Source organism: Aphelocoma coerulescens, chromosome 18 (assembly GCF_041296385.1).
Source record: "Aphelocoma coerulescens isolate FSJ_1873_10779 chromosome 18, UR_Acoe_1.0, whole genome shotgun sequence".
NCBI classification, from domain to species: Eukaryota; Metazoa; Chordata; class Aves; order Passeriformes; family Corvidae; genus Aphelocoma; species Aphelocoma coerulescens.
Genome location: NC_091031.1, coordinates 4433802 through 5010517, shown reverse-complemented (window position 1 = coordinate 5010517; position 576716 = coordinate 4433802). Strand labels below are relative to the sequence as shown.

General features: G+C 43.1%; 9 protein-coding genes, 5 long non-coding RNA genes and 1 other non-coding gene across 30 annotated transcripts; 9 read left to right on the top strand and 6 right to left on the bottom strand.

Annotated features, from left to right (window-relative positions):
- Positions 1-53504: 53504 nt before the first annotated feature.
- Positions 53505-112398, top strand: ANKFN1 (ankyrin repeat and fibronectin type III domain containing 1). The gene is made up of 17 exons (XM_069032661.1): positions 53505-53698; positions 60755-60965; positions 65383-65577; positions 67079-67192; positions 81010-81107; positions 81743-81833; positions 85103-85210; positions 91012-91111; positions 92260-92392; positions 93027-93143; positions 96386-96601; positions 98687-98853; positions 100288-100438; positions 102233-102401; positions 105830-105996; positions 109217-109436; positions 111602-112398. Exons 1-17 carry the CDS (start codon positions 53513-53515, stop codon positions 112396-112398), a joined length of 3240 nt encoding a protein of 1079 aa, XP_068888762.1. The 5' UTR covers positions 53505-53512.
- A 26250-nt stretch (positions 112399-138648) lies between these two features.
- Positions 138649-139952, top strand: NOG (noggin). The gene has a single exon (XM_069032541.1). The coding sequence runs from the start codon at positions 138666-138668 to the stop codon at positions 139335-139337; it is 672 nt and encodes a 223-aa protein (XP_068888642.1). The 5' UTR covers positions 138649-138665; the 3' UTR covers positions 139338-139952.
- Positions 139953-146941: 6989 nt separating this feature from the next.
- On the top strand, positions 146942-152530 carry LOC138119938 (uncharacterized). Its single transcript, XR_011155681.1, has 3 exons — positions 146942-147130; positions 151081-151219; positions 152385-152530. It is a non-coding gene; the product is annotated as an uncharacterized lncRNA (long non-coding RNA).
- A 57609-nt stretch (positions 152531-210139) lies between these two features.
- C18H17orf67 (chromosome 18 C17orf67 homolog) lies at positions 210140-215214 on the bottom strand. Its single transcript, XM_069032841.1, has 4 exons — positions 215145-215214; positions 214354-214454; positions 211228-211367; positions 210140-210235 (listed from the first exon to the last, which is right to left on the bottom strand). Exons 1-3 carry the CDS (start codon positions 215197-215199, stop codon positions 211251-211253), a joined length of 273 nt encoding a protein of 90 aa, XP_068888942.1. The 5' UTR covers positions 215200-215214; the 3' UTR covers positions 210140-210235; positions 211228-211250.
- Positions 215215-216836: 1622 nt separating this feature from the next.
- Positions 216837-233482, top strand: DGKE (diacylglycerol kinase epsilon). 3 transcript variants are annotated; one of them, XM_069032333.1, is made up of 11 exons: positions 216841-217790; positions 219746-219905; positions 220388-220507; positions 221418-221561; positions 223310-223467; positions 223676-223808; positions 223958-224071; positions 224557-224628; positions 225156-225283; positions 226171-226282; positions 226577-233482. In XM_069032333.1, the coding sequence occupies exons 1-11, from the start codon at positions 217345-217347 to the stop codon at positions 226730-226732; spliced, it is 1743 nt and encodes a 580-aa protein (XP_068888434.1). In that variant the 5' UTR covers positions 216841-217344; the 3' UTR covers positions 226733-233482. The 3 variants fall into 3 exon arrangements, 2 of the variants coding, with proteins under 2 accessions (XP_068888434.1, XP_068888435.1); XM_069032334.1 differs by having other exon boundaries at positions 216842-217790; positions 223757-223808; positions 226577-233481; XR_011155691.1 differs by lacking the exon at positions 226577-233482 and having other exon boundaries at positions 216837-217790; positions 225160-225283; positions 226171-226254.
- A 2240-nt stretch (positions 233483-235722) lies between these two features.
- Positions 235723-240234, top strand: LOC138120117 (meteorin-like protein). Its single transcript, XM_069032570.1, has 4 exons — positions 235723-235829; positions 236691-237100; positions 237429-237488; positions 239918-240234. Exons 1-4 carry the CDS (start codon positions 235723-235725, stop codon positions 240232-240234), a joined length of 894 nt encoding a protein of 297 aa, XP_068888671.1.
- Positions 240235-244178: 3944 nt separating this feature from the next.
- Positions 244179-256390, bottom strand: TRIM25 (tripartite motif containing 25). 2 transcript variants are annotated; one of them, XM_069032762.1, is made up of 9 exons: positions 253179-256390; positions 252029-252124; positions 251362-251595; positions 250718-250874; positions 250019-250096; positions 249567-249632; positions 248878-248904; positions 248456-248545; positions 244179-247789 (listed from the first exon to the last, which is right to left on the bottom strand). In XM_069032762.1, the coding sequence occupies exons 1-9, from the start codon at positions 253788-253790 to the stop codon at positions 247257-247259; spliced, it is 1893 nt and encodes a 630-aa protein (XP_068888863.1). In that variant the 5' UTR covers positions 253791-256390; the 3' UTR covers positions 244179-247256. The 2 variants fall into 2 exon arrangements, with proteins under 2 accessions (XP_068888863.1, XP_068888864.1); XM_069032763.1 differs by lacking the exon at positions 250019-250096.
- Positions 256391-257226: 836 nt separating this feature from the next.
- On the bottom strand, positions 257227-262868 carry COIL (coilin). The gene is made up of 7 exons (XM_069032764.1): positions 262613-262868; positions 260610-261786; positions 260193-260279; positions 259601-259648; positions 258893-258968; positions 258092-258180; positions 257227-257590 (listed from the first exon to the last, which is right to left on the bottom strand). Exons 1-7 carry the CDS (start codon positions 262861-262863, stop codon positions 257501-257503), a joined length of 1818 nt encoding a protein of 605 aa, XP_068888865.1. The 5' UTR covers positions 262864-262868; the 3' UTR covers positions 257227-257500.
- Positions 262869-262930: 62 nt separating this feature from the next.
- On the top strand, positions 262931-274858 carry SCPEP1 (serine carboxypeptidase 1). The gene is made up of 13 exons (XM_069032761.1): positions 262931-263033; positions 263971-264116; positions 264975-265064; positions 265765-265920; positions 266380-266454; positions 266673-266745; positions 267663-267700; positions 267884-268012; positions 269481-269565; positions 270337-270450; positions 271088-271225; positions 272529-272692; positions 272819-274858. Exons 1-13 carry the CDS (start codon positions 262982-262984, stop codon positions 272882-272884), a joined length of 1326 nt encoding a protein of 441 aa, XP_068888862.1. The 5' UTR covers positions 262931-262981; the 3' UTR covers positions 272885-274858.
- Positions 274859-275394: 536 nt separating this feature from the next.
- LOC138120031 (uncharacterized) lies at positions 275395-282705 on the bottom strand. Of its 2 annotated transcripts, none has more exons than XR_011155707.1 (3): positions 282619-282705; positions 281222-281410; positions 275395-276340 (listed from the first exon to the last, which is right to left on the bottom strand). It is a non-coding gene; the product is annotated as an uncharacterized lncRNA (long non-coding RNA). The 2 variants fall into 2 exon arrangements; XR_011155706.1 differs by lacking the exon at positions 282619-282705 and adding an exon at positions 281529-282012.
- Positions 282659-404346, top strand: RAB11FIP4 (RAB11 family interacting protein 4). Of its 10 annotated transcripts, XM_069032439.1 has the most exons (15): positions 282659-282824; positions 319308-319395; positions 329547-329635; positions 384085-384308; positions 387577-387768; positions 389286-389420; positions 390833-390868; positions 391775-391874; positions 392283-392386; positions 392938-393078; positions 393614-393695; positions 393957-394094; positions 394561-394719; positions 395064-395207; positions 397675-404346. In XM_069032439.1, the coding sequence occupies exons 1-15, from the start codon at positions 282681-282683 to the stop codon at positions 397789-397791; spliced, it is 1893 nt and encodes a 630-aa protein (XP_068888540.1). In that variant the 5' UTR covers positions 282659-282680; the 3' UTR covers positions 397792-404346. The 10 variants fall into 10 exon arrangements, with proteins under 10 accessions (XP_068888540.1, XP_068888541.1, XP_068888542.1 ...); XM_069032440.1 differs by lacking the exon at positions 387577-387768; XM_069032441.1 differs by lacking the exons at positions 282659-282824; positions 319308-319395 and adding an exon at positions 322850-322869.
- A 7456-nt stretch (positions 404347-411802) lies between these two features.
- Positions 411803-411874, top strand: TRNAT-CGU (transfer RNA threonine (anticodon CGU)). The gene has a single exon. It is a non-coding gene; the product is annotated as a tRNA-Thr (tRNA).
- A 10262-nt stretch (positions 411875-422136) lies between these two features.
- On the top strand, positions 422137-441491 carry LOC138120190 (uncharacterized). Its single transcript, XR_011155775.1, has 2 exons — positions 422137-423280; positions 439206-441491. It is a non-coding gene; the product is annotated as an uncharacterized lncRNA (long non-coding RNA).
- Positions 423287-466160, bottom strand: LOC138120188 (uncharacterized). Of its 3 annotated transcripts, none has more exons than XR_011155771.1 (6): positions 465899-466160; positions 465724-465795; positions 461326-461378; positions 456135-459037; positions 432133-444998; positions 423287-427982 (listed from the first exon to the last, which is right to left on the bottom strand). It is a non-coding gene; the product is annotated as an uncharacterized lncRNA (long non-coding RNA). The 3 variants fall into 3 exon arrangements; XR_011155773.1 differs by having other exon boundaries at positions 435194-444998; positions 465899-466159; XR_011155772.1 differs by lacking the exons at positions 423287-427982; positions 456135-459037; positions 461326-461378 and having other exon boundaries at positions 427991-444998; positions 465899-466136.
- Positions 449521-456120, bottom strand: LOC138120189 (uncharacterized). The gene is made up of 3 exons (XR_011155774.1): positions 454463-456120; positions 453279-454055; positions 449521-453112 (listed from the first exon to the last, which is right to left on the bottom strand). It is a non-coding gene; the product is annotated as an uncharacterized lncRNA (long non-coding RNA).
- Positions 466161-576716: the final 110556 nt, after the last annotated feature.

The window sequence follows — 576716 nt, the reverse complement described above, 5'->3', positions numbered from 1 at the left end:
GGGGTAAAAGAACATTCCTTAGCTTTTTGAGTCTGGAACTTCTGTCCTATGCTTTGCTCAGATTTTCCAGTGAGATCACTTCCTGAATGGGGCGTAATATTAGTAAGTGTTCTGAGAGGCAGGTTCAAAAGCTGAGCACATGGAATTGGCCCAGCTTCGTGGTATCCCATCAGTGACAAAGCTGAACTTGGTTCAAGTTTTCCAATAAGCTCAGAACTGTCACATGTGCAGCTTGAATAAGATGAACTAAATTATATATATTGCATACACATTTTTGTGTCAAAGAATCTGTGAAATCAAATGTTTGAAGTGTGCATGGGTGTGTTGTATTTGCATTCAATATAGAGTTGACTGTTCATCCAGTGCTGTAGCCTTCTCTACCTCCATTTTCTGCCACAACTTTGTGCCATCTGTACTCAATATACTGTTAAATACTTTCTTTTCAAGAAATTTCTGCAGTTTAGTAGTTGAAGCTACTATATTTTATACATTTCTCAGAACTATTACAAGTTTATTGTTATAATCTACATTTATGAATTTCAATAACACTCCAAGGTGGGGATGTACTGTTCTCCCTACTGAACTAATACAGAAAGTAAGACAGAAATCTTGTTCAAGAGATAGTTATTTAAATCTGTCTCTGCGTATAAAGTGGTGCTCTCACCACTGAGTCCCTCTTCTGCTGACATTCCTTCTTGTGATCCATTTAGATGAAATAAAGAGGGGTGGGGAGATGGCAAAAAACCATGGAGTCATGAGACAGCAGCATTCACTGCAGATAGGAAAATAAAGCTTCTTTTTACAATATCCAGAGAAATAATTTTAGACAATCAGTAGTACAGTAAACTACATTCTGTCTCTGTGTATGACACCGAGAAATAAAAATATATTTTTCAATTGAATGAAAAATATGAGGTCCAAGTGTCAAGATCTTAGCACTAGGACAAACTGGAAATTTTCCAGTGGAACATTTTTCCCTCAGCTAATGCCAGTTCACCAAAACCTAACACATTGCATGAAAATGTCTATTCCAATGAAATTTTTGATGGAAATGTTCTTGGTTTGCTGCCAGCTCACCCGCTTTTCCCAGCTCTCAGCTCCCCGGCATCTCACGTGGAACAGTGCCAGAAAGTCAAGTTTCTTCACGTTCCTGGCCTGTTTGGCAGACTGCCATGAGGGATGGGAGTCTGGGCTCTCAAAAGTGGACAAGAAACCTTATACATGCACATACAACCGTACACATACTCTCACAGGTCATTTAAATCCATGTCAGTTCATTCAAAGTAAAGGGTTTTTTTTTAACATAGAGGGTCTTTTAAATATGACCCTCCTATGGAAATTTCTCATGTTGGTATTTTAATTCCAACTTGCAACTGAAAAAAAATTGGGGAATATGAAAAATTCTCCTTATAAGGTGAATACTGGTTCCTGTGCATGTTGCACTATTGTCACTGAGGCTATCAACAGCTCCATCTGCCTTCTCTCTTTCACTGCATAACAAGAGCTATATTTAAAACAGGTATGGTGCTTACACACTTAGCTTTAACAAAACAAGATAATATTTTTAGAGCTTTGTAAATATTTGTTTTAAAAATTCCTCCTAAGCCACCTTATACAAGGCAGGCAATCTTTTCTTGCTCACTAAGTGGACTGAGGGGATAGAGAGTTTCAATGTTTTTTGCCTGAATGATAAACAGAAAATAGGCACATATACTGAAATTCTGACTGAGAGGGCCCTGAAGCAGAAGCACTGTAACGTACTTTTCCATAGCCTCACTTCATGCACTGCAAGCTGCTCAGTTGCTTATTATATGTAAGTAAATAAATAAATTTCAATCACACTGTGTAGGCAATTTCTGACTGGGGGGATGTGTTCACATTTGGGACAAAAAGCAGTTGATTCAAGTAGCCACTAATGAATTGCTTTTCTGACTATTCTTAATACCTTGGATGAGCATAACAAAGTCTGGCTCTTTAGGACATTGGTACTTACTGCAGTTTACTTTTCAGTTGAGAAGCTGGGATTTATAGTTATAGATGAAGTTCAAGATTTCACTGAAGAAAGTTTCCTGAGTAGAGTTTCACTTCTTGTAAATTCATATTGTCATCATCAAATCTAAGCCTCACTGCCAGTCTGACAAAAATGTATTGCTTTTGTAATAATGGGAAAACAATAAATGTCCTGTACAGGATGCTAAAATCTCTATTACACAGAGAAAATACCTATCTTTGTTAAAAAGGGGGAAAACCATTGGTGTTTTGTTTTATTTTGGTTTTTTTGGGGTGTAACATTGTGTAATAGTGCAGGAGGCTGCATTGATGCTGTCTCTGACTCTTTCGCAAATGTGATCTGAAGTTGCTCCCCATATCTTTTTATTATGAAGTGGCAAAATGGGAATAATCAGCAGAATATTCCTGTATTCATGATAATATTATGTACCCAAAAACTTGTAAATGGCTCAGATAAAGTGCACTGTTAGACTCACTAAGTATTGATTTGTGGCATTGAAGAATTTTATTATGATGGGAATTTGAATGCTCTAAACGTGCATGGGTTTGCCCTTGTAGTTGTAATTACACTGAAGAAGGTTCCATGAGTTGCAAGCATCAGGAGAAAGTGGATAAACTATTTATTGTCAGAAACTTTAGTTCAATTCTAAAACCCATTTTCTCCCTTGCTGAGGCTTCAGAGAATCCCAAGATCTTTTCCTTACATTCGCTTTGACATCAGTCTATCCACGAGCAGGAGAGAATGGGATGAGTGTGTTTGTGTGTACACGTACACAGCAGGACTGAGCAACTCAAATTAATCCTCTGAAAGGAAAATAATACATACAATCACAGACTTTTAAATTGGTTTCCAATTAAATGTTCCTTGATAAAAATGATGCAGTGGAAACCTTTTAACAGTTGCTTTTTAATGTCCCTAAATTGAAGTCGGTTGCAATCTCTAATCTCCTAATCTTTTTGCAAAGGAGAGCAGAAAGGCCTCCCTACAAAGTAATCCTGACTGCTTTATTTGACTCATCAAGGTGAGAGGAAGATGGGAGAGTGCTGCAACTCATATGCTGCAAATACAATTCAATATGTGCAAAGAAGTGACAACTGCATTCTTCAGGTCTTTATGTCAAAGAATCAGTGCTGGACTGTGGTATGTAAGCAAAGACATCTTCTTACTCTTATCTGACTAGTGTTCTCTAAGAGCATATCTGGTGTTCTCTAAGATTATACTCTAATCTGACTGAGGGAAAAAAGCTCATCTCCTTGGAAAACAGAACACTGGCACTGAGTTTCCTCAGCAGCTACCTTGCATTAAGTGAAGCTCAGCTCTTTATTGAAAGACTGAACTGACCCCCCCCTCCAGTGTTCCAGGCACTCACAGCTGCTCTCTGGTGGAATGAGGAAATTCTGCTTTCCATACAGAAGTCCATCATCTAAGATTTTGAAGTTTTGTCTTATTTATCCAAACATAATGTAATTCATTTCTCTGATTGTTCTCTGGATATGTTAAGAGCCTTAAATAAGTCTATGCTTGAAAATTTGTATCTGGATCTAAGTCTTTGACTATTTCTACCCCATAATATAGTATTGAAACAGGTAAATTCACAGAAAAAAATTGCACTGACAGTATTTTGGGGTGCTGGCTTTGGCGTTAGCTGAGAGCGAGCAGGATATGGTTGTGTTGTGCAATGCATTGTTGTGCTGTATATTGTCAGAAAGAGGCTGATTTTCTCAATGCAAACAAAATGTTTGAGGTTAGACTTAGGGTGTTTCTGTTCCCAGTGTACCAACCTTCCTGACAATTTCTATTAGCTCTTCATGTTTTAAGACCTCAGACTCACAGTGAAATCACCTTTATACCGAAGTACACATCCTACTGTATTCCTTAATATCAGGGCTGGTAAGATAAGAAGCAGGAATTCCTAACTCCACATGCTGAATTGGACTGAGCCCAGTGGGCCTGTACAGAAGGTAGATTCTCAATATTTAGGGGTTCAGAAACACGTCCAGTGCTGGGGCTGGGGCCAGAGAGGCAGCAGGGAAGAGCAGCTACAGAAATCAGAGTTAAGGATTTGGGCTTGAATTTTTGTAGGAGCCTATGTAAGTAAAGGCACCTCTCTTTTGTAGTCCATCATGAATACCTCTTAAACACTTATTTTGTTACTATTGATCCCTCTCCATTTGTTGTAGTAAACTGGACCCGATTTCTTGATCTATCTCTCTGTAATCAGCTCTCATCCCCAAAGGCTGATTACAATAACTAAATTAAACTGTGCAGTGGTGTATTGTCCCATCAGATGGCACAGAGTTCTACAGTGTCCTTGGAGTCACCCAAATCAACCATTAATAGATGCTTTTAATGTAAGAATTCCTAGGTCGTTCAGTTCTTCTTTGGTTGCAATATATTCTGGACTTTCTATTTTCTCTCTGAAATTGTTGTGCTGTTTTCAGTACTTAAGAGACAGACTCCAAATGAAGCAGCCATTCTTAACCTATGCAGACAAAGGGAGTGGTTCCCTTAGCAACAGGAACCATGTGGAGGTTCTCAGAGAGCTCTCTTTTCCCCCTACTCGTGTTTTCTTTCAACTCAACATTTGCACAGCATCTTGCATGGAGACTCCGACAGCTGGGCTGGAGGCAAGCAGCTCTTCCAGCTCTGGCTAACCCGTGCTCGAGGGGCAATTGTTCTACACTCATCAGACAGAAAAAATGATAATCATGGGTAAGTGAACTGGCACAGAGTCAGAGTTCATGCTGAGGAGGGGGAAAGTTTACTGGCTGGCAACCAGAAGTGTCCAGCACTTCCCAGTAGGCTTGAAGCAGGGGCACTAGTGTGATGCTTGCCTGATTTGCCGGTGGGATTGTGTGTCTGCATTTAGCATTTCAGGGGCTGGAAACATTAGTACAACTGGGTTCTAGTCCTTAGCATGCTACTGACTTCCTTTATAGTCCTGAACATTTCACCTCACCTCTCTGTTTTCCTTCCTCATCCATTAAAAAGAGATTATATGTCATGAGGATCTTGGAAGGAGTGTAAAGTACTGTAGAAATGGACTGTATTTGCTTTTGAAGTTGATGATAAGGTGTACAGAACCTGAGATAAAGTACTGATCTTTCACTGTGGATTTATCTGAATTAACTTTTCTGTAGATAGATCTAGTTGCTTTTCTTTGTAGTACGGAAGAGGAGATGTGTACATGTAGTGTTTTTACAGATATGCGCCTATGTATAAGAATTTGTGTATGCTGGTGTATAAGTAACAGAAATAGAGATGTTTATTTCCCTCAAAATAGCTACAGCATGGATAAAGTAGTAGCTGTGATTCAGTGAAATCCAGCATACTATAAAATAATGAAATTTAAGCTTTGTATGTATTGATGTCAGTACTTGTTCTGCTGTCCCTAAAGTGTTATGTATTACTAGAGCTCTTGTCAATCTCAGTTGGAAAAGCTTAATGCATAAACTCCCTAAGTTTGTAGTAATTTTACCTAAAAAGAGACATCTGAATTATTCCAGTGTTAAGATAGTTTATTTTGTGGTGGACTTGCATGAGGGATGAATTTGTCTCAGTTTTTCCTAATTTGATGTAGAAAGTTCCTCTGGTCACAATTTTTCATCACATTTGAATTAAAATTCAGGCATTCAAGTTCATATTTTGACAAATCATGCAGCATGCTGATTATTTGGATGCAGGCTCCCTTCGATTCCACACTCACAGGGTCTCAGAGTGTCGCAGTGAATGCATTCACCACTACAGGCAACTTAGTTCTTGTATTTCAGATGTGATTTGATTACTGCAGGAAAAAACAGTTGCTGGTAACTGTATGCGCAGAGCAGCTGCAGAAGGGTCACGCACCGGCTCCCCACAGTCCTGTCAACAGGAACAGTCATTGCTCTTCCTATTCCTCACTCAACACAAACCTACAGATCTCTTGCTCTGTGCTTGTACAGCACCCAGAACCTCTGAGCTCTCCCTGAGGGATCACAGGTGACAACAGTCACAATACTCCCTTGTGCATGGGGACTGACAATTTGTCTCTCAGCTCCAGTTTAAATGAAGAAAAATTGCCATGTTTGCACCTCTATGAATAATATTAGGTTTTGTGTCTGAATAAAGAAGAAGGCAATAATGAGTCACTGAAGTTAATTGTTTCCTTTTTCTGTCTGGGATTATATTTCCATCCTTTGATACCCTACTTCAAACAGTATTACTGCCTGAATCAGTGATACTAGCTAAGGTACAGGATTAAAATACTGTATATTTAGTGTAAAGTGTTTGAGTTCCTAATTACAGTGCGGCATGTACATTTTTCAATATGCAAAGAAAATCCTGGGTGTAGGGTGGGGGGAGGGCATTTAGCAAAGTTTTTAAGTCATTGCATAATCATCTTCTTAATTACTTTCCGCATTCCCATTTGATATCTAGTTGTGCAGTTTCTCCTTGTTCAGCATTTTCATGTAGAGTTTATTTGCAATTTTCATTCAGAAGAACAAAAATGTCAGACCTCTTGCCAGGCCTGCAGTTAGAGATTTTGTATGAATAAGCCACTGAGAGTACTTTTAGTAACTTTACATTTATTAAGTTTGTCCTCTTATTAGCAGCAGTTACACTGCAGCTTTTATCCCAGTATTTGAAGTGCACTGCACACATAAATGAAGCCTACCCAGAAATCTGAAGACAAGGAAGTAACACCAAGGGATCACTTTAATCAGAAACTAAGTAGATAACAAGAATTCTAATGATCTGTGGAAGTGTTACGTCTTAGAAAAGGAAGCAAAGATCTAACGTAGAATAAGGAGAACAGATTGATAGCAACACCTTTTTCAGTTTCTTGATGCTTTGTATACAGGACATCAATACAGACAGCTGAAACAGGAGAAAAAAGTGCATGTCGGTCTTAAAGATTAAAGAAATATATGATGACTGACCTATAGGAAGAGGTATGAGAAGGTGATTTATGTGGCTGGCAGCCAAGGAGTTGGTGAAGTTTCATGGTTTTAGCAAGAAGACACGGATCAAATATCTGGATCTCAGCATTTTTATATACTATACGATTTTTCAACACCAAGTAAAAAACAAGGCTTATAACATAATTCTTTGTTCAATCTGATTTACTCATTAAAAGATCAGCAAGTTAACTCCTCTAAGATACCTCTGGATATATAGCAGATCATTTGTTAGGTTGCGTATGGCTCGTGGATTTTTAGTCCTGGAAAGAGGACTGGTGTGATGGTCTGGGGTGGTACTGCCCCTTGCAACCTGTTGTCACTCATCTGATCCTTCACTAAAATACATCACTACTGCATCAAGGTGGGCAGTGGGCATCCTCTTCTGTAAAAGCTTTTCAGTATCTTTTCTGGAAAGAGTCAGAAAACCTAGGAATTGTGAATGGTTCTTACACAGATGTTTCCCATCCTGGAACTGGTCTTGCTTTCACAGAGAGCCTTAAGGGATTTAAGAAGCCAGGACTGGTGACCATACACAGTCTGTGGCTGTAGCTACAGTCTTAATACTTGGGTCACATAGTCCTGACTCTGGGTATTGTCTAATTTGCAGACTTTGTATTGTGGCTAGAGAGATGCATGTGGATCATATGCTAATTAGCCCATGGGACTAATGGCCCAGCTACTTGCTTAAACAGATGGAAGGTTTGAAAAAGGACAAGTCACCCCAAGTGTTTCATTACCGCCCTCCCCGCTCCCCCCATTTAGTCATGTTGTATTGCTGAGCCATCCATAGTTCTTGCTGTAGCCCTCGGTAAGAGCAGTGTGCTCTTACTGGCAGAGGTAACAGCAGCTGTAAAAACCCTGCAGCAATGATCTTAGCTTGTTCCAGGCTGATGAGAAGGCAGTCTCTTCAAAGACCCATAAGAACATTCTGGTTTCTAAGGTGCACTAAATCCAGTGCTTTCACGTCTTCATTCCTAGTATTGCCATTGCTAACTAATCTATGACAAAATTTTCTATGATCCTATTATGCTAAATTGATGTGTAGGCTTATTTGACGTGGTATAAACTGTACTGAATAAACAACTAGAAAATTTTAGAGCCCGAAGATTTATTTCACTGAAAAATACATATTCCCCAGCAATTAAGATGCAAAACTAACAATGCAATGTGCTGAAAATGTAATGGCAATGAGTAGCACACATACATTTTCTAAAGTGCAAGAGTAGGTGGGACATCTGAAAGTGTTCAGCAAGGAGTTTGGATAAACAAAACTCAAAGTCTTTTCTAATTCATAAACATGAATGAGAAGACTTAGATTAATGTTTGATATCTTCTCTTGAATGTTATCAAGAGAGTTTTAATGGACAGCCCTACGGACAACCAGTATTATTTCCTTATGCCCTGCTTCTATTAATTCTTTAGCCATGGGATTTGTTTTCTTCTCTTCCTATGGCAAGTCAGTTTTCCTTTTTTTTTTACCAGAAGAAAGTCCATCACTGATTTCGTAGCCTCCGCTTGTGTCATATTGAAGCCTGTGTTAAGGATCATCTCATGTGTGATTCAGATTGGGTTTGTTCTGTACTAGTAATCCTTGAGAGTTTGGAGTGCATTTTAGAGGAGTTCAAGACGAGCTTGAAATTGATGTCTAAACTTGTTTTCCCCAGAAGCATGCCAGAAATGCACACAGAACAGCTCCAAGGTCAACATTTGAACCTTGCCTTATAGTAGAGGCGGAGCTAGGGAAGATGGAAATCTGCAGAGGGATCCTAAAGCACTCCTTTCTAAATCTTTTAAGGCTAATGTCTCGTTTTCCTTTTGTATCCTGACAATATTGAAATTAATGATCTTCAGATTTAAATTTCACATGGAGTCAAGCTGAGAAGATGTACCTGACTCTGAGTTTCTTCTAAATGCAAAGTTGCTGCAGCTTTTGTTCCAAGCTAATCCTTTTGTGACTCATATGGCAGCGCTCAGCAGGCCTAGGCTCCTGAAGATGTTCCTTTGAGGTCAGCAATTGTCTCAAGCAAATATTTGCCACTTCATAAATCTCTGCTTGTATAGGCTAGATTCTATAGCCTCTCTTTTGGGCAGTACAAGAGTATACAATAGCCATCATGCATCACCAGGGGAGGAACAAATTCTTTTGGAAAAGAAGAGTAAAGACTCAGACGGAAACACTGTTTTTTTGTAGCCAAACAAAGTTTTAGATCAGTCAGATTGTCACTTGAAATAGAAATTTCAAGTCCAACATTTTAATGACTAAAGTAACATGTTGTGGAAGTTGACATATGCAGCCAGTGCATGTTTGAAAAGCAAAGAAGAAGTTTGAAATATTTCACTGAATGTATGATTACAGTGCTTGGGGAAGTTTATGTAAGAATATTTAAAATTATTACCATATTTCAAAAATTTTTATAATGAAGTTTATCAAATTTGTTTGGAAGTCAATGTTGAGTTAGAATTCCCATTTAGCCATTTGTACCTCTTAAATATATATATATATCATTAGGCATTTTATATATGGAAAATTTGATCTATGATCATTGCAAAAGAATATGGAAAAGAGCTGGCCATTTTTACTGGATTCTGTTCTGTGTGGCAATACCTTTTGGCTCACAAGAGAAAGTAACCATTCAATTTTTATTTAATACAGAGCCAGAAAGTTATTACTTAAAAATAATCAACATAGCACTTTACTTTGAGTTGGAATTTCAAGCAGATGATGGTTGTTAGGGGCTTTTGGAAACTGAATGGGCTGACATAGTATAAAATAAGCCACATCTAATTAGTTAATGTTGATTATTTTAGAAGCAGCCTCCATTGTCTAATGCCTCCTGATTGCTTTTCATTGCTGTACTGTGTATAAAGAAATCCTGTGGCATCACTGGGCAGCTGAATGTCTCTATGTTGTTTATTTAAAGTGTTCTTCTGTTCTCTGGCACAATGTTGTATTGACTTAGACGTATGCTGCCTGAACTTGGTGGTCAATTTGGGATTGAAAGCAAATGCTGTAATAATGGTATGTTCTTACATAAATTACGTTCTATGTCATTATCTGTTGGGGCTCCTTCCCCCTGCTGTGGGTTCGTGGGAGAGGGGCCCTGAGGGGAGGCACACGGGGTTTCCCTGCCCCGGTCAGCCTCGTTCCCCATTGGTTGTTTTGTGTTCCCCTGCACGGGCAAGGGCCCTCGGGTCCTGTGACTGCCTCAGTTCCTCGGCAGATCCTCAGCCATGTGGCTGGGGAAATAAACATCTCTGAAACATCCATCAAGAATCAGTCCATATATATTTGTTTGCCACGGGCCTCCTCGTTTGATACATCGTGTTACAGAATCCCCACTGTAACAAATGGTAGAGAATGTGGGCAAAACGATCCCCAATCCCTAAGGACAGAAAATTCGTGAGCAAAAACCACTCTAGATGTCTCTCTTCTCACCTTGGTTTGGATATTTTCTCTGGACTATGGAAGAATCGCGGGAAATGTGGCTCTCTGAACCACAGAAAGAAATGTATCTAGAAGTTAAAGGAATCCTTGAACAACAAAACAAGAAAGTATTTGTTCCGGGAGATCTAGAACATTTTTTTAACTGGCTTTTCAAAAATTTTTTATATATTTCTCAAGACTTACTTTTTGATATTGATCCTCCTGGAACTAGTCTCGGGTGGTTTTGGTACGAGGTCTGGGATGAGATAAGGGATCAAACAAAACATGGACTAGCGACAGAAGCTCTCCGTGGATCAACTGTAATCACTGAAGCTCTTCAGGAGCATTTGTATGGTCCCATTACCCCTGGAGCAGAGGATGGCCATAATCCTGTGGCTGAGACTGCGCAGCTGCCATCCCAGGAGCGCGTGACTGCAGCCGTGCCAGCGGAGGTGCCTGTGCTGGATGTGCCCGACCCCCTCGGGAGCCCGTGCCTTATCGCAGACCCCATCCCTGTCTCGGGGTCCCCAGCTGCTCGACCGGGAGTGAGGGAGCGACGCCGCAGGCACTGCAGGTGCCGTGGGCCACGTGAAGCAGAAACGCAGCCCCCATGAGCAGCCAGGAACAGGGGGTCGGCGTGGAAGCCCGCTCTGTGCATACGGCTCGGAGAGCCCTGTGGAGGGAGAAGCGGCGTTTCCATAGCGACACGAGAAGCCGCGCAGCGCTGAGCCGAAATGGGGCCACACTCAAAGCAGCGTGGACTTGGCGGAGTGGAACCGCTTGCAGGGCACAGGGCCGGCGGTGATGGCAATGCGGGGCCGCACAGAGCCCAGACAGGCGCCAGAGCAGCGCCACTCGGAGGGCGCAGAGCGGCCGCGGCGCGGGGGCCCGGCTGAGACATCGGAGTCGGCGAGGCGGCGGCCACGCGGGACCGGCACCCACGACAAACACGCAAGCACCTGATAGGAGAAGTTATAGCAACGAAAGTCACGGGAACTGTGAAATGGTACAATGTAAAAAACAACTATGGATTTATACCACGAGATGATACGGGGGAAGATTTTTTCATCCATAGAACTGCCATTAAAAAGAATAACCCTAAAAATTACCTGCAAAGTGTAGGAGATGGGGAAGTTGTACAATTTGATATAGTACAAAGAAGGAAGGGTTTACAAGCAGCAAATGTTACTGGGCCTGGAGGTATTCCAGTCAAAGGCAGCCGTTATGCACAAAATTATAAACAATATCCATCCCAGCAACTCCCCTACCCACACCCTACTTTCCCCTTTTACCCTATACCCAATATGAACCCTTTCCTAAGTTTACCCTATCCCCAGTTTATTCCTAATCCATTTTTCACCCCATGATTTCCCTATACAATTCCCTTTCCCTACAACTCCTCTCCAGTGCCAACGGGGGGATGAAAAGGGGGAGGGAAGAAATTAAACTCTCTCCTGCCTCAGTTTCCCCACAAAGCATTCCCGGAGAGTCCTGTCTCCCTTCTGTCAGCCTTAAGATGTTCCAGAGAATCTGTTTGGACATTTAAAGACTCAGGAGAGTGGCTTGTATTGTTTTAAAACTGTTCTTGTAATGTTTATTCAGTTGTTCTCAATGTTAAGTTTCAAATCTGTTTTGTTAAAATTAAATGGGTGAAGTGTTGGGGTTCCTCCCCCTGCCATGTGGTCCTGGGAGAGGGGCCCTGAGGGCACAGACACACGGGGTTTCCCTGCCCCGGTCAGCCTCGTTCCCCATTGGTTGTTTTGTGTTCCCCTGTGCGGGCAAGGACCCTCGGGTCCTGTGACTGCAGCAGTTCCTCAGCAGATCCTCAGCCATGTGGCTGGGGAAATAAACATCTCTGAAACATCCATCAAGAATCGGCCCATATATATTTGTTTGCCACGGGCCTCCTCGTTTGATACATCGTGTTACAGAATCCCCACTGTAACAATTATCTGTATCTCTTTTGAGCACTTAGGACAGCAGATGGCTGAGTGTTTACAGGTGTCAGGATTGAGCCTCAGCTGTGATAAGTTTCAGCACTACCAAATTTAATTGAACTACTACAGGTCCTATTAGCTACAGAATGGTTTCTTGCAGCAGTACGTGAAAAATAACTCGATTTCATTCACATAATAAGAAGCTGAGAATTGCAAGACTTGATGTCTTATAGAGAGGCATGTATTTTTACATCATGGCACACTACAGGCATTTTTAAATTCCATAAGCTGAGGGGAAGAAGAAGTTTCAGAGAGCATACCAGATTCTGAGTAATGGAAGAGAAAAACAGGATGGAGGGAAAGAATGGTGTGAAGAATTGAAATTTCTTTCATTTTCTCACTACTTGTCTGCAGTTTAGGGATAACCATTGCTCTGGACAACTCCCATCTCATTTCATTACTGTCCCTGTCAAACAACACTACCTACTTGCTATTTTCTATTTAAGCGAATGAAACAGAATGGCAAAAGCTGATATCTGCTGCCGTGTTCAAAGGGTTCATAATTTAAACCCACAGTATGCCACAGCTAAGCTGTGAAAGTGGTGTTATTTACACTGAACTCTGTCAGCCTTCATAGCCTGATTATAGTGCCAGTTAGGATCAGATTTAGATTCATCATTCAAGAGACAAAGAAAACATTAGGACAGAGACAGGAGAGATGCTATAGGAGGATGGTAATGGGAAAAGTAAAATATTTTAGCCTGTTACTCTCTAGTCTTCCGGGCTGTCCAGTCACAGAGTCCAGAGTGCCTTTCCAGGTGAGGTGGCCAAGTGAGGGATAAATGTATGTGGTTTTATACAAACTTCATAACATGCAGCTGAACATTATTTACAGATATTAATTAGTTCTCTGTCTCTGCTATGTTGTTATGAACCTCTGTCCAGTTTCTGACATGCTTTCCATTAGGTTGATTAATAGTGAATTTTTTAATTATTTAAAAACTAACTGCCCTGCAGGAATCTGTAGAGAGCAGAAAGGTGATAGTAATGCACTGCTTTAGTGCTAGACAGAAACTGCACATTGAGAATAACTGTGGTCATTGTTGCAGGGGACCTTTTCTTCCTTTGAGAAGTTTTGCTGAGCTTAATATTGCTATTGAAAAAGGTGATGCTTTAGACTTCATATTTCAGCTGTCGACATAGAGTGTGTTCAGCTGTAAACTGTGTAAACTCTCTGTAAACCATGTGTCTCGGACCTTTCTCTTGCAAACACATACTCATGGGTCCTACCTCACCAAAATCAGCTCTTTATACATATAAGCATTCTGATTTGCTTTCTTGCCTTAAATCAATGAGCTAGAAAGACGACTACCTTCAAGACACTGATGAGTTTGTGCATGTGAGCAATAAAATTTGTAGTGTACCAGAGTTCTTTCAAAGTGCCCAACCAACTTTATTGGGACTTCTATCCTGCTCACAAAGTTTGCCTTACAGGCCCAGGCTTCAACACTGATAGACTTCCCTAAAAGTGGCTGGATTATTTATTTCATGTTAGCTAGACCTCTACATTTCTTAAAGAGGGTTTTTAGATTTATCTTGGAATTTCAAATTAATGTTATAAAGGGTTTTTTGGGGGGACAGAAGGGGAACATAATGCAAAAGTCTCTGAACTTAATGGAAGTTTTTAGCTGATTTCAATGAGCTTTGAGTTGAACTTTCAAGGGATATTTTAGAGAATTAGCTTATTTAATTACATACCACATTTATAAAACTGATAATAATTCTTTCTGTCATGCTAAAAGCTCCATGGTCTTTAGCATCAGAATCCTGAAATTTTCAGTACCCAGTAACGGAGCTGAAATTGTAGCTCATACTTCATTTTACTTTTGTTGTTGTTGTTGTTAAAGATCAAAATTACATAGAAAACCCAAGACACCCAAGTGCCGAGACACAGAAATGGGACTAAGCAGGGTCAGCTGCTAATCATGTCTCTACCACTGGCAACTGAACCCACAGACAACTTCCATCTCTTCACCTGGCTGGTTGCTCTGTGTCTTATTTATATCGAAAGCTTGAAAGGGACAGTATTCTGTCTTGCTAACTGTTTGTAGAGGATATAGACCCAGTTTTCAGCATGGGCGTCTTGATACTGTAGTAATAAAAATAAACAATTAAAGCTTAGAATAATTGCTTTAATGAGATGGTTTAGAGCTGACCAACTTCTGATTACGGTAGAAATGTGCCATGCTGGCTGCTGTACTGGGGACAGAATAATTGGTTTGTGTCCTTAAGCTTGACAACAATAGTCTTTTCAACTGGAGTTATTAACCTTTAGCTCCCCCAAACTGAAATGCAATACCACTATGGTAACAAACAGAACAAAAATGCAAGCCATGTGTCCATGTATTACTAAATTGTTTTATTTTGAAAAAAAACCCAAACTACTCTCTAATGTATATTCCTTCCCCTATCCAAAATCTATTACATTAGGGATCTCCACAGACCATAATTCAGTCTTTGCATTCAACACATTCTCTATCATTGCCTTCATATTTCTGTACTGCAAGCATAAGAGTAATTCTGTTCAAATCCAGATTTTTTCTCCTTTCTAGAAATTCTGGTTTCTGCCCATAGTTCTCTGTCTTGTAGAGTTGGGAAAAAAAAATAGTAACAGTTTTTCATTTGTAAAGTTCCAATTTGGATGGAGCTCTGAACACTCTGGGCTAGAAAAAGGTGTTCCTGCCCATGGCAGGGGGATGGAATGAGAGGAGCTTTAAGGTCCCTTCAAACCCAAGCCTTTCTATGATCCTATGATTTTTATTCAATTTGCATTGACAATTTTTAATAGTTCAATGCTACAACACAGAATGTGCACCATGTTTGGTAAATGTGGGAAACTGGAGAGAGATATTCCTTGTTTTTGTTCAAAGGTTTGCTGGAATCTTCTGCTATGCTTGTCTGTCTGGCAAGACCAGGGAAATTCTTGTGGACAATAAAAAAAATATAGATTCAGGGTTAGAAGAGTAGAGTAAATCAGATAAATTATTTCCTTCCCATAATGAAATATGAGTAGTTTGTACGTGATTCTAAAGGTGAAATTCATCGTTAATGGTTTCCTGTTCTTTGGTTAAATCTGAAACAGGAATGGAGAGCTTCCGAAAGTTCTTACTCATAGTTCTCACTATGGCCACTGATAATGGCTTCCCCCAAACGTGGGGCAACATTCCCTGTGTTTGAGACAGCCCTGAGTGTTGAGAGATCAGTAGGCATTTCATAAAATAAGAGCTTGTTCTTCTGAACAAGGAGTATTTTAAAATAGTGGCTTTTAGAAATCTGTTTTTCTTGGGAGTCACTTCATTTCTTGATTTAAAGGTTGGACTCAGAGATTTCTACAGGATGAACTGGATTATTAATATGCAAAACCAGGCACCAGCAGACACATAATATAACTGTCTGAAGGTATTTTTGAAATGTCACCTAAGATAGTTAATAGCTAATAGCTAATAGAAAAATTCTGCAAAGCAAGCTAAGGTGTCAGATTCTGTGTGCTAGAGAATGCAGCAACTCTATGTGGTCCCTTTGAACATTCAGTAAGTACCAGGGAGTTTATTCCACTTTCTAAAGATTTGGGGCATGGTGAGCAGATTAACACAGGGAGTTTCTGCAAACAACTTGGTGTGCTGTAAATTTGTGTTATGGAGTAATTTGCAGTAATTTCCTGGATAGACAAATGCAACAGAAAATGAAATGGAAATAAAGGAACAGAGAGAAGCCAACAGAACCTCAGCTTGCAATCCAGACTGCAAAGCTGGAAAAAAACCCAGTTTCCATCTGGCTGAACATAAAGGAAACATGATCCATAAAAGGGGATATCAAGATCTCTTACAAGTTCAGTTGAGGACATCTATGCGTCCTTAGAGAAGCCATGACCAAACTTGTATGGGTAGAAATGTAAAAATAGCCTGTCAGCAACATTGTGAGTTTGTATTCGTGTTCTGTAAGGCAATCACTGGTGGCAGAGAGACCACCCCTGTTTGTATCTGACTGATTTGCACGGGAGGTTCAAAAATGAAATATGATTTTTGCCTAGTTTCTCCTAGTAGATAGTTTGTGGGGAGGGCTTATATTTGGTCAGACATATTAGGGAAAAGTGGCAAAAATAAATTATTTGCTAACCACTATGGAAATGAGATAGGTGGAGATTTTTGCATGTAATTCTGTTTTAGTGCACTGAAGCCGAAGCACTTGTCCCCCACCAACTGCTGTTGGTGTAGGAGTCGGACCATCTTTTCTGCGACAGCTCAGTGCATCATTGTAAATAGAAATAAAAGACAAGAAATAGCTCACATAAGCCAGGCACCTGAGCATGTCTTCATTTTAACTGTTGAAGTCTGATCTTTTCCTAAATTGTTTTCCAAAGGAATTCCATAGGGACACAACTTTAACTGGAGCAGGGAAACAGTTCACAGGCAGGTTCAGTATCCTCAGGTGACGCTAATTTGTGGTTCATAATTGCTACCACACTGTTACTACCACTAATAGCCTTACAGTGTGCCAGCCTGAGCCTCCCTGTAGCCATCCCCAGCCCCATCTCCTTGGAAATCTCTTTGCAGCTCTTCTTGTTGAAGAGGGGAAGCTAATTTGGAATGGGGTAGTGCCCCTTCATTAGGTCACACAACAAACTCATAAGGAAATAAAAATAAATCTGATTTTCATTCCTAGTTTGTTTCAGACAGGTTCTTCTGTATAAATGAATGTTGTAGTTCTTTGTCCAAGAATGATGTGGCTTAATGGGATGGGGAATGGTATCTTCTGAGTTTACATGGAAGTCACCAAAAAAAAGACAAAACAAAAAATGTATTTTCTTAATTTAGAAGTCACTCTAGGAGGTTGATTTCTAAAGACCATAAGCCTCTGCCACAGGATTTTGTTTTGCGCTTTTCACAACTGATTAGAGGAAACAATTCTGAAAAACTTTAAAGAAAAATGAAAAAAATACAAAGTCATAATAAACAGGAATAAGAACAAAAGCTTGACTGTCATCTGTAAATACATTGTCTTGATAAAGGAGTGTGTCTTTTCTCTTTCAGAGTGAAAACTACCTCAATATAGCTATTTCCCCAGTTTTCTCCCTTGAAAAGTTGAACTCTGGACCTGGCTATTACCACAAAAAACATTTAGAAATCACATCCCTGATGTCACCTCTCTGTATTTAAAGCTCTTCCCTTTCCAAGTAGGAGCTGACTAAGAGATTTCAGCTTGTTCCTAAAAATAAGCAGATTAATTAATTTTTCTGAAATGGCTGTGTGAATTTCTATTCAAAAAGAAGGGCTTGTGCTTTCAAGCATCTTTTTAAAATGCTTCTCAAGTATTCAACCATTTTCAAGAAATCTTAATTTCATAAAATGTGTTTTAAGATTGTTCCAAATTTGTTTTCAGATACACATGTGATTTCATGGTTTAGTCCTTTGGATTGTAGTTGACTTTCACTACAGAAGGTATTTGCACCGCCTAGCCTAAGTGGCAAAATGGGGTGTCCAGACTCACCTTCTTGGACACAGGTGACATCAAACTTTAGCCAGTCTGTTACTTGGAGATGGCTGCTCACTACTTTGACAATAAAGGAAGCATTTTTTACCGTGTAGATACCTAAAATGAAGGTAGGGTAACTGTCCCTTCCTCAGTACATCTTGCAACAGAGCTATTAGCATCTTGATTACAGGATTGATTACATCAGCATTTTGATTACAGGTTTTTCTGCCTCTCAGGTAAGTATTTATTGCACTTTAAATTTTTATGTCATTAAAGAGACTGCATCTATTCAAAATACTTGCATAATTTAGTATTTTACTGCATGGGAGAAAAAAGGTTTTTCCATAACAATTGAAAGAATTCTACAATAAGAGACTAATAGGAGATTCCAGTGTTGTGTTACTGTCTGCTGTAGTGATGCTTATCTACTTGATCTATGAAATCAGGATCTGAGCCAAATTTTGTCAATGTTTTACAGCTTAGATTTTCACAGTTTGCAAATGATAGAAATCTGTTGCTCTGAAACTTCTAACTTGTTTTCGGGCTGTCAAAGATCAGAAAGAAACCAAAAACTGAAAATCCAAAAACTAACTGAGAACCCAAAACCTGAAATTTTCACCAAACTGGAAAATGAGTTGAGGTTCACTTGTCACGGTGTAGAACACTGATACTGGCAGAAAATACTCCTTTCCTGGTTAGAATTGTAAAGCTTTTAAAGTAATGTTCTTCAACTTAATTATGGTGACATCTGTAAACTTCTTCCAATTTTGAGCTGCAAAATCACTGAAATAAACAGTACCAGCTTCTCAATAAACCACTTTAGGTTTCAGAAATGACCATCTTCCCAATACAGGATTCTTCAATTGGCAGAATAAAATCCCTTTATATTTATGCTTTCTCTACAAGCCAGTTTTGTTGACATCAGTGGATTCTGTATATGAAACAGGACTAATGTATAGTGGAGAAATGTCCTGAACAGCAAGAATAGCTTTTCAGTAATTGAGCTTGCATATAGAGAAGTGAAGAATTTGCATGGTTACAGATGTTGAGAAGATTAAATATAAAGGCACTGTTACCTGCAGGAATGAAATCCATCTTGTCAGCTAGTTTGAAGACTCATGAGAAGGAATTTCCTGTTGTGGCCAATTTCATCCCTCCTTCCTCCGCCCCCATTACGTCTTTGCTGTGCCTCCCTCTCCAACTCTACCCGAATATATTTTCACTACGGCACATTTAGTTATCAATCAACAGGAATCTCAGCTGCTGTTGTGCTTGGGGGACAAACTGTTCTTTCTTCATACTAACAAGGAATGCCTGAAATAGCCAGACACACAGCACTGATTGATGCAGCTACAGTTTATACACCTAGATTCAGACAGTCTGAAACTGCCAGAATTAATGGCTTATTATTAGAAAAATACTTCTGCTAGACTTATAATTTAAAACCATTTAAATGCCTCAGGCGTAATCACTGAAGTTAAAGTTTTAGCTCGTAAAGTGTTTGATGGTGTGAATTAGACACGTCTGCCTGGCTCAGGTGCATTTGCTCTTAGTGTTTTTGCTGTTTAAATGGGGTTTTTTGTATTTCTCTGATGTGATATCTGGGATGATCAAGACTGATGCGCAGCTTTTTATAGATTAAGGTATGTCCCCATACTAACGGTTTAATTTGGGGAAATTGGAAGAAAGGTGATGGGATCCCAAAATTTAGGACACTTAATGTTTCTGCATGAATAGAAAATGACCAAACATTTTCACTTGACAGCCTTGAGCTGTGTGGTTTGCTCGGCTCATGGTGCCACTGCTCATGGAAAGCACCAAGAGGATCCTGAAGGGATCCTACATTTGCTGTAGTGCTGGCAAAAGCAACAACTACTGCTTCTTCTGGATTTATTCCATGACATATACCAGAATTAAGGGCTCCAAAGAGAACCTCTTGGCAGTGAAGGGAAAGTACCAAGTGAGGTGTGACAAGAGTAAGATACTACATAAACAGAGTCTAAGGGACAAGTAGCTCAGTTTTGCCACACACATGCTTTTTGCCTCTGCCTGGGACTCTTAACCTAATGGCGAGCCTTTCTAGTTTATACAGGAGAGTTTAGGTTTGTGACTGGCTTTCATCACGAAAATGAAGCATGATTTAAAAGCTACGGCAGCACAAAATGCAGAATATTGAGCTATGGGAAGCCTGCCCAAAGGCTGCATTAGCCTGAGTACTCAGAAATAGGTCATGGGCTGCCCAGGAGGGGAAATCGGAACACATGAGGGACTAAAAGACGTTTGCAACTCCAATGGAGATTCAGGGCTGTGTGTTGTCAAAGCAACAGTCTGCACTCAAAAAAAGCTGTCAAATGTTCAGAGCACCAGGACACCTGAGCAAGGACAGTCCCTTACATCGTGTTGAGCTGTGGATGGCTGCAGCTTTGCCACCTGTGTTAATGAAGTACTCTGAGTTTGCATTATTGTGCAAAATTGTCAGAGAAAATTATCACTGCACTTAAGCAAGCTTTTAACAGATGGAGTTCGATTAACTAAAAGAACTTTTCTGGGAATACAAAACATTTCAAAATATTTACGAAGGCTGATGGAAATATTTATTTATCACGTGATGGATACGTTACTATCCATATACTGTTGTAGCCTTGTCAATCAGAACATCTGATTGAATCACGTAAAACTTGTGAATTGATAAACTAAAAAAAGATGCTGTATGCTGAGCAGCAGATTAAAATGTTTATGCTTGAAAAACCATCAGTTCTGTTATTCTAGCAGTCCTCTTTTAAAAGAGGATGTTTTTCATGGTCCACTATCCCATTTTCTCTGTCATCAGTTAAAAAAAAATAAAAGGTCTCTGCACTATTTTATTTAACTTTTCAACTGTGCTATTCACCAGCTTTTGAAGAGAGAAAGGACTTAGAGGTGATCCAAGGGGGAATCAGAGTCTCCTGTGCAACCCTGAGATTGTGTGGGGCTGCACCCAGGGCTGGTTGTGTACTGGGGGACACAATGTCAGCCTCCCAACTTGATTGGAAAAACAGATTATTTTCCTGCTCTGGCAAAGGGCATCTTTTCTTTTCCTGTTTTTACTCCTGGTAGCTGAGCTCAGTGTGTTGGTCTGTAGGGTACAACAGTCCCCACACTGCTGGCTGTGCCAGACCATTGTCCCCTGCTCTGTCAGAGCACTGAGTCACCCTGTAAGTAAACGTGGGGTGTTCAGTACATTCCTGTTCTCTTTCTACAAGAACTGCTTCTGAAAAGGTTCTTTTAAGTCAGGCAGTGGTAGGAAAAACACAGTATTGATTTCACAGGTTATCTGAGGCAAAATCTTGTTTTGTGTTCTCTAGATAATTTGAGGTGTCCTTTATAACCAAGACTTTCAGACACCCCTTAGAAGAGGTAGAATTTCAGAGCCTTTTTTTTTTTAAGTTAATTCAGATAAAAGTCCTTTATATTTAGCCTGCCTTGGTGAATCTCAATACATGTGCTGTATTTAAATGAAACCTAACTTTTTTCTCTATTTATTTACCTTTCATTTGTTTCAGAAATAAATTCCTACTATAGTCAGTGACAATATGCAAGTGTCTGAGGTTTTTTTTTTAATTTGGCTCTGAATAGTTAATATACTTTTATACAAGTTAGGGCTAAATTAATGACATGTTTGCACTAGAAACACTAGGACTGATTGCACTCTCAAAGCACTAGGAAGTGCATGCAAGGACATATTTCTTATTTTTATTTAACATCCCAAATTTTGTTGACTTAGAGTCTCAAGGTTAATAGGCATATTTATAAATATAACCACATCAATCTATATTGTGGCTCTCAGTAAGTGCTAGAGAGGAGTTGTTTGCACAGGAAGTTAAGACAAATTAACTAAAGATATGATTTTAAAGTATATTAGTTAAAGTGCATTAAAGCTTGGTGTGAATGTTCTCATTCAGAAATAAAGTGACTGTAGTTCACTTTACCTTAATGCACTTTAAATTCACACCTTTCAGCTAATTTAGCTTAACTTCCTGTGTGGACAAGCCTTAAGATTGTTCCCATTAAATGGCTGTGCTGAGCTTTATTTTCTACTTCTTAAATCCAAACAAGTAAAATAGTCTTACATTCTAAAGAGACTGTGTTTTAAAAAGAGAATTTTCTGTGAGTCTTCCAGTCATGAAATTTGCTTGAATGGAGTTGTAAGTGGTAAATTTTAGGATTAACTATATTTTGTAATTTTTGTTTTTAATTTCATGTATGACATTAGTGAGAGATAGGATGTATTTATCAAGCAAAAACCAAAACACACTATGGGCAGCACACAAAACTATGACAAAGTATTATTTTTACTTGGGAGCCTATTGGAGCAGAATAAAGAGAGTTTGAACTATTGTTTTTCAGGATTTCTGAACTTTTAAAGCTCTGGAGAAAAGATGTGGCACATGTGCAGATCAACTCACTTGCACATACACAGTGACTTTGCTGCTGTGGGGATGTGAAACTTGGAGTGAGGAGACCTGCCCACAGAGCTCTGCCCAGGACTCCTGTGGTCACTGACATGGCAGTGCACACATCTTTTCTGTTTGAAAAAGCTACTTCCTTTCACTGTTGTTTAGCAGTAATTTTGGTATCTTAAAGATAGATGTTTGATAATTATTTGCTGCAGTGACTTTGTGTATTTTAGGGTGTTTAAAATATAGAAACTACTCATCATATCACCCAGAGTAGATTTTTCATTAGTTTAGGTTTAGGTTTGTATCCTTTTATTCTCATGTTTATTATTAGAAAATAAATGGCTTCTGCAGTTCCCTGTAAGTTGTTGTTCCAAGCACTGCACAGGGCTGGGTGATTGAAATGGAACCAAAAACAAGGATGTGAATTAGTGGTTAGATCTACAAGGAGTGTTGGTCCCAATCCAGCAGCCTATCTGAGCTTCCACTTAATTTTCAAGTATTTAAGTGGTCTCATTTTCAGTGGAATACTGAGACTTTTGAGGTGTTAAAGAAAATCGTGTGCTTAATATTTTCCCGGGTTAGGGCCAGAATGCTGAACACATTTTAGGGTTTAGCACACTGCATTTAACTCTGCTGATGACATGAACTTTAACCAGGGAGTTTTGATCAGATCTGGCACATGGCACAAAAGAGACTGTGTGGCAGCTGATAGTTAACTATATGTGTAATAAAAACTGTAATTCTGGTCTTCAGATAATGGTGACAAAGCTCCAATTTTCTTTCACCATTTGTCTTGCTGTTCATGTTGTTAGGAAGCTGTGATACAATCCTTAGAGCAGTCTTTATTAACTTTGAACAGAACTTCTGTTCCCTCTTTGCATTGTTGATAAAAGTTACAAATGTTTGAGAAAATGAAACTGTCAAGTACCAGTAATTCCTGGTGGCCTTTTCCATAAAAATCAACCCCTATGTGAAATAGAAGAACAATAGATGAAATTGTGGGTTTAAAAAATGGGTAAACAATAGTAGGCAGATATGGTAGTGACATACATTGCCAAAGACCAATTTTTTCACACACTTCAGTAAGTAAGATAAAATATATTAATTGGTGTTTGAAAATGCATTAGTATCTGATATGTAGTAGATTTACAGACTATAAAGGAAACAAAAAGTCTTTAGCATCATTAATGGTTTGCATATTTGTAAGACTATTTTGCCACTGGGAATTAGGATTATAATAATGTTTTCTGTGAGTCTGACAGTAATGTGCTGCCAGCTTTTGAATCAATCATAGAATATCATGGAGGTAACATGTCTGAATAAACATAGGCAAGAAGCATTGTACAGATATTATTGGTGTTACAGGATCACCTACAGACCCTATTTGATTAGGTTTTGCCCGTAAGAAAGCAGGCTTGCTGTGCAGGCAGAAGATGGATGAGGGTGGAAGGGGTCAGAGAAACAGGAAGCAACTTGGTCACAGTCATATAACAAGAATGGAAATGGAGTCTCCTCACTCCCAAGCCCAGTGTGTTATCCAGTATTCCACACTGCTGCTCCACCTCTGTGCTCGCTTGTTTCTTAAGCACTGCTGGAAATTTGACCCCCTGTAGACCCACATGTGACAATGAGCACCACCAAAATTTTCAGTAGATGAGTTGAATGGGCAGGTTTAGCATATTGCTTAGTAAGTGTAATATCAGGTTTCTAATTTTATCGGCAGAGACCATAATTCCAATTGTATTTTAACACCAAAATAGTACATCAGGCAAAATGAATTTGGCACAAATAGTGAGTTTATCATCTCTTTGTTTCCTCTGTACATATGATAGGTACAAAGTTGCATTTCTAGTTGCTTCCAGACAAAAGTAGTGTGTGGGAAGGACTGTAAATTTCTGCAGCCAAGTGTTTAGATATAGGGATGACTGTCAAAGGAAACCTTTTTTCAAGCTGTTTTAGCTTCAAGATGAATAATTAACTTGTACCAGCTTTTAAGCTTAAGTCATAACCTCTATGGACTCTTTTCCCTGGTACACCCTTTTCATCTTACAGTATGTTATTTTGTAAAAAAAAAAAAAAAAGTTAATTCTATCATTCTGAATCAAACACTCAGTGAGATTGCTGATTGCTTCCTTTGTGCTGCAGTGTGGGAGTAGCAAAGGATACAGGGAGAGAAATGAAATACCCCACAGCTACAAGAAACATTGTCCATGTTGTACACATGGACATTAACTCACAATTCCAGTATGGGAATGTCTAGCTGTTATACTGGGGTCACAACATGCTTTAATATTATAGTCATTACAGTGACTCCAGAATTTCTATTGGGAAACAATTCTTCACACTGACATTTACTGCGAAGAAATAAGGGATACCACACCTCCAGATTTTCCTTTCTGGATGAAAACTCTAGCTTCCAAGATTCTGACATATTCAAACATTTATCCAGGTACCACGAGAGGCCAACTGGAGCACCAGCAACCGCATCCATTGGCAGTTGTAGTGAGACAGTTCTTACAAGAAACATTTGAGTGCACTCACTACAGTTGTTGTCTGCCTGCAGTAGAGCTGGCACTCTCGGGACGTTTTGGGCAGACCTGCCCAACCACATGTGCTTTCAATTCCAGGTGCACTCAGTAAGTCACATCCTTCAGGAAGGATCTGACCCACTCCAAAAGCTCTGTCTGTTTTTTCCTGGAAGCACAGATTTCCTCCATTCCTCACATGTGCAGCCATGATCCCCCAGCCAGCAGGTCTGACACGATGTTTCCAAGGTGTTGAGCTGACAGCACAGGTGTTGCACAGCACAGCTGTAAGTATTGCAATCTGGATTTACTGTAGGAACCCCAAAGGCTGTTTCTCACATTTAGCTGAAGCACTTGTAACCAGAAACAGTAGCTGTAGAAACAGAGCACTGCGTTGTTATTGTATGGATGGATTAGAGATGAGGGAAGGAAGGAACACCTCAAACCAACTCTGCTGTCACAGAAAATGTTTCTGATTCTCCAGCCTTTATGTGCATGTGCTCAGACTAAATACAAGCATGTGTATTCATCCAGCATTGCTCCTCAGAGCAGGAGATCAGGTCAGGGATGGACAGCACCAGCAGCCTGTGCTGAGGGCTGAGGGTGTGCACAAGTGTTAATGCGGGACACATGGATCAGGTTTGCTCCGGGGCAGCCCTGAGGATGGACTCAGGCTGCAGCAATACCAAACACAACCCTGCTCTGCGGACACTGAGTACTTCAGAGAGAGCTGCAACTTCTACTTCACTTGCAATATTATTTAAGGATTATTTTTCTGCTGAAATACAGAAGAAAATTCGTTCCTGAATTTTCGTAGAAGAAGAAAGATGACCTTTTTAAGTATGGTAGATTATTTAATCGTTGATGGAAATAAATTGCATTGTGTAGTCACTCCTTGGTTTATTTACACTGCACGTCCTATAAACATATCACCTTACTAAATTCTCTGTTTACTAAAAGAATGTGGCCAGTATGTTCAGACGTGCCTGGGTTTTACTTTTTAAAAACTTCTTTGTCTGCTCTTATGAAAATTAATTTGCTTTAGAAATTACACTTTCCTGCAAATCGTTGTCAGATAATAAATACAGCCTAAGTGTCAGCCAAAATACACCAAAGCTATGGCTCTCATATTTGCATTTTGTATTCCTTCACTGTCCACTAAGGCAAATTAATTACCCCGTGTTTCTTTTGCAAGTCAGCAGGAGGTAAATTGGTATGGTAGAAATGAAAGGGCAGAGTCTAAAAGAAAATTGTCAATCAATTTGTTAAGTTTTAATTTCTCTTTACTGCATTGTTTTGCAATATCAAAGCCTGAAAATTAAATGCCTGTCATTGCTCTGAGCATTGTCCTAGTGTTGCTGGCACAGGAGCTGTCAGCAGTGAGAGAAAATGTCAACTGGCTTTTTGAATGGCAGCTAAAGGGCATCATGAGGACTTAAAAATCTGTTTCCTTTAATTTCTAAAAAATAATTCATTACTTTTAGAGATATTGAATAACATGAACTTTTTTTTTTTTTGAGAATTCTGGTATCTTGGTCTTTCCACGTGGGAGCGATTCCATCTCAATTATTTCATGAAAATGATGTTGTGTCTTTTGCCAGTCTAGGTCATCTTCCATTATATTCAATGACCGTTAAGTTTGGGTTTATATACATAAAAAAGTGAAGTGTTGTAGAGTGTGTGCATTGCTCCTACTCTTTACACCTGGGTTTAGATTAAAGAACTGAAGGGATGAGGCAGAAGCACAGTGCCTGTATATAAAGGGGAGAGACACTAGGGTTGAAAGGAGCTGAAAATATTAGTGAAGTCTTTTATTTTCTTAACTTTATTTTATATTAATATTTAGGGGCAAGTCTGGGGAGTCTACAAAAGTCAAGTGGGTTGGTTCCCTCATTGAAGGGGTTAAAGATCTGACTGATCTGAACCTTCAACACGAGTGCAAATTGAAAGAAGTAAATCTGATCTCACAAGTCTAGACATAACTGTCAGCTACTTTTAGCCATTGTTCTGTATTGATTTTTATGTTCTTATTTTTATTTCATGAACAGATTATTTTTCTCTTCCTCTGACCTCATTCTGTAGAATCTCAATCTGTAACTCCCCTTTAACTTTCAAAAAAATCTCTTCCAAAACAGGTTCAGAAAGCAGTTTCCTGTGAATTTTTATGAGGATGTTATGAAAATTAGGGCTGCATTTTTGACCCCATTTAATCTCCAAGCATCTGGCTTGCACTGTTCTGTTTGGTGATGTTTCTTCCCCCCAATATGACTTTGATAAATACTTTTGGTAGGCTGCTTACCCTTTGCAATTCAAAGCATTAGAGTTATTTACTACACTCCTGAAAACTTTCCTATTGTTTCCACTGTCCTTTGTATCAAATAAGTTGGAGACCAGCACCAGCTTTGCAGGAGATTGATTATGTGGCTGTTGATGGCTGCTTCTTTGGTAGTTTTGAATTTCAGTGCAGAGTAAGAAGAACTGTGCAAGTACTATAAAATTATATCTTTCTTGCTTTTATTTTCCCTTTGCACATGATGCTTTTATTAAGATGATATACTATTTTTATTTGCCATGAAATCTTAGTTCTACAAAACTAATTTAGTTCAGATGGAAATACTTGACATATGAATTTTTAAGAACTTTGATGTCCTACAGGACAAAATTCTTTTCATGCACCTTTAGTCGATGAGCTGTATTTTTACCATCAGTAATATTTACTTTTTTTCCTGTAGCATAGCAGTACCCACCCCACTGTGAGCAGATACCCATTGTAGTGGGCACTAAACCAGCCCACTACTGATTAACAGAAATCTTGTCAGGAAGAATTTACAATCTGAAAGTGAACATAGAGAGGAAAGGAGAGGAAAGGAAGGAGGTTTTCTCTCCTTTTACAGAGGAAAAACTTGAAGGACCCAAAGACATTTCACTTCTGTTGAAATCAACTAATTCATTCAAAGTCCACAATCACTCTGTGTATAAGAATCAAGAGGGAAGACACCTAAGTTAGATATACATGTCCAAACAAACGTACTGGAAAAAAAATTAACATAATATAAACTACCACCAAATGCGTAGATTTACATAAGGTAAATCATGACGTGACCATCTGCTGGTGGAAAAGACTCTTCCAGTGGGAGTATTGGCAGCAAAAACCCAAATTATATTAATGGAAATGTATACATTTCCAGTTCAGTGCCCTGATGATCAGAGAAAATTAGGAGGCATCTCAGGTCGTTGTGTTCATCCTTGGAAGCTGATGGTAGTGCCTTCAATGTTGGTTGACCCAGACTTATCATGGTGTGGTGGTTTTGTTTGTTCTACTGTAGGGTTATAAATACACAGTTTATAATGCTTTGGTTTACTAGGAAATACCCTTTGGAAGCACAGAAAATGTGACATGTGCAGTGTTTGCCTGCAACAAAACCTCTCATTTATCTGAGGGAGATCTTGGCCTTTGGATCTCTCCTTTCTGATATCCCCCACACCAGGAGATAACCTAATAAAACTAAAATCCTGAAGTTTTTCTAGGTACTTGTATAAAAAGCCCTTTTGATTGAATAATCTTAGAAGAAGACTGCAAGAAGACTCATTAAAACTAAGCACTCAAAATGAGAGGAATATTTGGAAACCTGGTAATGTGTCTGGTTATGCCTGCCAAAAAAAACAGTGCTTGAAAACCAAAACTTATATATAATCTTTGTTTTTTGCTCCCGCCAATTGTTAGCAGCCAAACTGATGTAAGCCAGCTCATTCTGTGTTAAACAACACGAGATTCCAAATGGCATCATTTCATTGAGCTATCCAAACAAATTTTGTATTTTTGAGAAAATCAAATGTTTCATAATTTGTAAACAGCTTCGCTTTGGTTATTCTCATGACACAGAGTATGGCATAAAATAATTAGATCATTTGAAGAGCTGTGTAAAATCTCAGAAGTTAATTTTCCCTAAAATCACCTCTCTTAAGCCGTATCTCTGTACTTAACTTACAGAATGCTCTCTTTCAACCTCAGAGAGGAACTGCTTTTACATTATTTCACTGGATAACAGACAATCCTCAATAATTAATGCCAGATCCTCAGGTCTGATACTTTCATGGAAACCATTAGGCCGATGCCAGTTTACTTCATTTGAAGATCTGACCCAGCAGGTATAAAAATGAAAATGGCAAGGCAAAAAAATATGAGCAATTTGATATCAATAAAAATGTGCATGAGGTCAGGGAGGACAGAGCCTTTTCAAGTTTTCCTTTGACTTTTTATCCTAAAGAAGAAAGTTGGTTTTTTTTCAGTCATCGAGCAAGATAATGTACAGCAAATGATAAATTACAAAAGAAAATAATCTGTTGCAATAAAACCTGGGCAGAGCCCCAAGTACTTGTTCCCAAAGTATTTATTTTTCCCCAGCTGTATTTATGCGTGAATTCAATGATGTTTGTAAAATAAGTATTAGAAATTGTAACATTTTGAGTTATGCATCTTTCAAAAAAAATCTTTCCTCTTTCAAAATTCAAACTTTGACCTTTCTGAAATTTCACTATCACAACTGACAAGGTCCAACTGTTTTTTTATTTTGCAATGTTTTCAGAAAAAGAAACTTCATTTTAGAAGTTTGGATCAAATTTCTAACACAGAAAATTACTCAATTGCCCAGAAAAGAAACTGTAATAGATCAGAGAACAAGTTATTCTCTCACTTTGAGTAGCAAATACATTTTGGCTTGTATTGAAATTATTGTTGCTATAACTTCTGCCCAGAAAAGATATATTAATAATTATTTACAAAGCAAAAATTGAGTCAGAGACAAATATAGAATTAACTCAAAGAGGAGATGTTTTCTTTTTATTTCACTGTAGTACTCATAGAAAACCTCAAATACAAATTGTTTTAAGGAAAATTATAGTTTCAATAGTGAGAAAAAGAAAGAAAGAGAGAAGGAAGGAAGGAATTCGGAAGGAAGGAATTCGGAAGGAAGGAAGGAATTCGGAAGGAAGGAATTCGGAAGGAAGGAATTCGGAAGGAAGGAAGGAAGGAAGGAAGGAAGGAAGGAAGGAAGGAAGGAAGGAAGGAAGGAAGGAAGGAAGGAAGGAAGGAAGGAAGGAAGGAAGGAAGGAATTCGGAAGGAAGGAATTCGGAAGGAAGGAAGGAAGGAAGGAATTCGGAAGGAAGGAAGGAAGGAAGGAAGGAAGGAAGGAAGGAAGGAAGGAAGGAAGGAAGGAAGGAAGGAAGGAAGGAAGGAAGGAAGGAAGGAAGGAAGGAAAAGGAAGGAAGGAAGGAAGGAAGGAAGGAAAAGGAAGGAAGGAAGGAAAAGGAAGGAAGGAAGGAAAAGGAAGGAAGGAAGGAAAAGGAAGGAAGGAAGGGGAAGGAAGGAAGGAAAAGGAAGGAAGGAAGGAAAAGGAAGGAAGGAAAAGGAAGGAAGGAAGGAAAAGGAAGGAAGGAAAAGGAAGGAAGGAAGGAAGGAAGGAAAAGGAAGGAAGGAAAAGGAAGGAAGGAAGGAAGGAAGGAAGGAAGGAAGGAAGGAAGGAAGGAAGGAAGGAAGGAAGGAAGGAAGGAAGGAAGGAAGGAAGGAAGGAAGGAAGGAAGGAAGGAAGGAAGGAAGGAAGGAAGGAAGGAAAAGGAAGGAAGGAAGGAAAAGGAAGGAAGGAAAAGAAAGAAAGAAAGGAAGGAAGAAAGGCAGGAAGAAAGGAAGAAAGAAGGAGGGAGAGGAGAGGAGAGGAGAGGAGAGGAGAGGAGAGGAGAGGAGAGGAGAGGAGAGGAGAGGAGAGGAGAGGAGAGGAGAGGAGAGGAGAGGAGAGGAGAGGAGAGGAGAGGAGAGGAGAGGAGAGGAGAGGAGAGGAGAGGAGAGGAGAGGAGAGGAGAGGAGAGGAGAGGAGAGGAGAGGAGAGGAGAGGAGAGGAGAAAAGGAAAAGAAAAAAGAAAAGAAAAAAGAAAAGAAAAAAAGAAAAAAGAAAAGAAAAGAAAAGAAAAGAAAAGAAAAGAAAAGAAAAGAAAAGAAAAGAAAAGAAAAGAAAAGAAAAGAAAAGAAAAGAAAAGAAAAGAAAAGAAAAGAAAAGAAAAGAAAAGAAAAGAAAAGAAAAGAAAAGAAAAGAAAAAAGAAAAGAGCTCAGACGTGAGACCCGAATGTAGAAAATGAAAAGGTACAACTGTGCTGCGGCGGAGCGAGAGAGCATTGTATGAAGGCGCTGGGTGTGCGGCCCCAGATGTGATTAAGGAGCTGCACGGAGGTGGGAGATAAAAGAGCCGGCGGCGGAGCGCCGGGAGGGCTGCGGGAGCGGCGGCAGGGCCGGGGCCGGGAACGGCGCTGCTCTCCCCGCCAGATGAAAGGCAGGGCTGGGCCCACCTGCTGTGGGGACAGCGGCACAAACCCCGCAGCAGAGAGCAGCCAGCTGGCTGTGCTTTAGCTGTTTCCCTTCTCGCTGGCCCGTGTGGAGCAGCAAAGCCGTTCCGTAGCGGAGGACACAGCGGCGCTAAAACGCGCGACTGGCGCGTACCCAGCGGGGAAACTGAGGCAGGAATGCTGGGAGGTGGAGTTGTTCCTCGTAGGGCAGTGAAACACTGCTCAGTCCTCCTGAGCCTGTGTGTGGCTCCCCCTCCAGCTCTGCTTTGCCCTTGGAGAGCGTCAGGAGCTGTTCTTCAGTCTCTTACTGAGGGTGAATGACAAAGATAACCCTGGCCGGTGGGGAGCTGCACAGGGAATCTGGGAACAGAGACTAAAACATGTTCTCCTTCATAGTGGATCCTACAGAGGAGCAGTTCCCTGTCTGAAATGGTCTGGGGGCATGCTGGGGCCTAGCCTCGTTATAAGGAATGGAATATATGGAATCAAAGCGAAATTCTATATGGGACAAGAAATGGGGTGGTCTTTATAGCAGGGTGGTCTTAAACTGAGGTTTAATGTATGTACAATATACAAACATTTTTGACAGACCATTAACACCTATAATCTTGTAAATATTTGCAATTTTCTAGATCATAAATATAGCTGCATAAGCAGTTCTTTCAGGACATCATTTATACTCCATTAAAGGTTAATTTACAAGTTAGTACCTTATAGAAAGAAGATATGTGTACTTTTATGTTAACTTTCTGTAAAGGGAGACTGGTGTCTCCAGCAGCAATTTGTAATTCTCCTGTGACGCTCCCAGTGGCACTATTCAAAGCACTATTTGAATTCTTTTCATCAGCTCATGTTCACAGCAAACTTAATCTTCTGTTTTGAAGGTAGAGGGAGAAATGAAAAGAAAAGAAAGAAAAAAAGAGCTAAATCTTAGGTCTTCTGTCTGTGTCCCCAAGCATCCAACTGTTTGTTTGAACAGTCTCCCCTGACACACATTCCCATTCGTCACAGTGCTGATGATACCTGCTGCTGTCTCTGAGCCCAGCCGAACCAGCCTGGCCAGGCTGGAGGCTGGCTCAGGGAGGGGGACAGAGAGGGGAGAGGTAAATAGTAGGGATTGACTCTGTGGGCTATGACTTTATTCACTGTAATGGCATTTGTGCTTTCTAAAGATCAAAGGCCAGAAAAAAAAGGTGGGGGCAGGGGGAGAGAAAGAAAATTGTTCACTGTAGACCTAGTCAGGAGCTTTCAGAAGTGCCTGTGAGAAATTAGGTGCCTCTCTTGTACATTTGATCATTTAACTTTGAAATCCTGGTGAGAGAGCTTAGCGAAGGATCTGAAGAGAAGGGAGAATAACCACTCATAAGTCAGGACTGTTGGGGAAGAACGAACAAGGAAGGTGCCAAATTTAACTGGATTTTGATTTATTTTCTTTTTCTAAATGCCAACTTTCCTTGTTCAGCCTGGTAGTTAAACAAATGAGAGGCTTTAAAATTGCAGTTAGCTGCAGATTAAAAGGAAAAAAAGAAATCTGTTGTAAATGCATGTACTTTACTGCCAGCTATTGGGAAAAAAGAAAGCTTTCTCAAATGGTATGATATGGTTTCCTACAATGGTCTCTAAGGGTTTATTCACCTTCCATAGGATTTCTCATGAAGAAATATTAAAGCTTTATGCTTATTACTCACCACGTAGTATATGTTTATCTTCATTATTCGCATCTTAATACTGTAAAGATTTCAGCAGCATTTTTTTTTTCTGTTTCAAACCACTGTGCACACTGCAGAATGTTCCAAGCTTCTCTATTTCCTATATGGAGTTTCTTTCAGCTGGTTTCATGCACAAAGCGGAGGTGGTCATTAGGGTGCATTCACATCACACTAAATAGGAGTTAATTATGTATTCTTACTGTACTGTTTTCACTGAAAGATCTTTATAAAAATTGAAGATTTTCTCAAAACACAACTACATCAACACTTGATTAATTTTCTGAGGCTTAGGGATGAATTTCTGACTAAGGGTTGTGAGAACTGGAAACTTTGACCACTGAAAATTGCTTTTGTAATTTTCCAATCCATACTTACATTTCTTCTCTGAAAAAGGCAGATCAAGGAGTAACTAGAAACTCACAGGCTGCAGACTGGCGTGGAGGGGAGGGACTGAGCTTCCCTCTTACCAGGTTAGTGATCTAACTGCAACACCAGAGTCAGTCCAGTCTGGCAGAAATACTCCCCTTGTTTTAAACAAATGTTTGTCAACTCAGAGAAGAACTTTCTGAGGTACCACTTGTAACCTCAAACTAGTTTTTCCCAATATTTTTAAAAACACATCCTTATAAATCCAGTAGCACCAGCAGTGTTGAATGAAGTGACTGCCTTCTTGAGGCCTGAACGAATGGAGATGTATTTTGGTATGAAATTCAGTGAAAAGACTGCTACTATGGATGTGGCTGGAGTTGTACCAGGCTCCAGGACAGCACTGTGAATCCTGGTGTCACATCCATGCTTGTAAATCTCAGTATTTTGCACAATCAAGGGGGCATCTTTGATTATTTTGACAGGTTCATTGATCTTGATACCAAAGAGCAGCTGTGTGGATGCTGCTGCTGCTTAATGCTGTGTGCTGTGGGGCTCAAAAATCCAAAAAATAGGTTGTAGAGGGACATATTAAAATGGCAGAACTGCATTTCTCAGTCACACATCAGTCAGAGCCCTCCTGAGGCACAAAGGTTTTTGCTCTGCTGAGTGGAGCACCGCGTTTGTGAATCACAAGTGTGGATTTAATTTATCTAGTAGTAGTTACCCTAAATAGCCTTATTATAGTTGATGCTGTAAGTGGGTGGGCAAAACAAGAGTAATCAGAAAGGAAAGTCTAAAATTATTCATTCACTAGGGAGGTCATCAAAGAACAGTTTCTTCCTGCAGTCACTACTGAAGGGGCTCTGGGGAAGGGACATGAGGTTTAATGACTGTGTAGGTGCTTTAATATAATTTAGCCTGAGAAATCAGTGAGCCTCAATGTATGCAAAGCCTCACACTATTTGGTGGTACTGGGCCTATAGGTCAATTTGCCATTACAGGCTGAAGGCAGCTAAAAGAAGTATTAAAAGCACAACTTTAATAATAGCCTGAAAATGTAGATTAAAGCAGGATTCATTCTATTAATTTTTTTTTATAGGATGGAAGTTATTTCAGCTACATTAGAAACTTAAAGGAGTGTCTGTTAACTATTAAATTCACTGTTTAATAATCTAGCAGACTTGCTTGGAATTGCACTAAAAACTTCTTATGTAAATTGGCTCAAAAATATGTTCAGTTACCTCATCTTTGAAACAGTTCTATGTCACCCAGTTATTCAAGCTTCACAGAAGGTTACTTGAGGACACCATTTATGTGGAACATGTTTCTGCTGATAATTTTGTATATTTTATCATGGATGTGTCTCTTACCTTTATCAAGCAAATATCTTTTCCCTTTTAATTTACAGAGTAAGGAACATGTGTAAGAGAACAGTTTTTCTTTGCTGCTGTGAGGGAAGGGAAATGTACCAGTGCTTATGAAATTACTACGTTATGGTTTATTTAGGATATAATTAAGACATCAATCAAAAAGGGTTGATTCCTTCACTAGCAAAATTAATGAGATATTAACCAGCACTTTGAAGCCTGATCCAAGCTATCATTCCACTATTTCACAAGTCCTCCAAATTCCTACTTTTATGGTCAGTGGTAGTGTGAAAGAAGACTTTTTAATGTTTTCCTATAATTTTGAAAAATGCTTTTTTATAATTCCAAATGAAAGAAAGCAATTTCATCATAGCAATAAATTTCTGGGTATAAGTTATCACTAAATTGTTTTGCTTTAACCTGCTTGCAAATTGACAGTGCAGCATCTTTCTGGGTGACAGCCAGATTTGCTGAATAATAGCTTGCACGAGTTGAAGGCACTGACAACTCCTGCTGAATGCACCACGCTTCTGATCTTTCAGTAGAAAGCATAAATAAAAGGAAGAGCTCCCAGAGCAGTCTATCCCAAATCCCTCTCTGAAGGACTGTATTTCACAGGAATATTGTCACAAGGATGACCATCAAAACAGGGAGAAAATCAAGATTCTGGTTTTCTGAGAGAGTGACACAATCTAACAGTTATCTAAATATTTGCTTTAGGAAACTTGATGCAACTTTCAAGAGTCTAGTCTTCTCTTCTGTGACCTTATAACCAGACAGCACAGAGGTGATAATTGAAGCATCTTCAGATTGTAATAAACAGCTGCTGAAATGCAGCAGACAGCTGCAAGTTGAACAGTTACACAGATTTCTTATTATAAATTACCTTTTTGTTACTTAAAATCTCCTGGACAGCTCTTTATCCAATTCTTCTATAAGTTGGTATTGTTTATATTTCCCTGTATAATACTTCATCCAAATGACTGAGAGTGTGGAGGCTTTCCAGAAAGACAAAAAGCTTGAGTTAAATACACATATACCCACAATCAAGGAGAGATCCTAGATTGTTTGTTTACATTTTCAAGATCCAATAAATTAGAGTGTTGCCGTCATTGTAACACAGAGTCCATGTAGTTGTGCTTCATTTAGCTTTTGGAAAAGAAGATTCCTATTTTCTCTGGCACAGAATACACCTAACAGAGGTGTCCTATTTTTTCAGCTGTTTCTGAACTGCTGCTGTAATTGAAGAACTATGTTCAGAAGTTGCTCTTAGAAGTCCCCTGTATGTTTTCCTTTCCCAGATCCTGTCACGAATCCATTCTAAAGATAAGTCTTAACATATCCTGCTCCATTTGTTTTAAAGTTTTCTCATTGAATGATCAAGATATGCACCTATAGGGACTTTCAGAATGATTTACTAAAACAGCACCTCGCTTTCTTCTACTGACTGAAATTGTATCTGTTTTAACTGATGAGAATTATTTATCGAAGACTATGGCTACTTGTAAGACAAGGAATTTTTTCATCACTGAACTTAAACTTCCATCTATTTTGGTTTCTGTATAATCTATCCTTTGTCTGTCTTTTGGTACTGATTCCATTTTCACCATCTCTTCCTGTCTTGAGCTTTATCTTGGAAGAAGTTGTGGATGCAAGAGTGATTTCCCTTATGAAATCACTATTGCTAAGCCTTTGCAATTTTTAAAGAAAATGTGTTTCGGGATATTTTTTTTTTAAATCTATTTCCAAACAAGTGATAGGTGGATGCTCCACATTTGGATTCTCCGACAGCTGCTGTGATGGTATCAGTGGAGGTTAAAGAGACTTTCTGCTTGGCTGTTCAGATTTCATACAAGGTGCCAATAAAGAGCAAAGACAGTTGAGTGGTTGATAGTAGCAAAAAGTTGCAGAATGTTCAGCCTGTGGCTAAGAAAATCTTCCACATCTTCTGAGCTGTCCAGCAAAAGAGTTAAACCGATCAAAATTGACTGGCCCTTTGTAGTTAGTGCTCAGTAGCTTTGGATGGGAATTTCTGATCCTTGACTGATCGTATTCATTTCTCATTTGTGGAAGTTTTTTTATTATATTTTTGTATCATTTCTTCTTAATACAGTACTATTTTCAGAACAAGACAGATAATGCAAATGTCCTTTTTTGACCTTTTTTAATCATGACCTGTCAATTGTAAAGAAACACAGTTTGGGGTTTTATATTTCCTTTTCCAGTTGTTCCTGGATTAACAAAAGTGTAAAATCTGGTGTTATTTGAAATAGTTGATATTGTATAGCAGTGTTCTGCTTGTCTTCTCAGAGACAGAGGTGAAAATGAGTTTATATAGAACTTATATAACATACTCTTTATAGTGAGAAAATGGGGGAAAATTCCATTGTAATTACTTTCAGATTTTCATTACTTTCATATTTCACTCATAAGCTTAATTTTCTCACCCATCTGTGTATGCTAATCATCTGTATTAATTATTTCATATTGAAAGAGACTACTTCATAATTAGTTGGTTGTATAATTTGAAGTAATTGCTACAGTGAATTTTTATCTTTTTTTTTTAATTTGGAAATCATCTGCAATCAGTTTTCTCAAAAGTGCTATTTACAGAAAATTATTTACCTGGTAGTTATACTTCAGGAACTGCTCTCTAATAATGTCTGAAAACTGCTTGTGGGTATCTAATATTTCCTTTTTTAATGTATTCTAACTCTCAGTTGCTTTTTTTAAAATAAACACATATGGATGTATTAATTCTCAGTACAGTAATTCCTTAATTTTCTGCATTGCTTTTCAAGGAGAGGAAAAATTCTGGGAAGACACCTAGTTTTATATAATTGTTTGCTTGGAAATACAGTTCAGATGCTGTTTTGTCTAGACAGATAGATGAAGTAAATTAAAAGGAACTGACTCTGCTTTGCAGCATGCACTGAAAAAAATATATCTTGCAGGAAGACAATTTTCACTGCAAATTCAAAGCTTGCCACTGCAATCCTATTGGATTTTCTTGTATAATTGTGATCGCTCCTTTCTTTCCCACTTCATGTTTCCAACGTATTTCTGTTATGTAAGTGACATTTAATTCTTGCACTGTCATCTACTGTGAGCACCATGTGCACAGGTGGAAATACTGTCTGAACTTAGAAATAGTTTTCTTTTACATAGTGACAGCTGACTGACAACACAGAAAAGCAGTAGCTTGGTACTGCCAAGGTTTGTTAGGGCTGGTGTTTGTGTTGTGATTTTGTTTTGGATAGGTGAATCTAGGGTTGAAGAAGGAGATGGATGTAGGTGTTTCTCATGTGCAGTGAGGTTTCATATCTGTAACCCACTGGGAGATAGTCCCTAACCAAACCTAGGATCTGAGCCATCAGATCTGCAGGAGATAGGAAAAAGGCAGTGACTTGGAAGGGTTGTTATTATTTGCTAACAAAATAGAAGTCCCCATTACGGAATGAAGATCATATTACATGGAGCTGTGGAATTTCACATAAAATTAGAGAAGATTCATTGTACTTTTAAGCCTAGACTCCTTATTTTTCATGAGGGCTCTATAAATGATTCTGGCTGAAGTTACCAGTTGTATTCTCTGTATCATTCTCAAAAGCCTACTGAACAAAATGCTGCATAATAAAATGCCATTCAGTCATTCATTGTTTGTGAAAAAATCTGACCAAAATTTCTGGTTTCAACAGTATTTCTTTAAACTCATATTAAAATTATTTGGAATTCTATAAATCAGGTTTTTCTACTACTTATATTTAAAAGCTAAATTCTGGTATAAATAGAGGGAATTCTATGCAATCTTTGTGGTGGTGGACTGGTACTATTAAGCTTGAATCTGTGCTTCTTCTGGTGTTAGAAAACACAACTGTTTCACTTGTCTTTTTGTGTGTCTCACCATTTTGTATTCTCCCAGCACAGCTTGTGTGCTGATATATCAGAGCATTCAGTTTTAGATGCCTATTTTCAGGAGAGGCTGGTATTTAGTCTTGGATTTCTCACGCTTCTAAAAAATCATTCTTTAAGGGCTGCACCTCTTTGAACAATTTTTTTTTTTTGAGTGTCTGGGTGTTCTTCAGAAAATCTGAAGAACTGTATTATAAAAAAATGATATCACAGTCTCACAGTTGTATTTAAACTGTGAAACTGTGATATAATAATGGGCTCGGTAATCAAACTTTCCTATGATACTAAAATACTAATACTCTAGCTTTTGCTGAAGTACAGGTTCATTTCTTAGTGTTAAGCTGACTTTCAACGTAGACTCATTTAAAGAAAAATCATGGAATCATTCACTGGCCACCAGCTTTATTCTGTTCTAACATCATGTAGTATAATCTGTGGGCTTTTCAAACACAATTATCAATGTAGCATGTCAATAATTTGAAAATTCAGTTCCATGGTAACTTCTTGAAGGGGGGAAGGTGTAAAATAAAAGTCAAATGAGCCAAAATTGGACAAAATTCCAACATTTCTGTTAAGCCATATCATGAGGGATAAATAGGCACTGGAACAATATTGATGTCCAGTTCCAGCTCTCTCACAAGTATACTGAGTAACCATTAGATAAACTCTCCCTACACTCGCCCTACTTTCATTTTCCTGTTCCATCTATTTGCAATCCACGGAACTTTTGAATGTTTGTACTTAGAGCAGTAATTCCAGTACAAAACACCCATCTCTGTACTGAAGTCAGTGTGAAAATGTATCTCAGTCTTCTGGCAGAATATTGTAAAAGGGATTACTCTGTCACTGAAAGCTGCTTTGTTAAAATTTTAAAATGTATGTTTTTTATATTTTTTAATGGTTCCTCTTTATCTATGATTCAAAGTTGAAGTTGTTCATACCAGCTTGGCTTTTTTTCTCCCTCTCTGTAGTTCAAGATTTCTTTCAAGAAAAGTCACCTTATTTGTATTGAGCAGCAGGCAACAGAGCCATCTGCACCAGCAGTTCTTAGAACAAACCCAATGACTCATGTTTAACTCTGCTCCTTCTCAAGTGCAGCTGGAATAACCAAATTAACCTTCTGTTTTTCAGCCAATTTAGATAAAAGATGAAGCCAGACAACAAATTCACCCTGCATACTGATAGTGGCTAATTTTCAACTTCTTACTAATTTTGGCCCCTAATTAAAACCAAACTACACAGTTTTATTAGAAAGTACAGGCAAGAGAACAGATCAGGTGCTTCCAAACTGCTGCAGCACAAGACTTTCTGTTAGGTGATTGCATATAATAAACTATTGTCCACCTCCTTGCAAATCCATGGCTTTATTTCCAGCTGAGTAAGAACGCTGGATGTTGTACAGAATCTGTTGCAATTGTGCCTGTTTGGAAAAGTGGATAGAGGCTCAGAATGACTTCTCCCAGAATGGTGTCTGCAAAGAGGCAAAATATATTCTCAGTTGCAATCATTCAAAAGACCTGCATTGAGTGAAATGCTGCAGAATATGACCTAAAGCATATTATTTTCCTGGTTTTAAGAAGTCACAAAACAGATATTAAAATTGGTGTGAAAAATGTGTACACTTTTGTGTTTGTGCTTAGTGTGTGTGTGTGAGAGGGTGTTTTTGGGAGGATGGTTGATGCTGAAACCAAGAAGAGCATCTGAAGTAAAACCCTGAACATTTCTTTCGGTCCCAAGGCTCAGGTATCACATTGACCAGTGCTATTTGAAGGGTAATTCTCTGCCAGCACTATTTGTAAGAATATCTGTAAGATTTCACTTGGGCTCAATGTTGCCTGTAGCAGAGACTGACTGGCTGCATTACCACGTGAGAGAATTCTGTGCAGGTTTGTGGGGTACTCATTACAAGTTTTCTATGACACACATTCATACAGACCATGCCCCTTTTAAGAAAAAAATGCAGAGAAAAGGTACTCAGTGAGAGGTTTCACATTGTGTGAATTCTGTTAATTTTTCCTTATAGCACCTCATAATTTTCCAGAACAGAGATCATTAATCATCCCAAAGTGTGTAGAAGTTTGGGCAATAGCTGTAAGACCACCAAATGCTGACCCTGAAGGAAATTAATTACTAAAGGTGAAAAGCAAGTGTTTTCTTAATTAAGCCACCTAAGCTGCCTGGTTTTGCAAATATTTATTAACACAATTCAGATGAAATCAGATCAGCACTTCTGGCTGCAGAGAGTGTTGTTTCATTGGACCACAAGTCCTCATTTCCAAATCCATATTCAATCTTTTAACACAGCAGCAAATTATATTTCCCATCTATCAGCTGTGACAACACTAATGAATGTAATAACTGGATGGTGATGTACAAACACTTTTGAAGTACCTAATTTATAAAATATAGGTAGTAGTTATTTATAATAAGCTGTTGGGGAGTTGGGGTTTTATAGTTTTTGAAGTTAATTTTTAATATTTTCAATTTGCTGCATGTAACAGAAGCATAAGCGAACATCTGATAACCAAACATTCTTGATACAGGAAACTTTTAGGGCAAGTGAGTGTGGTATCTCAAAAGTTTTCCCATGATTTAAAGAACAAAAGGTCCTGAGACTAAACCAGCTCTGGCCTTGGTTTTCCCACCCACAGTGGATCTGGGCACTTGCCAGAATCCTGTTGTGTGCTCTAAGCACCTCCTGCCCCAAGATTAACCAGTATTGTTCTTTCTGATTTGAGGGTGGGTGAGAAGGAGTAAAGCATGTCCCAGAGGAGCTATGAACAGGATGGAAGTTCACAGACTTTTGCTAACACGTCAGAATTCGGCCTATACCACAACCCCTCCTGAAGAATTGGCCTGAAGGCTGTTTTCCAAGGACTTTGCTAAGTCAGAGTTTGAATATGGGAGATAAAACCAACCATTTTATAGTCTGAATTAGATTCTCTTTGACCTGTTGGAAAACAGAGTAAGGCATGCTGCAACCAGCCATGAAAAGTAGGAGTTTATTTAAGATTAATTTCTCACCTTTGGAGTTGGTTGATGCATTAGTTTGGATGTGATGAAGAGAGAGAAATGGGAAAAGAGGCTGTGAACTAAATCCATCCAAAAAGTGTGTGCTCATTAGGGAGCAATTATCACTTTGTATTCTGTTCTTGTTTGTGTGGTGGAGATGGGACTCATGGCCACACAGCAAGGCCAAGAACTGTTGTTTATTGCTCAGTGAGAGGCTGACATGACTAATTGGAAGGAAACAGATTCATCAGGTTTAGAGCTTAAGAAAAGTGATGAGAAAATATTTTCATGAACTGCTATTCTCACCACTCCAGTTTCTAAAGCCTCCACTACAATATAAAAGGAATGATTTTTGGCAAAGTATTCTACAGATCTGCTATGTTCTAAACAGAAAATATTTGGTTGCACTTCCTGCCTTTTAATTTCACTTTTATTGAAATGTTGCACTTGAGGAAAGAACAAACCCATATTTTGAATTTTGATTTTGCTGTGCCCCACACCCCTTGTAAAAGATATACAATCATATGTCCTTGTCTATCTAAATTATAAAAAGGTTTCAATAAAAACTGTTATGTCCATGTGCACTGCCTCTGCAGTAAACCTTGGATCTTCATCATTTGAAGCTATCATAACTGCTCAGCAAAAAATGAATGTTTAAATGTTCATTTGAACCCATTGTGAAAAAGAGTGCCACTGGCAAATCTAGAATTACTTCACAACAATCACTTCTATTCTGTTTAGGAATTTGCATTGCTCCTTGTGAGACATTGGTTTGGAATTCCTCAGAATTATTTTCATTTAAACTCAAATGTAAATGAACAGCCACAAAAGACCAAATGACTGCAGTATGAATTCCAGCCTGTGGAAAATGCTCACAGCCAGGCAGGGGGATGCTTCCCTATTGCAAAGATAACCTATAGGGCTATTCACAAAAGCTGGTCCAGGGAGACAGATCTCTTTGTGGTTCTTCCTCCGGTAATGCAGACAAATGAGCTCTTAGTTTGAATTGTTGTTGTCTAGAACAATCTGTCTCCATCAGGATCTGAACAAATTATTCTCCCCAGGTAAATGTTACCCTTTGAAAATAGCCCCTCTCTTCCCACTCTTTTCCTCAATAGCAAAGTTTTCCTGAAATGGTACCTTCCTCTGGGGTTTTTTGTGGTTTGTTTGGTGGGGGATTTGTTGTTGCTGTTGATTTTGCGTATGTGTTTCTTTTTAAATGTCTGGTTTTAATATGTTAAAATCATTGCCCATAAACAGACTTCTGCTTTTATCAGGGCAAACAATCTTCTCTTTAAGGAGTATCTGAAATACTGTGCATTTATAGTGAAATAAACAGTGCTTGGTGATCACAGAACAGCAGGAAGTTGTTCTTCTGTTACCTAAGTTGTTCCTGTATTCAGTATGAAAAATAATGACACTCATGTAGTACTTTATAATAGATGCTCTTATACTATATATGTTTTGAAGAAAAGGGAGATCAATCTTGGAAATAGGCCTTATATTAATAAGTACACTGCTACTTATTGCAACCATACAAAAGTTGCAATGACACCTATCTATATATCTATATAACTATATGGTCTTTTTGTTCTTTTTAAAGACTGTGTCACAAGTCTAAAAATGGATTAGCTTAAAAAAGAAGGTGCTTCTCTGGGATGGTGTGTGTCTGCCTCTGTTCAGCTTTGTTCCATGCTCAACTTCACTACATTCTGTTTTTTTCTTTATTCTTTCCTAATCTAGAAATTGCCAGCTATGAAAAGCCTGTTAATTTCTGTTTGTAAAATGTTCTGCTGTAACTTGAATTAAATGCAGTGCAGCTGGGAGTAGTCATGGCTAAACAATACATGGCATAAATTATCTCTGTCTGGAGTGTCTGACTAGATAACATAATCAACAGGAGGCTGACAAAACATCACAGCCGCCTGTTGTCGCTGACAACTTCATTATTCCCATGATGTTCAGCTGGGTGATTTGTTTCTGAGGAACAGCAATATCTTCAGACATGTCCAATGGCCTTATGTACTTTTATAGGCTTCCTGAAGCAGGATGTGTTTGCACAGATTTAGGGATTTTTCCTAATCTGGGGAACAACTGCAGGAACCATCAGCAAAGAGCTCTGCTCAGCGTTGGTTTTGCAGTAGAGCAGCATTCCATCAAGCACACCTCTTGATAGGTAACAGCAGCTGCTCTTTGATTCCTTGATTCAAACAGGAAGGGCTTTGAGGATCTGATGGCCCTATTATATTATTTTATTTCTGTTTACTCTAACTAACACTCCAAAAGATCCCAAATGACTCAGTAGTTTTGTGGCTCTGGCAGCCCAGGCCTGATCCTATTCTACTGCAGCCAGGTATTCTCAGGAATTTTCCAAGTAAAAAGACTATCAGGGATAAAAAAGCCACTGTGACTGTATGAAAGACATGCCATCTTTAAAGAATTCTGACCAAAAAGTTCTGAGTTTCTGCTAGTTCATCTAAAATCATACTGTGAAACACAAGCCACAAGTCCATAGCTGCCACAAAGATGGAGAATTTCCCCCTGCATCCTTCCTCAGGAAGTGGGAGTCTGTAAGCCCCAGGCACTGGTGCATCTGCCAACTCCAGCCCTGCAGCAGAGCCTGGGTGTGCCGGATTCCAGGCTGGGCTGACAGAACCGTGGGTTGGGAGCCGTGGCTACAGAGAAAGCCTGGGGGAGCCAGGGCTGCCAAGCCCAGTTCCATTTGCTCACTTACACCACGGGTGCCTCAAATATTTCAGAACGCTTGGGAAAATTCTTTACTAAACTTAGTCCAAATACAATTATTTTTTCTTCACTCACAATTTCAGAATTTTTCAAGTTTGATCACGTCTGTGACTGATGAACTGGGAAATAATTGTCTTTTTTATAAGCATACTGAATACTTCTGTGTCTCTGGATAATAGGTTATTTGCTGTGGATTTGGATCAAGAACATTGGCTAAAGTAACTAGTGAAACAGTAAGACTCAGATCAATGTCCTTGAAGAAACACAAGAAACCAGGGAATAGGACAGAAAATTAACAAATTGGCAAGGGGGTATGTGTGAAAGATGATAGGTAAACAAGGAGCCAGAGAGGCAGGAATTGCCAAAACCAGAGTTGGAATTTACTACAGTACCTTATATGTATAAAAATGTGCAAGAAAGAATGAGTGTGGGGACAAAGAAAGATACTCTTTTATACGGTTGTTTGGGGGGGTTGTTTTGTTTTTATTTTACCTTTCCCACTGAATACTTTTGACTGTATGGAAAAAAACCCCACCCCATTATTTTGTTTCAAGGAGAGGAATCTCTTTAACTACGTTTCTAGTAATGGATTTTAAAAATGAGACTGCACACAGATGCCAGACAGAGTTAGCCTGACCACGTTACTTTGGGAGGGGGGTGGAGATCCCATTCCCAGGTATCCAATCTGCCCGGCTCCGTTGCTCCGACAGCAGGCAGAGAGCTGGTATTTGAGCAATATTTGTTCTTTTAGTGTGAATATGAACAGTGTAAAATACAGCTTTGTCTCTTATGATGGCAACAGCTTTGCTATTGACTTTTTGCAAGTAAAGTCAGGCTCCACGTGAGTTTCTTCGCTCCAAACTTCCCACCCTGTTTCTAGTGGGAAAAACCAATTTTTTCACAAGCACGGTGCATGCAATATAAAACACGGGAACGCTGGTTTCTGGAGATGGAGGACGTGCTATCTACTGGAATGCCGTCTGCAAGGACCTCGCGTCCTGGGGACAAGGCGGTTCCTGTGTGGCCGCCGCTCCAGGGACCATTCCAGGACGTTGGAGAACTGGGTGGACGCTGCCACCTATCGATGGATGGAGGACGCGAAAGCCCGAGACCTTACACAGCGCTCCTCATCCCTCGCCTCCCTCCCTCATCATTAAATGTCCCGGTGTCCGGGAGGAACAAACAGAATTTGCTAAATGTAGTTAATGGCCAACATAACGCTAAAAACACCTGTGGAGTGCAAAGCTGAGAACAGCACAGCGTGAAGGTTTGGGTGACTGTCATTGAATCCGTCAATTTGGGTGGCCTCTTTAAACAAAATCTACCACTAAATGTACATCTTCACAAAAATGTGCAGTTTTAGCAGCAGTAAGAACAATAGTAGCTTGTGGGATCAGCTCTCGTTGTGTGCTGCATGTAGGGAACTTTCAGACTCATCAATCATGGAAGGAAAGCCTGTCGCAATAGGTTAAGTCAACAGTGTAAGTACAGCCAGCAAAATACTCTGTGCAACTCTGAAGAGTGGAATGCAAGTGCAATAATAACTGGATGACTTCTCTGTCCTCTAATGGAAGCATCAAAGGCTGAGGATGGGCAGGTTTCTGCAGGAGACCAGACTAAAGGATCTGCTTCCACGTGTTTTATCATAAACCCAGGGGGTTGTTTCTGTAGGTCTTTCAGTCTTCATTTCCAGAAGTGGGTGTAGGTGCCTCTCACGCTTATTTACAAACATTCTGTAATAATTTTTAATAATTTCATTTTTTATCATTTGCTAAATGTATGATTACTTCTTTTACCTTACTGAGCATTGTTTTGTGTCTTCAGGCTTTTGAACAAGTTAATGAATAGGTCAAGAAGATTATAAATGTATTTACTTGATACAAAAAAACTAATTGTATTTCACAGAACTAGGCTTGGGCAAGAAAAATTCCTGACTTTTACTATCTACTAAATACCATTTGGGTAGCAAAAGGCCTAAGCATTTAAATATTTGAAATGGCAATTGTAAAAGGGCTGCTTTCCACCAAGCTGAAGGGAGAAAGTGGAAGAGAGAAGAAGTATTGAACCACAATGAGAAATTGCTAGAAAATGTTTAAGAATAGACTAATTTCTGCAAATTCACTTTAGAGTTTCTTCTTGAAAACAGTTGGAAATTGAGAATTCCTTTACAAGTGAGTTCCTTTGATGAGGTCTGTACAGACCAAAAAAACCTTAATTGGGGATTTTGACTCAGAAGAATCATCCCTATTTAACACACCACTGAAAATGGAATTCTTAGGCTTACATTTATTTTTAACTGATTTAGACATTTCAGATTTTCAGCATGCTTATTTCCAGATAGTATCTCAGTGGTAAAGAGGTATTTGGTGGTTTTCGAACTATTTCCAATTTCCTTCTGTTGGCAAGGAGCAGTGACCTCAGTCAGCTCTCTGACTAATGATCCTTGGAAGGAGCTGAACAAAAGAGGGAATCCTGTACACAGATGGCCTGTGATTTTCATGGAACAGGAGAAGGAATGTCGTGCATAGGATATTGTAATAGCACTTTGCAATTCTCTGCTGCAGCAAAGCATGTAACTATTTGCATTTGATATTCTCATTATGCCCTGGAAATACATCTGTGTGCATGTTTACACACGTGTATAGGCATGCACGTGTGCCTGTGGAAAACCCCCAAAAGAATGGTTTGATCCATATCCAGATTGATTTAAAAAATACAGATTAACTTCATGTTCCATGACATACAAACATCAGACCTAGGACTACATTTTAGCTTCAGCTACTTGAGCAAACGGATGCACTTGGATATGAGGCACAGCATCCTTAGCTGAGATTTGAAGTGTGGGAGAATCAGGCTGATCAACAGATTTTGGGATGTTTCCAACATTTTCCAAAAATCAAGCATCATGTCTGAATAAATCCGGGGAAAAAAATTCAGCAGATTGTAAGAGTAGCTCTGGTATCTCCTTAAAAGCAATCAAAAATACTTTTTCTGTAGATATTAGTGGTCACTGGCTATGACAGACCCAGGAACTGGTGTGTTTTGGTTCTTTTCCATTATCAGATGTTGCACTGGAGCATTCTGGTTGCATGAATTTAACCCAGTGGACTGTCTAGAAAGATAATAATTTTCTAGATTGTTGTTTATCTTTGATTCTCACCTTCACTGTTTTTAGAATTCTGTGTATGGGTATTTCAAATATTCCATATTTGACTTTGTAACATTTTTGTGGGTTTCTGTGGGTTCCAGCATTTGCTCTTTTTTTTACCCATTAGTAAAAAAAATAAAGATTTTGAAATATCACTGTTCTACTATTTTGGAAGCTCCAAATGCAGACATTACAGGATCTGCTTTAGCTGAAACATCCGTAGAGTGTGTTTTTGCTATCCATTTAATAATCTTTTTGAGGCTTAACCTGTTCAGGCTGGGAGCTTTCCAATGATGTTGCAGATGTCCCACAGCTATGGTTGCTGCTTTTGTTGCTATGATTGCAGACAGCTGTAGTGGTAGCTTGCTTGGAGAAAGAAGAAACAATACATCACATGCAACAAGCACTACTGCACTGTGAATTTTCCCCCCCTCCTTTTACTCTTTTAGCATAAAACCAGCTGCTTGAGGATGGCTGCATTGATGTCTTTTTGCTCATACTTCATGGCAAATTAATTACAATCACAGTTTTGTTTACTCTGGCTGTAATTATTTTTTCTATTTGCACACTGTGCTGCTGATCAATTTTAAAGGCTACAACAGCTAAAAGCACAAAGAAGTCATGGCATCTCTCACATGGAGGCTTCACATATTAGTCACTCCTACAGCTGCACAGGTAACTGGGGCAGAGTTGAGGCACCAAACATTCTACCTGTGATATGACACTACTTGCTTTAAATACTGTTTGGCTCTGAGGCTTTAGCAGCAATCTTGGACTTCAGTAATTACTAGTAATAGGCTTTTTCATATCTGATCATTCATGCAGTGTAAGGAAGAGATTTACTCATTCTGCCCAGAGGCTGAGCCAGCAGAGACAGCAAAGCTAATGTGATTCACTGAAGGAAGACAGTGGACAATTACCAGCAACTTGTTCACGTTTTGCCTTGGATATCCTAAGCTGGTAAGTCAAATTTAACACTTTAATGCATATATTCTTAATTATTAGTTTCAAGTGTAAGATTGATTCATAAACATAGAGCATTGAGTGGTTTCTCTGCTGTTGTGTTTTCCTAAAATCCTAAGAGAATGCTTTTACAGCTCTGCTGTGCCCTACCAGTGCACCTGCCTATAGAGTGTAGCATATATGTGCCACAGACAACAGAGAGTGATCTATAATTTAGGTATTTATTTTTCTTTCTCTGCAATATGTTTTTAAGATACATGAATATTAGGTCAGGATTTGACAATTAGAAAGGAAAAAAACATAAAGCTTTTATAAAGGTAACTATTTTATATTCATTTGTATTTGAATTTGGCTTTTAAAGGACCCTGGTGATGGGGAATAAAATGGTTACTGCAGTGCTTAGGTGCAAGTAGACATCTGATCACAAAGATGAAGCTGCAGGATGTGCAGCATGAAATGTGTTTTGGGAGACCTTGGTCCCTGGTTTGGTTCATGCTGTAGCACAGTGACAGTCACACAGACTGGTTTGATGGGTATTTCCAGGGTAGGGCAGTAACTGTTTCCCCAGAGATCTGCTGCAAGACTTTGGCGTTCTTTAATTCTTGGAAATACAAACTGCTGTTAATTATGACTGGTTGTAAGGGGAGCTGCTGTTGTTATTTTGTCTAGTCCTGCCCTTCTCAGTAAAACCTGGTACTGTGCTGCCTGTTGCAGTGCTCATCTTGCTGTGGGGATGCAAGTTGGTCACACAGGGCTACTCCAAACCATATGGAGATGTTTTTATGTCATCCTGACCGATGCCAGCTTTGTGCAGAGGCTTCCATAGGTGAAAATCTCAAATGGGTCTGTTCTGCACGTCTCCTTTTTCTAAATTATTAGTCTTCAATGTACTGTAACAATTTTAGTTCTCACAATGATATATCCTTAGGCTAAGTGCATTTCAGCTGGGGGATTCGTTGTTTCAATCAAGACAATGCACATTTCAGGTCTTCACCTGATTGTTGAGGCAAGGATATGGTTATAAAAGAAATCAAAACCAATAACTTCTAAAAGGAGCCTAAAACTTCTTTCAGGAAATGAAAAAAATGCCAACATCCAAAAACCCCTGTGCTTTCCATCACAGAATCATGTGAATCGAGCTCTTTTTCTTATTTCTTATTATGATTTTTACCCATGATTTTGCCCAATCTCATTCCCATTGCTCTACTGTGAGTCATTTCTTCAGCCTAATAAGATCCCATTTCCAGAAAGTTTTCCAGAATACGCAGCTTGCCTTTTTTTTTTTTCATTTCATACCTTGTGTGTGACTAGGAAGGATGTTAAGTATGATCATCTGCAGTAGCATTTTACATCTTACTGTTTCAGTACACTGGTGAAAAAATGCAGCTCGTTTGCATCATGTCATTCCAGCTATTGCTTTATTGTTCCACATTAATTCCCTGAGCTTGTTTGGGATATTGATGGTGAGCAAACAGGGAACATGTCTGTGTTTCAAGTCATTTGTGATTCACCAATTCTGTGTGGATAGCAAAGATGCCATCTGTTTTATTGTTGAATAGCTGCACTTTCAAGAGTGTTTACTTAGCTTCTCTATAGATTCACCTGCTCTTGACTTCATAGAAACATTGATGGCATTATAAAAGATTCTGTTGTCTTCTTCCATCAGTGTCAGACTTGGGATCTGCTCTGGCTCTTTACTGACAAAGTGTCCATGTTGACAAGAGCATGCTGCAGTTACCATCCTCAGAAGTCATTGTTTAGGTGGTTACTAACACACTGTTGTTTTCTTCTGAATGGATAAATCCTGGTTCATTGACCAGATCAAGGTAGGAAGGGCTCCAGAAACCCCAAGGAACTGTAATATCTGGAGTCAAACTATGTTTAGTCACAGTCCATGAGAACTTTAACCCATGCCATGGGAAACAGACTTGTTACTTAACTGCTCTGAGACTTTTCTGGGTTGGTGACACAGATTAGCACCCCAGTGATGCATAAATTTGCTTTGGTTCAAAGCCTACACCAGCATTCTAGAATGCTGTAACATACTTAGAGACTCCAGTTTCTTTTTACACTGTACACATTGGAACAGAGAAAACAGCCCTGGCAATTACCTGAGTTTTGAATCTGGATTGGGAGAGGTGTCACTAGAACACTTCTCCCAAGGACTCAGATTTCCTGGAAAACTGTCCAAAAACTGACAGGTGCTTCTCCTTTACTTGCTCAGGTTAGTATTTTCTTATAAAAGAAAATGCTGCTGTCAAGTTGTTCTCTGTAGAAATTTGGAATTCTGGAAACAACTTCTCTGCTTCTCAAGAAAAGCTTGAACTTGATGACTTTGAAGAGATTCTGTGACAAACATCAGGGCAACTGAGTTTAAGGAGATGGAGACAAATACACTTCCTGCATTAGTGAAGGCTGGAGAATAGATAGGGCTTTTGGGGAGTCAGGCTGGCAAAATACGTTTTTTTGGTAATTATTTAAATCCTTGAGAGTATTAAAGTCAGCAAGCAGGTAGTTTGGTCTAGTGAGACAGAGGGAGGACTTTATCAGCCTAGAGAACACTGACAGAGGCATAAGCCTTGTTAGCTTTAATACCAGGCATTCTTGTTTTGTTTAATAATACCACAATAGGTAGAAGTCCTACTAAGTAGATGTTTCTAATTTTTTTAATGTAAACTTATCAAGTATCTACACAGCTCCTCAGTAAATTCCCACATTGGCTTCATGAAGCTTGTAACCTCTCCTGTGCCACTCAGATGTGCTGAGCCTGTTGTTTTTCAAATAAAAAGCCATAATCCCAAAGCAGACACAGTGCAGTGTGCTGAGCTGCCTTTGAATTAAGAATTGGTTGGGTCTATTCTTCTTTGCCCTCATCTTGAGGGTGGTTAGGTTCGTGTGGCAAATGCAAACTGTTCTTTCTGTCCTGAGTTCACTGTTAACTGCGTGGTATTTGGTATTCAAAACTTGTAGTCTTGGAATCAAATTATTTTGAGAAATTGAAACTTCCTCTACCAACATGCCTATAGCACTTACTGGCCTAGTTTTACTTACTATTTGAGTCTGTGGTTTGACCCATACTTTATTGATGAAAAGAAGAAACTCTTGAGAACAGAGGTAAGAGGAGAAATTTATGTGGGACAATCTGTAGCACTATGTACTAACAGAAACTGGAAGTGTTACTCTAAGTAACTGAGAATTAAATTATTATTAAATTTGGAAAATTGCTGAGTTTCTTTAAAATACTAGTAACATAGAAAAGTGGAAGGTGGATAATCAGTTTACTCTATAAACTCAGAGAAAATCAATCAAAAATCTTTGCAGTGTTGCTGCCTCCTGAGTCCTAGAGAGCTGCTGATCATCTCCACACCTGCACATTCATTTCAGTGATGCAGCTCACATAATTCCCTTCTGATTGCACACACTGTTGTTCTAATGTAACAGCCTTTTCATCACATATGACAATTGCGTTGACTCTCTCTCTCTTCATTCAAAGACTTGGTCTCTCTTCAATAACCCAGGAGCATGGAGAATATGTGAAATTATTTGTAGTAAGATACTTTTATGCTCAGGATGTCTGCTCACCACAGTGTGCATTGAGAATGGAAGATGTAGAAAGCTTAGGAGACCTGGGTGGCATCTTTAATCTTAAGGACAAATACCTGCCAAAACCAGCCTCAACAGCAGGGTGTTTAGTAAAGAATGCTTTTACTGGAAATAGTCATTAAAGTCTGGTCCTGCCATCCAATTTGCTTAAAAGAAGGCTGAGACCATGAGAACAGAAAGAATTTGTATCATAGTACAAAAAACCTAAAGATTATTTCCAGAAAAAATAGTCTGAAAGGGTAGCCAGGTTTACTATTACAACTGTGAAGTCTCCTAGAGAGACATTCTGCCTCAGAGATGTGTAAACACTCTTGTCAGGGAAAAAGGAAGTGTGAAGCAATGGTGCATTTTTGTCACCTTTTCGCTTAGAAATCCATGGGGATAGTTTCCTGTGCCTGCAGTTGGGTCAAATCTGATTCTTAGCTTCCCTTCAGAATGGCAAAATTATTCCCACATAATGTAATTCCAGAGTTAAATATTAATTCAATTTTTCCTAATACAGAAAAATTGCTGTGATGATAGAGCATAGAAAGTATTGCTTAATTATGAGATAATATGTAAATCCAATTAGGTGAAGCAGTCAGAGAGAGGCAGCAGTCCCTCTTGGAAGGGTTTGTACTCCAAATGGACAGGGCAAGCACACAGCAGGATAAGGTGATACAATATATAGACAAAACCAGTGCCTGTCCACTACCTGAGGAAGGAGCCACTCAGTATGAAACTGTCCACAGCAACATTTACTTTTGAGTGTCATTTTTTCTGACACCTGTATTACCAGAACTCACTCAGTCAAAAAGTTGCTTCCCTTATTAATTGAAACCCTTCCTCCTTATACAAATTAGCAAATAATTCTGGGGTGGTCTGTTTTATTTTTCCTTTTTTGATTCTCTGTCTTCATAGATATCTGTTAGAAGCTTAACAGGATGAGGAGCCCGGGCCCCTGGCAGGGGGAGAGAGAAACAGTCCAAACCAATATGTTTGATAGAGCAAACTCCACAAACTCAGTTTATTAGCAGTCCAAAGGCACTTATATAGTATACCAGCTTGTTAACTCCTAAGTGGCTTAAAGCTTATCAAAACACATTTCTATTTCTACATAATTGGGCTTACATTGGCAAGCTTCCATAAAGAAGTCAGTGTCTATCTCCCTCGTTCACTCCCGGATAGTACAGCTGCAAGTTTTCACTCCCTCTCTGTTTCTCAGGCCTGCTTGTTATCTTTCACACAGGGACTTTCCCATGGAAAGTTTTCTCACACACAAGCCTAAAACTTCCAGGCCTATTGCTTGCACAGTTCTTTTATTGATCCCAATAATTCTATTTCCCAACAGATATCCATGGCTCTAATTCCATAAAGAGCAATTTGCCATTGAAAAAGCCCGAAACGTGTGTCCATGTGTCCAGAAGCCGTGTGTGACAGTGATTTTAGCCACAGCAGCCTCGCACTGTGTGTTTCAGTGACACACTTCTGATCAATAATGGTGGTGTAGCAAAACCTCACTAAATGGCTGCTGTTTTCCTTCTAGAAACCCCTGGCTGAAAATGACCCAGCAAATGCATAACCTAAGTCTCCTGCAGAACAAAAAGCACAGCATGCCATCGTCCCCCAGCGCTGCCAAGCGGCTGTACCGGAACCTGTCGGAGAAGCTGAAGGGCAGCCACACGTCCTTTGATGAAGCCTATTTCAGAGCTCGCTCCGACCGCCTCAGCCTCCGCAAGGCCTCCATGGTAATCACCTGATCCCTATCAAGCTGCCAATTTACTTTCCTATTAATCTCCTTAATCAGCAGGTTCATAATCTCTACAATTCTCATCATCTCGCTTTGTTCCCTGCCCAGTGCCGTATGTGCTTCTCAGCCTTACCATTTATGATCCTTTGTGAAAATAGAGTTTGACCTCCTTGAAGGGTAAAGACAGACTACCTAATCACGTGATGATGCTTTATTTTAGGAGTAAGGTTGTAACTTGTCACTTACATGACAAAATGTGAATTAAATATACAGATGCAAGTGTTTCTCTTACAAGAAAAGAATAAAAAGTATTTTGAGAAAAGTGAAGATGGCTTTAGTAGAAGTTCCCATTTTTCCAAATAACAGAACAAATGGAACTTTTAGGCATGACAGATAAATAAATGCAAGGCTTTTCCCAGGCTGTGGTGATGGTCAGTAGATAAGACTATGGAAGAAGGAGATCACATGTGAGGCAGTCTAGCCTGGGTACCCCAACCAAATCCCAGCTGAGCACTCTGGTACCAGCACAGTAAAATATAGAAACACCTGCTGGAATTAATCCTTACAAGAGCTCCTACTGCTGCCAGTGCTGGTGAAATTACACAACCCCCAGTGCATACATTTTGGAGAATGGACTCTGTCCTGGAAATAATAGCCCAATGTAAGTTCTGTGTACAAAAGAATCTTTTATATTTGCTGGAGGAAGATGAACCTGCTTGTTGATATTGCCAAAACAAAATAAATTCCACTTTTCCATAAGTAGAAAGAACAGACACGTTCTTCAGTGTCTCCTCTGAATTATTTTGAGGAGTTCATCTCCACTTCTGAAGAGCAGAGACTAATGACAGTGGCTGTGAAAGCACCAGGAGATGCCTCTTGCAACCAGTACTCTGCTGCACTAGATCAGATGCTTAGTGCAATGCAGGACTAAACTCAGAGTATGGCTGGGCCAGATAACAAAAATGTTATATTTTGTCAGAAGGAAAAAGGACACTCTAGACTCCTTTAACACTCAAAAATTTCATTATGTAAGAGATATATTATATGAATCAGTGCAAGAATTCAAAATTATTTTTAATTCAGTTAGCTGATGCTGTCCCCTAGGATTGTGCTTTCCTGAAATCAGAGGACCCTTGCATGACCCGTGGAGACTGTCGTCTCTCTCCTGTGGAAAAAGACCACGACCTGACAAAAGCAGGGCACCATGGCTGCTTCCTCTCAGCTCTTCCAGAGCCAATAGATTCTTGCTTCACAAGAGAAGCCTGAAATTCAAACAGGGCTTGAGAGCTGGAAAACAACCTTTGCATGGTATCCAATGGCTGTGCTTTTGAGGCCATGGGTTTCCAGATGCTTTTCAGTTTGTAGTGATGATTTGAATTGAGGTCTCAAAGTATGAACTATGGGGAAATATTATTTAGATTTATTTTTTAGCCACTATCTTTTCTTGCCTTTTTTTTTTTCCATTGCAAGCTTGAGTGTGACTGAGGGAGTGAAGGAGGAGGATGAGCTAGTGCTGGGGACATGTCAGAGCAGACTGACATGTAGGCTGAATGAAAGCCAGGCTGTGAGCATATTTTATCTAAATACACACTTCAGATTACATATTCCTTCAAACATGGGCTCTTCTGTCATACTTAACTAATAAGAAGAGAAATTGCCAATGAGCTGAGCCAAAGGATTGAGGAGCAGGGCACTGCTGCTGAGGGCCAAGTCCTCTGCTAACCCTGAGCCAATAACTTACAACCTGAGTTCTGTCCCTTTTCACTCTGGATCTGTCAGGCAGTGGGAGTGCCTATTCCATCAGTCATCATCATTTTGTGTTGAGTGGATGTGGATTTAATGGGATGCAGACATTCCTGTGCTAACTTTGTTCCCCTGGCCTACAGTGTCATGGGAGTGTCAGATTTTGTCACTGACAAATACCCAGCAGAGGAACCTGTAGGTATCACCAGTCTGGGGTCTGAGCTGGTGTCCACAGCCAGCAATGAAAAGACTCTCACTAAACTCAAAAGGCTTTGGATCCCATTCTATCCATTCTGCTTGTTGTTTTCTCAGTTTTCCCCAGAAATAAACAGCAAGGAAACCATTACTGGAAGTGGTGGAAATATTCCAGGTCAAGATGCTAGCTCATGTATTTTCTAATCATTGAGTTTCTGTGCCACTGAGCAAAGTCAAGGAGTAAAATCATGTCTCCAGACAAGTGAACAACATTTGTTAGAATTTGTTTTCTTTCAGCTTTGGCAAGTGAAGAGTTTTCTTTCCACTCTCTCTTGGTGTGCAACCCTTTCCATTCAGTAAATTGTTGTCTTGCTGCAGACTTAGCAATGTCCCAAAATAGCTTTATTCTTGAACTCATGTTTATCAAAACAAGTCTTTGCAGAAACTACTTTACCACTTTTTCCAACTCCAGTAGCACATAGTGGACTTTTTCAGTCAGAATTAGAGCAAATACCTTGAAAGGGGCACTTCATTTTAATTAAGCTGGATAAGATTGCATTTCTAAAGACTCTGGCACTGAATCACTTACTGGAACGTGGTTATTACTTACTGCAAAGCAATACTGTAGTTCTTTTCAGTATATACATTTGTGCATCACAGTAACACCTAAATAAATTAATCACATAGCACAGCTGTCCAGCTAATGATTAGAGGCTGCAGGACTGAGTCAAGGTTAAAGCAATGTAAAAACTGCTGCTAAAATTCACCCAATCACTTTTAAACTTGATTCAGTTTCTCTTTGAATTTAATGCTTTTGTCCTTTCAGAGTAGAAGAAAGTTATCTAGTAAAGGTAAATGATGGCAGAAATCAGAAGGCTTTTGTTGGTATTTGTGACAACACCAGCTGGACTGAAATTGAGCACTTGGGTCTAAAGATATTACTTCTTATACCTGTTTGGATTTCTTATCCCCGAGCTTCAGATGTCTGAAAAATGCTGCAATACTAGAGGATCTTCTATATGAAACGTGATAAGCTTTTTGCAGAAAACTGTATAATTTTCAAATATATTTCTGTTTTCTGTGTGAAAGCAAATAGTTGGGGAAAAGCTGGTCAGAAGTGTAGAATGGTTTTCTGGACTTGGAGAGCTGGGGTGGATGCAGACTTCCAATTGGAGCAGTTCACTAGCATGAGTGAAGATGTAATAGATATTTTGCTGCCTCTCCAGGATGTTTGTTGACTGTCTAGCACAGTTTGATGTGCTCTGCTATGGATGAGGGATGCACACATGCCCAATTAGAAAGGCCACATCAGTTCCCATGATTTTACACTCTTTGAAGTTTCAAGCCTTGCCAATGTATTTCAGCCTATTGCTTGTGTCTGAATTGCTCATTTGGAAAACCTGATATTTGCAATTTGGTCTCGTAATTGTTTGGATTGGATGAAGTAGCTTATAATATTCATTCTCTGTTTCTCATTTAAATCAGTGCAGCTTTTTCAATCAGATTTCTAATGAAATGAAGAAATAGAAATTTGCTTTTATTTTTTCCCTTTTGGTGAAACATTCTTGCCAACAGGTCAGTTGGCAAGAGTATTTACGACAAATTAACTTAAACATGTGCTAAGATTCTGCTCAACAACTTACTTAGGGCCAAAATTTCACAAACACTTCAGGTATTTCATTTGGCAAGCAAAAGTCCAAAGATACATTTTCAAAGGCGGGTCTAAATGGTGATAACTGAATCAAAAAAAACAGGTTTAAATCAAAGTTCTTAAAATAATTCTACAGCAATCTGACAGGTAGGTAAAATCTGTTGGGGGGGAAGGGGGTGTGTGTGTATATATTTAAAAAGGACCAAATGCTTTTGTCAGCCATAGCTTGGGGTAATTTCAGCTATACTAGTGAAGTTAGCCATCTCTCTTTTATTATCATGTAATAGTGAATTTTTTATTTATATAATGGAAGAAACTTTTGAGATGTAGTACAAGCTTCCCTGAGTTTCATACAAAATTGGAATTAAAGCCAAATAATGATACTGAGAAGTTAGGGTAACACTCTAAAAATGCTAACTCATTTAACTTTTGTGCACATATGTAAAGCCAATTAAAAGAGAATTACTTATTCTGGTTTTTAAAAAAGGGAAAACCATGTGTGTACCCAGTGCCACAGAAGGGAAAATGTGAAGAGAGAAATAACTACCTTCCTGTCCTGAGTGAGCACCACAGCCTTTCACGCAGTAATATCATCAGCTTTACCTTTTTGTTCTGCTCCCAGAATGTTTCCAAAAATAAACTTAACTAAAAGAAACGCAGACCAATGCAGTCCTTCAGTTTCCTTCAACCAATTCCCTTTGTAATATACTCTTGACTAATTCACTGCCTAATAAGTAGATTTTCATAGCTGTGATCAGTTACAAGAGGAATGTGCTTTTGCTTGTTTTCTGATTGGATCAAAATGCAGATGATTCTGATAATTATCCTGTATTCCCATAAACAACACTGTAGAGAAAGTTCCAATAACAGTAGAAAAAGAATTTGAAATGGACATTACCAGTGATGAAATTAATTCTTTTTAGAATGCTGATATAGAAGAATTGGTTAATGTATTTCTAGTGGAAGGTGTCCCTGTCCATGGCAGGTTGTTGGCACAAGTTGATCTTTAAGGTCCCTTCCAGCCCAAACCATTCTGTGATTTTCTGATTTTACATTTCTAATAATTTCTATGAAAAAAAGGTCTATTAGTTCACAATTCTGCATTGATAATAATGGATTTTCATAGAGTGAAGAGCACAGCTTTACTTTTCATCTGTACTTCAAACATCAGTGCTCTCTGTATGTTAATTTTGAGTACACAATACAGTGACATACAGCTGTTAAATCAATATAACCATTGAGTGGGAGCTGAAGACATACAGAAGTATCAGAATCATACAATAAATTAAAATATTTTGTAATTATAATTGCTTAAAATTCTTTTAATTTCTAGCAAGAGCACTTCATCCCTTCAGGGTATGGGCAAAACACCAGAACAAGAGTAAGATCTCTGATATCAAGATTATAAGAGTGTTACATAAGCAAGACAGCAGATATGTGGAGCTACTGGAATGATAAAAAATATTACTTCATTGCAGTAAAAATTTCTGACATTTTTTAAGTTTTATCTTATAACAAGAGAAATATGTGCTGTCTTCTTTTCTAAAATTTTCTGTACATGTGCTCTCACTAACGACAGTGTATGTCCTTAAAAACAATTTTTATCTTGAACAGAGGGGTTGATAAAGAATGAAAAATAGAGCTGCTTGCCATTCAACTGTCCCTTTTTCTGAGATTTTTATCTTATACCAACCCTGGAGCGTGGCCTAAGTATTTGATTATAAAATTAAACCTGAATCTTTACCATCTAGAGAGGATGTGACAGAGCCCCATGATCAGCACTGATGTTTAAGTAGCATTTTTTATTCTGCATGGAAGCCTACAGAAAAAATATTTCTCCAGCATGAGTTGTTCTGTACCCCAGTGTCTAGAAGGTAGATCCCCAAGTTAGCACTACTGTCCCAGATTTGCTTTATTGCTGCATAGCTCATCTCATCCTTAGATTGTCATGTTACCATAAGTATCTCATTTCTTTATATTGGCAACTTGGGGTAAAGGGCATATTATGTACATTTTTCCTCCTGTTCTGCTGATTCCCAATATACAGCACAGGTGGGTCCCATGCTAAAACTTTTAGGTAACATAACCTTTGCAATTTCTTAGTGTGGTACCAATATTTCACATGCAAAGAGTAGACCAGAAGATCCCTGTCAGGCCTGAAATTTTCTGAAGGCACTTTTTAACTTCAAGCACACTGAAAAAAAGCCCCTGTAGAACTGATCAAATTTCAAGGTGGAGCTGTGGACTGTAGTTCCCAGAAACTGCTTGAAAACCTTTAGTCCATGTGTTTTATGAGGAGAAAAAAGATGTTCCAGCAGTTCAGTGTTGTTTCACTGACAGCAAACTTGGACACAGATATGCCAAATAGAACTATATCGATTTTAAAAAGAAAATGACATTTTAGTGTGGTTGAAGAGCTAACTTCTAATCACAGTAGAAGATGGTTTCAATTCAATATTTCATAGAATAAAGAATGCAATCTGTGATAACAATTTTCTCAGTGCTCCCTCCATGTGGTATTGGGACACAGGGAGCTGGTTTACACTGTGTATCTGAACCTGTGCTCTGAGCCCTCCTTGCCTTGCTGGGCCTCTTGCTAATTCATTCCAAAGAGGGAAAAACCCTATCAGGTAAGTATGGCAATGGGACACTGGGAGAGAATTTAAAGAATCTTGGCAAACAACTTGTCACTACTGCAGGCTGCAGAAGGATGTTCTCATAAAAGAAACCTGCAGGCCCTGCTAGTCTACTGCACCTGCTTCTCCCCAGCTCAATTAAGAAACAATAGGGGCCTTTGTATTGTGCCATTCTTTTATCTCCTTGACACTGGTAAGGAAAAGGTTCAGTGGTTCTTCCTGCCTGAGAGTTGGCACCATGAAAGTTCTTGAGGTTTTTTGCTTGTGCTGTCTGCTGCTCAGATATGCACACTGGACAGTCCATTTTTTCAGTCCCATTTCTACTTCTGTTTTTAAGGCCTATAAATTTCAAATTTTCTTCTAGTTACAACTTAAATGCAATAATAAGGGCACCTGGAAATAACTGAGGGGGTAGAATGAACACACTGGCTCACACTGGAACTGGGAAGGTTTACCTGCAGAAGAGCTTGTTTGATTTGGATTTTCATCACCTGACTGCAGTTTTCTACTTGAAATTTTGAGTTTGAAAAAGTCAGTAGTCCAAGACTCTGCCAAAAATTGTAGTGTATCATCCAGTTTCACACTGCAAACATAATGGGTTTGAATCTCACTTGAATCTTCCCACAGACCTGAGGCAATTTCAAGCAGTCCAGTCCAGGGGTAGATCAAGCTCAATTCTGCTGCAAATATTTGCCATGCTTCAAGCTGAGCCTAAGTTGGGGCTGGAGGAGCAATATTTTATAGCAATCTCACAAAACAAATTTTCTCTATTTTTAAAGCACTTACATAGGAAAAGTTTCACTGAATTTCTGTCTTTATTGACACACAGAACTTCCAGTGCAATGAAGCTATGTTTGAGGCCGTAGAGCAGCAGGACCTGGATGCTGTTCAGATTCTTCTTTATCAATACACACTGGAGGCACTGGACCTGAACACACCAAACAGTGAGGGACTCACTCCTTTGGATATTGCCATTTTGACAAACAACATCCCCATTGCCCGGACCCTTCTACACGTTGGGGCAAAGGAAAGCCCACACTGTAAGTAAAGAACACAAGTTGACTTAGAGAATTGCTTGTATGAGATCAATTCTGCTGTTGACAGGGAAAACCACTTACATGACACACAAAAATTGCCTGGTTTTATCATAAGCATGATTATAACAACAAGAGTTCTGGAGGATATTTGCAGCAATATCTGCTCATTGAATATGTGTTCAGTAGATCTTTTTTGTTCTCTATCTCAGATACACCAACTAATGAATCAAGTTGAGCTTCTAATGTGATTAACACTGGGGCAGCTGGGTTAATAGCCATGTTGAGAAAAAAATCTTTAAAAATATGGAAACAGGAACTGAATGATTCAAAGATCATGGTCTGAAATGTAGAGTTTGTCATCAAAAATGATAGGATGATGGGTTGTCTAGACTTTGTTTTACTTTGATTATCCTTTTGATTTTGGCTATGCTGCCTTCAGGAGGCCAATCGTATTGAAATCTATCACTTCTATTACCCACAGACCCCTCACTCCTGGTCTTCAAATGGCCTAAGATCCCACTTAAATGAGAATTTCAAAGTTCTACAGAACCAGAAAAAACCTAAACACAAAACAGACCTTCTCACTTTACTGGAATACCAATATTGCTTATAACGACATATTGTAGTTATAAAACTTCGTTGTATTCCTTCATGGGCCTTTTTATGCCCAATTTGTGGGTTGGAGGGTGACTTACCAACCCAATTAATCAACCATATACCATGACACAAACTCTGACACCTTACGTGGGTCTAAAAATACCCCAATGTAAGAGAATTTGTTTTAAACTGTCAATGCCTATATTTAGGACATTCCCAGCAAGGCTATAATGAGACTGTGTTTGAGGGGTTCGGCCACTGCAGACTCTGCCATTAATTTGAAGTTAGTTAAATTAACAACATTTAGTGCTGGCATGTCAATCTCAGTGCTCCAGGAAATTGCACCTTGAGGCTACTAACATTGCCAGTTTTTTCACTGGAGAGTGTGTGTGCATGTGCATGTTGAGTTTTTTTGCCAGACCCTCAGTGTTGGTACACCTTTATTGCTTTTCTATATCCACAGCACTTATATTATCATTTATTCTGGCCTCCTTTAACCTTCCCTGGAGATTTTTGCATAGTGTAGCTGCTCAGTGAAAAGAGTTTTTTAGTTTTATATTTATTTGTTTATTTTTCTGTCATGGTTCATGACTGAGGCTTTAAAAAAAAAGTGTGACAGCATTTAGAGTACATGATTGACTGCTGAAGCAACATTCATTAACCATGACAAATCTAGAGGAAAACACAGTCTTGAGTGTTCTAAACAGCAGTAAAAAAGACTAAACTAATTTTTCATTGACCTCATCTGTAAATAAATGCAGTCTGATGGCGAGCAGGGGCAATCATAAATTAGTATTCATTTCCTGTAATTAATGCAAACATGCCTATGAATACAGGGAATATGAATATATAACCACCTCATTTCCATTTCAAAATATACCCACCAAATTTCCACTTCACTTATCTTGATTTTTAGTTTTTCTGATTGAAATAATGGATGAAGCATTCTCAGTAAAAAGCAAATGATCATTTTGCTTGGGTGTTTTACCTGAAAGGTTTGCAGTGGCTATTTGAGAGCGAAATGCAAAAAGTTATTTTCAGCCCTCAAAACAAAGGTTCACAGCATCTTTGTACATGGCTTCAGTCTTGTGGAACTGATGGCAGTCACTTTCTATTTTCTCCAGACTTTCTGCTCTGCTTTCTGTACTCAACCAACCCTGTTCAAATTAAATCCTGTTGGTATCATCTCAGGGCTGCAGGAACATGATCCAGCACCCAGCAGGAACATTTCCCTTTCTCTATGGTGGGCAATTGAGCACGACTTCCCCAGGCTGAATGGGAGGGTAAAATCCTGACTCACCCAGTTTTGGGACTGGACACAGCAACTCTTAATGTGATTAGAAGTGTACAAGACAGATGCACAGAGCTGGGAGAAGGCGAAATAGAGGAATTCCTCATTCCAAGTGTACACAAAAAGCTTCCTTCACAGAAAACCTTTGCTCTTCCACTGTATATTTTACCTGTAGTGATCCAGCTGAAATCTCATTATAGCCCCTAACCTAACTCTGTAGAAAAGAAGATCTGGAGGACAGATAGCTTCCATCTGTATCACCTGGATTTCTGCCTGAAACAGCAGCAGATAAAGCAACAGAAAGTAAAACTATGATCTTCATCTCCACGTGGAGCTCAGATTGTATAAATCTCAACGGGACCCCAACATCTTTTAAAAACAAAGTAACTAAGATCAGAGAGTACAGCATTTAAAATATTAATTTAGTTGGGGAGAAGACGAAGTTACTATCTTTTCAGTTACTATTATTCATCATATACTCATGGTTTGGCTTGTTCATGTGAACCCAAATAAAAATAAGATTAAAATTCCCACTGGCTGATTGGACACGTTTCCAAGACCCGACAAATGTGGATCTGAATCTTGATTAAACAGATAGAGCCAGATCCTTAGTGAGAACTTGAACCAATGCCAGTTCTTAACCACCTGAAGCTCTGGCACATAAAATCTCCTTCCTCAGTCCTGTTGTGCTATCAGATGTGTTGCATGTTTATTGTAGGCATGGATCCAGGAAACTCTATCACCTCTGGCCTCCCAGTAAACAACAGTTCTGAGGATACCAGCAGATTCCAGGGAGCTTGGCCATATGTCCCTGATGTCCATATGAAGAATGATCAAACTTAAGAAGGATGGCTTCAAGCCAACTTCTGACAGCAAAGTCTTACAGACAAACATTCTTCAAAAACAACCCTTTGGATGTCAGAGGTGTTGAGTAATTCTTTACTTTCCTGTGGCTGTAAAGGTCCCAGGGTACTTTTCACATCAGTAGGGTTATTCTTAGACTCTGCTAAACTCTGGCTGTTATAGTGTTATGAGAGACAGAGGCAAAAGTTAAAATGAGAGGTTCCGGCTGGATAAAACAAACACCTTTTTCACTGTAAGGACAGTGAAGAAGTGGAACAATCTCCATTCATCCTGGGAAGTTTTCAAGACCAGACTGGATAATGCCTTCAGTAACTTGGTCTGACCTCTTTGCTGAGCCTGTTTGGAAGAGGATTGGTCTACTGAAGGTCCTTTCCAGTCTAACTTGTCCCATATGATCCCAGTTTAGAAATAACACATTCATATCCACATACATATTCACTCCTGTGGTGTTTTGGTGTCAAAAACCTGTCAGAGTCTTGGTACTTTATATGGTACAGTTTGATGTTTTCAGGAATGTCTGCTGCTCCTGACTTGTGCAAGTGAATGATGGGTTCAGTCTGTGTAAGATTCCTGCTGTTCCTGTAAAAGACTTGGGGCAATCAAGAGCCTGCCTGTACCTACTTAGCAATTCCCCACTACTGCTAAGAAAAACTACATGTGCCAGGGCACAGATTTTGGTAGAAAGAGACCCTTTAAATTAAGGCTATCTCAGAGCTATTCTGCAAAAATTCCAGACACCAGACTTATTTTCTGTGATTTCAGAGTTCCTTCTCTTGTATACTGTTTCCTGCATATTGAACACCAGAATCAGTACTTGCATTTCTTTTCAAATTAAACATCTTTACAAGTCCTACTTTCTAAACTGCAGATTGAACAATTTTAGGCTAAGAGCAGCTCTGAAAATAGGACTTGATTCACCACATTTCATTATATAATCAAGGGGCTTGTTTAGGGTAGTCTTGTACTTACAGCTTGTGGACTTGGGCTAAAATCAAACCTATTTAGTTTGTAACCTATGTGATCTTCATTTTCACCTTGATGTAGCCCACAGTAGTTCACACAGAAAATCTGAACTGTTAAACATCAAATTAAAATTATTCTGAGCACAGGAGGAAAAAATCTCCATATGTCAAGCTGCTCGCTGCCTGTCAGAGGACTGATTAAGTCTCACACAGATAAAACTGTGGCACAAAAAGCTGGAAAGAGATCCATTCTCTACCAGCCATGGACCTTAGGCACAAAAAATTCTTAATTTCGCCAATTAGATCTCTCCTTGTTTGTAGAAGTTTATATATTGTGTGTGTTTGTAACCAGTACAATCCTCTTTTTTTTTAATGTAAGTTTATGATATTATGCCAAAGCAGAGGTTAAAGAGAGAGTTTGTTATTTTAACTTGGTTTTTATATTCCGACTTAAAACAGATATGCAATTTTAGTCTAATTATGACATTTTTAAGCATATGAGAAATACCAGAGGAAAAAATGTGGTAAATTTATTCATGTTGTTCATGTCATTTAAGTGGCCAGATCTTTAAGTGGCATTGCTGTAACCCACTTGACGACAAGATAATGACTGGAAGGCAGAGTGTGCGAGGGTTTAACCTTACATGTGTTTTGAGCAAGGCTGAAATTTTGCCAAGCACTTCCTATTTCCCCCTTTTCCTGGCAGTTGTGAACGTGGAGAGCAGGTCTGTGCACCTGAGCAAGCTGGTGCAGGAGGCCCAGCAGAGAGTGACGGAATTATCTGCACAAGTGGTGAGTGAAGGGCTGGGCACAGAGAGCGCCGAGAAGGAAAAGCAGCTCAAGGGCTGGGAGTGGAGGGCCAGGCTCTACCAGCGCATGAAGGACGGCTACGAGCATGCCCGTGAGTACAGGGAAAGAGCCACATGCCAGGCAGGAACCTGCAGCTGAGAACCCTTTCCAAAGATGCTCTCACTGGCTGATCCTCACGGCCCTGCTGTGGAGCAGGAGAAGGTTGGGGTGGGAAATGGAGGCCCAGTGGTGAAATGGCCTTTCCAAAAGGGAGAAGGAAATGGACGTTAGAACAATAAAGGACCGGATATCTGAGAGCAACAAGCACATGGCTCCTTAGGCTGCACAAAATTAATAAGACATCCAGCATCCAAAGTCTTCATTCAGGATGCAGTGGTTCTGCCCTGATTATCTCCTTTCGCATTTACTCCTGGATCTCATTTAACATGTTCAGAATTTAAAACAGGATGCTATAAAGCAGCATACGAATAGGCAGGAAGAGGGATGGGGAGATTGGCCTTTTCTCTCTTGAAATTTGATTATTTTTCAAAAAAATCTTACTATTTTGGAATGGGATTGTTCTAAATGTTTGATCAAGCAGTGACATTTCATTTTGCACATACCTATTGTGAAAAATTAAACTTATTTTTGTTAAGCACTAATCTTAATCTTGGTATCCATTTCATCACCACAGCCACAAATCGAGTCACCTTAAACAGTTGTACAAGTGAGTCTGTATCCAAATTAAATTATAGTGGCCCAAATGAAGGAGTAAACAGGTCTGAATTGTTTCTAGACACATGGATTTTTAGCTGTATCCTACATGTTGAAATACAATCATTGCCATTCACATTTTTACAACCATCTTTATGTAAATTCACTTACAAATAATTTTCTCAATTTTTTGTAGGCTAAAGTTATTTCTTCAAGACAGATGTAGTGCTCCTTCTCTTAAGATACTAAATAAGGAAATACAGAAGTAGTGAAAGTTAATATACTGATTTTTTAAATCAATCCCAGCAGTAAGTCATGACATTTTGTGTTTGATTTCTGAATTGAGTCTGATTGATATTCTGCAAGTTAAGATTTTTTTTTTCCTTTTCTTTTTTTAAACAAAAATGTTAGGCCTCAATTGACAACTGTATTTTGGAACTATTACACCAAAACAATTGTGGAATTTGCAATTTTTGAATCACAATAATGTAAAAATGTTTTCTGGTTTTTGATAAGTTTGAGTTTGTTAGTGAAACAATAAAGGTTTCATTAGCTCTTTGTGGTTTTGTCCTTTCTCTCTCCTCCTATCCACCCCAAGAGATTTATAGGGGCTTTTCATTGGCATAATTAACATTAATCTGTTTTATGGGGTTACATATATGCAGGAAGATATTTTTAACCAAAAAGGAGCCAAAAACCCTGATAGAAACAAATGGTGTCTGCAGGATATTGTTAGCAGGAGCACTAATTAAAATGCTCAAAAGGCAGAAAACACAAACACCTACAACCCAAAGCTCACAATTGCAGGGTGATTTTCAGTGGGTTCTTTGAAGACTCAGAAACATTGTTTGAATAGGATTTGTTGTGCTGAAGAGCTGATGTTTTCTCTTCTCTCCCAGGAGCCCCCGAGGCGCCAACCAATGTCTGTCTCATGGTAACAAGCAGTACATCACTCACTGTCACCTTCCAAGAACCCCTCAGTGTCAACTCAGCTGTGGTGACCAAGTATAAAGGTACTGGATTTAGACATCTTTCATTCCCCTTAACAATGTACCAAAATTTGAGGGCTAAGTGGCAAAGGTATTTATCTACAAGAGATTATGTTATGATGCAAGTGTGTTTAAATGTAATTATTTTCCCAGTAAACAGCCATAGAAGTGGAATTTTCTTGAAAGATTACCCAAGGACAAATTTTTTATTAAAAAAAAAAAAGAAAAAATAAATTAACCAAAAGCTTTCTCCATGAGTGCTTTGAAGAAGTTTGCTTGACTCACTGTGGTTAAGACATCAGCTCAATGACTGGGTTGAGATGAGCAGTTACAAAACACAAACTAACTTTTGGTGCCTGTGGGCTCCTGAAACCATGTGTATCCTTGTAAAAGCCAAACCCACACCAGCATTCCTTAAAGGAATGCCTCTGGAAGCTGAAACTTCTGGCAGAGGCATCATACAGCCCAATTAATTTGCTATTCCAGGGCTCCCACATCATTCTTGGAAGAGTGATACATTTGGGGTGGCACCAGTTAGTTGCAAAGTGGAATGAATAAGAAAATGCTTCCATCTGAATAGCCCTGTTGAATAGAGATGGTTTTAAAACCGAATTTCTGTTCCACAGGAAATTCCAACATTAAGAAAAAAAGCAAGTTTTATTGAAGATTAGAACAAAAATGAGAATTTTTTAAATTTCCTGTTTAAAGGGACTTTCAGGTTTTCTGCAATGTTTGGGACAGTAAGTTCTTCAGTGTTAAGCACAGTAATCCACAGCCTCCAGCTGCCAGTGGGAGCATGAATCCTCCCACAGGTCAAGGGACTGGGGACCTGAAGCCTCCTTGGCCCTGACCAGGGGAGTCAAGGTGTGGGAGCCTGAAAGTCCTCTTAGGTATTTCTCCCAGTTTCTCTCTTAATGCTTCCTGCTGTGTTTGTTTCTTTGTATTAATCATTGAAAACTCCTTTCAGAGGTGCCTAAACCTAAAATTTCCATACTCACAGCCAGAATCATCCTGGCTGTGTGGTGGGGAGTCTGTTTCATATTTCCACGGGTGAGTGTTCCAGGGATGGTTTCAACAGGAGAGATTCAGAAAGACCCCATCCATTGAGGGTCCAACAGCTCATGGATCCCTTCCAAAGGTGGGACATACCAGTGCACAGGCTCCACTGGCATCAGCACAAGCTCCCAAAGCACTACAACAGCTTATTTTGGAAAAGGCAGATTCTCTCTTTCTTTCCTCCTCCTGCTTCTGGTCACAGATTCCACTCATCACTGGCTGTGCCCAGCAAAATAATTTTTTACATTCTATGAAAAAAGAACCCCAACCTCACAGACACCACTGAGGCCATCAAAGTGATAATGCCCTGATAGCCTCAGTAGAAGGCAAATTACTGTATTACACCTAGTCAGCTGTGCAGTGCTGCAGGAAGCGTGATTTTCAAAAACATCAAAGCCCTTTAGAAGCCTAAATCTAATTTTCGGCAATGGGTTATGTTGCCAGGAAACTAAATTTCATTTAAGAGCTTCCCACTGCCTCATTTACTTGTGAAAACAATACTTGAGCTCCTAAAACACCAAAGTTCTCCAGAAAATATCAGACTGTTCTTTGTAATATTTGTATTTTAAATAACCTTGAAACGTTGTCCACCCTCTATTTATAATGATTCTTGGTATTTTCACAGGAAAGCAAATTCCCAAACAGAGCTAATTTTTAAAAATAATTTTGTAAAGGTTGTAGTACTTTTCTCTTGGGTAACCAGGCTCATTTGGGTTGAGCCTGGTTTGTACCATGTCAGTGGTGTCCTGTTTTTGGTAAACACAGAATTCAGAGAAATTTAATCCAACCTGACCTAACTTTCTGATCAGACCAGATAGCACTGCCCTCTATTCTGAATTACCCTCACAGGTGATCATTTTATGCTTTACAAGTTGACCATTACTCTTGCCAGAATGTTCTTTTTAAATCCTTTGTCCCAGGAGACTTGCATATTTACAATTAGATAAAAAGAAAGATCATTAATAGCTCCTTTTGGTGACTTTCGGGAATTAATTAAGCACTGGTTGTAGAATTGTTTATTACATTATAGAGTGAGATTCTTTGTGCTACTTTGAGGGGTCATAAAATGAACCTTTCAAATGATCACTTGCAAGAATGATGAGAACCAGCTAGCAATTACTAGCCCTGAAAAGAGAGCTTGATAACAAAGTGTGAAGATCTTTTTAGTCAGATATATAAACCCCCTGTCCAGGAAACCATCGAAGCATTTTGCTAATTCAAGAGCAAAAAAAAAAAAAGGGCTGTTAGGGTGGGGGTTTTTTCCCCTCAATACTTTACCATTTCTTTTTCTAAGCAAATTAAAATTCAGGAGCATTTGCAGCAATGTTTAGGGAATACCTGCTCATTAACAAAAACTAATAATGTTCTTTTCTCTAGACCTGAACTATAGGGGATAAAAACTGACATCAATTCTGTTCAGTTTAGTTTAGTTCCCTAAAAACAGTGAAAAACTGCCAATTCCATTTTTCCTGTGTCATCTTTCTTTTTTCTTCTTCCTTTTTTTTTCTTTTTTCTTTTTTAATATATTTTTTCCAAAGCTTTATTTGCCCAAATGTCTTTTAGAAACTGGGCTTGGAATATTATCTAACTGTCTGCTGTTTTCCTGTGTGACCTTTTCCCTTGTTAGCTGTATAACTTACAAATAATCATACAGGAGAATAATACTTTGCACTCACTCTCTAACCACTAAAACCATCTCACTTCATTAGGAGATTTAATTTTAACCACACACGGTGAATGGGTATTGACTTTGGTGTCCCAGCTGGATGGCAGCTCAGTGACTGCATTCTGTTCAGCCATTGCTTTAAGGAGCCAGAGTATTCTTTACTTCCTCTCTGGATTGTTGTTTAATGTTGCAGGCACCATCCTAATGGCTCCCTTCAGTTTCCCTCTGGAGAAGGCTGCAGCGTGGTGGTGGCTGACGTGAAATGATTCCTAAGTACATTGTAACTTAGTAAAGTGTTTTGAGGCTGGAAGCAGACAGGCATGACATAAATCAATAATAAAAGTAATAATCTGCTCCATGCTAGAGAAAGACTCAAAGCCAGAGACACCTCATCCCAGCCAGTTTTAGGAAGGATGTGAAACATCACTGTAATATTGAGAAAAAAAACCCTGCCCTTGGTTAATTGTGCCCTAGAGCCAAACTTCACATCCCACCATGGAAGTACTTAGGACCTGCTTTAGTTTTACATCTTTGAAAACACAATCAAAGCGTTCCACGTTGACATACAAAACAACTTGCCCCAGTTGGAAGCCAGGGAGAGCTTTCTGTTTACACCACCACACTGGTACTGCAGGATGTTTTGTTATCCCAGAGCTGCACCTCTGCAACCATCTCGATGAAAAATACCCCACAGCAGCATAGTCCAGACAGACAGCACTCAACTCCCGGGAACATCCCCCTAGAGACAAGCAGCAAGTGCTTGCTGGGCTTTTTAAGAACTGTTTTCTTTCATTAATCAGCCTTTCGAGGGTTCACATGTTTCACGCAACACATACACATAAAGAAAGCAGGTTTTTTCAATGAAAAAAGTTATAAGTAAGGTTTAAGTAATTTTGTCACACTTATTTTCTGTGGATTTTAAACCTGATTATTATTTTGCTTTTACAGTGAATAAGTACAGATAAACCTCCTCTTACTGCATGATTTTTTTCATCCATTTCCCATCAGAAGTAGTCATAACAACGCTGTGATCCCAAAGTATAGGATAAGGAAGAAAAATGGACATAGTGCTGATCATTACCTACTGGAAAGGATCACCATGCAATGAAAAAATCTCTGTTTATATTTTATTTACAATTTTTAAACAAACATCTATACTCCCTTTTGAAGAAAAAAAAATGAAACAGCTTGTATAACCCCAGTTGAGCTAATTTATTTTAGAGCCTGGAACTATTTATGTTTGAAGAGAGAGGAAGAAAGACATGTTTGATGTAGCAAACAAAGCTAATCTTCTCTGTTTGGTTGTAGCTGTGGATGCCAAGTTATTTTCCAGATAGTGGTGCTGAGCTGTTTAGGCCACTTTAGCCCTGGTTACCTTTTTGTTTAATTTGGTATTTTAGCAGAGTATTTCATGTTTGTCAGAACTTCCCAGCTGCCTTCTCAGATTTCTTTTGGACTGAGAGAAGATTTTTATTTTCAGTTGGTGTAGCTCTTTAAAACACAAAACAAAACAAAACAGGTTGGCTTATATCAGGAAAGGAGTTATGTTTTGCTTAAATTTTGAGAAAAGGTTGTTCCCTACCTCCTTTCTTCCAAAGCAATTTGTGGTCCACTTCAGAATTTTTTTGAATGAGAATAGTTTAAACTGTCTCTAAGTCACTGTTGCAGTCCTGGTTGGATATGCACTAGCCACAGGATGTTGCTGTCACATAGCCATGTGAAACGGGTCAGTTCTAGCCCAGAACAGACCAGACAATTTGCTGTTGTCATTGTGAGTCTCAGCTAAAGGATGGATGGAGCTGCCTTTGTGCTCAGGAATGAGCAGCCTGCCAGGCTAGGCCTGTTTGAGACCTGCCCTGGAGCTCAAAGGAAGCCTGGATCTGGGATTCTCAGCTGGCTTGTCAGCTGGCTTCTCACCAGGTCGATGGAAAATTTACATTGGAGATTCCAGTGTGGAAAAACCTCCAAGATTTTACAGGAACAATCCATAAATGTTGTGTGATTCTGCCTGTTTTATTCTTGGGGGTAATACTTTCACAACCAAATAATCTCATCATTTTGTGTGGGCTTCTGCTTGTCCCCATGAGTACATACAAACAGCAGATACCACATTTTTTAATTATGTATTTGATTTGTCTATCAAAAGTTGGTCTTCCATGTTTGACCAAGTTTGGATTTTTTCCACAGCAGGCTCCCTGCAGTGATCCTCAAAGACCTAAATATATATATATATATTTATATCTCTATCTTTCTCCACTTTGGAGGACTATCTGCTCTAGTGGCGACTATCTGCTCACATAGCAGTGTCTGAGTAGAAAGCAGCAAGCCTGTGCTGTCTTTGACTTCTAGAAGAACCCTGGTTGTGAAAATGAATGCTTGTTGAAGTGAATCTTATGGAAACGTAGTGCTTTAATAACAATGCCTCTGTCTCTCTAAAGTAGGTGCTGTGTCACTGCTTGATTCTGGTCCAGTCCATAGTGGAACTGAGCAGAATTCTGCACGTGGTCTTGAAACCCTTTCCACTTATTATTCAAAGTTTATTTATATATTTTAAAACTCCTTCTATCTTTTCTCAAAACAGTTCTTGCTCCTCGAAAAGAAAAGAGAATACATTTCTTTGTAAGACATTTGAATTTATCCTGCTGAATAGGTGTGGTCTGATATTTCTTACAGTAGTTCATTTATGGCATTTTATTAGGTCTCCTGGGCACTTTATTTGCACGTTACATTTTGGTAGCTAACAGGACTGTGCAATTTGACTTCTATTTTTATGCCTAGCCAGTACAGAAATGTATAAAAGTTAAAACAAACCTTTCTATTTCTAGCTCCTGTCAATGTCTGTAGTATGTGCTGGACTTAACATAAAATGTAAGAATTTCTATTATTTAAGTTTGCTATGGATTTAAAATCACCTTTGAACATGAATCACATACTAAGTGATGGTGTAATTAACTAATGTAGCTAATCAAACACTGGTTACTCAGCTGAATCATTCTTTCTTCCTGCTTTGTGGTTTATAAGGATTTTGAACAGCAGCTCAGGATGAATAGCTCTGAGAAAACCCAGACATACAGGCTCTACTTTTGTCTGCCTTGGTTTCTAACGAAAAAGGCTCGTATCATGATGTTGTTGAATTTTAGACACTGTTTTGCCTTTTAAATTAGCTTTTACTTACCAAAATTAATAAGTTTCTTCTTTTAATTGTTTGCATGCGACTGTTACAGCTTCCAGTTCATAGGTATGGCATAGAAGAGGTGAATTCCTTATAGTCAGTGTCAGGACTGGGACTCAAGACCTTCAGCTTCTGTCTTCAAGGAGGTTCCTGATTTGGCAGATATTTTGATGAATGGATTTGGGAATGAAGACTCACTGAAGACTTAAAACCAGAATGTCTTCAAAGGGTTTATGTCAAAGTTTCCCTGCTCCCACCTTCATCTCTGGCCCATCATGGACTTTCCTGGATCATTTACAAGTATCAAAGGTCTAGGTCTTAGTTTGCCTCCCTGACCAAAGCCTGATCCTGTTCTAGTAATCAGATCTGACCCCAGAACTGATACGTGTCTGTAAATTTGGAATCAGGCCTTGGCATCTGCTGCAAGCTCCTACCTCGTGTATTGAGCATAAACTGCAGTGTTTCCTGCTACATGCATGAGTGCCCAGTTAGTTCAGGCATGAACACCGCATCAGTTTGTGTATGAGCACCCAGTTAATTTACTAATGAACACCCAGCTGACTCACCCATGAGCCCCCTCTTAACCCATGTCTGAGTTCAGTCAGTTCACACCTGAGCACCCAGTTGGCTCACTCCTGAGCACAGTGCTGGGCATGGATGGCAGGTTCCATTAGCCAGGGGCCACTGAAGGAGTGGGAGGAGTTCAGGAGAGGTCGGGTGCTGCTCACACCTGGCCTGGCTATGCCTCAGTGTGATGGAAAACCCATCACTGAGTGAAAGCCATGGTGGAGAGAAGGGAAGCTGACACTAGGAAAGGGGGAGGATAAGTGTTTGGATTAAGTTCAGTCTGGGAAAGATGGTGAAAAGGTGTTCACTTAAATGTTTTTTTAATTATATTTACTTTCTTCTCACTCTGAACGAATTATTAGAAATTTGTGTTAATTGGCGATAAATTAAATTAAGTAAAAGATCCCCAAATCAAGGCTGTTTTGCCTGCAACACCTGTCTGCATTTCTAGGGAAGGTGAAAGCTCTTTAAGCTACTGTAGGGACTAGTTTATAAAGAAATAAAAGCCTTAAATATGGTTAATCAACATCTGTGCAGCAAAGTCCCTCTTTATATCACAGGAGAACTAGAGGACAAGGAGTGGAATCCCATTAAACAGATTACTTGAATTAGTGTCTGTGTATTTCCTTCCTTTGTTCCCCATGCTGGGCACTGCTCTGGTTTGCCTCCTACATTGAGATAGATTACTTTTTTGTTTGCATTTTCCCAGCTGCTCATTATTAATTAGATTTTAATGTCATGTTTTCGGATGAAGCTGAGCCTGCCCCGTGCATGCTTTACACAAACGATCGGTCCTTGCCTGCGGGAGCTTCCCCCCAGCTCTCACTGCACAGATTACAGGAGTCAAACGGGCCCACTGGGAGGGGAAACTTGCAGAATCCAAGCCAAGCTTTTCTAGGATGTGAAGCCTTTGCATAAGAACCCCATTTATTCTCCAATCCCCTCTCAGAGTTCTAACACACGCTCTCTCCTACTCTTCTTTCCACGGCCAGAGTGGGATATGTTTTGTCATTTCAGGGCTGAGAAACAAATCTTGGCTGTTATTATAATCCATTGTAGCTTTCTAACCACTGGCCCACATTGGAAGGCTGAATGTGCACCCACATGGCACATTTTCTTAGTTATTTATAAAGTGTTAGTAAGAAATGTCATTTTCACTAACAGAGAGGAAAAAATTTCCTTCTTGTACTGGAATAGCTGGCCTTATTGCAAACAGATAAAGAATTTCTGGGATTAGAAAATGCTAATCAAATACTTGAGAAAAAAAGATCACATTTTTTTTATATTCTCTTGGTGAGAATTTTATTAAAATTCAATAAAAATAGTATCTTATAAATCATTTATATAACGCAGATTTGCTTTAAAATGAACTAGTGAAACCATGATCAAGCAAAGATGTGTCTTTGGCACCCAGCCTGCTGTCATAATGGTTCCCATAAATGTCAAGACATAGTGTATTCTGGCTTGGGTCAAAGGAACATGCAGAAACAGGGCCACAAGAAAAGTTATTTAACATCATTGGTTATTATTAGCAGGCGTAAAATGCAAAGGAGCCCAGAGCTGTTGGGAAGAAGATTTACTGCAAATAAAGTATTTGATTATTAAAAAAAAAAAAAACCTCTGAAATAAGTATCATGAAGATTTATAGCCATGGAAGTTTCAAATGAAGATGTGCTCTCTAGCAATAGTCTAGAGATGCTTTTCTTGGTACTCTGTCTTGCACTGTTCTGTCTTGCTCCATTGAGAGGCCCTTAAGGCCCCCTGCAGCTCCTTCCCACCACACCACAGCAGTACTTTGTTTGCCTCAGGTGGGCACAGAGCTGTATGTTTGCATCTTTTTTCATTCCTCTTCAGCTTTATTGATGCTTCTACTAACCCAGTACAAAGAGCCTTGGATAAGTTTACAGAAAAAACTGAAATTATAGATAAGATCCAAAATAAAGAACACTAGTATTTGGAGCTCAGGTTTTAATTTAAGTTGTACATAGAAATCCAAGTCCCAGGCCATGACTGTGTTCTAACTTCTGTATTTGCACAAACTGCTCAGTGGCAAACATTTTTTTTTTTTCCTAATGGAAGCATTATGCTGTCAGTAGTCCCTACAGCTGGTATAACTTGTCTTTCTCCTATCATTTCTTGGATGATATCCAAACATGAGAGAGGCATGAACACAGCCTGAACTGAAAATCTGAAAAAATTGGGTTCCTTTCTTAAATCAGGCTGGAAAGAACAGTTGAAGACAGCAAGGAGGAGCTGACCAAATACTGCAAACAGTGTTGTCCATCAGAGCTGGTGACGCTCTACACCAACAGATTCCAGCTTTTCACTACTGTTTGGGTCTCTTCCCTTGTTTTACAAATACTTGTTTAGGGTCTTTCATCCTGATTTATTCATATGAATGGCAGTGTTTAATGTCCTTAAATCAGCTGCTAAGGCATTATGAGAGTAAATCAGTAAAATTTTTTCATCAAGATCAGTAAGCAGAAAAGAATGGCATGAAGTTGTTTCTGAATGTTCTCTCTGTCAGTTTTATAATTCAAAGGAAGCTAATAAATAACACAATTATTTGCTTGGAGGCCCTTGGAAACACAAGATAAGACCACCATCAGCCCAGGCCCTGGACATGGGAGGAGGGGAAGGAGACAGAACCTTTGCTGGTCAAGCCTGCCGTAAAAGCCAGAGTGGCAAAATGCACTGCCCAAGGTCACTCAGCAAGTCAGTAGCACATGCAGGAATGAAATCCAGAATTCCAGCTCCATACACTACTCTGCAGACCCCAACAAGCAGAAACAGAACTCCTGTCCCTCGGTGTAATTAATCTACTCAGCAATTCAGAGAGTAATTTAAATGCAAGCAAAAACAAATGTCAAGAGAAGAGACAAATTCTACTGTGGCTCAGGCTATTTACTTGACTCAGGAGATGGTGCTTTCCTGAATGAATCTATAATAGGGTCAGGAGGTGTTTTGTGCCTTCCCTTTGGCTTTTATCTGTCTGTCCATCTCTCTGATAAGCTGTTAAAGGCATGCTCAGTATAACAGAAAGGTTGTGAGTGGAAAAGAAACAGGTGAAAATAAACTTCTCCCTTTATTTTAAAGTGCGTGAATTGAGTATTTAAAAAAAAAAAAAAAAAGCAACTTGGCCACAAGTAAGTTACATAACTTAAGCCAGTCTAAAATTATGTGCCAGCAATTTACATGAGTTTTATGTAACTGTTTATACTGCTGTTTATTTAAAAATTACTACTTATCTTGGCGACCGCAGCAACACATCGTGCATTTGCTAGCTCTGGAATACAGGGCACCTTCATTAAAACACATAGTCACCAATATATTAAACACACAAAAAAGCCCTGCTCTGACATAACATGAAGTGTCAGATGGAAAGCCGCAACAGCAAAGACATTCAGCGTTCACAACAAAGCAGCCCTTTGGGGTGTTCAGAACAGGACTGGAACATGCTCCATCCTTAATTCACCCAACAGCTTTCAGGTCCTTTACAGCACAGTTGGTTCAGTCTACAAGACCAGCTCCTGTTCCTGGGCTCTTATAAAGGACCCTCTTCATCCTCAGCTTTCTATACTTGAGCGTGTTTATAATTCAGCATTTACGTGCTGAGGTGAGGCAGCCTTTTGTTCTTTCTTAAAGTCCCAAGGACTTCAGCATGACACAAATGGTTGGTAATTTCTGTCTGCTCTCTTCCAGCACTCACTCTCTCACAATGGAGGCAAAGATTTAGCTAGATCTTCATGATGGGTTGCTCATGCAACATAATTTTTAGGTCCAGGCTGATCACCAGGGAAACACCGTGGGTGAGTAGCTTTGTATTGGTACCAGGAAGAGCTGCAGATATCCCACAAACCAGGCAGTGGGAGCAACACCAGCCTAATACATGGATTTTGCCCCTTGTTTTGGGGCCTGTTGACTGAAAAAGGTGCTCTACCTCTCCTTACTTCATTTTCATATCTATAAAAGAGGAAAACTGGTATCCACATCCTCCTAGGAGATTTCTAACCCAATTAATCAGTATAGCAGAATATTATGTATTATTTTTAGATGACCATTACAGTAGAGAGCTGAAATCTGGAAATGCAGAGCAGGAGATATAAACCTAAGTGATAAATTATTTCCATTGATTTGCATATCTTTAAAGCTGTATCATGTCATCTTCTTCTCACTTGAGTTGGTAAAATCATGGGAGAAAAAACATTTGTTAAAATTTTAAGTAAGCAAGAAAATTCCAAAACTTGTTATGAGTTTCTTTATGACAGATATACTTTGAAACGAGGGGAAAAAGAAGGCACTATTCCAACACAGCTGTTGAAAAAATATTTATTTTTCAGTTATGGAAATTTTTATTGAAACTGGGGGACGGGTTTTTTTCCAAAAGTGAGGTTTTTAAATAAATATATTTGAAAATTAAGTTTTGAGTAACTTTGGATACACCATCTTGTTAGATAAATATCCTTTAATAGGGGGATTCTCAACCATGATAACCATAACCTGATCCACAAGCTAATATCATATTCTGTGTTTTCAATTCCATGGGGCTCAGCCACCACTGGCTAAGCCAAAAGAAAGCAAAATGCTGTCATTCGTGGCTGCATAAGGAGAAGCACAGTTGAGCCTCAGCCTGGCAGCCAGTGAATGATGGGATGGTGGGGGGACCAGGGGGCACCCAGGGGTGCACCCTCGGCACCTCGTGACAGGATGAGCACTCGGTCACTCTCCCAAGGGAGTTGCTGTCCCTCAAGGGGCTGGGACATCCCAATGTCACCCAGCACACAGGAGTTCACTGGCATGAGCTGGGGCAGCAGTTTGCCCTGGAAGATCAGAGCAAAGCCCTGTGATTTACTATCACAAAACCTCACAAACTTCCCTGCTGCTCCTGAGATGGCTTTGAGGGCCATGCCAGCCTGTTCTCCCCTCAGAAACTCAGCGTCTCTCTCTGAACTCAGCAGCCTTTGATTATTTCTGAGAACAAGCTGCCATGCTGTTGCTATGTCACAACCACCAGTATTGTGGTGTTCCTGCTGGTCACAGGCTTGCAGACAGGTAGGATTGCAATCCTGCTCAGATTAAGGCACTCTTCAGACAGTGTGCCAGCATCTCTAAATATTGAAAGTGCTCCCCTAAATGCCAAATGCAAGTGGAAGGGGACCACATCAAGGACGGGGCTGCAATGTTTGTTTGTGTAAGCTACCCAAATTTAAATATGCCTCTTGAAGTACCAGTTTATGTCTGGGCAGCCTCCAGTCCATAGAACAGTTAAAAAATTGGGAAGCTCAAAAGCAGCTTAGAGCTATTTCTCTCACCCTTGGCTTTTGCTTTGTGCTGCCTGAAGTGCAACCCAACCACTGTCCCTCTCTTGGAGCAGGACACTCAGGCATGCCTGGGGATTACAAAGAAGGCAGGATTTGCTGGCAGAATCTGTCCTGAGGGACACTTTCTTGCTTGACATGAATCCTTGAAAAGAAAAATGGTGTCTGAAATGACTGCAACCCTGTCAACGTGTTCAGCAGTTTGAACAGGGTTTCTCCTGGTTTCTCCTTCTGGAAAACAGAAAACACATCTAAGTGTTCAGCACGTGTACAGTGTCTGCAGTGATTTAACACAAGTGGAGCTAGAAACCTTGAAAATCATGGTTTACAATGGACACTCTGACAGGCCATCAAGTTCAATGTTACTTTTAAGTATTCCCATAATTAAACTGTCAACAAAACCCTGCAATTTGGTACTGCAACAGTCTCTACATTTTCCTACTAATGTGTAGAGATAGCTTCCACTAAAGGTGGCAGTAATTAGGTATTTAAAACCCGTGGAAAACTAGAAAAATACACTGTGAAAAAATTCAACGAGAATATAAAAAATCCAATCTTCTTTTCATTGAAGCAAACACAAAAATGTTGCAGAACATGCTGTGCATTCACAAAATGCAATCATAGAAAAGGAGCGATTAGGGGAGAAGGGGAAAATGAGTTATGGTATTGATACTTGGTATCATGCTGTTTTAGAAAAATATGTTGTCAGTTAAATGTTGTATATGCTGAGAAAGAAATTCTCTGAAGCCGTTTTCTTTTAATGTGAAAATACCAGTCTGACACTGCCAGAAGATGAAAATTCCACATGCTGAAATTAGAATACCTATATCCTCTGATATCTTCTAAATTATCAACTCCAATACTAATGAATATACAAACAAAGTGTCTAAAAACTGTTCTGTCAATGGTTTTTAGGAAATAAAGGAAAGCTTTATATTGAAGTCTTTGGTATAAATCCAGGAAACTGATGAGATTTCCCAGTTTCTACTGTAGAATAATTCAATAGATTAATTTCACTATGGTTTTATAGGTTTTCCTGGAAGTTTGAATCTGAAGGTACAAGTCACTAAATCCCAGAGGCAGGACTCCAGGATTAACCAGGATGGCACCCTCCATTAATAAGGAATAATTTAAGAAAAAAGGCTGGTTTCCTACATGCAGCCATCCGTTCCTCACTTGCATATATTCATTTTTTTAAATCATCCCGTAGTTTTTCATGGTCTGCTCAATACTATTTTATGTGCACAATAATTTTTGCAAGTACTGAGGAGGAATATGGACAGCAGGACTGCTGATTCCATAACCCCTGTGCTCAACAGGAATAGGAGTGACAGTGAGCACTTTGGTGAAGGTGCCCATCACAATTTGGGCTGAAGGAAAGATGGGAGTGCTGGGCTGACATGTCTGTCAGCCCAGCAGCACTTAAATCTATCCAAAAGTGGATTCAGCTTAACAGGTCCTGGTGGAGCTCTGTAATTGCAGTGACCACAGCAGCAGCAGGCCTGGCCAGGAGAGCCAGAACCCACTGAAACCAACCATGAGGCTCCAGTGAGTGCCTGGTACAAAGAGAATATATCTATCCAAATTAGCCAAGGGTAGGTGATGAAAGTTTTGTGGGCCTGAGGAGCCAAAAGGACTCTGCCCATGCCCACCTCTGCAGATCCAATGCAAGCCGCTGCTTTTTGTTGGTTAGGATGTATAAACTGCCAAATGGCATTAACAGGTCCAATTCCTTCACCTTCTCTTTTCCACTACTCTTTCTTTAAAAGGAAATTGTTTAAATGAGGGCAATGGTGACTCAAAGGAATTTGTATTGCAGTCTATTTTTAAGCATTCTTTCCTGAAAAGCTTTTGAACAATATTTTGGTTTTGTCTCCCATACACAGAAATATAATTTAATTACTGTGTATTTGCAAAACATTACTGTTAAATGTGACTTTTATCATCCACATGGACTGGGAAACTGCTAGGAGAAAAGTTAACCTGTGAGTGATTCAAGTCCTTTGACTTCTTTGCTTGGACTGGTACCTGACTTGATTTTCTCGTGCTATTTGTTCCCTAGTGGAATGGAGCTCTGCAGAAGACTTTTCTCCTTTGACTGGTGAAATAATTATGGATAATCTTCACTCTTTGAGGTGCTCCATCACAGGTCTCAGGACGGTGAGTGCCAGAGGACTCATTTAGACCTTGATGGCCTAGTCCCCACAATGATACAAAGACACGAGAATTTGCATCAGCGCCCCTTGGAAATCACTGCAGAGCCTGTCTTGTAGCAACATGTTCCAGTGACTGAGTGTGATGTGTCTGGTAGCCATAATCCAAAAGTCACAAAGGAATAGACAGCATGAACCATTTTTTGAGTTACCATTCTCAGGGGAAATTGGGAAAGACTGGAGCAAAAACTCTGTTTTCTGGATCATGGGATAATCAGTGCAGATCATAGGCTCTTGAGAAATCTAGACCTGACTCTGATGACCCATCCCTCAGTTAACAACTCTGTCTATTCTCCTTCTTCCAGGAATGTACATGTGGATATCTATAATTCTCATTTTTGTTTATATCTCTTATTTATTTATATCTCTTTGTATATCTCTTTTATACCAAACAGAACTGGGTCTCAAACTTTGTCCTTAAATCTTTGTAGTATGTTTCAATCTATCATGGTGCATTTAAATTATTAAAGCTATTTAAGTTTCTCACTGAAAAAAATCTTTGTGAGGGACTGCTTTGCAGTTGTTACAGCCAAGATTTTGAATCCAGTGATAGTTTTGACTCCAGTTGTTTTCCATTTGCAGGGCCAGAGGTATTATGTCCGTGTCTCAGCATACAACATGAGAGGATGGGGACCTCCACGCAATTCTTCTCCTGAATATGCTTCTCCTTCAAGTAGGTTGGGTTTGTCTGCCCTCCCAGTTTGCTTATTGATGTTGGAGTTCATGAAGTAATTGTCACGTCATCTAGGAGTGAAATTAATAATAAAACTCAACTCCTTCCAATGCCCCCCAAAAAAGCAAAATTACAATATATGTATATTTATGTCTCAGCTTTTATTCTTCTCCAGTCCTTTGACAGAACACTGTTGTCTAGCTATTAACACTTAAAAAATGAGAAATATTTTAATCTTCATTTCTCTTAGGAGAGTTCTGATATATGGAACTTCCTTTTTCAGTATATGAATGGATCAAAACCTGAATCTGAGCTGCTAGAAGCAAAACACTTACATGCATCTCATGTCATCTTATGCTTTACCTTGTAGCATTACAGATCCCATTCACTGGACCATTCTTATAGCATTCTGTACATAAAATACTCCAGTGTGGACACACATGATGGTAGGATGTAGCCTATAAATGTTCCAGAAATGTCCAAAAGCCTTTCTTCCTTTTCCAACCTCTGACAGGTTTTCTCAGACTCCATTAGGGCTATGATCTGTCATTTGTAATTTTTAATCTATTATAATCACATTGTATTGTTGATTGCTTTTGCAGACTTTGTGTTGCCTGCCAAAGTGGCTCAGTGTATTATAGCTTCCCTTGTATTGATTAACACAGTAAAGTGGGACTCTTCTTTTTATTGCATTAACACTAGTTTTTATTAGGCTAATGTAGCAATTTAATAACCTTGCATACTAATGTGAGAAAATATAACAAGCTGTACCTACTCTCAGTAGTCATAATGGAGAGGGTTGGATAAATAAGGCTCTTGCATTACCGTTGTCCCATTTTGCTTCAATTTTGTTCTTGTGTTTTCTCCAGAACAATACCAGAACTAGGCTAAAGAAATACTCTGCTATAGAACAGAAATGGGCTACAATCATGGGAAAAAGATACTGTGGATAACTGAGTAACTTGGTGATGTGCAATTACCTTGACTATAGCCAGGTGTAACTACACAGGACTTGGCCTCACAAACCCAAAATTTACATCAGCTGGGGGAAAGATTCTTTCACAGTAGCTGCCAGTTATTCAGCCAAATATCCCCAAAGAAGGAGCACTCCTGGAAAGACAGGTGGTATTTAAGACTGCAGCTTTGTATGACGTGAATTTTGCTTTGAGCATATTGCATTCTCTTCTCTTTTTATAGCCCCCTGCCACTAACCTCCTGAAATCTGACATTATGTGCAAGTTCCAAAGTTTTGGGGTGTTAGGGAAATCTTCCTGCAGATATCAGTGGATCAGCACAAAAGCTGTGGAGAGAATTCTGTTCATTCTCCTTGTACAGTGTCTCAGGGTGTTAGAGTACAGAAAGTTCTGGAATTACTGGGTTTAGGGCCATGGGCTTAAGCTTTACAGTAATACCAGCAGAGCCTAAATGCAAACCTTTTCATTAAATAATACTCACATTAGAGAGACAAGATGTTATTTACCATTGCAGTTACTGGAGGCAGAACTCCCTTATTCACGTGACTGCCTTCACCACTGCTTTTGAAAACAAGCAGATTTGTGCTTGGCAGGGAGGCAGCAAGCTGACATTACACCAGTGTTGTAAAACAAAATATGGCCCTAAGCTAAAACTTAAATGGGAATACATTAATGCTCTACAGTTGTCTGTAACTGCAGCCAGAGGAATATGCAAGGGAAAGGAAAGATTCAGGGCCTGATGCTGATACAGTCCAATCCCAGAGCATCAAAGGTTGGTGACACCCTTGGAGATGTGTCTGTGTATGATGACAGTGAGCACTTGCCAGTGTCCTCCTGTTTCCCCCGCACACAGCAGCAGCCTGGAAAGTGGTGGCCAATGTTGTGCAGCTGCTGTGTGAAATCCCAGCAGAAAGAAACATTTCTAGGTTTATTCATTAGCAGGTGAGTGATGGACAATGAGGGAAGCTGGTCTGGTTTCTCTGTCATTTTTAAGGTAGTCAGCAATCTGGAGGTTCAAAATGTTTGGCAACACTGGGATAGAGAAATCACAAGGTTGTTTGAAACTCTACCTGATAACACCAAAGCACTTTGGTGAGTTCCAGTTGGTCCCTCCTGGCTGCTCACAGGAGATCTAAGGACATTTTCCCCACACAGAGCAGTAAATGCAGCTGGCCCTGATGTCTGCATTAGAACAAAGCACACCGGACAGCCCCTCTGCAGCTGTCACACTGACCACAGGCTATCAGGATACCAAATGTCTTCTCTTTCCAGCCTTTCATGGGGCTTACTCTGGCAGCTACACTAAATGTAAATAAACAGGTATTTATATCCCTGGCATAGCGAGCCCTTTGGAAGGAATGCTTGTCTCCAAACTTGCACTAGAAACTGGATCTGTATATTTAGTGAGTGAGCAAACTGCTGGTGGCTGTGAGTACATACATGGCCTCCGTGCCAGCAAGATGGGAGCATGTCTCCTGTGCAGACAGATCTCTTAATACCTTGATCCACCATTCCTTTGGGCCAGGAAATGGGTGCAATAATCAAAGTATGAAAATAGCCAAGTCTGGAATTAAAGAGCTCCTTTCTGATACACACAGTTTCTTCTTCCTATTTGTGATGAGTTTGTTTTTCTAAAATGAAGGCTGAGATTGTCATTAGCAGCAAGTGAGTGAAAACAAAGCCTTTTGGAGGCTGAAGATGTGTGGGACAGACACAGCAGGTTTTTGCCTCAGGAGTGCAGTGCTGAGCAGCCCGTGGACTCCAGGGCAGGAACTGCCAGCGTTGTTCAGGCCTCTGCTGGGAGCAGATCTCCAGAAGTGATTTTACTCCAAGCATGTTTCTGTGGCTATAGGGCAAGCTCTGGGTGTAGGAAGATGTTCATTTTCTGCTTTGCAGAGCTGCAGGCGAGTTGTGGAGCCTCCTGGTGTTGGAAGGAGTGGCAGAAGGAGCATTGAGTGATCTTGGTGAGGGGCTGAGTGTCAGGACAGGCTGAGAGCAGCCCTGACTGCAGCACCAGAGCCCATTCATGAAGAGAAACAGCCATTGTCAAGTCAGTCACTACAGGAGCTTCTCAGAGCTGGTTGTCAGCTTTGTTAATAATCATTATGATTAATTACCCAGTTGGCACAAGGCAAAGAAAACTCAATGTACAAGTAACAACAGACTTAAAAACTACTCCTGCCTGCCGAGATGTAAAACTCCTCTGGAGCCGAGAAGTACCAGAGGCAAGAAAATATTTTTAGACCCTCTCCTGCACCTTTGTGTTTCATTTCTGTTATTTCCTTTGTTCAATAGACTGGAAAGACTGCAGTGGAAGAGAGCCTCGGCACAGGGGACACACTGAGGCCCTGGAACGCCTCCTTCAGCAGGTTCGAGCAGCTCATCAGCACTATAATTGCAGAGGTAAGGATAAATATCTGTGTGGTAGGGCACCAGCTGAAGCCTCTGTGGCGCCTGTAATTTTAGCAGTTTTCTAACTAGGTCATACCTTCTCATTCATCAGGAAAAGAAAGATATTAATATTGGCCCATCTGGAATCACTTTAGCATACTATCTTGCTCTTAACCCTTGAAATTAGTTGGATGAAAACATCTGAAAGCTACAATGTGCACACAGACAGGCACAGTCTTTCTCCCTCCATACCCTACACACCTATTGATTTGTTTTTCCCTACAAATTAGTTTCACATAGGATTCCACTAAAATGTTTCAAGGATTTTTTTTTTAATTTTTCGTATAAAGAAATACTTTAGACAGTTAACAACTGGTTTGGATCAAAAGAGGGGATTGGCTGCCTCCAAATGGAAGACACTAAGTGGATGTCATGCCAATCCATAATGAAAAATACTTGCACAATGCAGTGGGAAGATAAGATTGCTACATTTCAAAACAGAATGGATCAAAACTGGGAGAGAGTTCAAATCTCAGCCAATCTTCATTCATGAGAAACAGACTGTGCCTTTAATAGCTCAAGAGCCAAGGCAACAGCTTGTCATTCTTTTTGGAGCATATATAAAAACTCCTGTTCTATATGGATTGTTGAAAAGTACTATTTATTTTCTTAAAATAAACTTCTAACTGGAATAATGCTTCATTGCAAAGGGACTTATTTTAAACTGAAAAGTTAAACTATCATGAAGTTTTCATTTTTCTTCACCTAGTATGACTGCTCTGTCAAGTTGCATCAATTGATTTAAAATCATAGAAATACTTAGAGCTAAAATCATCTGGCTGAAATGAAAAGATGCAGCCTTTGTTCTTCACGTGCATATTTGTCACCATCACAGTGATCCACAGTCTGCCACAACTCATTGTAACCATAGCAACTTAAACTATTCCTCTATGGTGCTTGGAAAGGGAAAGGAGATATTGCAAGAAAATGTTGTTTCTCTAATTAAAATTCATGCAAGCATTATCACTTGCAGGTGGTCTTGGTACTGAAAATACAGATGATGCATTCTATCTCTTACATGGCTTTTTGTGCTATTAAAGAAGGCTTTTTTTGTGGTACAGTTTTTTCTTTCTGGAGTTAGTGTCTGTCTCAGGTCTTTCAGGCCACCTTCCCAGTCAACAGGCAGTAAGTGATGGAACATCTGAAAATATTCTTAGCATAAATTGTTTTACTGACACAGCAGTCCAGAAAAGAAGTAGTTATAAACATCATGCAGAAAATCCCTCCTTTTGAGAATCTGACACCAGTGCCTGGTTCTTATAAAATTCCACTGCTCCTGAAATTAACCCCAGTCTCAAAACTGAGCACAGACAACTCCATTGTTGATTTCCTAACACCTTTCCCTGGAATAATAAATAACAACAATACAGAAAATGTGTTTAGCTCAGAACATTTTCTTCTATGCCTGAAAGGCTGTGGGACCTCACATGGGGCAGTATCACACTGTGGAGTCAGCCTGAGCAACACCCTTGCCTCCAACCAAATAAAAATCTCATAATTGCTTGCAATGCTAGCATTACACAGTAGTATATTTTGGATAAATCAGGATGGCATCATCACAGGAGAACTTTTGGAACTTGCCTTAAATATATGATGATGTCAATCCCTTTTATTTCACTAATTTGGTAAGGAATCAAAACAAAGTTTGCAGGAAAAGTAAGAATTATGACATCACTTCGGCTCAGAAATTTTATTCTGATATTTATCGACCTCAGTGGAATCTGAGGAGTTTGATCAAGGATCTGAGATAAGCTGCTGTATATGAAAACCCCAAGTAACAGCTTTCACTTCATGTAATACAGAGGCTTGATCTCTATTCTTAATTAATGTAAATTAGCATGATTGACTGACAGGATGGAAATCAACATGGCCCTGCTGTTACACACAGACTGAGGACCTGCCCAGGGATTTTTCTGTTCTTTGCCATGATTCCCTTTACCACACTGGTTAATGCCAATCTTGTGACCTCTGTTTGCTCCATTTGTTGTAGAGCTGTCAGTAAACAGCTAAACATTGTTTGAGGAAGATCCTTGAATCTGCCTACAACCACTGATGAGCTGTGAGAGCAGAACCAGGCTCTGCATGAGTTAGAGCTCAGTGAGAACAGAGCTGGGATCAAACCTGGTGTCCAGGCACCTTGACCATTCCCACAGTGGTTCTTATATGGGATGTCCTGCTCAAGCTGCTCAGGCTGGCTCAGAGTGCAGGACGAGTGAAAGGAAGGTGGAAAAAACTGAGGGTAATCAATCTAAAAGGTCTGAGATTACCTGAACAAAGCAGGCAAAAGCCTCAGAACTCAGAGGGGCTGGAGGAGTGAGGCTGTGCACTCCTGCAGGATCTGGGAGGGGACATTGCCCACATTCCAGGCAGATCCTTTGCCCAAGTCTGTTCATTCAGGCTCTGCCTTTTGCCCTGTGCTTTGCATTGCAGGGGCTGGAGAAAACAAGCTTACAAAAATACCAGGAAGAATACACTGGAATGTACAGTGAGTTTAAGAGCTTTTGGAATTAGATCAGCTGTTGCTTTTGAACCTGCTCTGCGATATGATGAAATCTCGTTGGGAATTACTTAGGAAGCTTTGCTTTCATATGTTTAATCTTCTGGAAAACCCTGATGATTACAAATAACAGTCATCCATTTGTCTTCATAATACCATGCTACAGACTATCATAACTGAGTTACTACAATTGCGTGTCCTGGCAACACTTCAAATACATATTTTTAAGTATTTTTTTCTTGTAGATCTCTCTTTCTAAACAATTCAGAGTGGATTAAGTAATTGTGTGATGATTCATTAAGAAATGAACCCAACTCTTCAGTAGAATTCTTACCAGATATTTTCCTTCTGAAATTCAGTTGAAATGTATTTTACCAGACAAGTCAGAGGTGAAATAAAAATGTTCTCATTTTAGTTTGATTCACAAGCAGAGCACATAGTTTTAATTGCATTTAGTAAAGAGAGGGATCACTGATTCCATAGGGCATTTAAGATGTTTAACTTATAATTCTTTGTGAGAATACAATACAAAAGTAGAATTGAGAACCAAGCTATAGACTGAGAAGTTCAGGTTGGGAATTTAAGAAGAGACCCCAGATGCACACGAGCTTGAGGGGGAAGCTTGGTTCTTGTTCTTCCAAGAAGTTGCTTTTAAGTATGGGTTGTATTTACGTAAAAAACTGCAAAGAAATATTTATACACCCTCTACCTTTGAAGAGAAAGGTTGACAGTGTCATAAATACACCTTTCTATTTAATTGCCTATTTCAGTCCAGGTTTGAATGCTTCTAATCTAAATCTAATCACTGGAAATTCTCCTATCTTGGCTGCTATGTGTTCACTCCCAGGCTTCTATTAAAAGAGCTCACAGCTCAGTTATCATTTGTTAATATAAACTCACTGTGTTGCTACTGGTGTAACTTTCCGTGAAAGTTACTCTATGTTATTTATTAGTTAATTAAGTAACAGACAAAGTTCCATTTCCTGCAGATCCAAATTATCCTCTAATTTCAGCTCCATGTTTTCTGGCTTCTAGATACACAATACTGTAAAACAAAAGCAAATAGCAATGTAGGGGAGTTCACAATCTCCTTCTAGTTTTACATTACTTCTTTTGCTGTTGGCTTCTGCAAAGCTGTGGACTAAACCCAAACCACTGAATAGACCAATAACATATATTTCACTTGTAATGTGCCCTCTTATTTTAATGCTGCAGTCTCTGGGTGTTTTCTACAGAATTATGTTGCTTTGCCTTCAGCAATTTCCTCCTCCATTCCCTCTGTATAGATGGAGGAAATACAGAAGAAAATAATTAGAATGGAATTTATATTCCTAAATTGGTCTTAACCTTGGAAAAAGGAAACAGTAAGTCAGGAGTTTTCATGTAGCTTTTGGTTGACATTACTACAATACACTGAAAAAGGTTCACAGTAAAATAACAGTTATCTGAGGAGATATGGATAGAAATACAAATGAATATTTTTAGAAGGAAAAGAAAGCAAAGGAAGAATCATGGATTTGGATGAGTCTGTTTAAGCTAAAGAGTGCATTGGAGAATATGCCATGGAGAACAAGTTTGCACTGGAAAGACAATGGATTTGATGATCTAATAAGTCTCATACATCTGAACTGTATGATTTCACCCCCAAAAGAACCTTGTTCTCTTTGTACTCACTGCTCCACAGAGCAGTAATTATTGCCAACAATGTGTCTGCTTGCTGGGGCTTCCAATGTGCCAATCGTGGTGTGAATTTATTCAGCATTTAAAGATATGCCGAGCACTTCCACAGATGGGGTTTTGACAACAGCAAATTTAGATGTTCTTCAATGTTTAACATTAGCACTCACTAGGGAGACACAGACAGGCACCTCCTGTTCTGCACCAGAGGCAAGTGGGAAATACTCTGAGAACACCTAAGCAGACAATCAGCAGCTTTCAGTCAGAGGCTTTTCATGAGTCATGTTTTTTTTCCTACTGAAGATGGGTGTCCCTCAAAATGTTTTACACTTCAATCTGGATGGGGATCCATGCTTCACCCAAATAAATAGTCACATCCTGGAAAACTGAGATGCACTTGTGCAGTTACATTTTCATTTTGTCTTTCTTTTTGTATCACAATTTAACTCTATTTTTCAAACTAAATATTTCTGCTGTTTCTCTTACAACAGCATGAAACAGGGCAGACGTTGCAAAAAACAAAACCAAACCCAAACAGTGTTAAGTGCCCATTGCTTTCAAATCCAGATGTGGACAACAACTGCCAGTACACTATAAAGTCCTGCATGTCCCTGATTGCCATCTCTTGGTGTCCCCTCCAAACCTGCTCACAGGCACACAGGTGTTCACAGCTGTTACACAGAACTCATGGCTTTCAATTCCCATTGGAAGATATTTCCTTGGCTTACAAGACCATGCATGAGAGAAAGAAAGATATTAAGTCAAATTCATCAATGTGAAAGAGAATGTAATGTATAAAAATTTAACAATATTTTCTTAGAACATTGGGATAATATTTGTATTTACAAAATTCTTCTATTGAAGAGCTGGCTCAGAGATGCTGGCAGGCACACAGCAGGTCTCAGCTTTGACATGAAGTGAACAAAAAAGTTTAACACCTCTTCCTTGGACTCCAGATTACTATGGAGCAAAAGTAATTGTGAAAGCTCTAAGGCAATACATGAGTGGAAGTTGTTGTGATGGAGAAAAAAAATCCAAGCAAAATCAAATGTATTCAATGTGACACACAGAAAGATGAGGGTCAATCTTGTCTCCTTAAAGCTTTTCCTTAGGTTACACTGGTGATGCTGGGATGTCAGTGACAGCCAGGGCACCAATTATTCACTTCTTAGAAGCTGAAGCTACATGTGGTAAGAAATTTAGAAATTACAACACCCTTGAATGTTGGCTGATGATTCAAATCCCTTCTTGGGCTTTTGAGACCACTTGCAAAATTCCCATCTGTTCTGAGCATTAAGACTGTGTAGTGCTGGTTCAAGCTTGCCTCGGAGCAAAACAGCTTTATCTTGTCTGAGTTTGCAGCAAGTAAGGAAATTGTCTGCTGCTGTGTATCACTAAGTTAATGAAAACACCATCAAAGGGTTGCATTTGAGCATCTTTCTAAATGTTGTCTTTTGAAAGGAATGTAATGGGCACTGACTGAAATTTAGTACTGTGGTTCAAGAAACACAGGGGTTTTTATGAGACACTAACTGAAATTTAAGAGCTGGTTTTGGTTTGCTTCTTTTTGCCATTTCAGAAAGTTCTAAATTACAAAATGCTGGTCGCAAGCAATCGGTTTCCAGAAGCCTGAAGCACCTTTTCCATTCATCAAACAAGTTTGTGAAGACTCTGAAAAGGTTTGTCATTCCTTCTATGTTCAAGACATTCTGAATTTCAGCAGCTGTTGTTCTGTATTAGAGAAAAGCACCTTAGCAATGTGTGTGAATATGCCACTACTGATGAGACAGCAATTGGGAAGAATGAACTGATAAAATCACAGATGTGTAAGACTGGTGCAGCTGACAGGAAAATAATGCTCCAGCTCCTACTGAAATCAATAGAATTTTTTCCATGTTACTTTTGGAAATGGATTCAAATTGTAACAGAGTGAAATATTCTGTGCAAGCCCAAAGTGCATCTACTGAGCTGTTTGAAAGCACCGCCTCTGTTGCTCCTCATTAATGAAACTAAAACATTTATTCATTCATAATATCAATCACAGAGCTCAGATAGCATTTGAATAGTCCCCTGGCAACAAGCCCCACACAGAGAACTCTCTGACATCCTCAGCTGGGTTTGCAGCCCACTGTAACCCAACCCTCAGCCCTGACAATTTGGTTTAGCAAATGGAAGTTGCTTATTCTGGATTATTTCTTCGTTCATTGCCAGGCGTGTTCAGTTTGCTTTTTCTTCTTTGTATTTTGGTAAGAGTTTAATTCTTTCAGAAGAGCTCTCCAGAGTCTTTAAATTCCCTGCAGTAACTACTTAACATATGTAACTAATTGCGGTGGTAAATATTGAAAGGAATGATCTCTATAAATAGGTTTGCAGATATGTTCGCCAAATTACACTCAAGTATACCAATGTAAATCCATAATAATCCACCTGATTTCAATCGAGTTACCTCAGACTTGCTCTGAAGTAAAGGAGGGCAGAACTAAGCATGTTAATGATAAGTTTTAGTAAAATTTCTGATTTCTAAAGGGCATAAAGCCTCCATTGTGTACTGTGTATTCTGGCAAAATTCTCACTAAAACTGATGTCCATGCCTTGCACAGATCCATAATCTCTTAGATTCATGTAGTCTCACATCATCTAAAGTGATAAACTTCCCATATATTTTTCAGAACTCACTGACTGAAGTTGCACCTATGTTACACAGAACTTTAGACAAGATGATTTACTTTGTCTCCTCAGAACTTAACATCTATGATTCTTTGACTAAATTTGGCATGGATGTGAACAGACATGAAAGGTGTTTGATAGTATTTCCTTCTCTCTTTAGGGGACTCTACTTATCTGTTATACTTTTTCACAAAGACAATTTGTTAGTTACCAATGAAGATCAAATCCCAATTGTGGAAATCGATGACTCTCACACTAGTTCAGTTATGCAGGATTTCCTGTGGTTCACAAAGGTAATGGGAGTCTAATTTCATCTATTGCTTCTGCGAATTTGTTGCTAGCAATGCATAGGTTTTGCTCATCACTCTGAATGTATGAAATTATGTCATTAAAAAGCTGAATGATTAAGTGCTTTATCACTTAATTTATCATTTGAATTTATCATGTTAAATGCAATTTCCACAAACCATTCATGTGGATTAAATCCTGACTGGGCCACTGACAGTGACACAATTAACTCTTAATGTATGATCCTATATGAGTGACTTTTATGTGGGTACGTAAAGGTTTTAGGGACATTTAGAGCAAGAGCCTAAAGAAATAACGAGGGGTTTTAACTTTGGTATTGTGGTTGTGCCATCGCTGAAGTTGTCTTCACATTACTTTTTTTATACCACAAAGAACAGTAAATCAGTTTTGCACAATAGTCCAAAATCAACTGAAACAGGTTCCTGATGTTTACAGAACACCTTCTGTGTCTGAGTCAGTATCTGCATCATGTTTATCCAGGCAGCTGATTGCCATCTGCAGAAACACAAAATGTGCAATATCTACTGATTTTTCCAAGTCCAAAATGCATTTTAATATCATTTCTGCTTTTGCAAATGCTGAGAACAAGAACTGGTTGAAGTGGATCTGTTTTTGCAGTTGTCTTGCATGTGGGATGACATCAGGTGGCTGAGGCAGAACATGGCTGTGTCCGTGTCCTCATCCACAGCACTCCAGGCCAGGCAGAAGATGCTTTCCGCAGCAGCACAGCTACAGGTGGGTCCCATGGCATATTTCTGGCTCTTAGCTCAGTGACTTTCCAGTCTCCAAGGGACAGAGCTGCCCACTGTCCCTTGGACTGTTCTTTGGAGCAGCATTCTCATCTCCAGTGAAATGAAGCACTGAGCCTCTCCTGCCAGGAGGGAAGGATTTACGTTAAAAGTAAAGAGAAGGCATAACAAAGGAAAGAAACAATAGAAAGAAAGAACAAAAGAAACAGACAAAGAAACAAACAGATATGAATCAGTAAATAATGACTACAGAGAAGCCAGTGAGTTTGCAGATTGGGAATGCAAGAGTTATAATCCTAATATTTGCCACTCAAAAGCCTCTCATAGGCCTATTCATTATTAATTATTAATCTATTAATGAAGCATTTAAACTCTGTTCTATTCAGCCTCTGCTACAGATGCAACCTGAGTGGTACTGAACAGGTCACTTAAATCCTTCTGTGTCTCAATTCACTACTTGTTATGCAAATAGAAATTACACTTTCTCCAGCAGAACATTTCTACCTTTATTGTAAAGCTTTGAAGCTGGGTTTCACAACAACATGAAATCTCTAGATGGCAGGCAGACACTTTCATTAAAATAGCTACTTTTGTGGGAAAATACATTTTCAAAAAGCTGTGTGCATTGTTGTTACCAAAAAAGTATATCCAGGCCTCACTTCTTCTACCTTTTGTTGAGGTCACCAAAGCTTCCCAAAAAATCTGTGGTACACTCATGGCATTACTGAAGATCCTAATTGCTGGGCACTGTGTTGGCCACACGTCATCCCACGGGTTGTGTCAGCACAATAACCTGGTTTGCAGCAGCTGGGAGAGCCACATGCTGTGAGGCCATTATTTACAATGTGCATGTGAGGTTTGTTTCACACCTTTTGGCAGAGCATGCTGTGCAGGAGAGCAGCCTTCCTGGGCAACCACCTGTCTGGACTGATTTCCCCAAAGTGTCCCAAAATATATCAATGCCAGCCTGCTGCACATTTATTGGAGGACCACCTGTGTTAAGCAGCAGCTGCTTGTCAGTCCTTTAAGCTGTCACTAGAGAAAGTTTTAATTATATCTGCTGCATATTCCCCTGGTGCGGTTGGCTCAGCTCAGGTAGCACAAATTCCTTTGGTTAGCTCAGGTCCATCCCCCCTGTGCAGATCCCCTTAACAGATCCTGCACTGGGAGATACCCAACATTCCCAGTGCATTGTGGTTTTCTTTGCTACCAGAGATGCCAAATGTAGAGCTTGAAAAACAGAGACACAGCAAATGTGCCCATGTGGTGTATTTCTCTGCTGAAGTTTTGCCAAATTTATTGCTCTAAATGTCTGTTCTGTTTGCTTGGTCCCTGAAGACCACAGGGATTGTCACCCAACTGCCAACCTCTAATGGTGTGTGGCCTAATGGGATCCACCAGTGGAAGGATCTCAATAAAGTTTATATGGTTGAATACTTTTTATTGAGGCAGTTAATAGACTGACTCCACAGGAATTTAGGACAGGATGGAAAAGATCAGTGATAACGCAGCTGCTCAGGGACTAGATCAGTAGATTCAGAGACAATAGGGACTGCAACTTTGCCTGTTGTTACCCTAGACAACTAAAGCAAACAAAGCACAAGTGATGGGGTAACAAGCTAAGCATACACAAAACTTTTTTAGGGTATGAATCGATCCCATATTGATATTAGTAGGTCCCCCATTCCCTGTGCTGGAATGTCATTCACAACATAGTGACAGTAAAGAACTGTTTGTTTTCATCTGGGCACATTCACATGCTGCAGTGATAATATGACAATTAGATGGCTAAGGACAACTGCCAGGATATGCCCCAGCTGGAGACACAGGGATTAGCACAAAATGTGCACTCAAGACCCCCAGAGTTAGGCAGAGAAGGAGACAAACCCCAAAAGGCAGAACAGTTAAAAAAGGCAGAGGAGAGGTGCTATGTAGACACCAACAGTCTGAACTGGAAGGGGATGTACAAAGATAAAATAGACAAGTTATGCCACCCAAACCCAGTCACTGTGCTGAATACTAAGATTTTATAAACATTTTTATAATATTAAAGTTGATAAGTAAATATTGCCTGCTAAGTACAGATAATTAATTTCAGGATAATCTATCAGTTTACATCATTAAGTTAATGTACAGCACTTCTGTAAAGATACAATGTGCTTCATTGTGAATTCAAGTTTTCATTTTAAATTACCCTTCTCCCTATCCAGCTTACTGTAGATGTCTTGAAAAATCACAAAGTAATGAGCATATTTTAAATGTTAGGCATTTTTCTTTAAGACATCTGGGAATCTCTTCAGTGGCTGGTCACTGGATTGAGTGTGTTTGCACCTATAAGCAGATGCCTTACTGTGTGAGGAAAGGGATTTTAACCAAAATATGTATTTTATGTGGAGTCTTGTAAAATTACTTTTCTTTAATCCTCACATATTTTCCTGGAGAGCTTTTCCCCTGTAGTTCTGTTAGTTTCTGGCTGTTTTGTCTAGCACATTCTTGGTATTTGAAGTAAAAGGGTCCATGACTCTTCAGATCCTGTGCTTCTTCACAAACACACTCCACAGTTTAGCTCCAGAACTATTTGCATACAGCACAAACCTGAGGGTCTCTTGCTTTTGTTGCTGAAAAGAGTCTGAATAATTTTAAAATGGGGAACAGAGAATGGAGATTATAGTTAATGAACATAGCAAAAAAACATTTAAAGTGTCTGTTATGAATGATTCGGGGAAAGAAGAAGAATTTTATATGATCTCTGACATTTAGTTCTGGGAAGGTTCAGATAAGCACCCAGCTCTTAAGTAAGTTCAAATCAAAGGAATCACCAGCAGACCAACAATGAGTGCTTTCAAAAATTGCATCCTTCATCTTTACATGACTGGGCAAAACTAGGAAGTTTGGCCCAAATAAGTTAATTTCTTTGCAGTAAATAAGTCTTTTACAAAGGCATTGGGTTGTAATAGTCTTTCTGATGTTCTCCATTAAACATTGGACTAAACACTACTGGACCAAATGCATCAGAGGATCCACAAGTCAATCCACAAACACAACCTAAAGAAAAACTTTTCCTTTTGCCACTAAATGATATGACTGTAAGGCAAGGGTTTGAGAAACACAGTGTGTCTCATTTTTAGTGAAGTCAGTGGGACTGATGTCAATGAGCACCAAGTTACATATCAAACAACACTCTTCTGATATGTGATAAATAACTTTCATTTTATATTTGTTTTCTAGAATTTGCTGGGAACTCACAATTTAGGCAGAGTTTTTTATGAGCCAATCAAGGATCGACATGGCAATATGGTGATAGTTACTGTAAGAGAAGTGGAGAGTCTGTACTCATTTTTTAATGGCAAATGGATGCAGGTATCCAAACTACAGAGCCAGAGGAAATCCCTTTCAACTCCAGAGGAGCCAACAGCATTAGACATCTTGCTTATAACAATCCAGGTAGTGCTTTGCTTCTCTTACTGTGTGTTATTTGCTTTTGTAAAGCCTGTGCCAGAGTCCTGATTTTTGGAAGGGTCTCGTAGAATTTTAGGCCTTAGTCCAGTGCCCAATAAAATTAATGGCAAGGCTCTCATTGAGAGTAAAGACTTATATTACTTCCAGTGGGTCTGGGATCACATCCTTAATATGCAAAATATCCATGAGATTCTAAAGAAATTACTTCAAAGTCCTAGCAGAGAATAGTTGTTTCTATCAATTTCGGGAAACCAGGCTATGGAATTCTGTAGCAAGGGATATAAAAAGCTTTAAAATTCTCTGGGATGTTCTTAAGCACCTCTACAGACACTTAAAATTTCTACACTCCGTAAGATTTTTCCATCCAACCCTGAAAACTAAATCTAGGTTTTAAACTTTACTGTTCTACTTAATAAACTTGTTCTGTGGGATTCAGGGTTCCTTGGAGCCTGGTACAGTCACTAAAGAATTCTTTACTGACCATAACCCTCCTTTAATTTCTACATCACATGCTCCTAGACCTGCAATTAGAAAAATGCCAAGGTAAGGATTGATCTCAGAAGCTGCTTGGCACACTCAGCTCAGCTACCATCACTGAGAGATGTGGGGGTTCAGCCCTTCAAGAATTATCTCTGAACTCATATTAAACAGAGACAGTTCATGTTAAGATGTCTTCTGTAGGTAACAGCAGCCAATCTCCCTAGAACTCTTGCACAGTTACCCAAAATACAAGATAAGTCATTGTCTTAGTCCCTTCTTTAGCACCATACATGAGATGATGGCTGCTGTGGTTAATTTTTGAATTAGAGGCACTTCTTCGGCAGAGACTCTGCTTTTCATACCAGGAAGTGACAGGCAATCAAAATATATGTTACCAGGTTTTAGGAATGTGAAAAAATTTCCAAAAGACAATAAAACTTACCTGATCTATGCTAGATTTAATGTATTACAGTGAGTTAAAGGTGCAGAAAATTGTCAATCTGGGCAAAAGTTTTATACTAGGAAAAGCAAAATACAGGCCTGATCAGATTTCCACAGAGATCCTAGTGGAAAAAATGTTCCCCTAATGGTTTACACATTCCTATCTAATGCCCACCCTTTCTTCTATTACTTGTTTAATCATTGAGTGGGTATTTTGTTCATGAAGTGCTTGTGAAAATGAGGGTCTAATTGCACTGGTCAGAGCCAAGCATAGCACTGGCAGATAATTTGATGGTTTCAAGAGTAAAGGCATAGGGCCAGGTGTCTTAATCCTCACCCACTGCAGAAGCACACATTTCTCAGGATGGATGGCAGCAGACATCATTTTTCAGGTAGTTTTGGAGGACTGCTATACATAGCTCTAAAAATGTCTCCTGGTCTCAGGAAATTCACCATCAATACTAATTTCTTCTAAGCTCTATTTGTTGATAAAGATATTTGTTGATAAAGATATTTGTTCAGAAAACACTGCCACTAATTCAATTTTGCAAACTACCAAACCCGGTGCTGACAGAGATCTTCCTGTTGACAGCAGGTGATACAGAGCAGGTTTTGGAGAGATGTAGGCTAGGATTTCCTTGGGGACAGTCCTGGCTCCTGCAGCCCCTCTCTCCCAGCTCTTCCCCAGTGCTGCTCTGCTCCCTCTGTGTAGCCACGAACCAAACATGAACCAGGGAACTGCTCAGCTGAAAAACAACTGCTCCTTTTCCCAAGTTGTTTTTCAGAGGAATCAGTTCCCTGACCCAGCTCACCACTGAAATGATCAGACAGGAGGCAGAGGTGGGGGTTATTTAAGCCAGTTTAAACACCACAGTTGCAGAAGATTGAAACCTCAGGTTGTCAGAGCCAATTCCTGCATGACATGGAGACCTTAGAGATCCTGTGTATGGCTTTAAGTGAGAAGTTGTCCAAGTGCACCCAAACTACCAGAGATTATTCATATACTTAAGCATGTGCTTAAATGCTCTTTGAATTTAAATTTTTGAATTTGAGGGCTGTAAAAACTTTTGTTGCTTTTTGCTCCCAAACTCTTTTGCTTATATGGAAAAAATATGAGATTTTTATGTAGGACTGTTTCCCTTAAAACAGGACATACTTTCCTATCACAAACGAAGTCAGCAGCGCCTCCCTCCCGGCTTGTATCTGGGTTACCTTAAACTCTGCAGTTCTGTGGACCAGATCAAAGTGCTTGTGTTGCAGAAGCTGCCCAATGTCCTGTGTCACGTCAAAATCCGAGACAACAGCAACGTCTCCAAGTAAGTGAATATATAGATATGGTTACACACACACACACACACACACAGACAGAGAGAACAGTTGTTTTAAGTTTGAAACAATTGATCAAGCGTTAAGGCCAAGGCAATTCTGCTGTTGCAAAATTGTAGGTGGCAGCAAGGTTTGGCTCTGGTGTGTGGCAGAAGGGTTTGGCTCCAGTGTGTGCCATCCCAGAGATCTGTGCTGAGCTAAACAGGTGCACCTGAGTTTTCCCAGCAGTCTGAAGGCCTATCCAGAACATGTGGATAGGGGCCCATTGGTTTCTAAGGATGGTATTCCATGATTATTCCAGCTCTGCACAGGGGTAATGACCTGTTCAGAAGATCATAGCCTGCAGCCCTGGCACAGCCTTCAGTGGATTCAGTGCCACACTTTCCATCGATTTTCGCTGACTATGGGCTGTTGGTGTGGGGGATTTTTCTGTTTATTCTCTTGTGTGATATCTTTGATTTGTCACCCTAAACCACAGCAAACACATAGCAATTGGAAACTATATTTATAAATGCAACCAGACAGCAAACTCCTGTGCTCTGGGAAAGCCATTTTCCCCTTGTCCACTGCTTCCCTTATCCATTGGCAAGGGCACTCTTTGTACTGCCTGGTCCTTGCCTAGTGGGCAACACATTTTATTGACCTTTTTCTGGAGCTTTTTGATCCCATATCATTTCATCAACCAGCTGAGAATTTTGCATGAGGAAAAAGGAACTGGATATCTACATAGATAACAAGGATATCCAGAATGTAGTAGTGAATACTAACAACAATGTTGGAAGGAATATAAAGCCTAAGGCTTCAGAGTTTATAGCAAACCCTGACTCTTGAAGTTTAAGATCAGATCTTTATTTAGGAACAGATTATACCACAACTATTACTTGTCTTGTAGTGAGGTTTCCTGTACATTCTTTTTTTTAATGTTTGATGCTGGCTGCTGTTCAAGACTGAATACTGGGCAGGGTGAATTAGGGATTGGATCCAGAACTCTGATTCCCATGTTTATCAGGTCTCAAATAGAGATGTGTGGAGGAAAGCAGGAATTTCTTTGGCTGCAGTGAGTGGAAGATAGTCCTTCACAGAGATCAAACTTCCTGCTAATTGTAGCAATTTCCAATGCATGTTTTTTAAAATACTGTGGTAGATAGGGAATGAAGAATGTGAAAGAGAAAATCTGAAGTGAAAAGCCTTTCTGAAATATTTCAAAGGTAGTTGGACTTCCAGAGGAATGTTCAGCCTGATGTACACATGCTAGAAAAAGAAAACTTTTCAAAGTTAGAGTTCAATCAAGATTGCACAAGTTTAGATTGTTTTGGTATATGAGGATTAAACGATCAACAGATCCCAAATGCACATACACCAAATTCCTGCTTGGGCACTGAGCTGTTGTTATATATCTAATTTTAACTTGACTCAACATACAGAGATGAGTGGGAATGGATCCAAACACTTTCTGGCTCAGAATCTGTGGAAAGTATGGATCAGACTTCAGACTGCCCTACTCAATTGTTCTTGTATGAGCTCCAGACAGCAGTGAAAGCTCTCCTCAAACAGATCAATCTACCTCTGCATCAGGTATTTGCCTTTGTGGGATTTCTCACCTTTTTAAAACCCCATTCTTAAGAACACAACAAAAAGCTACAAACTGTGTCACTCATAAGTAGGGATTTGATGTCCGGGTTGCAAGAAAAACAAAGCAGAGAAGTTTTGTATTCCATTATTCTAAGGGGGAACATGTTCAGTAAAACAGTTCTTGTCCTGGACATGTGAACATTCAAGGATTAGGACACAAATTTCAACTACCTGCTATTTTTGCATCTTTTAGCTTATTTTTGCAATTTCAGGCAGGTGCAAATAAACTCTTTTGCATGAAAGCAGTAGTTTTGAGCACCTTTACCAAGCTGACAAAGAAAAAGAGGCATTTTTCCAGGCAAGCACAGCAAGTGACTGTCTTTTGGGAGGCTTCGAGTGAGGATGTAGGAAAGGCCTGGTAATGACAGGAACAGCATTTTGCTGTTCTTTTGCACACAGATGAATGTACCCCTTCTAAAACATACAGTCCCAGACCTCCAGATTGCTGTGAGTGAGGAGAGGTGTCTGGCTTCTGGCTTTACATTTAGGTACAAGAAATGCATATGTGAATAAATAAAGTCAAGGAGAATAATCTATGATGTGAGAGATCCATGAAAAAATAAGCTAAGAAGTTTGTTTCTTGTTTACATTGATTCCATTTTATTTTGGTCTGCAAGAGTAAAGAGGTCTTAAAGCAGAAGTAAATCATCTTTATATTCACTTCAAGGTCTGTTTGTGCAGCTAGAAAGATGTGGCCTTAAAATAAATTAAACTGGTTCTACATTTCTTGATTTTGAAAGGTTTAAGCTTTGCTTTTAAAAAGGAATCCATCAGTGCTGCACCTTCTAGCCTGAGAAGAGCCAAGTAAGACTCAAGTAAATCCAAAATTAAGACAGATGGTGTGCTGCCTTGTGGTCAGTTACTCTAATTCAATAGGGCTCTGTACAGGTCTCTACGTTACTGCATTTGCTTGGAGGTTATAGCTTTTGTGCAACTGTTTTTTTTCTTTTAGAGTTAAGGACTAAAATATTGAAATCACTGTGCAATATGTTCCTGAGGCTGCAGCTCAGCCAAGCATCTGAGCTCATCTGTTGTGCCTGAGAGATAGACATCAACATGACCTTACAGTTAAACACAGATGCAAATGGTCTGATGGCTCAGGACCAAACTTTTATGTTAATGAATTGAATTTTTAATTCCACAGATTTACTAATGTATTTTTATTATTTTTGTGGTGACCAGGAGCAGGGACAGTGGCACTGGGACACAGCCAGGGCAGAAGGCAGTGCTTGCTGCACACAGCAGCTCTGAGCAGCCTCAGGCCACTCCTGCCTGGGCCATTTTCTCTTGCTGCAGCACTTGTTAAACCTTTTCAGTGCTGTGTTGAGGGAGAGCTGCATATTTCTCTTAACCAACCCTAAATTGAATCTTAAAGGTTTTTAATTGAATCCATTTTCATGTTTTCACATAATTATGCAATCATAATCTTGAAAAGCACATGGCATGTGATCATTTTCTGCCTAATAAGAAACATAAATGTTGTTTTCAGGGGGGTTGTGCCTGTGTGTGTTGTTTTAATGTGGAACATTGCAGCTTTAAATCTTTATTTTATGTAGTGACATGAACCCACCTTTAGCCACCACCACCCCCCGCCCCAAATATTTACGTTTTATAAAAATTCCGAGCTTGATGTTGTGCAAATTTTCTTTAATGTTTTATATCATTTGGGGTGTTGTTTATATAAGTGCCATGTTGTAATTCTCTCCTATTCCTTCCCCCGCGCGTGTCCCTGTACAGGCTAAGCACTTCCGTCTGTACACACAGGAGGTGTTGGAACTGGGTCACAATGTCTCCTTTCTTCTCCTGCTCCCCGCCTCAGACGACGTCTGCACTGCCCCAGGACAGAATAATCCTTACACCCCACACTCAGGATTTCTTAACCTCCCTCTTCAGATGTTTGAACTCGGTATAGTAGCTTGCTTCACCTAGAAATATTAACCCAGTCTCCTTATAATAAAATCACAAAGTTGTATCTGTTTTCCCCCTTGTCCCAGTGGAGAGTCAATAAATCACATGATGGCTTTGGCAACAACACTCCCTATAACGGTGTACAAGTTACAGAGGGAGCAGGGCGGTTAAAGCATATACTGTAGCCATCGTTATTGAAATGCAAAGCAGAGAGCAAGGCCCACAGTTATCCACTATATGTCTATAAGCTTCTTTGCAAGATGATGTTCTTTAAAACACAGAACCAAGAGAAATTACATACGACACAGCAAGGCTGGAGTGCAAGAGGAGATGCAAAAAACATCTCTCTAAGTTGTCACAAGGATAATTGCTGGTTTTGTAATAGGGATTTTTGCAGATCCTGATTGCAGATGGTCCTACTCAAGGTCTGACTCCTTCACAGCTTTGTGAAAGATCTGAATAGATTTTCCCACATGACAGACATCTTGTTCCCTTTGATACCTGGAAAAATGCTGGAGACTGTTCTATTGCTATGGTGCAGCAAAAGCCTGTTATGAAAAATGCCAAAGCACAGGACTTGAATCTCTTTCTTTGGGGAGCACATCTTGCGCTGTAGCAGATTCAGCTCTCTTCTTCCACTCCACTGCATTGCATTGCTGACTGGGTAAGAATTCCCCAAAACAGAGTTTTCCAGCTGTTTCACAGAAGGCATAAGATGCTTTAGCTTCAAGGTCCTCTATTTCTTATTTCTTCTTCTTTGGTCCACAGAGAAAAGAAAAGGTTCCACATAAAAGCAGCTCATAAAGACTTAATAGTTCTTTTTAGAGAGAATATTAAAGTGTGGGGGCTGCTGAGCCTTACACATCAGTCTGCTCTGTTTCCTTTTAGCCTGTAAAACTGGGGATCTTTCTTTCCTCTGCCTTGGAGAAGAGAGAAAGGTATGTGCCAAAACTGATCGAGTCAGTACACCAGGAGCCACTGTAGGAAAGGTCTCTAGTGGCAACTCTGTCCCTGTTGATGTCCCTCCCAGGTGTTTATGTGACACCATTACCTTCCTATCTCCTGTCTATCAGTGCCAAGTGCTGTTCAAATCACTTATGTAGGAGATTAGATATTAATGGAGTGTCTTGCCTTGCCTGTGTATCTGCAGTCACAACTCATCCATGACCTACCATCACCCAGCAACACAAATTTCATTTGGATCAGGCAGGAATACAGCACTGTATTTATGCCACATCAGCCACAGCACACTGTGGTGCCTATGACAGCTCTGGGGGTTTCTGCTGGCTGTGGGAGGACAGATGCCATCTGAGCTGCCATACAATTATGAGTGGAACAGCCACACAATACATGGTGTAGTCTGCCAAGGAAAAGTTACCCCTTCAAACGAAAGCTAATGTAATTGAATGAGAAGAGTTAGCACAGTGCTTTGGGTCACATGGCCACGGCTGCAGTGCCCTAAAGCCAGATTTTTATCTTCTGATGTGCCACCCTGAAGCCACCAATTGGCCTCTGAGTACAGAGCGCATCATTTCTCCTGGTGAGAGGGGCCTGCTGCCTTGCTATGCAAATTAATGCGTGAAGCATATTAATCTCTGACGCAATTAATCTCCTCACTAGAGGTTGGGCAGACTATTTGATTCTCATTAGGTGGGACACAGGCCAGGGCCAGGAGTGCCTCTCATTTCAGGGACACAGCCTGCATGGGTCTGACAAATCAATAGAGCCTGCATGGGATGGTGTGGCATCGGTAAACATGCAACAGAGCCATCTCCCAAAAGGCATTCCAGGTGCAGCCCTCTCTGTTCAGGGATGTTGGTGCAGTGGGGAAGCAGTTCATGGTAGGGAAAACAGTATGGAGAGCTGAATTTCACTTTTGAGTATTTTTTTAAGTAAGCAATCCTCTGGCCAAAGGCAGATGACATTTCAATATGACTTATTATATATGTATCCCTGATGTTCTATAAAGTGACTGTGATTCACATCTCAAATATTAGAAGCTTCCATTCCCCATTAACTGGTGGCTACCAACTATATAATTGCATAACCACAAAAGACTATGTTGAAGTAACATTTGTTAAAGTAACATTAAAGGGTCTGACTTAAAACCACAAAGGCTCAAAACTTCAGCACTGGAGCCGAAACCGCGGCTGTAATTCACTCAAGAGTCCACCACATATGGCATATGTACTGTAAGACCACACACTATTCACACTGGATCCCTGCAATATCTAGGCATTGCTGAAACCAGAAGGTAGAATTCATTCTTTCACTTTTTTGTGAGATTTCTATGTTCAGATTAGGCCTTTATTGTTAATACTAACAATGTTTCTGTGATTGGATCTCTTAGTTCAACAAATTCTTCTCAGTCATGTTGTTTGTGAGGGATAAGTAGACATGGGACTTTTCTCTCTTTTTTTAATATTTGCAATGAGAATAATATGTGCATTTTACACTTGGAACACCCTGAAAAATGCCATGCCCCAGTCCAGAAGAGCAGCGGCAGTAAATCCAACTGGCACTCACTGCTCTAACAAGATCATGCTGTATGTTTGCATTTACTGCAGCACCAATGAATGGGGAAGTATTTCTGAAAACTTGTTCTCCCTCAGCAAGTTTCAGTATGTCTGCACTGCCATTTGGAGAGGTAACTGCTCAGTTTTGCCTGAGCAGCAGCAGGTTCTGGAATAATGTAGCTTTAACACACCAGGTGAATTAACATTTGCAAAGTTCCATGGCACTGTAGCTGTTCTGTCGTTTGTTACCTCTGGTACAGCCTGAATAGTTCTGTGCTGCTGCAAAGTCAAATTCCTCAAAACAAGAGGTCATATCTGAACTTTCTGTGTTACCCTTCTGCAGGAGAGTTCAGAGAATGATGTGTGGTAACACCTAAACCAGTTTTAATTGTTTCTCCCAAACTGTGATATCACTGCAAGGCTTTTCCTGCTGAGTCATTTACATTGAAGTTCCTGATTTAAACCAGCTTAGCCCCAGAGAAAGTTATCAGCCTTCAAAATGATCCTTTCTTTCTGAAACAGTCAATTAAAAAAAAAAAAAAAAGTTTCATTTTCCAGTCATGTTACTACTTTCTTGATAAAAGAAATGATAAGCTATAAAAGCCGCAGAAACAGCCTTTCTGATTAAAACTATCAAGGGCAAGACAGCCTCTGGAGCTGCATACTAAGGACCTGATTATCCCTTCACTTAGATATAATTAGAAATGACTCTTTTGAAATCAGTGAAGTTAGAGAATAAATACAGTGTAAATGAGAGGAGAACTGAAGCCTGTATTATTTATTTTTAGCTTAAAGAAACCCATCCAGAGTTAGTTACTATATTTAATAAAATTTGTGTTCTGAAAGCTAAGGATTACATATTTCATAACCAGTATGTAAGAATTTTCCTTTGCATTTGGTCTTTTCACAGTTCATTTTTGCTGTTACAAGGAAAAATTTATAAGCCTGTATTGCCGCCTTTCTGCTGTCATAGAGCTGGACTCTCTGAAAACCCAGCAATCCCTGAGGGAAGCAATTTCAGACAGTGAAGTCGCTGCAGCCAAACAAAGACACCAGCAAGTTATAAACTACATACAGGTAATAGTCTGTTTCTGACTATTCCAAGGAGATTTTAAGGTGGCTTTCTTAAAAATTGCATGGGGCTGTAATTTGAAATCTAAATGGAGAATTATTCACAGACATCATAAAAAGAGCAGTTGTATCAAAAGTGCAATTCTGTTTTTATGAAATTCAAACCCAGAACATGCTTTCCTTAGTTGTTGCTTTTATAGAAGGATTTTTATGGGTAAAATCAAATGACAGTTATACTAGACTGTTATAAAGAAATGTGTCAGTCTGCTTGTAAAACTCCCTCCCATCTAACCTGAGGTAAGCTAGCACCATGTCTGGGCATTCATTTGTATAAGAGTTTTTCTTTGTCTGTATGAACTGGGGACATTTTTCACTGTGATAATGTGGCAATTTAAAAAATTTAAATGAAAATTCAGACTAGATTGTGGAGACAATCTCCACCAACAATATCCCACTCAGGAACACAGCTCTGCATTTCATATGTCAAGCTGGCCCCAAAAGCAGCTGTGAGCATGGCCAGCACCATGCAGTGGCACTGCTTCAGTCCCCCAGTGCAGGAGGATCACCACTGTTACCATACTTGTCTAATTTGCTCATTCTCTGTCTTTCATCCTGATTTTCCTGTATTGTTCCCAAATCAAGACTTTACCTACTCAACTCAGGGCTCTTTGAACTACATCCCATTGTGCACCATAGCAAAGCCTGTCCTTTTGCAAACCATTTTGGTAATTGGTTATTTATAGATAAAGCTCATGACTTTTGCAGAGTATATCTATGGGTATGGTTGACCTGTCTTTCTACAAGAGAGGTGCAAATAACTTTGCGGCTCTAGATTCTTAATATTCAAGCTATCTTCTGTTGGAATAGGAGCCAAGACAACCATTTGTCCCTTTGACAAGATGCTTGACCATCTATAGTTATGAACGAGAGGACAATATTTCTATTTCTCTTTGTTCTGCATTCAGACCCCCTTTGCCTTGTGCAGGAGTTTTTGGCAACCTGTAGCACGGCAGAGAGGGAAGAGCCATTGTACTTTCACTCTCAATCCCCTCCCATTCTCACACTCAGAAAATCTAGCTTTCTTGCAGTGTGCAGGAAAAATTGGAGAAATTTTATCCTTCACATCAAACCCAAGCATTTGTATATTCATATGCAGGTACTGTATAGACAGTTCTGTGTTCCTCTTCTCCAAAGTGTTTGAGCCACATATCTACACTGGGAAAATATGGGAGAACATTTTAAACTTCAGTGTTTTGTGCTGAATTATTGTGACAGTGTATTAGGCTTGTGAGGTTTCCTCTTAAATGAAAAACATCTGTATTCCACCTATTGGCAAAAATATCTCAGCCCACCACATACCGCAATCTTCAGTGGTGACCACGAAACCGCAAGAGCATTTGTGTGATCCCAGATCTAAGACAGTGTTGAAGTCACTACACAAACCAAACATTGTAAAGAGCAAGGGAGTCTATATAAATGCAGTTCTGAAAAGGAGTCAGAGGGCAACTGAAAATAAAAAATAATTTTAAAAAAAAAGGGAAGAAGAAAAAAAACCCAACCAACCAGAATATAAGGTACTTGGGAGTCTTTGCCAGAATGTTACAGAGAAAGGAATCTGTAGACACTGAAACTAAAACTGAAGTTAAGCTGTAATTGATATCATTTAGTGCTTCAAATGTTCCTAAATTGTGAAAGAACCACAGTTCATTACAATGTCCTGCAGAACAGCATCAGGGGGAAAACCAACAGGATTTGCATTTTAATAAACTGCATGCAGGATGGTTGTTGTTTGGGGTTGAGAGGGAGGATCACAGAAAAGATGTATAAAATCTCTAAAATCAAACAGGTGAGATGTTTGCTAACTGGAATTAGTTTCATGGAGCTATACTGAAGTCTTGAAATTATGCAGGATTACGAATTAATCTCTGAACCATTTGTTATTCTTATTGATATATATTCTTAGCTCAAATTAACTCGGTGGCAAGGCCTGCACTGACATCACTGGAGTCAGGATTTCATCTTTACATTAAAATGGCCATACTAGGTCAAAACTAAGAAGCAGCTATCCAGCTATACTATCTCCAACACCGCTTATCAGGAGCTACCCCAGCAAATCTGGCATCTACAGTATCCCTTGGGAGTAAATTTCACACTTTGAATATGCATTTTGTGAAGTATCTCCAGCTAAGAGAAGCTGTCTTTGAATATCAGTCTGCAGGCTCTCTGATCCCTCTGTCACTCTCTGATCCCTCTGTCACTCCCCTATTTGACAATTGTCACTGCACAGAGTACCCCTCACTTTTGCCTCTCCATTACTGACCCAGAACTCTCACTCCATTCTTACAGAATGTAGCTTGTGTAACTGCAAAGCAGCTTCCCACAAACACTGCAATATTAATAGGAAGGCTCACTTGAAATTCAGAACCTTCTGTAGGGAAAGTATGAGGGAAGTTCTAGAAAGGATACTGCAGCAGGAGGGTATTTACTCACAGCTACTGTCATTTGATGGTTGCAACATTTGCTCAGCCATCAAAGATCTTGAGTGGCTTGAAGATGATGTTAAAAGATGTTGAAAGTGTTCCACTATCAAAAGACTCTTCAGACCCACATTAAACAGCATTTTTCCTCTCTGCAGAGATACTTAAAGCTACATCCTGCTATTGATTTAGGCACTTGTCTCTTATTGCCATCAACAGGCATGTGTTAGAACTGCTGTTGTGTAGATTTATAGTTTTAAAATGTACGCAGACTAAAATGGTTAGGGAGAAACTGCAGTTTGGCTCATAGCTGTGCTTCTGCCCTCCATTTATGTATCAACACGTGCATGTTCTTTGTTAAAAACTAGGTCTGACCTCAGCAATTGCTTTGACTTGGGTTTGCAAAGATGCTCCAGAAGTCTCACTTTTATTCCAGTACAGTATCAAACCAACTTCCAGGTGTGCTACAAACTGATCAAATTTTTACTCATTCAAAATACAATTTTCATTTTCTTTCCATGTCAGACTTCAGGTCTGGATTCACCCCTGCTAACTACACATTCTTAATTGAGGTACCTCTTAACCAAAATCAGTTCAGACCACCTCAATCTGAATGTTCTTTCAGGGGATCCTGCTGCTCTCTCTTGGCAGGGACTACAGACTTACTTGGGCTCTTGAAAAAAGTACACACTTAGGTAGAATTAATACTCAGACTTAACCATATTTTGTCCTTATTTTTTCCTCCACAGCAAATTGATGAGATCTGGAGGGACGTGAGATGGATCACAGAAGCACTGCAGTATGCAAGATACAAGCAGCCAGCAGCAGGCCTGCCCATAAAGAAGTTTGTGGATCTTTCAGAAGAACACTCTCAAAAGAAAATGAGCTCCACCTCTTCACATCTGGATTGTCTTCCTTCACCTCCCCCTTCCCCTGAGCCTAGAATCCAGAGGAGAAAAGGTGTGAATGGTAAGAGAACTTTTCTTTGTTCACCAAGCACACTCTTAGAACTCACTTCTAATTATAACTGCTCTTGTATATCTTTTTATAAAAGGAGTCAATTTTTTCCCATACCTGCCAAAGTATCTTAACAATCATTTTACCAGTCATTTGCCACTCAGTATCCTGAGATCCTTCTACAATCTTTACAATCATATTTTACTTTCAGATACTCAAAATAACTGTTCATCATCAGCCAACTTTGTCACCTTGCTGTTTCAGATCACTTAATAAACAGGTTGGAAGGGACAAATGCTATCACTGGCTTCTCCATGATGTCCAGAATTCCAGTAAAATCCATCCACGGTGAAAACTGACGGCTTCATTTGTTGCCCACACCAACAATCTGATATTTTATATGGAGGAAGCTTTCTCTTAATCCCAATTACAGCTGCAGAGCCTGTGGTAAAGAAAATTATCAAAAGCTCTTCAGAGCTCTGATGACGGCTGTGTATTAATTGTGCACATGTTCAGAGTTTTATTAGACTGATGAGACATGAGTTGCTAAGCAAAAGTTATTGATCCATTCTCATCAATCATGTATCTATTATTTCTCCCCATAGTTTTCATTAATTTGACAGAATCTAACTTAGATTTTTCCATAGTTTCCATTTGCCACCTTCTGTTTCTCTGGTATTACAGCCATTTTCTTTCCAGGCTTTGAGTGTTCCTCTGCTTTGCAGCAATTATTTCTTATGCCCCTCTTGCTTTGTTTTGATAGAGCAAATTTTAGTGCCAATAGTCCAGTTTAACAGCTGTTTTCACATACCTCTCAGGATTCTCAGTGTTTTAGACAAGCATTTTGAATTACACAAATTACACAAATAAGCACCCACCTCACTGGGAACATTACTGCTTCTCTGCATAGCCAGAAAATTAAACTGATTAAAGAAATGGATCACAACAAATAAAGATGGAGCAAATTAAACAGCAACACCCATCTTGCTAACAGAATAAGGACTTTGGAGGAAAAAATAAACCATCCTGCTGAACTGTCTTTAAGCAACAAGTAAATGAAACAGTAGAAACAAAAGCAACAGATGCTGCATTAAACAACTGCCATGACCGTTACAGTAATAATTATTTGGGTTTTTTTTCAATTTGGCCATTTTATACATTTAAGGAAAATTAATAAATCTCTTCTGATTAGATTTCATGAGGTTAAAAGAAAAGAAACCAGAAAAGGCTGGTGCTTTGCTCCACTTCATTATACAGTAGTGTTCTTTTTCAGCACCCCTCCCTCAGCTATGTTTCCCCTGTATTACAGATCATGAGTGCAGAATAATCCTTAGCTCTGGCACAGTGCAAACTGCAGCATTATCTTATCCTGCACACCCTGGATTCGTTAGTGCTGGGCTCTATGACAATTTACATGAGCTCCAAGTGAACAGTCAGCACTATATAAAATCTATGTTTAATTCCTGGAATCTAAGATAAACTATCTAGGGCAATGGAGCATCAATCTATTCTATCACACATGCCACCATTTATTATATTATTGATCCTGCTGAAGCCAAAAGACAGCAGTGATTTCAGTGCCAGTGTGGGATTTGGTCCAAAAATTTGCATTTGGATTACGTGTGTCTGTTTTGGATTTGAACACTCATAAGGCACCTGATGGCCAAAAGGGCAGTTTTTTATTTATCAATCCTCCATGTTGTGCCTTGAGCCTCATACCACACTTATAATTGCACCCTGCTCACCATTACAGAGATATAAATCTAGAGTAAGTCAACTAACATCTTTAATAAAAACAGAAACTGGATTAGAGATTTTTTTTCTCTCACAAATCTCCATGTCTATGAAATTTAGTGAAAGCAAGATAAAAGAAAACATCATCTCAGAACTTATTCCCAATTCAAATTCAATTTTTTTCCTGTCCTTAACATAATAAATTAATTCTTTCTGGTTTTCCTAATTCTGCCACCACCTGTCTAACACATCTGTAACTCCTCCCTGATAAATCCTCCCTGACTGCCTTTGCCGTCACCTCAGCCCAGGGCAATTCCACAGAGGAAACACACATACATTTCCAGCACTGTAAATTTAAAATTAAGACAAAAACCACATAAATGACAGTTAAGCCATTTCTCTGCTGAACTTTTCTTGTTAGTGTTAACCAGTTTTCCTTGCAGACTCCCAGCCCTGCTCAGATGAAGAAGGCTGCTCCGAGGTGTTCCTCCCAACTGACAGCGACTACGACTCCAGCGATGCATTGAGCCCAAGGGAGTTAGACCTGATTTACTCCTCATCCCAGGACATCTCCCAGCAGGCTGGCAGTGGCCTGAGTGTCAGCGCACCCAATGTGCTCCAAGTCCATGACATGAAGCCCTGCCTGGCACTGAGAGAAGGCTTGACAGAGTGTGGTACCTTGGACACCAGTGCTGAATGTTGCACAGAGCAGATGAGCAGTCTGACAATGTCAGGGCTTACACAGAAAAGCACAGACAAGTCCTCCAGTTCCAAGCAGCCACTGGGCTTTTTAGGGAAAAAAAAGTTGGGCAAACACCAACATTACAACTACTTCAGCCGGCAGCACCGCTGGCTGCGCGTGCACAGTGAGACTCAGTCGGGCTCTCTGTCGGAAGGTGTCTACACCCAGCATCTCATGAGATCTCCAGATTTGTCTCAAGAACCTACCTCCGGTGAGCAGGTGAAGATTCCCATCGAGGGGTCTCAGAGCACTTTCATACCTCATGCATCCAGCCTTCCAGAGGACGGGAAAGGCAAGTATGAGGAACCAAGGCAGGATGTCCATAGGACACATGTGGAGCCTTATGAAACAACATTTGTGGATGAAGAGGGCAAGTCCTGGGCAATGAGCATGGAGTCTGTAGAACACACGGATGTGCACAGTGCTATGCAACAGATCGCAGGTCCAGATGAGCAGTTGGGTTCTGCTGTCCCAGAAGTTTTCAGCAGCACCCTTTAACCCCAGAATCCTCCACTGCTCCCCATCACTCCACATGAGATACGAGCGTTGTGATCATAAGGGCCATACTTTCAAAACCACTGGTAAAAATCCAGCTCCCAAAATGGCAACTCATGCCACTCTAAAGAATCCTAATCTTTGGACCTCATCACCAGATTTCTGGTCTCACAAAGGTATCATTTGTCATGATGTGAGAATTATTATTACTGGCATCTGCAGGTTTGCAGGTACAGTCATAACAGTCACCACATAACAATCTGCAATTGAGTAATCAGGTTTTGCAGGTCTCTTCATTTCCGTGTTTCTCTGAGCATGCAAAATTTTAAGCATGAGTGATTCTGCCTGCAAGTTAGCAGAAGCTGTAAGATCCTTGGTGTCCTTATGTTAGGACTGTGTCCTAAACTTCTATTAACTTGTTTTTCACCATCTCCTGCAATTTTTTCTACTTTTCAGCTTTTCTTGAATGGATTTAGGTTGGATATAGCTGAAACACTAACTGGTCTAGTAACACAGATAACCCAGAGTTTCTAGCCACTTAAATAAGTGAAAATTCTTCCAGTATCTAGAAAATGCAGTCAACACCATCTCTGAATGCTGTCAGAGCCTGACATAATTATCACAATTGTTTTTTTAAGGAGCTTAGATTTCAAAATTTAAGTAGCAAGTTATTTTAAAAGCTTAGGAAATTAACCTTTGAGGTAAAGAGCAGGCAGAATGAGGCCAGGTTCTAGTGGAATAATATGCAGGGTCTATGTGAGATTGAAGCAAAGTTTTTCTTTTCTTCTCCCCACCACACACGAGCCCATTTTGTTGTGTGTTCGCATCACTCTCACACACCCATTGGAAAGAAACACCCCTTCTTTTTTTGTTCCTGAATATTCACCATAAATTCCAGAGGTATTTGATCACCATGTCTGAAGCTGGTATATTCTGGCAATTCAGATTAGTGACGTTTGGGGTGCAGTTTGAATCTAAGATTTTTTTCTTTGGGCCCCAAATAAATACTAATATGATAAGGAGGTTGGCATTTTGCTGTATTGTGTAAAGGCAAATCACAGTGAGTCAGGATTTTGTCCTTTGCAGCTACAATAAGCCTTGGAGCACTACAGAAGATGATCTCAAAAATGAAATCTATATTAATAAGAACCATAACACTGGAGTCACTAAGAAATGAACTAATGTGTAGAGAAACCCCAGCTGTTGCACAAGCTTTAATTTTCTTAAACAGTTCTTGAAGTTTAATTTTATAGGCCACATTCCTGCTGGTTAAATTCCCTCACTCTGTGTTTGTGTAGCCTTCTACCTTTTGGTTTTCCAGCCTCCAGGTGGATACATTCTAAGGCCCCCAATAAAGAGATTTGAGTTAAACAGTTGAGTTTACAAGTCCTTGAGGTAAAGGTAAGGATTTGGGCCCATGATCTGTGGTCCTTATTAAAATAGCACTTCCATAACCCCAGTGCTATTAAAATCCCTGTGAACTCAATCCATAAATTCAAAAATAAATGTTATTCACTATTTTATGCTTGGTCAGTATGTGGAAGCCACGAAGAGTCTTTGCAGTGATAGGAAGGGCAAAAACTTTCTATAAGGGATTTACATTTGTAATTTCTCTTTTCGGGAGTGGAAAGTTAACTTTTTGCACCAAAAATACTCATTCATTACCTGATCCAAAGTGAGGATGGAAAGATTTCCATTCACTCCCACAGGGTTTGGATGAGACCCACAGCAAAAATTCCTGTGGGTGAGAAGATGCAGGGGGAGCAGCAGTGTCAGTGCCCATTTGCAGCTAGAGGGGCACACATTGTATGGAACTGGGGATGAGGAAAGCCTGACTCACCACAGAGCCAAGCAGAGATGTCTGACTGTCACTGAGGGCACTCACAGCTGGTTACTTTAGATTCTGTTTATTAGCAGAAGGCTTTTCACCAGGGAGAGACAAGCAATGTAATGATTCTGTGCAGAACCAAAATAAATGACACAGTTTTTCAGTGTCCAGCACCTCGCCCGGGCTCCCCTAATCTGTTTTGCCTCTAAGGAAAACTGCCATAAAACTATTAAAGGATAAAATAACCATACACTGAGGCCATATGTTTTTGCAGAAAGTGATGAGATAAAACAAGATGTTCCTAAATGAAATCCACGTCACTTTGCTTTGGCTCATCGGGAACAATGAGGGAAAGAAGGAGCAAAATCTCCAGCAGAGAGGCATACACTACTGCTGAGATAAGGCTGTAAAAATCTCTTATCTGCTCCTGCTGCTGGACTTTTCAAGAAGCAGTCATGTAGCTAATAAAGGACTGGATTCTTTACTCGTAAGAAGGGCTTGACTTCATCATAATCTTCTGTGCTGAGATGAAATTTGACTCTGGAAGTGCAAATAGCAGCCCAAATCTACTCTGTCTTGATTTTAATCTTGCTGTGGAAGTAGTGTTTAGATGATGCCAATGGGATGTGTTTCCTTGATCTACTGCCTCTAAATTGAGGTTCTTCCACAAACTTTAATAGTCAAAGTACTAATTGATAGTTATGGGCTTAAATACTTCTGGTTATAAAGCACTGACTTATCTTTTGGTAAAAATACATGTTCTTTGTTCAAAATTGCTATCCACACCTATTTTGAGTCTCCTTAAAAGAACAGCCATGAACACCCAGAGATAAATAAATAGTAGAAAGCAGCGCCTTTCAAGTACTGCCATAATACAAATCCCAATTATTCTGCAGTTGTCTTAGGAACATCACACACACATTTCCCAAGCAACTTCAGCAACTGAAAAGACTCCTGGAAAATGCACAGCACTGTTAGCCCCACTCCATAGAGGACTCCACCAGCGACTCTTCTGAGTAGAGCTGAGTATATGCTCACAGTCCAGAATCAAATTAAAATTAAGAATCAAGATCTTTAATTACTGGGAACCCTTTCTCCAGGCTGAGCTTGAGTGCCCCTCCAAGGATTCTTGCATAGAAATGGGCAGTGCCACAGTTCAGAGCCTGCACCACACCAGTTTCAGTGGCCAGCAGACAGTTCATTCAAAGGAGCCTGTGCCCACTTTCTATCAGCTGAAGCTCTCCTCTCTAAAGGGTACTTGGGCTTTGCAACTTCTGGGTCTCTCTTCCTCATCCATCTTGCACCAGAACTTTTGTCCTGCATTTTCCAGCGAGTATATATTCTCCTGGGCTGAACCCAGTCCCTCCTATTTCTAGCAGTGACTTGGACTGGCTAGAGAAGAATATAGTGTTTTAATATTATGACTCCACAGAAAGCAAAAACTCAATGTGGAGCATATCCCCCTGTTCAGTGGTCTCAAACTTTCTTGTTTCTGTTGGTAGGAAGTGAGATATAGGTAAACTGCAGGTTTTACACTCAAAATTCCTTGCATCCACAGGAAGACAAGTCTCTACATGGACAGTTTGTCTCAAGACACCTGTAGCTCAAGCATTTATTTCCCATCCTTGTATTTTTTACTTTGTTTTAGAGACTAATTAACAATTGGATTTTCTACATAGTAAGACAAAGAAATCTATAAAACACTTCTTTTAAATGCAGACATTAAAGGGGGAGACGGGACATGGAATATTTTATCCTGAAAATTTACATGTTTTGGAAAGAGACAGTGCATCTTTAAATTCTCTAGGGTATAAAGAAATGCATTAAGTTGCTGGTCAACTCTTTTAAGGTGTTTAAATGCATGGCTCATGACTGTTATGTAAAATTTCAATACAGCCTTACAAACAACAAGGGTATAGTGTACTTGAAAATAGGGTACACAGCTTGGAAACTTACTCTGAATTTCTCTAAGGTGTTGAACTTTGCCATCAGCAAAAAGTATTTTTAGTAAACAGGCCCTGAATTTTCAGACAATGGAGATTTCATCAGGTTGGGTCTCTGATTTTTCCATGACAGAAAAACATAAAATAACTAGAATGCTTTATTTGTAAGTATAATTTATCTTTTGATTGCATTAAGTAGAATTTATAAGGGTGAATCATGCCCAGAAGTGAGAAAGGGGAGCTGTTGGCCCCATATATTCTTTCCAGAAAGGCAGGGGAGCATTCCCCGAGGTGGGATCTGGCAGCAGGGACTGCCCAGCAGGTCACCCACCCTCCCTGGAGCAGCCCCCAGAGCCCTCCCGTCGGATCAGATAGCTCTGAAAAGCCAGGAGGAATCGTCTTCATCTGATCAGGTTCTGGAGCAGCCCATCCATCATTGCTGGATGCTGTAGAGATCCCACCAGCTCAGAGATCACCTCTCCTCAGTGCCAGTGTCTGTGAACTCTGATCCAGCAGCTGGTTCTCAATCTGGGTTTTGGGGTGAATACGAGCCAGGCTGGAATGCCTTCCTCAGTGTTTTCACACCACAGCATCCTGGGCAAGATTCAGCCTTTACACCAGTCATCCCAAAACAGGAGAACGTGTTACTGAGCTTGGCTGTCACTAGGCTACAGAAAACCACCTATGTAGCTTGTCAAAAAACTAGGAACAGACTTTTTATGTTTACTGTTATTTTACTTATCTTTCTTGGAAAAGCTATGTGAAACTGATCTGACACTGGAGAAGCTGGTGTGGCACTGATCTACCTTATTACTGTGAACTGTAGTAATTTATTAAGCAGATTTGAAGCTGAATGCACAGACTTTTTGTGGTTTTCTTTATGTAAAGGTCCGTTTGGGCCCAGTCCTGTTGTCCTTGGACCTCACCCCAGGTTCTTTTGCACCAGTGTAAATGAAGAGTAGTTCCACTGAAGCTGGGTCAGGTACAGACCATGTACATACCAGCACACCCTGACTCACAGTTCCATGTCCCCGGACCAGTGGAGTCATCATGAAAACAACACATTTATGCTGGTGTAAAAATGATGTGTGTAAGGAAGACGAAAGGGGCTTTATCTCATAAAATATTCCCCTGAAGGTCACAGGGACCACTGGAGCTGGGCTCAGAGAGTGAGCCCACCACGCTGTTGTGGCACCAGTTGTACTGGGGGAAGCCCACACTGCATAATTCATTATTGCTCCTTATAATAGGGGCCAAACTTCTCTCCCATGTTATGCAAATGAATCCACTTCTGAATGCAATGGGAGTTCCAGTCATTTTGCTGATAAAAAGGAAGACTTAATAGGGTTATTGGGGACGTGGAGGAGGGGAAGAGGGGTTGTTCATTTTTTCCCCTCGAAGAAAAAGTAATTTAAGTGAAATGTGTGAGGCAGTGTTTAATTGCTTCCTGCCTTGTTTGTACATAGCAATTTGGCTGTTTATTGGTTGTCTTTGTTCAGATTTTTATTGTAACTTGTTTCTATATATGCAACCGAGCGTACGTTAAAGTTTAAACTTTGGTACAAAATAATGCACAATTTTATGTGCTCTAGAATTTTGTAAATATCTCGACGAACAATGTATGCTGTGCTAACTGTGAGCTTGGGACTTGACACAACAATATTTTCATGCATATGTACCTGTGAATGGCTTGAAAAAAGCAAAATATATATTGAGGATGGCCACAAGCCAAGAGTAAATGAGTGCCGTATGACTCATGCTTCTTTAATAATTCCTGAAAGAGGCATGTATAGTACATAAAATAGACAATAAAAATAATTTTCAGGACTACAAATATTTTTTATAACTTCAGATATTAAATACTATTTTAGAAAAAAAAAGATCAGTTGGTAAAAGAAATCTTACATTTATTTGAGTGAATCATTGTCATAAAATGTTCTTAACATAGATTTTTTTGTTTGATCTAATAGCATAGAAACTCAGCTCTCTCAAGGTTTAGAAGACTTGGATTGCTCTTGCATTCTTACAACTCCTGTGATCTGCTAAAATTATGCACTTCAAGTCTTCTCCCGCATTAACAAAGAAACGCTGTTGTGTACACTCACATGATCCTAAATACAACATGCACTTGTGCATAATCTTTGAACAGTATTTCTTGAAAAATACTATTAGACCATCATCAGGTATCCCCATATGTGAACTTTACAATCCCTGGAAATCTGAATGTAGTTTGTGTTTTTCCCTGAATTCCTTTATGTTTATTGGAAAGTGACTTTTTCTAAGGCCAAGCTTTCCAATCTGGTTTCTAAATCTTTATTTTAATTCAGAAACCTGAATGAAATAGGCATGGCTTCCAGGTTTGTGGGTGAAAATACCCTCCCATAAAAGACAACAGAAACTGAATTTTTTTACATATTCTTGTACACAAAAAGCAAAGCAAGACACTTCTAATGCAGTGTGGAACTGTGTTACTGTATGTAAGAAAGAGAAATAAGAACAACTCTATTTTGAATGCTGAGGTGAAACGGGAAGAATTCTGCTCTGGGTCACAGTTCACCTGCTTTCACAGCCAGACAGGTTGCTAAATGTGTTTTAACAATCAGATGATGCCATAACTGGAGCAAGTGACATAGCCAAGGTCACACAGACAGCTTGTGGCAGAGCAGGGACACAATTTCCTGGTTAGCATCCTCCCAGCATCATCATCCATAGCTTCTGCACAGGTACATGTAGCAATGTTCCTGGTGACCATGATGTGTATTTCAGCTGTGACATCCCAATCCAATGCAAGCTTCAAAATTAACAGCATGTCTCTGGAATAATATTGGATATTTTCACTCATGGAAAATATTTTAACCAAAACACAGCCGAAGTGGAGTTAAGCAGCAGAGCAAAATAATTCTCAAAAAGTAAGATAAAACGTGTCAGTCATTTCCACTACCTTGATTTTTAATTTCAAAACATTAAGATTGGTAGCGCATTTACTACGTTAGTAAAAGAAAAAAAACCCAAATGCAAATAATTAGTCATGTACAGTGACCTAAGAAATTAACTGGGGAAAATACTGCAGGACAAAGCAGGATTTTTGTGTGCATGTACTTCAGTTCTTCTGGTGCATTTTGCATGTACCATGCATTTTTGGAGCCTGGTTGTCTGTATGTTTTGCTTGCCCTGAGCTGAGATTTCTTCTTTCTCTCAGAAGATCAGTGAGTGAGCAGTGCAATTCTCCCAGACATTTCCAACACGTCTGCCATGAAGGACAGCGCTGTTCTGTACTTGCCTCTGTGTTCTCCGCTGTTTTACTGAAATGCTTTTAAACCAACTGGGAAGAAGTTACAAACTTTTCTAGGCATGTTTCTGACTCGCTCTTCTGACAGCAAAAGATACCCATTTCACTGTTCCACTCCAGTGTATTGAGCTATATAAAATCTTATCACTCTGAGCAAACTATTAACTTATTTTTTCATTCTGTCTTTAAATAAAAGCTTTGGGATTGATTTGGGGTTTTTGTTTGTTTTAAAAACACACAAAAAAACTTTATTAATAAGCTTCACTGTTCTCTTTCCCAGGCTGCTCTTCTCCCCAGACTGCTTTTTTCAGTCTCTCTCTTCAAACAAATATATATATTTTAGAAAAGGCTATAAAAATGTGTCTATTTTCTTAAAGTTTTTAATTAATAAATATTAATTAATTGGTCCTAATTAATCAGTAGGACTTCTTTTCCTTGCCTGTGAGAGTAACATCTTTTTATTCTGACTGTCAAGCTCACCTTTATTATACCAAAAACAATCAGGTAGAATCATCCACTCTCTGCTCACACACACACTCAGTTACAGAAATAATAAATGGAGCAGCAACTTTTAAGCCTTATAAACTAATATTAAAGAAATTTAAAGACAAACAGCCTTTTATACCAGTAAATATACATGTTTTTTCTTGAAATATCAAAATCACTGAATTTGGAAATGTCTGCATTTCTTTTACTGAATCAATGTGATATTTTCAAAATAGATTCTTTCAAAATTTCAACCAAATTTTATTTCTCAGGGGGGAAAAAGGCAATGCCAAAATGTTTTGTCTGGCACTGTTTGTTATCACTTTCTGAAAATCCTGAAGTAAAATATTTCAAGTATGGATGCCTTAAGGGGTGATAAATAATTCAGTAAGAGTTGAAACACCCTCTGTAAGAAACACCAACATCTGCCACTGCTGCTGATTTTAGTGGTACTTGGGAGTGCCCCACACTTCTGAAAATTGGGCATTTCATTGAAGCCCTTCATCACACAGGAATGATGGCTCCTGTTGCCCTCAGCTGTGATCATTTCTGGACCACAGAAGATTTTTCCACCTATGTGGAGGTTCTTCACAGGAACCTGCATGGCCTTTGTCTTTTCCCATATTGCTTTTTAAAATGTTCGAGAAAGGAAAATGTTGTTTTGCTTTGTTTTTTCACTTATCTTCTTTTTTCCTGAAATGGTCACAGAAAGGAGCTAATTCAGAAATCGAGCTGGAACAGTGGAATGCCCAATTCGCATCGCTACACGTGCTTTGAACCCAGCCACAGCAGAACAAGGATTTTTTTTTCAAGCTTTCTTCTGGGGCACACTTGCTTCTTTCCCCCTTCTGTGCCTTGTACTTTGGTCCTGATCCCCTGCTCTCTCGTGGCTCCATCCTGATCCCTCTCTTCCTCGAGTCTGAGTCACAAGAGCAACAATCCTGCCTGCTCCAGCCTACTCAGTGCCTCAGCTGTTAGGGTAAAGCCCACGCTCCCGAGGGACTCACGTTTGAGTACAACCCCAGGATTGTCAGGGCTGTGGCTGGCAGTGCTGCCGAGGGGACAGTCTAAGGCTCTATTTTAATCTTCTGGAGCCCAGCCAAACACTGGAATGGAGCTGCCAGCACGAGGGGGGCCCTCCTGCTCACTGTGCCTGACCTCCCATCAGGAGAGGTGCTGGTGTGCTCCTTCTCAAACTACTAGGGCTCTTTCATTGCGCCTGACCTCCCATCACGAGTGCTACCAGGGATCCAGCTCCGACTACTGGGGCTTAACCCTGGCCCGGCTCCAGCACACGAGCAGCACGCTTCTTGTCTCCAGATGTAAGATGCACCGAGCGTAAACCCAGACTCAGCTGCAGGGGCTGTTTCAGGTACGTTGTAAAGCAGCCACAGGAGCGACGCCGACTGCTCGTCCTGTCTTAGAGACCTGGATGCATCCCCGCACGCTTTTTGAGCTTTAATTTGGGAGGATGCAAGCCAGCATTTCACGTGTGTTTGTGGTCCTAGCCTGAGTCTGTGCCCTGCAGCTGGCTCTGCAGCTTGGCTTCAGAGCCACAGTCCTGTCATACTGACTCCACAGCTCAGCCCCACAGGCAGTGACGAGAGACCTGGCTGTGCCGTGGGCCAAAGCTCGTATATAACTGCAAAGCACAGCATGTCATACCCTCTCCTAGATACCCACAGAAGGGAATTTTACAAAGACCCTGGCAGGGTGACGCCCAGTTTTGATGCTCAGTGCTGCAGACCTCTCCTCCAACACAGGCAGCAAAGTACAGCAGCGCTATCCTCCTGACTTACTCCTGGTTTGCCCGGAGTGCAGGACACCAGTCCATCCTGGCTTATCATAAATCACCACATCACCCTCTGTGCCAACGTGACACCCCATGCAACACTTACTTTTCACTGAAAGAGAAATGTATTTTACCAGCCTAAGTCAGTGTGTCCTTATTAACTTCACTGACGCCCGCCGGGTCAGCTCTAGAGCTGCACAGCTTTACACCAGATTTACACCTCGGCAGCCCGGAGCCTCTGATGCCGCTGCGGTGACCGAGCCTGCGGCAGCGGGCAAAGCTTTGTCCTGAGGAGGCTCGGTGGGGCTCGGTACCGGACACGGGCTGAGCCTGCCCTTCGCTGCGCCGATGTCCCGCCTGTGTCCGGCGTGGCACAGCGCGGGGTGTGCTCTGTGACTGGCGTGGGACAGCGCGGGGGTCACTGCCTGTGCCGTGGCCGGTGTGGGGACAGCCCGGGGTGTGCTCCGTGACGGGGGTGGGAGCAGGACGGGGTGTGCTCTGTGATTGGCGTGGTGTCACTGCCTGTGCCATGCCCGGTATGGCACAGCCCGCGGTGTGCTGTGTGACTGGTGTGGGGACAGCCCGGGGGTCACTGCCTGAGCCATGCCCGGTGTGGGGACAGTTCGACGGTCACGGCCCGACTGCCCCCGGTGCCGCCGGCCCGTCCCCGCCGTATCCCCTCACGCCCGCCCAACATGGCGTCCCGCAGGCGCCGCCGCGCCCCCTCCTGGCCGGCGCTGGGCAGTGGCGGCCCCGCGGGAGAGGTGCCGCCCTCAGGGGAGCGCGTGAAGGGGGAATCCCCCAAAACCCCAAACACGAATGAGATCCAAATCCCCAGCGGTGCTTCCCGCAGCGCGGCCCGAGGCCCGGCAGGTCCCTACCCCAGCCGTGCTGAGGCTCATCCCGCGGGGATCGCGGCCTCTCGTTCGCCATCGGCGGCCTCCACGTCGCAGGTGTTGGCGCTCGGGACTCTGAAGTGAGCGATGGCCATGGCACCGGTGGGGTGGGACAGCAGCCTTGGGCTCCACACACAGCGTCAAACACAGGCCTGAACCCCCCAGAACTTGCAGCCATCACCACTAGCCTTCGACTCACGGTACAGGACTCTGTGTGCTGCCTTGGGCTGAAAAAGGCTTTCCGATAAAAAGTAGTCAGAAAACACCACTCTAAGTCACTGCGAAACAACTGATGTGAGAAAAATTGCAGGCGTTGTTCCTGGTGGATGAGGCTTTTTGGCAGCTATGTGTCACCCGGGCTCGGGAAGATGGCTAGCACAGGGATTCTTGGCAAAGCTAAACTCATAAAGATTGCTCCGTTTGAGTGATTGCATCACCACAGGTTCCTGAGTGACTCCAAACTCGAGATGCATATTTTAAATCTCCCCTGCTGTTGCTGATAAGTTGTTCCATATTCACCATATTACTTAGGACTTGCAAATGGGGCGGGTTTTTTTTAGAACATAAATGTTCATTGAATTAGATGGCCATAGCCACAGCAGGCCCAGCTCATCCCTGGCCCTTAATGCCATGGCAATCCATGGGTTTAACATTCAGGATGAATTTAGCACTGTTGACTTTCCCCCAACATTAATCCATGGTACTTGAAAAGAGATGGAGCTGCGTAAGCTCAGATGGTAACGATTTCTGATTGAGCTTTGTGCTGCCTTTGGGTCCCAAGGTTTTCAAAGGACGATACTGCTGAAACTGTATTGCTTGTTCAAATTTATATTGGCATCAATACATACAGTTCTGGACTTACTTAAAGACCACAGTTCTTGTATCTGCATCTGTCAAGGGAGGACTTGAGTAACAATGTTGGTAAAATAAAAGGCTTATTGCAACAAGCTTTTGAAAGCAAATTCCCTCAGCTAGGCTTTTTATCCTTAAAATCAATCTGTAAACTCCCATAATATCAGAAAAAGGGGGAAACTCAAAAGGAAATTATCTCATGTACTGCATCCTGCAGAGACTGCACCCAGTGTCCAGTATTGCATTGTTAAAAAAATTTCATAAAATTACATTTAAGGTGCCATATTTACCATTTATAAATAGAATATCTTTTACCATGTGATGATAGCTTTCACTTTGGAGCAAGTATGGAGTAAATAAGATCCGTGCTGTTGGTATGTGCAAGCTGATGGGAGAGCCATTGTTTCTGTGGCAGCTTTTTATTTCACTTTCAACCTGCTCTACAATATTTGCTAAATCAATTTACAGAAAAAACAGTTCAACCAATGCTGCAGGAAAGACAGTTTTGGCAATTAATTTTAAAAACAAACTAAAGATTCATTTCAGTGAGAGAGTGCAGCTGTCATGAGCCTCAGCCACCTGATTACAGTCCAAGTAGACAATAATCTAGTTTTCAGCTTTCATGTTAAAAATCTCATTTGAAGTGTGAAACTAATGTCTTTTCCTGGTATTTTTCTTGCTAGATGTCTCCACCATTTGTGGTTTAACCAATTATTTTAACTTTAATTCTTTGCCAAATTACTAGATTTACCACATACAGATCCCTATTAATGCATATTAATGCTAGTAGTAAAGTATTTCATCCTGTTCTGGAAGTTAGACTTCGGAAAGGATCCGTAGGGATTCGTAAGAATGATTCAAAGGTTGGAAACTATACCTTAGAGCAAGATACTTAGGTAACTCCTTCTAGTTCACTTAACCAAAAAGTGACTAAGAGCTATTAGTTCACATCTTGCTCAGTTCATGAGAAGGAGGGTTTGGATCATAGAGATGTCCTAACATGGACAAGAAATTCCTGTCTGAAACCCAGTGTCAGGGTACTGGAGCACTTTGGAGTGAAATAGGGAGTACGGTTAACTTTTGGAGAAACCTGCTGAAGATTGATTTGTCATTTGCACTCTTCAGTGTGAAATTCGTGTGGGAAGAACTAAGTGTCCCCATCCTGCTGTACATTTGGGTACATGTTTTCAGCACAATTTAGCCAGTGCTGCTGGTGTGACAGTTAATATCTCCTGTGCTTTAATCCATACAGGAATCATTTTGGTCTACATTATTAACCAGTCTGAATACCCTGCATGTTAGCAACCACCAAAGTGAGGCATAGTTTTAGCCTCCATGTGATGCTTTGCAATTCATTATTAGCTTCGTATTCTGTGGACTTTCATAACACACAATCACTGCTCTTTTGTAATAAAAATCGACAGCTGTGGGAAAAAATGGTTTAGTCGGGCTGCAGATCTTCCTCTGTGGCATTTGTGTCCCTGTCCTGATCCACAGAACCCTCTGGAGGGTGCAGAGAGCCTGGAGTAGTGCACCAATACCTTTCTGCTCCTACCCCAATTTGGGGCACAAGGGGGTTCTCTGCTCAGTCAGGTTGTCATCGCTCAGCAGGGACAGTTGCCCAGATGGTGACCTTGCTGTCTGTGCAGTGCCCACCCAGGTGAGGGAGCATCTCCTCCAGCTCTGCATGCTAACTTTTCCCATTTTTGATTGTCAATCCACTGAGACTTCTGAAAAGGACATTGGAAAACTATTGGAAGTGTGATACTGACTTAAAACTTCCAGCCTGACAAATACATAGCTCTGCTTCTACCCTGTGCCCTCAAGGCTGGCAAGAAGGCACAGATTGAAAGTGCAAATTAACATACTGTGAAGGTTGTTTTGGTGTGAATTGATGGGGGCAGGCAAAAATACATGTAGGAACACTGAGGCTACAGAATAAATAAATTGGGACTTTTTGCATCCAGTTCTATTGAAAATTGGGACAGAACTTCACTATTTGGAAGATGTGACAGACACTGGAAGTCAAGTGGCTCCAGTAAGAGTGTTGGTTCTGGGAGATGAGCAAAGGTTAGACCTGCCTTTTTGGATGCAGCTTGGCAGGAGTGAAAGTTGGCAGAGCTGAGCCAACAGGGAGCTCTTTAAAAATCCCATCCTTGCCCTTTGAGTTCTCTGGGTAATGCGTTTCCTCGGGCTCTGTGACTGTACACAGCAACACACCTTTAAGTACTTCCGTGCTGGGTTTGAGTATTGGCTCATGCTCTTCTTCAGTTGCCTGTGGGCAGATTTATAAATTATGTGCTGAGGCTTATTTCGTCTATGTGGTTTCTTGAAATATGCTTAAACTTAGGAGATATTTAGTCGGTGTCTTTGCCTCTTTAAAGACGTTCTGCTATAATATGTTACTCGTATATTAGTTTTTGGGTTTTACAGAACCTCTTAAAAGCCTCTTGACCAGCAGATCTGCAGTAAAGGTCTGCTGGCCATAAAGCCCACCCTCCTGCTGCCATCATGTGCTGCTTGTCAAAGTGCCCCTTCTTCCCTGGTTCATCAACTGAACATTGTTGGCAACAGTGAGCAGTTAAGTAGCTAAATGTCTATTCAAAGAGTGGCCTGCCAAATTATCAGTGCAGGCATATTTTTGTAAAGAAATATGCAGCTCAACTTGTGGTAGCCATTGAGAAGCTGAGCTGCAAAAACATCAACACCACAAGGACACTGTATTTTTCTCCTGATTACAACACGCTCCAATTTATTTTGGAATTCTTATGCCAGCTGAGGACTACAGGGCACTGACAGTAGAAGAGTTGTCCACATGCCAAGGAAAAGAGAGAACTGTATATGTACTCCTGTCCTGAAATGGTAGAGGGCAGGGAGAAAGGCTGGGTAATGATTTGAAAGAATACATTCCCATAAACTTTCCAAGGGAATACACAGATTTCTCCCACAACATACCTGCAATACTGAAAATATGTACAAAATCCAGATGATTTCTAAATTCCCTGGTCTTCTTGTACCCTTTGCAGAGATCTGCAGATTCAGAACAACCTTCCTTTTAAGATTAAGATAAATGATTGCCTTTCAAATTAGCTGGAAAGCCATCAGATAATAAAGTGATTGTGATGGGAGCAATCCCTGTGCTTAGGGCCAGAGAGATAGTGGGCTCTGACATCTGACTGGCCAGGCAGCAGACAAAGAGTAAACAAATAACTATAATAGAGACTTTGTTTGGGGTTATGTGGAAAACTCAAATCACTGTATCTTTCTATAGTATGTGTAGGCAGGTTTTTTTTACCTCTTACTATGTACCATTTCTGTGTGGAGACAACTCCTCTAGCTCTCAGCATTATTTAAAACTTTTTAATTCTCTGACAGTTCACAGCATTAGCTTTCTGAAAGAGACTGTGTTCATCAAAATGTAGGGAGCACAGTCTGTGTAGCCTTGTGCAGAAGCTGTGCAGAAGTTTCTCCTGGGTCATATCACAGAATGTGATGTTTTTAAGCCTTCTTTTTAAAGTCTTTTTTTCTGTTTTATCTGGAAAAAGAAAAAAATTGAGCATAGGGTGCTGAGGTACAGGTGTGCTGAGGCAAACCAGAAGATGTTTCATTCTCTGTCTTCTGTCCTGCTATCTGTTATCTCAAAGGTTTAACTTATGCTATAAATTTTTGAGGGAGCAAGGATGCCTTTTTCTTATATATTTGTACAACACCAAACATGGCTGGTCCATGTCCAAGCTTTTAGGTACTATGATAAAATAAATAATAAATCTTTCAAATGATATCTTTGTTTTATACTCCTGTGATCATCTTGGGTGTGATGTCGTTTTATTGGCTGGAGAACCAAGACATAGATGGTCTCCAGTCAAAGTTATCAAGTATACCCTAATTGTGGCTGTGCTTATTTAAACCACCTAAGAGCTGGTATTTCATACTGGGACTTCATGTGTTCAAAGCCCAGTTCCAGTTGGTCTGCATTGCAGCTGTTGTGAATGCACAACCTGCTATGAATGGAGCCCAAGTGAGGCTGCATAACTTAAGTGTTGTTGAAAATGACACATAGACATTAAGTGGCCACCTGTGGAGTTTTCAGTTGCTTTCATGCTACTGCACTGGGATTCATGGCAGAACCCAGGGAGAGAATTCATTTTTCTGTGATGATGTTCACTTCCTGCAAGTGCTGCCTTTACCCTCCTGCAATCTTCTGCTTGGGTCCGATAATCTAATTACTGTAACAGATCAGGGAATCCTGTTTCTGCTACAGTTTCCTTTCACTGTATATCCATTGTCAGGTGCACCAGCACCAGCGCAGAAGTGAAAAAGGAAGTCCACACACTGACTGGAGAAAGAAGTGTGGGGAACAAATGGCACTTGCTCAAATAATGAAAAACTGTAGCATGAAGTGTAAGAACAATTCAGGGCTGCTTCTCAGAAAATAATGGCACATGATAGAACATGTATCAAAACGTGCTTCCTCCACATTGAGACAGTTCAGCTTCATTGCTTTGTATATCACACTTTTAACTAAAGGTATTTGAAGGTCCTCTATCCCCAGGGTGGGTATTTGCAAAGCAGAGATAAAACAGTGAGAAGCATCACAAAGGCAACAGTTATTGAAACGTTGCTTCCACTGTAATGAAATCAGAACATGCTATAAAATCCATGAGGCCCTGTGGTCTATCTGCCAACATGATACTCTACAAAAGACAGGAACTGGTCCTCTTCTTGGTTTTGCTGGTTTGTGACCTTGGGCAAGCTGATTTGCTACTTTACTTGCTTTTATCTTCTCAAGTTTTGTCTGTGGTATCTGTAGAGATGATCAAAAATTCACACCCTGAGCTGCTGTTAAACACATGCCCAACACCCACTGCAGAGGGATCCTGGTGACACTGCACTGACATTCACCTGATACATTTCATTGAAAGAGCACAGTGGCAGAAGGACTGAAAGGAGCTGAACTCAACAGAATAATCACTGAGCAAACAATGAGTACCCATAGCATGGTACAGAAAACAGACTGGTTTTTATGAAGTCTGTTGGATTATCTTACTGATGGCTCTGATAATAAATCTCTTTGCAACACTACAGCTGTCCTTATATACTACTGTATACATGTTCTCGATGTTTTGAAAATTTTCAAAGGAGCCTTTTCCAACATTCTCAGTCCATATTATAATAGTCTTATCTCCTTGTACAAAATGGCTTCTTTGTCTAGTGAATGATTTAATTTAAACCGATCAAAGTCAACCTTCATTATGAGCAGCATGTCGCATGTGGCACTGCAGGATTTTAAAGCACTGACTGGGATTTCAGAGCTCAGTTTTCAGTTCTATCATGGATTTGTGCAACCATCTCTGTTCAGGTGGTGACTGGCTGCACCTCTGTCAAAAATGTGCCATGCAGCCCAGGTGGAGAATAGTCAGGCTGTCCTGGGCCTTGGGAGAGAGGGGAAGTCCTCTAGCCAGCCAAATCTGTCTCTTCAGAGACCTACCTCAGTAGGTTTGCTACTGGTTGAGCACATCAGGGTCCTACTGACTTGATAAACAGGACCTATGCCAGGACAATGATTCAGTGACAGGAACCTGTTCTGAGGGGTTTGCTCCTCTTGGACATTTATTGGCAGCATCCCTACTCAGGATACCTGTGTGTGCAAGCACGCACACTCCCATCTGCTGCTTTTTCATCAGCTAAGCAAACAGGGATCTCAGGGAATCAAGAGGCTAGATTGCTCTTTGTTGCTGTCTTTTGGAAGGCTCTGTTGTCCATTAAAATGCATGTGGGGTTTTTCTGTCACTTCACAGGCTTCTTGAATTAAACCCCTTCCAATGTCAGGATCTAAGCTGCAGGTTCAGGCTCTTACCTTTAAAATCTGTGCATTAAATGCCTTGTATCTTATCTGGTATAGCTGTTGAACTAATCAATAAACATTTTACTATTTACATTTATCCTTCCAAGCTGAGAGATCATGCGCCACTAGCATTGAAAAGGCTGAATTATTTGCCCTGGTTCATGCTTCTGAATAAAACTGACAGCTAGGAGATGGAAACGTTCAGCTCGTGTTTTAATTTGCTGCAGGAAAGATTTATCAGACAGAGGTGAAGTCTTTGACCCAGTTTTGTCCTACTGGGGTCTCTCTGTACAAGCTGTGGAGGGAAGGGGAGGGTCCTAAGCACTGATATTTTTAGGTATCTCTTATTCTCCCAGTTACAGCCGGTGGGATTTTAGGGTAACTCATGGCTCTGTGCTGCAGCCTGAACAGAGGTGTTGCAGGGCTGGTCAGGGATTGCTGCAGAGCAGGGCGCGGGGCAGGAGGAGGCCGGGCGCCTCGAGGTACCACAACCACTCTCAAGGAGCAGTCAGGGATCAGAGGATCCCTCAGGATGCTGCCGGCTGTAGCCCGAGCAGCTCCGCCGGCTCCAGGAGCTGCTCAGAGGGACCACGGCCAGGGGAAGGGCAGGGTGGGCCGGGGGCTGACAGAGCCGGGGGCCGGCAGGGCTGAGCCGGGTCCGGCCCAAGGCTGTGCTCCACGCAGGGAGCCGGCGGTCCGCGGGCCTGGGGGCAGGGCGGCTGTCTATTTTTAGTGAGGGTTTTATAGAGTGGATCCCTGCGGTCTGGCTCCACACTGAAATATTGTCCTAGTCTCAATGACATAAACACAGGGCCAGCCTGTGATCCTGGCGCCAGCTTCAGCTTAGGGAATGTGAATGAAAGTACCAGTGGGGTCCAGGCAAGAAGGAGAAGAAAAAAATCCCGACTGTAATTACAAATAAATCCCAAACCCTTTCGCTCTCATGGCTCACTTAGTACAGCAAATAGCCTCTGATTCTCTACAAATAAGTCCCAGCTTAGTTACTGACAGATCTACCAAGAGGCAGTTAATGGAATAATGACTAAGGGAAGCTTAGGGTAATTTACAAACAGTTCCCGGTGTTGGAGGGTGATTGCCCCCACCTCGCCCCCCCTCCCTGCTCCCTTCAGGTCCTGCAGCAGTAAGCACCAGGCAGGACCTAAGCCTAGGCACACCAGGGCCCTCTTCGGCTCATCAGGGAAGGCTGCTATTTATTTATTTATTTATTCAAGGGATCTCACACAAGAATGATGACAGGCAAACTCCAATATCTGTCTCCCTAGGGAGAGTAGTTTAGGTTATGGTCTGCAGAGCAAGGTTATTCCTACCTTCTTTTTTGATCAGAGAAGTGGGGAGATCTTAAGTGAAAGTGGTATAAAAAGCCATCCCTGCCATGAGAGGCTTTAAATGCAGCATTCTTCCTTTTGCTTCTTTTTCTGTTACAAAGGCATCTCTCTTCTTTGAATCCCTTATCTCCGCCTGTTTCAATACCTCGTATTTGAGTTGAAATGCTTATTTTGCTGACCAAAGTTAGCCTTCATGTTCAAAGTAGAACTCCTGTGGCACTTCCAGACTGGTCAGTGCAATGCTCTTTTTTGTTTGATTTTGATCTTTTTGTCAATCAGAACGGGATCATGTGTCTTTGGAACACTACTCTGTCAAGAATGGGAGAAATGGGAAGGCTGTTCCTGCACGGGAGCAGTTGCACATGCTTAGACACACACGTAAAGAGAACAAATAGTCAAAATATATGCCATTGTGTCTGGCATGTTATTGAACTGCTGATATGTTTATTATGAGAACAAGTACTTCAGAGAGTGATGTGGCTTCAGGACACATGCTAGGCAGCAAAGATACTCAGCTGAAGTGTTATTATTTCAGTGTTGCTTGAAAGAAAATCATCCTGACCAATGTCTATGTGGGAAAGCCTAGCTGGTTGTTAGTCCTGTGATGGGTTGTTTTTTCTTCCTGTAGCATCCTAGTCTTTCCAAGTTTCCGTGTTCAAAAGAGGAGGATAACAGTCACTTGTTAATATTTTCTATTTGAAAGAAAAACACAAAGTCCTTATTCACGCTTATCAGAGGAATTTGATTGCACATAAGCAAAACTGTGCTGTGAGCAAAGCAGTAATTTGTGACTTCTCTGTGTGCTGTGGGGCTTTTTGTGTCATATTACTGCTGTATCCTCCTATACCCCATGTCAATTCTTTTTTAGAGACTGTGGTGTTGTGGGATGTTGCTCAATACCCAAAAGCTTTTAACGCTATTGTGTAATTGATGTTTTGTGCAAACTGCAGTGAAGGAAGGATATTTAAAAAAAAGGGGTGTGGGGGGAACAATATATTTAATGAGGATGAGTAAACACACCCAAGATGTAACTGTAGATATAAGAAAAATAAAAGCAGCTGGGGGGCTTCTGAGACATTGTTTGTCTTGAAAGTGATGAGAAGAGGCACCATCAAAAGACTTGTTTTACTACAGTCATGCTTCATTATGGGCAAGGAGAGTGTGGGGAAGGGGAGGGGTGGGGGTTCCCTACGTGACCAGGTTGCCAGAAGAGAGAACCTAACTCGTTTGCATGCCCTAATTAATCCCTGAACCCAGTCAAAGCCTGAGTCAGAGGGAGAGAGCAAATGTCAGATCTGTGTCTGGGAAGCCTAGATGCATTATTTTACTTGCCTGGGTCCCTTTGCCTTCAGACGCTTGAAACTCCCAAGCCAAAAAAACACATCCCAGAGATTCCATGAGCAGGTTTGGAATCAGTCTCTTTTGTGTCTGTTTCTGTAACTGAATTAATCCCATACCCCCATGAGTGTGCCTGTTTCGTCATTTGTGAGAGAAAGGGGAAATCATTCCGTGTGCCACTAAAGGTACAAGTTTCTTTGAAAAGTATCCTATTGAACATAGAGCTTTTCACAGCCAGCCCAGCCACTGTGAGTTTGTATCTTGGGACATTTTGTAGTGGCTGCAGAGATAATGCTATGCACACAACTCTGGCTGATCATTGTGATCTACTTCTTTTTGAAGAGATCAGATTCCCTGAAGGGATAAAGCATAAGAAGCTGGAAAGGAGTGATAATACAAAATGCTCGGGAATGACATGCAGTTTAATCTTTTTCTAGTTACTAAAGCTCCTTCATCCTTGTGCATTTTCTAGCCGGAGCAAATTTAAAGAATTTCTAACAAGGCAGTGGTTCTGAATTTGTGGGACCTTCTGCTGCACTAATTCTCAAGGGAAAACCGTAGTCAGGAGTTGTTTTACGTAACAGGCTAAATTCTGCTCTTTTATTACACTGTAGCCAAGATACTTTTTGTGAGCAGAAAGTGCAGCCATTCTACATTTAGTCCAGGATTTCTGAGTCAGATACATTTGGGATCCTGTTCCCCCAGCTCTCTGATCAGGATTAGACCCTGCCTCTTGGACTTTGTACTTCCACAAAACCCATGAGTCTCTTGGAACATTTTACACCAGAATCTGAGGCGACATTTACTGAATGCAGGGGATCTGGGGGCTCAGGACTGAGTTGATAGAAGTACTTTTAAAGCAATTTTCAGTTTTCCTTCATTCATAACCAACAGGCTAAATATGATGTAATCGGATTTATTTTTTCCTCTTCACCCCCACTGGAGCCAGGAAAATGAAGTAGTTGAGAGAAAAGGGGTTGTCATTTTCAGTCAAGCAGTCATTCATCACGTAGCATTAGACAATTAGCAATAAAACATTTGAAGGGCTCCATTGGTGCTAAAAGGGCAAGGGGGTCTTTTTAAATATCAGAGGTGAGAAATGTTATGTATCAGGGTTATTCAGTAGCTGGCATCAATGAATCACTCCCATGCACACAGGGCTTGATTGAGGGGGGGTTACTGTATTTTTCGCTTCATTGAATCTTTGTCCCTCAGTTGTCTTTAGTATTCTATAAAAAAAAATAGTAAAAACTTGGTTTATTTCAATAGATGTTTATCTTAATGACCAGTCTGGCTAAAAAGAATAAATACATTCCTACTTGCCCTCTGTGTATATATGTAATATATGCTGCCACAGGGAGTTTGTTTGGATAAACAATGTCACCTGTGTGGAAATTCAGATATACCATCAGGAGCCATTCCTTGTAAATAGAAGTGTCATTTTTTAACATAAAAAATACCTTGGTTTCTGTTTCATCTTTTCCAATTCTCCCACTGGCCTCCCTCTCAGTAATGAATTGGTCTGCACACTGTGAGACGCTGGTCTCTTCTCTTGACTGCTGAGATGTTAGGATTTGGCACAAAAAGTAGGATCTTTAGGTGGGGTAGAGGAGGGGGAGGATTTAGAAGAACTTTGGGTTTCCTCTGTTGCAAGCCTTTTGCACAAATAAATAAATAAAACTTAATTCCTCCAAGTGGGGTTGTAGCCAAGAAAACTCTGTTCTGAGAGATTCAGATTTATGGCAGAAGACACTGCTGAGAGAAAAAGCAAGAAACAGAGACAGTGGAGTTCCACCTCCCATGATATATAGAGCCAAGGGAGGTATAAATACCCGTCACTTCCCGGACCCTCTTTTAAAAAAAAGACAAACACCCAGGATCCTGTCTCTGGCTGGCTTGCAGCAAGGCGCCCTCATAAAAGCTAAGATAAACAGTTTATCAGCAGATGAATGCACAAGCTCTGGTCTAAAGACAAAGGTCTATACCTAAGGAAAAATGCAGAAGCAAGTGGGCTGAGAATCAAGGAGGCACAGTATACAAAGATGTAATGAGAAAAAAACAGCAATTCTTTAGGGACTTTTTTTTTAAGGCGATGGATACATCTATGTATAGCTGTACTTAAAAGATTAAGAAATAACCTTTTTTATTTGTGGGGTCTCCTTTTTTTTGTTGTTTTTTTCTTCATTGCTTTAATGCATTAGCCATCTTAGGATTTACTCCACTATAAAACATTCATCCCAGAGCTTATTTTCAAAATATATTATTTATATATTATTTATCACTGCAGATACAGGTTCTTGGCCAAATGTATCCTTCCCTGTCTCCATTCTGTTGGGATTTCAAGGTAGAACTTTGCTCTCTCAAAATATGTTTTACCTTCCAAAGTTTTTGATTCAAAACTGTTTTCCTTCAGAGCAGCTGATCACCTGCTAACATCATCATCCTTAGGACAGTCCTTATTCTGAGTATCAGGAAAGGGGCAGGGAAATGGATGAGGTACCTTGAGACAGAGACATTTCAAAGATTCAGCAGGATCTCCCTGAATCTTTCCATACTAAAGAATGTCGTTTCAAAGTAGTAGAATGGTGATTTTCTACCAGTGGTACATGGATTCCTGGGAAGGTCATACATGACCCTTGATAGCTCATAATGTAGATTTGTCATCTGATATATTTGGACTATGTAAAATGGCTGCAAGCTGTGCATCTCCTTTAGAATTTCTTTAGGGATTCACAGTTTTAAAAAAAGAATAGAAAAGGAGTTCCTTACAAAATTTTTACAGGTGTATAAAGGAGGAGGACATTGGTCTAGCAGCTTGCTAGGACCTAAGACTAAAATTGAAGTGATTTTAATTCAGTTGTCTACTCTTTCAAACACAGGTTTCCTCTACAATTTTTAGTAAAACAGGACACTCTTCCCTCTGCATTGTTACATTGATACTGGTAGCATCTAATCAAACTCTCCAACACCTCCATGAAAGAGAAAAGGATTAGCATTCCTGCTCTACAGATAAGGAAAGGCTAAGCTATGAAATGTCCTGCCCAAAGCCATATGAGAAATTTGCATGACAGCTGAGCAGAGGACTCATTTGGTTATGTTGTTGATTTTCCCTTCCTTTCCTTAGCAGTCATTTAATGCCACTGAATTTTTTAAAACTATAAGCAAAAGGCAATGAGAGCATGGTTTAAATAATCTTTAAGCGTAAGGGAAGCAAGAATAGTTGTAAGGAAGCCTCCACTCCTAAGGAAGGCACAGCTTTCCCAAGCACACGTGGCTTAGTTCTTCCTCATCCCAGTTCTGTAGTGTTTTATTACTTTCTGTGAAATTCCCTCCATGTTTTAGAGTGGTGCATGTATCATGCCTGAGATCATTGCTTGCAGACCAGGCTGATTTGACACCATGGGCTGAATTCAGAGGGATGTCCCTGAGCCCTGGGTTGGGTGAAGTAGGTCAGGCCATTTTCTGTTAGTAGATTTAACAAGAAACTGATCAATTCTGAATTGTTTCTGTGCATCCTTCCTGTTGTGGACTGAAGTCAGCTGCTTACATAATGTGTTTTCAGAGCTGTGCGTCCAGAGCTGTGCAGGCTGCATTCCTGTTCTCTCCTCATCAGCAATGTGACCCCAAAGAAGTGGCATCTTACTCTTGCCCACATTGGCTTCCTGTGTGCCTTGAAAGTTGTATTTGCTTTGTCTACTGAAAAAACACATTTTTACTACTGACAGCACTCCAGAACCAAGAAAGCTGAGGCAAAGGGAGTTGTTCTACTCTGCTTCATGCACCACTGCCAGTAGAATGACTGGCTAAGACCTCTATGAGCTGCTGGCCTCTCTCCCTATCCCAGGAAGGGCTGGCATCATACACAGACCCTGGATCACGCCCTTTACCTCCAGGTTTCATTTACGGCTGTTTTCAGCAAGCCTTGGAATACACCTGTTTCTTTTCCTTCTGACTTAGAGGCCTCTGGCAGAGTTACTGGCAGCTCTTCCCCAGTCCTGCTCTCAGCCATTCCACCAAGAAATTCTTCGGCCACAAGTGACTTCTGTCACTTCTACATCCCTCGAGCTTTCATGGCCTCTCCAGGAGCCCAGTGCACCTGGCGTGAGGCAGACACCCACACTTGAGGAATTACTGAGCCCCAGCTTGCTCTGCTCAGAGCAGATCTGGGGCTTAACGAGGGACAGAGAGGCTTAAAGAGCCTCATTTCAGAAACATTTAGTCGTACAGGTTGAGAAGGAAAAGGTTTTGTCTTCCAGTCCTTGCTTAGGGTCACAGTTTTGAATGTGGAATCTTAAACATCTGGCATGGAATAGATGGAACATAGGCCTTATCAGCTTTGCTTTTTAGATTTAGGAGACGGGTAGTTAAAGAATTGGTTTCAAGTATCAGCTGGGTAAAACTGAATTTATTATTAAAAAGTAAGTACAAGCCATTGGATGTAACTTCTGAATTTTTGGTTCTGTTCTGTTTCTGAGGTGTGGCTTCTCACTTACATCCAGGGACAACTTTTGTACCAAATTTCAGCAATGAAAGTTTATCAGGTTCCGGGTGAAGGTAGACACCTCAACTTGCAGATGGAAAAAAATTGTAATAAAACTCCAGCAGATCTTTGACTGACATTGTAGCAGCAAGTGTCACTGTGAGGCTCTTCCACAGTGTTGACCTTAGGTCATTTTGCCATCTTTTTCATGTAATTTTTCTCAGTTATGTGTTATTTATAAAATGCCCTATATGTTCTGGAATAAAGCAAAGTTAAGAGTTGTTTTAAATTGAAAACTGGGAGTGAAAATAGTTGAAAAAATTTAATTTTTATAAAAAACCACCCAATCTTGGTAATATGATCTATGTCTTACTTTCATAATGAACCTAAATTTGAAGGTTAAGATTTAAACAAATGCATAAATAATTTAGGTGAAATGGCTTAGCTTCAGTCCCATTAAACTTAGGCTCCTAAGTGCCTAAATAGCCTGCAGGAATGGGATTCAAGCACATTAGGAAATTTTATTCAAACGATAATAGACCCTTACAGCCGTGCTGCCTGCCACACCATGTAAGTGCTCTTTGCGAGACAGCAATTCTGCCATGGAAGTGGCATTTAGTATCAAATTGTTTTATGTATTTGCCATTGAGGCACTTTCCATCTTTCCTGTATGGATTAAGGGTGTAACTGGAAATTGCGTTTCTGACTGAGAAGTCTTAGCGAACTCCATAGAAAATCGCCAAGCAAGTACTCCGGAGGGCAGCGGGGCCGGGCAGTCTCCCGGAGCACCCGCCATGAGAGCCGAGCTCCCGGGCTCCTCTCGGGGGACCGCAGGTCCGTACGCGGGGTCCCACCCGGCCGCAGGCCCCGAGGTGCGCGCGGAGTCCGCGGGAGCCACCTCCTTCCATCCGTAGCAGCCCAGGGCTCTGCCCGCCTCTGCCGCTGCCCGCGCTCACCCGTGCGGCGCGGGAGGCTCTTCCCGAGTTTCTCCGGCGCCGAGGGCATCCCGCCGCTCCGCGCTGTCCCAGTGCCCCCCGCCCGCCCGCGGGCAGTCCCCGGCGCGGCGCCACCAGCAGAGGGCTCGCTCCGCCCGGGAAGGCGCCCGGCGGCGCCGGGGCCGCGGGCAAAGCGTCCGCAGCGGCCCCGCGGGCGGGCAACGCGCGCCGCGCCCATGTGCGCGCCTGGGCAGGCGGCCCCCGGCGGCCGCGCAGCGCAGGCCGGGGCGGGACGGCGCGGGCAGCCCGCGGAGCGCCGGGAAAGCCGCCACCCTCCGCAGGCGGCCGGGCCACGCTCCTACGCCGGGCGGGCGGGAGAGGCCGCGCTCCGCGCCCCCGGGGAGAGCGGCGGGGCGAGGCCGAGCCCGGAGCCGGCGGCAGCGGCCCGAGGAACGGGCGCCCGACCGGGCGAAGCTGTCGACGGCTGCCCCGGGCAGGGCAGCATCTCCCGGGGCGCGGCGGCTCGCGTGAGCGGCGGCGTGCGGAGGGCGGGGGGAGGCGGCGGCTCCCGCCTCAGCCTTCCCCAGCAGAGGGTGCCTGCCGGTGGGAAGGGGGAAGCCGCGCTCTCCTGGACTTTTGTGGGAGTGGGGGTTGTGTTGTGTGTGTGGGGTTTTTTTAAGGGGGGTGGGGTGGGTTAGGAGAGAGTCTGTGGTTTCCATGGAGATGAAGCTGAAAGTGCAGGAAATTTAAAGGCTTTGGGTCCTTGCAAAGCAGACAAACTGGTGCCAACGTGCGTGGCTGCTGTTGCTGCTGAGGAGACTGCTTTGCAAACGGCGGAGAGAAGCGGGGAGGAAGAATCGGCAGCAACTTCTTCCACACGCACGGGCAGACAACGAGGAGCGGCAGCAGCAAGCAGAACTCGCAACAAAAAGAGGCATCTCCCGTTCCCGGGAAGGGCGAGAAAAAGCAGCAGCAGCAGCAGAATTTTGGAGCGGCTCCACCAGAAGAAATTTTATAGAGAAGCCTGCAAGACAGCGTGTTTGCAGGGGGCTTGTTCTCCGGGCTTATCAGGGGGCTGTCTTTGCTGGTGGTGCGGCGAGTGGAGGTGATCCCCCTGAAAGACGAGCTATTTTGGATATCCCCGTACAAGTTTTCTGATGTATTTGCTTGCACCTTCTTCCCCTGCTGTTTGGTGAATCCAGCCCCCCTTCCCCCCCCCCCCCCCACCGGTCTCCCAAGGATGGATCATTCCCAGTGCCTTGTGACTATATACGCCTTGGTGGTTCTGCTGGGTCTCCGGCTAGAGCAGGGCGCCTGCCAGCACTATCTGCACATCCGACCGGCTCCCAGCGACAACTTGCCCTTGGTGGATCTAATCGAGCACCCGGACCCTATCTTTGACCCCAAAGAGAAGGATCTTAACGAGACCTTGCTAAGGAACCTCATGGGCGGACACTTCGACGCCAACTTCATGGCTGTTTCCTTGCCCGAGGACCGGCTCGGAGTGGACGATCTAGCTGAGCTGGACTTGCTGCTCAGGCAGAGACCCTCGGGAGCGATGCCCAGCGAAATCAAAGGGCTGGAGTTCTACGACGGGCTGCAGCCGGGCAAGAAGCATAGGCTAAGCAAGAAGCTGCGCAGGAAGCTGCAGATGTGGCTTTGGTCCCAGACCTTCTGCCCGGTTCTATACACGTGGAACGATCTCGGCAGCCGCTTTTGGCCCCGGTATGTCAAAGTGGGCAGCTGCTACAGTAAAAGGTCTTGTTCAGTCCCCGAAGGCATGGTTTGCAAACCTGCCAAGTCCGTGCATTTAACGATCCTGAGGTGGAGGTGCCAGCGCCGGGGCGGGCAGAGGTGCACATGGATACCCATCCAGTACCCCATCATTTCGGAGTGTAAATGCTCCTGCTAGGGCTGGCGCTTCCCTTCGTGCCCCTTCTCCAGCGGACTCACGTGGACCTTTGCTGCAACAGAAATAAAAGACATTTGCTTTCTGGTTAACGTTGTAATGCACTGTAACGTGTAGGAGAATGTATATTGTGTGTATATATGGCACCGGTTTAATACACTATTAAAAGGTCAGTATTATACGTGAAATAATCAGCGTCTACTGTATTTTCAAGACTATTACCCTGATCGTTGCTAATGTATCTTTTTTTTTTTTTTCTTTTTTTTTTGGTATTTATATTCCAGAGAGAAGTTGCTTCGCTTTGGCGAAGTAGGTTTTTCTGTTGGGTGGGGTTTTTTTAATAAAAGGTTTAAAAAATACAAACCAAACTTTTTGATAAGAAAACGTTTAAAGCTATTTTCCATTATTCGGAAAGCGTGTGTGTGAGGTTTTGTTTTTTTTTTTTTTCCTTACGGACTTTAGATTTAAAATAAAAATGAATAAACGCCTAGAGCACAATGTTATTGTAAATAGAGAGAACAGTTTGAATGACTTAATCCTATGTAAATGAAGAGTATCTGCTATTTATTCTTTATATCCTTGTAGTAAAAAGTGCAGTGCAGAATTAAAGTCAACCACTAAAACACGAGCCGTTTGGATTCTGTTTGCTTTTTGGTTTGGCCGCCGTCGGGGGGGCTTTCTTCTGTCTCCTCCTCGTTCTCCACGCTCAGCAGGACGTTTCGTGGTGGCAGGGGGAGGTGGGAACCTGCTCACGACTCTGTTAGAGGGGCTCTGCGGCACCTACACCGTCGGAGTGCCGCGGGCTCCGGCCCCGCAGGATGGAGGGCGGCCGGCGGGGGTTTCCTCCGTTCCGCGCTGCGCTGTTCCTCGCGGAACCGCGACCGCGCAGCCCCGGTGAGCTCGGTGGCAGCTGCTTGGGGATTTTTCTTTTAACCGCTTGACATTTCATTTACAGCGGGACACGTGTCTTTCACACCTACCATTGTGGTGGGACACTGCTGAAACTTGACCCCTGGGCTTTGAGGGGTTTCAGCGCAGACACGTTATTAGCCTGATCCTGTGACAGCCCCGCACACCGCCGGGCCCGGCCCGGTTAACTCTTTGGGCTCCCGCCCGTCCCGGGCCATCGCCACCCTGACAGGCTGCCCTGGGCTGTGGGGCTCGGAGACTGAACTCCCTCCCCCGAGCCTGCTTTCTCCAGGCAGCCCGGGGAGGACCGTGCCCTGCAGCCGGGGAACGCCGAGCTCTGCAGCCGGGGGAGCACCGGGCTGTGCCGCCCGTGCTGCCGCGAGGTGCCCGAGCCCCGCCGCCGCCCGCTCCTAGCCCGCCCCCCGGGGCCGTCCCCGCCCGCCCCCCGCTCCCCGCTCTCCCCTCTCCTTGCTCCCCGCGGCGCTGCGGAACGGCCCGGCCCGGCCCGGCCCGGCCCGCGGGGCTACGCAACTGTCCCGCGGCTCCGTCGGGACCCGGCCCAATTAGCGACGCGTTTGACTTTTACATGCCGGGAGAGCCGACGGTTCGTATCTCGTAGATACCAACTGCTAAAACAAACCCTCCACGTGTTCTTCAAAGGGTCCCTGACAGTGCAGGAAGCCTTCTCCTTATTTATCTCGGGAGTCAAAAATTCTTTTTTTAAATTTCTCCTCCAAAACTCGGAGGGAATCTATGCTAATCATTTTAAACCCGTGGGTCTTTCATTGAGACAAGCCAGCCCTGCTTTCTCTAACGCTTAGTTTGGTATCTCCGAATGCATATTCATTCCCTCGCGCAGTGTCTCAGTGCGTTTTACCGCCCGTCTCTTTGCTCTACTTTCAATAGTTTTGGGAGGGGGGGAGAAAATCAGATCTTGGGACATTTAGGGTATTCATTAACCTAGTGAAGAGGAACAGAGGCATTATTACTCACATAGAAGGCACCCTGCCCCCATGTCTATCTAAGGGTTCATTGTAAAAGGATTAAAAGTTAAAGACCTTCATCTTATGATTCTTTCATTTAATCTTCGTGGCGCCTGAAAGACATGCTGGATGGATGATCACATTTAAAATATTCCTAATGTCGGCTACCTTAGGACTCCAGGCAGGGCAAACAAACGTAATTTATTTCCAGAAGAAAGAGTATATTGAGATGTTTAAGTTTATGAACCACCATTACCATGTATATTTGTTAGGTTCTGACAAATACCCAAATAACATTAAAATCAGCTATTCATCACATATGAATTTATGCAAAACCTTGTATGCCTGGGGCCAATATTTTTTTAGACAGAGTTTCACTTGCAAAAAAAAAAAAAAAAAAAGTTTATTTAAAAAAAAAAGCAAGAGTTTTTCATGACTGGTAAACACGAGAATTATGTGAACAGAAACTATTTCATGCTGGGATGGCAGCCAGGGACTCGGGAATGTCAACAAAAGTTCTCCGAAGGTTGAAAATGTCACTGGATTACAATACAAGGTCCTTTGCCCCATTAGCAAACTTTACTAAAGTAATATTCCCACTACTTAGCGAGGGGGGCTCACTCATTGATTTATCTGTCTGTGATCCCAGCAATGGGGCAAACAGAGACTTCATCTGGAAACCACCTCTGACTGCTGGCTTCAAGGTTTAAAAATTTTTATGTGTGCAGAGCTGAGTGTGTCTTGGTGATGGTTATGTGAGTATAAAAGAAGTGTGCTGTTAATGTAGTCAATATCCATCACCATATCCATCGTAATTTTAATCCAAGGGTTATTGTCATCTGAGAGACATGTGCACATACATGTTTTCTCAACCAATAACACCCTGTTAATAAATTTACAAGAATATTTTGGGTTTTAAAAAATCAAATTTCACCATCCATAAGGCCCATGATTTTTTCTTAAATAAATAGCTAAGTTTTCAGCTGGCAGAGCAAAAACAAACTAGTAGTTTTCACTGTTGTTTCTGGTCAGGTCCACTTTCTGGTCCTCCTGCCCTAGTGTTGAAATGTTTGGCTTGTAGTGGAAGTGTTTCAAGCCAAACAAATATCTTTCTGATAAATGTTTCTATGCAAATCTATTTAATATTAGATTTTGTAATAATGTTTTTATAGCAAAATTGAATTATAGCTCTTTTAAATAGAAATCAATTCATAACACAGCCAGTTTTTCTTTGCTGATCTTTGTAGTGGCATCATAAGACTGCACAAAGACCACTGTGGGGAAGAAATAAGGGAAAAGTTTAAAGTTTGCTTTTAGTTACTCTGCAGTTTCTTCTTTTGCAATTTTAGTGTCTTAAAGCATCATAATACGGGAATTTCAATTCATTTCTGTGTTTGCCATAGGCTCAGCTGAGTCATCTAACCTGTGTGCTGCAGTTCCTTGTGAGGAGCACAGAACTTCATCTTCTTTGTCACTGTAGTCAGTCTTTATCAGAATAATTTTTTCTCTCAAACCACGTGTTTATTCAAAATCTAGTGAAGTTAAGGCCTGGTGTTAAAGGAAGGTTCCTCAATGATACTGCATTTAGCATCCAAGCCATTGTTTTTGTCAGTGCAGAGCAGTATTCTATGTATTATTCTCAAATGCTTTATACTTCTGATTATCAGGAAAAATACGTGGCTTTTAACCAAAGTTGTGATGATGGAGGCTAATTTGAAAGTGCTAAGAGGAACACAGTCAATAAAAGCACAAAAAAGTAAACTAGAGTAACTTGTCCAAATGTTTGTAATAAGCCAAAATTCATTCAAAATTAGTTCAGATAGTGTGAAGAAAATGAACCAGCTAGGAAACATTACACATTAAAATGTTGTGTTGTCACATATGTATTTAATTGAAAAATATATTTGATTCCTTTTATCATTTTCAAAATACCACCACAAAGATGAGTTCTTGAGATTGCATGAGGGCATGATGGAGTCATTACCAAAATAACCACAGCTAGAAATTAGAGTGGTAGTATTTGGATAAATACTGGACAAGTTTTTCTTCTTCCATAGTTTTAATAGAGAAATAATTTAGTAACATCAACACCTTGAAAAAAATTCCCAGCAGTTCACCTCACTGTGCTGTGTTATATAAATGTAATCTGCACCACATTGGCTGGATCTTGGACACATTAAAGAGAAGATATTCCAGCTCGGCGATTTGCCAGGAATCTTCATTGGAAGTTGAAATAAATATAATGACATCATCATATAATACAACATCATAGCTTTCAAGGTGAGCCAAACCAAAGGTATGCTGGCAGGGGAAAGTTGCCACCTGGTAGATCCATGCTAGGAATAGATACGATACTCTCATCCAGCAGGAAGGAGAACAGCCACACTCTTCCTGGAGTGCCCACAAGGATCCTGCAGTCTCTCTGTGCCTGCAGGTCCTGTGGGAGCCCTGCTGCACGTGGGAGCTGCAGAATCTGTGTCAATGCTCTCTTTTGAGAGAGCAGCTCCAGGAAATTTGAAGAGACCCTTTCATTCCCTCTTCCCTGCTCCCAGACCAAGCAAGAAGCTCCAATGGTTAAAAGGAAGGGAATGAATACATTCACTTGAAACAACTGTTGGAATGGTTCAGACGGGAACAGAAATATTCAGCAATCAACATTAAAGACTCTAAATCCTTGGAGGTGTTATTGCAGGATCAGCAGCTTACAGCCCTCTTCGTGAAGCCTGGGTACCAGTGTATTACTGCTAAGTCCCCTGCAGCTTGTTCCCTGTGGGGAAAGCAGCTGCTCTGTGTGATGTGCTTTTGAAGAGTCTGGGAGAAAAGCTACTGCAGAGAAATCTGCATGGATGTAACATCACAGGGAGTCACTTTTCCCTGCTGAACTGTGGGACAGGAGTGCAGAAATGCCACAATTTAGCGTCTGACTCTTCTGGTGGATGGCTTAGATGGAAACCAGCTGAGAACATGCTCTGGGAGCTCACTGGTTGTAGTTCTGCCCTCTCCAGGGCTATATTCATGCCGCCACTGAGCATCGTTCTGAGTCAGCACTCAAGGCCAGACCAACATGTGTGTGCACTGAGTCCCTGAGCCTGTGGATGTCCTGGAAAGCTTTGGAGCCATCCCTGTGGGGGCCTCTGGCTCTGTGGGTGCTCCTGTCTTGAGAGCTACCACCCAGCTGAAGGCAGCAGCACCACCTGAAGGCACACAGATGCTGGCACTGACTAGTCTGGAGTCTGCTCTTCACCCAAGACAGACATTGCCCAGCACTCAGGTCTCTCCTGTGGAGAATCCCAGAGTAGTCACTGCATCAGATAATCGTAACAGAGTTTGAAAATAGGTTTCACACTCCCTCCTTGTTGTTTTTTTTCCCTCATGAGAGGGGGAGTGGCAAGGCTCCCATCACAAAGAACGTTACTCAGAACCAGAACAGATCTTAAGGCACAACACTAAAAACCTGTATGCAATGGAGGAGGACTGGGTGGCTCGAGGGATTGGTAATGGTATAAAGAGCTTTTCACCACTAGGCTTCTGGCTCTGATCCAGAGGTAGTAACTGAAAGCCACAGTCATCTGATGCCTGCATAGTGGGCTCTGTAGAATGAGTTGTTGGTCTCTGCATAGATCCTACCAAGCAGGATCCAGATCACAAAGCCACCACCAGAACTGTCATGCTTGCGGGGATTCTCAATCCGAAGTGCAGAATGAAACAGGAATGAGGATGTTTGATCTGTGTTTGTGGTTAGTAGCTTAGCAGTTTGTGATTGTGATTGTGAAGAGAATATTGTTGTTGGGTATTTTTTGTTTTGTAGGGGAGGGACTAATATAGGAGAAAATAACCAGTATAACCCCTTGTATTGACACAACCCTAATAGTATTTTCCTTCTGGCATAGTAATATCTTTATTTTTGGCCTACACCTGGCAACTTACTACCTGGCTTGGCTGCAAAACCATGGTCCAGAGGAAGATGCAGCAAACAGAAGGGCCAGACACTGCTGCATTAATTGAAGTGCCTCCTGCACTTGGTGGTGCAAATAACTTCATAATAAGTGAATCTTACACCTACCAGTGCAAATACCTAATTTACAGCAGTGCAAGTTTCCAGGGCTCAGGTTAGAGGTTCCCCTTCCATAGGATTCCCAATCACACAGCTCTGAGCACACATTTCTCTGAACAAATTCAGAATATCCTTGCCAGGCTGCTGTGTTGTACCTGTGCAATAAAAAAATCCAGCACCTTTCTCAGCAATAAATAAGCTGAGTTTAACTTGAAGTATTAGGAAAAATACGTACATAAAACTAATACATATTTATATAAGGGCCAGTGTAAACATCACTCCTCTGTTTTAAAATGAACCTTCTGGTATTCCAAGCACTTCATAATATTGTCTGGGAGTGAAAAATGGACAGAAAATAATTTTCCCTCACTCCCTCTCCTAGTTTGCTTTGGACATTTAGACCTGGCATATGTAGCCAGGTTTATTTTGCCTTTTGCGTGGATTTGTTCCTCCAAGGGCATTTCATTGCTTTCACACAGCAACAGAATGTTGAGTAATATTGCATAGATATTATTGTAAACATGCATAAATTAGTATGGAGATTTTAGAACCCAGTGAGACGAGCTGAAATACTATCTTTTAAAATCAAGTGGACTTCCAAATTCATAATGTCCTTTTGGAATAAGTGGATAAAATTTTGTTTTGTAGGTAATACTTCCACAATAAATGAGGTCATTGACCTGAAACTTGAAGCTCTTGTAATAAGCCTCAGTTAGAACCAATTCCTAAATTAAATCTCAGTGGTGGCCTTAGAAATACCCAGGTATCTCTCTTCTCTCTCATTTATCTGCTCCTGGCTGCATGAGGGTGTTAAGAGCCCCTTTTCACCCAGCACTTTACTGGGTCTGTGATGGGTTGACACTGGCAGACTGCAGTTGCCCACCAAAGCTGTTCTATCACTTCTCAGCTGGATGGGGGGAGAAAATACAACAAGAGGTTCTTGGGTCAAAATAAAGGCAGGGAGAAATCACTCACCAATTACCATAACAGGCAAAACAGACTGAGCTTGGGGAAATTTATTTATAACCAATCAAATCAGGGTACTGCGAAGTAAAACCAACTCTTAAAACACCTCCCCTCCACCCTTCCCTTCTTTCCAGGCTTAAATGCTCTCCTGATTTTCTCTGCTTCCGCCCCACCAGCAGCACAGGGGGTCAGAAAAGGGGGCTGGGGTCAGTTCATCACACGTCATCTCTGCTGTTCCTCCTCCTGAGGGAGAGAATTCCTCACACTCCTCCCTGCTCCAGGCTGGGCTCCTCTTTCCATGGGGCCGAAGGTCCTGCCAGCTCCAGCACGAGCTTCCCATAGGGACAGCCTTCCTCACCATGGTCTTCACCAGGGGCTGCAGGGGAATCTCTGCTCCTGGTGGTGCCTGAAGCACCTCCTCCCTCTCCTTCTGCGCTGACCTGGTTGTCTGCAGAGTTGTTTTTCTCCAATATTCTCAGTCCTCTCTCTGGCTGAAGTAGCTGGATTTTTTGTTTCCATTTGTAAATACCAGAGGGTCTCCCATCACGGCTGATGGGCTCGGCCTTGGTCCACCTTGGAGCCGGCTGGATTTGGCTCCGTGGGCTCTTCTCACTGAAGGCACCCCTGTAGCCCCACCCCCGCCCAAACCTGGCCACGCAAAGCCAGCACCGTTGTGTGTGTGCACAGTGGAGTTTCTAGTGAGCTGGGAAGTCTAATAAAGCTCCCTGAGCACTACATGAAGAAGGCATTAAGGCTGGACCACCACTTAAGCTGTCTTCAAAAGTGCAGAGCATTCTGCTCTGAGCCAGCAAAACCTTAAGCACAACTCAACCAAGGCTTCATGAGCACATCCTCAGAAGGACTGACTGCTCACCCACGTGTCTGTAAGTTCTCTCTTGGACCCGCTGAAACCGTCAGCACCCTGTACCGGAGTCCCGAGGGAACTGGGAGCAGCTTGGGTGTGCAGGGGAGGGCTGTTCTACCTAACCAGGAACAGCTGAGTGTTGTGGTTTGTATAAACTGTTTGCCATGTATGTGTGGCATGTGGCAGTAAATGAAACACTTACTTTAAAACTTATTGAAGTTCTTTCAGCAAAAAAATTAATGTGGGGTTGGCTTTTATGCGTTGTTTCAAATGAAGCAGAGATTTATACACCTTATTATCCTAATTTTTTTCCAGACACTGCCCTGAAAATCTCTCATATCTTATGGGAAATCAAATATCAGAGATCACTTTTAATTTCCCATCTATGGTACGAACAAAAAAATGAGGAAGTCTAATGAAGTGGCATGTAGTCAAATGTTCAGACTGTAGTCATCCGCAAAATGTTGAAAGCAATCTGAATGAAACTTTTCAGACAGCCAGACTAGGTTCCTCTTGCTCCTAAGCTTCTGAGAGATGCCAACAGACTTTAACGTTAACATTTGCAGTCCTGGGTGCCTGAGATTAGGCATCTTGTTCAGTAAGATGACATCTATGGGGGGAAAAACCTATGGTTTGAGTTTCTGGATGCAGAAATTCACTGCTCTCAGTAGGAGACCACGATAATACACCACACTGTGAAGAACAGCAGATGTAGCTTTACTGCTACATACAAGATTCTATCTGATATGGTGAATTTTTGGGGGGCTTTTTGTTTTTTTTTCAAAAGAGCTAATAGATGCACAATTTTAAAAATTGGGCATTTAGGTAAATAACGTTCCTAGGAGCTGCAGAAAACCCCATTTCCAAATCTTCTCACTCTAAAGTAATGAGAAAAAGAAGGGGTCTTAGAGTTTCTCATAGACAAGAGAAATCCTAAAGCAAAATAATTGGATTCTAAGCCATACCTTCTGCCAGGGTGGATTTCTGGGGGCAAAGGGAGGATGTGGGAGGAAGAGCTAAGGCAGCATTACCCTCTCTTCACTTTTTTCCCTCCTCCTGCTTTCCACCAGTGTGGGTGATGTTGTCACATGCTGAAGGAGGGGTTGAGTACCCTCCCTCCTTCATTTCAGCTCTACATAGCCCCTGCATATGTCATGGATAAACATACTGACTTCAATACTGTTATTTTATGCTAATAAAGATCTTCATCTGCTTTTAAAAATATGAAGTATTTTCAGAGATCTCTTTTTCTATTTCTTATTGCCTAGATTCTTTCTATCTTTGGTACAGCAATTACTTGCCACTGAAGTTTCTCTTTGCCTGTTCTATTTTCCCTGAAGGATGTCCTAATATTGCAATTAAAATATTTTTTTACCAAATAGTAGGTGTTCTATGAAATTGCACATTTTGTCTTGCAAGTTTAGCTTTGTGGACTTTCTTTTGCTTTCTGTAAAAATGTAGCAAAACATGGACTTTAATGTTCATAACTGGGAGAGCATATAGATTAATACAGTCCACCATACAGACAGCATGGTCCAACCCCTCTAATTTCAACTGGAAACAAAATATGATTTAAAAAATTGCTGTAGCACTGAATGATAGATCTGAATCATGAGTAGCTCTACTGTGAGTATTAAATAGCCCTATTACAAATCATCCCCAAATCTCTTCCTTCCTCAGATGCTCTTGAGCATCATTTCTGCAATGCCACTTGAAATGTGTGAGTCAAATACATTATTTATTTCAAAGTATGCCTTCCAGCCTTACTGAGCAATTCTGTAGTTTATTCTGTAACCCTTGTCCCTCTTCTTAGTATTTTGGATTCATATGAGTGTTCCTGCTGTAAATTGCTCAGAATAGTTTAGGTTCTGTTAAAATAGTAAATGCTCCTGGCCCTACCTGTGCAAATTGTCTTACTAAGGTCAGTAAATTTATCTGCTGGTACAGCTGAGGAAAATATTTTAGCAGTTTTTCCAGGGCAAAAATGGTGACTCAGTGGCAGTGTAACTTTTTATGGATTCCCATCAGCTGAAAAATGTGGCCACTTTGAGCTTTGAAAACAATAAACTATTTTTTTTTAAATAGAATATTTTGTTCTGATCTTTTCAGGGTAATACCTGTTGATTTTTTAACGTAGTGTTTTTTTTCATTTTAGAAGTCCTCATTCAATTCTGTCACAAAAATCCATTCCTTTTTAGCCTGCATAAACTGAAATCCCATTTCAATCAAAATTATACTCTGTAAGATTAAACAGAGCATTTTGTGTGATTCTGAGCCAGCATTTCTTACTTTCAGCTCACCAAAAATTTTGAAAATGTATTATTTTTGGTGAGCTCAGAGCATATATTTAAACTATTCACCAGAGCTGTGAGGAATAGAAAAATTAGATTGTCTCAGAGCTCAAATCTGATGCCAGATCCATGGCTGCAGTAAATCAGCGTAACTGTGCTGATGTGGGGTGAGCTGGGTGGTTTTATGCCAGGAAGGAATCCATCTCCATTTAAATATCTGGCTCAGTAGGAATGTGTAGATGGACTCTTCATATGCCTATGGCTTGGAGTTGAGATCTTGAGAGGAAAGACTTGCAAGACAGAAGTATTGTCTGACTTATCTGTAGCATTTATGTGTGGTGCCAGTGTTTCAGTACTAAGTGTTGGTGTACATTCTGTGTGCAGGGCCAGTATTACATGAATTCTCTTCCACACTCCTATTCACTAGGAATATTAGAAGTTGCATAACTTCCAAGTCTTTCTATGTGCTGTTGATTAGCATTCCACCAGGATCCCTAACCTATTGGAGTGTCTGTCACGATTGGTGGAAAAGAGTCTTTTATTTCCTTCTGAAATGATTTTGCTTTTTGTCAGTGGTGTCCATAGCAACCCATACTGGTAGTGATGACTCCCTGATTCTGTTGCAGGCTTTCCACAGCAGTGTCTTGCCAGGAACAACAGTTGACCTGGCATTGTGAGACTGCTAGGGGACACGAAGCCACACTGGTTCTCCTGAGGAATGGGAGGCGTCTTTCCACACGTGGCAGGTCATTTCTGGTAAATGGTGTGGCTGAGTTCTGGTCACACTGACATCTTCCCTTATTCTGAACACAGTGATGGGAATCTTACTCTGGAGGGTCTTTTGCCTGAAATGCCTTATATGAATGTGCCAGTGTACACATGTTTCTCTGCACATCTGTAACTATTTCCACAAGTATGAGTTTGCTGCTCCAAGCTGAAAGTTAGTTCTGGTAGCAAATAGTCTGTGGAAGAGATTGTCCAAGGGACAAGGAAAGCAGTTTGTCCCTTCATCTTCTCAGTCATCTCCCTGTTTTAACCTTTCTGTCTAAGTAAAAGACATCTCAAGAAATGAGTAATCTGCAATACAGACTATCTCTGCTGCAGACTTCAGATCAGAACCAACAATCTAATGTCAAATAAGAATGACTTCATTACATAGACTGAAGCTGGCAAGGAAGACAAAATGCTCTGTTGTGGTCCCTTGTGCCTTAACCTAACAAGTGGACTTAGTAAGAATTGGCTTTATATCACAATGTGCATAAAGCAGGGATGAGATCCAGTGACCTTTCTTCGTGCGAGCAATTCTTGCTCACATACGTAATCAATGGGATGGTTTGCTTAGGTAAAGTTTCTCTGCATGTGTAAAAGTGGAAAGGACCTGGACAAAATTCCACAGTTTTTCTTTCTCTGACTCATACTTGTCTCTGGATTTGTGTGTCTATTGGCACTGTCCAAGCCCCACATACATCTCTGCAGTTCTAGGTTGCATTTTGAGTGCCAAACAGACATCCTGCATTTCTCATGCACCCATCGAAGGATCTGCCTTTTAGAAGCAAGAAGTCTTGACCAAATGTCTGTTGTATGAAAGGAAAATGATTTGTACTGACTGCAATGCCCCTGCCATCTTCCTTTGTGCTGGTTGTGTGTCATTTCTAGTGTTCAGTGTCATTTTTTCCAGGAGAGCTTCACCCTGAAGTCCTGGAGTGAGGGTCCCACCTGAGCTGCGGCCAAGCACAATGAACGTTGTGTTAACAGATGGACAGGCCTGGAGTCAGTAGAGCGTGCCTGAGTGTGAGTGCTGAGAGCAGAACTCACAGGTGGGAATGGCCAAATGTCTGTCTGTACTGTGGTTAGGGGGACATACCATTGCTAATTCTGCTCTGGGCTGACTTAACTGAAAAAAGGAATTCTTCCCTCACCACATAAGGAGAGGTTTTGCCCTGTTGGAATTGCCTGGGTGGTGCAAAGGAAGGCGGGGTGTAGAGAGACATTCTAATTAAGTCTCTATCCCCTTTTGTTCATATCTTTTTAGGAAAGCCCCCATGGAATAGACCAAAATAAGCTCCTACCCCTAGCTGAATAAGTTGTCAGGGTGCAGAACTATATTCTGCAGACTTATGCATGTGTAAGGGGTGTGTAACATTTTTGTCTGAATGGAGCCCTATGTTCTCATAATTTATAGTAAGTAATCTTATTTGCAAAGCATGCCGTTACAGTTTTAAAAAACAGGTTAATTGACTTGCATAAAAATCAAACATGTCAAAGTTTTCCATCTCGACACAAACACCACATTGAGCAGCACATTGCTACAATAGCCATGATGCAGTCTGAGCTACCTATTGAGATATTTCATAAACCAAAATGGAATCTTAAAAAGTTTGTCAGTTTTGCATACCTCTGAGTTTCTGAATTTAGGAGTCCATTACTCGACTAATTATACAATGTTTTATTTTTTTCCTTGTGTAAATAAACAAACTTGTGTCTGAATTTTGGCAAGAGGCACTAGAAGCCAATTAGAAGGTGTTCCCAATGTATTACAGTATTACAAACAAGATGCCTTTTCTTAGAAAGGCGAACACACCATGTTTCTTTTAATGAGTGCGAAAATATACCAGTTGCTTAATCACTAGCAACTTATAAGCATAAGTGAGTCCTTTCTCAGGAATGAAAAACATAGCTTAGTTTCTTTACTAACAGATGACATTTTAATTTAAAGCTCCAGTTTTTGTCTGGAAAGGCTAAAGCATCTGAATTATTTGAGAGAGAAATAGCGGGTAGAGGGGAGGTATGAGAGAGCAGGCAGGATTTTCTTTGCGTAGACTTCACCCCGTGCTCCTTTGAGCGGTGAGGGGAATGTGTATCCCCTCAGGCTGTGTCTGCAGTGCCATCTGAGGTACTGTGCCATGTCTAGCATGAAACTGGATCCAAAACTAAAGCACCATGACTTACTTAAGAGTAAAATATTATTTCTGCATGTTTTAGGTCTGGGCTGGAGCAGCATCCCCAGCAGAGCGAGCCCAAGGAAAGATGGTGGCTCAGCTGCAGTTTCTTCCCATGGTCCTCTTCTTGGTGAAAAACAGGGATACAGCCTGGAGTTACTTTGAAAGGATAAAGCATCCTCCTGTGCAGCCCAGGCAAGTCACAATATGCTCGTTGTGAAGCAACAAAAATACTAAGCTGGATAAGAGGCTAGATAGAACAAGTAGCTCCATATAGAGACCCTTTATCCTTGTTTTCCTTGAAATGTTTGTCTAGAAACATAAAGGTCACTTGATTTATGACTTGTTCAACAAGCTCCAGATCAGATGGTGTTGCATTCAGAGCAGTGAATCTGTCAGCCTGGCATTGCACCACTGCCGCCAGTGGAGTGCTGCAAATTCCACACGACACATCCCCAGCTGCTCTCACTGGGGTTATGGCAGGAGCGTGGTGCTTGTCAGCAGATAGAAGTGTGGAAGGATCTGGACCATCACAATTTCTAATCCTTCTCATAAAAATAAAAGAAGCCTTGGGAAAGCTCTCCAGTATTACTTAAAAATAGAAGAAAGAGTGTTAGTGGTTTTAGATGGATTACATAAATTACTAGTTTATTAGAAAAAGGGATAATTTTAAAAAGAGAAAATTTCCCTCAAAGGGAACGTTTTAACTTCTTTGCGTTGCTTTATGGATCTTTTATTTTACATTTAAAAATAATTAAATCTTTCAAAGCAGAAATTTTCTCTTTCCCTTTTTTTTTTGTCAAATAATGCTGTCCCTCCTTCAGAGCTCCCCAGCTTCTTGTGAGCTATCCTCAGTGCTGCTCAGCCCTGAGGCATGAGCTGGAGCTCAGTGAGTTACTGTGCCCGGCTTTGGCCAGGGCCGGTGCAGGTACTCTTAATTCAAGGCAGGGTAATGCTGACTTAGCCAGAAAACCAAGTACAGAAGGTTTAATCCAAAGCCAGCTACTGCCCAGCTTTAGTTGTGCCAGGTACATGAGTTAGATTCCTAAGTTAGCAGTTTGTGTCCTGGGTTCCAGTGGAGCATTCAGAGAGGCAGAGCACAGTTCTCAGCCTATTTAGTGCCTTATTTGCTCTAAAGCATGGTCAGAATTTTCACACAGGCATTATAATAACAGCAAAAGCAGCTCAGGAGTCTGTGAAAGATAAGGAAGAAGAAGAGGAAGAAAATGTAGAAAATTCCCCCTTGTACTGTGACTTTTAATGGAAAGTCGGTCTTGTCAAAAAATTGGGTTATTTTTTCCTTTGGCTAATGCATCTCAAAATGTTCAAGTTCAGATTCTGAAAAAAATGTGAGGCTTTGATTGGGCAGAATTTTTTTTTTTAAAACCAGGAAAAAATCAGGTTTGCTTGTAAAAATTCTTTGGCTTTTAGTGCCCAAAAGCAGAGGAGAAGAACTTTGTTCAAAACTAAAACATTTCAGCTTTCTGTCACTGAATACCAAAAAGTTGTCATTGAATTTTTTGTGGTGAAAGTAATAGTTTCTAATCTAGTTCTGAGGTTTTCCAGGACATTTTGGGAATAGCAAGCTGTGCTCTGGATGGAGACAGAGAAGGCCAGTTCTCAGCTTTGTCAGAGGTTTCTGACAGTCTCTTTGGGTATGTCCACATGCCCTGATAGAGGTGACCCAGGGCTCTGCTGGAGTCAGTTATGTCTAGTTTGGTAGAAAATAGTCACTTAATGCTTTTCTGTCTCACTACTTCTGTAAAATGGGAATAATATCCTTGACTTCTTTTCTCTCCTTAGTGTTTTGGTGCTCTCTGATGGGGTCCGTGTCTCTTGGCAAATGAAGTCCTGTTTGTAGCTGCAGAGACGTGGCTGCTGAAGGCTCCTGGTAGTACTGCTAAGGAAACAATATATGTCTAAATACTCCCTTTTATTCAGATTTTTATAAGCATTTTGCTTTACTGGGAAAGATCCTCAACTATTTTAAATTTGGAAGGTGTCCACCAAAGTGACAGCAGCTCTACCAACTTACACCAGCTGAGGAGCTTGGCTCCAAAGTGTGCTTAGGGGGAAAAAAGTAAACTTGTGGTGTAGGAATCCTTTTGTTAATACAATTACCATATTTTGTGTTTACAGCATTTTTAAAAGTTCTGTTAAAAATAAATTCCTGAAGTCCTGGACAAATAAATACTGTACAGAAGAGTTCTCTGTAGCCACAAAGGTGCCAAAAATTATCAGTAATTCTCAGTCAGATGGAATGTACAGTTGGCCAGGGGATGGCAGGAAAAAGTCCTCACCAGTTCTGCCTCATATTCCCATACAATGAGAGATGCCAAGTTTTTCTGTTAGTGTCTGTGATGCAGTTGAAGATGGGAGTGCTTGTCATTACAGAGACCTTGTTTTGGTTAAATAACTAACGAAGGGCTCAGTTCAGTTGCATATTTTTCCATCACTAGGTGTTGATTTCACATGAGCTGCTTTATTTTGTTGATGAAATTTTACCCTCATTTCTTCTCCCTCTGCATTTAATTCAGCTTAGGTCAAAACATATACTATGCAAATGAACAACCACAAGTCCAGCCCACTAGTGATGTGGTTTTAAAGTCATGAATAAAAATAAAAATTATTTACAGGCTAGTCTGGGGCAATATATGCCTTGAAAACTGACATCCAGGATCCTGGCAGCTGCTGTATGTATTTATTTAGTCTTTTACACTGTCAGAATTTATAACTTGGGGGGGGGGGGGGGGGTATTGGATTTTTGGAAGTGACTGGTGGTTTTAAAGGCCTTTATTCTGAGTGACGAAATTCAGACAAATGAAACTGGCATGTGCTCCCTGCTGTCTGAAACACTGCTTTGTTTGAGCCCTGTGTAGTAAAGCTTCAAGCTCTTGAGGAGCCCCCAATCACTTGTCAGTGCTGTGTATCTTGGCCCCTGGGCACAGTGCGTGTAAGTGGATAATGGGCCAAGAGCTGTTTTTATTTAAAACTGGAATTCCTGCTTGATTCAACAGGAATTACACCTGTTCAGCCAAAGGCAAACTTTGGCCCAGGAATTGCATCTGAAAGATGCTGCTGCATTGGGGCACAGCCACCCCGAGCAATCACAGCCTCAGCACTGTCTTGTCTCAGAAATAGTGCATCAACACCAGGCACACCAAGATGAAATCACAAAGTAGTAAAAAAATGGGAAATCTGCTCAATCTGAGGTTCTCCAGTCAGTTTGACTGGATCCAGCCCTAATAAATACACTCCCTAAACGTTCCAGCATTAGATCTCTGTGATGGCATCGTTCTGCGCCAACAGAAAAGTTAGAAACGCTTTACTGCTTAGAAAAAACATCTGCTGAAAAGTTTAGTAGCTTAATTGCAAAGTGTGTAGAAATGTTTAATAGCCAGAAGAGTAGAGCTGTAGGAGTGACTGTGCCTGCATAGCACTTGCATCTTTTCAATTAGCCCTGAAGGTAGATGTCTGAGAACAGAAAAATTAAGAGACTGAAAAGATTCACCATCAATGCTGTGATTAAGCCCCATTTATATTCAATTTCTCAGTGTTTTCCAGATCCCAAAAACATAAAGGCAAAGTCTTAACTATTTAAGGACTGATGCAGCTCCAGATTAAATTAATATCTACGTTATAGCAGCTACTACTGTGACTGTCAAAAATTAGTTTTACCCCAGAGAGAAGGTACAAAGGAAACAATGGAAGGTCTTCTGCGTGAAACCCTGAAATCAGATCCTAACAGGCACACAGAGCTGTGCAGATGTAACACAATCTAACCTTTTCATGTTTAGACTAAAGCACTTTCATTTAACATTACACTTAACGGAACAGCTTTAAACCAGCCACAAAGAAGTGACCTGGCATGTTTTGACTATAATAAGCACTGATTCCATGCCTATAAATTTTATAGTTGAATCAGTTATACTCTTTCTTTATAGGATTAAGGAAAATGTTCCATTTCAAATGGAATTTTTCTTTTTTATTCTCATGACAGAGAGGAATTGAAGAGAGAAAAAAGAAAAATGAGTGAGCAATGCTAAAATTATTAAGAAAATGCCTAGAGTATTTTGTACTAGAATAAAACCTGTCTAGATAGAATATCTCAGCCTGTGGAAAGATCCACAAGCACTGAAAATATTTCTTATTTCCCATAAAATGAGAAAATCACCAGCTGTGGTCTATCAGTTCCCAGAGCAGTTAGGAGCTGACACTCAGATCCCACTGCAGATGGGCCTGTGCCATCAGACGCGGCACTGACGGGAAGGGACATGGTTTGCCATCAGAAATAGGATCCTGGGCTTTGGGGAGAGCTCAGTTAAATTTTCGTCTCTGCCACAAGCTTCCTTGGGCAACTCTTCTTTCATCTGAAATGGTCAGGCCTCGTACTGTGTTTTCATAAAGTGCCCAGTCAAATGGGAATTTGAGTCTTTGGTGGGACTGAACACAGAGCCTATTGATCACTAACTGATACAATTAAATTATTTCCGTGGAATGCAGTGTTCTAAATAGTCGTGGCGTGTTGAGTGGTAAAGTTGCAAAATCAAGTAGTAGGGAAAAGCTCTGAAAATCTTGGGCTGAAGTTGAATGGAGGTTTTGAAATTCCTGATCATGTTACTATAATAAAGCAGGCATAATTCTAGACGTTTGCAGAGGATTCACTAAGATACCAAAGCCTGTTGTTAGTCAGAGGTTACAGAGCAAGGAAAGGCCAGAATAGAAGCTCTTCCCATTGAACCACATCGCACTCTGAAGTGAAAATATCCACTTCACCATGCTGAAGAGAGATTATGAAGCTGCTTGTGACAGATATCAACAAGACAAACCAGAACTCTTCAGACTCTCCAAAACTCAGACAAATTTGTGTACTGCAATAGTCTTTATTTACAAGTACTCTGAGTGAGGTGCCAGTCCAGAAGTGCTGAAGATTACATCATATGTAAGGATTGAAATCATATCCTTCATTTATTAAAAAGCAACTAGGACACAATTTATACCCAAAAGTTTGGGGTACATGTTACAATATGTGTTCCTATGTATTCATGCAAAACTTTGCTGAAAGCCAGTAAAATCTAATGTGTGACCCAAACAGAACCAGCACAGTGAGCTGTAAATTTTCTGGGTAAATCCTGGTCTGGGTACACACCTCAGAAAAGCTGTACCAAGAGCATAGAAACCCTTTGGCTTTGCCCTGTAGGATGCAATGCAGTGCAATATTTTCACAGTAAAAACAGGAGTTGCACAGACCCTGCTGTCAGTCCCTGCATTGCAAAGCAGTGCCAGGTCAGAGGACAGCAAAGCATCCTGGCCCAGAGCAGCTGTTCCACCATGGGAAGGATCCTCTGGATCAACGGTGATCACACAGGAGGAGAGAAAAGGAGCCTCTGGCTGCTCCTTTGCACTTCCTGAAGGTCAAGGCCTGGGGCAAACACACTCATTTTAAGTGATGAAATGCAGATCAAGGTGCACTAGTTTATGATGTTTGATTTTATAGCTCTAAATTACACCTTTTTTCCCATCACAATTACTCTAAGTACCTGACAAAACAGTGCCCAAGCAAATTTCCATAAAATGGGGCGGGGGAGGGTAAGCAGCTTCTTTTGAAGGATACACCAGGAGTTCTACATCAGAAACAGTAAAATATCCTGGAGGCTTCTACAAACACTGCTAATGCCTTTTCAGTCATTTGGACTGTGATTTAAGGTAGATGAGGTTTTTTAAAATCTTCTGGACTAAAAATCTGCAAGAAACATACCAATCTCTCTTTGCTTCCTTTCTTGGAGACAGTATAGTGCAGGCATTATTGTAAAATAGCAGATACTCCGTTTAGTCAGTCCATTTTTGTAAATGTATAACCTTTAAGACCTGTCGATGCAACCAGCGTGTATTTTAGGATGCCCTTCAAAGATTTCCTGTACTCAGGTAGGTAGTTCTGAGCAGGTGAGGATAGATTCTTTTTGTAAACAGTTTTATTTCACCCATGAATAGCCTGCCCTGATTTGCCATCATTAGTAGCCTGATATGGGGAGTAATAATGTAACATTTCCCTGATTATTTGGGGGGTTATTTTTAGAATAGTAGCATTTATATAACAGTCTTGGTAGAGATTTAGGGTACAAAAAACCCCTAACCCAGGCTACAGCTATTAACCTCATGTGTTGTGTTTATAAAAAGCCACTTTAATACAGTGCTGTATAAAGTATGTATAAAAAGAAAAATCCATTACAACCAAGGGGATTTTCAATGAAGTATTAGCCTGGTAAGAGGGTTAACAAGGTTGGTGCTTTGCTTCCCTTCCCTTCGGGTTTTTTTTTTTTTTAAATCAAGGCACAACTTAGTGTAAGGAGTTAATGTGCAACTTCGGTGCCACAGATTAAATTGTGCAGGCAAAAGTACTGCAGGGGTTTTGTAAAGACATATATTCAGTACATTGATACATATAAATAAGATTATACCCTTTCCCCTGTATTTGCATTAGCCAAGACAAGTATTAGACATCATAATACAGAATGGTTATTCAGAGTTCACTAATTATCGCTTCGTATCTTTAAATGAGATTATAATATGGCCAGCTCTGGATCCTGGTACAGCCTGACTGAATTATGCTGTGACACTTGGAGGCAGCAGAAAAACAGCCTGGGAAAAAAAACTTCACAAAATACTTCATATCAAGTTGGTAAATGTGTGTGTGTGTGTGTGTGTGTGTGTGTGTGTGTGTGTGTGTGTGTGTGTGTATGCGTGCGTGAGTGCAGGGCAGGAGAGAAAATGGACCTTCACCTCACGTTACAAAAGGCTGTTCCAGAGCAGGGATTCCTGGTGCTCCAGCTGGCTCTGCAGGTGCTGAGGGGAAGTCTCAGCAGGCTGCACTAAACCTGTGGTGACCATCAAGGGTGGCTGCCTCACAAACACTCCCACGCTGCTCCCATAACAAGGAGCTTTCAAGGACTATCCCAGAGATTCCTGATCCAGCTGAAGATGCAGCTGTACAGTTGTTGTATTGGCTCTGGGCTCAGTAGACCTTTCCCAGTTCTGGCCTTCAAATGTTTGGAAAAGAGGATGCAGGCTGGGTGAAATTTTATTTTGTATGGGACTTTCATGGCACTGATACCTACATTCCATCCTTTTTTTTTGGAAGCCTGCTGAGTCACTGCTGTTCTCCCCCTTTTCTGCCTCTTACAGTTTTTTAACACAGTCACATCCCTGGCTCTTGAGATGGCAAAGGGAGCAGGTGGCTGAGTTTTCCTTCCGTTCCCTATTGAGCTACAGCCTAGAATGCTTAACGTCATGCGTAAATCACAAATAACAGCACAGAATTCCCAGTAACTGCAATAAGATAGGGAAGAAGAGAATGAGGCTCTGCATGCTCCCTATTGGAAGTTGCTCTACAGTGTAGCTCCGGGCTACTGCTGCTGCTAAACACACTTCACCCCTGGACTGGCTGCATTTCCGTGATGAATGAAGCCACCCTGTGTCCAACATGTGTGTTTTGTTGTAATTCTGCAGAGCTCTTTGGAATCTTCTAGGATGAAAGGCACTATATAAGTGTGAGATTGTTGTTTTTATTTGAATTGGGAAATAGCCTTTCTGAAAATAGTAACTTGTAGATTAAACGCCAAAGCAGGATGAGGCAATACTGCTTTGTACACAGAGAGGATTATTAGAAATATTTCTTTAGAATGATACCCAGAATGTGAATTACTCAACTTGCCAGGTTACTTATGAAACAGAAAAAGTTACAGAAGTGCTTATGTAACATTGTTTTTCAGAAAAAATAAGTAGTGATTTTTCTCAGCAGTTCCATCTGGTAAATGGACTAACATCCCTTCACTCCTTTCCCTCCCAGGACTCCTGCAAGGGGACACACACAAAAGCAGATCTATGCGTACAAAGAGCAATCTCAAATGGTTTAAGTAGGCAATCAGATACAAGAACAAGCTTGGTCTATTTGATGGGTGAGAAAGGTCAGTTTGTTTTTAGCATCTCTGCATATAAATCATCTATGAAAAAGTTTATTTTGCAAACGCCTTGAGCAGTACAAACAAGCAATACAAAGTTCAGTGATTTGGGGGTGGGCAGCAAGTTGGCCAAAAAGGTCTCTTGACATGCTTCATCCTTGTCACAGCAGCACTCCGTTACAGCACTCTGACACAATCCCAAATTATTCCCTTCCTGCCAGCAGTGATCTGCAGAGGGTTGGCATCAATGCAGAGTGACTTTTGCAGAGCTCACCTCTGCTGAGTGCAGCAGTATTTATAGATTAACAACTGCTCCCTCTGCTTTTGGAAAGACTGGCAGGAATGCTTAATATTTGGGGCTGAATTCTTCTAGAAATGTAATTATCATTTAGCACAGAAGTTGAAAAAGGCTTAGTCAACGCAGAGTATTCCCTTCTAGGCAAATATATGGGAGGTCTCCAGTGATACAAAGTTATGTTGTGCTATTGTTTTATCTGCTAACAGCATGCGCAATTTTGGGTACTGAGCTGAGGAGATCTCATTCAGAGGGTGTATAATGCACCCCTTCAAGACAATGCTTCTTGATGCTTATTTTTTTATTGTATTTTAAAATTTACTACAGAACAACAACAACAAGAAAGAAACCCTCCTCCGTGGCTCCCCAGTAAAGCACTGAGTGGGTGTTTATGTCACTCCTTTAATGGGCATTTCTATTTTATGCCGTATTTTTAAAATGCATTTACAGATTTCTTTCTAATTAAATTTTATGGATGAATGTAGGAACCCAGAGTGCTGAGAATATTTCTCTGCCTGTTTTGAAGGGTTTTTACCCCCTTGAACAACACTGTTTTGACCTCCAACCTTGGAAAAAATTGCCAACAATCAGACAAGAACTAGAAAATACAATGGTGTGAATTAGGTGATAGACTATTATGTAAGATTGTCACAGGGTGAAAAATTTAGAGGTTTTGGGCTTCTCTTTGTAGTAAAGAGATAAGAGCAAAAAACATCAAAATGGAGGATTGTTGTTGTTCTCCAAACCTTCTTCTTCTTCTACTACTACTCCATATTCTGCAGTAAAAGTAATGTGGGGTGATCGGACAAAAAATTCCGCAGTTCCTGGCCATGTTACTGAATAATTGGTAGGAAAGTGAAAATAATATACGTTTTTAGTAACCATTGGTTAAATTATCTTTAAAAGGCTGTGTAAATCTTGATAATTAGGCTTTCTCCTGCATTCTCTGCTCTGTGTTATGCCTGGGTCACGCTAGTGACACTGTTTCTCTGATAAGACTTAATAAACAGCTATCTAGCAGCAGCAGTGAAGGCTGAAAGTCTCCGTTTGTCTCTCGAACTAACTCCTGGGAAGGACTTTAAAAACTCTCTCCCATCAGGAGAGATTTGATTTACGGCACAGATCTGTGTCAGATGAATTTACTGCTCATGAAAGCGAATGATTAATAATAGTGGCTCAGGTCAGACATAGTGGGGTAGGCATTGTGCAAACTTCCCTTCATGGCTCTGCCAGAGCATCTTGGTCTGGACCACTTTTACCCTGGAGAGTGGGGCTGGCCAGTTGTGTGATAGTTGGGGTACATGGCATGGCTTTTTCATCACATGCCACCAAGGAAGAATTTTCCTCTGGAGTATCAGTGGCTGGCATGGTCCTGTAGTTTCTGCCACTGACATCCATGGTGCTGACACTGGTAACAACAGGAGAACCCAACTAGGAGCTTTGTGCTTGACTCCCATGGAAGCACAGAGGAGACAACATTCCTGTCCCTTGGAGAGGGGCTGAAACTTCAGGACCTGAATAATTTCAAGGATGTAAATACTTACTGTCTTTAAGAGGAGAGCCATCTTCTTGAAGTCAAGCACATGCTGAAGTAATTTCTTTCCTGTGAAGGTCTAAAACCAGCAGAAACAGTAAGACGGGAGGTAAGAAAGACAAAGGTTGAGATAAAGGCCTAACAAACTAGAAATCAGCATATCACTAATCTGTCTATATTAAGGCATGATTTAGGCAGTTAATAAACAAGATTCCCTGTTAGTCCTTACCCACTATTCCTTGCAAATCCCATATTTTTTGTGCGTTCCGAGGAACTCAAGCAAGTACTAGGCATCTATGGCAACATGACCTGAAGTAACTGTAGGAATAGCTCCATTTCCAAAAGCTTGTAATGCCCAGTGGGTTTCCCAGAAAATCCTTCCCAGTCCTAAAATGCACATAGATTTTCATGGCTATAATACAATTCTTTCACAACTCTTCACAAATCTTGTTGATACTGAAAATGTGAAGTTATACCAGCTCTGAAAGGTACAGGTCTGAGCTTTACTCAGCAGGATTTTTGAGAACATAGTCTTGAGCATCACTTCTTCTTTGATACTTGCTGTCTCACAGAAGCCCTTTTATTCCTCCGGAAAGGAATCTTACCTTTACAATGATTGTCACAATAGAGCACTTCTAGAAAGCAGAATTCCCTGTGACAGCTGTTCCAGTCTTTCTTCTCCTATTTTTAGACATCATCCCTCAGCTGATACAATCTCAAGTAGCACTGTTAGTTAAATGTACATTTCCAGTAGCAAGAGTTTAGTCCAATGCTTTAAACATTTCTTTCAAATACACTTTAACTCTGACAGTCTTTATCATATTCTCTTTACATGCCTGTTACATTTTTATAGAATAGGCCCTGTCTTCACCACATTCCATTAACAGTGTTCCCAGCCCACTTAATACTTAGCATTTATAAAGACTTGGCTTTGGGATTTGCATGAAGACATTAGAATAATAATTGTCAAGTTTTATACTTAAAAATATCTCTCTCACTACTGTGGTTATGCAGTTTGGACACTTTTCTTAGGACAAGAAGGCAAATAGAGGCCAATAAATATTTACAAACTGTCATAAGAGTTTGTTTTCTAAAAAAACCATTATAATTCTGAGTCTGCTAAATAATTTCTTCAAACACTTTGTAATGTTGTAATAGATATGAATTACCATCAGGAGGCAAGAAGGGCTCTGGACAGAATGAAATGATGCTACAGTTATATGAAGAGTAATTAACTGCAGTGTGTAAATAATGCCTGTGCTGCTTGACCAGAATTAGCCAAGCCTCACACAACTCATCTGATAATGCTATTTGTGGTTTTAATTTTTCTCCCAGAGAGAGTTCTGGCAGTCCAGAAGAGTCTAATGAAAAGTCTAATGTAAGACTAATGAGAGTCAGCAGAGATTTAAAGTAATGCTGGTTAATTCTGTGTGGTGAGACCAGGAATGGTTGCTGAGAAGTTTTTAGAAAACAGCAGTTGATCCAGTAACATTGGAATAATTGATAGGTATTCCCTGGACACCAGAATCAATGCTGGTACAGCTGGAGGTTGCTCATGGAATCAGCTTCTGCAGGGTGATGATGGAATTTGAAGTATGGACTGCACCGACACTCCTAAAACTGAACAGAGGCTCTTGGATTGAAAGACTCCATTGGACCCCTGGTACACTCTGGGATGTGCTTCCTGCATTATTTTCAGCACAGATTTTAGGCTATATCATAGGGAAGTGGCTACTTAGATGTGGAGAATACAGCAATGTCTTCCTGACCACAAACAGTTAATGTTAGGCCAAGTAGGTATCTACAGTAAGTAGCAAAGTGGCTACCATAAGTGCGTATTTTATAAATAAATAAATGTGTGTACATTGCACCACATTTTCTTTCCCTTTTCAAAAATTTAGCCTTCTAAACCCAGGATACCAAACAGGATTTTTATTTCTAGGATCTTATATAAATGACTTTCATATAGTGCTTGAAATAATCTATCTCATGATGATGAAACTTTATTACACATTATCTTTAATTTATTCACACCATGTTCTGCAAGGCTGTCATTATGGAAATTGCTTATGAAGAATGTTCCAGTAAGCAAATTAAATGCCAGTTGAATATATTATGTAAAAGTATGATTAAGTAAAAAAAAAAAAAAAAGCTTTATTGATCATATAATGGGTTTTTTCCTGGTTAAAATCATGCTGTCTGCACTGAATTGTAGGTACACTTGTTGCAGCGCTCCATAAAGAACTTTCCATCGCTCCTCCTCCTGGCTTTCACTCCAATCTAAAACCTGGTAAACAAAGAAGGATCTTCACAAAAGAATTTAACACTTGCTCCTTGGGAAAGTGTAAGGAGTGACCATCAGATTGGACTTTGCAGAGAAAATATTTACCTGCATTGATGTCTCAGTAACTGTGAAGAGCATTTTCCAATGAATAGTCAATGTTTGGCTTAAACTCAAGTGGCCCAACATCTAATTCAAGCCAGCAGGTTTTGTTGACCCACAGACCTAATTATTTACACTCTCCAGGTATTGTGACCTTTAAGAAGAACATTTCAGATTAAAGTAAATGGATTTATGCCAATTTACGCCAGCTGTGGAACCAGTCCTTAGTTTTACACCCTGTTCTTAAACATTCTGAGTCAGAACCAAAGTACAAGGGTTTGTGGAATTTAAGTAATTTCTGGATGTGCTTCTGGATCCATATCCAAGAGATCCTTGTTTTATCCTTCCATCATTATGAGCTCCAGAAGATGTGTTCAATAAGATAATTCATGCATCAGAAGGGAGTCATTGCTGTTTCAGTAACTCCTGTCTACGTACAGCATTTTTTGTCAAGGCCCAGTCTGCCGCTGGTTAACACCAGGGAAAATCAGGAGCAGTGTCACCCACCTGGCTACAAAAAAATGAGAATCTTTGCTGAAGACCACACCTAAGGAAGAAAGAGGAGGGAGTAAGGAATACAGCAGCACAGAGCAAGTAAACTCTAAAGCCAGAAACAGCACTTATGTTTTCCAGCATTCTCTTAGTGCCCTGTCCACTGGACTACACAGATGTAATTCAGAGGCTGAATTCAGTTGTAAACTAAATCAATAGAAACTCAGCTTAGGAGAGATAGCCAGAATATCAGGAGCAAAACTTTGTTGTTGGAATTTGAAGGGCTCTTTCACCAAGTTCACAGAGCACTTCTGGAGTCCTTTGCATGTAGAGCACTTAACTTTGAAGTTAACTGGCTCCAGCCTCTAGATACAAACAGACAATTCCTCTTTATCCTGAGCAATTGTGCACCTACAGAGAAAAACTCTAGACAAATACATGGCTATTAGTGCAAAGAACTGCAGCTGTCCAACACACAGCAACTGGAAGTATTAGAGAGTTGTGATAACTTTGTTGGTGACTTTGTTGCTGAACTTCACCAGATTCTGGTCAGGAGAATTTAATCCATCTTCTTACGAGTAATTGCAGTGGGGCAGATGAGAGCATTCCAAATGCTTATTTTAAAATTAATTTCGAGAGTTCAAGTCTTAATTTTGCCCAAGCATTGCTGTGATAAGGATCTCTAGCTACACTTAAGTGTGTTTTTAGCCCATAGAAAGGGGCACACAACAGAGTGAGCTACAGTCAGTGGAAAGATTTCAGGAAAGATTTCCTGACACAGTGTGTGACACTGGTGCTTTGGAAAATATCAGTGACAAGCACTAACTGCAACTGTCCTATTATTTTTCCATGGAAAAACACCAGTTTATCAAAGCAGATTTTGAATTTCAATTCAACATTCTGATATTTAGGAAGAAATTTGGATCAAAATCAGAGAAAAAGAAAGAGTGAAAGGAACTGTTATGTCCACCCTTTTCAAAATAGAGAGGAAGGTGGTAACTGGGACAGTTACTTGGAACATGGCTTGACTGGCTTCTAGTCCCTCTGATTCAGAGATTTAAAGCTTATACAGCAGCTGTACACTAATTATTACTCTGGAATTGTTACCTCTTCAGCTTCTTCTCTGATTTTTGGGCATGAGAATTCAGATGGAGTTATTTTTGTTCTTCAGGAAAGGCTTGAGAGTGCTATTATTTAGCAATTCCTACAAAGTACAGTTCTTATTTCCTAACCTGGATTTCTGTCTGAAGCTCTCATATAGCTGTCAAGAAGGGTTTCTGCACTCTTCCATCCCAGTTTCAGCTTTGAGTATGTGTAAGGCCAAGGAGCCCTACTTGTATGAACTGAGATTTCTTAGCAAACACAGATGTTACACTGTACAGGAAAGACTAGACTATATATAAACGTTCTTATTCTTTCAAAGTCTTATTTTATCTGTTGGCTTTAAACTCACAACCATGTGTATGAGGAATTGGGTGTGCCAATCCCATTAACAATAATGGGAGCAGAGAGCTTAATTCTCTACAGACTATGCTGAAAATGTGCCCCCTAAAGAATACTCTGTGTGTAATTGATTCATGCTATTTGTTTGAACTTGCCAAATGGATTTCTTGAATATTTGTAGCTAGTTTTGAAAGCACTCCCATCCTCAGCCAGACACACAGGTTATTAAAGGATTTGATTTGACATTTAACAATTTTGTATATTAATATTCCCCACTTTTTCCTAGATCGACATAATCCTCATAAGTCCCAGCATCAACAGTCATTACACTAAAAGAACAAGATGTTGCTGCTGTCGCTGCATTGTAGTATTGAATTTTGTAGGAGCTTGGCTAATTTGGACAGATTTATATTCTGCCATTTCCTGAACTGTGAGCAGGACCTTGGAGGTTCAGCTCTTTGAAAACATTCACATAAACAATCTTACTTCATTACTTTGAAAGAAATAGATTCAGTGGCATCTGCTAAAGTGGTGATATTCTGTGACATAGAAAAATGTCTTTTTGCTCTCAGTCCTGGCTAAATAAGACTAAACTCTGGGTACTAAGAGACTGGTACCTGATGGAGATCTGATCTCAGATCTAGTGAGGATTCCTGTCATTTTGAGCTACTCTGGATTTCAGCTGTTTCAGGAGAGAATGACAGCCAGAAACTTACTTTCAATTGATGTAATGATTGATAGTTCTTCCTATAGCCAATGTGAGCTACAAACCAAAGGATTCAATGGGTTTTTTTACCCAACTTTTTCTAGGTCTATTTCTATGATAGGCCTTCATTCTATCTGGCAACACTAAAGTGCTTTTCCTGTCATCTCATTCCATGATCTCAAGCTATAAACTGCATTTTGCCGTCCTGCCTCTGACTGGGTATTGCATCACTCAACAAATAATTCCATTGCCATGAATTGGGCTACTCAGAAAATTTACCCTTCAGCTTCATATCTGGGTGTGATGGGATGAAGAGGATTCACTCGTCAAGTGACTTCCTTATTCCAGTAGGTAGAGTGAGGAAGGAATGCTGGCTCTATTTTAAGAGTCAGTAGCCAAAACAGCAAGGTCAGCATAGCAGGAAGATGTTGTAATTTGCTGCTGGTGTAAATCAGCAGTAACTTTCTACCCCCGGGAGAAAGTAATGACTGTAGTGACTCAGAGGTGTGTCTGTGTGTCTGGGGTGAACACCCTGGGTTTTATCTTCAAGACAGCATGATTAACACTCAACCCCTTGTTGGAGGCTGTGCCTAAAGGTACAATATTCCCTACATGATGAACATGGATCTGAGCTGGGATTGGTGCTGGATTGAGTAACGTGAATGGTGATCCCAGAGTCTGGATGGTGAATGTGAGTAGTACATGACAGCCTTTAGCAGAGGACACTTTTGAGAAACAAGGATTCCTGAAACTTTCGGTGGAAGATGCTTAATTCATTTTTTTTTTCTAAAGCCCTTGTCAGCCATGCTTCAAACCCAGGCTAAGGAGTTTGGTTAGGTTAATTTAGGTACAGCTGAGTGCCAGTTATAGCAGAAACCCGCAATGAGTGAATGAAGAACTATGTTTAGTGCCATCCATTTAGCAGCAGAGGTTTATTCCCATGTATCAGCCTAATGTTGACACTGTAGTATTTTCCAGGCCTGACTCCATCTCTCAAGGTTCCATCTATGGCAAATGGGAGACAACAGCTCTCAGTCTAGAGAAAGGCCTGTCTGACAACCCCTTCCCTTGGTCCTACTGCTCCATACACCACACTGAGCACCTCAGGAAATCTTTCTGACCCCTTTTGCATTTAGGTGTTAGTTCTGGATTGAGACATTGGGACCTTCTAAAGTTTATTCATCATATAAACCAGCAGTAACTAAAAATATACCTCTTATTTTATATACCTCTTCTTTTTTTCTGTTTTTAATATGCTATCCCACTCTTCAAATTTCTGTTGTGATTCATGGAAAAACCTTAAGTCTATTATTCACATATTTTAAAAATCATCATTGTTATGACCTTTATTTCCTAATGTGCTGACAGAAGTTGTGGTCTTGGTTGTATTTTGTAGTTTCCCCCTAGTAAAACATCTTGAGAGAAGTTGAGGTTGATGTTGTTATGCAAAAGAGGACTCTCACATTTAGGATGACGAGGTGTAGCTTATTTGCTGGGCTCAGCAGGACTGAAAGGCTGCATTAGCAGCATAGGTGTTGGCTTTTCTAAGCCTGCACAGGACACACAAGCCAAGTCTCAGTAGCATCACCTTAACCTCTTCTGCTTTCAAAGCAAATTAATTAAGTAGCAGAGAGAAATGAGGTGAGAGCTTAAAGTCTTCTCTAGCTGTTCAGCAATGTGTTCTACTTTGGTCAACAACACATTGTACTTTTAACAAAACAGAGATTTTTTTTTTTTTAGTAAAAATACTGTGGTCTTTCTCATAGTGTTGGCTGCTTGCTGTTAGTGTTGGAACCTCATGGATCCCTAAAAGAATGAGAGTGGCAATCTGGCCACTGACTGTGAGCCCTGCGGGCATTGACTTGCCCATGGTGGAGGGGCTGACATGGTGCAGCGCCTCCAGCCTTCACCTTAATGGCGCAGTTTCCTAATCCATTTTCTGCCCTCAGCAGCTACAGCTCAGCATAAAAGTTACATTACGAACTTCAGGAGAAATCCAGAGAATGGCTCCAGTGTTGTGTTTAGGTAGGTCCCTGCCCCTGTTTCTGTCAGCTGCTGCTGGCTCAGTCAGTGCTGTGGAGAAAAAGGATTTCCCCTGAAAGCTGCTTCTCCTGAGGCCAAAGCATGCTTGTGACACTGCTGGACTGTAAAAGACTGATACATAGCAAATAGTATTTGTGCATTACTGAGAAGATCATTTGGGGGTTCCTGTACTATAAGTGTTGAAGAGACAGAACTTCTGGGGAGGTGACGTTCCATGATCTTGTCATATTCCACTCCACCCTCTCCAGGTTAAGATGCAGAATTGCAGTCTGGAACGAAATTATTTCCCCTCCACGGTCTTAAACCTTTCCCCTGGGCTTGCATATTTGACTTATAAAAATCTTGAATTAGGCAGGAAAAGACAAAACTCTGAAACAAGGGAGCCTGTAGCTTGTCTTTATTTGAGCTGAGCTTATTTACTCTGTTAACAGCCAGTCTTTGGCAGCAGCACTAAAGACCTGTCCCAGCTCCTGGGAGAACAGAAATTCACCCACCCACCCAAACCCACCTCATCTCGAGCACTTGGCTGTGCAGTCCTGCAGCAACACGTCCAGCCTGGACTCACCTCCTGAAGCAAGAGCTGAGCACAGGGAGAGAGGGTCCAGCCCTCACACCTCTGCCTGCTGTCCATGCAGGGCTGCTCCTGGTGCCCTAACACCCAACACAATCCCACCCCAGGAAAGAGAGACACCTTGCTCAGAGTGCGGGAAGAGAAGCTGCCAGGGTCAGGCCCACTGTGTGAAAAGGGGTGAGTAGAGCAGCAACATTGATGTTTGTACTTTTGATCAGTGGGGTTATTTTAAGATTTTCATGTCCCTAAAACCAGTATATCGTCCTTTTTTATAGGACAGTAAATGGTCAACAGCCCACAGCTTAGGTCTGTCAGCTCCAATGAGTTCCATGCACATTCCATAAATATGAATCATATAGTGAACTTAAAAAAAATAAAGGGGGGGGGGCTGATTTATGCTTATTTACTCTGCACAACTACAAACATCTATGTAGAAAACAAATATGGACACTAAAGAAAAAAAAAAATACTTCACCCTTTTCCTTTTCCCCCTTCCTTATTCTGAAGCCCTAAGAAGACAAGCCAGGTGGTCAACATCTGGAATGTATGTGGGAATTATTCAAATGAGCCATAGTGGTAATTGCCTTGTGCCAGGCTCCTGAAGTGGCAAGGAGGAGTGACAGCCACCACACTGTGTACATGCCACAGTCTTGTGCACCACATCCACATGCCAGTCATCTGGCTGGGTTTGCCAGTGGTGGCCAACAGGCCTGGTGGAACATGACTCCACCTGTTTCATGTCAAGTATATTGTGCGTGTGTTTGGCCATGTCTGTTCCAGTATCTCAGTGCTTCACAATGCCCTATCTTTGGGAGGGAGGGAATGGATGTTGTTGCTGGCTTTAGTTTGGCAGGATAATGTTGAGCCACCTGAGCAGGGGAGGAAGGTCAGTCACATGCTCTGTGCTAGAGTATACAAATCAGTGCTGCTCGTGAATTGAATTTGGTACATCAGCACCAGGAAAGAACATGGACCACAGCAGACACACAATCCAGTCACTGCTACAGCTCCCCAGGCAGTGCCTGGGAGACTCTGGCACTGGAACGGCCATAAGGTAAAGGCCGTGGCCCTTGTGCTTGGGCTCAGGCTCTGCTTGCCTGAAGTGCACAGCCCACAGGCTTCAGTTTGGCCTTTACCTGTGCAGCCAAGTTTGTAACAGCCCACCATGCTCTGATTGGCTTCGCTGAACTTGAATATGTATTTGTGAATATAAGGATCTAAAATACTGCATTTAGTATCAGGTAGTTCAGGGTTTATTTTTCTTTTCCCTTGACTATCAGTTAAAAGTCCCTGTCCATACTTAAGGAAGACTTTGGCAAAATCTTTCTGTCTTCCTTGCTATTCTGTGAAGAATAGCAGAGAACACCCTGGAACTAAGCAGACTTTCTCTCCTGACCAGACGAATCTTGTTCCTTTTCTTCCCAGGTAGCCAAGCATCTTACAATTCGACACTGGATTGTGAATGCCTTATTCACATCAGCGGCTCATTACATCAGTCATCCCGGCACTTAGGCTGGTGCCGGGCTAATTCTCTCCCTGTTAACTTCGATGGGAATAGGCGTGCGTGAGTAGCCAGGAGCCAGCCTGAGCGTAGCGATTCCTTCAGGGAGATCAGTAGTGACCGAAGCACTGTGCTCTCATCAGCGGAGCTGGCGGGGTGGAAAAGAGGCGTTGGGACCGCATCGCCACCGCGAGAGCAGCGGGAGCGGCGCCGGGAGCGGTTGGGACTCGCTCTCACCGCATCCCCGGCGCGGGGCTCGCGAAGAGCGCGCGGTGTCCCCGCGGCAGCGGAACCCTCTGACAGCGCCAAGGCAGTGGAGATGCCCGGGACTCCGCCAAGCCGGGCTGTGCCATCCCCTGCCGTGCCGTGCCGTGCCGAGCCTAACCGAGCCGACACGGGCCAACCCGAGCCGGGCCAACCCGGGCCCACCCGAGCCGGGCCGTGCCGAGGCGCGGGCCCCGCTCGGCGCTGCCCCGCGGCCGTGGCCGCTCCGCCGCTGCCCTCTAGCGGTGCCGGCCCCGCGCAGCCGCTCCCGCCCGCGGCCGCTCCCGCCCGCGGCCGCCCGCTTTCCCCCCGGCCCAGGGTCCCCGGTGTTCGCGCAGCGGCCCCGAGGCACCGGCCCCGAGTGCTCGGGGTTTCTCTCGAGGGCTGGGCATGGGCGTCGCTGGGCATGGGCGAGCGCAGCACCTTGGAAAAGCAATATGTCTCACTGTTGGTAGGGCTGGCCACCAATATTTTGCCAAAACTGTTATTCAGTAGAAAATTGAATTTAAAAAAAAAAAAAATCTTTTTCACAATGGAGATCTGCTTTTGCAGAAGAAATGTGTTTCCCGTGAGAACAATTCAGCCAGAATTTTAAACTTCTGTTTGCTTTTAGTTTCTGTTGAAATTACTCATGTTTAATTTTTTTTTTTTTAATACAAAGTTTGCATTTCTGCAAAGGAGAAAGAGGAGGAGTCATTTTCCGTACAGGTCTATGAATTAACTCTCATAAAACCCCAGCCGGCAGCATGAGCATAGTTTTCTTTTTATGGATGAGAAGCCGAGAAGCAAAGAGGTTAAGTGATTTGGCTCCAATTCCTACAGGCACCATTAAAAGCTCCTGGCTCCCAGTTCGCTCAGAATGTTAGATCGCATGACATATCTTTGTGAGGCAGTTAAATGCTTTCAGACTCCCTTGGATTTCAGCAGGAGGGTCAGCCAGTCTACAGAGAACAAAACGAGGGATGGTGCAGCCTCAGCTCACACTGCATCCTCCGCAGGGCTGGAGCAAGGCCTGTGGACTCTCAGTCCTTTGCATGACACACCACACACTGTGGCTTATCAGACAGAGAACTAGCACTTTCTTCTGGCCTGCCAAGGCAAATCCTGTGTCTTAAGATTGAACAGTGGTGGCTGTTCCGTGGACAGTGGTGTTTGTCTGGGTTTGAAATCTAGTTGAGACTCAGAATTGAAAACTGGAACCATTGAATCTTCCTGAGTGGTGACAGCACAGCATTACACCATCAGCCCCAAAAGGTGATGGTCAGAAATAAAAGATTAAGTAGCTGACAAGGGGACTGAGGAGGTCATCTCAGTCATTCTTTTGTTAGAGCCCATGAGCTGAAGTGCCTAGGCTGTATTTCCAGTTTGGGTACTTTCATAATGTCTAAACATAGTTAAATCATAGCATTCCAACTCAAGCCATTCTACGATTTTATGTTTTCCTCCTACCTCAGTTTTCATATATGCTTATAAAGTGTTTCCAAGCCTTACGAGGGAGCAAGGTCTTACTAAAAGGAATGGTATTTAGCTGGGCAGAAGCTTAGGTCAGCCATGCTAAGGGGTTTGTGTATTCTCCATAGTTGCAAGAACCGAGATCAGTTCCCACCTGTGCTCTGAGTGTGCACATGTAACTCCAGGGGCCACACCTAAAGTGAGGTTCCCACTGTGGTGAGGCATCAGTCTGGAGTGACCTGTTTATAGTGATTTCCACTAACATGTCTCTTCTCAGATGTTTGAGAAACTGAATCACTTTGTATATTGACTGGGTATCTCACTGAGAGCAGCCAAGATGGAAAATGTTACTTGGATTCTTTTGCACACTGGAAAACACAACATTTGTTGCGGGGTGGTTCAGATCTTCTCACTCAGGCTACTCTATGTGTGTTGATGTTTTTACATTGAAGCTTTATTATTTTCATTCACAATTTCTCTCTTTTAGGACTTGTTACTCCTTCCCTTGATGTTTTTCTTTTATTCTGAACTAGTTATTTCATGAGCCAAGGTTGAGGAACTGAACTGTAAGTTGAGGACAATTGGCAATCTTGCAGGAGCTACACAAGAAGCCCCACACCCAGTTCAGAGACCACTGACCAAAGCATGCCTCTTATCACAGGAGCCAGTACAATTCTTCTCCTTTCCCACTTCAAAAAGAGATTGCTTTAAAAATATAGTTCCAGGGATGTTAGCAATTTATTTTTAATTCAGAATAATTGGTTATGGAGTCCTTACAACTTTAGTACCAGGAGTATTTTATGAGCAACGTGAGATGTTTTTTTGCTATTCCTTAGCCACTTGGGGAGTTGATAAGTATCACTGAATATTCTAAATTTTAGGGGGGAAAAAAAAAACCATACATTTTTTTCCCAACACAAAACATCTAATCTTGTTTCTCTTTGATCTCTAATTTCTGCTTCTCCTCAATCAAAAAAATAACAGATGTTCCTTGTTTTAGGGCCCTGTGGGCATTAATGGCCTTAACTGCCCCTCACCTGTGGCCTCCCCGCACTCTGCCCATGGGTCCAGGAGCTCTATTTAAGCTCACCTCTGGGCTCTTAGCTCTTGTTTGGTCAAGGCTGTTGGAGTGCTTCTTTGGAGTTTTGGCTGTGGCTCTCACACTGTGGCCTTGCAGACTGTTTTCTCTGCTTGGTTTTGGTCTTATTGCCATGGGCAGGAGAGCATCTGACCCTGGTTACTGTCACCAGAGCTGATCCTGATGTGACTTCTCAACTCAACCTTGTCACCAGGGACTTCTGTGATGTGGCTGTTTGGCTGAAGCTGCTGCTGCCTGGGGCCTGCCCTGCTCACCTTGCTCAGACAGGACAAGGGCAGTGGCTGGTGAGGTCACAGCCCCATATTCCTTGTGGAGCAGCTAGCCCAGTTGTTTCAAACACATGGAAGTTGGGCAAGTGCTCATCTGACTCTTTCACTGCACAATTCTTTTTTCTTCATAGTGGGGAGATAGAAAGAGTGATCAGCTAATGCTAATCTTGTTCTTTTCCTCCTCTGTCTGAAACATAGGCAGTTTGATTGTTCAGAATTAAATCTATATCAGTAGCAGATTTAGAGACATACAGAGGCTGCTTATGCAGTAGCCTGATAGGAAACCTAAAAATTAAACTCACTTCTTGAAAAAGCGGCCTGCTACCCAGTGAACCAACTTTAAAACTTTTTTAATGCATATTCCCTTCATTTGGAAAAGTGAGCTTTTAGTAATTCAGGTTTTTATGTCCTTCCTCTACTCTGTTAAGGAGTAGCCACATAAATTGACTCCACCTAGTGCCTCTTGCTTATGCTGTTTTGAGTCACAGAGTTCAGGTTGGTGCCACCTACTTTGCAGCTCATGTGAGAAGTCTGTGAGATTTTAGTGTACTGAAATCACTTATATTATCAAGTCAGTTCAAATTCAGTAATTTCCAGTTTGAATTTTTCTATTTTGCAACTCAGACAGCAGATGAACATCTTGGTCTAGATACACCTGTAGATGAACCTGAGGCTGGTATCTAGCCATCCACTTTAGTGATGTTTAGGCAATGTAATATGTATCCTGTACATTATGTAACATTTCCTGGAAAAGCTCATGTCATTTCTTTCATTAATTGTTAAAAATTAACATAATCAGGCAAGAAACATGGGGTTTCTGCCTGAAACTGAGGAAACACAGGTACCTGGAGTTACACCAGTGTGAAGTAGTGAGTTGGTGGCTGTTAGTGGAAAGTCACACATTATGTACTGGTGTCCGTCACTGAAATACTCCACGAACATTAGTCCTCATAATCCCTCTTTCAAAGGCACACAGAGACAGAGCTAGTTTAAAATAGCCTGTGCTGTGCCTTATCCAAGAGCCTGTATTAAGTCACTGGCAGATGCAACTTGAGGCCAGGCTCTTCAGTCCTATTACTGTGCACCCAGTTCCCCCTGTGGCATGGTGACCCTGTCCTATGCTCCTTGTCCTGGGCAGATGCTGCCAGCTTGAGCTGGAAACCTCCACATTGGGAGGAACTGGGAAAAAATCCTAAACTGGGAAGTGGTGACCTAGATTTGTTCCCATTCTTTGACATATGATTTCTTCAATCCCTGATAAAATGAGTCTTGTCATCTCACACCAACACAAATGGAAGGGAAACGATGTTCAGTGTATTTGAGGAAGAGGGCAACAAGGAGCACTGCCCCAAAATATTACTTCGGAAGTTTTGTGGGGGTTTGAGCTCTGGAGTCAGGAAAAGGCAATTCATCTAGGCTTTCAATTTCCTTTTTTTTTTTCAGCATGCTTTATCATAATTTATTAGTGCTGAGGTCTAAAAACAAGTTGTGTAAGTGGCCAGGACTTTTTCTGGTGAAAACTGCTAAAATTCCCTGTTATTTGAGCAGTGTCATATTGATTGGCATGGCCTGGGCATGGTCTCTGTGGAATTCAGTGGACTTCCACTCATATCCAAAGCAATTTTGGTTGGAGATGCACTCTGATTTGTGTATGAGGTGCCTGGCAACATGGTAATGAGCAGCTTTATAAATAACTCTGCATTATTATCTTTATGTCTTAGTACTAGTATTGTTATTTTTATGGTACTGGGATGTTTATTATGGCTATTTTATGGTGTAATTTGATTAGTTTGTTACCGTAATATCACATAGAAAAGGGGAGGGCATTCCTGTCATACTTCTGAACACTACCCTTTCTGTTTCCATCTGAGGAACCTAGAGCCCTTTGGTGATCATTAATTGTCCCACACCATATAAGTGAACTTAAGCACAGAGAACTTAAATAATTCCCCCTAGCCCACACAACAAGTCTGTGGCAAAGCTGAGAGTTAGACCTCAAGAATCCCAACTCCCTGATGTCTGTGTTAACCACTAGAAAACATTCTCATCACAGGAACAGCAGGTATAATAGAAATGAAGATGCAGGGGTTTTTTTAGGTCAGTTGTAATTAGAACACTCAATGTTTTACAAACCCTTTAGGTTTCCTGTTTAGGGCTTGATCAAACCATAAACTGCTCGTTTAAATAAGCTCCAAAAACAAAATGTACTAGGAAGCTGAGGAGCAAGGAGACAACATTTAACAGCAAACTTATGTTTATTGCTCATTTGCTTTCCTTGCTGGGATGATGCCGTGTACTCAGATTAAATATGCAGAGCCAAATTTATCCCCAGGGTGTAGTTTTTTTGGACTCTGAATGACACCAGGGTGAATTTGGCACATTTACACTTAAAATTATTACTGGTTTTACGAATATTTGGAATGGTGTCAAAATGTTGTGGGTTAAATTTTGTTCTCAGTTCCACCAGTGCTAACACAGGTTAACAACGTTCTGATCTGGTGCTGGATTTACAGCAATGTAATTCCACTGGCCCAGCCTTCAGCTGGTGTGAATTAGTTTATCTGCACTGGAATGCAGGCAGCTCAGCTGCTTTACACCAGCTAAGAATCTGACCCACATTTAAATAGAATTATTCCTAAAATACACAATAGCAAATGCAATGTGAATTAGGTCCCCTGTGCCCCTGATTTGCTGTGGAGAAGCACAGCTGAAGCTGGTTCTGCAGCTCTGGTGTGCAATAAGCCAGGCTGGTGTCACAAACCTGAACCTGACCCCCACTCACTCTTGTGATGCTTTGTAAGTTTTAAAGTAACACTGCAGTGTTACACATGCTGTGTGTGTGTAAATCATCCCAAACTGCTGCAAATCATCGTCCGTTCTCCTGTTTCAAAGCAGAGATTGGGAAGTGCTTGGTGATATTTGGGCTCAGTTCAGATATTCCAAAGCTTGGATGGATGGATTGTTTTGATTCTTTCTTTGAACTCCTTTCCCACCCCTGCTAAAAGAAACAGATCCACTCAGTTCAGCGACAGACAAGTTGGAGACAACGCACCACTGCCCTTGCCAGTACCACCCCCCACATGCCAAATTTGCAGACATCTGTGAGCTAGGGCACAGCGCTGCAACAGGAAAGAAGTGCTGGTGTTCCTGGGATGTACTGCCTTTAGCAGTCACAAATGACTGAAATTAACCTCTCTTCTACGGACCTTAACTCGCTTTATGACTGGGGGTCTTTGGTTTTATACCACTCTACAGAGGTGCCTTTGCCATGCTAAAGATTTAACTAAATTATAATGAATGATCCTCACCAGCACTGTGCCCCTAATTAGAACAAGTCGCACAGACATATTGTCTCCTTGATTTCCTCTGTTACATTTCTCTCACTCTCTTTCTCTGCCTGAGACACATGGGTCCCATTAAACATTTAGCATTTAATGTGGTTCCCTTAAATGACTTCTCAAGTTTTCAAGTTCCATTTAGGATTGTATGTTACTCTCCTGACTGTGGTTTTGATTTTGTTATGTTTCATGCATTTAGCCAAAGCAACTGCTCTTCTCTCCCCTCTAGTGGGGAGCAGCTTGGGTCAGTGGAAGCTTGTGTTTAAGTAGTACATTTCATAGTTATCCATACAAATCTTTACATTTATATATAAAATAAGAAGATTGAGGAAACTAGCTCTTCATGATTGGTAAACACAAGTGTGGTGATTGCATGATGTTCTTTCAGTGCAGTGCAGTTGATTTGTCAAGGAAAACAAAGCATCTTTAATCTAGTGTCGTATTTCTATCAAGCTCTCTTTGTAAGTGGTTCTGTAATACACAGAGTTTCTTATTAATCTTTATATATTTCCAGCCTAAATAGAAACTATTGACAAAAAGCTTATAACACGTGATGAGATATACAATGTGTATTATCCTCACTGAGTATCCCTGTTGTACATCTGGAGTGCTGAAGGACAGAGATTTTGCTGTTGCCTGCATTGTCTCTAATATACTTCCTCAGTAGCTGCTACAGTGAGAATTCCAAATTGTCGTTTCCAAGAATATTGAGTCAAGTTCAAGGTCTGGACCCTAATCCTCAAGGTACTTTGTGGCCTTTGCCCAAGGTATTTCACAAATCTTGTCTGTGCTTGTCTTAAAGCTTGTCTGTACAACTGTAGTTATCCCATTCCAGATCTATGCCTGGATAATTCTTTTGGAATAAGAATGCCTTATTTCCCCCACTCTTTCCCCATTTAGCTTATGCTCCTCTGAAAATGGTACATACTTGTTTAAAGGAAAAGGGCATTCTTAATTCAAGATAAGCATCTTTCCAAACAGTATCATTAACAGTAAAGAATACTATAATAGCATAACTTTGCAATGGATTTCTGTGCTTCTGGTTACATAAGTGGTGCTGTATGAAGGACTCGTCTGTAGGCCTGTTGACTTTCTCAGCACCAGATTAACCCTGGTTGCTGTGTTAGGATTGTGAATCCAGAAGCATATTTCTTCTTGTTAAAGGCATTGATACCCTAGTCCTGATCCCATTGTTGCAGTATTTTAATGGTGGATTGTGACAAGCAGCAACAAAAATGTAAGATGTAATTTCAAATGACAATGTCTTGCTGCTTAGAGCCCTTAGATGTGAAATCAGCTAAGATTTAATTATGGTAACTTACCAACACTGCTTGTTCTTTAGATAATTCTTAAAAGCTTCTGTGATGTATTGGCTTCCAGGGTTAAGCCAGAAGAAGCTTGAAATTTATCTCTGGCACTGAGATTTAGGTTTCATTAACAGTTAAGCCATCGTCTGGAGTGCTGATGTGTTCTGCAATGGGGGACTTGGCTTGTTAGTAACATTAGTAGATTTGTGTGTCCTCCAGCATGTCCATGGATAATTGTGTTTCAGCCTTGTGTTCTTTACTATAATCTGTTGTCTGATAATGGGTGACAGGGGAGATAAGAGGAGGAAACGTGCCAGGAAGATTTCATTCAGTTGTGTACACTCTACCTGCAGCTGCTGTTTCCTCTGAGGTGGTAGCTGGCTTGGCAGCTTCTGCTTTAAAGCAGAGAAAGCCAGGATTGATGACAGGCTCTTTAATGCCTTTCTTACCAGCCCCTTGTGGAGACTTTGCTGCAAAGAGATATCACAGATTTGGAGCTGTTTCTGGAATCATTCTTCGTGCCATAATGCAAATGAGCACCTTTTGTTTCTATCGCAGCAATGATCACTGTTTATATTAAATAGAGCTCTTTGAAATTCCTTTTGACAGAGAAGTTAATGCAGTTTTGCTAAAAATGAAATGTTTCTCCAGGGAGGGCATCAATTTTGGAAAAATTTTCCATGGGAAAGTTAAAAAGAAGTATCTTGGCTTTTTTGGGAGTAATTTTATGAACTATTTTGGTTTGACTCCATCATTTTAATTGACATCTAGATTTTCATTTTTATACTAAGGTTACAAAGATAGGTATTTAATACCATAAAGTTGCATTAGTAGATTTCATTGTTTCTACATGATTGTAATAAAAAGGTTTAGCTAATTCTGAAACTTGGAAAGTCTTACAAATGTTGGGTTGTGGGGGAAAACTGAAATTTCAATTGAGGATGGAAACAAATTCTAAATGCTGAAAATTCCTATTAGAAGAAATGCTGGTTTCTGAATGGTTCGTGTAGTAAATGCAGACATTAATTTCTCCAGCTGATCTTTTAATTCTTCATAGCTCTGCAGCCTCTGAAAAAACTTGTATTGCATGAGAGCAGTTCCTCAGAAAAATAAATTTGCCTTTCTAAACTACAGAGTCACATTTCTTCATCTTCCCAGGAAGGTAGCCCTGTTTCCTACAGGCCTTTTCTCACAATACTGATCATGTAATTTATATAAATACCTCATGACTGCTGCAACTGTCTTTGCAATACATTATAATCACAGCTGTGATTATAAGCACTGATATTGGGGTAGAGATCAATTTTCTTTTATGAATTAAAAAAGGTGACATTTTAATTTATGAATTAAAGAAGATGAGAAGCCAATATCCAGACTCTCAAAGACTCTTACACTGCTTTGGCTCTGACTTGCTCCATCATGGTCTTCTTGTATGATCTCTGGTGAGGAATTAACAGTTCTAATTTCCCTGAGCAGTTTGTGGTGACTTTCTAGCAGAAGCTCTGTGCCTCTCACTGACAATAGCCTGTGCTGAAAAATCCTGACACATGTAATTTAAAGGGTTAAAAATCATGGAGGCAAAGCACAACCAACAATATGCCATGCCTTTGATTTAATAAAGAGATAATCCTCTTTCTATTAGCTACGATAATAATGACTCACCAGTAGTAAATGAAGGAATATACACAGAATGACATCATGTGAACAGCATAGTGTCTGTGGGACTTAAAATGAAGAGGATTATTCTAATATATCAGTTCTGAGCCTAAAACTGGCAAGGATGGATCTGGAGTAAAATTTAACATAAGAAATGTTTATTGAAGCACTAACATGAGAAAGGAATTATATAACTGAAGTTATTAAAAACAATAAGCTCCTATTTCAAAACCTTTAATTTCAGTAGAATAATATACACCCAGCTTGACATAAGGCTGTAATTCTATTGAGTCATTCCAATGACATCAGGAACCACAAGAGGGGATGTGCTGTGGCTTATTGATGCCTGCAAACCACATCCCATCCCCCGGATGGAATTACAGCCTCCATCTTTCCATCTTATGCTGGAGACTGGAGTCTCATCTGTCTCTTCATGCAGAAGAAATTGCCCTGAAGGTCATGGAGTTGTTCTGGACTGACACTGGTGGAAGGAAGAGGAGTTACAGCACTGGTTGCTCATAGTTCTCAATTTCCAGGCCTCCTGCTTCTAGGCAGCCCATCGATGTGCTTTATCACACAAGAGTTTCCAAGTCCTTCACATGGATCACAGATTATTTAAAACAAATTACAAACTGGAGCAAATTAATATTTTGTTTATAAGGCCTTTGTCTGATTTTTACAGAAAAATATCTTCCTTAAGTTGATTTTTTTGGTCTGGATTGTCCTTGATCACCCCAAAGATTGCCTTGCTTGCATGGAGAGGGAGCTGGGGAGTGGCTGGAAGTAGCCCCTTTGTCTAACTTAGGACTAAAACAGTTGTTTTACTGTACTCTGAGCAGAGGGAGGTTCCTAAAGAGAATAAAAGCTGAGTAAAATGCAGATGAGATGTTCAAGCTATGAGTTGCATACCAGGAACGGGCGACACAACTGACTCCTGTGCTGCTGGTGCAGCCTTGGAGAGGTTTCTCTGCAACTCTGGTGGCCCCAGCGGGGGTAAAGCTGTGTAGGATGTGCACTTGAACCTGGGCCCACAAAATGCTTCTGAAGAATCTTGCAGCCCACCTATTTCTCTATCAGAAAGTGCAGATGGTATCACTTGTGTGTTCCTTAGATAACTGGGCTAGATACCAGTTAAGGTTTACTCATACTAGGCTTAGATTTAATCTCTTACTATAACAAGTAAGGAAACACCATTTAGATCCAACAGGCCAAAGCTCCTTCTATTTACTATTCTCGTATTTGGATGCTAAATCCTGAATATCTATTTCTGGTAAACTGAATTCCAGCAGGGAGCAGAAGAATAACCAGGAGGTCAATGAGATTCACCGTGGTGCCACTAGGGACGCGTCCAGTGAGCCCTGCTGGTGTCACAGCGGTGCTGGAAGGAGGACCCGCCCTGCTCCATGACTCAGAGGGTGCTGACAGGGTATCTTTTATGAGGCGTTGGAAATATTCTGGAATCTGCTTCCCACCCCAGTCCAAAGGACCTCAGATTTGGTGACTTTCCAGGCACGTTGCAAAAGACATCCATTGTCAGATACCCGGAGAAGGCGAGGACATGGCTCTGCTCCTCTGCCCTGGGAGCAGGGTTGAAATGCTGGGGAGCTGATTTCTGGTTAGTCTGTGCTGAGACTCCTGGGCAGACAACTTCATTATCTGAAAACTAAATAGCAAATACATATAGACCAATTAGGGAAACTAGGCAATAGGGACTTCTACCTATGGTTTGGGATAGGGACAATTTTTACACTTGGAACAGAAGGAATTGTTTATAAAATACATCAGAGTCTGTATTTTCCTTGTGTTTCTCTTGTCTTCCCCACCCACCTCTTCTCAATGAATGTTAAAATATTTTGTTATCATTCAAAGAGCTGATTTCTTGGTTTGGATGTTGGTCTTTGATAACAAGTTTCTAAATGCCTGCTTAAATTTACTCTGTTGCAGATTGCAGGAGAAAGGCAGTTGTTAGATGAAGCCACAGCAGTTAAAAGGTGGATAAATAAATGAACAGGGAAGACGATGTTTTGTAGCAGAGCTGTAAAACTTCTAAGTAGGGTCATTTTTTCTAATTATAGGATGGTGAGGCTGAAGACTCCAGTGCCCAGGCAAAGGATGAAAACAACTATCCAACTGAATAAATAAATCTCTTAAAGAAAAAGATAGTTGTCTGCCAAGAAACCTAATATGAAATGTTGCGAGTGCAGTTATGAAAAAGATTTAATTGGAGATATACTCCTAAGAATATGTAAATAGTCTTTCCATTTCTTCACTAAAAGGAGAAACAGATGCCAGTTCTAAGATCTGAGATCAAATATGAAACGTACTGAGGCCTCTAAATGTCACTTTAAAAGTATATAATTAGATTCTTATCTTGCTGAGAGGTTGGCCACTAGTTTTTCAGTGAAAGATATAAACTCTTTGGATATATTTTACAGCAAATGGTTCAATTGTCTACTCTAAGTGCAGTAAAATTCAAACATCTAGATTTTAAAATGTAATTTAGAAATTTAAGTGGCCTTACGACAAAACAGTGATATGTCAGTTTTGACTAGCCAGTTCTGGTGCTCGTTCATTGGGACCTACTGATTGGGGATCCAGTGTCTTTTTAGTCTTTGGGTGCCCCAACAGTAAAAATTTCAGTGATGGTTTGTGGACTTGATTATGATATCAGTTGCAGATAGATCAGTGAATTTGGGTAAAATAAGTAAATCCATTTTTATTCATTCAAGGCCCCGCTACTCAACAGAATGTCAGTCCTTATAAATGATGGACAACAGCTCCATAGGACTGGGGCTCAGTCATGAAATTCCATCTGGTTTTCCCCTCCCTGACTTTGGTAGGGACCATCCAGGAAAACACTGAATCATAGGGTCAGAATTAATGTAGACAAAGAGGATGGTTCAGTCACTGCCTGACATTGCAATTTTTCATTTGCATGAGGACATTATACAATTCAAGAAAAAATTAGTCCACTATGCCTTCATCAGCCACCAACAGACTGAGACACAGGGGCTTATTTTGTTTGTCCGGGGCAACCACTCTGACTGCAATTCTACTGAAAGCCAAGACATAAAATGATTGTGACATTTCTGATCCAGTAGGAATTTGTAAGTACCAGAAAATTCAAGCAACTTTCATTGCACAAGTCACAGGTTCAGGTAGGAGGCTTGGTCCTGGGCTGATTTTGTTCAGTTTTGATTACTGCAATAAATCTGAAATTAAACTAAGCTTTCCAACACTAAGTTTCCAGTGATGCCAGGCTAGATTTATGGTTCTGGGAACAAACCATACAGTTTTGCAGAGATTGTGGTGTTGCCATAGAATCATAGACCTAAAGAGTCTGGTTCAGTCCCTCTGCCTGCTCTAAACAAAATGAACTCCACCTAAATCCCTTCTAATCAAATGCTTGTCTGGCCTGTTTTAGAGACCAGTAATGGTGATTCTCTCTCAATGTTCATAGAAAAACACCTAGAAAATGGAAACTACTCAGACCAGCTCCTTTGGTACACCCAGATGTACCTCATGTTATGTGTCTGTGGCCCATGCACAATGAAACCAAATCTTTATTGGATTAAATGTTTCCATTTTACTGTTCAAAAAAACCTCAAATGAAACAGTTTATACAAAATGATGGGGGTAAAAAATGGTTTCAATAAGTTCATTTTCCTTATCTTGGGGAAAATCTTGGTTTAAAGCTTAGAAAAATCAGTACTTTCTAGTTTTTCCAAAGAAATGTCCTACTGTTATGAAATTGTGACAAAATGCAGAATTCCTCAAAACTGAAGTTTTCCAAGTGTTCCTAGCAGAAGGTCAGCATGGTGCTAAAAGGGGAATTTTATACAGTTTCTTCTGCCCATCCTTGTTCTGCTGCATGTGCTTCAAAGCTGCTTCAGAAGGACAAGGAAAGAAATGGTGAGTGAATGTCACTGTCAATAAAGCCAACAGGAAACCTTCCCATTGCCTTCTGTTCACTCTGTAGCAGACATGAACAGAAAATATAAGGAGGATTAGGGGTGCATCATTCTCCTGGGTTCTCCTTTGTGGCCTTGTTACCCCCAAACCCAGACTGAAGCCTTACCCAGTGGCACTCCTGCCTCCACTCACCCTCCTCTCTGCCAAACTTCTGTAAATCCACACCATCGTCCCAGCGTGGTGCTCCACTGCTGACTGTCCTCTTTGGAATTAACAACAAATGTTTAGCCTGGCCAGGAGAATACCTGGGAGGGGTTTTTCTTTCTGTGGGGACAGTAGCACTGGCCCTGGTTCGCCGGCGCCGCGGCCAGCACAGACGGGTTGGCATCCCTGCAAAAGCATCACCTTTGCCTTTACTGTCTGCCTCCACACTCAGATCTCCCACACGGCCCTGGAATGTGCTTGTTGTCTGCTACCCGGCTGGCTTGGGAGGTTTTGAAAAGGTTTAATTTAGCTCTCATTTGAGTCCCTTTGCACTGCCAAAAAATCTGAACTTTGCTTCCAAGCAGAGCTTAGGAATCCTGGTTCCCAAGGAGAAAAGAGGACGGGAGGACAGGGGAGTAGTTTGCATTTTAAAGGAGAGAGAAAGAGATGATACCAGATTTTTTTGTTGTTGGGGTTTTTTTGGTTTTTTGGTTTGTTGTTTTTTGGGGGTTTTTTTGAGGCAGGTTTTTCTGTGTTCTCGTCCGCCCCGCGCTGTGGCGGAAGGTGAGTGAGCAGCTCCAAAGTTTGGGTAACAGCGACACCCCGTGGTCAGCCGGAGCCGCCCGGCTGCCGCGGCCTCTGAGCCTTTGGACTTTGCAGGTGGCGATTCTCTGGCTCGTACCCCTGTGACGCGCAGAGATGTGCCAGGCTGCGCCCTGAGGAGAACCAGCGTGGGCCTGTGCGCGGGCCTCTGCTTCGTGGCATGCCCAAGAGCTCCGGCTGTGGCTGGGGATGGAGGATTCCCACGTTATTCCCAAGTGCTGGGGTGTCTCTGGTATGCTGCAGCCTTTCTCCCTGGGAGCACAGGGTGTGATGTGTGGAAGCACAGAGCTGGCACAGGTGGGATGCCCAAGGCTCAGGTGGGCAGTGAAGGCTTGAGGACATCAGGAGTGTGAGTCTCATTCCACTGTGCCACAACATCTGTGAGCACATCTATATAGTGCAGCTGGGAGCAGTGTCTGGCCTACAGAACTGCAGAGCAGAATCAAATTTATGGCTTCACGGACAAAGCAGGGACCACTGTCTGGCCTGGTGTAAATCACCATCACTCCGCTGAAATCAGTACAGTGTTGGGATATCTTGTGGTGTTACTGGAAGTCTGGCAATATTTGGTGCATTGCTTAGAGCCCCAAGTCCTGTCTCACATGGATGCACAAAAATCTCAGCTTTCATTTCCAAAAAGCCTTGTACTTCTGGGGAAAAGCTTGATAATGTGACCCAAGCACTCTGTGAGGACTTAAATATCTGGAGGTAGATGGAACAAAAAAAAAAAGGAAATAAATAGGGGAAGGAATCCACATGAGTTCTCTGCTACAATTTCAAACTTTCAAAATAGCCTCATTATTCTGGAGGCCCTGGTGGCTTCTGTATTAGTTGGGTTGAAATGAAATTTAAGCATCTTCAGTGTCTTACGGTTTGACCTAAATTTCCTTAATGCAATAGCATGGGTATAGAAATAAATTCTTCTTTCTGCATATCCCATTTCCTATTAATCATCCCCTTTTAGATCCCTTTCCCCCCTTTTCAGTGATGTTAGTGTATTTCCAACTAAAACACAGCAGCTTTGATCTCACTAGCTCGGAAAGAGATAAGGTTTGTAAATTTGTAGCTATTGATATTTTTTCATGCATCCCAATAATTGGACAAACAAGACACTTCACGTGCATGTGTAACGAGCAGTTCCACAAAGTAGTAGTCACAGGGACCACATTTTTAGGAAGGTATTTCTTTCCTGTCTGGTTATGGCATCTGTGGCAGGCAGTTTGGCAGCTGTCAGAGAGAACTCTGAGGATCCCCAGAAGATCAGCAGTGGGACATTTCCAATGATCTTGTGACCCCAGATGTCAAACATAATCAGGCTAACACACCAAGCAGTGAGCTGCACAGAGCTGTCAGCTTGTTCCAAACTAACAGCCACAGGGTGAGTTCTGCAGCCTGTTCAACAGCCAGTGTTCTTCACTGCTGAGACAGGAGTGGCTGCTAGGGAGGATGCACAGGAGGATTTCTCCAAAAAGAGTTCTGTATTGCTGCTCATGAGTCTGCTCATAGCTGCAGGCTAAGTTATGATGGAAAGAGCAAGAATAAAGGCATTTGTGTCTAGAGAGAAGTAGTTTCACTGTGAAAGTTATTAATGCACTGTGGCAAGGGACACCAATGGCCAAGGACTGTCAGGTTTTCAAGCTGACTGCAGTGAAGGATGCGGAGGTGCAACTCATGCTTACACTGGAGATGTCAAAAGATCTTGGGCAGCTGGGAACCTAAATGCCAGGCATATCTGAATGGTGGTTGAGTAGAAAATACAAAGATCTTAACTTGCCCCAGAGAGGTGTTAATCATCATGAAGATCTCTTCCACCATGGAATGCAGATTGCAAGGATCCAATTTAGACATGAATATTGGAACTGTACTTCAAACTTTTAGACTATCTGATATAAACTATACTATGCAAAATTTAAGTTTATACTTTGCTGAGAATTGTATCCCTGTTACTGACCCCTTCCAGATGTGAGAAATGTTACTGATCCTTTGAAGGTGGTATAAACTCAGACTATGTGACATATACTGTAGGAAGGTGAAGTGCTGCAACAATCTGCTGCTGGATGAAAAACGGAGCAGAGCAAGTATCTGGGGAGGAAGCAAAACGGGGTGGGTGTGTGGAATAACCAGCTGAGGAAACACCCCATGTGTTTGAGCTAAAATTGAACTATCCTCAAAGAACTTTACTTGGTTCTGAAATGAGGATACCTCAACCTGAATCTATCCTGTTACAACAATGTAAATAATTACTTTGGAGACTTACAGTGATATAAGGTGGAAGTAATTAAAAGGAGAATTGGACCTGCTTGATGGATAAAGAAGAGCCCCAAAGTTTCAGTGGAGCGGGGAATAATACTTTATGCTTCCATGTCACTCTTCATTTGAAGTTCTTGTGTGCTCAGAAAGAGTAATCAAGCTTGAGAATAGGTACTTTACAGCTTACCAGAATAAGGTGTAAAGAGATTAAACAATTTGTCTAGATTGACAGAGTGAGTGTAAGCAGAAGGAAAAGCAGGAAAACATCCCACTTTCCTTTGCAGAAATGCAGTCACCTGCATAAAGTGCTGCCCAACAGTGAAAATCATTACTTGTTGAAGCAGCATCCCATGTGATTGACAGACTGGTGCTATTTCTGTGTATATCTTATGCATTAAATTAGTTAAAAATTTCATCTTCCAGGAGGATTATATTAAGATTGGCGAATAGGCCATCAGAGGCCTGAAATGCTTATATTGGTACATTCAGCTATTGTACATCCCCAGCATTTCTCAACAGCACTCAGTGCCTCCAGCTGGGTGACCTCAACTCATGCTTTATGAAGAGGAGAGTAGGAAAAGACCGTTCTGAGAAGGGGGCCAAGCTATCACAGTTTTAGTTCCATAGCCCAGATACTGCATAAATACCACTCACATCTCATGCTTCATTAACTTCTTTTGTAGATTAATCCATGTTTGCTTGGAATGCTTTAAACCTATCTGCACTGATACCATGTATTCCCCACAGGCCGTGCAGCTGAGGGCTGGATGATCCCACCCCATCAGCAGTTCTGGGAGCCATAGGATGGGAGCTGGCCAGCAGGTACATGCATATGGATATGGAAAAGGCAGAGACGTGACTTCCCTGTTGCCTTGGGAGATCCATTTCTGCAAAGTCATTGTAAATCACCATGATTCTGTTCGGGTTTGATTTCCCATTTCATTCCTGCTGCCCTGAACACCCTGACTTGGAGTGCTGTCACACCTAATTAAAGCTAGGCAGGTAAAAAAAGATTGGGCTTCAAGTGTAGCTAAACATCTTAAATTCATGCTGGGGCCAGATCTTGAGCTGCTGTATTTCAGCAAGGATGTTATTCTATATCTGCTGAAGACATAGCTTCTGGTTTTTGATTAGCCAGAGAATAGCTTCCAAAAAGCCTGGGAATATAATATGCTGGGAATTCTTCACAGACTGTTTTTCCAGTAGAACTGGCTGCCAGCCTGCTTATGAGGCTGTCTGACATCAGGTATATCTTTCCTAGGAAGTCTCTATTATCTGATACTGGTATTATTTTTGTGCCAATGATTGAATTAAACTATTCTGTTCTTATTTCAAAATGAAACTATTCTGATGTAAAAGTCCTGGATGGATATTATCCTTTTATTCAGCTGGCCAAAGACACTTCTTTTGTTTTAAGCAACCTAAAATTGAAACAAAGTTTTGACAGTCAAGAAAGTGTAGTCCAAAATAGCTCACAAGTTACCAAGAGCTAATCAGGCAGATGTCTTAGACAGTGGAAGTAAATACTGATCTCATTCACACTGCTCTGAACTGAGAGCTGCATGATAAAAGTCCTAGGAACTCCTTCGATCTGCTCCAGCCTGATTTCATAATCACCAGCTATGTAGCATCAGCATTGGCTGCAAATTAAATCTCATGTCTCTGTAAGAAAGCACCCTGTCCAACTGCAGCAGGGACTTCAGCAGCAAGGAGTATTTGGGGATTGTTTTTTGTCACGGACTAAAGTTGAGGGGAGACTGATGAGGTGTTAGTCTGAGACACCTCAAAGGAACTGATTTTTGGAAATCCTCAAATTATTAGGCTGTTCTCAGGGCTGGCTCAAGTTAGGCACCCCAGAACAGGCATGCAAATCACTAGTCCCTTTTAAAAACCATCAGTCTTCATCTGCCTAGCAGGCAGATTGGAAAATCAGACTAATGTAGAAATATTAACTGTGAAAAGCCTTGAAAGTTCTACAAATCTAAAAAAGGTACTTATGAGTGCCTGTAAAATCTGTGTGTATAGTGCAGGATTTCTTCTTCCACCGAGCAGTAGAACACGATGTCCTTAGCTCCCATACCCATGAAACTGTTAATATGCTGTATTTATGAATAGCCATTAGAAAAAGCGAACTGTCTTTGCAGTTTTGGTACTCAGCCAGCCTGCCCACTTGCCCTTATTCTCCTAGAACTGCTGCTGACTGTGCTGTGTTGCTCTTGAGGATAAATTAAGGCAGAGAAGGAAATATTTCTGATAATGATGCAAACTGAAAAGGGCTTGGTTTGCTTTAGAACTCTGCTCTAGATTGTTTGGGAACCAGCCCAAATGGGCTTGAGCCACTCACACAGATCAGTTTACACACATTGCTCTCAGTGGCACCTCCTAACAGGACTAATTAACATCAGAGAGATAATTTATTAGATATTTGACTTCACTTTGCAGTCACAGACCATGTAAATAAGAGTTACCCTGGAAACATGTTAAGAATGACTGTGGCACGTTAATGTGACCCTACTGTACTTTCAGATGGATTCTAGGAACATGTAAAAAAGATGTTGGAAAATCCACTGCTGGAACTGTGATACATTTATTCAGGAGCTGGATTTTGTTCATTTCAGTCTCTTTTACCTCCTCCCACTCATTCTACCTGTGACTCTCATCCTTGGCATTCTGATGAGCACTGTAAAAATTCACATGTTGGCTTTGAAAAGAAAAATTATTTTACCCATCTGTGATGATATTAACATCTACTAAAAACTAATGAAACGGGTGGCATTATGATGTCAGGAGGAGCAGAGCCAAAGGTGGTTTTCTGAACGGAGACTCTGCATGAATCTCTCCAGACTGCCCAGCAGTCAAGGAGATTATATTCTCAACTGTTAAAGCTGTTTACACATACCAACCAGCACTGACTGCCTCTTTGTGGCAAGTTGTTTACATGAATTTATTTTGGGAAAATTCCATTAGACGGGACCAAGATTTCTTCATAAATCATTGAATTTAGCTTGTGTACTGATAAAATCTGGTTAGTCATTTATTCTTCTGAGCAGCATTTAGTTATGAGTGTTCATTATTTGTGAGGAGCAGCTTACATGGGTAATATAAAAATAATGGGTTGCCTATGGCTGTTTTCACTGGTGGATATTTTACTCTGCTGGGAAAGATGTATTAGAAAACAAGCCTCCTTACCAATTCAGCTAATAAAACAAAGGACTCATTAACTGGAGTTACAGACCTAATGCATGCTCTGAATTTTGCTAATTTAGCCAGCAAAAATCTCCCAGTGAGACACTGAAACCGCTTTGAAAGTGGTCCTGCCGATCTGTTTGCTGTAGTCTGTGGCTGTGTCCTCTGGAGCAGTGGGGATCTGGCTGGGGTATTGCTGCTGCTGCAGTGCTTTGAGTCAGAGTCAGTGCTGTTGGATGAGGCTGCAGCACCCTAATTTCATGCACCAGCACAGAGTTTTTACAAAGTACCATTTACCACATCGCAGCATATACAGAGTTTGGGAGTGCACAAAATTCATTCCTTAGTTTTGAACAGAAACTTACTCTTGTTCTGCAATTTCAGGTGAATCTGCAAAATGTCTGAAAAAACAACTCTCAAAATTCTGTACTTTATAAAGCATCTTTCTGCTAAGTTGAAACTTCTTTGCTAGCATTTGCTACTTATATAGCAATAGATCATCACTGTGCTTTTTAAAAAAGCCCAAAAAGCAAAGCCAGGATCTAGACATCAGTTTTAATACAAACTTCTGGCGGGACCAGGATTTTGATTTCTTTATTCCTAGCAAACGGACCAAGGTCAGATTCTTTGTCAGTACAACTGGAATAACATCTTGATAACTGCATCAGTTTACACTAATATGTTTACACTAATATGGAATTTGGCACATTGCCGTCAAATGGAAGGTGACTTTTCATCCTCTAAATTCACATATTAATCCAACACTGAGGTTTGGCATAATCTTTAATTTTATATAGCACATTTCTTCTCCAAGTGCTTCACAAATATCACCCAAATGCAGCCATGTCTGGTAGGAAAGTTAGAAACATTCCTCACTGCTCACCAAAGAAGGCAACTTAACGCCTCCTGTTATTAAAAATAACATTAATTCAGAGAACCACAGTTTCAATTGTGTTGGAAATACTCAGTGACTCAGACTGAACGGCATGAAGCTCAGTTAATGAGGTGTTTAGCTGCTCCTTCCAGAGCAACTCCTTCTGCACCTCTGCTTCAGGCAGTCTCTGTGTCTCTTGGATGATTCTAGATCTTTACCTTGAGTTAATAATTTGCAGGTCATCTTCAGAAGTTTGCTTATTGTAATGTCCAGTTTCCATAAGGACAAATGGATTATACCTCCTGCAAATAAGGCTATTGCCACTAAACGATAGTAAACAGTTGGCAGTAATGCTCAAGGGCAGGCAATATTTTGTTATGGAAGAAATATTTCTGGTGAATATTAGGTATTTTCTATCTAATCTGGTGAATTTGTTCTTCCACAAGGTTGTATCTTCACCAGGAAACCTAATAGGCAAGTTACTGTGTCTGCTTGTATGTCTGAGTCCTAAAGCAGGACCTCTGAGATCTTTCTGTGTGCAAATAACTCAGATGGAGATTCAAGTCATCCTCCTGAGACAGATGAATAAACACAGCATCCTGCTTTCTAGACAATGGAAAAAGGTTAGGACAACACAGGTGGTTGATAAGTTAGTCTCTGGATTGATTCAGTCAAATAAAAGGATTTAAGACAGACTAGCAGAACTGGAGCCTGGATGTTTGTTGCCTGTGCAGGTGAGGGGAATATGCACAAACAATCCTTGAGTTCCCATAAGCTCCTTCCTCACACATTAGGCTGTGATGCTGATTTTAGGGCTGCCCTTTACCTTTGCAGAGGCACTGGCATCAGTGGATACTAGGAAGTGGAAAATGAGTTCCACATGAGTTCCAAGTGGAGACATTCCCTTTGCTGGACTGCAAGCTGCCACACACTGCTGATGTTCAGAAGGACTTCACTTTGCAAGCAACAGCTTTATTTCCCAGCTCGGGTTCCTAAAGGACTCTCTTAGCAACCTTTCCCTGAGAAATGCACAGGATCAGCATATCTCCCAGCCAGCTCAGCCCTAAACTCTGCTTGTTTGGCCCAACCAACCTTTGGAGCTCACCAGCCACATGTAAGCATTGGAGCATCCCTGGAAAAGCAGATGTGGCTGAGGCTGAGCTTGGGTGTGAATTGGACTTCAAAGAGAAACTTCTCACTTAGCTCAGTGTAGGAAGTCCTTGAGCGGCAACAAGCTTCAGGCCAAGCAGTTACTTAAATTTTTTTTATCCCTTTATTGATTCCTTGCTTTTAAAAATATAAAAAAAGATTCTCAGACCCAGTCCTCCTGAAAGCACTGATGGGTCCAGCCTCAGTGTGGGCAGGATTTACATGAGTGCCTCCACAGAGCTTTGCCAATGCACTTTTGTCCTGGCCAATGCATTCTCTTCCAACCCTTGGCCTCTCCAAGGCAGACTCCTCCAAGTCAGGAACAACTGAGACATGTTATTAGGTGGTTTGGAGCTGTGGATCCTTGCCTGCAGAAAATGCTGTGCTTGCCTCCTCCCCAGCCCGAGGCAGTGCTTCCCACTGGGCTTCCAGAGGCAGAAAGTGGAGCAAGGCTAAGTGTGACTAATAGGGAAAGGAAATGGTGAAGAAGGGCCGTGTTCACACCACTCACCAAAATGCACCCTGTGGCAAGGATCCTGCCTGGGAGTTCCAGGGGATGTTCTGCTTTCTAGAGCATTAGGAAATTATGTGGCTCCAGCCCATCTTGGAGATAAGGATTCCCTTTGCTGGCTGAACGTGGGGACCTGTGTCTTTATTTCAGTTGCTGCTGTGCTCCATGGTGTCCAAACCCATGCCAAGGAACAAGGAGGACCGCTGTGGCCTTCCCTAAGGCTGGGAGGTCGAGGAGATCCTAGCTGTTCTTCCACTGACAATGCACATGTGCTGGGGCTTCTCTATCCAGGTGCTGGGCAGAGATCAGGGGCAGCATGTCCAGTGACCCCAAATACAGAGAACTTTGGATTCTGCCTGATTTTCTGTATGACTTTGGGAAAACTCCTTGGCATGTCCACTTCTCTTCATCTTTTTTGCCTTTTACACAATCCTTAGGGATATAATTGCTTGTACTAGAGAGGGGCTACAGTGTTAGGAATGCTGAGGGATTAAAGGTCATGTTCTTCAAGCTGGAAAATCTCACACTGAAATGAGTAAATCCAGAAACTGGGACAGTTTGATGTTTCACCCAATAGATATCTTTTAACTGATTAAAATTACAAGATTAGGGAAAACGTTAGTTTCCTATAAAACAACCAGAGTAAAGATAAGTAATTAGAGGAAGGCTACCTATCCCCCCACCCCAAAAAAAACAAAACAAAAAAAAAAAAAAAAAAAAAAAAAAAAAAAAAAAAAAACAAAAAAAAAACAAACAGAAAACAGAAAACAAAACAGAACTCACAGAAAACAGTCTCCCATATGGCTAAAGGCACAAGCTATAAAATAGAATTTTTTTTCTCCCTTCACAAATCATTTAAACATAAGTAAGAAATCAGTAGCTCCCTCTTCAGAGGCACCCTAAGGAATAAAAATGCAGTGAATCATGGGTATTTTATTACTAGTCTGTGTGTCTATCTGATGGCAAGCATCAATGGCTTCCCTTACACAGGGTGCCCAGGGGGATAGAAGAATGCAGGGAATAGCTTACTAGTTTCTGTGTCTGTCTGGTGGCAGAAATCCATGTTTTCTTATAGAAGACACTGTGGTAATGCACGGGCAGCCTTTCAGTGTGTGTGTGTGTGTGCCTGGCTTTCTGGTAGCCAGGCACAAAGTGGGATTGAAATGTTGCCACTCAGTCGTGGCTGCCGTGCCAGCAAGGCACGATCTTGGGCTCAGCCCCTCACAGCAGGGGTAGAAACGTTTGCTGGTCAGGTCTGCAAGGGGAGCCAAGGACAAGCATTAGGAGACTGGGAATGCTGGGGGGAATATCCAGAGTTTAATAATAGAAACAGATACTGATACAGGAGTTTGTTCTGACGTGTGGGAGGGGAATATGGGTAGAAAAAGTCTTCTCAGGCAGTGGTCGATGCTCTGGTTTGAGTGGCAGTGCAATAAAGTATCAAACACCCGCATTAGTGCAGCTCACTGGCTTCTGAGCTGCTTCTGGGTGAATGTTGACAGCATTGCAAACCCGCAGCTCCCAATATTTGCCTCCCCATGTAACCTGAACCACACAAACAAGAATAGGGGGTCAGAGAGGGCCAGAGCCAGCCAATCCCAGAGGAAGGAATTTTTTACCCGTAATGCTGAATGATCTGTTAAAGGGCTTATCTCTGAAAATGGGTTTGTTTTACCTGCATACACTTTCAAGAGGGGATGTCTGGCAGGCCATGAGCATCATCCAGGGATCTCTCCATAAATTCTATCTGAGCTTTAATACTTTGTGTGGAAAGTTAACCATGTTATATCTACACTGAGGTGTAGATATACACACCTGAGTATCTACACAGGGAAGAGTAAAGATATACAGGATAATTTTAAATAGCTGGTGGGGACAGAGAGCAGTCCAGCTCAGGATCATTTGCCCTACCAGCACTACTCTACCGTTTTCCTGCTGGACTCCTGTTGCTCTGTGAGCTCAGTGATTTCCAAAAGGGGCTCCTGTCTCTGCTTCACATCTCAGGGCGACACCCAGACATGCACCAAGTCTTGATTTAAAGACTGTAAGGAACAGGAATCTTGTTCATCCTTACATAAGATACCACAGTGATGAACTGCCCTCATTGTTAAATTTGTGCATGTTATTTCTTGGTATAGATACAGTCCCTAATATTGACATTCTCATCTTAAAGGCAAAGGGTTTCTAAAGACCGTGGCTGGTGCTCTTAAACCTCTTGGCTGCTCTTCCAAACACTGATGATTTTTTTTCTGATAATAGCAGTGCTGCAAGGCCTAGGCAAGAATAGCTTTTTTCTCCTAACTTTGGTGCATGCTTCTGTTCATCATTTCCTTATAGCAAAACATAATTTAAAAAACAAGCCATATAAAATTTTGTTCCTCTAGTGGTTTATTTTATTTTCATGGTGTCTGGAGACATGATGTACTCCCATCCTCTCAGAGTGGTTATTAGCATCTGGCCTGGCTATTTCTCGTGGAAAATCATAAAAATATTTGGTGAGCAAAAGAGAGATGCTAAGTGCTTTGGTGGTCTGATCAGGGAGGGTATTTGGGAAAACTGCATGTTTCATTTTGAATGAAATGACTGAGCTGTAGCATTTTCTGGTGGCAGAGACACATGAACTGCAGCAGAGTTTTGTATTTTTCTTTTCAATCATTCTTTTCACTTATAATGTCTGAATGTTTTGCATGAAACTCCTCACTGGAATGTTTTCAGTTTTAAACCACTTGTGGTGTTTTGGTGAAGGGTAAATAAGCATCCTGACAAGGCAACCATTGGAGCAGCCAAGGGCAGCTGAAATTTCGTAAGAGAGTTGGAGGGTGTATAATTTCCAGTATCACAGAAAATCAGGAGACATGGATGGTGGGTCTGAGTCAAAGGACTGGAAATCAACCTCAGCAGGCTCTGGATCAGGCAAGTAAGAGAAGAACTGGCCAGCTGGGAGAGGACTGTTTTCCAGAGGAAATTGTAATGCTTTACATGTAATTGCTTGGGCAAAAAACAGCTGTAATCAAGCCCTGTTAGTACCAGAAATGTCTTTTTTCCCAGTGTAATAATAAACATTGATCTTATAGGGAATTAAAGGTAGCACTTCAGTGAAAACATGTGTCATTAATTCAGTTTTAACAAGAAAACCAGATTTTTTCTGGGTTTTTCAGTGTTTTTGGTCTATGCAATTTTTGAAAGAAAAACAGCTCAGAATTTTCATGAATGCATTGAAATCAGTAAATGTGAAAAAACAAACCCAAGAAGTTGCCACTGAAATTATACTAATGTAAGACAACTGAAGCCTAAAGTATTCAGTTGTTCCATATCCAAAATTAAACCCAGGAATTATAACAGATTATTAGAAAAGCTAAATAATTTCACTGAACCTGCAGATAACCTATACAAATTCTAATAAAATATTTAAGAAAATGGCAAAAAATAATGTTCACTATAAACACTCTGGGACACAGCTACTTTCATAGTGGCGTATGGAGAGGAATTTTACAAATAGGCATAAATCACTTGGAGACCAGACATGGAATTACTACCACCAGCACTGGAATTGGTGTTGTTATTGCAGTGACCTAAAATAACATTATCTTGCTCTTGGACACCTTGTACAAGACCTTGGATCTCAATATAACCTGATTTATTCTGCTTCTATGATTTCTGCAATGATATTGGCTGAAGAGCTCAATTCTTCCCTTGGGCCTTGAACTGCAGGCTCTCAGCTGATTCAGGGTAGCACTGACCCACAATTTCATGACTCTTTCCATAGCTGTGTGTAATTGCTAAGGGAAGATGAAATTCCAAGTTGGAAGCTCATACCTTCCTGTATCTGCCAGTTGTAACCCAGGGAGAAGATACCTTAGGGAAAGTACAAAACTTGCAACACATAGTCAATATTTTATCCATATTCTATATCAGTCAATATTCCACATCAACCCCTTTCCACTGCAGTCCCCATTTTCTATCTGTAACTAATGTATGTGCATACACGTGTTTTGATTTGCCACTTCATTTAACTCCTCTGTGCTAAGAGAAACACTAATATTTATTTCAGAGCACTGTAAAGCTTTTTTTCCTGCAGTGTCTGCTCTCTGATTCCAGGAGAACACTGTCATGTGAAAGAACCTATTCAAAATCCATTGCATTCCCGTCCTTTTAATTTATGCAGTCAAATTTATACTCTGACTTCACATATCAGTTCTTGTCTGCTCTTGAGTTCATTTGCTTTCACAGCAGACAGAGCTGCTAAAGTAGCTGCACACATACCAGCCTTCTTACACTGGAATGATATTGTCCCTTGGTGGGTTTCCCTATAATTGCCACAGATCCTCCCAGAAATTCTGGCAGAGCACATCACAAGTTCAGCAAATGTGAGACTATTGGATGATAAAAGCCTGTTTGTGCTGCTCTTAACTCAGCAGGAGTAATAGCTGATTCTTCACATGCCCAAAATGAAATTAAGGGGACTACTCATAGAGGTCGTGGTTGCACAGTCACTTTAATCTGGCATAAATCTGGCTGCTGCTGAAAGGGGCTGTTCCACTCCTCTCCACCCCTTCACCCAGTCACTTCTTTCACCCACTCTTGTCTGGCACCAGTGTCTACCTGGCTGTGCAATGTGTTTGACCACAGGATCCAGCTGCATATCAACTCAATTACTTGAATGCTTTTTTTTTACAATCAGTTTGGGTATTAGAGGTACATGAATGCTTTTGCTGGGGTATGTGTGTGCAGGAATGGGTGTCTGGGGGAATAGGGAATGGAAGAACCACTTCTCCAGTAGCAGCCCAAAGAGCCATTGAATGATGGCCTGATTAGACCAGCAGCATCCAACCCACAAAAATGAAACAATCCAGGCAAGGCTGTGAGCTTCTCACATTCCTTGGCAACTCCTCTTCTCCTTTCTCATAAGCACCTTCCCATTTCTCAGTAGCCACCAGGCACTGAGGTTTGAAAGCACTTTTTGTCCTAGGAATCTCTTTAGCAGTAAACACAGTTATCTGTGTTGCCTTCTTTTTCCATTGTCTACTATCCCCCAGCAGCACTACTCCCAGCATGTCAAATTAATTCAAATTTCTTGTTGTTCTCTTTTTTATTTTCCTTTTACCACAATGTGCATGCCATCCTAAACTTTTCCAGAAACCAGTCAACCAAAGAAAAACAAGGTATTTTTCCAAATTATCCAAACAATGAGCACTTCATTTCTGAGACACATCCCAAAGACCATTTCCCAGTTCAGTGAAATATTGTCTTAGTTCTGTTGGGCTCAGCGGCAGCACACAGTTGAGTTGTCCCAAGAGCAAAGCAGCGCTTTGGTTGTGGCTCCTGGGTTTCCTCCTTTCCAAAAGAAGCAATCATGTTCGCATTGTGCTTGGCTCCAGCCACGTTCCCCTCCTGGCTGCCTCGCTGTGTGAGGGGTGCCAAACCAAAATTCCTCAGCTCCCCTTCCCAGCCCACCCCTTCTCCACCCGTCTGTGTGGGAACGGGGAGGCCACTGCCGGGACCTGCCACACCAGCAGCCAAGGTAAGAGAAGAAAGGGAAAATGCCCACTGCCAAACTCTGCCACAAGAAAGAAATTCCCACATCCACTGCTGTGGCTGGGCAATGGGAACTTTTGTAGTATCTGTGGCTTTTTCTTTACTGTGGTGGAAAAAGCCCCTGTGTGTGGCACATTTGCACATGACTTGACACCAGAATGTGCTGGAAAAGGGAAGTATAAAAACCAGTAACAGAACAATAAAAAAATGTAGGTTCATCCTGGAAAGACAGAAATCTTTCAGGTCAGTGTTTTACATTTGTCCATCCTCGTTTCACTAAGCTGGTAGTAATTAGTGCTGGTTGCACCTTCTGAATCCAGTTGTCTGGTGCAAAACAGCCTAAATTCCACAAGCTTCATCCAGTGCCACTGTTTCAGTTGTACTGGGGAAAGTCTGGGACTTGTATCCCCCAAAACCTGCCCATTCCAAAGAACAGCAGAATTTGGGTGTGAATTGTTACACTGGTGCATCACAGTTTTTCCCCTGCACAGTGGAGAGTGACATGTGGTGGTCCATGGCGTCAGTGATCTGTCCAGCTTACAACAAATGAGGGTCTGGCCATTAAAATCCCTTGTTGGAGGAAAAAAACTCTGCTGAAACAAGGTTTTATTTTTAGGTGGAACATCCAAAGTCAGCTTGGTAGGACTTGCCATGAGGAGTTCTGCCATTCTGTTACTGGTCTGAAATACTTGCACTGTGAGGATAAAACTGAAGATGACAGTAAGGCTTAAAGCTTTATGTAAGTATGCTCTGAGATAAATTATACACATAATTTAACAAGAGGTTCTGTGAAACAAACTGGAGTTTTCTGCAGAGAATTGTCTTGTTTTAGTCAAAACACAAGGGAAAGGTTCTTAGCTTCTTTTTTATTTCACAATTTTTTAGAAGAAATTTGCCCTTTCTTGCCTTCCCCCCTCCCCTTTGGTATCTTGAAATGATTTCTTATTTTTTGAATTGCTCTGGTCTGCTCTTTTCCCTCCCTGCTCTTGAAGATCATTTCTCTTTCTTTGTCTCAAAAATTGATTTCATCTGTATCATCTCCAGGCAGGTCACAGGAGGTACACTGAATGCACTCTGGATGTGTTGCACATCTGGTTTATATCCTCCTCCCCTGAGCCACTTCCCATCCCACAATGCAGTATTTCTGTATCATTGCCATATATCAAAGCACAAAGAAGGACACACAGACAGTGGAGCTAAGTGGACACAGTACATGAAACACAACTAAAAACACAATTAGTTTAAAACAGCCACTTCTCTTGTAAGCACAGTTCCCAGTTTATGCAGTAGAGCAGCACCAAACTGAAGAACTGCAGCACAATGTAAACTTCTCCATGAGGCAAAAAAGGCCTAGAAACTCAGTGTTCTCGGTTTTCTTTGCAACAACCTTCTGGCATTTGTGTGTAATCCTGAGGGACTCGTTTTAGGGACAGAAAAAAGAAATTTCTATTTAGATAGAACTTGCATTAGTCTCTCATTTTTCACGATACGGACTAAAACAGGTTGCTATACTACCTGTTATGTGTAGGTCATTTCTCAGGGACCCTTGAACCTGGGACTTCAGCAGAGAGGTAACATCCTGTAGATGACAAAGGCAGTGGAGGTACCTTCAGGTTGGTATCCACTGCCCCTTCTCTGTCAGTTCACCTGCTCTCCTCTAAGGAAATGGGAGAATCATTCTTGGTCAGCACAGGACAATAGCTCTGGATCAGTGTGAAAGGACTGAGCCAACAATAATCCCTGAAGCACCACCACTACAGGCCAGGACATCCTCAGAGCACAGGAGAAAGAAGAATTTTATGCTGCCTTGGGCTTTTCTGGGTCTGGCAGAGTCTCACTGCAGAAAGTGTTTGTCCCATAAGCAGGTTTGGTTTGGCTGTTAGCAGCAGCAGCAGCTTTCTAGGGGTTCATCTATAAGTTTGAACAGATATTTTCTCAGACCTGCTTGGTGTTTCAGACTTCTGCAGTGGCACAAGCCAGGCAGGGCTGCAGCCATTGCTGGATGAGATGAGATGAGCTGAGCTGACACATTTCTGGGGCAAGCAGGCAATGCTGGGGGACTGACAGACTGACTGACAGCCTGAGGGATGGGCTGCCTGGCTGACAGCCCAGCAGACAGGGGTGCTGGGCAGCCCCAGAGCAAGCAGCTTCATGAGGGACTGGAGTGTGCAGCCCCTTGTAAACACCTTATGAGTCTGCAACGTCACAAGGCAATCCAGCAGCCCAAAGGTCAGCTCTCATAGATGAAATCTCTGCTTCTATAAACTCTTCAGTTTAGGAAAAAAAAAGGCCCTCTGAGTGTCAGACTTGGGCCCTGGAAAGTTGTGACAGGAATGGGAGTTCATCTAGGCACTGCAGAGATGGTATGTGCCCCCCAAATGTACATGCATACCTGCCCCTCCACACACCCAGTTCCACTCTGATTTGCCCCTGGATTGAATTAAGGTGAAGGATCAAAGAGCAAAACTGGGACAGTTTCCACTCAGAGCATAGACCAGGGCTCTCTGCTCTCAGAAACCAGCCTTGTGTTTGTCCCTGCTGCCCTCACCTGATTCAATCAAAACACAGCCCAAGGTCTGCTGTTCCAGCCCCAGTGCCCTCCCATCACACCCCTGTCAGCTTTCTTCCCATTCGGACTTCTTCCAGCTTTGCCCAATATGCTCCAAAATGCCAGGAAGCTCAATTCTTTTTTTTTCCTTCCCTTCTGGAGTTGGCATTAAAGCTGGAAGGAAAGACATTTCTGTCTGGTCAGAGAGAGGGAATATCTGTTCCAAATGCTTTTAAAATAGGCACATCAAACTTTATGGTACTCCCTCTAAAGCAGTGGATTTTATTTTTCTTATATAAAATTTGGTGCAATCTTCCATGCCCACATCCATGCAGGCTGTCTTATTCCTGGGTTTGCTGAGGCTGGGTCTCCATTAACTGAGCAATGCACTGTTTCTTAAGGTAAATTTGCATTTTTGTAAGCATTAAATCTTCAATTTTAGAGTGAGCTTCCATTGAAAGCGTGGCTCTTAATAAATAATAATACACAGTTACACAGTTAAATGCAAACTCTCAAGCAGAATTAAGCTACTTTATTTACAGATTTCCTCAGAGCATGCAGTCCATTATTCCACCCTAAAAATTTTAGGATGGTCAAGGTGATGTATTTATTATTCCTAAGTACCCCAGCCTAATACCAATCTATTTGGGCAATGGCTGCATTGTCCATGTGATAGAGACTGGGAGGTGAGGTTTGTAGGCAGTAAACTCTGCTCATGAAGCAAATAAAGTGAACAATGTCTGAGTGATAACATTATGCTAAATGCTGATCTCCCTGATTTTCTGTAACCACTACAACTCCTTTTAACACCCAGTCAGCTCTGTCAGCACGGGGTGGACACAGCCATTGCAGCCCAACTTCAGTGAGTTTGTCTACATAATATACAGCAACATTGTTTGGGGAGGTGTTTGCACTCTGTGTGCCATAGGAGTTGAGTTTTGAGAGGGAACATTAGGCACTTCTGTAGCTGAATTCCAAAGATAAAAGGAAGCTAAAAAAGTGCATAGGCTAATAAAAACTTAGCATCTTTTGTAGTCCTTCTCCACTGATAATGCCCTATATCCATCTCCTGCAGGATAGAGATAGCAGATGAGCGCAGTTGAAAATAAATGAGACACGTGTGTGGGAATAAATTGGAGCAACAGTTAAGGAAAAAGTGACCTTGCTGTCATTTCATGTATTTTCTTGTCTTGTTTAATTTAAGGAGTCATATTCTTAAAAAGCACGTTTTGGTGTTTCTGTTGTCTCTGAGCTTCTCTCTCTGTGCTGGTGATTTACTGTGTGCAGCCCAGAGCTGGAATCCATTTCTCCCTCAGCTCAGGCAGATCCTTCTGAGCACCCGTGTGTCTGCCAGACCTGCTCGTGAGGGAGCATGGCTTGTGGCTTCAGCAGCAAAGATGTTGATGCACATGGAACAGAATTAAAAGTTTGGGAAGAAATTAGCCAGGCAGCTTGAACATTTGTCATCCCTCGTAAATAGGAAATAGATGGGCAAGTGAATTGATGGAAGTAGCATCCTCCTAGCTCTTGGCAGCCATGAATTTCAGACTGTGCAGGATGATTCCTTTCCTAAGCAGAACTGAAGATGCTTCAGCAGTCTCAGAGTGTAAATAATGCTGCAGCCCTTAGTTAGCCCAGTCAGTTCATCATCCCTACTCCTTGGGACGGATCCCAGCTAGAGTTACAGCAGTGCCTTCTGTTCAGGGCACTCTGAAATCCACTGTCAGACTAGTTGGTTTGAGGGAAATTCCTCTTTGTCTCCTGGGTGGGATGAAACACTGCCATGAGTTCCTTTGGGGTGAGTCAGCCCTAGGTCCTGCAGGAATGATGGATTCAGGGGCTGGTCAGGGGCAGAGCGAAATGAGACAACCACAATATTCACCCTGAGACACAACTGTAGCAGTGGGTAAGAAAGCTTTAACCTCCCCGGACAGTTTTGGCACAGCTACTGAGGAGGCTGTGCAGCTGATAAAAGCAGCCTAAACTACACAGGATTATCCTCAGTTCTCTAAAGCTGGTGTGGAGAAGACCTGAGCAGGTCCAATTCACACTGAAAGCTTGGGGTGGGAAAAGGAGGACTTGTCTGACTCCAGAGGTCACGATCTCTCACATCCATGAGCAATTTTTTACTGAGTCTGGGCTGGAAAGCTGTAACTGCTACAATCACACAGAATGAGTTCTGTAGGCACACATCAATAAATAAATAAATAAATTGGCTTCTTATCAGCTGGAAGGATTTTGGTCTTTGACTCTGTTTTTGTGATTGTTCACTTGGCTGAAACTCATTGCATCAAAGTGTCTCTTGAGAAATGCTTTTAGCCCCAAAGCCATATTAATATTTAAACAGTTATTCTATAGCAGTTGCAGCTGTGTGAGGTGAAATAAAGATATGTTTCTGTCTTTCCCTGAGCAGCTCTAAAGCATCAAATGGTAAATGGAGAGAAGGGGATTTTTTTTCTGCTATGACTCTTACATAAAATACCAAATACTAACAACTCACCCCTCAACCCTCCTCTGGTGCTATAGATTTAATCTTAGCAAAACTTTGTGTATCACTGAAATGCACTCAAATATTGAGGACTTTAGAATAAATTACTCTGGTCAGAAAATGCTCCTGAAAACTTTAATTTCTGCAGCTGGAATGCTGAAATGCAATTCAGATCCATCCACTGTTGAAACCTAAGTTAAATTTCTATAATTTAGAACACATTAAAATATTCATAAATATATACACATGTAAAAATAAATATAGATACAAATCCACTTCATTTATTTGTTTTGTTTTTGCATATAAATGAGCCTAAAATCATGTTTTTCACAATTGGGAAATGATTAAGCTGGCAGAGCTGAATGAAGGCAGAGCTATGGCCCTACCATGAGGCCCCTGCTCAGACTTTAACCTGGCCCCCCAGAATGGCCAGTAAATGTCAAAATTGTGAAGAACAAGATATGTCACATGCTTTGGAACTGCTCCATCCCTAAAGGCGTAGAATCTGCTGTACACAATTCATATTTCAAGCTTTTCTTTGTACCCAGTGGAGTTAGAACCACGTTTTCTAAGTGAAAAATGAAATTCTGGTTCCTTCATGGGACTCTAGGAGGTGACCAGTAGCAGTTCAGCCTTGATCCATCCCTGTCAGTTGCTTCCAGGAAGAATTGCTTTGTGAACATAAAAAAAACATTTGTAAAACATGTATTTTGTCTCTTTTAAGTCATTGTTTCATTTTTAGCAAGGTGTGGAGTCAACACACCCTACTCTGAGTAGGACTCTCTGATGGGTTGGGATGGTCCATGAATGGTAACTACATCTGCAGCCTCTGAGTAGATATTCAGTGGCAGGCAACTAAGAAATAAAGGAGTAAATTTCATACAGGTTGGCCTCAGATGCCTTGTCATTTCCCAGTAAATTAAAGAGTCTTCCATTCAACCTTTAAATTTACTGTACCAGTATTATTCCATTATTGCAGAAACAGACTGACCCTGTTTTGCTGGAGTGTTCCATTCCCTACAGATGAGAGCCCAGTGCTGCTCCTGTGTGGACCATGGCACCAATAAATTGAGCACAAAACCCTTTTTGTGGCTTTTCCTGGGGCTGCCACTTAGTGTTGCTCTTTCTTTTTCACTGGTTTTTGGGGTTTTTCCCAGAACCTTAATCAAAGTATTTGCCAGGGGGAAAAAAAGTGCTCTGCTAATTACTTGTGTGCTTATTAACCGTATTTTGGCAATAGAAGCATAGGAGTTTATTACTGATGCTGGAACTAATCCTATACAGGGTATGGGAAGTAGATAGAAGTTTATCCTGCACTGATGGAATACTGAGCTCTGTTGATGTCTGGACAGGAGAAGTGCTGTGGGTCTGATAATCCAGGCATTTTGAGGGCTGGTCTCAGTTTTATGGACACTACAGGCGCATATTCAGAGTCACACCAAAGGTTCTTAGCAAATTTTAAGCCAGGGACATTCTGAACATCTGAAGCATTTTGCTGAATTCATTTCTTGAAATCATTCAATAGTTGCTGTTTATTCTGAAAAATACAAAATGAAGCAATGTTCTGCCTCACTTTGGTCTAAGATCTCCTGTATTTAAGGTTGGTTCACTCAATTTAATAAATGTATGTGCATGATGCTTGTGTTATATAGAGAGATGCCCAAATGGACCTTTAGATCCAAATCTCCCCAAATGTGGAAAAAAGAAATGCACTTCAACTGATCATCTCTTACTGAAAAAACCAAAACATGAAGATGAGCTTGAGATTTGGAATATCACTAGTGCTCCAAATTTTTGGTTTCATATTGAGCCTACACTGGGCTGGCCATGCTGCTTTGATAGAATAAGGAGAGTTTTATTAACTCAGAATCATTGAACCTTTTCTACTTTCTACTGTTTTTCATTTTAGTGCACATCTCTACCCCCAGACCTGAAAAAGGATTAAAATGCCAGATAGGAGACTCAGCATTTCTAATCACACACCAGAAATCTCAAGACACATAGTTCTTACAAGATTTTCTACTCTTTGTAGACCATAAAAGGCTCAGATAACCTTCTAAAATCCACTCCGATCTCTCTGATTTTAATCATTAAAAAATAAATTCTCACTGAGAATCTAAACTAGGCTCCTACTGGAGTGACCATATTCAATCAATCCAATTTCACTCCATTGCTTCATAAGTTATTTATGCATTCATTCACTGAGAGTAACAGAAGTCTTCATTCAAAACAATATTCTGACAACTGAAACAGGGCTGAAATTATTGCAAAGGGAAAAAAAAAATAAACAAAAAACCCCACCAAACCCTGGAGTACTGCAGGGAAACATTTCTATACACATTATATCATCATGTCAGATGGTTATAGGCATTTTCTTTGTAACTCTTTTCCATGTTCTTGTTTCAGAAATGCTCCACAGCAGCTGTCCTGTCATTATTGTGAGTGGAAGAATGTGCTCACCTGCTCAGCCTCCCTGAGAAGCAGACAAATACTGAATCATCTAAACTACAAACTGGTAAGTTTAGTGTTGCATTTTCCATTACCTTCATCACTGTGAAAGTGAATTTCAAATAAAGCAAGTGACTGTCTTGCTTTCAGGGAGCTTTCTGGAAATTCCAGTCTTAGTAAATAAGAATTTCTGGTGCATGTTTTCCTGCAAGGTAAGTCTGGTAGAAAGAGCCAATTAGTTGAACTGCCAAATTGCTTAGTGGCATTAGTGTAACTACTTCATCTCCTATTTATCTGTCAGTGATAAAATCTTTTGGCCTTGCTGAAGAAGTTGATGCTTTCAAAAATTCCAGCCTTTGTCTTTTTTCAATGAATTGTTGTGTATTTAAATAAGGGCAGATATTATTTATTTGTTCTTTTATAGAGAGACACTACATTTCTGGTCCTGGGCACAGTCTGCCTTTTCAGTACAGTTTGTACAGCACCTAACACATAGTTCCCTATGCTGCTAAAGATAATAAATGTAGGAAGATAATGTCATGCCTTGAAGAGTGATGCTTTTACCAGTTGATCAGTCTGCAGCTTAATTTGGGGTGACTGAACATGGATCAAATGGGACTTACTCTGAGAGGGAACAGCTTCTGCAAACACACAAAATCTTCTATTAGCACCTGTGTGTGGATGGCAGACAGTAAAAAGCCACAAACCACTACAATATGCTTGTAGGAACTTTCAACCATTTCTTTCTGTGGTGTAATGAAGCACAAGCACATCTACACCCACACTCAGAGCAGTCTGCAAACCAGTGGGGGTAAAAATAAGCCATTTGCTGAAGGTCTTTTTTTTATGGGTTAGAGGTGACTTTTGATTTCGATCAACTGAGCTGAACATTTTAAGAAAATTAGTAAAAAAACTAAGGAGGAGGAGGGATGTGGTGCTTTCAGTCCCTGTAGGCCGTGATCCTGGTTGTGTGCAGAAACAGTGGCATCTAGTGGGCAGCTCCTCAGCTCGGGAAAGGCACTGGATGTAAAACAGGTCAGTGATTGGAGCTTATGATTATGCTTATCGTGCATGAAAGGTTTTCCCAGGTCTGTTTTAATCCTTCTCTTTAAAAGCATTTGAAAAACAACTGTTTCCCCCCCTTCAGTATACAACTTTCAGAATGCTTGTTCTTCTGGTTTGCAGGCATGTAGGAAAGTCCAGCATTTTTCCCCAAGATTTTAGACATGGACAAAACCAAACCTGCAACTAATCCCTGAACACACTCCATCTAGTTCAACTATAGATGAACTCAAGCACAGCACAGCTTTGAAAGAAAGATCTGTGTAGAGGAGGAGAATAAAAACACGCTGAAGGACTCTGAAAAAAAGCTTAATTGCATCATTCTGTAGCTATAACCAAGTATATTTATGCAGTGTTTACTTTTTATGCTAATTTTATATGAGTTTCTTCACTGCTGAGTCACAATAAGTGCTTGAGCTAATTATTTATACCCGATCCTAAGATCCTGTTCTCTTGTTAGTCCACTGGATTATGTGTAAAACACTGTGTATATTTTATGGCCATACAGAAATATAGAATAAGCAGAATGAGGGGTTGCTGCACCCATGGCAATAGTCTAAAGCAGTCACACGCCTTCACTCTCTCTTTAGTTTTCAGTGTTTGCCAGTGATGAGCAAACTTATGAAAGTCTGCTGTGCTGTGCTGTGCTGTGCTGTGCTATGCTGTGCTGTGCTGGCCTCCTCTTCTCTGGCTGTCTCTCCCATAGGCTGGAGGGTGTTTCTGTGTTTACTTGTAGGGCCCATATTAATTTGTAGGAAGGGACAACTTGGCTTCTTAAATCTGGCAGAAGAGCTGGGCATCTTAAAAAGAAATAACTGGGCTATGTTCTTCATGATCACAGGATTCCAGAAGTACTCATAGGCTTTAGTCTAGGTTTCTTTTATTATTTTTAACTTCAACATTTTTAGTTCATTCTCCTTTTCTTCACACTTTTTTGTTTCTCCCTTTTTTCACTATGTTTCAAACTTTCCTATATGGTGTCTGCTGCTTTTCTTGCCAGGAGGTTTTTCAATGGTCAGTTCTAGCCCAGAACAGAAGTGTAGATACCTTAAAGAGAGGTGGGTTGGGTTTGAACCTGAGTGCAAATATGAATTGGCTCCTTTGCCCATCAGCCTGACACCAACACGGGCTAAAGGCTATTAACACTATACCATAATTCCTTCCCTTATAAAGTGGGAGGGAATGCGGATCAGTGATCTGGAAATGCTTCACCTTTCTATGTTTCTAGTTTTCTCCTTGTTAATCAGATTTAATAATACTTAACTTTTCCTTGGAGATGCCTACATGAGATCCTTCAGCCCTCATGTGGAAAAGCAAACTTCAAAGCAATGAACAATCTCTATTCCACGTTTGCCTTAGGATTAACTCAGTGTTACTGAGGTAGACCTAGAACCTTCTACTTAACCTTCCCAGTTATCTTACAATTGACTGAGTATAACTAGGAGGGAGTTCTTTTATTTCAAAAAAGTACTTGAAAATTGATTTTCACAGGGTGAGACGTGACATAATTGCCATCAAACAAATTTTTCACTGTGCAAATAAAAACAGAGCCAGGATTTCACCTAATGACTTTAACTCAAAAAGATAGGCAAATTTAGATCTCTGTATGGAGAGAGTTACAAATGACACACACAATAGCAGCCTGATTATACTTTTTCACACTCCCAGATTTAATCTATGATTTATCTTGGCAGTAGGGGAAAACAAGCCTTTGATGCTTTGAGATTTAAATTATGTCCTTGGAGTTATCTAGGAGAGTTTTTTTACTAGAAGAAAAGCATACCAGAAAAACTGTTGATCTATTCCAGCCTATCAAAAGCTCTGTAGCAGTAATTACCTTATAGATATTCATAAAACTGTGTTTTATTTTGCTCCCAGTCCTCAGGCTTCAAGTGTGACTGCAGTGAGGAGCTCTGAAAGTTACTTTGCTCCATTCGTAACTAATTCTGTTGCCATTACAGATCACAGCAGTCATTTAAGAGCCATCAAGCATTTTTTTATGTTGTTTTGCAGGTATTGTGTGTTTCCCATCTGACTGTACAAGATATTCTTTTCCAAGGCATAAGTTATAAAGGCACACAGGCAGGAAAGGGTTGGCTGAGATTCATGTGCCCCTCCTGGCAGAATGACAAGGGAAAGGCATAGTTGTGCAGAGAAACTACACAATTATTAGTCTGCACCCAGCTCTGGTCCTAGAAAGTTCTCTGATGTATTCTTAGTACTTCACAAAACTGAGCCTCACTTCCAGTGAGTTTTGTCAGCATATAGTATAGGAGAGTAAGGAAACAAAATCATCTGCAAATGGAATTGAGTCAAGCTTTTATTATGAAACAATACATGAACTATTCATCAGGCAGTAAGATATAGTGTTACATAAATGTTATGTCTTCATGCAATATTGCTATTTAACCTAGAAAACTGTAATTAAGGATTCCTCCAAAGCACAGAAATCTGGCCTTCTCTTCATGTTGGTATTCTGGAATTTTCTGTTGACCTGTCCCTCCAAGTTCCTTTTGCTTCAGACAGTCTAAAGCTGTGCTGTTAAAAGGATACTCTAGGACTAATCAGTTGCCCATACCCAGAAACTGTGGAAACCCTCAATTCAGTTATTCATGCATGCAATCATTACTGGTAGAAAATACATGGTGGTCTATAATATATCAAGCCACTTAGAGTTGGAAGTTCTGCTGTATCGTGAGGATTGCACTGTACTGCAAAGAGGTTCTGCTCTACAATGAGCATGTAGCCAATGCAGGAGTAATCTTGTCCTCCTTAAAATAATCATGTATAAATCCATGTACCCATATGGAGATCTGCAGAAAAAAAACCCAAAATATCAAAATCCATGCTGACATTGGCCACACTAATAATATCTTAAGGGCTTCAAATCATTTAAGCAATTTTCTAACATTAATTCTTCACAGAGGCCTGGGAGCAGCTATTGGGAAGAATTCCTGTAGCTAAGTGAGCCAGCTCTCAACTGTGTCTCAGCTGGAAGATTTTTTTGAAAAATGCCAACTTACCACCTAAGGCTGAGGTTTGGGAATTTTATGTTTTTGTTTTTAAATGAGTTTCAGACCTTTGGCTTATTGTAGATTAACAGAGCCCCACTGAAGTCTACTACAATGTCTCAATTTTCAAAGGTATTCAGAGATGTACAAATAGATAAAAGAATTTTAAGCAGATAAACTTTCTATCTTTTGAAACAGATCAGTCCTGATGGATACCATCTCTGTATTCTGCTGCTTAAAAGCTTTTGAAAATATGGAGCTAAATCTGCAACTTTTATATTAAAAAAGTTAACTGGGAGTGATATAGCTTTGCTATTATGGTGATGAGTCAAACTTAGTTGCCAAATTTCATGTCTATTTAAAAAACCTCCTTGCAGGTCAGACTACCTCCTGAATATCTCCAGGATGACGACTGAGTTTAATCCTGCCCCAGTCTCACTGGGAGCTAAGTGACCAAGTACAAGACTTAAACAGAAGAGTTGGGAAAAGAGCACAAGCAGACAGGAAAGAAACAGGAGCAATCTGAAGCCACATTAATAAGAATCTTGCGCAGTCACCAGCTTACACCCACATAGCAGAGAAATGCATAACCATGGTTTCATTAACATGAACAGAACAGAGTGACAGAGTTGATGCCTGGGACACTTCTGTTCCCTACCACTGCTCAGCTGCCCAACACCTTTCAGCACAAGGTGCTTTCCCCAGCCTTTGGTTATTCCCTTCTCTCCCAGTATGTGGCTCTGCTTTTTATTATGGAGAAAATAATATGCACTGTAGAAGAAATATATATATACCAGCTGCAGGGTAGGCAAACCCATTAGACTGGATGCACTAGATCCCTGTTGCAGTGTGGGAGACAATGAGGATTCAACCAGTGTTCAAGGAATTGTTCTTCTGATCTCTGCTCCAAGCGCTGGAGGTAAAGCATATACTCCTATTTAAAGAAAAGAAAAAGTAATTTAATTGTGTGTCACTCAATTCTAATGTCAGGCCAGGGGGCCAGGATAACTTTACAGCTGATAAAAGAGCCATGAATTTATCCCTTAAAACAGTCAAATATAGTGAAATGGTGTTGCTAGTCAGCTTGCCCCAGCCTAGCAATATTTAATGAATTACAAAATCTCTAGATTAGTAAAGGTGTTGAGCAAGAATTATACAACAATATTCATAAATTAGGAATTCTGGATACACATTTCTTATTTGCATTCGACACAGAAATCTCTGTTGGGCCTGAGGGTACAAAGGATTCTCACAAATAGGTCCGTTATAGCCCCTTTTGAAAATTGGTTGCTGCTGCTTAAAGAATATTAACCCCTTGCAGGACCATGTGGTAGGACTCTGAAGGGTTCTAGTAGGTAGCACACATCAGTGCTGGTGATAAATAAAATAATGTGAATTTCCCATACCAATTTAGAGAGAGAGGTTTTGGTCTCAGCAACAAATTACCAAAGTAAAGTGGGCTGTGTAACAAAAACTTGACCTCCATCAGGGACAAAATTTACTTTTAAAAAGCCCCAGTCCCAGTGGGTTCATAAGCTTTGTGAACACCAGATACATTTATTCAAAATAATCCCCCATTGCTTTGCACAGTGGGCACTCCTGGAATGGAAGCTGTAGCCTAAACCCTTTGCACTGGCCAAATATTCCTGCAGTCACCCAGCTCCCTGCTCTTTGTGCCGACCAGAGGGTGGGGACACTGGGTGCCAGCAGGCAGCATCAGGATCCTGCCTTTCACGGGGCTTTCTCTCCTCACAGCACGGGGAGACTTGGCTCAAATCTCTGGGGAGAGACTGCATCAGGAACTGGCAAGGAACAGAACTATGTGACTGAGAAGATGCCATATTATCAAAAGCAGGATCTCAGTCAAAGATTAAAACATGCTGATAACATAAATTACATTTTGTTAATAATCGAAGGGGGCTGATCTTGCTGTCTGTAACTGAACAGGTTTTTGACGCAAACAGCACTGTGGAAGTCAAAGAGTGTCACAAAGAATTGCAAATTACATTCCCCAGCTCAGCATGATTTGGCCCAGTACAAACAGCTTTTGCTTAAAATAGATGAACAGAGGTGGGTTCATCTCATCATTCATTTCATTTTGCTACAAAGCATCCATACAAAATCAGTTTTTCTCCTTGAGTCCATGTGCACAAGCTGTGCTCAGGGATGCAGCAACCATGCACCTTCATTCACATGGAAAATCTCCACTTTCCACGTGGCAGCAGGTGTTGGTTTTTGTATCAGAAGATGTTTCCTTTTCCACTGAAAACCTTGACATTTAGGCAGCAAAACAAATACTCTTATGTCTGGGTTTTCTTACAGAGGGTCAGCTTTGCTGTCTAGATAAAAAAATAAAAGAAAATAAATAAAAGAAGGTTGGAATTTCTGAACAAGTGTTTGCTCGTAATAGCAGTAGGATGGAAAGTGGTAAGAACAGAGCAGCAGAGTCAGAAATTCAACACTTCTTTAGCCCTGAATCCCCCCTCTCCCCACACAGAGTCATAAAATTCATAAGGATCACCAAGTCCAACTCCCTGCTCCTCCACAGGACCCTCTAAAACTAAACCATAGACTAAATGTTGCATACATGCATGTAACTTCTTGCCATACAGGAATTACCTCAATCCAACTGTTCTGCTGCTTCATTTATTCTGTATTCAATATTTGATATATTTACCTTATAACCTTCATTGTGGTGGTATATTAAGCATAAGCACAGGTGGGAGCTGTATTCCTGTTAATTTGCAAAAACTACAAGGCTCATTTAACAGCTTAGAAACCAACCCAGTCCTGAGTGTTGAGGGCAGCAGTGCAGCCTTCTGATTTTTGGCTCTCTTGTGCACTTTTCAGTGTACAAGGTTGTCAACAAGCACAGAGCAATATCCTCGTGACAGCTTTGGTTTGTTGTGGTGTCCCCTTTGACAAACAGTGTGTTCACCCAGTGTTGGGCAGGTGGATTCTTTTTGGCTGGTGTACATTACCCACTGGAAAGGGAAAACCAGGAGCTGTTTCTACAATCCTGCAAGGTCTTGTGCTCTTCATGTCTTATGGAGTCCAGAAGTGTTCAGCACCTTGCTAAACTTGTGCTCATCACATGCACAATCCCTTGTGTGCTCCTAGCTTCTGTGGGCTTTGCCTCTTCAGAACCATGTCATTTTAGCTCAGTTTATTTACTTTGGAAAGAAATAGGCAGTAGTTTTAAAATACCTTAAGTACCCTTGAGAAGTGCAGGATTATGTGTTAGGTCTTGTCAAAGCAAGGAAAACAGAAGGCTCTTTAATTCTTTTACTTTTGTTGTAATAGAGTTCAGAAAGAAATAAATGTAGATATTGCATGCAAACCCAAACCTATTGCATTAAGCCAGCAACTTTTTAGGGTTTTTTTAGTTTTTAGTAGCTCTTATAGTATCATAAAAAAGCATCCTATCTGTAGCATCCATAAATAAGTCAATGAAAGTACATGATTTTTAAAAGCTAGTTGAGAACTACCTCAGTCTCCACACTGACACCTCCATCTCCTCTCTACCTGCAGTACAGAATGTACTGTAAGCAGAAGACATTCCCTGTTACTTAGTTTTTCAGGAACAAGCTGATTAAATCCTCATCACTATAAATGAAAAGCCACTTTCTTCTCAATAATTTGATCGGTATTTTTGAACCATGATAAATAATCTCCTCATTCTGCAAGTGAACATTTCCTGAGCCATACTCAGTGCTTACAGAATGCTCTTAACTGTTAACTGAAACAATTTAAAGGGGTTTTTTAATATTTCGTGGAAGAACTCAGCTGCTTTAAAGGGTGTTATTCATAACATATTGCCTGGAAGCAATAGAAATTTAATATTAAGCACAAATGTTTAGGGGGACTTGATGTTGGGGTTTTTTAGTTAATGTAATTTAATAGTAGATGTCATAAATCACCCTCATTGGTTCATCAGGGAAACCAGCTTTTCTTGGTCTGTCTTCACGACGAGTCCTCAGAATCTGTTTGGCATCTTTTTCAGACAAAATTGGTGAAGTGTCTAAAGAAAGAACAGCAGAAATTAGTTCTGAAATTATCAAAAAGTTAGTATTTTATCTATCAGTTGTGAAATGAAATGTCTCCAAACCTGATTTTTTTTCCTATATACAAAGTGTTCTCTCATTACAGCCCCTTCCCAGGGGATATTGCATTTCAAGAGATAGGAGTGGAATTTTAAACCATTTTTATACTTGTGTTTTCTCTTGTTCTACAAGTATGAAGCAAAGCCCACATATTCATGTTACTATAAAACGAGAAAATATAACAGCATCATCAAACCACTGGTATTAGTTGCTCTTCCAACTCTTCATTCTTTTCTGTGTTGCTGTATAGGATTTTTTCAAAGTAATGAGTTAGATACAATGCAAAGAAGAGATGGCATTGAACATTCCACTTGCAGGACCTTGGTAAAATAATATCAAAACAGTAAGCAAGTAAAACTAAACTTTGGGGATTTACAACAAATGACTACAGTGTGGTAATGTAGAGAGTTAAATATCAAATATAACAGCATGATTGTTAAAAATCAAATCATGGAAAGCCTGCAATATGAAAATAGTTGAGTGTTAAAAATTAAATACATTAAAATATATGAATAATGAATACTAAAATAGGAGGTTAACAAACTAATACTACTTATATGCTCTGCAGCTCTACACACATATGCAGGTTTGTTGATATAAACTCCTACCTGTAACAGCAGTCATCAGGACTAAAAAGGAAACAAACACAAAAAACTTCTTCATTTTGATTCTGCTTTCTCTCAGTCTGTTCCAAAATGAGCAACCCTGACCAAGGCATTCGCCTATTTGAAGGAGCTACGTCAGTCACAAATGTTTATTTATGATTTAATTTGCGTGATAGTATGATTCTGAAGACATCTGGTCTGAAGGTTTGAATTAGTCCATTATCTGCTCAGACATTTCTCAGCATAACTCTGTTCCTGAGGGAAAGAAAATAAAAGGCCTTTTTTCCACCTCAGGCTTCAGAGCTACACTGGGTATTTTAAACTTGTGAAAATAAAGGCTATCCTCTTATATTTAGCATGGCAAGCAAAGGTTCTTGGTGCCCAAGGTAAACTATTGTTTTTTAAAAGAAACAATTAAGTATTGTTAATCTCAGAGGCAGCTGCAAAGGGGCCTCTTTTTCAAAGATTGTCTCTAACTTTGCTCCAGCAGAGAAGTACTTACTAATGGGGTTTAACTCTAGCAAAGCCAAATTATGACTGCTGAGAAACACAGCAGAGTTTTCTATCAAATTAATAGAACCACACAAATGAAAACCCACATAATTCTTCTCCTTTCAGGACAAGTTAGTAGGAAACAGGATTATAAATGGCCTTACTAGTAAGCATAGGTTAAGTAAGGATGTAGGTTAGCAGATGCCACTGCAAACAGGTAGTTTTGGCCTTGAGAAATGTGACTGTCCAGAGCTCTTCTAGGCAGTGCCAGGCTGGACACGTGGTACCAGCATCATCAATTTGTAGGGTATGAAATGTGTCCCTTCAACTATAACATATTAAATAGGTGGTCAGAGTTCATCGTTGGCTCTTACATGAGGGAAGTGAGGAATTTCCTTGGAAACCTGAGTGTTGCTCAGCTGTGGAGTATGAGCATTTTTCAGTGTTTTTTTTTTGAGATACCAGACCCTAGAATCCAATCCATTTTGTATATGCTGTATAGATTTACATCATTGCTCACAATACTGTTTTGAAAGTGCAAAAACCTGTAGGTTCTAATGGCAGCCACTATTTTTAGAACTGCTCTAGGGGAAACAGTTGAACATGTAACAACAAAATGAAATTATGAGGGGAAAGCATTTATGGTTGGGCAATAAAGCACAACCATGGGGAGGACAAATAGAGGCACAAAGGCACAACTCAGGGGGGACCCCAGCGCTCTCTACAACCACATGAAATGCTACGGGGAGATGGGGATCGGGCTCTTCTGCTGTGCCTCCAGAGGACCAGGGGAAATGGCCTTAAGCTGAGACAGGGGTGATTCAAATTAAAGATTTTCCCTGTTGGTGTGGTCAGGCTTCAGAAAGGGCTGCCCAGAGAGGTGGTGGAGTCACCAGTCTAGGAGCTGTTCAAGAGGCGTCTGGACCTGGTGCTGGGTCATGCGGTTCAGTGGTTACAGTGGCAGTGCCTGGTGCACAATCGGACTGGGTGATCTTAAAGGCCTCTTCCAACTTTGATGACTCCATGATTCTAGGACAGAACGAAATTATGGGGAAAAGCATTTATGGTTGGGCAATAAAGGCACAAACACGGCGGTCACTCGGCACTCAGCCAGCGCGGCCTTCGTCTCGCGTCCGGGCCCGGCGGAGGCGGAGCGGAGCAGCTCCGCCACGCCCTGTCGCGGCTGCTGAGCGCCGCTGGCGACATCCCCGCTGTCGCGACAGACGGCGGGCGGGCGGCGCCCGTCTCTTGGCAACGGCCCTGGGCCGCTTCCGCTTCCGGCGCCCCGCGCATCCTGCGGCGCCGCTCCGAGCCCGCCGTGTGCTCCGGCACCGGCACCGACGGCAGCTCCCGGGCGGGCCAAGGGCCGGAGCTCGGTGTCCGCCCCCCCCGTGTGCCCCGCGAAGGGGCCCGGGGCAGCGGCGAGGGGCAGCCGGGGCCGTGCGGCCGCGCCCTCCCGGCGCCGGGGGCAGCGGGCGGGAGGAGCCCGGGGGCGGCCGGCGCTGCGCAAGGCCCGGGCGGGCGGCGGAGGAGCCCTGGCTGGAACGCTGCCGTCGGCCCGATGTGGCGCAGGTCGGTGCCAAGCCCGGAGGAGGGATTAGAAGATGGTTCATGAAGCTGCGCGTTGGCGCCCTGAGCGAAGGGGCCGTTCCGGGGCTCGCCCCGCTGCCTGCCCGAGAGGTGCGAGGGGTTAGGCCGGGGAGGCGCGGGGATGGAGGGCTCGGGCGATGCCTCCCGAGCCGTGGCCGACTGGCGCCTGGCCGTGTGGACCCTGTGCTCCGTGCTCCTGCCCGTGCTCATCACGGCGTGGTGCAGCTTCCAGCGGTCCCGGCGGCAGCTGCTGATACGGGACATCTTCCGCAAGAGCAAACACGACTGGCACTACACGGACCTCTTCGGGCAGCCCTCGTACTGCTGCGTGTGCGCCCAGCACATCCTCCGCGGCGCCTTCTGCGGCTGCTGCGGGCTGCGCGTCAGCGAGCGCTGCCTCAAGAAGGCGGACCAGCGCTTCCTCTGCAAGGAGATCATGATGAGGGGCAGCGGGGGAGGCCCCAGCTCCATGCCACACCACTGGATCAGGGGCAATGTCCCTCTCTGCAGCTGCTGCATGGTCTGCAAACAACAGTGTGGCACACAGCCCAAGCTCTGCGACTACAGGTACTGCAGGGGCGTCTGACTGCATAGGAGAACGTACAGTGCTATCTCAGTGTTGTGTTTTCCACAGGGTTGTTGGGAGACCACACCCCAAAGGAGATACTGCAGTAGTCAGATAAGATACTGTTAAAAAAACACAACTTCAAAAAACCTAAAATTAAAATGGATGCTTGTGAGTCATAGATTAGGAGTGATTGCATCTCATGTCCACTCGTTCTCTTAATTGCATTACTCCAGCATGATGTGCAGGCTGCTATATAATTACATGCAATAGATTCTCAGTGTCCAAGGGAGTTTGTATTTTAAGGGATGACATTAAGAAGCTTCTAATACATTTGTCAGTTGTACAGTGGATAGCCTGAACAATTTGAATGGCACAGCTCAGAGTTCAGAGAACCAAAGTGTGCATCTCAAAATTGGCATCTACTCAGTGTAAATAGAACAAACAATGTGCTGTAGAGGTTTCAAGTTAATTTTTAAGGATGCTCAAAAAAGCTAAAGAGTTTTATAAGCCAGTGCGGTATGTTGTTAAAGTTTGTGATAAGAGTGTTTTAAAAATACAAGGAACTATTTAATAGACTTGCATTGTCAATAGTAAGGCTACTTGCAAAGTTGCAATGCCAAAATGCAGTGATAGGTGCCCCGGTGTGTTACTTCAGCTTACTCAAAGGATGTCTTTTCAGTCTATATTCTGCCAGCTTTTGCTTTGCTTCTATGTGATACTGTCAAACTGCCTGGTAAGTAAGCAGAATTACGGAGTAAAAAGAGCACATTATCAGAAACAAAACCTTGCGAGTGTGTAGGAGAGGAGGGAAGGGCAGGAATTTGAGGGCAAAGGGGAAAGGAAGGAAGAAGAGGAAAGGAGAGTCACAGTATAGGGCATGTGTCATTGCTACTCTAGTTGTGTGTTGGATTAGTCAGGAGGACTCCAAAAATAGCTTTCCCAGCTGCTTAAATCAAGGCTTTGGATGGAGCAAATGAGGATTAACATTCTGCAGAGGCTGGAAGTGGATATTGCAGTATTTCCTCTTGTTCTAGGCTGTTTTCCAGGACAGCTTTTAGAATAGATCATAAATCAAAGCAGTTTTGCATAACCAAATCAGCCTTGTACAGTTTTGTGTAACTTTTAGGTTTCAGGTTTAAAGGGGTATTATCAATATTAAGGACTGCATTAATTCATTGCTAGTAACATTTTATTGAATTGAGTTCCAGTGTTTTATCTGTGCTCTTTAAGGATGTGCAGGAGTTCAGGTTCTTTTATAGGCTTTCAGTGAAACTGTTAATATTGCAAACAGGAGCATATTTGTAGCACCTATTTTTTTTTTCATTAAAAAGAACAGAATTAATTTAAAACTGTTGGATTTTTTTCCCAGCAGAATTCAAATCCTTTCCTAGACCTGCAAGCACATGACCAATTTATGTAATTTTCTATGGCATCCAGGGAATGCATGTTTTTCCCTGTAATGTGTTTGAAATATTACTTATAACGGTGCATGTATGTCGCTGTTGTACAGGGGAGAATAACAGCATAAGTTCAAGTCCAGGAAGAAATGAAATTATTTAATAAATTACAAACTCGCTTGTATAACTTGGTTCGCTTGAATGGCATGAGGCCATTGGTCCTTTGACTATCCACCTCTCAGAATGATTGGTTAAGACCCTACAACACCCATTTCAAAATATTTTCTCCAGTGTACCATAGCAATACTGCATAACAAGCTTGCACCTGTGAGATAAAGTCTTGGTTTACAAAACCCTCAAACTGCTTTCAGCTAGCCTGAGTGAGAAAGGCAATACTTTCACAGGATGCTGGCAGAAAGCTGGAGAATTTCTCTGCTTTAAACTTTTCAGCATCCACAGATGTAAGCATAAGTATTTTGACAAAATTCTAAAATAAATGAGCAAAGTCAGTGAGCCTGTTTGAAGATTGTTTTCATGTTATTTGGTCTTTTTTCCAGGTGTGTGTGGTGTCAGTACACTGTGCATGATGAATGCATGGTGGATTATTTGAGGACTGAGGATTGTACATTTGGAGAATTCAAAGACTTAATTATTCCACCCTACTATTTGTCTATAATCAACCAGATGCGTAAAGAGAAAAGAACCAGTTATGAAAAGGTAATGGCCTGCTGCTTCTTGGGTTTAGAATATCCCAAAAAGACAACCAAATAAACCCACAGACAGACCTTGAAATTTGAATTCAATACATTAGCAACTGTCAGGTAAATGACAGTTTAAGATCTATTATGTACTTGCCGTGTTAATTCAGAGGTGTTTGTCATTTTACTAACATGGTTGTTGAAGCATAAGCAGACATGGATTTTTTTATTCCAAAATAATGAGATCTGTCTACCTTACTTGCTTGAATGTTTTGTGAGTTTTTTACTACTGTGTTCATAACATTGTAGTATTTGTTGTCCTGGGCACTGCAGAATCTTCAGCCTTGGTGTGTCAGAAGTATTTGTTTGTGTTTTGGCTACTTCAGACTAACTGGTAACTTCCTAATTTCAGCACTTGCAGGGGATGGGGTTTGGAGCAAGGCTGTAAACATTTTCAGATGTGCAGTGTTTGTGTGACTGACTGATTTTTACCTTTTGCAGGTGGTCCCTTACTGCAGGAAACACTGGATGCCAGTAATTGTGCTGGCTAATACTCGCAGTGGAAACAACATGGGTGAAACTTTACTAGGAGAATTTAAAATGCTGCTGAACCCCGTTCAGGTATTTACAGTGTAAAGCCACTGTAATAAAACCAAGGTTTGGATCAGAATAGACATCACTTTGCTTACACAATGGCAATAGAATCTTGTGGAAGATCAGTAAAGGAAACAAATTCATGCAATTTGTTCTTTTAGAAAGGAACAGCTTCACAGAGAGAACCAAAAAGTGCAGAGGCTTCTCCCAGCCCCAGGTTTGTTAGGATTCTAATACCAGTCCACTTTTTTTGCTTACAGTAATACATGCAGTAATTCAGTTAATGAGAAGTATCTGACTTTTGAAACAGTGTACACTTTTTGGAAAATGAACCATTTAAATCTTTCTAGGAAACCTGTATTTGTTTAAATCCTCACTTTATTTGTGGAAATGTCAGCCTTGACAGTTCCACCTTGTGTAGTTGCTTTCCCCTTAAAATTCATTGGGATGGCTCAGGATGTTGACGTAAGGCAGGCAGTTTTTCCTTGGATTTCCTGGCTGCACCTTAATACTCTTCCTTTGAAGTTCAAAACCCAGCTATAAAATACAGCCTAAGAGAAATCACTGTGTTTAAATGCATCCCAATAAGGCCTTAAAGAATAAACCTCTTTGTGTGCCGAGTATTTTAAAATTACTTTTATCTGAAGTCTTTCATCTTTACAGAATTCATCATCATGCTTCTAGATACAGACTTTTCCAAGGGCTCTGTCAACTTGGTTTATCAATGCCATTTAATCCTAGGAAGGCAGCTGGAGCTCTGTTGTGAATTTGGGAAATAAATCCTACTCATACAAGTCAAGACAGCTCATTTACTAATGTGATACTGCAAATGGAGAATCTTCGTTTTGTGTTAATTTCTTGAAGTTTTTTATCTGTGAGGCAAATGCTGAGTCATGTTCTGTGAACTTACAGAATTCCTTATTTTCCTTTTTTCTAGGTTTTTGATCTCAGCAAAATTGCACCTGCTAAAGCACTCCAGCTCTGCACTTTGCTGCCTTGCAACGCTGTCAGGGTTCTGGTCTGTGGTGGGGATGGCACAGTGGGCTGGGTCCTGGATGCAATTGATGAAATGAAGATAAAGGTATTGTGTTTTAAATTAAAAGGTGAAATGAGTTTTGAAGCTGCCGAAGTTCTACCCTTCAGCTCTTACCTGCGTTTATTGCCTTCATCTTCCTGAATAGGCTTATAGAGGAATATTTGCATAATTGCTTATTCATATTGGGGAGGGGTGTGGTAAGTGCATGTTACGACTCCTTGTAGTTCAGGAAAAATATGAACGCTTTAGATTTTAAATTATATTGATAATAGTTCTTCTCTGCAAAACAAGAAGAGAACAACCTGCAGGATATTTTCTGCATTGTTATTTCCTCTTTGAACAGGTTTATTTTGTCATAAATGGCATTGCTAATATTGGCTAATGTGCTCTGACTGCTCACTTCTCCCAGCACTCTCAATCTTTTATAATAACCTCATAATTTTGCCAGCTATACTGGTTATGTTGCCAGTGCATGAATGAGTGCAGTCATTTGCTTCTGCTCTTTGTCGTATGTTCTGAAGAGTCTGTCTGTCTGCAGCCTTGCCTATTAACTGCAAGTAGAGGAGAAAAAAATAAGCTGTGTTTACTATTGATTTGAAATGGAAGATACTCTCGTTTATGGAGTGCTACTAAGAACTGAGAAAATTAGGAATGGAGAATAATTACAAGGCTTTAGTGCTTTACCTAATAAACTTGTTCTCTAGTGCTGAAAGGAAGAAAGTTTTATGTCAAAGGTGTTTGGTTTTTTTACTGCAGCTTTCTTGTTAATACATAAAGTGTTGTAGCTGAAGGCCATTATTACAACTTCATGCATGGTCAAACAGCCTCTTTGAGAATTATTGTGTGCTGATAAAGTAGAAATAAAGTAACTATAGAGGTTAATGAACGCGACTATATGGTTATGTGGTCTTGGGCACTTGATACATTGTCCATCAGAGCCAATATAGTTGATGAAATCTAGGTTTTTCTTTGTTCTGTTCAAATTGAGTCATTTGCACTAGGTAAAATACCGTAGAGATTATCAGCAAAACCTTTTTCTTATCAGCAGTAGTTATTTGCTCCCTTCCTTTATCTTGACTCTCAAATATAGGTTACCTGGCTGATAACCCTTCTGGAAAAAATAGTAACCAAAGTGCCAATTTATTGGAAGTGCTTTTCAAAGCTGAATTTCAAAGGCCATAGTACAGCTGAAATAATTGTTCACCCTTCTGTGGTGAGGAGAGCCAAGCCCTTTGCTAAGCTGGCTGTTCTGAACATGTGCTGTCACTCTGTGTTCTGCAGAGCTGATTATCACCTGCTCCATCTGTGGGTGACAGTCTGAAACTGAGACACTGACTTTGCTCCTTTGAGTATCTGTATTTCTATATGTGGTTGAACACTCTTGTACTCTGTGCATCTGTTGTTTAGACCTAACCTCACCTCCGTCTTGTAGGTGCATTTGGTGTCTTGTTGCAGTTCACAGCCTTGTGTGTTACATCTCTCAGTGTTCATGTCACTTCCCAGATCCCAAGCATCATTCCTTGGAAGGAACACTCTGTTCAGTGTTCATAATGTGTTGTTCCCATATTGTGTTTGTATTCTCTTTCCTTCTCACAATGGTTTAACATTTCCTTCCTTTACATTATGCCTGGGTAAGTAGCTCAATGTGCCACCTGCTCTGCCAGCTCCAAAGCTCTGCTCTGTGTATAACAGGCTGCTGGGAAGGTGAATTTATCTAATCTGAACATCTGGGGATGAAAGGGAGACAATGAGTGCTGAAGCAGGAGCTAATATGCAGTGGTTTTGTATCCTAGGGGCAAGAACGATATATTCCACAAGTTGCAATTTTACCTCTGGGAACAGGGAATGACCTGTCTAATACACTGGGCTGGGGTGCAGGTTATGCTGGAGAAGTCCCTATAGAGCAGATCTTACGAAATGTCATGGAGGCAGATGGAGTCAAACTAGACAGGTAAGGAACAGTGAAAAGATAAAATGTATAGAACCAAATGCTGCTGTAGCTCTACTGATAGTCCATTGCAGCAGGTTTTTTACATAACACAAGTATTGCCAGAAGGAACTACAACATAACTGAGGTCTGAATTTAGTCTTTCAGTTGTTCTACAGGGCTTAACTCTTCCATAATTTAACTAAATTTGAATATTTTGCCTTAATTCCAGTATAGATATGAGATTCCTAACTACAGCTTTGATACTGAGGACTGTCTGTCACAAGTCTATGTACCAACTGTTGTTTTTCAGATGGAAAGTTCAAGTAACAAACAAAGGATACTACAACTTAAGGAAACCAAAGGTATGGTTTGCAAGTATAAATATGAATTCTATTGAATACCTGTATGTTTATAATTTTTTTTGTTGTTATCAGCGTCCCATTAAACACTCTGCATTTTAAACCCTAATAATGATATTTAATAAGGCATAACTGGAAGTTCTGTCTTACAGGTATTCACAATGAACAACTACTTCTCTATAGGACCTGATGCTCTCATGGCTTTAAATTTCCATGCCCATCGTGAGAAAACTCCCTCTCTGTTTTCCAGCAGACTTATCAATAAGGTGTGTTTGGTAAAGTGACATTTCCTCCTTGGAGTTTTTGATTTGACTTCAGGCTATTTTTAGGTTCACATTCCTTTACCACTACTTCCTTTCATGCCATTTTAAGAGTTTGAGTTCATTTTTCTTAGGAAGGGGTAGAACATGTTTGCAGCCCACTTCACAAGTGTTTTTCCTTGCCTCTGCTTGCTTACAGAATTTGCTGTTTGCTCAGTTTTTGCTCAGAATTTCTCATTTGCTTTGAAACTTCATGGGATAAGGCCATTGCTTATTTCCTTTTCAAGTGGAAATCTAGTTTCTTATGCAAGTTGTAGCTCATGTCCTGCAGAAGGTTTAGTTTAAGGATGTGCAAATGTATAATGTATGAGTTTTTGATAAGGTTTACATGGCCATAACTATACATAAATATTTCAAATAGTCTTCCTATGTATTGTCTTTTTCTAACAATGTTTTCTTTTCTTCTTGTTTTGTTTGGGGTTTTTCGGTAGGCTGTTTATTTTTTTTATGGAACCAAAGACTGCTTAGTACAAGAATGTAAAGATCTTAACAAAAAGGTTGAGGTAAGTTTTTTAACTTGTTTATTCTCTGGGGAGTCAGTGGAGTGCAAAAACTTACCTTGTGAAAGAAAAGAAGAGAAGCTTTGCACTTTACAATATTTGCACTTAATGATATTTGTGTAAGGGTGGCTCTGGCCTTGGAGTTTTTTTGTGTTCCTTTTGCTGTCTGCAGCTTACTTCATGGAATTCATGTCTTTGGGCTTACTGAAAATTCCTAATTTTTTCTGACCTTGACTCAGTTCTGTGAGTGCAAGCACTGATACTCAGCTGTCATTTGCTGTAGCACCAGAGGTTTACATAAGTGAGAGTTCCTTTTTTCATTTCTCTACTAACAGAAATTTACTACTGCTCAGGCTATCTTGTGAAATCAGAAGGAATTTTTTAAAAAATATGGAATGGAAACACATTCTCTTTGTACAGGGCCAATTTTTCTGTAAGTGGAAGCCTATTGAATGCATAAAGTGAATAATAAGTTCTATTGAAGTACAGAATTTGATCCACAGTAATTAACTTCTGCTTGTCTTTTAAAGCTAGAGTTGGATGGTGAGAGGATTGAGTTGCCCAATTTGGAAGGCATCATTGTGCTGAATATTGGATACTGGGGAGGTGGCTGCAGGCTCTGGGAAGGAATGGGGGATGAACCTTACCCCTTGGCGAGGTACAGAGGGCATTTTTTGCTTTCTTCTTTCCCTCCAGTAGGCTGTGCTTATGTAGCCAGGCTTATCTGCAGGTCAGAGGGATTCCTTGGGACAGTAGGCTATCTCACATTTGTTTATTTTCCTTGAATTAGAGACTTGGAATAAAGGCATCCTACACATCAAGGGGGTTTTTAAGACTTTCTCAAAAGGTCTGGCATGACAGACAGCAGTAGCATTGGAGAGGCTATTAACAATAAAGGGAGCCTTCAAAAAGTAGAAAATAGATCCATTTCAGAATCTAAAATACCACATCTCATTAGAGATTAAAATGGAAAGTAAAAACAAAACATGTCAAAAATTTTAACTCCCATGTTGGGAGCAATACTGAAGAGAAAAATAGTTGGGAACATTTATTATTCCCTCTTGTGACTTTGTTCTTCAGAAGCCTTCTATATAAATATCTTCATAGTTCTGTTCCAAGGCTTACAAATCTTGAATTTCTAAAAAATACTTGGGCAAGGTCCTTTACCCAAATCTAAAAAATTAAGTCATTAAAAGATTTCCTTTAGATGAATATCTGTGTGAAAAGACAGAAAATTGTACAAGTTCATGGAAGAGAAATCCACTGTGGGCCTTAAATGTGCACAGTGAGCCTTGTAGTCATACATCCATAATTTCCAGAAGCCAGCTAGGGTATGCTGGCTGGTGTATGCTCCACAGTTGTGGGGTTTGACGGCTTTCTTTGCTGTTCAGTGTGATTTGTCCTCCAGCACAAATACATAAATATTTTGATAGAACAACACTGGTCTTTTCTCTGGGAATAGCAATAAAAGGACTGTAATACTTGGGCAGATATGCTGGAGCTCATCAGCATCACTGAAAAGAGTCTCATTTTTTTATTTCATAGACATGATGATGGACTTCTAGAAGTTGTTGGTGTTCATGGTTCTTTCCACTGTGCCCAGATTCAGGTGAAACTGGCAAATCCTGTTCGCCTGGGGCAGGCACATACAGTGAGGGTAAGTGCTACTTAGGAACCTGTTCTGAATTTTTTTTAATACACAGTACCAAATCTCAAGCACTCAACTGCTTGAATCAGATCTTAAGTTGCAGTTTGCAGTTGAGCTGGATGTTTCTCTTACTTAGTAAAAATTATATATGTCATAATACACAGATGTCTGTTGCTGTGGTTGGTGGCCTATGAGTGCCACTCACAGTTTCTCCCTGGCCAGGCTGCAAATGTGTATTGCAGTTGTAAAAGGTGATTTCAGAGCCCCTGTGAACTGCTGTGATTGTGTTGTGTTTGGTACCAGCTGATCCTGAAGAGCTCCAAGATGCCGATGCAGGTGGACGGGGAGCCCTGGGCGCAGGGGCCCTGCACTGTCACCATCACGCACAAGACCCACGCGCTGATGCTGTACCACTCAGGGGAGCAGACGGATGATGATGCCTCCAGCCTGTCGGAGTAACACCAAGGGAGGGAGCAGGTGGATAAAGACCTGGAGATTTTGTGGGATTTCACGTGCAGCAGCGAGGAACTTCAGCTTGTTAAAACACCGATGTCTGATCTAGATTAAGGTTTATGCACTAAGGTTCATACTTGTGAATGAACTAGAGCTGAGGAAAAAGCCATGCTTTTGCACTCATGGAAACTTTCACAGCTGAATTACCACAACTGGTTTGCTTTTAGGTTGGTGGGGATGCTTTCCAGGCTTTCCAGCTGGAGTGTGTTCCTGTAATGGCTGAAAAGGGACAGATGCTGCAGCCCTTCCTTGCTGTGGAATCAGATCTTGTGCACGTATACACAGTACAATGTTCAGAGAGGTGTTTCATACTCTTGGAAAGGGGAGCAGCTGGGAGTTTGACCTGCTTCCACCTGCCCTCTTCCCCAGAACAGTTCCAGAACAGAAAACCATACCAAGCAGAATATGGGTTGATGTTCTGTCAGCAGCCTGCTCCTGGCTGCCATCTCTGCTAGCAAGAGCAGTAACTCTGTGCACCCCTTTGTGCAGTGCATTTCTGATAAGCTTCACTGGGAGAGTGGAGGATCTGGGAGCTCTGGGGAAGGTGCTCAGCAAGAAAATTGCTCTTGGACCAAAGGTTTCTGGAAATGTTCTTTACGAAATGATCTCTTTCAGTGGCTTTGTAAGACGGAGAGCATCTTGAGATCTTGAGTTCCCAACATGCAACTCAAAATAACTGTACCATGACTTGCACTGAATGATCCTGTGACTTGACTTTGCTTCAGTTCAGTCAGAAACTTATTCTAGTTTTTGTAAATAGCAGCATCACAGTTCTTAGGGAGGCTTTTTGGACGAAAACTTGTACAAAGGAGCATCTTTTTTAGGTGTTATGGGAAAAGGGTTTTAAAGAAATAATAATGATTGGCAAATGTGGGGTATTTTTAAAAAACTTGTTAAAGATCTTGGTTCATAATTACCTGAGAATGGTCAGTAGTAAGTGTCAGTCTGTTAACTTTCAATTTTAAATGTGGAGGTTGAGAGCTAAGTTTGCAGAGGTGGTATTCATGTGTGTAATTTGATTGTGGGAAAAAAGCATGGAAGCCTTTGTTTCTGACTGCCTCTTAGGGGGTCAAAGATACCTTGTTGGTACCCTCATTTCCCTTATGAATATAAAGTGGGGAAGAAGATTAGTGGTTGATCCTGGTAATAAAGGTTCGGAACACTTACAGCAGTACACCGGGACTGTCAGCTTGGCATATGTGAAGCTTCTCAGGTTAAAAGCTTCTCAGGTGAAAACATCTTCATGGTTAACAAAAATAAAAGATCTGATTCCTGTTCTTTTTGTTGTAAAAATTCTAAGCCTGCAGCAGGTGATAGCTGAGTTGAGATTTAAAATGTCTCACTGAGTAAATTCAGTTTAGTTACTGAAGGTGCTCTTCCAAGTAGGAAGAGAATTTATCCTGTGTAAGCCAAGATAATAAGTTGAGAACTTTGGTCTGAACTTTGAATGTTGCTGCTTTTGTCATGATTCCCCTAATTTTTTTTTTTTTTTTCCTTATGCTGACGGAAAATGAGACCACTGGGTAAAGTCAGCTGTGTTTCTAGGTTTTTTAAAATCAAACTGTTTTTCAAAAACATGTAAAATGATGTTTGCATTAACAGTGAACGATCTATTTATATTTTAAAATAATTTATTGAAACTTGGCAAAGTCAGTATTTTTAAAACCTTCAATTGTAATCCTCTTTGGAAAGCATTTTTAACTTGATGGTATTCCTTGTAGAAAGTGTATGTACTAGAACTTCAATACTACTGATTCTCAGTGAATTTACAGCAGTCTGAAAATGTGATTAGAGTGTAATGAACTGTAAAGCAGAAGTCATTTGTAAATTCCATATTCATTAGCCTTATGCACCTCATTTTAATTATTTTATTGTATGTAAATATAGATGAAAAATAATAGTAAAATATATGTATGAAGTGTTTTAAATACCCTAAATATACTATGTTAGATGGATCCATTACCTTTTTTTTTTAGTTATGAGCTTCATTTGTAATAGCTTCAAAAATCTTACAAGTTAAGTTATTATTTTTTTAATAACTTGTAACCATCAGCATCCTAAAAATATTTAAGTTCTATGCTGTAGTTCTTATGTAACTGTTGTTTACAAACAAATGAGGAATCTCTGGAAAAGCAGGGTATGTGCTCTGAAAGGCAGTATTTGAAATGACACCACTGGCTACTTTAAACTATTCATAATGCAGTTCAAAGAGTTCCGTGAAGCTGAACAGATGATTATTCAAGTTGGTTTATAGCCCAAGAACCTTTAACTGTTGAAAAACTTCACTCTTTTGACTCCTGAGATCTAGAAAAGAAATAATTGATGCCAAGGTTGGAAGTTTCCCTGTGTTACCACAGGTGAGGGATGAATAGGCTTCTCCCCTTGTGCCCCAGTGGGGGCTGTTGTGCTCCCACTCACTGCAGCTTACCAAGTGTGAAATCCCCTGGGAAAGGTAAATCCTGCTGGAGAAACAAGGTGAAAGTAGCATCTAACTGGGTGCTTGTTTGGGAAAACCCCTGATAAATGGCCTTGTTTTTGGAGGTGAAGAAGTTTGTGTCTCACCAATGGACTGTAAATGATGGCAGCAAATGTGGCCATGGTGGCCTCTTGTGAAATTTTATGTATGGTTTAGAGAACGTTCTGTAAGGTTGGAGTGTCCATTGTGACTGTAGCTGTCATATGTGTAAGAAAAGATGATGTAAAAAACATACACAGTTGGGAATCTGTTGGGAAGCCTTGCTGTTTCAAACTGTTCCTTGATTTCAGTGTATCCTCCTTTCTGGTGTGTTGCAAATTGGGTTAAAGCCTATTTTGAATTACTTTGATGGTGCTGTTTCCAGTTTTAGCCCAAGTTTGGTGTCAGCAGTGGGCTCCCAAATTGTCTCGCAGCAGGAATGAACTTGGCTAGTTTGTAACAGCTGTAGCTGCCCAGTGCTGTGGTGTGCATTGTGGATGTAAACTGCTCCACACTTTTTAATTGTAGGTGCACAGAGCACCATTTCAAACAGCTACTCCATCCCAGGAGTACCTACTCCTTGTAGGTTGGAACCCTGGAAATCGCCACAGTATATTCTCTGTCTGGGAGAGGGGACTCTGCAGCTGGAGCTCTTGTCCTGCACTGAAGAGTTTTCCCTTATCCTGTTAATCATTAACATTGAAAAAATAGAGAAAACGATATTTCAGAAAGTCAAATAACAAATTGTTTCTTCCGTCAGTCTTCATACATTATAGCTTTGTGTAAAATGTACAGAGTAAACAATAACACTGATTGTCAAGCACTTACAAGGGAGTTCATAAAGTTTATTTTTAAGTTGTATTGCTGCATCCAGTAGCTTAAATGAAGTTTGGTCAGATTCTGATAACTTTCTTTGCTGTAGGTCCTTGGTCCTGCAACAGACAATACAAAAAGCATAAATCTGCATGGAGAGCCTTTCTGTGGGTCAGCTCCTTGCCAGGCTCACACTGCACTTGTTTACTCACATTGAGAGGATGTGATGGGTATTTTTATGTGCACAGAACCTCCTGTCAAAGGCTTTGTCAGAAAAGAAATTTGGAATGGTTTCACACAGCTGTTCTTGGCTCAGTGACCCACCTGTTTGGCTTTTCCAGTCACCATCACCACCAGGACTCCAAAGGTCATCCAACACCCCTGGCCTGTATTGAAAGTAGAATCTTTGCTCTCGCTGCTGGGGGGGAACCTCCCTGTTCTCCACAGGTTCTGAGAACTGACAATTGAAGGGTTTGGTTTCAGTCTGGCCAATTCCTTCTGGTTCTGTGTTACATTGCACTGACGCTTTTACAGTGTGTGTTACTGTATCTCACTGGTTAAGTAAAAGAGCACTGCACCTTTAGCTGTGATCAGCACAATGCCATCAGTGTTAGAGTAGTTACTAGTTTTTACTTGGCAACAAATGCTTTTGGTAGAGCAGCACTGTAACCCAGTTAGTCTATTGGGGAAGAGCAGGACACTTAAAAATCTGCATGTGTTCTAACTGAAAATCCTTTTAGGTCTGTATTTCATACTGACTACTAGCAGTTTTCTTCCTTTTGGAAAATAAAAAATTAGATCTTCAGTTAGAATTAAATTTGAGTCTACAGACTCAAAAATACTGGGATGTAACTGATTCTGTTGAATATGAAACAATTTAAAATGCTGGTTTCTTCTGAGAAATGAGAGGTGCTTCTTGAACACAGGGATGAGGCAGCAGAGACCACTTCTTCCTGTAGTAATTAAGTATAGAGAGAGAGTTTACACATTCTTTATTTCACCAATGTTGAGGCCACAGTTCTGAAGCACAACATGATCACGATTTTGTTATCTAAGAGTGCTGAATACCCAATTCAGGCTTTGGGCATCTCAGGGAGATACTTCAAGCCACATGCCTTGACTAAACCTAGTTATGTTGTGCAGACTTACCTTAGCTGAGGACCTGGCCCTTAGCTCTTCAAAAGTATGGATGTATTCAAAATTGTACCTTTTAATACTGCCCTGTGTCCTGTGCTATGTCCCCCTACTGCTGTACGTAATTAATTCTTTGCATTAATTTGCAACCTGTTTGTAGATTTCAGCATAAAAATAATTTTCTTTTTAAGATTATGTAGGAGTTCATATTATATGTGAGTTTATTGCATTCTGTACCTTCAAGGTTTACATCCCTCAAAAGCCATTTTGTCTGCTACAAACTGCTGTAATCCTTTGAGTACCTCCAGCCATCTTCTCTTTCTAGAATTTTTGTAGTTAAACAGAATGGATTTTTATTTTTGTAGCTTGTAACTTCAGTATGTATAGTAGTTGTTTAATAAGTAGTGATCAGAATACTGTAAAAATGTTGCTTTTAAGAGCTGTAACTTAAATTAGTAATAACTACTTAGATGAAAATGTCAGCATATTAACAGTTTTTTTAAAAAGTTGTTCTTTAGCTTCACATGCTGTGATGCTGCCACCTGGGATTTGTATTGAATGTGTTTGTCTATATGTTCTAAAGTGGCACGAAACAAGGAAAATATGAGCTTAAAGTGAAAAAATAGGTCAAAAATACATTTTTTGACATTTTAGGTGGTTTTCAACTGAGAAAGTTGACATTGGGATTCAGTATTTTTTTATTTCCCACCGAGCAGTAAGAAAGGAGTGATCAGTGGACTCTTGGCAGATCAGCTGTTTCCTTATGGTGTAGTTTGAGATCTGTATTTAGTGCCCAAACATAAGGAGACACCATCTGCACCATTCCTGCCCCTCAGAGAAAAAACCCCAGAGCAAATCCCACAGCTCGCAGCTGTACATATGTGAGATCTTATGTGCAATGAAAGAACCAGTCAACATGATCTTAAACCTCCAAAATAAATGTTTAAATCTAAATTGGCTAATTTTTCCTTGACATCAAGTGATGTTTTCAAACCCCACACTGGTTTTCCTTTGGTTTTAGAAAGAAGGCAGGCTGAAATGGGAGGGTAAGGAGGTAATCCTGTAAAAGTCTTTGTTACAAAAGGTGAGAAGTCTGTTTTTATTTGCTGCAGAGGCACAGTGAGTGTGATTCGCCTCATAAAAATTTGCGATGGTTGGTGCAATCATTACATGGGCACGATGTGTGTTCGGGTCAGGTTCTGCCTGAGAAACTGCAGCTTCAGTGGAGCCACAGAACTGCCCCGTTCTGTGGTTGCTCCACATTAACACAGGGAAACTGAAAACTTCAGTCGGCTGTACCATTGTGCATTGAGTGACTTACACTCCCAGAAGGCTCTATTGAGAAACATCTGCTCCATGTTCTTCATAAAAATTTGTAAATACAGATTTTTCACAGCACTGGTTCTGTTACTGTATTTCCTAATGCATCTGTTTGTTGTTATTTGTACTGTATTTCTCTGTAGATTTAAGTGTGTAGATTAAAGTATTTCAACTCAATTTTTCCTTCTCCTCATTATGCATTAAAAAAATGTTGAGTCTTCAACTCTGCAACAGCCCCGGGATGGATGACTGCCTGGCTCTAGGGGGGCTGCAACCAGATGAGCTTAGGTATTTTGAGAACAAAGTTGTATTTTGTTGAACTCTGTGGCCGTGCTTCTGCCCGAGATTCCTGCTGCAAAATCTTGGCATCTCAAACCTCAATACATGGGAAAAATTTTAGACAGCTTGGTAATGTCATTTGGAAGTTAAACACTGATAACCTGCAAAGTTCTCTTAGCAGCTGCTTGCCTGCTCCTGGTTCATCCTTCTCCACCCCGGGGAGGAGCTGAGTTTGTGTGGCTTTTCAATAGGTGTGGTTAAAATGGTTTGAACTCCCAGGCTTAAACAGTAATGTGAAATGTCCGTATTGTTTCTTCTCACCTGTTGCCACTGATCTGGGATCTTAAAACAGTTTTTGATGCTGCACGTTATTGACTCGAAGAGGGGAAGGAACCCTGCAAATGCCTTACCTGTTGTCAGAGACTGAAATATTATATTTTAGACTTAAACATTTTTTTAAAGGACTTTTAAAGCTGTATTCCAAAAGCTGCAGAGGAGACTACCATACCCTGAATGGGGCCCTGACTGAGGCCTGACACTGCTCGCTGATGAAGATAAGATAAAGTAACAACTCAGGGCTGGGGACATTCACTGAGCACAAGCTTAACACCTCCAAGATGAGGACCACAGCCCCAGGGCTATCAGCTGCCAGGCTCGAACAGACCCTCCACCAAAGGGGCGGGGGCAGGAGAGGCTTTGGGTATCCTGGAAAAGCCTCTGGTCAGAGATGCAGTGACCGCCCATCCTCCACTGTGCAGAGCCCAGCTGAGGGATGCTCACCGGGGGGGCGGGGGGGAGCTCATCCACAGCAGAAGGGGTGACATGGCCCATCACAGGGGCCCCCCTCAAAGGGGTCCCCAGACTCTGCACAGAGCACCAGAGATGATGCACCAGACCCTCAGTGTTGCAAGGGACAGTGTCAAGCCAGCCCCTGCAAGAGAGGCCCGTGGGCGTTCCCACCTGGCCCGAAGTGTGCATTAACCCACGGAGTTCTGCGCTCTCTGGCGTGTGGCGGCGTGTGGCAGCGTGGCCATGGCAGCGATGGGGGACCCTCACCACCAGCAGAGCAGAGGGAGGGGAGCAACGAGACGTTGTTGGGACCCTTGGATGGGTGATTTGCTTCCACCTAACCCCTGTCACCTCTTCCTGTTCCCCCACCCCCCATGCACACTTCTTTTTTCTATTTCTTTCTCTCTTTTCCCTTCTCTTTGCCTCTCTACTATTAAATAAAATACATCAATTTTTTGGCAACAACATCTAACCTTGTTTGGTTTTAATCTCATTTCTGGGGATATTTTGAACCTTCTAAGTTCTTTCCGGTTTATGCACAGAGACGTAGCTTTCTTTGCTTTTCTGGGTTTAAACCGGATCGTAACACCTGTGATGAGCAGTTTCAAGTAAGAGTTTGAACAGGAGATGTTTTGGTGCCAGTAGAAAGTGGAGATGGGGCGGGAAGTGCTGCTGAGAGCAAGTCAGCAAAACTCTCACGGGGCTTTCCCCAGCAAGCTGCTGCTGGGAGACGTTCAGGGATCAAGTGGCTCAATGCTTTTTCCTGATGGCAGCAGATGGGTTCGTTTGGGCTTTTGGAAGTGAATAAATCCTCCTGTGGGGCCACTTTATCATAGTGTCAGTTCTCTCCCCAAGTCCTCTCCTCTGTTCCCCGGTCTCATTTGCACAAAAGAGAGAAGGGCTCTGGCCTCTCAGCTCCTGTATTATGCCACAATCAAACCTTTTAAAGACTGTGTGTTGTTTTCCATTCGGGATGGGGTCAGAGCATAGATATTCAGCAGGTGTTTTCTTAGATGCGGAAGACAATCGTTTCAGAGCTTTCAGGATCACTGGCACTACTGTTGATAACCATCAAGGTTTAATGTATCTTTAAATGTTTTTAGAATTGCTGGAGTGACCCCTGCACAGCACCAACTTGAGCCAGACTTTAGCCTAAAGTTGTGCGAGGAGTAACAGCGGAGGTATCTGTGGGGAAGAAGACGGGACATTAGCAAAGTAAAAGCCAAGGCTGAAATGCTATTTATTTTTTTGATAATAACAGTAAGAATACAAAGTTTTTGTGAATGAACAGTAAAGTGGGTCGAAATCGGATTCAAGGAGTCCGGTGTCAGGCACTTGAGGACTAAAGCTCTGGTTTCAGGATATCTCCTCTAACAAATCTATTTTCCTCTTCAGGAAAATCCCTCTTTGCAGAAGGGCTGCAGGCAGACTCTGCCTCTTTCCCTGTACATCTGTGGGCAATGTGAGAACACGCTGATAACCGCAAGGTAACAGATGGCCGGAGGGTCTTGGTGACCGCGGGCGCTGCGGCGCTGAGTGGGGAACAATGCCCTGCGGATCCTGGGATGTGCCACCCAGCCGTGCCGAGGGCCATTGTCCCCGCCCGGCGCGAAATCCCGATTCCACGCTTAAGAGCTGCAGAAAAGAGCCTCGCTCTCCCAGACCTGCAAAAGAGCAGCTCCCTATGTCGTTCATTGAAAATATGGAAAGGGCAATGCATATAGAAATCTAATTATTGGCAAGCACAGCCCGGCTTTTAGCATGATAATCGTGGGCCCTGGAGCTTTCTTGTGCACGGACCCCTGAAAGATAATCATGAAAGCAGAAGTTAAGACTATTGAATTTCCATCATTCATTCAAAGTTCGCTTTGATTATGTTGACACGATTTTTGTTTGTTCCTACACCGCGATGAGAAACTGTTATTAATCACTTCTAAATATTTCAGAGACAAAAGGGGCCTTCCTGGCCCGGGCGATGGGGACAGCGGTGCGAAGGTGGAAGGGCGATGGCGGGGTGTCCCCGCTGCCCCAGTGCTGGGGGGTTCTCCCCGCGGCGCTGCCGCCCCCCCCCCCCCCAGCCTAGCCCACCCCCTTTTCCTCCCGCCGCCCTTAAAGCCCTGCCCGCGCGCGGCCGAGCCACCAGCCCATGGCCACGGTGCGGGGCTCTCCCGGGCTCCTGGCCCTGCTGCTGTTACTGCTGCTGGCGGCGGGGTCCCGCCCGGGCAGCGCCGACCACTGCAGCTGGAGGGGCAGGTGGGTGCGCACGGCCGGGGCTGGGGGGCTGCGGGCACCGGGGCTCACGGGGAGGGAGCGGCCGGGTCCCGCAGCGCTGGGTGCGGTGCCGCCGTGCTGGTGGGTTTACTTCAGTCACTGGCAGGGAAATAGGCCACAAATGTTCTCAATATTCTCAATAATTACGTCCTATATTTTGTTGCCTTTTTACTTTTCTTTTAACTAATTATGCTAGCATGGATTGGATTTTCTTAAGCGACCTCAGCAAAAGTAACTGTTCTGAAAGCAGTGGAGTTGCACAAGCTTGAGTGAGAGCTTGGGAGCAGAGCTAGCACCACCCTTTTTATCAAAAACATTTTCTTGGTGAGTTTATATTGGAAATACTAAAAATAATTTTAGAAAGTAGTTCTTTAAACCAAAATTTTCAGGCGTAACATCGCTGTGCAGCTCCTTCTGAGTCAGCGGATCTCACCCCCGTCCACCCACTTGCTGGTGGGATTTTCTGGACAGCTGAGAAGTGGCCAGTCCTACAACAAGGAAAAGTTTTGAGCTCTTTAGCAGCAAGAAGTTGCCCTCTGACATTTCTCTGGATGCTGCAGGCCGATTTGGTGAAAGGGGCTGAGGTGTCTTCCTGTGCACCCAGGTGTGAGCAATCCGTCCTGCGTGGTGCTGCAGCTCATATCCAAGGGGAGGGAGGGAAGGAACACAGTCCAGCTGTGGAGGAAGCCAATTTAAGAGTCATTATCTCTCTTTTTTTTTTTTTTTTAATATTTATATAAGAGTTGGGAGTAAGATCTGTATGTCCAGGTGGTGAGTGCTGCAGTGGCTTCTCTTCTCTTGGTGGGCACCATTACTGATGGATGCATGGTGTTGTCTTGGCAGTGGTTTGAGCTGGGAGCCCCGCTCCCGTGCTGTGGAGCAGGTCCACCTGCGCTGCACCGAGGGCTCCCTGGAGTGGATGTACCCAGCACGAGCCCTGCGAGTGGTCCTGGAGCCTAACCTGGCCAGTGTCCAGCACACCACGGTCTGCATCAAACCCGCCAGCGACTTCCAGGGTGCCAGCATCTATGTGGAGCATGCTGGGCAGCTGCACCTGCTGGTAAGCGAGGCAGAAGGGGCTCAGCACCACCACGTGTCCTGCTTCAGTGCCCACACGCCACAACGAGTGGCCCTGTTCCTGCAGGCCAGCCCGCAAAGGGACATCAGCCGCCGCACGGCCAGCTTCCAGTACGAGCTGCTGAGCAACCAGGGCGCTGCTGGCCCCGACGTCAAAAAGATGGCCCTGGTCGAAGGTGAGAGCAGGGGCTCCACTTGTGGGGCAGATCGAAGGTGGCAGCTGATGTCCATTGAGCTGGTGCATCCCTGGTGACAGAGGCTGTTTTGGGATGAGGGGTTTGGCATTGCAAAGGGGCCCTTCTGCCCAGCAGTGCCCTCACTGAGAACATCCTCTGTGCTTATTTCTTTGCTGTGGTTATATTTGCATAAACAAGAATTTTGGTTTGCATCTGATCACAATGCTGTTTCCGCTGGTAGTTCTGCCCCATTTCCTCTCTGAATTTACCAGTCCTTTTCCAATGGGATGTACTATAGTGTTAAAAGTAACTGCTCTGTTTTTTCTAGCTATGTGCCGTCCTTGTGACAATGTGGAACTCCTTATGGCCATTTGCAGCAGTGATTTTGGTAAGCTGACTAAAGGGCAGTGATTCTGCCTTTAATTTATATTGATTATTTGGATTTATTTGCTGCTTTTAAAAAAATAATGGTATGAGTGTGCTCTCTGAGAAAGAAACTGTGGAAAATAATCTGAATGGGGGACAAAGTGAGACCTAGAAGGGAGAAGCTTTGCTGCCAACGTCCTCACTTCCTGCAGGCAGAAAGGTTATGAACTAAAACTGAACTGTGAGTAATCCTCACAGGTGTGCTGCTGACTTGCTGATGTAGCCGAGTCACATGTGTGTAGATGTACACTCAGGTTGAACGTGCTTAGTGTGGTCATTTTTATTCCCTTTGTCTCTATTTCTTTTTATCCCAGTTGTGAATATGCCTTCTCTCTCCTCTCACAGTTTGCACACTCCCCAGTTCTTTTTCTGCAGAGGCAGTGAGTTGTTTGCAACTTAGCTAAAGATTTCATGTGATTTAAACTTCCTTCAGAGACATCCTGGTTAGGTTTCATGCCTTATGAGAAAACAGCACAGTTAATAGTCCATAAGAAAAAAAATAATAAATAGTTATCTGATAATACATGAAAAGCTTTTCCCATTTTTCTTAATAATGCAATAGATTTCTTTCAATTGTGATTTGTTAATTTTATTCCCATATTTTTCCACATGCATATCAGTACTTCTTTGATTAGCTCAAATAGCTAAAGCTGTAGAGCTGCCTCTCCACATAGCCACAATTCTATTGTTGTAAATGTACCTAAATAAAGAAATAGAACTACAAACTCCATATTCAATATTCAAAAGCTCCACCACATCACTGTCTTCCTGTCAGGGCTCACCATACTTTAAGGCTGATAAAATCAGATACCAGAACCAGGGTGCAAATGCAAAACCGGTGCAGAGTGCACTTCCCTTAAGTGTTCCACAGCTGGTAATTTTTATTCTTCTTCTAAATTAATTGGTGCCATCCAGCCCTGGATGTTTGTTTGTCCTGGAGGAGGGTGCCGGTTCCCAAGCAGGCGCTCGCCCTGCTGGAGCCACTGAAGACTGACAGATGTGGGGGCCCAGGCACACAAAGGGAGCACTCACACTCACAGCAGCAACAGACCAGAAGAAACAGCCCTTTGAACTGACTCTATTTATGGCTTGACTTCCTTGCCCTGTGCTCACAAATAGCTATCATCAGCTTTTTTGATTAGAGAAAATAGCTGCTAATGAAAGTGTAAATGACACTGGGAGTGAATGGGGGCTTTATGGTTATCCTTAGCATGGGGGTCTGCAGTCACTGCACCCTGAGCAGTGCAGGAGCAACTTGGAGCACCAGGAACAAGTGCATTATAGCTTGTCAATAGACTTGACTGCATCTGATTAAAAAAGCTTACAAAGAGGGAGACAGAGAGTAGAGACATCTGTTACACAAAATTCTGTATTACCTTGGAGATCTAAATAAATGAGGAAGTTCTTGGAAGCTTCAGAGATAACGTTTTTCTGCATTTTGGATTGTTGAGTTTTCTTTACATGAGTGAAGGAGTTTTGTGACAGGAGGGTGGTGATGTAACCTCTGAAAGAGCTGAAGAGCTCTTTCTCAAATGGTGAATGTCTCTGAGCCTTCTGTGGCTGTGGTATTGAAATTAATTTCAATTAGTAGCAGAATAATTGATTGCTGTGAAAAATGGGAGGCGTGACAATGAGAGAGGTGGCTTCAGGACAGCAAACACCTGGCAGATGGGATGCTTCATTCTCCATATGATGGATGAAAAGAATGCTTTCAAACAGAGACTATGGCTTCTTATGCTTTCCTTCCAGCTAGGATCCTTCTGGAAGAAGAAGGTACATATATGCAAAGTGATTTTTAAATAAGGCTTCAAATAAAGTCACTTTAAAAGTTCTGAGTGTTGTTCATCATCTTCCAAAGTGTCTTTTGGTGGTTGGATGACATTGTATTTTGAGAGGGAACTCACTAAACCTTTAAATGAAAAACATTTAACAAGCTGTCATTTTTTCTGACCAAATCATATTCTGATTCTTCTTGGATCAACCTCTCTTAGTGCTGTGAAAGGAAAAGCTCCAGAATAGCCTGGAGTCAGGAAGGAGCTGACTGTGACAGTCATTGTCCTGGAACACAAACTGAAAAAAATGAACCCCTGAGCTGACCCTTTGCCATGTGCTTTTTCATCCTTCACCTATGCATCATCAAGCAAGGTTGATGGTTTTTCCTCTGATGTAGCTGGTTTAAGTAGTCATAAAGCACAATTGCAAGGACATAGCACAGCTTGTGTGGGGATCCCCTGTGCAAAGGGTGCACCATAAGCTCAGAAATGTGTCCATGGGCAGGCGGTAGGTGTAAAAACTGCACAGCAAAGCTGCTCTCCAGTTACATCATTTGGTGAGCTACCTGAGCTGTTCTCCTGCTGCTCCATAACCACCTCCTGTCTTCTTCACATCCAGTGGTGAAAGGATCCATCCGCAATGTCTCCCACGACTCAGAGAACCACATGTCCCAAGTCGATGTCAGCATCCAGAAAGTCTACAGGCAGAAAAACCGGATTTTCCAGCAGGAGGAAGGGAGTGGGGAGTGGCGAGGCCCCATCCGAACCCTTCTGCAGTGCAAGGTGAAGAAGGGAGGGGGAGATTTCCTCTTCACAGGGAATGAACACTTTGGGGAAGCCTGGCTGGGCTGTGCCCCTCGGTTTAAGGATTTTATGTTGGTTTACCAGGCTGCCAGAGAAAGGGGAGCCAACCCTTGTGAGTTTGAGCTCAACTGACCTGAGAGACACTGTTGTTGAGAGTTGAAAAATTTCTGCCCAGTCTTTGGATACTGAGTCTGGAGCAGAGTTAAAACCAAGGACTAAAGTTAACAATTCCACCCAAACTGGGACCTGGAAGATTTCCTGAAGATAATGGCTCTGTGAGCCCTGTGACCTCTGGCTTTTAACTCACATTAATTTCTCTTTCTTCACATTGTACTAGTTTGAAAACAAACCAGTGGGAGGTGCCAAGTCAGAATAACAATTTGATGGAAATTAAAGAAAAGAAAAAAAAGTAAAAGAAAACATTGGTTCAAACTGACAGAGTCAAGATACAACCTGAGTCCCTGTTAGTCAGGGTGGTGGTAGCAGTCTGGTAGAACAATGGCTGCAGTCCTCTGAAGTGGTGATCCTGTAGAAAAAGGGTCTGCTCTTCCTCAGAAGGTCCAGTGGTGGCTGTGTAGCTCCTGTCCTCTGGAAATCCAGTAGAAAGAGTGTCTCTGGTGTTCAGAGTCCCAGATTATATCCACGATGGGATGCTTGGTTCCTCCCTCTGGGTGGAGCATCTCACAATGGGGTAATGAGTCATGAGGCCAGGTGTTGATTAGGCTCATTAACAGGAGATAGTCCGGAGGGAGTTATCTCTGAGTCATGGGGCAGGACAATGATGGGCCATTAACAGCAAGATAGTCTGGGGGGAGGAGGCAAGGAAACCCTGCCCCACCTGATTTCCACAGCTCATGAGGATGGTAATAGAATACACTGCAACCCAGGCCACACATCTTTGCCTCACAAAATAACTGGATTTTGGAAAGACAGCCTTTTGGGGGAGGTTAGAAAGCAGCCTGTGCTCAGTACTACAAAATTCTCTCTAACATCTTTTGCTCTGTGTATATGTTATGTGCTTTTTCTCTAGATATTTTTCTCTCTTCCCCAATCTCTGCTTGATTTGTCTTCCTTTACAGGCAAATGTGAAAACTCTCTCTAACCTGGGGGGAAAAAACTACCTCTAAAGCAAAAAAAGCCCTTTCTTCCTTCACCAATAACTGCTTGATTTTTAAAATGGAACATAGATGCTGTAAAAAGTCCATGGTTTTTTCTGACATTGAAAAACATTAAGGAGTTTAATACAAGCACAGACAAAATGCAACTGTCACCTCATTAAAGTTGTTGAACTAATTTAGGATCAAGAATTGCTCATTATGGTATTTACACCTAAATTATCTACCTCTTTTTAATTAGCATCTATTATTTGAATGGTGGCTCCTCCCACCCCCCCTTAGTGCTTTAGCCAGACTTACATAATTGCCTGTATTTTATGTAAAAGGAATTGCTACACCATAAAATGATATACAAATGGGTCTACCACACAGAGCCCAATAAATGGGGTGAATAAACCCATTATTTCCCATGTAATGGCATCTGATTGCAGCCTGGGCAACACAGGGCTGACAGATGTGAGGCCATGACAAGGCCTGGAGAAAACTGAATGAGAAGAACTCTGACAGGCCACAATTAATTGACTTTTGAAATGACTCCTTTTTTCCACAGTTCTACATGGCTGAGCAAGATTCACAAATTGCTGTCTTGAACGTTTTTATGGGACAAAATAGCTGCCAATGAAAGTCTAAATGACATGAGCTTTGAATAGGAGTCCTACAATGACCACACTGTGACACGTTTTTAACTGACATATTGATTATTTGAGAAGTGGCAGCCACTTAATTGGGAGGGCATTAGGAAGGGGGTAAGAAATGGGAGGGAGTCAGAAGACTGGGTATAGAAATACAGTCTGTGAAACACTAACCAAATACAATTTTAATAAAATAGGGAATGTTCTGATAAACATTTTTACATATATTCACAGAGAGTATGATTTGGAGTCTAAGTCAGTTGTCCTTTGTGCTGTGAAAAAGTGATCACAAAGCTAAATTAAGAGGAAATGTCATTAGCAAGGAAGAAAACAGACCTTATATGAGTATGATCATTCTGACTGCCCTGGGCCCTCAGTACCTGCTCAGGACCCTGGCTGCAGTCACAGTCAAGTTTACACAGGCTTAAAATACCTCTTCGTCTGTCTTTGGAAACTGAGGCCAAGCTCTGGCAGATCTAATTGACCTAATCCCAGGGACTTCATGGGACAAGTAGCGAAGATGAGGATTTTTCCTCTCGTTCGTTTTTATAGTACTTGTCACACTGCTCAAGCAACACTGTGTGAGTCTGGGAACTCTTCAAAGAGTTTGTTCCCCAAAACCTTGCTCAGCCCAACTCACTTGGAAAACTTTAGGTGGAAATGTTTAACTTGTTTCATGGATGCCTTTGCTTGGGCTGATTTTTAAATCGATTGAGCCACCAGAACAGCTCCCTGCTGAGTTGTTTTCCATTGGCTACATGGGGAGGCAGCAGCTCGCAAACCACACCCCCCTCAGTTTGATTTCTCTGGGTAGTGTCAGGAACCATCACCCATTGCTGCTTCCTGGTTGTTATGATCCGGTTTAAACTCAGGAAAACAAAGAAAGCTAAGTCTCTGTGCATAAACCCAAAAGGATTGAGAAGGTTCAAAATATTCCCAGAAATGAGATTAAAACCAAACAAGATTAAATGTTGATGCCAAAAAATTGATGTATTTTATTTAATAGTAGAGAGGCAAAGGGAAGGGAGGGAGGGAAGGGAGGGAAGGGAGGGAGGGAGGGAGGGAGGGAGGGAGGGAGGGAGGAAGGAAGGAAGGAAGGAAGGAAGGAAGGAAGGAAGGAAGGAAGGAAGGAAGGAAGGAAGGAAGGAAGGAAGGAAGGAAGGAAGGAAGGAAGGAAGGAAGGAAGTGTGGGTGGGGGAACAGGAAGAGGTGACAGGGGTTAGGTGGAAGCAAATCACCCATCCAAGGGTCCCAATGACGTCTCGTTGCTCCCCTCCCTCTGCTCTGCTGGTGGTGAGGGTCCCCCATCGCTGCCATGGCCACGCTGCCACACGCCGCCACACGCCAGAGAGCGCAGAACTCCGTGGGTTAATGCACACTTCGGGCCAGGTGGGAACGCCCACGGGCCTCTCTTGCAGGGGCTGGCTTGACACTGTCCCTTGCAACACTGAGGGTCTGGTGCATCATCTCTGGTGCTCTGTGCAGAGTCTGGGGACCCCTTTGAGGGGGGCCCCTGTGATGGGCCATGTCACCCCTTCTGCTGTGGATGAGCTCCCCCCCGCCCCCCCGGTGAGCATCCCTCAGCTGGGCTCTGCACAGTGGAGGATGGGCGGTCACTGCATCTCTGACCAGAGGCTTTTCCAGGATACCCAAAGCCTCTCCTGCCCCAGCCCCTTTGGTGGAGGGTCTGTTCGAGCCTGGCAGCTGATAGCCCTGGGGCTGTGGTCCTCATCTTGGAGGTGTTAAGCTTGTGCTCAGTGAATGTCCCCAGCCCTGAGTTGTTACTTTATCTTATCTTCATCAGCGAGCAGTGTCAGGCCTCAGTCAGGGCCCCATTCAGGGTATGGTAGTCTCCTCTGCAGCTTTTGGAATACAGCTTTAAAAGTCCTTTAAGAAAATGTTTAAGTCACAAACTGTAATATTTCAGTCTTTGACGCAGGTGTAACTTAGGCTAGCAGAGGCTGGATGTCACCTAAGGCTTTTTTAAGCAATCCGCTGCTGTGTCTTTAATTGTCCATCTTCCTGCAGCTGAGGACCATGGTTTTGCTTACCCAACACAGTCTCCAGTTTTGTTTACTGGGAAAGATGATCTCATCCTCAGTGAGGATACAGCATTACCGATAATGGGTGTGTAACTCAAGGGGAAGGAGGCAGTTTAGGACCAGTCCAGATGACAGCACAGCCTCTGCAGATCTGCTTGCCCCTTCCCCAGCTCTTCTATAACCCAGTGAGTAATGTACTAAAAGACCTGTTCTTTGTATTCTGTTGTGTCTTCACTTCTGTCTCCCTCACTGCTTCGACCCTGACCACAGAACAAAACATTCAGAGATAGGGTTTACTGTGAATATTTATTGAATTCAAACCATCACTCACCAGCCAGCTCCTGGAGTGGTTACAGGCACATGGACCAGATGGCACAAAATCCATATGGTAGCCCTGCCTGTGTCTGGCTGGCACAGCTACAAATAATAACACACCTTATACAGACTGAAGTACAGGGCTGATATATCAGTACAAGCAACAGGCTTGTAACTACATAAGCATTTCTTTTTCTAAATACACTGCTTTACTGATGTCTTTCATTGAAGAAAAAATTAAATTTAAACATTAATTTATGTTCATTCAGCAACTGTTTCTTGATTTACTCTCACTTGTACATTAAAATGTAGGTCAATTCGCATCCTCATGGCATTAACACCAGAATTAGTTCTTTTTCTAGGCTAAATTGCATTCTTTGTAATACTAAAAAGAGAATTACAGTTAAAATACATGCTTCTATATATGTCTTGTTTAAAATGAGTACAGCTCTGACAGGTACTGCCCGAGTAAAACTACTTCAGTTGTGTTGAAAAGGTTTTTAAATGATCATTTATCATGTTGTAACTAATATTTTTCCTAATGTTATATCACACTAATGTTTCAATATATTCAAGATACCTGAAGCTAAACAAAACAAAATTTTTCAGAAGCCCAGAGATTGGTCCTAGTAATGCCAAGGTCACTATTTCAATCCCCACACGGGCCATTTGCCTAAGAGCTGGACTCAGTGATCCTTGTGAGTCCCTTCCAACTCAGAATACTCTGTGATTCTGTGAATTCCAAATTAACAGAACTTCACTATATGATTTCTAGTCATTCATAGCACAAAAGAAAGGAAAACAGAGGATCAGGAGCTCAGCAGAAGGCTTGTTCCACTGCCTGGTAGTCCAGGGCACCTCATGTGTTCCACACAGTTGGTCCTACACCAGAGTCCCATGTCAAGAATCCCACTTTGTCCAACAAGGCAGAATAAAAGCTGCTCTTTACTTTGTTTGGGTGTCACTCCAGACTATGGCCAAAGAAGCCCATAGAGTCAGAGGACAGTACTGACACCTCTTTAAAGTCAAGAAGCAAGGAACAGAGGATGGGGACTTTCTCCACTGCACAGACTGCTGGAGCACGTTTTTGCCCACAACCAAGTGGACAGAGTACTCCTTCAGCACCCCGCTGAGTGGATCCGCAGCCCTGTGGCAGAGCCAAGCAGCAAAAGGATTTCTCAGAGAGAACTGCTCTTATCTTTCACTGCTGAAAAACTGGAACAGCAGAAAACCCAGTTTGTCATTCATTGTTGGCTCCCAGCAGGAGACATCCTCCTTCTGCACCTTTTGAAGTGTTCTGCTCGGGTTGGGAGTTTTAGTGCTGACTGTGCTTTGGAAAGTGGAGACCCTTGAGAGAGTAGAACTGCTCCAAAGACAGCCATGGCACTTTTAGATCCACCATCAATTCCATATTCTATTCTGACCAAAAAATTGGAAGAAATCAGACTTGTGCTATCCTTGACAAAGTACTAAGGGTTTACAAACCAAGTAAAAATAGAGACACCAAGCCTGAATTCCTGAAAGCCTCTCTCCAAAGCACTTTGGCTCATGTAGGCACAGAGGTTCTTTTAAGCCTTCTAACAATTCCCTGCCAAACTGCCAGCAGTGGCTTTGTGTTCTATTTCACTAAGTCCTGTAAGGGGAGTTTTACACATCCAAGTCCAGGAAGGTTCTTGTGTGAGTTTCCTATCACCTACAAGAAATAAGACCTTACACAGTAAGTCCAGAGGCACCAACAAGATACAGGCTCAATAACTATGAGATCCAAATACCTTGATTGCCTACAGATTGTTTTAAAGTTGTAAGCAAGAAGTACAGATTCCTCTGTACCTGGTGAGAACTTATGAAGACAGACAACAACCCTAAGAACACCAGGAGAATTAAAAATCCATCCCATGGGGAACGGATCTATATTCTTCTTTGTGCTAATTCCCTGTGTCAAGACTCACCCTGTCTGTCCACAGGCTTCATGCACAGAGGAACCAGCATTTTCCATTGAGTTTCCATTCCATTTCCAGAGTGCATTACCTGCACTCTGTCTTGACACTCCTCAAATTGGAGTCTCAAAAACATGCAAGAAATCCAGTTTCTACCACCTGAAAAAACAAAAGATACACCAGCAGAGAATACTTCACCTCATAGAGGAAAAGCTTTATGACAGGAGACTCTGCTTTAAGCTAAAGATAGACCAGCAGAGAATATCCCACCTCACCAAGAGGAAAAGCTTTATGACAGGAGATCCTGAGACCAAGAATGCACCCCCTGAACTCTTCAGCACAAAAAAAAAAACCCAACATTGAAGAGCCTTCAGTGTGAAGATGTGAAACATGTTCTAGATCAGACAATGACAGAATGCTACATCCCACAATCTTCATCACAGGCTGCACACCACTGCTCTGCAGGATGTCTTCCTGACAACTCTCTGGTGTATTCCCAGTGTCTGGGCTGATGTAACTTGTTTCCTAGTAATTCTAACACCATTTCTTTCCCATCAGTTCTAAAAGTCTCTGCAGTTCCATTCTGATGGGATTGTGATACTGGCTTTTATAACTCAGAGCCATAAGACCTCAACTTAGGGACTTCACCAGCTCTTTCTGTAGCATCTGGTAGAGTCATACACTGAGAACACCTGTATGGACAACAGTACGTGCATGGGCAAAAAGGCAACTGTGAGACCCCCCCCAAAGCCTGAATTTGTCAAGGAGTTCTTCCTGTTTCTTTCTCAAAGGCGTTATTGTTACCCATGGAACACATTAATTCTGTTGCTCCTTTACAGCAAACCGCAGAAGCCACAGGCGCCACGGAAGACATTTAACAAGGATTTGCATAATGACTTTGATTTTAGGGCAATCAAGATCTTTGCAAACCATTGTCATTTTTACTATCACCAGCATTTTGCTAAATCACTATCAAAGGGCTTTAGCAATTCAGACCAAAGAATTGGCAGGTTTCCCAAACTGCTTAAAAGAGATGATAATTTTTGTATCAAACAATCAATCTTTGAGATGGATTATCTGTGCTGTAAGTGAACTAAACTGAGATACAAGACCTTATGCTTTCATTTGACAGAGAGAGACAGCAGCATCACTGGAAAACAGCCAGAAGGCTGGGTACAAGGCTTCAGTGAATTGGGCTTTGAATTTATAGATCAAGTTATGCTTCTCCCCCACTGCCATGAAAATCACAAAGCCCCCGTCGCAGTGGAGTAGCACCCCAATCCTGGTAGCCTTTGTGATGGGCAAGCACTTTTCAGTGTCATTGTGCCAGGATGATATTTTGGAGTTGAGCCACTCGATGCACCAGGACTTGCTGTTCCTGCCCAGGCGGCTCTCGGGGCCCTGCCGCTCCATGCTGCCGTAGCAGATGCCGATGCCGCAGAAGCTGTTGTGCTGCAGCTCCACCTCCCAGTAGTGGATGCCTCTCTTGAAGCACTGGAAGCCCAGCACCTGGCGGTAATCGGTGAAGCGCTGAGGGTGGTACCTGTGACCCGCGGAGGTGTCTGAGATGGACATCTTGGTGTAGTTCTCAGACAGAACCACGGTGTTGTGAGCTGTGTTGTAATCCAGTGTGATGTTGGCAGCATCTGCAATGACATGAATCACTTGAAGGTACTGAAGAACAAAGCGCTTTTATTTATCCTGTCCCACCTCAGCACTTTTTCCCATGTTTATCTGCCAGCTCTGCTCCCCTCCTCAGTGCAGCCATTTCTTAGGGCCACAGTAAAAGCTTCTGGGTTCAACTGCGGCTCCATGTTACACAGCAGGCAAATGGAGGGCAAGTTTTCTTCCTTCCTGCAGCCCCACAGGATCCCTTTATCACCCAAATACACCCTGGCAAAAGAAGGTGATTGCTGATCTGGCAGCAAAAGGTATGCCATGTTGTATAACACCTTAACAAGCCATCATGGGCTCACATAAAAGCCTGTATTTAATTTAAAAAGAATTAAATAGTATTTCTAGGCTACTCTAATGCTGTCATTTTGGGGGAAACCAAAGTAATTACTAAAAAAACTTCATTTATCTTCACAAAGATACGTGAATGCTAAAGACGAATTTGATTCATCTGGCAAAAGAACCACTTAGAAAACTCCTGCCCCCTTTTTCTCCAGAAATTTCCTTGATTTGTAACAACCTATTAAGCTAACGAAACCCCCCAGAAATATTTTTCTCAGGTAACTACAGAGGACACGTAACACCAGTGCAATAAGAGCAAAGTTCATCTTTACGGAGTGTAATGTTGGGTGTCTTACACTGCAAGAGCTCCTCTCTGGGTTTCTTCTGGAAGCTGCCAATGAGCTCTTTAGAAGCAGCAGCTGTGGTGGTTGGTGTGGTGGTCGGTGCTGTGTCAACAGAAGAAAAGAGAGTTTGGCCAGTTGGGGAGAGACCTCACCCTATCACAGACACACTCAGGCTGGAGCTCATCTGGTTTAGCCTCCTGCTCCATGCAGGGTTAACTTCAATATTAGCTCAGACTGTTCACTGTCATGTCAAGTTTTGAAAATCCCACTCTCTGGACAACTTCTCTCAGTGTTTGATTGCTCTCACAGTGGCCAGCAAGAGCCTTCTCAGAGCAAGAGAACTTTTGCTCAATACACCAACACTCATGACCATCTCATCATTTTAAGAGCAGTCAATGAGAACTAGAATAGACATGATGAAAGTTTCGACTCACCAACTTTAGCAGCTTTCTTTTTCTCTTCTGGATGGGGGGAAAAGAAAAAAATAAACTGTGAGTTCTACTGGGAGGCAAAAGCCACTGCAAGGACTATGTCAGCTGTAACACCATCACCATGGCTCTTCTGAAACTGCAGCAGTAGAGAGCTGACAGTCCAGCAGGTTGAAGCCATGTACAAATACCCTCACACTGGAAAGCTGCACATCAAGCACAACCTTCCATTTGCTTCCTATTTCACAGCATCATAAGCCTGGAAGGAGGCTGATCTCCCCTCCAGGAGCAGTGTTTTCAGGCATATGGAATACTCCTGTTCCCATGAGGAACACTGCCAATTCCTTTCCTTTTTACAAAAGAGCTGTTAGCGCACCAACAGGAGCTACAGCTCCTTTCCAGTCCCACTCCCCCAGCACACCCCCCTCACTGTTCCACACCCAGCACTCAGACCATGTGTCAAGAACTCTGTGGAAGTAACAGAACTTTTTTCTTAACACTTGCATTTACTTCAAAAAGAAAACATGGAAGATCTTCCAAAGAGGCTACAGTGCCCATTAATCCTGGTATCTGGACAAAACATCAGTGAAAGGCCCCAGTATAACCTGCCACAACGACCATCACCCCAACCCCAGACTGGAGGCAGGATGTAGGCAGCAAAATGTTTGACTCACGCTCCTGTAATCACCACTTACTGGTATCTGTCTCCACCTGTGAAGTGTTTTGAGCCTGGGGAAGGGTTTTCTCTTTGTGGGTGTAGTCTGTGAGGAAGGAAGAAAAAAAACAGAACATGAACAGATCATAAGCAGAACTCAAGAGACACAAATCCATCAAACAAACCAAAAGGTGCATAGCACAAATTTTAAAACCTGCAAGAACCAGAGGGTGGGGAGGCTCTGCTTTGTTTTACAGCCCACACTGACACCACTACAGGCTGATGCACTCCTCTATCTGTGCAGTTCACCTTCCAGCTCACAAGGCATCCATCCCCAAATACCCCAAAGCACCCTCCCTTCCCTGTTCCCAGATGCTCACTGCAGGTCATCACTTCATCACCACCACAGCAAACAGCTCTTGGGAAACTGCTTCAACTCTTATTTAATAGTAAAGCCATAGTTAGGAGAGGATGATGTTCTGTAGTACTTACGTGGTCCATAAGGCTTTTTTCCAACAGGGGTTTTGTTTGGATGAGCCACTGGAGGGGCCTTAATTTTCACAAGTTTGACTGCAATGGTGATAATTTACATTATCGTTTGTATAGCCAAGAACAGTCATGCATTAGTGAGGACATTTTTCCATCTCATTTTCAGTTATATGAACAGAACTGAAGTGATATTTGGCAGAGATGGGAACTGCATACCCATTCCACGGTCCAAAAGACAATTTGGCTTAACCCGGTAAGTAGAGCTTTGTTCCACAACACTTACTTACACAATCAGCACCTTTACAGCTGGGTAAGCAGAGTCCTGCCCCTCTAAAGCCTTTCAAATCTCTCCTCAAATCCACATCCTAACCACATCTGACCCTGCTACATAGTACCACCATAAATTACTCAAAGGAAGAAAGGCTAAGCTGTGCCAGAAGGGTGTATCGTGATACTCATCAGCTTATCCAAATATAGATAACAGTGAAGAGACAGTGGCACATTTTGTCTCCTAATTTAGCCCAGACTGTAATGTTTTTGTGTGGAAATGGAGCACTGCAGAGATTGGAAGACACAATTTATATTAACCAACTGTATTTGTTGCACTTTTTTCAAAAAATATATTTGGCTTGGAGAGGAAAGATCCCTCATTTCAGCTCAAAGCAAAAGTAGAAAATGCCAATTTCCCCAGTGATACAATACCTTCTTCTTTTTTCTCCTTACTCTGAATCACTGAAATTTTCACTATTTCTTTAAGGTTAATGGCAGACTGGTAAGTGGAATGCATCACATTTTGGTCCATTTCAACTACAGGAACGAAAGCCTCTTTTGTTGATGTTCGTTGCAGTGCTGCTGCTCTCTGAAATGACAAATGAAAGACCACCTTGTGTATCACACAGAGAAAAATACAACCAAGTTACTTTAAATGGGGTGGAGTTTGTGCATTCATCTCGAATTCAAGGGAACAAAGGCTACAGTCAGACACAGCTCATGGCAAAATTCCAGTAGCAGCTGAGATGCCTTAATTCCCACTGGTACCTGAACCAATGAGGACACTCTACCAGCCAGGTCACAGCACAGAGCTGCCACACCTCATGGAGGTGACTCTTGCCCAGTGACCCCTCTGCTTGTGGTAGAGGCAGTGGCTGAACTGGGGGAGTTACCAGACACTGATTCTTTCACTGATATTTGTGTACTTATCAGTACATCTTTTGATAGAAGGTTCTTGCACACCACTGCATTACCATTTGACTGGAAGTCTCTGGAGAGCAGGATGACCACAGCAGATTTTTGTCATTTTGCATTCTAGAATGAAGAACTGGATTTACATTTAAATGACATATTACCTTCAAAAACAGAACGTCATCACTTTCAGTCAGTGCCATCTCAATCTGATCTTTGAGAGACTGAATTTCATTCTTCTTATTTCCCAGAACACTGTAAATATAATCAAACTTATTCCAAACTCTCTTTTCTTCCTCTGTAATTGCTTTCATGATCTCATTTTCTCTTTCTTCAATTACAGCTTTAATTTCTGTAAACTCATTTCTGACCAATTCCTTCTTTCTTGAAGCTGTCTCCTGGAGCAGAAAAGAGCAGATAGGCACTGGCTTCAAAAGAACAGTTTGTGACCAAAATATTCTCAGTGCTACTGCACGAAACCCTCTGAGGAACATATGGGGTTCTCTTCCTTGAAACAGGCAAGAGGAGAGCTGTGTATTTCTATGTGGTTTGGAAAGAAAACTCCTTCACTCAAAAGGAATAGAGCCCATTCTCAGTGTCACCCTCACATGAGGGTATAAAACCTTGCACAGTAACTGGTTTCCTCCCATCTCCCACAGAGCTGCCTGGCCTTGCCAAAACTCCTCTTTTCTGTTCCTGCCTAATAACTCTTCTCCTGCCAATGCAGCCTCAGTACTACAGCTGTTGTCACAAGGGTACAGTCACCAACACCACGCAGTAGTCAGCAGGTGCCAGGCAACCTGAGAGCACTTTGTACAGTTACCCACTTACAGCAGATTGGTTCTGGTTTGTTTTCACTGTGCTCATTGCCCGGGCAGTTCTTTCACTCTGACTATGCAGCTCCACGAGTTTCTTCTTCAGCACCGACTGCAACAGGAGAGACCAGAAAGTATTTCAGAGAGGCAGTTGTCATATCTGCTCTCAGTTTTAAACACCCTTGTAAACACTTAGTACTCTCAGCTTAAAATCTACCTTCCCTTGAACCTTAGAGCTTATAAAAAGTACCGTCCTGCACACGTGTGGTTTGTGGCACCACACCCTCCCACACCCACCCCACCTCTCCCAAGAGCAAGATGCCACTGTTCACATTCTCTTGATAAAGGACCCGGTGCTTTCATCAGCACAGCAGTTCTCATGCTAAGAATAAATGTTACATTAGCTCTCAGGTTAGACTTTGGGCATGAAGTTGACACTACTGTTCACCCCTCTCCTTTTGAGAATTTTCTCATTCAGATGTGATTTACCTGTTCCTGTAGTTCAAAATTCTGCTAAGCTCAATCAGGGATAAGTTCTGCAGCTAAGCTGTGTACACACTCACTGAACAGATGGGAATTTGGCCACCTAAACTTTTTCAGCATGCTTTACTCATCCACACTGATTTTCAGCTCGAAAATATAAAGGTCAGGTTTCCTTCCCTTCTACTCTGTGAACCTCCTGGTTTTCATCTACGTACTAGAGATCTCCCTAGGATACCTTTATAATTCTTCTCTTTCTGAACATCTGCAGAGGAACGTCAGCCCCCCAGGCTGTGAGAAGCCTGGCAGGAAGCAGAGCAGCAGAAACAGCTCAGAGTTCTGGGTGACGCCACAGAGTGTGGGAGGCCTCACCGGTGAGCCCAGCCCAGCCCAGGAGCTGGCAATCAACTCCCTGACAGCTCCTTCCCAGACCCCTGCCCGTGAGCAACATCTTGGAGAGAGGAGGAAAACGCAATGAATGACTCTGAGCACATGATGGAGGGCAGATAACAGCTTGCCAGGGCCAGACATGAGATTTACAGTCGATGTCTTGCTCCGGCTTCCCCCCCGCACTCGATAGCGGCTCCCCAGGCACCGAGGGGGCCAAGGAGCGCTCCGGAGTGCCCTGGGAGGGTGTTCCAGCCCCGGGCGGCACCGGCCACCCCCGCCCAGTCCCGGCTGCTCACCTGGGCAGCGGCTTTTGCCTGTTCCAAAGGGCTGGTGGGGCACAGCTTGTGCCCGAGCAGGCAGAGGGAGCAGATGCAGACGCCGTGCTTGCTGCAGAAGAACTCGAAGAGCCTGTTGTGCTGGGGGCACTTGCGCTGCTGCAGGTCGCGCAGGGGCGGGCAGAGCTGGTGGTCGCGGAAGGCGGGGCTGTCGCGGTGCGGCCGCAGGTGCTCGGCGCAGAAGGACGCGGTGCAGGTTAGGCAGGTCTGCACGGCCGGCGCCTCCCGGCAGCTGTCGCAGGACACGGGGGGCTCCCCCGCCCAGCACCCCGCCGCCTCCCCATCCTCCTGCCCCTCTTCCTCGCCCTTGGCCCCGGCGTGGCCCTGGAGCTGCTCCACCACCCGGCATAGCACCGTGTTCTTCTGCAACTGCGGGCGGCCCGCGAAGGTAGCCCGGCACTGCGGGCAGCTGAAGCCCCCCGAGAGCCCGGCCCAGGTGAGCTCCAGGCAGGAGGCGCAGAAGTTGTGCCCGCAGGGCACCGTCACGGGGGTGCTGAAGAGGCAGAGGCAGATGGAGCAGGTGAGCTCCTCCTCCAGCCCCGACAGGCCCGACTCCGACTCCAGCGCTGCCATCGCCCCGTCCGCAGCTGGCCCAAGAGCCAAAACCAAAACTGGGCTCGGAGAAACGAAACTACGGCCGGGGCTTTCCGGAAAACTACGTGTCCCATCCCCGCCCCGACGGGAGGGGCGGCAGCCGGGGGACGGACCCTGAGGCGCCCGCCCATGTCGGGGGCCGGGCAGCCCCGGGATGCTGGGGGCTCTGCCCCGCGGAACGGGACCCCCGGGGCGCGGACGGGACCCCTGGGGGGGACGCGACCCCCACGCGCGGAGCTGCGGGCGGGCCGGGCCGGGGGCTCCGAGCCGGGGGTCGGGGCAGCGTCATCCGGAGGTGCCCGGACGCCTCGGCGTTGGTTCTGAACCGCAGCGGGGCATTTGGGGATCGGTGCCCACCCGCGCTGCCGGCCCCGCTCCCGGCCGGCCGCCGGCACAATGGTGTGAACCCCAAATCCCGCCGAGCACCGGCCCAGCTGCTCCGAGCTATGGGTAACCCGGCTGCTGGAGATCCTACGGACTCATAGAACGGTTTGGGTTGGAAAGGACCTTAAAAATAATCTGTTTACAACAGCTGATGGCAGTGCAATGTTTTTAAAGCACACAGGTTACTGCATTGTGAATGTGGAAACCGTCTCAACAGAAGATGCTTCCTCAAATTTCTTTTTCTCAGTCTTAACTGTTCAATAATCACTGTTTCTAACAGGAACGTTGATGCTGAATAGGAACACGGCAAGTACTCCTGTCTTAACTAACCTGACCCCAAATTCTTCCAGTGGTCTCTTCCTCCCCTCTCTTCTGCCTTGTCTGCTCAGGGCCCTCTGTACTTCCACCCACGCTGGCAGCAGGGGTGAAATGGAGCAGCCTGGCACAAAGTCTGTGATCTCCCAATAATTTAAACAGAGCCTGATGGGCTGCAGCAGAAGGAGCCAAGTGCTCTCAACTCTTGTCCAGTGGGCAAAGAACACCTTGTGTGGAGAACTGCTGAGGTTTCCTTTAATGTCATTTAAAAGTATTAGCAGGCAATCTTCTTGGCATTAGTCCTCAGGGACTTCCAAGAATGTTCAGGAATTGTATAAAGCACTTGAAGTGATGGTGGGTGGTCTGTTACAATTGAAACCAGCTCCTAGCCAGTTCTTTTGGAAGATTAAATTAAATCTGGACAATCATTGTAAGCCTATGTTGCACAGGTAACGTGGACTTGTACCTACATCAGCCTTGCAACACTCCTTCAGGACAAGCTCCAGAGGGGTTGTGTGTCACAGGGCTCTGAGTTACTGCTTAGTAACAGATACAGGTGCAGAAAGGCCAATGAAGGCATTTGGAGCCGCAGGACTATGACAGGAGCAAAAGTTCAGGGATCAGCTCTGTCATATCCTGGAGGGTGGAGGAGTTTCTAGGAGATGGGCACAGTGCCACAGGTTTACAGTGTGGGTGGGATGTGCTGATTAGGACCTTGTAACTGCTGCCAGAGGAAATGCAAACACCTGACAAGGGGTGGCTGACAGTGACTGCAAAGGAACATTCTTAGAGAGCTGTGCTGTGCAAGAGAGGGGACCAAGGAGCAGATCTTAATGTTTGCATTTTTTATTTTTCCATAAGTGAACAAGCACCCTGGGCTTATCTGGACTAAGCCTCTGTCATCTTTCAAAGACTCAGCACCTTCACTGTATTTTCTGCAGCACTCACAAGGTATCAACCGATACAGACAAAGGTATCCAAATAAAAAGGGTAAATACACATCCTCACAATTGTAGCTTTTGCTTCTGGAGCATAGCACAGGATGTTTCGAGCTCAGATGAGCAGTTTAAGTTCCCCATTGTCAAAAAGGGCTTGAAATTCTGGTTTTGAGGAAGCCCAACCACTCCTGTTGTCTGAGACAATAAAGTTTTAACATAAAAATTTACTGCTAGCATTTAAATAGCTACTGAAGTTATTACTTTCTTTTGCTTGCAAATACTTGAGAACGTCCTGTGATTCTGAACTAAATCTAACCCTTTGCCCAGACACTGCACATTCAAAGTGCCCCACAGAGCCCAAGCAGGGATTTAGAAGCACAGTGCGAGAAATTGTACCTTGTGTTCCTGCCCCCAGCAAAGGGGCTGGCGAGACAGGAAAGCCCGGGGGACAGAAAGACAGCAGTGAGGGTTTGTTCAACGTTTCACCACCTCCCTGTGGGATTCACATGCACATTGTCCCATCCCAGGTTCCTCAGAGCAGCCCCCAGGAGGTGGATGGGACAGGGAGGGCTCTCAGCAGCTCCCCTAGGCTGCCTTCCCTTGGTCTGATTTGAATTGGGCAGTGAAGCAGTAGCTTCACTCAAACTTGGTAACAATGGGTAAATAAAATTCAAGATTTTACTTTGTAAACATTGTCTCTCAGGGATGTATTTGTTTTCCAGCACCAGCTGTTTGGCACAGCCAGAGTGACTCTGCATCCATTTAATTCATGGCCAAAATACACAGTAGACAATGGAACAAGAGGTGCTATGAAACACTTGCACTTAGCTTTTGCGACTTCCTAAGAAAAAGTAACAATTTCCCTTAGAAAAACAGTCTTTCCATTAATCCCCACTGTCTGAGCACAACTGTGCTGGTGTCTGACATCTTCTTCTCATCCAGTTTGCAAGAATAGCCACACATGAATCTAACTGAACTTTTCTCTTAAAAAACAAATCCTACCATGAAATAATGGCATCTGAAGAGAACCACAATACACAAATTCATTTTACTTGAATAAAAATGATTCCTTCACAAACAAGACATTTTAATATGGCTGATGGAAAAATGCACAGTATTTTAATGTATTCATGCACTAGGTCAGAGTACATGACAGCTAAACCATAATGCACAATTTTTCAGGTGTTTGTTTGTATTTAGGGTTTGTTTTTTTCCATGTCTTCTCTGTAGGAGTCAACTACTCAGGGCAGGGATGATCCAAAACTGTAAGACTTGCCAAGGCTACAGAGGTACAAGGTGCCCCCTCAATGCTAATAATTGTTAGAGCTGTCAGTGCAGTGCCTTGACAGGACCTGATGACCCATTCTGCTGCTGGAAAGGGAAGAAGAAAGGCAGCACAGAAATTTCAGCACTTACAGGGCAAGAGGGTTTGGTCTAAAACAAAAAATAAAGGCTTTCAGAGGCTACACAGATTAACACAGTGGGACACAATTGTGCCAGGGGTTCATGTTATATTCCACTGGTTTTAAGTTGGCAGTTACCAGTACTATTTATCTGCCTCAAAATTATAGAAGCTTGAAATCCACAGGCTTTTCTGGACATTTCAGGTGAACGCTTTAAGTAACTGCAAAGTCACAGCATTTGTATGATGCTTGGCAGCAGCAGAGGAAGAGTTCTGCACATCAACAATATTTATAATTAGTTTTTAAATGAAAGTGACCCCTGGCAGTTATACAGCTCTAGCCAAACCCAGACATTTAGTTACTCGCAGTACAGGGTTGTGTTTTATCTTTTAATCAAACCAATCCAGTTCTGTGGCTTGCTACAGTAGGATATAAATATTCAAACCCAACAGATCTATATTAGACTTCCTATAATAAACAAAGTTTTCATGTATTACATAAAAACATAGCCTAAGGGAAAAAAGTGGTTTTCTTCTGGCCTACTTCTTTTTAAGCCAGTAATATCCACCAGTGCACCTGCCACCCTCAGAACCAGAAGGCAGCATTTCACAGAACAAATCTGTACAATTATTCACATTTTTTTGACATCCTAGATGGTTCCATTTTCAATGCTGGATCCATTAACTGGAGGCTCCACAATCAGTCTTGGCTCTATCAGCGCATCCCAGCTTTCAGTTATCTGAAAACAAACCACAGGCAACACTTAACAGGTGCCAGCAATACCAGCAGATGCAATTTGTGTGCCATTATGCTTTTGCCTAGACCTGAACAACAGCACTACGGAAGCAAGATCTCAGCTCCTCTGTGACTCACTGATCCTACTGATGAACCTCAACCTGCCTGCTGTCCCGGGTAAGGAAAGGTGCGGGTAAGAACAACAGCAATGAAATGAAAAGCTGGTAAGAAAGGATCTCTATGAGACATGATGTTGTTTATTAGCCAAAACAAGAAATTTGATGAGTGGCTGTGACCCCAGTTAATTGATTAACATGCAAGAACTGATTATTATTATATAAACATGCACACTCTTGCTAGAAAGGAACAATTCTTTTTGTTTCCATTTATTTAAATTGGATGCACTATTACAAAGGGAATGTCCCTGAGGTGAACAGAGGCAGGAAGCAGGACAGGTGTCAGCTCTGCAGAGCTGGTGACAGGGCTCAGAGCAGGCCCCACGTACCTTGGTGTCCTGAGGCACCGCGTACTCGATGAGCTCCACTCCGTCTGCAGACTGGTACACCAGGTCGAACTTCCCTGGCTCCTTAGCAACTGAAAAACCAAACAGCTCAACTAGCTACAAACCAAAGAAAGTTTAAATGTTTACCACAAAAGCTGATCAAAACCATTTTGGTTTTGAGGTTTATTTTGGGGGTTTTTTTTGAGCTTAGTGTCTGGGTTCATAATTGTAACAAAAGATCTTCAAGTAAAACTGAATACTACGTGCCAAAATTAAGGTAATTATCTGACTACTTACATGAGAAAGTCAACAATATGTTGCTGAAATTTGAGAAAAATGCCCCTATGACAATTCATTAATTCTGGCTTAAATGGCAACTGGAGAATACAGAGTTTCAGAAACATTCATCATTTCAGGTCTCAGGAACTGCCCCTTGTCATTGCAGGGACTCACTTCCACACCCACTGAAGACATACCATTATGACCTCACACTCTCTCTGTAGTTCCATAAAAGAATTTCTTCAAGAAAATGAAACCACAGTAGAGATGAGTTACTGACCACTCAAACTGACTGAAAATATTTATATTGTAAATACCCATGAGCATCCTTCAGTTCAACTAGCAAGGATTAGAACTTCTCAATTTAAATAGACTTTTGGGAGAGGGAGTGAGAAGGGGAGGGGTGTGTTGAGAATGAACCCAAGGAAGTTGGGAATACTCCTGAAAGATGAAGTGTTCCTTGGGCTTTTGGTTTTCCAGGTGACAGCACATGACAACAAGCCCTTGGTGTCCCCAGGTACATACATTGTCCTGCTGATGTTGAAAGGATCTCAAGTTCAATCTGCTTTTTTTCAACATTCCAACTGATTATTTTCGCCTCCTTCACAAAGCAACAAGAAAGAATCAGGTAAGACACACTTCAGCACCGGATAACTATTCCATATTTACAACCATTGTGCTATTTAATTGCTGCCAGAGGAAATAAGTATATTTGGCTATCAAATTTTCCAGTCTCCATGTATAAAATCTGCAAAGAATTAATGCTCAGCAATCTGTAACGACCTGCATCAATAAACCAAAGTTACTCGTTGTCACCAACTTTGCAGTTTAAATCAGCACTTACCCAGAAACCAAGTTATTTGAAGTAGCAACAAAATTTTACTTGCACCAGTTTTAAGAACTTGCCTTGACTTCAAATAGCAGTAGACTCAAATACAACTACATTTTTCTACTTGAAGGTCTGCATTTTTTGTCATCTCTAAAATATTAATGATTATTAATAATCCTTGCAGTTGGTGGTTTGTTTTTTGGTTTGTTGTTTGTTTGTTTTAATAACAGCTACACTCAATTAGTTTCAGCTTCTAGGGTTTTTGATTTTTACTGCTACACCTGCAATAGCCTGTGGAGTCAACTGGATGCAAAGAAAAACACTGCACAACCTCAAAATATTTAAGCCATACCTCACCTATCATAGTTCTTTGAGTGAATGAAGGGAGGAAAGAAAACCAGTACCTTATAGTCTGAAACTTCAGGACTGTAATTTTCACTTAGTTCCAGGCGCTGTTGAAAGAAATACAAGTAACAAATTGTAACTTTCCCCAGTCTTTGATGATTCCACCTATATCCAGACACAGTTTCTTCAGCAAGAGAAAAGTGCAAGAGCCAAGTCTCCTACCCCTGGAATCCAATGCCAATCATGGCCCCAGGTAGACTTCCAGGACTCACTGCTCCAAAGGATTTACATTCAGGTCAGGCTGTGTGAGGAGATAGGGGAGATGGATCCCAGTCTCCTCAACTGCAGGGATTTCATTTTCATTTACTCTTTTATTTTGCACTGCAGTGTAATTATTTGTATGGTACGATTTGCAATAACATTCACATGGAGAAATCACATTGAAATGACAGCAGAGACAGCATTTGTTGTGTTATACATAATACAGAAAGTCTAAAGAAATGCACTTCTGTATATGCTCCAAACATTTGTAAAAATCAAAGCTTTACAACAAGTGAATTTTTTAGAGAAACTATTGGCTCAGAAACTTAAAAGTGGCTCAAATGAAGCAATTTTAACCTACTAACATTCAGTATTTCCAGAATTCTTTACCTTAAAAGCAATTCTTTCTCCCACTTGGGGTGGAGCAGCTAGAAGAGGTAACACACTATAGTCTCTCTTGGGAATCTCCACGGGATTCTGTGAAACAAAGAGTAACCCACTGATTTAAATACTGTATTAGTGAAAACAGAAGACAGTGTTCATGCTGTACGGATTGCAAGAAGCTCTGAGAAGAGTAAGGTACATGCTTTCTTTTTAGATATATGACACAATCACTTTATCGTTGTTTCACAAACAGTTGTTTCACTTGTTTCAGGCTGACAAGTGGAATTACAGTAAATAAAAGTTAAGATCAACCTTTATCCCACTAATCTATTTCTGCTTTTATGAATTATTCTCACCCTATAGGTCCTTTGTACAGTTCAAGCTGCCAGAGAAAGGTGACCTCTGCCTGTGTCAGTCACTCACCTGGACAAGGACAGAAGTGTTTGTCACAGCTTCATTAAACTGCCTCTGTTTCTGGCCTTCACTGCTGTAGTTATAGAAGAAGCCAGGGTTTGCTCCTCTCCCATGGCCTTGGCCCCTCATCATCCCACGAAACCCACGGCCCCTAGGTCCTCTCCAGAAGTTATCCTCTCCTGTTCCACGCCCCCTTCCACGGCCTGGGCTGGCAAACGGTCCTTGGATACTGGCTGGCAACTGTTTAGTGCAGTTCCTCGCTATGGAATTACCCAGTCCAGCATCTGCCGCAGATTTTTTAATGACAAGTGTGTTTGAATCTGAACTATCAGAGTCTGAAGAGGAGCTCTTTGCTTTGGGAGCCTTGGTGCTGGCTTTTACAGCCACCACATGGTTTGGCACTGATTTTTCCTTTGCAGGGCTGTCTTGTGCTGGTGCCACGTTCTCATCCTCCGTACTCGAGTCAGAATCTGAACTAGAGGACTGAGGTTTTTTAGCATTTTTTTTTATTGCAGTCTTAGTCTTTTCAATGTTAGACTTTACAGTCACTTTATTAGTTTTCACATCAGAACCTGAGGCAGATTGGGATGTGTCTTTGGGAAGTGTCGCCACTACAGGTTTATGGGAAGATTTATTTTCCTTTACATTTAATTCACTGCTGTCACTGTCAGACGATGTGCTGGAGGAATCTGAAGCTCCCACCCTCTTTTTCCTGGACTGTGTTGTGATCTTTTTGGTGCTATTTTTACCAGAATTTACAGAAAAGCTCTCATTTGCCCGTTCTAAAGCCATCTTTTCTGCAGCAACCTTTGTCTGCTTTTCGTCCTTCTTTTTTGTTGCCAACTGCTTCTCCCTCTCTGTCTTTTTCATCTTTTTAGAATGGGCAGTAGACCTCTCTTCCTTACCTTCTGCAAGTCTATTTCTTCCACTAACTTCTTCCTTTCTTTTTCTTTTCGTGTACCTTTTTTGAGTGTCCCGAGTATCTACAGAGGTCTCTTCCCTAAAAGAGGAATACTCAAGGTTATGCTTCTCCTTTTTCTTTTTCCTTTTATGCTTGCCTTCATTCCTAGAGAATTCTTCTTCATCCTGCTTGTGTCTGTGCCTTTTTTTGTCTTCTTTTGTTGTGTAAGTAAAGACATCATCTATCTCTTCATAATCATCTGCAATTATCTCTTCCAATTTTACTCTGTTACCAAAAAAAAAAAAAAAACAAACAAAAGCCACTGTTCAGCATAATGAACACTCTTCCCTACATGTTCGCAGCTCAGGCAAGTTCCTCTAGAGTGAAGCTGTTCCAGCTCTTCCCCGGACAGTCCAGAACCCTCCCCTGCAGACACAGTCTCCCATCTCCGGGAACATTTCCAACCGCTTGGCTCCCTCCAGCCCTTCTGGACATCCTGGGGTGTCTCAAGTGCTGGGAATCAGTGCCCGTGGACACCTGGCTCCCGCTCCACCGCCCAGGGAAGGGAGAGCTCAGTCCCCCAGGGAGGCCCTGTCCCATCAAACCCACGAGGGGATTCACAGAATCCTAGAATGGGTCAGGTTGGAAAGGACCACAGTGGGTCATCTGGTCCCATCTCCCTGCCCAACCAGGGTCATCCCAGAGCACAGGGCACAGGGTTGTGTCCAGACAGCTCTGGAACATCCCCAGTGAGGAAGACTCCACACCCTCTCCGGACAATCTCTCCCAGCGTGCGGTCCCTGCACAGGGAAGCAGCTCTTCCTCATGGTCAGGTGGAACTTCCTGGGCATCAGTTCCTGCCCGTTGCCTCGTGTTCCATGGCTCGGCACCACCGGGGAGAACCCGGTCCGACCTCTTGGCACCCCCTTTAGGTACTGATAGACACTGATGAGTTGCGTGTGTGGGACTGACTCCCCGATCCCGCTGTCCTGATTCAGGTCCTGATCTCTCTGTCCCAGTCCTGCTGCCCTGCTGCCCTGATCCCGGTCCGGATCCCGCTGTCCCTATCCCGGTCCCTATCCCGATCCCGCTGTCCCGGTCCGGTCCGTACCGCAGTGAGTCGTTGTCCCGCACCAGGCGCGCGCTCTCCGCGGGCGGCAGCAGCGCCCCCTCGAGGAAGAGGCTGAGGCGGGCGCGGCGGCTGAAGCCGAAGCGGTGGCGGATGAGGCTCAGCAGGTCGGTGACGAGCCGCGCCTGGCCCGGCTCCAGCAGCAGCCAGCACAGCGCGCAGCCCGGGCTGGCCGGCGGAGGGTGATCGAACACCAGCCGCAGCCGCACCGGGCCGGCGCCGGCCGCCATCATGGAGGAGGAGGAGAAGGAGGAGGAGGAAGAGGCGGAGGAGGCGGAGGAGGCGGGCGCGGGGGGCGGTGCCTGAGGGCGGGGCGGAGCCGGTCCCGTGACCGCGGGAGCTGAGGGAGCGATGAGGCTGCTCCGCGTTGGGACTGTGCTGTCCGTGCTGCTGCTGGCGGCAGGTACGGGAAGGACGGGGCGGGACGGGAGCAGGGCCTCCGGGCACGGCGCTCCTGTGTTCTGCGGCCGCTGCCGGGCAGGGCCCGGGCTGAGCCGCGGGAAATTCCGCTTGCCGGGGTGGCGGTCGGGAGGGACGGAGAGGTTGGCGGGAGTGCCGGCGGGAGTAGCAAAGCCTGGCCACCGCGGCTTGGAAGAGCCTTATCGCTCCTTATCGCTCCTTTTCCAGTTGCCATGAGATTAAGGGATGGAATGTCAAAGGTCTGTTCTGTGTCCGAGATGGACAGTAGACTGACCGCGTAAGGTCACCAGACTTTACTGACTTAAATGAGTTTAAATTATATTTTGGATTCCTTTAGAAATGGCCCTCTGTCTGTCTGCACCTGCTCTCCTTGGGGACTGTGAAATGGTGTGGTCTCCGCAGACACTCAGATCAAAGTACTGGGAAGAGCTCAGTTGATCGGATCATGGAGCCGATAACGCCAAGGCTGCGGGTTCGATCCCCATACGGGCCGTTCACTAAAGGGTTGGACTCGATCCTTTTAGGTCACTTTCAACTCAGAATATTCTGTGATCCTTGTCGAAATTGCAGCTGGTGCGAGTTACTCCATTTGGGTTAGTGGGGCTGTGCCTTCAGTCCAGGCCTTGAAAACACTTCAAGAACAAATTATTCCAGCAATTGGGCTGTTATTCCAGCGGCAGCTCTAACGCCTGGCTCCGATAAGGAAGCGCTTAATTACACACTTCATTCATTGACAATAACTCAGCTGTGGGTGGGGGTGTAAGCACAGGCAGGTTTCTTACAGTAATTTTTTAAAATAGTAGTGGCACTTCTAATTATCACACCCAAGACTGAAATGTAGTGTTTTGGAACAAATCTGGTGGAAAGGCCAAAGCTGAGCCTTTTTACCTAGCTGATTGTTATCTTTATTTCCCCTCAAGGTGTAGTTCTGAGGCAGCCCCAAGAGCCCAAAGAGGTGTGGGGATATGTGGATGTTCGGAACAAGGCCCACATGTTCTGGTGGCTCTACTATGCAAATAACCCAACCCAAGACTTCACAGAGTTACCTCTCATCTTGTGGCTTCAGGTAAGCTTTGGTGAGAGACACCTAAGCAATAATTCTTTCAATCTACGCCTGGTTCAGTTTGATATCTGATATTGTGCAGCTCTACAGAAACAGGATTTAAAGCTGTCTGATTCTAAATGCCTTGCCTTGTGAATGAGGTGTTGGGGTTGGGAAAAACAAGGATTGATTTCATTCTGCAGTTGTGGGGTGTCCTCAACTGCTCACCATCAAGTTTGATTGCAATAACAGAGCTTGTTCTTATCTTTCATACAACAGTAGTGATTTTTGTGCATTGTAGTTTCACAGCTCCTTTCCTGGGGAGTTTGAAGTCTAAACAATGTTCAGAGAGAGTAGATAAAGTAATCAGAGATTTAGGATGATTTCTAAATGGAAACAATCCCAGTTTGATAAAAGTGGTGGCATGTTCTTCACAGTACATTTCAGAAGTTAATGTTGAATAGAATCACTTGAGGACTTGGTGTTTTTCTTTCTGGGTTACTTCATCAGAGTGAAACCTACATGCTGATTAAACTAATGACTTGCAAAGCCCTGGTTAGCAGGTAGTTAACTTTTGCACTCCATATTCAGGAAATAAGGTTTTGAAACTGTGCTCACATAGCAGGCAGCTCACCAGAAACTCTCACAAGTGGGTGACTGCTTCTCTGTTGAATTCTTGTTTTCAGAAATGGCATGTGTGTGCATAACCGAAGACCATGAGGAACAGAGCCTGCTCTGCAAATTAATGTGTAGTGTAAAAGCTGTTTTTAAAAATTTGCAATCTGTTGTTCTGCTTACTGGCTGGCTTGTATTTTTCTTCCATCTGTCATATCTATGCCATGCTGCCTTTTAATGTCTTTGTCATTTGGTATTTCCCTGCAGGGAGGTCCAGGAGCTTCAGGCTGTGGATATGGGAACTTTGAAGAGATTGGTCCATTAGACAAAGAAATGAAACCAAGAAATACAACCTGGGTACAGTAGAGAGTTCAGCTTCTAACTACTAATTGCAAATGTTTATTTGCTTGCGTAAGCAGATGATTGCTATGCAAAAAAACACAGAACAGTTTTTCATCTAAAGTTCAGTAGAACTATAATATTTCAAGTTAGTATATTCTGGTTAATAAATTAGCTTATAGGAATAGCCTTGTTTAGAACTGAGGTATAGACATATTAATTTGATTTGACGAAGTATGTCTGGTCTTCCATGAAATTGTGAAATGCAGATGTCTGGGAAACAGAGAGCAGGAAAATTGTAGAAAGTGTTATTTCAGATCACAGCTTCATTGTGTGCAGTCACAGAGCTTTTTCTGGATGGCTGGCAGTGTAAAACCTGTGGCTTGTAATTACAGGTCCAGTAAGGGAAAACAAATTACAACTGCCTGTGAAGGTGGAAGTTTAATTAGTGCAATATATTTGTGCTCTGAGCTACCAATAGTCTGAATTATTCCAGAGTTCCCTAGGTGACCTGCCCCATGATCACTGGGAGTTTTTGGGTATATTTCTGCTTGCAGATTGGACAAATTGAAGTTTTTTATGTTGCACCTAATTTTTCTGCAAGTTTTTTCAGGTCTAGGGATTTGCTGGCTCCGTTAATCATTTGTGCCATCAAAACTAAGTTTTTTTGCTGGTTCTGAACTGAGGTTTTATACAAACCTTCCTTCTGCTTCTGCAGTTGCAGGCAGCCAGTATCTTGTTTGTGGATAATCCTGTGGGCACTGGATTCAGTTATGTGGATGATTGTAGCTTGTTTGCCCAAAACCTTACTACAGTAGTTTCTGATATGATGGTTTTTCTTGGAGAATTCTTCAAGTGTAGAGCAGAATTCCAGGTAAGTGATTTGAATTCTTGTTTATCGTTGTATTTTTTCTTTGCTTTTAAATAGAATTCAAAAAGAATTAGGGAACAGACTTCCAGATGGGCAGTGTTTTGCTGCTGGGTAGTGTTTGGTGCAGGTATAACCACTGTCTTATTTGCCACATTTCAGAAGTTGTATCTTGAATTTGGGGTTAGTTAGATAAACATTGGGGTGGATTATTGTCTGTTGAGGGATCCAAGCAGCATATATAGGATCACATCTGCTTATAGTTCTAAAAACTTTAGAACCAACCCCAGAAAATCCCTAGGATGTTATGGAAACCTTATGTGCAGCTTAAAATAAAAAAACATTAAGTGTTTGATAGTTAGAGGTGAACAGCTTGTGCCTGGATCCTGTGGGATGCGGGAGATGGTTGGAGGTATCTTCTGCCCTCCACCCAACGAGTTCCTTGTGTGGCTTTTCTCTCCTCAGACCATCCCATTCTACATATTTTCTGAATCTTATGGAGGTAAAATGGCTGCTGGGGTTGCTTTAGAGTTGCACAAGGTAAGTATTTGGAGGATATAGATCACTTTCACTTTAAAACCTGGGGTTCTACAAGTACTTTCATTTTCTCGAATACACTGTCCCTATTGCCTAATTCACAATGCTACTTACTTTTTTCACTTAAAGAAAACTGATTCTAGAGTCATGAATAGCTAATTAAAATTTGATTCTTGGTTTGATTTTTTTGCTTTGTTTTGTTTTTCCTCTTATTCACAAAGGCTGTTCAAAAAGGGACCATAAAGTGCAATTTTAGGGGGACTGCTCTTGGAGACTCATGGATTTCTCCTTTGGGTACGTCTAAACTCCTCAGACTGTGGATGATTTGTTGTTTTGTTTTGTTTTGTTGGTTGTTGTAATAATTCCATGAGTGCCTAAAGTCAAAAATGCCATCCCTGCCTTAAGTGAATTAACTGTCTAGTGAGTCTGGTAAATCAAAAAGTAATACTCAGCCTTGCAAGCTGTGACTGAAGAATCTCCCTTTAGAATGTATCTAGATTAAGAAAAGTCAGAGAGCAAGGTCAGTGAGGAGCACACTTGCATCTGAAGTGGAGGGATGGTGGAATGTCCCTACACATCTCCACAGCCTTTGAGGTGTTTTGTAAGAGTCCTGCACTTAAATGTGGCCACCAAATGACTCACAAGGCTGCAAGTGGGATTTGTGTCTGGTGGAGGACAAAAAGCAAATTAAAGGGCTCTTGGTCCTTCAGTGGGATTGGCAAGGGAAGGCTTCACAGATTCCCTGCAGCACAGGACAATACCAAACAAACTATTATCTGCCTGCCATCAGCTGATCCTTGAGAATTTACAAACAAACCTGTTATAAAGCAGATTTGTTTTATAACTCAATTTTTCCCTTGTGACTTTTCAAACAGATCAGTTTTGATAATTCCCATCCTCTTGTTAGACCTCTGCCCATGTTCTGGCAGTGTGCTGCAATGCTGGGTGGAGAATATTTTGGTAAAAATATGTTGGTTGCTTTAAATAAATTTCACTGGTTAATTCATAGGGGGTTAATGTTGTTGCAGGATTTGTAAAGAATCTGCTATGTGGTACATAACCTTAGGGTTAAAGTGAGCTGACTGTACCTTTTTATTGGTACATTTATTTTTCTCATAAATATTGTTGCCTCAGTAAAGGAAAAGTAAGTTAAACCTTATGTCAATGATTGATTGTCAATTTGATGTCTCAAATCTGTTCTGTTTGTTTAGACTCCGTGCTGTCCTGGGGGCCCTACCTTTACAGCACTGTAAGTACCTTCTTAAACTCTTGGTCCTCACCTGATCCCTTGTGCTGCCATACAGTACAAATGAGTGTTGAATCTTAAGATTACCTCTTGGCCTGAATAAAATCTTGAAAGCATGGAGGCTGTTAGCAATAAATTGATGTGGAATTGTAATTAAAGATGTCCTTCATTGTGTTTGTCTTCCAGTCTCTCCTTGATGATAATGGTCTAGCAGAGGTGACTGCTGTTGCCAAAGAAATAATGGATGCAATAAATAAAAATCAATATGGGCTGGCCACTGAGCTCTGGGGCAAGGCTGAAGGTGTTATTGAAGAGGTGAGATCTTTGACTAACATTAAGAACTAACTGCTGCTTGGGGAGGTGCACAATTTCAAGTTATCCTTGAGCGTTGAGCTGGCATGAATTCTCCAACCGTCTGCCCAGTCATTTTTGCCAGGTTTTTTTTTATCCCAGTGCTGATACAAAGGAGTGTTTGCTATGCCCCACCGTGTGAGTGACAGAAGTGGGCAGGACTGCCCTTGTGGTCCTCCAGTATTGCATTGAGGTTTCAGCATATACCTAGTCCTCTTGATTCCCACAGTTTCAAATTAAATAAGCTATATCTTCTGGAAAGCTTTGAATATTGAACACTGCATCCAGCAAGACACAAATTTCAAGTTAAGCACACATCTCTATTTGAAGAACTACAATAGGATGGAAAGGAACCTCAAGTTATGGTCTGTTACTGTGGCACTGCATCTCGTTACTTAGAAAAGTTCCAGCATAAAAGTTTGGTGAAGTTTTGCTTTTGTTTCTCCTGTTAAAAGGTTGCTCCAAAATCTCATTCTTTGTTACATCTCATTCTTTAGTACATGTAAGACTCTGGCTTCCTTGGACAGAAAGACTAATCTGGAACCACTTCCTTTTTTTGCTCTTGTTTTTGGAGTTGTTTTTGTTGTTATTTTTTTAAATTTTGTAGCTGACAGTGCCTTGCACATAGTTGGTATCACTTCTTGCTGTTTGGAAGGAACTTTTGGTTCCTGTTTTACTTTTCAAATCAACTTGGCTTCTCCCCTCGGTTGTGATGGTGCTGGCGGGTGAAGGCACTGCAGTTCTTCTGGGATTGCTGTTGTGAGATGATTTCTTACCTAAGCATCAGAACTTTAAAAACTCAAAAATCAAGTAAAGCAGGACTTCAAGAATCTGGAGTAACATCTCTAATGGCAACACTGCTTGCATTTGTCCTCGGATGCAGGCAGCCTCTGTCAGCTGCATGAGAGCTGCCAATCTGCAATGTTTGAGTACATCCAGCTGCCAGCAGTTCCAACAGAGGGGTGGCTCATACCCATCACCACGTTTTCAAGGAAGCATTTTAGATTTTGGAGGCTTGTAGGTTGAAAGGATGTTGAGCAAGAGCAGCACCAGACTAGACCTGGCAGTAGGGGCTGTCTGAAAGCATCACCTGGCACTGCAGCTCTCTGTCATGAGTAATGCAGGGTAAGGCTTCCTGTAGCTTCACCTCTGCTTCAGAGGAGTAAATAACATCTCTGGCACAACCCATGTGTGAATGATACAGACTTGAGGAATCTCTTTCCCACTTCTCAAAGCAAATGTAGAGCTGAAGTTTTACCACAAGTATCTTCCTGGTGTGCAGGTAAATTGGCAGGTCACAGGGTCCTTTATTTAGGATTTACTTATCTCTCTTTTTTTTTTTTTTTTTTCTTTTATTCTTTTCAGGAAACACTGTTCCTCATACCTGAGAAATGTTTTTATTAGTGTTACTGAAATTATCTTGTGTTTTCAGAACACAGACAATGTGAACTTTTATAACATCTTGACTAAGGAGGTTCCAGAAGTGAAATCAGATGAACAAGAAAATCTCCATCTCAGTAAGTTGTATTTAAATACTTGAACTCCTGAAGCCCTGTGTTTCCATTCACATACCTTCAGCTCTGGCAATGGAAAGAGCCTCAATGTAGCACATCCTTAAAATGGATGTTGATATTCTCCCAAGCAGAACTTGTTTGCTGTTGCATAAATTGAGACAGATAGGAATGTGGAACAACCCTATAGATGACACCTCCACCTATACATCCTGCACAGAGTACAGCAAGGAAGCAGTCAGTATTACTAATTGCAACATCATTTTATGACCTTTTAAGTTACTTCCTCTTACTGTCTTTCATTTCTGTCTTTACAACAGGACACAAAAATGTCTCATCAGTATAAACAGTCTGATTAGACTCTTGCTCCACAGTTTTTTTTGTATCAATGTGAAAAACACATGTGTAGAGTTTCTTTCAAGCTCTTTTCTGTTGTATTCATAAGGGAAGGTGCAGTTAACTCCTGAAAGTAAAACACTGCAGTTCAAAAATAACTGGTCTGTTGAGAAGAGCCAAGTGGTTAAAGCAGAAGCTGATGCCCAGAAAAAGTGCAGAGTTAGGCAAAAGTAGGAACGGATGGGTTCTTCCTGTATCATCCTGCTTTAAATAAGGGTTTACTTCAGTGGTTTCTAGTAAAAGTAAGCAAATTGCTCTCTGTGGTGTTGCATTTTCATTAGAAAAAGGTTTGTTGGCTATGACTGATACTGAAAATTGTTATCTGTGCAGGATGGGGTCTTAAATGCGCCACTGATCAAAGCATGTTCTCTCTTTTCTCAGTGCGGCTTTACCAGCGCCATGTCAGAAAAATGCATCAGAGCAGCCTCGATGAGCTGATGAATGGGCCCATCAGAAAGAAGCTGATGATCATTCCCGACTGTGTGAAGTGGGGAGGTACTTTCCTGTCTGCTAGTGTGCACCTGATGAGTCCATTACCGCTGTTTACAGTACTGCATCCTGTAGGAAAACACTCTGGCAACTGGTCACATTCAATTGTCGTTACCCATGGGGCTAAGAAGGGGGTTTGTTCTCAGAAATGAAGATGTCATGGGGCAGGCCTGTGGGCAGATGTGGTTCTGGTTCTGCTGCTTGTATCTATCTTTAGCCAAGTAACTGAAAATACAGGGGAGGGAGGAAGATCCTCTGTATTTTAGCAACTGGTTTTTGTGTGTCATGCAATCTTGCTGAAATTCCTGTCAGCTTTTCTCTGCCAGAAGTCTGGTGTCATGTAATGACGTATCATATGGAGGAGAGGGTTTAAACAGAAAGGAAGGCTTAAAGGACTGATGCCAGCACCCTGTGTGTAAATAGGAGCTGGAAGCTACAGCCCTGTCTGTGAGTTCCAGTGGGAGCACAGCTGCTCTCTGGTCCTCTGGTTCCTTAAACTGATAAATCACTGGTGCCACTTTGGGCTAGGACAGTTTTATATGCAGCTGTGAACTCCATTTTAGAACCTTTAGCCCATGCCTCCATCCCAGCTTCAGAATGACATCCTTCATCACTTAAAATGTGTCTTTCTGGTTCCAACCAGGTCAGTCCAGACAGGTCTTTGAGAACATGGCTGAGGACTTCATGAAACCTGTCATTGATATTGTTGATCAGCTTTTGGCAGCCAATGTCAGTGTTACAGTCTATAATGGGCAGCTGGACCTCATTGTTGACACCATGGGTAAGGAACTTCTTGAGTGGGGGTGGAAACAGAACATGTGATGAGTAGAATGTGGACCTGTCAGTATATTGGTACCTAGATTTCTCCAGTCTCCTGTGCAAAACTCTTATCTAACTAGCAATGCTTAAATACTACAGTCATAAATGAGCAGCACTTAGATGTTTTGCTTATTTCCCTCTGAGAGAGGCAAACCCTTTACCTTCATTATACTGTTGAGAAATGGATCTGCAACATCACTAATTGCTTGTTTCAGTGATGCTAATAATTCACTTAATCCTCCTGGATAGACACATAGATGTGCATATGTGTATGCTCATTCATAGGCAAAGAATGCTGGTAATTAATGAGGGAGGATGCAGTGGAAGAGTGATCACACCTGCTCTCAGTGTAGGTTCCTGCATATGTTGGGCTTTGTTTGCTGCTTGCAAGATGCTGGTTTAGTCCAAGGGCAGTTTGGGAGCCAGGCCAAGTGCTGCTGAAAAGCCTCACAAGGCTGCTGTGCTCCCTTCCACTGGTCTTTTCTCACTGACTGCACAAACACCTTCCTATGTTGTGAAAAGCTTTATTCTTTGTCTGTCTCTGCCCACTTAGATATTCAGATGCCCTTCGTGAACAACACAGCAATCCATATTGAAGCAGGAAGCAGAGTATTTAGGCTGTCAAAACAGATTAGCAGTTAGTGGTGCTCCAGTTTATCATGTTTTGGTCTAAAATTGAGCTGTAGTTAACATGTAAATTCTTCCAGTAGTTCACAGGTAGGCTAAAGCTTTGTCCCCCTTGGAGTCCTGGAATTGATCTTGTTGCTGTCTTGACCTCCACCTTCTCTAGCAGCACCTGGAAACAGAAAGCCTTTCCAGTCTCCCCTCAATGAGTGTCTAACAAATAGAGAAATAGTGCCTCTTCTGATTTCCAGGAGGGGGACTTGGTATGGCTGATCCTTCTCCATGGCAGGACATTCAAGGTGTTTGAGGTGCAAAGCGAAATATGTTGGAATTTCTAGGGCTGCAGAGCCTCCAAGAAGCAAATGTTCAACTTGTGCAATCCTAAGTCCATTTCATACACACCTTCACTGTTTACTTATTCTCTTCTTCCTGCCATTGGTTGGTTTCAGTTTGTCCTGAATTCTCCTAGGCATAACAAAATTGTTTTTAGGATCTGAGCACACAGACTCTGTGCTAACTCTGCTGTACTGGTATCCAATACAGTGGGCATCCAGCTGAACTGGCCTCCCAAGCTGCTGTGGAACCATCTTATCAGTAATTACCAAGTATTAGTAATCAATCCTATCTCTTATCTCCAACAGGCCAGGAGGCATGGATCCGGAAACTGAAATGGCCTGACTTGGACCAGTTCAGCCAGAAGAGGTGGAAGGCACTGTATGTGTCTCCAGCATCCACTGAGACAGCTGCTTTCCACAAGGCCTATGAGAACTTGGCTTTCTTCTGGATTCTCAAGGCTGGGCACATGGTAAATAATAAAGTCCTTGGGGTGGAATCAGCAAGAAGACTGAAGATGTGTGTGTAGCTGCTGTCTGAGCACCTGCTGTCTGCTTCCTTACAGCAGCTGCTTATTCTATGCTTTTCTCTGTGCTAGGTACCAGCTGACCAAGGAGAGATGGCACTCAAAATGCTCAGGATGGTGACCCAGCAGCAGCACTAGGGGAGGGGAGGTCAGCTGGTCTGGCTTCCTGCCCAGCACCAGGGCACTGGAGGAGTGTGAGTCCGGGATCCTAAGCCAAAGGAGGCACAGTGGCTGTTTGGACACACAGCCTTCCTCATCTTTCTGATACTGTGCACAAGTGCTTGTGGAAAGGCATTTTTTTCCTTGAATCAGTTACCACTTTTGAATTTTTAAGCTGTGATTTGCTGCCTTAACACTGTTCGTAAGTGACTCTTCCAGAGGGAAGTCCCCTGTCATAAAGAACAAGCCCTGAACCTTTGCCTTGGAAGGATTTTGTGTTCTTGCCCTTCCCTGAATGCTCCCTTGTCTGTTTGCACACCAAGAGTAAAACTGATTTGACTTGATCTACTTTGTGTTCCTCTGGGAGAGCTGACCTGCTTCTCATGTATGACAATGAGGCTGTGGAATGTTCCTTCCTTTGTCTTCAGGCTTCTGCTTGAGTCACCTGGCTGGATTACAAGCTGAAGACATGGAAATGCCAGGACAGAGGACCTGCCCTAGAGGGATCACAGTCCATCTCATCTTGCTGAGGTGCCTGAATTAGGATCCAGGATTCTTCAAACTTCCTGTGCTATGGAGAGAGAAGAACATCCCACAGAGGAGGATTTGACCATTTTCATCTGAATCTTGTTTTCATTCTTCTTAATGCCCATTACTCAAACTTTGCCTTTAGCCTCAACACCTGAAGCACATCCAGCAGGAATTCCTGCTTTTCTGTATCCTGAAGCAGAAGGTCTGTTAATACCCTGTTGTTAAACCAAAGAGTCCCAACAGACAGAAACCTCTTAAAACCTTCTGGGTTTAGCCTGGGGAGTGGAAAGGAGCATTATATGAGCAGTAACAGCATAATTCTGAAAGATGATAGGAGTGTTTAAAGGAAGGATATACAAAATCTTGATCCATGTCTTTTAGAGATTTTTTTTAAGTCTTGCAGAGACCTATTATTTTGAAACATTTATTTTTATAATGCATAGTCAAGAAGAGACTTGGTCAGACATCATTTGACTTTTGCTATGGAGCATGAAGTAGTTGTTTTTTATTGGTGTCCGATAGGAGGCACAACAGCTCCTTCCAACTGTCAGAATCCTAAATAAATAGCAACCTCTCAATTACTCTAGCCACTGAAACTGTCATGAAATACCTGATAGCACTGTCTTAGCAAGAACTGAGGCACAGTGCTGTGTGAACACACGTGCAATCACCCAGTAGCTGCACTACTGGTGCCTAGTAATTGCTTTTCTTTTTTGTGTTCCCTTCTTGTATTCTTGAGAACTTTAGCACTGCAAATCCAGATTTGGTTTTTTAAACGCTTTTTTCAATAAATAGGTCTAATTCATCTCTCTTCAGCATCACATTGATTTCACTGCTTGAAAATGACATCTTTTCTGTTTTGGCTTTTAGATGAACAAGAGGAGGTTGCTACCAGTGTGTAAATTTGCATATCTGCATTCCAGGAATATTTTAAAATAATTTGCCAAGCAAATCAGTATGTTTGTGCCTGGGTAATGTGCTGGTTTGGGCTGGGATAAAGTAAATTTTCTTCCTAGTAGATAGTATGGGCTATGTTTTGGATGTGTACTGGAGACAGTGTTGATAACACAGGGTTGTTTTAGTTGTGGCTGAACAGTTCTGGCAAGGCCTTTTCTGCCCTCACCAGACCCCACTAGTGAGGGGCCTTTTGGGAGCACAAGGAGTTGGAGGGAACACAGCCAGGACAGCTGACCCTAACTGACCCAAGGGATGTCCCAGACCAGGTGGTGTCATGCTCAGCTGGGGGAGAAGAAGGAAAGGGGGGACCTTGGGAGTGATACCATTTGTCTCCCCAAGTAACTGTGGCATGTGATGGAGACCTGCTTCCTTGGAGACAGCTGCATACCTGCCTGCCCATGGGAAGTGGTGAATGAATTCCTTGTTTTGATTTGCTTGTTGCCTATTAAACTGTCTTTATTTCAACACATGAGTTTTCTCACTTTTACCCTTCAGTCTCTTCCCCATCTGTCTGGGGGGGGGGGGGGATAAGTGGGCAGCTCTGTGGTGTTTGTTTGCTGGCTGGGGTTAAACCATGACAGCAGTTTGAGTTGGCTGGTCCTCAGTCCTGTTATATACAAGATTATGCATTAATCCTAAATTAATACTATAGGGCTTGATAGAGGAAACTAATTGAGAAGGTGGTCTCTCCAGAAAGCAGTGTTTAGTGCTGTACTCGCCCTTTTTTATCAAATGAGACATTGATTCACATTGCCATGGGCTGGTGCTCAGTCACAGGCCTGAAGCATCTGTTCCTTGTCCTGCTTTGTTTTAGCTTCTGCAGGTTTTTCTGTTGGCAGAGACAGCTTGTGAGGAAAAAAGATGGCGTCAAGGCTGGTGGTAACCATTTGTTGGGTTTAGGGGCTATGCCAAATATAAATATGCTAGAATAAAAACACTTGCCCATGGAGACAGGCTTTTAACTAGGGTTCATTTAAATGCAAACAACAAAGCAGCAATCCTTTAGCATCAAGGAAGATTCATTTTATTCCAGCAAAGGCTTTGTCACTGATGTGTCACAGCTCTAGATCATCACAAAGGTAGGTCACCTGTCCAGCAGATGCTGTAGGAGATCAGTTGGCTTTGAAAGGAGTTCAGGTTCCACTGTGTATCTGATTAGCAGTGACATACTTTGTCCACTTTGATTTCATGCACTGTGCCTTTTCCAGATAAGGGCAGTAACTTGGCAAATCCATTAGAGTCATTCATTCTAAATATTAATAAGATTTTTTACAGATGCTGGATCAGTCATAAGAAAACAGCTCAGTGTTTGTATTTCATCCTCTACAGCTGCAGACTGATTGCATAGGTAGCCTGACAGCCACTGACTTATTTTGCTCACTATCAGTTAATTTTCACAGAAACAAATCTCTGTTAAAAATCAGTAATTCAGTACTGCTGCTTTAGCATGAACAGTTTTTGCTTTCTATAACTATCTGCCTTTTCCAAGCCAGAGAAAGAAACCTAGACGTTTCTTTCAAAGCCACAACAAAAGAAGAATGTCTGAGGAAATTCTGAGGTAAGATGGAAATCTTGGAGCACTTCTTCATTGTCATGTTGTGTCTATTATCCTGTAAATATTCTTAAGTATGGCAGCACAATTTTTATGTGTCACTTCTGAACCCTGAGACACATTCATGTTTTTCCAGAAGGGATTCAGGGATGGAGTAGTAATTTATCTGGCCCACAAACTGATGCAGAAAGAGTAAGAATTTGAACAGAGCAGAGTTCACCCTCACAAAGTTTCTCTGAACCTGTTTTTGGCATTTGCTGTGTAATAGATTTGATAGTTAAGGAGTAGTTGTAGGTCTTGTGGAGGAACAAATGAATCATTTGGTCACTGCTTGGAGAGGATTTCTTTTCTTTTTGGTGGCTGATTGAGGTAGGAGAGAACCATGTTGGATGGATCTGCAGGAGAAGAGGTGTATTAGCATGCATGGCCTAATGCAGCAGTTTTCAACCAGTCACCTAAAACATTGTCAAGGAAAGCAAAGCATCCTTACAAGTTTCATATATTGACCATTACTTGTCACCTGTGTTTAAGTAATTCAGTGGCAAGCATTAGCAGAATTGATTATTGAACTAACTATACCAATGGTCTAAACCAGTTGGGAATACTGTCAAGCCATATCCCACATAGGGGACTTCAGAACTTCCAGCACTGGTCTGAAATGCTCCTGAAATGTTAATCTTCAGGACATATCCTAAAGCATACTTTGATGCCTTTTTTAATTCCCTCCTCCTAACCTACTTGAGGTTGGAAAATAAGGCACTATAAGGGCACAGTATTGTGTCTCAGAAGACCAAAACCATACAGATTCCAGCTAATGTGTCACTGTGGCTCTGCTGTTCAGTATTTCCATCTAATTATTGCACAAATCTGGATCCAAAGTACATTTGTGATAAGGCAAGGTTTAGGATGTAGGACTTGTCCAAATTTCACTTGGATGTCACATAGGCAAACACAACTACAGATTCACAGGGGACTTGAAAAAGCAAGGCCACAGTGACTGTACAGCAGAGAGGCAAACCTCACTTTTACTGAAGCTGATTCAAATCCAAGAGCTCATTTCTGTTCTTCCCTAGTTTTTATCCTCCAGTTTCAACACCAGCATTTGTAAGTAGATACTGTTCTGAATAGGGCTGTATCAGTTTTAAAATGCTGTGAACGATCTAAGTGTAAGAGACAGCTGGAATAATTCCATCTGCAAGCTGTAGTCCCTAGACTTGACAGTGCCTACCACAGTCAGTCATTTTTGAGGGCAGCTATAAAGGCTGCTAGAACCAGCCTGGTTAAGCTGCTTTTCTATTGCTTCTCTGTTCCTGAAGTCTCCTTTTCAGGGCTATTTCTCTACAAGCTGGTTGCAGCATGTCTTTGAACCAGACTGTGCTCATCAGCATTAGCCCCACTTGGTCTGTGGCTAGTCACAGCAATAATGACGCTGCACCTACATTCTCCTGTATAAATATTTTTGTTCTGTCCTTTATCTCCCATTATCAGCCAGCTTGGACTCATCTCACACAATCTGTTTGGAGACACAACAAGTGATGACTGACATTAGCATCAGTATGGTATATCATGTTCTAATTTTATTATTCCCTTTCTCTTTTTATTATTCCCATTTCTCCTTGCTGAATACACCAATATCTGGGAATTACATTCCTGTAGTTAGCTCTACTAAAACTGCAGATGGAACATATTTATTCAGATGTTGTGTGATCCATCTTGGATGGGACAAAATAAACAAAATTGTAGAAACTTCATTTGAAGCAGTAAAAGATTACTTTTAACAGTTTATATGCTGTATTATGGTTGAGTTAGGCTAAAAAAATACTCTGGCTGGTGCATCCTCAGTCTGTTATAGCTGCTAGATGATTTTCTAGATGATTCATTTATTTTTTAACAAATTGAGGGACAGAAAGGAAGAAAAAAAAGGTCTTCAGGAATCTGGGGTTTAGGTCTTAATGTGATTTGCTTGTTAGAGCCAGAGAGGAATGTCTGCGTGTCACTTGACAGCCCTCTTTGGAGTAGAAGTTGAAAATAGCTTGACTGCTGCTACTACACTGGGCCTGCTTTTCACAGGGTTGTCCTGCAGCTTTAAACATTTTACTGCTTTCAAGAGGTTGCCAGATGCCATTGCACGTTAAAATCTGAGGGAAATGTAAGCCTGCCCAGCTGCTCGGAGCTGGTCAGAGAAAAGTGGGCAGGTGCTGTCCTTTTGCTGAGACAGCAGGGAGGTTTTTGGAATGTACCAAGAAGAGAGGCTTGGCCCCATGGCATCTGGAGGACTGTGGGACATGGAAGAGGGAGAAATCTTGTCCATTCACCTCTGCTTTACGTATTATTTTTCTTGCCAACCTCGGCAGGCGTGCCTTGGGTTGGTGACGCACGTGCAGTGGAGTGACCGGCCACTCGGTGGAGTAAGGAGACCTCGGAATGCCAGGGGAACGCGCTGGCCTTGGCATCTGCACCCGTGGTGCTGTCCCTGGAAACACTAGGGAATATTCGTTTGATCCTATGAATTCATGGTGGAATCAGCTGTATGTGAACCGTGACAGACGATTGTTTAATTTTAGCTGTAACTTCGGGAGAATAGGTAGTTTGGTCTTTGAGTAGTACGTGTGTTGTAAGAGGAAACAAATAAGGCATTAATATGCAGTTGCTCTCTAACTGGGCTCATCTTTTTGCGTTTTGCTCATGCCTAATTCATAATCTGGTAAGAATGCTGTTAAAATCGAGCAAGAGCATTCATACTGTGTAAAATTAAACCACTAAAATTTTACAAGGTGAGGTCCCATAGCACCTAGAAAATTTCAAAGGAAGATCCTTGCTTGTAGAAACGTTTTACCAAAATTTCTAACTTTTGTTGTTGTTGAACTTTTTGTAATAGAAAAATAGATTATAGAAAAGACAGAAAAAAATAAAATCAAATATCTTGCTTCTGTTCTGTACCTAATTAAGCTAGTCTGAGAAAACTCCATTACCTCTTAAGTAATATTTTTAATTTCTCAGAGGCAAGGGTGTTAATAAATTGGTTATTTCTGCCTGTTACGTGTTGTTTGTGACATTTAAAGAGAATGTCTAGCTGATAAGACACATATGTTATTAATCAGAGCAGTCAGCGGGAAACAGGATTTGATTCAAAATACAGTAAGACTGAGAATTTAAATATTCAAGGAGAGCTATATTGTGGATATTATAAAGAAATTGTACTATGAAGCTGTTCTTAAGGGCTGGGTCTCAGGATGTTGCTGGAACACAACCAGAATTGTAGATAAGGCCATCAGCCCTTGGGAGTGCCCTCCTTAGATGCTGTTTCTGACACCAGATTACAATTTGCTATGTAAGCGGAACTGACATTGATGGAAAAGCAGCCAATTGTAAAGAAATCCTGCAAACGACAGCCATGGCCTGTGGTATGCAATGAAATATTTCCTCTTGAACTTTTTATTCTCAGCAGGCAAATGTGGTAGCACCACCACTAGTCATATTTCAAGTTCAGGAAACTAGATTGGTGGCATGTAAAATACTTATTTCACATAGTTTATGAGTCAAATGAAGAAGTTTCCAAATATCTCTGATTAAACAAGTAGTTTGATATGCCAGTAAGGAAAAATAGCCCACTGGTGCATGTCCTACCTAGAAGTGGAGAAGCAGGGATGAGCGAGGAGCAGTGCCAGCTACACCACTGGAAATAAAAAACAACCTCCTGGATTCACCTTGGCAGTGCAGCTGCTCAGCAAGTGCATGGCACGTGTTTGGTTCACTATCCTGATTTTAGCCCCCATGGGACACTCCCAGATTTAAGATCCCAGACCTTTACTGACAGCATCTCTCATCCCAATTCTCCAGTGTTCAGTGCTATCAAATCATCTCCCAGCTGTCAGATATTTGCTCAACATATTCAGCTGTCTCTAATGACAGCTTCTACAACCTCTCCAGCTCTCTTACCAGCTTCATTCCAGTGCTTGCTGGCACTCAGGCTGTCTGTGGCAGTTCTTGGACTTCAGCACTAATTCCCCAAACCATAGCGTCTAAACCCAAATCTTCTCCTGCATCCACCCCTTCCAAATTAGTGCAAGAATGACACAGATTTTAATGCTGACAGTTTTGGTCTAAATCCATGTTGCCCCTTACTTGCATATCTAGACCAAGTTCCTTCATCTTCCAGAATAAGATAAAGGAGAGTCAGTGGAAATTAACTGGATTTCATGAAACTGAGCACAACCTCTCTGAGGTGGGGGAACTCCTCCTATGGTCCTGACAAACAGGAATATTCCTTTTTTTTTTTTTCTACCACAATATTTTTTGTGACTCCACTTCCCAGTCTGGGCCTGCACAGCTGCCCACCTGCCCACAGAGAGGGAGGTCAGAGCAAGGAGTTACTGAGACAATCTCAGCAAATGAAGTGGGACAGTAACACAGATGTGCTCTGAGCCTTTGAAGAGGTTGAACTCACTTCAGAGCAATTAGACTAACAGGAGCCGATTCCACACAAGTGTCTTCCCACAACTCCGAGGGGTACCAGCTCACACATTTTTGAATAGGTGCCCCCAAGGGCTGTGCTGAGCTCAATCTCCATATAACCTGAAGAGTTCAAGGGTCTCAAGATAAAAGCTAAACATCCCCATGTCTTAAGAATTCTGCTCTAACTAGACAGCTTCAGAGAAGTTTGCTGATCAAATATTCTGCTCCCCTTTTCCCTTTCACATCTCTTCAGAAATTCTTTGCTTCCTAAGGTTCATATCTGATCTCTGCACTTTGATTTTTTGCTTTTTCCAGACTGGAAAGACCGTTTAGTACATCAGAGAGGGAAAGGAGAACTCTTCCATGTTTTTTTATAAAAATAAAGGAAGATCAAAGTGGCAGAGGCTCTGGAATCAGCTCCTTATCTCTCTGAGGGTGTCTATGTGGGGAATTGTATTGCTGTCACCGTGTTGTTGATTGACAGCTGACTTACAGGCTACAGGGCTGTCAAGCCAGCCTCTTTCCAAACCTTGAATTTGCACATAAAAGGGATGAGAGACTCATGCTCAAAGAAATAAAACTTCCTGAGAACACAATGGTTTCTACAAAAGAGATAAATTTGGGCAGCTTGCTCTAATCATGGGATTTTCAGGGTTGTTTAGGGCCATATGGACCTCTCTTACTGCAAGAAGTAAATGAATGGATACTGTTTTGATTCAAAACCCACTGCACTTACATGGTCATTCATTTTAGTTGGATTTTAGTTGGTTATCAATCACCTACAGAATGTCACTCAGTGATTGATGGTCATCGGCACTCACCATCTACAGCAGGAAAGGAGTGCTGGCAGAGGCAGTGAGTACCTGAGCCTGACTCAGCCAGAGCTCCTTCCTCCGCAAGAGCTGGACCCATCACGCCTGGTCTGAGGCACAGTGCAGAAACCAGAACCATTCCCGGTCTCCCCTCTGGCAGCTCACAGCTGTGGGCTTCAAAGACAGTCCAAAACACTCCTGAGAGAAAGAAAAGGGCCAGAGCAGAGACATCAAATTAAAACCCAGCCATGGAGTACAGCAGTTGCAGGTGGCTTTAATGAGGAATCCTGCAAAGGCAGGGACATCCCTTCCCTACCTGCTCTGTCTCGTTAAAGCAGGGGTGGGCAGTGCCAGTCCCCAGCCAAGCCCAGCCATGAGGGGATCCTTCCCATGGCTCTGCCTGCTCGCTTGAGCGCAACGGAGCGCGGGGAGCTCCGCTTGTTCTGCTTTGCCTTAATTACCCCTTAACTCTTCTACACTCGACTTTTCCCCTCTAGCCTGGAACTGTTCAGACCAGGCTTTTTCTAAGAAAAAATATTGCAGTGTGACTGGTGTTTTATTTGGGGTGTCGGTCTGAGGTATGGAGCAGTGAAGGGGATGCAAACGGGTCCGTCCGCTGCCGCAGAGCCCAGGGGATGCCAGGCTGGCTGCGTCCCGGGCTGCTGCTGCTGTTCTCCTGTCCATCCTGCCTCGCTCCCTGCCCGTTCCCTCGCTCCTGGGGCAGTTTCCCTGCATCGCCGCTGTTCCCAAATCCCGTCCCGCTCTCTCTGTCCCGCCAGTCCCGCTGTTGCCAGTCCCAGTGTCCCGGTCCCGCTGTCCCCCCGGCCCCGCTGTTCCCCTGGCCCCGCTGTCCCCCCGGCCCTGCCGGTCCCGCTGTCCCCCCGGTCCCGCTGTCCCCCCGGCCCCGCTGTCCCCCCGGCCCCGCTGTCCCCTCGGCCCTGCCGGTCCCGCTGTCCCCCCGGTCCCGCTGTCCCCCCGGCCCCGCTGTGCCCCCGGCCCTGCCGGTCCCGCTGTCCCCCCGGCCCCGCTGTCCCCCCGGCCCCGCTGTGCCCCCGGCCCTGCCGGTCCCGCAGTCCCCCCGGCCCCGCTGTGCCCCCGGCCCCGCTGTGCCCCCGGCCCCGCTGTGCCCCCGGTCCCGCGCTTCCCGTCCCACCCCACTCCCGCCCGGCCCCGCCGGGGCCTCCCTGCTGCCCGCGGCGCCCCCTGGCGGCGGCGGCGGCCGCGCCTCCCTCCCTCCCTCAGCTCCGTCCTCCAGCTCTGCCCTATTGTTCTCCCGTCCGTCGCTCCCTCCCTCCATCCGCCGGGGCTCGCGTCCTCCCTTCGCTCTCCTCCATCCCTCCCTCCATCCCTTCCTCCTCCTTCTCGCCGTCGCTCCCGCCCCACTCCCCGGAGCTGATGTCACGCACCCGCTGAAGGCGCGGGCGATCATGGCTGCTGCGGCCGCGGCCGTGCCGCCGGCCTCCAGCTAATGTCCGCGATGGAGCCTGCCAGCCTGCTGCGGTTCCTGCGGAAGCTCAAGGAGGTTTTCGACGTGTGTGATGAGGATGCGGATGGGTTCATCCGGGTGGAGCACTTCGTCGCCCTGGGGCTGCAGTTCGGCCAAGGGGATGAGGTGAGTGCGGCGACCCCCGGCCCCCGCGCAACTTTCACCTGCTGTGCCTGACCCCGCCCGGGCCGCCCCGTCACCCACCTGTCCTCACCGCGGCCCCGTCCCTTAGGGAGCCCCCGGTTCGTGCCTCAGAGCAGCCCGGTCCCGCTCCTTTCGGGGCGGCTCGGGCTCCCTCCGTTCCTCAGGGGATCCCAGAGCCCTCCCCTTGGCGGCCTGGAGCCCCCTTCCCTCAGGGCCATCAGCCGCCTTCCCCCTTTCCCGTGGAGTCCTCCCCAAAGGCAGCCCGGCTCCCTCCTTCCCTAGGGGGTCCCGGAGCATCCCCCGTCCCTCGGGGCAGCCCAGACCCCCGCGCTGACCTGGTCCCGCTCCCCTGGGGTACAGGGACCGGTCACGGTGCCTTTCGGAGGGTGTATTTATTCTGGGTTTTGTCCGTCCTGGCTGAGCTGAGCTCTCCCCGGGGTGCCGGGCTCCGTGGGGCACTGGGAGCGGAGCCAGTGCGGTGCCGGCAGTGACTGGATAGACAGGGAAGCGCCTGTCCAGGCGCCCCAGAACGGCCGGGTGATGGGTTGGAAGCCAGGGCTCCATCCCTGCCTCCCTCCAGCCCTTCAGTGACACAGCGTAAATCTGGAGTCGCGCCACCGGTCTCGGCAGAGCCGTTGCGTCAGTGGGACCGGTGTAAATCGTGACATCAGTGTAGATGGGAGTGGGATTCCGGCCAGAGACAATGAGGGGACGACATGCGCTGATTGGAAACCGTTCCCTCCAGTGATTCAATCAAGGGCTGCGGCTCCAGCGAAATGAACCAGCAAGAAACGCTTTCCTAGGAGAAGTCTTGGGATGTTGCACTTCGCTGTTCAATGCTTCTCAATGCGCCCAGCAACTTTGGGTGCTGGGGGACCGAGTGCAGTTGGGACTAGGATGGGGTTCAGAAAACCAATGTCAAACAACCTTTTAAACTACAATAAAACAAATTAATGTGAGGAGCTAATAACACGGTAGTTTATAGAGGGATGCCAAAGAGGCAGCAAAGCCAGAGTGAATTCAAGTAATTGTTGGAGCAAATCACTTATTTCTGGCTTACCACTCTTAATGAAACACAGCTTGTGAATTAAATCAGGAAATCAGGAGACAGAAGGCTTATTTCTTACAGATAGTCATAGGTCTTAAACATTTTCTTAATGAGAAGATGCAGTTTCTGGTTTTAACAAGCAGAATAAGGAGAAATGAGTAATAGTAACAACTTTTATTGATTTGGGGTTTATTTGTCTCGTTGTATAATTTTATATAAACTAATAGAAGTATTTTTAAATCCTTACTGCCAGATAAACTGCATCCAAATTGCTTTTTGCACTACTGTGTTTATTTGGAGGCAGATCAGTGACTTTCTTGTGCAGCACTGAGGAAGAATGACGAAATTCCACTGGCTGTTTTGCAGCAGGATGACATTGATGATCATAACAATCCTTTTTGGGTTTAGAAATCTTTCAGGTTGCAGGAGTGGAGTGGGTTCTGTAAGATGCAAAGGAGGATTCGGGTGATGATCTCATAAGCTTAGAGTGAATTGGAGTATATTAGTTGAAAAGTATTTAAATGAAGAGAAAGAGAAAACTGGAAATCCCAGTAAAGAGAGCACTAGAAAAGTTGTCAGTGGTAGTTTCAGGATGGGCTGCCTTGCTGGGCAGGCACAGGAGAGAGTGCCAGTGATGAGAAATGCTTGCTTTGTGTTTTGTTCAGTTGTAACTGGCAGTGCTTGATAAGATATTTGTAAAACTGGGATAGAGAAGTCTTATCTATAAATATCTTATCTCTTTATCTATCAGTGTTATAATATAACTCGTTCTGGTTTACTTCCCTGTGCCTGGTGTAGTTGGTATTGGAAGTCCCTTGACTTCAAAGGAGCAGCTGAGTAAATGGGATTTGTAAATCACCCCAAGACGTTTGCTAGTGAAATACAGAATCAATTTTCCAAGTGCAGATTTACTCCGGAACAACGACTGTAGGTGAACTACTCTAGTTTAAAGGCTTGTTAAAAGCGAACTCTTTGTGTGGTGAATCACAGTTCATGTTTGCGGATGGTGAGAATCTACTCCCCCAAGTAGCACAGTGCTTTCAACCTTGCATGTGCAGGAACTTACCAAGTTCTGTGTGGAAATGCATCTCCTGAAATTAAACTGAGGAGACACTGTTAGGGAGCAGTTCCCTTTAACACATTAGAACGTACTTGCTGTCAATGAAAACTAATTATATTTTTGATTATGCTACACTTCTTGGGCCTCATCCACCTCAGCTCCCTTTACATTCAAAAGAAATCTTTCCATGGGCATCAGTGAAAGATTGAGTTGCCCTCATGTATAATCAAATATAAACAGAATATTAATCTGTTTATAGAGCTCATCTGGCCACAGGAAGGGTCCTGTTTTGTAGCACTGTGTACTGAGTAATTCTGATACTTAACCAACAGTAGCCTGGGGTCATGTCTATGAAATGAGAGAGTATTTGTCCCTTCAGTTGTGCCTGAAGGGCACACACAGCTCTTCTCTACCTCCTCAGAGCCACCACCATCCAAAGTTTCGAGTCTATAAATTCTTAATACTAACTTGAGTAGGGTTTGTAGGGAATTTAGCCTTTTCTGGTTGTTTTTCTTTTTCTTTCTCTTTCCTTTTTCTTTCTTGTGTGGTGTGTAGTCAATATGTTGAATTTTATTATTTCTGAAAGATAACAACTCTCTGAAAACTGCCCCAAGGCAAAAAGGTTGCAGCAAGGCAGCAGCTTTCCCTTCAAGCAAAGCAGTCCTTACTCGCACAGTTAAAATAATAAACTTTAACGTTTCTGGTTAACTTTGTTATTTTATTTTTAATGGGCTTTTGAAACCTCTGCTTCTAATAGGTTCTAGCAAGTTTGCTTGCAAGCTTTTGCTTTGCCATGCAAAGCATGTGGTTCAACTAAAGGAAGAAATTATTTGGTTGTATTGATTTGGCAGAGCCGGGAACAGAATCAGGTCTCTGAATTCCTGAATTTAGAGCAGACCTGACTGGCTGTCAAGCACTGCTTGCATGTACAAACAGTTGTGGAACTCGTACTTTTAGGCAGTTGGGCATTCTGGACTCTGCCCATCCCATATGACTGTGGGCATTTAACTGAGCTGGCTTCATCAATCTTTCTTCATGGACATTGATGAGCAATTGAACACTCAGAGGCTGTAACAGGACCAAAGGATGAAATAAATCCTTTAGGGATGCTTCTTTGTCTCCAGGACAACAGAAACTCCTAGCTGAGACTTTTGGTTCCGTGCTTGGGTCTGACTTTCCTCGTGAATGAGGTGTTTGCCATTTGTGTAGAAATCTGAAGAAAGGCACGAAGAGCTGTTTCCAAAGCGACTTGACTGGATGGCATGTACTCACTAGCTAAAGAAACACTTCACATAACGCTGAGAAATGCCAAGAGTCGCTCACCATCTGGTTCCCTTTCACTGGGAAGAGAGTTGCAGTAGCAGCCAAGCGTCTGGGAGCATTGTGAGTGACATGTTCAGCAAGCCCCAGTTCTGGCAGGGGATTACGTGAATGTGTATTTCAGAGTAGTGCCAGTTGATGTTTCATTATGCCAGATTCTACTTAAACTCCACACTGAGTTTTCAGCAACAAGTGAAATAAGCTGAGTGTGTTGACAACTTCTTTCTGAAGCAGGCATTCACCTTTTGGAGGTGTGCAAACTGTGCAGGTGCTCACACAGTCATCTTTGTCATGGTGAGATCTGCTCATCAACTTGAAGCAGTGTCACAATTGAAAGGGAGCTTGAGCAGCTAATAAAATGTATAGGCCAGTATCAATTATTCACAGGAGTGGACAGTAATTCACTTAAAGTCAATGGTCTATTAGTGGTGTGGAACAGAAATAGCTAAAAATGAGTTCACATATTTCTCATGAACAGATGAAAATTTCCAGCCAAAAGAAACTGTTGATAGAGGGAGATGTTTGTTGCTAATTTCAATCATCAGCCTCATTCAGGGCTGAAGTTAAAGGCATCAACCTCAAGTGCTGTCCTGGCCGTAGATTGTGGCTGTGGCTGAGTTTAATGGCACTCCTGGTGCTTCATTTTGACTTGCTGTCAGATGTCTTCCAGGAGCTGAGGCTGTCACACTCCAAACAGTCCTTCTGTTGTAACCACTCCAGAAGTAGCTTGTCCTGCAATTTCAGGAGTGTAATTTCACTGCCTGACAATCCGGAGTCTTTCTGAGGAGTCTGGGTGAATTTCAGGCTCCTGGTTGTTGTGTTGCAGTTCAGAGTTGCACCCAGAAATTAATGGAACCAAAATTCCTGTCAGTGTGCATGATGACAGAGATTAGCTCATACCTTCTTGGTAGCATGAGTCTGTAGCCATGAGAAAGAGACTTTGGCACTGAAACATGGAAATAAAAGGATGTTATCAAGTGATACTGCCATTCTCATAAGGACATGCTTCTTTGCTTTTCCTGGAAATAATTACTGAAAGAAAAAATAAAATATTTGCCTAGACATTAACAAGGATACAAGGAGTACTCCCACGTGACAGTGTTTTCTAGGCAGCAGCAAGGCTGCCATGCATTCAGATTCCTTAAAACTGTATTTGCTGATGACCCAGATATTTAGTATAATTTACAGTGACTGAAAAAAATACAGTTCTGAAGTGGAACAGCGGGGTACTCAGTTTATGGATTAGTCAAGGTACAGCCATTGTAGCCTCCTAATTCAATACAAGCTAGCAGTGAATATGTTTAAAATAGCCTTTTGGTATATGCTGAAACTAAGCATGTATTTCTAAACAGCTGACATAAAGCAAGCTTGGTACTTAGTGTTAATGAAACATTTGCCAAAGCACTGTGGTGGAGAGAGGAGCTGTGGGTTTGCTGTGCGCTCATGAGTTTAATTTGTTATGTAACGTTTGCATTTCAAAGGTAAGAGCTCTGAGGGGTACAGCTAAGAATTGATGCACGTACAGCTAAGAATTGATTGTTGCTGTATTTTGCAATACAAGTCAGTGATCTGAAACAGTAAATTCTTAATGCCTGAAGGAAAGGTAATCAATTTAGATAGCAATTCTTGATATTTAAATGACTGTGTTTTATCGTGACCTCAATGTTTGCATTTAGCACAGGTACAGTGATATTGTGTTGATTTATCATTAAAAGCAAAAGTAAAAAAAGGCATGAATGAAGCATAGGAGACAGTACAGAACGAAAGATAGCATATGCAAGTGGTGCATTAAAACATTCAGCTGCCAAGCAAGGCCAGATATTTTCTATGTAAATTTTTCTCCATGCCTGATTCAGTCCATGCTATTAAGTTGTAAAATTGGTGTTCTTTGTCTGTGATATGCCTGCATGTTCTCCAGAAATTTGCTCTTGCAAGTCCTACAGAGGATTTTGGATTTCTCACATGTATTGATTTTATTCCTCTAATATGATTAAGCTCTGAAAAGCAACTTAAACAAAATTGCTGGAAGGGAGGGTAAGTCTTGGAGGGAGAACAAGCTACTGCAATCTAGTATTTGTGGGGGGTGATCCCCAATACAGAAATTTTTTTTTCTTCTGAATTGCTTTGTTACCTGCAGTTTAACACAATTGACTCAGCAGCAGTGCTTTTGCAGCAACAAAGTGGAAACAAATCAATTGCTTTATAATGTTTAATGTTTTTATTCTCTGTGCAGTTGACAATATAGTTTCCTATTAATTTAATCGGATTTTAATGCTGATATTCACAAACATTTTAAAATCCTTGATCTGATTTTTGCATCAGATTGTCTGCTCAGGAATTCTAACAGTTCTTAAAGTATGCAGTATTTGGGGACACACGTGATCTCAGACCTAGCTCCTGGCACAGGCTGCTGAGTAAACACCCATCCCTGAACGTGCTTAACTCAGTGCAGGGTGTGATTAAGCACATTAATGATAAAAGAGAGCATCAGACACAATCACTTCTACTCCAACATACGGTTTTACAACAGCAGTGTGAGTGTAAACCAAGCACTGTATGATACACTTTTACTCAAGATACAATTGAAGGGCCTCACTTGGAGAGAATGCAAGTGTTTCTATAGAGTTATGAGTGCTGGTTTCATGTTTTGTGTGCAGTTAAAACCAAAAATAGCAGGGCTCCTTCCTAAGCCTTGAATCTGTTTCAGTTCTGAAGGATGTTCAGCCCCAAAATAAGAGACAAGGCTGAACTGTGGGGTCAAAGTACTGCAAGGGAGGCAGGGTAGATGCAGGCACTAGAAAAATTGCAGTGTACTCCTTGGATTTTAAAGCTGCTTTGACAGTTTAGTTTGGGTGAGGCATTATGGTTTTAGGGGGTCAAGTGAAAAGCTTAGAAACAGGTGAGACTTTTCTCTGTTAGGATTCCTGAAAATAGAAGAAAAGGTACTGGAATGGTGTGCTCTGGATTGTAGAGGATATTGGCCTGGTGAAATGAGGGGTGTCAGTATCTACATTTCAGTGCTTATATATGTGTTTTTTCAAGTATTCCATAACATCACACATATATCTGCATTGTCAAACTTGTTTTTTTCCTATGTGGGGGGCATTCTGGTGGTGTTCCACCACCTCCAGATGAGCTGACCCTCCCCAGTGGGATCCACATGGCTTCTGGAACATGGGATATTGTTTTCCAGTGGCATTTCTGTTAAGATAAAATATCCAAACAAACGTGCAATCAGCTTTGTCCATGTGTTTGCATGGTATTAATAGATTGGGGAAACTAAAATATTGGTGACTTTGCTAGTTTTGTAGTAAGTGACTATATGGGCAGTTTTAAACCTAATATATAGGATGTGTATGTTGGGATATTTTGCTAAGGCCACTTTTCTCAATGTTGTAACCTACTGGGAGCAGGAGAAATCTGTAGGAGAATTTTGTTGCACACTTTATGCAGACTCCTTAACAATTGCTTTATGAGTCTGGCACATTATTTTTGCCTTAAAGAATGTAAGTAACTTCACCTTTTGGAATTTTCTATAAGTATGATATCTTGATGGATTTCATTTGATGCTAGCTTTTTATTGACAAAATTTAAAGTGGAATATTTGGCAAACAAGAGGTGAAAATGCTCCAAAACATGACATTTTGCTCAACAAAAAGCATTTTTCCATTTTCTTCTGAGAAATATGAAACAGAAAAAATGGTTTTGATTACCTTTACTTGGTGAGAAAGCTGAAAAATCAATTTTTTACAAAGTTGTATATTGAGCGAGTGCAGAGACTTTGTGGATGGTGGAGGAAGGGAAAATATGTTCCTCAGTTCTCTGCCTAACTGGAGTTATGTTCAGGTTGCAGTTATCCAGAGCTGTGGGGAAAATAAAGCAACAGGTAAAGCAAAACCATGAATAATGCCAAGCTGTGTAAGAGATTAGACAATGTAATCTGCAGAAAAAGGAAATCAGTGAGTTTTTGTAGGAAGCAGGAACAGCTTTAAAGTGTGGTAGAGGAGAATTTAGGATTATGGTCCATGAATGTTTGTTTGGCTGTGATTCATTTATTGCAGCCAGACATGGGGGAAATGTGAATTTTAGCCTCCAGCATGAAGAGTGAATTGTGTGTGTCATTCCTCAGTTCTCTTTGGGATTGCTTGAAAATAAAGAATTGAGGAGTGCTTTGGGACACATCTTCAAAGGAGCTTTGATAATGTCAGTTTAGCTTTTCCTGCTGAGCAATTACAAGGCATGGAAGTTTCCACTGAGGAAAACTGCATCTTGCCTCCTCACCTGGGAATTCATTGCCCTTTGCCAAAAACAAACTCCTCTGCACGGTCGGGTGCATTTTACTGGAAAGTGCTGTGATATTTGCTTCCAGTCAGACAGTCCAACGTGGCTTGTTTAGAGAGGGAATGAAACTGGTTTGAACAGTCTGCTGTTGACAGCTATCATTTGAGTAGGTCTAAATTTGAAGGTCAATGCATCTGTAATGGCCAGTGTGACTTTGGGGGTAGTAGATTTTGATCTTTATCAATAACCTACCACCTCTCTTGTGTCCTGTAGTCACCTTGACTGATGATTCTGCTGGTACTCTAGAGGATTTCTGGACATCTGTCAGCCAGATTGGAAGCTTTGCTCTAACCAAGCTCACGATGTCTTTCCAGTGGGTGAAAAGACAATTTGCTATGTACAGAGAATTTGGCACAGGTCAAGTTACTGTCCTGGTACATATGCTGGCAGATGCAGACCATTTGTTTCTTGATTTAGATAGTCACCCAGATAACCTCTGGAAAAGGTCAAATATTCACAAATTACTTGCATTTTGCCAAAGCTCATGGCACAGATTGCTTTTTCTGTGTGCATAGGCCACGTGATTTCTCTTACTGTACTTTTTTTTGTAAATCTGACTTGACTACGATGAACTGCACTTATTTTCCCAGAAATAATTTTCTTTCCTCTGTGGCATTCTAAAGACATTTTCAGAAGCCTAACAACCCTGGTGTGTGGAAACATCCTTTTGGTACTCCTGTCTGGTGCTCCCTGAGTGGGTGGAGGTTGGTGATGTTCTGTATCAGCTGTTTCATTGGGGTGGGTACTGAATGTTTGGTGCATTGGCAGGAGCAGGGCCAAATTGCTGCTCTCAGTCTGCTGCTTGGGGCCACAGAATGGTTTGAGGAGGAGGAGGAGGGCAGCAGGGATATTTAATGCAGGAGAATCGATGGTGCCTCAAGGGAGGCATCATGAACAGACTGTAATCCCCACTGTCACTCTGCAACATCACAGCTCTGCCTGGGCACTGCTTTTGCTGGAGACTGGTTGAAGTAATGCATGATGTTCTGGCCTTATGCGTTATTCTCTGGATTTATTCCTTCCATTTTCAGGGACAGCTTCAGTTTTTGACTCACCATGGCTTGTGCTTTTTGGTGGGTGCTCCTATTTAAATGAGGGTGGTTGTTAAGTTCTGGTTGTGTTACAGCAAAATAGCACCTGTTTGGAAGGGAAGGGAACATTGAAGGGATTGGTCTAAGTGGTCATAAACACAAATGATTTACACAACATTTCAGGTGAAAAGCTTGCTTGATTGAGTTGGTGGAATAATGTGGCTATAAATTACCTTTGGGTTTATTGCAGTTGGCTGCTGCAGCAGGTCTTTAGCAAAATGTTCTGTTCAGTGACACTACTCCTAATTCAGTGCCTGATACTGCTTGCATTTTGTGGATGTTGCACTGTTCTGTAGAGCTGCTTCCCTGGATTTATGGTACAGGATGAAGAGAGTAGGAGGGTAGACTCCTCCCATGGCAAGAAATTGCTGATGTCTCTATTTTAGGGAAGTGTAAAGAGGCACATTTCAAATACCTTTTTTACGGGGGGGGAAGGGTTGCCATGGGTAACAGTTGTGAAACATTAGGTCTGATTTTACACCACACCCGCCACTCTCTGCCCTGTTTTACTTTGTTCTGTGATAGGCCATGAGCATCAGGTTAATCTTCCAAACTTCTGGATGGCACAGGATGGCCGAAGAGACACTGGCATTTACTGCTGTTGGCATCCAGAGATGTTTCTGAGCCCACAAGGACACCAGGCTGAGTATCCTCTGCAGAGAAAAGATGCAGAACTGGCCTTTTGGGAGGGGTGATTTTGTATAAAGAGGTGTGTTCTCGGAGCCCTTTGAAGGTGCCTGTGAGATGGAACCTCACTGACCTGGCACCTCCCTTCCCTTTTCACACTATGTGACTGCTTTACAGCTCACAAAGCCTTAGAAGGTTGTGTCATTCACTGAATAACGGGTGTGCCAGTCACAGAAGGTATTTCTTTAATTAACCAAATACTATTTCAACTTTAATTTCTCTTCTTTTTCCCATGTGTTGTCTCTCCCACTCTTGCTGCTGATAGAAACGTACCCATTTTACAACAAGTCTGTTAGTCATTACTCCTGCTTAACTCTGGTGAGCCTGCTGTCAGTAGCACTGTGTGCCACCATCAACTGTAGCCTGTAGTTTCCCTCAGTCAACTGGGCGGAAGGATCCCGGTGGGAAGAGGGAAGATGGATGTTCTCTTCAAAAGGATTGCAAACATACAGCAGTGAATGAATACAGAGGAAATACTGGTGAAGTGCACCCTGTGAAACAGGGTGTCAGTGTTTGAGGGAGTACCTGTGTATATCTTAATACCCACATGCAAGAATTGATTTCTAGGAGTAAACTGCCTGCCTGGAATGAAAATGAATCTTAAGACCCAAAGCGTGTGCTCAGTGCACACTGTAATTAGATTGTGATTGCAATTTCAGCACAGGACTGAACTTCAACCTTTTAAAAACTCAATCTTTCTTCAGGAGCTCATGGGGCTATTTATGATATCAGCGATGGACTCAAGGAATATCACAGCTATCAAATGGGGAGGAAAGGAGAGGCTGTCAAAAGATTAAATTTTGATGGCATTTTAAATGTTACCCCCTACACTATATTTAATGATTCTTTAGTTCTGCTAAAAGTCAGTGGCTCTAAAATGCTCCAGTCATTTTTGAAAATGTGATTTTATTTCCCCAAGTACAGAAGAGACTTAGTAAAATTTTACTTTGGCCCTAGGAAAAGACTCAGGAGGTGCTAGACACAATAACACATTGCTCTCCACAGAGCAATTTTCCCCTCTGTCAGAACTGGCCGTTGTGCGTTCTGTTATTAATGAGGGAGTTATAGTTCTCTTTAGGAGGAGTTTCCATGATATCTGCTGCTTGGCACTGCAGACTCTTACTAAAGAGCTGATGTAATTCCCATGAAGATTTTGTGCACTCTCTGTTAAATGGGTCACTCCATGCCAGATAACATGAGCAATGTCTGCACCACTTCTTGGGACCCGCAAGGAAGGCAGGCTTGGTACAGGTTGTGTGTGAGCACTGCTTGAAAGAAAAATCCCACACAATTTTAAAATATTCATCTTTGCTCAAATAATATTACGAAAATAAAATAATCAAATAGACTGGGGTTTTTTGGTGCCGAATTAATAGATTTAGGTCACAGACTGTAAATTAGTGTGACTCAGCTGTGTGAATAAATCAGTTCACTTGATTGTGGGATGAATATACACTTTCAAAGCTTTTAATAGGTAATGAATATTCAGGGTCTACCACATGGTAGGAGATCTGAAACAAAGGCTTAGATTCCAGCAGCCCTGGCTCTCAGTCAGCATGTGTTACAAAAAGAGTGTCTTGGAGTGGTAGAGAGCAGTGCTGCTCTCATCCCTGTTTTTCTTCCTCTTTGCTGTTGCTAATAGGAATGCAACAGTGTGATACACCAAATGCCCAACTGGTGGCCTTAGAAGACAGGTTTTACAAGCTGTATTGGTGCTCAGATCTTGTCCTCTTATCACCATTTGTGAACTTCAGATGGAGTTGAATGGGTGTCAGATGGGGATTTGAAATCTCCCAGTAGCTTGCAGAGGAATCTGGGAGCTGTTGTTCACCCCAGCCCTGTAGGCAGGGAGGCAGCACCAGGCTCTGTTTTAATTTAGGGTAAAAGGCTCAAATCTGTGCAGTAACAGAAGTATTTGATGGAGCACTTATCAACTAAGTTCGTGCTGAAGAAGGTGGCTCCCCAGGTTCTTCTGAATAAACACAAGGTTTGAGATGGTAAAAATCTGAGTCAGTGAGAGTAATGACGTTAATTTGACCGTAGAGCCCGTGCTCATGCAGGAACAGACAAGAAATGCATGACTTTCCTGGGCCCTGTTGAGCAACTCAGCATCCTGTAATAATTCTTAATTTCTTAGTTTTTGAAATACTACTCACAAGAGTAGTGGGAAAGGGAAATAAAGATGCTAGTGCAAAGTTACCAAAGTTAAGAATAGCCTACAATGTGGCTATGAAGTGTTTTAAGTTCGATATTTTTGCTTGCAATAGAGATTTCTTGCCAGAGCTCTCTGTGGAATTAGCTTGAAAATCTGAGTTCAAGGTAGCTGGATAAGAAAAAAGGATTTGGCAGTTCTGTGAAAATCTTTAATCAAAAAGGGTCTATACAGCACCTCAGCATAGTTCTCCTGGGCACAGCCTTTTGCTACCTTGCATATGCCAAGACTGAATCACAGCTGATGACGAAGTGGGAGAGGTGACAGGTTTGATGTGGAATGTGTCTGGTTTAGGTGTAGTGCGTATAAACCTGCCACAGCAACTTTGTGCATGGGCATCCCTGGGGATGGTCAACACTTCCTGAAGTGGGGAAAAGGGAGGAACACATTTGCTACCAAAGCTGAGCTTATGATCCATGTGCAACCAGGACCTTCTGGTATTCCACTGATATTACATTGTGCAGTTACAGAGTTTGTGATGCTGACAAGCTTGATAAACTTCCTTACTTATGCTGAAAATCGATCAATTCAAAGAAAACCAAACCAAACAAAATAAATGGTGTTAGGTGCCCTGAAAGGCAGGGGAAGATCTCATTAAAAACAGCATTGTTGCAAGGAAGTCTGGTATAACCTGCACAGCTTCTCCTCTGCCTGAGTGTAGCCAGGCACTGATGGATAGTCTGAAATGTGTGACAGAATTTATACCGTTGGTAAAGACAACGAAGGAGAGGAAAAACCAGGCCTCAGCTGTGCCAAGCACTGAGATGTGTGCTCCCAGGGATATTAGTAGAGTTTGGATGTGTGAAGATAAAAATGGTTTCTGTTGAACAGGAGTGTGGTTGAATAAAATGCTCAAAATGAATGCATATAGCTGTGATGTTGAAGTTAAACCATATTTTTTCCCCCTCAAAGAGTCCTGTATGATTTGGGACATCCATTTTAACAAGATTGTCTGGAAATTAATCTGAAAGCATGAGGGATGTAAAAATTGACAGTTTTCTAGGGTTTTAACTGTCCTATAGAATTCTACAGCAAAAGTACATTTCATTCTTAAATTCTACAAGCGGAGAAAAAATTACCATTTCTATTCACTGCTACAGGTTTTCTTCAATAGGGCATTTAATTTATTGTCTGATTCTGTTATCTGTAAGAGCTAAGTAGTGGAAGAAGCTACTGAGGTGCAAAACGTTTAAGATATTAGAGGGGAATGCCAGGATCTTGTTGAATCAGTCCTCCCAAGCTATAGCATAATATTCCTTATGAGGCAAGGGCCACATCTCTGGGAGACAGCTCTAAGGGCATAATTGCTAGGAAACAGCAAATGGAGAACCAGGAAGCTTTTTTGACAGACGGAACCTGCAGAATTCTGCACTGGCAGTTCAGCTTTGTGGTTGTGCTGAACTGGGGCTAAACTGTTCAGCATTCCTGCAAGGTGGGAGTCTGAATAGCAGAGCAGGGCTGGGAAGGAAATGAGCTTGCTGATCAAGATGTTCCAAAGTGCATCTTCAAGGCAGGTCTGAGTCAACACTTTGATATAATGCTGTCAGACTAGATGATAATACAAAATATTCTGACCACCTACTTGGTCTAGAAGCAAACACTACCTGTTCCTTGGCAGTGATTTCTGATTAAACTGGGGCCTCTAGTTGCCAACAGCCCAGTGCTAGCCACTGTGACTCAAGCCATTGACTCCTTCTGTTTGGCATAAAACATTCAGATATTTAAATAAATTCAAGTTAATGATAGGAATCATATTTTTATTTGGAAAATTAAACTGCTCTATCACTTCATTAAGGCTCTCTGAGCTCTACCTGAGGCACAGACAGCAGTGAGGAAGCTCATATACACATGCTACAAAATAAAATGCTCAAGAGAAGGTTTTTAATACAGGTACCCTCCATCTACAATTTGCAATTATATCTGACCTTTTAAAATAACCCAGGTGCAGAAAACATGCTGGAATACATCACACCTAAGGTGAGCTTCAAATACACTTCTTGGTTCCCAGAGAGCCCTGCTCTTTGCAGTGAAGAGCAATTAGGTTAGTCAGAATAACTGAGAAACAGGAAATGATATGCTGAAAATTCTCCAAGTGTACAGAGTGTGTGCACTGCCTATGTAGTAATGTCTGCATCTTGGGTAATCTGTGCATTGGGTACTTAAGGACATATGCAATTCCACGAAGCTGATTTACAGTAGGAGGATTAACAATAAAATAAACGGGTTCCTCTTCATTAGGGAAGGTCTGTCAACGCATTGTGACAGCTTGTTGCAGTGGTGCATTAGCACAGCAGCACATCATGTGAAAGTGTCATACCTGTATCTGTCAGGAAATTGGCTGAATTACTCATAAGTCTCAGGGCTATTGTTCTCTTTAGATGACTTTTTCTTACATGCATTTCCCCATCCCATCTTCTTCCCAAATCAAAGACGGTGTGTTGTCAGACACTACAGCCTGAAATGTGGCATCTTACTTTCTCCTGCTGTAAAAAGACTGAATGTGGATTGATGAAGTGGACATAAGTTGCTTTTCCATTTCACTCTTTGCCCTGAGTGTTCATGACCAGAGCTTAACCAACTGCCTGAAAACCAATCTGTAAAGTTAGAGAATAATGCTGTGGTCATCTGCCACAGTCTTTGTGAAGCTCCTCTGACTTTAGGAGAGTTCCCTGTGTCCACAGATGATGGCCAGAGCAGAGCTTTATCTATTTGCTACAAGTACCTTGAAGAGGACGGGAAGAGAATCAGCCATGTATTTAGAAGACCATCCTTTACCAAGGACCATGGCGGTTAGGACAGAGCTAAAAATAGATGGAAGGAAAATGAGTAAGTGTCAGAATCATTGGGACAGAGTGGAAGAGAATAAGGTATCTTTCCTGGTGCCTGTTCAGTATGTTTAAATCGTGCTTGGATTTTAAAATTATGGGACAGACTCAGCAAACAATCAGTTCTGGCACTTTCAAATCAGCTAAAGGGCAATCAGCAGAAATGTTAATGGATGAGCTGTAGTGAGTGCAGAAGGGAGAAGGATGGAAATAGTCTCAAAGCATATCAGCAGATTTCTCTGCATTGCTAAATGCAAAAGACTAATGAGCAGTGGCTGAACACTGTGACCACTGCACTTACTGTACATGTCTTTCTGCAGTGTTTACTTTTTCTTACCAGTGACAGCTGTGATCTCTAACCTCTACCGACTGCTCAAGATCTTTTTGTTCCTGACTTGATTTCTTGCTCAGGAAGAACAAAAACTTGCACCTAGCTCAAGTCTGCATTTTTACAGGCAGAGTTGCTGTTTCTGTGTCAGTGAAGGAAGGTACAGTTCTGATTGCATGCAAGATTGACAGTTTTGCCTGAGCTGGGTTTAGCCAAACCTGGACCTTTGAGTTAAAAGTTTTCAATGCAAACAGAGCTCTTGTTTAAGTGTTTTCCTGTCTTTGTCCTTGTGGTAAGATTGATCTTTTCAAATAAAAACAAAGGTGTTTCATCTTAGACTGCCTATCTTTGGTCTTTACTGCTGGAAATCCCAGAAGCCTCATACTCTGTTTTTTATTGGCATGAAATAGATAACAAGAGGGGGAACCTGTCTGTCCTCTGTCACTCTTAAAAACACTGGAACACAAACAAAAGAAAACAGAGGCTTTAGTGACCTCATGGAAAACCACCTAGAAAAAAAGAATTTCTCTTTTCCTGTTAGTAGATGGGTGAATTCTGTTTAGGAATTTTATTGCTTCAGATTGGAGGACATTTCAAGGGTCTAACTCTGTTCTCCATTACTTCAGCATTGGTGTAACTGAGCTTTAATGAAATGCTGATTGATGGAATCAGACCTGTAATGGTTCTCTTACAGAAAAAGCAGCTGTACCGGTTTATGCTTAAAATTCAGGAGCCCTATTCCTGGAGCAGTTAAGAAGCATTTATACAGAAGAAATGAGGAAGTGATTAATAAATGCTGTTTTAAATATTTACAGGTCTCTTTATGTTGCTTCTTAGAGGTGTGGCATGAACAGCTGTTGTGGAAAACTGCCTAATCTCTCTGCCTGACCAGGAATTTCCCTCTTTTTGTGCACAGGATGTAGTCAAAGGAGTGTATGGCAGCCCAGCTGTGCTGTACAGGAGTCCTTAAGCATCTGGCTCCAGCCCCACAGCCCTGCACAGGGGAAAGGTGTGTGTTTGTGAGTCATCCTTTGGAGACCTGCAGTGATCCCTGTTGTTTTGGTCACATCCTGGTCTACCTCCTCCCTAACTGGGAGCTGTACTTCACTCACACTCTTGCTTTTCTGGCTGTTCATGAAAATAGCAGCTCCAGGGAGTTTCTTCCCAGGTATGCTCAGGACCATGCTTCCTGCCATTCTTTGTGATCTCCACTCCCTGCTATTAACCATGGAGTTTGGGCTCTATGCCAGGGGTGGAAGGCTGATGAACTCCCATTCTAGCATCACTTCTGACAGAGCTTTTCCATGCACATTGCAGCTCCCTGGCTGGCCATACACTTCTAGACTTAAATATCATAGTATGCTTCTCAGCACTGCAGTGGAGAGTGGGAGTGCTGGTGGGATCAGCTCTTCTGGTGGATGAGCAGGAGCAGGAGAAACATAAGGGGCAGTGGCAGGCAGGTGTGGTCAGCTCAGTATTCAGACTGCATCAGCAATCCAGTGCTTTAGAAATATACAGCACTTTCAAAGCTCTATTTGTTATATTTTTCCACTTCCAAGAGTAAATACTTTAGATTAGTTCCATGATTTTAGTGTCACTGATCCCTGTTTGTGCTTGACTTCAGCAGCTCATCCTTAAAGTGTTTTCCCTCATTCCAAATCTTTATTCGTGAGTTATTTGCACTGGATTTTCTGCTGTCTATTTTCTGCTGTTGGAATTTGAACTCTCTAGCTGTGTGCTGTGTGCTGATTTCTTTACCATATTTCCTTCTTTTGGTAGGTCCTGAGTTTATTCCATTCTCTTTATGAAGTGAAAAATACCAAGCAGAATTTCCAGTGACTTTCACTTTTATTTAATTAGTGCTTTATCTTGACATTGTCTATTGTGTAAATCTTGTCCTTTTGAAGATCAGGAGCAATTGATGTATGGTGGTTTTGGTGCTGGCTGCAGATACCTCTCTGCTCAGCAACTGATGTGTGACACAAGCTTATTTCTGGGGTGGGCAGGTGGAAACAGGATTGCAATTTACTGAGAGTATCTGATGAAGTGTTCTGTTCAATAGTAATGCAGAATGTGATGTTTTATTGCTGCCACGTGACCCTCTGAATATTCCATTCTCATCGGTTTCTTACACTGCACCTCTCATTACTTGCTTTAAACAGGCCATGAGTTTGCAATATCCTGTACCTCTGCTTCCCTCTCTTAATTCCAAAAGCTGTAAAGGACAAAATCCACACCAGTGCTGAGCCCATATTCAGGGCTTGCACTGGACAGTCCAGACACTGCCTGTGGATGTTAGTGTAATGTTTTGGATAAATATGAAGCATTAATCTGCCATGCCGTGTGATACTCTGGAGAGCCACTGCTGAGCACTAAGTGACATCTAAGCCCAAGGGGACTTTTCAGGAGCCTGTGAAATGACAGCACAGATCTGATCAGCTGCAGCAGCAGAGATTGTGTTTGTTATATCAAATAAGCCAAATTATGTTTATTTTATGCCATGGTGAGGTGAGGTTAAACCAAAGTTTGTAATGCCAGCATGTCTGACTGCAAGATTTGAAGCTGTGTTTGACTGTGTTCTTGTGAATGGAGTGCTGCAGACCTGTGAGTCCGAATGGACCATGCATGCACATGTTGGATATGGGAGAAGCGGTTTGCCCTGCAAGGCTTGGGCTGAAGTGTGTACAAATGCCATCCACAGAGCAGGACACAGAGCTGCAGCACTAACCACAGTCTGAGGCTGTAGGATGACAACTGATTTTCTGTACAAATCAATGACAGTGCAGTGAAGGACTGAGACTGATACTGAGGTAAAAACAATTGGAGCCATTCCCAGGCTTGAACTGAGAGCACAGTTTTGTCATGTGTTTGCTGGGAGAAAGAAGAGCCTCCAAGCCCACTCATGCAGTGCCCTTGCTAGAGAAGAACAAGTTAATTGTACATCTGATGCAGCAGGAGCCTTTCTGGGTGTCTTTCAGATGAGTTGACAACTAATCATTATATGAGAACTACAAGCTGTCTGTCCTCTATTACTTTCACTAGGGGAAAGCAGCACAAGGAGTGTAAGAAAACCTCTGATTATAGGGAAGGAAGTAAGATTTGTTCTTGTTGTTGCTTGCTCTGATCACCTCAAGCCAGTCTTAAATCTTACATCTGGTACAATTGCACAGTGTTGGATGTGCTGCTGTTGTGTTTCAGGTCTTATTCTAGTGGATGGCGGGGGAAGATCTGCACATCTAGGCAGACTTCTCTGTCTGGTTTTAGCTCTATCAGGACACACTTCCAGTTCGCAAGGGCAGAATTTGGGATGGAGCACAGCTGTGCTGGCTTTAGTGGGATCTCGTGCCTTATCTCCTGCTCTCACCATATCTGCCCATCTCTCAGCAGTAACCTGAAGTCAATGCCAGTGATAAAATAAAAGTTGTTGAAAGTGTTAGATGAAATCTGGGTGTTATGTCTGCTTGCAAATTGTTCCCAGGTACTGTATAAAGCTCTGTGTGACTTTGAATGAAATGGGCTGTATGTGCTGGGACATTAAACTGCATAAACAATTACACTGGTTTCACTACTTTTCCCAGGATTTTTTCACTTATGCAGCATCAGCTGTGCAAGAATTGGAACAAGCCATAGTCAAATGAGAATGGGATTGGGAAGTGGGGAAGAACAGTATTTCTTCCAGCTTGCCATAAACTTGTGACAGGATGCTGTGACTCAAATCTGAGCCTTGGAACAGTCCAGCAGAGGAGGAAGCCTTACATACAAGAACATGACTTTGGATTGGCTTGGTGGTCTGTTCTGGGAAACCAGAGGATTTTTTTGGGTTTTTTTATTGTTCCAATTTTACAGCTCATATAAGAGAGCTCAAGCTAACCAGGCTGGGGGTTAGATACCTGTTACTGAATTAGAGCTCTATGTGTTTGACTTAGCATCAGCGTGATGTCCTACATCAGTTCACTGACAACTAAATTTTGTCTTATGTCAGAGCTCTCTTTTGGCTGATTTGAGAATTTGACAGTTTTTTTCTTGTCCTCAGAATTAAAAAAATCCCTTCTCACATGTCTTATGTATGTCTTTGGGCCATGTTTGGATTCCAGAAATGGTCTGCCACCAGGATGTTAGGGAGTGCAGGGCTGCTAACAGAGCAGGACTTGAACCAGGTGTTCCTTGGGCACTGGGAGCTGCTGCCCAATCTGTCAGCCAGGCCAAAGAAACATTTTCCTCCTCATGCTTCTGTCCCTCTCCCTGCACTGGTTATTTTTAGAATCTTTCCACCTCTGCATGTCAGTTGTGGAGCTGTGTTGAAGTAGATGAGAGCAGAGGCCAAATAGGTTCAAACCAGCCAGCTTGGTGTTTCTAATGGTTTTTATATAACACTGCATAAGACATTTGCTTCTTTTCATATGTCCATGCTATGCCAGCTCCGTAGTATTGTTCCAGCACCTGAAGTGGAATAACATTTTATTTTTCAGTAATGAGATTCCTTCACATAGGACTTATTTCAAGAAGAAATCTATGGATAGAGAAGCATTTCCTTGGCCTCTTAGAGTTCTTGGAGTGCTGTAATTGCTGCAAGTACTTTCTGTAATGTATACAAAGCAGCATATGCACACAGATGTGGGGTCATTGCTGTGTGTCTAAGTGTGTCAGTATGTACTTACTGTTCTGGGGGTTTGGGAGTGGACACGAAAAGAGGCTGATGACTTGTCCATGATGAAAACACTGAGTCTGTGGCTGAGTTGGTAATTTAACCCAGGTCTGCTCAAAGCTGAGCTACTCTTTCAAGAACTGAGACTTATTTTGTATGGAAGGTGGTGCTGGGGTGAGTTTTGCATACCATCCAGACCATTTTAGTACAGAATTAGCCTTTCTAATTAATTTTCCTCCTTCCTTAATTGAGTATTTACTTAATATCTGACCTCTTTTAACATACTCAAACAGTCTGAGATGGCTCTCTCAAGGAGTGCAGTCTCCAGCTCTTTATTCAGGCAGAATTCCATTAATACTAGTTATGCTCACTCTGGGGCAGGGCCAGCAGCTCCTGCCCAGGCTAAACCGTGGCCTTTCAGACAAGGCACAGATTTTTTCCATACTTGCCATTATATGCTTTAAAAGCACTTGGAGAGTTTTGCTTTCAGTGAGGACAAGAGCAGAATCCAGGAAAAAGATAAAAACTCTGCTTCTGTAAAAGATGGAGGTTTCTTGTAAGTTCAGCAGGGACTAGAGAAAAGCATGTCAGGAACTGTGTAGAAAATGCTTGTTCTCTGGAGATATTTTTCCAGTGTCACAGACTGAAGAATCTTGGAGCACTCTGCTGCATGGACACTTGCTTGATGCAGAGTGTGCACAGATGAGATCTGCACTGCACTTCGTGTCACTGTGTATTTTAGAACAAGAAATCCCTCTCCTCTTCCCACTTTTATTTCCCATCCATTTGATGTTAAAGCTTCAGAGTCTCACCTTCTCTCCAGAGGCAGCGTAGTGGCATTATGGGCTTGAGTGATGCTTCTTGTCTCTTCTGTGAGAAGTTGCTGATGTTTGAATAATAAAGAAGGAAGACCCTGGGGCAGTAAATGCCTCAGTTGTGTTTGCAAACTTCCACAGATGAGCAGTCAGTGGATGCAACTTAAACTACCATGGAAGTACAACAGGAAAAGGGTGATTTTTTTGAGAATAGCATTGTATTACATCCTTCTTTGAGCAGATAATTTATTCAAGGAGTGACAGATTGTCTCATCTGTTTGAGGCACTAGCCGACAACCCAGATTTAGCTGTGGTTGCCACAGATTCCCTTTGCTGTCAATATGCAGTGTATCCAAGCATAAAATGAGCCATCAGACCGAAGCTCAGAGGTTCTATCTTAAGTTTGAATTGCCAGGGTGAGAAACCTTGAAAAGCTGTTGCCTGCACCTGATTCACAGGTCCTCACAAGGCTTTAGTCTGCAAGGCTTTAATTCAGCGCACTGTATTAGCACTGAATTTATATCTTTTTAATATGTCCAGCAGGATATTAATAGCCTGCATAGCAAGTGTCTTCTGGAGCAAGTGGAGGCTTTCCTGTTTGGATCTACCAAGTAATTGATCCTCAAATACAGGTGCAGGAAAATGCTTCAGAACCAGATGAGAAAGGCTATGGCTTACTCTGAAAGGTCAAGTATACAAGAATGAAAAACTTAGAGACGTAGTGCAGGAAGGAAATGTCCTAGAAACAGAGTATCCCATGTTATAGGGAAAGTTTTTTCCACTGCCAAGGGAAACAACAGAAGATCCTGAACAGAGAAACAATTTTCCAAAAGTCTGACACTTGCAGTTTGCAGCTTCTCCCTGATCCTCTTCTTGCAGAGCTCCATAAAGCTGCTGATCTCTGTAAAATTCTGTGGTAAGTCTCACTTCTCCCTCTGAGTGCTGCTGCTGGTGGGAAATTTGACCAAGAGTGAAAAGGACCTGCTAGTAATTGTCTTCTCCTCACTGCCAGTTTTGCACCCTGACCAGGATGTGTTTGGGTCAGTGGAAAGGATCCTGTGCACTTCTCTGAGCTTTCGCCCCATGCCACAGCTGGCCTGCTCAGGGTTACACTTGTTTTGCTGTGAATCTGCCCTGGCTGTTGGCCTCTCATAGTGTCTCAGGATTCAGAGTTGTCCTTGAAACATGCCCTATCTGCTGTAGAACCCCTCAGCAAGGTGCTTAAGGCTCGGTGGGGATCTCAGCCCACAGGAGGTTTGGCCACCTGACACCAAAACATTGGTGAGGTGGGGAGCACTTGCTTTGTTTCCACTCATGCCAACCTCCCCAGTGAGCTCTTGTGCAGCTTTAGGCTGAGGTCTGTTGGTAGAAGTCTGTCATAGTAAAACTCTGCAGCTTCCCCTGAGCTCAGCACTTGCCATTCATCTTCCCGAGTCCCTTGTTCACCCACATTCCATAAAATTGATAGCAGCAAGGACACAAATATCACCTCCCAGTATTTCTTCCCTTTGTATGAGTGTTGCCTTCTCTTTCTTTGGCAGACTGACCTCTGGCTGGAGCTGATGCTGCCATTCCATGGTGTACCATTCAATGGGCACTATGCTCTTAGATTCTTCTTTTGTTTAATTATTATTATTTATTCATTTTCATCCCAGACAAAGCATGTGCAGCCTTTATAAGACCTTGCCATTGTTATCTGCAAGTGCAGCAGTAGTTCAGTTATTGTACCTTTCCCTAATTCTCACAAGTGCAGCAGTGTAAATATACAGGGAGCAGAGAGACACGCGGTGGGAGCTAGAAGCAATTTAGCCACAAGAGTTTATCATCAAGATACAAAGCACCCTGGAGTAGGGAAATTGCCTCCTTTGCCAGCTCATGGCCTGACTGTTGGCCAGATACATGGTGCTCTTTTTTTTCTCACTGACAAAATATTCCTTTTTGTGCAGCCTTGGTGCTTTCCCTGATCTCACTGCTGGATGCAAACTACATGAAAGAGCTGTGCTGGTGCTGTTCAAAGAGACATGGAGCCTCCCTGTAGGCTCCATTCAATAAGAGACCAAGGATATGTGCACAGAGTTGTATTGGGCAGGCTCTGGTTTGGTTGCAGTATTTTGAGAGGCATTACAAGGCTTTCCTGCTGGTCTCTTATTACCGCAGGCCTGGTTCCTAGGGTATATCACCGTGTCCTACAGCCATAGGGAGGAGGAGGAGAGAAGATCCAGCAGGCAGGAATTGTGCAGCAAGATTGATTTATTTAATTATTTTACAAACTCTTTTATAGATTTTTTTCTTCATAGTCTAATTGGACAAAGGATCAGCCACCCCTTGGGGGTGATTGGCTAAAATCCTAAACATCCATTGTCAAAATATTTTTCTACTATACCATAAACAAGACTTTTCAAGGTTGCAGGTGGCTTGGTTGTTTACATTCCCTGCCACCTCTTCTGCGTGAGAGAAAAGTCTCTCACGGACTTAGAAAATAGCAAGAAAATCCTTGCTAGCAGAATTTTTTGTATCTACAGTCTCTTTCAAGAGGTTTTCCTATTACAGTGAAAAGAAAAACCATTTTGTAAACTCTGGGCAAGAAGTAATGTGTTCTGTTCTGTGGCTCTTCACTCCATCTAAGTCTGCAAAACAACGAAGTGATGAATTGCTGTGATGAACTCCCCACATGAGATGTGTGGAAAGTTACCCTTTGTATGCAGGTTTGGAACAAGAGTCTTTACCAGCATTTCTGAACTCTATGATGATAGTCCAAACCCCAGAGTGCACTGGCCAAAAACCCACATACTTGAGACCAGCAGGTATGAAGGTTCTAAACACTTCCTATTTGTAATCCTCAACACTTTACATTTGCACTGGTCCTGCCTAATGAGGCTTTGACAGACTTGGCTATAAAGAGATTTGTTCCGGACCAGTGAAGGTGGAGGATGTCCTGTGGTATAGGGAGTCCTGACTGCTCAATCGTTTCTGAGTGATGGTGGCTGCTGAAAAGTGACATCCATGTGGAGAAGGTCAAAGTCTTGGTCTAAGTCTGATTTAAGTCTGCTTCATAATGATGCCTTCCAGCATCTCTCAAATAAGGGGCTAAGTGTTGTTTGCCAAGGTTTAGAAATTTATTGCAAAAGCACTTTTTAGAGTTAAAAATCTCCCTGTGGTTTTGGTGATTTATAGATTTTATGGCCATTAAGTTCTTCTATCAGGACTTTCATTGTATAATACAGTACACGTGGTTCCTGTGTCAAGGTCGTTGCTTCTGGCTCTGTTCAAGGTCAGGTTTAGACAGGTTTAGAATGGTGCTAAGGGAGTTGTTTCCCTCTCCTGTCTACTTCCCTCCCCTTGTTAACCCCGTCCTGTGAACTTTTGATGATGTGGTGGTTCTGTGGCTGCCTCACTACCTCGATATCCACCTCGCTGCTTCTCTGTCTGGGCAGCACTTGGTCATTTAATAAAAATGCATCGACCTTTTCTTGTGAGAAATGTGAACTCACCCCTGGAAGGGACAGCAAGGACAAGCTGTCATCACGTGTAACATTTCATTGTGACTCAGCTTAGATGCATGTACTTGAATGGCAATTGCCCTGTTCCAGGTCGCATTTATCCGGATGGCTCCCAGGGCAGCGTGAAGCATCTCCAAGACCGCTTCCACCTTCTCCATTCTTGGCAGGCTGTTCAGCTCCAGCCCACTGCAGTCACACAGGAACCTGCAGGGAGCTGTCTAGCCAAGGGGGGGAGGGACATGGTGCCATCCATCCAGGACATTGTGTTTGTCTCTGGTCCATCCCAGAGTCGGTGTTGGCAGGATGCCCATCTCTGTAATAGCTGTACACCTTGTTATTCCCAATCTTACAGGAAGTGCATGAATCCTGTCCAAACCAGGACAATTGAGATATGGGAGCTGCTGGCTCTTCAGGGCGAACAGGGTGAGGTTTGCAGTGGGGTGGGAGCATCTCTCTGCTGCTGCTGAGGCACCAGCACTGCATTTTGTTTGGCACCAGCTTGTTTTTCCTTCAGCATTTCCCCCTATGCACTGACCGAGCTGGAGCCCTGAGGTTCACCTCCTTCTGCAGGCAGACTCTTCATAGAGAGATTTTAGGAAAACATGGACAAAAAAACACCCAGTCCATGAACACATTAGGCAGACTCAGTCCGTCAGCCCTCTTGGTGGGGAGCCCTCCATGCCTGGACCACAGTCAGCAGTGGCAGAGAGACAGATGTAAAAATGTCTGTTCAACTCAAGATGGTTACAAACCATGAAACTGCTTTACTCCATGGTGAGGAAACCTCACCATAACCAGTGAGAATTCCTTTATTGAGCTGGTCCAGTGAAAGGTGCTCTCAGAAGGCTCCTTTATTCATTTTCATCCTCAATTCAATGAGCATTCCACCGCATGTTTCATACGTGTGCCTTTGCTACAGAGCTTTGCTGAGCCTTATCACTGAAGGGTAAATTACATCCTTGTTACTGTACCAGCTATGTTGTGAGCAGGTAACACACAGCAGAGACTGGAAAAGCACAAAAACCTCTGGTTTTTTGGGGGCTGGTACATGTTCAGCTATTAGCAGTGAACTGGCTTCTCTGATCCAGCACTGCAGTGAAATGGAGCTGGGTAAGGGCCTTGCAGTATAAATCTGTTGTGATTTCTGCATTCTCTCAACTCTTGATTGTAACTCCTACAAGGTGCCTTTATGTTGGAGGAAAATAGATGCAAGCGCAGTTTTGGCAGGCTGGGAGAAGGCAGCAGCAGCAGAAGCTCTTAGTATTTGAGAGAAGTCGCACTGTGGAAGGTCTAGAAAATACGCAGTAATCAGTTTTTACCTATTTAGGGATTTCACAGGGGATCATGATTGGCATTTGTAGGGGATGTTCTACACAAGAGATAATAATTTGAGCTCCAGTGACCATTTCTTACCTTATTTCTAAGGTCCATCTAGGAGAAGCTATCCTGATTCCCTTAAACAGTGCCTGTTTGTTTTTACAGTGAAAGGGTAAGTTGGTTTTGCTTTCCAAGCAATTCATTTTCACTCTGTGACCCTGGGGTGACATGTTGTCATAATAACTACAGGGAACTTGTATTCACTGGAAAAATCAAAATGACAATTTTTGGTCAGGTTTGATTTTTTGATTTGCTTGGTTTGATTTTAATGTGGGAAAAAATGAAGTCACGTACTGATACACAAAGCATCAACAGATATCAAAAATAAATCAGCATATACTGCTGGGAGATGATAAATATATGCATGTTGACAGAAAAGGCAAGTTACATCCCTACTGAAAGGCAGTTGGAAAAAGCACCTGTAGAAATGAGCAAGATCAAAACAGTAACTTCTTAAAAGACATTAGAGGGAAACAGAACAAGAATTTCACAGAACAGGACCAGCCCTGTGGACCTCTGTGCTGTGCATACAGGCATGAACAGTCCTGTCCCACACACAGGTGGACAGAAATGCTTCTCAAGTGGCTATTACCCTGAGTGACAGCTGGACTGGGAACAGTGACCTGCTTACCTGAGCCTGAGAGATGTGATTTTCCAGTTGATGGAAGTCACCACATCATTACCCAAATCTCTTTTTTAAAATCTGCCTTTTCCTACTTAGTCCCCAGGACCAGCACACTTTGCAGTCCATCTGTTTCTGGATAAGAAGAGAAGGTGAAATCACATGTCAGTTGAGAAAATTACCTTTGTGTCAGATCCTATCTTTTCAATAGTGTGTACAATGAACTGAGAATGCTGGGTCCAGTCCCTCACTGAGCTTCTTACAATACCAAGACTAATTGATAGGAGATTAATTGGGCACACTTCTAAAACACAAAAGTACAATCCCATCATAGCTGTGCACCTTCATCTCTTTTGGGGCTTTTTGTACTGCATTTTGGATCTTTCTTCCATTCAGCCTTGTAACCATTTAGAAGTACTAATGTTGACCAGGCTATGATGGCTAGTAAGGATGCACAATGCAGGCAGTCCTGTAACATGAAGCACACTTGTACAGCTTCTGAGGTTGTAAAGAACATTCATTTTCTATGCATGAAGGCTTTGTATTTCTGTCCCTTCCTAACACAAAAATACTGGCTGATTATCATTCCTTCTAATGTCTTTCCCTGGTGTAGATCAACGAGCAATGTGGATTTCTATGTGTGATTTTATACAGTTTCCTCCACTGCAGGAGGAAATGAATGACATTTCTCTATAGGGGAATTGCTCGTGACATGGGAATGTGAGGTCTGAGGGGGCTTCTGGGCTGTTGCGTTGCCTGGAGCTGGCAGCTGCAGCAAGGCACAGTGGGGAATTAAAAAAGATTAGCACTGTGTGAGCACTCTGGTCAGGAATCTGGCTGCTTGTGAGAGCTCATGCAGCAAGGGCTCCCTCCTTCCCTCAGCCCCTGGTAGTTTTGCTGTTGGTTGGGGGGTTCCTTGCTACCCCCTCTCAGCACTGACCATCCAGACTCGTGCTCATCCACTGCTGTCACAGCCTGCTTATCCCTGCTCCTCTTGTCTTGACGTCAGAGGAGTCAGCTGCTGTTCAAATCTGTCACCCTCATTCCAGACTTGGTAATTATCCCACCATAATGAGAGGCACTTACTGCTCATTTCCTTCTCTGGTCTTCGGGGAAGGAGTTATCTCCCAGCCGCACTTTTCTAAAGGTTAAGATCTTTCCCTTCAGCTAAGCGGAATATTGTTCCTTTAATCATACCTTTCTGCCTGATGTTTGTCTTCTTAACTAATGTGTGTCTCCCTGAGCTGGATTCATCCCATACTCATTCCTCCCAGGATTTGTGTCAAAGCATTAATTTGCCGTGAAATTTCCTTCATTCAGTTTAATTTCAGGACTGCTGCTCAGGCTTTTTCATTTGAGATCAGATCTCAAGACCTACATTTCACGCTTGGTATATGTGAGCATGCCAAAAGCCAACCACATTCCCTTGTAACAGCTGGGTTCAAAATTGATGTCAGGAGACCAGGCTGAGAGAGCTGAGGATGCCCAAATTATGCTGCCCTGGGGAGGCCTTTCGCTGGCTGTTAGACCAAAATCTTTCTGAAAGTAGATGTTGTGTGTGAATCACAGGGCTGTGTGCTGGTGGCATATTGGTGCCTTAGCCCTGTGCATTAAGGAGAGATATAACAATAAAGCACATAGTCAAGAGAAGTGGCTGTCTGAAGTGTAACACTTGCTTTGTAACTTTCAGGCTAGAAATCCAGCCTGTGAGGATTTGCTGACAAAACTGGGTGATACAATATCTTGTGAGTGCTGTTGCACTTAGCTGTGTTTTTGACCTGTGAATCAGAGATGAACGAGTGAAGTGCCATCATACAGCTGGTACAAAAGTGGCTTGTTCTGATTTTGTGTCAGCCATGCAGTCTGGAGCCATTGCCTGGATTTCAGCACTGGCTTTAGGCTCTGGTTTGGTGAATTTTCTGAAGCTTCTGTTTGGCTCTGAGCACTGTGTTTTCACTGGTGTATCCCTGGAGACCCCCTGATGTCTGAGCTGCTCACTGTGACCTACCTACCTGACTTGCTCTGCTCTCCCTACCCTCTCTATCTCCTTCCTGCTGGCCTTTGGTATTTTGTTTGTTCTTTGCAAACCATAACACCTCAATTAAAATGCAGTTGTGTCAGCAAGGAAGGCACCAAGAAAGTGTTTTCTGGCACTGTGGGCCCCACCTCTCTCCCCAGTTTTACTACAAAAAATGATAATTATTCTGAGAGTAGTTCCTGTCTGGCTGATGTCTCGCAACTGAAAGCCATGAAAAACATTACTCTGTGTAAGTTCCCTTTATGTACTGATGAGAACAATCACACACACCACAAGCTGCAGAGAGGAAGAGTATTTTCATTAAAAATCAATCCATGCTGCAGCACTTGTAGATAAGCCTGATGTTATGCAAACATTTTCCTGCTCCTCGTCTAAAGGAAAACATGCTGCACCCACATGACCAATTGCCTCATGTGTCTCTTGTGATCTGACTATTTTCTGCTGTATTTGACTTATGCTAATGGAGACAATAATGGGCTGTGCCTTGCTTCAACTTGTCACAGCTTTTGCTAACAGCCTTGTTTTCCCAGGCAGCCTTGGCTTCAGTTCGGGTAGCTGTGGAGGGGAAGGTGTTAATGCAGCCCTGCTTATTTTAGCAAGTGAGTGAATCAGTGGTTTTAGGAAAACAGTTCAACACATTAACCCTTTGTTTCCAGAGCAACACAAAAAAATCACTGTAGAGTGAACAGATGGCTCAGCATATTTTTAGCCTTGCTCTCTGTTCCCATGGTATTCCAGACTGTGTGGGATTCCCCATAGACTGTTGTAAGACTGGTGGGCCCAGCCAAATGTCTTGTTTTGCAACACAGCATCAGAGGGAAGGAGGGAAATGGAATCCTGTTTAAATCAGCTCTGTTTAAGGAACTAAATGAAAGGTTCTCAGTTCTCACATATCATAGATGGCGGGGGAGACTGTATAGAGAGGTTGGTCACATGATTCTGGTGCTTGCTCAGTGTCAGCTGCTACGTTGCATTAGGAGGGACAAAATAAATGTGAATTACTCTTCTAGGGGTGTTGTGTGTATACACAATTGATACATCCAAAGGCGTAGATTGGCAGAGGAAAAACTCACCAGGATTTTGGTGGTTTCTGGCTTGAAGACAGAATGGGGGAAGATAGTTTCTGTAGCTGTGAACTGTCTCTTTGGGATGTGTACTCTGAGGAAGTTCTGAAAACTTCTTAATTCCATGCAATGATCCTTTCTCAAGTGAGGTCAGATTCAGAGCTATTCACATGCACTCTGTTTCGAAGTTTATTGGTGGTACTTTGTGGTTGTAAAACGTTTTGTTGTGTAAGTAGAGAGGTTAACCTGTAAGGTATATGATGTGAGGGAAGGGGTTCCCTAAGTGCAATGACTTTTGGATCTCAGCTATGGTTAGACATTCTAACTGTAAGGATGATAACTAGAAAATTAGGGTATGTAACATGGAAGAATTGTATTTGTTGTTAACCCATATTAGGTTTGTGTCATCATGTATTAAAGACTGCAAGTGATTTCTCAATATGGAACAGAAATCATAGCATCAATTTTCCTAACACTGCCTGTATTTCTGTTATACACAAACATTCATTGAGGTTCATTGAGTATTATATTCTCTTAATAGCTCGTGTGCATATTAGAATGTTTTGAACAAATCCATCCCTAATGTGTTTTCTCAGCAGTACTGTGGCTCAGTCTTTTACCATCAGAAGATAATAAAATGCTGTTAACATAACAAAATGCTGAAAACAAGATGATGACAAGGCTGTGCCCAGTGGGGCAGATTTCATTGCAACAGAGCACAGTTTAGAAATACCTGTATATTGTGTCAGATCATCAGCGTGCCTGTTGTTCCATGTCCAGTCGAGCAGATGTATTCGGAGATAACAGACACCAGCCTGTAGCATTGAGAAATTGAAAGTCAGACTATAGTGGGCAAGTGAGACAGGGTGAAAAACCCAACAAGCTACAGCATGGACCAGCTCCATGCAGGTTTCACTGCTGCCCACGGTATCACTGCCTTTATGGTGCACTCTGAGTGTCATGTCAGTATTGCCATCACCATTTTATCGAAGGGGAAGTCAAGGCAGATGAAGTAATTTGCTGGTAACATCATGCTCCTGGAAGACTTGCTGCTCTGTCCCCTGTGCCACAGCCCCATGGTCGCTGCATACCATGTCTTTCCCCAGCAGCATGGATCTCCCAGTCTAGATAAACCCTCCTGCCCTGGGGGCTGTGATGTGGATCCTATAGCTCCTGCCCGCCTCTCTCCAGAAGCTGAGACGAGGCAGTTCCTGCCCTCCTCTGCTCCTTGTCCCTCTGTCCTGTGCTCCTCAGCCCAGCTCAGCAGATTGGAGCTCTGTGTCCCTGCCTTTGGGAAGGACAGCAGCTGCCCTGCCTTGTGTGCTGCAGATCCACAGCGCTTCACCATTCCTGCTTCAGCAGTTCCACTGCACTCACCACCTGTCGCCCACCTGAGCCCAGGTGATGCTTGCACAGAGCATCAATAACACATCAACATAAGAAGCTTCCTTTTTCCTCTGGATGCACTCAGCCACCTGCAGTGCCTCTGGAGCCACCTCTTTCTTTCTGTGCCTTTATGATTCACTGATACATTTCACACACTCCACATGGTGGATGTTTTCTCCATCTGGATAACTGGTGGATATTTTTCTCCTCTTGGACCAAGGCCCCATGGACTCAGGTCATATTTGGAAGAAGATGCAATACCATGTGTTGATGCTAAACCCAGGGAAGACAAGTGAATGGACTCCCTTGAATTCGATTAGACTTTTTGCGTTGCAGCCGTTAGTAAATTATGGATTTGACAGATTTAGAAATTTGGTCAAAGTTGAGGCCAAGACTACTCAACTTTTCTTATGTCATTTAGGACACAATCCCAAGGTCTGCCTTCTAACTTGCTAAATTGGGTGTGCACGGTTAAAGCAGAAACTGAAACAATCCTTTCTGTTTACAGAGAGCTCACAGAGAAGCCAACTTTCAGGCTTGAAGCATGCAGATAAAGGAGCAATGAGTGATGCTTGAAATCAAAATTCAAAGCAAATTCAAAGCCATTGTTTCCAGCAATGATGTATGTCGCTGTATGCTTTGGGATCAGACAGCAGCTGATGGAAATTCATGGTGTTGTTTGCAGTGGTATGAATTATTTATGATGCACTGTCTGCCAGGACTGAATGGGTTGGACTTGTGACTCCAAAATGCTGGCCTTCCACTCCTTACATGTGTGACTGGGAACTGTGGTCCTGTGTGTGCTGTAGGGTCAGGTTCAGGGAGAGCATCAGGTTTTCCCATGTGACATCCTGAGATGGTGACAGCTCAGATTTTAACCCACTTATTCTAGGCTAGGTAAATCTTCCGGGTATGTCACACCTTCTCAAAAGGCCTCAGATGAGGAACTCCAGTGGCTTTTTTTATAGTTCCAGACCCTTCCTGTTTTATAGTTCTGGTGGGTAAACAATCATGCTGATAAAACAATCGTGCCTTGCTTTTCAATGGAGTCTGCTCAGTTTTATTTTGCAGATGATGGTTCTTTATGTCTTTCTTCTGCTACAGTCTTTTAGAACCTGCAGTTCCCTGTTTGCAGAAGTCTTTATACCTAGTAACAAATAATCACTTGATCTTCCTTTTGCCAAATTAAACAGAAAAAACCTCTCTTTTTTTGGTTGCAAAAGATGTTTTAATTGTATGTCAGTTCTCTACAACCTGTCTGTGTTTTCAGCATCTTGTATGACAGTGGGTACCACAACTGCGTGAGTGTTAGTTTCTCCAATGCAATGTAAAATAATTTCCCTCATCTTGTTTTGCTTCCCTGAAATGTGTCAATATCACAGAGAAATCTCATTTCTTTCTCCTCCATATATAAATCCCAGCTCATCAAAAGACAGCCCTTCTGACTGAAGAGCTCCAACATCCAGGGCAGCATCAATGCTAAGAACACCTGAACCCAGGGGCTGGTGAAAAGAACAGGGGTGGGTCTCACACACGTGGTGGTCTCATTGCCCAGCCCTGCAGCCGGAGCAGCATTTCATACTGTCAAGGTGTAAACTTACACCCCTTCCAGATGTGGGAAAGGCCAGTCTGTTAAAACCAGGGCAAGTGCAGTTCTGCTGCTCCTTGTATAAATCATGTGGGAAGCTCTCTAATTCCACCCTGCGGCATTTACATGTTTAATCTCCTTTTGCTGTTTTTTTTTTGAGGTTTCTCACAAATGCTTCTGCCTCAGGAGATCCTGCCCAAATGTCGCTGCTGCAGCACAGCCTGACCTTTTCCTTCGAGTGCTTGTGTTGCCTTGTCACAGCTCCCAGGTGTTCCCTGCTCGCACTTCAGGGCGAGACGTGCTCACAGACTCCTGCAGTATGACGGGAGACTGCTGAGACAAATTGTTTACTTCAAATTGCATCTTCTGGCTGTGATTTGGATCCTGCTGTAAGATTGCAGTGGATAGAGCTGGTGTGGGGTCCCCCTGAACTCAACTACTTCTAAATCTTACAAATGTTTTTTGTGTTAACAAAATCTCTTCTTTTTTGAAGACAATTAAGTGAGGTCAATAGAGGTCTGAGTTTCTTATTGCCTGCAAATGGAAGCAGGATTCAGTTCCAGTCAGAAAATCTTTGCTGGAAAAAAATACTCATGCTGTTTTGGCAGCTTCAGTACAAGAGCTGGCCAGAGGTCTGGAGAGGGTTCCTTGGCTATTCAGTACAGGTGCCCCTGTATTGAACTCACTTGCAAGAAAAGATCTGTTTCAGTAAATATCTTCTGAGGTCTGTCAATGATTTGTCCTCTTTTCTCTCCTTCCTCCACTCCTTCTGCTACAAACATCCTTTCCATTCTGCTCTTTCAAGTGTTCCCAGCCTCCTCTTATGTGTCAGAGAGCAGCACGGGGCAAACACCCCTCTGCAGGGCAGTCAGGATGGCTGGGAAACCCAAGGGACCAGAGGCAAATACTTTGGCTGAAGTGAGCAGTTATTACAATGGAGAAACATGTTTGCATTGAAAGGGTAACCAGCCATTCATTCAGGCAAGTTAAACAATAGGGACAGAGGTTTGGTTTTCTCCAGTTGTTTCCCAAAGAAACATGGTTTGTTTCTTCTCTCTGAGATTTATGTCTTCTCTCTGACTATTGGATGCCTACTGAAGGGTTCATTAGAGACACCCTTGCAACTGCCAAAAGAACCAGCTGGATTATTGAGCCTGCAGCTCATTTTTTCTGCCCTTGTTCACTTCCTACAATGAAGAACTTGTTTGTAATCCTTGTTTGTGCTGCCTATCACACATGGTGGGGGACTGCTCTATACAGAGAAGAGTCCCCAGCCCAACACACTGTCCCTACTCATTGTGATGGCTTCTGATGTTAAACTCAGGAGCACACAGTGCTCCCTGTGCTGCCTGTAGGTATCACAACAATCACACACTCATTTCACACTGAATTTTGGTGTTGGTTTTGCAGTCCTGTGTCCCTTGCCAGGGGATCAGCAGAGCCCAGCACAGCCCAGGGATGTGGGGCCCAGGAGTCTGAGCATGCCCAGGACTGGCGCATCCTGTGTGTCCCACGGGTGCAGAACTGGGCTGTGCCACCCGTTCCATTACCGAGGATGGAACTGCTGTTCCCTCATTCCCTGGCAGAGGCTGTAGACTCCCCCAATCCCAGGGGATTGTTGGCTGCAAAAAAGGCTTCAATGTCACCCAGCCTGCCAGGTAGGACAAATGGACAAATCCATAAGTTTCCCAAGGCAATGAATAAATAAAACAACTTTTGATTCATTGTGGGGAGCCAACCCTTTCTGAGAAGGAGGAGGACAGGACATTATTTCTTTACAAAGTGAAGCAGAAGGGTGATTTACACAATGGAGACACCAGAGAAGATTTAGGAGTAGCTGTGGTTTATTTCACCATAGATTGAAATTTAACTTAATTTTAAGTAATGCCTTCAGTCTGGAATTAACTAGGAAGAGCTTCTTGCCTTATTTCAGAAAGCTACTGGTAAAAATGCATGATCAAGTGCACTGCAGGCTCTTGAAAACTGTGTGCAAATATGCAGGGATTTATGTACCAAATATGTGTGTATATTAGTGCACAAACCCTATGCAACCCAAACATAGGCCCCATTGATCAAAATCCTTTTATCCTCTGACCTGTGCTGGGAGCTGTTTTGATTATCCCTGGCTGAAGATGTGAGCACTACTGGTGTTAATTCGTTACATCAGGCTGTTCTGTAAATTCTTCATCATCTCCTGCACTGATGTCAGTTATTTGTATTGTAAAATCTAATTGAAAACCTGCAAATTAGGTTTAGGGGAAATTGAATACTGAAGCACTTTGCTCAGGTGATAATTTCATTTACTGTTAAGACATTGCTTAGACCTAAATGTGAACATATCCTCTGTTCCTCCATAGTACACACTCCCAGGCACATAACATCTCATTTAATTTGATTTTAAAGGGTGATTTTAGATGTCTGAGCAACTGGTAGACTAAAATAATTGAATCAACTTTGAGAAATAAACTTAATGTGCCAGATTCACTGGGAACACCCCGTGACACTACTGTGTTACAGCACAATATTAAATAGACTAGAGGCTTCGCAGCTGGCTGCAGGAATCTGTACATTAAAATCTCCAACACAATTGCTGTTCGTGAAGGTGACAGGGATAACACCGACCCGGATTTTCCATATCAAGTGTGTCTCTACTTAATTGGTTTCAGTTGGGATTTTCAGCTAGTCTGGTGTGCATTAACCACACACTATGGTTTCTAGTGAAGTAGCTTTTTTTTTTGGAAACATAGATGTGTGTTCTGCTGCTCTAAATTAGTGGGGTTACGGTAATTCCTTGTGATGCCAGGGTAGGAATTTGATCGTGAGTCACACCATAGTTGACATCTGGGCTCTGCTGCCCAGCTGGCAGGACTGGAGCTGTGGAAGCCTTCTGCAGGTATGAAAGTTTTAAGAAGATGTCTAACTTGTCATGGGCTCTGAACTTACCATATAGCTCCTTACTTGCCCTGCCTACAGAAGCTGATTTTTTATTTTCCCTAAGAAAAGGAGAGAGGAAAGGATTCAATTTAAGGGTCGGATTGTGCCTTTCTCATTCAACACAGAATTTTGCATATGAGTAAAAATTTTGTCATTTTCTCATCCAGATTTGCTTCCTCTAAATGAGCCCTTTGGCTTATCACAGCATTTATTGATACAGAGGGAATTTATAGGCACTGAGAAGTGCTTGAAGGAAGAAGTGTCATGCGCACACATTAGTGCATTATCTGCAGGGCTTTGGGAAACTGCTGGGGTTTTGCTAGCATGTGGGAGAAAAACACACCAGAAAATTGAGAAACTGGGTCATCTGGATTCATTTGCTTCGTCTTTCCAGCTGGGCTTTTGTTGCTGCTCAGACTGACATAGCTGAGCTCACACAGATTGTGCTGCAGCAGGATCCTATGGCATCCTCCACGCCTGCTGTCCCTGCTCTCAGCTTGTTCATACTCTTGAGTGTCTGGAGGGCCCAGGCCAAGAGCAGGGTTGTGTGGAGCTGGCTATGAGCTTTTATGAGCAGCAAGAGGCTGCCTCTGCCTCAGTGAGGGTCCCTGCAAGGTACTACAGGCAAAGGCACAGGCATGCAAGGGGATGTACACAAGCTCTAGCAGTGTGGTTGTCACAGAAAGAACGGCCAGCTGTGTGTGCACTCACCTCCCTGGGCTGTTCTGCCTCTCACCTTATTCTTCTTCAGCTACTTGTTCCTCCATTCCTTTTTTTCTAGACAGCACAATAGCCTCTCCAGTCTAGGCTGTTTTTCTTCCTCTATCCCAAAACCCTCCTGAAAAATCTGCCAGGCCATTTTTGGGGCAAGTGCTAATTTGGTGGGTATGTTTAAATTCAGTATAATCTCATTCTTTTGGTGAGTAGTGATCAGAAAGGCTGAACTGTGAAGGTGACATTATAAGGAGTAAGTACATTGCTTGTTTGCACAGTGTACTGGACACAACCATTCTCTATGTCATCACATGAATACATTTTTGTACTGTTAATTTTCCTGTACAAAAATGATATTCTCTGCCGTGTCAGGGAAGTTTGTTTTCATTCCAAGTGCCCAATGAGTTTTCTCTCCTATAATCTGGATTCTTCAGGGAATGAGACTGCTATGGGCTGTGCACATCTTTGTCTGTCCTTTCTCCTTCCCTGAGAACTTGTGATAAGAATCACTAAGGTTTAAAGTTCCTCTGCACTGAATGCATGGCAAGAGCTTCCAGAGAAGGAAATTCTGTTGGCCACCCTGCTCTGTGATGAGAGGATAAGTCACAGATTCACCCCTTAATAAGCTCTTGAGATCCCCATAGGACAGCATTGATGTGTCCCAGCTGAAGAAATTTTGGTGAGAGCACATGCCTTACTCAGCACCAGTGTCATGTAAGACATGATTTCTCCTTGCAGAACCATTTATTGGCTGGTTCAAGAGAAGAGTGTGGGTATTCTTCTTGTAGTCTTCTATAGAAGATACAGACTGTATCAGAGCAACAGATGATACACCAAGCTCAACACATATTTTATCATCTTTTCTTTTAGGTGGAAAAACTGGCAAAGTACTTGGACCCGAATGATTTAGGGAGAATCAATTTTAAGGACTTCTGTCACGGAGTTTTTGCTATCAAAGGTATGTGTATATTTCTTAAAAATAATCCTGTTCAGTTCCACTAATGTTTCTCTGATTGCAGAAAATGTAAGGATCAAAGACATCCTTTCTTTTAACTGTGGTTATTTGTAGTGACAGTAGAGCAGCTCTGGGAACAGAGCTAGGATATTTTTCCTTTTTGTCCATCTCATGTATTAATGGTGAGCAATGCTAGAGTTCCTGTATCCACAGGTGCCTGGGCATTGGTTTACTGCTAATTTTTGTCAGAATAAATGTGTTGTGGCTTAAAGACAAATACACCAGAAGAAAGAGTAGCTTTGTGGTTAACAGGCAGGGCCCAGGTTTGATACTTCCAGATTCTGATCTTGTTCTGCTGCTGATTTACCTTAGGGAGTTAGGGAGCCCTTGGGCTTTTGGTTCTCTACTAGGAAATTTAAGACTATTATATTCCTCTTGAGGTATCTGCAAGGTATAACTAAAATTTTATATATATATGTGTGTGTGTATATATATATATAAAATATATTTCAGAGTACTTGGGGTCATGTATTGGAAGGAAATGAGTTAATTACAGTTGGCCATGCAAACCCTGAAGATGGAGACCAAGTGGATTCAGCCACATCCTTTCCAAGGAAACAGTCCTTGACAGAAGACACAGACTAGAGCTTAGCCTAAAGGCAACAAAAAAAACAGTGAGGAGGGACTTAAGCTGATTTGCTGCTGATTGCTTTTCTAACTTCCCATAGTGAAATAATCTATCCTATCCTTTTCTGGACACGTGGTGTGTTCTTTGTAAAGTGTTGGAGTGATGTTAACGCAGTACTTGTGCTCGAGGCACGAGCTCTGGCAAGCCGCTGGTCAGAGACAGTCCAGCTGCGTTACTTCTGTGCATCGCTGAAGCGACTTCAGCATCAGGAAAAGAGCTGCTGGCTGGGCTAGCTAGCTGGCTTCTTTGCAGAGGGAACACGGCAGGAGCCGACGGGATCGGCTCACGTTAGCTCGGAGACAAAGGAAGAGAGAGGCTGTTCTGGTCTGCCTCCTAACAGGTTTATTGTTAGGAGTCTCGCAACCCGAACAAGCTCAGAAGGGATAGAATGTGATGGGATGCTCCCCCGAGGCTTGTCCTCAGTTTTATGGAGAGTTTGAAAACCGCGGGGAAAACAACCAATGAGTTACAAGCCAGGGGGAGGATACAATTTAACAAGAACCACTGGGGGAAACCGAGAGGCGGGAGTTATAACAAAGAACCAGTGAACAACCGAGTAACCGGGAATTTTCCCGAACTGGAGGAGGTGGCCTGTACCCGGGCACCGCCCAGGGGGTGCAGCTTAGGCTTCTGAGCCGCCCATCGACCCACCCTCTGAGTCTGCCTCTTCGGGAAACTCGATCCAGTGGATGGGCTGGGTCTGATTGGCATCTCGCTGCCCCAGCCCCACCGCAGGCTGGGTCACCGCAACATGATGTCATAGCGCAGAGGCTTCACTTCAGGGACGGGGTGAGTGTCAGTGATCATGGTGTGGTTCCAGGAGAAGCCTCTGCAGAGTCTGCTATGATGAGATTATTATGAAGTCATAACGATGCAAAAACGTAGAACCACAGCACTTTTAACTAAAGTTTATGGCAGCCAAAGATAGTATATAATTAGGTAAAATTACAGTGAAAAGCTGTTGTTATCAATGTTATTGGAGACACTGGCCAAGGTGACACTGATGTGTTTGAAGAGAAGGCAAGAGAGAACCTAGAAGGAAAGTTATTACATTTGTGCACAGACCATAAAGTCTCTGCTGGAGGTTTGCCTTGAGCAGAAGGTGCTGTAGCAAGCTGAGTTCTAGTTTAAGTAAGACACAAGCTCTGTAAATCATCTGATGTCTTCTGTAATTCACAGTCTAAAGATGTGCACAAATGCACAAAATATGATGAGAAAGGGATAGAAATGACCCAGAACATCTCTTCTGTGGTAACTGTGCCCTTGTCCAAGCACCCTCAGGGATGCAGTGGGCAGCTGCATCTCCTCCCTCCTACTGTGGGGACAGCGTGAGAATATTGACTTATCAGAGTCATGAGGCCCTGGGGGTTTTCATCCTTGCTCACCTCGTGGGAACTGATTCTTGTGTTCATATCCTAAGGTTTAATCCTGAAAAGATGTGACCAGATCAAACTGTCTGGAGTACTTCGCACTCAAAGTTCGTGAATAGCTTAAAGCCCAGGTGTGGAGCTGTAGGGTCCAAATCGTTTGTGTGATGGTTGTTAGGATGTATCTCCTTGTTAGGATGTATCTGTGAACAGATGCAGAGAAATCACCCAATTCTGCAGCATCACCTAGAGCTCCCTTAGCACATCATTAGCATTTCAACACTTACACGGAGTCAGTGCTAAGTGTTTATCATCGAAACAGCAGCAGCTGTATCTATTTCTGATAAGACACTGTGTTGCTGTTTTCACAGCATCTCTTTAGAAAAGCCGCTTCTATTGCTCATCTCACAGCATGGAAATTTTATTCATCTTTGGCTACCTGCCATATTTTCCTTAAAAATTAAATTGGTTATGTTAAAGTTCAGAAAGGGCATGTCTGCCTTTCAGAATGGAAAGCCTCCACCATGTTGTTTTAGTGCAGCCACATCCCAAGGGGAGTAGCAGGCTTATTATCAAACAAAAGCAATTTGTCTTGGCAGCAACAGATTATAAATATGATTCTTCGACATCTCAGCCTATTGCAATTGCTTGGGGCAGTCAGATTAATGGAGCAAAATGAGATGCTACTATAAATCCAGTGGGGTTTTCAGTAATAGAGTATGAAGTTGTGTTATTTTTAGCAGTGGAAGCCAAATGTTTAAATTCATACTTTACAGTCCTAATGCCTTACTGTATTTCTTATTTATGAGACTCAAATTAATTGGTCTTATAGATGCTTGCCTTTATAGTATTGTGAAGAAATTGTTTGCTGCACAGAGGTGATATAGTGTCAAGGTTTTTTGGTGGTTCAGTGCCTTGAATTTATTTAAATCATGAGGTTTGAAGCATCTAAGAACAAGAAATTCAAATCAGAGTTGACATCTGATGATGTTGGTTTGAGCATCTCATATCCGGGGTTGGATCTCAGTGAAAAGCTAAATGTTGGAACTTGAAAAAATCCCAAACGTCGGAGTGTTTAGTGCTCCATAAATGGTTGGTAGAGAAACTCCTACCCCTGGATCTAAAATCTGCAGCTTGGCCTCTCTCCTCCATAAACCAGGGCATTGTTTACTCTTGCATGGTACAAATGAGAAGTGTTGTGTTACTCTACAAATGGACATCAAGCCTTGTCCCTCCTCAGTGCTTCAGAGCTGGATAAACCTCATGACATATGGGTCATGTACCTCTGCAGCAGCTGCTGGGACTGTCAGGTGGAAAGCATTTAATTTTCTTCAGCTGCTGAGTAGCAGGAGCTGTGGGTAAGGATGTGCTGAGCAACAGTAGGACCTTGGGAAGTAGTGGAGAGGATGTGTTCAAGTGGAGGTAAATATGCTAGAGGGCAGAAGTGTGTTGGAGGAGCCCATTCCCACTGTGTCTCTGGGGTGGAATACTGGACAGGTATGGTGCTTGCTATTTATGGAAAGCTTTGCTTCTTTTGCTGGTCTTTTGTGGATTAAAGGACTTTGCCTCAGCATCTGTGCTGTGAGTCCATGCTGTCTAGGCTTCTTTCCCCATGCAATTAGGCTCTGCCAGAGCCAGGGATAGGGCTGCCATCGGATTTAAAGTTTTGCAGCAATTTCATTGGAATGCCAGAGTACGAAGGTTTTACTTGTGCTGAAGCTGCCCTCTCTATCTGCTGACTGCAGGGCTTTAATAACTGTGTCTGCCTGTAGAGCAATTGCCATGAAATAACACCTATAGCCTCTTACCTGACTGCTCTGTGGCACTGCTCAGAGACACTGAGAGCAGCCAGAACATCACTCAAAGGTTGAATTCCCATTAATTTCAGCAGGGTCAGCATGGGAACCATTACTGTTTGCTCAGCAGAGCCAATGGCTGTTCTTGCTGTTCTGAATTTATATTGTACTGATCCAGTAAATATTTTCTGCCACTCGTAATACTTAAAGGCTTGAGTGGAGCTGTTAATTCCCTGTGCTCTGCAGGCTGGTGGGTTCCACAGTCAGATATGTTTGCAGGACCAGGCTCTAGTTGAGTCTGACTTGTTCCTTGTATTTTAAGATTTCTGTTGTCTTTCCAATAGTCTCTCTGCTTTGATATTCTGCTTAGAAGTACCCAAACCCTGACAAACAGGGGGGAGCTCCCCCTACTGCCCTCGGTGTTGCAGCTCACAGAGATGAGAAGGTACTGTATGAGCACAGATTAATACAGAATTAAGATACAAAGGTAGATGTATTCTGACTTTATAGCTTATTTTAACCATGAAAACAGTGCTGACTACTGTGTAGTGTTTGGGGGGTCATGGCTTTTATAACAGGAGAGACTGAGCCATGTCAGACAGTGCTTTTCTGCATTTATGAATCTGTGTGCTTTAGCAGACTCACTGTTTTTTCAGATGAAATCATACAGCCTGTTCTTCTCCTGAAGCAAGAGAGTCCTTCGCTCATCCTGTAGAAGTTTTAAGGACACTTTAGTTATGCTCTGTTATGGAATTTGAAAATGGAGAGTTCTAGGAGTTCCTTCATATTAATTCATAATGTGGAAGAAGCACAGCTGTGAATTTATACACTTCCCCAACTGCAGCAATAGCAACCTTTGAATCTTCAAAACAGTAACACAGATCATTATGTGCCTTCAAAAATCCATCTCTGTGCTTCCCTAGATCCTGAGGCATCTAATTACTGCAGTTGGCTGGAAAGCTTCTAGAAGCAGGCTTTATATAAGCAGCTAAAAGTTAAAAAGCTCTGTGAGTTCCTATCACTTTTTAATGAAAATTCCAAATTTCAAAATTCCAGATTTGCCCAAAGTTTCAAAGAAATGTCCCAAAAGGGATGTTGGCTGTTCTGGTTGCTCAGACTGTGACAGGTTATTTGGACTGTGAAAGAATATGAAAATAATAAAATATGAAATTTGATGGTGTTTTTTCAAAACAAAGTTTTCTAAAGTAGAGTATTTATGGCCTTCTGTTTCACTGGAGATTATTTTTTTTTAAATATGCTCTTATAGTTTCATTCAGATGTTCCAAGCAAACATATTTCTCAAAAAAACAGTGCCATGTTTTGGCCATCTCCTTCAACTAACTTTAAAATCTAATTTGCAATCCCATAGCTGAGAGAAGTGTTGTACCAGCTTTGCCCTGAAGATCCAGCATGGAATAAGAGATGGTATGTTGCAGGCCTCTAAAAGGGAGTTTATTTGCTTCTAATATCTAGGACCAGGACAGCTGCACCAGCATGGAAATTTCAGTAAAGCACATCAGAAAATCCCAAAGTCTATGTGAACCCATTTAGGCTCATAGTTATAGATCTCAAACTTCAATGAGGCCATACCTGGAGATGATCTGATGGATCTATCCATTCTGGTAAGAATAACTTACTGACAGGAGTGGTGCTTGGGATGGCTCCAGGGACAAGGACTGTCAGTAAATGTGAAGAGCTGAGCTCTCCTGGATTAAATTACCCTATAGTTGCTCAATGAACTGAAGTTGGTTACTCCTAAAAGTACTTGAGAGTTTTCTAAGACTTAACTAAATTTCACTAAATACACCCTGAAACCACAAATGAGTCTAATACACCACTAAAGATCCAAAGGTGGATAAAGTAAAAAGCTATTGCTATTAGGAAAAATGCCAGAAACCAACTACATTCAATTAGGTAACCACATTTGATTTCCTATAATATTAAAATTGCTTAATAGCCTGTGAAAATTGCCTGATGTGTTACAGGTTAAATCTCCTTCTTGGAGCATTTGCAGGAAGGAGCTTTCCTAAAATTGAGTTTATTTGTGGCCAGAATGTCTGTTTGCAAATTGAATGTTTGTTAGGGTGTGAAAACCATTTTTTAAAATTAAACTGATTGTAAACTTATCTCATAAGGGATATCATGTCTAGCAACCTGAGTGAACTGAAAAAGTTAAAGGTTCATGTCTTCCCCTTCAGTGACCTGTAAATGACTTTCATCATCTTTGCTTTGGACTGAAGATGACCCTGTTCTGGCCAAATGAGTTGTGTTTGCTTTTGTATTTGTAGTATTAGGAGAAGTAGTTTTTAACTCAGATAATTTTGACAGACCAGACTAGAGAGTGACTCAGTGCTTTGTTAACTAGAACTCATACACATCCCTGTTTCAAAGAGTCTCCTGAGTGGACAGAGAAGCTGCTTTTGTGCTGGCTCATCAGATGTCTTTAGCTAGGGAAGAAAATTCAGCAGCTTCTGCCCACTCTCATTTTGTGATCTGATTGTTTAGTCCTTTCTCCAGACACAAGAATACTGCCAATCTGTGTCACAGTGATTTACATCGAGCACAGCCCTTTCACAGGGTGTTTCTCCCTAAAGGACACCCTTCAGTGGAGCTGCAGCAGTGAGTGCACAATGACCTGGAGCTATTCCTGGGTTACTCTTTGCCTCTCTCTGCTGCTTCACTGTGATTGCAGTGCAGCTAAGTCTTCTTGCCAAGTGCTGCCCAGAAATGTAGATGAAATTTTCCCAACCGCAGCAAAGGAGAGAGAACATTAATATCTTATGACACAGGTAGACAAGACATCCAAATGAAATATCTCTAATCAGCCATGTAAGTGGTTTTCAGTTCTACCTTTTGCAGGAAAATGAATTTATAGCAATAATAGGACATCTCTAGTGCAAGCGGTCCTTAAAGTAGCCAGGATTTATTCCTTTGCTTCATTGCAATGGGTTATTTTTGGACAGATTCTAGCCTTGGGTGCATATTGCTGCACAGCTTGAAATATCCACCACGGCAGTTCTGCAGACCTCAGCACACAGGATTCTGCTCAGGAGTGGTTCTGCTAGCAAAGAGCAAATCTTTGTCCAGTACCTTCCTATTTCCATATTGAGATTTGCCAGAGTAAAGCTTAATTTGTTGTTTTCTGTCTGGACTGTGACAAACTGATTTAGCTCACTGGCACTTCCCAGGCTGCAAGCCAGAATGTTTTCTGGTAATAAGAACACACATGGACAGCATTTGAGACACTCCAGTGTCCTCTCTTTATGTTACGCCATTGTGTAACCCTCCTAGAGTACCGGAAAAATTCAAATTATATTTAGATGAGGGGAGCAAAAGGTGGGATTGTATTGGCACTATTGCAGAAAAACACTGAATAAGAAAGCTGATGCATCACTTGACTGTGCATCACCTTTCCTGGTGTTAAGAGGTGGTCCAAGGAAAAGACCAGCATCAGTCCTCCAGAGTGAAGGGATTCCAATTTGTGTCCTCACAGGGAAGAGGAGAACAGAGAACTTATTCTTAAAACTCAGTTCTTAATAGGAATAAAACCAGTGTCACAATCTTGAGATTCTCAAAGCCAGTGGCAATTTTTCCGTTGATTGGATGTTGGAACTGGTTCAGATGTCTGCAAGGTAGTGATGATGTGGTTTAGTAATCTCAGAAGAAAAAGGGCTCTTATTCTCTTCTTCCCTTTTTTATGGAGTATAATAACATGCAAATCTTCCTTGGAGGATGAAGCGAGCCAGGCTGTCATGCCAGCTTGGATGCAGAGCAGTGTACAGGGGATATGCCTTCTGCACACGCAGACACCTGGTGCAAAAGTCACCTTTGCAGAAGGAGACTGGCTCAGATGAACTTACACCCTGAATCTGCCAGCACTGTTGGAAACTTGGCCTGTGACTACTACAAAAGCAAGATTTTACTTTGTTTGCCATTTTAAGCTATGCAGCTTGGTAAACAAATTGGATTAAATTCCTGCTGATGTTCTGGAAATGGGTCAAGTGCTTGGTCAGGTTCTGGATCAGGCCACAAAAGCCTGGGTCAGGTGGCTCTCGTGAAGAAGTGGTGAGGGCTGCACTGAGTCAGTTGGATGCAAAGGAGGCAGTGCTTTTCTCCCCAGTGTTTTTACTGAGAAAATGACAGGCCAAGAGCTATCAGGAAGTGGTTCTCCGTAATGGACAAGGGATATGAAAGAATGTGATAAGGAGTAATCTTAGGTAAGAAATGAACTAGCAAAGAGAGGACACAGAAGACTACATTTCAGACCCTGGAGATCTGGGAGCTGTTTGTGACTCTAGCTCTAACAGACCAGTCTGGCTGGCCTTTTGAAAGGAGGCAAGGTAGAAACATTTCTCACGCCCTTGTTTTGGGTAGTTAAATCCTTTTTTGAAGACCCACAGCTTTTGTGACTTTTCCCCACTAAAAAAAGAAAAAAGAAAATTGGGACAGGAAGCACTGTTATTAGTACAACTGCATTAGAAAAGTAAAGCTTGAAATTATGGTTGAAAATATGGTTGTTGAGAAATTTTAGAACACTGTAAACATACTCCCTGCATTATGCTAATCTGCATCCATTACTGTGTAACACTTGATATTTATTTTCCTTTTTTGCTGGAGGTAGGTCACTTTAATGAGTAGGTGCTCCATCTCATGCAGAGACCTTTTAGCAAAGCAGTTCATACCTGTGAGGAGTCTCACAGTGGGTGCTGGCACAAGGCAGTTTGATGAGCAATAAGCTTTGGTTATTAATGTCAAAAGATACAAACAATAGATTGAATTTTCCTCTGTGAGAGGACTAGAGAATAACCTTAGGCAAGCACAGAGCGCTTTATGCTAAAACCAAGAGGAAGAAAAGGATTATGGCTGGGTGGGAAATGTGACAGTCACAGGCATGGCAGGTTCTGGAAAAAAATGCTCTCTCCAGGCAAACAAGTTTAATATCTTTCCTCTACCAACCAGTAGATTACATTTTTGATTGTTAGTGCCAGATAAACTCCTCTTTGGGAAGTGACCCTACCACACATTCTTGCCCATTAACTTCTCCAGCAAAGCGGGCATTTAACAGCTTCATTTATCCTCTGTTCAGTACCACCTGAGAATCTCACTTTGCTGAAGAAGCTGAAAAAGGAAAAACGTCTTGCTGCCTTTGTCCATGTGACACTTCTGAGATCTTAATGATGTCTTCATTCAGCAGGTGCTGCCTCAACATGTGCCTGTGTGTGGCAGACAGGGACAACACAGTGATCCCCCCTATTAGGCTTCCTCCATCTGGTCATTTTTTCTGGTTTTTAAAGTACTTCTTTCCTTTGCAAGGGACTCCTCTCCATAACCACAACATGTCTTCATCCCTACAGATGTTATTCCTTTATGTAAAACCAGGAGAGAAGATCAGCTAATGTATAAACTTGTTCAGTTCACACTTCCTTCCATCACCCTCTTTCCTCTGGCTCACCTGCTTTGTGAGTGGTATCCATGTGTAATGTCACAGCCAAATATATTGCTGGGATGGAAGGGAGGAATAACTGCTGAGCAATTGCAGCTTCCAAGCAGGATAGTGCACGACACATGCTGAGAAGGTTTCACACAGTCTGGGCCCAGGACTGTAAGCTGGGTTCTAAAATAACCTGGCCTGACATTACTGCCTTCTGCAGCTCACCCTGCCAAGTGCAGTCACTGGTAATTAATGGAGAACGAGGCATTTAGTGATTTCAGTGCTTCTGTATTTGTCTCAGCTTTTCAGATGAGAGAAGGACTGAAGGAAACACAGACATTGATTTTTCCAGCTCTTAATGTGGTTATTAACAAAAGCAAACACAGAAGCTTAAAATCTCTGGTTGCAACGCATAGATATTTGCTTGCCAAACACCAAACACTGTGTGACAGAGCTCTTTTTGAAGGGGGATTTGTGACACTTAGGTATTGCCCCTTTGTCATTTTGACCAGAGAAAATTAGAAGCAGCTCCACTGACACTAATGTGCAGTTGTCACTAGCTCATGCCACACCTGCAAATCCAGTGTTTGACTCCAGAGTCTGGCTTTGGTTAGAGGTGGGTTTGTATCCCACAGGATAGTTTAACAAGCCAAGCTGAGATAATTGCACTTACCAAGTTCCCCATGTTGAATGTGTGCTGGGCAGAACTCTGAAGGCAGAGTTTTGTTATACCTATTTAAATAAATCCCAAAGCTGTCTTCCAAGGTTTTGTGCATAAAGATTGGCTACAAACCAGTGTTTCTTCCTCCATTGTCCCTGTAATGGAAGATAAACTCTTGGCCTGACTATTTCCTCTTGTTTCTCTTTGCCAGGCTGTGAAGAGTTACTAAAAGATGTCCTGTCTCCTGAAAACTCTGAGCCCCAACACTACGAGCCACAATATGTTGATTACTATTACCAGGTAAGAGAAGCACTAATTCTGCTCATGTTAGTAGACTGAGGAAGCCTCTGGAGTGATGTGTAGTTGGATCATTGTAAATGCTGTTGTTTTATTTGGCCTATTGACCCTTCCTTCCTAGATTCATGGCTGTTAGCAAGCTATCCACACTGTTTTAGCTGCATTTAACACGGGTTAACTGGTGGGAGAGTATACAGCGTTTAGGTAGTGTTCCTCTTACAAGCCTCAGTATTCGCCTGCCTGCAAGGGAGATCCCTGTGCAAGCTCACTGGCACCTCACAAGTGGAAAACACTGTTTTGTAACTAATTAAATCAGTCAAACTTTGTAGGTGAACAAGTCCTCAGGGACCTTCTGCAGATAATAAACAGGGACTCAACAGCTGTTGGGAAGCTGAAACAATACACCGTTTGAAACCTTTGATAGTATTTTGGCTGGTGGGTGTAGCATATTTTTAAACCATTAAAGGTTCTCATTTGTATCCTTAATTTGCCAGGGTCTGTGCAGTCTAAGAAGCAGAACAGTGCTAAGTTTTCCTTCTAGCATCTCTTTGTCCCTCCTTTGCTTTACTTTGGTTTTAATCACCTCCACCCATGTAAATTCTGAAGATTAAAGGTGCAGTTAGCATTGTACATTCAGAGGAGGATTGTGTGTCAGTGGTGTTATGAGACTGCAAATGATACTGAAATCAACAGGAAAAGCATTTTACCTTCACAGGTGGTGAAGTGTGAGGACAATTCTCATGTATTGAGGAAGGATGTGATAAGTGTGCTGGTGAACTGGTGTAACACTACTCCATGCTGTTACACAGAATGGTTTCCACTGTCCATACAAAAAATACAGAGACATTTCCTGCACCTCAGTGTCCATCACCACTCTGCTTGTTTCTAAACCCCTGGTTTTTGTAAGTGATTACACAGATACCTACCATACTGTTGCTTGGTTACCTTAACAGATGCCATAAACCAAACTCCTTGGTTTGCAGTAGCTGATAGAGGTTATAAAATGAACAGGCTCTGCACACACTCCATGTTCCCCTCTTGCTATGCAGACATTGCAGGCTGGTTCTGACACTCTTCAAATGTAGGTGACAGTTGGGTCTGTATTCCTCAGGGATTTCACATCTGCTGTCACCCAAAGATGTGCTGGGGAGAGCTCTTGAAGACAAACTACAAAACTCTGCAAACTGCACCTCTTCTGCCATCTATCCTCCAGGAGAGCCTGAGGGTGGGAATTGCAGTTGCTAATCCTGGTAGCAGCTGCTGAGTTTCCCATTTGAGTGCTGGATTTGTGCCTCTGGGAGAGGGAGGGGGCAGAGGGTGACCCTCCCTGTTCAGAAAGAGCTGATGTGACACTGCTGTGGTGGAAGCCTTGCTGGTCACTCCTGATGTCCACCAGCCTCCTGGATGGTCCCTGCAGGGGGTGGTACCACTGCAGTGGGGTCCTGCAGCAGTGTTTGCCCACTTTGATGGAGCCAGTGCAGGATTTGTGCAACCTGGGAGCAGAACCAGGTCCTTCCCCACCTGTCCAGGCCAGGTGAGCTGTCGTGGCACCACTGCCCTCCAGAGGGGCTAGTTCCATCTCCCATCTGCAGCGCCTCCAGGTGCAGTTTGGAAACTGTTCGCTAGATGTCAGCTAAAGACTAGGAAAAGGCGTGAACAGCCTCTGCTCCTGCCTTAAGGATCCTCTGCTGTGGCGGGAAGTTGGAGTTTTCAATCTGATGAAGCAGAGGAGAACTGGGGGTCAAGTGAATTTGAGATTATCACCATTCATGACCTTTGTTCCCCGTTCCCAAGGAAGCACATACGGAAAACGTATGAGCTGTCCTTGCATCTCCCAGACCTTAATGAGTGGGAATTCCTGGTGCTGTTATCAAGCTTATGGACAGCTCCCATTGGCACAAATGGTAGTTGCCTGTCTAATCTGATTTTCACCCCAGTATGCCCTTTGCATGTCTGTCTGATTCTCAGGTGCACTCAAATTCCCAGGCAGCAGAAGGACACAACTACTGTGATGGTACAAATAGATATTTTAAAAGGGAATGCATCTTTTTTATTCCACCCAAGGGGCTGTGCTAACACAAAGGCAGGTACTGAGAGGGTTCATTGTTGTGCTGTCTCTGCATTCACACGATGACTTGAAAGGAACGGGAGATTTATCCTTGTCACAAGTTATTTCCCCTGTCCTCTGCTTTCACTTTTCCTTCCCTTCCCAAGAGCCCCCTCCCTGTATTGTAGCTTTCTGAAGCCCAAAGGCAGCAAACTGAAGAGGTGAAGGTAATTTCAGGATGTGGGATGAAGTGGCAGGAGCCACTGTGAGGTGCTGAACTGATCCATCTGTTTGTATATGTTGAGTCAAATGGGGAAGAAGAAACTGCCAAGCCTCCAACCTTTAATTACAACCAACTGGCAATTCAAAGGGATATATAAAACCCCCTGATACCAGGAGCTTGGGGCATTTCATTTGACATTTTCTAAATGGTTTGATTTTACTTTTGGTTTTTATTCAGCATAGACAAGGAGCAAAAGCTGACAAGCTTTTAATGTCTGATAACTTTGCAAAAGAAAAAAAAAAGCAGGAAAAAAATCCTATTGTGTATGCAATTCAATTCAAAATGTAAAGGCTATTCCATGGAAGGTTCCTAATGGCCTATATTGAGAGGCTGTGTGAGTGACATTACAGGCAAATGGAGAGCTCTGCCTTGGAGCTGTTAAGATGTGATATGCAGGACATAAAGAGCGTAACTTGGTTACTACAGGATGTCCCACTGACTTCCATCAGCATTGATTCAGGCTGCAGACTGTGTTTTCTCTTTGGATCAGAGACAGCTGATCCAAAGAAACTTAGGAGGATGGGATTGCAGTTAGGAGATAGCAATTCTAGAGCCCTTCAGCTTTTGGACCTACAAATAAACCTGTTCTGTCTGTGAGTTGAGTCTGTTGGTTTGGTTAAAGTCTGAATTGTGCTCCATTTGAGGCACTGCTTCAGTTGAGTGCTATTTATTAGTATAATTTCTGTCTCTCACAGCCTTTAGAGAGATAATAGAAATACTCTGAATTTGCCAGAAGTCAATTTATCAATCCCAAATTCCTTTCCCAGTGTTTGCTGCTATGGCCTCAACTCTTGTTTTGCCTTCAGTTTGAAGGGAGACAAAAGTCTCCCTAGTCCAGTTTGCTTTGTGGCAGGCATCTGGTAGCACTTCAGAGCCCTTGGATGGCCTTTTGGAGATGGTAACCAACACAAAGTCCACAGCTGAAGTACGTGTGTGAAAACCCAGACCCTGATTCAGCCAGCTCAAACAAAGCAGAGTGCCTGTGTCTCACATTTCCAAATGGCTGGCTCCGGGCCTTCCCAGGCACCCAGCCAGCTGAGAGCACTAGCCACAGGACTCAGAGGGAATTAGGCTGGCTGCATCTGCAGCTCCCTGGCCAAGATTTGCATTGCAGGCCCTGAGAAGCCGTGGTGTCGGTCTAGGTGCTCTTCTGTCTGAGCACCTAAGTTTAGGGAAAAGGGAATCAGAACAGGAGCTCCTTTGTGAACTCTTCACCTGGTGTATTTTGGCTGCTCAAATTTGAAGGGAGCCTGAATCTAGATCACCCCAATAGATGACAGAAGAGGGGGCTGAGTGACAGATCTTAGAGCCTCTCACCATCAGCTAGCAGGGCACTTTGAGTGCTCCTTGTGAAGGGACAGATTATTTTTCCCTGTGAGTTGTTGCCTTTTCATCTGGAATCAATGGCCAAAAGCCATACATGCAAACCCCGTGGAAGAGCATGATGTAAGGTACAATAACGGCAGGGTCCTTGTTTTAATCAAAGCTGTTTGTTTCTTATCGATTGTTGCTGTATTGAGTTGCCACGTACCTTTTCTTTCCTGTTCCCATCTGTAAATAAGAGTGAATTTGTCTCTTACCAAAGTACAGGATGATCACTGCATATCAAAGAATGAGCTGCCTTTTCAGTTCTCTGTGTGTTCCCCTGCCTGCCAAGTGATTAATTACACTGTATGAACAGCAGAAAAATTGTTGAAACATGACAAATAAATTGTGTTTGCCTCTGGGATGGAGCTGGGACTGCTGGCTGATCTGCTGCTTTGAAAATATTTTCAGTAGCAATTAGGAGTCCCTCACCAGCTTCTGAAAAAAGTTTTTTTTTCCCCATTAGCTGCTTGAGGATATCTGCTGACACCTGTGGCAGAGCAGAGGGGACCTTCTGCACTGCAAAAACACTGTGATCCAAATGGGTTTTTCACTAGGCTGTGGAAAAAGGTAGCAGGAGAGTCTATAACCAGAATATTTTTAATTTTAATCTCATATATTCAGTGTTTTGAAGCAATGACTCCACATTGACCATCGAGTTACCAGTGTTCTTGGGCAGAATAATTGACCTCATTTGTTAAAAGGGTTTTCTTGATACTGTTTTTCCTAACATCAAATGCAGGTGTTGCCTATGTGTTAATGTGAAATACGTCTTTCCTTCCACCTTCTGTGGCAGCATTAGCAGAGACACTCCTATCTTAACAGAAAAAGCACATAAGAAATGGTTAAGATGGAAATACCTTTTCAACCAATGGCCAAGAGAAGAAGCCAGTCTGTGTAGTAAGGACAAGCAGTATTAAATACATCAAACTGAAGCTTTTTTCCCCCGTTTCTTATCAGCCTCCAGTTTTCCCCACCACCCACACGCTCTCAGTCACTGTTGGCTCCCATTGTGTTTTCAGCCCTGCAGATGCTCAGTGTCTGTGTGTGAAGATTCCCCTCCCTGTGCTTGAGACCTGAGGTGTTTCTGCCACCCTAAGATCATGCACACAGTGCATGTTTGCAAATTGCTCCCCTTGCCAAGCTGCTGGGGGGATCCTGTGTCCTGGTGCCACCATGGGACCTGTACATCTAGAAGTCTGTGTTATATCTGTTGCTCCTAAATCTGCCACATTTTCCTTCCCCTCAGCTTCTGCTGCATCCTCTGAGAAATAATTCTGTTCAGCATCTCCAGAGCTGGCCTTTTGTGAGGTCCAGACTAAGGACTGATCCCAGACCCTGCTGAAATCAGTAGAAACACTTCTTAGACCCTGGCAAGTGTTAGGTCAACACCTGGGGTTGTTCCCGACATTGTTGTCTGAATCCCTCGCTGGAGGGGTAAGGTGGGAGAAAAGCTTGTTAAAGTATAGCCATGCAGTTATAGAGAGGAAAATGTGCCTGTTCCTAGGCAGGATTTCACACAGGCAGTGCACTGTCTGCACCAGTGAAAAGTTTATTGTAACCTCTACAGGCAACACTCAGCAATTCATTTTTCTTATTTTTTTTCAAGCATCAAAAAGCAACATTAACTGCAACTGCTGAGAAACCCCCAGTGGGCAATTACCAAGAGCAATGAAGAACACAGTGTGCCCCCATTTGGGATTCATTTACATGGAAATTGCCTGCTTTCACCTGGTGATATTCTGAATTTTATTATTTATGTTTGTGCATACAAGCAAAAATAACTGTCCTTGGTCAAAACACCTGCATATAAATAACCTGCCTCTCTGGCTGCTCAAGCTGATTCTGAAATGCTGCCCTGAAGAACTGCTGTACTGAGAATGAGCAGTTCTGCACTCGGGGCAACAAAATAAGTGCCAACTTCTCCAAACACAGCCATAAAAGAGATTGAGGATTATTTTCTTTTTTGAAACCAGCTTGAATTTTTGATTTGGTGGAACATCACACACTGACATTTTTAAAGGGGAAATTACTTTTTCCCTGACTCATTTTTGCTCAGTTGTGGTATAAAACACACGTAAAATAACTCAAAAGAAGTGAAACACTCTGGCCTGGTCAAAAATAGTTCTTTTTCTCAAAATGTGTTTTGGGTTTTCTTTAGAAAGAAATCTGAGCTTTTTACTTTCTCATCCTTTGTTGGGCTGGCCCAGCAAAATACTCAGATCTTAAAGCCTGCATGCTGGAGAAATGTTTTCCCACCCAATTCTTGCCGCAACACCCCAAATGCACTCCCAGTGTCTGAGGCCAGCAGGGCTGGGGGGTGACCTGGTAGAGAAGCTACAGCCCTCAGAATGGAGTCTCCCAGTGCAAAATGTTGATTCAGATAGTGCCCTGTGAGAATCCAGCATCTGGGCTGAATTTGTGTCAGTGCTTTTGTACAAATTCTGCCAGTTAGCTGGTTTAAATTTTAAGCACCTGCTCTTGCAGATGAACTACTGATCTCCTGTAATAGAAGCATGAATCAGTGAGGGGCCAAAGATTGATTACTCCCCACAGGGTCTTATCAAAATTTACTGTTTCTTAGGGCTATATTTGGCTGGGTGGTTTGAGACAGGGGGAAGTGTGACTGCCTGGTTCAGACGTCAATGCTGTGACTCGGCAACAGAGATGAAGTTCCAACTGGAGCATTCCTCCAGGCATCCATAGGAAAGTAATTTTGTACACTTATTGTTGTCTATGTCTCTTTTTTTTTAGTATTTCTGTTCTGTGGCCTAGGTAGAGTTTTGCATAGCATTCAAAGCTTTACCATTTTGAAGCCTGTCACCTCTCTCTTTGGCAAAACCACTGTTTAATAGACATTTTCTGTCTCAACCTTAGTTTTTCCTTCTGAGGCATTATCTTCAACCTTTTAATCTGCTCATTTTCTGACAGAGCTCAGTTTTGGGGGTGTTTTTTCTGAAATTGTCAGTTGCCATGGCAAAATATTCCTCCCATCCTTGGATAAACCAATTTAGGCTGTGGCACAGTCTCTAGGTAGAAGCTGTGAAATGACTGAAAGCTAAAAGTTGATCTCTTTTATTGAGAAAGTCACATCCCTATTGATTTAATCCTTCAGGTAAGTATGGCTTTGTGGTTTAGTGCCTTTTGCCTTTTGTTTGGTGTACTGAAAATCTGTCCACCTTAAGTTGTGGTGTGTCTTGAGTACAGCATTCTTAGCAAGAAAAGCAAAGAAATATTATGACAGCACTCGCCTTGCTCTGAGCTCCTGTGAAAGAAATGCAAGCGAGAGGGTGGTGGACAAGTCCTGACTCTGATACATGGCTTTTGGGAATACCAAAATATCTGTAACAAAAGTAGCTGTATGAGGGCAGGGCACACAGCATTCACTGGGTTTCTTGACACTTGTGTGACAAGGAAATCTTTGCCCTCCAGTTCATAAATTGACACTGACACCCTCTTTCTTAATTTTTTTTTTTTTTAATTTCTTATTCTACTTTGTATTTTTTCTCCTTGCTGCTTGGGGAAATTTCTGCTGCATTTATGGAAGATTGTGGGACAATTCATAATTGTCTTTCTTCTTCTTGGAATATTTACAGTGATAAGGCTGTGAAATTGAAAGATAGGATTTTTTTTTTTAAGTAAATAATATCGGTTTAAATTGGTTGTTTTCTTTTTGTTTGTTTGTGGGTTTGGTTGTTGGTTTTTTTCAGAAGAAGAAAGTTTTACATAAACATGTAGAAGCTGGTTGATAAAGCCAAGATTCCAGATTATTATGAAACTGTAAAGAAAAAGTCAACCACCGAGGGATGTTCTAGCTGATAAAACCAGCAAAATCCCTCATTGCACAAGCAAATAAAAAGGATCTGACTGCTTCTTTTCTGCCTTTTAACTTCTCTGATGAACCTGAGAGCAGTGTAGTTTTTTGAAGGTAGCTTCTTCCATTTTTCAAAACAATAGCTGCATGTACTGCTAGAAATTTTCCCACTAAAATAAAAACATTCATCCACAGATGAAATCCTACAGGAGTCATTTCTGTCACACAGCTGTTGCTGTGCTGAGACAGTATTTCAGGGTCCAAATAGATGATTTCAGTAGCCTCAAGAATTGTCACCAAAGTGACCCAGACAGTTCATGAAATTGCCCAATACTTTTCCCAGTTATGAAAGCTCCAGGACACCTTTCCCATGTCCTTCATCTCTCATGTCACTCCCAGCTCTTGCCGTGTCCAAAGTCCCCACAAAATTATGTGGTCTCTGTCCTGTTCACTCAGGTGTCCTCCCCAGGTTTTCCTGGCCGGGGAGGAATGTCACAGAAGTGCCACAGGGGGACCGTGGCACTGCCCTGCATCAGAGGCAACAGAAATGTTTAAAATTAAACCATCGTATTCAGCTGGGCTCATAGAGCTAAAATAAGATCTTGATTATCCTGTCTGTTTTTAGAAACTGGAGAAGAATCAAAATGTGGTTTGTTTGTTTGGTTGGTTGGTTGGTTTTTAACATGCTGCAGTGTAGAATGTATTTGTTTGGGTGGAGGCAGGCTTTGCCAGCACTGTCACACATCTGGGCTCAGAGAAGCAATTTGTAACTGAACAGGAAGAAAAAGTAGGCCAGTCTGCAAGAGAGTATCTAGGAATTACTCCTGAGGGATTTGTGCTACACTGCCTCCAGCAGCTGAAAAAACAGCATGAAATTGTGATTAAAAATTAAGACGAGATATGGACTATTTGACCTTCTTTCAGTCAGGGACACAGAGGCCCTGTCTAGGATGGGGATGCAGAGAAATGCAGCTTCTGTTGAGCGATTACATGCCAACAAGAGGCTGCTGAGGTTCATCCTAAGCTCAGTGGAACAGGGAGATCATTTCTTTCCTTGCAGAACCCAAACCAGTTTTGGCGCTGGTTAAAGAAGAGTAAAACTGTCCTTCTTCCAACAGCTGCAGATGAGAAATAGGAAAGAAACTGTCAATTGTTATGTTTTCTGAATTTACAGAAATCTAGGCAAGATTAATTAGGCCCCTGAGAGGCCTTGTTAATTAGGATTTAATTTGCCAAATTTGCTATTTGGCTCACCTTTTTACCCAGGCTGTTGCTGTAAGCACCCAGTTGACTCCAGCATCAGCTGGGGAACGGGCCATGAGACAGAGCAGCCTGTTTGGGTGGATGTGTACCCTGGATCCCAGGCTTGTTTTCCAACTTGGTTATGATAAGCTGCTAGGAAGTTTAAGTTGGAATAACAGTATAACCATGGCAGTGTTGATAGACAGCTGCGCAAGTGCTGATGAGTGTTTTGGGCCGACAGTGTGAACCTGGTGGCTCAGTCTGAACCACCAGGGCTAGGAAGGATTTGGAAAGGGAATGCACAAAGCAGAAAAGGCGTATCAAAAAGGGTGATTCCTTGGAGCTTGTGCCAGCCTATGTAAATAGGACTGTGATAACAAACTGTTTGACTTTGCAAGAGGCTTTGATTTGTCCTGAGTCATGGAGCCTGAGAGTCTGTGAGGAGACAGCCCTGGTGTGAATCCTGCTCGTTTGTTAGCTTTGGGCATCAGTCTCTGGTCACTCCACATATTGTTCGGGGAAAAGGCTTTCTCAGTGTGTGTTGGTGCAGCACCACGTAGAGCCAAGCAGGATAATGACTGGAGGAGAGAACGTTTGCAGGCTGTGCACCCTTTGGTAGGTACAGCAAATACATAAATATGGTGTAAATGCATCATAGAGTTTTGGCTACCAATTTGTATAGAATAGTGCAATACTTAGGTAAACTTTCTTGCCCATGGTAGAAATTTATTCATAGCACTCCAACAAAGCCTGACCTCATTTAAAATTGGAGGAACTTCTCAACTTACTCATACTGACTGTGCTACCACCTTCTTCAACCAGCAGAGAGGATGTTTGTCTTGTTTTGGTAAAAGAGAGACAGAACCTCGAGTATTTTTGTATATTCTCCACAGGAAGTTTCCTATATCTGTAACTGTTCCACATTTATTACTGGCGTATGTGTATTGAGAAGATGATTGGTGTTTGTTGCTTCAATGAGTTCTTAATTACTGTGTCCTTGAAGACTAATGCCATTGGGGAACTTTATTGTGGGTAACTGGGGCATGTGCCCTTTCATCAGGAGATGGACCATATGGTTACAATGCCCTAAGGCACAATCATGGAAAGGTCTAGTGCATGGAAGATGGGAATGTCCAGAATGGAGAGGGGTATTGAAGAACCATGATTGGTCAGATTCTTAGATGATAAAAATCAACTCAAGAACGTGAGAGAAACAAGCCTGTGTTCTGGCTGAGCTGGTTGGGGTTTTTTCCCACCTTGTAAACTTCTGAGACTGTTACAGTAGGAGCTACCCATATATATCCCTCCTTCCAACTCTTACAGCTTCACCTTCAATAGAGATCTCTTTGGGTTTTTAGAATTTCAGAATTTAAAATGGCTTGTCACTCCTCAGAATATTTCACAGACTAGTTATTATTGTGAAAAAGTGAGAAGACCTGAATAATGAATGAAGTCAGTATTTCACTGCATCTCTGAGATCTGATTTTCATGGAAATCAGTAATGCACAGTATTTTATGAGACTAATAGATAAATATTGCCTTTCACAGATATTTGTTTTCCTCTGAACTGTTCAGCACAAGGATCAACAACCATCCCATTATGAATCACACTTTGCAGGGTTGTCTGGCTGTGGGAGCTTATTACTGTATCCCGCAGCTGTAGGGAGGAGAGGAGAGAAGATCCAGCAGGCAGGAATTGAGCAGAAAGATTGATTTATTTAATTATTTTACAAACTCTTTTATAGACTTTTTTCTTCATAGTCTAATTGGACAAAGGATCAGCCACCCCTTGGGGGTGATTGGCTAAAATCCTAAACATCCATTGTCAAAATATTTTTCTACTATACCATAAACAAAGCTCTGCAAGGTCGCAGGTGTTCATTGTTTATAGAACTGTACTACTATCTTCCATGAGAGAGAAAAGTATCTCACGGCTTAGAAGGAAGCAGGAAAATTCCTTGCTAACAGCATTTTTGTATCCACAGGAGCTGCCACATGTTTGTCACCTGGGAAGCTGTCAGTCAAGTGACAGAGTAAATCACCAGCTTTCTCCTTCCATCGTGTTTTGAAACTGCACTTAAAATCTTTCTGCTTGTCTCAGTGCCAAGCCAATGGTGAGATATTAGGGGAATTGTAAAAGGGAGTTTTGTGTGGTAAATTCAGAGTTCAGCTGTTCTCTAGTACAACTCCTTGCCTGTAAAGAAACTCCAAGGAAGCCTTCTCAGATTACTGCACCCTGACAAAACACTGCCATCAAGAGACATCCTGTGTCATGTCGTGGTTCTTGAATCAAAGGGGAAAGAGTTTGTGCTCAGATCTCGCAGAAGGTGCCCTGCCAAGAGTGACTGATACCCTGCTGGTTTACAAAGAAAAGTTTTAGCAGTGAAATGTATTGAATAACATTGCCCGTGTGCTTCATGAGGCAAGGTCCTGGAGCTGGGGAAAGTCCTGGAGCACTTTCTCTGCAGTTATTGAAGGTCACTGATTTCCCCCCATAAACAAAATCGTCAGATGTTTCCTGACTTAGAGCCAGGGCATTACTTGCTGTGCTGCTGAGGGACATGCTTTTCCTCTAGCTTGTGTGTAGTCTTACTAGATCAAAAACCTTCACAGGAAGAGACAATGTCTCTTGACTGTATTTTTATAGTGCCAGTCATGTGGGGCTGTTCCTTTTCCTCTCTCCTGGAATGACAGGATCACTTCATTTTAGAAGGAAGACACTGGAAAGGGAGGAAACAAGCACTAGTAGGAGTACTTCAATATTTACTGAATGAAATGGTCATATTTCGGCTGACTTAGATACTTGTGTTATGCATAGACTCACCTTCCTATGCAATGTCTTCTTTCCTGTGAGGGAACTGATACACAAGAGAGGAAGGACTCTCCTGAATAAGTTCCCAGGAGTTCAGACTGTGTTGGGACATCCCCTCTTACCTCTGCTAGCGTGGCTCCCTGGGACTGGCATGTGCAGGTCTACTTGGGGAGGCATCACATCCCACTTCCCAGGAGGCTGGGGCTGCCTTCGCGCTCCTGACGCTTGCACGAGAGCCCGTGGATAACAAGAACCACATGGACCACACGCCTTCCTGCTTCCTGAGGCATTTCACCATCTGTAACCGCTTTTCAGATGACTCAGGGGGTCTCAAAGCTTCCCCCCTGCTGACAACTCACTGCCTCACAGGACCTCTTTTCTCATGGCATCCAAACACTTCCATACTGAACATGATTAATTAGAAGGGATGAGGTGAGTGTCAAGGGCAGAGATCAGCATTTAAGAGTAGTTCAGTGTTTTAATTTGAGCAGATTATGGAAATAGGATGTCAAATATAACTAGAGGTATTTTGCTTCCTGCTGAAATGGTAAAGAAAGGTCATATTTAGCACAGGGAGGGCCCCTTCCATGACCTGTTGTTTACAGAACATGGGGCACTGCAGGCTCTTGGCTGGACTCACCCCACAATCATGTGGTGTCTTGGTTGTCAGTGGATGGTTCCAGCCTGCACTGCTGGTCTTAGCACAGCTGCTGGGTGGGAATCTTCTTCATTGGCTTCATTTCCCTCTAGTATTGTATATTCAGAAGTATCTATGCAGCACCAGGCCATTGACAATACTGCTGATTACTTCACATCACTATTTAATTAGGATGAAAGACAGGGAATGAGCAAGTGGAGATTTTACACTTGGGAAAGAAATTGATTTATGGAACAATCAGACTGCTAGCTCCAGCAGGCTTTTCTCTAAAAAGCAAGGAAAGTAATCTTGTCACTTTGGGGTTGATTTAAATCAGGGAATTTGTACAAAATTATTCTTCTCAGCCCGTGATGGCAGAGACCTAACAGTGGGGCAGAAGTGGATCGTCTGTTATATTCTGTGCTGTACCTCAGGAGTGAGGAGCTCAAGCCTTCCACAGGCCTGGACTTAGCAATGCCTCAGTGGGACCCCATTGAAAGGCCTTTCCTGGGCCATACCTGCTCAGTCACAGAGCTCTGCTCTTGCTATAGCAAGGATTTTCTTTCCTTTGGCCAGTGTAGAATGGCCTGGGAATTAAAACTGGTCTAATCTAAAGGCAACTATGGGATGTACCTAGGTGCTGCCCTTCCCCATGCCTTGTATAAATGTGAAAGGTCTGGATGGTGCTAATATTGTCACAGCTTTGTCCACACTCATGAGCTTTATTGGACAGCTGTACATTTCTCCTGTAGCTCGGAGATTTCCCTGAGGCATTCTGAAATAGATGGTGTATGAATTGAAGGTATCTTGCCTCCTACAGCAGATCTGCACCTGCCATTCCCTGCTCCAGTCTCAGCCCAGCATTACCCAGTCTGGCATCATCTCTTGCCGGGCTACCAACAGCCCATGTGCAAGGTCTTGCTGTCTGACACCAAATGTCTCCCAGTTCCTGCTCACAGTGAAGCTGAACCAGAGGTTATGTTTTTCCTAATTATGTGTGTGTTTGTCAAGGAAACTTTACTCTGGTGATATTTATAGTCTTAGTCTAGAAACAAAAGGCTGTTTTCTGTCATTCTCTCAGGCTGCTGCAGCACTTACTGCCCCAGAGTTCCTGTGGGGAACTGTAGGTTTGGCTGAGCTATAGCTGAGTTGCCTTTCTTCCAATTTCTGTAGCTAGAAAGGAGCATATTCTGTGACCAGGGTGGAGAAATTGATACGCTTGGCTAATGAACATTTGTCAGCCAAGAAAAATGAATTCTAATTGCCCCATTAATGAAAGGTGTACTTGGAGGGACCCTAATGCTAAACACAGGACCAGGAGAGAAAACAGCTGAATTCATTTTTCTATTGCTACAAACCTCCTGTGATTTTTGGGAAGGGCAGCTGAACCGTGCCTTCCATATACCATGATGTCCTCCCTATCAGTAAAATAAGGATAAAACTGTAAGTTCTGACTGAATGGCAAGCTGGCTGGCAGGGCACATTCACCTGACCATATGTGCCAGCTCTTCTGAGCAGAGTAGCCCCCTCCTCTTATCTCTTGCCCAGCTCCAGAGAATTGTCATGGAATTAACACATCCTGCCCCAAGTCTGAGAATAGCAGCCACATCCCTCAGCTAACAACTCCAAAAGGGCTTGACAGTTAAATAATTACCTCTGCTGCCTGGCTTTTAAGAAATGAAGTGAAACTTAAATGGGAGTTCTGCAAAGTTTGATAGTCCTTCCACTCGGCTGTCATCATTCATGGTGGGTGTTCAAGCTTCCAGCCTAATGGGGATTTGTGAGAAGGCATCAACTCAGAAAAAGTGTCAACAGCACCACAGGTCAGACAAGGACATATTATTATGCACCTTTGAAAACACAGCCAGACTTCACATCTCAACCCAGCATGCAGCAATCATTAGTCACCCTGCATAATCCCCTTGACCTATTTTTTTTTCCTTTCACAGTGGTTACATTTGAAAATATTGTCTAGAGCTGGTTGGGCCCACACAAGGTTGTTAATTGGGAGCTGTCTGGTTAAGGGGTGGTACAGAGGCAGAGTTCAGCACAGTGTGCTCAGTGCCTTGGTTGCAATGCTGAGGGTTCCCAGGGAGGTGGTGGCTGGGAGGCCTTGTGTCATCAGTATGCACAGGGACTTTATTCCTGATGCTGCTGAAGGGGCTGGTTCTGAAGCACCTGGGTGCTTTGGTTTATCTGGAATTAAGGATTTTCCAGGAGCTGGCCCAGCAGGAGGGTTGGAATATGAGAAGCACTAATGACATTTATTTACAGGAGTGGGAAGAGCACAGTTGGAGCAATGGACCAGCCAGGAAAAGCCGGCCCACACACCTCCATCCCAGAGAGCTAGGTGGGCATGGTTTTAGTCATTAGGGGTTTTTTAAGGGGTTGCCATCCTTCTTGTTTCCCCCTAAGGCTGGTGCCGAAGCTGTGGCACAATTGTGCCGAAGCAGCACAATTCCCAATGCACTGGGGCTATCACTCACTATCATCTCACAGCAGCTGCTTTCCATTATCTGGAAGGACAAGTGTGGGGTGGCCCTACACAGGTGGGGAGATGTGGAAATGATCTGCAAGCTTGGTTTGGAGGCTTGTAACTTCTGAGAGGTTTATTCCACATACCATATATCAGTTAAATTCCTGGAGGCTGAGGCCAGAGTTATGTAGATGAAGAAATTAGCATAAAAACGATTTACAATACTTATTCCATTATTATACTATCAAAGTGCTTCACAGGCTCTAATGAATTCTTGTTGCAGCTTCTCTGGGAGCTAGAAAATTGTTATTCATCCAAGTTTGAAGGAGATAAATTGAGTTGTTCAGGGGCAAGGCCCAGATCGGTGGCAGAGTCAGATTGGCTTTCAGATAAGCCAGGTGCCTGCATACCACTGAGGTGACAGAAGATGTCCATCAAGTGGGAACAGGTACCTGGGTCTCAGCTGGTGCCCTGTCTGCTGGGCCAGCTTTTCTATCTGAGCATCTATAACAGCACTACTTCTGTGCATGTAGGTGAAATTTGATACTGAATTTCAAAGGCTAATAATTTTCCAGAGTGCTTTTCCTTGTTCCTCTGTCTGCAGAGCCTGCCCAAATGAAAGGCAGAGCAAAGCAGGGCTCCCTTGCCTCAGCCAGGGAAAAGATCAAAGCTCTGATGGTGCTGAAGACACATGCCTGTCTTGCTTACCTGCACTAGTTTATGAAGCTGCTGGTCTAGGGAGGTTGGTAGGTGTTAAATCTACAAAACTGCACCGGGGTGGCATTTTAAGTTTGTTGCACCCCTGTACAAAAGGCATGTTCTAACTGATAAGGCCAGGCTGTGTTTTGCTAGAAGCCAGTTTTGGATATCTTGCTTCTCCCTATCACATCAGCCTTCCTGCCTTTCCCTGGTGTCTCAGGGGCCACAGGTGCACATGCTGTTTATCCTCCCATCCCTACAGGCATAAAATTTACAAGGCTGAAAAAAGTTTGCAACGCTAAAATTTGGAGCTGATGGTTATGAAGTGTGGTGCCTACACTGCCAAACAGAGGTGGTCAGAAACTGCTTCTCTCCTGCTGTAAGGCTACACACGTGATGTCAGGAGTGGTGCATTGAGTGCAATTAGGGGATGGTGTATCGTGTCTTTGTGAAGTTGTTTCCTTGTGTGTTTTTGACCTACTGTGACAGAACTGAGCTGTGTCAGCCTGTCCTGCATATTCCTACCTTCATTAAATCCCTGGGTACTGAGTGCTACTGTCTGTGCTCTTTTGCTGTTCATTTAGGGATTTAGGGCAGAAGTGCTTTATGTTGCCATCATCATCTTGTAACGAGCAAAGAACAAATGCAGTGTATTCCCTAGATCCAGGATAATCGTATCTTGACAGCATACTAACCAATCATCTCACAATCAGGTAATTCTTTCCCATGTAGCTGTGTAATTACTGTTTAGTAGCCCAGACTTCAGTGTGCAAGTAACCAATATTTTCAAGCAGGGGTTTCAAGGAGGAGCACAGTAGGCCATGACTCCTGGTGTAACTCCTCCATCTTCTTTGAATTACTTCTGGGAAAAATTTGGTCTCTCAAATCTTTTAGTCTACTGAACCACAGAGCAGCCCTAATTATTGCCATATTGGCCACAAGGAAAGAGTGTGCCCTGCTCCACCACTCAGTGCAATTGCCTGAGCCACTGTCCTGCAGCTGATATTGTGCTCAGAGTACATCCATATGCTGGCTCCCCAGGAGCTCCTCCGAACCTAGCAGATTATAAACTAATGAGCTTGAGCCATACTTTGGGGATCAATATAGAAGAAGCTCTTAAAAGATGGGGTTGTATATTAGAGTGGGCTGAATGTCTCCATGGTAGAGATTTACTTGTAAGCCAGGGAAGACAGCAAAGATAAAAATTACAATTGCTTAACATTAGTACCTTGAAATTGCTTTTTGCCTCTGCCTCCAGCTCCTTTCTTTCTGGTTTAGTTGGTTTTCCCAATGTTTGTGATGTGTCCTGACTGTGTGTGTGCATGCATGAATCCAAATTCTATCCAGCCAAAAATTTAGACTCATTCAAAAATTTTAACCACACTTGGAAGAGCAGCAGAAACTGTACGATATTATCCTTTTATGAAACACAAAAGGATTTTTTATGGATATAGTTAAAGCAAGACAGACCTTAATCCGTGGGACTTTACCAGTGTAAAAATTATTTTATACTTCAACACTATTCCCATATGTGAAAGAAATCAGTGAAAGCTGATACAAGGCAGTTTCCCACTTGCAGAGCTGCCTCTTGGGCTTGAAACATTATTTAGGTGCATGTGATTTGGGCTATATCCCATCATATATGTGTCAAAGCTATAAAACAAATCCCCAAGAGATCAGTGTCCACCCTGAACAGCGTACGTACACCTACCTCAATACTGGCTGTGGACACACTGATAATTTAATGCCTCCCATTTTTTCAGAGCTGTGTGACCCTAACAAAGAGGTGACTTCATGTCTTGGTTTCAGGTTTACCCCAGACATATTGCAGCAATTTTCTCATGTTTTTTAGTGCTCAGTTGTACCCAACTGGCTCTGTATTTGCTGCATGATTACGCCTTCAGTGTCCAGATCATCAGACCTTTGCCCAAACCAGCCTGAGAATGGCCTTGCAAACATTCTGAGGGGCTGGTGTGTGTTTGATTTCCCTTGGTTTGTTTGCTTTCCATTATCTGACTTCATGGTGATAAAACCTGCTGCTGTCAACCTTAGGAGTGCTCTGGCTTTGCTGTGTGGAAGATGGAAGACGCAAAAGGAGGAATGATGTGCAGGCTCTGCTCCCAAAAGCTGCTTCGTGGAGCTTCTCCCCAGAGGAGGCAAGAGGAGGGAAATGTCGACCACATAAATAGCAGGGACTCTCCAAGAACGTGTGCTGAAATAAAAGCAGCTAAAAATAGTCTCTAAGACTAAATGTGAATCATCTGGAGAGCAACTCGCAAAATTTTCTGCAGGAAAATCCTGAAAGGAGGAAGCCATGCTTTAAGAAGCAATCATGCAAGCTAGAAGCAAATATATTTTCCTATGAAAAACTGCCACTTCCAACATGTGCTCTTGGGGAGAGCTCACACCCTTTCCTGGCTCTGCCTTCTCCAGTTATGCTGGGGCACAATCTCATTCTTACTGGTGCAGGTTTTGGTTAAGTCTCCCAAGGGATGGGATTTTTTTTCCAGATTTTGATTCTGTTTCAAGAACTGGAATTCCAGCAAGTGGAATCAGGCTTCGTTAAAACAGCCAGTCCACAGAATTTCTCTCTCCTCCAGGCAGTTTGCAGGTGCCAGAAACATGGGAAGGTGGTAAAACTTTTTGAAAAATAGTGGTTTTGGTTTCACCCCTTCTTCCAGTGCAAATCCTCACTGACTTCCCTCAGCCATTCATTCATCCCTCTTTGCCAGCTGTAATCTGCTGCTGGGGCTTACCAGAGCTATTTCCAATGCGACACGTTTAATCTGAAATTGAAAAGTCTTTGTGTGCTGAGGCCTCGGTGTCATGTGGTGAATATCTTAGATGCAGAGAGGGATCAAGGTGGCTCCTTAGTTACCAATAGTTAACACAACCTATTGTGGTTGATTTAATTGCCATTTATCCGTGTCTTTGTGTGCCCTGCTCGGAAGGAGTGCAAACTGGAAATAAGACAGCGGATAAATCTCCGCGGTTTTGCTGTGGCACCAGGCGAAACCTCAGCTATAGTGCAGCCCTAGTGTGCTCTGACAGGCATTGAGGAGCAGCTGAAGCCTTTCTGCTGGACAATGCTGGGCCACAAAAGCAGCATTAGGGCCAGGAGCCCCGGCCAGGCGGGAGTAGCTGATCGCAGATGGATCCCCAGGCTCTCCAGAGCTGACCCAGGTGAGGACAGGACAGTGGTGCCATGGCCACGCTGCTGTGCCAGGAGCAGGCACTGGGCTGGCGCAGGGCAGTGGAGGAGCCCTGGGCACACAGATGCTGCATTTGCACTTCTGCTTTTCCAGCTGGGGGTGTTTCTCCTCTGCATGTCTCTCAACTTCTGTTTCTGTTTTGGCATTTCTGGCTGAGATGCTGGATGTGCCAAATTCAATGGTAAAGCTGTTTTCTCTCAAAGTTGAAATGTCCATAAAATACTGATTTTGACAACATTTTGGCTCAGGAAAAAGGAAATTATTTGTGAATTTCAGATTTTCTCATTTTGATGTCTTCCAAGAGTAGAAGTTTCAGGTTTTCATTTTGACTTGGTTTTTATTTGTTTAATCTTTAAGAACACTTTAAGAAACTGCTTGGCACCACTCTTTACAAAATTCTTCTAGTGAGAACTTCCACATTTTCCTTTAATTCTTTTCAAGAGTATCAAAATTTCTCTTTCAGAATCCATATTTTCAGCCTAAGGCTTGTGAAAGACAGGGCAGCTACCCAGCAAAGCAATCTAGGAATATAATGGGAACGATATTTCATGAGAAATTGTTCTTTTCCATTCAGGGGAAGAATGACTAATGTGTAGTGCTTTTCTACTAGCTGTTAACAATGCATTTCGTTTTTCCTGACGTGGTTAGAAGTATGCGACAAGAGCCCCGAGGCATCTTCTAACAAAGAAACGTATCACTTGGCGTTTTTACAGCGAACTGAGGCTTTTTTGGGTTACACACGTCAAAGTGAAGTGGTGGGTGTAGCTTCCATTACCCACCAGAAAGGAAACAGAAGGAAACAGTCTGATAAAACCGTAGTTTTATTAAGAAAATATTCCTATGTAAGGTCAAGACATTGCTGCCTGCTGAATTTATTCCAGACTTCAGGCCTGCTTTTTAAAAAGCTTTAAATGTGAACAGATAGGGAGTTAATTTACCTTTTCAGAGTTAGACCTTCTTAGACCCTCTGAAAAATTCATGGCAACTGTGAATGGGAGAGATACATTTTTAAACATGCTCGGTTTATTTAATTGTAATGTTTGCCAGTCTTTGCTGTGGAGTGTGGAGCCCTTCCCTCTCTGTTCACATCCTGGGACATCCTAACTGTTGGAAAACTGTCTTTACCCTGTGCCCTGTAGCCCTTGTCTCTGTATTCCTAAATTTTATGGACATCAGGCCCAGCTGTGCAGTGACTTGACCTAGAAACGGAGCCTTGCCTGCTTGAGAGTGATGTGCCTTCAGCATCTGTGTGTAAAGAGCATGAGCTGTCTCAGGTGCCTCACTCCCTGGGGTGTCCAGAACTAGTTCTATTAACAGATGATCATCTTTTTTGGCAGAACTATTCATGCTTAATCTCTTTTGGGCTGAGTGATGAAGCTGGTTGGAGGCAGAACACTCCAGGGCTCAAAGCAAATGCAGTGCCAGGAGCAAGCAGAAGAGCAGTTTATTCTTCTTCCAAAATGTGTCTGGGAGTACAGTGAAGTGTAAAAACTCAGATGCAAAACCAGAGTTATCTTCTTGTGGTATTTCCTTGACCTCATTGTCTCCTTTTGATTCTCACTCTCCTTTACAACCCTATTATTTGAAGTCAGGAACTGAGGCCCTACTGGGAGGGTACATTTAACTGGTTTACTCCAGCCACACTACACGTGGTCTTGTACAAGGAGTTAATTTTAAGTTACTTACACACCCATAATGGTAGGAGGAAAGAAGACTATTAAAGTCGATCCTCTCTGAAAACTTAAATATTAAATAATGTTTGATCTTTCCCACTTTGAACAACCCCTCTCAGCAAAATTCAGCATTCATGAATTTCCATTGTTGAAGAAATCTGAATTTTAGAAGTTGGTCTAGTTTATGATTAAATGATAGAAAAGGACAGGAAGTGTTTTTTCTATGCCATTAAAATTTGAAAGATACAGAAAAATGTTGCCTACCCTAACTCAAGAAGTCATTTTCAGAACTGTTTGTGAGCAATAGGGGGAAAAAAAGAAAAAAAACATGTCAGATCAGTCATACCAATCATTTTAAAATGCTTTGATCTGACTTCCATAATGTAAACATTCTTATTGTAGTCAACTTACCTGTAAAAACACGGATTAATGTTGAACAAGGAGGCTGGAGTGCATTTAGCATCAGCTGTAACATTGGAGCAATGGAAAATGGGATTCTTAAATGTCTGTTCATCTCTCCTGGTTTTGCACAGGCTTCCATGAGCTCTGTGAACCTTTTCCATCTTAACACCACTAAGATATGGAATAGCCATTAACACAATTAACATGCTATGAAGGGACAACAAATTCAAAAGGGTGATAGCCCAAAATGACACCTGTAATACTGATTTGAGAAGTAGCAGAGAGGTCCTGTTTTTTCAGATAGACAGTTTGGGTTCCACTGCACTTGAGATTTCTGTTTTCTTCTTATTGGGCTATTTCTTGCTCTCTGAAATTTTTCACTTCTTGTATTTTGGACTGTGAGATCTTTGAGATAAACCTTGGCACCATGAGAGCCGACTGTCCAGGACCTGTTGCCATAATGCAAAAGTTTAATTGTGTGTCGCTGCAGCAGTTGATTTTATGAATTCCCTGAGTTTCCATCAAGAATCATTTAACTGCAGATCATGAAATTTTGGCATAGCAGATTCTTACAGTTGTTCAGAAATAACTGATTCCACTGCAGATTTCAGCATCAAACCTGGGGGCAGACTTCAATCCTGCCATTGTTTCTGTGATCTCGGAGCAGCTCAAAGCAGGGGGGTGAGGCAGAAAGTTTTATTTCAAAAAAACTAACAGAGTTTTAAACATCGGTTACAATTCCAGATAGAAAATGCTTCCTTTCTAAGCAATACTTCAAACTGATGAGAGCACTTAATGGAAGTTTACCTGAACCAAAGAAAACGATGCTGTTCGCAGCCCTGTGTGGTGCCCGTGGCCGTGCTGAAAGGAGCATTTGATTAGGAATGCCTTGGCCAGGGCGAGATCTGGAAGCTTTGGAGTCTGCCCCGGGTGTCTTGGCAACGATACACATTTGAGAGCCCACATCAGCGCAGACACAGAGCGTCCCAGGTCTGGCTTCACACCCCACTTGTGCAAGGCAAGAGAGAAAACTTTGCTGCTGCCCAGACGGGCTTTAGAGACACTGCAGTTCCCGTAGAGACTTTCACAGCCGCTCTCAGTAAGTACAAATTTAAATTAAGGAGTGTTTTCTTCCTTCTGAAGTCATCTTTGTTAATCGTGCTGTAGTTCAGGGATGTAAATCAGGCTAAAACGCACAGTTAAAATTTACAGAAGCCTGTTTTCACGGAAGCCTGTTTTCAATTAGTGTGAAACTGCTTTAACTAGCCATTAACTGAGTGGTATGGGACTGAAGGAGTCGAGTCTTAGAAAACCCTAGAGACTGGGAAAGCAGAGCTTGACTCTTCTCCCTTTGTCAGCTTGTTCTTTTCAGAAGCGAGCCCGTGCCATTGTGTGTGCAGAGACACCTACAGCAGAGCAGAGACAGCCCCGTGGGCTCTGCACATCTCCCCCTGCACGGCTGATGCAACAGGAGCCCTGCAGTGCACAGGGGCCATTCCCACTCCTTGGGTACTGAAGGCAGAGACTGTGATGAAGCAGGCTTGAGGAGAAAAACTGAGCTGAGCTGTTCCCTGTTTTCTAAGGTGTCTGTTTTCTTAAGCAAAACTGGAATGTACTGTGAGGTTTTGTTCCCACCGAGCTTTACTACTTTCTGAAGTGTTTGTGTTTGCTTTTAGTGGAGTAAAAAGTGATTGTGGAATACCTGGAGATTTGTCCCAAATCAGGGGAGAGAATATGATTGTGGTTGTATGGCTGGTTTAGGATAGTGTCTGAATCCATCTCTAGCCTCTGTCACAGCCTCAGTGTGGCCTCAGGGAAAGAGCTGATCTCCCTGTGCACTTAAAGCAAGCCCACACAGAGCCTTTCTCCCTGGCATGTGATGTGCCTGCGTGGGCTGCACTGGAGTGGGTGGGCATGACTGGCTGCTTCGGTGCTCATGGCAACCTCTCCCCGCATCTTTGATGCAAACAGCAGTTGCTGCAGGGCTGTCTGCACTCCTGGTTGAAGCGTTTTGCAGCAGATGTGTGCTCAGATGGTGGCACATCCTGTGAAGAAGCATGTTCCTATGAGGTACATGTTAGGGTAGAGCTGTGGGACTCACAGGCACAGCGGAGGGCTGGGCTGGCCCAGCTCCCTGCGGTGGTACCTGTGTTCCTCTAGGGAAAGGCCAGGGCAGTGGCACAGCTCCTCATGTGCAGTTCTCTCACAGCTCAGCTGCCTAAATCTGTATCCCCGAGGAACACAGCTCCCATCAGTGTGCTGGGTGGTCACTCAGGCTGTTGCCAGGGAGCTGCATGTGTCTGCTTGTCCTTCAGCCAGGGACAGGGACCCTCTGTGCCACCCAGCCCCAAACGGCAGCATTTCGCAGCAGCTCCTGGTGCAGGGATGAAGGAGATTAGTCACTGAGTACAATGAGTGAAGGATTCCGATCTGATCCTTTGGGAATAGTGAACACTGCAGTGGAAGAAAGGGAAGTCATGACTCAATTTATCAATGCTTTTTGATTGGGCACTTGTACAAATGCTTTCTGTGGGGGGACCATGAGTTTAAAGGAACTTTGTTCAAAGACTTCACACATCTGATGCTCAGGCCAAATCCCTGTAGTTTTGGTTCCCTGTTGGAATGAACGTGTAGTTCAAGTGAGGGCTGTCATACTTGGCTGGCAGCCAGATGAGGCTGCTGCACCTCCTCATCTCTCCTTGGCCCAGAACCGTTCACAGCAGTGTCTGTGGGAAGCCAGCTGTGGCACAGCCAGGGACCTCTTGGGCTGAGGGGTGACAAGGATTTGGCTGGCCCCACTCTTCTCCACTTCCAGTATCATTGGGAGATACCAGAACCTTGCCATTTAAATCAGCAGAGCTCACTGAAGTCAGCACTGGGACTGTGCACCCTAATTAAGAGTCTTGCCTGTCGTTTCAGAAAGAATCTGACAGCCTTGGTGAGTGAGAGGTGTGTCCCTGTGCTCCCTTGGGCAGAGGGTGGTTCAGGTGGTATGGGGTGAACTCCTTGGGTGTAGTCTGCTGTTGATTAGATGGTTTGGGTTTTCCTCCTGCCTTGAAAAAGGCCATGCACTCCACGGCAGTATCCATATGGATATTGGTGATTACTCCCCTGCAGCCTCATGTGGTGGCCTCAAGGGTTTAGTATAGCTTCAGCATTGCTGAGCCCGTTTCTGAAGAGAACTGCTTTGTGTCACCCACGTAACCTGTGCACATGAACTGTGCTCTTCCTGGCTCAGAGGTGCCAGTTGCCTCTGAACCATGCCTCTGCCATGGCTGATGGGGAATCATCCTGGGAAAGATGCAGAATCAATCACATCCTTATCATGTCGTGGCCCAGTTCACTGTAATACTTGTTTCCTAAAAGGCTGCTTAGGGATTCCTAACCCATTTTTTTCCCCTTGAAGAAAAACATCATATTTTAGTAGCAGAAACCAGCATGGATTAGTTAATTCCAAATCCCAACATATTGTGGTGTTTCCTGTCTGTTTCCCTCATTCATCTCAGTGTATAAAATGTGCTCCATGAGGAGACTTTCCATGAGCATGGAGCAAGTCTCCTTTCATCTGTGCCTCCCTCCTCCCTTGCCGAGTGTTTGTGTGTGTTAAATAAAGCGTCAGGGTTGGTCAGCTCCAGCTTGGATTCATCTCCTGAATATTTAGGCCTCTCTGTCTCTCTCGCCTTAATCTTCCCCCTGCTTTCTTCCTGTTCCTTCCTCTATTGTCCAGTAACAGTGCCACCTAATTAGGTCATGGATTGTTTCATACTCAGAACCTTTCAAGAGGTTTTCCAGTAGCTGTGGGTTTTGGTACTCAAGGCGCTTGTTCTACTTGCCCAGCTTTCCTGCTTTGTGCCTCTATTAACTTCTCCCAACACTGAAATATTTCTCATTCACATGGCTGCGGCAGTAAAAGCCACGTTAGTTCCATAACAAGCTGCTACTGACTCCTCAGGGAGGTCCCAAAGAAACATTTTACTCTGAGATAAAGCCGCCTGCAGCTTCAGTGGCTGCTCCTCCCTGGAGCCCAAATAACGCCTCCTGTTTGCTCAAGATGTTGGGGTCCGTGTCTGGGTAACAACACACACTTTGCTGCTTTCAGGGCAAGCAGGAGTCAGCAGCATGTCGAGACATACCTGGGAGTATGGCCTTTAGCTCATATGAAACAGACCTAATCCACGGTGTGGTTGGCCCCAAATTTTATTGTATCCAGGTTCAAAGGACTCATTTACCATGACATGTTATTTTTCTTTCCAAACGAAGTTCAGTTAAGCCTTAAGGAGTAATTCCAAAGGATGTGCAGGTCAGTATAATCAAGAGTAGCAGAATTGGATTTTTTTATATCTGTAACCAAAATCTAAGAAACACTCGATACATCCAATTAAATCTGCAGCCAGAAGTCTGTGACAGGATGAGCTGGGGATAGATGCAGACCTTACAGTGGCTATTTGTAGCAGATTGCTACCTCCTTCCTCAAAATAAAATACCCGTTTTCTCCTGTTCTCTAATCCTAGCTTTTAAAGCAATTTAGTACATGGTATCCCCAAATATTCTTAACAGCTGTATAAATACACAGAAAAAAGCCCAAAACCAAACAGATGAAAGAAGAGCTGATAATTCAGAAGGATTGAAAAGATTTCTACTTTTCTTCAGAGTTAATTGAGAGCAAAGGCTGTTGCCCCTTTACTGCACAAATTTCAATTAGGCTGACAGCAGAGCTGGTCACAGAAGGCTGAATCTGGCCTGTAACAATTTGTCAAGGAAAATCTTTCCTGTTTCAATCATTGAACCTTATTAAATCAATTTCATACAATGTTTTAGTCATTGCCTTTCATTCATGCCCAACTAAAGCTTTTTTATAGCAAGCAGTGACAACGGAGTTTGCATGCTGGAAATAACAAGACTGGCTTTGCCTGGTCACATGCTGCTTAAGAGACTGTCCAGAAATTTTCATGCTGCTATCTGCTGTATAAAAAAAGGGGCAGGAGGTGCTTCCAGGTCCTTCTCCAAGCAAGGTACCAGTGCATTCTCACATAAAGCCATGAGGTGAGATGGTGGTATCCAAGTTTTTAGCCTGAGTAAATATTTCACTCAGGATGTTTTGTAACACTTTTCAAAGTGAAGATCACATATGGCTGTGGAGGGACCACTTTGGCTGGCTTTTTTCCTGTGACATTTTTGACATTGCTTGCTGAATGTAGCTTAGCAAAAGAGTGGAGAGGTGCTGAAAGATGGGAGTTGGATGAGGGAGACAAGAAAACTACATATAAAGGAAATAAGAATTGGAGGGCAGCTTTCAGGGCGGTTAGGATGTCCCAGACAGGAGCACCACTCCTGTCTCCAGAAATCTCATAAGGTAGGTTATTCAGTAAACTTCCTGGAGCAGTACATAAACATCTCTTTTGCAGTGCACTTCTGCTCAAATTTGTATCCACGGTTTGTTGTGTCACCTTTGATTTCTTTTGAGATTCACTTCTCATTCCTTAATCACATCAAGCACTTAAACCCAGTGGGAATTTGGAGTAAATCAAGAGTTTTGAGCTCAGCCTCTTCTGCTCTCTGAAGCTGAAATGAGCCAACCTCAAGAGCTCCTTGAGATATCCTTTTTGAGCAGGATGTCCTGTCAGGTTTACACGGAAATTACAACTGCCTTGAAATTTTTTTTTCTTCATCTCCCTGTCCCAGCACGTGAGAAATCAGGGATGCAGGCTGACCTCCTGGAGGACAAGGCATGCTGCCAGGGAAGTAGATCTCAGGTCTTTACAGAAGGAAGTGTCACATTACCAGCTGATTAAACCCGTCTGGCAGACTCTAAAGCACAAAGCATTGAGCCAGAAGCAGTAATCCAATAACTGTCCTGAGAGGAGCCTGTGCTGCCTTTGGGGTGTTCCCAGGTGAGTCCCTGCAGTGTCTGCAGCCTCAAAGGACAATCCCCTGGGTCTTGTGCACTCCGAGTTTCGGGTGGAGAAAGGCAGTTGCACTTTGCAGAAGGCACTGAGGGGAGGATTGGTCACACAGCTCAGGGTGTGCTCAGATGATTTGAAAGGCTGGTGGCTCCTCCTGGAGTATCTTTAGCTCCAGCCACACAGGCAGCTTAAGAAGCCCAGCAAGCTGCAGCTGGGTAGTGAATTGGTGTTCACATCTTGACACAGGACTGAGGAGCCAGGCCCCCGTGGAGGCTGTGGCTCTTCTCACCCTCTCTTCTGGGTGCCTGTGCCCACAGTTTGTGGTGCTGCGGTATGGGCTCCTGGAGGGGTTGTGTCACATCCATGAGAATGCCTTGAAATATCTTGAGGTTTTGGAGTGGCATTAAATGTCTGTGTTCAGGCAGCTGAAGCCAATCTTCAGTTATGCTGGACACCAGATAGGGCTGACTGATGATGCTGATCCGTCCCTGGGCTGTCACTGCTGCCTCTGCCTGCCTGGGGCTGAGCCACCAAGAAGGAAACAGGGAGCAGACACTCCACATCAGGAATAACTGACAGCAGGGGCCCTACATGGACACTGCAATTATTTCCTTCATTTTCCTTTTTCCTAATTGTGTGTGATTGCCATGGGGGGACCACCTACTGTTATACTGTGATTTGAGAAAGCCTTTGAACTTGTTTCTCTTGAGCTTTGGTCATGCAGATGTAAAACAGAAGCAATTAAAACATGGGAGAAGTGAAAAGATCTGGAAGATGGATGTTGGGGTCTCCTCCCCCGCGCCATGTAGCCCTGAGGGAGGCACGGGGTTTCCCTGCCCCTGCTCAGCCTCGTTCCCCATTGGTTGGTTTGTGTTCCCCTGCGCGGGCAAAGCAGCTCGGGTGCTGACTGTAAGAGTCCCTCAGCAGAGCCCGGCCATGCGGCTGGGGAAATAAACATCTCTGAAACATCTAGCAAGAATCCATCCGTATATATTTGTTTCTTTTCCACGGGACTCCTGGTTTGATATATGCGTGTTGCAGTATCCCCACTGCAACATAATGGTGGAGATTTGAGGGCAGAACGATCCCCGATCCCTAAGCGACTTTGTGTGAGTAAACCCTGGAAACTTTGGATTCTTCTCCTTGGTTTTGTTTCGCTATTCCATATCTGGACTATGGAAGAATCGTGGGAAATGGGGCTCTCTGAGCCACAGAAAAAAATGTATCTAGAAGTAAAAGGGATCCTTGAACAACAAAACAAAAAAGTATTGGAACCGGGAGATCTTGAACACTTTTTTATCTGGCTTTTCAAAGAGTTCCCCTGTATTTCTCGAGACTTACTTTTTGATATCGGACCTCCTGGATATTCTCAGGAGTGTTTCTGGGACGAGATCTATGATAAGCTAAGGGATGGACGAGCGATAGAAGCTGTCCGGGGATCCTTGGTAATCAGCGAAGCCCTTGAGGGGCATCTGTATGGTCCCATTACCCCTAAAGCAGAAGATCATACCTCTCCCGTGGCCGAGACCGCGTGGCAGCCATCCCGGGAGTGTATGACTGCAGCCGTGCCAGCGGAGGTGCCTGTGCTGGATGCGCCCGGCCCCCTCGGGAGCGCGCGCCTTACTGCGGACCCCATCCCTGTCTCGGGGTCCCCGGCCACCCGGCCGCGAGTGAGGGAGCGACGCCGCAGGCGCCATGGGTGCCGTGGGCCACGAGCAGCCAGGAAGCGGAGGTCAGCGTGGAAGCCCGCTCTGAGCATACGGCTCGGAGAGCCCTGTGGAGGGGGAAGCGGCGGTTTCCACAGCGACATGAGAAGCCGCGCAGCGCAGCGCCGAGCCGGAGCGGGGCCGCTCTCGAAGCAGCGTGGAGTTTGCGGAGCGGAGCCGCTCACGGGGTGTGGGGGCAGCGGCGATGGCAGCGCGGGGCCGCGCAGAGCCCAGACAGGCGCTGGAGCGGGGCCGTGCAGAGCCCAGACACGTGCCGGAGCGGGGCCGTGCAGAGAGCGCAGAGCGGCCGCGGCGCGGGGGCCTGACCGAGACATCGGAGTCGGCGAGGCGGCGGCCACGCGGGACCGGCACCCACGACAAACATGCAAGCATGTGATGGGAGACGTTCTAGCGACGAAAATCACAGGAACTGTGAAATGGTACAATGTCAAAAACAACTATGGATTTATAACACGAGATGATACAGGGGAAGATTTATTCATCCATAGAACTGCCATTAAAAGGAATAACCCTAAAAATTACCTGCAAAGTGTAGGAGATGGGGAAGTTGTTCAATTTGATATAGTGCAAGGAAAGAAGGGTTTACAAGCAGCGAATGTTACTGGGCCTGGGGGTATTCCCGTCAAAGGCAGCCGTTATGCACAAAATTATAAACACTATCCATTCCAGCAATTTCCCTACCCACAGCCTAATTTCCCCTTTTACCCTATACCCAATATGAACCCTTTCCTAAGTTTACCCTATCCCCAGTTTATTCCTAATCCGTTTTTCACTCCATGGCTTCCTTATACAGTTCCATTTCCCTACAATTCCTCTCCGATGCCGATGGGGGGATGAAAAGGGGGAGGGAAGGAACCCTCTCCTGCCTCAGTTTCCCCACAGGCATGTCCAGAGAGTTCTGTCTCCCTTCTGTCAGCCCTAAGATGTTCCACAGAATCTGTTTGGACATTTAAAGACTCAGGAGGGTGGCTTGTTTTGTTTTGAAGCAGTTCTTGTTACGGTTATCCAGTTGTCTTCATTCTCCTTTTATTAAAATAAAACGGGTGAGATGTTGGGGTCTCCTCCCCCCGCGATGCAGCCCCGGGAGCCCTGAGGGCACAGACACACGGGGTTTCCCTGCCCCTGCTCAGCCTCGTTCCCCATTGGTTGGTTTGTGTTCCCCTGCGCGGGCAAAGCAGCTCGGGTGCTGACTGTAACAGTCCCTCAGCAGAGCCCGGCCATGCGGCTGGGGAAATAAACATCTCTGAAACATCTAGCAAGAATCCGTCCGTATATATTTGTTTCTTTTCCACGGGACTCCTGGTTTGATATATGCGTGTTGCAGTATCCCCACTGTAACAGATGGATACAGAAGTCTGGTCAGAGCCAGCTCTGCAAAGGGGATGGAAGAGAAGGAGGGCAGGTTTATCTCTGGAGTGAAGAGCACTTTTCCCCTGAGACTTGCATGAAGACTTAAACCACACCTGCAGCATCCATGCTGTTTTCAGGCAGAGCAGTTGTATCTGCAGGACAAGTACAAATGCAAACTCTCCTGGCAGAGCTGCCATTCAGCCGTGTATCTGAAGCATTTACTTCATATCAGTTTGTACTCACAAGTGCATGGAAGTGTCAGAATGCAGCATTTCTTCTCTGTGACTCTGGAAGATAGAAATTATTCCTGGCAAGGAGGGGCTAGCAGCATTCAGGAAGTTGTAGGAGCAAAGCAGTCTGGTAGGACACACTTTCTGTCCTCCTTTAAGCTTGGTGGATGAAGGACACCAGAAGTTTCCAACCTTGTGTCCTGGCCTTGGGGAGTCTTGGCCTGCCTGGAGGAGCTCGTGGGATCAACACTGTCCCCAGGCAGGGCACAAAAGCACCTGACAGGGAGATTAAAGCAACAGAGATGTTCATGAAGTGTAGCTGGGACCCAACACGAGTGAATATAACTGAATTAGGGTTTTGAGGGCCAATGCAAAATCTGTCTTTATTGAAAGAAAGGTTTGCTACTGATGTCAGTAGCTTTTAGACCAGGCTTGGGCAGAAATGCTTGTGCTCACTGAGTCATTGCAGGCTGCCTTTTTCTGGTGGCCAGCTTCCTTTGGCATAGTTGGATGTCAAAAAAACCACATTGCTTTTCCTAGGAGCAGCAGCTGGAGTATTGGTTTCAGCTGGGGAGCTCTGTGGTGGACTTCATTCAGGGCTTGGGGAGACTTCCAGTTTTGATGTTAGTGGTGATTTAATGATAAAATGGCAGCAGGACTTGGGAAGGAGAGACGATCCAGTGAGGCACCCTCACAAATAGCTGTGTCCTGTGTGCTGGGGAGCCAAAGCACTGCTGTTGCTGCAGGTCCCTGCCCAGGGCTCAGTCATTTGTCTAAGCACCAGTGAACAAAAGCACAGATGTAGAAAGAAATGCATCCTCTCTGCCACAGCAGAAAACTAACAATGAAATACTCTCACCCCATCCTTGCCCATTGCTCAGAGAGGAAGGAAGGGGTGAAGCCGAATTTTTGAGGAAAATATTTCCAGGATGAGGGTAATTCTAGTCCTGTGCAGCATCCATCCTAGCAGGGTGCTGCATCTGAATTCTGGGGGTGGCATTGCAAGAATGGGGAAAGAAACATCCAAGTCCTGACTGTAACACTTTTCTTGTCTGAGCTTGGAGAAGTCACGTGAAGGTAGTTTTAGGGCTGGAGACCACCTAGGCTGTATTCCTGCTGTTCAGCAAAGCCTGTGTTTCTTTGAGCTTTTATCACACAAATATAGAACAGAAGCAATTAAAGGGTGGGAGTGTCTGGACACCTTTAAAAGCACAGCCTCTCTCTATCAGATTTCTTTGCAGTGAAATGGCAGTAGCCACTCTTTCTTTTCATGCAAGTGTTAAGAAATTACACTGATGGTATCCAAGCTGCGTTGCCCTGGAACTTTCTTCCTTGTTCCGTGTCTGCCCTGCAGCACCAGACAGCACCTCTAAAAGGCCAGTGATCGAGAAAAGCTTCTCCTGGGCGATTTAGGGAAATGGGCGCAGCTGTTTGTTCACAAAACAGCAGCATTGCAGGTGAGCAGCACGGAGCCACCTGTGCAGCTCACCTGCAATAACCCCGGGTTTCCTCTTGTCCTTTCTGGTGCTCTCTGTCTAAAGATAATTCTCTATTGGAATAAACTTATGATATGTAGAAACTATTGCAATGATCCCAGAAGAAACCACAAACTCCAGACGTGAATTTCTGACTGCTTCCAGTTAAACACACACAATGGGTCCATTTTACGTCAGCTGGCATTTGTCAAACTTATCACAGTTTATGTTTACCACAGTATTCTTTTGGGAGCCATTAAGACTCTGTGTGTCAACCAGGGAAAAGGCCACAGGAATCAGATTCAAAATATTTGCAGTGCTTGCAGCCATGTTTCACAGCATGGCAAGGGCGTTTCATGCTGCTGGGATTTTGGAGGTGTTGGTGTAGCTCTGCCCCAGGTATTGAGCTGGGAATTAAAGACCCAGCAAGGACAGAAGGTGACTGGGACCCTGTACTTGTGCTGCTGAGGACAGATGGCTCACAGCCACCCCTTCCCTCCTTACTGCTGCCCAGTGTATACTCTGAAAAATAACAGCAAAAGAATTGACTCTATTAAAGTCAGTTTTGCGTTGTGATGTTTATAATACAGAGCCTGGTCCTCCTACTTAACTGTATTGTGAGTTAATCCATTCATTTCAGTAGCAAAACCTGATGCTGAGTTGATTTACACTGGAATAATTCCAGGTTAACTAAGCTACAGTCACTGAGCAATCCCAGTTATAAGAACATTTTTGAGTGCTGGGAGAGAAATAAGACAAGGTGGAAGCACAGATACACCTGGCAGGCAGTCAGAGCAGTGTGAGCATTTACAGACCTTACTGTGAAACAGGAATGTGAGGCTGGAAAGAACTTGTGATTGTGTATCTGGATATTCAGGTTAACAGGTGGGGTGCTGGGTTTGTGTCAGAGCGGGAAGTTTGACAAAAAGTGCTGATGAAGACCAGGCTACTGTCCCAGTACAGGCTAAAAATACATTGCATTTGTCATTGTGAACATTTGCACTTATTAAACTTATTAATAGCCAGTATCAAAAAAGCTCTCAGAGTCCATCTGTTAAAGTGTCTGGCTCAAGCACTGTATGTTCAGGATAAGTTTTTGAAAGTCCTGCCTTGGGAAAGATTTTTTGCTGACTTTAAAATGTTAACAGTATTTTTCTGAAATTTGTTAAAAACGTTTTAGTTTCTCAGGTTTATACATCATGATCAAATTCTCACTGTAACACCACCATATTGAGCAGTGGCTGAGTAATATTGAGATCAGAACTGGATACAAGTGATCCAGCCTTATATTGGCATGATCAGGACTGCAGCCACCTCTTATCAGTACATCAAGGAGACTGGAATAAAATAGAGAGATCATGTACCAGGTGAATGATTAATAATGGTGGTTTTGGATAGCCTCTTAAGACAGGATAGCATGTGGATACAAGATTTATGTGGTGGGAAATCTATAAGAAAAAAGCCCTTACATTTTCCAGCCTGATCACAGGACATCACCATTGTGGGATATAAATCTAGAAGATATAAACAATTATTTCCATGCGAGTGCTGGCTCAGTGTGGAATTGAAGGGGCTGAACAGTGCAGCCCCATGGTGTGACAGAGCCAAAGGGAATCTCTTCCTGTCACCCCTCCAGTCCCTTGCAGTGGAGGGCCTGGACAGGCTCCTGCCACTCGAGCTTGGAGGAGCCTGTTGTGGTGCTAAAGCTGCCATCCCTTGCGTTGTTCCAGGCAGCAAATGCGTTTGAGGGTGAGCATCCCTTACCAGTCGTTCCCATGCTGGTGACTGGTTTGTCCTGGTGACTGACAGCTGTGATAATGAGGTTATTGTGAGGAGGCAATCAGTGCACAGAACTGTTTTTATGTCTTATGGTCAGGGATCTTGGGGGTTTTGTGCCCTGAGAGGCTCTGTCTCTAGCTGGCTGGGCCAGAGTAAAGGGCAGAACATGAAATGACTGTACAAGAAAAATCCCTGTTGCTTTCTCATCTGCATTAGGGGTTAGTTTGTCAAAGTCATTGTAGGGCTGTTTGCTGTAGTATCAAGACAGGGTTTTCTAAGTGTTTTTATGTACCTTTGAAGTGAAAATACCTGGGGAGCAAGGCAAGTCCATTAGTCCCTATGAACAACTGGTGGTTCACAGATGCTCCATTTCTAGGTAAATCCCCTCTGCTGCTCACTCTCTCAGTGCTCACTGAACTCTGTTGAATTAACTGCAGGTTTTTACACAGCTAGCTTATCTCAGTACAGTGCTGTGCCCCTGAGAGCCTCAAATCTGGGTCTTGGCTTAGACCAGAACAAAATACTGAGGGATCTGGCTGGGCAAGGGTGGCATGGAGGAAGAGGGTGGTATTCTGGTTGCAAGGTTTAATAAAAAACTTATCTTTTGTCTTTTATTGTCTGTTTTTGTCTCACTGGAGGTGTGGAAGCTTTTTCCAAAGCACCACTTTCAGCATGCAAAAATCTTACTTCCTTTCTCTCTCCCCACTGAACTTCTCCTTATTATATATCTGTGAGTTGCAAAAAAAAGCCTCAAACCATCAGTGGCTACAGCAGTTCCTGTCTCTCAGGGACAAGATTAAAATCCACCAAGACGAAATGTCATGGAAAGCATTGAGTTGTCATTCTCTGCTGCTACAGAAAATTGACTTGCTGTCTCCTGCTGCTGCAGTACAGAGCTGATGGAAGTACCTGGCTTGCTAGATTTCAATATGAATGGAGATGGGTGATGAATAGGAGCCACAAATCACAAAGGTAAAGGAATGTGCTAGGGATGGTCCAGGTTGGAAACTGGATGATTTTCATGTCTGTACTGAGTCATTAAGGCTAGAATTCATGTTTCAGTGATAAGACTGTCCACGTGTAACTTGTAAATTAAAATCTGTATGTTTCTTACTGAGATTGGACTTCCCTCTGTAATAACCAACCATACCTCTGAAATGCTTTGTAGGCATTACTTACAGGAAGTAGCGGAGGCTTTCCATCTGTACATTAATATTTTAGTGGTTGCTATTTTTTAGCCATATCCAAAAATGAGAATTCTGTTTCTGGATAGAATGGGCGATTGAGCCCATTCCTGACATTCTTCATGATCCAAGATCCTAAACCCAAAAGTAGTCCTGAACCAAGCATGTATAAATTTGCTGCAGCTGCAACTTAGACTGAAATGATTTTATGAACATTACTTACTGAAACATGCTTAGCCTGTCAATCCAGCTCTCTGCTCACAACTGTGGCAGTGTCTCTCCGTCAGAGGGAACTGGAAACATGTGATTCCTCGTTTGGTGAAGCAAAGAGCCAAAAGTGAAAGATAAGGGATGCAGCAGCCAAGTGCCACAATGTCACTGAACTGCAGAGCACAGGAGCCAGACCACTTCCTGTCTCTCTTGTATCCATGGAGACCCCGGGACTGCAGGGGCTGGGATGCTGGGGTCTGTCACACTGTGCTGTCACCATGCAGACACAGGTGACAGGAAGATGGAGCTCAGTTGGCAGGGAGGGCCCTGCAGGGGTCAGTGCTGGCACTGCCGAGGTCCCAGGTCTCTGTGAGACAGCAGAGCCCAGGCAGAGCCACACCTTGACCTGGTGGAAATGACCAAACACAGCAAACAGTTCAGCTCCTGCACTTTGCAACCTTCTCATCCCTCTGACAAACAACTCTCCACTTAGCTTGGATGGAGAGATCACAGCTGTCAGTGCCAGGGGCTGAGCCAAGGCCACCTTGTGCCCATGGGTGTTTTTTCCCTGGTGACAGCCAGTTCCTGGCACTGGGATAGATGACCAGCTCTGTTTCAGGAGTCCCATTACTAGGTATGTGCTACATGAAGAGGGCACTGGATTGATAAAACAGAAAAGGTAATGGTCTCAGATGCAATTTTCCAAACAAATAAAACTTTGATCTGCAATGTAATTTAGATTCTCTAAGTCTTACACAGTTTGGGGCCTCAGATGTATCAGGATTCTCAACTAAAAAGACTTTCCTGTGGCACAGTTTGGCATCTTTCAGGGATAACAAATGGAAAAGGCTTTCTTTTAACTTCATGTCCCTTTTCTCCCCAGGTTTTGTTGTCTTTCCTAACCTCATTCATCTGCTAAAAAACAGGGCTGGAGACAGGAGCTTGTATTGGGCAGACCTTTGAGCACTTCTGAGGCCTTCTGTGAAAGAGATCATGAGGTGAAGCAGAAAATAATGTCTATGTTGCATTAAAAGTCAACATTTTGACAGAGAAGTTTTCTTTTGAGATAGAAAACTGTCAGTTTGAGGACAGAAGGGGAAGGATCAAACATCCTGCAAGCTGTGATCTATCATCATATGGTGCATGGTCAAGTTATCAGTCTAAACACTGTCCTGGATTTGCAAATCTTCATAAGCACAGATGTGCTTTGGGCACAGTGGGCTCATTGTCCCAAGAAAAATTGAAGGGAGGTCTTGAGTGATGTCTTATTATAGAGATGTTGCTGCTAAAAGCAAATTCTCCCAGCGAGTAAGTGCAGATTGTTTCTGTTATTGATTGCCACAGTCTCTGCTTCATTGAGACCACATGGCCTGCTTTGTTTTTGTAGCTGTCTTTTATTAAAACTGACAAAGAGGTATCAGTGTTTGAAAAGATGAGTCTTGAGAGTCCCCTGGGCGGCATTTTCATGCTGTAAAGTGATACTGGCATATTTGATCCACAGATGCTTTTAACACAGTGATAAAACAAAAGCTTTTCTTCCCAGGGTGGTCTTCTATACTACAAAGCTTTCAATTTTTTCCATGCTCAATGGGCCAAGAAGTGGAGAGAACCTGCAATTCTTCCTTCCTTAAACTGTGCTCTCAGGATCTGGTCCTGTGTTCTAAACTGCTGAGGACATCCCTATGTGTTTAGTTTTCTAAGGTATACTTTGCTGCTTCATCAAAGGTTCATAATGTGTTTTACATTCACATGGCTTATCTGTACTGATTTTCAGTGTTCCTGAGACTGGTGGTCACAAAGTTTTCATCCTTCTTTCTGGTAACCAGCATTTACAGTCCCTAATCCTCTCCTGTTCTTGTACCTGACTTTCAAAGAAGCCAGTCAGAGTTTTATTTGAACACACAAACCTGGTTTGTTTTTATTTTTTTGGCTTTATATTTGAAGGTATCTAAAAAAATTTAGATCTGAGACATTTCATACTAGGACCTATCATGAGTGGAAATGTTTGACCTCAATCTGTCTGTGCAGCAGCTCCTGATCTGCAAAATGGGAATACCATCTTCTCTCATTTTGAAGAGACTTTATGAAGATAAATTAATCGTTGCAGAGCACTCAGATGTCAGAATGATGAACACCACAGAAAAGCTTGGGGGGAAATAAATAGTTCTGTCTGCAGAGCAGGCTGTTAGTAGTAGCCATAAATAAGACATGAAGCTGCACTTTGATCAAGAGACTAAAGCAGATATTGAATAGTTGCTGATAAACCGAGCACCAGCCAGCCAGAGTCCTGAACACATCCAGACCAGTGGGAAGTAGTGTGTGATTGTGTGATTAAAGAGATATGTTAATGCAAACGAGCACTAGGACCAAAGTGAAGTTGCACCCATGAGCTCAGTGAGGGTGTGTCCTTCCTTTTGTATGTTCTGCAGCCTTGCTGTGAGTGTGTGCCATGAGAGAAATACTAGTCTCTGGTGAGCATGAATTATTCTCATCCTGGCCAACTGATTCTTTTTCTCTTCTTTTCCTCTGCTAACAAGGTGTGTTACACAGAATAGGGACTAAAAGCTTAAAAATATGTCATCAAAACATGCTCAGAGCTGAAACTACCAAAAAGTTCTTCAGGCAGCAGCCTGTTGTCTACAGACCAGCAAAGCATAATCCCGAAGATTCATGTGTCAGAATCCCCTGCTCCATCCACAGCTCCAGGCTCACCTGAGCCCTGGCCAGTTGCTTGCTTGGCTGAAAAAAAAGCACTGAAGCCTCCTATCCCTGCAGCCACAGTGGACACAGCTGAGTAAATGTGACTCCATCTTTCTGGTGCAATATGGAGCCACTTGGCTCCACCTTGGTTTAAGCTCTGAGGTGGCTAAGGGATGCTCACACTTTCCTTGCCATCTTCTATGCTCTTGTCAGCAAAGTGAATGTGTCCATGCCCTCAGTCTTGCAGAGTCCTCCTAGCTCATTTCTAAAGGAGAGGCTAGGTATTTTTCACTTGAATTTGCTCATGTAGCCTGTTCTGTTTTATTTTTTTATTATTGGGTATTTTGACAAAGGTTAAATAGAATAGATTTTGTGTCTGGCATATTTTTGTAATGCTTTTGACAAAGGTGCTTTAATCATGGATTCACAGCTACAATTATGAGATGCCTTCAGAGCTTGACATGAAAAACCTAATGGTACAGTTGCAGTGATGAACAAAATACAAACTGCTTTTCAGAGGGGCTGGACCATTATCTGGCCTTTGCACTCGTAGCTCTTGACTACTTGTCAATAAGGGGTTTTGGAGAGGAATACAGAAAATTCCTCCAAACGCCTCATTAAGCAACCAAAGTGTAACCTGCTGATGGCAGAGGCTGCAAGTAGCTCGTCTCTGGAGAGAGCAGTGGGCGAGTCCCCTGAAATGTCTTCATGCTGTAATTGCATGTCACAGAGTCGGGTCCAACTTCATTACTGGCCCAAGGAATCGATGCTAATGGGCCCTCAGCCAGCCCCATCCTGCCTTTGGTGCTCTCATCTTTCACAGAGACCTTCTCCAGCGAGCCCTGCGCTTGACTGGAGCTGTTTGGTGTGCCTGGCTGCCTGCCCTGCTTGTGAGGATAGGACACAAGCGAGCGTTCTGCTCTAAAGGTCATGGGGAGAGCAGACCCCCATGGTGTAGAGTCTAAATTGCTGCTTCCTTAGTTACTAAAATAAGCCTCTTTGCAGGCACTTGGGGTCTTGTTTTTTGGGAGTGGGAGCAGGGGTTGAGCTGTGCCTGCTGCACCCAGAGCAGTGTTCCCCTGCAGCTGTAGTTTGGAGCTGACCTCCTCACCCTGTTCAGGGATGAAGGGATGGGGGAGGGCAGAGAAGAAACTGTAGAAGTTCTGGAAAGGCTCTGCCAGCTGTAAATGCAGCCTGTTTCTGCCCCCTCTGCAGTCTTCAGCTCCCCTGCTCCACACTTGTCCTGTGTTCATCCTATCTCAGCCTCCTTCTGACTTCCACTTAAAACAAATCATAGGAACAAGTTTTAGTTGGGAGCAAGTTCATTCTGTCCTCTTTTCCCTACTTCAAAGTGTCTTTGCCTGTTCTGATTGCAAGGTCTTTGGGGCAGGGACTGTATGCTCCCTGTGTTTTGGCAGAAACTGCCTTAATTAGGGATCGTTCTTGGTTTGTTCTGTCATAATAAAAGGGATTCATAATAATACTGCAGTAACTCACACCAGTGTTACTGCATTTCCTTCAAAGGAAGCACTCCAAAATAAGATGAGAGTAGATGAGATGAAGATCAGACCAGCTGTAATTACAAGTCTGTGATACCTCATTTTGGAGCACAGCAGTTACACGCAGTAGTAACTTGGCCGGCTCTTATTGTAGGGGAAAAACCCACACAAAAGGTATTTTTACATAAGTCTCTGTAAAATAGCCCCCAATATTCATCACAGAGAGCATGATTAAAGGCTCTTGAAGCATGAATGGAGTTGCCAGTTTTCATGAGATAATTAAGATGCAGGTTTGGTGTATATATATTCTGGTGATCTCATTATCTTCATTATTAATTAGTCTCTGTTCTTCACATTTCAGCTCCAGTTTCTTGTCATTAGGGTGACTCGCCCGTGAGTGATGCCTTAGTGAGATGCAGAGGAAGGATTCTGCTTCTGGAACAGCAGAGGAGGTGCCAGGCTTTGTTCAGAAGTGCTCCAGAGAAACTGCAGTGCTTTGTACCAGATCAGCAGGTTTCCCTGCCATAAACAATTTCAATAATGTGCTCTGCCCAGTGTTTCCGGGCCAGGAGCCCCTGGTTTCAGCAGGCACTCTGGGTGTTACTGGAAGTCATAGAATCGTGGAATCATAGAATGGTTTGGGTTGCAAGGGACCTTAAAGATCCTCATGTTCCAACTCCCTGCCATGCCTCACCAACCTCACAGGGAAGGGGACAGCAGTGATTTGTGATTTAGGCACTCAGTGATGTATTCAGCAATCTTCTTCTAATCACCCAAATAACGAATATTTTTCCCAAATTTTCTCTGGCATGCTTCTGCAAGCACCTTTTTCAGGATGCATAGTGTTTGTTTGGGAGATTTGTGGGATCTGGCAGTACCAAGCATCCTTTTGCCGATGTAGCCTTCTCTTTTCTTTCCTGTGGTAATGAGGATAAAAGTTTACTCTCCATTGACAGCTACTTGTCACCATCCTCAAACCCGGAGCACAGGTACTTTGCACAGGTACAACTGGCATATGGACGGTGGGATTTAGGAAAAAAACACAATGAATAAGGTGGAAACTGAGTGTGAAGGAACGCCCTGCCGTTTTCAGGGTCCAGCTGTTATGGCACTGGATGAGTATATCCGGCACTGAACGGCCTCCCTCTGAAAAGCAGCCAGTCTGCTGTTGATGGAGTCACCGTGCTCAGGAAGGTTTCAATGTGCAGAGCCGGCTCATGCAAACCACGCACAAAGCCTGGAGCGTATTTCAGTGTCTGTGGTCATCTGAGCAGTCACTAACCTGCACAAATTCCTCAGCTGCCTGAAATCATGACAGGAGAATAGACTTCAGTCTCAGATGGGAAAAATGTATCACACAAGCTCTCCTTCCGTGACGCTGACTCAGTTGAGCTGCAGCTGCACCAAGCGGAAGCTGCTGTCCCAGGCAGACATGCAGACACCCTTCCTCTGCACCCTTGCAGTTCTTAGGCATGAAACACTTAAAGGCCTGGGTCACTCCCAAAATTAATCCTCATTCCTTCAAGAGGTGATGGTCACCTGCCGTCCATCAGCCATGACAGCATGCTCTGCTTTTCCCTTTGTCGGAAAAAAATCATAAGTCATATTAAACAGAAAATTATCTCTTTACCATGAAATGTGTAAAAATAAGGTTTTTGTCTCAATAGAGATCAAAGGCAGCTTATAACAATCTCCACTTAATCAGGCTTAGCTTTAATGAAGTGAGAAATTGACCTGTATTATAGCTAGGGTTATTACTTAATAAAGATTTTATACAGTCATTCCTTAATGAGGAGTGATTCTCTAAACTCCTTACATTTTCTAGGATCTTTATGAGAAATGCTTCTATCAATGAGAGATTTGTGCCTTCTCAATTATTACTGTGTAATAAATGTCAAAGCCCTGGGTAGCAAACTGAGTAGTGCATTCAGCAAGTGTACCACACAGTTGTGCCTATGTTCTTAACATCTCTATTATAATATTCATTTTAACTATTGCTACTTTATCTGTTTAATGCTTATTTAACATTTTTCTCATCACAAGCTGTTGAAAGTAGATCTGTGTTGGGTAATGGTTGTGTAATTGTCAGGTTTCACAGTGTCCATAGTAGTGCCTGATCTATGTACCAATATAAACACTTCTGACTTGCATTTTTCAGGAAACTATTAGGAAATGTACTGTGCAGGTAATTATTTCATGTGTGATTGTTGTTTATTCTGCAGTGAGCCCCTGACATACAACTGTCTCTCTCGAATGCTGAAAGGAAAAGCAGATTTTAGAAGTGTCCTATTTAAAAAGCAGTGAAGTCGTCTGTCCCCAAATCTGTCTTCTAGAAATGGTTTTCCCATTCATTTAGATTAATGAATAGGAGGATGTCTGGGAGGTGGTTTTGATTCCTGTTGTACCATTCATTATCAGCTTCCCAGGAGAGCTCCTGAACAGGGTCTGGACTCCCACTGCCACCGCAGGGAGCCCGAGGTCTGCTGGGTCTCCTGTGTGTGGGGACCTGCCCTGAGCTGTGCCCTGCTGACTCCCAGTGAGCTCCTTGGGCACGTGGGGAGGGCAGTCTGGGCTGGCTGAAGCTGCACTTGTCTTTCATCTGTTGCTGTTACACTTTGTTACACTAAACCTAAGGCATCCCTTCCAAAACTTCTGTGCTCAGCAGAGACAGAATTCTTTTCATTTTCTTTCAATGAACTGCGAGAAGGGTCAAGTTCAGTGAATTGCTTTAAGCATTGCATATATATAAGAATTGGGACTAATTAATTTCTTTCTCTTTTTTTGCTTTTTGAACAGCAATACTTTACACTTAGAAGTCGCTGGCTGTGATGAAAATGAGGCAGGCTCAGGGAACACACAGGACATTAGATGTTACGCTGGTAGATGGGTTTGTGTCTGCCTGCTTTGCTCTGTTTTCTGAGAATTTCCTTATCCCTTCAAGTAACTTTTGGGCCTCTCTGGAAAACGCCCTGTCTTTGGACACAATAAAGTCCAAAACATTTTAGAAGTATAAAGTACTTAAGTGATCTTTCAGTGATTTACATTTACAGCATCTCTGTAACTCTGTGTATGAGCATTGGTACAAAAGTATGCCCTAAAGAGCTTCGCCACTTTTGAACTACCTGGAAGTAACTTTAAAGACAGGCTTTGGAATATGGCCAGATCAAATGGCAAGGTAAGGGCTGGGGATTCTTTCCTTTTCCAAGTCTTTCAGTGCTATTACAGTTGGGAGGGAGGTGTTTGTTTGCTGGCTGAATCCTGCAGGATGGTGTTTCCTTCCATGTGTGACACAGCAGTGACAACTGTGACAGTCAGTAAGGGCAGGGTCTGGCTCCCAGATAGGAATTTTATGGAAAATGGGTTTTTTGTATTCTCCCTTCTGCCTTGGAGTCTTCTGCTGCAAAGGTGCAGAAACAGATTCTATTTCTTTATTAGCACAGACAGCACAGTAAACACAGCTCTTATGAGGTGTTGCGAAAAAGGAAGTTACACAACTTCTAAGAAGTGAAGTGAATGTAAAATAACAAAGTCAGTGTGACTGTTCTCAGCCTTTTTGTTTTGCTTCTCATTATCTTGTAACTAAAGGGATTAAAATCAAGGACAAAACAGACATCACTTCCTAACAGGATCTGTTTTGCTTTGAGCACACTGAGGGTGCTTTAGCCTGACACCACCATCCCAGGGAGGCCGTACATATGTTCAGTTGTTACTCTGTTGTAGGAATGAGGGTTCACTAGGCAGGTGAGGCTGTCCCCAATGAACCCTGATGTCCCCAGAGATTGCCCCTGCCTGGGGACCTGACAGCCCTCAGGGGCTGCACCTGCCACTGCAACCCCTTCACTTATGATGCATCAGAAACCCAAAATCAGTTTGTAAAAATGCTGTTCCATCTCAGATGTGTTCCTGCAAACTTACCACCTGCAGGAAGATTGTCCGTAACCCTCGGGTGAGAAGGCCCTGTCCACCCTGGCCTTGAACACTTCCAGGGATGGAGCATCCACAGCTTCTCTGGGCAAGCTGCACCATATACACACATAATTATATAAAAACATATAAATTACATACCATTTTCTTTTATATATAATATAAAGTAATATCATATCATATAACATTATGTAATATAGAAGGAATTAATCAGGTTTCAGTCGGGTTCTAAGCCACATTTTATTCCTCAGGAATCCCAGGCACCTTCCCCTCTCACCAGCAATTGCATATAATTTTAATTACGGATAATTTTGAGCAATACCGCATTATTTTTGAGCAAAACCGAGTGACTACGACTAAACCCACGAGCGGGGTCGGGCGCGCGTCACTCACACCCACCGGAGCACAACGTCCAACCGCAAACAACCCGTGTGTCGGGAACCTTCCTGCCGCTCTCCGCCCACTGCCCGGACCCCGCGCTGGGATGTCACGGGTCCCCGGGTACCAAACGCTCGGCCCCGGCCCCTCCGCGTCGCCCGGCAACGGCGGGGCGGGGATGCTCCAACTGTTGCCGCCCCGCGGGGCCGCGCCGCCGCCGCCCCCCCGCGCGCTCCGCCCGCCCTCTCTGCGGGGCGGGGACGGGGCGTGGGGACCGCACCGACCTCTCGGCGCCGGGCCAGGTACGGGCAGCCCGGCAGGAGGAGGACGAGGAGGCGGGAGGAGGACGAGGAGGCGGTAGGCGGCCGGTGTCTTCTGTGGGGTGAGGAGGAAGTTTGCGGCGGGGTTTTGGGGGTTTTCCACGCCGCAGCTCCGGCGCGGGCTCCCGCTCTGCTCTTCCTGGGAACCCGCGCCGGGGCTGCGGCGTGAGGAGAGGGAGATCCGTGATGGAAGGGGGATCCTTGAGGCCGCTCCGCTCCGGTAGGGATCCAGAAGCGAGGGGGGAAAGCATCTCTGGGGTTTTTGGAGCGGTGTCGGCGTTTTCGTGAAATGCATGAAATTGCAGGTAGAGCGAAACCCTGCTGGGTTTTTTTTTTTCTTGTTTGCTAAAGGAGGAGATTTTCGCTCCAGAGTTGTGTATGCTGGAAGGTTGGGCTCGCTATGGAAGTGAGCGGGTCCTGGGGATACTGTTATATGGGAAAATCTAAAGCCGTCTATGTCTGTCAGCAGCCGTGTGGGGTGAAATGGGGGTGTTGGGGAAGAAGGGGATGTCTTCCTGCGTAGCGGAGCCTCATACAGCTCTCAGCTCTGTAACCTGGAGATGCCCAAATACCTGGGATTGAAACCTTTAAAGGGGGAAGAGGAGAAAAAAAGTACTTTTTAAGGATGAATGCAAGCGGGGGCTCGCTCTGTAATTATTTTCTATGGCACTGGCGATGTGTTTGGATTGCCATTACTTATTGTTGAGTATTTTTAATACCCAAATGTGGTTCTGAATGCATTTGCTGGCTCCGGGATGCTGGTGACATAGGCAGAAAAAAATGATTTGTGGTTAGTGTGTGGCTGTCACAACAGCCTGTGCTGGAGCTACAGATGCTGCCTGTAGCCCTCGTGTGGGACCCCAGCATTGCCCCGATGCAGTGGGTGAAGTGGTTCTGCCCCCGATGGGCCTGTGTGAGATGTGTTTGGCAGCATATGAAAGCAGCTCACAGCAGAGATCTTGTAGATGTGAGCAGCGCCTGGCCTGGAGTTGTTTGTCCTGTCCCTGAAATGGAGAAGGACAGTTGTGCTTTTCTGTTAGGCAGAAGTGTGGTTAGAGATCGTGGGGCAGGCAGGCGTCCTCCTTGCTCTGTGCTGTGCTGATTTTGAGGTGGTAGTTTAATGTTGCTGCTTTGGTAGTAGCAATATTTTCATTGCTTATGGCAGATTTGTAAGGTTGGTGGCTTTGGGGGCAGAGAGAATGATTTATTCTCATGTTATTTGGCTGATTTATCAACTTAGGGTAAGGAGGAGGCACAGATGGGAGAAAACTTCTGAAATGGGTTCAGAACAGATTCCCTAAACATGAATTCCATGGTATTTGTGTCCAGTACATTATATTATTACCTGTATACCAGTATAATTTGTGATTATTTTGATCCCTTTTGCTATGCTATCAAAACTGCTTCTGTTGAAAATAGTTTTATTCCATTCGGATGACATACGAATGGGGGGCTTGCTCCAGTGATGGGACTGGATTGCCCTTTCCCAACATAAGTTATTTTTCTGCCTGTTACCCTTCTGGTTTTTGGGGGAGGTGGGGAATAACTTGGTGTCACTACTAAATATGTGCAGTAGTGTGGAATATTATTCTTAAAACTGGGCACAGAAGGAGGGTGGAATTTCTGTTGGCTGTTTGGCAGCGTCTTCCCAAACTGAGAGGAGCTTGAGCTGTACCCAACATGAAATGTGACAGCCTCCAAGCAGTTTTAAAACCTCTTTTAATGGGCTTCTTTTAAGTTTATTATTTGAAGAATTACTGCAAACAGCAGCAAGTCTCCCAGGAGCCACCTGATGCACAGATGTTTCTCAGCTGTGGTTGCCTTGACAGGGCTCTTACCACCAGCGTGGTTGGGGAATCTTTGCCATGTGCAAAGCCTGCAAAACAAAACACTTCCCATGCCAAAATAGCAGGGGGGATGGAACTGCTTTGCTCCAGTTATTGGTTAACCAGTGCTGTTACGTCTGTCGAGCACAGCTTGATCTTAACTTTTTCTTTTAAATAAAGTGTCTGAGTGAACTATTTTAAGTGGTTACTAAACTAATCATGAGTTGTTACTGAATTAACCATTATCCAAATATTAATATCCGCAAATGTTCACCATGTTTGGGTAGCTGACCCCTTAAAATTTGAAATGCAGCATAATAATGTCATTCCTTTTGTTCTTTCTTTAGTAATTTAGGTTGATTGCTGCACCAAACATAGGACAGGCTCTGTAAGTGCTTCCTGACAACACAGAACAGTGCTTTGGGCACTGTGTTGCAGCTAACGCTGCTGGTTAGTAGTAGGGGGTCTCTGCATATGGCTCTGCTTGGAATTGTGTTTTCGGTGTGTTACCTAATCTTATAAATGATTTCTACCTAGTTCCCATCTGCTTTGTCTGTGCAGGTTCAAGGGTAGAAATACGTCTTGCCTATGTGTATTTTACTGTGTAAATGAAAACCCAGCTTATTGACCAAGCCAGAGTTTATGATCAGTGGGTTCTTAGTTCATGTTTGTCATGTGTGAAGCTCAGTGATGTGCTTGGCAGCCCTTCTGCAATTAAGTGCTTTAACTTCACTGTAAGAAGTGAAAAAAGGAGCAGGTATGTGAGAGCCCTTGTTTAAAAAGAAATAAAATGTCTTTTATAAATAGAGGGGGAGACTAAAATTTCTTAAAAATCAGTGCTTGCAATCTTTGCTGGGTAAAGGCTGCAATTCCAGTTATTCCTGCAGCAGAAATGCGTTAACCTGTGGTTTGCCCAGCCACGAGCTGAAGAGCAGCCAAGGTCCTGCAGCTCCTTTCTTCTCCTAATGAGGAGCTCTTCAGAGCTACTTCAGTATTTCTTAAACATGAAGTAAATTACCTTTTAGTCTCGTCTGCATTCAGAGTGACCAACGAACTCTGGAAAGTGTTTCTGTATAAACTACAGCAAAGCCACATCCTTAATGCTTTCCCTCTTCTTGCCAACATAAACTACTCATCATCAGGCATGGCTGGATTTCTTACTGTGTTGGAGAAACTCGAGATGTTTCTCTACCTCTTGGGGTCTGAAATTGCTCCCATTCCCCAAGCATCCCTCCCTGCTGGAGACTGCAGTGTAATGTAACCCGGGTGGGTGGCAAGACAGAAGTATGAGTTGTGAGGTAAAAATTTTTTTTTCTTTGTTTTTCTTTAAATGGCTTTATTTCGTGGTGTTTGCTGGAGACCAGGCTTGCAGTAGTATAGAAAATAAATTCAAAAATTATAGTTTCCAAATTCCCTGGGGGAAGGGAGTTTGACCAGTGTTCCTGTGAATAATTAGCTTAGACACAGGCAGAACTGTTCCTGCTTGGGACAGCTTCTTCCTGTTCTTCACGCTGTTTGTGCCTAATGGTGCTCTGGAGGTGCCAGGAGATGCCTTCTCCTCCTCCTCACCCAGGGGCTGGGCCAGCACTAAGTCAGCTCAGGGAACTCTTCACCCATGTGCCTGCAGCACCCGCGGGCAAGTGTGATGCTAGGGTTCTGTTATTTGTTGAGTCCCCGACAGGGTGACCTTGAGGCTTTGTCAAGGAAAACACGTTGGCGTGTGAACTCAGCTGTCCCCTGAGCACAAACACCAGTGGCAGAGAGCATCATGTAACTTAGAGTTGGCTAATTAGGGGTCTGAATTCAGAAGTGAGTGCTGAAGGCACTAAAGGCTGCTTTAGGCATAAAATAAAGACATTTTTTGGAAAGCAGCCTCCAGTTCTCTTTGTCACAGCATAGGTGTTCACTTGTAGGATTGCTTCAAAACAATGTAATCTGACCATTCCTCTGACCCTTGGTCTTAAGACTGGTCTGTACTGGGGGGTCTTTGGGGTGCCTTTGACCATGAGCTGCAGCTCTGTATTTGCTGTGTAAGGAATGCTGTGACATCTGGCCAGGGCACCCCCAGGACACAACCTAGGGCACAGTTTTGTCACCAAGTGTTCCTGCCAAAGGAATGGTGAATGCTGCTGCCCACAGTGTGCTAGAGCTGCCCTCACTGGCCCTGCTGGCAGGTTCAGCACGGGCTGAGCCACAGTCCCAGGCAACAAACCCTGGTAAGACTTTGACATTTTCTGTCCTCCCTCCCTGTTACTGCTGTTCTGACTTTAAAAATAGAATGAGATTGTCTAATCTCAAGGCAAAGGCTTCTCAAGAGGGTTAATTATGTCACATTTATTATCTTCTCTGCAGATCTTTTTAGGCAAATATGATTTTTTTTTTTTTTTAGTTGTATACCAGCTTTTATAAACCAAGGTCTGTAGCACTTCCATACACAGCACGAAGGTGATGCTGAGTTGCCCACAGCTCATTTCAACATACAGCTGCCTGACTTGGGTGCACTGTCTTCTGGGAGGAGGGGGTGGCAGGGGGTACCTGCTGTGGGCTGTCCCAGTAGTTCACTGTGTGGGAAGGCCCGTGGTACCAGTCTGAGGAGGTCTGGCAGTTTGCACAGTCACAAGCATTTCACTCTAGAAATGTTCCCAGAGACTTTTCAGGTAATTTGAAAGAAAAAGGAAACTGTATTGCAGTTCAGAGGTAAAACTGCCTTAAGCAATGCTGGAACAAGGTGCCAAACGTTTTGGTGGGTGTAATTCTGAACTCTGTGGTTGATGTGCTGGCCCCATCCATGCTGAAGGTAATGTACTCTTGTACCTAAAATTCCAGATTAGGATGTTTTTTCACCTGCAAAGGGATTCTTCTTGCTTTGATAAGCCTCCAGTGATGGCCGATGAGTGTATGATAGTCCAGTAGTGGGAAGCAACCCAGGGAGTGATGGGACACAACTTCAAAGTAAAGGAAAGAGCTTTTTATTTTTTTACTTTCTTTAGAGGATCAAATTAGCACTCTGCTGAAGCCTTTTAATGTTAAAACTTCCAGAGCATAAACAATGACCTGTGAAAAGGAGTGCTTTGATCTGGACCCTGGTCTGGCATCTCCATTATGGCCAATTAAAGTGACAGGTAGCAGAGTGTAAACACTCCTGACTCCTGCCATTCCCTGGCTGGCTCCAGGCTGCACGCGGCCTTTCTCCTCTGCCTTGGAAAAGGCAGGGTGTCACTTTGAACTTCCCAGCCAGAGCACAGAGCAGCCTTTCAGAACCCCTGTGCCCCCTGCTCGTGTGGTTCAGCAGGAACAGCCCAGAAGCTGAAGGTTGGTCTTCCAGTTGAAACCTGTCGTCCTTGAATTGCACAATTGTACGAGGTACAGATGTTATCCTGCAGGGGGAAGGGAGGCTGGCAGTGCACTGCAGCACGGGCTTGCTCTCTATCTGGGGACTCTTCACTGCCTTTCCAGGATGCTGTCCAGCACTCGATCCAAGATCTGGATCTTCTTAGGAATAATCTTGCCCCTAGAAGTTCCCTCCAAAACCCACAACAACGTGTGAAGCTTTGCCTTAAACTGAGCTTCAAATACTAGATTTGAGTAACTAAACAATCACAGGAAGTTATTGCGTTGACCAAACTAACTTGTGGCCCTAAAATAGCTTCTTATTTGAGCAGCTTAGTGAAATAACAGTGCTCTGCACGCTGATCTTGAACTCTGAGAGATTTTATCCTCCCAGTTATATGGGGGAGACTCAGTGTTCCTCTGTGTTCTGCAGCAGGAGATGGAAGCAGTTTCTGTGACTTCCTCCCTCCCCCATCAGCCTACCTGTGAGCAGCCCTGCTCTCCCCTGTGCACAGCCACAGCAGCCTGGGTGAGAGAGAGAAAGATGTGGGCAAGAACCAGATGTGGGCAAGAGGGGGCTGGCCGTGGGCGAGAGCTCACTCACATCATGGACACTGATGCACATGTGTGCTCTCACGTAGTGCTTCTACACTTTCCTATTACACAGTATCTCCTGTTCCCGTCAGATCAAAGGGTAGATCAGCACCTCCCCACCTCTGCCTGACAACTGAAAATGAAAGGAAATACGCTGGGGAAAACCTGTACTTTAAAAAAATGTTCATAGCCCACTTGGTGTAAATATGCAAATGTTTGTAGAGTGGCTGTTTCTAAAACACATTAGTGAGAAATGCTTCACACCCTTCGTTGTCAGTCGGTAATTAAGAGACTACTTGCCTTCCAATGCAGTGGCTGCTTAAAAGAGATGAGAGAGCCTGGATTTTCTCTTATGATGGAGTGCAACAGTAAGTAACTTTCATCTGAGACCAAGCCTGGCACACCTCCACATGGCACCTCTTCCCTTCCAGTTGTGGTGAGGTGACTTTTCCTGTGCTTTTGCTGGGAAGAAAGTGGATGGGGAAGGTGCAGGGACTCAGACTTGCATCTGTCCCACAGCAGCTTGTTAGAGGGAGTGAGGGGCATGATCCTGGTAAGGGAAGTGCCATGGCTGACTGCATGTGGCATTTCTTGTTTCTGGTCGTGTGTGATGGGTCCAGCTCTTACTAATCCAAGTGCACTGTGGTGGGATACTTGAATCCTCTTTCCTTTCTTGTCTCCTCCAGCATACTGTGAGGCTGTCTAAATGTCAGGGGTGCTGGTGATTTGGCTGTGATGGGAGTGAATTTTAACGAGGCTTGCTCTTCAGCATGTATTGATGTCGGCATGTCATGTAGCCTGTCTGTCAGCCAAGTTTCTAGCTTTCAGCTGCTTTATATGCATATTTTGGAGATTGCTTCCAACCTGGGAAAACCCAGTCAGGTCACTGCAGGGCAAGGCAGAGCTGTATTCCCATACCCACCTAATGCTGACACTGCTTTCCTGCCCCACTAGGATCAGAAGGAATCCATGGGAATCGCTGTCTTCTGGCTCCTGCTTCTGTTTGGGGTGGCTGTTGCAAAGGCAGGCTGGGCTTACTCATCTGCCTTCAATGCAGCCACACAATCGCCTCTTTTGAGGAAGGGAATTCATTAGTTTCTGTGAAGTGGCCTTGGATCTGTGGGCAGCAGGTGCTTCTATAGAGCAAACTGTTGCTGAATATTCAACAGTTGCTATACAAGCGTCTGGCCGGCTCTGCCTGTGAAGCACTTGGAGTTACCTTGAGCATCCGATTAGATAAAGTGCAAAGCACTTACGGCTTTAAAATTACCCGCAGCTATGTTGTGTTGGTATTTTAACGTTTATGAGAATCTTTTTTTATGAGAATCTTCCAAGAGCATAAGCAGCAGCTTTATCTCTTTTGACTCAGCCAACAAAGAAGGGAGCTGACTAGGAGAATGACAACCCTAGTGATTCATATTCAAGTCGTCAGAACCTCATTCTCTTGCTGGTTTCTGCTAATGACATGTGCACTGGAAACAAATGACTCAGGCTAGAAGTGTCTATTCATCTTCAAACTTCTTAAACTCTCCTTAGTCTCAAATTAGCTCTCTTAAGGCTACCTGAACAACACTTGTTCTTGCCAACCTCTAATTTGGTACATGAAATACTGTAGATATCTAAACTATGAAGGAATAATTTGAGAGGCTAATATATGCAATCAGCATTTTCTTTTTCTTTTCTCTTTTTTTTTGCAGTGTAATTTCCTTAGGTGTGGTCTGTAAGCAGCTTGTGGTAGATGTCATCATTGAAAGTATAGTTCTGTGGGAAACTATGATCACTGAACAATTACAGCTTCAAATAACTTACAGCTGTAGTCAGTAAGGTGTGGATGCCTGTATATTGTTTACTAGCAACGTGCCTGGATTCTGTTGTCTTGTAATAGCTACTTAACCTGTATTAGTTGTTTTAAAGTTCCTTTGTCTATGTTCTCCTACTGGTTATTCAGGCCACAGAAGGAAAACTTTTAATTAAATGTGTGATTGTGACAGTTGCAGCGGAGGCTGGTTTCACCCAGGGAGCTGAAAAGACACCTGAGTGGTGTTACCCGAGTTCCATGCTTTACAGGTTCTGCACGAGAGGTACTCATGTGCCAGGAGTATTGCATTATTCCACACCCCTAAGCTCTAAAAGCTGCGTGGGGGAGCATGTAGTTCCTCCCCACAGGGAACCGGTGTGCAGGCTGGAGTACAGTGGCTGTCGCTGGTCCTGGCTGCTGTACATCAGCTGAAATTGTGTTAGCACTGATTGGAGGTGGACCTTGAGCACTTAAAAGCGTGAATGGAGCTGAGTCCTCCTGCTCCTGGTACGGTTGTTTGTGGTGCTGCTGGCTTTGAAAGGGCTGAGGTCTTCAGTGTGTGATTTGGCTGCTGGTGCTCAGAAGAGCAGCTGAGATGTGCTTCCTAAACACCTGCTTTGTTTGCATCGGGCAATGGGGTCGAGGCCAGATTTGTGAAGAGGGGCATTGGCAACCTGGGATGTGACATCTGGTCTCCCTCTGTGAGGGAGCAGCTGAGGGGGAGCTCCTCCAAGGAGCTTGGCTGGCCCACGTTCTCCATTTATCCTGTCCCCATCAGTCTCTGAGCTCCCCACTGCTTGAGGATGGGATCAGCAGAAGGGAGGACCTGCTTCCAGGAGGGGTTCCAAGTCTTGCAGTGAGGTATTTCAGAAGCTGTAAAGCAGGTGTTGAGGCTTATGATGCCTCCAAAAACTAATTTCTTTTCTTCTTCCTTTTTTTTTTTTTTTTTTTTCCCCCTCAAGGGGCTTAAAAGCGCAGGAACAGAGGAATTGCACTTTGGAAAAGAATCCCTGGCACTGAGCAAGCTGGGGACAGTGCAGTGTGTGCTGTAGGTGTAGATCAGCTCTCCTGTACAAGTAAATGTGGGAAGGTTGCCAGAAAGTGAGGAGAAGTGAGCCCAAGCCCCCAACCTGTCGAGATGACACTGCATATTTAATTGATAATGGACTCTTCAAAGAGCACCTCAGCTGCTATTATGAGAAGAAGCAGATGTGTGGTGTTACCTGCGGAGCAAAAAGGGAGTCTTTTGTGATCTTCTTGACCTTTACTTTTCCGTGTTAACTTGTTAAATACCAGTGAGATTTTCCTGCTGTAAAAATTTGTTTAAGCAGAGACTTCTCCAAGACCTCTGAAAAAACTTTGCTTATTGGGACCTTCAGGGATCCACTGTGTACTCCTTGCCCCTCTTTCCCTCCTTGATTAGACTTTTACCAGCTGGTGCAATTCTGTAATAGCAGTTAGGCTTTATTGCATTAAGCTTGTTAAGAAAACGGGAGGTCTGTGCCTGTGGGGGTCAGCGTGGGGGAGGAAACTTCGGGGAAATGTTAGAGAAATAAACTTCTAGGTAGTTCTGAAACATTGCAATTGCTCTTAACAAGCTTTGCTTTCTCAACACCTACTGAAAAGGTACTCCTTGTGCTATTTGTGGGTCCCAAGGTACTTTGCAAAGAGCAACAGCGGCACTGTCCCTGCTTGCTTTGGGAGGGTGCAAGGTGCAAGTCAGATGTGCTGAAGAACCTGGGGCTAAGGCAGGGCTGGGGCGGGTTCCAGGGCTGGTGTCTGACCTGCCAAACCACAGGCTTGCTGGGGATGAGGGCTTGTGACTCAGAGCTATAAATTTGATTGCATGAGGCAGCATGGCTTCAATAAATACTACATGGCATAGACCGAGGATAAATCCTTTGGGATATCTCTCTTAAGCAATACCTTGGGAAAGTTTCAGCCATAATAGAGCTGACACAGAAGAGTGGGAAAAGGCTTTTTGAATAGTGCCAGGTGTCTCACTGACATTACTTGTTAATCTGGAAGACCTGTTGAAAGCTCAGCTAGAAAAGCATCCAGGTGTCTGCTCTGAGTGTGTACCTGGAGTTTCAAACATAGCAGACAATGCGGTCCTTTTTGCTGCAGGGGTATTCATTAGTTTAATGAGGTTTGAGCAGGTGAGCTTGTTTGGAATTTCTTCAACCTCCATATGCTAGAAGATTTCACAGTTATATAAATTGGTATTTCAGGAAAAAGGTGGATGGTGAGACCTGCATTTCTAATAGGAGTTTCTGCAACTCTTAAAAAGCTGCAGCTTCTGCCTGACTCTTTTCCTGTTGAAGTGGAAAAGACAATTTGTGTCATCAGCACAGAACATCACTGGTTCTGCAAAAGGGAGTTTGATCCCCCTTGGCTCCAGCAGAGGAGTGTCCAGAGGTTGTGGGGATGGACTTGAAGCCACGCTGTGGCAAGTGGTGCCACTGGGCCAGTGTCCCAGCAAACAGGCTCACCAGAAGGCCAGGGAGTGCTGGTCATGGTGCCAGTGCCTTGGGATTCCTGGGTAGGATGACAGTTGTGCCTAAACATGAGGTATATCCCTGAATGAAGTGCTCCATTCCTTGTGCCAGTGAACTCAGCTTTAAAAGCTTCACTTGCTAGCAGTAGCTCAATGGTCAGGCTGTCTGTGGAGCTTCCAGGTGAGCTTTGGAGTGGAGCTCTGAGTCGGGACTTGCTCTGGAGCTCTGAGTTATTTGTGTCATGCTGGATGGGAATTGTCAAAGCAGCGTTGTGTGGCTGCTTATCAAAGGACAGATTAAAATCTTACCCTTTATTTTTTCAATTAAGAATTTTTATTTGTGCCTCAGGGACTAGCAAATAGAACCCAGCTTGTCTTGGCTATTCTTAGTATTCATGGGGCAGGAAGGGGAGGGAGAGGACAAACAGCAAGAGCAAAGAGTTGCAGTAATGAGAATGATGTCTTATTTTAGTTGATACTTAATCAAGACGTGTGGTTCCAGGAAGCAGGAACAGATGATTTTGCTTTTTTTTCTTGCTCTCATAAATCTTTATGACCAAGACTTACCCTAAACAATTTAACACCTGCTAACTCTCTATTCACCTTACGAGTTTTTGTCTATCCTCAAAGACAAAGTAAACTGCTAGGCTTATCTGTTTTGCTTTTGCTTAATCTGTAATATTAATCAAAGGACTAACTCTCGGTGACTAATGTGTTATCTCTCAAAAGATGCTCATATTGTTGTAAAATGTTGAGGATATTTATTACTTCAAGTGCATTTTGTTAGTGAATTAGGGTAAAACTGACTGCATTTTCTAGCTGGGTGTTGTGTCTTTCTCTCCTGTGAAGTCAGAAACAGTGCTTGAGCCCCTCTGGAAGGTAAAAGCTACTTAATTGGCTTGCAGGAACTGGCTTTGTAAAGCAGGTCAGCTTTTTGTTTCATGGCTTTTATTCAGTACTACTCTTGCTTACTAGGGCATCCAGAGAGTGTCTTACTGCTTCTCCTGTATCTGCTGAACTGCCTTAAGGGGTGATCTGAATTGACTCCCGATTTTCCTTGTGCCAGGGCGGTGAAATCCAGGACTGTGCCTACTTGGACAGCGAAAGCGCCTACAGCGAGTCAGAGCTGTTTCCTGATGAGGACGTGATGACTCTGGCACAGCAGGAGGTTCACCATGAGTCTGACATGGACAGTGCCATCGAGAGTGCCCAGAGCTCGGAGGCCTCGGACGTCTGTCGGAGCGAGGACAAGGACGGGGTGCTCGGTGGCCTCTTCCTGCCCGGTGACAAGTGAGTGGTGCTTTTTGCTTTGTGGCAGCTCTGCTTCCAAAGCATCTGCTAGGGAGGAAGGAGCCTTTATGTGGCTAATCCCTACTGAGGGAGGCTGAGGATGGCTGATGTATTTAGAAACTTAACATCCATTTACAACATAAGGGGGATGGATGTCCAGGTCCTCTAAGTGACTTAGATAGTCTCCCTCCTGGCTCTTTCTGGCACATTCTGTGAGCACTCACAGGACTTGAATGTTGTGTGTTGAAGTGTTGGGTCTCTTTAGAACAATCGCTACATTAGCATCCCCCAGAACTTAGGTCTTCTCTGTTGCTGTAAGCTTTATAGGCTGGAATTAAAACAAATACTTCCTGCAAAGCAGTTCAGTATGGGGAATGCTGCTGTAGTATTTTGTACATCTAGTACAACACCTGATGTTTTGGGCTCTGCTGATTTGCCTTGTAACTTCATGTTCCAAGTTAATTCTTTGTGTTTCTAATTTTCCATAACCTTTATTGTGCAACAGTAAATTGTGTTTAACACGGGGTGTCCTGGCATGTTCATGTGTAATCATAGTTTGCTGTTAACACCAGTGTCTCTGTAACCCTAACTTGACTTTTCCCAGGTGTGCACCTGGGAGTGCTGGTTAAAGACAGCTGGGGGGGAAAAGGACCCAACTTGGTTTAATCCTGCTTTGAATTGAATTAATGCAATACCACAGGACAGAGCTCAGCTGGGCTTGCTTTGTAAGCCTCTGCCTTGTCTTCCCTATTTTTGGCCTGTCATCTTGATTTGTGCCTCTTGAGCTTTGTTTGTTGCTAAGGCAGCCTTCCTTCTCTCTCCTGGGCCTCCTCGGATGCTCCCTGTGCTGCCTCATTCCTGTCCTCCTCCTGAATTTCTCAGCTAGCTGAGTTCTGGCCATCTCCCATTTGCCCAAGCAATCTCAGAGACTTTGTCGAGATAATTACAGTTTCCATCAGCTCTCTATAAAACTTGTTTCCTTTGCTTGCCATTCTCCAGAGCCCCATCCTTGTGGTGACTGACTTTTTCCCATGCTGTGTTTGAAATGTTTTTCCTCCCAGCTGTGCCAGTCAGGCTCTTGTGAAGGGGGTGGGCAGGGCACTGTGCCTCCTGTACCCTCTTTCCAGGGCAGGCATGAACTACCAAGTGCTACTGTGCTACTACTGATAGACCTTGGTTCATTCTCGGAGACCTCCTCAGCTTTGGTAAATCTGTGGGGGAAAAACTTGAGAAGCTCCATGCTTTTGTGTTAAAAGAGGCAATAGAGAGATTTACTTTGCTGTCTATTGAAGAAGCAGGTGGGTTGTGTATCAGGTGTGTCAGCCCTTCTGCTCTGAAGACCAGGAGATTACCTTTAAAAACAAACAAAAAAAACCCCAAACAAACAAAAAAGCACCAAACACTTGAAAGTTCCCTTCAGAAAGTGTGAGAATGAGGAAAATTGGTTGCTTTTAGCAACTCCTTTGCAAATGACTGTGCAATTCTTAGACCTCCAATCCTGGTGGAAGTGTTACAAGGAGCTTCTTCCCAAACTGATTTGGTGTAACTACAATTGAGATACAAACAGCAGTAGGATTGTAAGATCTTCCAAAAACTTAACAATACACAGTATGTCCATGACACAGGAGCACTTCATGAATAAATGTTAGTGTGATTATGTTGAGCTTCTCACTAATCCCTTGGCCAAGGAGCCTTGTTAGGTAAGTTTGATCTGTTTCTAGTATGAGTATTCCTGTCTTCATCCTTCAGTAGTATGCCTGGCTTGACTTGCCCTAATTTCTGTTAATGTGAGTTAGATAAATGAGTTGCAGGTTATAAATGGATCTCATCAAAACAGGGGAAACAAAAGAGCATACATCTGAAATGTTGGCAGGCTTCCTCTGCTACTAATTGCTTTTGGAGGGAAGGGATATGCAAATGATGCTTGCACCATCCACCAAAGGAACACTAGTGCTTCTCTTGTTTACAGCTCACAAGTGGAGTATTACAGAAAGAGGACTTTCCCTGTAGAGAGGTTGAGAGGCTCGAGGTAGACTCAGAAGAAATGTAGGAGGAAATAGTGTTGAGCTCCTGGAGAACAATGTCACCTGGGAGCTACTGTCCTGTGGCTCAGCTGCTGGAGATACAAGCACTGTGCACTCAAGCAAAGGGAGAGAAAAACTTAACCCGATCTGCATAAAGTGCCAGCAGATTCCATCAGTGCCTTGTCTGTACTGCAGAGGCCTTGGACTCGGCTGTAGAGAGAAAGTTGGGCAATGCCAGGGCCTCACAATTGAAGCATCTGTTTCAGGTCTTCCAGGTGTGTCTTCCATAGGGAGAAGTTTGTTTGTAAGAACTTGTACGTGAATTTACTGGCTTGTCTGTTTGAATGCCTCACCAAGGTGGGAGCTGAGGAAACCTGCGTAAAACACCTGCACTCTGCAGGTGCACTGCACAGGGCAGTCTGGACTCTGGGCAGGTGAATCTTGTGCACCCTTTGCAGCCACCTTGCTCTGTTTTATTAGATTTTATGTGCTCAAAACTCTCTGCCAGCTGCTTTTCTGTGCTGCCTGACTCTGCTGATCTGTTTACCTATGTGCCCTCTTTCTCTGAAGTCACAGGGTCTTGCCATTCCTTACCCATTTGACATCATTTTAGGTACTTTCTGGTAGTTAAACAGCATTTTCTTGTGTTCCATATCTCCTCTGAAAGACAGAATTTGTCCTGATGGAAGGAAGGGCAGGAACCCAGCCTCCACTAGGTCACGTTAGTGGCTTTAGTGACTCTGTGGAATGTGGTGAGTTGAGGTTTCTTTCTGACCACACAGAGGAGAGTGGCTGGAATTCCTGGGGTGTGGCACAGGGTGTATTTGGCTTACTGGGAAACTCTCTGATTGTGGAATAGAGTGACAGCCTCTCTTACACATGTTCCTCTCACTATCCCATGCATTTCGGAGCTGTCTGCATGGTTCCTGAATTCAGAGCAGAAATCCCTATGTGGTCTTCACGTGGAAATGGTGGCTGAGGATCATCAAGGTGCTCTTTAAAGCAAAATGGTTGGTGTTGATCCAAACTTGTCACACAGGTACCTTGTTCATAAATTCTCATGCTCTTGTCTCTCAAGGCACTCTGTCAGCTGCACATCAGGTACATTTAGCACTTCAGGGGTTTAGCACAAAGTAAGTGGGTTACAACTTCAAAGAGGGGACAGCCTGTGAAGATGGAAGGTTCCCTGTGAGGTGAGGTGGTATCCAAGTCGGCCTTCGAGATGTTTTGACCTCTTGTTTCAGGTCAAGTCCTCACAACCCTTCTGCAGCATCTGACCTCTCCACTTATTCCACCGCCTCCCTGATCAGTAACGAAGAACAGTTTGAAGACTATGGGGAAGGAGATGATGTGGATTTTACTCCCAGTAGCCCATGCCCTGATGATGAGACCAGAACCAACGCCTACTCTGACCTTGGCTCATCTGTATCTTCCAGGTTGCTCCTTATTCATTAACAAACAATTTTTCATTTTTATTCTTCTCTGACAATACCAGAGTTTACACTGGTTAGATAGACTCACCTTAAAAGCAAAATGTTATCAGTTCATTTCCTGCCCTCTAATTGACAGACTGCATTTAATAATAAGAGCTATAGCAAATATGTTGTTTCTGACAGTCTCTGTTGGGTTCTGTTGAAATAACTGGGCTGTTTTGCTTGTAGATGCTTTGTTCTACTGCAGACAATAATTTCACAGTTCAGGGTGAAGGGGTCTGCTGCAATGGAAACCAACTTAGCATTATGTACCCACCCTGATGCAGGGAAGACTTACAAAAGAGCTGTTTCCCTTTAGTGTTCTGATACTACAAATCCTTAGCACTAATCTGTGAGGGGAACTGCTGCATATGTTCAGGGCGTTATTTGAAACAAGCATCCTATTGACTTGGAGTGTCTTGGAAAACAAGCAAGTAGCTGCTGTCTGTTAGGAGCTAGAAATGCCACAGCAGTGCGCTTGCTTTCCGCATGTGACCTCAGTCTCTGCAGCTCTTACGTCCTGTGGCCAAGGTAGGTCCAGATATTACTGTCCTTTCCCAAGCAAGGGAATGGGTGAGCAGGGCTGGGAAGAGCTGAGCATGAAGATTCTCTAGGATTTGTCTGCTTGGATCAATAGCACATGGAGGTCTTGTGCTTCATTGCCCACACAGGACAAGCTCACTGCATCCTTCTGTTCCGTATGCGACTCCCACATGCTTGCCTCTGTTTCCATCACTTCTGCAATCCAGCCTGGCCACCTCTGTCATGCATGCAGAGCCAGACCCCTCTCCACTGCCCCTTCATGATGATGGCTTGTGTCTTTCATCCCCTCTTCCTCAGGTTTATGCAGCTCTTTCCATTCTCATTCCTGGGGCTCAGTGCACTTCATGCCATGATTGCTCTCTTTTATTTGAGTTTATTTTCTCTTTATCATGCCAAGAGATACTGTTATCTCTTCTTTAGACCTGTGTCCACTTCTCCCTTCTTCCTCATCCCAGGGTTGCTTTCATCCTGCCATCTGAGGGGGTTCATGTGACTTCTTACCAGACCACTCTGTTTTTCATCTTCCTGCCTTTCTCTTGGAGAAAAGACTCTTGAGGTTGCATGCCAGACTCTAGTGGTAAGATGGGCAAGATGAGAGGGGGACATAGCTGAGGTGGCACATACTCATGTAGCTGCCTTTGCTTCGTGCATCACAGTGGACCCCATGTACCTTGTGCTGTTCTTCGGGTCACTCAAACTGATTCTTTCCACTGACACCCAGAAACATCCACATCCTCTGGAAGTCCTCAGCTCAGACAGGTGGACTTGCCCTAAGACTAGCACTGGCCATCATCAGCTCTGAGGTAGATGAGTTGTGGTTAGAGATGGTTCTTCAAGTCCCTCATCTGTGATTCTGACACATAGACACACAATCATGAGGAAAACCTATTGGGGGTTGGTTACTACAGCCAGTAACATCTCTCCTTTCCTGCAAACAGTGCTGGCCAAACCCCCCGAAAAATGAGACATGTTTATAACAGCGAGTTACTGGATGTTTACTGCTCACAGTGCTGCAAAAAGATAAATCTTCTCAACGATTTGGAAGCCAGGCTGAAAAACTTGAAAGCAAACAGGTAAGCAGCCTATTGCACTGCTTTTGGCAATGCCCCCTTGACATGGGACTGGCTAATAGCAGGAGGAGAAGTAGAGCAAGCCCTCTCTGTTCCTGTATCCCATCATACATATGTGTTGCTCTTACACAACAGTAAGAAATTTAGAGTTGGATATCTAGCCCAAACCAAAATGCTGTTCTTCATCAGCTGTTAAATATTTTTCTGATTTAAGGTGCAGACATCATTACTGAACTCAAATATTTTAACCAATGAGCTCTTTGATTGCAGAGTGAGAGTGATATTTCAAGGAATTTTTCCCAGGAAGTGGGATCTGCTGTGCTGCTTAGTGCAGATCTTCAGTTAGCTACTGCTTTCTCCAGGTGGGAAGGAGGGATCTCCAGATCCTTGGCTAATGCACGTAACCTTACATGCACCTCTCCTAAAGCTACTGGTCAGCAGAGGTACTTGGCTCCTGTGGGATTTTTTTGTGATGTCAAGGGAACTTGGAAAAATGATGAATCCTATGGCAGAAGTTACTTTTGGAGTTCATGCCAATTTCAGCTTTTTCCTTAGGTTTCTATCTCTGCCATTCCATTACTCCTAAGCTGTGCTGAGCACTTGGAAAGTGCTTCCAACAGTCACATAGAGTTTTTGAAGGGAATTATGTGGTGGGATTTTAGCTCCCCCTAGAAACTGGATGTGAATCCTGCCTGTTGGCGTAATCCTTGGGACAGAGCACGCTGCTCCTCTTGATGCACAGCAGTGTAGAACTTGTCATGAACAATGTTCCTGCCCTAGCAAGGAGTCTGCCAATATCCAGACCGTGACCAGCCAGGGCTTTGGGAAGTTTCTGAGGGAGGCTGGATATGCCTGACCAAGAGCTGTGTCTGTGCACACAGGGATGTGACATCCTCATACCAAGAGATGCAGCAGGATATTTTGATCTGGTTCCAGTGCTGTTGTCTGCAGCAAGAGGTCTTCATTTAGATAGCACCTGTCTCTGGCTGCACAAGGGAGCTGTAAAAATGGAAAGACATCAGTTCCTGTGCTGAACTTGCAAGCATTATGGGGAAGGATAAACTAACTGTTCATTAAATCATCTAAAAACTGAGAATCCAGAATAAATGTCCATCACTAACTTGGTGTTCCTTTGTGGTGTTTCTAATGTTAGTTTTGCTCTGATTTACACTGACAAATCTCTGCTAAATATAACAGTATTTGCAAATTGACTTATTAATGATCACAGTAATTTGTGGCTTCACTCATCTTTGTGTTCTTAGTAACTGCAGCTTTTGATTCAGTTGTTAAAGAATATTGTTCACAGAATCACCTTTTGATTTCGCTAAAAAAGTCAGTATTATATTTCATTGTGCAATTAAAATTGAATCAAATAAGTATTTAATTCCTATATAATTCCTTCTATATTCATGTAGCCCTAACAGGAAAATATCAAGCACAGCTTTTGGCAGGTAAGAGTCTTCAAGTTTTCTGTGAATATTTGTGGAATCAGCCGTAACAATTCCATAAGTGGGAGTGGGAGATGAAAGTAGGAATAATTTTAGAAAAATGAAAATGTGCCAAGATAAGTTTTTAAGGGAAGGGGCCTGTGTTTTGGTATGGATGTTGCAGAATATAGAAGCTCCTGCTAGTCTTGGAGCAGGCCCCTGAACTGGAAAGAGTTCTTTTAAAAATACAGATAGTTTTTGCTTCCTTGTTTCCAAATGTATTCCTTTATACTGCTATTCCATCAGTCCAGCTACTGCTTCTTTAACCCTCATAATGTGGGCCTTGCTGCTGTTGCCAAAATGTGAAGACAGCGAGAGCACCCCTTTAAAAAAAGGACATACAGAATTGTCATCTTCCTTTGACTGAGTGAACCAGCCCTGGGCTGGGGAGGGCTGTAAGGTTCAAGGACATTTTAGATAATCTGCAGTGTTACATATTCTGACACTATTGTGCAGTGGGAACTGCTTGAGATTTCTTTTTTTCTGTTTTTTTTTTTTTAAAGTTCTTACTGTATGAAATTTTCTAGCTTAAATGTACCAACCAGTGTGCAATGGTTACCTTATTTTAAATTTCTAATAAGGCAAATACAATTCAGTGCATAGTGTGAATAAGACTTAAGTATTTTTTAAACTATGTTAATGCTGGTGGCAGATCTATCAAAAGTAACAAAGAACTCACTCCCTAGAATTAATGTCATTAACTGTGCTCAGTATGACTTCATTTAGCTACCAGTCTCTTGTAAGACTTGTGAGTTGTAATTGTCACTGAAATGATTGCACAGATTTTACCATCGGATGTTCAAAGTCTGAAGCCAGACTCTTTGTCCTCCCTCCTCATCAAGCAAAATAATTATCCTTCTGATCTTTCAGACAACTCTTCCACAACAGTAACTTCAGCAGCAGTAATGGCAGCACAGAAGACTTGTTCAGAGACAGTATAGACTCCTGTGATAATGACATCACTGAAAAGGTGAGAATATCTGTGCCCTGTGAGTAATGTACCCAACCAAATCCTGCTGGAGCCCTGCATCAGGGGATGAAGGTCTTGCTCAGAATTACCTATGATCTGAAGTACCTTATTCAAAATGTCCCTGATGTTCCATTACTACTACAACTTTGCTTGGCAGTAATGCAAGAAGTGTACAAGCACAGATCTAAGCATTGTGTTAGGACTTCTTTTTGGTGTATTTGTAGTGATCACCTTCAAGGAATGTGCAGGGTCTGGGGGAACTCAGAACTGTGGAGCTTAGTTTCTCTGCTGGCTTTTAGCAAAATATGCCCCCTTTTAAAATGGCAGAGTAGCTAAATGCCAGTTAGGAACAGTGAAGGGGTGTTTGAAGAGAGATTCAAACTCAGTTTTTTCCGCTTGCCCTTCCAGGTAACTTACCTAGAGAAGAAGGTGACAGAACTGGAGAACGATAGCTTGACAAATGGTGACCTGAAGAGCAAACTGAAACAAGAGAACACACAGCTGGTTCACAGGTAACAAAGCACAGAGCCAGGTCTCTTCACCATGTCAGAGCAAAGCTAGAGCATAGTTGTGGGGAAGGAATATCTCTGCCTGTAGATTATGACCAAGTTTTCTTCCTTAATGCTGGCAGGTGAAATAAGGCTTCATCTGAGAAGTCCGGGTGGAATAGGGCTGCCTTGCTGAATTTTCAGGAAGAAGAGGCCTCCAAACAAGTGTCTGTTTGGACATCTCCAAACAAGAGATGTTAATGACTTGTACTGAGAAAACTCTTCTGCTGTAAGAGAGATTACCCCTGGTGGTTGGGGGTTTTTTTCTTGCATGTAGCAAGAGCAGAAGGCTGTGTCTTAGTCCCAGCTTTTTGAGACTCAAAGAATAGCTTAACTGATAGTACTTAATTCTATGTTTATTAGTAAATATGAGAGATATTGGGAGAGGTTAAATGCCAAGAGAGATGGTGAATTAGAATGAAATAAAGGAGTGGGCAAGAAAGAGAGAGGCAATGAATTTGCACATGCATAAGTACTTCTGAAGCTGTTACTGAAATGAGATCTGATTTCCTTAGAGTTCATGAGCTAGAGGAACTACTGAAAGACCAAGAAACATCAGCAGAACAGACCCTGGAAGAAGAGATAAAGAGACATAGGGAAGCTTACAGCAAGTATGAGAAAGAGAAAGGCACCGAAATTGAACTTCTAAATACAAGGTAACAAACATCTTGGTGCCACCCTGAACAGGGCACAAGGTCTTCTCTTCCTCACTTTTACTTTGCTTCTAAATGTAGGCTGTTCACCAGCAGACAGTGCACAGATGGTGGCAGGTTGGCAGCTCTGTAGAGTAGCTCTGCAGTCACATGTCTAATGCCCAAAAGCTTGGAGGATGCTTTACAGTAATGCTTTAATCCACGTGGCCCATGTAGACAGCTTAGCTGGATATTTGGCATCGATTCAAGGAGGGAATTGTTCTAGCAAACACTTGTGCCTGCATTTGTTTTCTCCAGTTTTTTTTTTTTTTTCAGATACCTGTTGTTAGGAGCACAAGAATCTGAGGGTCAGTGGAGTATTCTGGGCCCTAAAAACAAACTAGCAAAGGACTCATATTAAAAAGTGCTATGATTAGAAAGATTTTCCCTGTTTGGTCTTTCTATCAAGTACAAGTGAGATGGCTTTTTAGAGCACCCTGTTTTGCATGTCTGGAGTCTTGAAGAGGTATTTGCTGTAAGATTTTTGTTATTAACACAGGGTTCAGCAACTGGAAGAAGAAAATGGTGATCTGAAAAGCACTGTCACACGGCTGAAATCCCAAACGGAGAGATTAGATGAGGTAACAAAACTCCTGAGTCCTTGAGCAATTTAACAGCAGTTTATGTAAAATCAAACTCTTACAGTTCTTGGCCCAGCTTCTTAAATTTTCCTTCCTTAAAGAAGATTATTAATGGAATTGGAACATTGGTCACCTTTAGAGGCAGGAATGTCCTGAGACACAAGCCAGTTTATGACCAGCTGTGTCTGTAGGTTCACATTGTGAAACTGAGGGTGTCTCCTGCACTTGGCAGCCTGTTCTGAAGTTCCCCGTTTGTTCCAGGAGAGGCAGCGCATGTCAGATAGGTTGGAAGACACAAGTCTGCGACTGAAGGATGAGATGGATTTGTACAAGAGGATGATGGACAAGCTGCGGCAGAACAGGCTGGAATTCAACAAGGAGAGGGAAGCCACACAGGAGGTAAGTGTGAAGAGGGGTGTAAGACCAGGCAGTCGCATCTCACCTGATGAGATGCCTAGCTGAGAAAGAATGGGCAGACAGGATGAACACTGAGAGCACCACATCAGTGAAGCTCTTGCTGGATTGTGGTTCTGTGGGAAGGGTGCCCACAGAGCAATGAATGCTGCAAGAATACTTAAGTGGCAATCCCTGACCCAAAGGGTTTACAACTCTTTGAGAAGCATGTGCCCTAACATTTCCTATACACTGTTTGCAAGGGAAATTATGCTTCTCAGGCATGAAGCTTAGCAGTCAGAACCATTGCCAGCTCTAGAGCAGTTTAGGAGACCTGTGCTTCCAAAGAAGAGTTAGAGGCTGTGTTGTAGGACTGTGGCCTCAGCCAGGCTCAGGGAGTGCTTTTGCCTGAGTACAGAGCAGGCTGTTTGCAGGGAGGGCTGCACAGATAGGGCCTGTTTGCTGCCCACAGCTCATCGAAGACCTGCGGAAGGAACTGGAGCACTTGCAGCTGTACAAGCTGGAATGTGAGCGTCCTGGACGTGGGAGAAGCTCTTCCTCCAGCCTGAGTGAATTCAATGCCAAAACCAGAGAGGTGGAAATGGAGCATGAAATAAAACGGCTGAAGCAGGTGAGCAGGGAAGGGCCTCTCTATCCGCATCAAACGTAGAGGAATGCCTTGAAAAATGCCAATAACTGCAAGCCCAAGCACTCTGCCTTCAGATTTTGTCTCCCCCTTCTCGCAAGCACAAGAGCCATGTTGCATCTGTGCAGGACTTCTTTGCACTGGTGATGTAAATTATGCCACAGGAAAACTCAGGCAGGGAGGCCTTGTCACTGGAGGCAAGAGTTGCTGTCAGCTTGAAGCCTCGCTGTATGTCATCCAAGCTACCTGTGGTGTTAAAATATCATTTATTTTTTAATGAAACCTTGTAGGAAGAACTTAAAAAGCAATGTCTTTTCATCCTTAAACAGGAGAATCAGAAACTTCGTGACCAAAATGATGATCTTAATGGACAGATTCTGAGTCTTAGTCTTTATGAAGCTAAAAACCTCTTTGCAACTCAAACAAAAGCCCAGTCATTGGCTGCTGAAATCGATTCTGCATCGAGAGATGAGGTAATGTGCTTTTCTAGTCAGGTACTACATCCAAGAATATGCAATTTTCAATGTAATTAACTGTCAAGGTTGAACTGTCTGAAGTTGACAAATGAGCAACAGAAAATTGTGCTTTGCTAGGAGTTCAAGGGTGTTAGAAGATTGTCTTAAATCTAACACTGTTTTGGTATCCTTATATTATAACTCTCCCATTTTTCTCTCCAAAAAATTGGAATTATTAGAATCTCAGTGAACTGTTTTACAGTTCTAACATCTTGTGTCTTGCAGAGTAATGTGATAGTATGACATTAATTTCATACAAAAATGGCCATTGCTAGTTACTTTAATTTTTACTTTCTGTTCTAGATTTAGTTCTAAGTTACTTCAGTAACAAGCTCTCACTTAGATATATATATTTGAGCTATATATTCCCTGTAGCAGAGCTGAGTTCTTGGCGAAAGTAACTTGTGTGCAAATAATAACTTGGTAATGCTTTGAAAGATATTTTGGGAGACCCATTTGTGTGTGAGCTGAGTCCAGCTGGTGTAGCTTCCTTTGAGCTCCAGGACAGATTGTGAGATCAGGCCAATGGATACATGAGAGCTCCCAGGGAAGAAGACAGGTTAGTGCTGAAGGAGATAAAAGGAGTTGTTTGTCCTTGATGCTCTATCTCTTCCAGACAGAACTTTCCATTTCTTCATCAAGAACAGTCCTGAGACAGAAAAGTCCTTTTTATCCAGTCTGTACTGGACTGACCTGTCAGCCTTAGCTCTTGGGCAGGCCCTTGAGGCCCTTGAATTACACTTGAGAACTTAATTTCTTGCTGAACCAGAGCACTGTGAAGACAGGCTGTTTAATTGTTGATCTCTAAGTAGGTAAAAGCAAACTGCCTTTTGCTGTTGCCAAGAAAAATCTAACTTTCTCCCTCTCAATCTCGTGGCTCTGGCTCATGCAAGGAATATCCAGCACTCCCCCTTTGAAGGAGGCAAGTGCCTGAAAGCTGTGGCCCAGACTTAGTAAAACCTCACTGACACTAAGCCATGATGTAAATCAAATCTCTCCTGATGGGAGAGGGTGTTTTAAAAGTCCTTGCAAGGAGTTTGAGGGACAAATGGAGACTCCTGGAGTTTCACTGCTGCTAGATAGCTGTTTATTAAGTATTAGCAGAGAAACAGTGTCACTAGCGTGACCCAGGCATAACACAGAGCAGAGAATGCAGGAGAAAAGTCTAATTATCAAGATTTACACAGCCTTTTAAAGATAATTTAACCAGTGGTTACTAAAAACATGTATTATTTTCACTTTCCTACCAATTATTGAGTAACACAGCCAGGAACTGTGGAATTTTTTGTCCAATCATCCCAAATTACTTTTACCACAGAATATGGAGTAGTAGTAGTAGTAGTAGTAGAAGAAGGTTTGGAGAACAACAACAATCCTCCATTTTGATGTTTTTTGCTCTTACCTATTTACTACAAAGAGAAGCCTAAAACCTCTAAATTTTTCATCCTGTGACAATCTTACATAATAGTCTATCACCTAATTCACACCATTGTATTTTCTAGTTCTTGTCTGATCGTAGGCAGTTTTTTCCAAGGTTGGAGGTCAAAACAGTGTTGTTCAGGGGGGTAAAAACCCTTCAAAACAGGCAGAGAAATATTCTTGGCACTCTGGGTTCCTACACCTCACAGACCTGGACAAACTGTTCCCATTGTGCCATTTTTCGTGTGTGATCAAAACAAAGGTAAGAATCTGCAGATTCGAGGTGGGACTTCTGTGAAGTCTTACGAAAATGGACAGGCAAATGGCATGAGCTTTAGGAGGACATGGGGCTCTGACACTCCTTGGCAGTTTTGTCAGATTGGCATTAAACATTCAGAGATAAAAAGCAAAGCAGTCTTCATCTTTGAAGAGGTTGAGGTGCCTTTTATAGCCTAAAAATGTGGTGAAACACATGTATTTAATATAGAACATAGAATAGCAAGGGGGTTGTTCTTGTGGAGAACGTAGCAGTTGTTTTGGGGTTTTTTTGAGAGAGACTATGCACATGATCCAGAGGAAGCACATATTTTTCCTGGTGCAAAACACTGAAATACTTGTTCTGTTCAGCAGCCTTTCATGCAAACACCTTTAGATTTCAGTAGTTACGAAAAAAAATTGAGTATCATGAAGCTCTTGCTCTGAGATGAAGCAATTCATCCATGGTATGAATACAGGATGGATTGGAAGGTTAGATGGGGAACTTGTTTCAAATGACCTTCTGGAAGATCCCTGGAGATAACTGTTCACGACCTTCTTTGATAGCAAAGATCTGTAACATGCAGATTGTTTCTAATATGTATACAGGGAGGAGCTTGAGTTAGAAAACCTGTCACAAAAGGAATTGGTGATCCTGAGCAGGCACTGGTCTCTCTCCTGTCTCAATTTCATGCTATTATATAAACTATGGAGAATATTTCAGGAGTAACTTGGAAATGCTGTGTTTTAGCTCATGGAAGCCCTCAAAGAACAGGAAGAGATAAATTACAGATTGCGACAGTATATGGACAAGATAATTCTGGCAATCCTGGACCACAATCCGTCTATCTTGGAAATAAAGAATTGAAGAGAATGAGAAGAAAAAGCAGCAACTGCCTGATATTTCTGCACATGCCACTGGATCTAAGCAGCACTCTGATACTGTAAATGAATCTATAAATATATATATACACTAGGTGTGAGTGTGGGTGCGTGGGTGTGTTTATATGATGTTTGGTACACTGTTATTTGTCATTGAATTGGCTTGGTTAGACTTTTTCCATGCACTTTCAATACCTGTGATGAGATGCATACTGTATATTAATGTAATAACAAGATAACTGGATCATGCTGTTTTAGATACTGGACAAAATTACTCTACCTCTAGTTGTAAAGGTAAAAAAAAGACAATGGAAACATATGGATGTGGCCCTAACTTCAGGAGCAAGAATTTTTTCCTTCGTTCTTCCAGGAATTTGGGTACCACAAACCAATTGACTTACCCAGGTTCAGTTCCTGACTGGTGCTGACTGTGTAATTTCCTATTTGATTTATTTTTAGTACTTAAACCACACATCAGATTAAGAAAACAAAAAAACCCAAAAACACAACAAAAGCCAAACTTGGGGAAAAGATACAAAGTGAATGGGAAGAAGAGGAAGATATTGCAGAATTTTTGCTATTTGTGAAAAATCACCATCCACTTGTTTGCCACTGTCAGCACAAAGTGTTTTTGATATAAGATCACTTTGGAGTCTGCTTTGGGATGCTCTGAGCCTGTTCTTTAACACGTGTACATGTGTGGTTTTTACGCCATGGTCCCTGTAGCATTGAGGCAAAGAGCTTTTCATATCTGTTCCCCTATTTTCAGGGGTATAGCGTGGGCCATTAAGATGAATTCTGGGATCCTGCCCCATCCCCTCACCTTGATTTTAAAGATTTCACTGAAGGAACACATTCCAGTTCTTACCAAAAAAAAGAAACAAAGCAACAACAACAAAAAAATTTGCATGAAATATCTCACTTCAGGGGGAGGAGGAGGACCAGCCCATGACATTATGTGCTGAGTTGCTTTCCCACTTCAGACAGCTGCACTCCTTAGAGAATGGAATTTTTTGGGCAGGCTGTGCAGAGGAACGACTGGTTCTTGGCACAGCAGTGGAGGACAGTCTGGTATGGAGTGGCTTTTACCTATAGGGCAGGAAAAAGAGCTTGGTCTTGCAGGAGTTGCCAGTCCAGACTGAGCACACACTTGCATATCTAAAGCTCTGAGTAGGGAATACATCCTGATTTAGATGAGCAACTGTGCAGGTGCTTAACTTTTTAAGTGTGTGCTGCAACTGCTCATGGAAGTCAGTGGGATAGAACATTAAGCTTTAAAGTTGAGCATATGCTTAAATGCTGCCTTAAATAGGGATGACTTCAACATGTGCCTGTGTTCTCCAGAGCTGGATCTATACTGTAGGCCTAGGACCTTTTTAATTAATAATGTAGCTTATATAAGGAGCTTATGGAATTGATTGGGTAGTTGAATGCTAAAAACAAATTTTATTCCATGCACTTTTTTTTTAAAGTTTCACACTTTTGATTCACACCAACTGGCACAGAAAAATAGGCTCAAGTATCTGGCTTTCCCCAATGCAGAGATGTTTCCTCTCTTGAATACACGCCCCAGAAGAATGTTACACTAGCAATGACTGTGCTTTTCTGTGTATTTCTTGCTGTTGGCAGTGTCTTGCCCCTAGTATTCTCTTGATGTATCTTGGTGTGTATATGTGATGCATTTTTCCTGAATTTGAATACATAAAACTGTATTCAGTTATGGATGTAAATATATATATTCTTTTTTTCTGCAATCTCTGTGCTCTTGCCTTCAGTGATGTGTTACTGGAGTGATGGGAAGCAGGGGACGTACTGAAATCAGGCTTTCTTGAAGGCAAGAAAATAAAAAGAGTTTGTTTCTATGTATCTGCATTAGGCAGGTGTAAAGTAAGTGGAAAGAGAGAGGTACTAGAGGAATAACAACACCCCAGTGCACAAAGGTCTGCAGTGCTCTGGGGGGGGAAATGGGACAGTCTGGTTCAAACAGTGGTGTCTCAGGGCTGGGTTCCTGAGGCTCTGCGGTAATCTGGAGGAAAGGATTTAAAGCCTCCTTTGCCACCTGGGAGTGGTGTAAGATGTAACATTGCAGCAGCTTCTGTTTGTATAGAAGTAGGTGGAGCCCATGGAAACCCCACACATCTGCCTTTCCGACCTGCTCCTTCTGGATATGCCACCCAGAAGTTGGGAGAGGAACAGTTCAGCCAGCTCAGTGCTTCCTGCCTGCAGGACTCCTCACTTACACTTCAGTGATGTCATTTCCCTCTGCCTGGTGCTGTCTGTGGGTTGTGCCAGGGACTTCACTCTCTTTATAGGCCACCGAGAACTCTTCCGCACTGTCGAGGGACTGTTGCTAACCTGCTGTGACAAGCAGGGCTGGGTGACCCAGTAGCCCTGCTTCTAGAGCTGACCATGTTTGGGAAGTTGCACTGCTGTCCTGCTCTTGTGCAGTGCATTTTTATAAAAAATGTTGCAGCTTAGACTGGTGACTGAATGTTTTCCCCTAATTATTTTTAAGTAAACTGGACTCGGGTTCAAAATTTTAATGATCTAAAGCCCATTCCCATTAGGGTGGAGAACTGTTTCACTGAAAGCAAAGCCCATGGATTTGAACAGAAGACATGACTATAGTGATAGCCAAGTTTTTGTGCAGATAATTATATGTAGGAGGTGAACAGTCACTAGTAGTGACAAATAGTCACTGAATCTGGCTGAAATCCTGAAAGCAATATTCTAGCCAAGGGTACCCAGCAGTGGAAATTTCTTAAAACTTGCAGGACTTCTTGTTCAGCTCTGTACCCAGCTGTGTTAGTATTTAGAAGCTCTTCCTTGCTCCAGTGTTTGCATTTGAAGAGATGTTTTACCACCATGTTGGTGGTGTTTTTAGCTGTGTTTTTCTTCTGCTCCTGTGGGGCCCTCGGTGTGGTACTGCTATCTGTTACTGTGGAAATCATATCCAGATACTTGCTATGTTTGACAAATAATGTGAGTTGGAGGTGGGAGGGGCATTTCACTGGCAGATATATTTTCCTCTAAGGTATCCACCTCTAAAAATACTAATTAGCAATTGCATTATTAGACTGAGTAGCTACAGATATTAGACCAACTTGTCTTGCAACTCAAGCCCTGGAGAACCCTTTTAACCCAGAAAAGAAGTCATCATGTTTTATGACATGCAGGTAATTTGGTAATAAAGGATCACTTGATGGCTCACTGGGGCAGGGAGAAGAGTAATCTGATACCAGTGTTGCAGAGAGTGCATGTTTCGATCAAGTATCAGACACTGTGGCAGAACAGACAGGAGATGTTGCAAATAGGGAGGCAATAATTTTGGTGTCTGTTCTCTGATAAATTTCTTACTTCTTTGCTGTGGACATCCTTTATGTTCTCAGGCTGGCCAGGAAAGTACAGCCTGCCTCTGTCAGTGTTACTGTTGGTGGAACAAGGGCCTCCCTTCCCCGGGTGAATAACTTCAGATACAGAAATGTAGTATCATCTCCTTCTAGCAATATACAAATGCAGTAAACATTCCTGTGTCAACCCAGGGTTCTGTTTAACCCTTGGGGATGCAAACATAATCCCAGGTACTGTATCTTGATGTCTTCCTTGGTTCATTTGACCTTAGATTCTGAAAAGCTAAATGATATTCTGGTCAAACCTGTTGCAAACCACTACAGGTATTTCTGTACAGTGAAAAAAAATTACTTTTTTTTGGCTAGAAGCTGCCCTTGGTCAGGCCAGTCCCACACAAGGTACTGCAGAAAAATTACCTCTTTCAAAGCTTGCATTTAAAGATTACCTGAAATGTAGTCTCTAAAGATTTTTCTGGTATTGTCTGCTTCCCTCCATACTTCAGTCTTCAGCTGCTGCCTAGTTCTGATTTTAGTGATGCTGATTCAAAACTGCTTTGACATCAAAACAAGATTTTTCAGCTCTTTTAATAGCTTCGATTTAAGACTGAAGCTGTTTGAGAATTTGTCTTGTTTTGAAGTGCAACATTGACAAACTGTAACCATCCCATCTATTTTAAAAGAATTTTTAATATGAAAATATGTTGCAAGTTTCCAAAAGCCCAACATCCAATGCACTTTTGTTGCCAACTTTCCTTTCATGGTCTTTGGGAAAAATTCGGGTATTTCTCAGCCAGCTTTATAGGGAGTTGAACACAGCATTATTATTCTCAAAGATGTGTATCAACAAATATTTTGCTGTCTGAGTGCAGCAATACTCCATTTACTTTGGTAGAACTGCATTGCTCTCCAGAGAGGATCTAGACCCTACAGTATTTAAGCTCCCTAATCTGGTTTGTAAATGAGGGCTTGGAAGCTGATATATAAACACACATTGTGGGCTGCTACATGAAGCACTGCTCAGTGGTCTGTGCATCATAGTACCCATGACATGTGATGAGTCTAAGAACTAGAATTTACGAATAAAAGAATGCTTTTTTTACATTCTTTAATGGCAGTAAATATACAGTGGTTTTCTCTTAAAACACATACTGTATGGTGTGGTCTGAGGGATTTTTTTTCCAAGGAAGGAAGGAAGTAGCAGCTGATCAAACACTTGCCAAATCAGTGGCTTGGCTTATACTGATTGAAGTGAAAACTTGACCCGGACTTTAACTGAGCAGTTTCTGGTGTAAGCAGCAATGCTCATATTCTTGTCATTTGTTACTCAAGAAACATTGTCAAGAAGTCATGACAGGTGATGTAACACAGCTGCTTGGTTCTAAAGGACATAGTCCACAGTTCTGATATTTTGTTCCTTTGCATCTCAGTGTTTTTGAATTCAAAATATTGATCCTAGGAGCAGTTTGCTGTTGAAGCATGCATGGGTTTCTACTTAGTGAAACTCTGCGTGTACCTTTAGAGCTTGATAAGGATTGCAGTTGCTGTTGGGTCTGAATCCTGTTATCTTGCATAATGCACTGGGAGTTGCTCTGATGTACAAGAGAGTTGTGTCTTTCTGGGACTCTTCATCAGTGTTCTGTTGACATTTACACTCTTGGTCTTGTCCCCAGCCACTGTCAGGTGTCTGTGTGCCTTGGGGCAGCACTTTGAGCAGATGGGAGGGACAAATTCAATATTCTTGGCTTCAGTGCAACTTCAGCTGCCAAGGCAAGAATTTCAGTCCTCTCTTTACACCAGGCCAGTCCTGTCCTTGCCTTTTTTGTGGTCATAAAAACTGGTTGTGTTTGACAAAACTGGTTGTGCATGACAAAATCTTGTAGCTGATTCTCATGGTTTACAAGCAGGTGGGGTGAGTAAACCTGAAGGCGATCCAGGTGAGGGATCCCTGGGATGTGCCTCAGTTCTGTACAGGTGTCCCACTGCGCACTCTACTGACACACTCTGGGAGGCTCAGCCCTGCAGCTCAGTATGGCCAGTACATCTCAGAGGTCATGGCAGCAGCCTGTGAGGATCTGCAGGCAAAATCTGCAGGCAGGACCACGCTACCATAGTTTGCCACAGTGTGGAGCCAGCTGACAATGCTGGTGGTGTTCTCTAAACGCTGGGTTTCAGCTTGCTTCAGTCTCCAGGTTTTGTTCAACTGCGAGAGTAGTACCTGGTCAAACATACAGTTAGAGAGATTACTTTTTACTTAAACTTTAAACCTAAAGAAAACATTAACAAACACGGGCTTCTGCAGTGTAATTTGGACACCTACCGCTGGAATGGAGGTGCTGTGAGTGGAGCAGCTGTGACACCTGAGCTGTCAGCTTTTCTGGGCAGTGACACCCTGGAAACCCCTCAGCTGCTGTGCCCCAGTGAGGGGTGGCAGGTGACTGTTCTGGAGAACACACAGTGTGCAGCTGGTGAGGGGGGCTGCAGACACTCTTCCACCCAGTGATGATCTTACACTCCCCACCATCAGCCCTGTTTTATTTACTACCTTATCCATAGCTAAATTATTCTGGCTTTGGAGAAGGGACATCAGAAGGGGAAGCAAGAATTTAGTATCCTGTGAACACTTCAGTATGCTACAGGGCAGTAAATGTTGCACTGATATATGTTTAAATACTGAGACCTTTTGAGAATTACTGTAAAATCAGTTGTGAGAGTCATTTGTTTTTCTCTGTTGCACAGACTAGTCACGTTTTTTGCATGGTTACATATTTTAGTACTTGTGCCTTTTACTTCTGTTATAAGGATATGTTTTATTTTCACATTTTATCATCTGGTTTTGGACACTTTTTATATACACTTCCTTGATCATCTGGTTTCTTGTAATGTACATGTGTATATATAAAATAGATCAGATTTGTATTCATGTGCCTCTGAGATGTAAAAAATACTCATTTTGTACAGGTTTTTTTAGAAGCACTAGGTCATGGTCTAAATTACATAGCAAATGAAATTTAACATAATTAGCAGTTCTTTGTCTTCTTTTAGGAATGTTGTGTCAGATGGTTGGTCTCTTGTAAGGCAGTGTCACACACACTGCAGATTTATTATTTTAGTATCGTTATGAGACCAATTCTATCCACTTGTTGGCTTCAGTTAATTCAAAATAATAAAACAATTAAATGTTACAGTCGTGACTTGGTGGTTATAGTTTTTATTTCCATTAAAGCCAATTTGCTTCTTTTTATACTTGAAATGGACACCAGACCGAAACCTCATTTGAACACATTGCCCCTTTCAGGTTAACTTCCATTCTGGGATTATTTTTGTGGGATCGGGCATTACTTTGCCCATTAAAATGGAAAGAGAAATAGCATTACCACTTCATAGACTCTCCATCTTAGAGTGCCTAAAATGCTTTAGTTACTCCTTCTCTACCTTCCCTGGCTTCTCTGGTAGCGTTTTCTAAGGACAGACCCTGGATCTGCATGACTGAAGATCTTCCTCTTGCAGATGTGAGAGATTGGGTGTCTTGCCCTTCACATTTTCACAAATGCTGAATAAACTCCTTCCCTTAGGGTTTGTAGCACAGCACTCTCCCGCAGGATTTGGGAAGCTGTGTAGATGCATTGTGAGCCTGGACATCTGCAACTCTGGCAACCAGGGACCTGGTTCTAGAAGTGTCCTTACCTCCCTCCAGCCTCTTCTCAAGCTGGTGGTTTCATTTCTGGAGTGTTGACCCTGCTCATCTGGCGAGATCCTCAAATTGTTCTCTCTCTCACACCTTGTGGTTTATCAATACCGCACTCACCAGCACCCAGACACAGTGAGATAATAAACTGTGGTAAGTCTCAAGGAAGAAATCATCAATATCCCCTAAATCTTCCAAAAAACAAAGTTTTGATCTATAAAAGAGTATGTTCAACTCTCACAGAGCAGAGTAAATAAATAAAATCATTCTTATTGAATTTGGCACCCATTTCACTGAATACAAAGCTACCTTAGAAGCAAGGAGGTGGCTTTATTTTTTATTTCAAAGGCTGCTTGGTATGAAAATGAGCAAAGTTCACTTGCTCCTTTGTTAACTAAAAAAAGCAGCCAGCAAAAGTGGCATATGACTATTTTTAATCTCACTCTGTAATTTATAACACCAGTGATGTCAGTACTGTTGCACTGTGCCATTACACTATTTTCTCTATTTTCTTGAAATACTTTCTGGGGACAATAAAGCTGTCCTTGCTGATGTGAATCTTTCAGGTAGCTGTAATGTACAATCAGATATGTAAATAAATTATTTGCTTTCCCTGCATGACTAAAATGGTGTCTGTGGTGGGTGACTGATTCAATATCCCTTCTTACCTTCCTCCCTGCTCCACCTCTATTTCTGTGTTTCATTTAAAGAAGGATTGCCCAGATCTGTTCTCACCTGCCCAAACACCAGCTTCATTAACTTTGGATAAGTTACACAAATGGCACCAGGGAAGGAGTTTGCTCAGTACATGCCTTACCTCCTTAGCTGTGTTAAACTTCCAAGCCAAAGCTTCACAGGACCAACCTATTAATCTCTCTATCCATAGTGCTGCCCTTCTCAATTGATGGGAACTCCCGGTGGGAGCTGTTTACTGCTGGCTCCAGCTTTTTAATGTGACTTAAATATAATTATTTACTGATCCATGTAGCTAATGAGCACATGCTGTGGCTCCTTCCTTGAGGAGCAGTGAGCTGTTTGTGGGGAGGGCACAGCCTGGAGCTGTGTCTTGTGGGGATCTGGTGCAGGGCACAGTCTGACCTGGCATGGCAAGCAGTGACCACCTCAGGGCATATGCTGAGGGGAGTTTCACTTAAACCAAAGGCAACAGCTTCCCCGGGAGAGTCCTGAGGGAGAACTCTGCCATGGGCAGCTCCTAGGAGAGGCTGAGGCTCCCTGGTGTACCTGGAAGGGCCATCCTGGGAGCAGCACCGCAAGGTTTGTCCATGAGGGACCAGGACAGTTCTGGGACACCTCTGGCCGCGACTGGAAGCCGGGACCTGTCATGGGTGCCTTGTGTGCAGACCAGAGGAGACCCTCAGCCTGATGTGGGCTCAGGCCCACACACATCCCCATGGTTGGCAGAACAGGCTCTGCATGAGGCACGATGGTGGAGGACACACTCAGGGCCTGCAAGAGCGACAGTCCAGGGTAACTTTTAATCTCCTGTTTGAGCCACCAGGCCTGCTGTCCTCTTCTCTGGGCTTTATTTTAACTGCTGGAGTCAAGAATAACAAGTGAGGAGCAGCTTGAGGTTCCAGGCTGCTTTTTGCAAGATCTGTGTGAAGTGAGGGGAGTGCACTGTGGGCAGGTCCCCTCAGGGGCAGCTGGTCCTGAGATGGTGTCTGTGGGCACATTGCCCAAAAGAGGGGCCCAGTGCTTTGGGAAAACGCTGCTGACAGAGGGGCAGACACTGTCAGCCCAGAGAATGCTGGGTGCTCCTTACTTGGGAAAAACTGAGCCTTTTTGTTATATGTTGGGGACACGCCAGAATGAGGCGTCCCCTCAAGCAGCCCACTGCAGTTCCCTGCCCTGTCCTACCTCCCCAGCAGCATCTCAGATGAAACCATCAGGGCTGGCCTGGGAATGCCAGCAAAGCTCAGCCTGACGTAGCCACAGGGTGCAGGTGGCTCAGGGATGTGTTTCCACAGTGGGTTTGAAGTTTAACTCCTGAAAAACTGCTGCTCCCACCCCCAACGTGCACCTCAGGTGACACTCCTGTGCTTGGGTGTTGGAGGTTAGAGTTTTTCCTTTTGTTCTTTCTCCTAGGGAATTTTTTTCCATTTTGTTGCTAAGAGACAATAACGACCGGGTACTTAAGAGAGACAAAAGAAGTTTCCCCGGGAAGGGAGAGGTTGGCTACTGTCTTGTCTTAGGGTTTCTCGTGGAGGGGCAGAGATACCGAGATAATTGGGGCTGGGAGGAAGGGGGCTGGGGCAGCTGCTAGTTCTCTTGCTCTCGGCTTGGGAGGAGGACGGGGAGTTACTGCTTTCTGGGAGGGGGGGGGGAACTGCTGCCGCTGCCAGGGGCCAGCCCAGTCCTGTTCCTTCTGCAGTGGGTGAGCCTTTACTCATGAGAGCAACCACTGAACTGGGACCTTATTAACACCCTACCTCACTTAAAAAAGGACTTTCACCAGCTGTTCCGGTGCCTCAGGGGAAAAGCCCGAGATCCCCCAGCCCCCTCGCCCTCCAAGGGAGCCTCTCCCTGCCGTGTTCAGGAGCCAGGCGGCCGTTCCCCATCCCGGCCATTCCTTTGCCACTGCGGCGGGTTTTTTGCTACGCTGTAACTCGATCCTGCCGGGACACCCCGCGGTTCCAGCTACAGCTGCGAAGTTTCTGATACATCTCATCTACCACTCCGAGACTTTGCTCATCCCTGCCTTCCCAGCTTGCTGCTCCGAGGTTCCTGCTACAGCTCCTTTTGCTACACAGAGGGGCACCGGGATCGGCTGCTCCTGGGGGTTTGTAAAGGACCCATCTGCGGCTGCGCCGCCATCACCGTGTGGAGGGGGACGGCTGAAACCCGCGCCACAGCGCCCCCTGCAGGCGCGGGGGAACCATCGCAGCCGCCCTGCCCGGCCGGGAGCCAGCAGCGCCCCTGCCGGCCGGGAGCGGAACTGCAGCGCCGGGAAGGTGCTCCCCGAGCGGGAGCAGACCGTCCCTTGGGGTTTCTGGTTGGTTGGTTTGTTGTCGCTGCCACTGTTGTTTGGTTGCCTTGTTATACGTACACATTCTAGAAAAGAACTGTTATTGCTTTTCCTGTATCTTTGCCTGAAAGCCCCCTAATTTCAATATTATAATAATTTTAAGGGAAGGGGGTCATATTCTCTATTCCAACAGAGGTTCCCATCTTCCTTGGCAGACACCTGTCTTTCAAACCAAGACATTGGGATAACAAAATGTGACCATTTTGCACCTGTGTGAAAGATAGTGAAGGGTGTAAAGCCAGGGAACCAAGCCTGTGGCGTATTATTTAAAAAACAAAGCAGAGTCTAAGGTGTTAAGATCTCTGCCTTCAGCTGGGCTTGGAGCAAGGCAGAAAGGGAAAGGGAATTTTGAAAAGACTTCACTAATCAGTTCAAGCCTTGCAGGGCAAATTTCCTCCTTTAAAAAATTTTTTTATGGTCTTCAAGTGATCATACTGTACCAAATAGCTTTCATTTGACTGACAGTAGTCTCTAAACCTGGTGTATGTCTTTTACGGTATCATCCCATGAGGCTGTGAGGCAGCTTTTCTCACAGTGGGTACAGATATTTGGGGGATATTCAGGGAATCGGAGCAAAAATACTGTATGAATAATCCATGCAGCGATGTACCTATGTGTTATCTTCTTAGGCTTCTCTGTTCCCAGATCCCTCCTAGCAATGAGATGTTGGATATTCAGATTTATAACAGCAGGCTCAAAGAAAACTCCCTACTGTGTATGCTAAACCACTTCACCAGAGAGGCACGGAGAAGTTTTGTTCCCAAATCTCAGCAGCTCAGGATAATGTGCTGTACTACTGACCTACTTGCAGAGCAGTTACTCACTGGTACACGAGAAAGATGCAGTGGGAAAGCAAATCGCCTGTTACTCTGGGGGCAGGAATCATCAACACTACGTATCACAAAGTCTGTAATAGTTTCTAGCAAATTATGCTGCTGTTACTGGGCTGGGGAGACCCAAGACCCTTGTGTCATTTTGCAACCAGGAATTAAAGCTCAGAAGTCCTGGGAGGTGATTGTTGCCTTGCTCTGATCTTTTGTGGGGGGAAAGTGGGTTTATAGCCAGACAGAGGCTAAATGGGGCAGTAGCAGAGTAGGAAACATTGCAGGAGTTCTGATTCCTGAGAACTTGGGCAGTGACAAGGAGAGCTGTAAAAAGAGGAAATGCATCCCATGGGAGTCAACTCCTGTAGTCTGACAGCAGGCTCTGATCTCCTCAGGTTGTCTTGGCTGACACGTTTTCTTCAGCATAGCAGTCTCAAAGCCATGACTTTGATGTTTTCCCTTGCTCTGTTCACTGGTCTTGATGGCCCATGTTTCCACATTGTCCCGAATCTCTGATGGGAGACTGGGATCTGGGATGTGTCATTCCACTCTAAATGTCTTTTAATACATGCAATGCAGCAGGGACTCTCCTAGCTTGCATAACGCAGGGTGAAATTTGTCTTTAGAGCCAACTGCTTTTTGGATGCAAATAGAAAATAGAGCATATGACCAGTAAATTGAAGAGTGTCCCAGTTGTATAACCATAACTATTTGGGTTAATGGTGATTTTAAAATGACTTTGCAATGATAGTATGTCAAGCACGTCCTCTGGCATGGTGCTTAAATCCGAATTTCCCTTACACTGAGACCTTTGTGCCTTAGCAGATGGACAATGCAGTTTGTATTTTGATGTGATAGTGTGTAACAGGGATTGTGACTCAAGTACTGACTGTTGCTGAACAGACAGAGAAGAGCTGGGTTGTGGCACCAACAGAAGTAATAGAACTCAGCGGCTGAAAGGCTGTGCTCGCTCTCTCCCTGTTATACTGGAGCAAATTGCTGGTTGTGCTTTGTGAAACACTGTATCTCTTGGCCACCCTGTGGCTTTTCTTAACGTGCTGAGGCTTTTAGTTAAAACCTGAGCGGTCACCGGGCAGGACTGCTCTCAGCCCTTCAGGAATCCTCTGGTCAGACTGAGCATTTGTCCAGCGTGACAGAGAAATAACCCCTGACCAAGCCTGTTCTTTAGCTCTGGCTGTGCGTAGCAATGAATGGGGGGATGCCCTGAAGAAAACCAGCAGCAGCAGCAGCAGCAGAGGGGTTTGCTTTTATTCTTGGAAATACTGTGTAAATATGGATTAAAGGTGCAGCCCTGAAACCCCCTCTCAATGGCCCCATTCCAGGGAGCAGCAGGGCTGGGCTGTGGGCACAGAGGAACTTCCCTGCAACAGAAAACAGCCAGGCTCTTCCCATGACTCTGCTAGAGCTTGGGACAGAAGAGGAGCCTTGCCAGGGCTGTCCTGTGCAGAGGGATGTGGTTCAACACTCGCTGCCTGAAATGTAAAGTCCTGGGCCACAGAGAGTGCAGGACGTGGCTGAAAAACAGCTGCGAGTACTGCAACCCCCAACAGCTCCTGCCATCCTGCTGGTTTTGGGCTCTGAATATCACTGAGATGCTGACTTCCCAAATGACTGTAGCCTCAAAAAGTAAACCTTACATTTTTGGGGTAGATTTGGTGCAGTATTTGTATGAAGACCTAAAAATGGGACCCTCAGGAAAGAAACTGTTCCTCTCTGGAATGAGTTGATCAGGCTTCACCTGGTTGGTTTATTTGAGCAAGGAGCACATTGCGAATGCAGGATGCATTCCTGTAATAAAGGTTGTGTAACTCAGATCTGATTTGACAGACAGTGGGGCTTGGTTAACAATTCATAGCATAAAGTAAAAATAGTGATTCTATTATGTCAGATTGGTTCTAACTGTGCCTGGATTTTTTTGCGTTTTGTTTGTTTGGTTTGGCTTGTAGTTTTCAGGAGTATGTAAGCCAGAAAAATACCAGATTACTTTCTGCTGCCCAACATTGGTTGAAAACTAGAGACCAGGATGAAAAATTTCAGTGCAAAGCTAAATAATGGTTCAGAACCACAACCTTTAAATTCTTCCCTCCTGCCCTACAGCTAGTGGTGATAAAAATGAGAGCTGATTCATTTATTGGGTTTTAACCAAGCATTAACCAAAAGACAAAATATTTGGTAGCTGGAAACCCAAAGGAGGAAATATTAATGATGCAGCATTGTATTTATGATTTATGCTACTGTGATTTGACTATGGAAACAGAACATAATGGGTTTGAAGTAAAACGTGAAAATTCAGTTTGAATATCAGGAAACACAGACTGCCTGATACTGTCCCAAGGGAAGGGGTGGAAACGCCGCTGTTTGGCTCTCAGGGAGACAGGAGGCAGTGGGTGGCGATGCCGGAATGGAACTGCGCCGTGCCGGGACAGTCCCCGCCGTCCCCCGGTGTGCCCTGGGAGATGTGATCCACCGGGCCGGTGCGGCTCGGCGGGAGCGAGCCGGGCTGGCTCCTGCCCCGGGGGATCCTGCCCAGGGAGCAGGTGCCGGAGCACTGCCGAGCGACAGGGCTGGAGGTGTGAACCTGGCAGGACTTCTCTCATTCCGAGCAGCTGCTGTTTGTTTCCTGAGGCAGCCCTGTGATTTCGCAGTGATGCACCGCGTTCCTCTGCCCTGAGAAACACCGAGAGGAAGGAAAGCAGAGCTTCACCAGGAAGCCCGCTGTGTCGCAGGAGCGGCGCTCGGGGCCACCGGGGACACGACGCGGGTGGCGGCAGCGGGAAGGACTTTCCGAGGAGTGCCGCTGCAGGGACACGGGGCAGAGCCCGCCCGCGCTCCCGTTCCCGGCGCTCCGCCCCGCGCCCGCACGTGCCCGCGGGAGCCTCCGCACGGCGCAGCCGCCCCGCCCCGCCTCGTTCCGCCCCGCCCCGATCCGACCGCCCTGTCCCGCCCCGTCCCGCCGCCGGCAGCCCTCCCGGCCCGGCCTGTCCCTGTCCCGTCCCCTCCCGCCCCGGCCCGGCCCGCCCGCGCCGCTCGCTGCCTTCCACTGGCGGCGCGCAAAAACAGCTAGCCCGTCGGGCGCGGTGGCCAAGTGGTAAGGCGTCGGTCTCGTAAACCGAAGATCGCGGGTTCGAACCCCGTCCGTGCCTGCCGAGGCAGCGCGGTGCGCTGGCAGCCCCACCGCGGGGAGGCCGCGGACGCCGCCTCGTTTGCGGCTCATTTTTGCAGGTGGAGTCGGGGATGCGGCCCCAGAGCCCCCCTGGAGAGCTGCAGGTCACGGGGAAAGATCCCCACTGCGGCCGGCCGGGTGTCCCCGGCTCCCGCGTGTCTGTGCCGCAGAACGCGTTGGAAGCCCGCGGGTGGCATCGGTGCAGTCCGTGAGTGAGCATCCCCCGAGCGCCGGTCCCGGTGTTCCCCAGCACCACGGGATTGCAGAGGACACTTCTCGGCGTTTTGCCTCAGGACCCGTGTCCTGAACGGGCTGAATCACAGCTAAAACAAAGCTGGTGTTTGCGCTGTGATGCTGCAGGGGAAGTGTTGGGTGCGCTCGGGTGTGAGGAATCTTCTTGCTGGTGCTTTCTCCACAGGTGCTGGGTTTGATGTACTTCTCACAGATAGACAGGCCAAATCCTGCAATAAGCAAATGCAGCTATGAAAAGCTTAGTGCAGTTAAAATCATAGAATTGGTAAGGTTGGACAAGCCCTGTAAGATCATAGAGTCCAACCATTAACCCAGCGCTGCCATGTTCACTGCTAAACTATGTCCTCAAGTGCCACATCCACATTTTTTAACGCTTTCAGAGATGGCGATTCCACCACTTTTCAGGGCAGCCTGTTCCAATGTCTGACCACCCTTTCCGTGAGATTGTACCATTTGCACAAGAATTGACCCTGATTGCTTGCTTCTTAATCTATTCGTCTGTGGAAAGCATGACACACATGCGAGGGCATTTCTTCTGCCTCTGTGTAACATCACTTTGGTTATTGCTGCTTTCAGACAGCTTAAAATATGTAAAGAGCAGAGTCATTGTATTGCAAAATCAGGAATAGCCAGCTATCTGGGCAGAGCAGAGGAGCCTCTTCCAAACAACTTGCTGCTTTCTTTGATGCTTAAGAAAAAGCTGGTTTTGCTGTTTCCTGTGCCACACTTGGCCTGGATCTCACTGGGCAGGAGGCTGTTTGCCTTTCTCAGCAGGGGCTGGACGTGTGTGTGCATTAGGTGCTCGGGGAGGTCTGTACAAAATGGCTGTGCAGTATGTTATTAGCAAGCCACAAAAGAAGCCATAGTGTGTTTTGATATAAAAAACAGGAAACGCAGTTTAGAACTTGTTTAGAAAAATGTAGACACTATTTTACTTGCAAAATAGAGTGCTGTCAAAATCCCATCACCTTTACTGGAGGCTTTTGAGGATGAAAGTTCTAGCTTTGAAACACCCTATTTTCATTTTTCCCCCCCTACATCGTCTCACATTGGAATGTCAAACCAAAATGTTTCTACTGGTTCAAAAGCCATCTTGAAGCTTTTGAAGAGATTTTCAGAATTCTGTGGGCTTGTTTCTGGTCAAAACCAGTTGTGATACTAAGGTTCTCCCTGAAGCAGGTTTCCCATCCTGTAAACTTGAGCAGTAAGGTCCTGCCCAAACGTGTGCCACGAACCCAGCCAGGACTGTGAACCAGGTATTTTAATAAAGCTCTGGCACTACTGTTTTCTGTGGCCATAACACATCCAGGCAGTTCACCAGTTGCTTAACTTCAGTCTCTGCAGAACTGGAATATTCCCTTCTAGCTCCTGCATGTCTATGAAGGAAGGTCCTTCACAGGCTCCGTGCTGAATTCTCAGGGAGAGGCCTACAGGAGAGCCTTGTCCCAGGATTGCTGTTGTGCATCTTCATTTCTGGAACAACACACATGGAACAACACAACCGGATCCTTTCTGTTCAGGAACAGGCAGTTCTATGTGTGCCATCCTGCCCTTGTTGCTGTCTTCCGGGCAGGGTTGTGTTGGGCAGGCCACGTGTTTGCTCACCTCCCAAATTCCCACCCCCTCTTCTTACTCACTCAGGCAATAAATTTGATTTTGGCTTTAATTAATAGCTAAAGTCCTGAAGTGCCAGCCAATTAACTTTAATCGAGACATTTATGATCTGATCATAGCTGTGCTGGAGGTGGGTTTGGCTTGGGGTTTTTTGGGGAGTTGACAAAAGAATTGTTTATTTTGGACACAAGTCCTGACTGAAAACATAAAAATTTTTAGGTGGCCCATTTGAGTTGCTTTAAGATCTTTGATTTTTTTTCCAGAAAATACTGAGCTGCCTCCCTCTAAATATAACACCTCGATGAAATGAGGAGCTATTAAATGAGGATTAAAATGAGGGCCCTTTCTAATTGTGTAATAAAAATATATTACAATTAATGTACTTAAAAGATGTGTTACTGCTGAAAATCTTTGCCATATTAAATACAGAGTTCTCTGACCTCTCTGGCTTGTCAAACCAGTTATTCAGAATCCAGACATTTTTGTGACTGCTTTAAAATAAGTGTAAAAATTAATCAACTTTAACAGCATTTCTTCTAAAATTTCAATTTTAGCAGTATTTCTGAGTTATGTATTTTATGTATTTTTGAGAGGCTGACAGAAAATGTTTGCTTTTGAAAACTAAGATGTGAATGGGGACTAAAAATAATGGCTTTTGTTTAATTAGAATAACACTTTCAGCACTTTTTGCAGCTCTCCTGAGTGTCTGTTGCATCCTCCCTCGGGTCAAACTTCAGCAACCAAAACCAGTGTGTTGGGAACACAACAGGAGCTGTGTCTGGTTAGAAATAGCAGTGAGATCATTGGAAAGCCTTGCTCCAACCTTGCTGTGTGGAGCCAGGCAGGGAAGGCTGGGCAGACCCGCTTCTCGCATTAATAGCATGTTGGATCGTTTTCCCATCTCTCCTGTTTTTGGGTTATCCTTCCATGGGATGCCTGGCACCTTAAAAAAAAAAAAAAAAAAAAAAAAAAAAAAAAAAAAAAAAGAGAGAAAAAAAACCCAGCCACCCAAGTCCTGAAACCTTGACCTTGGAAAGAAAAGGCCTGTGCTGAGTTGTGCAAACAGAGCATGGTGTGCCAGGGGTGTCGAGGCTGAGCCAGCTGGGCCATGAGCCGGGCACAGCTCCCCTCCCATGGTGGGGAGCTGTCCCAGCAGCCCAGACCCGCCTTTGTGAGGTGAACAACAGGACCAGGCTGGGAGGATGCTCCATGTCCTCAGTCTGAAGCCACGACAACATTTCCTGCAGGTTGGACAATGAAACATACAAAATGTTTTATAAAGCTGCCACTGCCAGTGAGACCACCCCAAACTGGGCAGGAGACAGTGAGCTCAGATGAGGCAGCACAACAGTATTTGCAACATTGTCTGAGTCCCAAATATATGGCAGAGTAAATTAACCCATGAGTAAATAAACCCCAAACTGTGGAAATCTTCACATGGCTACAGCAATGTGATTCCCATTTCCATTATGCCTGGAATTTAATGTACTGCTGAAGTTTGACCAAAAGGCATTTCTTGTGTCAAAATGAAAAATTACGGATCAAAAGGGTGACTTTGCAGACAAACATATCGATCTAAAGCCTGGGTGACACAGACTTCCTGGAAGAGAGCCCAGAAGCATGTCTGTGTTTAAAGTCAAATGGCTGTAGCCTTTTACCACTGATGAATAAAAAATGTTTTTGTCTGCATGCTGAAGGCTCCAGCAGAAACAGAAATTATTCAGTTTGTTCTGCCAGAGGAGCAGGTACATGTTTGTGAATAGTAATCCATTGAATGCTACAGAATTCAGTAATTTTAAAAATGACAGTGAGATAGGAAATAAGAATCATTTTTTTCCCCTTGAAAAGTCTGTTTATGGCACTGTAGGAAAGGCAGAGTGAGAATCCTTATCCTGTGTTCGAGGGGCAGAATCATGGTGTCCCCTTCTCCAGAAATGTGAGGGGAGCAGTTGTGAAGTTCCCCCATGAGGAACCCAGCTGTATTTTTGCTTTGGTACAGGAGTAGCAGCTCTTACAGAGGTCCCCGAGGTTGCTACTGCCATCTGTAATTAGATATTAATGAACAGGTTAGGGTGTTCCTCCCTGACCAGGGTGGATGGAGGGCCCAGCACCAGCAATGCTGTTGCTCCTCTGGGAGCCTGGGGTACCAGTGGGAATGACAGCTGCAGGATTTTGTGAATGAGCTTCGAGGGCACCCAGGAGAGGGAGTGGGAGTCCTCACTGCCATTCTGGGTGTAGTGCAGAGCAGTGCTCATCTTCCCGAGGGAATCTGTGAATCAGATTTTAGATGAAAAAGTGGTGCTGAATGGCAGCTACTGCTTCTGGGGAGCCCAGAAAATGCCAGCTGACACTCCAGGCAGTGTCTCAAATGAGCTGCAATTATGCAGGGAGGGAGGAGCAAGAGGGGTGGATGGGAGATTACTAATGCCTTCTTCGAAGCCTGTTTAACCTCAGCAGTACAGGGCCTGATGCTCACAGAAGCTCTGCTCCTCTCCCTGACTCCCTCTCAACTTCCTCATGTTCCTGGCTGTAAACTGTATGAAAAAAAAAATTGAAAAAGGCTCAGAGCCTGGGCCTGGCAGGTTTGTGTGCAGGATTCTCCTTATCTGTGTGAGTACACTCTTGCCTTTACCACTGAGTGAACTTCACTGCAGTGAGCAAGCTGTTGCAGGATGAAGAGCAGTAACATGAGTATAGCTTTTATTGTGATGATCTTTCTGTAGATTGGAAAAAAATTCTGTTTGAGCTGATGAAATGATATGTTTGTAAATGCAGTGCCATGGGAGCAGGATCAGGTGTTGGATTAATATAGCAATAGGACAAGAGGAAATGGCCTCAAGTTGCACCAGGGAGGGCTTAGATTGGATAGTAGGAAGAATTTCTTCACCAAAAGGATGCCAAGCCTTGGAATGAGCTGCCCAGGGAAGTGGTTAAGTCACCCTCCCTGAAGGGATTTAAAAGATGTGTTGCTTAGGGACATGGCTTGTGGTGGACTTAACGGTGCTGGGTTAACATTGGACTCTGAAAGGTCTTTTTCACCCTAAGCAATTCTCTGAATCTCATGGAGAGGAATTGCCTTTGCATTCTGCACAATACAGCTCCACGGGCCTGGTGATTACAGTGACAAAGCCAGACTCAGAGGCCAGCCTGAGACATCATGTCAGTGCAAAAGCTTCAGCAACAAACAGGACAAGAGGCAAAGGGCACACACTGAATGGGAGGTTCCATTCAAACATAAGGAAAGACTTCTCCAAGTGAGGGGGACTGGTGCTGGAACAGGTTGTGAAGTCTCTATCCTTGGAGAAATTCAAAAGCCTTTCGGGCACAGCCCTGGGCAGCCTTCTTTAGGTGAGCCTGCTCCTGGGGTGGGACCAGGTGACCTCACAAGGTTCAGCCTCAGCTATTCTGTGAAACTGCTTTGCCTCTGAAGTTTTACTGTTTGCTGTGCCTGAAGGACACGGGGCCAAACCATCTCCTGCACTAAGAGCAGTGGCTGCCTCGGAGGGTGCTCCATGGGGCTGTGCCTTGCCAGCTCATTTGTGGCAGCGGTGCTTCAAACTGGTGCTGAGTTGGTACAATCACCCAAGTTAAAGAATTTAAACTGTATATGAATTCAAGGCAAGGACAGCCTAATATAGAATGTAATGTTTACTGTCTTTGAAGAAGCTGTAATAAACTTGGACGGGAAGCTTAAGCAAGAGATGGAGCAATCAGCCAGCCTTGCAAATATGTCAGAGGGTCCTTGGAAGCCTGAAGCTTGTCTGTGTTATTGCTGAGCATTGTGGCCATCAATTGAACCCAGATGGTTACAGGAGTTCGATGGCATTGTGCAGTTTGCACTGCCACTGCCCTTATTGGGACTGTGAGGATGATGCACCTGGATTAATTGAATCCTTGTCACTAATTTCACAGGGATTGTACCCAAGTTTGAACACATATTTCATCATAGGAAAAGAAAGCAGGAGGTATGTGAGGCTCTACTGGTGTAGCTGGGTTTCAAGCCTCATTTCATACTTCCAGAGTGTAGATAGGAGGACTAATACTTTGGCAGCATCTTTAATTTTAGGAAAGCAGTCCTGAGATCACTGTCCCCTCTCAGCAGTCACTGCAATGCCTCAGTGCCTGTGCAAGACCTGCACAGTGAGAAATGAGCTCCAAGCCTGAGCCTGGTCCCTTTGAGACTTGCTTGGGCTGAATTCCTGACTCCTGTCCTTTCATCACTCTGGACCCAGCTGAAAGGGTACTTGTGAGCTACCAAATATAGAATGTGCACAGCCTATGTCACAACTGGCACTTGCAAATGCTGGAGTGGATTTCATGGGCTGAAGCCCCCCAGGAAGGGAGCATTACAGTAAATAATGTTAGTGCATTTGTTTAATCCCTGGGGATTGTGGAACGTAGGATTAGAGCGGGCTAAGGGGATTTCCCCATTGACAGCTGCTCCACAGTGCACACACAATTTTTTTAAAATGTAACTTGTTCAGGCCCAAAGAATTTAAACTGCATATGGCACTGTTATTTCCACATCTGGTTACACATATCTGTCTCCCCCAGTAATTGTCTTTAATAGACACAATTGGGGATGAGGTAGTTGTACTAAGAAGAGACAGAGCGCTGTGTTAGAACAGGAAACCATTATTTCTGAGTTTAATCATAGCTCATTAGTCCTGTGATTTTCTCCTTTCCCCAGTATATGCACACATGCTTTAAATATGAAGGCCCAATTTTTGGTAGGGCATTCCTCTTGTATGGACGATTTGCCAGAGGTTCTTTGGACAGGCAGAGCCTTGGCCAGTGAGTGGAGAACCAGAGCTTGTCTGAGCAGTGACTGGAGGCTGCAGCTCACTGGTGTTATGTGGCTGCTCTGAGGTGAACCACCAGGTTCTAGTAAAGATCTCAGAGGAGGGACTGCAGTTTTCTATGCATCCTTGATGAACTTGGCTGCTCAGTGTTCCTGCACAGGTACATGGGGTCAGGCCAGCTCCTTGAAGTACGTTGTATTTGCACATTTCTGAACTTTTAATCAAAAACTTGCTATTCATACTGTTCTGATTTAAAAAAAAACAAAATCTGACCCTGGTCTCTGGCATGGATTTGTATTCTCAAGTGAAGACCAGTTGAATTTCATCCTGTGCAATCAGTGGATTTCAACTCTTTCTATCATAACATTGTGCTCAAGTTTAATATCTTTGACAATCCAGTCTCTTTCTTAACAAGGTCAGATGCCAGAATACCAAGCTGTTGGCTACAAGCCATTCTTGCTCACATGTTGCTTAGTGCCACACGCAGGAGTTAACAAACCAATGGATCTACTGGCAGAGAAAGGTACTGCATAAGCACAGGCAGGATTGAGAAAGATAGACTCAGATTAATGCATGTATTCAACTGGACCAAGCAGCATCCACAGGGTCCATGTCCCACTCAGCAGCAGGCAGGGCAGTCTCCCACCCACAGCAGATCTCTCCTGACTTTGGAGGTTTCACACCAGGCGTCCACTTTGTGAACACCTCTAAAGAAGCTACTCTATCTGGTTTGTGGCTCCTGTGAAAATGTTTTCTTTTTTTCCAAAGAGGGCTATTTCCAGAAGTGATAGAATCTGTTGTTCCATAGTTATTGTTCTGGGCTATTGCTGGTCAAATGTTATTAATATATTAGCCTTTTGGCTGCCAAACAGCTTGAAACAAAATGGTTATGTTTATTTTCAGAATTGTGTAAGTTGTGATGCTTTACAACTTGATATGCTTGTGATTATACCTGAGCTGTATGCAGAGCTAATCCTCTTCCCAGCTCCCATCCAGGCAGTGGGTGTACTCATGCATTCCCTGTGCATGGATTCTGCACACCATGAAGGGCAGCCAGCAGGTATTTGTGAGAGGAGATGAAGTCCTAAGACCTGACCTTCTCAGGTACAGAAGTACCTCCTGCCAAGTGAAGACTTGCCTGAAATATGCCTCATCCTGTTACTACCACAGGGCCGCCAGGGGCGTCAGTGGAAGTGGGAACGGGTTGCCAGCAGCTGAGCATGTCCCATGGGATCTGGCTCCCAGCAGAAGAGCTCCTGCTGGGCAAAAATGTTGTGTGAAAGTCTTGCTCTGCTCTCATGAAAATCAAGAGGCACTTCACATCAGTACCAGTGGGGGCCAGGTCAAGACAAGAGACAACATGTTTTGAGGCTGCTGAAAATAGCAAATTAAGCAGTTGTTCAGGACATCAGAGAAGCAATGTGCCATCAGCTCAGTTAGGGAGGAACTCCATTCCCTGGCTCATGTTCTTCCTTCCAAACACATAGGTACATTATTTGCTGTGAATTTCTTGTTCTCAGAATTGTTCTGTGGGGTTTTGAGCAGCTACTTGATAGAGACAGATCAAAAAAAGTATTTAAAAAAGAAAAAAAAGAGAGTATAAAGTTGGCAGATGTAACTTGCATCCTGTAAGAGTAGCAGTCTCTTATTTCCTCAAAGCTGTTGAGGCCTTTTCTTGTTCAACCTAAGTGATTTCTACAGCATCTATTCCCTTCACCAGAGAAAAGGTTAGTGTCTTTTACACCTTTCTGGGAAAGTCTTAATTTCTACCAGTACTCTCTGGACATCATCTCTGCAGAGCCATTCCAGATGGTCACGAAATTCTTCATTTCTCTACCTTGTGCCAGAATGTCTTATTTTCAAAAGGCTCATGGAGCTCTGTTCCTCTTCCAACCTTTTTGCCCATGGTCCATGATTCACTTTGCATTCTACTATCAGTTTTAAACAACATGTTCCTTGGCTCTACGTATTCATCAGGCTGCTAGCCAAGGAACATGTTCTTCTGTGCAGAGGATGGCTTCATAGTGTTGATCGAGAGCAGTTCCATGGCAGAGCAAGTTCTCTCTCTGGCACTCTCTCCACATAGGCCAGGTAGGGTCACTTGCCACATCCATAACAATGCAAACAGGGGGGTGCCTTGTCTTCAGTATAGATACAGGAAAAAAATGTGGTGTAGATGACAGAGAGGTGCATTGGGTGCTGAACCCAAAGATTTAAAAGATGAGGCCTCTGGCTGTTAGCTTTGATTTTTTTCATGCATGAACACACAATTATATAATGCATGAACACAAAATTACCACATACATGAAGGCACAATTATGTCATGCATGGACACACAATTACCTCATGCATGAACACACAATTTCCTCATGCATGTCACGCATGAGCGCACAATTACATCATGCATGAGCGCACAATTACATCATGCATGAGTGCAGAAGTCTTCCCAACCCAAAAGAAGCTAAAAAATTTTCAGGTCCTCGTGGCATTTCCTTAAAACAACTGAATGTATTGTAATGAAACTACACAATCTATCTATGCACGGTAGAGCGGTGCTTTGTGCCCAGGTTTTCTCGGCCATATAGGTGTACTCAGCCAGCTTTAGTGGAGATGTAAATGAGGAGACTTGGGACATATGGAAGGGTAGAATATGTCCCCCAACATTCCTGTGATACAGACAAGGTGTCCATGTCCCCTTCAAGGTGTTCAGGGGAAGGCTGGACATACAGGGAGCAGTGCAGGGTGCTGTGCATGGTGATGTGCAGGGAGATGTGCGGGGAGATGTGTGAGGAGCGTGCAGGGAGCGTGCAGGGAAACGTGTGGGGAACAGTGAAGGGAGATGTACAGGGAAATATGTGGGGAGATATGCAGAGAACAGTGCAAGGAGATGTGAGATACGCAGGGAGCAGTGTAGGGAGATGCCGGCTGCGAGCATCCTCGGTGCGTGCGGGGTGCGGAGCGGGTGTCACCGCCGGGTGATGCCGGGGTGGCCGCAGGGTTTGTCCGCGGGATTTGTCCGCGGGGTTTCGCCGCGGAGTTTGGCCGCGGGGTTTGGCCCCCTGGTCCCGGCTCGACCCTCGCTCCGCTCCCAGCAGCGCAGCGCCGGGAGCGGCCGGCAGGGGGCGCGCCGCCCCCTCGGTGCGCGGGGCCGCGGGGCTGCCCCGGCGGGAGGAGCGCGGGGAAGGGCGGGAGCGGCCGGGGCTGCGCGGGGCGGCGGCGGCCGCTCCGGACCGCGGACCCCACTGCGTGCCCCGTGCGGGGCCGGCCGCGCCGGCGGGGCGCCGCGGAGGGCAGCGGGTGGGGAGGGCAGCCCGGGAGAGCTGCCGGAGCCGCCGGGCCGGGCTGCGGCGGGAGCTGCCCGGCGCAGGGGTGGGGACTGGCCGCTTCCTTAAACGGCGCGGGAGCGGCGGAGGGAGCCCGTACCGCCCCGGTGCGCCGGACCGCGCCGACCCTCCCGGGACGCGGCCGCAACACGTGGAGCGAAGTTTTGAGGGACGCGTGTCTGCGCCGGACGGGAGCCCCGCCGCCCGGGACCGCAACGCTGCACGGAGCAGCTCGTCTCTCTCCGGTTTGCTGGCTTTGGGTGTTGGATTTTGGCTTTTTTTTTTTTTAATTAATGCTTTTTTCTTCTGCTTTTGGGTGGTTTTGGTATTTTTCCCCCCTCTTTCCCCATCTTCTCTGGTGCTCTTGTGTCGAGACACTTCAATCTCGCTGGGGCAAACGCAGCGTTTGAAAAGCCGAGAAAAATGTTGCAACGTCCCTTGTGGCAACGCATTTTATTTATTTATATTTTTGCCTTTTGTAAGGGCGAAGAGGAAGGGTAGAAAAAAACCCACCGTGATCAATACTGGCTTAAACGTCCATCTGCGAGCCACTGGGCTGCGGGAGGCAGGAGAGGGGAGCGCGGCCGCCTGCCCGCCCGCCTTTCCCCGCTTGGCTGCAGCTCAGCTCGAGCCCTTCCCGTGCGGAATCCCGAGGACCTGCGGCTCTGGGCAGGGAGGCGGCCGCGGGGGCCCGCGATCCCCTTTCCCGTGCCCCCCCCCCCCTCCCCCGTAGTCAGAGCAGGTAACCGAGGGGCTCGGAATTTTCTGTCCCTTTGGTGTTTTCGCTCCTGCCTCGCCGCGCACGAAGTTCCTGCGGGAGCGAGATCGGCGATGTCGAGTCACGATGGGCGTCGGGGCCCGACCCGAGGTGCGGGTCTAGCTCCGGGAGCCGGGACCGGGACAGCTCTCAAGTTCGGGGAGGGGGCCAGCGCGGATCGCTGTCTCCTCCGGCCGGGGGATGATCCTGCTCCGGCGGGGTCCCCGGTGGCCCCAGGATGGGGGCTCTGCGCTGGCGGTGGGCACCGGCCAGAAAAAGGGGTTCAATTAAAGATAGCTGTGAGCAGTGGTCGCCTGCGCCTGATGGGCGAGCTGAGGGCTGGGTCTTTGCGGGCGAGATGAGAGGTTCGTGTCTTCAACTGGCCTACAAAGTCCCAGTTCTCGGCTCCCGGGACCTGCCGGGCGCGCAGCGGGCGAAGACGGAGCGCGGCGGCGCCGCTGGCGCTGCCCGTAGTCGCTCGGGCGGGACGCGGGGCCCGGCCCGGGCGGGTTGGGGGCACGGCGGGCGCGGCGGGCGGTGCTCGGGCCGTCCTCGGGGACCGCGGCTCGCCCTGCGCTGGGGCCGGCGGGTGCCCCGGCTCGCCGCGGGCAGTGGACGGAGCTGGTTCTCCGCGACCCGTAAGTGTATTTTGTATTCTTCCACCTCGTAAAGGGCCTTAAATGTACGCGTCCTACCGGTGCTGGCGGCCATCCCCGCGGCTTCGCGGCGGCCCGGACTGGCTCTGCCCGGCCCTGCCTTAGCGCGGAGCGAGCGCTCGATTTCGCTCCCGCAAGACCATGTGCATTCTTCCCTCCGCTTTCACTTTCAGAAAACACATCTGTTTTCTTTTTCCTTTCCCTGTTGTTGTTTGGGGTTCGGTTTTGGGTTTTTTTTGTTTTGTTTTGTTTGGTTGGTTGGTTGGTTGGTTGTTGTTTGGGTTTTTTTTAGTAAATCTAGTCACATGTACGGAGCGACCGGGCGACCGGGAATTCTCCTCTTACTCACCTAAGCGTTTTTACCACCCAGCATTCCGGAGTTCCTTATTATTTGTCGGATTTCGATTCGGCACACTGCATGTCTGCAGACACTGGTTTGTGCTCCTTCTTTGGGCACGGTGTATATACAGCTCCGGGTGTGTATATTACTCTTGGCTTGTATAGCGTCGTATTTATAACTTCTCTGCCCTTCTGTGTTATGTTACATTACATTTTAAGTTCTTAGAATTATTTTGAGGATCCTCATAATTTTTTGATTTATGTAGGGGTGTTTTTACTTCTCTCTTGTAAAAAGTCAATGATATTGACCTCCAGTAAAGAAAAAGGCCAAGTGGCAACAGTATTCTCATGGCTAAGATCTGTAAAAGCAAATGGAAAATTAAAATCTTCCTGTGTATTTTTTGGACCCACTTAGAATTTCATTTTCTCTCTGATGTAACATTGCAGGAGTCTACATTCTGTATATGTGTACACAGACTCACACAACTTTTATGCTCTGTTCCCAGGAAAATTTTACGAACAAACTCAGTTTTCAGTGTACTTTTCTGTAGCAATTGCCCATGAAAAAATAACAACGTGAATGCTTTCACAATTAGGAGAAATTTGTAAATGCTGTTACAGACTTCTGCCTATTTTTTTCTGCTTCAGCCCTTTATATCCAAACACTTGCGTGCAGCACACTAACGTGTATTAATAGCTATTGCTCTAACACATGTGAGGACATACAGACCTTGACAGGTCAGAATTATTTCCTATGTGTGGTCCCTCAGGTGCTTCTTTCGACTTGGTGGACAGTGGACGCAGTCAGGTCTTACTTGGGCCTGTCTTCATGAACCTATTCTGGTTGGGAGCTTTCTTTGAAATCAAAATTTCAAGGAAAACTTTTTGCATGTTTCTTTTCCCTATATGCCTGTTTTTCCAAAGAACTCAGTCTAGTGGCTGCAAAAAGGAAAACTATGTGAAAGTAAGGAGTAAATGCAAAGATACTGTTACCCATTTAGGAGAGAATCCCTTGGAGCCCGCTCTGCCAGCCTGTTAGCAGCCCTCTTCTCCCTGCAGATTCATAGCCCTTAACGAAATTAATCTGTAGTAAAATCACAGAAATCTGATTCTAATCATCCGCCCTCGAACAAGTTGGCGCTACAAGAAGACGAGCATAGTGTAAAAATACTTTAGGCATGCAGAGCCATTTCATTAACATTAAAACCCGATGGTGTGAAAGGGGGGGACGGGGAGCAGATTCCTCCCTGTGCCTCTTTAGCCCGCTCCTTCCAACTTGTGCAACTTCTGAGGCATGTCTGGTAAGCAGCGATTTTTGTGGAGGTTGGTTGTGTTGCCTGTTGGGCTCCTGGACTTGGTGGTAGGCTGAAGTGAAGTTTTCCCTTTCATAGGAGAGTTTCTTAACTGTGCTGTGCTTTGTAAAGCTGGGTAAACAGCTGAGTTTAGCTTTTGTCAGGTTTAACATAATCTGGATTCTTTTTTTTTCCAGCAACAGTTGGTTTCTTCCTGCCTTTAAGTAGCTCTGGCAAGTTTGGCCCCCTGAAACCTATTTTGGAGCTGTATATAGCATAATTTGAGTTACTACCTTTTCATTTGAGTGCACCAGTCAAGATTCAGTGGAAGCCTGGCTTCTGTAGAGGGCGAGTGCTCAGCATTTTATGGTCATCAAGGTTTGTTAAATATGTACCTTTGAGCTTCCAACTCCCTAGTCACTTTTAGATTTTTTTTTTTCTTAATGGCATTTGCCAAGGTGAAAGGATACATTTTTAAAGCAATATTCATCTGTTTGCACTAGTGTGGATATAGTTGTCTATAGCTGCTAGAATTCTGTTGACAGACTGGCTGGTACTAGAAATGTGGGGTTTTCTCCATTCATCTACATTATTAGAATTATTTAGATCGTAGCCACACACACTGCATTGACAGGCACTTTCCAACTTCTGTCTGTGCCCCAAAGAACATACAGTACAATGCAGATGTACTTTTCAGCATCTGTTTTACACTGTGGAGTTTAAACATTCTCTCTGAATTAAAGTTCAGGCTGGAAAGGAACATTCCCTCATGCCCCAAATGACTTTTTGTGGGTCAAATTACCAAGTAAAAATATTTTATTTTTAAATAATATTGCTCTGAAGGCTGGGTTGGGGGTAGACCATGGTTTAGCACTTTCCAAATGCTAAAGAAGATGGTTCAAGCTTGTGCTGCAAGTTGTGGACAAGCTCTTAAATTATTGTTTTAGCTCTGAGGCTTTCATAATGCTCTGTGCTCTCTGGGATGCAGATTCAATTATTCCCCCCTCCCCGGTTAATAATGGGGCTTTGTTTTATTTTTACTTATAAACTTTCTGCCTCTCTTGCTAATCTTTCTGTGTGTACAAATACGCTTTCTTTGTCAGTCAGACTTGGCAATACTTAGGCCACACTAAACTAGTTCTGGGCAGTACAGCAAGGCTTTATATTTATCAGGGCCTTTCCGGGGAAGTTTATTACACTGTAGGAGTGACATTTTCAGCCTTCTGAAAGAGTTGGTAAATATTTGGCAGGTTTTACTCCTTCAGCAAAAAAAAAAAAAAAGGGGGCCATTTTTATCTGTGATAAGGCCTGAAAGAAAACTATCTAGGCATTAAGGCTTGAGATGTTGGGCAGAAGGGTGGGGTTCATGCAGGATATTCTTTGAATTGCCCTGAGTGAAGTCAAATGTTTGCCTGCAATTTAAGAACCACTGTTCCTCTATGTTTGCAAATAGAGACCTTCGAGCCAGGGCTGTATTTTAAGTTGCAGGAGGGCACAGAGCAGAGCAAGTCTGTGGTGTCTGGGTTACAGATACATGTAATCAAGGGCAGGTTGGAGTCAGATTGTGCCTGGGGTCTGCTCTGTTTTTCAGTACAGATCTTCTACGGAATCCTGGACATGCTTGTGTTAGAGCCTTGCACCTTAGAGAGGACTGAGCCTCACAGGAGTGGAGCAGTGAGTGTGTGCCCAGCTTGCAGGCACTTTTCCCTCTGCTCTTGGCTTCATCTGCAAATGGCAAACGCCAAGCTCGGGCTGTGCTCGGTGCCAGCTCCTGCTCCAGGCCAGCTCTTCAGCACACAGAGGCAAACCAGACGTGGAAGGGAATGTGCTTCTCCCTTCCCTCTGCTGGCCTACTTGAAAAAATCCTTCCAGCTCCTGCTGATTTCATCACTTCCCTTCCTGAGGACCCAAAAGTGCCAGGTCCCAGAGGGGAGGGGAAAAGGGGAGGAGAGCCTGGAAGAGGCTGCAAGATGGCTGGTGCTAGCCCACAGGTGGGAACACGCCTCTGAGGCTTTGGCTCCTTGCCACAGTCCAAGTGACATCCCTGACAAAGGAAAATTGGTGGCTTCTGTGTGACTTCCCCAAGGCACTTTGCTGTCTCCTTTTGCCAGTGTGATCCTTGCTTGGTAGAGGGGTTTCTCTTGGACTTGATTGCTCTGAGGGAGTGAGTGAGAAGAAGGAGGGTCTGTGTGGTGGTATTACCGGAAGGGTTACAACTGCTCAGATCCCAAAGAGAGGAGTGTCTGAGGCTGGGGTAGGGAAACCCTCCCATGCTGAGGGCAGAATAGCTCTTTCAGATCCTGTTGCCAGCCTGGACGTTCACGTGAACCTTGGTGTGAGCCAGCAGTGGTGTGGAAAAGAAATCATGTGGCTGCATACTGAAGGAAATGAGCCAAGGTGATGCTGGTCTGGGGACAGCTTCCATTCCCTGCCTAATTCATGGGCTTTGGGTTCATGGCATATTTCTTTAGCACTGAAAAATCAAAATATTTCCAAGACATTGTTTGGTAGATTTGATTTTGGATAGACTTCTTGAATTTTATTTGGATCTTGGTGGCCTGTCAGTTTATGATGCTTAGGCTGTTGGGTTTTCCCTTCTATGGCAGCAGGCAATAGGCTTTTGTTCTTCATGTCCTTTGGCAGAAAGTCCTTCACAATGTCCCTGACATCCACGTGGGTGGATGACGTGCCCGCATTCCATGGCAGCATGCAGGATTTCAGTATTTTCCCAATACCGATTTGTTAGTGACACCTTTTATAGGTCCAGGACTGGAGTTGTGACTCCTAGGTCATGCCTGATAGAGTGGTCATTCGTTATTATTATTTTAGTTACAAAGCATCCCACCTGACTAAGGCTTTGGAGTCCTGCTCAGGCAGTTACTGCACAGAACTTGGCCAGTGGTGGGCAGATGCCAGGCCATGGAGGAACACCCACTGCTCTGGGTGGGATTCTGAGGAGCAAACATTGCCTGAACTGTCTGGTCTGGTGAAAGGGTCAGTCCTGGATGGCTGGATGCTGGCAGGATCTCTTCCTATTCTTCTCCTGGTGAAATCTGATGAAAGAAAATAGTGACATTCCAGTTCTTGCAGCTGGTTTGAATCTCTATAAATGCACTTTTTTTTTTTCCCATTCCAAGTATGGAATTTCCTCAAACGATAAAATTTGAAAGCAGATTTCATTCAACAAAATCTCTCTGCACAATAACTTTTAAAAAATGGTGAGGAACTCAATTTAAAACACTTTAATTCAATCAGCAGCCTGTAGGAACTAATCTACAGTGGTCCAAAGGCCAGCTAAAATTAGTAATGACTTTATGTTTTTGGAAAAAAACTCTTTGGGGGTGTCTCTGTTGTTAGAAAGAACAGGGGTTTTGAGCACATGACTGTTGGTAGGGTTAAATTCAAATATGCAAGTGCAGTAGTTTAAGGAGTAAATTCCAGAAGCTGTTCAAGGCTCAGCTGCATTACAGAGCAACGATCAGGTTGGGTTAGGGAGAACTGCTGTAGACTGAAACATCTGGAATAATATCATGTTTCCCCAAAGTGGAATTTTCTTTAAGAGCAGCAGCAATTGCTGATATTTGAGAGGGTGGAGCCAGCAGCAACTTACAAATAGCTGGAAAATGAATTAAGAATCTATAGAGTGAAATATTGAGACTTTGTCAGGAGTCATGATTTTGATTATGATCTCTTGTTTAAAGCATCAGCTAATTCTGAGAACTGGGGCTTTCCAGGCTGTGGGGATTGGTTGGACAGTTTATGCTGCAGCCAGAACTCTGCTCCTTGGCACTTGGCTTTTTAGTCTTTTGATGAATTCCAGTGAAACAAGTTGCGGCAACTGATTTGGAGCTTTGGAGCCAGAATATGCATGAAAAATCTTGTATGAAAAGAGAGATTGTTTTGTAAAGAATTTGAATGTAGTTCTGTTAAAATATGCTTAATTTAAAACTATAAATGCTATTTTGATTTTTTTAAGAAAGATAAAAGTTTCCTCAATTCTTGCATTATGAGTGTATTTTACACTTGAAGGATACTATAAAAGACTTGAAGTCTCAATTGCATTTAAAATATTTTTATAAAAAAAATTTGCTTTGACTACAGAGATACTTTGTATAATTGTAACTTCATCTGTTAATTTTGAAGGAAATATTTCTGGAGAAGGAAAACATTCCCATGCAAATAACAGTTGTACAGGACAAGGAACAGAAAGGTGTTTAATCACAAATGAGCTCACCCATTTTAATTTACCTTGGAAGATAAAACCAAATAATGTCATTCGGAAAAAAGCCATAATTAGTTATTTACAGTATCCATTTTTTCCATGTTATGGATTATTCAGCACTACAGTTAATGGTGTTTTACATCAAGCTTTCAATACATTAAGACTGTCTGCTGCTGTACACACCCCAAAACCAGCCTGAATCCACATTTTAGAAACAACTTAAATGAAGGGGATTTTTAAACAATTTCACTGAACAATGAAATTTAACTGAGTAACTTAAGCTGAATTTCTTAAATCTGAGTCAGTAAAGAGTTCCCAAAATGTCACGCACAATAGATTATAACAAAGGAGCAGAACTTCCCCAAATCTTTGCACAGTGTTTGTTACTGCAACTCAAAGTGCTACTCAGATTAGAATTACTTTACTCCAAGTCCCAGCCTAAATTTGGCTCCAGGATTCACATACTGCACCCGCTTCACTGGAAGAGTTTGGTTCTCTTGTAGCATATTTGAGCTAGTTTTGCATCTCCTTGGGGATTAAATTACAGCCTGAATGAGAACATTCACACATATTTATGGCATTAATGCTCTGTGCAGTTGGAGGGGCTGCGTGCAGTCAGCCTTTAAAACTATGCTACCTCTAGCCCCCTTCTAGGTCTTCATTTAATTTCTGTATCAATGGCCATCAAGCGCAGTGAGAAACAATGAAACTTTTTTTTCTGACAGTGTTTCTTTGCAAACATAGCAATAAGTTTCTCGCTTTAGAATTTCCATCAGAGTGAACTCTTCCCTGCCACCCCCCCGGCCCCAGCCCAGCCCCATGTGAATAACTGCACTTGTACAGCGAGTTGTTTCACATGCCCCAAATAAAAATGTAATAAATCCAGAGTAAGGAAAAAGCTTATGAGCCAGTTTAAGGCGTTATATAATACTGGTTACATAAAGTTTTGGATGTCTTTATACCTTTAAGGTATTCTTGCCTTCAAAAAGAGCACAAACTGCAGTTTAATTTCAAAACATTTGATAGTAGTTTAGTCTTAAAATACATAAATTTGGCTTGTAGATGTGGCTACATCACAGAATGAATTTATAGCTCTCCAAAGAAACAGCAGGTGTGCCCAGTGCTAAATAAAACATCTCCTGTAAGCCAGCAGAAATCTCCTGATCTGCACCAGCCCAGGATTTGTCCCATGCTCTAATTTTGGTGACGGGTAATGTTTTCAGACAGTCACAAGCACACTATCATTTTATAGCACTATGCTCATAACTGTTGGGAAATTCAAACACCTTCAAACCTTTTATAACTTTGAAGTGTGTTTTCCAAACAAAAATATTTTACAATTGGTCAGCTATCAGTGTTACAGTAATGCCAAATTATGGTCAGTTGTTTGCAGGCAGCAAGCAGGGATTCAGTGCTTAAAAATACATATAAAGAGGCTGTTGCAAAGCACAGTATGAGCTGTGCCGTAGGGTGGTGTGGATGGGATTATTACCCCTGAAGCCCTGACCTGGTGGGCTGCAAACATAAGGGTTTCTTTAAAACCTGTGGTCAGGATGTTGTGCTACCTGTGCCTCTCTTGCCTGTGGCCTGTGCAGTGCACAGGAGGTGAACAGAATCAGTCACCAGACTGAGTTCTTGCTCTCTTGTCTCTCCTGCTTGAGGAAATTCCCAACCAGAAGGAAACACTGTGGTCCAGGTGAAAGAAATGTAGTACATCCCAATACAGCCTCCAGAAATAGTCTCTCACCTGAGTGATTTTCACAGCAACTAAAGATTTTACTTTTAATGAAATTTGCTACAACATCACTATTCCAGGCATGGCTCTGAATGTAAGCAGTGCTGCTGAGCTCTTATCTGGCAACCAGAAGCCTCTTGTTCATTAATAGTATTTTTAAAGGGATAGAATTTCCGCTTTTGCCAAGCATTGCTTGTGCCCCATGCAGTACTGAATGGCAGTCATGAGCCGGGACGCTGGTAGAGCATTAACTGATAACATCTCATTCTCACTGAAGTATCTCATTAGAAGTATCTGGAAAAATGATTCCTAATTCACCCAATATGGAATTCAGTTAACTTCATCAGTCTAAACAGTGGGTCCTTGGTCTGGACTTCTCTCAAGGCAGAGGAAAGGGGGAGGTGGCTCAAGGGTCAGGGTGCCTCACTGGGCAAGTTAATACTTGAGGATGGGAGACCGCTCTTACCCCACTGATCAGGAATTTTGCACAATCAGCTTTGAGTCACAGATGTGAAGGCTCCCCAGCAAATGGAAAGGTTTTTAACCACATATTTCAGTTAACTCTTAGATTTCCTTGATGGCTTTGGTATGAGAGGTCTCAAACTTGTAGATGAGAAGCTGCTCCTGTAACAGGTCACTGGTGGTTGGGCACTGAACACCCACAGGCACCAACACCAGGGTGTGCCTGTAGCATCCAGCTGTTCTGAATGTTGTTGTGACCTTCTTTCAATCTCTATGGCAAGTGAATTGGGTTTCTTGAACCTATTCTTGTGGCTCTAAACTATTAGCAATTTTTAGGACACCTAGCTCAGCCTCATGTTGCCAGATTCTGTCTAGTTTAATTAATGACATACAGCAAATGAGGGGGGTTGTCCTGTGACTTACTGCTGTGAGGAGCTTCTGGATATATAGAGTTGGACCCCAAAACCAGTGGGCATTCTCCACAGTAACCAGTGGTTATGAACCTGTACCTGGCAATCTGCTCCCTTTGGAAAAAAGTTTCAGAATTACCTGTAAGAAGTAATGCTGAAATGAGAGGAAAAAGTCATGTAAATTCTCCCACACCTGCAGCACTAAAGCTGGGATCCCTAGTAATGTAAACTTCATTTTCTGTGCAAGATTTTACTGCATTTTGTAGCAAAAAAAAGCTTAAACTTACAACAAAAGACCAGCATCTTAAACAGAGAGCAATACAGTTTAAAAGCTCAAGGTCACTGTATTAGTGCTTCAAGAAGAGTGAGGGTACCTGGGCTCAGCCGGCCATCTCTGGGAACTGGGGGGGTTTTTCTTCTGTCTCTTCTGTCTCTTCTGTCTCTTCTTTCTCTCCTCTCTCTCCTCTCTCTCCTCTCCCCTCTCTCTCCTCTCTCTCCTCTCCCCTCTCTCTCCTCTCTCTCCTCTCTCCTCTCTCCTCTCTCCTCTCTCTCCTCTCTCCTTTCTCTCCTCTCTCCTCTCTCTCCTCTCTCCTTTCTCTCCTCTCTCCTCTCTCCTCTCTCCTCTCTCCTCTCTCCTCTCTCTCCTCTCTCCTTTCTCTCCTCTCTCCTTTCTCTCCTCTCTCCTTTCTCTCCTCTCTCCTTTCTCTCCTCTCTCCTCTCTCCTCTCTCCTCTCTCCTCTCTCCTCTCTCTCCTCTTTTCTCTCTTCTCTATCCTCTCTTCTCTCTCCTCTCTTGTGCCCCAGTATCTAAAATAGACACTTTTCCTGAATGCACTGGCAAGGAACAGCATGTGATGGGATTAGCGATGAAGTGAAGCCAAAACACTTTAATTATTGTATCTGTTTACTTCCTCAAAGAAGGCTTCCTTCAGAGGCACGGGCCTCCTCGCTTGTAACCAAACCCTCTGTGCTCTCCCTTGCTTGTTGAAAATTGATTTGCACATGCTTTGCTCCAGTGGAAGTCTCTTGGCTTGTTCCTATGAAATGTCACTGCTGGTGGGTGTAGCTGGGTGTGGGTGTTCCCTGCCCTTGGGATGCTGGCACTGCACATAGGTCAGACACCTGCCTCGAGGAGTGGCTCTGTCTGGTCCATCCAGGCTCTCCGAGCACCACAAAAGGGGCAGTTGTGTCTTTAAAAAGGAAAAAGTGGAGCTTTCAGGTTCCAGTCTTCTCTACTTGCTCCTCCCCAGGGAATGGACACAATTTGACCTTCCTAAATTATAATGAACTAGGAATAAGCCTTTGCTGGAAAGGTGGAAAAGCACAGTGAAAAAAATTGCCAGGATCATGTAAACTGTGGCTAATGAAATGTGGATTTACGTGACCACCCATAGCTGATGCACATTTTATGCTTGACTTCTTCCATGCGATGAGTCCACTGCTAACAGGGGCAGTAGTCTTAATTACATGCTCCATATTTTTTTTAGGACTTTGTACACTGTTCAGACATAAGGGAACTAATCCACAGTGTGTAAATGAAATCAATCTAAGTTCTTACCTGAGGCACTATCCAGGCAAGGTAAAGACTAAGCCCAATGCTTTTTAAAAGCTTGTAAATAACAATAGTTAGCTCCTGTTTTAATGCTAATACATTCTGACCATATGCATAGTATTGTAATGCTCATAATCAGTATTGGTTTAAACACTGGGAGAGTAAGTCCAAAGTTGTAAGTTTTTAAAAAGTCAGATACTGGACTTTGTGTGAATCCTTAGGAGTGTATGAGCACAGGAGTATTCTTATATTGTTTCCACTTATTTGACCTCAAAGAACTGGTAAGTGGAGAGCACCAGAACAGCTGATATATCTACTTAAAGCTCCAGGTCAGTAGCATGCTTAAGCACATGCTTAACTTAAAGCATACAATTAATCACATCCCTGGTCCATGGAGTCATTAAACTTGTGCTTATGTACTTTGTACCAGCCTGTATGCATTCTCTGAATACTACTGTTCCTGAGAAAGTGGTGAATCAGAAAGTGATTTTTGGCTGGAGTTCGAAAATGAGCTAAAAGAGTGAGTTAGACACCCAGAACTCATTAGATTTGAATAGCTACGGAAAAGCTGGTCTTGTCAGCAGAGCCGAGTAAGTAGCAAGGTGTGGCCATTTACTTTAGGGTGATGCCTCAGTTTTGTTTAAAGTGAAATGCTTGGTAATTCCCTGCTGCTCTCCCATAACTCCTTGCTTCCCTCAGTGCTCTGCAGACCTGACAGTTCCAGCAGAGCCCACGCCAGGCAGCCCCTTGCTAGCAGCTTCTCTCTTTAACTCACTGGTCAGGGTTTAGGTGGGTTCAGCACTGGGGGCACCACTGGCAGGTCGAGGCCAGTGGCATGGCTGCTTTTCCTATCAGTGATCAGTCTGGGCACAGCGCTGTGGGAACACACTCCTCTGGAGCCAGCAGGCATACGGGCACTGCTGGTCATTATCCATACCCCCCCCCAGCCCTCCAGCTCTGCTGGGGCCAGCGCCTTGGGTTACAGCTGCACTACTGAACCCAGCACCTGATGGTACTGAGCATGGTCCTGGGCAGAACTGTGGCCTGGGACTCCTCCAGCCAGTCCTGGACATTGTCTGAAACTCAGCATGAGCAATGGGCTGTTATCAAGAGGCTGTTCGGATGTGTCCCCTTTCCCCCCTTCTTTTGGAGACTTTAACAGGACAGCAGTGGCCAGACTGGGCTGGTTGGCCATGCCCTTGTTAATTTACTAGGAGTCATGGAGCATCTTCCAACCACAGCTCCTCCCCTGGCATTTTTCTCCTACTGTTCTACTGTTCTCTCTTCCTGTCCCTGTCCTGGTGCCAGCCAATTTGATATGTCAGTCATCACACTGGCGAGTTCCCTTCTGAGCTGCTCTGAGTGTGCTTTGCCCGCACATGGGCGATTTGACCAGGCAGCAGTGCCTCTTTGCCAGCCTGAGCCAGGTCATGGTCTCTTGCCACTCGAGTGTAATGTGGCAGCCTCTAGTAGGCTTGTTGATGACTAATTGTTTTATTTTATATACTTAAAGTCAGCTGCTTTAATTTGCTTGTTCTCCAAGGCTCTGTGTATAAATGCTAGTGAGGTCACCATGCTGAGGCAAACCAGGGCTGCATCAAAAGCTCATCTTTGAAATATTGGCTCCTGAGTATCTGAATGGTGGGAGGCTCGTTTGCAAAGCAGCCTCTATGGAAAGTCTGCGTAATGTGTTTGATTATCCAGCTTCGCCATTTTCAAAGGGACCCAGTCAAGATGAACAGGGCATAAATGTACCATCTCCTAAAAATAACTCTGGCTTTCCAGCTCCTCTGCTGATGTTGGGAGTGGGAGAAAAAAAACTGATGCTCCAAAATGAGGATTGTAAAGAGAGAGGAGATGTCAAAGGCACATGGTCAAACCCACCTCTTGTCAGCCCTGGAGGATGGATGCTCTTCTGTTAGGGCTCAAGTGTTCCTCCACTTTTGGGTCCCAGGCAGTTCCCCCCAGGCACTGGCTCTCCCAGATGGGAGCTCAGCTGGGCAGCTCTGCTGGAGACTGACAATGGGGACATGGTCTGTTCCTTGGCAAAGTGAGACACTTCCTGAATTCTCCTAATGTGTGTGTTTTTATTTTTTTGTGGGTGAGGGACAGGGGCAGAACTGGCCAGGATGGATCAGGAAAAATCAGAGCCATGCCTCGTTTCAGAAAGCAAACCCAATGTGTAATGGTTTCTGGAAGCTTTGCCAGCATTTCCCCAAAGCAGCTCATTAACTTCAAGGCCATGCTGATATCAGTTGCTCTCTTGGTGTCGTGTCCACTGGCTCATGCACCTGGAGTCAGCTCCAGGTTTGGGAAGTGTACAGTCTCAGAGTCCTTGGAGCCCTGGTGTATTTTCAGCTGCTCTAAAGGCAGCCCTTTGTCTTTTCCAAGCTGCGTAGAGCCAGTACGGCTGCCATCTAAACCCAGAGGCTGAAGCTCTTGTCCAGGCACAGCAGGATAGGCAGCTGCTGTTTAAAAGGCTCAGAATCTCTCCTGTGAGTGGGTGTTACTTGGTAATACCAGTCCATTCCAGCTGAGGATCTGTCCCTTTGTTTTGTGTATGGGACAATTTGTTTTCAATTTTTGTTTCTGAAAGGAAACTGTCAAGACAAAATTCACACTTAAAAAAATTAAGGGAAACAGCCCTTTGTCCGTTTCTAACAATCCCCTTCAATGACTAAAGCTGGAAGTATTCTAGAAACTGCAATGATTTTCTACCTTCACTTAGGTTTTGTTCTGCTGTTGCGTTTTCTGAGTTTCAGATACAGCACAACAAAAATAATTTGAGTTAACATCAGTGCAACCTAGAGATGTGTGCTTTGATCATCAGAATCTGATTGTGCTTTATCTAGAAGTGGGACTGGGGCAGCAGGGAACCAAAAGCAGCTTGGGCAATAGTCACTCCTCTTGTAGTGCACAGCCTCCTGCTGACTTTGCAATCCAAGAGGGAACATGCAAAGCCTCTGTGAAGGGTGTTGCCCTTCAGCATATATCCATCCTCACTCAATTCTGCCAATGACCCAATGCCAGTAAAATAAAATTGAGGGTGAGACAGCCTGCCCAGACTGCAACAACTCCAGTTACCTGCTTTTCTGTACCCTGGGTCTGCTCTGCCTGCTCATGGTGGGGTCCTGGCTGCCAGGGAGGTTGCACTCTCCTGGGGCAGGGGCTCATCAGATTTTCTTCCGTGATGGTACAGCAGCCAGTGCTGCAGGGACCTGGTCCTGCCTGGGGCTCCCCTCAACTACAAAGAGTTGTTTATTGTCAATTCAAGGAAAAAAAAACAAAACAAACTTTTGAAAACAATAACAACATGCATCTAATTTTCATTTTAGTCCTAAAAACTACTTTATGCTCGTTACAGAAGAATTGATTCCTTAAATGAATGAAGCAACCAGGAGTGCTGCTTTCGGTGTGGAACTGCTGATGCTCTGACTCATGCTCTGCTTCTCATGGGCTCTGGCTTTTATGCTTCATTTAGGACACCAACGTCATTAGCATTTAGAGGACTGCTGGTTTTTTTGTTATTATTATTGCACTGCTGTTGTAACTTTCTCAAGGATGCAAATAATATTTGGATCCAAATCATGGCTCATGTTTTATTACCAAATCAGGGCATAGGGTTTGCTTTCAGTTGACTTACAAGCCTCAGAAGAAATTGTAAATGAAAATAAGGTGCAGCTCTGTGCAGTTCTGAGAGGGTCTCTGAGGTTTTTGGATGCCAGGTTGTCTGTTACTGTGGAGTGTCATCCCATGTGGGATGGGTGAGGATATTTGTCTTGTGTTGCACAATGCTGGGACCTTTGTGACTCCCCAAGCATCCCTGGTCACACCAGCTGCGTGCATGTCCCTGGAGATGGTTTGTGTTAATGGCAGCACCTTCAAACATGATGCTGGGCAAAGGGTTCCTTGCTGAGGGACCCAGTGTGATGCTTTTACTACAAGAGGAAAGAAAAGAAGAAAAGCCCTGAGAGTGCTTAAGGTGTTCCCTGCTTTGACACAAACTCTCTTGGAAGTCCTTGAGCATGTCACAAAGTCCTTGTCAAGGGTAACAGCTTGCAGGAATACTTGCAAGCCCGTTATGGGATGGGGCCCGCCCCAGGTCTCTACAGGCAGAATTCATGGGGAAACAACAGAGCAGAACTGTGGGAATCTGCCAGTAGTTTCTGTTGAGTCCACTGCCATCAAAACACTGATTAATGAAAAGGAAGGTATTACTCCTTGCCCTAAGAACATGCAGGGCTGGGCTGGGATTTCCAGGAGGACTTGTGAATGAGGATTGAAAATTCCCAGCCAAATACTTAGCACCTTTTAGTTGGAAATGTATAGATCTTTTTCAGATATTACTTTAGCTGAAAGTTGTTAAGAAATCAGAAGTAATTCCCTAAAATCTCAGCTTTATTAATAAATTAAAGGGGTCTGCTGATGGGTGTGAGCTCTCCTGCTCTGGGACCTGGGTGCTGTGAGTGCCCTGGAGAGCTCCAGGTGCCCCTGGGATTGCAGGTTATGACCCAGTGTGGGATGTGTGGGACCAGTCAGCTCTGGGGTCTCCACTTCCCCTGGCCTAAGCACCACTGCTCACCTGGGTGCTGGAACAATGAGTACTCGCAGGACAAGGTGATCCTGCCTTTTGCCCCTGTGGCTGGGGTGTTCCAGGGCTGCCTGCAGCAAGCTGTGCCAACTCCGTTTGGTGGCATTCTTGCGAGTGACAGACGAGCCATCTGGTATTACGCTGAAACTCAGCACGGCATTCAGGAGGAGCCCACAGGGATGGCAAAGCAGTTGCACACCTTCCCCTGCTGTGTGGGCTGGGCACTGGGGCTGGGGTGTTACTGGGCACATCAGCAGAGCCCTGTGTGCCGTGCTGGAGAGAATGGACCCTGTCACACCCTGCCCTCCTGGGGACAGACTGAGCGGCAGCAAGAAAAATGAGGGACTTTCAGGGGCAGCTGTGTTTTACTAACCCAGTCATAATGCCCCTAAAAATCCTTATTGTTCTTGCAATAGTCAACTGTGGCATGGGGAGGCCTGGAAGAAGGGCTCGAGGGCAGGTAGCCCTCGGGAAGGAGGGCTGGCAGGTCAAAACAGGGTGTCAGGCTGGGGACAGTGTTTCTGTTGGAGTGGAACTAAAAGGATGTGATGTTGTGACCTGTGGTGTGGAGCGTGTGTTTCTTATGATGATCAGGGCATGAGAACGGGAGCACAAAACAAGCTGAGTGCTTTCCCTCCCTGTTGTGTCTGTCTGACATTTCCCCCCACCAGCGATAAATGCAATCGGAGAGATGCACCTCAAGCCCACAGAAAGAGCCCTTACCCAAACCATTCCTCCCCTTCCAATTCTGCTTTACTCCTCTTTCAGCAAACTCATTGCAGGTCTCTGCTCATCCACAGCATTGTTCTCTGAGCTTTATTCCTGCTCTTGTATCTCAGATCAGACCATGATGAAGTAATTGCATGCAAAGAAGCAATTTGTTAAACAGAACCATAATATTCAATTATTTGCCATCTTTATGCATTCTCATACTTTATTTTCATTTCTGAGAGCTTCTATATGCTGAGTAAAAGTTTTTCTTTTCATTGAACTCTGCAGCAATGTTCAAAGCTTTTATCCTTTAATAACTCTAGGGATATGGACAACCAATTATTACCTCCCTGGCCCCACAGCAGCAACAGTCCTTTCACATTGTCTGCGTGGATTACTTATTCATTACCTTTTTGAAAAGGCTTTGTTTATGTATTTTAGCATTTTTATCAGTTAATTGATATGATTATCAATTAATTCTGCTTTATATGCCTATGCCAATAGATTAGGAGTGCATGCGTTTGTTTTTTTTTTTTTAATTGAGTTTTATGGATGGGGAGCAAGATTTACTCATTTGTTATTTGTCATTCTCAGGAGCATTTCAACTGCTTTTCTTAAAGCTGAATTCTTTATAAAGGAGAAGTGACTAGAAACCCTGAGCTGAGTCCCAGGTCTGGCTTAACTTTGTAAGGCACACTGACACACTGAGGCTGCTCCACTTAAGGTATGGTATGAACCAGGAGCTGATGGCTGTGGAATGAGTGTCCACATGGAGTCATCCTGCTGTAGCTATTGCAGCCACTGTGTAAGCAAGTCCTAAAAGACAATCCTTGTCCCGGTGACTGTGTGACAGATAGACAATGCGCATAAAGAGGGCACCACTATCAGTGAAGGATGGATACTGTCCAATCTGCTGGGAACAAAGAAGCCTGGGCTGCTCCAGGCCCCACAGAACTATTCAGGAGTGTCCTTCATGCCAGCTGATTCCAGGAATGTGACACTTATGGAACTGTTTGTGTCAGGACTTCCTGCTTTGACACCTTTGATTTCTGAGACTGCCTCATCATAGGAAACCCCAGATCCGCTGCTCCACTCCACAAGGATTTCTGTGTCCAGCAACTCTCAAGTCTTCACTGGATACTGAAACGAGATGAAAGGGCTTGAATGTTTCCTTGGCAAGATGGGTGGATGGAATTAGTTTAATCTGTTTTGATTCTGACACCTACAAGTCAACTGACCCAATCACCTCTTCTGCTAACAGGCTGCAAAGCAACACTCTACTACTGTGGAATATTCTTTGTGATGAAAGCAGGAGGATCGGTAATGGGGGTTTGTAGCTTTTTTGGATGAGTTGCTCTTACAATTTTTTTCTTTAGTATTACCACTTTAAGTAAGAATATTTATATGTTAAAATAAACACATTTTTTGCCCTGAAATACTGGAAAAAATGCCTCCCCAGCTTCTTCTTACCTCAGTTTTGCCACTGTGAAGAGAACCATGGATTTTAAGGTCAGAAGGACAAGTTGGAACTTCTAACAGAGGATGTGCACAGAGCAACTTCTGCAGTTCATCCTGCAGCCCAGGCCCTGATTAATGGATCTTTTTCTTATGTGCTGTGGGAACTCTGCCTATAGAAATGTCTGAGAAGCTGTTCCAGGGCTTTATAACCTTGTGTCTTGTTCCTTGTGCCAAGCTGCAAGTTGCCTGCTTATCCTGGCCTCTGTGGACAAAACCCTTCATGTGTGTGACTACACGTGCGAATAGGAGAGCACCATGGTTTGGTGCTGGTTTTGTCAGATCTGTTCACAAAGCAGCTCCCCCAGTTGCTGCACTGCCTGTGCAGAGAGAGGAGGGTTGGTGCAGCACAGGTCTGTAGGGTCACTTGCAGGATGCAGGTGCAGGCCAGGGGCTCACATGCAGGATCCCTTGTGCACATCCTGCAGTGGGATCCAGCCCTACTGGTCCCTCTTTAACGCTTGAGGACATTGTCAGCAGACCCAAGTCCCTTTCTCAGTGCCCACACTAAGCCACTCAGACTTCAAGAACACACTGACTAAATTGAGTTTTCTTTCTTTATAAAGTTCAGTGTCACTTAGCGCCTCCAATTTAGCTTGAAAAAAAAGCAGAAATATCTAAAATAAAGGTGTTTTGAAAAGTACATGCAGGCAATTATGGGGTTTTTTCAGACTCAGTCTCAGGTGATGCCATATGCACTGCACCAGACTTCCTTCAAATTGCCATCCCTAGTCTGTGTTAAGCATCATGAACATGAAAATAGATCCTGCTGAAATAAAACACTGGTCCTCACATGCACACAATTTTTTCTCTGAAAAACAGGTAACAATAGATGAACTAAGCCTGAGCCACCACTGATGCTGCTTTGCCCATCCTTGGAAGGTGCAGAGCATCTGAATTGGTGACTGCCCACAAAGAACTGACCCGAGGCAGCACAGAGCAAAGGGTGCAGGGTGAGATCCCAACAGGGAAAAGGGGAAAAAAAAACTTCAAGTACAAGTAATTCTGTTAATACCTGCAGGGAGTGTCTCACTGCAGGGGAAGCTTACTGAAATGCCCTGCACTGTTATCAGCTGCTTTCAGTGCACAGCTTCTGTCCAGAACAGTTTAATGTGGTACATTCAATCACACAGAAATTGTATGTCAATACACGTGGAATAAAATCAGAGCAGGAAATACATTTTGCAGGCAAATTTATTGATTTCTTTTACTGAAGCCCTGTGCTACTTTGCTGTAGTTTCTGATGAATAAATAGCTGCTTCACAGAGGAAATACAGTTATTTAGGCAAAATTTTATCATAGTTTGAACATTTAATTTTCAGCAAGACTGAATAAATCCAAGCTTTCAAGGAACCTTTAGCTTTAGCATGTGGTTATTGGGCTTTGTCTTTTTAATTGGACCAGAATTGGTCATGTTTCACTAAGAGAACATTTGCTGGAGCTGGTGGGAAAGAAACTACAACTTCACTGGGAGGGCTGGGTCAACCTTCACACGAGCTGGACCCTGTTCTGGTGCCCAGTTTGTATTGCCTGGGGTTCAAAGGTTGATACTTGGTACTTTTTAAAGAGAAAAACCAAAACAACCCCTCAACAAAGTGAGCTGACATCCCTGGGTCTCAAGTTCAGCACACAAACTCATTGGCTGATCTAAAACCGCATGACTGTGCCTTTCTCTACAACATCAAATTTGAAAACTTTGTTATGTCATTGGAGCAGGATTTGTCTTCTTAACCTGGAAGCCCAGTAGCACAAAGTCCTTTTGTTACTGAGGTTGATGCTGTTTTATATGCAGCTTAAAAAAAAAAACCAAACACCTATGTGCTGTTTCCTGAATACTAAGGATACAAGAAAAACAACTGTGGTAGCCCAGGTAAATAATGTTGTTGGGTGTAATGATTTAAATCCCACATCATAATTGTCAGGAGTCCTCTTGGCTATTTGTCCTGTTGTCATGGGCCCATGACCTGGCTCATTGTGACAAACTGAAGGGGTCCCTGATGATTAGTGTACCTGCAAAACGTTCCTTATATTTTTAAGTTGATATTCCTGTAAACACTTAATTCTGTCTGTAAACTCAGAGTGGTTGTTTAAGCTCAATAGCAACATCCTCATAGAAAAAGAGTGCAGAGAAATTCAGAGTTGTAGGAACCCATTTTGTAACTTAGGGTACCAGTAAGCCCATGGAGCTGGGCATGATGCATTTAGTCTTGCACTTAAGGGAAGGCAGTGAAGTTTCCGCTGCACACCCCCAGACTCCTCAGGCTGCTCATCTGCCTCATGAGAGAAGCTGAGCAGTACAAGGACTCACTGCTGCACTTCTGAATCTGTGGAGGAGCAATTTGTTTTCTCCTTAAACTTCCTGTGACTTTTGCTCAGTGTTTTTAAAGGAAAAATTAAAGACTTACTGGTTTCTACAGCCTACCCTTTACAAATATACTCCCAGTTCATCTACTTCTGATGAGTCATTCACTTCTCCAACAACAGACTGACATCCTGATCACTGCCAGCATATACAAGAGGCATTTTCAGTCATTACATAATAAAGTGAAACAGGGGAGGACTGATGATCCAGTAGGACCCAGTGACATTTCCAGTGTGCCATTGCACAGGACAGGTCTTGCCCATCTGTTGGTACCACACTCAGACCACATCCCCATTACAGTATATTCTGATATTTACGTCAGGTGTCATGGATCTTATGCTATGTGTAGTACCAAGTATTTTTGCTCCATGACAGGTGAGAAGCAAATCTATGGATCCCAGTGTGTGGACTTACAAGTAGTTACAGCTTGCACTTAATTGGGGGAAAGCAAGCCAAAGGAAAACATGTGCATTGGAATCAAATACCATTTTTAGGAGTGTGTATTTCAACAGTGATTAAAATAGCCAGGGACCAAGGCACACTCATGATTAATGGTCTCTGTGAGCTGAGGACATGTCCTACACCTCAGGCCCTCCTGAGAGACACCCATGAGGAGCAGGAACTGCTTGGTTAGGCTGTATCTTCCTTCATGGTGTGGATCAGCTTTATCATGTGGCTTGAATTATTTTGTCCTGTTTCTGGAGCCTGTGCTGTGTGTAAGCAGCTCCAGTCCAGCCTGAAACAGAGGCACATCCCTGCATCCCATTCCCATGGGGCCAGCAGTCAGAAGGTGCTTCCCTGAGCTCTGCCTGGCATGCTGAGCTGGTGCTACAATTGGAACAAGACCAACCAAATTATTATTTTAAAGTCACTCATTTTTTCTGGCTGTTCTTATTCGCGTTTTGTGACTTTGCTACTTCCTAAACCCCTGCATGTCTCTCTGGCCAGTGGCAGCTAAACCACTGAGCAGTGACATGCCCAGCTGGTACAGGTAATTTCATGATGGACAAACCTGTGAGACACATGAAGCTGAGCTTGGAAGCCCTGACTGTGCCCTGTCCCTGTCACAGGACACAGCTGGGTACTTCAGGACTGCTCAGTCCTGTTCAGTGAGGCTCCCTGGCCAGTCTCAGCAGGATATGGCAGCAGGGCTGGCACTCTCAAGCTCTCTGATTATTTAATGCCAGATAAGAAGCTCCCCAAGGTCTTCAGAGCTCCAGGAGGAGCTGTGAGTTGCTCTGAGGTGCTGGGGAGGGCTGAAACCCACACAGGAGGTGAACTGGGCCTGCTCCACACTCCACCCTCGCTCCCTGTGTGGCAAAAAGCACAGGCTTAACCTCTGTGTGCCTCCCACCCCAGCTGAACCAGAGATAGGAAACTCTCCCTGTCTCAGTGGGTTTCTGCAGCACTTAATTGATTTGTGCTGCTAAACAGCCCCGCAGTAAATGAGTACAAGGTGTTAAAGAAGGATGTGTTAGTGGGAAAGATCCAGCTGAAACAAAGCTTAGATAGAAAACATGTGTGTGCTGTGAGAGAGCACCCTCACTCCATTCCCAGCGCCCAGCCCTGCATGGGGTGATTAATGCTTTACAGAAACCCTGGCTTGTTTTCAGGCCTCTGCCTTGTCCTGGAGCATCCCTACAGCCCAACTGTCCAGTGCTTCAGAGCCCAACCAAGCAGCCAAGTGGCACCAAGGAATGCAGCTGCTCTGTTCCAGCAGAATGCAGACACCACTGCTTTGCCCATTAAGGGTCTTTTCCTGCCCAGAGACAACAAAACAAGGCACTGCTGTAAGATAACTTGCAAAAGACACAAGTGAGGAACTTATGGGGATTCCTCAGGGTTTTCTACCAGCTGCAGAGGAGGGTGAAAACTGTTGACTACAAAAATATTATAGTTTATGCTGTTAAATCGTCATTATCAACAGGTAGCTGAATTATGTCTAACTCTGCTGGCAGAGTTAGAACTGATTTTGTTCCCAGTGCTATTGTATAGTTAACAGCTAGCAGCAAACTGGCAGTGAAGGCTGTGCTGGGCTGATAAATAACCCGTTGAGCCTCACAGCAGAAGCATCTCATGGAGTGACTGCAGCTCAGGCTGGAATGTGTGGAGCAAATGCATGTTAACAATCTATGCACAGGTGGAGAACTGCCTGATGAAAAGGTCCTAGAAAAATGTTATTTAAATAAGACACAGATTTCCTCAGGTTATCAGAAGAACAAATCGGGTTTTAGGTCTAAAACCACCAAACCACAGCAGCAAATGTTAGCATTTCTTACTGACTGAAACTGAGTCTGGTAGTAATGAGTGAAATGTCCCAACCAGTTCTGAGATATGAAAGGCAAGCCAGAAAACCAACAGAGAGAAATATTTCTGTATTTGTTTCACGGCCCCCAAATTCTGCTGGAGAATTTTCCACTCTTCCAGATGTTTTCTGACGGAGAGAGAGAGAGCTGTTCCGATTTCAAATGCTGTGTTGCTTCTAAGCCAATGAGACCACATTGTGCCACCTGGAAGAAGGCAAGGTGACATGTGACAATGCCCCATCAGGCTCATACAGTGACGTATCACTGCCCCATGTTCTGTACTTAACACTGCTCTGGTTTTGTCTTTGCTTTGCAGGCATTTTATTTTTATCATGGGTAAGAGTAGGAATGTGTGTGTGCCTCTGAGACAGAATGAGCATGGGGCTGCAAGCTTCATCTCAGTGCAAATAATATTTTGGCAGAAAACCTGCAGGAGATTAAATTAGGGGCCTAAAGACTGAATATTAAACATTCCAAATTCTGAGTTCCTTTAAATAAACAGCTACAAAACAAGAAAGAGTCTGACAAAATTAGCAGGTCCAAAAGCACTAGAGGAATCCACTAAGGGTCACTTGTTTTTTGACGCAAATTTGAAAGGACTTTTTCTTATTATTTTTATTAGTAGCTGTATATGTGAACATGCTATTTCCTCAATGCATTTTGAGTCCAGATTAGCCAAAGTTTTAGGTGTTGGCAGACTTTCTACAATGGAAGGGAAATGCCAGTGGAATAACTTTAAACATGATCCAATCCCTGATGATTCATTGGATGTGTTAAAATTTCCTTTGAGACCATGTAAGTAAGGCAGGGACTGGAGCGCAGAGCGCCTGTGACTCAGCTCTCTGAGGCAGCAGGAGGATGTCAGAATTACTCACTGGGACAGGAGGAATCTCATTTATCTATTTATAGGCAAGGCTGAGTTGAGCTTGAACCATTAAAGAGCTGAGTTTGCCAGTTCCCATAGGGGAGGAGGAGGGAAGGACCTCCCTTTAGCTTTTGAAATCAAAGCCTCCTTTTTTTCCCCCATTTCCAAAGCTGGTGACTGGCCAGTTACGTTTTCTCACTCTCACACAGGCAGCACAGGGCTCCTCCTCCTTGTTAGAGGCCAGTGCCCACTTTGCCAAAATCCTGTCTGCTGCAAGTTTCTAGGAGCACAAGGTTCAGCACTACTGATCCAGCCTCCCACTATCACAATCAATTACATCATATCACTCTTTTTGGCAGGTTATTCCAACACTTAATTTTAAATTTCCAGCCCTAATATCATTTGTTCTTGTGCCAGCATCGTAATTTAGTTTAAACAATTCTCTTTTTTTTCTCTGATCTTTACCTATCAGATGTATTTACCAAAAACAATCCTATCTGCTCTAGTCTTTGTTTTGAGAAACTAAACAAATGAAACTCTTCTAGTCTCCTCTTGTTCTAAACCCTCTGATCATCCTTAATGCCCTTCTCAGTACCTGCTAATCTTCCTTGAACATGAGTGAACCTGTATCTTCTAGGATTGTATTTGCCTTTCCATATCAGATTGGTGGCACACAGTTATCCCTCAGAGCAAGTAATTCTCTCTGGTTTTTTTCTACCACCCTGCTTTTGTCATTCTCAAGTGAGTAATGTGATATTCTAGTGATTAATTTTTAACTGCCTGTCTTTATATTTGGTCTATTCTATCTCAAATTCTGTCATTAAGTTATTGCTGATCCTTCTCTGTATTAGCAAAGCCTGTGTCCTCAGCAAATTTCTTTATGACATTCCTACAGCTGTGCCAGAGTCATTAACAAAACAAGTAAGACTGGCTCAAGAATGACCCTTGAGGAGTTCCAGTCTCTAAGTGCCTCTGTCCGGCATTTCTCCTTCCCACGGACCTCCCTGTCCTTGGCTTTAGCAGTTCTGCATTTGCCATCCACGCTAATCCCCATCTTCTCAACTTCAACTACTAATTTACCATGTGGTGTAATATCAGATTCTTGACTCAAGTCTAGATAGAGTATATCACCTGTATTTCATTTGTCTTGGAGAAAAAAAAAATCAGTCATCAAAGAAAAATATGAGGTTAAGCTGAGCTCCTTTAATGTGCCAGTTCTTTCCAAATCCTGAGGTGGAAATCTGCCAGTGCACCTTGATCTGAGCACATGGAATTCTTTAAGCTTTTCCTTCCGTCTCACATGTGATAATTTTCATTCCCTTCAGTATGTTCCTACTAGAAATCCTGCCTTTGCCCCACTGTCCAATATGATCATCTCTACTGAAAATGTAGGTAAAGAGGTTTTAATTCATTTTGTACCATATGTAGACTGGTCTAATCTCAATCCCATTCTCACTGTATAACAACCATGTTTTTCCTCTTTTCCTCTTCTGTATTTATCTAACTGAAACCTTCTGCCATCTGTTTCATTTCCTTTTCAAAGTCTGATTCACAACTTTACTTTTAACATTTCTCATTCTACCCTTTTATTTTCTAACCTCAGCAAATTAAAATGGGATGACTGAGGCAAATAGTGCCTCCAGTCTTGCCCCAACACGCTTCTCTGATGCCACACTCCTGGCAAAGATGACAGAGTAGCTCATAAAGCAGGTCCAGAACTGCTGGACTGAACATGCCCCTGGCACAGGGGCTCAGCCCTGTGCAGGGTGATGGGCTCCAAAGGCAGGTGGTCATTCCCTGCAGTGGTTCCCCTCCAGACCTCTGATTTCAGTCCCTGGCTGCACCTGAACTGAACTGCACTGAACTGAACACCCCATTGCTGCTCAGACCTTCTGCCCATCACTTGCCTGCTCTCAGCAAACTTCTGCATGTGTTTGGGGCTGGTTATTTATCCCACTGGTTTTGGAGTGTTGCCCTTCAGGGTTTGTGTCCTCCTGCATGTTCCAGCTAGTTTTGGAATCCAGTTCCCATCACATTCAACTCCTCAGGTCTTCAGTGCAGTTGATTCCACTCCTTTGTTCCCTTAATTTCTCAACATTTGTGCTTTGTGAGATGAATACTTTGGTGTGTGATTACAGACAGTGCTGGAGATTCAGCCCTTATGAGGTACCTTTAAAAACTCCATGTTTTAACCAGAGTCTTTAGAGGCTCTGGAAGATTCAGAGCTTGGTGCTTTAGAGACAGTGAAAGAACTTCACCTGCCTTTCTTGTGTGTGTTAGACACTGTAACCCTTCTCAGGATGAACAAGCATTCTCATTTTATGGCCAACTGAGACATAAAGAGCCTAAAGATGACACTTCAGAACATACTGCACTTTATGAGGAATTAGTTAAGTGCCTGAGGTGAAGTACAAAGCCTCCTAATCCATTGAGATCACTGCAGCATCCAGACCCTGCCCACCTGACAATGAGAGCTATTTGCTTTGAATTCTGTCTGGTTCTCAAAGAAATCAAAGTTCACCCAGACCATGGATTAACCTGTCCCAGATACGCAGCCAGGACAGCCAGCAGAGGCTTAGCTTAAACTGGCTGTACAAGGCCAATTCTAGAAAAGAGGAGCCAAACACTCAAAAGACATCATGAAAATGTACTGGTCACCCAAATCCCTTTAAAAACCGTCATGTAGGGTATCTGTCCTCAGAGTGGGAGTTGAAGGGGGTCACCCACTTGCTCATTGACTTTACCCACTCCCATGAGAATCACTCCAGGATCCTGCCTGTGACATGTCCCTGATTTACCTGTTTTCTGAGCTGCAGAACAGCAGCAACACAGCCCTCACTTCCCAAAACAGCATGAGAGACCTACCACAGTACAAAGGCCATGCCACTGTCCCAAGAAGATGGAAGATAGATGGAATCTCTTCCATTGGCAAACTGATGCATGTTCCACCCATGTAGAAAGAGCAGAGCAAAGCAAATTTCTCTCCTCTCCATTAGTATACTTGAAAATACTCTGGAGGGGGAGAAAAACTGTGCCCTACTCCCAGAGCATGTCTGCCTCGAATTCACAGTGCTCTGCTGGGCACCTACTGACCTTGGCAGTGTCACAGGACTAGTGTTTGTCTAAAAAAGTAACCTTCTTGTGAACAGGCTCTTTGCTTTGGGAAACACAAAGCAGTCTTGTCTTCCAAGTGTCCAAGCCTTCTTTTTATGTCCGTTTAGTCCTTCAGTAGCATTTATTTTTGGCCTTGAGAGAAAAACACAACTCCACATTAAAGGGATGGTGTCCAGTTAAACCCACAGGCTGCACCACCCTTTACTCCCCCCTTGCAGGGGAAGATGGTGGAGGAGGCCAGCAAAAAACAAGAGAAAAGTCTATCGCCTGTTGGGCACAAAACTGCTTTTGCTTTCTAGTGAAAAGGAGCAGACCATCCTCAACAACACAGAGCAACTGGCCAAACAGGCCAGAGTCTGGATGCCTGAGGCTTTTGAGCAACAGTAATAACAAGTCCAGGGGCCACATTTCCATTTGTCCTGGAAAGCTTTTCCATCTGGGATAGCTCAGAGCAGGGAGATACCAACGTTCCACATTGTTGTCTTTAGTTTGTGGCAATGCCAGACTTCAGCACATCACCTATCAATGATACCAAATCAGAAACACACCCTTTCATGCTGCCCCTTGGTGCCCACAGCCCTTCCAGCCCCTCAGGACAAGGCTGCACATGCTGTATGAGGGAGCTGAGGAGGAGCTGCAGGTCACCACTGTCTCCTGAGCCAGCTGCAGGCACACATCCACCCTGTTTGAGGTAAGTGCTAAGCCAAACAAAGTGCTCAGGCTTCCAGTGGATTATGCTCACCTGTTTAACTCTGCACAGGAGAGGTATTCCCAGAGCCAGTGCCAACTTTGTCACCTCCAGAATAGTCCCATGACTGTGTGTGGCCTGAGGCAGCTGCCGAAGGGCCATCTAAGGGCTCACAAAGCTGAAGCCTGAGGCATAAAGTTCAAGGCAGAGGTTCTGTATGGACAGTGTGTGTGGTCAGGACCTGCACTCCTTGGGGGAGAGGCAGAGATGAGAGCAGGAGTGCCTCAGGAGCTCTTCTGACTGTATCTGCAAGAGGAATTAAGCTCATTTTGGCCACAAACTATGTTTTGGGCCACCCATCAGCATTCAGCATCCCAGGTCAGAGAGCTGTGCTCCCTGCCTATAGCACAGTGACTGAGCTGGGCCCCTAGAACAGTCACTTAAGCACCCTGCTCTCAAGTTCTGTGGGACAGCGACCGCAGCCCTGCTCCCTGAAATCAATGGGACTCTGGCCACAGCCCTGATTCATCTCCCTTCTACATCAATACCTTATCTTTTAGGTCCATTGACTTCAGTGATTGGAGCTGTCAGGCCCTGGATGTTCATGAGGGCATCGCTGGGCCCAAAGAAATGGAGGCAGCAACTCCTGGAGGATAGAAGCTGCAATCCCAGGAAAGCCTGTGTCTGCCTCACGCTTAGCGAGTTAGGGGAATATTAACAACACATCTCTCGGAGTCAGTGCTTGTGGATGCCTGGCTGACTTTGGCAAGGGGCACTTTGAGAAAGATAAAACTGCATTTTCATTCCTGAGAATCCTCCTCCAGTAATGAGATGGGCCCCATGGGATGCTGGTAACATATTGGTATTGTCTGCAGAGTACCTGGGGGCTTGGGGCTGACACTGTTAAACCGTACACATGAACCACCACTGAATGTCACCAGTCCAGACCCAGGATTTACAAACACACACACAGTCACAGGTAGTCTGTCCTCCAATTAGTCTGGGAATCTAAAAAAAAAGAAAACAAACCCAACCCAAACCTCTCAGTCATTTCATATTCTTCCCTTTGCATATAAAACATCATTAAAATAATTAGAAAAACAGATGCATTGTATCAGTAACTGACAAATTAAGAATTCAGTCATGGTTGTTCAGAAACCCACTGCCTCCTTGCAGTATCAATAATGATTATTTATAGCCTGCTCTGCAAGAAAAGCAATCCAGAAAAACAGAATTATTATAATGTAATGCAGTCATCCCAGGGAGAAGTCTGGTGCAAGTTGCAGCCGAGATCTCACACCATTTTCTTGTCTTGAATTTTAAACTTTATTGTAAGTACTGTTTGTGTATTTTGCAGAGAATGTCTTGGTACCTCTATAGCAAGTGCCCATTTTATTCCTGCTGAATTTCATTGAACTTAGCCCTGATTTATAAGAGGCAGATCCATATTACTGCTTTATAGAGCAATCTCTTAGCTGCCTATTCACAAGGATGTGCAGCCTGGCAAAAGAATGAGCTGAGGGAATGAGCTGGGTGGCAGATGAGCTATTAGTCTCAATGATATCACCATAGCATCTGGAGCAGTTACACACAGCACTAACACAGGGTATGAGAAATTCTCTGCTCTCAAAAAGAGCTAACAAAGGAAATACACAGAGGGTGGGAGGTATGGAAGAGCCATAGAAAAAAGGAGCTGTACAATGTCACATTGCCAGCAACTGAGAAAGGCAGGAGCAAAGTCCCCGTCTCTGCCCCCTCCAGCTTCATGCTACCTTTGCTCTTTCTGGTTCCACATCTGGATATAATGCATCTTTAACTGGAAGCTCAATTCAGAAAAAGAAAGTTGTTTTCTTATTATTTCGTAAGAGAACTGGCTTTCTGCTGCTTGTGCAAACAAATTCTTTCCTGTGATTAATACCTGTCTCCTGTGCTGAAGACATCAGTCTCTGCATGGATCAAACCTTAATGAAGCAAAGCTCTCTTCTCAGAAAAGAACATTTCCCATTTTTTCTGCAGACTTTCCTCCTCAAAATTGCCCTTGTTTAGCCCTATGATAATTTTATTATGCACTCGCAACATAACTCACAGTACTTCTCATTATTGTGTGCCACAAGTGTTTACAGAGCCATTTTTTTGGCAGATACCAGCCTTTAGACATTCCACATTTCCTGTTTCACTGGAGCCAATCACTCACTGTTCAGTACTGAGATGCAAGTCCCTAATTAATTTATACACAACGAAGCACTTCAGTCATTGCAATGAAAGCGTAATGGAGAGCAGGCCATTAGCAAAAACTGGCTATCGAGCATGGAGAAATTATTTTTTTTTCATGTTTCCATCAATATTAAGATGGACTCATCATCTTGCAAAAAACCCCTCCCCCAATCCCAAACTGCCTTTACACTTTTCCACTAATGCTGGATGGGATACCTGGGCCAGTTTTGTTTTCTCTCACAGCAAGGAAACCTCTCTGATTTGCTGAGAAGAACTGGGGACTTCACAAGGGACTTCACAACTGGTTCAACCCTACCCATATTCTCTTTATAGAATCAGCATATAATAGCCTGGTTTTAACAAAAAGAAATCAAGATTAAATTCAATATATTTTGAAGGAGTGAAAATTCCCAGCAACAGCTGAAAGGGAAGTGGAATCTATAAATGCCTCTTTCATCTTTATCAAATTACTATTCAGCGCAGTTACATTTATTGATAACAACATCCTTTAAGCTACATTGTGAAAATCCATTAGCAAGAAATGCTTTAAAATGTTCAACAGGCTGTTGATGTTCAACAGATGATTTACCAAAAGCTAAAACAATTAAATACTATGAGCAGAGTGGGCATTTTCATGGGCCATGGAGCTTGGCAGGAGGACATTATGGTATGATCAGAAATGGACAGTTTGCATAGCATAACATTTTAATTTTATCATCTCCATTAGCACAGAGTAAGGCAAGCAAAAAGTGTTTTCTGACTTTTCCTTCGTCTCACTTCTGTATGTACTCACCCCTAAAATTGCTGATGGGCATTTCAAAGTCATCACCTGTGGCATTTGCTACACACTGAGGTACCAGACTGCTCTGAATCAGGTTTGGAGAGGAACCTACCTGTGAGAGCAGAGCACTGCTCCCAGAGGAAACATCCTCTGACTATCCCAAAGCCTGACAAGAAGAGCCCTCTAAGAAGTTGTTTAATTGTCCCCATGAGGGTCTGACCAGGGGGGCAATCACTGCATTGTCTTGTCTTTCAGCACACTCTGCACTGGCCCTGGAAATTCTCATATTCCCCTCCTGTATTTCTTTACCTGTTCTTTTAAACACAGTTGAAATGTTGATCACTGCTGAGCAATCACTGTGAAGGAGCTGGATAGTGACTCTAAATTCAGGTGGAGGATTCTGTCATTATTTTCCCACAAAAAAAATTGCCATTCCCTGACTTTTGTGCACACCCTGCACCGCGGAAGGTTCACTCAGGTCCTGGGGGATCGTTCCAGAAGGACAGACTGTGAGTCCTTCTCTCGGTTGTTTCCAGCTTGGAGCAGAGAACAATAATGGCACAGAGATCTCCACTCATTCCCCAGCCGTGACTGCAGCTATCGCAGCCTCCCGCTGCACCAGTGTAAGGAGGTTTATGATGACATTTTCTTTGTTGCTGCAGAAGGCAAAGCCTGAGTCAGGGATTACAGGGAGAGGCGAGGGGGAAGGGGCAGGAGATGCAACCACAGCCATGGAGGAAGTGAAACAGCAGCTCTGGGGTCTCCATGCACTTTCTGGGCTGCACAGTGGGTTGCTGTGGGCTGTGTTAGGTTTTGGCTTACCTGCTGGTAGATCAGATTCCCCTTCCAGATTTGATCATTCCCTAAATCCATAAAGAGATGCCTGAGACAGGTCAGATTTTTTCTGAGGCAGATACACACAGTGCAGCCCAATTCCCTCCAGAGTGAAAAGCTCTTTGCACCTCAAAGCTGTAGGTTTAATTCACCCCACCCGACAGACAGACCTGAGTCACAGACCAGCCACCCTTGTGTTCATCTGTTCCCCCAGGGCCTTCCACTTAGGAGCACAAAGCAGTGGCAGAACAAATTTGTGGCAGAATGTATCTTCTGTAATCACACATGAGCCACCTTGTTAGATCATTTTCTGTCCCAGCTGAGATTGCAGCTCTGTGATTGCTTGTGATTGAGCAGAACTCAAAACCACATAATTACATGGGCCAAGGCACAGACATCAGCAGATACAGATGCTGGTGCTTAGCTGGGAAAGTGCAGCACTTGGCGGGGAAAAGAAAGTTGGAAATGATGTGTACATTCCACCTCATCCCCGCTGCAGAGCTTTTGGCCTTCAACCTGTGCAGAGCAAAAGGCTGGGACTTCTCAGGTGTAGTAACAGATTGAGTGGCATGAAACATCAGAAAAACTCTGTCAGTGCTTGAGCTGGTGGGCTCAGCTCGCCCAGCCAGATGAAAGCAGTCTGGACTAACGTTGGTGAGACAATACTTGGCATGTCGCAGGCACATCATTCTTGGCTGTAACATCCCCCTGCTGGTTCATGTTCTGTTTTCTCTGTTGTTGACCTCCAGTGATGGAAGAAAGGGGCTGGACAGGGAGAGGAAAAAGAGAAGGCAGTGGATGATGCTGGGAGCAGAAGAGAGGCCTGAAGGAATTGGAAAAAGAAGGAACAGCTGTGGGGCTGGGAGGAAAATGGAGACAGGGAATGAAAGAGATATGCTTCCCCTTTGGGAGGGTGGGCTGAGCCAGTGTGAACAAAAAAAGGGCTAAAATGAAAGGGAGGAAACCAGAGAAGAGAAGAAAGATGGAACAAGGGAGGTCACAGAGAACAACAGGAAGCAGCACCAAGAGGACAGAGATGAAGGCTGGGACATGTTGGGGAAAAGCAAACAGTGAAAAAACCTTCAGGAACATTATGCAAAAGACAGGGAGAATTAGAAAAAAGTCCTATGAAAATGCCAGCTGCCCAGCTGCTGAAACTCCAGTACACTTACATCAACAGCACCCCACAGATCAGCGCCAGGGGAGAAGGTTTGGGGTTGATTTTTAGTTGCACGGAAAGGCTTTCAGCGATGCTGAACATGAACTTCAGCTCCCACTGAAGTCAGGGTGGTTTAGAGGTGCTTACAGCCACAGGAACTCAAGATCCAGCATGATAAAGCCCATGAGACCAGAAGCTACTTTACGATCTTGAGAACAACCAGCTTTTAGCTTGTCTGGCTCCCACCTCGAGACCCAGGGTGATAAGGACCAGCACGTGCAGGGAGGGAGTCCAGGGCAGGGACATTGCCCAGCTCTGCCCTGCACCACAGCAGCCATTTGCTTCCTTGTCCCCAGTGAGCATCGAGGTCCTTCATTTACATGTCTAAGCTTGAGTAGGGGTAAGAGGCATCCTCTTTGCTTCTTGAAGTGAAATGTTTGGCTTATTGGCACAGCTTGTTTAATTTGGCTCTTAGTGCTCGGTCAGTGTTATTAGAGAAAGCAATAAAAACGCATTAAATACAAGGAACTACATTAAAACAACATGGAGTTTGCAATGCAAACCAAAAACAGCAGGAGGGCTGAGTATGGAGACTGCCATTCCCTCCTTCAATCATCCTCTTCTCCCTAAATATGGAGAGTGTTATGGTGGAGGGGTGGAGGGCTCAGTGGTCACCATTCATCTGGGAAGTGTCAGATCTGTATCCAAGTTTGGCTCCTTCCCCCAGTACCAGGGTGGCTGCTGAGGTCACAGGTGGGGGCAGATATTTCACTCTGATGCCAGATGACAATTCAAAAGCACTGAGCTCCCAAAACTGGAGCTTCTGCCAGAGTTTTGCTTCAGTGCAGTCTCCCCAGAGGCAACTGGTGTCCATCCTCAGCCATATCTCCCTCCAATCTACATAAACCATCATTAAAGTGCACCTAAAGTGTTCTTCCTCTCCACACATCCCTGCTGAGCTGCTTCCAGACTGAGTTCTTACACTTGCCATGTTTTTCCATTGTTTTCTTGTGACCATATAATAAGGAGCAGACCCCCACCACAGAGAGGTACTGAGATTCATCAGAGTGATTCATGTCACCTGCCCTGGCTGGTGCTCACTGCTTGAGCCCAGCTTTTGCAGCTCAGTCAGATTTCCTGGTTTCAGCTCCGGCCTTGAGATCTTTAAGTTGCCCATTTTATTAACTGATCTGAGCCATAGCTGTGTCCCCACATTTCTTCTGCACCATGAAAACCACAACTGCATGTTACATTTGGGAAAATGGCAAGGTGATTGTTGTGAAGCCTAGAATTCCTAAGGAAACAAAGCTTTACATGTATTCACTGTGTGCGTGTGTGTGTGTGTGTGTGTGTGTGTGTGTGTGTGTGTGTAGTTCTCGAACAGCGTCAGACAGTTTCAACACAACAGAGGAGAGGACCTCTCAAAGCTCTGAACCTCCTGGAGATGACTGGAGATGACAGCTGGAGGGTACAGACACCATTAGTATTCCCCGAGGAAAAGGCAGCGGTGAGTGCTCTCTCCACAGCAGACAGTGGAGAAGCCACACGGGTGAAAGCTGCTCATTAGACCTGCTGATCAGGAAATTACTCCTTAATAATCTCAGTGTGCCTGAACATCTTCTCTTGCCACTCTTATGGGAGCTGGAAGCTGCACAATTGTTACATTCACAGATTTCCTCACTCACCTGCCTTTCATCCCGAGGCCCAAATTCCAGGGGAAGGGGGTACCTGAGTGCTGCTGCAAAATGGGCAACAGAGGCAGTGGTGAGAGGATACAGGTGCAAGATGTTGGAGCTGCAGTGCTGCCCCTCGGCACATCCATTGTTCCTGTCCAGGGGCAGCTTTGAGAAAGTGGTGTAAATGACAGGAACTGGATCACTGGCTTGGGCAATGTCAGCATGTCCCTTTGAGGGCATTCACTCCCCTATGCCATGAAATGGCAAGTTATTATTTAACAGCAGACCTCAGAGGGAGGAGTGTTTTTCTGTATTCATGGCCTCTAACAAGCATAGCAAATTGTTTACTGTACTCTGAGCAACCCAACAGTAGCTATAATGTAATAATTATAGAGAAACCTTCCTAAAAATATATTTCCAATGCATCAGCATAACTTCAGCGGGCATTGAACACAGGAGTTCAGCCCATCTTGAGAATCAGATTGTGCACTACATTTTGTGCAGCTGTGCGAGGCCTCCAGTGTGGAGCTCTGGAGCCAGTGCCTTGCAGTGTTGGAGGGAAGGACAAGAAGCAGTATAGAAGCAGACAGAAGAGCCACAGGTTCTTTTCTCTGTGGTTAATGACAACAGAAAACACCAGGCCCATTTTCAAACTGGACAAACGGAGAGTTTGGAAATCATAACAACATCATTTTCTAATCTGGGTGCTGATTTGTTGGTCTCTGGTTTCAGAGGTTCAGTCTGAGTCCAGGCTGCACCAGCATTTTTCATGGAGATGATTCATTATTATTTTATTTCATCCCCACACACTAGAATAGCATCTAGAGGACCCTGCAAGCTCCTTGGAGGATCCTTCCTTGTGCTCGGTATTAGTGAACTCCAGCTCATGCTACTGTGCCTAAATTTCCTCATCTGCAAATAAAGCCAAGGCAAAAAACCCCTCAACTTAGGGGTGTGTTCGGGTTTGGAAAACAATTCTAGCACCTTGAAAGAAGGTTTCCCTAGAAGCCCAGTCTGCAATTTATTGTTTCAATTTAAAAAGTGTGTTTTACAATCCACAATCTGTTTACACTTCTTACAGCTATCTCTCTAAAAAGAGCTGGCCTCTGGTAGCTCATGGATTTGGCACAGCTTGTCGAACAAGCAGGCTCACCAACCTTCCACGACACACAGCGCTTCTGTGTAACTTTGCAGGCTGTGTTTGACTTGTCTGAACTTGAACAGTCACCACTGATTGATTGGCTTCTAAAAATACCCACCCACCATGGTTCAAAGTCTGGAGAGCTCTTGTTGATTTAGATGGAGACTTTCTCGCTGGTCAGAGGCTAAGGCAGACATCTGACACCCAGGCTCTGCTCCTGCCTCCTGCCCCAGGAGGGACCAGCAGAGTTCAGGCCTGCTCGACACTCTGATGGCTCTCAGTTCTGGTGCAGGACGAAAACAGCCCTACACATCCATTCTCTTCCTGCATCCCCACTTCCAGGCTCTCCCTGCAGCTATTGGTACTCAGTGGGATGATCTGCAGCCACCAGGAGCTGGAAGTGTCACCACAGTGATGGGAGAGCTTCCAGAGACAGCTACTGCCAGCAGAAGACATGGCAGCACTCCCTGGAGAGAGATGCAGATGCGGTCACTGCCACAAAAGCCACCAAGAGAAAAGCCAGGCTGCCACCTCTAGTGGAGGCAATGGATCTGTAACCTCTTGCTGCTGGCATTTTTGTCGCAGCTCCCAGACCCACCATCAAGCCAGCTCTAAGAGAGAACTCCATCAGAGGATAAAAGCTACTTTGAAAGATCACAGCTAGACAGTTGCCAGTGGAATACCAGGCTGATAGAAGACATTAATGGTGTTCTGGGAGCATATAGGACTGGAGATGATGACTGCAGCCAGACCCCACTTTCACAGCTCCACATTCAATCCCTATTGTATACAGGTTACAAAATGGGACCTGGCACTGCTGCCCCAATCCAAGGTCTTGCAGAACCCATTGTTCCAAGACCCAGAGCCCTCCTTATTTCCATCTTAAATGTACTGCATGACAGTTTATAATCATTCTGTCTACCAAAGATTTCCTTTCTTTTACAGAATATCCTTCCTCTGCAGCAGCTACAGAAAGCAGTGCCCTCACTGCAGCTCTCCTACACTGAATGACCCACACTCCTTTGGCTTTTCCTTGCAAGCACCACTTATTGTCCCAGTTACCTTCTAAATTCCACTTTGGATTTATCCTTCCCAAAGATGGATGATGAGAACTGACCATGGCTTTTCAAATGAAAGTTCAGCTGTTCCTTGTACAGTGGCAGGAGCACTTCCTCATCTTTTCTGGAAACAGCTTGCCCAAGAAACCCTATGATCTCATTTGGCTTTTGTATTAAGTTTTAAAAGGGGTATAAAGTAGGCTCTCCAGTATTTCACTTCATTTTATTTTAGTGTTTGTTATCTGGAAAGAAGAGGGTAGTTAAACTTACTTTTTAATTAAATTCCTTTAAATCTTCGAAAACAATAAAGAAAGAAAGATAGCAAACAAAGTAAGACAGAATAATTACCATGTGTATGACCAGAGGTATTTTTTCCCGTAACACATTTATATATAAATCTCTTTTCCAAAAACTTGCAACATTTCTCAGTTGCTCAGTCTGTCTCCCGGGTAACTTGACACCCCACAAGAGGAGCCTTGTGCCTCTGCTCTTTAGTGGGACATGAGTCTTCGGAACTCTGTTGAAATTCTCCTCTAAATAAAGAGTATTCCTAGTTTCTGGAAGGTGAGAAGAGCTTGTGGTACTGCATCCTTCTCCCTTTGCTTCTCTCCATCTTCACAGAGCTAATGAAAAAGGCTCTGAGCAGCAGTAACTTCATTAAACCGTGGTCCCTTTGGGCACACAGACTCTTTCTGTAGGTCTGGGAAAAGCTCCTAAGAATTTACATGAGCAAGGAGATAGTAAATAAGCTTAGGTTTGCTGTAAAAGAGTTCAAATCTGCAGTGTCAACTGTTTAGAGCTCCATAAATGATAAATAAAGTTGAAAAACCATGGCTTAGCTGAAATAACCTGACAAAGGTCCTCTGCTGTCAGCACAGCATCTACAGGATGAGATCTCACTGCTCACACTGGATGTGGGAGAAAGAGGGTCTGTCAGAAGCTCAGACCCTGTCATTCAATCAAATCCCTGCTGCAATAGTTCTGGCCATAATGACAATGTCTGAGCACAGAGCTGCATCCTGCTGCATCCTGTGTCTCAGTGTGGTGGAACCATCAGTCCCAAGAGATCAGGGCAGCTGGAGGCACCAGCATGACCAAGTTTCTCATCTGCCACTGCTCCAGCTGGCCACAAGTAGCACAGAGTGGATGTAAAACACTGTAGGTTAGATTCATAGGGCAGTCTAAAACCCCACGACATTAAGACTGGAATGTGTTTGCCATTTTCACTGGAACTGGGGAATCAGGAAGGTGCTGGTGTACAGGTTGCTCTGGGGCACCTGTGTGGCCCCAGGCACTGCATTGCTCTGTGGGACAGTCTGTACTGCAGCAACACCTCAGAGCTCTCTCCAAAACCAGATCTTTGTCTCCAAAACCAAACCAGTAGCTGGTGCTGCTTTTAATGTACATTCAGCCCTTTAAAAGTACACATTTCAGAAATGTAAGTACTGGGTAGTAAGCCCTGGGTATTGAGGGCTACTTCACTGTCTACTCAATGGCTCTCAAATATTGCTTTCTGCTTGCCCTTTAGTAATAGCTACTTTAGACAAGTCTTTTTACAACTTGCCTGATTTCTTTTTTTTAATAAGGAGACAATGCTTTCTCTGTCTCCTTCCTCAGACACCACTGCTCTCCCAGGGACCTCTCAAACACCAAGGCCAGAAACCAAGTTCAGTTATTGTAGGTTGAAGTTAATTTAAAATTGGTGACTTGTCAATTTTAGTAGTTTTAATTTCCCAACTGTCTGCTTGGGTTACACACATAAAACTTTTAAATAATATGCCTTCTCTCTCTCCCTACATAGAAAACCACTGTGTTTCCCTGTCCTCCATAGAGTATGTGACCTTTAGCTGCTCTCCCTTGCTTATCAAGTCAAGGAATCCATTCAGCTCCTCAGCTGCTCCAACTACTGACTCTCCATTCACGTCCCTCTAAAGGCCCCACCAGCTCCTTGATCAGTTTAGAGAGATTTATACTTGTGTGCCCCTTCATATCCTTCCTCCTCAGGCTTTGATTTACCATTGTGGCTTCCTTATGACTCTATAGCACTTCCTACATGTTTGTCTTTATAGCTTCTGGTTTTGCCCCTTTGAAATCACCCCCAAGTGGTGTTTCCTTAATGGCAGTGGGAAAAATTCACCCGTCAGAGAGGCCTTTGCAAGGAGCTGTGCAAACCTGAGCTCCCGAGGAATGCAAATAGCATTTTCCTCCTCATGCTGGCCCTAAGCACAGGAAGAACTTTCAACCCATATAAAACTTCCTTGGGCAGTTCTCAGACCCTTGCCTGCTTTTACATTTCCTGTGCATTCTCTGAAGAAAAGCTTTGTGCCCTCCACAAGGCATGAGGAAATACGACCTTTTTCACCTGCTTTTTCAATGCCCCCTCTCAAAGAGCCACTCCAGCCCAGCACCACTTTCTCTAGAACAGACAGTTCCACAGCTGCAAAATTTTGCTCTTGATTTTTTTTGCCCTCCTGGGTTTTGTGATCTATTCATTACACGGTTGGTGTTACTCCATTAAAAAAACATGACTAATGGGAAAACGCAAGGTTGTGCTGGAAAGGACAGTGGCTGGGGTGACCATTACCCTAAGGATCTCCACTAGGGCCTCTTGGAGTCCCAGATGAACCGATCCGGAGGAGAATGATGGATCAAAGGGAACCACAGCCCCCTCAATGCTCAGCTGCTCCTTGGTTAGACCCAAGGTTCATGTTCATGATCTTTTAACTCAGCCTTTGAAGTTACTTTCACATTCATTCTCCTGCTCCTAAATATTCCCCTCTGCAGGGATTAAAGCTGGTAGTAAAATATCTCACAAATGTTTACGATCACAATTACACCTGTTCCTAGAAGAATTTCACAGTCAATTGAGTCACATTATTCTCTTCATATTGGCCTTTCCTACCCTGGTATACAGATTTCCCAATCACACGAACCAAGAGAGAGCCCTGGCAGGTTATGAATTCAGAGTATTCTTTAAAGGGTTTTAAACTCAGATCCTCACCAAATGCAGACATGCAAGCCAGGCAGATAATGAGATGTCTTCAATCAGCTGAACTGCAAAAAAAGAGGGAATGTTTCCTGTAAACATTGCCTCTAAAGCACTGGGATGTGTATGGCCAAGAACTCAAGCCAGCTGCTATAATTTCTAGATCAATTTTACCCAAATAAAGGCATTCCTACTCTACATCGCACAGCTTTGATCCCTTAAGGAGGAATTTCAGTTACCAGTGTGAGTTCATACTGATCTGGACGCGACCAATACTCAAGCATGCAAGAGGCTGGGCAGAAAAGCAGGGGAAAATTTTAAGCTTTCTTTGGCATTTTTTCAACCTGAATTTCCCAATAGAAAAACAAAAGCTCGGCACTTATGGGTGAAATTCCCCCATGACACAGTAAGGCTTGTCTTTCAAAGAGCAGTTAAGGCAGGCACAGTCAGGCCATTTGGAATTAGACTCTATAAAATCTGGCTAGAAGCAGGAATAGGAAATGGAGACCTTGAGAGTCCCCTACTCCCATCAAAATCACCTGGAAATCCTAAGTGCTGTAAGGAGTGAAGAGAAATCCAAGGTGCTGTAAAATATTCCTGGCCAGAGTTCAATTTTCACTATGATCACTCACTGCCAATCAACTTTCAGCCCCTTTTCTCCTGGAACCTACTTCAGCTGTTAGCACCAAGCAGCAATAAAACCATATCCATGTTCACTCAGAAATCACATTGAAATGCCTTCATGCAAAGGGAAATGTTTCACATCCTACATATCAGATTTCACATGAGAACATCTTTCAGACTTCCAGCATGGAATAATTTTTCCAATAGGAAAAATAAAGGCCTATAGTAAAGGCTGATCTAACAATTACATTTGCAACGATCACTCCCCATCTTTGAATGTCCATGAAATTGTCACAGCGATACCAGTTACATCCTCCTCTAGTTCTAAGGAAAATCTCATCCACTGAGATACAGTAACTCCCAGCACAATGTTCAATAGTTACAGCTCTGTCCTGAAAGTCTAATTGCACAACACAGTAAAAAAAGATGCAACACGAGCAGTTACAAATATGTACTGCAATGTCAAACAGCTCTGCCAAAAAAACACAATGGCAGGCCTTGGTCCTGCAAAGCCCCACATGCAGTCACACTGCTTTTTCACACGTTTGGAATAGCTTTTCTAAAATCCATGCAGCTATCCATAACAGGCAGGGCCTTTTGCAGGAATAGGGGACTCCTTTACTTGTTCTACTGGTGGAAAATTAGATCTGCTCACTCCTATATAGCCTCTTTAAAACAGCGTTGAATTACCTACAAGTTACTAAAATTAGACTAACAAATAAATTACTTTGTAGCCAAGCTGATAAAATGTGACTGTTTACATATGACTTAATCCTAGAACTAAGATTAAAGATTACTTCAAACAGAGCCTTTATCCAGTATGTCATACGAAACTCTGTTTGGTTTCAGCAGAGCCGAGAATGCTTTAACAACCTTGTTAATCACGGATTAAGAATGGAAAAGATTCTGCTTGGCACCAGGTGTGCCATTAATAACAACTGGGATGCAGGGGAGCTGCAGGATGACCCAGCTCAACCGCCAAGGAGGAGCTCCAGGGCTGGAGCTGTGCCATGCCCGGAGCACAGACATGGCCAGGCGCAGCAGTTCCAGAGCTTCACAGAGCAGCCAGTGGGGACAGGAGCTCCTGAGACCTCCCTTCTCATGCCAGCTCCTTTGAAGTCCTCTAAGCCTATGGTGGATCCACTTGAAAAGTCAGCAATTACCCCTGGGAATCCAAAATTGCCTAAATCACTGGTTTCTAGCCCTAATGAAGTCCCCTGCCTTTTTGATGGTTTGTGTCTTGGATGAAACAAGGCACAAGGCTGATGTTCCTCACCTTTCCCTTGGCAAGGGCACCATGGGCATGTGTTTAAATACATGTTAAGGTCCTTGTCCATCTCTGGGAAAGCCCAGCACTCCAGAGGCACAGGCAGAGGCCAAGCACAGCCTTTTTTTGGCATAGACAATGGAGTTCCTGTCACCCTCCTCTCTGGAGCCCACAGGCACCTGGCACCAAGGCCAGGATCAGGGCCAGGCACCTGGGCACTTCTCACAGCAGCTGCCATCTGCCAGCACCTCACCTGGCCAACCCTGTCCCTTCTGCCCTCCCTCTCTCCAGGGGACTCCTCTGTAGTTCTCCACAATACTGGTACAGCCCTCTATGCCCTCCAGCTCTCCCCTCCAAGAGCATCTTTCTTCTGGGATGGGAAATCAGCCACTCTCAGGTTAGAGTGTGGTCCATGACTGACTTGCAGGCACTATCACTGAACAGATGTGAGGTGGAAATGGGCTGGAGTAGGAAGAAGGTCCAGGCCTACAGGACCCCAAGCCTCAAGTGAAGCCCTGCAAGGTCCTTTCTGCTCATCCAAGGCAGAATTCCACACCACAGGCTCTCCCAACCCCACCAAACCACACAGGGAGAAGAGAAAATCTGTTCCACATTAAAGATATCTAACAATCATTTTTAAGTACAACCACAAAGGCTTTGCCTGAGCAGCCCTTCTCATATTTACCTCCCATGCAGTCCCAAGGTCTCCCAAAATGAATCAGAGAGACTTTACACATCAGAACAGTCTGGTTGCAACAGCTGTCCCATGTATAAGGACTGGACAATGACAAGCTTTCCCACCAAAAACCCACTACAGAAACTCTGCAAGCCCATCTTTTAGGTTTTAGCTCTTGCTCTGCAGAATCCAGTCTATATGGGCAGCACACAGCACTCTGGGACGGTATCCAAGGATCTAGTTGGCATTGCCAGCCCCAGTTCACCTCCAGCACGTGAAGTCAGCACAGCCAGCCTGACTGACCACCTACAGGTGAATTATCTCCCAGCTGTTTGCTGTAGTCAAGACGGAAAATAAAGGGGGGATGGACATTTCTTTCCCAGGATCATTTTAGAAGATGCTCGTCATAAATCTCCCAAAGGTAAAAAGCAGAAGAAAAGATCTAGAATCCTCCCTTCTGCTGTGCAGTAGATAAGCTGTGATTCAGCATGAAAATCCTTCCTAGTTTTTCCTGGTTCCCATTACCGCAGTGCCCAAATATCCCATTGTGAAACAAAGTCTCCCCCAGCGAGGTGCAGTGCCAATGCACAAGAAGCATCAGGGGGTTTACAAAAGAGAAGGGCAATCCTGGTGCCTGGTATTCTGAAAACGCTGTGCAGCCAATCTTTGGAAAGCAATTCTGAAATCCCTCTCATCAAAACAGAGGCTCCTAAAATCACTTCTCATACTTTGTAATGTTGCTCAGATCTCTGCCCTGACAGTTTAGCAGTGGAATTCAAGTTTATGATCCCTACTCCACAGCCTTTACTTGCTGCAATTTACTGCATGTTAAGGCCCAGGCAATTGCAGAGAGCACGCACAGAATTCTCTTCCTGCTTATATTGCATGTGGTTTGCATTGTTTAACTTTTGTTGTATGCTCCATGCTATTAATGCCTTGTGTTTCTATAGCATCTCCCAGGTGAAGGACTCAATAGTGTAGAAAGGTAAATGCAGCTGAAGAACACAACCAAGTCTGGCAGAACCCCCACTGTGTAACTATTTTGACGATTTAAAGTTATCTTGCAAAGAGTGGTGCCTTTCTGCTCCTGCAGGAAGCCTGTGTTCCTCTGCAAATTGCTGCCAAGCTGGTGCAGGACCAGACTAGTTTATCCGTGCAGTTCCCCTGGCAGGCACTGGGTAAGTGACTCTCAGCTCTCTGCCCTTTCCACAGTGCGGGGCCAGTGCCTGCACGTACCCATTTCCTTGGGAAGCTCTGAAAAAGGGCAAAGCTTAAAAATGCACTGCTGTGCATCTAGCCCTGATCCAGCTCTTCCTCCCCTGCAGTCCCGAGGGCTTTACCAGCGTGCTACTGTCAGTACAAGGAAAAAAGGAAATTCTTCTGAAGGTGTTTGGGAGTCAGGACTAAGTGTGCTGACAATGATATTTTCTTTGCACAGAGCTGCCATGTGTTCAGGTTTTCCTGTATACTTCTTTTTTTCCTCATGCAAATCATGCATAGCAGAATTAGAAAACTTTATATATTTGCTGAAAAGGTGGAATTTTCAAAGGGAAATAGAGACAAGCAACTGCTTGTCTAGGATTCCTGGCTATCCAGCAGCCAGTTTGAGAGTAGCAGTTGCTGGACTTTTGGCATTCCTGGTTTTGTCCCATATATAAGGATCAGCTACACAACAGACACATGGCCCTGAAGATCTGAGCCTGCTCTGTGCTTCTACAACAATCCCAGTGTCTGAGATTACTCTGTGTGTGCAGATCAACTGCACAGAACACACACACACAGGATGCTTCCTGCAAATGCTGCATTCATTGTGCCAATAGACAGATTTCTGCAAGGAAGTATTTACCTCCACTTGGCTTTTAGCAAGTCTTCCTGTACCTCAGCCCGTCAGTGGGATGCTGTCATCAATCCACAAATCCTGCAAATGCCCAGGACAGATATAATTTCAGTTGACTCCAAAAGGTCACCCAAGAGCAGCACAGTAACACAACCAACTCAATCACACGCGGTATTTGTCAGACCTTGTTCCTGTGTGTTCTTCTCAAATCTGACTCTCTTCAGATTCTGATTGAGCCATCACACTTCTGCCTGTGCCCCCGGTACTCAGACATATGTTCAGCTTTGGTTAAATTTGACTTCTTGTTGTGTTATGCAACTGAGCTTTACTCAGTGTTATCTTTTGATTGACTCCTCCACTATTCCCCTCCCAACGGATTTATCTGAGGCCAATGACAGCCAGCAAATACTTACTAGAACTCTTGTCTTTGGCAGCACATGCTGGCAGTAAGTTTTTTCAGGCAGTTTGAGAAGTGGGTGTCACTTACATTAGCTCACTCTAAAATCTTGACTCACCCTTCATGCACATAATCCCTCCTGCAAATTCTAGGCCATGGATTTTAATAGAGTTTCCAAAGTAGGTGTGAGGGCCGCTGGCTGTGCTAATTTAGTTCCTATTGATTTATCTTGTCTCCTTTCATGGCAGCAAATTGTAAATGCTTCCTTTGCTTCACTCGGTGTTTGCTCCCTGTGTGACAAGTCTCTAGCATTGATGGAATGCGTTAGTGAAAAGGGCCTTGATGTCTGTTTTCAACATCACAGAGACAGAGCCATCATCTAGTGACAGTCCCACTTTGGGAGAGCTGTCTTATTCAGCCTCTACCTATTTACCCAGAGAGGAAAGCTGGGCCCTGTGACGTGAAGACTCTATAGTAAGACACAAATAAAACTCCAGAAGACATTAAATAAACCGGTCTTTAGCATTGGAGGTCAGACTTGCTGTCAGTGCTGGGGCAAAGAAGTGGAAGTCTATGGTACAGCAATGCAATAGAGGAAAACTGATGCTTCATTAGTGTGAGCAAAGGCAGCTCCATCCAGCCTTTCGTATACGTGTTTAATTAGGGCTTGATCCAGTCCTGAGCCCTGAGAAAGGCTGTGTTCCAGCTGCTTTTAGTTCTCACTCTTTGGGTACTAATTTGAGTACTAATCACATTTAGATGGAGCCATAAGTTTTCTCTTCGGTTATAATTATGATTCACATTAATGTTGGTTTTTAATGAACAAAACAAGTGACTTAATCTTTATAATTACACATTTGAAAAAAAGAAATGTTACAGATGCCTTTTGCAGTGTGTTTCCCCTGCCTCCTTCACTGGGAATCCCAGCCTGTGCCTCTGAAAGAGATATGCTGGGACTGGCATTTGCCAGCTCAAATCCACAGACTTCTGGTTGTGCCAGTTTGTGAATTACAGACCTGCTGTCTGCAAATGACTGGTTTTCAAAGCAAAGGCAGCCATCATTTCAAAGGCTGAGAAAGAAATATATAATAAATCAGTGTATGTGGATTTTATTTATAAAGATCTAATTAAATTTCATTCTGTGATTCCAATATGCTGTTTACACACACAGTGTATATTTTTTCTTCCTCTTTTTGGCCATGAACATAAGCAATATACCATATAATTCTCTTCCTCCATAATGTGCCTGGATTTTATGCTGGTAAAGTAACATCTTAGCCTATTGTAGCTTGTTACAGTCCACTATAGAATTTTTATAGTATGTTGTAGTCTGGTTTGGAGACCATCCAACCAAGCAGTCTGCTTCCTTTCAAAAAATAACATAAAATACAGCATTTTTCATAATGTGTATAAAGCCATGCAGAAATCCAAGCATGGAAAATAAACAGAGCATTGCCAACACTAAGCACTTAGCAGTCCTGTCCTAGGCCACAAAATCACAAGTTTGCCTTACAAATCTTGAGATTTCAAAGAAACGTAATTTTGGGTTTCCTCTATTTGCCCTTCTTCCTTTTAAAACTTTTTGGTTGTTTTTAAGCTGTTCTGTACAATCACAAAAGTTGTCAATTTACCTTCAGCTTTAAAGAATGCTGAAACTATCATATAATTACAGGATATGAGGAACCAGAGATTTGAAAAACAATTGTAACAAAATCTATGGTAAAACTGCAAAAGTTGGTGCCACTGCAGGCTGAAATCCATACCTGGCACAGAAATGACACATCCTCATCCCTTTTAACCCTCTCTAGGATGCTCAGAAAACTAAGCAGGAGCTAAGACTGCCCTAAACACATGCAGCAGTTGCTTGTCTCTACTTTGCTTTGAAAACTCCATATTTTCAGCTATTTGACAGGTTTTCTGCTACCAAACCAAACAAGATTCCAGGTTGGAAAGGGTATTTCAAAATAATATGAAATGTCTAGTTCAACCTAAAATATAATTTCCTTTAGCAGAGTTTTGAATATTTTTTCCCCCAGAAAACACCGAAAAGACGGCATTATTGATCAATCCACAGCAGGCACTGCTTCCCCCTGGTTGTTCTGCACAACTCTTAGTCAGGAAGGTGCTGTTCTCACTGCTCTTGTGATATAGATCCATGTGTTGGTTCAGCTTCCATGGAGAGACATCCATGTCCTTCCTTAAGGACGGGCAACAGTCTGGTGTCACTGAGTGCTTGACCAAACCCACAAGTGGCTGGGGCTCACCCAGGAATCAGAACTACATAAAGGGATCTGGTGCTGTTGTGGTTTTATACACAAGGGTCACACAGAGTTCCCACACCTCTACAGGACATTTCTTCATTACTGTGCTTGTTAAAGGGTGAAAGAGGCACCATACCCTGTGCAGTGGCACAGAAGTGGCTCCTGCAGAACCCCACCTTGGGAAGGGCTGGGCTGCATTCCCATCCTCCACCTGCACCCAGATCCTTAAAGTTCACAAGATGGGCCTGCTCGGACTTCCCTGGTAAAACAAAAGCATTTCATTGTAGTCAGCAGGGCCAGACAAACAAGCATGAAATGACAGGCCATCTGTCTTCTGCAGCTGAGCCTCAGGCAGGAATCAAAGGCCTTGCAGTAACAACTCGGGTGCCAAGTACCACTCCTTGGCTCTGCCCTATGCCTGGAGTCAGCACCAAATCCCAAGCAGAGCAGGGCTCACTGCTCACTGCTCCAGGCTGTTCTGTTTCCTGAGACACGCATGATCTGCTCAGAAGTGGCCTTGGTGAGCCAAAGCATCCAAAACACAGTTGCAGACTGGGGAGCTGGGAACCAATTTTACCATCCAGGGCCAAATGCTCAAGGCTCAGTCGTGTAAATGATGTGCACAAGGAGCTCTTCCTCACACGAGCAGCCCCACAGCTCAGGCAGGAGTGCCTTGCTCCATGCACAGATCCATTTACAGATGATTTGTTCTGAAGTACATTAATTAGAGGGCATCTTTCACTGCGGCATTGGTTGCCAGTAGAAGGACTGTGAGCAGCAGATCTATTCTCAGTGTTGACATGTAAGGGTAGCATCACTTCAGCAGTGATAGGAAGGTGTTGAAGGGATAAAGCCCACCCCCCCCAGTAACTCCAGCCCTGGATACAGCAGGCCATGAGCCAGCCAGGCACTGATTTGCTCTGTTCCACAGCCCCAGCATCAACACTAAGCAAGTGCCTGTGGGATTGCAAAAACCTCACTCTGTGCTTGGCATGTTCATAAGGTAAAAGGCAAAGCTTATGTGAAAGCTAATGAACAAAAAGCAGTTGGGGAAAGACGCAGGCTCAGATCCATTTTAGATGCCCAGTTTGATGCCTTAGGTTTTAACTTTTATATTTTTCAAATCCTGTAGTGCTTAGTGTGTAACTCTGAAGTTTCTTGTGGCCTGTTAATTTCTGCTCTCTTGTGCTAGGTAGACATAACAAAGTCTCTCCAGCCTGCTCTCCAGGGACACCCAGACTGTCCTAGGCCCAAAAACTATAAACCAAAGAGCCTCTAAGGGGGGCAAGAGGAGGGGAACTTACATCATTAAACTGAAGCTTTAATTGGAAAATTAACCCTGATATGCAAATGAACCAAACCTATAAAAGTGTGAAGAATTCGTGACCTGTCATCCATCTTGGGGTCCATCTTGGCAATAGCCTCTGGCTCCCCAGGGGGTACCTTTGAAGGTCTTTCAAATAAATACCTACCTTTATTCCCTTACTCCTGTCTAGTCTCTGCCGGCTAACGCATCAAGTTCCTACTGAAAAATCACCTGGAGTTTGAAGGATACAAACTGAACTGCAAACTCAGGGCCTCACTGCTGCTGTGGAGTGGCTCACATTGGCCTCCCAGAGATCACACAGAGGGGGCAGAAATGCAGGGAAAATCAGGCCTGCTCTGTCACCCTCTCCATCAAAGTGCACAGGTGTGAGCCAGACAGGTTCACCTTGGTGAGACAAAGGCAGGGTTGGAATGTAGCAGCATTAATGGCCCAGCTCCCATGTCCACAGCCATCACAAGAGACCTCCTTGGTCCCATGGGACATTGTGCCCTGTTCCCATCAGCCTTTTGCTGACAAAGGCCTTTTGCTCCAGGAGAAGAAAAGAAATAAAAAAGTAGCATGGTTCTCTGTGAAATTCCATTGTTCCTTAAATGTCCCCTTACATCTACCTCAGGCCACGCTGTGAGTCAGTTTGACACATACAAGGGCTGTTTTGCAAGGCAGAGTTATGTGTGCCCAGATGTGATCAATAACACAGAGCAAATAACCCTCTCCAACAACTACCCAGTTCCAGCAAGGGCAAATGTCACTCCTGTGCCAGTGGCAAGCCCACAAGCCTTCACATCCACAAAGGGCAGGGTCCTCAGAGATCACAGGACTGGTGAGAAAAGGGCCTTGTGAATGTCATCCTAATGCCACGTCCCCTAGCAGTGAGGGTCCTATGCAGGAATGATTTTTGTCCTGGAAAATGAATCAAATTCTGCCCAACTTTTAGGCCAAAGCAGCTCCCATGTCCACAGTGAGCTGTGAAGCTCCAGGAGTTGTCCTAATATCTACCTGTGCTCACAGGGCACTCACGAAGTCATGACATTAATTTGTACATGGTCACTAAATAGCATGAGAAGGTTGTGGGTCTGCTGGCACAGCCTGAGCTCACATATAGGATGGAGAGTGGATAAGAGAACAGACTGGGGTCGATATGAAGTGAATAACTGTTCAGGAATGTCTTTCTGAAATAGCCCCTGAACTCTGTGAAGACTTTGCAAGCAGCACTGTAAACAGCTTTCTACTAGGTTTTGGCCCTCAGCTTGTAAGGGCAAACCCACAATTAAAACAAGCTGCAAAACCAGGGAAAATAGCAGCACAGAGTGCCACAAATCCCCTGAGAAGAGAAATTCTTCATCCAGTGTCCGGGCAAACACTCAGTGCAGATGTAATGGCAGAGGTTTCTGTAGCCTCTTCTGCAAGGTTTCCCCCTGGGTGTCCCAGCACAGGAGGGCAGCTCTCCGTGGGAGCCAGTCACAGGGCAGGCTGGGACAGCCTCCAGATCTGCCCTGGGGACAGGCAGGAAGGTGCCTTCCAGATCAACACTTGTTTCTACAAACTCCTCCTGTGCTGCATGAGCCATGCCCAGGTCCCCACTGAGAGTGGGTGTCTTCAGGCCAGGGCTCAGATCTGAATGGGGCAGATGAGACAAGATGTTCAACTTGTATCCTTGTAACCTCTGCTCTAAACAAAGGGGTAAAGCCATTAAGTAAGACAAAAGCAAATAAAAAATCTGGATGGTGAAAGAGCCCATGTGTGTGGAAAACATGGTATTGACCCAATAGGGCAGGGAGCAAAAATTGCTGCTAAGAATCATAGCTTAGGACAGCATGGATTGTTCTGAACCTTAGCAATGTATCTAGACTCCTGTGTCACAAAATCTCCTTTTCTCAAGGCAGCACCCAGCAATCTGAGCAGCAGGTTGTCTAGTGGCACCGGGTGTGAGGATGGCAGGAGTAAACCCTCCCTGTGGAGGAGCCAAATGCTCCAGGAGCACTTATCCATAGCAGAAGGTGAGCTACAGCACTCTCCACAAAGAGCTCTCTTGCTAATTGAGCAAGCCAAGGCTTTTCTGGAAGGAAAACAAATATATTTGCAGACAGGCTAAAACAATAAAGGAAAATTTAAAAGGCTGAACAAAGGGACTGGAAAGTCAGTGACAGAAGTTAAAATCTCAGTAGTAGCTGCCTGTAAGTGGGCAGTGGCAGCTGTGCACCAGCCAGGACTCGCTGCCTCCTCCTCACCTGCCCTGCCAGGGAAAGAGGAGGTGCAGCACGAGGCTCCAGAAATTCAAAAGATGCTTTATACAGCACTAAATTATCAAAGCCAGAATCTGCATCTAGCATTCAAAAAAAGGAGCAGCGCTGAAGCCATGCAGTCTCCTTGGGGAGGAGCCAAACGCCAGGGAAAGACGGAGCTGTCGGGGTCTGAGCCGAGAGGAGACGCATGAGGGGGACCTGGGGACAACAGGAAGTGGCTGCTAAGGCACCCATGAGCAAGCAGGGAGTGGGGAGCCCTGTCCCGCCCCTGGGAAGCAGGAAAGATTAGACAGCTTCATTATAGACCTTTTCCAAACAGAAGGATAAAGACTTTATTCCTCCTATGGTTCAACTATCTGAATCAGCTGTAAGGCTGCAGACCTACAGGATGGGAATGTAAAATCCTGAATCCCTTGTGAGACCTTTTTGTCACCTTGAGGCAATGGCTGGTGATGGGAGCATTGAAGACGGACACTCAGCAGGGAATTCCCAGTGCTCCATTGTGCTTTGATATCCAAACCTGCAGAATGAAGGAATTAGTCACCAAGAATATGGCACAGCAAAACACATTTTTCCAGAAGAGATCTGTCTGCAAGTGGCCATTTTCTCCAACACAAATCACAAGCCTTTGGCAGATATTTAAGGATGATTATACTGAGATCTTTAGCTTCTAGGAAAATTAGGATGTGTCTAAATTCATTTCTATTTCCTGCTTCTAAGCCTAACTGTAAAGATGTGCTTCTATCCCTGCATTGCCTTTAATGGCACAAGAGAGGGGTTTCCTCACAGCATTCACAGACAAAACCCTCCAGAGCACCATTAATGGAGCTGCTTTCCATGGCTTTGGAGAAGCTGGAGGGAGGTGGGTGCCTGGCCTCTGTGAGTGGAGTGAGCAGCCCCAGAACGCTTGCCTCTAGAAGCAATTACTTAATGCAGGAACCTGCCTAAATCCTGGTCTAACTGCTAAAGTGATGTTAATTATTGTGTTGATATTCTGTTCTCCCTGATTATCGCAGTTGGAACTGCTGCCTGTTCCATTGCTGCCTGTTCTCTTCCATTGCCGTAGAACTGTTCAAGATGCTTCAGCTAAGGCAGAGGTTGGTGTGATTAATCCAGACTGTCTCTTTTCACACACTGTGGGGCACATTTGTGGGGGTAAAATCCAGAGTCATTCCTTTGGTGTGATACATTTCATAGGTACAACTGAAAACTACTGGCTTATTTCAACAGGAAAAAATGAATTCTGGATTTACAGCAATGAGACTAAAAGGAAAGTTAGAATTTGCCTATCTTTGACAATTAATTGGGAGGAATACAAGGTGTGAATTTAAAGCACAGTAGTTATTACAGAATTGTTCCTCAAAGATACTCTATGTTCTGGAATAAAATAGTAGGATTTAGGAATGAGTGTTTCAGAGTAGTATTGTGCTATTTTGGAACTCTGCAGTAATGAGCCTAGCAGTGAAGATTTAGCAAGATGGCCATTTTATGCTTAATCTTCTGGGCATCAGAGAAACTCCCATCTTATTTTTTCAAATCCAGTTGACCCTCTCTCCTGAACAGAGCTTTGTTTATAAATGCAGTGGGAAATTCTGCAGGGCTTCCTTTCAGCATTAGCTTTTATTGCTAAACTCTTGATTTATTTAAAGTGGAAAAAAATAATCACACAGCAAAGAAAACCAAGCATTTGTAGGACTATGGCAATGTTTTCCATACATGCTTTCTCCATGAGTCAGGGTCCATCCTGTGCACTGACACATCCTGCAGGCTTGCTCCGACTCGTGGGGCAAAGCCATGGGTGTGCACAGCACAGGGAGACACTCAGAGAAAACAGAAAAAAGAAAGAGGGAAAACTCTGCATCCCAGGAACTGCCATAGGACACACTGTTCCCCAGGCATTTTTCCCCAGGATATCAGTGTGCTGGCTGCTCACTTTGCTCCACACTATAAAAACTGTGGAGGTGCTAGAAAGCAGCTCCGTGGTGATGGGCTCAGGACATTTGGAGGAGCTCTGACAGCCCTGAGAGGCTGCGGTTACAATAAATATCCCTGTGCATCTCACAGCTTCTGCTAAAACTGGGAAACTCAGGCTTGTCTAAGCCTGAGGAGGGATTCCAACTGAGGTTGTGCATTCAGAGCACATGGCTGTTCCCACAAAACACCACACCTGGACACATTTATCCTGGAATAAAATGTGACTTGATACTACCCACTTTACCCCCTTGGAGAGTTCAGTTGCACTGGCTTTAAAAGCCGATTAGGATAACACAGAACAACGCTCTATTTATTCCACAATGAGTTGTGCAGGAATACAGATGATGGAATGAGTCCATCCCTAAAATTAAACCTAGAAAAGCACACATGGAATTGCATATATTAATAACCAGTATGTATCATTTCAGTGCTCAGACGACCAAATGGCCTCCTGATTTGGACAACTCAGGTGACTATCTGTCAGCAAGGTTTCCTCCCCCAAAATATTGTTATCTAATCTGAAAGCTAGGCAGATATTTCAGTGGCTTGGACTGTGATTTATAGCACGGTGTATCAGTCCAAAGCTCCTGAATGATCTTAATTAAACTCTGAGGGTGAAAAATTAATCACCATATTTATTTTATTATGCATGACCAGTAAAAAAATTACTTCAAATATACATAATGTCTAACAGAAAATTATTTAGTAAGTCACATTGAGACTCAGATTATTACTAATTATTTAACTTGTCCTTTTATCATTGGGGAGGAACAGGCAACATTTTGGCACCAAGTTTCTGGACAGTGAAAGGGAAAGGGCTGCTTTGGTATTTCTACCTTCTTCCACAGGTGGCCAGGCTCCGTACCTGCTTCAGTCCACTGCAATAATGCCCAGTGCCTGCTCCTCTCCCCAGAAACATGTCTTTATCAGCACTGTGTCTCCAAAAATACTTTTCCCAGCAATATATAAAATCCACTGTATGCTACTAATTAATCTCCAAGCCATCCCTGCATGGAAATGATTTGTTCTTGGTGCTGAGCAGGACTATGTGCAGATTTCTCAAACAAGTAGAACATGATGGGACAGGAGCTCCCCTGAAGATCCCTGCCCGGCAGGTGCTCCCGAACAAGCCTCACTTTGTGTCACCATCACGTGCACAGGACTCAACTTTACCATTGCCATCCGCTCCCTTTGGGATGTCTCTGACACAAACTCTGCCTGGGACTGATGGATGAAGCTGCTTTCACCCCTTGGGTCCCTCCAAGGCCCCTGGGTGACAAACTGAGTGAGCCTCAAAGCAGCAGGTTGGTATCAGCCAAGCCCCTACCCTGCTGCTGGGGTGACAACCTCTCTCCACTCTCTGTGTGTTGTCTTGACTACTCTCTGAAGGGAAAGTTATCCAGGACATCCCACAGATCTCTGAGACCTCCTCAACTCTTTGCAGCATCTGAGTTACTGAAAAACCTGGCTCTTCCTCCAAGGAGATGAACAAACTCCTCCTTGAGGTCCTGTCTGCGCCTAAGAGAAGTCAGGGAGAGACACAGCCATGGAAGGTCTTCTCAGAAACCTCCCCCAGTCCTTCCCCCACGCTCCATCCACAGTTTCTTCCCAAGACACTCCCTGGATGGCTCTGCCAGGAGCAGGCAGTCTGCTGAGCTGGCCACCTGCATGCAGTGGGGGCCATAAATCACAGTGCAGAACATGCCATGGCACGCACTGAGAAGGGGAGAACATATTGACAGGGGTGTCCACATATCAATGCATCAACCCCAAAGAGAGCCCCCAAGGTAAAGACAACCTGCTTTATCAAATTATCACCTTAAGGAGCCAAGATTGCAAATAATAGACAATTGTGTGGGCTAATGGCTTGGTATGTAACCAGGTAAAATAGAATATGGGCTGGCATGAACTCTACAAAACACAGTAGACTATTTACACTGATATTCCTTAAGAATACCAATAAGTAATGTTGAAATTGAGAAAGTATCCCAAAAATCAGCTTCACAAGAAAGTCAAGGAGCACCTGGCAAACTATTATGTGCTGCATTGCATTTGCAAGCTAATCTGGAAAATTATTACACCATGAGAGTCCCTACTATGAGTTTCATCATCTGCAAGAAATCATTGGCCCATGATAATATCAGCCAGAGATCAGCCTGGATGCTCCTTTGTAGCCCTGCTGAAGTGGCTCCCAGACCTTGTGGTGTAACATTGCTCTTCACTCCTGACACTGAGGAACCAGTGTGCTGTGCCACCCTGAGCTCCACTGACATACACAGCAGACACCCCCAACTCTCAGAAAAGGAAACTGAGGCAGAGATCAAGTCACAAAAGAGGTCAGAGATCATGTACAGGGACAGTAGCTTGGAGATTCCAGATTTTCTGGCCATCTACAACCTCACCACAGGATCACCACACAGAGGAAGTTTCATTTACAAGTGCTATTCCTACTGGTCTCTAAGTCACCAAGGTGACAGCATGTCCTGCCACTGCCAGAGCCACCCTGCCAACCTCCTCTGCAGCACTTCCAGGCTTTGCTAAGTAGAACGGGAAGTGGGAGTGTAACACCATGGAGTAACTTAGACACAATTAAACCCCCTCATTTGGTAACCCCAAAAGATACGCCCCACCTCACAACATGTGTGCCTATGCCAAAGTGCCACTGGATGAAGACTCAGTGGATGCCAAGGCTGCACTGGACCTGTCCCAGAGGAGGGATGTTGTTAGTCAGCGCAGTATATATTTATACATCAGTCTTCAGGGAACAGCAATGCTCACTTGTCCTCAGATCTTTGTATGCCTGGGGAGAGGTTTCCAGTTACACAAATTTATTGCAGAGTGACACTCAGAGATCTGATTTCTTGAGAGAGAGAATGAAGTCCAGGACTTTCTGGCAAGGAGCAGAAATGTCAGTGTGACAAGCTGATCGCTTACTATACCATAACTTAATACATCCTGTGCATGTTTGGGAGGATGTTTTTGATGAACTGGCAACCCAAATTAGCAAGGAATTTTTAGCATGTGCCTGGTCTTCTCATACTTCAGGTATCAAGATTCACCTTGAATAGGAAGATCATTCCCTGAACTTGCCATGCTAGAGCAAATGACTCCATTTGCTCTAGCATGGCAATTTATGACTCCAAGGTGCTTTGAGGGATGAGTGGAGAGGGGAATGTCCACAATTATTCAGGGAAAGCAGATGCTATCAGACAAGGCTGTACCACTGGCTCCTCTGAGCAGGGCAGCAGAGACAGCTCCCAGCATTGCCTCTTGGTGACCTGGACAAAAAATGGACAGCAATATCCTATTTTCCAAACAGAAGAGGACAGTTTGGGAGTGATTTGGAATGCTGCCTGATCCCAGACAGTTAACTAAGTCCCTTTTTTGTAAATCCATGTAAGAGAAGGAAGCCAGGTTGATGATGTTTTGCTTCCAGCGAAACCAAGGACTCTGCAGGAGCATTGCAATAATGGAATTAAATACTGCAATGGTGGACTTAAATATTTCAGTGGTGGATCACAGGGGGAAGAAGCAGGGTGGCTGACAGGAGTGTGGGCAGTATATAATTCAAACTGCAGAGGAGGAGGACAGGTTTAGGCCTACAGCTTTATCTCACTGCAGTCAGATCCTGTTTACTACACTGACAAACACAACAGCTCGAGAAGTGAAACTGTTTACTTGTAGTAAACTGCTGATGCTCACAGCTTTTGCTCCATGTGCCTCTCGTGTTGCTTTCCCATCCTTCCAAATATAGCCTTCTGTGGCAGGCAAGATCTGGAAGGCTTTTAAGCAGGAGTCTCTTCCCAAAGGGCACTGTGCAGTACAGTTTGGCCTTTACATATCACTGGCACTCAGGATATAGAAAGAAATTATCTTTCTGGAGAATAGACAGGAATCCATACAAACTCAGAAACAGGGAGATTAATTGCTAGGAAGAATATTGCCAAATCTGTACTCCATGCGCAGTGCATGCTTGTGCAGGGTGTTTATGTGTGCCTGTGTGTGTATCTTTACAGAGTAGGCTGAGTAGGTGTATGTGCATAAAATCTGCCCAGAATTTCACAACTTAAGCTAACTGGGTGGAGGGCAAAGAAGGCTGTGGGCAGGGAACAGAAGGATGTATCCATTTCTTCTATGAACTGGATGAATTATTAGTCCAGGGAATTCCCACTGATGTGCCTGCCCAACCCATGAATTCAGCTCCTGATCCTTGTGGTAGTCATGGAAAGTCCAAAAACATCCCTTCCTCTTTCTCCTCCCTATGCTAGCTGGATTCAGATCTAGAGCTTCTATAGAAAAGGAAGCAAAAGAATTTCCAAGATCCAGAAAGAGTAGGGACCTGAAGACATAAAAGGATGGATGTGACATTAAAACCACCCAGCAATTTACCCTTTTCTGGGTTCAGAAAAGGTACCCAGGTACTGCCAGGGCCCATGAGGCTGCCCATGGACTGAATATGCTTTGAGAAAAGCAGCTGAACCAGGAGACATCGAGGTCACAATAAAAGGTCCACCCTGGTCCTTTATTTCTTCTGTTGGTAATATTGTAAACAGCCTCACTAAGTTATAAAGTGGAAAAATGCCCAAGGCATCCTAGTGATGAACTACATTGCTGTAGGTGGTAACTAAACTGTAAATAAAGCTGTAACTCTTTGGACTTAGCCCACAACAATGTTTTTTCCTCACATTTTCAGGAAATTCAGGCTTGATACAGAGCAGGGAGAACACACTGACCCTAAAACCTCCCAGGGCAGACTGACATGGAAGACCAAGTTGATTCCAGGAACACAAGTAACTGACTTCTCCATTTTAGAAAAAGTTATTTGTGCTCTGTGAAGCTCCAGTGTATAAAATGTATATGAGCAGATATGTAAAAAAAAAAAAAAAAAAAAAAAAAGGAAAACCAACCAAAAAACCAAGCAAAGTCTTTGACATCAGCTGAAAAAAGCACGTAAGATGACAGCCCTCTGGGCCTAGGGCTTTTAATTGCTCTCCATATGCTGCAGATGAGTTGGTTTTGTTTAGGAGTTGGCTCCTGAGCCCACACCTCCCAGATTACTGGGTTCTCCAGGAACCTTCCAAACACCAAAAGCTTTTACAGGGAAAGCACCAAATCACCTACTTTGCAAGGGAGAGCTGAGGATAATGGGACTGATATAAAGCTGGATCTACTTTGCTGCTCTCACTGACAATCTGGGCTTTCTTGTGACAAACCTTTGTCTTGTTTTATTTCCCAAAGCAGTACTGTCAGGCCAGCCCAGCTGGTGGGCAAAGCCGAGCCTGGGCCCTTACCTGGGGAAGGGACAGTGAAAGTCACAGCTGCACTCAAAAGTCAGGTAACAGAAAGAGGTCCTGAGCTTAGGAAAGAATTTGCTTTTGAGTTTTAAACAACAACAATGTTAGTATGGATACCATTTTGGCATTTCTAAGAGCTAGCAGAAACCCCTGTGAATAATGAGGTTTGAAATGATGATTCCTGAAATGAGCCATTTTTCTCTGGTCCATATTGCAAATCCATACTTCTCTAGCCTGTGCCACACAGCAGAGCAGTGCAGTGCCATGGGACAAGTTACCAGATGTCCTGCTGACCATGAACATTCCTATGTTCTATGTGAGCAAACCCCTCAGCAGAATGCCAGCAGTACAGAAACCTGCACCTGAAAGACATACAGGTGTTTAGATCTCCTAATCTGAGCTCCAAATCTCACTCAGAGCCATCTTTGGTTCCTTGTGCCTCTTTTGATCTAATCCTTGTCCTGACTTGCATTGGTGATATTGCCACTGGCAACAGGCAAAGTCAGGAATGTAAGAACAAAAGAATATAGAATAGAGAGAGACCATCCAGGCCATAAAGCCCAATGTCATGAAAAACTCATGAGCCTGGAAACTCACCTGAATCTCTTACTTTGTCAAATAAAAGTTTTTACATCACCCTGTAAACAAACTGGTACCGATACTTTCATTTTGGTCTGTGAAACTCCATTTGGGTGGTATTTTACGTCAGGAAAAGAAATTCATATCAATGACATCAAAATTATTTCGCTTATTTTCATTTTTCAGATTAACAGGAAACTATGTTATTGCTAAAGAATTAGTTGACTGGGTTGATGCTGATTTAAGCTGGTGAGTATTGGAGTAGCTGACATCACAAAGCCAAGCTTGAGATAATCTATTCTGCTCCTGAGAGCTCCACTGATTTCCCTGGCCTCGCACAATGGCCCAGCTTGGGTGGATCAGTCACACTCCAGACATTACAAGTGGAGAGACAGCACTTAACTGCCCTGCACATGTCTGCTCATCAGGCCAGCAAACAACAGAAATTCTGGCACTGATTGTCCAAGGGAAGATGAAATAAGAAAGGACCTACTCTCTCTGATCACTGTGAGACTCAAGGTGTTATAGAGACAGATACCAGACATAGATACCAGTAAAGCTGACAGAAAAAGCAACACCTGGTACTACTTACTGGGAATCCTGTTTTTTTCAGTAGCATCACACATAAAATCCCATCAAAATTTAAAGCAGAAGTCCCACTGTCTGGCCTAAGGATCAGGCCCATTATATATTGTAAAAAGTTAGATCAGCAGCTTGCAAAGTCTCTAAAGGGTTTTTATGAGGCTGCCAAATTAATTCAGAAGCAAATAGATTATTTCTCAGGAGGTGAAAAGCAGGAATTATTTAAAAGCTGCCTTTAGGCAAACTACCAGGGAATAAGAAAAATGTAACCACTGGTTATGTCAGATTTCACTTTCCAGATCAAATTCATTGTGTCAGCTCCTTTTCTGTGTTGTGATTCTTTAAAGATGTAACAAGAGCTCTGTGTGCATAGGAAAATAAGGGGCTTCACCAAGCAATGCAGCATCTTACTGTACTTTTCCCTACCTGATAAATATCTTCCAAATGGGAGTCTGTGAGGGAGGGCAAGAAACCAAAAGACAGAGGTACTTTCCCCTCTTCTCCAGGTTGCCTCTTCAAGGGACAGGAGAGCTTTTCACACATTGAATTGTGCAATGCAAGGGATATTATGGATCAATTATTTAAGTGTTGCATGACTGTAACCCCTTTATATTAACTTCTGCATAAATAATAAAGGAATTCTTATCCAGAGGCCTTGTCTTCTAAATATGTAAATATAGGTTTGAGGGGATAGCAGAGCTGCAGATAAAGTCCCACAGCAGGTCAGGGACAGGGCTAGGACTAGCCACAGTCCCCTGTTTTTCCCTGCCAGCACAGGCTGCCTCCAGATTTGCAGTTGCTGTAGTTCGGCACAGATCTGCTGAGGCAACTGAAACTACACCTGCCCACACCAGGTGTGGCTTTGGCAACTGTTTTTAGGAATTATGGCTGGAACACCAGAAGACCAAAAAGGCACCAAATACCCAAGTGCTATGGGATGTCAATAAACTCAGCTTCCATTATCCCCTCTGAAACAACCCAGCTGAGATCACACCTCCAGTGTGAGGCCAAACTCAGCTTTGTGGCAATCCCAGGCCTGTGGACGGGCAGGATGGAGGATTGGCAAGCACAGCATAGCCTGGATGAATCCTGCTGGAATCAGTGGAGGTGCTGCGGCTGAGGGAAGGAGGTGGCTGCCCAGGGTATCCCCCAAAAAGCTGCTGCATGTTAACTCCAACAGCTGCACAAACAAAACACAATTTCAGGCATGAAGAAGCCAGATGACCAACCAGAGAAAAAGCATCTGGACAAAAGTCTTTTCTACTTTGCAATATTTTTCCTGCTTTGCCGCAGTAGTGATGCAGAGGCTCTCCAAAACTGATTCTCTCCGCGTTGCCTGGAGGACGTGGGAATCATTCCTGTGCAACAGGATGAGCAAAGACCTCTGCATTATTCACTCCCACTACACTGTCAGCCTTGTTGGTTCTCTGCACACACAGTATGGATTTCACCCACAGCAATCAAAGCCCAGCTTCTGGAAGCCCGTAGGCTGGAATAAGGTGTGTCTTTGCAGCAGCTCCTGGCTCCACTGCTGCTCCCTGGCCATGGTCTGCCTTTACAGGGAAGCTGCTGCTTAGCTGGTTTTCCTTTTGGGGTAGGGGGTGTTACATGGGAATTTTGAAGACCCTCAAATATTCAAACTTGGGCTTAGCCAGTGAGATTCAGAAAGCATCAATGTCTGAGAAGGCTGGCTCACCCTCCTATTTTTCTGGGATGCCCTCCAGGTACCTGAGGACTGTAAAGCAGAGAAAAGAGGAGAGTCAATAATTCACACTTTTACAGGACCGAATTCAGATAAGCCTGTGCAAACCAAGCCAGCCACGCTCTCTGCTGGGGCTTAGATGCTTCAGTCCTTAAATATTTTGTCTGATGGCTCCTTTGAATTCTAAAGGCAAATGAAGAAGCTTGCTGTTTTAAGAGATTTTGTAAATTTCCTTCCTTTAATTTTCCTCATGTACTCTGCCTGGGTGTGTTCCCATTACAACTAGGAAAGACCTGAAGATCTTGTTTCCAGGTTCTTCAGTGTGGGGCAGATATTTGAATTCAAGTCATAAGAATGTGAACACAAAAGAACAAATGTTGAAGAATTTCCTCACTCACCAACTTTCCCTAGTCCTGACTTAGATCTTGGTGACTCTACTGGTCATTTCTATATTTTTTCACAACTACAGAGCCAAAACCATATTTGATGTGAATGTGCTGAAAAGGAGACATTTACATTTCTTCAAAGAGTTGTCTTTATTTGAATACAGTTGCTGTTTGGGTCTTAGATAGCCTTGAATAAAATAAAAGACTGATCTAACACCTGTGGAGTCAATAGGAATAATTTCTGACTACGGTGGGGTTTTGATCTCAAGTCTGTACAGCAAAGCAGGAACTGTGGCAATAAAAGTGAGAGCTACACTTCAGTCAGAAATGGCCAGCAACAAAGGACTAAATCCTGTTGTGCAATTCACTGACCTCTCAAGAATATCTAAGAGACAAAATTCCTTTGCAAATATCACATAGGTGAAGTGCTGTGCAGAACAGGGCAAGTCACTTTTTATGTGTCCCAGGAAGTCTGGGGTGGGATGGGGAGACAGAGGAATAAAGAACATCATTGGGCCAGGCAGCTTCCAGTTCTTCTCTTTTCAAAAGAAAACAGAGGGGAAAAAAAGAACAAAAAAGGGGGGGGGGGAAGGAACAAACCTTTGTCTGCTGAGAGGAGACCCTCATTTAGTTATTATTGTGGGAGCCTTGCAGTAGTCTAAAGGAGATTCAGATGAGGACATCTACTTACAACTATTTTCTAGCCTTTGTACTATTCACAGCAAACTAATGCAAGCAAGGACTAATTTCTATTAGTCAAGAAAGTGTTTATGTTGGCAGAAAATGTATCTTCAAAGCCTCATAATGCAGCATTACAAAAGACAACAGTAAGTTACCCAAACTGGAGATCAAGCCTGTTTACTTTGATGAAAGAAATAGTCTAAGGCACCAAAGGGTGCAGCAACAGCTGACAGGCCAAACACTGAGTCCAATCCTGCAAATGCTTCCTCTTCTGAGGCCAAAAATCTAAATAGCACAAATGATGGGAATATGCACAGCAGCTCTGTTATTTCTAGCTGTAGTTAGGAATAAAACCAATCAGGCCATTTGTCAAGGTGCAGCCATGCAAAACACAGTGGCTTTATCTTAAATGACACAGATAAGAAACATTTCCATTGAAGATTTTGGTTGCTTTAGCCACATACTGGCAGTCACACTTGCTAAGCAGAAAATGGTTGGGTTTTAATAAGCTCTCTTGGGACTGCTGGACAGCAGGAACACTTCAAGACAGTTTATTACTATTTTCTCACTCTCAGTCTCCCTTGGGTGACTTCTGGATTATCCATGCCAGGACAGAGACACTTGGGCTGCCTCCAGGCAGGACAGCTCGCTTCAGCAGAGCCTCTTCCTTTGTGTGAATGTGACCGTGCTGCTCTCAGCAGGCAGCCAGAGCGTCTCTGTCCCACATTCCTGACACTGGGACACCACTCCCATGCCGGGATGTGCACGGCACAGACATCCAGGCACGTTGCACAGAGCCAGCTTGAATAGGAATTGCCGGCACCGAGCCAGAGCTAATAAGGCTGGCGAGACCTGAGCTGACTCCTGCAGTCATGAGTGCAGGGAGCCAGGTCAGGAGCAGCGCTGTACCCTCGCCTGGAGCCAGGAGTGCTGGGAAACAGGGCACAAAGAGGAGCTTAGATCCAGCCGAGTTTATCAGCACCAGCTACCCTTCTGCCATGCAGACCTGCCTGGGTATTTTAGATTACTCTTCCCAGTGCTCATATCATCTAATTTCTCTCTTTACCTGAATCATCCTGGCTTCTAGCATGCAATGGTGAGCTGAGAGTGTTAGAAATCAATTGACAACAAAATTAAAACACTCCAGTGAGTTACAGCCAATCTGCAGTGCAAGTTTTCAGCCAGATGGTCAGGCTATCACAACCTAGTCTGAGCTCCTGATTAATGTGGGTCACAGAACTTCCTGCAGCCTGTTGTCAGGTTTAGCTCCAAGCATTATTACTAAACACAGCAACAGCGTGGTTCTCCGTCACACCTGTGGTGGCTTGAGCAGGGCAGTAGAGCAGGATGGGTCTTTTTAGGTAGACAGCATCAGATAGGTGCAGGAGGCTCCAGAGCATTGGCAGGTGCTGGGAGCTGTAGAAGGCTCTGAGAGCTGGGGCTGGGCTCCTGCAGCTCCTGTTGGCAGGGGCAGGAGTCACAGAGTCCTGCCCCGAGTTGTAATGAAATCAAGTGGAGTTTTGCTTAAGTAAGGACTGAGTTAGTCATGAGTCAGGATTCATGGACTTGGCCCAAAATACACATACATTTAAAAATAATTGCCTTGAGTGCTTGGATAAGTTTTCAGCAACACTGGGGAGATGTGAATAATTTTGGTCCAGTAGGAAGATCAAAGAATGCTGCAAATATCCCTGTTACCCAGCCTCATGGGCACTGTCCAGCCCAGCCACAGGAGCTCTTTGCTTCCCAGGGTGAGAACCTCAATCCACGGGTGTCAGCGAGTGAAATCATACCTACTCTTTGATGTATTTATATGGGTGGAGATTCCAGGTCATGCAATGAAATGGAATTACTCACGCCCTTTTGTTCCCAAGGATTAAAGCCTTTATCTTCATATTCTCAGCAGGAATATCATAATGTTTTGGGAAAGGAACCCTAACATCTATACCAGTTGTATGCTACCGTTCTTTTAAATATATATGATATGTGGTTAGCCTTCAGGACAGAACGGAGAGGCAAAAGAGCAAACAAATGAACTAACAGTAAAGAGAGGTGCGTGGCTGTGAACAACCAAGCACAGCCTATCAGTACAGGGCTGATCTTCCTTTCCCTCACTCCCACGGAGCACTCATCACTTGTAATCATATGGGAAAACTGCACCAGCCAAATAATGTATTGTTAATATTCCTATGTTGATTCCTTTCTGCCTGTGATATCTTGCCCTAGCTTGAACAGCCCCAGGCACATCTATTACACACATCCAATGGAGAACCTTATGGTTTGAAGGTAATGAGGAGATCCATGAAAGTGTTTGCCTGCTTGGTACCCAGTTCATACCCTAAATGATGAGCATGACCCCAACATATAAAGTAACTTTAGGAAGAGGAATAATGACACAAGTTAACAGGTATCAGCTGTTTTGTAATAACTGTCTTTTTGCTTTCTCTACCCCCTTGCAAATACAAAGTAAGCCAAAGTAGTTTTCCCCTGCCACAAAAAAAAAAAAAAAAAAGGGATAGCTGCACGGCTGGGCAAGAGCATGAACAAGGCAATCGTGGTGAAGAACCTGACATGCAGGAACCTGTTACATTGTGGTAACTCACCTGTATGTCAGAGCCCTGAGCACAAACAAGACTCAGAACCAGTGCAGGTCATAAGCTGGGAACAGATAATACCAGGCAGGCAAAGCCGCAGAACCTCAGCACTTCTGTCATGGATCATGCAGGCAAACCCTCGTGCTATGCACTGACATCGTGCTAAGCCATTTGGCACTGTGGTGATTATTTGCTTTGGTGACATCTTGTGATCTGCCTTGGCAAGCTAGAAGAGGTGTGAAACAGAACAGCTATTAGAACTAATTATCGTTATTTGCCTTCAGGAGGTGCTGAGAACTTCACTCAGAGTGCTGGGTGGTGTACAGAACACAGCAAGGAACAGGCTGTAAAAGGATGCACAACTGATGAGAGCAATGTCAATTCAGTTTCAAAACATCTTAAATTATGTGCCTCTCAGTCACTCAGCAAATCAGATCTTAACCACACTTTCTACAGGACACTACTACATAGCAGTAATGGAGTACATAATTCCTTTTCATTCCTCAAGTCAGCTCTTATGTGAGCGTCCTGTGTCCACTGCAAAAGAATATGATGCCTAATGCTCGTGGTTTCAAGACAAAGTGTAAATATGTCAAGGACACCCTGAAGCAAAGACAGCAAATCCCAATTAAAGATTTAAATTTAAAAACCTGTCTCATAACCTCATCATGCTACCTTTGGGTTTGGGGTTTTTTCTTTTGGCTGTTGTTTTTTATTTTTTTAACATATGAGCAAGATGGACACTTGGTAAGGCCCAGAACAAGTAGAGAAACAGCCAACAAGAGCCTGATGAGCAGCTGGGAGTGATAAGGACAGCATAACACGCAGCAGCCGAGCCCCAGGCATTTCACTCATACTCAGCATTTTACAGGCATATCTAAGAGAACTTCAGTAGGGGATTTCATGCTCTATTCCTTCACTGGACAACAAAATTGCATTCATGCGCCATCAGAGCAGACACTGACTGTAGGCTCAGAAAAACACTTTCACAGAGATCCCAACAAGAGCCTTTTCCTCATCCTGCCATTCCTTGGGTAATCAGTGACCCAGTTGCGACTGTGAGAGGGCCAAGGACTTGCAAAAGACTAAAGCACATGTTTAAGACTGAGCAGAAGAACAGTTTTACTTAAGTTAAGCACATTTATGAGTGATTTCATAGAGTTGGGCTGAACTCTGCAACTGCTCATCGTTCTTGCTGATTGCATCTGCATCAATAAAGGGTGGTTATGACAACAAGGATCAGCTGTGAGTTACATAGAAGGGAAAGGTGAAGAGAAGAGAAATCAAGGAGGAAGGTCAGTTGCTAAGGGAAAACTCAGAGTCTTTTTGGCTTTTCCAGAAATTGCAAAACCTCCCCAGCCCCCAGATGGGAGGGTTCAAGTGAGCTGCCTGTCATAGCTGTGACTCTTGTGTTCATAAAGGTCAGCCTGGCCACAGGAAAACACAGCCACAGCCAAATGCCAGGCATTTGTTTGGCTCCAAGAGTCCCTTGGTGCTTTAAAACTGCAAATGAAATGCAGCACAAAGTTGGAGCACACCAGGACTTGAGCTTTTTCCAGCAGCACAGAGATGTGGGAGGCTGGCCGGTGCCAGCAGTGCTTGTGGCTGGCAGAGGTGAGGCCAGGCGTGGGTCTCAGCTCCTCACCTCCTCTCAAGCCATTCCCCAGCCTGCATCCTGCAGCAGCCTTGGGAACATCCATGAAGGATCAGTGATTCCACAGAGATTCATCTGTGGTGGAGGACAGAGGACAGGAGAAGTTACTGAGCTGAGATATGTCACTGGGACAGGATAAGCAGGGCCAGGACTCACAGAACCAGGTTTTTATTTCTGGCCTGCTGGACAATTATGGATGAAAACTCAATTTCCCACTTTGCAAAATGGGATTAATTGTATTGGCCTTTGTAAAGCTCCATCAGACTGAGATAGTCTCATATTTAGAAGAGAGTGCTATGCCTGGCACTTATTTACATGCTTGAAAGCACAACTGGCTTTTTCTCTATGTGTGTGTGTGGTGCACTGTATCACAGGGCTGCTGCCTCCAGAAATCACCAGTTAAATGAATCAACACCATGTGTGTCAGGATCTGAACTATTGCATTTGGTAGTTATTGGAAGGATGACCAGACAGCAACAGGAATTTCTTCTTTGAGGGCAGACAGTCAACAGAGCATCCTTTATGAAATGACACACACAGGGCATCCCAAGCATTCCTCATAGGAAGCTTAAGGCTCTGCTCCAGCCTGTGTGCACTGGGGTGGGCACAGCACTGGGGAGGGTGTGGGCAGGGAGGACAGGTCACCCAGAGACACAGAGCCACAGAGGTCAGGCCTGAGGCCCTGAGCCCAGGATTTGGCCTCATTCCCCGTGAGGCATCCAGGGCATCTGCAGGTGTATGAAGGCACCGAGCAAGTCCCCAGCTCTCACTGTGGTTGGTGGCTGCTGGGCATTTCAGCTCATCATGTGTAGGTACTGCACCAGTGAACTGAATAAATTTTTCCTCTCTTGGTAGTATTAAAAACTTATTTCTGACTAATTTTTATATATCTTCACCAGCTGCTGTGATCCTTTAGTCGCTTCATCCATCACTCCTCTAGTCCCAGGGGCCAGGTCCATGAGGCTGAACCATGCACCTCCTGTGCAAGTCAGAGTGCCAAGAGTGCCAACAGCAGGACTGGAAATCACAGGCCAAATGCTCTGCTCTGTGGGGATGCTGGCTGCAGGAAGAAAACAATTCTGATTATTTCTAGTAATGCAACTATTCCCGACAGCTACAGCCTCAGCATGTGCAAGAGTGGGGGTTAAGATGATCAGCTCTGCGATAAAGCTGGAGATGACCAGATACATTTAAATTCAGCAGGCAGAGGCCCTGCTGTGACTGTCCTGGGATCAACACAGGCACCAGACCCACATCCCTGAGCTGGAGAGGGATTCCCAAAGTGAGTGGGGCTGGCCATGGCGTGCACAACCCTGCTGCCAGCCCTGCTATTTTCTCCCTCACTGGCCACCTCCGCGGGCACTGGCGCTGGGAAAGCCACCCCTGCTGGGGAACAGATCGGGCTCGGGATACCACAAGAGGGAGCAAAGTTGCCGGCTGGGCACGGAGGGGAGCGCTCGGACGCACTTGGGGACCCCCGGGGCTGGGGTCAGTCCCCTGCCTCTCCTGACACCTCGGGAAGGGCATCACATGGCACTGCCATCACGGAACACAGTTTCTACCAAAAAGTAAAATAGAACAGGCACAGGAATGAGCCATGAAAGCCCATCAAGAAGCAAAAACTGATCAGCATCTCCAGATTTCACAACTATGGATGCGTGTGTATGTATGTATAAAAATATTTATATAAAAACACATACACATCTATAAAAAAATCTTCCATTATCCCTTAAGGCATTTGATTGTTTTGTTAATTCCCAGGATGTAATCTGTTTTGCATTAAGTGGGATGTTAAGCATCTAATTGTCAAGCGTTGATAAGCCATGGGAAATTTTATTACAAGATAGGCATCAGCTGAATGGAGATAAAACACATCAGACACTGAGGTGCGATTTCCAGGTGAGATCAGTGTACACAGGGGTGAATACCAGAATCGGGCCTGCCAGGGATGAGGTGCAGGAGTGCTACAGGTGGAAACGGGCAAATTGAGGACTTACCAATCAAAATCTGCTATTACCAACTGCTCTGTTTTCCCAGCTGTGCATGGCACTGGCAGTTTGCACCTGGTCTGATGACATCATTTGGAAAAGGCCCCATATTTCATGCATTTCATGCTGCATCCATGCAGCATCAACATCCAATAATAGGGTGTCAGAGGCTACTCTGGGTCCTGGCCCATTGTTTATATTACTAGAACTCTTTACTTGTTATTAGACTGTTGAGCAACTTTCTCCGGAGTGGGGAAAGGAAAGAGGAAAGGAAAGAGGAAAGGAAAGGAAAGGAAAGGAAAGGAAAGGAAAGGAAAGGAAAGGAAAGGAAAGGAAAGGAAAGGAAAGGAAAGGAAAGGAAAGGAAAGGAAAGGAAAGGAAAGGAAAGGAAAGGAAAAAAAGGAAAGGAAAGGAAAAAAGGAAAGGAAAGGAAAAAAGGAAAGGAAAGGAAAAAAGGAAAGGAAAGGAAAAAAGGAAAGGAAAGGAAAAAAGGAAAGGAAAGGAAAAAAGGAAAGGAAAGGAAAAAAAGGAAAGGAAAGGAAAAAAGGAAAGGAAAGGAAAAAAGGAAAGGAAAGGAAAAAAGGAAAGGAAAGGAAAAAAGGAAAGGAAAGGAAAAAAAGGAAAGGAAAGGAAAAAAGGAAAGGAAAGGAAAAAAGGAAAGGAAAGGAAAAAAGGAAAGGAAAGGAAAAAAGGAAAGGAAAGGAAAAAAGGAAAGGAAAGGAAAAAAGGAAAGGAAAGGAAAAAAGGAAAGGAAAGGAAAAAAGGAAAGGAAAGGAAAAAAGGAAAGGAAAGGAAAAAAGGAAAGGAAAGGAAAGGAAAGGAAAGGAAAGGAAAGGAAAGGAAAGGAAAGGAAAGGAAAGGAAAGGAAAGGAAAGGAAAGGAAAGGAAATCCCCTTGGTGCTGGGAGAGAGCTCCTTCACCAGACACAGCATTGGATCAGCAGGGTCCTGTTATCTCTGTGACCTCCCGATGCTGGCTGCTCTCTGTCATGATTTGGGAACAGCAGAAGCAGATGCAGAGATTGGGGTTTGTGATACCAACACCCTTTGAACTTTTTAACCTCAAATACTGTTTGTTTTGCTTGGCACTTCCAAGTGACCAACCACGGCTCCTCCAGAGCAGCCCTGTGGTTCTGAGCTTCGGACCAGAGCCTGGAGGTGACCGTGAGCCTGTCCCTAACCCAGCCAGGTGCCATCTGTGCCCCAGTCATTCTGATGCCTGCTGCATTGGCCTCTCCAGAGGCAGAAAGTGCTGTTGATGGACTCACAGGCAGCCCTTCCAGAGCACCTAGTGACTCCGAAATAAGTGCTTAGAACATCCACCTTTGTTTTGAATTGCGACAGCACTGAGGACGCAATCACAAAAAGATAATCAATTTCTGAAATTTCCTGATTGTACAGTTTTAAAAAGCAACTGGCAAAAAGTTCAGTTCTGGTTCTTTTAAGAAGCTGCTTTTTTTCCTTTGCTTTCTGTTCCTGTTGTTGCCAGAGAAAGTGGGAGAGGAAACCAAGGAGGAAACATTGTAAAATTCCTACATATTTTAGGGACAAAAAGCAGTTATCATTTCAGGAGGTATTTTTAAGAAACATTCACTTCATCAGCTGTCAGGCAATTCTGTTCTGCACAGTGCTGCTGCAGGCAAGGTAATAACACAAACTGGTATTATATTTTACATTAAAATAAGGATATATTCCGAGCTGAATCAGAGCTGCCTTCTCACCAGGGCTCTGACAGTCCTGACTGGAGCTCAGGGCTGGTGACTCAGCAGCTACTGGTGACTCAGCACTCACAGAAATCGATGGAAGCGCCTCCAGAACTTTTTGTAAGAGCTGAATTAGGCCATATTTTAGCCTGCTAAGTGAAACGCACTTCTGACAACTTGACTTTGTAGCTTCATGTCATTTTCTGTATCTGCTCTAAACTATCTTCAACTGAATTTTCACAAAGACAGCATTTCCCCACTGGCTTCCTGACCCAAAATGGGCTGAATTTCAACACTTGGAGCTATTTGAGCTCAAATATTCTACGTGTTGCTTGCAGTGACTGTAGGGATCTAGGAGACTTTTGACAAAAAATCCTTTGGCTTTGAACAAGCATTTACAAATACGAACCATTTTTTTTCTCTTTCTCTTCTTTCTATCTCCTTTTCTTTTTCCTCTCCAGGTGGAGCGTGCATTCTTTGAGTCAGAAAGCACTATCTACTGCCATTAGGACTTTCAGTATATTGTTATTAAACAGTGTGGTAGAGGTATACCTCTGCCTCTCAGAGATTTACCAGTTTTCTTTAGAATGAAATTCTTAGTGGTAAAAGAAGCTTGTTAAAAAATGTGAGGGGCAGGGAGGAAAAATATTCAGTTGCTTTGTAAATAATTTTGCCCTGCTCCTGATAGTTTTGGCTGCCTGGCTGCATCCCAGCTCTATATCACTTCCCCATGTACCACTCACAGGAGCCCCATGAGCAATGGCTCAATGCTGAGTTACCCCAAGCCAGTTCTGGCAAGCCCACACTGAAAGGGCAAAGCCCTACCATAGCTGTGGGCTCCTGAAAGCCTCATATGACACCTGAAGCCATCCTAAAGAAACATTCTCTTGAGTTAGTGACCACTTCTGGGTTTCAATGGACATCACTGAGGACCTGGCATTGGTTTGTGCAGTGTCAGGGAGGGGCCAGGAGGTGGGAATGACATATCTTCTGGCATTTAAATCAGCAAGACCCAGCCTGTTTGTGCTGGGCAGCCCCTCATGTAGATGCCAGCCCTGCCACCCTGTGCCAGTGCCAGTCACTCGGGATGGATGTGGGAAAACCACAGCACACCCACAGTCACAGGCTCCTGTCCCGGCTGAGTCAACTCAGCCCCTTAATTTTGCAGGGAAGATATGCAGAATCTGATGGAGCTTATCATGTGTGTATGGGCAGGGAGCGGCTCCTTGGCTTTAAAGAGCAGATAAGGCCATCAAAGCGATTGTCAGCTCTAAACACTGCCTACTCACACAGCAGACCCGAGCACCACCTGAGTTCAGACTCCAGCCTGTCTTCAGCATCCACTGAGAACTCATTTACTACCTTTACTGTTCGCCACTGCTGTCAGCTGGCAGAGTCAGCACAGCCTCGAGGAGAGGAGTCATCCCTGCTTTCTGCTTGTGCATCAGCAGCACCTCACTTTGCCCTGAGATGCAGCTGTTTTACCTGCACAATGTAGTACAGGGAGCCAGGGAGGGCTGCAAGCAGGGCCACCTCCCCACCCTTCTGCTCCCCAAGAATGTCACATGGACATGTCTGGGAAGTAAAGGAGTGGTGTCAGGACACACTGTGGGTCAAGGTGGCAGAGAAAGACACCAGGGAAAGGACAGGGATCCTGTTTAATCCCAAGGGCCCATTCCAACAGAGAGCAGAAATAAGAAGCAGGCAGGAAAGGTGGCAGGTTTCCCACCCTTGTGAGTACAGCAGAGGGGAGGCACCACCCTCGGAGGCAGACAGGATGCCAGAGGAGAGGCAGAAATGGATGAAAACAAAGCAAACCTTCTCTGTTGACTCAGGGCAGGAGCAGGGACAAGACAATCTTCTGCCAAAGGCTGTTTCACCCAGCACCACCTCAGGAGGACTCAGATGGAAAGAATTTCACTTGCGGGGAGGAGGGCAAGTCAGATACAGTATCTAAGTACACTACCCCACCCTTCTCTAGGCTTGTCCTCGGTTTTGATATGCAGCGTGCAAATCTGGAATGCATTCATAAATAAATGTCAAATTCTCAGGTGTACTGTCAGCCTTAAAGAAAATGAGCAGACTTAATTAAAAATCACACTGTTTCTTTGACTCATGACCTGAGTCGTATCTTCAGCCTTGCTGCTTTTTATATATTTAACACTGAAATACATGTATTTTATGTTATACTTTATACATATTTTACATTATACAGTATACACTGAAATACATTATATCTTTAGCACTGAAAAACAGTCAATATTTATAAATTCCAAGAAGTCAGCAAGATGATATTCCAGTGTCTGAGGAAGTCGTCCGTAAGCTGTAGCAACAAGAGGCTCAGGATGTCTGAAGAATCCCTGTGCAATACTCTCATGTGATAATGACAGGCAGATTTCCATTTATTGAAATCACAAGATGCCATGAATTCACTCCCATATTCCCTACCCAGTGAGGACATATTTTGCTGTATTTCAAATATTTTGCTCCATCAGGCGACAGCACAGACCCATTGGGCTCCAGATGTCTATAAGTAAAACTCTCCTCATGGCGGGCTAGTACATTCAACCCTTACATACTCCATTTGTTCCAGATTTGTCCCTCTACCCCTGACCCACGGGCAGGAACACAGTGCTCCCACCTGGCACTCAGAAGGAAGCCAGTTCTGGCCACCTACACCATAAACCATTCCCATGGCTGGCGATGTCCCATTTCTTCCTGGCTTCAAAGGAGTGGCTGTGGGCAAGATGCCATGTGACAGGGCAGGTTTTGCTGCCCGTGCTTCCCCCTGGGAGCCAGGCTCTGTCCCAGCACGAGGCCCCAGCAGCAGCTCCTCTGCCTCCCAGCAGTGCCTGCATTGTTTGTGCGTTTCAACGAGGATAAAAGACGCTCCTGAATCCAAGCCGTGACCACAACTGACAACAAAACCCACAGAAGGCATCTAACCCTTGAACAGCAAGGACATACCCGCCAGTGCTATCCTGTGAGAAAGCTTCAGCCAAACCACAACAAAGTCCACCATTTCCACGGGCTTTGGCTGAGGTCTGCTTTAAAACCCTTCCTTTTCCAGGACAACCTCTGTCTAGACCCATTTTGGCTCATCACAAAGCCAGTGGCAAATGTGCAATGATTTCAGTAGTAGATGTGCTTTAGCAAAACTTGTCACAAACAGGGATAACTGGAAGACTCTAGACATCCCTACCTGTCCAGCACAAAAATAACCTGGCTGGTGGTTCTGTGGCAGCAGGCTCCAAGGGGTTCAGCAGCAGTTCTTTCCACTGCAGGTAGCACCCTGCCCAGCATGCCAGGCAGACACATGGACTAGCAGACCCACCAGGCTCTCTTTCAGGTATATTTTCTATTATTAAAGAGTTTCACCATTTTACTGTATCTTACTTGTTATTAACAAGGTTTATCATCGAGGTTTGTCACTAGAGAACAGGTGCTCTGTACCTGATGAAACAAAAGAGAATGGGCCAGCTGCCACTGTGGTGATATTTCTCATTTTTCACCAGTGGCCAAGGATGTGTAAGAGCAAGCAGAATCCACCTTAATAATTTTGCAAACTAGGCTGTCAAGCGTCAGTGCCAGGAAATCTACCTGTTGCAAAATGCAACCTAAACACCACATCATTGTAACATCCTACTCCTGACTAGGTTTAATACAAACTGGCCTTTTTCAGCACAGCAAATGTAGCCTGTTTTTAGGCCCATGTGAGAAGTTCAGCAACCCTCTTACACTGCCTCTTTCCAAGAAATTAGAATTTGGTCATAAAAATTTTACTCTGGAGTGGCATTTTGCAGAGACACCCCCTTGGCTCAAGTGCAAACAGGTTTTGGTAGCAAAGTGAAAAATCTCCATTTAAGCACTGAGGTGGCCAGACTGTGACACCACTGTCACCATTTCCCAAAGAGGTTTTTGCCTTCTCATCTTCTCTCCTAGACCCATGCAGTAATGCTGCCTTGTTTAAGGGTCACTGAAGGGCAGTGGGAATTTTCCCATCACCTGCAGAGCCCCATGAAAGCATCACTCACTGCTCTATTTGCATTTGTTTGCTTTTTTGTACAGCATGATTTCACCTAAGTCAAGCCTAAGCTCAGATGGCCAGCTTTGTTCAGTAAAGCACTGTGAGCATGAGCTTTAGGTCCCAGGATTTAAGAATGGACTTATAAGCTTGGCTGATACCAGAACTGCACATCCATTTTATTCATTATTCATGGCCCTGATGGTGCTGGAGCTGCCTTCAGAGAGCTCCTCAATACTGCTTTTGACATGCAGAATCACCAGCTCTTGTTGGCAACCACAGCAATTCCCCTCCACTCTGGGAATGCATTATTAATTGTGGAATTTGGATACTAGTGGATGTCCTTGCAGTTTCCAGGCTTCCATAGTTGAGACATAAAAGGGCTCTGTGGGGCTATTTCCTGCTTAGAAAAGAGTGAAAATAAAAATTCAGCAATTTAGTCCACTTCGGACCTCTTGAAGACTGAAGATCAGGCTCTAACCTCAGCTCCAGTGCTCATCCAGAACACATGCCAGAAAGTTAATGGAATTCCTTCAGACATTCCCAGCACGGCTGAGATCAGACACTGGCCCACACTGTCTGGGGTGGGAGATATTCTGAGCCAGACTCCTCACCCTCAGCCTTGGGAACATTTTCATAATGGAACACGATGTTTGCAAAAACTAGTCCAAAGGTGGCTTCTCTGTCTGTAAATACATCAAGAGTGAATTGGCAGGGCGACTTCTCCATCCCTGGAATGCGCAGGAAATAGCTGCGACTATACTTATCCAGAAAACAAATAGTTTAATTCCCACCACCAGAGCGGTCCCTGACACGTCACAGCAGTGCTGATAAAAGGCCATAACACACCATATTCCCTGAAAATGGCTTTTAAATCTCAGCCCAAGCCTTTCACTACGAGCTCATTAAAAGACAAGCATTCCCTCAGACTGGCTGTGGCCACAGAGCAGAACGGGAGGGAATTGGAACCACTTCCCAGTCCTGTATTCATGTGTAACATCCCAGGCAATGTAAACCTTCGCTTCGCTTGCCAATGTTGCCACACAAATCAGCATGCCAGACTTGGCAGGAGTTTAGCCAAATTTGGCACAAGCTCTAAGCCAGTTCTTTTCACAGCTGCTCAGAAAAACAAACCTGTATCATGAAAATTCTTCAGAGCACTCACATTTGCGTTTTGGTTCTGGAAGAAAAAAAAAAAAGAGCCAGATTCTGTTCTGATTTACTTTGGTGCAAACCCTGAGTAACCTTACAGGCTTTAATTCCTCCAGGTTAAACTGCTCTGTATTCGATCACAATGTGGCTCTCAATCTGACACAAGGGATGACTAAATTAGGTGAGATAATGAGTTTTCTACCAGGTCATTAGCATCAAAATCTTACTTATGAAACATAACACCATTTCTAGCTGGGTTATTGATTTTGCCAAATTCTACGTCAGAACTTTTATTTCAACAATCTTGTTTAAAAATAGTTAATTAACTGTTGGCAACACTCCACTCTGCATTAAGAATAAATAAGCAAGAAAAACCATAATTTTGTTTTAATTTTGAAATAATTTTCTACTTCACATCCACTGAGAAGTGTTATTTTTTGACTTGTGATTTGGTTTTTTTAAAAAAATATTACTATCTCTCTGTGAAAAGCTATCACTGTCTTAAATTTGGATTATTTTTTTGGTAAGGAAAGAGACACTGGAAATGTACTAGTTAAATTTTGCAATGAAAATAAGTTGAATATCTGACAGTACTGTTTTGTAAGGGATTTTAAGGGAAATCAAAACCTATGTTCAGTACTATAGCATATTTACAGCAAGCAATTTATCATTCTTCCACTAAAGTGGGCTAACTTCGATAGCCAAAAAATAGGTTAAATTTTATTTAGAATCTGATTAATTTCAGTAGTGAGGACTGCATGCTATTTGAATCACATATATTTTATATAACATAATGTTAATAAAAGGCCTAATACTACACTTTGTACATGAGCCAGGCAGTGACAGGGAACTCAGAGCAGAGAAGACTTACAGCCTCACAATAACATCCAACAATACACAGCTCCTTAAAACACCTAATGATGTGGTTCCTACTAACCACACTAGCCTCTAGGAAATGAATTTTCTGTATTCTAGATGCTTACAAATACGACATTGGCTGTAAACCATGCCCACTTCAGATGCCAGAACTGAGCGTCCTTCTTTGCAGGGATGGAGGCTGAGGGTTTGCCGATCCCATGAATCCCCATCCAGCTTCATGGCAGTACAAAGCAAAGTGAAACACAGCAAAGAAGCAGAAACTTTGAGGAAGGAGATGACAATCCGGGAAAGCAGGGAGGATGCCAACCCACATCAAAGCCGTTTATGAGGCGCAGTCACAAAATCTGAGAAACACCAAACATCGAAGTTCAAGCATTAGAAGTTAGTGTCACTGTGGCTTTTGGGAATTCATAGGAGCACGTGTTGGGGAGGGAATGAGAGCTCAGCTAAAACACAAGGGGCTTCAGAAAAAGATATTTTAAGCATGAGTTCCGTAACAGAAAAAGTAGCATGACTGGAAATCATTCTGTCAGTAGGATTACAAGAAAGCCATGTTAGTTGGGACACCAGACAGTGTCGTGGTTGTGTGAAGTCAGGAGCATTTGATGCTAAATACCCCCAATACTCAATAATTTGGAGATATATCACCTCCTTGAAATGAAGCTAAGTATAAAATAGCAGTTGCCTAAAATAGGGGTTTGTGAACTGCAGTTACAGGAAAAGAAGGAATGTGACTGGCCAATGCCCCACTGTCTGGCTGGTGTGGGAAGGGACCAGAGACCTCTGCACTGCTATCACATCCCCACTGCATTATTCAGTCTCCTTTTTAGCTCAGTCAAGCTCCATCTTAATGATTATTAAGACATTTCTGCCACCTCCCCTTTTGCTGAAGGTAGCTCCAGAATCCCCATGCTCTGTACTTGGAGATTGTCCTCTAGTTTCCAACTTAAATTCATCCCTGGCCAGCTTATAAATACTTGTCCTCTGGCCAGAACTGGGGTTCAAGCTAATTCAAACCTATTGAAATTAATGAGGTTTTTTTCCCCATTTACTTCAACAAGCCTTGAATTAAGACCCTGTGTGTGGACAAAAAGGTTTAGGGCAGTTTTGTAAGAGAAGAGTTTTATCCTGTTGACTTTGGCCTCTCTCCTCAGCCTGCTGTGAACTGTCTGCCTTATTTTAATGCTGTATTCTCATCCTGCTCTAGTGCAAAACTCCTATTGAAATCCAGGACGGCCTTGCCAAGTTGTTATTAATTACTGTGGTTCTCGAGGCTCAGTCCTGCAAACTGATCTGCATGAGCTCAGAGCTTTCCCTTCAAGGATCTGCTTTCAGGATCTGGCCTGTAGGGCTGCAAAACTGAGCACCAAAGGGACCGATCCGATGTCGTCCAGCCCTGCCACCCTGGTGCCACTGCAGCCCCAAGGAGCACGCAAGCCCAGCATTGCTGTTTTCCTTGGAAGGCAGGGAGGGGGCCAGCAGGGAAGCAGTCCTGCACTTGAACACAGAGCTTTCCAGGCCAAAATAACCAGCGTTTTTGCTTGTTGCAGTTCAAACACAATTGAGCTGTGCTGGAGGAGGGCACAGCTGAGCTCTGCTTCAGTGGTCAAAGGGAAGAGAGCTGGGGTTTGAAGAAGCAACAGCTGCTGTGGAATTTGATTTCCGTGGCTGGAGCATGGAATATTTCTTACCCTAAGAAATGGCAAGGTGTCACACAGGATGCATGAGAGGTCAAAAATTTATCAATATATGGGCAATTTATTGTATTTCCAGCACTGGGAAATCCTTTTATTACAAAATGGGATGTGGATCCCATGCCTGCCTTCATCACTGAACCTAGTACTTAGTGGTGCCAGGACTTCATTAAAAGCAAGTTTTGGGTATAATTTTTTTGTTCCTTTTAGCTGAATGGTGAAAAAACCTGGGAAAAGCTGCTTTGCAGTGGAAACAGAAGAATCTCAACTAGTTATTAAAAAAACTTACGAACTTTTCAATTAGACCACAGGCATTTTATAAGGCAAGCATGTCAGGGTGTACTTTACTCCGTGAACCTGAAATGTTGAAATAGTCATGTGACATATTTGCATTGAGTTACATAGGATGAGTTTAGATCTCACTAATCTAGCTAGTCAGATGCCGGTAAAAATAAATAAGAACCCAAAAAAGAGTGACATCAGACATAACTGCTTATTCTGCTCCAGATTTGGCAGGTAAAAATCAGCAAGAAACCAAGTGCATTATGTTGCCTGGGCTCTGTGCCTATTTCTCATCATGTAGGGAGCCAGGCCAAATCCTTGACACAATAGCAATTTTTGCTCAATGCCAACTATTCCCAGCCTGGCAGTGCGAATGCAGAGCCAGCTCCTGAGGTCTTGGAACTGTAATGAAATCCAAACTGCAACGAACATCCCTGCTTCAGGAGGGGAAATGGCTGTTGCATGTGAGGCCGTTTCCACTGGATTCAAACTCAAGCTGTCAGAGGACGAGTTACAGTGACAGCAGATGAGAACATCCTTAATTGAGACACCCCTCATGTCAAGCCACATGTAATGCATGGATCAGCGGCCTCCAGAAAGGCTGGGAAACAACCGTGTCAGAAGAACAGCTGAACACTCCAATTCCAGGTATCTGTGTGAGCTATGACATAGCAACTGTCAGTCATGGTAAGTGGCAAGTGACATCTATTTAGATGAGCTCCACTCAGTCAGTGCCATGATAACAAAAGCACTTCACCTCACTACACCCTTCCATGGAGACAGGAACATCTGACAGTGGCACAGTAAAGAGTGTAGCTGTTAGGCTGCTACTCACTGCAAACACAAAGAACTTCTCCTCGCCTTTATGGTTGATCATCATGCTGTCTATAGTCAACAGTGGGTGGAATGACACTGTCTGAATAATATAAACCTACTGAGATAAAGAAGCTAAAAAATAAAATGATGTGTCTGCCACCAACCAGAATGCCCAGCACATGTTCTGTTTGAAAAGGGAGACCTTTGTCTTCATGCTAGAGAGTTACAGCAAGAGACATCAACCTGCTCAGCTGGGAAGACACCAAGCCCTTTCTAAGTATCAAGAGTCAAAATGTCCTTAAAGCTCATTGTGGCAGGAGTAACGGTGTTCTCAGAGGTGAATGAATGTCCTGGAGCACTCAGAAAGGCAAAAAGCAACACTGCAAGCACTTGTGCCCACAACACTAGTGCACACATTGGTAGCAGTCACTATGGGTATTGTCACAACAAACCACAGGACATCCTTGTCCACCCACCTCCACCCAGAGCTCGTCACTGACTGATGCCAATATTGCCTTTACCTGGAAAGGGGTTAAGAGGCTCCATTCCACCATGAGGCAAACAAGCAGAACAGTACAGCTCTGATTTTCAGGAGTGTTCCTACCTGCTTTTTTATTCTAACAGTGTTGGTGCTCACTTCTCATGCCCATTTTAAACACGATTTTAACCAACAATTAAAATACAATAACTAAGAACAGGACACTAAGACAGCAGCATAAAGCACTCTGGTTCACATCTCTCTGAATGGCAGCATCTGTACAGACTGGGCAGAGGGGGAAACAGGTTCTTCTCCATGTAACCTGGCCTTGGCAGCAGCAGTTTGGATGATTTCTGAAATCCCATTGCCTAGCACCAAGCTGGCAAGAGAACAAATAGCCTCATCACTCTCTCTTACTAAGCAAGGCAATCTACATTCATCTGCAATCAGGAGAGAGAAGAAAGAAGAATTCTTTGAGCTTTATGGAAAGCAGATTGAAAAGTATCCAACTATTTAAAAATTACTTTAAGAAAACTCCAAAGTAGCAGCGATGAGCCTCTGCATTGGGAGAGAGCTCCCACTGCCAGGGGGACGTGTTTGTGCTGCCCAGCCACAGGCACCTCTTGGTGCACAGCCCCACTCACACATGGGCAGGGTGATGCTCCTCAGCTTCATGGGCACATTTACCAGCACCAAAACAAATCCTAAATGCATGTGTGACCCCATAGTACTTGTGATGTGATTCAGGGCAGCATGGCCCACAGAAAGAGAGGGGTAAGAGCCTGCAGTTGGAAACAGCGAGGAGTAGCTGCAGTAATGAGTAACCCCGTGAGAGCTGATTCACGTGTCTGTGATCTGTTCCACACAGGACTCACAGCGGTTCATTCCAAAGATTAGGCAAGAGTATTACACTTTATGACAAAACCATCTCCCACTGACTGAGTGGAGCACTCCAGCGTGCAAACTCCCCATGGGAGAGCAGATGCTGGTCCTGGCAGGCGTGCATGAGGCCAGCCCACACTGAGAGACCATAACCTGCTCATATCCCTCACTTCCAGGGTGCAGCACCCACAAGGTGCTCCTCTGCCCCTGATTAGCAATCTCCTGCCCTCCACTCTTCCTGCTCAGCTGAGTTAGATGGGAAAGGATTCCCAACACCAAATAAGCTTTAGGCAGACAGCCAGGTTTCCAAGCCCCTTGCCAAAGGGGAGCCCGTGCTTCTGCTTTTCCAAGCGCTCTGTGATCTTGCACTTGCAAAGCTTCTGGAGGCTTTTTCCTCCCACTGCACATTAGCAATTCATTGAGTGGTTTCTACAGGTCCGAAAGGGAACAAGACAAACTTTTAACACATGAAGTGGAAAAACTGTAGAAGCCTCCCCAAGAGACCATCATTAAGCCCAGAGCAATAGGGTCAATGAACTGCAGCACCCTCCCAAAGATGGCACAGCCAGAGGGAGCCAACATGCTCACAGGGTAAAAAAAGCTGCCACCTCCTAAGGATGAAGAGCTGTATGTCTTCCAAAGCTCCCCAGACATCTTATTAGACTTCAGGAAAGTTACTTCTCTTTCCCAGTCTCCCTCTCTGTAAAGTGGTGATAAAACTTCACAGGAGGCCCAATTCATTAGTTCTGAAAACATTCAAATACAACAGTAAAGATTCTCTGTAAATATGCAAACCCACAAACCAACCAGTATTTGTAGGGAAGGAGAAACCATGGGTGGGGCTGAGAACATCCAGAATTTGCAGTCTCCCCCAGCAATTTCCTCCTGCATTTTCCTGGAAAAAGGCTGTTCTGATACATGCACTGCTCTTGTAATGTGAATTTTCTTCAACAGTCTAATATTATTATTTCTAAATTTACTAATATTGGCTACAAAATCATCTGTATTCATGAAAACCTGCAAGTTTACAAGCTCTCACACATACAAACAAGCCATTTCAAACACCATGCTGTATTTAGAAGGCTGTTTTGAAAATCTGGCTCTTAGAATCACCTTTGGTTGCTAAATAAACTTCTCTGGAGTAACCACAGCTCACAAAAAAATAGTTACAAAACCATTTCATGACTTTAAGTGGAAATGGGTGTTGGTAAGAAGCACACTCAATTTTTCTTCACTGAAGTTGAAATATAAAAAAAATACAATATAAGCTCTGTAAGCAGATTCTTCATGGTAAGCAAATATGCAGAGATGCAGAAAATGCTAAGTGATCATTTTTAGAACATTTATTTTTGGCAGGATAAACACTTTCAGACTCTAAGCAACTTCTCTGTGTGTACAGAATCTCCAACTGTGAAAAGAAAACAAATAGCAGAGTTTCATTTGTTATAATCAGGATTTTTTCATGACTGTTTAGAATAAAGCTGGATCACATTTGGAGTGGCTTGGAAATTCATTGTTTAGGCGTTAGTCTCCAGTGGTAAACATCCTACAATATGTGTATAATACAGCAACTATTTTTGTACTTCAAAGCCTTCCCTCGTATATTGGGAAGGTGTGGGATAAAAACAACCTCTTCTTTTCCCTTCTAGGGAACGATGGTTTCATTGCTTGATTTCACCCAGCAGAGATCCCTCATTATCCCTCACCAGACTCCATTTATTCATGCAAAAATTAGCCCCAAACACCAGACCACAAATTGCACTTGAGAAATCCAACTCTCTGGAGAAACAGGAGTATAATGGGGGGACTGTGCAGTCCTGGAGCCTTATTATCCCCCAACTCCTCTGGGCACAGGGCTTTTTTTTAATACAGGAACTCACTGTTGACTCTTCAGGACTGAATATCCTGCCAATGAGGAAATGTGGAACAACAAGGACAGACACTCGGCTGGTTTGAGTGATCACATCTCCATGGCCAGCACACCACTGCACTGCCAGCTACCATCACTCCCCTCTCAGAGCAGGCCACTTTCATTGCTTTAGAGGAACAGAAAGTTCAGGAGCAGGGTTGAGAAATGCATTTTCTCATTCTGAGCAACCTAGTGGAAATCTGGCTGCTCAACAATTCTGAAAACACCCGGCCGAACTGTCCCTCTCCGAGTGTCCAAGGAACCAACAGCCAATATTAGTCAATGCTCTGGGAAACGTCAGCCTGCCAACGTCACGTAAGTCTGTGGCAGAAGTAATAGGATCATCTGGCTCTTCTCCTGTTTCTCAGCCACAAAACTTTCTTCCTCCCCTAACAATTGTATATGTGGGTTTCCTTAACAGTTTCTTTTTACATTCCTGTTTAAACAGCACAGGGAAAAGGAAGAGGAGACTTGATGTGGAAAATTAGTTTTGGAAATGTTGAGCAGTGTGGACTTGCCAACTTCTGTTCCTCCAGTCAGTTCATTGTTGATGCTCTCAGCTCTCACTGAAATGCTATTTTTAGGCTGTACGTCAGACTGCACGAGTGAAACTGACAGGATTTTTAGAAAAATCTGAGGCTTTTCCCTGAGAATTAAACAAGAATAAACAATATGGAAATACTGCTTCCCACTTTGTACTGCTGTGGCTCCACCACAGCTACTCCAGGGCAAAGCTCCAAAGGGACCCAACGGCACAGGAGCAGCTTTTCCAGAAAGTGCCACGAGATTCCCAGCACAAGGGAGACATGCAGGAGATACCCAGTAGGGAGATGTGCAGAACATTGCCATCACAAGGGAGACGTGCAAGTCTTTTACATCTAATGACACACAGGGAGTCTGAAAATATTCTGAGGCAATGCTCTGCAACAAAACAAAGCACAGGCACAGAGCAGAGCAGGGCTTCAGAAAATGCAGCTTTCTAATAAAACCCTCCAGCTATTGCTGGAGCTGCCAGGTGGCTCCTCAGGGGCAGAGGCAGCTGTGGAGCTGCTGTGCCAGGAGCTCCCACTGCTGCCCCAGCCCAGCTTGGGCACAAGGGCTCCCCAGACCTTCACCACCACTTCTTCCCACTGCTCGGTGTCATCTGCTGAGCTACAGCCTTTGAATGAGAAGCCAGGAATGCAGAGGTGGCACTTTTTGCTATAGTGAAAGACCAGCAAAGCCTGGAAGCAGCAACAGCCATCTCCAGTGCATTGTTTGCTGAGCACTTGTCATGCTGCTGGACATGCACATTAAGAAATTAGAGTTTCTACATGGTTATTTCCTTGAGCTAACAGGCGTCTAAAGCCAGTTTCCAGTTCTGCTTGCTTTCCAAATACAAGGAACTTAGAGCAGGTTTAACTTCTGGGGTTTTTTTTAATAGAGAGGCTATGTGTTTAAGATCTTTGCCAAGGCTATTTTGATGAGGCCACGCACATACTGACAGCCCTCGCTGACAGAACAGGGCTGCAGGGAGGACATCTCATCCACATGTAAAACAATGGCTCAACCAACATATATTGCTGTAAAAAGACTTATTATTGCAATGCTGCTGCACAATTTTTTTTTCAATACCCACATGGATATCTGAGACTGCTTGATGATGATGCAGATTGTTTTGAATATTCCAGGGTCATTTTTCCATAAGAGGCTTTAGAGAAGTAATCCAGGCAAATTTCAGTTTGCAGATCAGCATGTCTAGATATTTGACCCCACAATTCTACAGAGAAAACGTGGTGTCACTGTGTTAGCTGAGGGTGGTGACTTCACACAGGTGTAACTGAGTGCAGAATCTACCTCCCAAGGGTTTTCTGGTGCTTCCTGAACCTGACAAGATTAATTTAGCAATTTGGAAATCTGTTGCCAAGCCCAAGTTCCCAGAAGACTGCATAGCAATAAGAAGATTAAAAGCAGATGGTTCAGCAATCAGGTTTCCCAGTCAAACTTTTAACAGACTTTAAATTCTTGGGCTTCATATATATCATCATCTTCATTCTTTCCTCCAATTCAGTGTGTGTTAGTATCTTTGGAGCACTTCCTGTGGACATGAAGCCAAACACATCATGCTAATAATATGACCTCAAAAAACATACCTTTATGATAGGCTTAATAAGAGGTTAGGGAAATGTCGACTCTAGCTCAACAAGGCTCTGTGCAATTAGACCATCTCCACGTGGTTGTTAATTTCCATAAAAGGATGCTGGAATCTAAAATACGAAGAGAGTCCATTTCCAGGAGGGGTTTTAGAAGATGAGCCTGTTAAACACAATTCAAACACTGTTGCAGTTGACAAAGTTGACCTCCTCCATTAAGGTGAGGCATTTGAAAAGAGTTAAGGTGGGAGCGGATGGCCACACAGTGCTCCTGATTTCTCATTCCCACTGGAACCACTAAACTCTTCTGTCAAGTCCGGCAGGAGCAGGGGTGATGTGGGTCAGGCTGTCAGCATCCCCAGTCCTTTGGAGACCTGCGATGAGAGGAGCAAGGCAGGAGCAGTTGGAAGCAATAACAGTTCTAGAAATTACCTAAGAAACTTAAGAGTTTCTCTGTCTGCTCTGCGTTCTCTCCTCTCCCTCTGCCCTGACTTTGAGTCCTACAGGACTGTAGGTATGGTCTGACCTGTACCAGGCTAGCCACAGCTTGCTGTGCCAAGGTCAGGCTCCCCCTCAGGCCAGTAGGATCCAGACTCTGGCCAGTCCAGCTTCGAGTCCTGGGATGATCTCCTCTTTAGATCTTTTCGTCTCCAGTGCTAATCCTGAGAACTTGTGTGACTGAGACAGAAAAACAGGGACGTCCAAGCAAGTATGTGTCTGGCTGAATAGTAGTGACTTGCTCCAAACTCCCAATTAACATCAGAAATGAAGACAGGACAAGTGTCTCCCATTTGTCTACCAGAAATCTTCCCTCTCTGCAGAAGTGGCAGCTAAAACAATCCCCCAGACATTCCACATAAGGTCCAACAAAACACCAAATACAAATCAAATACACAGAAACTCTCTGCTGGGAATTTCTTCCTCTGCAGTATCTTACAAACATCTTTATAGCACCAGAACTGACTTTATGACCACTTCATGCAAGCACTGAATACCAAGGACACAACACCCTTTCTTCGTGTCACCTGCACTGAACAGCCTCAGGATTTGCTTTCCAGGGGTCATTTGGGTCAACCTTCACAAAAGCACTTGGGGGAGGAGGACACCAAGCAGCAAATATTTCTCTCCATGAACAAAAAGCTGCATTAACAGCCTTTCTTGCCCAAGTACCTGTGATACCAGGGCAGCCTTTCACATTATCAGCCACAGGGTCCCGAGGCCTTGAAGAGATAGGTTTCCACCACACAGGTCAGGCTCACGTCAGCACATTGCCCATACCAGAATAAAGCACAAACAGTGTCTGCAGTGCCTGATACCGCAGCCTTCATCCAGGGAACATAGCTGGCCTGATTCTTCCCATCCCTGAAAACAGACTTGCAGGAATGTTTCCGACTCCCCCCCACCCCACAATTCTGGGTGCCCACTGTGTTGTGCCACTTCTTGTGCTGCAGTGAGTCCCACTTTACCTGCTCCCAATATCCCTTTGAAGGCAAAGTTAGTTGCAAGGTCAAAAAACTGCACCTGCAAAAGCTGAGGAAGTCTGCTTTGAAAAACCAAACCCCCAAAATGCATTTGGACACATGAATAGAGCAGCCAAACCTCAAGTTAAATCTTCCATATGAACTGTAAGGAATCAAATAACCATCCAGAAGAGATGTCTCCAAAATAACTTGGCTCATAATATTTTCATTTGGCTTAAATTAAAATAATTGTAAATTTTCAGTGCACAGCCCAAGAGCTGCATTCTGTGTAACACCGTACGTATCCTATTAAGCTTTAAGTCAGTTCAATCCTACAAAAATGCTTTGAAAATCAGAGTGAGTTGCCCTTCCTTGGGCAACACAACTGCAATAAAGCAGAAGAGGCTTCGTGAGTGAATTTTCCCCACTGTAGTTAACCAGAATTAAAAGAGGCAAGGGAAAAGGAGGGGGAGAAGAAACATTCCTTGGAATGAAGTGGAAAAGCATCATTACACACTGATCTCTTGGAGCTGCATTAAACCTCAGCTGTGCATCAGTTAGAAGGCAGTGTCAAGCTGACTATCTCAGACACAAACATGGTTCATCTAATGATCCATTCGTAATGACTTACAAGTTGTGACTTCCTGGGCATCCTGGAGGTTTAAGGGAAGAAGATGTCTGGCCTCCAAGGTTCTTCACACACAGAACTGAGCCCTGCTGGCTACAACTCAGTTCTGTGGGGAGCAAGAAACTTTGGACATTGTTTACCAGGTTTTTGCTAGATAGAAAAAACACCTCCATTCACAACCCTGTTATATCATTGTACATCACTACAGATCAGATTTTTATAATATCAGAATGTTCAATCCCACATTGGAATAGGAATTTACAGTACAACATGTGTGCAGTGGCTTCTGAAAACCATGATAATTCCTGCCACTCCTCCACTCATTTTGGATTATTTTGACTCCACCATCCTGTCTTAACAACCTGAGGGCATTCACAGAATTGGTGTGAGCACAGCATAGGAAAACTCAGCCACAGCCATGCCAGTAGAGCAGAGTCACTACTCACACTTGGGTCTTTCTGAAGCTCTCATTGACTTTGCAAGGCTTGGAATTAACCACTACATGTCTCTAGTCCAGCTGTAAACAGAATATTAAAACTCCCACCCCATAGTTGCTTTGGTATCAAGTGCCAACCCTAAAGAGGGTTTAAGAATCTTTAGTAAAGGTGGCACAGAAGGGCAAAAGTCAATGATTAATCGGCACAGTTCTGCTCATTAGCTCTTGCAGAGGAAGAGTTCAGAGTAAGTTAAACCCCAACCCATGAATTTATTTCCAGAGCTCTTTCTGAAATTGCTCCTTCATATTGGTGCCAATAAATCTTACATTCCAGCTATGCTTCTCTAACAGATACAGGCATAAATTCTTATTTCTCGTTGGCCAGATTAGTGACAAGAAAAAAGGGAAGAATAGAGCAAAAGCTGCAGCTAGCACTTATCTATCTCTGTCCTGCAGCCTTCTTTCTCATTACTCCTGCAACTCTCACATTTAGAGGCAGCTGAGCTCTCCACATGCAGTTTTAATGGAACACCTATCCCCCAAGCATCCAACTGCAGAGTTCAGCTGGGACCACAGTTGCAAATAAAAACCATTGCACTCTTCCTGAACAAGTGCAGTAATGATAGTGTAGATAATACCTTGTACTGCTGAAACAAGAGCCATGCAAAGATTTCAAAGAGCTTTACAGACATTCATAATTTAAGACAATCCACATCCTCATAAAGGTGACACTGGATCCTCACTTTGCAGGTGAAGAATAGAGGCATTAAAAAATTAAGGAATTGAGGGGCATGGAAAGCAAGGGAGTGCTGAACAATGTCCTGTTCACATACATCACAGCAACCAGACCTTGTGACTGTTTCTGCAGGCCCTCAAACCACTTCAGGCACATGATGCTGAAGTTTGCTTTATCAATTTCTCTGTTTTATTTCTTAAGTGTGGAGATGCAGCTCTTGGATACTATTACCGCATCCCTATTAACCTCATCTTCTCTGTTCTGGACCCTATTTTTTCACACCAATACCAATTACACAGCCTGTATCACCTTGTCTGGCAGCCCGTGGTGACACTGGAGACACCGTTCAGGCATGACCTGATTTGGTGAAGCAGCTACAATATTTTAGTTCTTTTCTATATATTATACACTAGATGCTATGAGTATCTTTTAAGTGCACCCTACTTCTACTGTTTTTCCACTTTATGACAGTGTACAAGCTGTCCCTTCCAGGAGGAATCTGGGGTAGCAGCCTTGTTAAGCAGGGCCTGCTCTAGCCTAGAGCTTTCATTCAGCCCAGGTTCTGTTTACTGAATAGCACTCAAACTTTCAGACCCTAGTTTAGAAGTTTTAATTGATGCACACAGGAAAGCTGGATTAGGTGCTGTCTCTCCTGATGAATCTCTCCCTGCAGACTGTGAGACTGGGGAGTTTAAAAGCAAAGATTTTGCTCTTCACTGCCATAAAATTTATCTTCTCACTCTCTAATTAACCCCAGTGAAATGAAAGAAAGCAGCCTAACGGATTCACATGTTGTGGTGCAAAGTGCAAAAAGACTGATTGAATATACACCTTGAGAAGTGCAGTTTTGGCTTTCCTAATGTACCTCTTTAATGAGCATCTTGTACTTGGACATCACAGAGTACAGGGCAGGCCAGAGAGACAACAACAAGAGGCTTCTACAACACAGATAGAGGTGAAGCCGCACTCCCATATAACAGATTAGAAATAAAAAAAACAAATATAAATTCTGTCTCATGAAAAGCCAAACCCAAATATAAGGCTTACTCCAGCCAAGAACAAGCTTAAAGCAGAGAATCCAGTTTGCTGGCCACCTTCTCCCCTTCCTACTCTTCCCTGGTCAAGGGCTGAAGGAGGGCAAAATCAAGGTCTGCCCACCAGTTCAGCACAGGAATAACCCCTGCACAGGGATTGTTTTAGCCAAAATCAGACCCATGATTGATGAACAATGAAAGTGGCACAGTCCTCATACAGAGCGATGAAGGTGCAGCCTTTCCCCTCTCCAGGAATGGCCAACCTCTCACGTGTAGGCCAAGGCAAGGGCACAGCCAAGCACACACAGCTAGGACTAGAGGAACAGCACTGGGAACAAAGCAATTAACAGTGCTGAGAGATGTGCCTTTACCTGCATTTCCCATGCCTCCCTGTTGGGGTTTTCGGAGTTCTCCTGGGGTTTTTTTCTGTTAAAGGAATTTTCCCAATACGTGTTGCTAGGGGGACAAATTACTGGGTACTTCAGAAAAACAAGACCTACCCACTGAAGTGGGGTGCGTCTGGCTACTCTTTTGTTTCACCTGGGTGTGCGGACAGTCGGTCCCCGGCGTTTGGACGGAGAGAGAGGCTGCTCTCTTCAGCTGCTTTTCCTTCTGCCAGAGAAACCCCGGGATCCCAAGCCCACATTCCCTGCCCCTCTGGGAGCCAGGCCGTGGCCGCCCTGCCCCCCGCCGTTGCTTCAAGCCTTCCCTACGTGGTAGGCCTGCTCGCCCTGCCTGCCCAGACCTCCAGGGGGTTCCCACCGCAGCTCCGCAGTTTGGATACATCTCATCTGCCACCCGGCATTTGTGCTCGTCCCTGCTATTCCAGCCTGCTGTTCCAGCCTGCCGTTCCAGCCTTCTGTTCCTGAGGGTCTGGCCGGACACCAGGATCGGCTGCCCAGGGCTTTGTGAAGCTCCTTTGTCCCATCCCTCCCCAGGATCCCAGGGCACCAGAGCCGCGTGCTCCCCGAGCTCGCTCCGGAGCGCCCCCTGCAGCCGCGGGGGAGCCATCGCACCTGCCCTGCTCACCGGGAGCCGCCAGCGCCCCTGCTGGCTGCGAGCGGAACTGCACCCGAGGGGAAAGGGCCTGACAGCCGAGAAGGCTGGGACTGGGTTTGGGATTGATTGCTGTTACTGCCATAGTTATTGCTGTTCGTTTGACTGGTTATACACATATAGATATATAATAGCAAAGAACTGTTATTCCTATTTCCCACATCTTTGCCTAAAAGCCCCTTGATTTCAAAATTATAATAACTTGGAGGAAAGGGGGGTCGCATCTGCCATTCCAAGGGAAGCTCCTGCCTTCCTTAGCAGACACCTGTCTGCTAATTCCAGACACCTGGAATTGCTCTCTTGAGCAATTCTAAGAGCAGCTACCTGTTGGCCTCTACTCTTACCCAAAATACATCCCTTCAGATTACAATTTCTTCAAGAGAGCACAGCACCTGAGACCAAACAGAAATTTGTTAGAAGTTCATGGAGCTTGAGAGCAGTGAAGTCCTAAAAGACAGACTTTCCCCACCAGAAACCTTCCTCAAGGTTACACTAGCACTGTGCTGAGGACATCACCAGGTAAGCCATATGGTGACAACTCAATTGCAACACTTAAGCCTCAGTTCTTAGTAAATATACAAGAAAAAATCATACTACATATGCTGGTAAATAATTGTGCAGTAGGACTGAGCTGAGATAAAAGATAAATGGTATTATGGAGATGAAATAATGGTATTTTATACTTCAAAAGAATAAGATAAAAAGCTGAGATTTTACTGATGGACTTTAGTTAAGGAATTAGTCATCATTATACAATAGTAATTTGAATATCCTAGCACAGCACATGTCACAAGAAAATCATTCAAAGCTTGGATACATTTTAGCTGTATCAATTAAAATTGTACATCACAGTATAACATCAGATAGCAAAACTTATTCCAAGCAAGTATTTACATAGAGCTATTAAATGACAAGGATTTGTTTTAACTGGTGAGTAAATGGAGCTGGGAGTTGCTGAAGAAGTCTCTAGCAACCAAGAAGATCACTGGGGCAGAACAAATTGTTTTACTCTGTTTTGTGTTTCTGAGTTTAAAGCCTTCCAGATGCACCAGTAAATGCAATAATAACAATGAAGATGGGTTTAAATAATAAGTTTGGGGTGAGAGGGGAAAGCAGCGACTTGTGTAGCAGTATTTCACCAGGGAAGTAGAGAATCTGACAGAGTTTCTGCCTGGAAAGGGATGTTGAAAAGTGGATCACTGAGGTAAACTAATGGAAATTCTCCAGAAATGAAGGCGTCAGTTAGATATGTAGGACAGCTTTACCCAGACTCAGTGACTTGCTGCAGCACCAAGAAAGCTTAGTGGTACTGTAGGCAAGAGTCAAAGCCCTAGGAGATGGTGAAAAAGGTTTGGAAAACATGGCCAGACAAATCCAGATTTGTCATAAACTTTCATACAGCACTTACTTGAATGGAAAAGGCACTGCAGCACCATCCTTTCCAACTGAACCAATGTAGACAGTGCTCTGGCAAAGTGAACACATCCTCACAAGGACTGCGTACTTCCCTCAGCACCTCTGTTAGCAAAGCCTTACTCCTCCACATCTCCCAGAGAAGCTGCAACCACAATCTGAACAGGATAATTTACACCAGCTGGAAGTCTGACCCACCTATTTAATGCAAGGGAACAGGCATGACTTCTTTCCTGCTGCATTGACTAAGATCTCCCCAACCATACTCTGAGAATCACTTTAGACGTTGGGATATCAACCACAGAAAACTGAGTGGAAATCCCCAGGCAGGAATAAAACATATGTTTAATAAATGGTTCTACAGAAAAAGAAAAAAAAAAAGAAAAAGAGAGAGGGGGAGGAGGAAGGAAGGAAAAGGTTTGCAATTGTGAGATCATAAGAGTCCAACCATATAAGTGATGACTAAGTGTAATCTTGTGTTTCAAGAAGATGAAGAAAAACATGTTTTTGAAAGTGTTGAGACTGGCGTTCCCAGTCAACAGATATTCCTTTATTGGCCTGTAAATGACCCTTTCAACTCGGGCTTTCCTCCAGCCAGTGGGTCATGGCAATGACTAGAGAGGAGAAAATCCCCGCTACTGGCCAGCTGTGCTCCAAATTACCTTACTCAACTGTACGTATAAATGTAATTGTGTGTTTCCATGGAATTGCATCAGAATGACCTGCTCACCCCTGACATAGTTCATATATCTGTGATCTCTGTCTCTGTAGATAAAAATCTCTTTCTTCTGTGTGTGTCTGAAGGCTCTGTGAGGACAGAATCAACTCTTCATTAACCAAGGAAATGGAGAGAGCAGATAGCCCAGATACAGCCAAACTGTGAAGAGTGCAAAACACAGGTAAATTATGTCCTCAAATGAAAAATAAGAATATGAAATACAGAAGAGTTTAGTGCTGCTGCTGAGCACAGACCACAGATCTACATAAACTGGCAAACCTACTCCAGGCAACACATGTGGATATGCCACACTGAGCCCAGCTCAACATGTCCAGTAGTTGATTTCCAAGGGGACAGTGGAGAGTGGATATCTAGGGATAACTACAATTCACACTGGTGGTGTACAACAGTGTGAAGAAACACTGAGAAAAACCCAAATTCCAGTTCAGGTGAGATCAGAAATATTCCCTGCTAACCCAGAGGAAGTACCTGTCAAACTAAGTAACTGAGAACTCTCTCCTGTCTCAGCTCAGCATCCCTTCCCAAATTCCCCTAACATTCACTCCTTCTTACGCCCCTTTTCTCTTTCCGGGCCCTTCCACAGGCTGAAGGAACCAGTAGCTGTAACTTCTATGCTAAAGGAGTGCTGTTCTATCCCAAAGCAGCCCACAGCAGAGCTGTGGTCCAAGCAAAGGGGAAAGTTAAGCACAAGCAGAGGCATAAGAGAAGGACGTTTTGGTGGTTCTGATGAGAGAAGAATGCCCTGGTGCAAACTGCAATTTGGGTCACAGTGTGTCAGGGGAAGGAGAATATACAAAGCCTCAGATGGCTGGAGGACAGTGTTTGGCAAGAGCCTGGGAGATCCAGCTAGAAAAATTTGGATCTAAGACAAAGGAAATCTATGATTCAGTTTCAAGATGTGTCAGGTCAGCCATGAAGACAGATAGAGAGGAGGAGAGGTGAGAATTCACCTCCTTTGCTTTTAAAAGTAAAGTCAGAGAAGAAGAAAATCAATTAAATATAACAGCCAGTGAAATAAGTAAAACATCTGGGAGGTTTTTTCTTGGTAACAAGCTAATGTAAACAGACCTTTGTATTAGGACATAAATGTGACTTCCACAAAGGTGTAAGTGAACTCCCCTCATTCAAAGCTGCCGTGGGCTGGACGTTTCCATGGCACTCCCTCCCTGGACTCACCACTGTTTCCTGTTGGGCCCTTCACACGGCAGGGCAGTCTCTCTCCTGACAATGACTGAGGCTCAGGACTATTGTAACCAAAAAACAAAGTATGTTCCCATTAAAAAAATCTGGATGATAGCAATTAATTCCACATTTTTGTGAATAAATATCATGTGTTTGTGCCAGAACACTTTGGCTTGTTCACAGAAGCTAACAGTAACACATAAATCTATTTTCCCTGTTGCTCAACAGACCCATCTCACTCTGCCAACCAGTTTTTGCAGGGGAAAAGGGTTTTTTTCCTACCTCTCAGTCAGCACCTTCAAAGGTCCTTGCTCCCCATCTTCATGTCGACCTGGGGGTTATAAAATGCACTGAAAGCTACTGATGTCAAGGTAGTCCTGTGACTGCTTTGGGATTTCACCAGCCACTGATAGGAAACAAATTTATTTCCAAGAGCTGCCCCACCATTTCCCAGGAGTGATATCATTCAACTGGAGTCAACGACCAGGATTTCTCCCCTCTCCTGTAGCCAAACCCAGCAGAACAGATGTGCTGTGAGCATCCCTGGCACCACAGCTATGCTGAATGACCCATCCTGTTCTCCCTGTGGCACTGCAAGGAAAGAGCACTCCTCTGCCATCACTGATTTGGGTTAATGTGGAACAAGGAAGGACCAAAACCAGAGCAAAGAACAGACAAGCCCTTCAGAAAAGAAGCTGATATACCCCTGTCTTTTCCAGCTGTGTTTACTTTGTTTTATGCTGCTGATTTTGGTATATTGCATTGCAGAAGTGTAAAACCAAAGGAAACCTGTAGGATTATGGCTGTTCTGAAGCTTTACAGATGTTTGCTGACTTTATGTGGGAGAAACATCACTATTTTATTGACCAAACTCTCTTTTGTTTTAATATGGAAAATCTCAGTGGCATTTCACTCCATTTGTCTTTTTTTTTCTTCTTTAGTCATATGATAATGTACACTTATAACCAGTGAATCATCCCCCCAAAAAGTCATAAAGAGAAAAATAGCTCATATGTATGTCTCAGTGGTCAATGAATCATTGACAACAGGTATAATGGGAATAATTATATACTGCTGAGAAACTTTACCCAAAGCCCAGCTCAGAGGCTAGTTTCAAAACTTCTGAGCTGTGCAGTTGGATCCAGGGCTGTGAGTGCCAGGTTAGGAAGCAGCCAGGAGAATTTCAGATTTGTATTATTGCAAGGAAATATCTTCTCCAAGCATCTGTTATGTGTTGACAAATTGTTTATACTTAACCCAGCAATAATAATGAACAGTCTAAAGAGACATTGATTTTTATGTCTTTAATTCACTTTTAGTGGGAAAATATCCTGGCAACAGAAATATGGATGTCAAGCTTTGGATGCCAGCCACTGCCTTAGAACTATGCTATTTTAAGCAGTAATATGTATTATTTGGTAAAACAATGTATATTTTTTGGGTCTAATCCTGGAATTTCCTACTCCAATGAGCTTCAGCCTTCTAATCAAAGTTTCTGGAATTACACATATGAAAGTAAATCTGTAGCAGACTGCATCCAGACAAAAAAAGTTTCAGATCCAACGCAGTTTGCCTGCTGCCTTCCTAGAAATAATTGAAATATAAATGTGAGGCAATTGCTCCAGAATACAAGTGTAAAACCCTTCTCTAAGCCAGCTCAAAGAACTGGAGCAACTAAAGAAGACATGTCCATGGACCAAGTCCAGCTGCAGAAGAAGGCTTTGCTTTCCAGTGCAGGGTCATTGGCTATTTTGAAGAGCATCTATCACACAGAGGAGGTAGGGCTGCCTCCCAGGGCTGCTGGCTCCACTTCTCACCTGGATTCGTACCCTGGGCTTAGCTCAGCCCCAGTGCCAGCTCTGGCAGCCCCTGAGATTTTGCACATCAGTGTGGAGACAGACCCCACAATCACTCCTGGGAGCAAAGACAACAACTGTTTTTTCTCAGATCTGCTGAAGCCTCTTAGAGAAAAAAGATGCACAAGTGTGCCCTCACAATAATGTAGCTGTGTCCACTTCCACCAGTGCACAAAAAGAATTCTCCTAAAGAACAGAATTCCTCACACAAGGAAAATTTACACAATAAATTATGGATGAATCAGATCATTGTGTGCAGCATGAACCCTGCCATCCACCAATGGCAAACAGAAGCCCCTAAGCATCTAATACACTTTTCCTCTCAAATATCCCAACAGTGCAAGAAGATGGTGATCAGCCCCATCTGCTCCTGTCACAGAAGTACAGAGCTGTGCACCAGCACCAGCAGTTAATTCAGTGAAGCTATAATGGCCCATACCTGGGAGGAGATAGTGGTCACAGGAACTCTTTCAGTGGAGACAAACAGGCACCTTCTGAGAGCAAATATTCTGATCCATCTTAGACATCCACTTTTGGATAAGCTGAACCACCTTCTAGAGGTCCCATTGCTCCTTGTCAGCTGCAAAGGGAGCATGGCTACAGCTGTGGCCAGCTCAAACATAAACGTCTGACTCCTGGATGCCTTGAGTTGGAGCAGAAATATTTCACTTTTAGCTGAGAAAGTAGTTGAAGAGAGATGGGTGGCTGCTGTTGCATTTCTGGGAAATGCAAGATATTATATGACCCGTTAATTTATTCCAGAGTTTCCCTTTATGCTTTAACAATACTGTTCAGCATTCAATTCAAGTCATAACATTTAATGACTTGTGGTCAGCTCAGCTTCTCCTGCATTTCTGTGCCAGCTTAAAAAATAAACAAAGCTGTGTCTACTGAATGGCACAATCAGAGGGGTTTACCCTGCTCCTACCACAAAACACGTATCAAAACATACCAGCACAATTTCAGTTCAGTTAAGGGAACATGGGACCATTCTTTACATCTGGCTGTAGGAGACTCAGAGAGCTGAACAGTTTGTTCAGTAATGAGCATCACTCTTTAGGGGACCTGAGGACTGGGGACAACTTCAAATTAACACTACCTTCATTTCAAAAATGTCCAGTGGCCTCAGATGGGAGATGCAATGTCATACATGAAATCCCTAATTAGGTTGGTCTTTGTATATTAAGTGCTTTAATTAAGTAATTTTGAGTTAAATATTTTTTAATTGAATGTTAAAATTAACCCATCAGCCCAGGTACACAAATCAAGTTTTATTATTATGGTTTTCACTTGTTCAAAGCAGTTTATTTGCACCAGCCCCAGCTAAAATCCCCCAGTTAAAAGTTCCCCAGTTAAAAAAATCCCATTTCAAACTTTAAACCACTTGTACACTGTAAGAGTTGTTTCTCCTATGTTCATTGTCTACTTTTATAAGTGTTTTAAGAGGTATTAGATGTATTTTTTTAAGGTTCTACTTTGCACTTTAGCCTGAGGACCAACTCCAAGACCCCAGTTTCTAACAGCCAGCAGCTATTTTTAGCCCATAGCCGTTATTCTGCAGGCAAGCCCCACCGCAACCTGAATCTTAATGAGTGCATGTTACCACCCTTACTTCAGCTGTTACCACCCCCCTGACAACGACGAGCCATTGGTAGACAGAGATGATCTGTCAAAAGGAAAGCACCAATCACTTTGGACCAAAGGGGTGTGCTATGGGCGGGCTGTGGGCGGGCTATGGGCGGACTGGGGTGGACTGTGGGCGGGCTGTGGGCGGACTGGGGGCGGAGCAAAAGCACTATAAAACAACAAGGCACGCCTCGGAGCAACACGGACCAGTGCAGATCAGCTGTGGTGGGTGCCGTTGCTGGGTACTTAAGCCTTACTCCTATTAAGGAGTCTTTAATAATTTTTAGTTTTGACTTTTGGATTAGCTAAAAGTCAGCCCAGCACTGCAAGTTCTTCCACCAGAGGTCCAGTGCTGTCTAAGCCTGAAGATCTCTAATCCCTGCGCTCCTGGGGCATACCTCCTGAGCCACTAGGATCCCAAATTTTTATATTTTGCTAATTCTTGTAATTTTTCAATTTTTCTGTTTTTAATAAATTATTTTAGTTTTTACTAAGAGTTGTCTCATTCCTCACATGCAGTGTGCTGGGGGCTGCACAGTTAATTGGGACTTGTTTCCAGCACTAAGTTAACTCAGCGAATAACCTGAGTCTTGTCCTCACTCATACAGAAAAGCTGTGGGTTTGGAGGCTGGCTCTGTAGGGGCGGCTGTCCTACATAGGGGCAATGTGGCATTGTCATGTGTAAGCCATCGCTATGTCAATTCTGTACACACAGTGGGAAGGGTTAACTCCACTGCAGGGTAAACTCCACACTGCAAATAATCCCCCTAGGAAGAGGTAATCCCTGTCCTGATGAATTTACAACTAAAACCCCCCCACAGGGTGTGGCAGGAGGCACAAAAACAAAAAGAGGTACAGCAGCTCTTACAAAAGCACATCTGTTGCTGAGTTGGGAACAGAATTTAATGCTCATTTGGTGACAAAGAACCCCAAAACAACAATTTGCAGGTGCTCCATACCTTAGGCAATGGGAAGAAAACTCAAGTGTCTTCCTCCCTTAGAGGGTCTACACACACACAACTGCTTCCAGCACAGTTTATAATTTGTAATTTCTTAGTCTCAAAACCATTCTCTAGACATACCCAGTCTATGAATCTGCCACACAGACATTCTCCACGTTCTCAGCGTTCTGGTTTAAAAGCCATCAACCAACCTATATGTCTCCATTTCTTCAAAATTCTATTTTAATGCAATTTTGGCAAATAGGACTGTAACTATTTAAAGCTGTTTTGTTGGTTGTGTGCTTTGAAGAAGAGACCATTACCAGATACTTTAGAAAATTTCCACTCATCCTCTGTTGTTTCTCTGCCTTTATGCACCTTTCCTGCCAGCTGCTGGACTGCTGCCTGCCATCCCACCTCCCCCTGCTCCTGCATTCCACATTCAGTGAGCTCTTCTGCAGTCAAAAGCTTTCTCCTATCTCATGGTGCCTTTATGTTAGAGAAATAATTTGTTTGTTACATTCAAAAGGGAATTGTTTGGTCTTGTCATTAAAAATGTATGACATAGTTACAGAGTCTATATTTTTTACCCTTTTGCTTGGAAATCTGTACAATTATGATCTTAGGACGAAAGCACATTTTTGAGTGCAATGAGACAGACCATTTCATCACAAGGGTGTATATGGAACGGGAGTGGTTTCTTAAATCTGTCATAAAGGAAGGTAGAGAACCAAACTATGTGGCCATTTCCAAAAACTGAATCCCTTACTCCATCTAAACCAAACTGTTTCTGTAGCTGGCTGATGTGAGGGCAAAGGGTGAGGAAAAGAGGGAATACCTTAAAATAGATTTTCTACATCCTTTTCCCTATCCTAAGCTATATACTTTGGGTTTCACCCCAACGGAGACACTTCCCATTGCTCACTATCCTCTTTCCCTCCCATCCCATGAAAAGCAGCAGCTAACTACTGAGCCCTTTGCTTCCCTCTTTAAAGTCTTCAGCATCCATAGCTCCTGCAGTTACATCCTTGTAATCTACAGATTCATATCTAATAATATGAAAGTTCTTCTGTAGCATTTCCTGAAGCAGGATTTCCAAGCTGTGCCGTGAATATGTATTAACTTGCAGATCAAAGCAGCCCTTGTCATTACATTAATCATCAATCCAGTCAATATTATACAACACTGATTCAGCACAACCTTCAGATCCAGCCCTATGAAAATGTCTTCATTTCAAAGAGATAGCTCTGAAACTCTTCAGTGACTCCTGCTCACCTACCAGTATCCCTGCCTACTTATGGGGACTGGGGGACACGCTGCAGTTCTGTCCCATGACCAGGACATCCTAAGGAAAGAAAGGAAGGAAAGAAAAGAAAAGAAAAAAAAGAAAAGAGAGAGAGAAGACGAGAGAAAAGAGAGAACAGAGAAGAAGAGAGAAAAAGAGAGAAAAGGAGCAAAAGAAAAAGAGAAGAGAGAAAAAGAAAGAAGAACAGAGAAGAAAGAAAAAGAGAGAAGGGAGAAGAAGAGAGAAGAATTGAGAAAAAGAGAAAGAGAGAAGTAGGGAGAAGAAGAGAGAAAAAGAGAGAACAGAGAAGAGAGGAGAAGAAGAGAGAAGAAGGGAGAAAAAGAGAGAAAAAGAGAAAAAAGAGAGAAAAAGAGCAAAGCAGTCTGTGGAAGGAACCTTGCTGAAGTTTTGGAAAAGCAATTTTCTGCTCTTCTGGAGGAAAAGGCAGTGCTCAGAGCATGTGGTAGAGGTGCCACACAAGGACAGGAGATGAGTGGGGGCATCTGGCAGCAGCGTGTGACATGAGCACACAAATCCAGGGGCTGCCAAGGCAGCAGCACCACCAGCAGCGAAACCCATTACCACCCTTCCCCTACACCTTCCCAAAGCCCCTCAGCGCATGAGACCCTCTGCACAGGGAGGGCAAAATCCCAACCAGCCTCTGATCATATTTCCTTAGGACTGCTAAAACCATGTGCTAATCCTGTCAAAGATCTCTCTCTGCACCCCCTGCCAGGGGTGCATACATAAACCTGCCCCATGTGAGCAGCCACCACAGCATACAGCATACAGAGGAACGGGCTATTTTAGCACAGCTCTGCTTTCAGGTTACCCTGCTGGGTCATGTTACACACCCAGTCACAACATACTGAAATACAATACCACACCAGAACAGATATGCGACAAATTCTCCTCCAACCACACAAGTGCCTTATCCCTGTCCTGATCCAAAGTACAGCAATGCAGAGCTCCTGCCAATCAGCTCATGGACACAGCCACACAGGCACAACGTGAATTCAAGGGGAGGATGGCACTTCAGAAGCTGGGAAGGAGGGAGAGATGAAAAACATCGTCCTGTTTATCCATATGTCACATGGGTGTTTTGTTCAGTTGTGAGGAATTCCCTGTTTCCTTAATAAAAATGCACCAAGGACCAAGCACCTATCAAGGAGGGTGGCTACAGTGCTGCAGGAAGAAGAAAGGAGAAGAGCACCACCTTCTACCTCACGCTCCAGAGCTACTTCTATATTAGAAGCTTTAACAAATCTGCTTTGCAACACCTATTGCTTTAAAATGGAATAAGGGGAAGTGGTGCAAGAGGTAGGGAGGATAACATTATGTTCCAATGACAGGAACAGAGGCAGCAAATGAAAGTTTCAATATTGGGAGTCAAAGGATTTCCTCTGAAATCCTGGTTCCATGCATGAGGTCACTGGAATTTCTCAGCTTGCCATTGACTGCTGTGTAGATACAGGGCAGGCAAACCTTGTGCCTCCGTTTCCAAACCTGCAAAGGTAGGAATATGAGCACTTCCCCTGCTTCAGCAGGACTTGTTGAGGCTTGGATGTTTGCAGTGTGCTGCAAGATCAAAGGATCAGAATAGCATTACCTATTCAGTACAGGTCCATGCGCTATTTGAAGGTCTAGAGCCGAGGCAGGTTGCTTAGCTTGCAAAGGAAAGCAGGAAACCAGAGACTGTATAAGCCCTTATATTGTAATTACTGGGGATTGAATTGGTCCTCTGTGAGATGGGAATGCCAGGCTGGCATCTCCCAAATAGCACTTAGCTCAGAGGTACCACAGCTTCAGGATTTGCCCCAATAGTACCCTAGAAGTGAAGACACTGAGATGAGTCTTCTCTTTGTGAAAACACAAGTTTTTCTTAAGTTTGAGAGTCACTTTCAACAATCTGCCTCTTACAAACTTCTCTATATTGCCCTTCAATTTGTTGGGAAACACAGTATAAATCCTGGCATTCACAACACTGTCACAGGTTGTGGTACCCTGAAAGGTCTCATATTTCTGCAGAAGCAATGACTCTTTTGCCTGTCACTGTAAGCCAAGGTCTTTCTTACAGCAGACACAAACACAGAAGAAAATAAATGTATTCCAGGAAAGTACAGGGATGAATTCACAATTTTAAGTGGGAATCGGTGCTTTTGTAAACACACACACACAGACAAAAATTTATGACACAGGTCTCCTTTTCCAGCTACTGTGAAAGGTCATTTCACTCAGACAACTTGACTGGGGACCTGTGGTAGCACATGGACTCTGTTATCTCCCTTTCGGGCCTTCATGAACTCATGCTGCTGCCAGTACATCCACAGCAGGTGGGCTTGGTCCTCCCTGGGGCTCCTTGAGGCCACAATTCCCCAAGCTCTGGCCTTCAATAAAATAAGGGGTTTGCTGTTCACCATAATTTCAGGATTTCCGCAGTTCCTAACTCGCCTATCACAAGTCTGGTAGTGCACACAACTCAAATCAGTCTCCTTCTTGTTGTTAATTCTTCCTACCCACCACACATGACAGACAATGAATACGAGAGTCACTATTGACATTCCCACAGACACTCACACATGTCCATTTGAGGTGTTCCCTCTGCCACACCTCTCCTTTTTCTAATCAAAGTGTCTTAAAATGTTTAGAAATAAAGTGTTTGCCAAAGATTAAATGTTGATCCAGTGCTCAACAAAGCCAGTGGGAGTCTTTCCACTGACTTCAGTCAGCGTCACAGGACAGGGCACCGAGTACCTCACACAGTTCTGAACAGACACAGGTCACACAGGATCCAGTCAGAGCACTTGGCATTTGGCAGACTCAGACCTCATCTTGCCAACACAAGCAACTGGACAAAATGGAAACAAAAATCAGTACAGGTATTTTTAAATAATTTACCCAGGCTCCTGATCTAGGGCTGAGACACACACACAAAAAATTGTAGAAGTTGCAGAAAATGCAATGAAATAAAACTGCAAAACTGCCACGGAAGGTTGGGTTTGGTTCTTCAGAAGATATGATTGGAGTATGGAAACCTATGGAACCTGGGATGGTGGAAATGACTAAAACTTCTACATGAGTATTGCAAGAATACAAAGTCTTACATGAGAAAACAAAAAGCCTTAGAAAAGTAGTCAAACGAAAAAGCCCACGCTAATGCTGGCATTACCTGAGAGCCTCATTACAGAAGCAAAGCTTGGGAACAGACAACACCAATCCTGGGCTTTACTCAACAGCAAGGACAGACAAGATTTTATAAAAAAGGTTTCTCAGCTGGTGCAGACAGCAAATAAGCTTTTTGGGAATGATGCCAAATGCAAGAGGAATGATGATGAAACCAGATCTGAAAGAACCACGAAACAAGTACACATGGATACTGCCTGCAAGTTTGACAACAGGACTGAAAAGCAGCACCTTCCGACCTACACACACACAAAACCCACAGGTAGCTCTACATCCCACAACCTGAGCTGGTCAGCTCCTGGCTGGAATGATGTCAGGAGGCTCCACCAACGAGGGACTCAAAATGGAACAAACCTCATGGTGTCTTAATCTGCTACCTCAGTCAAGTAGAAAGAGGCATTAAAAAGCTCAGTGACTACAAACTGAGTCAAGAAGTATTGAGACATGAAATAACATAGAAGCTCTTCACACTAATTAAAAACTGTATATGCAAGCTGTGGGACATGGGTGCTGGGTCCTCACCTGAAATATTTCAAGCTAAAGTACTCTGAGGGTCCTGTGCATATCTGGAATATTAGAAATTAATTTCCTTCTAACTCTATGAGGTCCTTTTTGCTAAAAGAAGCTTGAGACTGGATGGTGTTCTCAGAGGCACGTTCTGGTTCAGCCACATCTTAATGGCTGTAATGCAGAAAACACTGAAATGCCACAGGCTGTAACATGCAGGTGTTCAGGCAAAAGAATCACAGGGGTCTCTATAGGCCTTGAAATCAGTGAACTGTGCAGAGAGCAATTAAACACTCTCACAACTGGAGATGACTTTGGCTTTCTTTGCTGAAAGCCCCAGTGTGCAGCTGGTCACCTCTTCCTCAGAATTTTTGCTCGGCAACCCTGAGCGTGAAGACAGAACAGAATCTGATGTATGTGTGCATATATATATATATATGTATACACAGACACATAAGGCCCCTTTGTGTGATTCCATGGAGCAAACCAGAAAAGGGATCAGATAGATAAAGGAAGAGAAGCTCTCCTGGAGCATTTGCAGCTGGGCACTGTTGCTCAGTGACTGACCAACACCACACACAATGGGGAAGCTTGAGGCAGAGCTTCAGCCTCACAACCAAATAACAGCTAAAGAGAAACCACATCTCAAGTAAACTGAGGTGCAGAACTCAAGGAGCTCTTGGGCTTGGGGAGCTCTCTGCATCCCTTCTGTCAGGCTGCTACTGGTAAGTAATTCTATCAACGGATTTAGCTGAGCCAGCAGTTCAAAACAGAACATGTCCGTACTCCCAGTGACCAAAGAAGTTAAGCTTTGCTCAGTAACCTCTACAGAAGTATTCTCCCTACTTGGGAAAACATCTTTATTCCCAAAAGAACACCAAACCGAAACTCAGAAACATGTTTAAATTACCCTGTGTTTACATGCCAGCCTGTATAATGAAGGTATAAGCATGGACTTAAGAACTTCCCTTGTGTTGGGTATTTGAAGGTATACTGAGGAATCAAGGAGAAGAGGAATATGCTTGTCCTCCTGCCAGGTCTTTTAAGATACACCAAAACAGACATCATTAAATAGTAATATCATGCTGTGAACATAAACTAAAAAAAAATGCACTAATTGGAGACTATGGAGATTTACAAAAGTATGTACTGAAATGAGAGACAAAAAGGACACTGGTCTAACGAGTACAAAGAAATGTAACATTGCATCCGTACAGCATCTCCCAACCTAACCAGTGGGAAACTGGTATCCTCATCTCCCAGAGAGAAACTGACTTGCAAAATGCTGTATCAGACCTGGGAAGACGCCCTGCAAGGTGACTCCATGATCTCTGCACCCACACACCAGCCAGAGGAATTGTTTTCAAGCCAACACCCAGGTCATTAAAGCTGATAAGGACCCAGGGCCAGGGACACTGCTGCTTGTCACAATCATGCGTCCAAGCCTTGCAGATATCTGGTTTAGTACAGAGGGTGACTATTTCTGATAAAAAGTTCAGAGCATAGCACAGCAAGCCCACACATCTTACAGATCCCAAAGTCTCATCTGGAATGAATCAGTATCAATTCAGACTTTATTTAAACATATTGTTTAAATACAGTTTATCCCTCCTGATGCTGGGTTGAGAAGTTCAGTCTTTCAAGTATATTCTCTTACACTGAAATTTTGTTGTTTTTAGGAACAACTTGTAAACACGTGAATGCATAATTACAGTGGTCAGATATCTTAATCCTATTATCATTAATCTGTGCTGCTTTTCACAAGATATCACACTGACATGTCTGTGGGACTGTACCCACCACACCACAACAGCAGTATTTGGGAATAGTGACAGCAGGGACCAGATGAGCCTACAGAACATTGTGCCACGTGCAGAATATACACAGCTTCAGTACATGGAGAGAAAACTCCCAAACTTCCTGAGCTGAGGAGAACTAAGAGCAAAATTTATAGATCAGCTATATATTTAATTTTTATAATATTATGTTCCTCTGTGACAAGCAGAAATTTCCTAGATATTCACAGTTCAGCTTCCTATAAATTTGTCCTCTGGACTATGTTATTTGCTGCTGTGACATCAACACTCGCTCCTCCTGCAGCTGCCTTGAGTGACAGCATAAAAATGCTGGTTATACTGATAGCACAAGATACTCCGCCTGAGATAGAAAACCCTTTCATCAAATGCACTTAGAGCTTATCCAGAGAAGGCATCATGAATTAAGGACCTGCTCGCTCAGCTCTGGTCAGCAGATCAAGCAGCACAGTTTGTCCCCACACAGCAAAGCAAACACAAATCCTGAATGGCAGTAAGAGTAACACACCCATGCCTCAAATGAACCATGTGCTTAAGCATTTTCCTCATTGAACCTGGACTGCAGCCTGAGGACCAACAGAGCACCTTCTGCCACCTCCCAGAATGTGAAAGAGTACCTGGCTCAGAAGAACAAGTGCCTCTACTGATTTCCACAGCCCTTTTCCTCTTGAGTAAGCATTGGCAAAATCCAGCTCAAGAGTACCACCTAGCCTTCCTCTGACATTTTACAGACACTAACCAGTGAGCTCAACATCACCAAATTAGGTAGTTATCAACCCTTGCACCTGTCCTACAACAGATTTAAAAGATGAACTGAGGATCAGGGTAGGTCAAACTCTACCACAGCTTGAAGGGGTGCAAGAAATACAGACTTTTCTGCTGTGTCCCACACAGCCTTTACTCAGAAGGCAGACTCCCCTCTCTGCCCTCCTCCCGTGCTCTCTGCCACATTCATTCCTCTGAGCAGCTGGTGCCAAAGCTGAACCAAAGGGACTGACTGACTCAGCGAGGGATGCCCAAGCCTTTGCTCAGTGTGGGAGACGTCAACATCCATCCCATGGCACTGCCTTGGGAAAGGGACAGCTTCCCACAGCCCTTTTTCCCATAATGATGGACTGGAGAATGTTTGTGTGTTCAGGAATAATCACAGTATAATGTCACAGCTCACCCTCAGTATTTTCTAACCCCCCAAACCTGCTGACTCACACACACTCCAAGTGATACCCAGCCTCTCCAAAGGCCCACTGTGCCCACCAGTGAGGCAGCTGCTTCTGAGCTGAAGCAGAACAACACATAACATCAAACAGCAATATCTTCTTACAGTGGTAGCCTAGGAAATAGAGGATATGAGTCCACTCCAGAAAATACAGGTCATAAACTACACTGGTGGGTACCTACAGCCCAAAGCACAGTTCTCCCACATAGCCTGGTAAGTGAGAAGGACAATGTAAAAGCACCTATGTGGTGTCCTAATTGCTGCATTGTGCTGGCCAGAGGAGAGTCAAACTGAGCCTGGAAGCAGCTCCGCTGCCTGTGTAACAGCCTGGTCACAAAGCAAGGACAGAGAGACTCCTGGCCACAGGCTGGGAGGCCTCAGCAATGCTGGTTTGTGCCCTCAGGACTTGGTGGCTGTAACCTCTGATTGCTCAGGAAACCCTCCTTCAATTACAGTGTAAACACCCAGAGTTATCCAACCTGGAATCGTGCCAGACCTCTGGCATGAAATTCCTTTTACTTGGAGAAAAAAAAATCCAGATGATCTGAGTGAACAAGAAGAGACATGTTGCAAAGGTAATGCAGGAGATTTGGGATTTGTTCTTAGCTCCACCCAGCCCTGGTGATCATAATCCTTTGTTTGCCTTTTTTCTTTTCTATTTAGACAGTAAGTTCTTCAAGACAGAGAAAGTCTCTTGGTATTTGTTTATATAGAGTTTGTACATCAGTCCCAGGGATTACTGCAAGGAGAATAATCTTTAATGACCACAAATCACTGCAACCCCTGTTTTAGGAATCCTCTAATATGTGTCAAATAGATGTTCAAAAAGAGGTTCCAAACTAATTACAAGGTCTAAGATACCACAACAGCTTGCCACGCCAGTTGCTGTCCAGTAAATCCAGCTAGGAATCAAATCCTCCCTGTATTCTTGGCTGTAACTTACTTTCTTGAGCAGACAGCAAATGAGCCTTAGTGTGACTGGGAGCACTGTGCCTTTCCTCCCACAGGCTCATACTTGACAGAGAATTAAGAGAAGTCACTTCTCTTTTTGCTATATTAAAACCAAACCAACAAGAAACAAACAAATAAACAAAAAGCCAAACCAAAATGACACCAAAAAACCCTACAACCACAGAGAGAGAAATTCAACACTTCACAGGAACTTAGACAGAACTCTCTTGTAACTGGGAGCTTTAAAATAAAAGTAAGAGGTCCAAGGCAGGGCTGCTGACTTTAAATGTGTACCTGGGGCACAGGCAGGAAGACAGGAGAGAGAGAAGAAAAATGCCAGGAGTGGGAGGGACTCTCTGATTGGCATCTGTTAAACACAGAGCTGTATCTTGAATTTGCTTCTAATTTCTGAGCAGCAGCATCAAGAGGAAGTGCCAAGGGATGAGCAGCAAACCATCTCTGAGCCCAGGCAAACACAAACCCCAGCATGAGCCTTATTGCCAGATATGTTTCTCCAGGACTGCCTGCCTTGCTCCAATGGCTGACCACAGCTCCTCCACCTTCACTCATGTGCTACAGATTACTTTAGCGTAGTCCTAGAACTAAAATGTATTAATAACCACCAAATTCCATAGTTTCAAGGGTTTTTTCTAAACAACAAAACCCTACCTCAGACAATTTTGCATCCTGTATGTTCTCCAGAAGTGGCATCATGAACACCACAAGCTTTTTTTCAAGGAAGTTTGGTTCCTTGCTGTCACTACCTGTCTTCTCTTTAGTACCCATCCCCCTCCTGGGGAAGCAGAGTCCAATCCAAACAGAGCTGTACAGAGATTAGAGCAGATGAGATACAGGTTTGCTGTGTGCAGACTGCAGATCCAGGGATTGTTTAGAAAAATTACTTTGGTTTACTTCACATGTCCATCCCTATTGTTCTTCTTCCAGTTGAGATAATTAACCTGCTTGAAGAAAAATTGATTGTTCCCTAATATTCGCTCAGCCCTGTATAATGAAGCTCATTTTGGTCCTGAAGTCAGTCCCATTCAAGTAAAGTGCTTGTTTGTATTTAAGATCTTACAGGATGTTAAGATGAATCAAGGTGCTTGGGGCTGTCAAGTTGAAAGCTTAATATCTTCAAATTGCTGTCCAGGTTACTCTGAAATATTTATGTAATGTACCTTTCTTTTCTGGCAAATTACCATTAATGGGAAAGGAGCTTAGAATTACCTATTAGAAGCACCGAAGTCCCTTAAATGATAACAATTATTCATTCTAACTTTTTATATACGATTTTTCCTGTAGTATCTTCAAAATACCTGCAATTCCAGCAAATGTTTTACATTAATCTAAACTCTGATTCTATCTTACTCATTTTTCTCAAAGCTGCTGCCTTGAGGAATCAGGCAAAGCAATAGATAAACACTCTAGATGATTTCACTCTTCTGACTGTGCATTTGATGCAAAAAATTCTCTTGCTAACATTGGCTGTTCTTAAAAAGGCTAAATCTGCTTCAGTTGGAAAGCAGACTATTATGGTATCAATCCAAGATCTATCGAAGCTGAAAGAAAATATTCTAATAGCTGCTCTTCAAAGGGGTTAATAAGTCAACAGTGGATATTTTCATATGGAGTTATTCACTTCTAGACAATTATCATAGTCATAAAAGTCAACAGGCTTTCTCTTAGCTACCAAAATACTCAAGAACATGTTTACTCAGAGTCCATTTTTTTTATAAAAAAAGGCATCCAGTTGAAGAAAATAGTGACTTTTCAGTGAAATAAGGAAGAACAAAATATTTCCATGCTGAAATATCTGCACAATGCCTCACATGGATCCCCTTCTTGAGAGGCAAAGTCTCCAAACAAAACTCATTTAAGAGAACTGCAGAAAACTTGGGAACCAAAATTACAACAGAGAAGAAGCATTGTTTGGGAGCATGACAGCAGGCAGGACATTTGTGAGACCTGGATGACTTCCCTGATATTATTGCAGAATTCCTGCTGGAGCTTGGGTGAGCTGCTCACACTGCACAGTTCCCACCTGTAACACTGACCTACCATCTCCTTTCCCTGCGCCAGCCCTCTTCTTTGGAGTGAAGAAAGACTCCTTCAAAACACACTAGGACAGTGCTTCTTAGCACAAAGCTTCATTTTGGACGGGGACGTTGACCACCATAATTGAAGCAGCTACTGAACACAGTGCAAGCCCAGTTCTGCTGGGCCATCAACCCCATGCCAGAATGGCACCACCAGCACACGGCAGATGATCCCTGAGGAACTGGGACCAAGGCAAGAAAACATCATCTCCTGCAGGAGTTCAGCAGGTAGCACGTGGGTGGTGCTGCAGCCTCCTGTGCTATGGGAAGCTTTTAACATTGGTAGGTCCCAATATCAAGACTGCTGAAGCTACAGGAGAGGTGTGGAAGCCAAAGGAGACTCATTGCAGCCATTAGTTGCCCTTTTTACTGTTCTTTTAATATTGTCTGAGCATTAGGTTGAGGCTCTTTTGATTCAGTCCAAAACAAGAGGGAAAAGCTGCCTGTAAGATACTTGCCCTTGCTGAGCTGGACAATATTTCAGAGAAGATGGAGACTCAGAAGGATAAACTCTGGGCACTGAAGGGCTGCATCAGAGAAATCCAGTTGTACACTAACAAGTTCCAGGGACAGAAAAAGCTCTGGCACACCTGGATATGAAAGTTAGTATAATGTCCTCTAGGACCAGAAGAAATGTGAAGACAGAAGATAATGGAATGAAGTTTTTAGGGAAAATACTAAGCACTGCAGATACACAAGCACACTGCAAATAATGAGGCACTCAGCCAGCTCACTACCTCTCTATTTTCTTCTTTAAGGCAACTGCAATGAACAGCAGGATGCTAAGATGATACTTTCATATGAGAACAAAACAAAACCAAACCAACAAAAAATTTGCAGCCCTCCCAGGAACCACTGCCTGTTTATGAAAAAACAAACCATTAAGGCTCTTGGGGAAATGGAATACTCTGGTCCCACCAATAGTGAGCAGGTAAGTAGGAGTGAGATCTAAAAGCTATATAGGACACTGCAACAGAGCTGCAGCTCTGTCGGAGTCGAGTGCAAGTACTGACCTTCCCAGTTATAGTTTCAAATCAATCTCACATGTCCTATATTTACCTGTACTTGTGCTCTGGCCTCTCTCAGACTGCAGGATAGAAAGACTTTTTTTTTTTTTTGTAAAGGGATGTCTAGACAGTTGTCTTCACATCAGACAAAAAGTGATCACACAGGAAATTCAAGGGAAAATTGATGTGGGCTGCTACAAAATAGTGGTATTCAGGATGAGGATGGCAGTTCTGTTCCCTTACAAGGTTCCCAGTGTGGGGTGAGTGGCCCACTTGCAAATGCCAACCAGCTTCCACCATCCCAGCTTTGCTCCCAGGATGAAGAAATTCAAAGGAATCAAAGGAATCCTTCAATTTTCATCTCAGCTCCACTGAAACCAATGAAAGCTGCCCCATGTAAACCACTGCTGCATCACAGGGTGTGACACTGAACATCAAAATCACCCACATGGGACTCAGGTCAGCACTGAAAGAGAAAATCCAGTGGGAGTAAGTGTAATTCCCATAAAATTCATAGCAAATGAGTGGAAAACGGACATTAAATTGAGTTTCTGCTCCTTCCCTCTGTTAAACACACTTCAAAAATAGACCTTTGAATCATCTCATGATTCAACACAGAATAATACAATGTATTGAGTGACCTATCTGGTTACATGGGCAGTTGACACATGAGTGGAGCAAAGTTTCAAGATCAAGAAAGAATTTGGCTATGTCAGTACAGCAGGTGTGAGCCTGATTCATTAATTTTCATAGTAACAACACCTCTATGTGAACTAATTAAAAAGAATTTAGAAGTATTTTAAATATTTTTGGAGCCACACCAACTAAACAAGAAGAGCTCTGATATATATTTTATGTTCCAACTTTTCTTTTTCTGCCTCCGGCTGTATTACAATCAGGATGGGCAAAAACCTAAGCCTAGTTCATCAAAAATTGTGAAAGTTGTACAGGTTATGAAATGGATGGATTTTTCAGTTTTTCTCTGCTCCTTTTAAATTTATACATTGTGTAAAAATGATCATCATATTTCCCTAAAAAGGCAAATATCCATAGCCTTTGACAAGACTTTAAATGAAAAATTAAACTACAGTAAAAAAAAAAAAAAAAAAAAAAAAGTAAAGCATCCTGTTCAGAAGAAAAATGCATTTTTGTAATGTTTAAGTTTTAGGTAAAAGACCATTTCTCACTTAAAATCTTTCCCAAAAATACCTTTCTTTTTTTTTGCTTGTTGTGTTTTCAAAATTCTAAAACTCACTTAGAAAACAAGAGAGGAAAGAATGAAGGAGAAAGAGGTTCAGACAAGAAATGTATCCACCCCCTTCAAAAACTTTATCAATTTACATCAAGTTCTCAAGCCAGTGTAATTTATAGTGTTGGTCTTAGGGATATGAAATTCATCTTTAAACATAACTTTAGCTAACAAAGGAGAACTTGCAATTAATAATTATATGCTTCAATCCCCCAAGAAAGTTTTATTGTTTTATTTAGTTTAATATGACCATTTTAAGGCAAAAACTATTACTGAATTGCTGCTGTCACCCAAATGACAGTATTTTAAGAGACTATAGGAATAACTCTTCTAGAAGCAATTGCTTCATGTTCTATAAAAAGTCATGCAAGGCATTCAGTAAGACAGTATTCATATCAGAGCAGCTGAAACTCCCAGGGCAAACATGAAAAGAGGATTCCTCAGGAAGCTTTTAATGGTCCCATAACATTTTTTCTTGCCTCTTTTTTTGGTTTTCAAATAATGTATATGATTTTTTACTGCCAATAAAGTTTACTGGTATTTTCATGCCTAACGGTCACTCATGATGGAAATCAGAGCAGGGATTAAGGAGGATGCTATTTTTATAGCTCTTCTGGCAGAAATTGCTTCTCCTCCATCCAAGGAAGTGAGCTGTGGCTGGCATGCTCTCCTGCAACAGGTAAAGCATGACTACAGGAGATAAAACCAGAAGGCCTGGAGGAAGGGCTTTGGCTTGGGGGCTGGTTTTTATTCACCATGATGTGCCCCACAGGGCAAAATTCATCCTTTTAACAAGAAACAAGCAAAAAAATAAAATACGCATCACGCACGTCTCGTTTGGAGAGCTGAAATGGGAGCTGAGTGGCAGGGCAGCTTCAATTTCATCTGACTTGAGCAAACCCAATTAATCAAAGAATTGCAAAATCTGAGTGGCGGGCAGAAAATCCTCATTTCCTTGCAGTAACTCTGAGAGGGGCAGGCAGGGCAGCAGCCACTCACACAGCTCCAGATCAGGGGTGCCAATTACCACATCATTCAAAAAGTAAACTTAAAAGGATTTCTGTTGGAAATGATCGTGCCTGGAAGTCTCTGACTAAGCAGTGATGTGATCGTACCTGTGCTCCCTGCAGCTTTGGCCTTTTCCTTTGTCATATGTTTGCTAAACTTCCTCAGTCTTGTGCAGCTGTTCCCATTCCCCAGGTACAGCAGAGCACTGTCACAGCAGCAGCAGACACCAACAAGAAAAAAAAAAAGGCAAAACCCATCCAGTTATCTCAGGAGAAGTATTAAATGATCTAGTGTTTAACACATTTGAAATTTAAAGATCTGAACTGCAAAACATATGGTGCATATGTCAAGGAACCATGATCAGGCATGGAGGTAAGGACCCAGCAGCCGTGTCCGAGTCCCCATCTGCTGCTGTGCCATGAGACAGAGCCCAGGCCAAGCCCTTTGTCCTGTGGTGCCTCGGTTCCCTTGGCAGGAGTTAATGCTCACCGTGTGTCTGGACACAGGGGCAGCCTTGGTCAACACTGGGAGGCAGAGAGGAGCTGGGGTCGGAAATAGGTGGAATTCCTGAGCCGGTCGGAAAGGCTGGCGGCAGCGATCCCACAGACTCCGTGGAAGCAGGCGTGTTGCTTTGTTTACCTCAAGCTTTATTTTTTAAAGCACCATGACAGCTCTGAGACTCTCTCTGTCTCAGACTAATCTATTTTCCCCTCAACACCTTGCAGCGAGCCGTCCGCCAGCTTCCCGTCCAGACCGGGGTCAGAACCTCCCGCAGGGACGTGCGGATGCTGAGCGCTGGATGAGCCGGCCGGGAGCACCGGGATCAGCACAATCTGACCCTCTGATATCACCTCTCTATGCTCAGGAGCTCTACAGACCTCGGGCTTGGCACTCGGCAGATTCCAAAACCCAGAGCCTGCTCCTCCAAGAAGTCCCACCTCCTCTACGTGCAAGGCAGCAAGGCCTTGAGGAACCAGACCAACTGAACCGAAATACTGCTTTATTCTCATCACTTCTGTACAGATTTGAAACAGGAGACTCCCATTTCTGCAGAGCTCTGTGCAAAATGAACTCTCAGGCACAACAATGATAATTCCATTACAAGAAGGATTTGTTTGGCTGCGTTTCTCTCACGAGCATTTCACCAATATTTCTAACACTAGAGATTGAAAAAAATCATGTGTCAGGCTTCTTAAAGATCAGAAATTTGTGAGCTTTTTAAACATCTCAATCCCCAAAGCTCCCTTGAAAATCACAAAGACAAGAAACTTGCCAGGGTTTTTTATATGAAAGCTGAGTCTTACGCAATGTCTTAACTCTAGGTGCTGGGACTTTCCAAATAACACTAATTAAGACAGTACTCATGATAAGATCCTGAGAAGTGATCCTACAATTTTTGTAGGATAAACAATAATAAAATTAAACATTACTATAATTATAACTAGATGTGGGTCTTCAAAAACCTCACCAAAAAAATCACTCAAATGGGCATCCTTAACTTTTTCCAGTTTGTCTTCTATTTAGATTGTAAACTTGCTTGGGCTGAATGTTTCCCGGTTGTTTATACAGCACATGGGGATAGCGAACTTGCTGGGAAATCCTGGACATTGACAGAAACCAAAAAATACCAGTGTGGAGAGAATTTTATTTTGGATCTCAAAATACAGGTGGAAATTCCCTGATGGGAACTATCAGACTTACTATGCACATCCAACTGTCTATATTAGAGAAACTTCCTTTTTCTGCAGGTTTTGGACTTAGCTGAGCACAACCAAGGCAAGATTCTTCCACTGCAAACAAATGGATCAAACAAAACAAATCTCTGCCTTTTGGAATTTTACAGACAACGAGGCTAGAAAAATGTGCTTGAAGCAAAAGTGTTGATGGCTCTTCTTGCATGGTTGACCCCATTTCAGGAAAACACATAAACAAAATAGGATCTAACTTGTGACAGGGACCTCTAAGTATTAGCACAACACACAGTTAACAGCTCAAATTAACAGTTTAACTTGAAAAATCCTAACACGTCCCAGTGATGGGTACAAGGCAGACAGCAGGGCTTGCTAATTGGGTCATTCTTTACTAGACATCTTTGAGTGCTGGTTTGGGTTCTCTTAAAACTGCTGCCTAATGAAGTAATTAATGCTTAGTATCCTCTTGTCACTTCAAAAGTAATTATTTCACATACAGTATTAACAAAATCTAAATTTACACCCAATAATTTTCTTCAATAGCCATGCAGACTCAGAGCAGTGATGATCCCAGACCAGCTCCCTGCTCAAACTATACCAGGATAAAAGGCAGAAAAATGGAGCCAGAAGCTCATGGCATCAACATCCTCTTTGCCACAACAGCCCAAAAGAGATCAGAGTAGGGAGGAAAAGAAATTGGTAACATTTAGGGGACAGAAAAGCCCATGACTGAAGTAAGGACCACGCCAGGTCCTCTTTCAAACTTTCTCAAGTCCTTAAGTAAGTAGAGCACAGACAGTGCACTGCCACCACCGATGACATCCAGGGAGAATCCTTCCTCAAGCTCCTCTCAGTGCCTCGATTTCAGCTGAGAGAATTCAGAGCATTTCCACCCCTCTCCAATATACATCTGTGTTTATTTTTTTTTTGCCTGCACAACTGACAATGAGCAACCCTATTCACATATTTTCTAAAAGAGAGCACAGTTTGTTTATGTGTCAGCTGTACATGCCAGTCCTTAATATGTCTGGGGTGACAAGAAAATAAATGGACTTTCTATGTCGTATTTAGATCCCCTTCCTATCCCTCACCAGTCCCCCAATGTGTTTGTCTCCTTTTTGCTCTCACTGGGGACTTGCCGCACACACACCAATCTGCCCTCACCTCTATTCACTCTGATGCTCAGAGGGCATTTTTTAAAGTATAGGATATTTTTTCAAGGACTTGACCATTTATCATCCCAATGGAAAAAGTTCTCAATGATTTCATGAGGATTGGCCCTTCATCAACAACTGAAACAGCTTTTATAGGCTGACCAGATTCTGCAACTTCAACCACTTCCTCACACAGAAGCAACAGAAGAATTTAATCAGATTTAAGGCCGGCAGCGACTTTTATTCCTGGCACAGGAACCAGCCTGAAGGGAACTAAAGGTCCCTGAGAAATATTTATGAAACAGCTGAGACTTTTTTCTGAGCGTTCAATTCTCAGACCTGCAGCCTAAATCCTGACAGGAGTGCATTTTTCCTCAATTGAATTTTTACACATAAAATATGAAGAACCTGAAAAATGAAAAATCCAAGTCAGAAACCATCACCTCAAAAACCTGGCCCTGGTTTGCATCACACACTGCCACACACATTGATGCTCTTCTGCCTTTGATAGGGACTGACCAGACCTGAGCAGAGCAGGACCTGCCCCAGCCCTCCTGGCACTCTGTGGCACTGTCTGGAGCACTCTCAGAAATGCCTGTTGCACTGATATTCAGCTGAAGTACAATTAAATGTCAGACATTCAATTTTCTCATCCTTAAGGAACTGCTCTAAAGACATGTCAGGCACATCCCTCTAGATAAAACTAGACTAAGCATTTAGATGTCCACTCTTCCTTTACACCACTAACACAAGCTTTAAGTCCGGTGTCAACATCCAGACTAACACTAAAGTGAACGTGGTAAAAGAGAAATGCTCTGAATCAGCTTTTGAAAGTTACTTACAAGAGCCAGGATCTGGGGGGAAGGAAATTTAGCAAGCAAAGTTAATAAAAACATTCCCAGACTGTCATCTTAATTAGCTTCAGCACAATATTTAATGTGGTTGAACAGCATGACATGGTTTGGGAAACTTAGCATCAACTGCAGCAGGCATGCAGCGCCTCAGTGAGAAGGGGATGAAATCTCTTTCTAGGACACAGACAACTTGCTGGGAAATGATTTGTTTGGTGGGAAACAATATCTGGCCGCAGGATGAATCTGTTGCCCAGTTTTGGCTGGCAGAGGGGACTGAGGACAGCACTCTTTCCTGGCTGGCATGGGATACAGAGTCCTTTCCCTTCACGGCCCAGCATGGGGCACTGGGGAGAGCCTAAGCGAATCCCCCACCCTAAAAGGGCTTTCAGTCTGGTAGGGGGGGGATTAGGACACCTTTTAAATAAAAGGGGATCAAACTTGGGGCTCCCAGATTGGATCCCAGCCTCTAATCCAGTTAGTCACTGTACAGAGGAAGTGCCAGCATTTTCTCCTCCTTGGGCAGCTTTGCAAATCTTGGTTCTTCTGCCCCAAATCCAAAAGCCCAAAAATGAAACATTTTATGTCGGGTGGAGTGGTAAATGGAACATCCTTTTGGACAAAAAGGAGTTCACTTTTTGGTTGTCAAGCCAAAAAGTCATGCATGTGTACAGGGCATTACTGAAATATGCAATTAATTTATAAACCTTGAGCATTCAGACTGATAAATTGGCACTGTTATCTCCCCTCTTGCAAATAGTATCAAATTATCTTTACACTGTTTTTGTAAATGTAAATGTCAATCAAGAGTCCAACCCAAAATTGCCCAGAGATTCCTAAGGAGACTTTGGAGGATCAGCTTTAGAGATCACTGCAGGACCAAAACCTTCATATTATAAACTGGCCCCGTTTCCTGAACATGTCAGTAGTGCTAAGCTCAAGCTATTTGTCATCTCCACAATAATTTGAAAAATATGTTAGGAGAACCATTATATTAAAATCAAGACTAAAATGGCTGAAAACTTTGGGGCGGGGGGTGGGGAAGGAAAGTTATCATTGAACAGAAACACTAAATTCCTGCTACAGTAATTTCACAGCTCCATTTATGCTTTTGCACCATTTGAGGCTCCTGGCCCCATGGCTGTTTCAAAGGAGGTCAAGGAACAAGTCTGAGAAGCTATGTACCAGTTTCCCTAATAAGATTGCCTTGTCTCACATTTCTGCTGATTTCTTTCATACCTTCAAAGTTGTTACAGCAGCTCATAAAGAGAAAATAAAGATTAGACACCAGCCTTTGCCCTTGAGACCATCCCTGACCTCTGGTTTGCCATTTACATTTATTACAAAAGAGCCTGAAATGTTTTTGAGTCATGGAAAAGCATTGGATGGTTACAGAGGGTTTTGCACCAATAATGCTCTGTTCGCTGGGTCTCCTCAGACAGAACTTTGCAAGGATATTGAAACTCCCTCAGTTGCAGGCAATAAACACAACTGTGCCAAAGTTGGGAGGAGGAGAAGGAGGGGGATGGTTCCTTGCACACCACTGTTTTCTTACCCATCTGGAATTAGGAAAGCACGCCTGGAAAGAGCGAGCCAACAGCTTTGAATAAGTCAGCCCAATTCCTCAGCTATGACATACTCCCTGTATGCACGCGCGAGAGAGAATGCAAGTAACTCATTTGTCTGTATTCAGCCATTATTTAAAATAGAACAAATTAAAAGATTCACCATGGCAGTAGCAAAAGATTTTTTAAAGGATTTGCTAACTAGCCTGCTCTGGGCTGAGGCCCCTCCTGTGAGAAGCAAAGCAGTCCTGTATTCAAAATCAGATTTAAGAGGACTTGAGAGTGTTCATATCTGGTAAAATCTGACCCCAGATCAGTTCTTCCCTACAGGCTTGTATCTTTGAAATCAATGGGAATCACACTGGAGACAAGTGTCGTTAGCTGGGAGTCACAGCAATGAAAGGGCAAGAGTGAGCTGCCATGACTGGTGGGCTCCTGAAAAGAAACATCCTCCCCTTCTTCCCTCCTTTCTAGAGTCAGTTTTCTTCATTAAACTAGATATAATTTGTCCTTGCAGAATAGTTACAGCTTTCTTTCACTTTGCCACTCACAAACTGCCCATTGCTACCACATGCTGCACTACAGCCTAGAGGAGAACGACAAACTGTTTCCCGTGAGTGTTTGTATATTTGTTTCAATTCAATTTAAATGTGAGCTTCATTATGACCTTGTTAACACCCCCTCTCCTGTTTACTTTCCATTAACATTCAGCCTGTCAAACTTTATTAGCACAAATGACCATAGAAATTGTGAGCTGCTTGAATTCTCGCAGTTTGAAACATATTTAGTGGGTGAAATTCAATCTGTCCAGTAGGCCAAGGGAGTGCTGCCATGCTCCGGCCTTCTGCTGACTTGCAAATTTTAGGAGTGTTCACAAGCAAAATGTGATGACAAGAATAAGTCTCTCTGAGTTAGGAAAAACATAAAGGAGACACATGACTGCCAGGCAGCAGCCCCAGCTATGCTCCTGCTCCACTGCAGATGGAAGAAAATGTCAAAGGGAAGGAACTGATTCTCCCCCACCTCCATCACCCATTAGACAATTAAGGAGGAAAAACACCTCAAACACAACGATATGTATAAAGAGATAAAAAGGGGGGGAAAAAAGTAAAATTTATTACATGGCTCATGGACCGATGCAAACCACCCAAGTATTTTGTATGCAGCCCACACCATCCCCTCTGTCCCAGGAGGACACGACTTCCCAGGTGAACTCACATTTGCCTTTAGTCTCAGCTAGATTTCTTGTCCCCAGAAGAATATTATAACATATGGTTAACTTTTTCACATAATACCTAGTTCCCAATCTCACACAAAAACTTCCACAATATATGTCATTTTGACATGGATTTAAACATGATAAACAGTGTAATACAATCTCCAGCTGTTTGAACAATTCTGGTCATAAACTGCCTCACTGCACTGTCATCATGCTCATTTCTGCAGTGAGCCTTTGTTCTCTTTTATTCCCTACATTGTTTCCCTTCCATTCCAAGACATGTTCAAAGAAAAATGCATAAATGAAAAGTTCAAACCAACATTCCGTTGGGTTTTTTATCTCTATGCAAAAAGAAAGAAGAACCTCAGTTTTAATTTTTATTAAAATCAGAGATGGACAAAAAAAATAATGTGGCTTCTTTTTTGAAATCTGGTCAGGCCATTCTGAAATATTAGGCATAACTTTCCCATGAATACTGGTAAAGAAGATTTCAAGAGTAGAAGAAAACACAATCCAGAAAAATCCACCATTCCCATATTTCAGTTCAAAATATCCAGGTCCATATTTACTTCACTTTTATTAAAGAAAATTGTAAGATAAAAACTTCTAAACAAAACATCTTGTTTATTAATTTATTAATAACTCTCAGGAAAAAATACTTTGGTTACAATCAATTGCAATGATTTATTTTTTCAGGTTTTTTTAGTGTAGCCTAGATGACCAGAAAAAAACCCTTCCCTTTTTCTGTGCAGTTTTAGTAAAATAAACTTAACATCTAGCAGTGAAGCAGCTGTTGATTAAAAGAGGTTAATACCCACTGGCAGGCTGTTTTCTAAGCTCCATTTCTTGGAGGTTTCCTGTGCTGGTCGGATATGAAACCCTACCTGCCCCTGCTCTAGTGACACACAGTCCTGGCAGAAAGCTCCTCTGCTCTGAATGCTCCTGGGATACTTGAAAATCCTGGAGAATATATCTTTTCCTACTGTTCTTCTATGATGGCCCAGGATACACTGAACCACTGAAAGATGAGCCATATAAAGACAAGTCCTGAGTCTACCACTGGCTGGAGTTGCAGAGGGTTTATTAAAATCCTTTCCCATCAAGTTAAGCATTTCTTCAGTGCTCCAGCATAGCTGCAGAATGAATTTAAATTCCTCCCTGCCAACCCAGGTGTGGAGGAATATATTTTAATATCATAAGAAACACAGAGAAAGGGAAAGGAGTATTTCACTTCATTAGTGTGCTTTAAAAAGGGAAGATCTAAGATAAGGATGAAGGGAAATTTAGGGCAGGCTTAGGAACAAGTTCCCAAGGCAAACCATGGAAGTCCCATCAACTGAGATGTTTAAAATTAAACTCAATAAAGCACAAGAAAGTACAAGGCACAAAACAACCCCACACAGCAGTAGGATCAGCTGCATAAAGTATCTCTTTTCACTCCTGGTTTCTTTTTCCTTCTCTCGTGTCCAAGGAACCCGGGAGTGCCTGTTCCCACACAGCATCACCCTCACTCCTTGAGCAGCCAGGGACAGCTCCAGTGATTTTAACTGGTTTAGCTTCATGTTAAATTCCTGTTTATAAATGCAGATGGACACATTATTATAGGCTCATTTGTGCTGAGTAATAACTTACTGTGGGCTAGCTTGTAACTTTACACTTTGCTCCAAATGAAGATGATCACTGTCCCAGTGCTCAGATGGGAAGAAGGAACTGGAGCCTCCCACTCATTCATGCCTTTTGATTTCCCTCTGGCAGCAAGGCATCATCTTGGGAACCGCCAGCAGACCCCCAGGATGAGGCTTTCAGAGCTCATGCTGCTGTAAGTCAGCAGGGGCTTGGTGGCATCCCTGATGGCAGGGCCAGCAGCGAAGAAACCATGGGCAGGTGCCTGTGTGGGTAACTTGTTCTTCTCACTGCACAAACTTGGGGCAAAACTGGTGTAGTTCCAATTTGCAAATATGATGGGGCTATTCCTTGTGTAAGAGAAACAATTACCAAAATCAAATAGGTCAAAAACCATGTTGGCTCATGCCAGGAAAGCCATTAATATAACTAAATACTGTTAACAGAGAATAAGATAAAAATCACATGTCAAAGCTGGGGAGAGGAAGATTTGATTAAAGATGACCTAACTGATTCAGCAGCAATTAAGGTTTCTCTTCAACTAGTGCAGTTCATTCCTGCCAGGAAGGAGGCACTGGGTCCAACTGTCTCCTCACTTGCACCAGCCCTACACTGCTGCTCAGGCAGCTCCCCCCTGGGAGCTCAGCACAGAGAGGAGCAGAATCTGGCCCCAAAAGTCCCGTGGCAATTATATGGGATCAGATAAAACACCTCGGGAATGCAGCACTGAGTGAAGCACTAGGTAATGCTTTCATTTCCATCCTTGGCTTACTCAGTCCCAGCTTTCATTTAGACTACACAGTGGTCGGAGAAAGAGTTTTAACATTAATTAGTTTAAAGGGCAGGAATTCGGATTTTAATGGTGTGGAAATGAATAATCTGAATGGGGAGCAACAAACTGTGGGAAGGCTTGCTCCATGTTTTCTGTTTACCAGATGGAAATAACCCTGGATTTTCTTACTGCCTACCTCTCTGATTAGCTGGCAGCAACCTGGCAGACACTGAGGCACCAGCCCTGCAGAGCACACAGATGCAGTGTGGGGGATCAGTTTTACTGGGGTAGCAACTGGGGGCCCCAGCTGAGCTCAGACCTGTCTGGGATGAATTTTGCCCCATCATACAATGCCATAAATGACTGCAGGGGAAGCAGACAGCACCTAATGCAGGAGACAGAGTGAAGCCATCAGCCACCTGTGAACTGTAGCTCAAACAGCCCCTTCCCCAGTACAGAACCCAGACCAGATTTGGGAAATGCATCAGAGGACCAGCATGGATCACACCACTTCCCAGGATAACCTATCTCATATTGATGATTCTAAGAGTGCTTTAAAACTAGTTATTAATTCCCAGTGCACCTGCTAGGTGCACCTAGCATTTATCAATGTGTTAACTGAGGCCCAGTCGATTAATATGTTGCAGTGATCAATGGCAGAGCCAGAAACAGAAGCCAAAATTCTCCTCCAGTGGGAGTTTATTCATCAGATAAATAGCTGTTTGCATGTTTGTTTTATACCTGCATAAACTAAGGGAGACAATGTGCTTGCCTGAAGTTTAACAATGAATCACTGCAGAAGCCTGGAAAGATCCAAAAAAATCCTTGCCAAAAAAAAAAAAAAAAAAAAAAAAAAAAAAAAAAAAAAAAAGCTTTGTTCTAACACATCTTTATTCAGGGTGCTTCATTGTTCACATGCGTCACATGCAGTGCAGCATCCATCCCAATGATGAACCATAGGAAGACTCTGCCTTGGGGACCATCAGGGTTTTGATTTTTGCAAGGATTATCCCACAGATGAAGAGGCCATGGTTACCTGTGCATTGAATCTGGCAGAAGAATGTGCTGCTGCTAAAAGTGACCAGGCACACACAGACACTGGTTTTCACAAAGCAGCTGGCAAGAGTGAGGAAACAAAGGGAGAGGAAGATCTCTGACACAGGGCAGCAGAGGCTCCACCCTGTGCTAACCACGGCAGCCAGGATCTCCTTGCAGTTTGCCCCTCTCAGCCAGCAGAGTATGGAGCCCACCAGTAGCCCCAGAAAGCCAAACTGGGCTCCAGGGCCAGTGCCAGGGCTCTCCCAGTTGCTGAACAGAGTTACATTCCAGTTGCCATCCAGTTTGAAACATCCAATCCTTGTGTTTCTAGAGTGGAAAGTCCTGAGTGGAGCTGGTCTATTACCTCCTTGTTAATGTTGCTGCACTGTAGGTCTGGACTGCTGAAATCGCACACCACAAGCACAGGACAAGAGGCTGTAGACAGCTGTTGTATCTTATTTGTGCCTTCTTTCCAATTAGGCTCCTGCCTGAAACCTCAAAACCACAATATCAGCCTCTTGGAAACGTGCAATAGCAACCAGCAGGGTAGTGCTGCTTGTTTAAGACCAATAAAACATGAAGTTGGATGAATGTCACCCAAACAGCTGATTTCTTCAACATTTTCTACACAAAAACCTACCTACTGACTTCATCAGGAATTGCAGATATGTATAGTTACAAATTCTGAATTACAGTTCCTAGAAATCAGAAAAAAATCTTGTATCCAGCATCAGAAATACAGTTTTGTGGTGGTGCAGGGAACCAGCCTGTATGTACCCATGCCTGGTAACCAACCTGCATGTTCACACCCCTGGCCTGTATGAGTAAGTGGACAAACCAGCTGCCCCTTGCAGCTCATCCAGAGATCAGTTTCTCTTTAGACAAGAAAGTGGTGCCATCACATCTGCAGAGGGTGGGGGTGGTTGGTTGGTTTGTTTGTTTTTTAAGTATAGCTTGATTTTGGTTACACTGCAACTCTTAGTCTTTGAAGAGAAATGATCACGAAGAGCCAGCAAAAAAAACCTCAAGCACGACTGCCTATTCCCTGGGGAGTTCTCTATCACAAGTACTGAATCTACTAGAAGAAATTAAGGGAACATGAACTCTTTTGCTGCTCGCTGGCTGTCCCAGAAGAGCATCCCACCCTACAACAACACCAAAGGATGGAGGGATGGGTGTGTATGGAATAGGGCCATCTGGTGATGGCAGCCTGAGCCATAGGCATGTGTTTCACATATGTACTTACACAATATATTTGGTACATATTTACCACATCAGTTTGTACTGCAAGCAGTATTTCAATCTCTTCTTAGCTGTGGTGGCAGTCTTAAGGTAGGTCCTGAGACCGGAAGGAGATCATCTCACTCTACCACCAATTTTGGTTGTTGACAGACACTTCATGCTGAAAAAAGGTGCTGGCTTGTCTTGTCTCAGGGGTGCTGATTCCCTTTATAATATAATCAGTATTCCCTCAGGGAATAAGGCCTTACTGGGTGAGTACCTGAATGTCAGTCTCAGGATTAAAAGAAGCCATTTTCAGCCAGCACAGAGGCACACCCACACACACGACCTGAGAAAGACCCAAGGACACAAAGGGAAAGAAACAGGTAGAGTTTAGCTTAAAGCTGCTCTCTGTAAAGAAAGCAATGAACATGAGCTCTAAAACTACAGGCTATGAAGGAAACAAAGAGGCTTGGGAAGAACAGTGGAGTGATCTGGAACAAAGGGAATCTGGTGTGGACAAAAAGCAAGGACAGGAACAGCAGCTAAGTGAGCTGGGAGGACATTCGAGGATGGCACAGAACACATAACTGATGGTCATTAATCTCTGCAAGAGAGGGAGCTCTTCTTTTGTGCCATCTGTTTCTAATTACTGTCCCAACTCAGCCCTAGGCCTAAATTGCACAATTCAAACTTGATTCCAAGCCACTCAAAGTGCTAAAGGTTTTGGAAGGCACAGGAATGGGAGTATCGGGCATAAATTGCAGGGTTTATGGTATTTGCACTAGAGCACCCAATTAGTTAATGCACAAGTGCCAAAACAATACACATGAGCACCCCATTGGGTAACACATGAGTGCAAAATTGCTTCACCCATGTACACCCAGCTAGTTTATGCAGGAATGCTCCAGCAGTTCATGCATAAGCACCCAATTAATGCATGAGTGTCCAAATAGTACATACATGAGTGCCCAATCAGTCTGTGCACAAGCAGCCAATTAATTTGTTCTTAAGTGCACAATTAATTAATGCATGAGCACATGATTGGTTTGTGCATGGCTGCCCAACTGGTACATGCATGAGCACCCAGTTAGTGGTGCACAAGTGCCTAATCAGTGTATGCTAGAATGTCCTATCAGGCCATGCTTGAGCGCTCCAGCATGAGCACCCAAATAACTGAGGCTCAAGGGATGTGTTTTATGCATGAGCACCCAATCAGCCCATGCATTAATGCCCAAGCAATTTATGCTTGAGGACCCAAATAGTCCATGAACAAACCACAGTCAGTCTGTGCATCAGCACCCCAATAACTCAGCCTGAGTGCTGCGTTGGGCAGGTTTCAGTAGCTGGGGCTGCAGTGATGCTTCTGCCAGGTGCTGGGCACAGCCTGTGCCCAGACAGCTGTGAAACTTGTGAAAAAAACCCAAATGCTCCAAAGTATCAGCCTATCAAAAGAACCCTCAGGACCCATCTCAGACATACTCAAGAAAGAGCAGCAACTGTAAGCATTTGAGAAGTGTGGAGGGAAAGATGGCTGAGGAGATGTGGGGCTGGAGACGTGTTCTTGGAAGGAAGCAATCCAGGTGCAAGGAGTACATCCCAAGGGACTGGATCCAGGACAATTCATAGGTATTTTTAATTTCTTTAACTCTGCATGTCTTTTACAGAGGTGTCAGGAATGTCACATCTGGAACAAAAGTTGCCTTAGAAGCTCTGAGCCAGCTGCTTGTGATTCTGCAGCATGCCCACAAGAACTCAAATCCAGAGAGTAATGTCTGTTAGCCTCTAGAGAAAAATCTCACTCCAAAATGTATTGGTTTAAGAAGAATAAAGGATGAAGCTCTACAGCCTGTGCTACACAGGAGCTCAGATAAGATGATATAATGACACGGAGTGGTCATAAAATCTATGATCTTATCAGTCCAACTTGCTTAGGTCTCTTAATCACTGCTTAGTCCAGCTTGCTCAACTTTCCTTGTTCAGGCACAGAGAAAAACAAGGTGGTATGTATTAAGCCTTGCTCATGCCAATAAAAATGTACTACAGGAATGAATGCATTTATTAACTCTCAGCAGTGATGCCAATGTTTTTGGCTCAACTACGGTTTCCTGGCCTTGGACACAGGGTCACAAATCTCTAAGACTGTTGAATCTTGCCCTGCTGTAAGTCTGAGCTGGAGCTGGCTGCCACAGGGGAGAGAAAGCAAAGCCTAGGCAGCCCTAAAACATAATATTTTCAGCATTCAAACAGAACAATTTAAACATTTGCAAGAGCAGGGGAAAGGCTGGCTTCAAGATGTTTTGGATCAGCTCTTTGCACTTATATGCAGCTGGATGCAGAGAAGGGCCAGCCACAGCCCCCTGCCTGGGAGACCGTGCCACAGCCAGAAAGGGGAGGCTGTTCCCAAAAGCACACAGCAGAGCACTAGTGATCCAAGCCCTTGCAGGAGAATGGCAAGTGCAGGATTGCCTGTAAGGGAAGAGGAAGCCCATTTCTACCTGTCCGGAAGCCAAAAGCAGGATCATTTATTATTTACGAGTACCAGTGATTTCTTGATGTAACTGGAAAAAAGCTACAAATTCAGTTCTTGCAGCATTTTATTCAGAAAATTACCATGGAGGGATGAAAACAAGTCCTTACTACCTAGAAAACAGAAAATGTGGGCATAAACAGGCATCATTATTATGTATCATTCCCAGTCACAACTGTCTCATAACTGTAAAAGCCTTGCCATTAACTTCAAGCACCTCCCTCCTCCTCTGCATGCCTGAGCTTTCCTTTGCCCAGGGCAGGATGTATTTCTTCATTTCATTGCATATCCAGTGTCTAGAGAGATGAGAGGCAGATAACTCACTAGGAACTACTCATGCTCAAACCCAACAAAAACACATTTAGCATTTGCCCATGACCAATCAAGATGGGTCACGGTCAACCTGGGCATTCTGAATGTGCTCAGAAAGGTGTATCCCACACAGTCACAGTGCTGGCACATCTCTGAAAGTGACTCACCCCAGTTCTTAGAAACACACATCTCAGTGAAAGACAATCAAAATTATGTTCCTAAGGTCCAAACACTCTAAACTGTACTTTTGAAATGTCAATGCCTAATGATCCATAAGGCATCTCAGTGGGTCTTACCCAACCAACAGCAAATGGCAGGCACAGGGAGTATGTCCTGGCAAATCTGGCCTGAAGCATCTCCTCTGAAAATGGGTGTTGGTCTCCTAAATCCCCAAGCTGTTATCGAGAAGGAATGCAAATATATAATTAGATTCAGCGGCAAAAAAAGACTATATGGCTGAAGAATTAGTGGGTTTATGCAGAGGCATTGGAGAGACACGGCACATGCTCTAAGCACAATTCACCAAACAAGATTTACTGAGGCTCCTGCTCTACTTTCAGACCAATCCTCCTTACTAGCTGAAGTCACTAACCTCATCAGATGGAGCCCTCCCATCCAGCCCCAAAGGACAGAATTAGCCAATTTTACTAGAAATCTTTCAGATTCAGGTTTCATTTACACCTCTCTGTCAGTTCAAAACCAGGTGTCCTTCCCACTGTCTGAACATACTCTAGCCACAGAAACAATGAAGTTTACACTTCTACAAGAAGCCTAACAACTTTTTCACTTCAAAAGTAAAATCCATAGATATTGAACATTTCTTCATGTGTTGAAATTCCTGCTGTTACTGCTGAAATTTAACCTATCAGAGTTGGCATTGAAGGAGACCATCAACAGTCTGTGGTTAAATCCTCAAGGGGAGGTAAGGATCTCCCTCAGAGGAACACCTGTGAAAGCCTGGATTTAGAGGTTTCAGCAGAATCTCTCTCTGCGCATAGTACTTTAACATAAACATGAGCTGTATGAAAAGGCCCTGAATAGCCACCCTGCACCTTTTTCATAACACAGCTTTCTCCTTTTGTCCTCCCTGCCTGCATAGGAGGTTTTTCAGGGGAATCTGGCCAATAATACTGTGAGCTAGTGACAGCATACTTTGGACAGAGCAATATTAGCTAGGAAGAAAAAAAGAAATCAAAATTAAGAAAAGCACATGTAATTAGGCTAGGATGTGATGTCATCAGTGATACGAAGCATCATTAAATATACTTGACCCTGAAAATGAATTGCAGGCTAGTTTTACAGACATGGATAATCTTGACATAACTAAATTGTTCACAAATCACTGGCATTAATTCTTAGAGTGTCAGTGAGTTTCCACATGAAACAGGAAAAAAAGGATGTTGCAAGAAAATCAGCAGGATGATTTAGGAGTCTGCTGTCTTGATTGATTTTCAAGCAGAGTTTTGCAATTAGGCAAGAGGATGTCCTGTTCCATGAAGACTTGATGTGCAGACTCAGTGGTTGAGAAATAACACATCCTAGAAACAGAGGTTCAACTCACTGTGTGCAGACAGGACAGACCCCACACTGCTGACAAACCAGCCATGTTCGCATCACGCACATGGGGAGCTCCTCCTGTGGTCCTGAACACTTGCCTGTCCCCCACTTCCACAGCATCTAATCCCCACTTTGTCTTGCAATACACTCTAGATGCACTGATCCCCATGACAGTGCTGCAGGATGGAAAATACTTTCATAGCAATTTTACAGATACTAAAGGGAGGCATCAAGACTATAATTAACTCACCAAAAGTCACAGAAGAAACCTGTGGAATAGCAGGGAACTGAACAGAGGTTTTTCACACTTCAGGTCACTGTCAAGAGTTTGTACTTCTCTTCAGAGCCATTCCTTGAAAGATGTCTTGGCTGTAGCTGTTAAATTCTCTCTTTATCATAACAACTGATTTGTTTGTAGAGAGATGATGCATGTGCGTAAAATGTGCCCATAAACCATGATGAGGTTATTTCATTTTCAAACAGATGCTCCAAACATTCCAGAGTTAAAAATAAAAGCAGCTTTTAGCTCTACAGGGCATGTTTTCTGTTCCAGACAAGGTTAGTTCTGCTCTTGTTTTAAGAAAGTAATAATTTATTTTTTTTACCATTCATATTACCAGGTGTTTCTAAGGGTGTGTTTGGCCCCAGATCAGCTCTGGATGAAGCAGCAGCACAACACATCCTTGCTGGAAAATGAATCTCTGCACATTTGGGAGCTACAGATTGGATGAACCATAAATCTCCTTCAGTGTGAGTGCCTGGACTCTTCTGCAGGTCTGTTACGAAGCAGATAACAAGTGGGGTCACTGAATAGTACAGAATAAAAGTTTGTATGGGGCTGGAGTATGTCAAGCTTTACACTGAGACATTAAGATTTGTTCTTCCAGTGCACTTGGGCTCTTCTCAAAGCATCAGCCAAGGGACAAAGCAAGGAAAAGGCTCAACACCTGCCTCCAGGCCAGGTAAAGCTGCAAGGCTGGGTGGGAAGAGGGACAAAGGATCTTCCATGTTACAGCCACATACACAGACAAGCTCCCAGGGCTGTCAGCAGCTGGGCACGACCATTCCCAACCACTGTGTGCCCCATCCTCTTTGCTCTGTATTTTGCTCTTCTCAAGGAAGGATCCACACAAGCTTGAAATAATGCAAAAAACAGCTCAGAAAGGAAAGGCAGGAGTGAAACTGATGATTCCCAGCTTTACCATCCCACTCTCTTTCAGATCCCGAATAAGGATCCCAAGAGGAAAACAGAACCATCTCTAACACAGGCAGTATTTTAAAACCTCATTGCAATCCATGCAAATTTCCAGAAAAAGATAAATCTGCTTTACACTGACATACCTTTTTTATCAAAGCTAGTTGAGGTAAACTGGATGTGTTTCTTAGTATATATTATCTGACCAATGTACTATTTATTACTTTCCAAAGCACGTAGTAGGTATTATATCAAAGGCCTCCATAAGGCATTGTGAAGAGAGCTTTTCTTTCCACATCTGAAACTCCCTGTACAGGTCAGGTCTTTGGAAAAGAAAACATTGGTGAGAAACAAAATACTTGTCAGAGAGAAGAGAATCACACACTCAGACTTTACTAAACCAGCTTTTATCAGAGCAAACTTTCTTTTACAAAGAAATATTCACGGCTCTGGGAAAGGAAACACACTTATCAGATCAGTGCTGTTTGCATAGGAAATGAAAAACGGTGACTGTTTATAACTTAAAGTGTTTTTAATGAACTTAACTGCTGTATTTTAGTCTGGGAGGAAGAGTAAAAGTGCTTAAGAAAACAAGCAGTATAACCGAGATTATGAGATCTGGTCGCTCCCCTGGAACCACTCTGTGGAGTTGGGATTCTTTCACCACCTTTGCCAGTCCTGTTTTATGGCATGTGGGATAATTGCAGCCTGGCAAAGAAGGAACATGCCTTTTGCCAAATGTGACCGCGAGCTACTAGTACCTGTGTCATCTCCCTGTGGGATTCAGTAAAACTCATGACTGAACCACCAAGCACTTGCCACCAGCCTGTTCACTGGTTAACTTTCCAGTGGGTTTCTTACATTACAATCTCTGAAGACAGCAAAGCACGTTCCCACTTTTCTGCCTCTGTGGCTACAGCTGGGGTGTGCTGCAGGTAACAGTGCAGATGAATCCAAGTTTGAAACCACTGAAAGACGGCGAGTTAGAACAAGAATCTGGGAGTGTAACAATTTCATTAATCATCTTCATTATCTTGGCACATATCAGGAACTTATTAGCAAAACTTAGGAGCTAAGCAAAGGGTTATGAATACTCAAAAAACTGCAATTAAAAGAGGACAACACACACCCAAAGGAAGATCAAATAAACACTAATCTGTTAAAAAAGGAAAGAATAATACAGAATATTGGAGAATAGGTCCTTATCACCAGTATATACCACACAGACACATCCTTCAGCCTCTACAGAGCCGAAACAGGTTTGAATGCTGCCCAACAGTGGCAGGGCTGGAGCTGGAATGCTTTGGGAATCAGGTACACAAACAGGCAGTGACTGACCAGACTGATCATAAGGTAGTGTAACCCAGGCAAAGAGTAAAACACAGAGAGAGCAGCTGGGTCCATGTGTAGTGGGCTTGCTGTCAAGTCTGGGACCTCAGCATGTTTCCAGGTTGCCAACATGTCCTTAAACACTGGCCTCTATAATAAATACACTTATAGATTGCAGGGAAAGTCCAGCCCCTGCAGCTCCTCAGTGTGACTGACACCTGGAAATGGATTCAAGAAATTTTGGGGTTTTCTGGAAAGAGAGGTTCCTAGATACGTGTTAGGAAACAGATCTCTCACACAGTACATAAAATCCTGCAAATTTGGACAAGGTAGAAAAACAACTGCTTAGGGACTTTCATTTGGTTTTTTCAAGATGCAGTTTAAAACACTGTTCTTGGTAAGCTTCACAAGTGGAGAAAAGGTCACAGTATAAGCCTGGTTTTAGCACAGGGAAACCAAGGCCTGTCTGGGTTTACATGGAAAAACTGAGACTTGATGGGACACTGACCTCTGAGGAGTCTCAAGGTATTTCAGTGGCAGACACTGAACTCCAGGCAGCTCATTTTGTTGTGAAAACACCAGGCAACAATTTTGGCTGAGTTATGCTGACACAAGCTACATCTGGCATTGCTAAACATTGCAAAAATTTCCTTTGAATGCCAAGTGACTGATGTTGCAAGGACTTCTGAAAGCCCATAGCAAAAAGACCCCTTTACCTTTCATATGACAGTTCCACTGGAGAATGGAAAGGTGCCTCCCCACAACATACTGAAGTAAAAGAATGGGGATATTCCCAGCAACACCAGCTGAGACACAAGGCAGTCTCATACTGGGATTTCAAGCACAGGCCATCATCTGTATTTTGGGAAATAAAAGGGTTCCCATTCAGTTCAAAATGTGGAGAGCAGGCACCCCTCAAAATGTGTTCCTTAACTACAACTGCTGAAAATTGCACTTTCTAGAAAAAACTTCAGGGCACCAATTGGGCTGCTTCTGATTAATATAAATCCAGACCTCCAAAGTGAAAATAAAATAGCAGAGGACATCTAAATCAGCTTGTACATAAAGACAATTAAAAAGAAAGACAATTCCCATTCTGCCTCCTCCTCCTCCAAGCACCCAACAAATGAAATGCTTAAACAGTTCAGATCTAACCTCATATTTAAACTCATACGAGTTTACACCACCTTAGGGGTATATAAAATGGCCTAAATATGAGTATAAATAATTATGTGTAATCAAGAATTTGGGCTCCCTTTGCCTGAGGTGGAAAAAAAACCCATGCTCATTCCAAATCCAAATTCATTTTGGAAATGAATTTTCATGACTGATCAGCGTATCTGCTAATCAACATATCTACAGTCTAGCCTCATAGCATGAATGCCAAGAACAGACGGTACTGATGACAAAAGATGATACAATTTGCATGTTTGTTGAATTTATCAGAGTATGACGGATACCCCGTGCCCTGGGCAGATAATTAAATGTGATTGATTGGGGTTGGAATGGACCAAGCTGAAATCCATTTCAGAAATGTGATTTTCTCCAAAGGAATAGCCAAGAGCAGTGACCAAGTCCCTAACACACAATCTTTTCATTCACTGCAGAATTTCAAGGCTGTTCTGCTCATTCAGAGAGCCACAGGACCACCTGTTCCACTTGAAAACAGCAGGTCATGACTGTGGATGTGAACTCTGAAGATGCAGTTGGAGAGCATCCTTTGGTGATGATCAAAATGCCTCTCACCACTGGCTCTGACCTCTGATGGACCCTGCCATGACAAGGCCACCTGACATATTTCTGACTCAGCTCCTGGAATCTCTTTGCCTCACGTGTTGGAATAAAACCAGGTCATTTCAGAACACAGTGGATAAGCCCTACAGACCTTCACTGCTGACTAGCCCCGATCTCCCTCAATCCCTGATCTCAGCTTCATGCCAATAAGGTTCACTTACTGCATTTTAAACTACTAGCACACATCCTTCAGAGCATTTTAGCCTAAATCCATGGCAGAGAACTGTTTAGAATGAGGTGATGGCTGTAAAGAGGGCCTGGATATGCCATAGTTTCCCCAACAGCATTATAACAGTGATACCCTGCAATGGGTTTGCAGCCCTTATCTGTCAGAACCACAGTTTCTCCATCCATTAAATCACTGGAACTGTCAGCCCATGGAAGCACACAAGTGTTTTGTACAACTAGAAAGACTAAGTAAGGAAGCAGGCAGGTTTCTAAATACAGTCAGAGCTTGCAACCAAGGAACCATAAAGGCAGATACCTCAGATGTCTCTAACATAAACCTTAGCAATTTTGCATAAGCATGTAGAATCATTAGCATTTGCCATCTGACAAGTTCTCATGTAGCCACTATCAATGATTTATTAGGATTTAGAATGTGGCATTTCTTACTACTTCCCAGTCCAATTACCTGCTTGTTAAAATGGACTGGTTCACAGCTGTAAGGTTCTTGTTAGGTCATCCACTTTGGGGTTACTATTTTCTAGACACTACTGAGGATGAGGAATAGCTGGAAAGAGAATATATAGATCAACTTTTGTGTTGCTGCCTCTTGCCCAGCCCTTACTTTCTGCAACCTCACTGAAGAAAAAAAAAAATCAAAAACCCAAACATGAGACAACATTTCAAAAGTCACCTAGTAAGTTACTGTAGGTTTGGATCCTTCACATTCTTGGCACCCAGCACTTGCAACTGCATACATGAAAACCAGCTCACAGAAACAGGGATTATTTTTCCCATGGCACTTCAAAATAAGATAGAAGTTGAATGAAGCCTGGAAATTCACACTGGATGAATCCTTCTATCTGCAATCTTCAGGCTGTAAACAGGAAAATTATTGTTTAAAGGGAAGAAATAACCCAACTGTGGTGATCTGCTGCATGTGCCTGTGTTTGCACCCAGTACAAGAAGACAGCAGAAGTAAATGAACACCTACTAATTATTTAAATCTAGAAATGGAAAGGCAGCATCTACTGGCCTAATTCCCATGTCTGTCTACTCCCTGGAAATATTATACTGTGAACTTCAGCACCAGTAACTCTCACAGCAAACTGAATGCTAAGGTACATGATCTGTAACAGGTGCCCAAATATGGCTCTGGCCACTTGGCTTGTTATGGCAAGTACTGAGATATGACAAACCTTCTCTTCTGGCTCTTCATTCCCACCCACTGACCTCAGATCTTGTAACATATTTGCAATGTAAAGTCACCCGTTATTCAGTAGCAAGGATTAGCAGCTGAAGTGAAAACCTGTGGGCCCCGATGTCAGACCTGAGTGCAGAGGCACTGAGCTGGGAAACTAAAAATTTCTACTTCTATTTACAATAGAGATGATTTAAACAATCACCCTGAATTTGAAAATCCCAAGTGGATGGGGGGAATGGGCTCAGCACATCCACCTCACACCAAATTGCTGACCACTACCACATCCCTACTAGCTCATCAAGGCAGCTGCACATGTGCCCTTTAAATTTATAATTCTAAGAAAGAAAAGCTCTCTCAGACAATCCTGGCTCTGCACAGAATCTGCTGTTGGCTTCTCTAGCTGAGCACGCTGCTGCATATCCACTTGGCACAGCCAAAGGAAAGTGCACTTTATCCTGCATCCGTCAGCATCGGTGACAAGCAGATTCCACATAAGGGCATGAAATAGCACGTATCAGGGACAAGGTACTCATAAGAAATAAAAGAGATTTAAACGAGAACTTTCATCTTTGCACTTCTGCCCTGGGAGAATGGACCTGAGGTGCTGCTCAGGAAGAGGAAAGGTTTTTCCAGAACTGCCAAAGAAAATTCTACAGAGTGGCAGCAAATTTCCCTCTCTTTGCACAGTTTCTAACACACTTAGAACTGCTGTGAGCAGTGCTGAGCCTTCTGCATCTCATCTGAGCTCTCATTCACATCAGAAATCCCTGCAAAGAAATGCAAACTCCTCTTTTCCCAAAGGAAAAAGCTCAAAGAAAACAGCAGCACCTCAAGCCAAAGAGGAAGTTTTCAAAGGCCAAGGTCATGGTAGAGACTGAGCAAACCAGACAGCAAGGGCCTCGGTTCTGGGACAGTGCTTGGGTTGTGCTCCTGAGCTCTGCTGCCAAAATGTAGGGTCTGGAGCAGCCCAGCCTGGGAAACAGGTCTCCCAACACTGTTCTGAGAATCAAATCCATGTTGCTGTAAAGTCCTTAATGCTGTCATACAGAAATCTCTTTGAAACAGCAGATAATTACTAAAATAGTAAAAAAGCCAATAGTTACTTTTCCATGGCTCACTTCTCCCTTTACACATGATAAGCAAAAAAAAAAGTAAAATACCTTACTGATTAAATTCACATATTTGCAAAGGCATGTGTGCTTGTGCACATACATGAACACTGCTGCCTGCCTTTCCTTTCAATTCCCAGGCAATTCCACAAGTTCCTAAATCCCCTTTGGCTAATCAGTTCAGACTATATATGGGCAGGCCATTTCTGGAGTAACAGATGCTCCTAATTTAACCTTCAACATCACGCCTAGAAACTGTCCCATTTGGATGCCAGAGTCCCTAATTTGGAGCAATGCCTGTCAGAACACGGATGGTCACGGAGCGAGCTTCAGAGCCACTCTGCCATTCAGAACAATGTGAACAATTAAAAAGGAAAAATAAAATAATCAAGCCAGAATCAGTGCTCAGTAACACATGCTGTGGGGAGAGGGCAAAGCTGCAACAAGTCAGCAAGAGTTGAAATTCAGGCAGGGGAGAAGAATCAAAAATAGTTTATTAGTGAATCAGAGATGTAGAAGGAGAGACAGTGAGCAGTGGAACAGCACGTGGAGGAGGAGCTCTGCTGGAAAATAAATGCACACATTATCACGGACAGAAGATACAAGTCTGAAATAGAGCTAGTCCAAAACAAATATTCCTGTAAATAGAAATATTTTAAAATAATTTTCTTCCTACTGAGTCCACAGGGTTCTTTTTGTATTTGCACAATGTGACAGTTCTTGCAAATACTGTTGTAAGTAGGAATGCTGTAAACAAGAGCATATTAATCATATGTTGACATATACACAAAGAATTCATATACAAAAGCATTTTCACTGAAATCCTAGTTATCCTCATCCAATCCAAAAAGAGAAACACAGTCACATGTAAAGTGAAACAGCAGATTATTTGAATTTAAAATACAGCATTGCCAACTCCAGCCATTCAGATGCCATCAACGAAAACCTCTGCTTCCCATTTTTCTCATGGAAGGTGATATTGATTAATTGAAAGAGCACACTCACTAAACAGTGAGGGACAGACAAATGTGGTCAAAAACTTGTATGTCTTTTTCCAGCAGTTACATCAGTTGGTTTCTCCCAACAAAACCTTCTGCCAGCCCAGTGAGGTAGGTGAAGAAGGGAGGATTGAATTTGCCTAAAAAGACATGCTAGAAATACCATTTACAAAATGCAGATGAGTTTAGCAACAGCTGGAGTCCAGTTACTGGAAAGCAAACTATGACCTTGGATGAGATACTCCTTGAGACAGTCTGAGTCACTTTCCCAGTATCTGATCCCAGTGGTCAGCAGAGTATGTGGAATTGATGTCACATCGTCTTTAAAGTAAGTCAGTGGCAGCCAGGCAGTTACAATTAGAGATATATTTGCAGCCATGTGTCCCTAATAAACATGAAGAAAGTGTTTTTGAAGCAATTTGCAGGTTATTCTAGATGGAAATCGAAATGAATTGAAATTGAAATTATGCACTAGTCTCAAGATATCAAGGTGCAGCAGTTAAAGATTTTACACCTGCTGTAATTCCATCTTGGAAAGGCTCACTTTAACTGAGGGCAGGTGCATTTCTCAGCTTATTCTAAAACAAAGAGCTGATCCAGAGGTTTGGAAAACACAGGCCTTTTTTGGAACAAAGTCTGATTAAAAAAGAAATGAAAACCAGCAATATTCAGTCTAAACCTACTCAGATCTGGCTCTTTTTGGAGTTCTCTATCATTTAGGTCCAGTCCCAGCTGAGGCTCTCTGGAGAGTCACTCGCATCTCTTTGGGGTACATAAACTAACAGGAGCTGAATACAGCTGAACTCCTCCTGTGCACATTGCCAGTGAAACCCCTTGAAAAGGAACAAAATGTGTTTATTAATTTGTTAATTAAGTTTGTTTTGATTTCCCCGGATGATTTGGTTCCACATTTAACAGTAGTGGAGACTTGAAAATATTAAGTGAGTCATATACTGCAGGTTTTATTTGCTTCTACATTTTTATATATAAATAGTAAAAAAAGCAATTTTAGTATTTATTTCTCTACACAGATAAGGAGGTTACCATGGCTACCAGTCTCCAGTAACATGGTTTAAAAGGACAAAAAAAGGAAACCAGTCTGGAGCTTGAAATAATCAGGTTGCTCTGCCCAATATGCACACCATGCGTGTTGTGATAGGAACAGGGGACTAAAAATCAGACAGACTGGAAAAATACAGCACTGAAAACAAAAACAAGGAAAAGGAGCCGAAAAGGTATGTGAGCCATGCATGCAACTTCAGATTCAATATATTTTCAAGTACACAGAACACCTCAGTAAGATGTAAGCAGCTCTGGCTTTGAAGCAAACACAATAAAGTCCCTGAAAAAAAATTAAAGAAAATTGCTTCCTAAGGGGGTTAATGCAACTCCACAGGCAGTGCACACAGGACAGCCCAGTCCCTGGGATGAATGTCCATTTTAATGCTCAGGCACAAAAATTAAACACTGCCCAGCTCCTGACCTTTTGTGAGTGACCTGGAAAATTTCTCATGTCCATGCCCTTCTTCCCCCCCCTCCCCTCAGGAAAATCACAGATAAAACCCACTTCCCAGTGCTGTAAACATATGCTGGAAATTCTTGGTATTGCTGTGCTCAGATGCCCTGGCAATGAAGACAACAAGCATGACTGTCTTCTTCCAGAGTTTTTTCACCCTTCTGTTTTTATTACAGAGAAGAGTTTAATGGTCTTCAAATATGGAAATCTGATGCTTCACACACTTGAGTTTCTGATATACTGAAGGCTTTAGACAGACATTTGAACTATTTTATTAATATGGTACAAAAAACTCTTTGCATACCAGACTTTCACCAAGAACAAGCAAACATATATTCTTATATTTCAAAAGCTGAGCAAAGGAGGTGTTAAATAAAGGCCTGAGAAGAATGTGTGAGGGTGATTCATTTTATATTGATACACAGATTGTTCACAAAACCGTAGACTCATCTAAACAGTGTAATATATTTAGAGGAGGAAAAAATTTCTTGGCTGCACAGGATGATGCACTTTCCAATTCACTGTCATATGAACAAGCTGAGTGTAGTGACAATTTATTGAGAAAAAGTAATTTATCCATATACGATTGGGACTTTAAATTGTAAATATAGCTGTGGGACTTAGATTTTCTTCAAAATTATCTTTTTTCCTCTTCCCCTCTCAGCTCCACTAATATCATCCCTATATTCCCTTACTACTGATATCAAGTATTTAGAACACATTGGTCCATTCAGCAACAGGCCCCTTTGTGTACACTTTGTCTGAACACTACTCAGTGGCAGTGGGGAAGGCCTGGTCCTTTCACAAGATTTGCCTCCTAATTTGTCTCATTCTGAATTTTCTCATTACTTTAAATCACATGAGCAAAAAACAACAAGATGCCCCCCTGGCAATGCCAGCAGCATCAGCAAATTTTAACAGTAGTTTGTTTGTGTGCTTTTGAAACTCATGATGGCCTCTGGGTGTTTGACTCAAGAGCTTGATATTTGTTGGAAATTCTGTAGTGCCAGAAACATATTCTTTCTGGAAGAGTTAGAAGTATGAATTATTTTCAAAAGCAACACAAAAATATCTCTCTGAAGATGAGAGGACAGGGTTTTTTTATATATTTAAATTTTAAAAGGTCCTAGTTATACAAGTAAAATAAATTTTTCTGTCCCTCGCTAATTTATCCCCACATGCCCCTCAGGCACAGCGCAATGAACTGCAGCAGCATTGCAGCCTGTGCAATGAAGCAATTTTTCCTCCTGCTCCTGAAGCAGTGCCCTGTGCAGCAATGTGACAGTTCAAAGTGTGCATGTTATTTTAAAGAAATATCATGATAGCTCGTTAAAGAGGATGGCAATGAAATTGTGGATTCTCTCCTGTTCCCAAGTTATGTATACAAATGAATGCTCACTTTCCTTCACAAGGTACAAGCAGAGTTCAGCTGAGACAGATGTCTGCTGCATCAATTGTGCTAATAACCACCTCTGACAGGCAGCCCCAGGATAAGGCTCTGATTACCACAGCTAGACCCAGCTTATGGGTCACTGGGGAATTATGATTAGACCATATTCATTTTTCTTAGAAGGCAGAAAAACAGGATAGGATGAGTAAGTTCTGGCTCACTAGAAGGTTTTTTTTTTTTTCTATACTCAGGTTCCTAATGAATAATACTTTGTGAATGGCTTAACATGGATGGGAGAAGGGGGAAGGACAAAAAAAAACAAACAAGAAAAGGAGGTAATGCAGACTTGTCAACTGTGTTCTGCAAAGCTTTCAGGAAAACAACATGGGGATTGACTTTAGCAGAATGAGACACACAGACAAAGCACCTGAACAACCCACAACTCAACCAGAAAGGATGCAGAGATGTGCAAACACTCCACATGAAAGTTTTCAGAATACAAGTCCTGGTAGTTGGCAACCCTATTCTTCCAGTTGCCTGTGCTGCTCTGGAGAGCTTCTCCAGGAAGGGCACTTGCAGGAACAAGAACTTGGATTGGCAGGGCTGAAAGACTGAGCTTACAGGGAACCACCCTCCTACACTGCTGTTTCTCTGCAGATTTACAGCCACTCTAATGAGAAATGCACAGTGAGGAAACACTGCTCCTCTGCACTGTGTCAGTGAGTCCCTGGGCACTTTTGGCCTCACTCCTGAGGAGCCACCCGACCTCAGGATTAAAATCCTAAGTCAGAAAGGACAGATCAAGCGTTTCACTTCTTGAGTCTGCATAAAAAGGGAAAAACAATCTCTGCTGCAGCCCTGTGAGGCATTTCTCTGCCTAGAAAGGTCTCTGAGACTTTCCTTAGCTGAAGAAACTTCAGAGTTCAATAATAATCTTTTAAGCATCATAGTGGGCTGGAGAGGACAAACATATGCATTGGTTTATTCCTTGCTATACTAACCAACTTCATGTGGGATCTTAGCAACTCATCAGCCTCTCCTGGACATTGCCCAACTCACATTTTAAAAAGTCTGTAGTATCTACACAGACAGGCAAGATCAAATGATCCAGAACTTTAGTATTTTAAAGTTCCCCAACTCTGTTTTATATCAGCAAGGAATTTGGTTCAGCATTTCTGCTGGAATAAATAGTTCACTGTTGTTTCTAACAAAATAGTGGTAAAAGAGAGAGAAGTTAAGAGAGTAAGAAGACCTGTAATTTAAATATGAGATGTTCAAATGCTAAAACCTGGCACGAGGGACATGGTTTAACCCTTTGCCCAAGGAGGTACCTAGGAAAAGCCTCCACAACCAAAAGAAAATAGCCCAACAGGAGAAAATACCAGAAAATGTGCCTGAGGCCACTTGTGTCTTTTAGAAGCCCCTTGGTCATCTATTCTTCCATCTCCAACAGAACAAAGGAAAAACTTGAAGGGGAAAGATCATAGTTGTTCACCAGATTTACCATAAGAGATGTAACCGAACTGAAGATAAATCACCACTGTCCTTATCCCACAGATCAAGAAAAGCATTTGACAGCCTGCAGCAGGTTCATTCTGGAATACCTTGAAGGACTCTGCCCTGCCAAGGAGAACCAGGAATGTCCTCCAGGCATCCTGTCGAGATGCAGCACGTGCAGTTCCACATCAGAGGCTGGAGCACTGGGTAAGGTGATCTCATACCAGCCTGGCAGTGCCCCATGGCTCCCCAAGGAAGCAGAGCAGAGACATACACAGCTGGTGCCTCACACCTGCCCTGCTCTGCTGGAGGGATGGGTTTGTCAGAGGTGCTGTCCAGTCCTCAAGGTCAATTTGAAGTGTTCCCTCTGTCTCCTGACAGGCTGCTGGGTTTTAAGGGTTCTGTGAGCACCTGTCACATGAGGAGCAAACCTTGCTGTAGACTTATTCATTCCTTACAAATGGACACTTCCCATGTATTAATCCAGTACTTAGTGTGCTCATTCTACATGGTACATTTGTGCTAACCATCCCATTGATGCTATAAGACTTAACACAGATTTAATGCAGTGGCATTATTATAAAAAAGAACAAGTAGGAACATTCAGTTTCTCTTCAAATCAACCTAATGAGTCAATTAAATTAATAATAAAGAGTAAAGGAGATCTTGATACACCACACTACTCTGCAGGTTACATTTAGCTGCAAACAGAATAGAAACCATCATAGAAAATAATGCAGAGACCATGGAGGAAGGGAAAAAGCAAAGGAAGGGATGAGAGGAGTAAATTTTCAGGGTTTTAGTTTTTATAACCTGGCATTTTTCAGTCAGGCCACACTAGGATGGAGAGCACACCAATCAGTCACTTCAGGTGCAATCCAGTAGTTTGTGGAACAATCTTTTTCTGGCTTTATTTGGATGTATCCTCACTATGCCTTCCACGTTTCTGCTGAGTCTGTCCCCTCCTCTGCGGTACTTGTGACAGTTGGCTTCTACAGCCTACATCAGAAAATAGAAAAAACCCCAAACTTTTCTACAATACTTGATGAACACTAGAAAAAGGGTTTGCTTCATTAAATTCTCAAAAGTTGTCAACATTTTGCGTAGAAATTACATGCTTTAAAATATAGCTAACTGTTTTTCTGGGGATAAATAAAAAAAAATTAATTTAAAAAAAAAGACATTGCAAAAGTAAAGCATTTTATGAATTTGTTTCAGTAGAAAAAAATAGGGAGGGGAGTTGAATCCCAGAAGATTTCTTTGCTTGTTTGTTTGAACACTGATACATATCAACCTCCACCAGTACATTACTGTGCTGGCTGAATGAAAGTGGCCTTCAGATGAGTCTCAAGAAAAGCTCCCGCTCACCACTCTGCTAAAATACTTCAAACTACTCCTCACTGCACCTGTGGCTCTCCAGTTTCTTCAGCTTCTTTGCACTGCAGAGCTACAAAGACAGATGTCTCTACCCCATGTTACAGATGCGAGGCACACAGAAAGATTCTGGACTCACCTACAGTCACACGAGAGTTGTGCCACAGAACAAGAACCCAAACTCAGGTTCCCTGTGCCAAGGCTCCTATTTAGAAAAGGGTTGAGCTCCAGATTCACCCAGGCACTTAATAAAATACAGATAGTGTTCTTGAGATGAGTGCCTTGGAGATAACACAGCATCGGGTTTGTTACCTAAGCCTCACAGACAATTTTATATATACTCAGGTGATCAAATTAACAGCACTGCCTAATTTCCCAGGTACAGCATCTCTAATATAGCTCACCTTATGAGATTAATTTAAGACTGAAAATACATGGGTCTTCTGGAATATCCTGGATAAGTTCTGGCAGTTACTTCTATAATAGCATTTTTCTAAATTAAATATGAATAACAATATGGATATCCAATTCAAAAAAGAAAGAAAAGCCACTAAAAATTTCTTCTTATTAGGATTTAAAGGCTCTCCCAATTTTTATCCTAATTATTGTAGAATCTCATATTCATATTGGGAGTTTACTACAAAATCTCATCAAATTCAAAAATATATTCCCTGTTAAAACCTGTACTTCAATACAGTCCCACAAAAAGCCACCAGCATAATGAGAAGGGACACTGCCAACATTAACAATCTTCTCCTCCTCTTTCAAGTCATTCATTTCCAGTGTTACTGAGGAGGAATTCCTGAGAGCATCCTTCTGGGTTAAGATATACAGTTCATTGATTTATGTATAAACTCATTTAAAAGGAATTGAGTCAACCTACATAAATAAAGTTATAAAATAGCGATTCCCAAAGACTTTTTATTCTGTTAATCCAATAATGCATTTTCCTTTTATTTTTTTGCTTTGCTTGATGTTTCTTCCACCCATATTTTAAGGCAATTTCATGACAAGTAAATCCAGGCAATAAATATTTTTGCTGGGTCTGATCTGTGAATTATCAAACCTAATGACACACTGACACAGCGCGTTCTTCCTGCCATGAAAAATTTATCACATGCAACTCGAGCACCTCCGAGCAGGAAGAGTCCACTGCTCCTGATTAATGCACCTCAAAAACTTTAAAATGGACACGTTTTAAAGTTGCAAAGCTGTGATTCCATTTTGTCTTCTGCTGGGCGTGTTTGATCAAATCAGAGCTTGCAAACCAAGCTCTCTACTGCGGTCTACATCTGAGAGGGGAGAGAGTTGTTTTTGTGGGAATGATCTAGCTCGGGAAAAATGCCGAGGTTAGCACACCCTTGTGTAAAACACATTGCCGGCATTACTTGGCACCACTGCCTGCAGGTCAAGCTTCTGCTCATGTCAGCAGTCTTGGCTCTTTTGGAGGAAGCTTGGCAGGATGATGGAAAAAAATCATACATCCCTCCTCAATGAATCCTCCCCTCTTCTCCTCACCCTTTGGACACCGGCAGCAGCACCAGTGAAGTTGGATGGTTCTGCTCACCTGGGCTGGGACATCATCTAATGCTAATTTTAATCATGGCTTTCCTCCCAGGAATAAAATATTTATTCCAAGTTTCTTTGACCTCTCTAAAAGAGTTGTAAGGAATGCGAGAGAACTAAAGAAATAAAGAAAGTGCTACTCATCACAGGAAAAGAAAGGGCAAAGGGAGACAGGTTAAAATGACTTGGTTAAGTGGCTGATTAGAATTGAAAATAAATCCTATTAATATGCTGTGACCACACACAAGTCTGCTTTGGTACACTGGTACATATCACTGCAAATTCAGCACACCTGAACAGTGACACACATCCACAGGCTGCAACATCACCTCTTCCAAACAATGTTCTGTATCCCACCAGCTCTGAAAAACTACTTCCCAGAAGGAAAGGCTGACTGGGTGAGACCAGGTACCATGTCCCCTCTCAGGGGACAAGGGGAACAGAAAAAAAGAAGAAAAAAAAAAAAAATAGTAGCAAGACTCAGGAAAGGAAACAGCTCCAGCAAACCACAAGGTTGTCCTGAGGCTTCATGCTGCAGTGAAGAAGTGTTTAATATCAGAGAAAACCAGGACTGAGATTCCTCTGCCCCATAAACCAGACTCTTGACTGAAAACAACATTCACAGCATCAGCAGAGCTGGGACTGTGCACACAGCTGAGTTCTCCTTCTACCCAGGGAGGGCAGGGCTGCTCTCACACGTTACACATGTGACACAAACACATTTTTACATAATAGTAAGACGTCTGTAACTTCAGTACCAAATAGTCCTTACACAGTTTCAAACAGCTCTGGTTAGAGGAAACAAAGCTTGTCTCTTTACATAGATGTCAGACACCTGGAGGAATAAACACACTAATGCGGTTCTTAGGGGAGAACTGCAAAAGAGAATTCAACTGAGCTCTATAGACTGCAGCTGCGGTCCCATAGCCAGGACTAGGAAATTCCAAAACCAGATGACTGAGGTGGCAATGAGATGGCAGGAAGAGCATTTATCCAGGAGAGGAAGAAAAAACTATTTACACAATGACGTTAGGAATCTTCTTAAGCACAATCATAAGGGCTGTAGTAAAAAGAAAGGACAAGTACAGATCTCCCCCAGTTAAGATGATACACTGCAAATAAGATTTCAGAAAATGCAATTTATCTTTGCTGTAATAGGAATGAAGTGACTGATACTTGTTTGCATAAAGACGGAACTATCAATCCTTGTATACACAAATCTTCAAAATAATAATCTAACATAGCTGAAGTATTTCTTTTAATTCTTCATTAGGTGTTGCTACCCTAAAGGAATCACAGGCTAAATGGAGGTCTCAGTAACCACAGTGATTTCAGCTCATATTACTCCTGTCACTGATGGAATGGAGAAGACTCAAACTACAAACCTTAAGTACACTGCTTCTCATCCTTGCAAATAACATGTCATATGTCTTTTGACTTAAAGATTTTACCATTTTTTATTCCACATGGAATAAAAATGTTAACCTATTTATTCACATTATCAGATCCAGCAATTCCAACCCAGACAAGAAAATAAAATGAAAGACACCACGCAGGCCAGTGCACAAATACTGAGCATGAATCTTCCTCCAGCCAAAAGAGAAGAATGTCCTTTTTATAAGGCCATTACATTTGTTTATATTATTTTCATAGAGCAGATCCAAGTTTGCATTTGGCACACATTACTCAGCAGCCAACAGAAGAATTAAATCAATCAATATAACTGGCAGTGTGGAAGCCCAAACAGCTGGCCAGAGCAGTTGTGTGTGCAAACATGCACTGTGTGCTCTGCTAATCTATGCACATATACAAATGAACGTACGGCAGGAAGGTTTAAATTAAGTCATTTCAGTTTAAAAAACCTCAGGTATCAGAACTGCACATAATACTTCAGCATGGAGCATTTCAAGGAAGCAAAATATTTATTTGGCAGTTTTTGTTCTTTGGGACTTTCCACCTGCCAGGCCATGAGGGTCCATTTTATCTGAACAGAGATTTCTCTTCTACTTGAAAGCCAAAGGCAGCTGCCCAGGAATCAGCACCTCACAGAGCTAGGGCTGGCAAATGAGGTGAGGTAACCCTTCCCAGGCTTTGCTACAGAGAAAGCAAAAGTAAAATACAGCACAGGAAAGAATCTCCAGACCTCCTGAAGCTCCCTCTCCTACGTCATGCAAGGACAGGTAGAAGAAGAGCCCTCCTTTGCTCACACATTCCCCTTGAAGGGCCAATGTCCACTGTGCTCCCAAAGGCTCTATGAGTTTCTTCAACACATCCACTTAATGGCCATTCACTGATCCCTTCCCTGTTGTGCCTTCATGACTGAGACCATGTGTGCTGAACACCTGCATCTGTGATCCTGCATGCTCTGGAAGGACATGGGTGCACAAAGTGGCTGTCTCCAGGCTGAGCACATTCTTGCTCAGTAGGTTCAGGAATGGAGCACTGAGGAGACAGCAGAAGAGTGCACAGAATTCAAGTAACCACAAGTGGGTTACCCTACCACCTCCTGAAGTACAGAAACTCTACAGCAGGAAAGCACCTGTAGCTCTGAGTGCCACGAAGAAACCATCTACATGCTCCATGGGAATAAATAGAAAGTTGTTCACCTCACACCTCAGCCACTGTTTTGGAAAAGCAGACCAGAGCTGCCAGCTGCTATGCTGGGAATTAAAGAGAAGTAGGAAACGGTGGAGGAAATTAAGAGCCAGTTTGAACTGACACTGAGGTGCAGTGCTCTGGGATCAGTTTGATAATCCCAGCCAGGTTTTCCTCAGGTCCCTGATGCTGCTGAGATGGTCATTGCTAACCTCAGGCCAACAGGGATGGGATGGCACCTTGCTTTTCCATGTACCAACTGTTAGATACAACTCCCTGTGTCTTGTCAGCATGATGGTTCAGGACATCATAAAAAAAGAATTAGTAGTGTTTGAGCAAGCCCCTCTCCCCTCCAAGCCCACCATGTCCCAGCAAATGGACAAGACACCACACAGAGACAGATGAAGTCAGTGACAGGCAATGCTAAGCTACTCCTGAAGAAATCTAAGCTTGAGCCAATACCCACAGAAGACACTGTGGAACATTCTTCTTCAGTAGGTGTTGGACAGGAGTTATCACTCATCACTACATTAAATGGAGAAGGATAAAAATTCCAAAACTAGGACCCTTGGGGATACAATGCTTTATGTGGAGACAGAAGGTTTAGCACTAGTTCTGATTTAACACTACTTTCACAGATAGATGTTAACCAGGGGCAAACCTATTGAAGTCAGTGGACTTACTCCAGTGTAAAACCTGCTCAACTGAGAGAAGAGACAGGGTCAGCTTCAAATGGGGATAGCAGAGGCAGGGATTTTGAGAACCATCTGTGGAAAAATGTTCACACATACTTTTGCATCATTGCTATGATTAATTTCTTGTGCATGCATGAAGTACTCAAAATGTGGACTTGAACTTGCTAACGCCAGCAGTAGGGGAACAGACTTTTAGAGGAGATCCTCAGCTGGAGTAAATCAACATAACCTATTGAAACCAAGAGAACTACATTGATTTATAGCACCAAAAGATCTGGTCTGGAGGCATTCAAAAACTATATACAGAAAATAAACCCATCAAAAAACAAAACCAAGAGGAAAAACACTGCAAGAAATGTGCTTCTCTATCCTACAAGGCAACTTTGGTTTTCTTTCCCTGAAGATGTACTTACACATTGTACTCCTCTGGGAGTTGCTCACAAAGCTTTCTTACATTGCTTACATTCTTACATTGCTGTCCATTTAGTGTCAGGTTTCACTCCCACCAGCCTTTCAGTTTAGGGGCTCCCTTGATGATTAAGCAACCTAGAGTAATTCAGTAATAGTCCAGATGCTAGACACTGCCTCTCTAGGTGGCTATTTGAGGCCTGGTAATTTGAAACCTTTTATTTAAATCCCCATCATCTACCAAAACGCAACTTTTGAGATCTAACTTACTGTGCTTTCAAAGTACTGAAAGCAGCAGGTGCGCTCTATGGAAGCAATTTGTTATAAACATGATGATGCCTAAATAAAGGTGGCTGTTTAATCCTATGGTGGTTAATGGCCAGCATGCTGGAGAAGAGCACGGGACAGTTTATGAATTCCAAATATGGTTTTTCTAACAGAATTCTGGCCTCCAAGAAGTGTAATGTGATATATGAAACAGACAACGTTGATTACGCCTCAACTCTTCTTGAAGAGCCTGAAGGAAAGATTTGAGGCTATTCAGGGCTTTTTAGTAGCCTAATCTTCAGATTGGAAACACCTTGAATCCCTGGGGTCAATTTAGGTTTTCATCCTTTCTGTGTACAATAGGGGCATTGAAACTGGGAGGCATTTCTGAGGATGAAAGCTCTGCAAACAGCACAGGAAGCACATCTTGGACAACCAGGGATTACAAATCAAGACGGTTTATGTTGCTTACAGATACCCACAGCCTGGGGGCATATATGGGTGCTGCCCCAAACCCTGACACAACCCCTCCTAAAAAGCTCTGAGAACTGTTTTCTGTTAATTTATTTGAACCTTCAGCTTCTTTCCTGCAAACAGTCTCTATATCTCTATATCTCTGAGAACTGTTTTCTGTTAATTTATTTGAACCTTCAGCTTCTTTCCTGCAAACAGTCTCTATATCTATATGATGCTGGGCAGTCTCTGTATGTGCTGCTCCTCTCCAAATTGAGGAAGATTTTCACTAGTCATTCTGAGAGTCCCTCGGAATGCTCCCATCCTAGCAAACACACGGGGGACTGACCAGCAATCACTAAAAGGAAGAACTGTGACACATTTGAGAAGTTTCAGGCCACAAAGAACATTTTTAACTGCCTTCTTACATTATTATAATAATGCTAAATGCAACATGCAGTAGCCAAAAACTCACCAACACTTCCATCCCTAACACTTTGGACAGGTATGAAAAGGAAGCAGACCGTATCTTTGGATCTCTGTGCTGCAAGTGAAAATGGAAGTGTAACTGAACAAACAGCAATGGATATTGATTCATATAGCGAATCCAATTGAAAAATAGCATTAGCAGCTGACACTGGGGGGTTTGTTCTGTCTTGGGGGGTTTCAGTAAACATCTGAGCACCAAGTCTGAGCTGTACTGATAATGCCCAGGGGACAGCAGAGGCTCTGTTTACGAATCCTGGATCCAGGACTGACCCAGTACTTCCTAGTGTGCATAGCAAAAACCCCAGATGTGCAGAAGAGGAAACAACCCCACAAAGAGAACAAGGGAAAGCTTGAAAGTGATGTCCCTTCTAAATGAACTGGAAAGAAAATGCACTTACTGCTTTGACAGCAAATCACAAGGTAATTGTTTCTTCCCACAGACATTATTGTAACATAGACAAAAAAATTGGTCACCATTAAACAAAGCTTACTCAGTGGCATTTTTACTCTTATGCTGATGGGCCAGTTAAGAAAACACTGAATAACTTATGAAACAATAGAAGGAAGATGGCTCTTTATAAGCTGTGTTCGATATAACAATTTTTAAAGGCCATAACACAAGCTTATTAAATTTGGCAGGGCTTATAAATCCTAACTTCCATTACTGTGCTGCAACTTAAAAGAAGTATTCTTCACTTTGTCATTGGAAATTCCAAGTTTAAGTGGTCCCAGTGCAAAATGATAACTTACTCACATGCTTGAATGTTTCCATACACAGACCACAGGTCAAACATCTGGTTAAATGCAGTGCTCAGTACTGCAGCCTGTCCTGTTCATGCATGTCTGAGACACCCACCAGGCCAAATATTTCTCTCCTTTGAGATCTCATTGGCAGTGCAGTTTTGGTGGAGTTTTTTAAGGGTTTGGGTGGATTTTTTTTTTTTTTTTTTTTTAGGAATTCTGACCCTCTTGAGCAGATTTCTAGGATGATTGGGTGATGCAAAAGCTCAATGGAGTACCACAGTATTTCAGTTAGGATGCCCATGGGCACACACAGCCAGTTTAATGGCAAACAAGTCACCAGAGGGTGTTTGGGGAACCTTTGATGCTGTTGCAGGAACTGAAGCAGTTGTCTACAGAGCCTTTCTGGCATGCAAATGATCTCGTTTTGTGAAGTAATTCTCCCAGTAAATACCCTGGCCTTGCCAGATGTTCTCTTCCTCACCCTGATCTGCAGCAGGTAACAGTTAAGACCCAAAATGCATTTGGCCACAAGGCAGAATTGCAGAAATAAGCCTGAAGACTTTCAAAGAATCTTTCCCCCTTTCCCTACATAACAAGCATGCTAATTTGAAGCTGCTCCAAACAGACAGCTCTTCTAGAATATTCTCTTACAGGTAGGTACAAATCATTTCGAGCAGAACAGGACTGGATCATTTAACACTGATTTTTACAAATTTTTACAATGTCAGAGGTTTAACCAGTGGAAGCTGCTAGAAATGCAGCTGCTCCCAGCCTGAAATGCCAGACTGTGACTAGAAGTAAAATATTCCAAAATTTGCCAGAAAAGTCTGAAGCTTTCGACTTTGCTTTCATTCTGTGGAGGATATACAGCTCTGCACAAACTTAAAATGAAAAGATATAAATATTTGTAGTAAGAAATTCACATCATCCTACTGCATTTTTCTATTAATTTCTGCTTTGAATTTGCAGCTGTGAAACTGGAAAAATCCAAGTTGCCATGATAGTGAATAAGATCTTCCTATAGAACAATATTAACTTGAAAACACTTAACCAGAGAAGGGTATGAACCAAAGATCAACAGGATCTGATGAAAAAAAAAATCTGTACATCTTTAACAGTTTCTGAATCAAGTCAATGTAAGTTTTAATAGCTCCAGTTACAGATATCTATATACATATAGCTTTGTATAACTGCACAAAGGACAAACTGTGTTTTCACTGTGACTGAAAAATGTGGACTTTTACAGGGACTAGGATGAGGCATCTATTTTTAAATCTCAAGAAAGCTTTCCAGAGTTCTGTACTCTAGATCTACCTTGAACAAAACACAGCACCATTTAAAAAGAGGAATTAGAATATCCATAAAACAGTCAAATCTGTTTCTCCAGTAAAACAAATAGTTAAACTAGAAACCTGAAGTTCAACACTTGTGCTTGTGTGAAAGCACACTAAGTCAACTAACATTCCAGGTTTACAGCAGATCAGTGATGTTGTGATGACTCCTGGGCTGGACTGGCTTCTGAACACCGGCTTCAGTTAAGAGCTTTCTTTCAATACACGCAATAATATTTGGACAGCTCCAATAGAGTAGGATTTACCGCTCTGCTCCTACAGCCCCCTCCCTCTCTAGGATGAATGCTTTCGAAATACTAATGATTTTATAAGCCTCCTTTTCTTGGTGAGGCACAGAGAGAGTAACAGCTTTGCTCAAAGTCAAGTGAAGTGAGAGAAAGTGATATTCTTCCAGGTCACACTGAAAAACCAAGACAGCCTAAGAGCTGCATTCAGACCACAAATCTCAGCTCTGATCCAGGAGCAGCTGCAGCTGATGCAAGGCTCTCTGCTGACTTTAATGGGCAACAGAGCAGGGCCCTTTGGCCTTAACCCATGGGTTAATCCTTGGCACAAGCCTGAAGGTAAGTAATTGCAGAGCAACCACACTTCTTACAAAGCAGCACATCACGACAACAGCCAAATTTGCTTCACATGGATTGCGAATGTGCAGTGCACTGAAAACACAATTCTCGTTGTTATCACATCGTTTTAACCCGCAGAAGTTTGACATTGCAGTCTGCTACTTTGAAAAACAACCTCCCTGTGGATGTGCCCTGTCACACCTCTTTGTTATTACAGGGGGTCAGATACTGCCCCAGATCCATAAGCTCTGCTGTTGCTCAGGTTTAATAGATGAGACAAGCGAAGGACACTCAAGTCCCTGCCACCTTCTCACAAAAAAGTACCGAAAATTTTTAAAATCCAGGTAGAGTGACAAGGACTGTAAGTTTTTATATGAAACCAGACTAAATGAAGATTAAAACTGTAAAGATGGAGATTTTGCTCTAAGCTTTCATTTTATTTCAAAACAAATATTCCCTATAAAGAGCACTGAATTCCTGTACATGTGAGAGTCCAGCTGTATTTCGGTTTAAGGTAATCACATTAGCCCAGACACTGACTGGATGCTAACAAAACCATTTTTTTGAAATGTGCTCTAAATAACACATTTTGAGACGTTGTTAGACTAAATGCAAACAGAACTTGAGCCCTGACGTGCTCCACACATTAAAAAAAAGGATTCCTAGAAGTTGCACTTTATGGGACATAGCACACACTGCTGACGTCCTTGGATGCTCTGCCAGAGCCAAGATTAACAGCCCATTTGAAAGCCTGAAAATGTTTAAGAACTGAAAGGCTCGTGCTGATGGCTGAGCTCCCTCATGTTCCACTGAGATCAATGAATTTGAAAGCATTTGGCATCTTACATGATGGGTGAGCTCTGCTCCAGCTACCAAATCTTGATTAGTCCAAAACAGAAGAACTTTAAACACAGTCTTGGAAGAACACAGAGGAAAATGTGAGCTGTCATGGAGGAGAACTGAATCTCTTCCCTATCAGCCACAGTGAATCTTTCTATCTCTCATCATCTTTCCCTTCCCCCCCCCCCCATGACCCCAAGGAGGGAAAAAAAAGGTAAAAATAAAAAAAATCTATTTTAATGGACAAGCCGGGACCACCTGATAGTGTATTTCTGACCAGTTATGTACAACCTCCTGGGAATTTCAACAAACATCATAAACAAAACCAGGTGGGAAACTGGTTTCATTTATTTTCATTTTACAAGGAAGTTCAGACTGAAATTGAGTTGTTTACAAAACAACAGGACCTTGAGAGGCCAGAAGAAAAAACTATGTCAATCTGAGATCCACAGTCCACATCTCACTAAAAGCAAGAGTATATTTATGTAACGTGCCCAGAATTAGCAATAAATAAAGAAAGTCTGTTAAGATGCGGAGGAAAAAATCCTAGTTTACACAGCTGCACCAAGCCAAAGCATTTTATAAAACTATGCAGTACCTGGAAAATGTTGAATTGCAGCCTCCTATGAAGGCAAGTTTCACAGCCGTTTACAGCAGGATGTGAGGGTGAACAATACACAGTTGTAACTGCAAAATCATTTTAAAAGAGGTGGAGGTAAGAAGGTGGAGTTTAGCCTGAAGAGAGATAACTTGGAAAGTGAGTCCAAGTGATTTGAAATAAATGTTTCATCTCACTGAGATGGAGAGTATCATTTGCATTATGTGAAGCAGGGCTCAGACTGAAAACAGGAACATCAGCTAATTGGTCATCCTAAGTATTCCTCAGAAATCTCTCTCCAAAGTATGTGTCAAAGTATTGAAACTGTGAAAAATTTTCATCTCAGAGGTCAAGATCCATCTGTGGCAGCTCTGCACCAGCACCACCACCAGCTGGGTCAGAGCACACTTGAGCACAAGCGGGACTCCAGAGGCATGTGAGGGTCCACAACCTCCCCGAGTTCTCTGCTTATGAATGGGTGAATCATAACGGCAGAGCCCTTAACCGCAGGGCAGAGACATCAGCGGCTTTCCATTTTCTTGACATGACAGTAAGTGCATGTCAAAGAGAAAATGGCAACACTTCCTTAATCAAAGCAAGGAGCAAGTTTTCACCAGCCGAAAACACAGATTAAAACTTAACTCTGATGAAGCTGCTGTCAGACCAGTATGATTGAAAAAAGATTCACATCCTTGCAGAAGTAGACTAGAAAATGTCATTTGAGAGGAAAAATAGTTTGCCAGCACAAGCTGATCTGTGTGCAGCGCCTCTGCCATTTTTCATGCAGATTCAGAAAATGCAATTTCATAAGAAAAGGAAAAATTACCACTTTGTAAGAGCTGAAAATTCAAAACAGCCCCTTTGCATCATTTAGCTGAGCAAAGGAGCTTAAAAACACATTAAATTTAAATTTACTTTAATATCCTGGCAGATTGCTGGGGTGGTACAGACAGTCTTCCACGCAATTCAGAATCAAATCACACTGCAAGTTGCAGAGTCCTGAATACCCTATTTTATTAGCACATAGATAAGAGGCACTCAGTACCAAATAGCTTTCCCCTGAGCTCTTCAGACAGCAACATATGTGGTAGTGCAGATCCCACCTATGCAGCTGCACATATTCACCAATGTCTTTGTGCTATAGAGAAAATGCACAGACCGGGCAGAAAATGGACAGATTTACACAGTCAAACAGTGGCCACTGTGTCCAAGAGTATAGCTGCTGATGGATTAAGGCAATGTTGGGCTCTGTGTTGCCCCATATCAGGCAACTCAGGGATGCAAGGGGCAATATTTGTCTGAACAGCTCCACTACCACCCTCCCACTGCACTACTCCCTGCACAACTCCAGTGTTATTTCTCCTTTCATGGCAATGAATTAATCCCCAATTTTCAGTCACAGGAAAGGTTCTCCATAAAGACTGTATGAGTGCATCAATTCCAAATGTTTGCAGGTCCCATGACAGAGATAAAAATAGAAAAGAAAGGAGGATTGGAATAAGAGTCAAGAAGAAAGTGCAGTGAATGGCTCAAAGTGTCACCAGCATGTGCCAATGCTCCAGGCCTTCCCCCAGCACTGCTGAGTTCTGGCTGGTTCCTCCAGGGTCAGCTTGGTGGCTATGCAGCCACCAGAGCAGGAGGAATTTTAAATTTAAAAGCAGCACTGCATTAAGAAGTGACCTTGGCCAGCTGCCACAGCCCTAGCTTTGCCAAAAGCTGCCTTCCTCAATCACGTAGCACCTCCCAGCCAGATTACCTAATGGCAGCTGTGATTGCTCCCTCCCCTACAGCTAGAAGCACATATAAGACACAGGAAGCTGAGAGAAAATAATAATATGAAAAACCTAACCATTTACACCAATATCACGAGGAACACGTATAACTGAAAGAACCAGGTAAATTCTTGCATTTTGTAGGCTTTGAAAGATGAGAATGTACAAAATGAGGAGAGGGCCAAGAGCAGTAGATTGAAGGTTGTGTTGGAAGAAAGGCAGATGGACTGTTCTGTCCTAATATGCAAAATATTTTTGGTTGATCTCTGCTTTGGTGTGAATGTTCTGAAATGAGACATAAATTAAACTTCACAAAGATTACCTGATTTCCCTGTGCCTCAGTTCTCTGCCTACAGTTCCCTAAGCAGCAGGGTATGATATACATGCTAAAAGTCATGATGCATTTCTATACAAAAGTAAGATGCACACAGGGACTTTACAACCCCCAGAGAAACTATACTCAGCAGCTCCTCTCTCCGAGATTTTTTAATAGATATGCCAACGGTTCATGCAGATCCCAGGAAGTACTGTGATAATTTTCAGCAATGAAGATTAGTCAGTTATTTCTTGTGAAGTTGTCTTAGTTTGAAAGACAGGTGTCTGCTAAGGAAGGCAGGAGCTTCCCTTGGAATGGCAGATGCGACCCCCCTTTCCTCCAAGATATTATAATTTTGAAATCAAGGGGCTTTTAGGCAAAGATGTGGGAAATAGGAATAACAGTTCTTTGCTATTATATATCTATATGTGTATAACCAGTCAAACGAACAGCAATAACTATGGCAGTAACAGCAATCAATCACAAACCCAGTCCCAGCCTTCTCAGCTGTCAGGCCCTTTCCCCTCGGGTGCAGTTCCGCTCGCAGCCAGCAGGGGCGCTGGCGGCTCCCGGTGAGCAGGGCAGGTGCGATGGCTCCCCCGCGGCTGCAGGGGGCGCTCCGGAGCGAGCTCGGGGAGCACGCGGCTCTGGTGCCCTGGGATCCCGGGGAGGGATGGGACAAAGGAGCTTCACAAAGCCCTGGGCAGCCGATCCTGGTGTCCGGCCGGACCCTCGGGAACAGCAGGCTGGAACAGCAGGCTGGAACGGCAGTCTGGAATGGCAGGGACGAGTGCAAATCCCGGGTGGCAGACACGATGTATCCAAATGGGGAACCCCCCCACCCGGAGGTCTGGGCAGGCAGGGTGAGCACGGCTACAACGTAGCGAAGGCTCGAAGCAATGGCGGGGGCAGGGCGGCCACGGGATGGGGCAGGGATGGCGGGCTGGGGATCCCGGGGCTTCTCCAGCAGAAAAGGAAAAGCAGCCGAAGAAAGCAGCCTCTCTCTCCGTCCAAACTCCGGAGACCGAACTGCCCACACACCCAAGTGAAACAAAAAGAGTAGCCAGCTCTTGTTTTTCTTAAGTATCCGGCCATTTGTCCACCTGGCAACATGTATGGGCAAAATTCCTTTAACAGAAAAAAAAAAAAAAAAACAGGAGAGCTCCTAAAACCCCAACAGAAGTATTCTGGGTACATGCTCAGATTTAACTTGAAAAGGAACAGGTTTTTCAGTACAATGTGATACTTTGCAATGGCTTGTAAAATTTATACCAGCTGAAGTTCTAATCCCGGACAGTACCTCTGTTTATTTCTTTATTTTGGTTTTAGGAGTATGTATCTACTGCTACCTTGGGGACTTTACTTTAAAAAAAAACAAAACCAAACCCAAATCCACCCCCACCTTCATAATCTCCAGACAAACAAGTTTAAAGAAGAAAACAGGCACCACCCCAGGTGTGTATTCAAGGCCTCAGTCTGCAAGTCTTCAATAAATCTGTCCTCAAAGTTCTGGCAGCAAGTAATCTCACACCAGAGGTGTTATGAGGGAAGGAGCATAGCTTTAAAAAATAAATCATTAATGACTTGGAGTGTATCGTTATGCAACTCAAGGGCACATGGTGTACCTGGCATCCAATGACATCTTAGAAAGAGATGGCAGAGATGTTTGCTGCTGCACCAAACAGCTACCACTCACTCAACAGAGCCTCCTTCTGCCATCTTTTCCCATTTCTGGCCTTTTTTTTTTTTTATATGCTTTGAGTGGGGCATTTCCATGATCTACTGTCCAGATGTCACCCATGCAAGCTCCCAGGCAGGTGCAGCACTGACCAACACCTGAGCAGTGCATTCCCTGGAGGGGGAGTACAGCTGCACTGCTGCTTTCCTGCAGCTCCTGCCAGCTCCCTCAGCCTGTCCTGCTCCCTTGACTTCTACTGGGCAATAAAGAAAAAATCACATCTCCACAGTGAACTTCATCCACACAGACTGCAGGAGCCAGGCTGAGGCAACAGATTCCTATGGATCTCACTTCAGAAGAAGCCAGGCATTCAGGACCAAGAGCTACAGCAAATGCATTGCCATCACTCCAACACTCCTCTTTGATCCTGGTGTTTATTTACATCTTCAGGGAACAAAAAGTGAATTCATAAGCAGTTCCAAAGCTGCATCTCCAAAATGCGGCTTATCTCTGTCTGCAGTTTGACA

Excerpts from the sequence above, each read along its gene's own strand:
- ANKFN1 (XM_069032661.1), top strand. The coding sequence starts at position 53,513 with ATGACCCAGCAAATGCATAACCTAAGTCTCCTGCAGAACAAAAAGCAC. Across the intron at positions 92,393-93,026 it reads ATTTCCTGTGGTTCACAAAG|TTGTCTTGCATGTGGGATGA; the intron begins GTAATGGGAGTC and ends CTGTTTTTGCAG. Across the intron at positions 100,439-102,232 it reads TCAATCTACCTCTGCATCAG|GCTAAGCACTTCCGTCTGTA; the intron begins GTATTTGCCTTT and ends GTCCCTGTACAG.
- NOG (XM_069032541.1), top strand. The coding sequence starts at position 138,666 with ATGGATCATTCCCAGTGCCTTGTGACTATATACGCCTTGGTGGTTCTG.
- C18H17orf67 (XM_069032841.1), bottom strand. The coding sequence starts at position 215,199 with ATGAAGAAGTTTTTTGTGTTTGTTTCCTTTTTAGTCCTGATGACTGCT. Across the intron at positions 214,455-215,144 it reads CCTGATGACTGCTGTTACAG|ACACTTCACCAATTTTGTCT; the intron begins GTAGGAGTTTAT and ends TTCTTTCTTTAG. Across the intron at positions 211,368-214,353 it reads TCCCTGATGAACCAATGAGG|GAGTATATGCTTTACCTCCA; the intron begins GTGATTTATGAC and ends TTCTTTAAATAG.
- DGKE (XM_069032333.1), top strand. The coding sequence starts at position 217,345 with ATGGAGGGCTCGGGCGATGCCTCCCGAGCCGTGGCCGACTGGCGCCTG. Across the intron at positions 219,906-220,387 it reads AAAGAACCAGTTATGAAAAG|GTGGTCCCTTACTGCAGGAA; the intron begins GTAATGGCCTGC and ends TACCTTTTGCAG. Across the intron at positions 223,468-223,675 it reads GATGGAGTCAAACTAGACAG|TATAGATATGAGATTCCTAA; the intron begins GTAAGGAACAGT and ends CCTTAATTCCAG.
- LOC138120117 (XM_069032570.1), top strand. The coding sequence starts at position 235,723 with ATGGCCACGGTGCGGGGCTCTCCCGGGCTCCTGGCCCTGCTGCTGTTA. Across the intron at positions 235,830-236,690 it reads CACTGCAGCTGGAGGGGCAG|TGGTTTGAGCTGGGAGCCCC; the intron begins GTGGGTGCGCAC and ends TTGTCTTGGCAG. Across the intron at positions 237,101-237,428 it reads AAAGATGGCCCTGGTCGAAG|CTATGTGCCGTCCTTGTGAC; the intron begins GTGAGAGCAGGG and ends TGTTTTTTCTAG.
- TRIM25 (XM_069032762.1), bottom strand. The coding sequence starts at position 253,790 with ATGGCAGCGCTGGAGTCGGAGTCGGGCCTGTCGGGGCTGGAGGAGGAG. Across the intron at positions 252,125-253,178 it reads AGGCAAAAGCCGCTGCCCAG|TCGGTGCTGAAGAAGAAACT; the intron begins GTGAGCAGCCGG and ends CTCCTGTTGCAG. Across the intron at positions 248,546-248,877 it reads AAAGAAAGCTGCTAAAGTTG|CACCGACCACCACACCAACC; the intron begins GTGAGTCGAAAC and ends CTGTTGACACAG.
- COIL (XM_069032764.1), bottom strand. The coding sequence starts at position 262,863 with ATGATGGCGGCCGGCGCCGGCCCGGTGCGGCTGCGGCTGGTGTTCGAT. Across the intron at positions 260,280-260,609 it reads ACACTTCTGTCCTTGTCCAG|AATCCCGTGGAGATTCCCAA; the intron begins GTGAGTGACTGA and ends TTTGTTTCACAG. Across the intron at positions 257,591-258,091 it reads CGGTGCCTCAGGACACCAAG|ATAACTGAAAGCTGGGATGC; the intron begins GTACGTGGGGCC and ends GTTTGTTTTCAG.
- SCPEP1 (XM_069032761.1), top strand. The coding sequence starts at position 262,982 with ATGAGGCTGCTCCGCGTTGGGACTGTGCTGTCCGTGCTGCTGCTGGCG. Across the intron at positions 267,701-267,883 it reads GGCCCTACCTTTACAGCACT|TCTCTCCTTGATGATAATGG; the intron begins GTAAGTACCTTC and ends TTTGTCTTCCAG. Across the intron at positions 270,451-271,087 it reads CGACTGTGTGAAGTGGGGAG|GTCAGTCCAGACAGGTCTTT; the intron begins GTACTTTCCTGT and ends GGTTCCAACCAG.
- RAB11FIP4 (XM_069032439.1), top strand. The coding sequence starts at position 282,681 with ATGTCCGCGATGGAGCCTGCCAGCCTGCTGCGGTTCCTGCGGAAGCTC. Across the intron at positions 390,869-391,774 it reads TCAAGCACAGCTTTTGGCAG|ACAACTCTTCCACAACAGTA; the intron begins GTAAGAGTCTTC and ends CTGATCTTTCAG. Across the intron at positions 392,387-392,937 it reads AACACACAGCTGGTTCACAG|AGTTCATGAGCTAGAGGAAC; the intron begins GTAACAAAGCAC and ends TGATTTCCTTAG.